This window comes from Xiphophorus couchianus, chromosome 14, assembly GCF_001444195.1.
Source record: "Xiphophorus couchianus chromosome 14, X_couchianus-1.0, whole genome shotgun sequence".
NCBI classification, from domain to species: domain Eukaryota; kingdom Metazoa; phylum Chordata; class Actinopteri; order Cyprinodontiformes; family Poeciliidae; genus Xiphophorus; species Xiphophorus couchianus.
In genome coordinates, this window is record NC_040241.1 from 9,904,961 (window position 1) to 10,468,753 (window position 563,793).

The 563,793-nt window shown below is 40.0% G+C and overlaps 36 protein-coding genes and 12 long non-coding RNA genes across 77 annotated transcripts; 25 read left to right on the forward strand and 23 right to left on the reverse strand.

Annotated features, from left to right (window-relative positions):
* The first annotated feature begins 4,765 nt into the window (after nt 1-4,765).
* On the forward strand, nt 4,766-7,449 carry mrpl52 (mitochondrial ribosomal protein L52). Its single transcript, XM_028037266.1, has 5 exons — nt 4,766-4,872; nt 5,145-5,214; nt 5,598-5,665; nt 7,089-7,153; nt 7,239-7,449. The coding sequence occupies exons 1-5, from the start codon at nt 4,839-4,841 to the stop codon at nt 7,386-7,388; spliced, it is 387 nt and encodes a 128-aa protein (XP_027893067.1). The 5' UTR covers nt 4,766-4,838; the 3' UTR covers nt 7,389-7,449.
* A 7,809-nt stretch (nt 7,450-15,258) lies between these two features.
* mmp14a (matrix metallopeptidase 14a (membrane-inserted)) lies at nt 15,259-33,096 on the reverse strand. Its single transcript, XM_028038476.1, has 10 exons — nt 32,606-33,096; nt 21,016-21,164; nt 20,660-20,782; nt 20,180-20,487; nt 19,934-20,095; nt 19,211-19,350; nt 18,932-19,070; nt 18,693-18,843; nt 17,725-17,840; nt 15,259-17,573 (listed from the first exon to the last, which is right to left on the reverse strand). Exons 1-10 carry the CDS (start codon nt 32,681-32,683, stop codon nt 17,266-17,268), a joined length of 1,674 nt encoding a protein of 557 aa, XP_027894277.1. The 5' UTR covers nt 32,684-33,096; the 3' UTR covers nt 15,259-17,265.
* Nucleotides 33,097-35,038: 1,942 nt separating this feature from the next.
* On the forward strand, nt 35,039-43,881 carry lrp10 (low density lipoprotein receptor-related protein 10). Its single transcript, XM_028038478.1, has 10 exons — nt 35,039-35,127; nt 36,136-36,322; nt 36,441-36,473; nt 36,889-37,033; nt 38,099-38,292; nt 38,377-38,927; nt 39,587-40,023; nt 40,397-40,591; nt 41,716-41,845; nt 42,045-43,881. The coding sequence occupies exons 2-10, from the start codon at nt 36,274-36,276 to the stop codon at nt 42,696-42,698; spliced, it is 2,388 nt and encodes a 795-aa protein (XP_027894279.1). The 5' UTR covers nt 35,039-35,127; nt 36,136-36,273; the 3' UTR covers nt 42,699-43,881.
* A 1,169-nt stretch (nt 43,882-45,050) lies between these two features.
* On the forward strand, nt 45,051-50,325 carry cirop (ciliated left-right organizer metallopeptidase). The gene is made up of 14 exons (XM_028038479.1): nt 45,051-45,409; nt 45,472-45,565; nt 45,704-45,755; nt 45,848-45,997; nt 46,366-46,491; nt 46,597-46,678; nt 47,336-47,478; nt 47,546-47,729; nt 47,799-47,868; nt 47,946-48,042; nt 48,228-48,335; nt 48,740-48,871; nt 49,716-49,822; nt 49,910-50,325. The coding sequence occupies exons 1-14, from the start codon at nt 45,103-45,105 to the stop codon at nt 50,100-50,102; spliced, it is 1,845 nt and encodes a 614-aa protein (XP_027894280.1). The 5' UTR covers nt 45,051-45,102; the 3' UTR covers nt 50,103-50,325.
* Nucleotides 50,173-54,030, reverse strand: LOC114157477 (uncharacterized protein DDB_G0292642-like). Of its 2 annotated transcripts, XM_028038483.1 has the most exons (5): nt 53,893-54,030; nt 52,781-52,884; nt 52,483-52,577; nt 51,390-51,560; nt 50,173-51,303 (listed from the first exon to the last, which is right to left on the reverse strand). In XM_028038483.1, the coding sequence occupies exons 2-5, from the start codon at nt 52,875-52,877 to the stop codon at nt 50,851-50,853; spliced, it is 816 nt and encodes a 271-aa protein (XP_027894284.1). In that variant the 5' UTR covers nt 52,878-52,884; nt 53,893-54,030; the 3' UTR covers nt 50,173-50,850. The 2 variants fall into 2 exon arrangements, with proteins under 2 accessions (XP_027894284.1, XP_027894285.1); XM_028038484.1 differs by lacking the exon at nt 53,893-54,030 and having other exon boundaries at nt 52,483-52,555; nt 52,781-52,886.
* Nucleotides 54,018-60,226, forward strand: LOC114157475 (ubiquitin carboxyl-terminal hydrolase 47-like). The gene is made up of 12 exons (XM_028038480.1): nt 54,018-54,147; nt 55,424-55,555; nt 55,637-55,733; nt 56,102-56,220; nt 56,303-56,373; nt 57,536-57,661; nt 57,755-57,850; nt 57,936-58,064; nt 58,144-58,272; nt 58,351-58,391; nt 58,514-58,548; nt 59,247-60,226. Exons 2-12 carry the CDS (start codon nt 55,459-55,461, stop codon nt 60,041-60,043), a joined length of 1,737 nt encoding a protein of 578 aa, XP_027894281.1. The 5' UTR covers nt 54,018-54,147; nt 55,424-55,458; the 3' UTR covers nt 60,044-60,226.
* Nucleotides 60,227-60,327: 101 nt separating this feature from the next.
* Nucleotides 60,328-62,772, reverse strand: LOC114157485 (uncharacterized). The gene is made up of 2 exons (XR_003598170.1): nt 61,697-62,772; nt 60,328-61,452 (listed from the first exon to the last, which is right to left on the reverse strand). It is a non-coding gene; the product is annotated as an uncharacterized LOC114157485 (long non-coding RNA).
* A 1,045-nt stretch (nt 62,773-63,817) lies between these two features.
* On the forward strand, nt 63,818-66,684 carry LOC114157479 (uncharacterized). Its single transcript, XR_003598162.1, has 2 exons — nt 63,818-64,057; nt 65,865-66,684. It is a non-coding gene; the product is annotated as an uncharacterized LOC114157479 (long non-coding RNA).
* Nucleotides 66,685-70,041: 3,357 nt separating this feature from the next.
* Nucleotides 70,042-72,969, reverse strand: LOC114157481 (uncharacterized). The gene is made up of 3 exons (XR_003598166.1): nt 72,820-72,969; nt 71,843-72,100; nt 70,042-70,762 (listed from the first exon to the last, which is right to left on the reverse strand). It is a non-coding gene; the product is annotated as an uncharacterized LOC114157481 (long non-coding RNA).
* Nucleotides 72,970-73,137: 168 nt separating this feature from the next.
* Nucleotides 73,138-74,884, forward strand: LOC114157483 (uncharacterized). Its single transcript, XR_003598168.1, has 2 exons — nt 73,138-73,364; nt 74,505-74,884. It is a non-coding gene; the product is annotated as an uncharacterized LOC114157483 (long non-coding RNA).
* A 2,918-nt stretch (nt 74,885-77,802) lies between these two features.
* Nucleotides 77,803-78,285, forward strand: LOC114157484 (uncharacterized). The gene is made up of 2 exons (XR_003598169.1): nt 77,803-77,939; nt 78,234-78,285. It is a non-coding gene; the product is annotated as an uncharacterized LOC114157484 (long non-coding RNA).
* Nucleotides 78,286-81,544: 3,259 nt separating this feature from the next.
* On the forward strand, nt 81,545-84,182 carry LOC114157482 (uncharacterized). Its single transcript, XR_003598167.1, has 3 exons — nt 81,545-82,474; nt 82,674-82,912; nt 83,691-84,182. It is a non-coding gene; the product is annotated as an uncharacterized LOC114157482 (long non-coding RNA).
* A 1,510-nt stretch (nt 84,183-85,692) lies between these two features.
* LOC114157480 (uncharacterized) lies at nt 85,693-87,381 on the forward strand. Of its 3 annotated transcripts, none has more exons than XR_003598164.1 (3): nt 85,693-85,821; nt 86,132-86,300; nt 86,636-87,381. It is a non-coding gene; the product is annotated as an uncharacterized LOC114157480 (long non-coding RNA). The 3 variants fall into 3 exon arrangements; XR_003598163.1 differs by having other exon boundaries at nt 85,694-85,825; XR_003598165.1 differs by having other exon boundaries at nt 85,698-85,821; nt 86,135-86,300.
* Nucleotides 87,382-88,310: 929 nt separating this feature from the next.
* On the reverse strand, nt 88,311-93,020 carry LOC114157476 (ubiquitin carboxyl-terminal hydrolase 47-like). Of its 2 annotated transcripts, none has more exons than XM_028038482.1 (11): nt 92,883-93,020; nt 92,693-92,795; nt 91,743-91,850; nt 91,478-91,550; nt 91,253-91,378; nt 90,983-91,078; nt 89,989-90,120; nt 89,477-89,605; nt 89,317-89,351; nt 89,200-89,237; nt 88,311-89,126 (listed from the first exon to the last, which is right to left on the reverse strand). In XM_028038482.1, exons 1-11 carry the CDS (start codon nt 92,890-92,892, stop codon nt 88,882-88,884), a joined length of 1,095 nt encoding a protein of 364 aa, XP_027894283.1. In that variant the 5' UTR covers nt 92,893-93,020; the 3' UTR covers nt 88,311-88,881. The 2 variants fall into 2 exon arrangements, with proteins under 2 accessions (XP_027894283.1, XP_027894282.1); XM_028038481.1 differs by having other exon boundaries at nt 91,478-91,548; nt 91,738-91,850.
* A 2,746-nt stretch (nt 93,021-95,766) lies between these two features.
* Nucleotides 95,767-97,994, reverse strand: LOC114156821 (probable E3 ubiquitin-protein ligase RNF144A-A). The gene is made up of 4 exons (XM_028037338.1): nt 97,798-97,994; nt 97,564-97,664; nt 96,624-96,779; nt 95,767-96,523 (listed from the first exon to the last, which is right to left on the reverse strand). Exons 1-4 carry the CDS (start codon nt 97,871-97,873, stop codon nt 95,981-95,983), a joined length of 876 nt encoding a protein of 291 aa, XP_027893139.1. The 5' UTR covers nt 97,874-97,994; the 3' UTR covers nt 95,767-95,980.
* Nucleotides 97,995-103,268: 5,274 nt separating this feature from the next.
* On the reverse strand, nt 103,269-106,198 carry LOC114157971 (probable E3 ubiquitin-protein ligase ARI7). The gene is made up of 4 exons (XM_028039252.1): nt 105,793-106,198; nt 105,534-105,637; nt 104,649-104,822; nt 103,269-104,575 (listed from the first exon to the last, which is right to left on the reverse strand). The coding sequence occupies exons 1-4, from the start codon at nt 105,881-105,883 to the stop codon at nt 104,120-104,122; spliced, it is 825 nt and encodes a 274-aa protein (XP_027895053.1). The 5' UTR covers nt 105,884-106,198; the 3' UTR covers nt 103,269-104,119.
* An 868-nt stretch (nt 106,199-107,066) lies between these two features.
* On the reverse strand, nt 107,067-109,498 carry LOC114157972 (probable E3 ubiquitin-protein ligase ARI7). Of its 2 annotated transcripts, XM_028039254.1 has the most exons (5): nt 109,282-109,498; nt 108,942-109,042; nt 107,799-107,972; nt 107,217-107,697; nt 107,067-107,160 (listed from the first exon to the last, which is right to left on the reverse strand). In XM_028039254.1, the coding sequence occupies exons 1-4, from the start codon at nt 109,370-109,372 to the stop codon at nt 107,242-107,244; spliced, it is 822 nt and encodes a 273-aa protein (XP_027895055.1). In that variant the 5' UTR covers nt 109,373-109,498; the 3' UTR covers nt 107,067-107,160; nt 107,217-107,241. The 2 variants fall into 2 exon arrangements, with proteins under 2 accessions (XP_027895055.1, XP_027895054.1); XM_028039253.1 differs by having other exon boundaries at nt 107,067-107,697.
* Nucleotides 109,499-112,829: 3,331 nt separating this feature from the next.
* On the forward strand, nt 112,830-114,815 carry LOC114157816 (uncharacterized). Its single transcript, XR_003598277.1, has 3 exons — nt 112,830-112,942; nt 113,034-113,095; nt 114,665-114,815. It is a non-coding gene; the product is annotated as an uncharacterized LOC114157816 (long non-coding RNA).
* Nucleotides 114,816-114,877: 62 nt separating this feature from the next.
* On the forward strand, nt 114,878-117,925 carry LOC114157775 (ubiquitin carboxyl-terminal hydrolase 47). Its single transcript, XM_028038918.1, has 7 exons — nt 114,878-114,967; nt 115,170-115,240; nt 115,340-115,465; nt 117,102-117,197; nt 117,302-117,433; nt 117,547-117,678; nt 117,799-117,925. Exons 4-7 carry the CDS (start codon nt 117,156-117,158, stop codon nt 117,841-117,843), a joined length of 351 nt encoding a protein of 116 aa, XP_027894719.1. The 5' UTR covers nt 114,878-114,967; nt 115,170-115,240; nt 115,340-115,465; nt 117,102-117,155; the 3' UTR covers nt 117,844-117,925.
* Nucleotides 117,926-125,021: 7,096 nt separating this feature from the next.
* On the reverse strand, nt 125,022-128,988 carry LOC114158056 (E3 ubiquitin-protein ligase RNF19B-like). Its single transcript, XM_028039373.1, has 5 exons — nt 128,502-128,988; nt 128,137-128,240; nt 127,928-128,028; nt 127,016-127,153; nt 125,022-126,930 (listed from the first exon to the last, which is right to left on the reverse strand). Exons 1-5 carry the CDS (start codon nt 128,537-128,539, stop codon nt 126,475-126,477), a joined length of 837 nt encoding a protein of 278 aa, XP_027895174.1. The 5' UTR covers nt 128,540-128,988; the 3' UTR covers nt 125,022-126,474.
* Nucleotides 128,989-129,775: 787 nt separating this feature from the next.
* On the forward strand, nt 129,776-134,366 carry oxa1l (OXA1L mitochondrial inner membrane protein). Of its 2 annotated transcripts, none has more exons than XM_028038941.1 (11): nt 129,776-129,920; nt 130,422-130,556; nt 130,894-130,992; nt 131,071-131,329; nt 131,454-131,597; nt 131,687-131,772; nt 132,270-132,434; nt 132,532-132,636; nt 132,735-132,897; nt 132,983-133,063; nt 134,139-134,366. In XM_028038941.1, the coding sequence occupies exons 1-11, from the start codon at nt 129,810-129,812 to the stop codon at nt 134,240-134,242; spliced, it is 1,452 nt and encodes a 483-aa protein (XP_027894742.1). In that variant the 5' UTR covers nt 129,776-129,809; the 3' UTR covers nt 134,243-134,366. The 2 variants fall into 2 exon arrangements, with proteins under 2 accessions (XP_027894742.1, XP_027894740.1); XM_028038939.1 differs by having other exon boundaries at nt 129,776-129,919; nt 130,418-130,556.
* Nucleotide 134,367: 1 nt separating this feature from the next.
* On the reverse strand, nt 134,368-147,558 carry slc7a7 (solute carrier family 7 member 7). Of its 6 annotated transcripts, none has more exons than XM_028038936.1 (11): nt 146,699-146,782; nt 145,451-145,555; nt 144,496-145,115; nt 138,796-138,921; nt 138,512-138,656; nt 136,791-136,914; nt 136,604-136,707; nt 136,424-136,520; nt 136,190-136,339; nt 135,931-136,114; nt 134,368-135,059 (listed from the first exon to the last, which is right to left on the reverse strand). In XM_028038936.1, the coding sequence occupies exons 3-11, from the start codon at nt 144,986-144,988 to the stop codon at nt 134,989-134,991; spliced, it is 1,494 nt and encodes a 497-aa protein (XP_027894737.1). In that variant the 5' UTR covers nt 144,989-145,115; nt 145,451-145,555; nt 146,699-146,782; the 3' UTR covers nt 134,368-134,988. The 6 variants fall into 6 exon arrangements, with proteins under 6 accessions (XP_027894737.1, XP_027894738.1, XP_027894736.1 ...); XM_028038937.1 differs by having other exon boundaries at nt 145,461-145,555; nt 146,599-146,766; XM_028038935.1 differs by having other exon boundaries at nt 146,599-146,766.
* Nucleotides 147,559-149,828: 2,270 nt separating this feature from the next.
* Nucleotides 149,829-156,299, reverse strand: si:ch211-212k18.5 (sal-like protein 2). The gene is made up of 3 exons (XM_028039375.1): nt 155,940-156,299; nt 151,075-154,412; nt 149,829-150,979 (listed from the first exon to the last, which is right to left on the reverse strand). Exons 1-3 carry the CDS (start codon nt 156,010-156,012, stop codon nt 150,761-150,763), a joined length of 3,630 nt encoding a protein of 1,209 aa, XP_027895176.1. The 5' UTR covers nt 156,013-156,299; the 3' UTR covers nt 149,829-150,760.
* Nucleotides 156,300-159,096: 2,797 nt separating this feature from the next.
* Nucleotides 159,097-162,263, forward strand: ccnb1ip1 (cyclin B1 interacting protein 1). The gene is made up of 5 exons (XM_028038139.1): nt 159,097-159,293; nt 160,146-160,452; nt 160,530-160,676; nt 160,861-161,035; nt 161,683-162,263. Exons 2-5 carry the CDS (start codon nt 160,147-160,149, stop codon nt 161,847-161,849), a joined length of 795 nt encoding a protein of 264 aa, XP_027893940.1. The 5' UTR covers nt 159,097-159,293; nt 160,146; the 3' UTR covers nt 161,850-162,263.
* A 26-nt stretch (nt 162,264-162,289) lies between these two features.
* ttc5 (tetratricopeptide repeat domain 5) lies at nt 162,290-165,960 on the reverse strand. The gene is made up of 9 exons (XM_028038138.1): nt 165,669-165,960; nt 164,807-164,939; nt 164,500-164,711; nt 164,266-164,416; nt 164,095-164,186; nt 163,814-164,014; nt 163,164-163,378; nt 162,831-162,975; nt 162,290-162,750 (listed from the first exon to the last, which is right to left on the reverse strand). Exons 1-9 carry the CDS (start codon nt 165,729-165,731, stop codon nt 162,643-162,645), a joined length of 1,320 nt encoding a protein of 439 aa, XP_027893939.1. The 5' UTR covers nt 165,732-165,960; the 3' UTR covers nt 162,290-162,642.
* Nucleotides 165,961-166,238: 278 nt separating this feature from the next.
* Nucleotides 166,239-171,954, forward strand: mettl3 (methyltransferase like 3). The gene is made up of 11 exons (XM_028038137.1): nt 166,239-166,463; nt 167,236-167,426; nt 167,514-167,963; nt 168,065-168,240; nt 169,737-169,950; nt 170,034-170,221; nt 170,381-170,419; nt 170,496-170,604; nt 170,696-170,761; nt 170,843-170,955; nt 171,748-171,954. Exons 1-11 carry the CDS (start codon nt 166,358-166,360, stop codon nt 171,857-171,859), a joined length of 1,764 nt encoding a protein of 587 aa, XP_027893938.1. The 5' UTR covers nt 166,239-166,357; the 3' UTR covers nt 171,860-171,954.
* Nucleotides 171,955-173,542: 1,588 nt separating this feature from the next.
* On the forward strand, nt 173,543-208,165 carry LOC114157285 (uncharacterized). 10 transcript variants are annotated; one of them, XM_028038142.1, is made up of 10 exons: nt 173,543-174,194; nt 179,485-179,564; nt 186,604-186,664; nt 190,684-190,770; nt 196,936-197,017; nt 206,310-206,381; nt 206,792-206,872; nt 207,296-207,346; nt 207,428-207,631; nt 207,793-208,165. In XM_028038142.1, exons 6-10 carry the CDS (start codon nt 206,375-206,377, stop codon nt 208,002-208,004), a joined length of 555 nt encoding a protein of 184 aa, XP_027893943.1. In that variant the 5' UTR covers nt 173,543-174,194; nt 179,485-179,564; nt 186,604-186,664; nt 190,684-190,770; nt 196,936-197,017; nt 206,310-206,374; the 3' UTR covers nt 208,005-208,165. The 10 variants fall into 10 exon arrangements, 6 of the variants coding, with proteins under 6 accessions (XP_027893943.1, XP_027893944.1, XP_027893946.1 ...); XR_003598116.1 differs by lacking the exons at nt 206,310-206,381; nt 206,792-206,872; nt 207,296-207,346; nt 207,428-207,631; nt 207,793-208,165 and adding exons at nt 201,569-201,661; nt 202,343-202,393; nt 202,461-202,649; nt 203,140-203,543; XM_028038143.1 differs by lacking the exon at nt 196,936-197,017.
* tm4sf5 (transmembrane 4 L six family member 5) lies at nt 190,991-198,939 on the reverse strand. 2 transcript variants are annotated; one of them, XM_028038148.1, is made up of 6 exons: nt 198,660-198,933; nt 196,929-197,009; nt 195,895-196,034; nt 192,631-192,823; nt 192,262-192,310; nt 190,991-191,236 (listed from the first exon to the last, which is right to left on the reverse strand). In XM_028038148.1, exons 1-5 carry the CDS (start codon nt 198,831-198,833, stop codon nt 192,302-192,304), a joined length of 597 nt encoding a protein of 198 aa, XP_027893949.1. In that variant the 5' UTR covers nt 198,834-198,933; the 3' UTR covers nt 190,991-191,236; nt 192,262-192,301. The 2 variants fall into 2 exon arrangements, with proteins under 2 accessions (XP_027893949.1, XP_027893948.1); XM_028038147.1 differs by lacking the exon at nt 192,262-192,310 and having other exon boundaries at nt 198,660-198,939.
* A 101-nt stretch (nt 208,166-208,266) lies between the features above and the next one.
* On the forward strand, nt 208,267-210,617 carry LOC114157287 (cytidine deaminase). Of its 2 annotated transcripts, none has more exons than XM_028038150.1 (5): nt 208,267-208,670; nt 208,779-208,895; nt 209,324-209,390; nt 209,468-209,525; nt 210,174-210,617. In XM_028038150.1, the coding sequence occupies exons 1-5, from the start codon at nt 208,664-208,666 to the stop codon at nt 210,285-210,287; spliced, it is 363 nt and encodes a 120-aa protein (XP_027893951.1). In that variant the 5' UTR covers nt 208,267-208,663; the 3' UTR covers nt 210,288-210,617. The 2 variants fall into 2 exon arrangements, with proteins under 2 accessions (XP_027893951.1, XP_027893950.1); XM_028038149.1 differs by having other exon boundaries at nt 208,282-208,670; nt 209,279-209,390.
* A 772-nt stretch (nt 210,618-211,389) lies between these two features.
* fis1 (fission, mitochondrial 1) lies at nt 211,390-215,134 on the forward strand. The gene is made up of 5 exons (XM_028039258.1): nt 211,390-211,512; nt 211,925-212,057; nt 212,191-212,267; nt 214,316-214,421; nt 214,496-215,134. The coding sequence occupies exons 1-5, from the start codon at nt 211,468-211,470 to the stop codon at nt 214,597-214,599; spliced, it is 465 nt and encodes a 154-aa protein (XP_027895059.1). The 5' UTR covers nt 211,390-211,467; the 3' UTR covers nt 214,600-215,134.
* Nucleotides 215,135-220,752: 5,618 nt separating this feature from the next.
* cldn15a (claudin 15a) lies at nt 220,753-225,661 on the forward strand. The gene is made up of 5 exons (XM_028039339.1): nt 220,753-222,454; nt 222,705-222,869; nt 223,098-223,179; nt 223,265-223,372; nt 225,111-225,661. Exons 1-5 carry the CDS (start codon nt 222,238-222,240, stop codon nt 225,205-225,207), a joined length of 669 nt encoding a protein of 222 aa, XP_027895140.1. The 5' UTR covers nt 220,753-222,237; the 3' UTR covers nt 225,208-225,661.
* A 636-nt stretch (nt 225,662-226,297) lies between these two features.
* dnajc3b (DnaJ (Hsp40) homolog, subfamily C, member 3b) lies at nt 226,298-234,056 on the forward strand. Its single transcript, XM_028039307.1, has 12 exons — nt 226,298-226,751; nt 228,161-228,271; nt 228,462-228,586; nt 228,669-228,743; nt 229,511-229,654; nt 229,856-230,037; nt 230,152-230,271; nt 230,606-230,711; nt 230,809-230,929; nt 231,658-231,790; nt 231,907-232,055; nt 233,358-234,056. Exons 1-12 carry the CDS (start codon nt 226,664-226,666, stop codon nt 233,498-233,500), a joined length of 1,497 nt encoding a protein of 498 aa, XP_027895108.1. The 5' UTR covers nt 226,298-226,663; the 3' UTR covers nt 233,501-234,056.
* A 1,209-nt stretch (nt 234,057-235,265) lies between these two features.
* On the reverse strand, nt 235,266-237,773 carry naa38 (N-alpha-acetyltransferase 38, NatC auxiliary subunit). Its single transcript, XM_028038849.1, has 3 exons — nt 237,652-237,773; nt 236,167-236,341; nt 235,266-235,692 (listed from the first exon to the last, which is right to left on the reverse strand). The coding sequence occupies exons 1-3, from the start codon at nt 237,679-237,681 to the stop codon at nt 235,568-235,570; spliced, it is 330 nt and encodes a 109-aa protein (XP_027894650.1). The 5' UTR covers nt 237,682-237,773; the 3' UTR covers nt 235,266-235,567.
* Nucleotides 237,774-238,554: 781 nt separating this feature from the next.
* On the reverse strand, nt 238,555-244,849 carry LOC114157710 (uncharacterized). Its single transcript, XR_003598230.1, has 2 exons — nt 243,468-244,849; nt 238,555-241,161 (listed from the first exon to the last, which is right to left on the reverse strand). It is a non-coding gene; the product is annotated as an uncharacterized LOC114157710 (long non-coding RNA).
* Nucleotides 242,636-292,868, forward strand: chd3 (chromodomain helicase DNA binding protein 3). Of its 6 annotated transcripts, none has more exons than XM_028038843.1 (40): nt 242,636-243,091; nt 245,809-245,936; nt 246,018-246,206; nt 246,302-246,429; nt 247,970-248,208; nt 248,379-248,512; nt 248,641-248,776; nt 250,284-250,459; nt 251,497-251,766; nt 251,847-252,050; nt 253,670-253,893; nt 253,989-254,120; nt 254,326-254,425; nt 255,210-255,401; nt 255,480-255,677; nt 255,784-255,921; nt 256,668-256,789; nt 256,890-257,063; nt 257,927-258,068; nt 258,585-258,716; nt 258,871-258,988; nt 259,428-259,552; nt 259,637-259,868; nt 260,232-260,416; nt 262,720-262,897; nt 263,153-263,239; nt 263,615-263,700; nt 264,886-265,019; nt 265,127-265,271; nt 266,666-266,828; nt 266,930-267,087; nt 268,399-268,594; nt 268,683-268,793; nt 268,871-268,999; nt 269,749-269,857; nt 270,760-270,892; nt 274,144-274,339; nt 276,547-276,710; nt 277,055-277,181; nt 283,243-283,888. In XM_028038843.1, the coding sequence occupies exons 1-40, from the start codon at nt 242,920-242,922 to the stop codon at nt 283,518-283,520; spliced, it is 6,384 nt and encodes a 2,127-aa protein (XP_027894644.1). In that variant the 5' UTR covers nt 242,636-242,919; the 3' UTR covers nt 283,521-283,888. The 6 variants fall into 6 exon arrangements, with proteins under 6 accessions (XP_027894644.1, XP_027894647.1, XP_027894645.1 ...); XM_028038846.1 differs by having other exon boundaries at nt 246,305-246,429; nt 263,174-263,239; nt 268,868-268,999; XM_028038844.1 differs by having other exon boundaries at nt 242,637-243,091; nt 263,174-263,239; nt 268,868-268,999.
* On the reverse strand, nt 267,382-269,796 carry LOC114157711 (uncharacterized). The gene is made up of 2 exons (XR_003598231.1): nt 269,684-269,796; nt 267,382-268,054 (listed from the first exon to the last, which is right to left on the reverse strand). It is a non-coding gene; the product is annotated as an uncharacterized LOC114157711 (long non-coding RNA).
* A 1,001-nt stretch (nt 292,869-293,869) lies between the features above and the next one.
* Nucleotides 293,870-305,998, reverse strand: tnfsf12 (TNF superfamily member 12). Its single transcript, XM_028038848.1, has 6 exons — nt 305,254-305,998; nt 301,580-301,658; nt 299,836-299,892; nt 299,662-299,685; nt 299,426-299,553; nt 293,870-297,224 (listed from the first exon to the last, which is right to left on the reverse strand). Exons 1-6 carry the CDS (start codon nt 305,485-305,487, stop codon nt 296,964-296,966), a joined length of 783 nt encoding a protein of 260 aa, XP_027894649.1. The 5' UTR covers nt 305,488-305,998; the 3' UTR covers nt 293,870-296,963.
* A 6,134-nt stretch (nt 305,999-312,132) lies between these two features.
* sat2a.1 (spermidine/spermine N1-acetyltransferase family member 2a, tandem duplicate 1) lies at nt 312,133-316,103 on the reverse strand. The gene is made up of 6 exons (XM_028037350.1): nt 315,678-316,103; nt 315,365-315,416; nt 314,414-314,497; nt 313,132-313,233; nt 313,007-313,047; nt 312,133-312,918 (listed from the first exon to the last, which is right to left on the reverse strand). The coding sequence occupies exons 1-6, from the start codon at nt 315,738-315,740 to the stop codon at nt 312,751-312,753; spliced, it is 510 nt and encodes a 169-aa protein (XP_027893151.1). The 5' UTR covers nt 315,741-316,103; the 3' UTR covers nt 312,133-312,750.
* A 19,832-nt stretch (nt 316,104-335,935) lies between these two features.
* Nucleotides 335,936-340,179, forward strand: LOC114157935 (uncharacterized). The gene is made up of 3 exons (XM_028039157.1): nt 335,936-336,241; nt 338,157-338,888; nt 339,024-340,179. The coding sequence occupies exons 1-3, from the start codon at nt 336,226-336,228 to the stop codon at nt 339,107-339,109; spliced, it is 834 nt and encodes a 277-aa protein (XP_027894958.1). The 5' UTR covers nt 335,936-336,225; the 3' UTR covers nt 339,110-340,179.
* Nucleotides 340,180-340,869: 690 nt separating this feature from the next.
* LOC114157818 (uncharacterized) lies at nt 340,870-345,303 on the reverse strand. Its single transcript, XM_028038980.1, has 8 exons — nt 345,105-345,303; nt 344,763-344,834; nt 344,603-344,674; nt 343,815-344,005; nt 343,588-343,651; nt 343,345-343,510; nt 342,897-343,094; nt 340,870-341,704 (listed from the first exon to the last, which is right to left on the reverse strand). Exons 1-8 carry the CDS (start codon nt 345,117-345,119, stop codon nt 341,547-341,549), a joined length of 936 nt encoding a protein of 311 aa, XP_027894781.1. The 5' UTR covers nt 345,120-345,303; the 3' UTR covers nt 340,870-341,546.
* Nucleotides 345,304-346,703: 1,400 nt separating this feature from the next.
* On the reverse strand, nt 346,704-355,983 carry man2b2 (mannosidase, alpha, class 2B, member 2). Its single transcript, XM_028038979.1, has 19 exons — nt 355,761-355,983; nt 355,540-355,686; nt 354,310-354,415; nt 354,055-354,227; nt 353,865-353,980; nt 353,331-353,508; nt 353,024-353,222; nt 352,563-352,753; nt 352,291-352,462; nt 351,335-351,471; nt 350,967-351,244; nt 350,239-350,430; nt 349,600-349,843; nt 349,412-349,522; nt 349,138-349,330; nt 347,525-347,671; nt 347,318-347,430; nt 347,067-347,184; nt 346,704-346,985 (listed from the first exon to the last, which is right to left on the reverse strand). The coding sequence occupies exons 1-19, from the start codon at nt 355,890-355,892 to the stop codon at nt 346,888-346,890; spliced, it is 3,045 nt and encodes a 1,014-aa protein (XP_027894780.1). The 5' UTR covers nt 355,893-355,983; the 3' UTR covers nt 346,704-346,887.
* Nucleotides 355,984-356,658: 675 nt separating this feature from the next.
* Nucleotides 356,659-358,535, forward strand: smim20 (small integral membrane protein 20). Its single transcript, XM_028037340.1, has 3 exons — nt 356,659-356,851; nt 357,385-357,441; nt 358,334-358,535. Exons 1-3 carry the CDS (start codon nt 356,743-356,745, stop codon nt 358,375-358,377), a joined length of 210 nt encoding a protein of 69 aa, XP_027893141.1. The 5' UTR covers nt 356,659-356,742; the 3' UTR covers nt 358,378-358,535.
* A 38,879-nt stretch (nt 358,536-397,414) lies between these two features.
* On the forward strand, nt 397,415-448,693 carry rbpjb (recombination signal binding protein for immunoglobulin kappa J region b). Its single transcript, XM_028038662.1, has 11 exons — nt 397,415-397,622; nt 426,307-426,345; nt 433,329-433,424; nt 436,099-436,264; nt 437,078-437,252; nt 438,714-438,851; nt 438,983-439,095; nt 440,507-440,647; nt 440,742-440,897; nt 440,990-441,093; nt 443,310-448,693. The coding sequence occupies exons 1-11, from the start codon at nt 397,603-397,605 to the stop codon at nt 443,632-443,634; spliced, it is 1,473 nt and encodes a 490-aa protein (XP_027894463.1). The 5' UTR covers nt 397,415-397,602; the 3' UTR covers nt 443,635-448,693.
* A 10,062-nt stretch (nt 448,694-458,755) lies between these two features.
* Nucleotides 458,756-471,336, reverse strand: cckar (cholecystokinin A receptor). Its single transcript, XM_028038664.1, has 6 exons — nt 470,870-471,336; nt 468,734-468,994; nt 461,844-462,105; nt 461,081-461,208; nt 459,313-460,479; nt 458,756-459,179 (listed from the first exon to the last, which is right to left on the reverse strand). Exons 1-5 carry the CDS (start codon nt 470,991-470,993, stop codon nt 459,911-459,913), a joined length of 1,344 nt encoding a protein of 447 aa, XP_027894465.1. The 5' UTR covers nt 470,994-471,336; the 3' UTR covers nt 458,756-459,179; nt 459,313-459,910.
* A 1,656-nt stretch (nt 471,337-472,992) lies between these two features.
* tbc1d19 (TBC1 domain family, member 19) lies at nt 472,993-491,123 on the forward strand. 2 transcript variants are annotated; one of them, XM_028038660.1, is made up of 21 exons: nt 472,995-473,219; nt 473,355-473,427; nt 473,518-473,563; nt 475,363-475,438; nt 475,578-475,652; nt 475,876-475,939; nt 478,307-478,353; nt 478,448-478,558; nt 479,632-479,704; nt 480,111-480,149; nt 482,385-482,497; nt 484,129-484,203; nt 484,988-485,050; nt 486,674-486,758; nt 486,877-486,921; nt 487,008-487,040; nt 487,126-487,235; nt 487,330-487,421; nt 488,435-488,550; nt 488,674-488,744; nt 489,414-491,123. In XM_028038660.1, the coding sequence occupies exons 1-21, from the start codon at nt 473,124-473,126 to the stop codon at nt 489,486-489,488; spliced, it is 1,578 nt and encodes a 525-aa protein (XP_027894461.1). In that variant the 5' UTR covers nt 472,995-473,123; the 3' UTR covers nt 489,489-491,123. The 2 variants fall into 2 exon arrangements, with proteins under 2 accessions (XP_027894462.1, XP_027894461.1); XM_028038661.1 differs by lacking the exons at nt 478,307-478,353; nt 478,448-478,558; nt 479,632-479,704; nt 480,111-480,149 and having other exon boundaries at nt 472,993-473,219.
* Nucleotides 490,717-492,948, reverse strand: LOC114157584 (uncharacterized). Its single transcript, XR_003598194.1, has 2 exons — nt 491,702-492,948; nt 490,717-491,595 (listed from the first exon to the last, which is right to left on the reverse strand). It is a non-coding gene; the product is annotated as an uncharacterized LOC114157584 (long non-coding RNA).
* A 2,239-nt stretch (nt 492,949-495,187) lies between these two features.
* Nucleotides 495,188-541,389, forward strand: stim2b (stromal interaction molecule 2b). 2 transcript variants are annotated; one of them, XM_028038621.1, is made up of 12 exons: nt 495,188-496,502; nt 520,883-521,013; nt 529,274-529,385; nt 531,796-531,907; nt 532,619-532,734; nt 532,813-532,990; nt 533,601-533,778; nt 534,396-534,557; nt 535,379-535,479; nt 537,040-537,278; nt 537,390-537,576; nt 538,487-541,389. In XM_028038621.1, the coding sequence occupies exons 1-12, from the start codon at nt 496,376-496,378 to the stop codon at nt 539,103-539,105; spliced, it is 2,262 nt and encodes a 753-aa protein (XP_027894422.1). In that variant the 5' UTR covers nt 495,188-496,375; the 3' UTR covers nt 539,106-541,389. The 2 variants fall into 2 exon arrangements, with proteins under 2 accessions (XP_027894422.1, XP_027894421.1); XM_028038620.1 differs by having other exon boundaries at nt 496,376-496,502; nt 537,390-537,630.
* On the reverse strand, nt 515,828-518,661 carry LOC114157553 (uncharacterized). The gene is made up of 2 exons (XR_003598189.1): nt 516,582-518,661; nt 515,828-516,054 (listed from the first exon to the last, which is right to left on the reverse strand). It is a non-coding gene; the product is annotated as an uncharacterized LOC114157553 (long non-coding RNA).
* Nucleotides 541,390-563,793: the final 22,404 nt, after the last annotated feature.

The following is a 563,793-nucleotide window of genomic DNA, read 5'->3' on the forward strand; positions in this document are numbered from 1 at the left end:
CACCCCCAGCACGCCGGAACACCTTTTTACGGAGCCCAACAAGTGCCGGGATGAAATAAAAACACAGAGAAGAAAGAAATATGGCAAGTCACTTCAAATTGTGAACAGGAAGTAAAAAAACTTGCTCCAATGGCTCTTATTGTTTTAATAATATTCCCCATGTCAGTAAATACTTAAGTGTTTTACCACAATGATGAGCTGAGATTTGTTTTCAATTTTAAAGCAGGTCATTTAAGAGTTATAGAGGATTTTTGTTTTACACGTGGTGTTGTGATATCTTCTATTTTATCATTGCCATACCACCATAGCTATTACACATCTATGTGTTGAGTTTACAGAAGTAATGGGCCGCCCCGAGATAATTTGTTTCTCTTTTTTTGCACAGTGGCACTTATTAGGCTCCATATACTCAAAACTTTAAATCTGTGCTTGTTCAATCACTCCCAAAACTTTCTAGAGAATGTGAATAGGTAAAGCTGATTGAGTTATTAATTGTTTAGCATATAAAATAAGGTACTTTCTCTAGTCTGTGCCATTTTAAATTAACTTCAATGGCCCATGTCTCTCCCCTGATAGAGGTAATGAGACACTGCGCCTCTCATTACTTCCAAACTAATCTTTAAAGTCAATATGATGAGTTGTTCATTTGTTCAAAATATATATAAACTGTCTCTTACTTATACTTGGTGCAGCTGAGCTACAAACTTGTGGCTGGAATAGAGAGAAAAGGGAAAATCTGTGCTAAAAATAAAGGAATCACCGTTAGCTAAAGGTGGAAAGAAAAAGGAAACCACTGTATTTTTCAAACTGGCATTTAATTTGATAGAAAATTCTCTTTTTTAGAACTGATTCATCTTTGTAAATAACTTGAGAATAGGTATCCTGGTAGGTTTACTAGTTGTATGCTCATCTTTGTTTATCTTGGCTTTGCATTTGGAAAACAAGCAGCCATCCGAGAGCTCATTGCTTCACGGCTAATGCTATGATTGTGATTCATCTCAGGATATGTGGCCTATTGACTCATTTCAAAGTACAAAATAACTGCCAAGCCAGACCACCATAAAAAAACATTGGGGCTTTGTTTACCTCATGGAACTATTTTCTGCTGTCTTGGTTATGGGTTCAGCGATTAACTGTAATATAAGAAACTTCTGTTTTAAACAAATAGATCCCTTGCTTTGACATTCGTTGGATTTCTCTAAACAACTCTACTTGAAGGAAAAAGCTTTTCTGTCCATGTCAACCACCGATGCAGACATTTTCTTAAATTTAACATTTATTGATTGTTAGCAGGGCTGCACAGTGGTGCAGTTGGTAGCACTGTTGCCTGTTGCCTTGGAGCAATAAGGTCCTGGGTTCGATTCCCGGCCTGGGATCAGCCCTCCCAACTCCTCTAAGGGACAAAAGTGTACAGAAAATGGATGGATGGATGGATGTTAACGTTAAAAGGAACCTTAAGGTACTTTTTGAAAAAGGTCTCCAAACAGAATGAAGGTCACATATAGCCTTCTGGGAACCTCTAAGCAGCAACAGTTCCCAGAAGGTCAAATTTGGAGGAAATGTACAAACTATCTTCTTTTAGGGAACATCTAAGGAAGTTTTTTCTCAAGGTTATCTAAAGGTTCCTTTTGGGAAGTTGCAAAACATTGAGATGGTTGCCTTGTCAATGCTAAACCTAAATTTCAAGGAAATTTGAGAAAAAGTTATTTGAAGGTCCTTACATTTTGAAAGTTGCAAACAACCTTCTGAAGACATTCAATCGCCATTGTACTAAGCTAACGCTAACTAAGCTAAGAAGTTTTAGAAAATATTCCCGACATGTTCCTCTAAGGTTGCAATATTAGAGTTGTAGTAAACATTGAAGGGATCTTTGGAAAACATTCTCCGATTATCTGTCAGTATTGAAAATAAGCTTTGGAGAACTCCAAGGGAATATCCTATGAAGGTTTTCTAAAAGTTAGAAAAAGTTCTATATTTTAGATATCCTACAGGAAATATCCTCTAATTGTTAACCCTCCATTGGAAGTTCCCTGAGAGTTATACACTTTGCAATCTTTATAAGTTTTTTTTTTATAAAGATTGGGGCTGGTGGATTGAACTGTTTGTGGATGTTCCCTGAATGTTCCCATAAAGTTTCTTGTTGAGAAGTTACTTATTTACATTTCACTTAACAATGTAGTGTAAAATGACAGTGTGCCATGTTTAACAACAACTTAAGAAATTGTGAGTAGTTCCAATTCTTCATCTAAAAAACAAAAGACACAATATATTTATTCTAAGTTGTTTATTATACAAGTCATGTGGGTTTTTACTTAACATTTAGAGCAACCATGGTAGACATTTCAATTGAAATAGTCTTAAAAGTGTAATAAATGCAAAAAACAAACAAAACAAACTAAATAAAAAACACAGGTTCAAAATGTAACTCTTCCTGTTTAGCTTATTAATTTAAAAAGACACACGATTTGAATGTGATTCCCCAGAGACATGGCGTTGTTTAGGCAACGGGACTACTTTATAAGACCAGGCTGTGGAATGCGCGCAGGGACACAGCGGGGCGTGATGGGGCTGGTGGATTTTTGCGGCGTGTCTGAGTTCTCCAAGGACGATTCAGAGTAAACATCCCGCCACTGTGTGAGGGCCACCCGGCATTAGTCAGGCCCGATTCCGGCCGTTTGGCGGCAGTTAGCGGACACACCATAACTCAGCGAGCGCCGATAAAGTGAAACCGTGTCCGGCCTGGCGTGTTTGAATAGACCCGTTGGCTCTCCGTGTCCCCGGAGCCCCCCTCCAGAACGGGCCTGCGGTTCACCGGGGAGGCAGCGGCAGCCTCTGCCGGCTTAGGCGCTCCTCCCCGGGCTGCGAGTGGGAACTTGTCTGAAAAGCTAACAGAGAAATTCTTCAGGGCTTAGTCCCGGAGCTGCTCATTCAAAAACAGAGCTTTGAAGAGCTTCGGGAGCGACAGACCTCTGTCAGTTATTGTCCCAGCACAATTCACTCAGGAACGTAATATTTGCAGATGAAGTACAGCTTCTTCCACCTGCCAGTAGTTCTCTAATTATCTTCAAAGGGTGGTTATGCACGCACAATTTAACCACACACCCTTTCATAATCAAAGTTACCAGTAGGAATGTTGGGGGTTTTGAACGAGGCATTCATATTGCAGATTGTCAATCAAAAAGAAAACTTGCCATGTCAATAACTCCCACATGCATTTAAACTCCAAACAAAGTACCGTTTAAAAAGAACCACAGCCTCTTTAAATCAGACTAAACTTTTAATGTTTTAGCTCAGTCAGGACTGCCTAAATTATTTCTATTTATCTATTTGTCTTGAACCTTTCTATGGGACATAGTTTCTGAGGCCACTCCAAACATACTGCCTCCATTTTGCAGTATGTTTAGGGTTATTGTCCATTTTTAAAAACCATTTCGGACTCAGCTTTCACTTCTCGACTGATGTTTCAATATGTTCACAAGTATAAATGTCAATGACATCCATAAGGTCAGCAAACGTACTGCAATAACATGCAAGGAACAGTTATCAGTTTTTTCCCCCAGTAATTTCTCCAGCTTTTGTCTAAGAAAATGCAGCGTGTGTGTAACGTTAACGGCTGAAGTAAAATAGGTGGATTTGCTTGTTAAACGCAGGTACATTCATAGCTGATTTACTGATAAGAAAATAACCATAGACGTGGCACACACCATGTTCAGAGTTACTGGTGCTTCATTATATTAATGAGACGACTGACATGTTTGAGTAGGGCAGATGCCACATCTGGTTTAACTGTGATCGTCAGATTGTGACCACAGACAGTGTTGAATCATATAGGTCTACATATATGATTCATATATATATGAATCATCTACATAGGTCTACATATGATAAAAAACACACAGTTGTGTTTTCTGTTATTAAAAACAACACTCAGAATAGCAGCGTTTTCTTGGGTGTGTCTTTAAGTTCAGTCTTCTCAGAAGAACATTTGATCTACATTTGAAAAAAGTAGGACGTTCATCTAAGGTTGTGGACAAAAGTTTGAATGTTCACTCCATCAACACGAATACGACATCGAGTTTGGCCATTTGGTGATGTATTGGAGCTGTTATTTTCATCTTTCAGTGGGATGAATATACAACCTACGGCTTGCAGGAATTTGTATTTGAGTATGTTTGAATTTAATTTATTATTTTTATGTAAATTTCCCTTAGTGAGAAGCAGTGAAACCATGCAGAACTGGCTTTGAAACAGATAAAACAGACTACTATTATTCTTCTGGAATATTCTCAACGCACAGTTTGAATTTGTGTGCAAATACAAACTTTTGCACACAATTCTAGTTTTTAAAAACAATCGTTGAAGTTCCTTGTTGTGTAAAAAACCCAAAACGGTTCAAATGCTAAATTGTGGGCCAAAAATTATTAAAGAAATCCATGTCCACGACGAGTGTATGTGAACCTCTGTTTCTCAACATAGGTATATGAAAGATGTAATTATATTTACAGGGTACGATTTTGGAACGAGACAAAATATTGTAGATACTAAAAGAATGCAAAGAGTAAAAACAATAAATCAGTAAAGAAAAACAACAAGAATGAGATTATTTTGGGGTAAAATTATGTCATGAAATTGTTTGATTTGACTGAAAATTTGTTCAAACTAAGAACATAAGTCAGGCAGGAACCGAAGACAAATTATGTAAACAGTAACAAAAGGACAATGCAGATATCGATACAACCGATTTATTTTTCTCCATTTTGATGACGTGAAATTGACAAATAGGACAAGAGCGAGTCTTTAGCAACCTCTGCTGGTCGGTACTGAGTAGTACAGGCAACATGGCGGCGCCCATCAGGACTTTGTGCTGTTCAGGTGAGACAGAGGTTGAACTTTAAGTCTCTCGTATCCACTGTCAGCGCAATATTGAAAGAAGAGTTTTGTAACCGTAAACAGTTTTGCTTATCGGTCGTTTCTTTTTCTACTATTATCTACCAACCGCGCTGGTTAACTGCAAATGCTAACGTCGATGCTAACCGTTTGACAGCAAGCTTCCGCTGATTTGTGTTTTTTTTAAAAAAAAAACAAAAACAGTTTGTAAGTGGTTTTAATTAGGTGATTCTGGTTTCTTCTTGTTCTTTTCGAAGCCCTGAAACTTTCAGGAAGACACTTCAGCTCCACATGTGGAGTACAAGCTGGACAAAAATGGAGGCTAGAGTAAGTTGTGCAACCTCTGCCAAACTTCATTGAAATTTCCCTCATTTTTAAAGACAAGATGCTCAGATCTTCACCAACATTTAACAATGTCTTTCTTTACCCAGTTCACTACATTTACCGACAGGTTTAACAAAATTCGGCCACAAAATTGCTTTGTAATATCGTTTTGAAACTCGTTTGAAACACCACTTCGTAGGTACACAAAATATGTAGATTAGGTACGAATTATTCTGTGCTGGCTTTTGTCTGAAAACCTAATGTTAGTCTGTTGCCACCTGTGGATTCAGTCTCATCACCAATTTAGTTTCTTTGCAATAATATTTAAGACATTTTCTGTACCTAGGATTAGTTGTGTTTAGTTATTTGTGTGCTTGTGCTTGCAGACACGGTCTGGCCAGAAGTGGGACAGAATACGGACCAATGACAGATCTGCCTGACTGGTCTTTTGAAGGTACTTTATTATCACTGTTTTGTTGTGCTAAACGGAGCTGAGCTCATCACTGTGTGTCAAATGGAAGCTGCTTCCTTTGCTACTGTGCACATCTGCAATTTTGGGCTCTGAACCAAAATTATACTTTTGTGGGATCGAAAAAGAACTGGAACGAAGAACAAGCGGCGATTTATGTATATTGGAAGTCAGCAATTTCAATACACATAAATCATTGTTTAGTGTTTTAAAATGAATTAATATTAATTTTACTGTAAGCTAATGTTGTTATTAAACATTTCAAGTAGCAGTCACTCAGCCACAGCTATGCAAGTAAAGGGAATTATTGGATTTCCAAAGCCTTGGAAAAGTGTTCATGCCTCATGAACATTTTCAGATTTTGTCCTGTTACAATTGCAAACTTCAATATACAGCTCTGGAAAAAATGAAGAGCCCACTGCACTGAACTCCATTGAAAACCTCCTGATTATTCCACCTCATATTGATCTCTGAACTCTTCCTGAGTTAAAACTTTAGTTTTGTTGTTTGTAAATGAATATCAACTTGTTTTCTTTGCATTATTTGAACTCTGAAAGCACTGCACGTTTTTCGTTATTTTGACCATTTCTTATTTTCTGCAAATAAATACAAAATCTTTGCTTGTAATTTCAGAGACATGTTGTCAGTAGTTCATAGAATAAAAGAACAACATTTATTTTACTCAAACATAAACCTATAAAGAGTAAAATCAGAGAAACTGATCATTTAAAGTGGTCTTTTAATTTTTTTCCCAGAGCTGTATCTTATTGGAGTTTTATGCAGTAGAGCAGAAGTTAGGTCTTATTTAATTTTTTTCCGGATACAATCTGTGAACTGTTTTCGTGTTCACTTCCCTGAGTCAGTACTTTTATAGAACTGCTTTCTGCTGCAGTTATGGCTGCCAGGCTTTTCTCTACCAGCTTGTATGTCTAGAGTCTAACTTTTTAGAGCAATTTCTCCACGCAAAAAAAAAAAAAAAAGCTTTGCCTCAGTCAGGACAGACTGAGAACATCGGTAAACATCAATTTCTCAGCTCACATATTCTCAATTCCATTTCAACACATAAAGAGTTTTTTACAAACCAATTCATTCTAGTTCTGACCATATCAGGACATTGTGAGGTGAGCCTAAGTACCAGTCTAAAGGTTTTTTTTCCAATCTCCTAAAGGTTTTGCCCTGATTTAGTTCTATTCGACTTCTAATTAACTCTGACCAGCTTCACTGTCCCTCCTGAAGAAAAGCATCCGTCCTGCATGATGCTTCACCGTGAACGGATGACGTGCCGTTCTAGTTTCTGCCCCTTTTCCAATATGTTCTTCTTGTATCTCCTTCTTGACTGACGTGTGACAAGCCGGCTTCACTTTGGTCTGTTTCCCATTTGTGCTCAACTTGATCATTCTGCTGACAGACGGACGTCCGGCACCTCCTCTGAAAGGCCAGATTAGGAGAAGACAAGAGAAGGAAACATTAGCTGTGAGCCTCACTATTAAAGTTTCTCTTACTTGCTGCTGTTTAATTTGACCTTCGCACTCATCGGTTCTGCGCCGTCTCTCCTCAGAGGCGCATCGTGATGCTGAACTCGGAGGTGGATCATGGAGTAGAAGCCTGGAACAAGAAGCAGGAGGAGGCCAGACGAACGGAGGAGCACAGAAAGTCTCTTTTACTCAAACCCAAAGGAAAGCTGTTGATGAAGAAATCCAAGAGTTAGAAGCCGATTGTTCAATATTCTTTAAATAAATGCTGTCTGTTTTGTAACAAGTGGCCATGTACATTTTTTGTTTTTGTTGTTTATGGGGAGAAACAGAAACGATTGCAACATTTATTAAATATTTGAAATATACTCCGTATCCACCAGATGGCAGCATTCCTCCTTCCTACACCAGATTAAAACTATTTGGCTCCAGAGGAGTTTTCGTTTTTTGCTGGAAAACGAACTGATGGACATAAAGAATCTGATTCACTTTCCAGCTCAGTGCATCACATGATATCTTCTGGACGAGATTGTGACTTACATATTCCTATTTGTTTAAATTTGTGTTTTCATTGATGTTTCAACAACAAAAAAAAAAACACAAAACCAAAGCAGCAGAACGGAGCATTTCTTCTGACTGATGTCTGCAAAGACGCTTAACTGCTGCTGGCAGGAAGTTCAATCTGACATTTTCTGGCGTCAATGCGACTCTTTCCGTGAATAAACCCTGAGTGAAGCTGGTAAAATGCATTCTAAGAAACCAACCGTATGAAGGTGGTGTATAATGGGATCGAATCATACTTTGTGCCCTTTAAGAGTTTTCTCTAATCGTAAAATGTTCTGTATTTCTGCATAACGCCTAAATGTCTGCGTTTCACGTAAGTCCCGACAAGATGAAACAAACTAAATGGGTTGGGGGAGTGAAGGGGCTTTTAAAAGCAGATCGGACCCAGACATGTTGAGCTAAAGAGAGTGTGATCTTTGCAGCGTGTTTTTATCGTTCCCTCGAGCAAAATGAATTTCCAAGAATTGTAGAAGAGTCCCAAAAACTGTTGGAGGTAATTGGTTCAAAGTTTTTCCTCCGCCAATGTGCAGTCAGAGAGATGGAGCACAAGTGGAGCAAACTTCGGTTGACTCACGTTTTTCCTGGGACTAAATCAAAAAGCTTCAATCCAGGAGCATGTTGTGTAACAGCTTGAGGTCGGAGAGGAACCCTGGTAAACCTCAAAATAAAGCCGTCCCTCACACCAAATAGTGTCATCATTATCAACTACTGGCAACCAGAAATATGCTGCAGAGCTGCAGTCTACAGTTTGACCAATTATAAGGGTTTTGGTTTCAGAATGCCAACCCTTTTCCAGCTCTGAAAGCACGGTGGTGGTTGTATTATGACACGAACTGTTCAAAAGACGGTTCATGAACCGAATCTCAGCAGAGCCAGACCTTTTCTGAGTCCATTTGTCGCACACAGGGTTTCTAAAACGGCACGGATCATATTGGCATGTTTTTGCTCCAGTCAGTGAATAGTTTTAGGATAATGTCTCTACTGCAATATCAAAATCTGGGTTCAATCTGATGGAAATTCCCTGAGGTTGTGGCTCCCAACATTTTCCACCTACTGATTCCCGACAGTGGAGGAAACAAGTGGCTGAGACGATTAGCTGTTTCTTTCTTTTATGTGTCGTTTGGTTTGTTTTGTGCTGGTTTCCAAGCACTTTTCTCCCCTAAATTCCCTTAGCAACTGAATTTCCCCACTGTCATTGTTATTGTTAGATCAATAACGTCTCATCTTTGTCAAAGAACAGTTCGAGACGCCACCATTAATGATCCACAAGCCAAACGGAAGCAAAATAAACCCTCCAACATTTGCTGCTTTTCTGATCAGGAAATGGGATTTAATCTTTGCAAGCCAATTAATACATGGAAATGATATGCTGTCAGTTGTTTTCTCCTTTTTTTTGGTTTCTCTCAATTGTTTCAGATGATAAAGCAGTTTTAGAGTTTGGCAAAACTAACCTGACTAAGTGTTTGTTATTGTGAATAAGAAAATAATTCTGCAAAGAAGAGTGGATCAAAGTTCTTTAAGGGTCGGTTAGTTTTCCACAATGAATCAGGTCTTTTCTCATTTTCCTCTAAAACCTGCTTTTAAAGGAAAGCAGGTTTTAATTTGTAATAATATCTGGTCTTAAAATTAGTGTGATGACCTAAAGCAGGGGAGTCAAACTCAGTTTTATTTTGGGCCAAATCAAAAATCTGAATCTTCTTAAATTAAGGGCCGGTTGTGCCAGAATGCATTGATGAAACACATTAAACTGTTAAAATAACAATAAATAGATGTTGGTTTCAGCATTCAGTAAGTGTTTGTTGAAATTAAATAATATTGAACATCTTCTCACACTGATCAGTCCATCCAGGATTTTGTGATTGTTCTTGTGTGTTATTTTATTTTATTTTTTTGCAATCAAAATCGCAGATTTTGTGTCGCTGATTTAGGAATATTTGTAAGGAATTTTTATGATATTTGCACTAATGTATGATGTTAAAAGTTACTTTTTATTAATCGTCGTATTGACTACCATCGGACTATAACTTCACATCAAGTAAGGCTGAGGCAGCAATCACTTTAACCCAATGTTTTTGGCCAATTTTGTGTAAAATGCACAGTAAAAATGAGAAGAAAATGTGGGAATGTGTAGATTTTGAGTGAGTTTTGCAGATTTATTGAAAAACTGGAGGGACGTATTGTTATAATTTGGAGTGTAGAGGGCCACATAAAAAGCTACACCAGAGCCACATTTGGCCCCCGGGCCTTGAGTTTGACACATGTGACCTACAACATGAAGGTGCGAAACAGAAGAGATCTGTGGGAGGTAGAACCTCTGCACAGCTCTGAATTTTTAAAGTTCAGCAGAGAACTTGGGGAGACGTAAAATCAGACGATTTCCTCAATAAATCAATGACCGAGTCGAGTATTTGTAATCCATTTCTCAGGGTTCCCTTTGACCCTCGTTCAGGGTTCCTGTAAAACTCAGAGGATGGTTCCTCGTCATGTTATTGGCCTCCAGCAGGGTATAAGCAGCACAGTCAAGTTTGTTGGATGTTTTCCTGCAGTCAGCATTAAATTGGTGTGACTTCAACTCATAAACCGACTGTTTACAATCTAAACTAGCCCTCTCGCCCCCTCTGTCCAAAGACTCTGCTCACCCTGGCTTTCAGGTTCCTTCTCCGTTCCTCGCGGTTTTCTCCCTCTTTGCCCTGACTTTTTGTTGCAGACTTCAGCAAAGCCTCACTGTAATTAGGGCCGCTGCAGCCGCTGAGTTGCAGATTCTTTCCTGTGGATATGGGAGTGTTCTTCCCGCCTCCCCTCTCCCCTTATTTCAGTTTTTTATTTCTTTTTGCTTATAGAGTTGACCTAAAAGAGCTTGAGTGTCGCGGTGCAGAAATGGAGACAATGATCCAACATGGGGGGAGAAAATATGTCGCCTTCAAAGCCAGACGTGCAACTCCTCGTTCTCTTTTTTTCCACTCAACTCCTCACATGAGAAGGAAAATCTTCTCATGTGAGGCGACCCCCTCCCCACCCCCCCGCTTCCCACCCCTCTTTCTTTTTCCTCCGCTCCTCGTGTTGTTTTGGTTTTTTGGGGAAATGAGAAGCAGATGTTGCTTATTGTGCAGAAGTCAGCGCTGAAGGGAGGCGTAAGGGCAGGGGGAGTTAGGTGAGGCTGTTCTTTCCCAGGATGAAGTGTGTGGGGGGGGGGTTGAAGGACGACGGTGCAGATGTGGTTGCATCTGCGGATCCAGGCGCAGGGCGGCTTTCCTGGCAGATCTGAGGCTGTGTTGTGCCGGCGGTGAAACGTTGTGTGGGGGGGAAGAGGGGGCTCTGATTCAGCAGCTTGGTCATAAAGGCCTCTTCCTGACCTGGGTGTTCCTAGAATAACCATGGGGTAGCCTTTGTAGCTCGTCTGATGAACTGCAGAGTCTGGACACTTTGAACTCTACGTGACTTTTGAGAACTGGCTCTGCGGCCTGTAATTATCCCCGTTTGCTGCTTTTTATACAAAAGCGCCGCGTCAAAAATCCTTATTTCGAGCCACATAGAGACGAGAGTTTCTTCTAAATCGTCTAACAACATCACCAACTCTTCCAGTCTGTAACTGAAAAGACTGCGGCTCCGACAATAAGAGTCAAACTGAAGCTAAGGGCGCTAATGAAGCAACAGTGGAAAAGCTTGCGGTGCCAGAATGTAGGTCACCCAGTCAGAGACCCAGGTTGAATTGCAAGCAGCCCATCCCGGCCACTTCCTGCCCGGCGTGGAGGAGGCGCTGTGGTTCCTGCACCGCCCAGCCACGCCGTACGGGCTCCGAGGTAAAATGGCCGACAGTGACAGAAAAGCAGAGGATGGAGAGGGGTGGGGGGGAAATAAGAAAAAAAAAATTTGGATTGCAAGTTTGCTACCAAATGTCTCACTTGTGAGACAAAAAGCAGAGCGGATCAGTTCGGGAGGATGAATACGGTTCCAGATGAAAACAGACGGAGTGAAGAGAAAACGTGAAGCTGGACAGCGTCAGAGGAGTTTTTCCTCTGACGCTCATCTTTCATTGCTGTGATATAATAAGACATCACCTCGTATTCAACTGCTGCTCTTTAGATGTAAAGGGCTAATTTGGAGCTAATTTGGTAAACATGGAGATCAGCTTTGAGGAAGGAAAGTATCTGATTACATGGAACTTTCGGCATCATGCAGACCTCCAATTTAACCCCCATTAAAGTCCATAAAGTCTATGGAACATCTTCACTGTCTGACCTCTTTCTGTCATTGTTTAGGTCGACTGTCAGATGCTCGTTTTATTCTGGGAACAATGGGGCGTCTTTCCTGTGTTCGAGAACCACTGTTACAGTTAATTTAGCTTAGATTTATTAAACATTAACCAATTATAAATGGTTTTTATATTACTAATTGTAACTATACTCTTACAGTATCCTGCAGTGTCTTTGAATTGCTCGAGTTTTATACAGTATTACTCAGAAATGCCCCATGGGAGACATTCAGTGAAACAAATGGAAACTCCAGGTGACACAGAGACAGAAAGAGGGCAGGAAAGAAATAAACCAGATGCTGAGAGAGAGAGAGAAAGGAAATGTCCTAAATGTGGTTTAAAGTATAAACCTCCACAGACACTGAAGAAAATCGTGATTTCACTCAGATGTGTTGCACTAACAAAGCAGTCCAGGTAGTTTTGAATCTGCCCGGTTTGGCATGTGGAGCTCAACTCGCCTATTTAATGGTTTCAATGAGAAGAAAGCGGCGTGCACTGAATTTAGCTGCATAAATGGGCAAGACACAGTAAATCTATTGTTGTCGCAATCCGTCCTTCGCTGCTTTCACACGTAACCTTTTGTAGGTTTCAGCACCAAAGCCCACCGCTTCTTTTCTGAGGAAGTAACAAAGTAGTTTCAGGTGGTCTGACCGTCAACAGGAACACGTCCTTATTTGTGTCTGTCTCATCTGCGTCGGAAAATGGAGGAAGTTGAGTCAGCCTGAGCTCAGCCAATGGGAGGACGGACTCAGTTATACGGACTCAGCTAAAAAGAGCTTTGTGAAGAAAAGCACAAAAAACCCCACACATTTTGGAGAAAAGGAAAAACTATTGCAATACTTTGACTGGAATTTTTATGTCTTCTTCATAATTGGAAGAGGAAGCGGTCATCATGAAGCTGCGTTTGAGCCATTCTCAGGAATAAACCAGAAGTGATCAAAAGTTGGCCAGATTCATGGAAAACACCAAAAAAATGAAAGTATTTGTATTTATTGGACCACAAATTCCTGTGAATTTTTATATTACACAGACATGTTTGATACCCTGTAAAGACAACCCATGTTGCCTCCAAAAGTTATATATCTATTAAAGTCCACATTAGAAAAACATGATTTTTCAGAATGAATTAATACAGATGAGGCTTTAAGTGTGGGATCAGGACGGCCGTCAGAGAGCAAGAAACACCCAAGATTTATTTCTGGACACACCAAACAATAGGCCAGTGAAATTAAATGTGACGCCGAGCCACAACCACATACTTTCCTCTTCTGTTTGTGACTCTTTACTTGGAGTTTGTGGTTGTTTACTGCGTAGCTGCCAGCACATCAGGAGTTAAAGCGGAAAGGAATGAAGGGATGGAGAAAACAGAGAGCAAAACCAGACAAGACATAGTTGCGGATGGAAGGAGGGGTTTGAGGCCGAGGCTTATAAAGGGAATCGTTTCGCAGAGGGTGAGGAAATATTGGAGGGAGGGAAAGCGATCCGCAAAAAGCCTTTGCTTCGCCTGTCATCATCTGATTCTGCAATATCTTTTCACAATCGGTTTCGCTTGATGTTTTTTAACCATAAGTTTTAAGCCACCACACACACAGACACACACACACACACACACACACACACTGTCTATACAAACACAAGCTGCAGCAGGCCCAGCTGAGGGGGAAAGATGTTTCTAAAATACCAGATGCTTGGCCGGAGCACATCTTTCTGGATGCTGTTAGCGTTCCATCACTTTTTCCAGCTCGGCTCCTCCAACACATGACTGCTGGCTTGGAGCGGCCTGCGGGGTAGACCGTGTCCAGTCCGCTCTGCTGTGGGTCAGCGTCATGTGAGCGCCGCAGGAAGAACAGCTGGAGTCAAGCTGCTGCTCCTCGTTTTGTTCACGCCACTCGGTCAAGATACTGTGATTGCATCTGAACACAAAGGATATTTTTCTTTTCTGTGTCTTGATTTTGAGATGTAACGCACCAGCACAGGCTGTGAGAGGAGCTCTGAAGAATTACTTTTATGCATGTGCTCAATGTTTTTACTGAAGTTAGATGCGATGTGACTACAGGCAGCCGCTACTGAACCGTTCACCTTTTGACCTTTGCAATTTTCCCCCAGATTGATCTCTACCTGGAGGATGTGAACTACTTTTTTCCCTCCTTGACTTCTAAGTTTAAGTATTGTAAATAATGTTAAACCTGCATCAGAAGTCACTTAAAATGGAATCAACTAGCCAACATAGTTACATCAGCAGACGCATTTTATTGTTTTTAAATAAATGAGTTAACTAATGGAAAAGTAAAGGGACAGATTAAAAACAGTCAAGATGATTTAAGTGATTGGATCTAATGTCTCTCTTTTTATTGTCTATAAACATATTTCTATTTAAGCAAAATAAACATGTGCTATGGTTGTTCTTTTAAACCATGTAGGAACAAATGATAAACTTTCTGGGAAGTTTTTTCTAGGGTATTTACAGCTCTGGAAAATTTTCAGTTTCTCTGATTTTACTCTTTCTAGGTTTATGTTTGAGTAAAATGATAATTGCTCTTTTATTCTGTGAACTACTGACAACATGTCTCTGAAATTCCAACCAATGATTTAGTATTTATTAGCAGAAAATGAGAAATGGTCAAAATAACGAAAAAGATGCACTGCTTTCAGACCTCAAATGATGCAAAGAAAACAAGGTAATGTTAATTTATAAACAACAATACTAATGTTTCAACTCAGGAAGTGTTCAGAGATCAATGTTGGGAAGGAAACAAGGTTTCAGTGGGGTTCAGTGCAGTGGGCTCTTCATTGTTAAGTGGATAAAGTCACATTGAAAGTGAAATCTGCTGGTTTTCTGGAAATCTGCTCTTTTATTTCTCAGTCCTTTAATTGGCTTCATTTCCTTGGAATTAAAAAAGGAAGCTGGATAAAAATAAAATTGACCTTTTCTATGCAGCTTCCCGTTCTTTAAGCTGTTCATTATTTCTTTGACCGCAGCAGTCTGAAGCAGATAAATGATCCGGGCGGAGCGTGAAACGTCCCCCAGCTGGGAAAGAAGCTCAGAAAAACAGCAGATGTTGATCTCACACTGAGGAGGGAAGCGAATCAGGGATGATGTCATTCCCCAAACTTTGCTTTTTATTTGTTTTGTGCTTTTAAAAAGTAGCTTATTTTAATCTAACAAAAAAAAAAAAAAAACACAGACAAACCAGGGATGATGTCATTCTCCAAAGTTTGTTTATTTTGATCAGTTTTGTGCTATAAAAAGTAGTTTATTTTTGTCTAACAAAAAAGCAAAAACAGACAAATGAAAAATCTCATCCCGTTTTATTTAAAAGATCATCACAAATATCATTACCATAATCATTGTCATTGATCACTGATCACCATCGGCGTTGAAGTTCGTAACCAGGATGTTGGATCGTCTCTGAAATCTGCCTGAACTCACATTTCTCTGATCTGATTGGAAGCTGGGCTTCGTTTCCCTCATTGTCATGGTAACGCCTCTGTCCAGCAGGACTCCTAATGACAACACATAAAACCAAAACAAAAACCGGACTTTCCCAACACAACAACAACAATAATAATCATATTTATAATGACAATTTAAAATGAAAAAAAATAAAATAAAATAAAAATTGCACTGTATTGTGGAAACCATTATTAGCTCATGTTTAAGAATAAAGCACTGGATTTTCAAGTTAAAGCATCACATTTGAAAATCTATTTTCCATCCGACTGCTTGCACTGAGTTTGTTTTAATGCACATTTTAATGCCTGAAGTTTGAAATAAATGTCACAATTTACAGAAGTAAAGAAGGATTCCTGAACTGTTTTATTTATTTTTTTAAGGCATTTTGTTTTCTGGATTCATTTCATTTTCTCCAGCATCTCATATGAAGTCTGACCGACTGATTACCAAAGTTCAAGTCTGCATAAGTTAATACCAATAAGTGATAAGCTGCTACACACAACTCCATCAAACCCATCAATCTTTACAAATAATATTTATCACAATGATAATAATAAATGAGCATTTTTATTCAGTAAAAAGAGAACAGAGTAATAAAAAAAAAACACATCAGTACCAAAAAACTAAAAAAAAAAAAAAATTTAGTACCTTCTTTTTTTTTTTTTCTAGTAAAGCTTCTTCTTTAAAACATTAATTGTTGGAAAACTTACACTTAAATTTTGCATCAGATACTTACAGGTGAAGCCAGATATTTATAACAGCCTTGAAAACGTTTAATTTTTATTGCCTGAAATAAAAACCTTCCTGTCTTAAGTCAGTTCTAATAAACACTAATATTTATACTAAGTAGATAATAGAATAAAGAGAGATCTTGGTCGTCCACTCAGTGATGAAGAAGAAATATCTTTAGACGTCAGCCAGGAATTTAAAGTTTGATGAAAGTTTTTGACTTCAAGTCTTACCGCTAAGCTAGCTTCAAAGTGGCTTTAAGGAAAGTAAAGTCAGTGTTTTGAAATGTGACCAACCCGATTCTGCTGGACCGGGTCAGTCAAGAGGAATGGGACAAAGTTCCTGCAAACTATTGTGAGAAACTTGAGCAAGTCATTCATTTCGAATAACAATCCTACCAAATCCTAAGAAAATGCATTTAATCTTCTGAAATGTAACAAGTTAACAACAAAAAGCCATAAAGAAACAAAAAATTTCCCACTTTTGGTTTAAATAGAGTATGTAAATATCTGGTTTCAGCTGTATTTCTGAATCTAATTGTATGAAGAATACTTGCTAACTAGCGTATTTTTTGTGCTAACTGTCTCATTTTAAGTCGTTTAGTATTAACTGTAAAGCAACAGTGTGAAGATAAAATGTTTTGTTGCAGAACCTAAAGGAAAACAATGTCAAGACGTTTAATCTGTGAGGAAAGTTGAACAGAAACAAAAGTAAATTGAAAGTTAGAAGAATCAGGCAGCAGTTCAGCTGGAGTCGTCGAGATAAAAATGAAGGAATGGGTCTTTGATCGTTTCACTTATTCATGCAGGTCTGAATTTCTCAACACAAACAGAACATGTAAATAGTTAAAATACAAATATACTTTTTCCTGATTTCAGTTTCATGGGCGTTTTTTTTTCTTTGTTTTTTTTGTTTTTTTGTGGCACTTACAAACCTCCCAACATGCCGTCTCCCTTCGATGCCCCCCAGTCGGTCATTCTTTCCCCACAGTTGCATCGCTCTCCTCCTCGATCTTCGCTGCTCTCTCGGTTCCTTCAGACTCCTCCCGTTCTTTCGCTCTGTCCCTCTTTGTGCAGTCTGTCTGTCTGTCAGGCCCCCCGCCGCGACGCGCCGCCTACACCTTGTCCAGCAGCGATCTCTTACAGTAGAGGAGGCGTCGGGGCGTGCCGTACTTCCTGAAGAACAAAAGCGCTCCCAGCGTGAGCAGCACCAGCACCAGCAGGAGGAGGGGGATGACCACGCCCGCCACCCAGGAGCCGCCCTCCGTCTCCTCGATGATGATCACCGTCCGGCCCTTCTTGGGCTCCTCGCTGTCGCAGCCCATCCAGTCGCGCAGCACCGACTTGGGGTAACCGGACTCCACCTTCATGTGCTGGTTGTTGAACTTCCAGTACTTGTTGGCCTTGTAGAAGTAAGTGTAAGCTGAAGGAACAGACGATGCAGAAGAGGACAAATCTTAGTTTCCATACATTACTCAGTTGTGAAAAGAAGGAAATTGGTCAAATGAATTACAGTATCTTCATATTTGAAGGATATTTAGCTTATGCATTGACAGTAAAATGTCTGCACTCACATCCATCTTCACTCATGAATGTAGCTTTAATGTTATCTGGGGCTCCGCTCCACTTGCTGATGGGCTTTGGATAGTCGCTGTGCACTTTGTGAGTCTGTTCGTTGAACCGGTAGTACCTACATGTGATGGAAACAACATGCGATCAGTGTAAACAGAAACGATATAAAGACATAACACATTGAAGAAACAACAGTTGTTTTTTTAAGGTTATATGAGTTTTAGAGGAGTAATGGGACATTTAGTGGCAAAAATGTATATTGCAATCAACTAAATATCATCCCGAAGGTTAACTTTGTGTCTGGTGAGCTATTTTGGTCTGGATTTAGCCATGTGTTTTTGATCTTTATCATGCTAAATGACCAACACATTTTAATGGAGAGCCAGGTGATTTCTTTTTTAAAAATTCTTTTAGAAAATATCTTTGTGTTTCAAAACGTTTGTGATGAGTTTTGCCCTGATTGGGTCTTTGGGAAGGAAACAGACCCACAGCTTTTTGAATCCACCATGAAAAGCTCAAACAGCCAACTTTTTATTACATTAGGAATTAGTCATTTACGTTTGTGATGGTAGTAAATCGGATGGCTAACACGAATACCTGCTAACTCCAACATGCTTTTCATTGCTGCGGTTTTCTAATAACCATTTTATTACTAAATCTGACCTGAAATATGGAATACCAATTTAATGCTCCTACCTAAAGAAAGGTCAAAATTATTTAGCTACAGTTAATTTTAAAGGGATTGTTAGGTGTGTCAATAATGTGTAGAGGGATTTTGTTGAAAAATTACATTTCAGGCATTTGTCAGCGATTAAGCAGCTGTAAAAAAAAAAAGATCAATTCATCAACAACTTTATCAGGGAGGGCGATACATCTGTACCAATGTACAAAAAATATGTTGGAAAAGTGGAAATGAGGGATCCTGAGTTTAGTGAAACTTCATCTTAAGTCCAACAGAAGCAAAACTCACTGAGTTCCCTTGAAGAAGTACGTCTGTCCTGTTGGCGTGTAGAAGAGAGCGGCGTCGATCTTGTCTTTGGGGAGACCGGTGCCCAGGTCTTTAATGCTCTTCGGATAACCCCTCTCCAAGCTGGACTCGCTGTAAACCCAGTATCTCTCACCTGGACACAAATATAACGACAACACCATTAATAAACCTACAATGAAAGTAGTAGAGGTAAACTTGTTCCGATCCCAGGAGGAACGTACCCTTAAAGAAGACAAACTTCCCATCACTCCTCTCGTACGCGGCGTTGATGTTTGAAGGAAGGCCCTTCCAGAACTGACCGGCTGGCCTGGGATAGCCGGGTAAGACCTTGTCGTTACGCAGACGCCAAAACCACTTGTCCTGCAAACAAAGACACGAAGGTTCATTTCTCCCCTCTTCTATCATCAAACATGATGCTACAGTTGTTTCGATGCCGATTAAAGTCTAAAAATACAACAGAGTAAATGAGCTGATGCAGGCAATGACTTCACTTCCTGTACCTTGAAGACAAACTTTTCCCCTCTGAGAATGGCGATGGTGTCAAAGTGTCCCTCGCATATGTCGGGGCCTTCGTCGGGTTTGTCAGGCTTGGACGGCTTTGTGGGACGAGGAGGAGGAGGGGGAACTCCAGATTTGGAGCCTGAAGAGAGATTTAGAAAGAAATGAGAAATAGTTAGTTTGACGGCAAGATATTTAGACACAAAGCTGGTTTTATGTGAAACATGGCCGACAGGAAGAACTTAAGGAATGAAGTGAAGTAAGAAAGGAGACATGGAAGGAGTAAAGGAAGGAAAAATAAGGAAACAGAAAGAAAGGACAGTGACAGAAGGTTGGATCAATTTAAGGAGAGAATCACACTAGGAATGAAGGAAGAAATGTCAAGGAGGACACAGGGAACAAAGGACACAAGTCAGGACCCAAGAAGATTGTTTACAGATTGTTAATAACACGAGGGAAGATGAAAACAAGGAATGAAGAAGTTCAATAAATAACGAACAAATTAGAAAATGAGGAAGAATGGAAGTTAGAAAATTGTCTTTGTGATACAGTCTGCAAATACAAATATTTTCCATTCTCCCCTCCACCCCCCTTTTTTCTCCAGACCAGGAAAATACTGAAATCAAACTCCAGACTGAACCCGGAAAGTGTTTTATTTCAATGCTTAATTTTTATATCCTCATCATCAACTCATCAGCAGATCATCCTGGAAGTAAACCACCAACCATAAATAGCCTGGATGCCGCGGCGGTCATCGTCCGGCAGCTGGAAGTTTTCTGTTTCAAACCACTGGTAGAAGGGGGCCATGATGGCTGAAGGCTCGTCGGAGTGCTCCAGACCCAGAGCGTGGCCCAGTTCATGGACCGCCACCAGGAAAACATCATTTCCTGCAGAGAGACAGAGAGACAAAAGGTGAGAAATGCATGGGTAGATTCAGTTTTTACAGCAGCAGATCATCGTTTTCCTCTTACCTCCCTGATCCACGGTGCCGGTGGTCCACGGTTCGGCCAGGTCAAAGTGCGTGTCCCCTCCGATGCCGTTACCAGGGAAGTAAGCGTGTGCCAGGAAGCCGCCCTCTCCGTCGAACGGGGTGCTGTCGCCGTGAAAGCCGTCGGCGAAGGACAGCATGATGTCGGCGTACTTGTCGACCTTCCCTCTGATCTGGCTGAAGGGAATCTCCCTGAAGGTGAGCGGGATGGCGCTCTCCCAAACCTTAAAGGCCTTTCGGATGGCGTCATGCGTGGCTCTCTCGCCCACTTTGGGGGTGTAGTTCTCTATGCTGCCGGGGAGAACGGAGGAAAGACCGTTTGAGAACAAACCAGGCACAACTAACAGATCACAGACCTGAAAATGTTTAACTTGGTATTTTGTTGGGGCAAAAGCTGTTAAATCGTCTTCATTTGCACCAAAGGCAGTTAATAAAGGAGAAGAAAATGAGTGGGAATTCTGACCTGAAGGTGACCTCAGACTTGTCCCACTTCAGACCTTGCCTCGCGTATCTCTTCCTCCTCAGGTTGGTTTTCAGCTCTGGACCGAACTTGTCCGGGACGCCACACCGCGGCCGACTCATTGCTCTGGAAGCAGCGTAAATAAATGTTATATCTAGGTTTAAAAACAGGTGTAATATCTCTTTAACTATAAAGAAGAATAAAAACCTCTATAGTTAAATTTCTTGCTATTTGGAATGCAGAAAATAACTATTTATCATTTTTAAAAGAAAAGCAAAAAGCCCTAAAGTATAAAGAACTTAAAAAAAAAAAACCTCAACATGTCTCTGAATGACTAAATGATCAGAGTCAGAACTCACTCTAGCGTGTTGGTATCTATGGTTCCAGTGACGGTCAGTCCGTAAAACTTCTGCATGGCTGAGATCGCCGTCTCAATCGACTGCGGTGAGCGGATGGCCTGGGCTCTGACGTCACCCGGCGGCAGGTAGCCATACTTCTGCAGCCACGCCTAAGAAAGTGAGACATCAACCAAGAAGAGCAAAAGAAAGAGAAAGACTGATTAGACAAATTCTTGTGCACCTCCTCAGCTTACAAATGTAAACTTATTTTATTGATCTCAGTGGGGAAATTCACTTGTTATGGCAGCATACACCAAAGCAGGAACTGCAAGTGAATGACACACATGGGCAGAAAATAAATTGCCTTTCCTGTTTTCGTTGGCTGAACATAAATACCTCAACTTGTGCTTGAGTCCCTTGTTAAATCATGAATTAAATGTTTTTATTTTATTTTTTTAATTAAATCTTACTAGCTACACCCAGAATTAAGAAACCATCCATCCATCCGAAGCAGCTGCCTGTCTCCAGTGATCACTGGCAGGGTGAAAGGTCACCAGTCCGTCACAGAGCAACACAGAGACACACCGGACATGACTCAAGAAAGCACTTAAATAAAATCTGTCTGACAAAATGAAGGAGACAAAAAAGCCTCAAAAGGCAACACATTATATTTGACCTATAAATAATCAAGACAAGACATCGGTCTGTCTATCGGCGGTTATGATGTCATTTCTACAGCTTTGTGACGCAAAGCAAACAGATATACAGATGGAAACTTATCATACGTTAATATGAGCGACCAGCCTAACAGGAAAAACTCAATGCGCGTCCAGAAGGTTGAAAAAGTACCAAGAACAACATCTGAAGCGCTGCAGGCCCCACCAGCCTCAGTTACAGTCAGTGTTTATGTTTCACCAATAAGAAAGAGAGACGGAGCCAAAATGGCACACATGGGAGATTTCTGAGGCCAAAACCCCTGCTGACCAAAACAAACATAAAGGACATGCGGATCTTTTTGAAAGGTTTGTTTCTTCTCACGTCTCAAGTAAAAGTGACAGAGTTTCATGATAGTGAACGTGAAACAGAGCAGAAGTGGTGTGATGGTCTGTACTCTGTTTGCTGCTTCAGGATCTGAATGACTTTCTGCAACTGATGGAAGAACAAATTCTGCTTTTTGTCGGAGAATCCTGAAGGATAATATACTATAATCGGTTTGTGACCTTAAACTCAGTTTCTGTTCGGTTATGGAGAAGATTATCCAAAGCAAACCAACGAGTCTGCTTTAGAAAAGTCCCAGACAAAGAGCAACTTTTAGTAGTGACCTAGTCAAAGTCTGGACTTAAATCTGATTGAGATGATGTGGCATGACGTTGAAAGGGCTGTTCACACTTAAATGAGGCTGAGGTTTACGATCTGAAACATTTCAGTGCGACATTAATGAAGAAAAAGGGGGAAAAAACTTAAGTTTGCACATTTATTTAAAGGCAACTCTTTATTCAATCTATGAAATTTTTATTTAGGTGTGAAAATGTTTCACAGATCACCTCTAGTAGGGACTTATACAATTAAATATGAAAACATCTTAAAGTGATACGGAGTATGAAATGACATATTTAGGATCCAATTTAACATGACCTCTTTTACAAAATGTTGATATTCCCAACTTGAAGAAGTCTTTGCCTGTTTCGTCTTAACATTGGGTATTTAACATGATAAATGGCTAATGTTGCCATACATATAGCGACGGCGTGATTGAATATTATGAGTCATGACTTTTAACTTTAAACAACTTCAAAACACAGATAATGGCAGAGAAAGCAGGAATACCCCAGTTCTTTAAACATAGCTGAATCTGCAGAGTTTTAATTATTTCAAACTGTAAAATCAAAAAGTATGCTGGCGTGTGTCACTATAAATGTTCACATAAAACAAACACAATATAACATTTGGAAACTAAAGTCAAAAAGTGCTCCAAATAAGTTGATAACATCGATACAAACACAACACCAAGCAATAGTGTTTTTGAAATGCTTTGTTGACTTTTTTTTGTGTCATATTTTGATTAATCGTCTTTTAAATGAAAACTCCTGAAACTCACAGAGCAATTATGTGATTTTGCTGAAAACAGAAAGGCTGGGCCTCATAAGTGAGAAGTGTGGGCATTTGTCTGATCTCCCTCGGTTCTCAGAGTTTGTCTGGACCTGCTTCTCTCGGCTCAGACGAACAAAGTGTTTGTGTCTCTGTGTTGAAATAACTGGTTAACCAACGGCAGCATATTAACTATGCTAAATTCACAGTCTTACTCCTTTCTTGTGATTCATTGCCCCGTTTACAAACTCTTTAAAGCGAAACCAGCTCCTAAAATGTCCCTGTGATGGAGGCTGAACTCGTTGAGGGAAACTTTATTGTGGGTTAGAACGAGACAGAAGAACTAGAGTCAAATTAGACACACACTCTGTAAACACTGATGTCATTTTAGTCACGATGACCCAGAAATCTGTCTAGACAATCGTTGCCAAAGACAACTGGCTGCTCCGTTGATGGAAAAAGTAACATTTCAGCAACATTTGAGTTCTTCAAAGCTTGACCTGCAGCTCTACCAGCTACCATCTTGTCTGCTGTCCTCTGTCGACGTGTCAGCCAAAACCACAACTATGTGTGTTAGCACATTAAATGGTTAGCCCTCTCTTTCCATCGCTTACAGCTGGTGGTCTACCAACACACTGTCAAAGAAGAAGAGAGTTTAAGATTCAAAGACATGTAATTATCAAACTTCTGGATCAGTCAAGACACAGTTAGCTTAGCATGAGGGCAGGTCATGGGCAGCTAGGCTAATTCCCTTTCTTTTATCAAATGTTAAAGTCTCAGAGTGATATATTATATCCAACTTTCTCCTAAAAGTAAAACAAAGGGTTTAATGAGGGTTTGTTGAGAAAAAAGATTTCAGTAGAACCTATTTAGCTAGGCTAAAGATGCTAACGACAATACAAGCTCTTTCAACATCCACAAGCTACAAACAGCAGACTTAGAAACTTACACTTTATTGTCATCGCACAAAGACACGGCAGTGAATTTGACAACAAAATGTAGCTGCTTTGCTAACAGTTTAGCCATTCAGAAAAATACTGAAAAACTACAATTGGCTATATACACATATGTTACTGGTGCAGGGAAAGAAAATGTCTCTCTGTGTGTCGATAGAAGATCGATATTCTAATATCTATGTAAATATAGATATATATATATATAGATGTAGAACTACCTTTTGCTCTAGTTACAGCTGCAAGTCTGTTGGGATAACTATCGGTCTTGAACATCTAGAGAGAGAAATGCTTTGCTCGTTCTTTTTTGAAAAATATTACAATCTCAGTCAGATTGGATGGAGAATGTCTGTAAGGCATAAGTTTTAAAGTCTTGCCACAGATTATCAACACTTTGATTTTGACTAGGCCACTCTTCCAATATAGTCAGATTTTTCCGAGAAGTTAACGCACATTTGCGTCTCTCTACCACAAATTATCTAGTGCTATTCCAACGGATTCCTTCTTTAGCATCCTCTAAACCTCAGCTATCTCTCTTTTTCCACCATATGTGCTGCTTTTCTCTTCGGGCCCAGAAAACAAGGAAGGCGAAGCAGAGGGATGGAAATGTAGAAACCGACTCGGACTACCAGGCCATAGAGTACACAACCTGTGCACACACAGCCACTGTTAGTCATGTGGTGAACCAGAGAACAAGGTTCATTTATGACAGGCTGCAGTGGGGCACCTAATCCCCCTTCTCTCCATCTCTCCTCACTCAGTCTAACAAGTTCTCCGGGATTTCACAGGATTATTTAAGCACCTAGTAAATTTATTTCATCCACTGATTCGCACAAGTTTACTTTCTCTGTCTCCAGGCTGACTGCACCTAGTGTGCCCTGTGGCTCCAGTCTGATGACGTGTCTGCTTCTATAAAAACACCCTTCCCACAAACCATCAAGACCTCCACTTCTCTCCACTGCTCCCAAACTGCTCTGCACACCGCCGCCACCTCCGGCTGGCCTTCCAGGTATCCCAGCATGCCCCCCTCTCCCCTGCTCTGGAACTCCCAGCAGCCTCCATCAAAGCTCCTATTTATCCAAGCTTCTACATGGCTGCCATCGTTGGCCAGATAGCTTACTACACAACCATGTGTGGTCAAAGGGCTGGTTGCTAGTTTGGTAAACACAACGCCGGGTCTTACTCTGACGTGCGGTCTAGATATATATAATGCACCAGCAGCGAAAGAAGACCAATCTGATGAGCTAGAAGTCAAACAGCTACGTTATGTATAGATCCTGTAGCGCCGCCATAACCGCATTCTAGGAAGAATAATTCAGAATCATCCTTTTCTTGTTGCTGAGCCGGAAAATCTGAATCACGGCTGCAACAATGCACAAAAAAATTTATCGTACAAAATAGACGATAGGAAAGAATTAAAGGAAAGGTAGAAAATGTAATTTGGATTAAAATGTTAAGGAATGTGTGCATATTGTCTTGTAAGACAGAACATAAAAAACAAGCTGTAAGGTGTGAGAAAGTAAAATCTGGTGCCTTTTACAGGTTGTTTTTAATAAAAAGTCTATTTTTGATTTGTTTCATGCAAAACATGTTATGTTTGCTTCCTTACGCTTTTGCGAGATGAGTAATTCTTGGGTGTGGACCGACAACAGCAAAACTGTTAGTCTATTTTAGAAAGTGGTGTCCAGTACCAGTCCATCATGTTGGTGTCCCGTCTGTTTTATATGTTTGTTTGGTGTAGCAGAACTAAATCAATCCAATGGTTTATTACCAGGCCGTTGAAGAACTTGTTGATGTGGTAAGGAGGTAGTTCAGTTGTGTGAACCAGCTGGATTGGAGCAGAATCATTTCTAAAACCTTCGAGAACTGGATTCAGAAACCCAACACTTAGGGTGTAGGTCAAACAATATACTTATATTTACACAAAAATCTGTCTCAGTTATAAATTCAATACAGGTGCTTTATTATTTAAATCACCGTTTGTTTTTTTTCCCTTTCATTTGCCTAAATATATCACAAGCAACCATAAACAGGTATTGACCGGTTTCCACTATCGCTCCAAGGTTTTATAAAGTTCAGGTTTCAGAGCAAATGATGATGCAGAAAGAGAAGTCGCTCCTCCTTGCTGCCTCTCCCACTTGTCCATGCACACTGCCCAACTGTTGGTTAATGAAAGGTTTTTAGCTTGTTTCCCACAAAAGGTAGAATTTGTTTGGTTGAAAATATTTCCGGACTCAGACACAACGATCAGTCATTGCTTGGAAACTAAAGGAGAGCAAAGCATCACTCTAACCAAGGTAATATAGTTTTTAATCTACAGTTGGCAACCTAAGAAAGTTACTAAGCAGGGAAATATTAATTTGTTATGCTTCCAAAACTACTGCATATAAAATATGTCAAAGATTTCATTCAATAGCCACTTAAAGATTAATACTAAATTTAGGAGTTTGGTATCAGGGTTTGTTACGAAGTTAGTGAAAGCTTGCAGGAAACTATTGATTGTCACCACATGCTGATCAGCGACTCGACTGAACTTAATGGAACTAGATTGTTTTATAACTAGTTCAGCTCTGGAATCTAAGAATTGGACTTTTTCTGTGTGATTGATCTGAATTAAATATTTCTGTACATAAATTAGATGTTTTGTTAACTTTTTTTTGTATAGTACCTTTGCACATTTGCTGTGAGTATTTTAAAAATGTATCACACTTAAATAAAATGTGTTTGAATGGTTTTGCTTTAGTCTAAGTAACAAATGATACCATGGAAAGCATTATTGAAAACATAACAATCAATGTAAACAGAGAACAACTGTTGCTTTTCTGTTCTATATAATCATGTTACAGACTTTATATTATTTATATATCATTGTGATTCCGTTACTCAAAGTAATAATTCAATGGAAATCTGACACTGACTAGTGTTTCATTATTTTGGTTGTGATGCTACGTTTAGACGCTAACAGGCTAACTTCACTGCAAGTTCTCTATTGATCTATTATTAATTTATTCAGAGTACTTCAGCAACATTTTATGACAGAAAAAAATCTGAAGAGTTTTTGTCACAAAAGTAACAACAAATTTGCCCCATTTTATCAGTGCAACAAACCAACGTCGGCACAAACAAGCTGGATGTTTCCAACAGGTCTACAATTAAAAAAATAAAAAAGTAAAAAATAACATCAACCCTGAACCACCAAATTGGTATTGTGACCATGATGTCGTGCATGACGAATGTTATTCCCCTGTTGGCTGTCAGCCATCACAGGACCTGTAGGCGGGTGCTATGCTGTTCTACGAAATTACTCGCATTCTTATGAGAACGGTTTGTTTTCCTGAATCAAAATAAAACGGAGTCGACCACAAGTTCCTGCAGGCTCTACGGACGTGATGAATCAAAAAAAAATCCCAAGCACTTTTATAGGTATTACTGAAAAAGGCGACACGTGGGAGGTCGCCGTTTGTGCAACAGGAACCATAAGAATACGACTAGAGATGAGATAGAGATTAGGTAAAGGCTTTTAAGGTTGCTATTTTTTTTTCTTTTTTAATGCCGTTGAGAAAACATGCACAGATAAGGAGAAGCTGATCCAAAAAACAGATTAAAAGTGGAAAGAAGCAGAAGTTAAAGTATTTTAAGGAAGAGAGTGGACAGAGACAGAGGAGTCGGGATTAGTGTTTAAACTGAGTCAGTTGTTCCTCTCTCTCCATGCCAGTGGAAAAAAACCACAGAATTCAGCTCATGAGTGCCCGACTTTTATATTACCCTCGTTTCTTGGCACCGTTCGGCTAGTTAGCACTCACATCAACACTATCCAACATGGTTTCCAGTTTAAATATGTATATATATATCCTGTTCAAGTTGGTCAAACAGTTCAGTCCGTTTGATGACTCGTTCCACATAATGTGCAACTGGAAATATTAAAAATACCACAAGAAGTCAGTTTAATGAGCTGCATCCAGAAAACGGTTTCTGACCTTTACACACACATACTGCATTTAAACATGAAGAGATTTACCCTTTAATTCACTTTATGGAATATTTTTTTTAAAAGAAATACAATTACTGATCTTTAATTAACTCTTTTATTTATATATGTAAAGCTATGATTAATGGAGTTTGCATGTTCTCCCTGTGCATGCCTGGGTTCTCTCTGGGTACTCTGGTTTCCACCAACAAAGACTGTAATTGTTACTCTCAGGTTTGTGTGCATGTTTATGTGTCTCTGTGTTGCCATGTGATGGAAAACCAATAATCAATATTACATCTATCAACAGTTATCACCGTTTGGAAACTTTCACTTAAACTACATTTAGAGTTTGTTGTAAGTCTCGTCTTTCTTTTGAGGCACAGAAAACATTTCTGTCTGCAACTATTACGTCTTTATTCGATTATGATGATGTAGCTTTTATAAATACATCTTCATAATGTCAAAGGTTTGGGATTCATCACAAGCCTAAAATGTCAATATTTTGTGTTCTAGCATTCGATGGTCTGCTTTGCCAATAATTGGCACATCCTCCTTTCTAAAGCGATCCTTCACGTCTTACATCTAATATCCAACATTCTTCAGTTTCACCATAAAAAAACTCTTTCTACTGACAAATATTCAAGAATATTCCAAAATCAGCAGCATTTAAAGTAGATTCAAAGTGATTCAATTTAAACAAATAGTCTTAGATTTGACCGCTAATTAATTAATTGCTCTGTTAACAAATTTCTGTACTTTTAAAGTTTTGCTTATAGTTTAAAACCATTTAACGATGTGTGACTTTACTCTTGTTTATTGTGTTTCAATGTCGTTTTGAGCGGTTCTTTTTTTGATCGTGATTCCCTTGTAAATTTGATTTTACATTTCTCTCGGTCTTTCCTGGTTAAATAAAATTTTAAAAAAGACATACTAGGGAGAAATAAAAACAAGATGTCAGCTGTTAGGAGTTTTCCCTCAGTGTGATTCACCTCTATGGTGCTTTATGGCATTTCATCATCACAGAATAACTACAAATAATTAATATTGCATTATTACTGATACTGACAGCTAGAATGTTGCATATGTGTAATAAGCTTTTCGCTAATAAATTGCTGCCAATATGTATTTAAACACATGGAAGTGAGTATTTACAGTACATATTAGTATTGGTTTCATAAAACTTCATTTAAAATGATCTATGTTTGATTTCTAGGCTGTTTTTTTATGTTGTTGTATGAAAAATGCCAAAAATAGCACTTTCTATGATACCTCAGTGATTTCTTTTGGTCAGTAAAATCTTCATAAAGGACCAGAAAGAAGAAGTGAAAATATGACATAAATGTGTTCAGTTGACTTGATTGTTATTTAGCAAAGGGAAACCCTTCCTAACAAAAACCTTCCAATCTGCTTCTACAAGCTGTGATTTAAAGTCATTTTCTATAATTTACTCATGGTCTACTGCAAGTAAACACTGTTATATTTCTGCAATAAACAATATTTAACAGTATACGTTTGCTCAGAGTTATTTTAATTGGGTCAGGAGCAAATACACAATGAGTTCAGGACCACAATCTGTGGAAAGAGGAGGCAATATAAAGACTTTGGAAATGGATATATTGCTAATTAAATGTCTGTGATTATTGAGAAATACATTTAAAAGCCGCGTTAACAAACATTTATTGTTAAACAAGTGCACTCACTTTTTGACATGTTATTTATCTCTCTGTCCTTGTCAAGCAGTGTGTTATTCTAGAAACTGGATCATTTTTATTTTCCAATTAGGACTCACTTAGACTTAATTTGCTTTCAGTTTTGTGCATTAAATTTTATCTGTGTGCATTTAGGCCAGATTCTGCGTCAGCACATCTGGACAACTGACGCAAACCTAACCAGCTGAAAACCTGAACCCAAAACCCCCTGAATGCAGCTTTTGATCAAAAATCATCCAGGAATGAACTTCTAGAAATTTCTTTCATGTATCCTGTAACACCATGCTGGACCTTTTCCCCCCCCGCTAGCAGCTCAAAGATAGACGTCTCTTCCTTGAAGTGCATCAGTTTCCAATTAGACCAGCTCCAGATGATTATTTTCACAAAGTGACAGCAGCTGCCTGTCAAATCAGCAGGCATCAGGCCCTGAGCAAAGCTTTCCTTTCATGCTACATCACCAGTTGTGATAAAAGCAATCCAGTCCAGATGTGGTTTAAACAAATCTCTGATCCCAAGCTGGGGTCGTAACACGTGTCTCCAAATGCTAATAAGAAATCTCAAAACCTTTTTTTTAGCCAGAAAGTAAAGTTTCTGCCCTATAAGATGTGTTGTTTTCACGACTGACCACTTCCTTTGCTCACCAGCTCCAACTAAGCATTTTATTTAAGTCGAGAAAGCTTACAAAGGCAAAAAGGGTGAATGAAAACAGATGCTGGAGAAGCCTTTTTTTATTTTCTAAGAATCTTAAAAGTCTGCTCTCTCTCTCTCTCTTGGTGGGGCTCCTCCTTTCACTCGGCATGGATTAAGTGTGTCTGCTCGTCATAATGGAGTCAGAGAGGGAACGTCTGATGTTGAGAAACACAGATAAATCACGCATCTTTTCTGCCACTTCAGCTTTTTTCCCCCTTAAGTCTAAATTAAGAAATGTGTTCTTTCAAAAAACGGTAAAAAAAAAGAAGAGAGAGAGCATCACTTCCCTTCAGCTGAACATTTATTTTAGCTGAATTGTTATGTCGTTGTCGTTTGGTCCAACCCAAACAGGAACGCATCTAACTTTTGATTACAGGTTTTGTGCAATGATGTAATCCTAAAGCCATAATTATTCAAGCTTGTCTTCGTTCTGCATCAACGCTGAGCGAAGCAGCATCTGCAAACAACAAACTCCATTTTTATCTGATACGTGCTTGAAAAAGAAAAAAAAACAAACACATTCCCTGAAGCGTTATCGTTCCTCAGAGGAGCTGTGTTGGTGCAGGGCAGGCTCCAGGTGCCATCCTGCAGCCCTGAGCCCCGCTGTGTTTACAGATATTCATCAGTGTGTCAGTGTGCTGCAGGCCTCTTGTAAACCGGCTGACTTATCCACCTCGTCTGGCTTGACTCACACGCCAGCCGCTTGCGGTCAGTGACTAAAGTCTCTGTTGGCTTTTTCATGCATCCTGTGTCCAGTGGGAACTGCAAAACATCCTCTTGTAAACACGTCCAGTAATGCTGATTGTTTAATTTTTATTTTTGTGGGGGGGGGGAGGAATTGGGGGATATCCAGCAAATTAAGTGTTTAGTTTGTGAGATAAATTGTTGTGACATGTTATTTCTAATTTGTGCTGAATGCTGCATATTTTAGCAGAAACAGCTGCCAAACAGTCCTCCACTGATGCTGACCCACTTTCACGTTTCCCCATCCATCCATCCATCCATCCATCTGTTTTGTGTTTATAGCCTGTAGGCTGCATATTTACATTGAACTTTTGTATTTATGCATTAAAAAGGTAACACTTTCATGCATGATTATGACTGCTGTCATGAAGTGTCATTCGATAAATACTGACACTTTTTTCCCCTTCCCTCCAGGGGGTCTTTTGTGGACTCTAATGTCCCTTATATGAAAGTGGGCTGACAAGAAAGGGGGGAAGACATGCGGCAAATGTCGCCAGGTCCGGGAATCGAACCCACGACAGCCACGTCGAGGACTCAAGGCCTCCAAATGTGGGTCACGCTATCCCCTACGCCACCACAGCACGCCCAATACTGACACTTTTAATGCAAAGTTGTACTAAAAGTTGCATAAAAAGTCCATTAAAATGACCAACTTTGCATTATTTTATAAATAATGACACTTTCAATGCAAAGTTGACTTTTTAATTGAACGTCAATGCATGTTTTAGTACAACTTTGCATTAAAAGTGTCAGTATTTATCAAATGACACTTCATGACAGCAGTCATAACCATTCATAAAGACTCCTTCATGTTTATGTCAGTCTTATGCACACCCTTTCAAATACAGTGTTAACAAAAAAAACCCCAACTAATTGAAAAATCTGGATGTTTGAGTGGAAAAATATATACAATCACAACAATGTTAACGTATTTTTGACTTTATTTCTACTTGTTGACGTTATGAACCTGGAATGGCAAAACAGAGACCCTGACGTTCGGGATGCCCATGGTCAGTCATTTGCAACATTGCACAAAAGATTGCAGATTAAAGATGTATTAAAGTAAATGTAACGTATTAAAGAGGAACCAAACTGTAGCCTTTAGAGTCTCAATCCTGAATCCATATATTTTGACTGTATCTTGTTGTGTTGTTGTGAATTCAGAGCAACCTCCAGGCCTCCAGTTTATACAGTCTGGCAGATGAAACCCATTACACCCCTCTCCTCACACACACACACACACACACACACACACACACACACACACACACACACACACACACACACACACACACACTTTTCCCCCCAGAACAAAGCAGCTCAGCAGAGACTTCCTAAGAGACATTCAAAACCATGAAACTCACTGAGTGCAAGATCCCAAAGTAAAACTCAGTACCTGTAAATATAACAATTCACAGTTTAAAGAAAATATATCACATATTTCCCGCTTCGCTTACCTCAGCTTTCAGTACATTTGCGTTGACAGAGTGCAAGCAGAAGAGACAGCAGGCCAGGCTGAGCAGCTGCGGCAGCATTCTGAAGTCTGCAAACTACCTCCCAGAGATTCAAAGTTCTGGAAAGTGACGCCGAACTCCCCTCAAAACACAGCGACGATAGTTGAAAAAGAAGATAAAATTAGGGGCGGAATAAAAGGACCGACGTTGCTTCAAAACGTGGCAGGAAACTTTTGTCGACTCCGGATGGACACTTGAAGCAACACCGCACAGCTTCCCTGCGCCAAAAGCCGCTCCGCTGGAGTCAAAAGCAGGAAAAAACGACTCACGGAGCGCGCTAAAAGCGTAAAGTAAGATGCTGGAAGTGCCGTGTGAACTGAAGCTTCGCAGTTTGGCCTCAGTTCTGCTCTCTAAGGCTGCCCGCAGCTTGTGTGGACGTCGTCCGTCCACAGAGAGAAGACGGACAGATGAGTTTTCCCTGAAGGTCCTCCTCCAGATGTGCGCACAACGTTTGCGCATTGCACGTTTTTATGGAATATTTCAGTTTTTCTTCATAACAACACCCAGCAATGAAATGCTGAGTACAACATGGCTTTTTTTTTTATATACATGAGCAAATGTATTCATTATTAATAGCCCGAGTGAAGTGTTTTCACTCTTATACTTTAATCAGTGGTGTTTAATTAGGTCAGCTGTGAAAAGACAAAATACTTTTGCTTTTTTTTTAAAGCAGTTTATTTAAAATCAATTTTCTCATTGATTTATTAGCAATGATGAAGTAGTACAGGAAATAATGTAACATAATGTACATTATTTGCACATCATGTTTAAATAATGTTTTAATTTCACACTTTCTCAAAGTCATTATGTGTCTTTAGCCATCAATAAATATTTATTTAGTTTATTAGACCTGGAAGAGTCAGTTGTGCTCAGCCTTTAACTGCTTGCCTGATGTCTTCACATGTTGCTTTATTATTTCCTCATGATATCATTTATTTTGTGAAGAGCACCTCACAGTTTGAATGCTGTTTTAAAACTTGCCAACTTCCCTCCCATTTTCTCTAAATAAGCTATTCGTCATTCTGATTTCACACTTCAAATTTAGTTTGATCACATCACAGCACACATCTGCAAAGATTGAGGTGTTTTTTTTTTTCTTTCAGTGCGTTTGCAGACTGTAATCTGGCTTTTTATGCTGATTTTGGAGTAATGGCCTCTTCCTCTCTGAGTGGTGTTTCAGCTCATATATGTACAGAACTTGTTTCACTTTGGATATTGAAGCTTTCTCACCCGCTTCAGACTGTAACGTTGCAAGGTCTCGGACTGATAGACACATTTTGCACCAAAACACTGGGGATTCTTGCTTCCTGAACAGCACAGTGGTTTGATTTCTTCTTGTTTTTTATGCTTGTGTGGACTTGTTTGAACAGGTAAACATGGCACATTCAGGCACCTTCAGGTATGAGGTTATCATTTCAAAGGATGAAGGAGATTCGTGGAGGTCCACAAATCTCTTCCTGACATCTTGATAGATTTCATTTATCAACCAGAATACAGTGCTTAACATTTTCTGCATGTTTTACTCAGTATAAATATCTACATAAAGTTGTATACAATATTTTTAATGAGTATTAACAGTGTGAGATGGATGTGACCAATCAGGACGTCCCTCTAATACATGAACAGTGACATTAGGAGGGTATCAAAACATGGGAAAACTAACCAAGGTTTTGTTTCTCTTTGACGGTTTTATGTTACTGTTAGCTTAAAGCTAAAAAGAAGAAGATGAAACAACAACAAAATCCAATTTCTATTTTGACCACAAAACAGCTTGTATTTCAATTTAATATCCTGCATTTCAAAAAGAAAAACCAAATAACTCCTGATTTTGTTTGTTTTGTTGTCACTACTGGTTTCTGATGGGAAATAGCAATTACCAAAACATGCCCAAACATTACTCACACATATACCTTTTCAACTGTTCTCTACAGAATCTACCTGAAGATTTCTATTTCTGTGACACATAATAGAATAAGCCAAAAGGTCGTTAAAAAGCATAACAAAGAGTGAATATTTCTTTTAGCTATAAGAAAACTAAAGTAAAGATGGATGTACTTCGAAAACCATATGAATTAATAGGGAAGTAAAACACTACTTCAATACTTTGCTCATTGAAGTAGTATTTGTATTAAATTGTTTACAATTATTTCTATGAATGAAAAATGACAAGGCGTTTATCCGAGCTGACACTGACACCTGGTGGTGAAAATTCAACATTTCACCGTTCACATCCAATTTAACCAGTCAGTACCGTCCCATTAAATTAACGGATGAACTATAAGTGGTTGCAAATATGTAAAAATGAAGAACTAGCATTTAACTCTCCATACAATGAGCCACATGCTTATTTTTTATGAATGAAAAGAGAGCCAGTTTGTGTGCGTCACAAGCCCCGCCCACCCTGTCGCGAGCCGCATCACACGGAAGTAGCTCAGAACTTGACAACAAGAGAGGCCCGCAGCACGGTAACGCTTTCGCTCCTTGTTTTTGATGCTTTTACTTCGTCCCTGCCGCTTGTAACCTACATTTTGTGGTTTCTGCGGGTACCAGGACGTTTCGTGTCGCGTTTTAAAGACCTGTCTTGTTGTTTTGTGTTTCATTAACGCGACTGAAAGGGCTGTAAAAATAGAAGCAGAGGATGTAAGCAGCTAGAAGCTAGCTCGCTGTTAATCCTTGAATCCGAAACTGTTTTGTTAATCTGGCCTCGCGGGACTGAGTCTTATGAAATAACTCACAAATGTCTGTGGGAAATGACTCAAACGAGACTGAAATTAGTTATATTTTAGAATTAGCCATGTTGAATGTTTGTTACGGGAGGATTTGTTCACGGAAATTGTAGCGTTTGTCTTTTTTTTTTTTTTACCGACGCTGTTGAGTGGATTATGGGAAGGAAGTCTCTGTTTCTGGCGTGATAACCAGACACAAATAACCTGTTCGTGTCGTGGGCGTGAAGAAAATATCGTCCTATTTTCATTTATTGCCTAAAGCTGTTAAATCACCCATCATTTTACGCTCTTTATATTAACAGTATCTGTCGGTTAACATATTGATTTATACCAAGAACAGCATTAACTGAAGATTTGACATCTATTTATATTTATTTATATATTATTAAAAACGGGATGTTTACTATGTAAGAAACACTGCTTATAAGATGTACTTCTAAAAAACTAATCTAGATGTATTACTATAACTAAATAATCAGCCGTTTTGAATTTTTATGAAGCAAAAAAAAAAAAAAAAAAGTCTTTTCCCCATAAAACCCAGTTCTGGAAAACAACATTTCAGTTTTCATTGGAAGAAACTCTGTGTCATGGCCCAGCAGCTGATATAGATAATCCTCATAATAATCCAAATATTCAGGGAGACCATTGGTGAATATGTTATTATGAAAATGGTAGATTATTAAGGATATGGTGGGTTAGTTGACATTGTTGCAATATTTAACAAAATTTGTTTTTTCCTCTTTGCAGGCGAAGTCTTCCTGAACAGTGTGACCCCCACCCTCTAAAATGGAACTTCTCTGACATTTTTTTTTTACACTTTCTTTTAAACCTTCCAAATTTTCACAGTTTTAATTAATTTTAAACACAGAGAGCAGATCTGCAGCGATGACAGTCAGTAACACGTTATCTGCACTCATTATAATTTCCATGACAGGTGAGTGACGTTATAAAAGTTATTTATATGCTTCTTGAAACTTCCTCATTTGATGCTCTGGTGTCTGTTTCCCATGTGTTTGTTTTACTGGTTCTGTTTTGGCTTCTTCCCCTCTCAGCATGCAGCCATTTTGAGCCTGCTTCCTGCTTTAGTAAGTACATGAACTACCTACAAGAAATTCATGCTTTTGGCTAAATTTTAAAAAATGTTTTTAGTGATTTTTTTGTTGTTGATTGAACTAAATCTGTATTTTTAACGTAAGCGAGAACTTCAATTAAGCATAAAATGTTTTCTATTATTTTAATGATGTAAGAAAGCCATGTTTGTCAAGCTTCATAGCTGAGCTAGTAAAAAAATGAGTTAAAAATGGAAAAACATGGCCGTGATTCTTAGTAAATCCTGCCCCATTTCACTCCTCCAATATACAGAATATTAGTGTGTTTTCATGGGTTACTATCCTTAACATAAATATAACTGTAAGTCTCACTTACATTTTATTCTGGTAATGTTGCTGTCTGAAAATTGAGGAGTGCATTAATTTAATATTCTGTTTTCCTGTTTGGCAGCCCAGTGTGGGCGTGGCTCTCAGGTCATCGACAGTAAGGTGGGAGAGATCCGGAGTTCTGCGTACCACAGCTGGTCCTACCACTTTGGCGTCATCTATGACTGCTGGATCATCAAGGGCTTGGAGGATGAGCCCATCGTTCTCAGGTACTGATGCTGACCAGGCTCAATTTTCTTTCCGTTAATAAAAAACTACAGCAGAGCTCAAAATTTCTACTTTATACACGGCTGCTTTATTAAGGCAAAAACAAAACGAAAATCATTGTTATTGATATTGGGATTATTTAAAAAAATGTTTTCTCATGACACAAGAAAATAAGAATATATTTGTTAAAGAAAAGCAAGACACAGTCTTATAGGTTGCTTTTTTTTGTTGGTTGTAATTTTTTAAATTTTGAATTTTAATTGAAATGTAGATTTGACGAACTGGACATCCTCGGTTTATTTTGGATGGAGGACAAGCCATCCTCCATCCTCCTGAGTTTACTTGAAAAGTAAATAAGTAAATTAGATTATTGTTGACATGTTTAAATATTTCAGTAAACTAATTCTAATCGTGAAGTGAAGAGTGATGCATTTCAAGTCTCTGTTTCTCTTTAATTTGATGATTATTTTACAGCGAATGCAAACCTCAAATTCAGATTCCCAGAACATTTGAACGTTACATAAGATCAATAAAAATTATTAATTTAATTAAAGCGGCGGCTATCTGTGTTTCTTGTGCAACTTTTTCCCACACCACCTTTTCCTTCCACTAGACTTTCTTAGAATATACTTGAAAGCAGCACCTGAACAGCCAGGTCTTGTGGAGCTTCTCAATAATCATGCAGACCACAACATGACATTTCTGTATCAAAAATATGGTTTTAGTTGGTCTTATGTATTATTAAAAATTTCAGAGAAACTGAACTAAGGATTCTCATTGGGTGTAAGACTTAACCATCAAAATAATCAAAAAACAACTCTTTAAATATATCATCCTCTGTGTGATGAATATATTTAATGTTCACATTTTAAATTGCACCTGTAGGACTCGTTGAAATGTTTCTAATCTGTTTCAGTCACGTTTGTGAGCACCCCAAATAAAACCATATTTCCTGTTGCGTTTTGTTTACAAAATGTTTCTGTCCTGCCGGTTCAACGAGTTGAGCCGACAGATCAAGCTTTGTGTTTGGGTTTTTGCTAATTTGCTGTTTCCACATTCTCCCTCAGCTTTACTCAGTTCTCTGCTCAGTGTGAGAAAGAACGGCTGTCCATCAAATCCTCGTCCGGAGGAGAGCCGCATGTCCTCTGTGGCGACAAGCTGCCGCAGCCGATGGAGTTCCCGGGAGGAAATATTACCCTGATGCACCAGTTTTATCCCCACTCCTACCCCGTGTCATCATTTATGCTAAACTTCGCCAGAGGTATGAAAGCGGGGCATTTAGGTTTTTTTATTTTCTTGCTGAAATCTGTTGTTTCGTCTGAAATTCCTGTTTGCTTCTGTCCAGATTCGGGTTACTGTCCGTTGGAGACGTCGTTCCGATGTCCCGGCGGCCGCTGCCTGCCTCTCTCCTGGCGCTGCAACGGGCAGGTGGAGTGTCTCGATGACGACCTCCATTCAGACGAGGAGGACTGTGACGATTACGTCGACTACGCAGAGCCGAGACCTTTGACCTACACTGACAGGAACAAGGACCGGGACCCCGAGAAAAGCAGGACCGTCGACAAAAGCTGGGGGAAGTCGACGGAGCAGTACATCTTCCCCGACGACTGGTCGCTGCAGAGGGATCCGGGCCGGACCAGTCCGGAGCAGCCCACCCAGAAGGAGCTTGTTGTCACTCCCACCCCCATTGAGTGGCCCTGTGGGGGGCTGCTTCAGACCTTTTATGGCAGCTTTTCCTCTCCGTCGTCTGAGGGCAGCAGGATGTTGTGCATCTGGACACTGGACCCGCAGGACTCGCGGCCGCTCAGGCTGGACCTGCAGCAGATCGTGCTGGGCCCCTGGGACAGACTCACCGTCTACAACCGAGAGGGGGGCAAAGGAGACATCATCAAAAACGTGAGTTTACGTCACGGAAAAATTGCAACCAGATATTTCTAGTAACCCACACTATGTTTCTTTTTAATATCTTTGTTTATTCGTTAAGTTTCTTTGCTAGGGACTAGAGCTCTTGCAATAAATCAATGAATCAATTAATCGCAGAATAACTTAAAACAAAGCCAATCATTTCCATCTGCATATTTTATTGTTTTTCTCCTTTCTCTCTCTATTTCTACCAAACATTAGATGATAAAAGTAGTCAGTCTGGTGCTTTGGTCTCAACTTTTATAAAGGACAATCTTGTTTACAGAGACTTCATAATTCATTTTATTTGTTGTTTTTGTTTTAATTTATTTGGGGTATTTAAAATGTCTTCCAGTGTTAAATGTTCATTATACTTTAAAGTTTATTGGTCTTTCAGAAAGTGTTAAATTATCGTTATATGACGTGAAAATGGTCTCAATCTAACGTTCAGCAAAATTTGTTATTGTGAGCCTAATAGGGACAGACACACAATAACAGGCAAACTGAATAAATCAGCAGTCCCATGCCTGTATCATGGTGCGCATGGAGTTAGTTAATTTGCAGCACAAGTAGTAATAACGTAAAATAATAAAACATATTGGCAACATATGCAAAAATCCTACATATTTTGATGTGTTTCTGCATTCGAACAGATCACCAGTGCGTTTAATTACAAATCTCTCAAAGTGGAGTCCCACACCGGCCTCATGTCGCTGGTGTTCGAGAAGGCGGCCAGCTCCGTGAGGACCGGCTTCAAAGCCACGTTCCACGTGGGCAGCTACTGCCCGCCGTCGGAGAGCCGGTGTGGCGGCGCGGCGGGCGGCTGCTTCACCAAGGAGCAGCGCTGCGACGGGAAATGGGACTGCCCCGAGACCGGCAAGGACGAGCAGGGCTGCAGGGGCTGCAGCGAGAACCAGTTCGCCTGCGGCCTGGCGGGGCAGAGAGCGCTGCCGCCCAGCCGCTACCCGGGAACGCCGGTGTGCTACCCGGTGACGGAGAGGTGCAACTACCAGCTGTACTGCACCGACGGCAGCGACGAGAAAGACTGCAGCGTCTGTCAACCCGGGACCTTTCATTGTGACAGCAACAGGTCAGAGTTCACACTGGACACAGTGATCTTTAAAAACACATCTGACATGTTATGACAAGGTCATTTATAGTATCGTTTATCATTTATCGCTATAAATTCCTTATAAAAATTTAGATTTATTGTCTCTTTAAATCCGAATTAATGATGCTTAAAATCCCCTAAAGCTGTACTTTTTGTCAAGATTTTCTCTTCACTCTTTGAATTAAAGTTTTAAACTGGCTGTTCACATCAGTCATATAATTACAGCCTCTAACGTAGTGTGTTGAAATCGTTTGCTCAGCATCTCTTCATCGTTTCCTGTTGAGTCTTGCAGCGAACAAGTCGGTGGATGAATTTCTTTTCGGTAACACTCGGCCCTTTGTTCCCCCTGCAGGTGTGTGTTTGAGAGCTGGCGCTGCGACGGCCAGGTGGACTGTAAGGACGGCACGGACGAGCTCAACTGCACCGTCATGCTGCCCCGGAAGGTCATCACCGCGGCAACGGTGGGCAGCCTCATCTGCGGACTTCTGCTGGTCATCGCCATGGGCTGCACGTGCAAACTGTACTCGCTCCGGACCAGAGAGTACAGGTAACCCCTGTGATCCACTTCAACCGGTTCAGCTTTCGGAATTTGATTTTTTTGTTTCAAGTGTGGAAAAATGAAAAAAAAAAAGTTTCCAGATTTCTTTCTTATTCCATAAATGTTTTGTCATTTCTTTGTGTTCTTCTTATCATTTTTCATTCCTTCGTCTGTTCTGCCTCCATTCTGTTTATGTTTTGTGCCCTTCCTTCCTTTCTTCTATCCTAACTGTTTTACCTCCTTCCTTCCTTCCTTCTTGGTATTCTTCCTTTGTTTCCTTACTTCCTTCTGTTGTTTTTTCCCCTTTCGATTTATGCTTATTTTTCTTTCATTATTTCTTTCCTTGCTTTTTTCATTGGAAGAATTTCTAAACTCTTAAAGACTCCAGTTAGCATGTTTACAGGCCTTAATCCTGAATTCAAATAGAGTTTTATATTATATTATTGTAGAATTATACTAAGATTTCTAAAAATGCCAATGGTGACTAATGAAGAGTTCCAGAAAAAATGTCAGAAAAGAATAACTCACTCATTCAGCACAACTTGTATGCAGTCGCTACACAAGACTCCACTGCTGAAGAAAAGCCCATTTTTAAGTTTTCTGACTAACATTTAAACAAATTCTGATGACTGAAAAATCTGGAAAAACACAGAAACGTTTAATTAAACTATGACAGAGTCTTGTTTGATTGACTTTGTTAGTTTGAATCAGAAATGTAGGATGTTTCTTACTAGACCTGAAACTGCAGTTCCTGAACTACTTTATGATTGGGTTGTTAGTTTGAATCAGCAGATGTACATTTAGTTTCCCATTAGACCTGCAGATTAATCCTCACAGTCGGTTCACTCTGCAGTCAATCACCTGAGGAAAACAGGAGAAGTTTGTCATGTTCTGGCTCGTCTCGGACCCATGAGTCACGATGAGTGTGCTCATAAAAATGTGCAGCACTTTTTACCAAATCATTAGGGCTTATGAAACCCTCTAGATTACAAAACAAGGTTAACTCACACTAAGGTTTTGTGATTTCTTGAGTTTCATTTTCCTGTAAAACACAGATAAATTAAAGATGTGTGCTGACATTTCCTGACATTGTGCGAATGCCTCTTAAAACGTCTGTGTTTTTTTTGTGGCAGCATGTTTGCTCCAATAAGCCGCTTGGAAGCAGAGATGATCCAGCAGCAGGCTCCTCCGTCCTATGGCCAGCTGATCGCCCAGGGCATCATCCCCCCGGTGGAGGACTTCCCCACAGAGAGCCCTAATGAGGTCAGAGGGCAAGACATGACATCAGCTTTACATCTGATAAAGAATCTCAAATCAAATTTAGCTGGTATTTAATTTTATGGTGTGCTAAAACACACACCGTAGTGAAAACGCAGGTGGTGCTTGCTGAATAGAGGAAATGCGGTCAGGTGATGATGTCATTTTTGACCACTGTTCTTGTCTCCGTTTGCGCCTCCTTCAGACCTCGTCTCTGTCTTTGAGGGGAATCCTGCAGCTCCTCCGTCAGGACGCCTCCAACTCGCCGCGCCGCAGGCGCCGGCCGCGCTTCGTCCGCCGTGTCGTTCGCCGCATGAGGAGGTGGGGCCTCATCCCCAGGACTCCCAGCAGACAGAACCAGACCTCCGGCTCCAACCAGCAGGAGGCGAACTCTGCTGCCCCCGGCCAGGAAGCGAGCCAGTCCACCCTGGCGCGGTCTTCGCTGGCCGTGGAGGCCGTCAACCAGCCGGTGCCTCAGAAACTCGGCCTGCTGGCTCAGACTGAGCAGCAGCAGCAGCTTCGGGAGGAAGAGGCGTCTGCTCCTCTACTTCCTCTCCCCTCTCCGCCCGTCTTCTCCACCCCTCCCCCGCCGTACGCCTCTCCAGCTCCCCCGCAGACCCCTCCGGTCACCGTCCCTCCCAGTAGCCCCTCCCTGGCCTCCATCTTCCAAACAATAGGCCTCAGTATTTCCCTCTTCAGAGCCTCACCCCCTTCCTCCTCCTCCACCAACTCCATGCCTCTTTCGGCCTCCCCTTCCTTCTCCTCTTCCTCCTCCTCCTCTTCCTCAGACGACGAGGTGTTGCTCATCCCGCTGTCCGAGGACAACACCTCAGAGGACGACGTTCCCATGCTCACCTAAAATGACTTCCTCGCGCCTCGTCTTTTTCTCCTCTCAACTACAACCCAGTCTTTCCACTTCTGTTTGACTCTGAGCACAGGAGCGCCCCCTAGCGAGACTCTTCCTCCCTGTGCACGTCCGGTGCCTTTTTAAATTGTTCCGACTTGTTGACACTTTAAATCCAATATCAGACCTCCCTTAAAAATGAAAAATGAAAACGACGGCCATAGCTTGCGTACGTGGAGACGAGTCAGTTTTGGATGCGCACTCAGTTAAATAAAGCTTGGCTGCAAAGAGAAGGGAGACTTTTGCACAGAAGGATTTCCCCGTATCCAGCTACTGAGGCAGGCTACTGTCAGACTGAATGATGGCGTCTGTGTGACTGCAGCTGCGTGAATGAGGTTGCATTTTAGTCTTGCGATAGGCGGTGTGACTGCGTGATCTTCTGCCACTTGCATCCAGTCTGTTAGCTGAGAAATATTAGTAGAAAACAGTCGTTTCCCCTCCGTCTAAGTGCCTTTTAAGGAGTTTCCTGTAGACAGCTGAAGTACATCAAGACGTCCTGGATTTTCACACCGCACACAGAAACACACGCAGGCTCGTATTTGCTTCACGTGGATGCACGTTATCGACACTTTAGCGGCTTTATTATAACTTAGAGAAGAAAAAAAAAAATTGCATGTGTACTACTCTGCAAGCTGGCAATAACTTTTCAAAACGTTGTTTCAGTGCAAACCCGTCGACGTGAACCCTTCCCACGTGGATGAATGTAACCAACAAAAAGTAAACGTTTTCAGCGACAATCTCTTCGGTGCCTGACGTAGTGGCAGGTGTGTGTAAGTGTGTGTGACGAAGAGGGCCCCAAATCCTCTACATGACCTCAGCGTCTTACGGGACTCGATTGCTTTCTGACACAGGAGACTTGTGGCGTGCCATCCATGTTCTTATCGTACATTTTAAGGTGTTTTAATTTCAGAAAGCTCTAGATCTTAGTTTTTTTTTTTTTTTCCTGCCCTCCTCCTTTAAGTTGTCATTGTGTCTTAATTTTGTTGAATGTATTAGGGTCGATGTGGGGTAGCCAGAAGTTTTCAAATTTGCTATGTATTGAGGTAAATAAAAGAGAAAGTGGTTTTATGATTTAATAAGGTCAACTTCACTGTATATAAGTAAAAATGTGGCTGAGATTAAACAATTTGCACTTTTATGTGTCGTGTAATGTTTGTTTTTTTAAGCGGGGGGTTTTGTTCTCATGCTGCATTGTGCTTTGTATTCGGGAATCCTGCGAAAACAAACGCATACTGATGAGTTAACTCCGTCTGCAAACGTTGGAAGGAAGACAGAAGCTTTTCAGGATAGATGGAGTCACATCTGTTTTCCAGCTGAGTAATGGAAACATCTGGAGCTGCAGATGTAAGAATCCAGGTAAGTGATCTCTGTCTGTCTTGTTTAAAGCATGTGGATGCTAACGGGTCGATTGTATTTGAAGCTAAAGATTTAAAGCTGATGAAACAGGAAGTGTAATCCGCTTGTAGCAACTTCTGAGCTGATGTGAAGGAAAGCTTTCGTAAAAATGTTTCAGTTTTTAAAGTTGGACCTGTTTTAACTCCAGTATTGTACACAAAAGCTCTTGCAAGTAAAATATGCTAATTTGTTCACAGGAAAATAAGTTGATAGCTCGGATGATTTGCTACATTTTTAATAGGGATTTCAAAGTCTAGTTTACGTTTCATTTTTGCAGAACTAAATATTGCAGGTTCTATTGTATTTTTTAGTTTTATATATTTTTTAAGGTTTACTTGCAGCGTGTCATCATGATACGATGCACTATGTTCTCTCAGATCTTTACGAATTATCATGTTTTTTTGTAGCTGTAACACATTTTCTTCCAGTATTTCTCTGTATTTTACTGCATCTGTTTTCCCAGCTTTATCTCCCATGTGAAGAAAATCATTCCCACAGGATCCTGCTGCCGCTGCTGTGTTTCACTGTTCAATGTGGTGTTCATTAATTTCCATCACCATCATTCATACACTGAGCACTTCAAAGTGCTTTACAGAAAGAAAAATAGATTAAACACGTTAAAAACTTAAACATCACCAAAAGGGGGAGCATAACAAGCAAATTAAAGCAAATAAAATGCTAAGAAATCATAAAAATGTAATGATAAATCAATCTTTGACTAAATGTAAAATGAATTCAAGAAACAAAGTTCAGCAGGTAAATGTAAATATGTAACAACATTCAGATTGTAGTGAACTGAATTTTATTTATACATTTTTATTGATTGGATGTTTAGTTTGTCACTATTGACAGGTATTCAGCTGCATCCTGATCAAAGCTAAAAATCAAAGTCAAGCTAGCATCTTTAGCCTCATCTTTTTCTCCATCTCAGAGGATCTGGGCATGGACGCTGCTGCTGGTAGCCATGTCGGACGCTGCAGCCAAACAGAGCCGTGTTTCTGATGAAGCTCAGGTCAGCGTGACTAGAGCTGCATCCATGGAGCCAAGAACCCAGCCAAGCTCTGGACACCAAACCAGACATTCGAGACCTGAAGTCATGCAGAGGACGTTTCTGGAAAACGTAACCCATCCACCTCCCTCCACCATTTTGCAGCCGATCAGGATAAAAACCTGGAGGGCCAGAGAAAGCTGCAAACTGTCTGAACCTGAGAGCGAGAGACTGGAGGAGGCTCTGGAAGAGGCTGTGAGGGTGGTGTCGTCTTTACTGTCAGGTAAAAACACAACAAACACACTAACACATACATGAAGGAAACTAACTCAGTCTATCTGATAGTGAACAGAACTGTGGGAACCTTGATGCTGAGCAGAAACGTCAACAAATACTGCAAGTTTGTCTGGAGGAATTCAAGCCTGCTGAACTACAACAGGTTAGTGTGTTTATATGCAAAGTCACTGGGATTTAAAATTCACTAAGAAATGCTCCAAAGATGCACAAATCCAGGGGACAAATATCATTACTCCACCTTTTTGTCTTGAATTTACCAATGACGGGTTTCTGATTCCAGGTGTGGAAGAGCAAACAAAAACTACAGAACTGAAACGTGTCTGGACGTCACAGTAAGCAGCCAATCCAGTAACTCTGCCGTTTCCCTTCAGATGTTGTCAAACTAAATATCCAGGGCGTTTCCACCTTCCCTCTGCGTGAACAGATCCCAGAAGACCATCTGTCTGGATGCTACGTTTACCCAGAGGCCGACTCTCCTCGCCGGACCGTCGTCAGACCAGAAGGAGCCGGACTTCCCGACACCGACTTCCTGATTTACATCCATGTACAGGCCACTGACAAATGTAGAGCAGAGGTAAACATCCAAGTTGGTCAAAGTTTGAGTTTGATTCTGTCTCAGAAATGTTCTTCTTTGTATGTTTTTGTTGTCTCTTCAAAAGAAGTTGACACCACTGTAAATCAGAACATTTATATTTTCCAACGCTGCAGAACAGATCAGATTACAGATTACAGTATCTCAACTGCAAAAGATAGCTTGGATGTAATATTTGGCAGGATTTTATATTTCCAGCTACACCCAGTCAAACTCTTATCAATAATATATTTATTTAACCGGATAAATAGACTATAAATACCCTCACCTGGTCTATATTTGTAGTGTGTGACCTGCTGAGGCTCTCTAGTCAAACGTTTGGTAAATTCAGTGTTTTCCTGCTCACTCAGCCTGGCGTCCTCGCCTACGCCGTCCACTGCCAGATGGACGCTGGGGGACGTCCTGTGGCCGGCGTGGTGGTCCTCTGCAGGGACAGGCTGAGCGGCGCTTCCTACAGCCACCAGGCTACAGTTCAGGTTTACACACAATTATGTATAATTTCAGTTAATCTCCAGAAACGACGTGTCTGAGTCGGTAAAGCAGAGATCAGGTAACTGTGGTTGTGGTTTTCTGCTTCCCAGACTCTGATCCATGAGATGTTTCATACACTCGGCTTCTCCAAAGATCTCTTCAGCTCCTGGCAAGACTGTTCATCAGATCAAGGTTTTTAGAAAACATCTGTTTCTCTCCTTGTGTCTTTTATTTTCTTGGAGGCTTGAAAAGCACAATTTATTTTAAAGGTACAGTATTATTTAAAGTTGACTTTTTGTTTTTAGCTTTACATCAAGTTATAAAGTTATTTCTCATCAAAAAACATGTTGGCTGGATTCTTTAACGCATGTTTGAGAAATCCTTTAATCTCCATGGCAACCATTCAGTTGTGTAAAACGCCTTCGGGATGCAAGCGTCTCAGCTCCTTCAGACTAGCCAGCAGCAATTAGCAAACCTGGTGAAACTGCACACAAGCTGAGCTCATTATGCAAACAGTGCAATGCTGGTAAAAATGTTGCAAAAATATTAATAGCGGAGCAATGAGGTGATGGCTTCCTATAGGTGGCGTTTACGAGTGGAGGAGTTTCTTAAAGCGACAGAGGCCCAATTTCAAGGTGTTAAATTACAAAGTCACGTTTCTTTTAAGTCATACTTGATGCACAAAGTATACAGCATTTTTATAACAGCTGAAGTTAACACAGTCACTTGATTGAGCAATAAAATGATTCTATGTGGCTGGAAAACTTATAATACTGAATCTTTAAAACTAACTGCTTCAATTTCATTTTAGATCAAATTAAATCCACTTCTGTTTCTTTTCTCATGTAGGAGTTTCATGTTCTGCTCGAAATAAAGTGATTCACTCAGACGGATCAGGACAGACGAGGATTTACACTCCAGCCATCGTCTCAGCCCTGCAGAGACACCTGATGTCCTCTGACCCCGAGCTGGGCGGGCCGCTGGAGAACCTGGTGCTGAGAAGGTCAAAGGTCAGCAACTCATTTTAACACCTGCCTGACTTTAACCTTTGTTCCTCAGGACGAATCCGCGGGCAAAGTTTCCTCCCACTGGGAGTCCCGGGTCCTGCAAGGATCCATCATGGCGGCGGCGCTGGGGGACCCAACCACAGTCCGGATCGACCCAGTCACGTTAGCGGCGCTGCGGGACACGGGCTGGTACTCTGTGAACCTGAGCCGGGCTCAGAGTCTGGTCTGGGGAGACGGTAAGAATCGACATCCAGCATGAACAGACTAACCTGCAGGCGGATTCAGGTTGAATTTTATTTTATCAGGTCAAGGAGCCAAATTTGGTTCTCTGTCCATCTGCAAGGACAATTCCTCAACCTTTTTCTGCTCCGGAAGGTAACGCTGTAGCTTAGCATCTGTTTTTAGCAGGAACATCAATTCTTATCATGTATGTTTTTCCTGATTGCTCTTAGTGGAGTTGGATGTCACTTCCTTCACCTTCACAAAGGGAAATGTCAGACGGATCCGTACCTGGAAGGTTGTCGGGTCTATAAGCCGCTGGAGAATGGAGTAAGTTGTCATCTTTAGCAAAAAGGAAATAATTTTTTTATCTCCCTTCTGTTTACTTTTATTATATTTTCCTTTTTCCTTATGTCCACATATGCATTTTTAAGTTGCTGAACTGTCACGGTGGGTCCTGTTACATCTGTTAAAGTTTTTTTGTTTTTGTTTTGTATTATTTTCCTCTTCTTCAGAGTGAATGCTGGAAGAAAGAAAACACAAGATGGTCACCTGCAGAAAACTGGAGCGGAGAGATTTTTGGCTTTGACAGCCGCTGCTTCTTCTCCAGCCTCATCAGACGGGTGTGTGAGGGTTTCTGCTAAAAGATATTAAAGCCTTACAGGATGATGATGTCAGAGGAAGATCAAAATGCAACTCCCAGAAGGTTTTAGGTTTAAGCTTAATTAGATATTTTTATTATATCCTCTATTAGATCTTTATTCAAGCTATAGTCTATGAGATGGAAGATATGTAAAAAGAAGAGTGAAACTAAAATATAAAATGACTAACAGACATGAGATCTGTATTCACACCCACAACAAATCTAATGGCATTTTATTAATTAAAAAGTATCAGCTTGTCGTCAGTTTATGTTTTTGTGCATATAAAGGAATAAATCTGGTAGTATTTTAAATATTGTTCCAAATACACTGACTGTATTTTTTGTTTGACATCATTTCCTCTTCCTGTCTTTCATCTGTGCCAGGGAGGTGACGTTTGGACCAGCAGCTCTGCTGAGGGTCGCTGCTACAGACACAGATGTTCTGGACCCAACAGGTACCAGATCCAGGTGTCTGGCTCTGAATGGGTGGACTGCCCAGCAGGGGGCGCCGTTCAGGTAAGATGCCATGTTACCTGAACATGAGGGCTTCCGTAGATATTTCTAAAAAGATTCTTTTGGAAAATAAATGAATCTAACAATAAAACAAACATCATCTCTTCAAATAAAGGCAGTTTTTTTGTCTCTACAGAGTTAAATTTATACATTAGCATTTTATGAAATTTTATTTGCAATTTAAAATTTGTGCAAGCATTGTACATGTGCCATCAAATAGTTTAACACTGACATGTGTGTTTTACAAACGTAGGTGCATCAATTTTTCCTCTTTTTTGTTTTAAATATAACATTTAATGTTTTTTTTTGTTTTTTTTACATTTTTGAACAGAGTAGCAAGATTTATGTTAACGTTATTAGCTGAAATGTCTTATCAGTCCAAAACCAGCCTGCTGAAAGACAGACAGATGTGCTTAGAAAACATTCTCTTATTTTACCAATAAAATCTAAAAAAAAAAAAACAGAACAAAACATGCAAATGCCATTTTTGTTCTGAGATAAACTCACATGCAGTAAATTTCTGCTTTACCTCGGATGATAACAATGTTTTTGTCGAAGCCTGAAGGTGAGAGGTTTTATTTTCAGTAAAAAGGTTTAGGACTCAGTTCGGGTCTTGGTGGTTCTGTTAGATGCTTTGCCTCACTGCAGAGCTTTGCTCTGTACCATCAACTGGGGTTGCCAGTTTATATATTCATATAAATGCCATATATGTGCAAATAAAACTTTTATAATGTATTGAATGTTTTTATTGGTCTTTAGTTCATTATGGAAACATAAGAAATATGAGAGATGTTTGACTATAACTCCACATATAAACATAAACAGGATTATGTTCCTGTATTCTCAGGTTAAAGGATACAGAGGCGAAGTGTTTTGTCCTGACAGACGGTTGTGTCTCTACCCTGATGTTTCTCCTCCTATAGACAGAAACTCATCCTCTGGTTTCACCACATGGTGAGTATGACTTCAACCAGAGACTGGTCTGCTCTGCAGCATGATGCTGCCTCCACTAAATGAATATTTCTGGTTTCTGTTCAACAGCGACCCTGATGGGAAAATCGTTTCACCCCAGGATGTGACTTGGTCTCCTCTCAGGTCAACTTCACAGGCCATGTGGTTCTGCTCCAGTGCTGCTGTGTGCGTGTTGGTCGCTCTGCTGGTTTCGTACTGGAAACGTAGAACCTGTATGTTCAGGAGCAGCTCTGTGGCTCCAGAGGATCACAGCCACCTGTAGAAAACCGACTTAAAAAAACAAAACAGAACCGTGATGCTGAAATCTGAGATGGTTTATAAAAATGACAGGATGATGTTAATAGGTTGTTTATTTCTCATTTCAGTGGCAGTTAGTGATAGTTCAATGAAAACACTGTGAACCTGACAGGGCAGCGATAAATGATAATATTTAAACAACATTTTGAGGAAAGAAAAGACTTATGTATATCTCTCTTTTTTTTTTTTTTACAAAATAGCAATAACTCACAGATGAAGATGGAATCACTGTTGGTAGCATCTGTCTTAATATATGTTTATCTTGGTTGTTCCTCTACAAAAGGCTATTTTCTTTCATAAAGTGCTAAATAAAAGAATCACAGAAGCATGACTGCAACATTCTCAGCAAAAAACTATTTATATGTATGTGAATTTGAGCCTTGAATGTTAGAAATGTGATTAAAAACAAAATCAACACAATGTATAACTAAATATATTTTACATGTAGCCAGAAAGAATTAGAAAGAATTTTAGTATCCTATCAAGTAAGAAATCTCCCTTTAATGCTCAAAAGGTTTTCAACAATTCATTTAGTAAACTTTCAAATGTGACTTACGTACTGTAAACATTTTATAACTAAAGTTTTAAAGCTGGAATATTCACGAATGACGCAAACATTTTCTGTACATGAAATAATTTTTAAGATATCCTAAACTCCAGAACTCCTCCTCTATGTTTCTGGTGAAACTGTCCACCAGACAAACCGTCCTCCATCACTTCTTCCACACGGGGATGCGGCTCTGCCTCGGCGCCACGCCGCCGGGACAGATCCTGTACGGTGAGCTGCTCTGGCAGCACTCGCTCTTCGGTTTCAGGCAAACGAAGCAGAACGTCAAGCGACAGCGAGGACACGTCACGTTTTTACAGTACATCCGGTTGTGCTCCACCTTCATGCCACAGACGGGACAGGCCCGGACGGAGGGGCAGCTGGTGACGCCCTCCACTTCGGGCAGGCTGATGTCCTTGCAGGTCTGCAGGAGCTGCAGGTCCCTGTTGATGCAGCCATCGTTGCTGCAGCGATCCGACCGGGGCCCCGAGCCTTTCCACTCCTTCTGACACTGCCAGCAGAACTGGTAGGTCTTCTTCTGGTCCGCGGTGCAAATGACACACTGGACACACAGGTTGGACAGATCCTTCCTCTCCACGGTGGTTTTACATTTTGGACACTGATGCAAGGAGAAAGTTTCAGCCGCCAAGTTCCAGTGTTTTATTTAGTTTAAAAAAAAAAAAAGTGGATCATTTGACGACTCACCGACTGAACCTCGCAGTGCTCTGAGACGGACAGGGAGGCCATCTTCTGCTCGAAATACTCCATTTCATCAACGCTCAGGTCAGCCAGTCTGCGCACCTCCTGGTACGACCACAGCTTGTTGCACAGCTTGGTTCCCTCCACCACCGCAGGACATCTGAATTTATGGTTACCCTTAAAGAAATAAAACACGGTTAATTCGGAACAACAGGACAAAACATTTATTAAAAACCAGACGCAGTAATATCCCTGATCTGAGGTGAAACAGGTTTGGGGCCGGCAATAATTTTGTTGCTTCTCAATCTTTATTTAACTGAACTCTGACTGTGACTGACTGACTTACAGCATCATTTTAGGTATTAAATATCACAAACTTGACCTGCAGGTGTGGGTGGAAATAAAACACATGAACTAAAAGCAACAAATTTAAAGACTAAAATGTTTTACTTGAAAAATGTATAGAAGAGTTGAGAGAAACTATCAAATATTTTTTAGTCTTTAGATGTTGAGTATCTGTAAACTGTGTATCTACTGCAGCTACTCAATAGTTTCTACATTCTCACAATGTTTTCAGACGTCTTTTAAACTTGTTCTTGCTACAACAGCTGATGTAACTTTTCTCATTTATGTGAACTAAACTTTCGGTTCCAGATACCTGCAGGTCAACGCTTCTGTTTAAAATGAGAAGTTTCAGCAAAACCAAGTCAGATTTATGATGCTTATAACTGCTTTATATAACAGTGTACTATCAATCCAACCCATAAACCTAAATGTACTTTTCATTTTTATTTTTTGCTAATGCTTGTCCCTGCAGGAGATGTTATAATTTGAGAACTGGACATCAAATCAAATTTTTAACCCAATAATCTGATTAAGATATTCAGAATTATATGACAGATATGGGGAGTGTATTTGTTTTTCAAACTTTCTAGCATATAACATGTAACTGTCTTGATCAAATCTTTCATTTGGCTTCTTTTGGTGGCCCAGTGCTCTTGAAGCCTGTAATCTAGTATCTTTGCCTAATGCGTTGGTTTGTTTCTGGTCAGACAGTCTAGATAGTTTTTAAAGTTTGCATGAAGAGTTTTTAACGTACCTCATCCAACTGGATGCGACACCACTGGGTCAGGGAATCAGGAGTGACCGCATGGCCGCAGGACATTTCAGCTCTGAGAGAATTAAAATCAGAAGCTGTGGAGATTAAAAAAAGGTGTACATCAGATATACAGTGACTAATTTAAATAGAAAATGAGGCTAATTCAAATAACAGCAATGGAAAACAGGTAACTCTGTTGGGTTTGGGGCCGTGAGCTGCTGCTCAGTTTGATTTGAGCTTGTTTTGGGAGCCATCTTGTTTTATTGCCGGGTCACAGAAAAAGAAAGACATTTCTTACACACTGGATCCAAGTCATCTCCCCTGTTCACGAACTTCAGAGTTTTGTCAAGTGGGTCGTATTTCTTCTCCGGCGAGTCCTGCTCCTGAATGCTCATGTTGATCCTAAGAGAAAGAAAATCACACATAATTCATCCTGTTGCACATAATAAATAGAAAACAGACGGACTTAGAGCTCCAGACAGATTTGTTACTTTAACAGTTGATTTGCACAAAATGAATTACTTCAAGGTTTTAAGACACCCCAGTAGTCATAATGTTATGACTGATTTGGTGTGAGATGGACAAGAGATACAAAGTCCCATAAACCCTCAGATGGAAAATTGGGAAACATCCATTTAAGGAGTCATCTTAGCAGCACTTCACATGTTTAAAATGTGTTTTTCTTAGTATTTAAGCCTCTGGATGTGTTTATAAAATGCAACACTTGTGTTTTCAATATCCATATGATAAAAACGAAGGTCAGCAATGCCTGTGTTTTAACACGCACAAGACTTTATGTGTTTAAGACATGTTTAAAATGAGCCAATGACTTTCAGAACACACACAAACTGATATGATTTTAAACAGCTGGGAAAAGTGGCTTTGATAGTGAAACTGTGATCATTTACCATTAGAAATAAAAATAAAACTGTTTTTTGTATTTGTTTTAAATCTGAGTATATTCTAAAGGGGACAGTTTGACTCAAATAAACCGCACAAAATGCAAAAATAAAAGAGTCTTTTACGCTGGTGTGATTAGTTTTTACTAAACTTCCTGAGCTGATCAACTGTAAACAATAAAACAAACAATAAAAATGAGTCACTCACTCAGGGAAATACCTGCTCCTCCACACTGACAATGAATTATAGAGAGCTTCCTAAACAGGCACTTAATTTGGGTTAATTTAGTTTTTTAAAAAAAGTCATTAACAGAAGTAAGTGGTTAAAGATTTGAAGAAATGAGAAAACACCCTTAAAAAGACCAAAATAAAGCTCTTATTTGAAGGTGGCTGCTAATAAGACACATATTTACATAGATTTGTTCAGTGATGCGCAGTTATAATGTAGGTTTATACGATGCTGTCCATACATTGAATATATTAACTAGAATGCGTTGGGTGTTTTCCTTACCTTGTGCCCAGTTTGTAGTCCTAACAACTTCCACCTTTAACTCTGCTGAAACCCGGAAGTAGATCAGCGACCCTGAAACGCGCAGCTCTGGAGGAATATTTTACCCAGATTTTCAGGTTTTCTGTGAAGTTTTTAAAAGTCTGTCCAGCAGCAGATGGTTCTGTTAGTTTCGGCTTACTTCTCCTCTTTCTTCCTGTTCGGACTGATAGCGAAAGTGAAAGACAGCAGCGTTATAACATTCAGTCTGCCCGCTCGGTGAGTATCCTCGGTTTTGTTACCTCCCTTCACTTTACGCACCGTTACAGTTTTATCACAGCTGTTACCGCAGCAGTAAGGTGTAGTTTGCTGCATTCGCTTTGTGATAAAAGTGTTTTTATCGTTTTTCTGGTTTATATTTGTGCATAAAGTTAACTTGTTGAAATAACGGAGGAGAAGCTGCGTGGGTTTCAACAACACCCCCCAAACACAGCAGCTGCTTTCACTGACCCCCAGTCTGTGCTCACATTAATAACGGGTTAATTTACACTAAAATATACCAAATATTTCACCGTCGTTGTAATATGAGGGTATAAATCGTGTTTTATGACGCTGCTGTTATCATTTAGGCGGGATAATTCATACGGTTGTTATCCTACTGGTCGACTGATCGTTATTTTTCAAAGGCCGATTTTTAAAAATCAGTTTATAAAAAACAATGATCTGAAAGTTAAAATTAGCATTTTTAGCACAGTGTTGTTTTTCATAACCTTCATTGCTTCCAAATATTTAAAAAAAAAACAACTTCATGCACTTTAAAAAAAGTTAATTATAAAGTAAAACTTTTGGGCAGAGGTTGGTAGAGTGACACTGCTTTAACATATTTTTACTCAAGTAAAAATAAAAGACCATCCATAAAATCATTCCTGTAATTTTTCTGTATCTCGCCTAAATTCTTAGTCTGATGAACCTCAAATTGAAATGTTTGTCCATTTTCATTATTTTTGGACCTGGTAACCAGCTATGCAGTATGGAGTTGTAGCATCACGTTGCATGTTATTTTCCTTCAAAGGGGAAAACTATGAGATTCTGTGCCATATTGTTTATCCATCCATCCATTTTCTGTTCACTCTTTGTCCCTAATGGGATCGGGAGGGATGCTGGTTCCTATCTTCAGCTACGTTCCAGGCAAGAGGCGGGGTACACCCTGGACAGGTCGCCAGTCTGTCGCAGGGCAACACAGAGACAGACAGGACAAACAACCATTCACACACACACTCACACCTAGGGAGAATTTAGAGAAACCAATTAACCTAACAGTCATGTTTTTGGACTGTGGGAGGAAGCCGGAGTACCCGGAGAGAACCCACCATGCACAGGGAGAACATGCAAACTCCATGCAGAAACGCCGGGAATCGAACCCAGGACCTTCTTGCTGCAAGGCAACAGTGCTACCAACTGCAGCCCCATATCTTTTATTGGTTCTCTAAATAATTTTTCTTGATCTCTGAAACTGTTTTATACTAAAATCTGCTTTGCCTTTTTGTCTTGACAGGATGAATCACTGTATGTAAAAAATAAAACATTAAAATGCCACGATGTCCAAACCTCGATTCAAAATATGGAAGCATAAATCATTACACGGTAATGAAATTCAGAGAGAAACTCGATAACTTGTCCATCTCAGGTGGGTGAGGCTCAGTAAACCATTCAGATTCAGTTTGTTTATAATATTGTGAAAGTGGTTTTGTTTCGGCTGCGTTTGTAGATCACCAGGGCCTGAGCAGTCCGGGGCTGACCTGCTATCTGAACAGCGTCCTGCAGGTCCTCTTCATGACCGAAGAGTTTAGGGAAGCAGTGAAAAGGTTTGGGACCGCAGGCTTATATTTTAAAAGAAATTAAATCAAAATCCTTCTACAGGTTCTTATACTGATGATAATTATGTATTTAGTGTTAACATAAGGCCTCGTGTTCTTCAGATCCACACTGTTTAAAGGAAGCAGATTATGGCTGTTTTTATGATAAATGTCACTTATCATCACAGGGATGGGTTAGAAAAAAATGAATGTATGAACCATATGATGTTTACAAAGTCATAAGCAAAAAGGTTAGAAACTATTACATGGATGACAAGTGAAGAATAAACATGTTGATTCAAAGTCAGAATAGTCGAAACTTGCAGATTGTAACTTTAAATGATAATATTCTCTCTTTACTTCTCTCCTAATTGTAGAGATTGGAGTAAAAGTCCAACAGCAACCATTGATTTCCACCTGGGGGAGCTTTTCTATACTTTAGAGGGAGGCATGGCCAAAACACACAACATCACAAAAACATTGGGCATCAAAGACGGTAAGTTTGGACCCAGCGGTGAACTCTCTGAAGTCCTGAGAAACACTGAAACTTTTCTTTTCTTGCTCATTTGTGCTGTTAGTTTTTGAACAACGTGACGCTGCTGAGTACTTTGAGAAGATCCTCTGTCGTACCAATCCAGACGCCGCTGAGGTAGAAAATATATAATGTTTATTTTTATTATCAAAAATGCAAGATGGTATTTACTTCATATATTAACAGTATATGAACAGTTCCCACCCTCATCTATGGTCATGAGCTTTGGGTCATGACCGAAAGAACGAGATCGCGGATACAAGCGGCCGAAATGGGTTTTCTCCGTAGGGTGGCTGGGCTCTCCCTTAGAGATAGGGTGAGAAGCTCAGTCATCCGGGAGGGACTCAGAGTAGAGCCGCTGCTCCTTCACATCGAGAGGAGCCAGTTGAGGTGGCTTGGGCATCTGGTCAGGATGCCTCCTGGACGCCTCCCTGGTGAGGTGTTCCGGGCACGTCCCACCGGGAGGAGGCCCCGGGGAAGACCCAGGACACGCTGGAGAGACTATGTCTCTCGGCTGGCCTGGGAACGCCTCGGGATTCCCCCGGAAGAGCTGGAAGAAGTGGCCGGGGAGAGGGAAGTCTGGGCCTCCCTTCTGAAGCTGCTACCCCCGCGACCCGACCTCGGATAAGCGGAAGAAGATGGATGGATGGATGGATGGATATTAACAGTATTATATTGCAGAGGAATAACATAGACTAAAAACTAAATCGATTTGTCACAAATATCATATATAAATTTCTGAAATATTTTGATAATTCCTTGAATATACATGCAATTAAATATTTCTTTTCAGTTTTGTGTTGAAATAAATTCAGAAATATACACAATGTTTCTGTATCTTGCTGTATTAAAGAAACGTGTTGACTTTTTTTTTAAAGCAACATCCCTCTTTAAATGTTGTAAATGTTTTTTTTACATTTTTGTGATTTAAAAATATGAAAGCATGATAATTTATTTACAACAAACAATGAAAAGGCTGCAGTTGCCATGTTGCATGGATACGCTTGCCTTTAGACTGATACTTAATAGGATCCCATTTTGATTTGATTTTATTAATCATCCTATTATTTTTACTGAATCTGTTTTAACTGTAAATTATTTTTATGGACTTTGTGAGATTTTGCTTTCATCTTCTTATTTTTCTTTATTAACATAAAAAGTGGCAGCTTTTTAGCATTCGGTAGTTTTGTATCTTGAAGTAGAATCCATTATTACTGTTTTTTCTTTAATTTTTAAAGTGTCACTTTAAAAACAACAGTAACTTTTTTCTCCTGCTTAGATATTCAAAGGTGAGCTGAATCATAAAACCACGTGTTTAAACTGCAAAAAGACAAACGATTCGAAAAACTTCTTCTGGGTCCTACCGCTGTCAATGGGAGACTCAAAGTCTAGAAGCTACAGCGTGGTACTATTTTATGTTTATTACAGTTCATGTTTAACTCACATTATTCTGGAGCAACAATAATCTACAGGATTAACCAGTCTTCTCTGTTTCCAGCTGAAAGGTTGGAGGAGTTTCTTTAAGGCACAAAGAGTCTGTAAGGACAATCAGATGTTCTGCAGTCACTGCAACCAAAAGCACGACGCCGACGCTGTGAGTCAGGTTTTGTTTTTTAATGTTTTCATCGCAAGTGGCAGCTGCCTCCTCTACATGCAGCTGTTTTGATCGTACAACCCAGGAGTACGAGATGACGCACTGTCCAGATGTTCTGACGCTGCTGCTGAAGAGGTTCTCCTTCGACTACCAGCAGAACCGTTACGTCAAGCTGAACTGCAGAGTTGATGTGGCCCAGACTTTAGAAATCAAGGTGTTTACCAATATATTCCCACATATGAGATCAGTTTTAGCTTCTTTTTATTTTAACTTGATGTGTTTCTACTCTTCAGAGCTGCAGGTACGACCTCTACGCTGTGGTTCATCACTTCGGCGATCTGATGGGAGGCCATTACACTGCAGACATCAAGTCCTTTGAAACTGGAAACTGGTACTGCTTCAATGACAACACCGTTAAATGTGTAAGTCTGTTTTTTTGTTCATAAATAGTCAAATTTTTCACAAAGTGAAGGTTAAATAACTTGTTTAAAATCTTGCAGATCAATGAAGTGTACGTTAAATCTGGACAAAACCAAATAAGGTAAAATAACTTTAACACAACAATGATGGATATTTTCTGATGTGATATTTTCTGTGAAAATCTGTCCTTGTTCTGATTTCTAACTATTTTTGTTGTTCTTTCACTTCCATCCATTGAAACAGATCATCGACAGCTTATCTCCTGATGTACAAAATGAGTAAGTTTGCAATTATTTCACCCCCAATACTCCTTAAAGTTATAGTTTTTCCTTTTATGACTCTTGAAAATGTGAAGTCATTGCACTGCAACAATGATGAATACCATTTTATCATCATGTTCTAGATCTGGTGGTCAGAATTGGATGATTGCTTTTATATTTATTAAAGGTCTCAATAAAATTCCTGCTATGAGGAACTTCCTTTTAAAATCAAAACTAAAAAAAGTTTTATAAACCCAAGTGGGCATAACCTGTTTGTCCCGGAGTCGGGATTATTGGGCATGATTTGAATCTCTTTTATATTAAATCTCAATAGTATTGATGATATTGAAAACATGCTGTTTGAAAAATCAATGGGAGGACTCCCCCTTCTGGCCACTCTAAAGAATGCAGGCTCTTATGGCATAAACTTAATCTAAACTCGCTGGTATGAGAACAACTAGGCTGCTGCACATATGTAGATGGATAATGGAGCATTTTGAGGTGTCTCTTTGTTTCTATTGTTTATATAGACCATATGCAGAAACTACAGCATATGATAAGATTGTGTTACCTAAACAAAAGAATCTTTTCATTTCTTATCAAACGCTACTTCCATTTTTGTTTTAATCCTACCAAAAGCTAGTTTTTTTTTTGTTGGAATAAGATGGCCTCTGCTGTTTATTTTTATTAACATCTGTATCTGTTTCTGTTCACAGTGAGTGGACGGCCCGAGGAGACTGATGGGAGCGCTGTGGGAGATCGTTTTCTTCTGTCACCTGAAATGGGAGACAGATGTAATGAGGCAAAACCAAGAGACGATCTTGTTTTTGAAGATCTCCTGAAAACTGAAAGCCAAATAGAAGACATGAGGCATTTGAACGGTGATATGACCAGAGATGTTGAGTTCAAGAAGAAACATTCAAACTCTTCCAGAGGAAGGAATGAACAATTGAACCAAAGAGCAACACAAAGGAAACCAGAGGGATTCATGTGGCTACCAGCAGACACTGAAGCAAAGGATTCGAATTTGCAAATGTGTTATAATAACACAGATAAATCCTCAGACTGGATGTTTCAAAGCTCCAGCTCTCCTATTAGAGATAAAGGAGTAAATGAGTCCAGGGACAAACTGGGTAACTATAAGACAAACAAACATCTTTATTATCACAGCGCTACAAAAGGAAGAGTCGAGTCTGGAGGAACCACAGATGTGTTTTGTTACGGGGAGGATCCAGCTGTGGCATCAACTCAAAGAAATGGCCTGACATTTACTAGAAAGACTTGTAGCAATAGTGTTAACGCATCAGATTTATCACATATAGGGGCCTCACAGTCTCTCAGAACAGAAACTGGATCCAGTGGTTTGCAACATTTTAGGACAACATCAAAAAGCTATCAGGGAAAAGAGAGAACTGGTACGACAGACGGCAGCTTGAGACCTAAGATCCTGGAAAGGGAAAAACGTTACAGCCCAGGCAAGAGGAATCAAACAATAAAACAACACTGGAAATGAAAGAACACATGTTTATTTTAAAGTAAGGTTTGAAACATTTCATTTAGTGTTGTCAGTTTCTGAGGGCACTTTGTCTCTTAGATTTACTGTTTGAATTATTAACTATTTTCTCTGAAGTTGATATTCACTCAGGAGGTGATTGAGCTATTAAAACAGAAATCTGCATTAAAACTATTAATTATTTGTTCCAGTTAATGTCTTGTATTTCACTGATGTTTCTTTGCCACATTATGAGTGGCAAAAGGACAAATTTCTTTCTCTGTTTTCTTGTTACTTACGTCTGAACCACATGTCTATCGGCCGTAGCTTTTCTATACTCTGCATAGAACATGCTTTCCCTCGGATCCCACACTTTAAACACTCCTACCTGCTACAACTTGCACACTGAGGAGAAGAAAGTAAAGTAAATGAACGTGTAGGTCTTGAACCACACCTCGTCAATGCAGAGGACAAGTTCTGTCACATAAACACCAACGGTTATGGGACAAATGTCCCGCACATCTTCACTTTCAATTGAGATCACTTCTTAGGTTTCAAGACAAGTTCCCAGGTAAAAACATCACAGCTCCTTCAGATGTTGATTTGCGAATGAAGACCCAATTTAAAGTTATGCTTGTAGGATTAGAGGAGAGAACTAAAGGTGTTTAGATAAAGTTTTTCTGGTTGTATGTAGACAAATTGTCTTTTCTAATCAAGAGACATGAAAACACCTTATATTTCAATGAACCACTAACTCATGATAAAACCAAACGTGATTTTTCTCACTTCTTGGTCAATGCCCTATAAAATAAATCGTTGAATAAACTTGAGGTTAAGACATCAGGACTATGAAATGCTACAGACCTGTAGCGTTTCTTTAATGTTTATGGATTAGAGCTAACTGAAAAACAGGAAGACATGCTACTAAACATGTCAATAAGGAGAATACAAAACATCTCTTAAATTAATACTGCAAATATACACTATTTTGATATTTTAATAAAAATCACTACCTGCTGCTAATCGGGTATCTTTTAAAGTTATTCAGTTTAAAAATGTCAGTATTTTTAACATAGAAAAAAACATGCTGTATTTTCTTCATAGCACATTGTTACAACCTGTCTGTGGGCAACCAGATTGCAACATGAAAGATCCAACCTCATCAGACCTCAAGCAGCCACAAGAGACAATCTTTTATATTGTATGCAATGATTTATTGTAAAACAAATGTAAAATGACAGAAACTGAATATGAAAAGAAACAGCAGTTCAACCCTGCAAAGCTCCATATAACAGAACAAGCAGAAATCATGTTGCGATGAGAGGAGGAGGGATGAAGAGTTGCCTTGGCTTCCTTCATATGAGACGCTGTCCACGGGTCACCAGTCCATCTTCTACAGTCATTGACATCCTTGAATCAACAGCGGATGCCTGCACAGTCAAATTTACATATTAGCCTCACCTTTGCCCTCCCCTTATGCACCAGTCATAACACACGTTCAGTTTTAACCAACTCCTTGTACTATTTGCTTTGTACGGAGGGTCTGTGCTCTCGGCTGTTGATAAACGATTGCTTCCTGCAGGCGTGGGCTGTGTTCAGGTTTTAAATTTTACCCAACTGCTAAAAATTGACAGCGACGTATGGAATGAGCCAGTTCAATGCTATGAAGCTTACCTGAAACAGCGTGCGCTGTGAACAGCCATCCTCCACTGAGGAGAGAGAAGTACTGAGCTGAATGAGGCGGCTGTTAATGTTACTTCAATATCTGGAAGTGTGGCCAACATGGACTCAACGGCTTTGCTCACTTCCTCTGCTGCCTTTGCTAAAACTACCAACAGGCTACAATCTAAAATGGTGCAGAAAATCAGTGTTATTCTTCACAACATCTCCTTCTGTTGGCCTGATTGAAATTCTACCAGGGGAATCAAAGTAAATGGGAGAAATTAAAGACTCTCTGTGAAGTGAGGTTTTAATCCAGCTGAACAGCACAAGAAGGCGATGGGCCAGGCTAGTTCAGTTTTGTTTTACTGCTAAACTATTTTCTTGTCTTCTGCTTAGATTGCAGTTTATCAGTCAGAGTACGTACTTGTAATACTTGTAGTATCTGTTAATACTCCTCAGTTTAAGCTGGTAAACACTCGTTGTTAAAACTAATTAATTCTCTCAGATTTTCCATGAGTTTGAGTCTGATTATAGAGCAGGGCCAAGAACCTGTGTTAATTAAGTCTGATTAGTCCTGAGATGATCAGAGAGCAGTAACCGGAGTCATCGCATAACGACAACCTTTAGAGTTTGAGATGTGACAGCATGACTTTCACTGTTTAACATTTCGTACCTGCTATAACTTGCATTCTGACTTAAGAAAGGAAATAAACACATAGGTCCTGAATAACAACCTGTCAATGCAGGAGACAAGTTCAGACATGGCCACACATATTTCCATTTAAAAATGCACTAACAGGAGAAACGTATTGCACGCCTCGGGTTTCAGGTGTGTGTTTGTGTTATTTGAAAGTACTGATGAGAAGGGGCTGTGTGTGCCAATCACTCGCATCCATCTCCACCTATTTGTCTATTCATAAAGTTACTTTTAATAAGTTTAAGTCTGTCATTGTCCCCCTTTACTTTGAATCTTATTCAAAATGTTTAGACTTTCATTCTTTAAAACTGTCATGCTTTGAAATAAGAAATAATCTCAACTATTCTTATAAATCTGCAGGCTGCAGAAACTTACTTCCTCTTTTTTTTCAGGAAACCAGCTCTTCCTGTTTCATGTCTCTCTCTGTCTGACTATGATTTCTTATGGTTAGATAGAAAAAAAGAAGTAGAATTAAAGCAAAGTTTGCAGAAACAACACACACGCAACCAGATTGATTTTATTGAAGTTTGAGTCTACTGTTGGGCCTAGATGTCACTTGTGCGATTCATTTTAAAGGTAACTTTATTTATTGTTACTGTTAAACTAAAATCTCCAGCAAGGGGAAGTGGGATGATCTCGGGTTTCCTTGACAAGTCTTAAAAATGTTGTGTAAATTGTATACTCTTAGCTTCTAATATAAAAAATATATGTATGTTACATTAATAAAAAAGTGATTCACAGTACAAAAAACAACTAATCTGTTAGGTTAACTCTCTCTAAATTGTCCTTAGGTGTGAATGTGTGTATGATTGATTGTTTTCCTCTGTGTCTTTGTTACCCTGCGATGGACTGATGATCTCCAGCAATTGATAAGCCAATAATGTCTGGAGATTATTTATTTATTTACATTAAGATGCAATTCTTATTGCTTTCTTCCCCGTATAAAAAATTTAAAGTGGCTGTAAGATCCTGAATGTTCACGAATGCGAGTTTAAACAATGAAACTAAGGCACAGGTTTGGAGGGAATAGTAAAACAACTTGTGGACAGTATTTTATTTGGGTACCAAGTTATTTTTATTTTATAAAACTAGTGAATTATAATCCAGAAATTAGTCAATCTGTGCAACAAAGTTATATGCATCCAATTTACAACCCTGAGGAGGTGGCTTGTGTCAGCTTCTTGTTAAAACGCAGCCTCAGTACAGACAACAATGATAGAGCAACTTGCAGATATGTCTCAAACAGGGTGAGTTCTTATCAAACTTATCATTTTAACCATGAGAAATAGGTTCATTTGTTCACAGATATTCTCCATAGCATTCAGGAAACACATTACAGTGAACAAAAGAAGAGAAGCATCTCTGGGATTAAACGGGAAATGTTTGTAGGGAAAACTGAGAAAGTACCGCCCCTTCTGAATATAAACCCAGCCACACCGACAGAGAAGGAACACACACATATATATCACCAGATAAATCACACCGTCTGCAGCTACTTCTGTTCAATTTCACTAAACTGCAGACGAGAAACATAAAAATGGCTGTTGGGGTTGTTGTTATAAATCATGAAGAGGAGATGTTTCTCGACTTGTGTGACACCGAGGAGCAGATGGGAAGTATGACTTTGAAGGAGCTCAAGGAGAAGATAAGAGACAAGATTAAACCCAAATATCCTGGTAAGCTAATTTACTTTCAGTTGTGTTTTGTTGTGTTAATGAGTTAATGTAGAATCAAGTTAGTCCAGTGCTAATTGAGTTGCAGAAGAAAACTGACTTCTCTTTATTGATTTTTGTCTAATACAGTAGTACGTCGTTCAGACTGGCTTGGAAAAAAAATTATATCAAAAAATACTCTGGAAATTCCTCATGTTAAACATATGACCTTTGTCAAAATACACCAAGGTCATCCCATTATTCCTATACTGTAGGTTCTAGTGTAGCAGCAATAGTAACACATGAAGTTACCTTTAAAATTAATCATACAAATCATCTACTGTTGGTTATTCTAGAACGACAGTAGAATAAAACTTCTTATATGAGTTGTCTTAGGCAAGCTTTGCTTTATTCCATTTCTTTCGTATTTAATCATAAGAAATCATAGCCAGGCAGAGAGAGTGCTGCAAAGCCGTGAAAGAGGAATCACAGGCTTCCTTGAAAAAAAGTGGGGTGTGCACAGCAACGCTCTCAAATAAAAAAAGTCCTCTTTAATGAAAATGGGATACAAAGAGATAAAGATTGTAAAAAATAGTTGATTATTCAAATTTAGCTTACTAAGACAAAAACCTCAATACTTTTATCACACTTTGTGTCCTTGCTCTATTTATTTTTTCTGTTTACGCACACTGAGTCATATTTAAGATGTGCTGAGTGCAGGGGCGCCGCCAGGAATCTTGGGCCCCATAACAAAAAATTAGATTGGGCCCCCCCAGCCAGCTGCTGTTACAATATTTTTTGTATTTTTTTAGTCTAATTGACCCATAAAAAGCGTCGCAATTTTAAAGGCTTGCAACTGCTTTGCTTTCCTTGGTTCAATACTGATAACTAGCACAATATTTAGTGCTCATGAATTTTACATCCAACAGTCCACATACAGTGTGCAAGAAGGTTGCTTACATATTTTCTATTAGTTTTAGCTTACTGAAATGTCTCTTCCTATGAGCAACAGTCAAAAGCAACGTGCAAAATACACATAAAGTAATTAAAAAATGCTATGTAGTTGCATTTTATTCAAGCTGCAGTATATAACTTTAATAGAAAATATGTTTTCTCCATATTTGTTAAAGCTGTCAACATGTCGTGACAGTTTGTTATGAGACAGATAATCTGTGAAAAGATCAATCTCCTCCCTGAGCTGCTATTATTGGCTAAAGTGATGTAACATTCTGACCAAAACAACCAATCAGAACCAGGAGGAGGGTCTTAGTGCTGTCAATCAACTCATTCACTCACTGCTAAATGTGCTAATGGTGTTAACTGTATCTCTATTCCAATTGAGTTTGTGTCTTACACTGCATCATTGGGCATTAAATATTTTTATGTACAACTAATGATCTCCTTACTTTTTAAGGTTGAATGAATGAATGAATAGAAACAAGGTTTGGTCTCAGCTGGAATAAAGACCTCTGGGTTGCACAGACAAAAAAACAACACTTCCATGTTAAAATCAGATGTGATCGAAGTTCTCTCCACCCGATGTCACTTTAACAACAAATGCTCTAAAACTTTCAGAAGATATACCAGAACTGTTTAAAATCCTGTGCGGTTTATTATTATTTTTTTGCTTAGGTAAGAAAGTTTACTCTCTTCCTTAAGACAGTAAACTGTTAGTTTTCCTAACAGTAAGTTAGGAAAACTTACTGTTAGGACTTGTTAGGAAAACTTGTTAGGAAAATCTAACAAGTTTGATTTTTGACTATTTAAGCTATAATGTGTTCTGACTTGTTTTACTGCTCATGTAACATTTACTCTTTGTTATTCTTTGTAGATCATGGAGTAGGTATTCACGAACTACACTTTAAAGAAAAATTGCTGGAAGACGACTCCGCTCTGCTGTCTGACCTTGGAATACAGCACATGTCTACCGTTACTGTATCAATTTGGCTTTCACAGACCCAAATGGGCAGACTCCCTTTCTGTCCGATACGTTTATTTGAGGAAAAAGATGATGACAAAAAACGCAACAATTTAGAATTAAAAATCGATTTTGAGCAACAGTTTGAAATTTCCAACCAACAACCAGGCAACTAAAGAAGCGTCCATCATATCATCTGGACCTCATATTTTCACCAACAGATCTAAAGAAGCCACATCATTTCAATATCATCCACTCTGGACAGCTGCAAATAATTTTTTTCCCTACATTGTAAAACCCTTCATGAACACTGAACGCAAAATGATTATTATACTGTATATGTTTAAGCATGTTGCCATATAACAATTTTCCTATTATGTCTACAGAAAATTACCCAGCTTTCCATATATTTTTTAAATGTATGGAGCTGCAGCTAATGTTTTTGTTCCCTTTCGTGCTTGGACTGTGTAGATTTTCAGCTGTTTTAACTTTTGGATCTTGACCTTTCGAACGCAAGGACACTTTTTTTCAGCTCGCTTCCAGGTGGCTTCAGTGGGTCTGCCATTTCAATTAAAAAAAAGCATCTTTCTTAAAATGGTACCTTGTTTTTCAAGACAGAAAATATGCTTGTGACCTACCAAGCTGTTGAAGGTTAATCAGCTTATTTCCTTTTAAGAATTCAGAGTTCAGAGGTCATCACAAGGTTCAATAACAAATATTCATCGCGTTGAAACCCTTGAAACTGTTTTTATTCAGCAAAAAGATTGCAGACTTGGGATAACTTGACCGTGAACCACAACATTTAGCAGACAGCTTGTAATTAAGTGTTGAAAAAACTCGAAATCATCCTATTATTCCCATTCCTTAGACTCTAGCTTAGCAGTGAAGGAGTGGAGATTAAAGTAGTAAGGCCTGCATGCTATTTAAATTTACTTCAGCAGCAACAAGATAAACAACTATGTCACATTTAAAAGAAACCAGTGTCCTATTTAAAGCATAATTTGTAGAACCAAATTGGTCCTTGAGTAGGCTTTTAGAAATCAGCCGTTAAAATTAATAATACATAGAAACATCCAGAACTAACATTAGAATAAAACTTGAGTTCATGCTTATATGTTTTGTCTTATGCAAGCCTTACTTTGATCCTTTTTCTTTTTGCATCTAGTCATAAGACGTTATGTTCATGAGGTAATCGAACAGAAGAAAACAGTCAGATGTTGCAAGAATGTGCAGGTACAAACATGAAAGAGGAACTACAGGGTGTCAGAAAGAAGACATGAGTTAATTCTCCAAACAGCAGGTATATAAAGATTGTTATGCCTTCTTTATTTCCACGTATGAAGTAATTTAAGGATAAAGTATAAACTGAGTCGTTGAGTGAGGCCCCATGTAAAAGATATGTATTAACATTTTCTCTTGCAAAAAACAACAACTATGATTTCGATTACAAATATCTAGAACAATAGATGATTCCTGTTTTCTTTCCAGAAGAACACCAGCATTAAATCAAACCATGATTATGATAAATCTAATGCTACAATCGTCATAAGTTTATAAATGAGTATTAAATAAGAGAAGCTAATGATTAGTCAAAGAAAGAGGTTGTAGCTAAATGAGTTGTGATTTTGGCAATGATCCTAAACAATATAAAATGTGTACCAATGTAACAGAATGATAAAATAATCGCATGCCGTTAAGACATCAAGTGTTGGAACAGACTGGATCAGAACCGAGCTGAGAAAAAGCGAGCTTTAGGGAACCTCCTGAGCAAGAACCGACTGCAGGACACAGAGGAAGACGTCTGCCTCTTGCCCAAGGCTTCAAGACCTTTTCCAGAAGATCTGATCAGCCTGGGGTGTGCAAGCCACTTCCCTTTCCCAAAGCCTCCACCTGGAATCCTTCAGTTTCGGTATAAACATAGACGTAAATCCCAGGGGGCTGGAAGGGGCTCAGAACAAAGTGTAGGAGGAGCAACAGCAGAACCGCTGAAGTGAGGAGCTACCTGTTGCTTTGGCTCTGCAGCACAAACACAAAACCCTCCAGTAAGTAAATACTCAAAGTAAAAGACATGTAAATATTTTATTTACTTTCACTGCTCAATAGGAAGAAACACATTGACAATAAAAATCAGTCCACAGTTTGTTATTTAATTACTTTGACTGAATCATGATAAACTGTCACCTTATGCCTGGGAAATCAAAACTAGCTAAACTGGCTACATTGCTTTCATAGACTTAGCTCCTTTTTCTGTCGAAGGTAGCAAGTATTTCGATTATATTTAGCTCTCTAACTCTTACTTTAATAAGAAGAGTTTGAAACTGGAGGAAGCGGCTGAGCGTTAGCACTAGCCGACAGCTCTGTATGGGAGCCGAGAGCAGAGGGGCTGTTGCAGCTGGAAGTTAAACAAAAATAAAGTATGCCTTTATTTCTTACCACCATGGAGCCTTACCATTTAAAACCACAAAATAAAATCTGAATATTTTCCAGAAAACTCTGGTGCTGACCCTTAAATTTAAGTTATGATACTTCATAGATATTCAATTTCTACATATTTACAGGTTCTCAGCCATCCAAAGACAAGAACTCCCACTTACCCCCCCAAAATAATAATAATAAAAAATGTTTAAAGCAACTTAAGTTGTCATTTAAATAACACATGACGTATATTGAGAACCACTGCAATAAATCAATATTTATGAGGAATTTTATTAAGTGGAGTTACTTATTAAAACTTATTTAGCCTTAAGTTTTTGTAAAGGTGTAGCAGAGATTAGCTCTGTGACGCTGAACCAAACTCATATCTAAACATTTGAATCTTAGTTTGACGTCTCAACAGGTTGTTTACTGAGAAAAACACTTTTGTTATTCATTACCTACTAGTCATTTTTGATGGTGCAGCTTGAACACACATGCAAAAAAATTTAAACCACATTTTACTGTAACTTTGCCGATCTTCCCCAAAATTGCTCTTAAAAAATTTCCCTGTTTATGTTCCCCCCCAATAATGAGATGGGGTTTACGCCCTTGGGTATAAGGAAAAGACAAGTTAGGTTAAAATTATTTATTTTTGTTACTTTCTTACTTCTGCTGCTGAATTAAGCTGTATCTGACCCTTGCAAAAGCAGTGCTAATTAAAAAGCATATAACATTTTTGAAGACTTGTGGACATTCAATTATTGTCTCACTGTAATCAGTACAGTCTTAGTGCAAGGTTGCTTTAGCCTAAGGCTATTTAAACAGTACAGGTTACTATAACACACCTGTGTGTTTAATGAGTGTGATTTGTGAAACTTGGCTAACTGCATGGCTACTCAGCAGGGAGCTGGAGGAGTCAGACTCCATTAGGATCCATGCTAGTTTCCCCAATAACAAACTAAATAGATTCTCTATGAATTTTGAGGTGGCTACACAAGTAATTATACTGATAGGATTTAATTTACTTGGCGTTTACTGAGGGTAACACATTCTGGTTAAAAAATGATATAAATAAAATAGACTAAAAGAACTGAAAATTGTTCATTTACCATTGTTTTTTCCTGCCTTCATCTCCTTTGTCCATTTAAAAACTTTGTATTAATACTTTAAGTCAGTGTTTCAGGCTTTCATAAAGTTAACGGTGACATTGCATGGCATTTGATACTAATGTAATCTGTTTAGTTTCCTTGTGACTTGATCAGACACCAGCAGGGGATTGAAGAAAACTAGACATTTGATTTTTAGATGCACAATAAATAAGTATTTAAAAGACAAAAAAGTATATTGCTTTATTGCATTCATCATCTGCCTTCCTAGTATTTACTTTAAAAATAACAAGGAAATATTGAAACTTTTTAAAACAATAAAAAAACATGTCATTCTAGGTTCTGTACATCACTTCACTCATGAGATTTAAGCAACACAGTTTTGATTTTACCCAGTAGTGTGTTATATTACTCTCTAATTATTGCATGCTAAGACAATGATAAAATAAAGGCGACTTGAATTAAGCTTTGGTGAGCATTCATAGTTGGAAGGTTTTATAAAACTAAGCTAAACGAAACAGTGTAATTGCAAAATCTATTTTTCTAACAATTTGAAGTTAGAAACAATGTTGATGTTTTAGTGATTTTTATTTTACTTGTACAGATGGCTCGCATCATTATACATTTTCCCTCCAAATGCCTGTTTTCTGCTCTGATCACACTGTAGCATCCAGTCAATGTCGAGAAGGCTGGAACTGGTGGTAACATGAACACCGAACTCGTCGTCACTTTTACATGCATACTTTGTCTTACAGTATGTGGCGTAGCATCGATGTGCGCATTACCACAAGGTAGGACAGATTTACAGGTAGCACAGATAAACAGAACACCTGTTTAGTGCTTAATGCAGCAAATAGAGCGGCTGCTCACACCGTCATTTATCCAACGCCTTTTTTTTTTTGCTTTGACTCTGCTCTTAATCTCAAACTTCAAATATAACAACATTTGTAGTATTGACAAATTTTCTGTTCAGAAATATCTTACATGTCTAAATGAGGATGGGGAGGGATGTGGTTCCAGTTCATACAGGCGTTTTGATGCATGGAAAGATTCACCTTGGAACCATAAAAATGTATTTGGAGATTCAAACATCAGGCATCAAGCATTCTTTACTTCTTCGGGTTTCACCCTCCTTATCACCCAGTCCTCTGTCGTGCAGAGGAGGCTGCCCTCCACCACGTAGTGGTAAAGTCACCTGTATGCAGGACATGTGCTGGATCCCATATTCAAACAGTGGTATCATGTTGTCCATCAGCTCTCTGCCTTCAAAGATCAATCGTTGAAGGTTTTCTGCACACACGACAAACAAACACACTTAAAATCGTAGTTAATATCATACAATCACAGCAAAATAAACATTTTTAAACAACAGAACTATTATACACAAAATGCAAAATTATTAGCCAAGTACATAATTCATTTGACCACATTATCATCAATAGGAATGTTTTGTAACTCCAAGGTGGATAAACTTTTAATGGATTTAAGCACAGTAGGAGATGCGTATCTATATAATGAGGGCGGGTGTAGCATAAAGAGGTCAATGCTCAAGGTGCATGTAATTATTAGGCAGATTCTTTTTTTTCGGTAAAATTCATAAAAAAGAGAGACTTAACTGACTCTTAAAGACACACACATATACATATAAATTTACAAAGTCAACCTTCTATCATTTCTCTAATCCTGGAAATGATGAGTCTTCCAGTAATTTCCAGGATTAGAGGACTAATGACTTAGCAGGATTTAGAGAAACTCAACTATGCGTTTATCTTTAGTCGCACTGATTACTGCAATAATAATAATAAAAAAAATAAAACAGCTACAGCTGATCCAGAATGCTGCTGCTTGCGTTCTGACTAAAACCAGGAAGATAGAGCACATAACACCAGTTTTAAAGTCCCTCCACTGGCTCCCTGTGGCTCAGAGAACAAACTTTAAAATACATTTGTTAGTTTATAAATCACTGAACGGCTCAGCACCACAATATATTAAAGATCTGCTGTTCTTGTATCAACCTTCCAGACCTCTCAGGTCTTCTGGTTCTGGTTCTGCTCTGCAGCTCCAGTACCAGAACCAAACGTGGAGAAGCTGCATTCAGCTTTTGTGACCCACTAATCTGAAACAAACTTCCAGATTAGTGGAAGTAAGAAAACAGTTTGTACTGTAGCACTATATTACCCATGTTAAATAAACTTCCAGAAAACTGCAGAACTCCTGAAACACTGAGTTTGTTTTGCATTTTATTCATATGTGTGTTTTTGGATTAAATGTCTCCTCCCCGTCTTTTGACATATACTGTTTTACTTAGTATAGAGATAAGCATTGTAAATGGTTGTTGGGCTTATTTGTCCGAATACTCAGTGAGCTTACCTGGGATTCCACAGACCTTCGATATCCTTGTCTTCAGCTGATCCTTGTCTTCAGCTGGTTATTCTCTGCATCTCCAGCTCTGTGTTGCCGAGGTCCATCGTCCGAGGAATCCCCCTTTCATCCTTGACCACAATCCGGTAGACCATTCTCTGATGCTTTCAATGCTTTCAAGCAGATGTCAGACAGAAAGTAAATACTGTCCTCGTTGTTGGTGTTTGCTCTTTTTCTTTTAAATAATCCTTTATACCTTTCAGCATCCTGAATAAATAAACATTTATGTCAGTTCTGCACATAAAATTCTTGATTAAAAATAAAACGTTAAAAACATTTACTTCAAAATTTAGCAGAGATCACAAACGAAGGTGGAAAAATATGTACTTATTAATAAATGTGTGGGAATTTATCGACTAGATAGTAAACATCGCTGACCAGCTGAACTGGTTTCATTGGTTATATGGCAGCTTCTTTAGAACCCAGTTTGTACTGTAGCACTATATTATCCATGCTAAATAAAGCTGGGGTAAAGCAACAAGAAAGTCACAAAAAATAAAAACAAAACATGAAAAACAACCAAACAAAAAGGTATTTCTAGTATTTTGTGCAATATGACAACCAGGATTTTAATACTATCATTTAGTCGGTTACAGAGCGATTTCAGAAAGCAAAAATGTTTACAATAGCAAAACTATGTTGTAGGGTATAATACTCCGTTTATCTTGTTAAAATTAGATCTAATTGTTTTGATCATCTGCATTAATTTAGTTTGGTTTGTGGTGTGCAAGGAATGTAGTTGGGTCCTTTGTCTGGAAGAGAGGTGCCTTGGCGCCATAATCAAAAGAGTCCACTAGGGGGACTAGTGCGCTCTTCTCTACACTCAGTACAAGAGTAAGTGAAAGCGCACTGATTTCATCTTGTGATCATTTCTTCTCTTACATTTGTCCTTTTATAAGGGCTATCAAATACATACAGTAACTTACCTCAGCTGTTAGATTCAACACCTTTAAGTGTCCGCTGGGACGTTTTCAGTTTCTTTGATAATCCCTAAACTTTGTTGTTTCACTGAGTTTAAAATGTCGGAATAGTTTCTATTTCCTGGTTATACTTGATGCTGCATTCACGAGGTGTCGGAAAAGCTGATTTCACAAGATGAAGTGCGTTCCGAACATTCATGTTAAAAGCTTTCCGGAAATTAGCAGTGCAATGTTTTTCCCGTTATAGTAAAACATATCTGCAATTATTAAACACTACTAGTGTTAAAAAGAATGGTCTCATTGGTAAACAATGCGTCACTTAGGGTAGGGAAGTGGAAGAGCCACACATTCCTGTTGGACGATAAACGGAAGTGAAGAGATGGCTGTTGGAGTTGTTGTTGTCAGTTCTAATAAAAATGACAGACTTGATGAAGGAGAGCAGTTGTTGGTTGATCTGTGCGACACCGAGGAGCAGCTGGGGAACATGACTGTGAGGGAACTGAGGGAGAAGATTAACAACAAGCTGTTACAGGAGTTTCCACCCAAATCAGGTAACGCCAACCTGAGAACAGCCATGTTGAGCTACTAAAGAGTGCAGAGACAGTTTACAGTGATTCAGTTATTCTGATTCCTGAACATAAACGTATCCACGTCATTACTTAAGAAAAGGAGTCTTCAATTGAAAAATAAACGATTCCTTAATGGATTTTGCGCATATCTAATTAATTACATAATTAATTACATACATAATTAAACATCAAATTCAATTCAGTTTTTTTTTGTGCCAATTCGCAGCTAATGTTGCCTCAAGGATCTTTACAAAACAAAACAAAGCAAAACAAGTTCTATTCAATTATATATGTACAAAAAGTACACGATTAACAAAATTCAGTGTGATCCATTGTGTCATTTATTCCTTCAGTTGCAATGAAAATGCTGTATATATCAAAAATAACTTAGAAAAAACTTGTCATCATAGCTCACTCCTTGACACTGCAGCTCCAAATACGGCGCCTTGTGAGAGAGCAAGAGTTTAGGAACCCCTGAATGGTTGCAACCGGAGATTAAAGGATTTTTCAAACTTTCTCATCAATAACAAGCCTGGAGCAAAAGAACCAGGCTTGTTATTGATGAGAAAGTAATATTATAATGAATTATAAAATGATGTAAAGCTAAAAAAAACTTATTTTGCACAATATTCCCCTTTTAATGACTGTCCAAAAAGCTAGAGTCCCTAATTAAAATAAAGATCTAAAGGTGTTAGTATGTACTTCTTCTCTGCCTTGTTTTCTGACTTGCAAAAATCTCGTGCCACATTTTTAACAGCTTTTTCCACTCAACACAACAAAGTATTACTGCAAAAGAAGACATTGTACCTGTTTCGTCATTTGATTTTTGTGCACAGAAAATGATTGATTTAAAAGTATAATATGAAATCAAAGGTGATAAAATTAGCTCTATAGCTTGATGTTTAATTATTAAACCACTGTCAGTGACAAAGTTTAGTTTAGGGGAAATACTTAAAAAATAGTAGGATATAATGAAAAACTCCAGTTTAATTGTGAGAATCAGGAAACAAAAACAGACACACAGGTTCATGTTTTTCTTCTCTAGATTATTTTATCACCTTCCTGTTTTTATATTTAATGCTATTATATTTAACACAGTTTACTCTTTATCCTTCTCTTCAGGTTGTTATGCTGGATCGGTCGATGAAGTGCACTTTAAGGAACAAAAGCTGGAGGAAGACTCCTTTCTGTCCGACCATGGAATACAGCACATGTCCATGGTTGAAGTAAAAATTTCTAGTTCTATACTAGAGAGTGATTTTTTGGGAGATTTGATCAATGGAATAGAATTTCCTGAGGACAAAAAAGATAAGAGACGCAGAAGCAAAGATATTTTTTTCAATATGGAACAGCCATTAAATTTTTCTGGGGAACAAGAAAGGCGCGGCTCTTCTAAAGGTTGCTGTTTGTCTTAAACCTGCTTTTGTGCTACAGCACTAACAGGAATCCAGATCAGTTGATGCTTCAATGATTTCTAAAGGAAATCAGCAGAATACTTAAAATAATGCCAAGAAAGCAAATGTGATTTGCTTTTCAGAGAACCACAATCACATAATATAGTACAAAATAACTTAATACATCAGTTTTTACTCAACACTCCTGAATACAACAGCCTGTTCAGCCACCAAATAATTACCCCCCAAGCACTAGAAATAAATTATCAAAGGAATACAGAACCGCTGTTTCATGGATATGTATTAGAGGAAAATGGGAAAATATTTCATTCTATAAAAAAGTTCTAGTAGGACAGATGTTGTACACCAGACACATCTAAAATTACTTTAGCCCAGGAATTGAGGAGCCCTAATATAGAATAAGGTTATAATATTTTTTTTGTTACAGTTTAATTTTATTTTGTTCATTTTTTGTTTGTTTGAACTGCTTGTAGATCCACAAACATAAAAAGGAATGAAATGTTTGTATTGTTTCCTTAATCTCAATTTTTGTTATTTTGAAAGTTTAAGTTAACTATAATAACCTTAATGTAGGTCAAACTATAATAACTGCACTTTTAACTATATAAAATGATGCACAATGTCCTATGAACATATATTTGTTTCACACCTTTCTGACAATTATGACGCTGTTTTTGTCTGCATGTAGATTTTCCTTGATTACTGAAAACTGTTTTCACAAGTGAAACATTTTAATCTATTTATGCTGAAAGTAGATCAAGTTACTTAGTGAAATCCAATGTAAAGAATTTTATAAAGTGCAAATTTAGTGGAGGGATGTTTATAGTGTGTTGCTCTTCTTCGTGAGTTGGGATCAAGTTTTAAGGCTTCATTATAATAAGAACTTTTGTTAATTTCATGCTTCCAAGTTAGTAGGAACAGGTTAGAGACGTTTCCCATCCTGTTCATCATGACTCTTTATAAAAAAAGATTAAAAGAACAAAAATTGGATGAGCAGGTTTGGTCTGAAACAACTTGACTCACCTGCACAGAGTCCTGGCTTCAACCTGACAGAGCACTGTGGTCGATTTATTACAGCTGAGGCTGTGAGCAAGACATTCACGTCCAACATCAGAGTCTGATCTCATAAATGTTCTTCTGCAAGACGGGAAAAAGAAATTATAGAAAGCTTTCCCAGAAGAGATAAAATGGTGACAGCTGCAAAGGATGGACTGACATCATATTAACATCTATAGATTAACAATTAGATCCCACTCAAGTTTATATGTGTGTGAAGACAACAAGCTTACACTTTTGGCAATGTGGTGTTGTTTTATGTAAACATTGAAATAAAAGAACAACTGTGTAAAATATACATGTTTTAAATTAAAGGCTTTGCTTCTTACTGATTTATTTACCGTCTCCTTTCAGGTCAAGGTTTAATATTTCTCTGAGTTTAGTCTAGTCAGTCAGTTTAGTCAGATTACTATTTCTAAGTTGTAATGCTTAGAAATAGTAATCTGTGCTCTATACACTCAACTCTTTGACTTTAATAAATGTTTAATGTCTTTTCTAAACTATAAAGTTGCCTGTTCTTGTGATTGTATGTTAGTCTGCATAAGTATGTATTTTATATTTTTCTATGGTGATGCATTACTTTTGTTGTATAACATATCTATAAAACATATCTATAAAACCAGATTGCTGCAGAGTTAATTATATTTAATGTAAGAGTGCTGCTTTGGTTCACTGATCAAAAGTCACATCAAGGCCTGTCACAGTAACAAATTTTGCTGAGCGATTAATTCTCAGCAATGTCTCTAAAATTATTGCGATAAATGATAATATTGTTTGAAAACCATTTTAAACTGATGTAATGGTAGTGACATAATAATACAAGTGATATCCTGCCAAAAATAAATACACTTTATTTTCAAAAGAAAACTAGACACTGGAACTGATAAACAAAATAAACAAAACAACCAAAAACAAAAAATAAAACGGATTCTCAGTCTCTGTTAACAAAAAATGCACTTGAATAAAAACTAAACAACATAAAACCAAAGTGGAAATAAGAACTGCATTCAACCAAAAGAGTGCAGATTATGAATATAGAATATATATATTATATTGACCTTCAATAATCAATAGATTTACACAGAGAAGATGGGCACATCGACTACCTGATGCAATAGTTCAGTCCTCCTTTACGCCATGGAGACGGAGGGTCAGTGAGAGAACCAGAGTTGAGTCTTTTTTGCTTCCAAAATGATCTCCAGGTATTCAGTGTTACTTTCTTATAGTTCCTTCAGAAGGCAATTACATAAGTATTCATATTTTATGCAATTCCACATTGCATCATGTTACAATTACAAATTTCAATGCATTGCAGGACACAACCCACTGGTTACGGGACAAACTCCTCCCTCCTGATCCGCCATAATCCCATATATTGCATGTTTAAACATTTAAACCTTTATCTGCTCAGTGTCCCTTTGTTTTTGCAAACCAAAGTGCAGAAAATGATTTTTTAAAAAATTTTTCATCAGTAGCAGCTAAATATTCTGGGACTAATAAATCAGAGTGACGGCAAAACAAGCCTCAAACTATCTTGAAATTATTGGTGCAACGTTCATAATCCAACGTTGACCCACCTTAAAGTGACAGAGTCCAAGAGTCCAAAGACGTGTTCAATCATGTTATAAAGTTTTATTGTTTTTTAGACACCATAGGAAATAAAAACATGATAGTAGAAACGAACAGTGAGACTTTGTGAATCTAAAATCACATTAATCAGTTCAACTATAATATTGATCTTTGTTTGTTTCCCTGCAGGTGAGGAAACCAGTTATTTTACTTTATTGACCAGGAACAAAATAAATGTTTCTTGTACAAACAAATATCAGAAAAAAGGTTTGCACTGCTTTCTTTAACTAGAATAAGTTTATTTATCTACTGGCTATAAATATAGACAATCCACATTTTATCTTTAGAAAGCGATATTTTCAACATATCATGAATGCAGCATCTGGCTGGGCGTAACCAAAACTGCAAGTGAAACTATTCAGACATTTTACCTCAATCAACCAACAGAAAGGTTAGAGTGTCAAAAATACTGTCAGTCTTTATAAATTAATGTAAGTGTTGAATGAAACAGCTGAAGGTAAGTTCATGTTTCTCCTTTTCTTTTAGACAAATCAAAAGAGCGATTAAAATATTATTGATGCTTTATTTTCTGTGTTGTTTTCCTCTTTAAGAATCTTTCATGTAACCAGTCAAACCAGTTCAGGTAGTCAGGGAAGTTTAACGTCTGTTAAAGAAAAGTTTAGCATTTATAAGAAAGTAAATGTTCTTCTACTTCTGTTTTTGACCTCTGCTGTATTCTGGAGAAAACAAGTTATTTTTAAATATCAATTTAACGTGTGTAAATGTGACACAATTATGTTTTCTCTTTTAGGTTGCAGAAAGGTGTGAATTCTTTCTATAAAAAGAAAACATAAACAAAACACCAATATAGAGGAGAGAATTTGCTGTCTGTCTGACTTCAGCTGCTGCTAAAGATCTGCAACATCAGAGAATGGGTTACAAGGTTATTGTTCATGGGCTCAGAGGGGAGAAGTTGATGATTGACCTCTGCAACACAGAGGAGGAGATGCAGAGATTCACTGTGGGTCAGCTGAAGGAAAAGATATTTGAGAAGCTCCCTTATATAGCAGGTAAACTCACTGAGAGCTTTTACATTAAACTCCCCAATAACCATTTATCTTACTTATCCCTCTGGTATTCTGAAATAAATAATACACATTAAAACTGAGGAAGAGACATTTCACCCAAAAAATAGCAAGAGAGTAAAGTTCAGGTCAGAGGAAGACGTTTAAAATATTCTTCAGTTTTTTCTTTAGATTGTTGAAAGTCCTGGATTATGTAGATAAAGTGAAGTAATTAAACTGAAAAGGAAAAGAAATCAACAAATTAAAGGATAAAAATCTAATTTCCATTGTTCTATTTACACTGTTTCATTGATCTTAAATTTAAATTAAAACACTGTTAGATTTTCTGCTTCTTTATAGACGGTGGACAATCAGTAAATGGAAATAACTTCCTGTCTGCTGCAGAGTTCCTGTTATTGGTTGCTATAGCAACAATTATTAGAGAAAACTCTGCACTTCAGAGTTTTCTGATTGTTTCAGGAATAGAGATTTGATTTAACTTAAAAAACACACACAAAAATGTTGCATAATAAAACTACAGACTACAGTTTCTTTCTTTCAAAATAAACATTAGTCACAAATGAAGAAACAATAAATTTACAAAGACAACAACATCACAGCTCTGATACTAGAATAGTTCTGCTGTTTCAGAAAATGTTTGTTTGGTTTGTTTCTGCGATATTAACTATGATTCTGGGTCTGCTTGTTTACAGGAGACGAGAACCTACGTTTGATCTATACAGACAAGCTTCTGGAAGGAGACACATCACTGCTGTCTGAATATGGAGTCCAACACATGTCTGTCATACACCTGGTTCTTAGCGTACCTGGTGGAGGAGGCCCTCGACCCCCCAACCCTCATACAGATGATGGGCTCGGTGATAAGGAGGGTGAAACTCGAAGAAGTAAAGAATGTCTGTCGTGGCCATTTATGTAAAAGTTTTGTAGTTTATAATTTCTACCAATTTTGTTTTGTTCTTTGTGTAGTGGGAATACATTTAAGTTAATTTAGATTCAAAATTTGTAATTCATTTTTATATTTGGAATTATTTAGATTACATTGTTAATTGTTAGACCCGCCCACCAATTTGAGTGATTAAGAACACACCGGGTGCTGGGTGCGGTGTGGATTGTTTGGTAGATTGTTTGGTGAATGTCTGGGGTGGACGGGAGGCTTTTGTAGAATAATTTTTTGAACACTTGAACAGTTGAACACTTGAACAGTTGAGCACTTGGACATTAAATGGAAAGTATTTTTTTTATTTCAACTTTAACAATAAATGAATCGGCAAAGTGCGTACAAATCCCAAAACACCCGTTACCACCCACAGCCTTTATTGGAGTTTATTTTTGCTTTTTTTGGAACGAAAGGCTGCGACAATGTCTAAATATACCGATGTCTAAAACTCAAAATAAATTTTCTTTGGGTCCAAAATAAATCATTTCACACATTAAAATATTTTCCACCTTTAACTGGACATCCGTCCTCATCCTCATTGAAACTCTTATAAACATCTTAAATATTTCTCACCTTATGTTACATAAAGTGTTTACTGTATTTCAGCAACATTTTATATGACAAGCAGAAGTATTTGTTGTTTTTTCTCTTCAGTCAGTCCAGCAGCAACAACTCTTGTTTTTAATAACAATCTTGTATTTTGTATTAAATAGCCAAATTATCCACTAAATAATATAAATATGAAGGAGATTTTCTGAAATTCGGCACAAACTGCAAGATAATTTGTCAATCTGCAGTAAGTGAAGGACAAGATGATGGAAAACATTTTAATTCAAGAAGTAAAAGGAAAAAAATGCATAAATTAATGTTTACCCTATTTAGGCTCAATAACTATTATGCAATAATTACAAATTCTGTGTTTAAGTAAGTTGAATAATTAGTCTGATTTATGTATTTGTGTGTAAAGTCACGCCATTATTCCTGAAATGAACTTTTACACAAAATGTTAAAGTAAAGCAGCAACTTGTGGTGGGAAAATGAGGATAAACTGAAAATTAAAAGTGTTGGATTGACTGATGTTTTTTTTCTTTTAAGAAGATTACTTAAGTTAGTAAATCAAACTGTTTTTTTATTTTTTATTTGAGTTGATCTTTATTAGTTAGTCCTGGTTGCTGCTGCTTCCTGCCTGTCAGAGAGCAATAGACCCACTGCTGAGCTGAGAAGCTTTGAGTGGAAATAAGTTCATGTAGGTTTCAGTTTTAAGGGCTTTAAGTTGATCTTGAATTTAAAACCATTTATTACAGATCAGTTCACTAACAGAAGCGGCTCTGTGCAGCAACAGTCTGGCCTGGACCCACCTGTTTAAAGTTATTATTGAACCATAATAAATTAAACATTTACCAAAATATTTGGTGTGAATGATTTCGGTGATCAAAATATAAAGTTTGTTCATTTGTTGACTGTATACTCTTTTCTTTATAACGTTGTAATTTTGTTTTTTTTTATTACATAAAGCAGACTGCACAGTGGAGCAGTTGGTAGCTTGTTGCCTTGCAGCAAGAAGGTCCTGGGTTCAAATCCCGGCTTTGGTTTCTCCCTGTGCATGCATGAGTTCTCTCTGGTTATTCCCAAACTGTCAGTTGCATTAAAATAAACATTTTGCTTGCCTTTTATTTGTGTTCAGGTTGTCAGTTTAGTGTAAATGAAAAACTTGTATGAATGCCAGCTATCAACATGGTGGGAAAAGATCTGCTGTGTTTAAAGCTATTGGAAAAGATTGGAGTCATAAGCCAGAGATGAAAATATTAACTTCAGCTGACATAATTAACCTGGTTAAGATATCAAAGTTAAACAGAAATAATCACAGAGTAAGAAAATAACTTGACTATTTACCTACAACTTTAACTAGTAATCTTTGCTCTACACACTCAACACTTTGACTCTAATAAATGTTTAGTGTCTTTTCTAAACTATAAAGTTGCCTATTCTTGAGAATGTATATTATTGTATTATATACATATAATTATATTAATAAGTATATATTTTTTTATTGCTTATGTTATTTAACATATTTATAAAACTAATTTGCTACAGAGTTAGTTTTATTTTTATTTAAGAGTGTTGTTCTGCTTCACTGCTCAAAAGTCACATCTATAATTCACACAAAGCATTATGGGTTGTAGAAATAAGGTGGATTCAACTCCTCCCTCCTGAACCACCAGATATTGCAGGTTATGCTGTATTATGTTATGAAGGAAACATTTAGAGACATCTCTCTGTGCTGTTAGACTAAAGTGATGAAATAGTTTCTTTTATTATTGATGATGAAAGTGGGATTCTGCTCTAACAATGAAATGAGAAAAGCAGCAAAATATCCTGGGACTAATAAGTCAGAGTGAAGGCAAAACAATAAATCTCAAACTATTGTGAAATTATCAGTGCAAAGTTCATAATCCAACTGGTTGACACACCTTAAAGTGACAAAGTCCTTAAAATGAAGTTTCAAAGATATGATCAGTTATGTTTTCTAGACGCCACAGGAAATAAAAACATCAGTAGAAATGAACAGAGAGTCTTTGTAAATCTGAACCCAATTTAAATATGATCCTATTTCTAGTGATGAGGAAACCTCCCAGTTATTTTACACAATAACAAAAATAAATGTACCTTCTGCCATCAAAAATGAACTATTAAACAAAGGTTGCACTGCTTCCTTTTGCAATAATAAGTTTCCATTGTTTTTTCTTCTACTGGCTACAAATTCTTCATTTAACTGAGATCCTGCTGTAAAACTTTATATATATATAGCTCTGTATATTATCTTCCTTTATCATTTTGACAGCTAGGTTTTGAAAGAAAATAAACCATCCCAAGTATTTCCTACACATCGTGAACGCAGCATCTACCTGGGCATAACCAAAACAGAAAGAGAAATTATTTAGTTTGTCTCATTCAAACAGCAAAGTAAGGTTAGAAAACGTCAAAGAAGCTGTAAGTATCCTGGGAACATCCTTAATGTAACAGCTCAGGGTGGGTTAATATATTTCATTTTCTTGTTTTAGTCTTTTATTAACCAATCTTTCATGTAACCAGTCACACCAGTTCAGCTGGTCAGGGATGTTAAGCATCTAGAAAAGTTTAACATCCTATAAAAAATGTTTACTTCACCTCTTGTGTTTCATCTCTGCTATAATGTATAAAAGTGAAACAACTCTGTTCTCTTATTCAGGTTGCTGAAAGGTGTAAAGGATTGTAAGATAAAACTCTAATGTCAAAGACAGAGATTTTTCTATCTGATTGAAGCTGCTGGAGATCTGCAAAAATCTGAGATGATCTACCAGGTTGTGGTTGGAGGAATAGATGGAGTTAAGATCACGATTGACCTCTGTGACAATGAGGAGGAGATGCAGAGAATCACGGTGGCAGAGCTGAAGGACAAGATATTTGAGAAATTCCTTGGAATCAGTGGTAAACTCATTTACTTCATCTATCTCCATATTAAATGAAAAATATTAAGACCTGTTAAAAAATGAGGAACAGACATTTATCAAAATATACATTTAAGGATAAAATTCAAAGCAGATTCGGTAGAATGCTGACTGTGGTGTTCAGGTTTAGGACAAGAACAAAGTTGAAGTCAGAAAAACAAAATGATATAATTATATAATTCCTCCAGTTTTTTCTTTAAGTTTGTTTAACTGCCTCCATTGTGTGTCAATAAATAGTAAGAATCAAATCTGGTGAAGTAGCTAAACTGTAAAACTAAAAATATGATCAAATCCAACAAAAGAGGGATTTTAATTATTCTAACTAGTAATTTTACTGTTTCAGTGACATTAACTCTAATTTTAGAGACTGTTGGATTTAATTCTGCTTCATTATTGAACAGTCAGTAAACGTTGTTGACTTTACCAATAACATTCCTGTCTCCTGCAGACTTCCTGTTTTTGATTGTTATAGATTAGAGAAATGTATTTTAAGGCTGTCTGGTAGTTTTGGTTTTTTTTAAAGTATTGACTTGACTTAAAAAAAAAAACACAAAAATGTTGCATAACTAAGCTCCAGATGAAGCTTCTTTCAATATAAACAGAAATCACAAACAAATAAATTAAATAAAGCTACAAGGACAGCAGCATCAGAGACCTCTGATACTCCTGTTCAGACTAGAATATCTCTGCTGTTCATAAATATTTCTTTGGTGTGTTTGTATGTAATTAATTATGATTCTGGATTTGTATATTTGCAGAGTGTCCAGAATTGATGTTTGGGAATATGACATTGAATGACGACAGAAAGAGGCTGGTTGATTATGGAATCGTGCACATGTCCAAGATAAACATGGTTTTAAACACAGTTGATGCAGGAGAGCCTGAACTGGACTTTACTGCCGATGGGATGGGAGATAAAGAGGATGAAACTCGGAGAAGTAAAGAGATTATGTTTAATCTTTAAAACTCAAAATACATTTTTGGGTCCAAAGTGCTTCATTCCACACATTGAAATATTTCAAGCATTAACTAGAATCACATCCCTCCTCATTCTCATTTAAACTCTTTTAAGTAACCAAAATATTTCCCACTTCCTGCCACATTGTCTGTGTTCAGTATTTTATCTAAAGATCAGCAGAAATATTCTTTGTTTCTGGTTATTTTCAGTGAGTCAAACAGAGAAAATATTTGTGAAGCAACTTTACCAAGCTTGTGTTTTGTATTAATAAACTAAATGTGGGATTTTAAAACCGATCTTTGTTCTCTATACAATTTAAACAATGAAGATTTTCTGAAACACAGTGTGAGAAAATGTGTAGCAAACCTCAAGAGGAAACTCAAAATGTTTCAAATTCTGACCAAATTCTAGATTAAGAGCAGAATCAAAGTGTTGAGATTAGAATGAGCTACAGGATATTATTTTAACTCCTGAGTATCATAAAGCTGAGATACAATAACATAAATACTTGGTGGCAACTTTGGAAGTACTACCCCCAAATGTTTAGAGCTTCTTTTGTGCCATAATTAATGAAACCAACATTTTGACGTGTAACAACATAACTTGGCAAAACGTAAAATGTTCTGGTTTTCTCAGTTGTTGACTTGGTCTTCTATGACTTTGTATTGTTGTGTTTTTATCATGTAAAGCACTTTGAACTGCCTTGTTGTTGAAATGTGCTATGCAAATAAACTTTATTGATTGATTGATTGATTGATTGATTGATTGGTTGATTGATTGATATTCATGCTATTCTAGTGAGTGAAATACATCAGAAACAAAACTAACAATTACATTTATAATCTCCAAGTAGATCCTGAACAATATAATAAGTCATAGAGGTGCTGAGTTTTGAGTCATGGTTCATTAATTAATCTCCTTTTTCTTGGATTCACTGACATAATCTGTACTACTGGATTAAACAGGAAAACGAGACACTGCTGACATGAAGACTTTCAGACATAAAGAACAACAGCGCCCCTCAGTGGTCAGAAAAACGAAGGGCTACGGAGGTTAAAGACCTTCTTTTGGATCATTATTGTTGAATGAGACCGATGGGGAATTACAGAAAACAAGTCCAGTTATTATCTTGCTGTGAGATTATTTCTGTTTCACTTCAATATCTTAACAAAGTTAAATATGTTAGCTGATGTTAGTATTTTCAGCTTAAGTTAGCATTTTAACTCTGGCTGCTCTGGATTGATGACAAAACAACAAGTCTCAAACTATCATGTGAAACTATTGGTGCACATTTCATGATCCAACAGGTTGACACACCTTGAAGTGAGCGAGTCCTTAAAATGAAGTTTCAAAGACATGATCAATCATGTTTTCTAGACGCCACAGGAGATAAAAACATCAGTAGAAATGAACGATGAGTCTTTGTGAATCTGAAATCACATTAACCAGTTCAAATATCATCCTAATGACATTTGATCACAAAGGTTTGTGTTTGTTTGCCTAGAGGTGAGGAAACCTACCAATTATTTTACATTATTAACCAGTAACAAAATAAATGCACCTTGTGCCAACAAACTATTAAAGAAAACAAAGGTTGCATTGATTCCTTTTGCCAGAATAAGTTTATCTATGTGTCTTCTGTTGAGTACAGTAGACGAATAATGTCTTATACATGATGTGAATTATCTTCTTTTATAAGTTTGAAAGCAAGATTTGAAAGGAATGAAACCTTCCAACCAATCCACATTTAACCTTTTGAAAGTGATATTTTCAACACGTCTTGAATGCAGCATCTGCCTGGGTGTAACCAAAACAGAAAGAGAAAGTCTTCAGACATTTTACTTCACCGGAATAGCAAAGTGAGCTTAAAGAGCGTCAATTAAACATGTCGTGGAAACACCTTTAAATTGTACTTACTGTAACAGCTGAGGGTAGGTTAATAGATTTCCTCTCCTTTCTTGTTTCAGTTTTTGTGCCATTTGTCTTTTGTTTAAGAGTCTTTAATGTAATCATGATTATATAATAAAAACAGTTAGTCAGAAAGGTTTACATAATTTAAAACATGTATTAATAAAGTATATATCCTTCACCCTCTGTTTTTGATCTCTGCTATTGTATGAAGACGATGTTATAAACTCTTATTTTTATTTTTTTGCAATTATGTTTTCTCATTCAGGTTGCTGAAAAGTGTAAAGGATTATAAGACAAAACTAGGAGTTTTTTTTTTTTTTTTGACTTCAGCAGCTGCTGGAGATCTGAAAACATCTGGAAATGATCTACCAGGTTGTGGTCAGTGGGATAGATGGACAGAAAACCACGATTGACCTCTGCGACACAGAGCAGGAGATGAAGAAAATAACCGTGGATCAGCTGAAAGAAAAGATATTTCAGAAGTTGTCTTGGTTCTCAGGTAAACCCACTGAGATAAAACAGCCCAACAATCATTTACTTCACCTTTCTCTGTTTTATGTAAAACAGAATTGTTAAAACATCAGGAAGAACCATTTTAATAAAATAAAATGCAAAAGGAAATCGTTTTGAATTCTCTCCTGTGGAGTTTGTTTTGATTTACTGTGAGGAGTTTAAGTCAGAAGAATAAATTTATAACATTTTCTTTAAGTGTTTTGACAAAATGTTACAAAGCCTCACAAACATCTTCTCCTTGTCAGACTAGAAAAGTTCTGCAGTTTTAAAAAAATGTCTTTGTATTTATTGAATTATGATTCTGGATCTGCATATTTGCAGAATGTGCAAAAAAGGACCTACGATTGATCTTTGCGAGCAAAAGACTGGATGACGACACAAAGAGGCTGTTTGACTATGGAATCACACACAAGTCCTACATACAGATGGTTTTAAGCTTAGATGGTGGAGGAGAACCTGAACCGGGTTTTACTGACGATGAGCTGGGTGACAAGGAGGGTGAAACTCGAAGAAGTAAAGAATGTCTGATGCCTGATGTCTAAAACTCAAACCAAAATGCTTCGTTTCACACATTAAATGGAATCACATCGCTCCTCATTCTCAACTAAACTTTTTAAAATAAGTTTAAATAAATAAAATATTCTGCCAGATTCTGAATGTACATTATCACATCTCTCTGTATGATCAGCAGAGATATTGCCTGTTTCTTGTTATTTTCAGTGAGTCAAACAGAGAGAAGAAATGTGGAGCAGCTTCAACAAACTTGTGTTTTGAATTAATAAATAAAATGTGGGATTTAAAAACTGCTCTTTGCCCTCTATGCAATTTAAACAATGAAAACAATGAAACACAGCAGATACTGTAAGACAATTTGCTGCAAACCTCAAGAGGAACATTGTGAAAACCACAGATGTGTCAAATTCTGACCAAATTCTAGATTAAGAGCAGAATCAAAGTGTTGGGATTAAAATGATCTACAGGATATTTTCTCAGCTCCAGTTCTTATGTTGGAATGAGTCTGATTATTCTGCCACTTTGTGTTGACATTAAAGTGCTTTATCCAGGCAGGTTTTGAGTCTCTTTCTCTTTTACTTTTTAAGTTTTGATTTACTTTTTGCAGTGAAAATGATTACACAGATAAAAACATTAAATAAGTGCAAAAACAAAACATTTTAACGATTAGAGGTTAAAAGATGAGGAGACGTTTGTTGGTTCTGTTTTTGATGCCGTGTTTTCTGATGGCAGCAACTCAAAATGTTCTAGAAACTATTCTAAGTTTCTGACCAGAGTCTGGTTCCTGCAGCGGCTCTGCACATCTCAGTCAAACTGTAGCATCATTTCTAGCGAGTGAAATGCATCAGAAACAAATCTAACAATTAAGTTTATTATCTCAGAGTAGATTGTGAAAAATAGAAGAAATCATGTGGTGAATATTGAGGCATGGTTCATTAATTCACCTCCTTGTTCTTGGATTCACTGACATATTCTGTATTTCTGGAGTAAATGGAAAAACGAGTCACTGCAGTCATGAAGGGTTTTAGACATAAAGAACAACAGCGCCTCCTGGTGGTCAATAAAACTGAGGGTTTCCGGTCAGTAAATTAAAGACAATTATTGTTGAATTAGACCAACGGGAATGACATAAAGTGAGTCAAGTTATCGTCTTCTTTGTGTGATTATTTTAGTTTAACTTCAATAGTTGAATATATATCAGCTGAAGTTTTTTTTTGTCAGTTCTGGTTTATGACTCCAGTTCTTTCACATCTACAGGTTTTATAACTTCAAACCCAGCAGACCTTATTCTGTGGTGTTGATATCATGTATTTATGTAAGTTTTAATTTATACCAAACTGAAAACCTGAACACAAATAAATGATAAACTAACATACTGAAGAACTGGTGATTTAAACAACTAACATTTAAGGATTACATTGTACACGGGCCGATATGTTCTTAGACAACAAACACTGTTATAATGCATTAATAAAACATCACAGACATTCAAATAAGTTAATTTTATATAATTACAATCTAGAACATCAAACAGTTCTGACAGGTTTTTTACAGTCGCTGCAGACGAAGTGCTGTTTCTATTCATCGTTTAAACTATTAAGCAAAACAACCTCAGCTGTTTGATGCAAACATCACCTTATAAACTCCATGATAATCCAATAATACATGTAAACCATGGATCAGACTTGCATTACAAACATTTCCTGTCCATTCTGAAAATTAATCTTTCAACTGCTATTACCTATTAGCAGCGCCACCAAGTGGATGGATGCAGACAGAGTGACAGGCTCTTAGTGAAAGAAAATAAACTGATCTACATTAAACCAAGAAGGGAATCTGACAGGTGAATTAAGTTCAACAGCAACTAAGCATGTAAACATCAACAAAGAAACACACAGATAAAATTCAATCTAAGATGGCCGACTTGCTGTTTTGTGTAGAGTATGGGTGAAATTTGACACCTCTGTGATAGAGAAAGGTCGATGCAGATGGTATTTTTGAAAGTTTTGGGGGGTAGAGGAATGGCTGTTGAGTTAATTTTACTGCACGATTTTTTAAAACCATGAAAATATCCTATTCTTCAGCTGGGTAACGCCGTTTGCAACACCATTGCAAATTACTGTACATATGGAGGCTTCGCAAAAGCCAGTTGAACTTGGAAGAGAAATAACCACATAATTATTCTGATACCAACAGGTCCTCTCAGGCCTCTGGTCCAATTCAACAATCAGATTGTGGTTTGCAGCCAGGTCTCTCTGTCCTTCTTCTTCATCTTGTCCTTCGTTTTGTAAACCAATACCTGAAATTTATATTAGAAAGTATTGACAAAATGGACCCAGTATAAATTATTAAAAAGTTTGATTTCTTCTTACTTTGCTTCCTGTAAAAGAGAAGGTGGGCACTCCGAGATCTGGTACAAAAACAATGTGAAGTTAGTTTATGATAAACAGCGAGAATAAACAGAAGAACAAAACTGGACAGGCTCTTACTTCTCAAACTTTCCCTGGAACATCTGGTTACCAAGCTGTTATAAACGAAACAACGACATATCAAACTAGCATTGTGTTATTATGACAAAGTGAAATATTAACTGTAAAAAAAATTTTTTTGAAATCTTTAAAAGCACTGGTATGGGATAATCTTTCTCACCAGTGTCACAGAGGAGTCATTGAACTCATACCAGCTTTCTTCCTCCTCAGGTTTGATTGTTGCTGTGTAATGCCCACCTCTCAGAGTCCCAAAGTGATCCACCATCGCATACATTTCATATGTCTGGTTCTGATCAACAAAACACACACATGAAATGAAATGAAACTTTATTTCGGACATGATAGTAGTATAAAATCATGCACAAGAACAAGGAAAGCAAAAGACATATTTTTGTACCACAGTAATCTTAACATGCTTGAAAAAGAGAAAGACGAAGTATGAAACTTGTGAACTCCTACTCCCTAAACTCATACAATATTTTCAGATGGACCCTCATTAATAAATCCAATCAAAAATAAAAATAATAAAACAGGCTAATTAATTTTCCATTTTTTCTGGGTTTACATATGTCTAAATATATATACATACCAACACACTCATATGCGTTAGCCTCAATTGAACCTGGAAACTGAAAAGAAAATGGGCAACAATCACAATAATCTGAAATATACCTCAGGTAAGTTGATGGTGTAACAAACATCCACAGGACGGCTGTCTTTACTGTATGACATGTGGTTGTAGTTGTATTCGAACCTCTTCAGCAGCAAAATCAAAATCTCTGGATGATGCTGTAGTTTATATTTCTACATGAAATGCAATATTAATAAGATTAAAAACAGATATTTACAGTAAATGTATAAAAAAATGCACAACATTTTTTACAAACTTCTGAACAAGCTAAATCTTTTCTGTATTTAGATTAGTTAGGACCACCAATTTATTCATTTACTGTGATTTTTTTCCCACGTTTGCAAAGTGTTTTATTGCTGGAGGAAGAGGTGCACTTTGCAACGTACTGAACCTGAAGTGAAAATACTGAAGCAACATCTAAAGGCATCAACCAGGAAGTTAAAGCATGGGCACAGATTGGTCATCCGATTAAACAACGACCAAAATTATACTGCTAAATTACTTAGAGAAGGAACTAAGGACAACAAAACAGTGTTTTGGAGAGGCCATCATAAACCCCTGAACAAGGCTGCCTACAAACGTGAAGCAGTTAGAAAAGTTCTGTCAGAGAAAAATGGACCAAAACTTTAGCTTCGTTGTTGTGAGAGTTTATGGAGCCATGACATTTGACCTAGGTCATGAATTTTAAAGGCAATGCTACCAACTACTAATAAAATGTATGTAAACTTCAGAACTTTAGGAAAATTATAGAAATCTCTAAAAAGTCTCTCTCATTATTAGCATGTTTAGCTAATGCAAATACTTTTGTTAATCCTTATTGACCTAAAACAACAACAGGGAAGGTTTAGTCTGATTATTTGGTAAGAAAAAGATGGAACATTGTCCTTTTATAATGCATATTTAAATATGCGGTGTACAGATGGATGCATTGTTAAAATATTTCACAATGTTGTTAAATTGTTTTCCATAAATGAACCAAGCATGTTTGCTGCTTGTAAATGCCATCTTATGCAAAACAAGTTTCCCTTTACTCACAACAGTAGTGTCTCTATTGTCTTCACAATGGTCGCAGTACAGCTGGTCTTCTCCACAAAACTCTGCATCCTTTAAAAACTCCTGAATCCCATCGTCCTGAAAACACACTTTCTGTTACTGCAGAGACCTTCACCAGGTACTTTCCAGCATTCTGCCAACACAGTTTCTACTAAGTAATAATCAGAAATCATTGACTATTCCAGGTGATTTTTATGAACATAATTTTGTCTGGCTCATAAAATGGTTTCCATTATGCAGGTTGTTTCTTACCACACTGAAGTTTCCATTTTTAGAAACCATCAGTGGGAGAGAAAGAAACAAAAATGGCACATCGTCTTCAGTGTGTGAGCGACATTCACCACAAATAGTCCTGTGAATCAACTCTCCTCTGAATATCTGAAAATACAATTTGATTTAAAATCTAACAGCTTTTATTTTTCATTCACACTCTGTAGTTCCCTCTCCATCCCAATCTGACTTTCATGAATAATTTACCTGTGATGCTTCATCACTGACCAGAGATAAAATCTTCTCCAGGTAGTGACCAGCATCCTGCTGTTCATACACTGGAGGAATGAAGGAAGAATGATACATAAAATGATGTATTTTTATATTGTCTATATTTAATATACTCGTTCATCCATGTTTCTTCTACAACCTGTCAAGATTTATGCATCTTGACATCTAAATTACAAAGGAAAATCCCCTCTTTTAATTAAAAAAAAAAGTGAAAAGTTGTTCAATTGAATGTATACCTTTTTCAATTCCCAGCTTCTCTGTAACTTTTGTGCTTTCTGCAGTGTTTCTTTTTAAATCTTCAAACAACACATTGAGTTGAACATTAATGTCTCCATTTTCTTTTGGACATCTGTTGACGGGATATTGTCAGAGATTCAGAAGTTATAGAATAGAATAGAATAGAATAGAAGTACTTTATTCATCCCAGCAGGGAAATTACTTCGCAGTTACAGCATAGAGACAAGACACAATAACAACTACCACTGAGTAGTAGTTGTAGATAAAATAAAAAATAAAAATAAAATATAAAATGCTATGAATTGTAAAAATATAAAATGCTGTTAATATAAAAAGCAGCTTAGAGCAGTCCTTGCAAAGATTCAAAAAAATGCAGATATGTATATTTAAATATATGTACAGCAAGTGTGCCACAGTGCAGTTGTGCAAAATTTGACTGATTAGTGCAGAACAATGATTTAGCTTTTATTGTACAGTGTTTTGTTTTGTTCAAGTTATGTTGAACAAAACATCAAACATTTCTTACAACAAACATGCCATTTGATTTATCTGAAAGTAAGGAGTTCAGTTATTACTGCGGGCCATGGTATAACTTTCAGTACCTAAAGTCCAAACTGAATTTGGAAATAAATATTTTCAGTTTTCTGCTCCATCTTCTTGGAACCAGTTGCAGAAATACAGGAACTTAAAGGTGCTGTTATCTCTAAACGGTTTTAAGATTCTTCTTACTGATCTTGTGAAGGGATCATCTGTCTGTAAATGTTTTAAGTGAAGAATGTTTTAATTATTTTCTTTATGACAGTGTTAACTTTTCCTGTTTTTGCTGTGAATGTTCTGTAACTTCTGTGTGCCGCTGCCAGTCTTGGCCAGGATTCTCTAGCAAGGAAGTTTTTAATCTCAAAGGGATTTTTCCTTGGGAAATAAAGGTTAAATGAATAAATAAAACATACTAACCTTTTAACAGCCTCTCTGAACTCTCTGGTCATGAACAGAACCTGCAGAATGCTGTTCAGGTAACATGTTGCTCCTTGGTTTATCAACCCATAATACTTAATGTCTGTGGGACGTTTTGTTACAGAACATCTTACAATATTAACAGAAGTTCAATTACGTAATTATTGGAAACTCAGGATTTAGCCTTTACCTTGGTTCATACTGAATCACTGACGACTGAAGAGATACGGCTTTCCTTCACAGTACCGTGGGAGAAACGATTTCTGCTGCCGAGCCACCGCGGAAATAAACAGACAGTTGAAGACACTCCCATGACCGCAGAGAGAGGGAGTCAGAAACCAGTTTTCTCTTTCACTTAGCGACTAGATCATTTAATTCATCTGATAAACAACACTGCATAAAGTCATGAAAGCTCAAAGTTAGAATCCAGTTCACTTCAATTCTCTTAAATCCGTCCTGACAGCTGCAAGTTTTGGGAATGTTGGAATTTCAGAGGGATTAGTGACCAGACAATTTTTTCTTCCATAAAAAAAATTGTAAAAATCTGTTGTTAATACAACTGGGATAAACATCAGCTGTATTTCTTTTCTTCTACGATATTATTTCAAGAAGAGTCTGTCAAGAATCTTCATAAATATAGCTGCAAAAATACAAATGCACTTTAAAACTGTAATGACAGAGACAATAGAGATTTCAAATGCCAAAGAGATTTACAACCCCTGTTCTCTCTAACAGCGAAAGCAACAGAAAGAAAAAGAACGAGATACAAATTTTTAACTTATGCTTGCTTTTCCTTAACAGGAGGAAAGGTCAACATGTAAGCTTAGGGGAATTCAGGTGTCACTAAAGTAAACAATGTTGGTTTCAGGTTTTCAACAAACAAAGAAAATGAAACAAAAACTGAGTGAGGAGCTGGAAAGTACCTAAAGTACTTGACTCATGACGTTTAGTTTCTGTTAGTCTCCTACGGAAGAGCCCATCAATAATGTGGCAGCAGCTTTGTACGAAATAGTCACCTGGATGCATTTAAGGTGAACTGATAAAGTTCAAAGTCAGCGTCAGAACGAGGAAGAATTATTTTAAGCGAACTTGGACATGGCTACTTGATGCCAGACTGACTGGAAAGAGCATTTCAGAAACTACTGAGGTTTTCACACACATTTCCTCTCTGTCTAGAGAGAATGAGTTCAAATAAGAGAAGAGCAGCTGTGGATAAAAATACATCAATGATGTCAGAAGAAAGTGCACAGACTGGTTTTAGAGGAAAACAGGAAACAGTAGCTCACATAACATTTGTGCATAACATCATCTCAGAATAATGGATGTTGAACAGGTGGGTTAGAGCAGCAGAAAACCACATGGAGGTTTTGCTATAATCAGGAGGTTTTTAATACATTTTACAGTTTTGGTTCTCCAAAATTAAACACTAACAGATCTGAAGAATGTTACCTGGTTCCTCAAGTCTCTATTTCTGCTCTGACCTTCACATCAGAAGAGCCAAAATTTGACATAATTAAAATTAAAAGCATGAAGGCATCCTGTCTTCCTCAGTGGTTCAAACTAAATGTTGGGTGATGATTATGTTTCCTTTCACATCTTTAGCTTTTGCCAGTAGAAAGAAGAAAAGCAGGTTTAGGGGAGACTGTGGACTCAGAGCTTATTAATCTGATTAGTTTAATTAAATTAGACCCAAAACCAAATTTCTGTGATGTAAATAAAATATATTCTCACTTCACCTTGTGAAAATCTTTTTCTCTGCTCAGTGATGTGGCTGTTTCTGGGACCATTTTGTCTGGTTTGGTGTAACTTATATTAAACAAACGTCTGAAGGACAATTATTTATGAACATATTGATTGTCACAATTTATCAAACTGATTTCCAAGTGTTTTTTTATAGCGGCATTCTGGTCTTTGAAATTGTTGGATCTGGTGACGTTTTTTTTCGACTACCATAAATTTGCTATCAGGTTTGGGTCAGATTAGTAATCTAACCACTCCAGAACAATGATACAACGGTATCACTGGTAACAGTGATACCATAATATCACTTAGTGATACTACGGTATCAAAACCAGCAGGTTTTATTTTGACAGTGGGGAGAAGTGCCATGTCCTGCTGGGAAATTAAATAATCAGCATCTCCATAAAGTTTATCAGTCCTCTAACATTTCCTGGTAGAAGACTGAACTGAATTTGAACTTGGTAAAACACAGAGGACAAACACCAGCAGGTCATAATCACTGACTGTGGAAACGCCACAATCCACGTCAAGAAACTTGTCCACGTCCTCGCTCGGGTACCTTGATTTCCAAATGAAATGCAAAATTTGTTTCTTGTGAAGACAAGACTTTAGGCTACTGAATGATATTCCAGTCGTCTTTCCCCTTCACCCATGTAAGACATGTCTGAAGTTTTCTTTGGTTCAAAGGTCACAAGGAACGCAACAGTTGTGGCCCAAGTCCTGGATACATCTTGTGTTCTTTAACCACCGTCTAATTATTCAAACTGAATAATTGTAAATGATTTGGATAAAATTTGACTCTTTAAATAGCCAAAACAATAGAAACAATTTTATTTGCTCAACAATTCCTGATTTTCAGTTTGCACTATTGTAAAAATGCAATCAAGTGACAAAGATTGGTTGATGAATAATAAAAGACCAATATAATATGATAGGACTACTTGATGCAAATACAATAATAGAGGCAGTTCACTTCAAACAGCACAAAAAGCTACATATTTGTGTGGACATCCTTTAAAGCAGTGGTTCCCAAAGATTTTCTTCTGGTCCCCCTATAAAATAAAATCCCCCCAAAAAGAAAAAAAAAAGAATCTATCTAATAAACCTGTACACATATTTTGTTTTCAAACTCCACTGAAGTTTATTTCACACTTCAGTGGAGCAACAAAACTATAAACCATCTTTACAGTGAATCACTTTTGTGTAACTGTTTTTTTTTTGTTTCATTCATCCAGTCTGCTTCCTGCGCCCCCCCTGCAATGGCAGTGCGACCCCCTTAGGGGGAACCACTGCTTTAATGGGTATTTCATCTGTTGTAGTTTCATAATAATACATTTTACAACATGACAAGATTTATTTGGAACCTACTTTGTAGTAAGCAGAGTACAAAGATTATTCAAATTGTTGCAAAAGTTGGATTTTAAAGATTATACATGAATAGCAAGAACAAGCAGGTAAATAAAAAACAGTGGTAGATCATGTATCACATCATGATGTGATGTATCATCATGAATACATCACATCATCGACATAGAATAGAATAGACATCTATTCGTATTCCACATAGGAATCGGTTTCCATTCCTATAGAACGGAAGCGGAATAGACGTCTATGGAGGTGGAATAGACCTTCAATCCTATGTGGAATAGTATGTCCATTCCACGTAGGAATAGACGTCTGTCTGGGGGCAATACCACAAATATCAAAGTCATCTGTCATACATTCATCAGCACTCTTTAGGCAGCAAAAGCAAAACTCCATCTTACATCGGGGACATAAAACGTCTTTGCATCCATTCCCAGTGTGCTGCAGCAGTGAGCCGCAGGTGGGACAGGCACGGACCGACGAACACCCTTTGATTCCTCCCGATAGCTCAATTTGGACTTCTGGACATTCTCTCAGCGTCTTCAGGGCAGAATTGTGGCAGTCGTCGTTTTCGCAGCGGTCGGATCGAGGCTGTTGACCTTTCCACTCCCTCAGACACTGCCAGCAGAACCCAAAGCTGCGTCCGGTCTTTGCTGAACACACTTGGCAGCAGACATAGAGGTTTGAGCTGCTTCCTCTGGTCACAGGAGTCATGCAGCCCGGACACTGTCATGTGTGTGTTTGGGGATGAGAGAGGAAACAGAGGGATTTGAGTCTGATTCAAACCTGTGTGCAGTTATAATTACGTCATTAATAAGATACTTACAAACTTTGCGTTAGAATCTTGGGCGGCAGCATTCTGGGCCATGGTCGTCTCAAAGTTCTTCATTTCTTCAGGGGTCAGCAAGGCCATTTTGCAAACCTCCTGATAAGGCCACTCAGCATTACAGCCAAACTGACCGCACACAAACCTGGATTTTCCCTTCATTTAAATAATCACAGAAATAATCAGGATTAAAAAGATAAAAAGACACTACATGTTAAATAATATGTAGGTTCTTCACTTCCTTTTAACCAGTTGTCAATATTATGTTAAAAATGTTGTCACACAGAAAATACAGCGATGGATTCAGATGCTCTTTAACTCTAAATTTCACAGTTGAGAATTTGTTTTTGAAAAGTCAACTTTAAAAAATTTACAGTGAATCTGTCGAAGGTAAAGAAACTAAAAGCAGCAGAAACAACAAACTAAACATTTAGTTTAGTTTAGTTTAGTTTAGTTCAATTAAAAAGAGTAAAGACACAGAATAAAATATTCTACATTTTACTTTTGAAAGCAAAATGATGCATTGAAATTACAGACACATTCCTAAACATGTGAGTGTATTGTGAATTAAAAGATTTGCGCAGGTTTTGTTTTGATGATTCTCTGTTTCTGTACATTGAAGTCGAGTATCTACAACTCTAATAAAGAAACAAAATGTTTTGAGAGAGAGGATAGATACATTTTCTTAATAAGATTTTCATATTTATGAAAAATTAGATTTAAAACGCATTTAATTACCAGAAAAACTAGAACAAAAAAAAGAAAAAAACACAGTACTGTGTCAGCACCTTTCTGTTGCGGAAAATACATGTAGAAAATAAACACCACCAGGAAAACGATCACCTCATTACTTTTCATCAAAATCAGAATAAGACTAGTTCTCTTTCTCTTTTTTTCTATTTCCTATTTCGAATAAGATTATATTTGAATCATATCCCACCTGTTTGAGCAATTCCTCGCACCACTTTGTGAGGGACATCGGGGTCACCACATGTCCGCAGGACATCCGGGCTCTTGGGGAACCAAAACCTTCACACAGAACTGCAGAAACATCCAATGAGATCCTCCAGCATGTTTAAATATAAACTATTCATGCTTTAAACAAGATTATAAATTCAGTGAAAAATAATACAAGCATAATTAAAGCGCTGATGAACTGAAACGAGCCACTCACAGTCAAACTGATCCTCTTCGTCCACAAATCGGATTGTAGAGTCGCTCAGGTTGTAGCGCTTAGTTTTATCGTTCATCTTGAAAAATCTCTCGATTTCTGCTGTGACGCAGAAAACAGTCAACTTATGTTATAGTTGGTCTAATTCGAGGAAACTCTTTCGATTTCGAGCCTGGTTATTCTTTACGGGTCATGTGACTTTCGCTTTGCCGCTGATCGCTGAAGATACGCCTCCATGGAAAGACGAGCAGGTGCATGGATGATATTTAACCCTCCTGTTATGTTCGTTTCTGAGGTTCAGCAATAATGTTCGTGGGTTAATTTGATCCGTGGAGTGTTTAATCATGCAATAGGGTCAGTAACCCAAAACATTCCCCCAAAACATTTTTGTATCTGATTATTAACTCCAATACTAACCATTTCAATCAATATTTGTGCAATGATGTTTTTTTTATTTCTGAGAAATTAAGGATCAACGACGACAACCTGCTCATTTACTCAATTGGACATAAAAAATTGAATTTACACTGAAAAAAGCCTAGACACACAAAAAAAACTATAATTTCCTTGAAATTGATCTTTTTTTTTCTTCAATGGGTGATCTTTATATTTGAACTTGAGACACACATACTGTTCAGGGTCAAATTGACCTGCTGATTAAAATCAAGACGAGTCATGCAGACAGTATTTATGTTTTCCTCCACTTCTGCTGAGTGTCACTCAGTGTGGGTGGAGTTTGTCCACGGGAACAGAAAAGATTCCCGTCAAAAGTTGTGTGAACACCTGCTTTCTCGCAGTTTCCTAGTGAAGTAAAGAAAACAGTGAGTTGCACTTCAACTTGACTTCCGGGTCAAATTGACCCGAACAGTATCTATGTAAAAAGTAGAGGGGGTGCAAATGTGTAAAATAAATACATTTTCAATTTATATGTAGAGTGCACCTATTAAGAAAAATAGAAAAAGTTTCATGCAAAAAAACAAAAACAAAACAAATACTTCCAGCTATTTTTTTATTTTTAAATTTTATTTTTTAAACTTTAAAACAGGTCAATTTGAACCGGTACATAACAGGAGGGCTAATGAACGACAGTGAAAAATCACGACCACAAAGAATAAATATAGTTTTTATTGTTCCCGCCTTAACTTCATAAAAACTAACTGGTGAATAATTTACAGTTTACTAAGAAGAATGGATAATCAGGTTACCACCAGTATAGAATAAAATATCCTTTCTTGTCCTATAATGGAGAATTTCCTGCACAAAGTGACAGGCAAACACAGAAACTAAATTCACACACAGATCGAAATATTTGGTACTTGATTTATTTTTAGCATAAAACATGCAGACAAATTAAACGTGAAAATAGCAATTATTCAAATGAAGCAATTTACAGTTATTTTCATATCCTCTCACCTTTTTCTATTTTGCATGTGTCACAGTATTTATGTTTTCAAAGAAACTGAATTGATTAAAGGCTTTTCTGCACGTGTGGGGGAAAAATCACAAAACCTCAGCAATTATTCATTTAAGGGAATAATAGATTTATATTGGGTCAAATATCATTATGTTAAAAAAAAACAAACAAACAGGGTTTTTTTTAAAACAAGAGAACAATTATTCAGCGAAAAACATGTCCATACATAACCAGGAACAATAATCAATATTGGCAAATATTTATAAATGAATAAAAACCTGCTGGGGGAATGCTGAGATCATATTTTCATGTATGAGACTTTTGAGTTTTTTGTTATTTATTACTAATGTCTTTGCGGTGGAAACCAACAACAAAACACGAGAATGACTGGGCGATTTCATTTTTGTTTTCACTTTACATATCAGATCTTTTTTTTTTTACATTTTCCACAATTATAAGCTTCGTGACTCCACTAATATATTATAGTGACGTTATAAAGAACGTCCTCGTGTTGTTCCAGCAAACAGGAGGGCATTTAGAGGCAGGTGTCCAGCGTTGAGTTGAGTGGATCAGAGTGGAGCAGGGTCGTGGATGATCAGATCCAGTCCTCCGTCGCAGCGCATCACCGCGTGGATCTCAGACTTGTGCTTGATCCCGCAGTCAGCCAGCGTTTGTGTCTCCTGCAGGGTTTTGCCTTTGTAGATCAGAGACATCATCGTCACTGCCGCAACCGCTGTAACTACTCTAGCTGCTGAAAATATCAAATGAAACAAATCATCTCAAAGACCGACCTTTGCGCAAAACAAAACCGAAAACACAATAAGACGATGTCCAAAACAAACAAGAGTGGATTTTGTTTCTTAAGAAATAGAAACAAGTATTTCTAAAATAAAACCTAAAATAAATAAAATCCTCTATATAGGATATAATCACAGCACTTATTACACAGTTCTTGTGATCCCATCAGACAAAACGCACGTTAAAATCTTGAATTGTTTAAAATGGTTTAGAACAAATAGGATCTAAAGTCTCACATAAATGATAACTGTGGATTTTAAAACTGAAAATCGGCTTTTTAAACTACATTTCATCTTTCCATCTGTTCTATGTCTCAATGCATTTGAAGTGAGAATTTCTCAGCAGGTGTATTTACCTATGTCAACGCGTAGCTCCTGTATTTTGTCTACCAGAAACTTCACAAGAATGCGCTTGAGCTCATCTTCTTGTTTACAGACGTTGATCGGTTTTTTAAAGTTCTGCTCAAAACAGACGATGACCTGGCAAACCATGGCTGCTTCTTTTGACGACTTTAAACTCTGCTCTGAAAATAAAGCTGTAATGTGAAGAAACTGAGCAGCAGGAAGGGATTTTATAGTATTCTGCTTTCATTTTGTTTAAGGCGTGGCTTAAAAGTGAACAATAATAAAGAAGTAGATCTGAACAGGGCATGATTAAAAATTATATGGTAATTTATAATCCCCTGGATTGGCAGACTGGGGTGGTGGTTCCCCTGTTCAAAAAGGGGGACCGGAGGGTGTGCTCCAATTATAGAGGGGTCACACTCTTAAGCCTCCCTGGCAAGGTCTATTCAGGGGTCCTGGAGAGGAGGGTCCGTCGGATAGTCGAACCTCGGATTCAGGAAGAGCAGTGTGGTTTTCGTCCTGGTCGTGGAACACTGGACCAGCTCTACACCCTCAGCAGGGTCCTGGAGGGTGCATGGGAGTTCGCCCAACCAGTCTATATTTTTGTTTGTGTACTTGGAGAAGGCGTTCGACCGTGTCCCTCGGGGAGCCCTGTGGGGGGTTCTCCGGGAGTATGGGGTACCGGGCCCTTTGATACGGGCTGTCAGGTCCCTGTATGACCGGTGTCAGAGTCTGGTCCGCATTGCCGGCAGTAAGTCGGGCTCGTTTCCGGTGAGAGTTGGACTCCGCCAGGGCTGCCCTTTGTCACCGATTCTGTTCATCACTTTCATGGACAGAATTTCTAGGCGCAGCCAAGGTGCTGAGGGGATCCGATTTGGTGGCCTTAGGATCTCATCTCTACTTTTTGCAGACGATGTGGTCCTTTTGGCTTCATCAGATCGTGATCTGCAGCTCTCGCTGGATCGGTTCGCAGCCGAGTGTGAAGCGGCCGGGATGGGGATCAGTGCCTCCAAATCCGAGGCCATGGTCTTGAGCCGGAAAAGGGTAGAGTGCCTTCTCCGGGTCAGGGGGGGTGTCCTGCCCCAAGTGGAGGAGTTTAAGTATCTCGGGATCTTGTTCACGAATGGGGGAAGAAGGGAGCGGGAGATCAACAGGCGGATTGGCGCAGCATCTGCTGTCAAGCGGGCGCTGTACAGGTCCGTCGTGGTGAAGAGAGAGCTGAGCCAAAAAACGAAGCTCTCGATTTACCGGTCGATCTACGTTCCCACCCTCATCTATGGTCATGAGCTTTGGGTCTTGACCGAAAGAACGAGATCGCGGATACAAGCGGCCGAAATGGGTTTTCTCCGTAGGGTGGCTGGGCTCTCCCTTAGAGATAGGGTGAGAAGCTCAGTCATCCGGGAGGGACTCAGAGTAGAGCCGCTGCTCCTTCACATCGAGAGGAGCCAGTTGAGGTGGCTTGGGCATCTGGTCAGGATGCCTCCTGGACGCCTCCCTGGTGAGGTGTTCCGGGCACGTCCCACCGGGAGGAGGCCCCGGGGAAGACCCAGGACACGCTGGAGGGACTATGTCTCTCGGCTGGCCTGGGAACGCCTCGGGATTCCCCCGGAAGAGCTAGAAGAAGTGGCCGGGGAGAGGGAAGTCTGGGCCTCCCTTCTGAAGCTGCTACCCCCGCGACCCGACCTCGGATAAGCGGAGGAAGATGGATGGATGGATGGATGGAGGAATTTATAATTCTTTGGTTGGGTGGATAAGCTTATAATTTTTCCTGATGATGATGATGATGATGATGTAATCAGTGATTACAAAATGTTGCATGTTATGGATATGAACTGTGCCTACCTTTGATCTGTTTAACAACAACAGCAACAACAACAACAATAATAATAATAATAATAATAATAATAATAATAATAATAATAACATACATCTCACGATGTCAAATAAAATCCTAAATAAATAGACAAGGTGACAAAAGTCATGTCAAGGGTCAAATATGTAACTGAATTAATCTGAACCTGAATTTACACAACAATATAAATAATGTTTATCACTTAAAAGTATGAAAGCATCATCAGCCAGAGTGTGTTGATATACTGGATGTGTTGTCAAAAACTTAGGAACAGACTCTTGAAAATTATAAGCCTATAGGACAACATTTCTTTCTATCAGAGATGATAATATAAAATATTAAGTTAATTCTTTAAAACGTTATCTAATTCAGGCTTGGGATTTGGGGAGAAAGACAGCAGCTAAGGAGAAAATAAGATTCCTCCAGATAATCCTGTCAACATTTCAGGAAATAAGAGATGGAATAATAAAATTCAAATGAATTTCATCTTTCCTCATAAACAGGGTTTTCCCTAAACATTCCCCAGTTTATAATACATTGCTAAGGTCTTTGTCACGATCACTTGGTGGCAGTAAATGACCTGAAAGAACTTCCAGGTACTTTCCAGACTCACCAAAACCCAACCTGTCAGACTGCCGGGCCACCGTAGGGTTTATTATATAACAGATAAAAGGATCTGTGACGTAACTTTCATTTTCACTCTGCAACATTTCCAACATGCATTAGATACAAGATGGACCTTTTGATTGGAGCCTCCAAGTCATCAGACACGATCATTAATGGTTTAGTCCAAGTAAATAATTCTGTACTTTTCTGTTTATTAAATCAGTTTGATGAATGCAGATTAATGAATATTCCTGATCTGTCAGCACACAAAAAAGATTGATCCTAAAACAATAAACAGTTTTAGTTTATCTAACACCAATTGTACTTTCACGTGATGTAAATGATGTTGAGACCAAAAACATCTCGTCTCTTCTTGGAATTACAGAGTTTATAGTAATTTAGGGTTGTGAGTCAGAGCGCCACCCAGTGGGCTAACAGTATGTAGCAGTTAATCATCACCCATGGAGGGCAAACATTTTATGGGGTTGTATGGAAAACACTCAAATACAGACTAAATATTGTATTAAAGCTAAAAGAGATGCTGAGTTCAAGTAAACCAGAAAAAAATTTAAAAACAAAACCCAAACTAACAATATGAAAATAAAAACAAAAGAAACATGAAATAAGACAGACTTTGCACAATTGTCTTCAAGAACATATACTGAGACTATAAAGAGAATCCCACTGCAGATATGACAGAAATTAAGTGATTGAACTGTGTCTTAGAGGGATCCATTTAAATTATTGGGTACTGATAAAATTAAATTCTTCCTGGTGGGAAATACATTTTTTTACTTAGTGAATTTATAAAGAAAGCTTTTGGACTCCCTCCTTAATTGGTATAAATAAAGTCTGCAGCTAAGAAGGATGTTGTTTTAGCTGCCAAATTTCACTGTTTTACATTTATGTGTATTTGCAATTGACCTTAAAACAACAAAAAGCCTATTAAATTTGAGTCTCAAATATAACAGATTCTAATTTTCCAAAACATTTTAACACAACGATTTTAGAAAAGCAAATTCCACATTAAGTAGCTAAAAAAAAAACATCTCAATTTAAGATGGACGCCATATTTGAGACAGAGTCAAACACGTTTAGTAAAAAATTATGTTTTATTAGGAGGGCAAAGAAGAAATTATTGTCAGCATAAAATATAACATGAGAATAAAAATGTTGCAGATATAATTTGATGCTTAATAGAATAAAGAAGTTTCACAGTTGATGAACATCAACAATAGGAATTGCAACATTTTTGACAATAGTTCATCCAAGTTTCAGTAAGAAGAACAGGAAGCATCTGTTTCTGCAGTTTTACTTCCTGTGCCACACAGGTATGGATGTCTGTCTGGGAGCCACACCGTCACTGCAGGGGATGTAGTAGGAGCTGGTCTCCAGACACTCAGGAGTCAGCTTCAGACACACGAAGCAGAACTCCACCTGGCAGCGAGGACAGATTATGTTCTTACAGCCCGTCTTGTCGTGCTCCACTGTTTGTCCACAGGTGGGACAGGCCCGGATGGAGGGACAGTCCTCGACATCCCGGACCTCGGGGAAGGATGTGGTGTTGCAGGTCCTGAGCAGCTCCAGGTCTTGGTTTTTGCAGTCATCATTGCCACAACGATCAGAACGTGGAGCCGGACCTTTCCACGGCTTCAAGCACTGCCAGCAGAACTGGACCTGTTTCTTCTGGTCTGCAGAGCAAACTAAGCACTGAACGCAGAGGTTAGTCAGGTCCTCTCTCTCAATGTAGCTCTTACACCCAGGGCACTGCAAGAGGAAGACATAATGGTTTAAGTAGAGCTGGTAAAGTCAAGACTGACCTGAAGTTAGAGACACTTACTTCTCTAAACTCCTGGTACTCTGCAGCAGCCAGGCGAGCGATGGTCTCTTCAAAGTATTCCATCTCTTCAACGCTCAGGTCCGCCAGGCGCCGCACCTCTCGATACGGCCACACGGCACCACAAGTCTCCTGGGTCTCTTCATCTATAGCAGGACACCTGAACTTGTACTGACCCTAAAACATTCAAATGCAACATGTAACCATAAAGATGCAGAACAACTTGGTTTGGTGTCTGAACAAATGGGTTAAACCCTGGGAATAAGAGTTTATGTCATTGTCCAATTTTAAACACATCATATTACTTTTTTAAAAAAATACTGAGCTAATGTCTGTTTTTAGGAAAGCAGGTCAAAAAGCCTCCAGTCTACCGAGGACTCTGATGTTTTGGTCAACACCTGCACCTGTTTGCAGCCATTGACACCTGGTGCCTTTTTTACAAGACAAAGAAATGAAAATGTACTACAAAATGAAAAACATGATACCTTCAAGAAAGGCTGACAACTATGTCTTCCTGTCTTAAACTCAAATATACACCAATACATGAGGACTGTTCACCTAAATGCATCACGGCTGCATGAAGGATCCAACCCAGATGGACACAGATGGAGAACAAGCCGACACCAAATGAAATGAAATTCATTCTATAATTATCCTTTTATTTCCTTGCAACTATAGAGCCTTTAAAAACAACAATGTTGTTAATGAATCCCACTGCTTGGACTAAATTTGATTTCAAATGTTCTCCTCTTATGTACAATGTCTTTAGTTGTGCATTGGAACTGTTTAAATTTCAAAATAAAAGCATGTTATAAGGTATAACAATGAAAAGAAATTACCAAAGAAATGAAATGTTGCATATAAAATGTGTGTGATGTAATTCAGTACCTGATCCAGCAGGCTGCGACACCAGCCAGTCAGAGATTGTGGAGTGACAGCGTGACCGCACGACATTTCAGCTCGAAGACCCTGGTCTTCATCATCATCGCTGACTAATAGGACAGACAGTTGGACAGTGTAATGGTGGACATTATACTGAAAAAAGTACAAGTAAAATTTGACTACCCCTACTTTACAAATCATTGAGAAGCAAATACATAAATACAACAAATGCTGTTAAAACAGCAGCATAGTTTTCAGTCCTTACATGGAGGGTCCAGGTCATCAGGTCTGTCCACAAAGCTCAGCGTGGTGTCGTGGGGGTCATATCCTTTCTCGTCCTCATCGGAGCTGCTCATTTCAGACCTACTTTGTTCTTCCGATTTGTCGGCTAAACGTGTTTCCCCTCAACCAGAAAATAATCTGAGGCGGCAGGCTGTCACGACACTCGTAAAGCAGCTTTTACTTTCAGTTTCTTCTTCTACACATTTAAAAGTACAGAATGTACATTCAATCAAACTCCCTGGTCGAATCCTTTCAGTTTTACTCTCATATTAATGTAATGTAACTTAGAGAAAAGGGAATAAAATTAAAACACAATGTTTCAGAGGTTTTTGGTGAAGCAGTCCTAGAGGAAAACAAAACACACCCTGGTTACAAGGTCACTGTAAATTACAGTTACATCCTGCAGATGTCACTAAAGGCAAAACTACTTAAATCATTTTTGCTTCCATTGTATTTAATGCAGAAGTAATCAATTTATAATCAATTTACTCTCAGTAGCTATCAAAAATCAGATCAGCTTGTCTCAACTTATGAAATTAATTCAATCTGAAATATGAAGGCTCTTATTCTCATTAACAACTGGAAGAAAATATTTCTTATTTGCTGTTCATTGAAGGATTCATCCATCATCATGGAATAATATTTTTATTAAAAAACAAACTTTATTAACTTTATTATTAAGTGACTAATGTCTTCTCATCAATCCACTGTGATTCACACCACGGTGTTGATTCAGTGCCAGAATAAAAAACACTTAGAAAAGCAATTGTTACCTGAAGAGTTAAACCAGTTCAAACTGTGTGATGTCCATCAGTCTGAAGTGAGAAAGATCATTCACAAATCAAAACACATCAGGATTGTCTTAGAAAGGACTCGCTGGTGTGCAGTGCTTATATCATCCCAGTAAAGGTCAAACCAGGTCAACTGGATCCCGTCCACCACTGGAGTCAAAATGAAACAGAAGGTGAGAATCTTCTCTCATATGTGGAGATTAAAATGTTTGCCAGTCAGAGGAATTGTTACTTTAAATAACTGAGTTCAGCATATCCTCAACATTTAATGCTGTAGATGTGTAAGTGATAAACAAACACATTGAACTACTTGAGACTATTTATGGTGAGCACTAATAAAAACAATGAAACTTATCTGTAATTATAGGAACCTTTCATCATTATGAATAATAACTTCTGGGCCCTGCCTGCTTAAAAGTTAGTTTTACACCCAACTTCACTCATCACAGACCAGGCATGAACAAAATCTGTTTAATAGGAACTTTATTTGTTTTACAAAGGCAGGTCGCCAACATATTTGGAAAGCAAGTTATAAGGTTAAAAATAAACAAAAGACAACTTTTAAAGGTGATGAACATGAAAAAGAAGACCTGGAACATTTTTAATACTACAAAATTAACTTTGTCAAGAAATAACAACTTTTAGTTCCTGTGCCACACAGGTATGGATGTCTGTCTGGGAGCCACACCAGCACTGCAGGGGCTGAAGTAGTCGCTGGTCTCCAGACAGTCAGGAGTCAGCTCCAGACACACGAAGCAGAACTCCACCTGGCAGCGAGGACAGATGATGTTCTTACAGCCTGTCTTGTCGTGCTCCACCTTATGTCCACAGGTGGGACAGGCCCGGATGGAGGGACAGCCCACAACCCCGACCACCTCGAGGAAGGATGTGGTCTTGCAGGTCCTGAGCAGCTCCAGGTCATGGTTGATGCAGCCGTTATTGTCACAGCGGTCAGAGCGTGGAGCCGGACCTTTCCAGGGCATCAAGCACTGCCAGCAGAACTGGACCTGTTCGTTCTTATCTGCTGTGCACACCAAGCACTGAACGCAGAGGTTAGTCAGGTCCTCTCTCTCAATGTAGGAGCTGCAGCCAGGACACTGCAGGGCAGAAAAGGATAGAAAACAAAACAAAAGGAAAGAGGTTACCGCATTGCAGAATATTGTTTCATGAATTCATCTTGAGCTCGCATGATGCTTACTGTTTTAAAGTCGCAGTACTCTGTCGCAGCCAGACGGGCCATGTTCTCTTCAAAATGCTGCATTTCTGCAGCGGTCAGGACGGCCAGGCGACGCACCTCTTGATACGACCACAGAGCGTCACACTTATGATGGGTGCCGTCCTTTAGAGCTGGACACTTAAATTTATACTGGCCCTGAAATTTTGCAATATTTAGAGAACAATATCATTAACTTGGATTATGTTCTTGCTATCAAGCATCATTTACATACACGTCACAGAGCACAACATCCTGAAAGATGAATTTGATGAGTGAAGAGTTCAGAGTCCCACTGAGCAGCTCTCTGATTTTAAATACGATGCAAGTTTATAAATTTGATTTGTGTTGTACTCAGTGGTATTTCATGCATTTAACTGGAAATCTACTTAAATCTGCACCTCAGATTAAAATATATTTTAGCGCTGGTTGTCAAGAACTTGCAAAGCATTCCTGTCCTCATCTAAACGATGTGAGCGGGCATCTCTTTGGTCCATTCAGTTTGGGTCTCTGGCTAGTTAACTGCAAAACATGTTACAGTAAGAAACATGTTAAAATTAAAAAGTTTACTATTATTATTATGGATTATGGCTAAATTGGATTTTAAATGTAGGTACTTCAGCACTATCCTCTAATTCACAGCAAGTTCTGCTGCTGTTTGCTGTTAGTTTTTACTGTTTAAAATCTTCATTGGTCTTCAACCATGAACTAAATTTGATAATTAATTTCAAATTTAGATAATTGGTTTGAAGTAAATTAAGATACAGCACTGCATTAAAAAATGTTGGATCATTTTAGTGGACATTGTAGTTGCTATGAATGTTTCTTAGCTTTATAACATTAAATATGAGCATTCCTACTCTGTCTTGTATTGGTTACATTGTAATCAACAATGGATCATATTAACTGATTATTGTTGAAAAACAAGGAAATGCCTAATTAAAATCATTATTTTGACAGTAAACCATAATGTCAAATGGCCCAGTTTATGGCCCACAACATAAAACATAAAACTGGGCTGAATGTGTCGTCTTGGACTTCATGCTGGATCTTTGCACACAGTCTCCACTTCAACAGTACATGTGCTAATGAGAAAACAAAAGTAAACTTTAACCTGTTGGAAAGTACCTGATCCAGCAGGCTGCGACACCATCCAGTCAGGGACTGTGGAGTGACAGCGTGACCGCAGGACATTTCCGCACAGAGACCCTGATCTCCCTCGTCCGGGGCTAGAAGAGAACAGACTCAAATAATAATAATAATAATAATAATAATAATAATAATAATAATAATAATAATAAATTATATGCCATTTTGTTTTTTAGCTGTCACATGATGTCCTCATGTTCCCTTTGACTTGCATGGAAGTGTTTTTAATGTCTCTAAAACAAAACGTTTCTTGCATTTATTTGGAAATAAACAACGTCACTTCAACACACCAACACAACAACAGTTCTCAGGTTCTTACGCATCGGATCCAGAGCATCAGGTCTGTTCACGAACTTCAGGGTCGTGTCTCTTCGGTCGTATCTTTTCTCTTCGTGGCCCTGCGTGGTCATTTTGTTCCTGCTCTGTCCCTCGACCAGAACCAACTTCTGTCCGTCTGCAGCCAAAAGATGTGGTCTAATGGAGCTGCTGCTGCTGCGTCACTCTCAGAGCCAATAGCTGTTGTTACTTTCAGTTTCTCCCATTTCGTTTTTTTTCTTAGTGCATTTTATTTGGCACTGATGAAGACGAACCGCCAGAGATGATGAAGAAAAACACACAAGAAAGTTAAAACCTCATCTTGACCGAATTCATTTTACGTTCACTTGTCATTTTTAACATTGAGTTTAATTTACGTTTTGCACTGATTTTAGTTAAACCCTTCAGATAACTTAATTGCTGTATCTGCTGTTTTTATTCTATCTACCACAGTCGAAAGCAGCACGAATAATAAATAAAATTACTATACAATTTTTTTCACAGTTTGAGAAAAAACTGTGAAAAAAAGAGTTTGCAAATAACAACACAAGACGCGTCACATGATCAAAAAACAAGGTGATTTCCTGCCATTAATTGTTCCTATAAAATCTTCGACGTATAATACGTAGCAGGACATCGTGCAGATAAAGCAATTAGTATATGAGTATAAAATTTCCTGTAGCTTCTTTTTCCCCACTGCTCAGATGTACGTATTTCATTTATTCAGTTGTTATTATCTTCTAAAGCAATACAAATATATAGGAGGTAAAACAGCGCAGCACTGTGTTGAATGTGCTTCTCAAAATACACCATCTAAAAAACAACTTGTTGAAATTAGCAGGTCATGTGAGAGAAGATAATTAAAACTGAAAGAATAGAAACAGCAGGAGCCCTGCGTTGTGTTAAACAGAAAATAGAAAGTAAAGACTGGTGTGACGTCAGATCCCGTTGCTGTTTGCCCGCATTTCTGTCAGCTGTTGGGACAGAGCGTCAGACAGGAGCGCAGCGCAGATTGCGGGAAGATGGGGAAAATCTACCAGGTCGTGGTTCATGGACTGAGAGGAGAGAAGCTGATGATTGATCTCTGCAACACCGAGGAGCAGATGCAGAAAATGACGGTGCGACAGCTGAAGGAAAAGATCGCGGAGAAACTTCCTCAGACCGCAGGTAACTAAGAGAAGCTCAAAGGCAACTTGACTCGGTGATGGCAGCATTAATTTAGCAGGTGGTAAACTGTTCAATATATCTGGTGTATTTTCTTTACTGCCAGCAGGTCGTAAGCTACTTCTTTTTAACTTTATCAGCTTTATTGGTCGACAGGTTGGGTTATGTGGCCATGGAAACAGATTAATGCTCGTTTTTATAAAATAAAGTAGGTTGTTAAGGGAGAATACGTTTAGCCAATTCAGACCTGACCCTTAAACAACAAACATGTTTTCCGAGACCAAACGTTGCTTGCAAATCAAAATTGAAAGTACATTTCATGGTGACTCATGGTTTCCCTTACTGGCTTATCAGTGCTGTACTGGTAGAGCTCAGTATTAACTCTACCATTAATACTGGATTGTTTCAGGTAAATAAATAAATAAATAATCCAACTGATGTGTTTAAAGTGCACCTGCATTATGCGTAATTTACTAAACCTATTTTCTATAGTCAAAAGTCCAAAACTATCTGGCAGGTGTTGTTTTTTTAGGTAATGTTGGAGACGTAAAGTAAAATATACTGAGTCACTGATAATGTCACCATCTGGACTCTGTTGGTCCTCAGGAATCAATACAAAGAAAATATGGTAGAAGTAACATTTTACATCAGCAACTTGATACTTTTCAGAATGAAGATCCAGATTAATTATGGTAAAATATTAAACTTTTAGGGTCCAGATACATGTAAACACCTGCTATGACAACAATACAAAGGTTTAAAAAACTTGCTATCTGATCTTCTTTATGACCTTTTAAATTAGCTTTTGATTTGAGTTTGGAAATAATTTTGTCTCCTCTGCATATTTTTTACTTTCACTTCTTACCGCTGTTCAAACAAACAACTCTCCAAAAAATGTAGGGATTCATCTTGATTACAGAATATGTGTAATATTTGTAAAAAATGTATTTTATAACTTTCTTGTGTGTGTTTTTTACAGGAGAGGAGAACCTGCGGCTGATCTTTACGGACAAGAACCTGGAAGGAGACACTACGCTGCTGTCTGAGTACGGGATCCAGCACATGTCCGTCGTCCAGCTGGTGATCAAGGTTCCTGGAGGACAGATGGCGTAACTGGGACCATTTGGATCTTCTTCTTTTGCTGCCATTGCTGCTGCCGCCAACTGCAGGGAATCTTGTTCACTCCTGACTCTTGTTTACAAATATGAAAGCTACAATCATTGTCCAAAAAAATATTACTGATTATGTTTTTTGTGTATTCACTTCAGATGTTCAAATGTTTTCAACTGTTGCATTAAATAAACATTTTATGTAATTTGATATCACTTTTCTTGTGCTGTTAATAGGATTCTACACCAAACATAAGCGTAGCTCAGGAAGTATTTACTGCAAGAAAACAGACTTGAGCAAGAGGATCAATATTTAGCTTTCAGTTTTATTCTGACAATATTCTGACATCCACTGTTGAATCCAAATCCCATCAGGTGCTTTTTGAGCTCCAGCAATCTGTTGAAACAGTTCAGCAAACTGTGATTAAATGTTTTAGTGAGTTTGAATCAGTCAACTAATCAACTAATATTGTTGTACACCACAGGTTTTCTTTGGAAAAGCTACATGTTTCAGAGATTGAGTTTAGTTTATAGATGCATATAACTAAAATAAAATTAAGTATTGTATCTCTCTAGATACAAAAGTAAGTATTGTACAGTCTACTGAGTGCCACTGAGATTCATCAGAAAATTTGACCTATGACCCATATTGTATTCTAACATTATTAGATGAAATCATTGCAATATCCTCAAAGCTTTCATGCATTCGAAAACCTATTCATCGCACATCCTCCAGAAAAGTACAGGAAGTTACAATAGTTTAAATATGTCCATCAGTTGAGAGTCATTTCTCGTGGACTTTGAATAAACTTGTTTAAACTTGAGGTTTAAACCAATTTTGTGTTTTGTGCACTACTATGTTAATATGCAAGTGTTTGGATGTCAGTTTTCTGATTTCTAAAAATGCTAACGGGGCTAAACTTACAGCACCTTAACATCACAACTGTAATACTTCCAGCCACATTCATAAAACAAATGCACAGACAGACATTATCTTACTCAAGGGTGCAAGAGGTGGTGTTATAAACAAAATGCCGCTATATTCCACTCAATATTATGTCTTAAGCTAAAATAAAACTTATGTTTTGCTGTCATTTCCACGTCCTTCAGTTCTTCCAAATGTTTATTTGGACTGAATCACAATCTGTGTGTCAGAGTTTTAACATGAAATCAAAAAGATTCGATTATTTCTCTTCTTCTATTTTGGTGATTTTTTAATGCAACATGTCCGACCGTCCCTGAATGCAACATAGTCTTGGGCGTAATGTGAAGAGAAACTGAAAGCATTCAGAGCTTTAATTACACATTAACGTGTAAGAAATGTTCGACAGCGTCTAAAAGAAGTTGGGGCTTTTGCATCCAGTGGATGTCAACAAAAGTGTAAATCTCAGGGTAAGTTCGTTGTTTTCTTTTTGCGTTTGAGTTTTTGCTATTTTGCTACCCCGAAATTAGAAATACATTTGACTCCTCGACTTTGTTGCAGCCTCCACTGCCGAGATCACCAGCGGGAAGAAAAAATGAGTTTCTGGTGGAGTAAACCTGCAGGTAAAACCTGTATAATATCCTCAGTAATTATGACAAGAGAAGTAGCCCAGCTTAGTGTTATAAACAAACAAGAGTGGAGTTACTTCACAAATACATCACTCAAATAGAAGTAAAATATCAGCAAAAAATGCCCAGATGAAATTAAATCAATATTTAATAAATGTGCAAGAAGATTTTAAGTACTACGTGTTTGAATGCAACGTCCAATTTATTCGTTTGCAATGATGGAATTAAGCATTATGTAAAAACATACTGTGCAATATGTGGTATTTTCGAAAACATATTTCTTAAATGACAAAAACAAGGCATCTTTACGAAATACTAAGGCAAAAGAAGCACACATGCCTCTCTTTCCCACAAAATAAAGCATATAAACTAATTCATTAGTGCAGACTACATCCAGTGGTGAGATTTTCTGTATAAATTACCTTCCAAAAATTCAAATGCATGGGTGGATAGAACAACCAGAAATTATACTTAAGAAAGAGAACTGTTACTTACTAGTACTTTAGGAAAAATCAAACATTGTGCAATTAAACATTTTCTCTATCAAAAATTCACTGTGGGGATGTGCTGTGGTGGCGCAGGGGTTAAGCACAACCCACATAAGGAGGCCTTAGTCCTCATTGTGGCTGTCGCAGGTTCGATTCCTGGCCTGGCGACCTTTGCCGCATGTCTTCCCCCTTCTCTCATTACCCACTTTCCTGTCAAGTAACTATCAAATAAAGGCCACTAGAGCCAATTAAACCTTTAAAAAAAAAAAAAAAATTCACTGTGGTAAATGTAAGTCATTACCATCCATCTCATATCATGAAGTAATTTGCATTGTGTACCTCATTGCCCCTGAACCTTATTTTGTCACATTACAACTACTGGGTATTTTATTGGGAGTTTTGGGAGATGTGACAGACCAGCACAATGCAGTGAGCAAATGTTAGGTGGAAGGAAAATAGTTCATGGCTTTCTAGTGTTTGTACAAATAAAACCCAAAAGCATTCATTTGTAATCATGAGCAACCCAACTCCTTGTTGCAGTTAGCTAGTATTGTTGTGGTATTCCTCTACCAAATTTACACATATATAGACAGCTTTGTTTCCCCATTACTCTTTGCAAAGTATTCCTTTCTCAGTCAGATTCAATGAAGAGATTAATATATAAACTTTGTTGTGGCCCTGACTGTTATTTGGGATTGTTTTCCCGATGGAAGGTGAACCTCTGCCCCACTCCCAAGATTATTTTTAGCCTCTAATAAGTTTTTTGCAGCATTTGTTTGTATTTAGGTCTGTCCATGATCCCATCATGCTCTGAATTGGTTGGTAGAAACAGGACAGAGCATGATGATGCCAATCACAGTTTTTCACTGCAGGGATGACGTTTCCATAGTTTATTCTCTACACAGTGTTGTGTATGTAGGCAAAGATTAAAATTTTCCCGGACCCCTCTGATCACCTGGGATTTCCGTCCATGTATCCAAGAGATGTTTTATTTAAAAAACTTACTAAGTATAGACTTACTGTTTTATATAACTGAAATCTCTGGCATTTCATTTGCATTTGCGGTCTCCAGAAGCTACGTACCACGGTTTGGTCAACCATGGGGCAACATGCTATCTGAACAGTGTGCTGCAGGTTCTGTTCATGACCGAAGAATTCAGAGAAGCTGTGACCAGGTTTGTTTTTAGAATTTGTGCGTTTACTGTATGTGAAGGGAATATTTTGAAGTCGACATTGGACATAAATTTGTCATTTTGTTTTAGATTGACCGGTTCCAGTGAGGAGCACATTGATCATCACCTTAAACGATTGTTTGAAGAATTATTGCAAAAGACAGCAAATCCAAATAACATATTGAGAGCTCTAGAAGTCAACAATGGTATGACATTGATCAGGAAGATCCTATTTTACTTTTCATTGTAATATAATATGGGTCATAACTGTAGTTATAATTATTTTGTCTTCAAATTATATCATAATGGATGATTATAAATTTCAAATACAAAATTGTATTATAATTCATCATGGCTTATTTTATTGAAGTCATTTAATGCATTTTTGAATGTCTTGATTTCTCCCAGTGTGTGAACAGCAAGATGCAGCAGAATACTTTGAAAGGATCTTAAGAAAGACCAGTGAAAATGCATCAAAGGTACATTTACCAGTTCCAAATACTGTTTATAAGGGATAGGTGTTCATTTATATGCATGTTTATAAATGCATGCATATGTGGTTTGTTTGTGTGTTTAAGATCTTTCATGGACAGCTGAGTCACAGGACCACTTGTTTAAAATGTCAGACAGTGACTGACAGTGAAGGTCCGTTCTGGCATCTTCCTCTTGAACTGGAAGATTCACCTGGTAGAAACTACAGCGTGGTGAGAATCTGACAAGTTAATGTTTTACTGTTGCAAAGGGTTAAAGTTCAACGAAACTGACACTCTTTTTCATAATAGAACAACAGAAAATGGAGCCTGCTTAATTTGAAAACTAGATCAGGAAAGAAGTGTAATTTAAACTCTGGAATACGGCTTTGCAAACCACACTGGTCATAAAAAAGTAAAGGAACTGATCGCTGACAGTTAACATGTAAAATTTAACTGCAAAGAAAGTATGTCTGCAGTAATGTGCTGCCATGTTTCCTTATCACAAGATTTATTATTAAACTCTTTATCACAAGGTGTTGCTTTTAAACTTCCTTACTACCTGAAAAACTGAACAAAGTAGATTACTGGAAACAAATCCACCACTTTACCATCCAAATGCTGGAAATCCATGGAGCTCTACAACATTTTATTAGCTTTACAAGCAATCATTTCCCCTATTTAGCTCACAGAGAAAATTAATTGAAGCTTCTTAATCTGTATAAGGCCTTTAAAAACTGTTCTCTCTTATGGAACTTTTGAACAATTTGTGATTTTGTCTGAGAGTCCAATAAACATGGTTCATAACTGTGTAGTGAAAACAATATGATTTTCATAGTTTTGCATATATAAAACATGAAATATTTACTGATTCTTCTTTGCAAAGAATCTCAAACTCAGTTTGGACGGATAGCAAACATGATTTTAAAAGTCCCTTTACAGATTTTCAACAGAATCTGGTCTACCTTTGAGTAAAAGTCACTGGATTTTTATGACTGTGAAACGAAAAGAAAATTAAAACAAAAAATATATATATATTGTGTTGAATCTGAACATTTCAGGACTCATATCAGTGAAAATCTTCCCCTAAAAAGTGAGAAAAAGTGTCCTGCAGTATCAAACACTTATTCTGGCAGAAAAAACTCGTGCCATTGTTAAAGCGTTGATGCAGGCTGAACTAAATCATTCTTAAGGTCATTAATGGCCGGCTGGATCCACTTTGGACACACCTGAGATAAACCTTCCCATGTGACTCCAGCTGAATGTGTAGCATTGTTGTCTGGCTGGAAGTTAGACCTCCCCTGCAAACCCAAAGGTCTTGGAGCCTCTCATTGTTTTTCTTTTTTTATGGATCCAGATTTAGCTCAATCCATTGTTTTATAGTTTTAGAGTGCATGATAGATTCTCCCACCTGAGCTGTAACTCTCTACAGCTCCCCCAGAGTTACTCTGATTAATGCTCCAGTTGCCTGGCCTAGTTTAGGTAAACGGTCGTCACTTGGTAGATTTGCAGTTGTGTCATACTTACAGCTCCCTTTGCATCCTTTGGAAAACCTTGTCTTCATGATGATGTTTGTTTACTAAAACACCTTAACAAACTTCTTTGTCTATTTAAACCTAAACAAAAACACTAAAAGTTTTGACTGGCCATGTGGGAGCCAATGAAAAGAAGCTAAAATTGGAGGAATATGATCTCTTTAATTTTCATCAGAATTACAGTATTATTAATCATTATTTACATATAAATATATTAGAAATGCTTGTTTGAACATTTAACTTGGTAAAGTCAGTCAAAAGTCTTTTGTAATTGCTAAGTGCTTCTTTTTGAAAGTTTTTTTCCCTGTAGACATAATACAGCTTCATCTTCTTAGGAGAACGGCATCAAAAGGTTTTTCACACCGACTAAATTCAATGGAGATAACCAAATGTACTGTGATGAGTGTGATGCTAAAGTTGATGCTACCAGAGTGAGTGAATATTAGAAAGTTTCACATTTTTTGATACATCTTGGAACACAGCAATATTTTAGCAATATTTTTTAACAGTTAGGTATATTTGATTTGTTTCTCAGAAATATGTAATAACTGATCATCCAGATGTTTTGCTTCTGATGCTGAAGAGGTTTGACTTCAGCTATCAGTGGATGTCATACATCAAAATCCACTGTAAGGCTGATGTTCCTCACACCATCAGGATACCAGAGGTAAAAAAAAAATCTTCTATATGTTTTTTTTTTTTAGAACTAGTCATATTGCAGAATTGTTGTTTTGTTTATTTTATTCCTGATTTTGACTAATATTCTTACTTGTTGATCAGAATCAGACATATGAGCTTTATGCAGTTGTGGAGCATTCTGGTGATTTAAGAGGAGGACATTATCAGGCAGTGATCAAGTCCAAGGATGAAGGAGATGAATGGTTCGTCTTTGATGACAGATTTGTCATGAAGGTAAAACCAGTTAAAACTTTTTTTCACCATCAAAAGATTTTGCTCAGCAGTCGAGTTGTAAAAGAATGCATTGCAGGACAAAAACAATACATCGTGTGATGTCTTTGCTTTTTCCTTCAGCTTAGCAAAAGTCCTTTCCCTGACAATATGGACGTTGTACCGTAAGTGTTAAAGAGAGATGACTGTTGTTTTTATTATACTGCACAAAAGATCAAATCACAAATTTTCACCTTTTACCATTTACCTGGCATTGCAAACCCTTTACCTAAAGTGAAATAAAGGATCGTCTGTGATCAAATTGGACTTTAACTCAGTCATTTAACACAAACATTTTACACCAACAAATCATCTGGATTTTTCTGAAAACTCTTAAACAGTCTTGATTTATGTGGTTCTTTGGACACATTTCAGATGCGCTTGTTTTATTGTTTACAGATGCAACAAGACCTAGGAGAAGATTAGAGTTAAAGTTCACTGTCAGTGCACTTCTGTTGAACAAAGATTGACATAGTTTCTCCAGAAAAATCTTAAAAACATCATCAATGTTATAGGTTTTTTTTCTGTTTCTTCCTTTTATTTTTAATGGATTCTGTGGTAGAAAGAGGACCAAACTGCAGATAAGAACTTGGTGAAGGTTTTGCTTCTGCCTTCATATGTATATGTTAATTCACATTTATTTATTATCTCTATTTCTCTTTATTTTTCTTCTAGATCCTCCACTGCTTATCTTCTATTTTACAGGAGGAAAGGTGAGAATTACCTGCTGCATTTTCAGATAATATGTTGTTCTGTGCTGTATTATCCATAACTATTGAACTATTGAATTTAACTTATTCTACTGTCTAATTGGTTATGAAGATGTAGGTTCTGAAGAAATGATGCGGAGATCCAATCCAGATCCCAGATGTGTTTATGCAGAGAGTAGTGTCCAAGCTGGACCAAATAATTCCCAAGAATTTCATGATAATACAGCTCAAGCTCTTCATGTCAGTAATAACAGTGAGGACTTCAAGGTACATTTAAGAGTCAAGAAGGAGGATAATCAGGATATTTGGTCTAATGGGCTTCATTTAAAGACGGAGCAAACTGTGTCTACAGAAAACCAACCAGACACTCAAAGCAAAAACCCTGCTGTGCATGTACCTAATATACCAGACGGCATGACTGATTTACAGAGATCAGCTGCAGAAAAACTTGATGAGAATAAAGAGACATATGAGAGAGAAAACAGTCAGGCTCAGGACAAAACCACAATGGATGGCAACACTACCGAGCAGGTAAAACCTGTTCTCCCTGCTTATGATCAGATTCAAGTCAATGATCACAAAAAGCCAAAAGCAAATGCTGTTGAAGATACACAAGCTAACGTTAATAATGATTTTAAACCTAAAAATGATGACCAAAGTGAGCTCAGACATGACAACGAACAGAAAGGAGAGACAGAGGAATGTTTGAACAATGGATCTGAACAGCATCATGTTGGTAAAGGATCTGGTTATGTTCCACAAAGCAAACACAAATATAAGGAGAACAATCAAAAGATTGGTGGGGAAAATGAAGCACATAAATTTACTGAGAATCGCAAGAAGTTAGATGAAAGGAGTAGAAATACGACTTTTAAAGAAGGGGGAGAAGGACAAGCTGGTGCTACTAAAGCTAGCCGTTATCTGGCTAGCAAAGGAGTTGATGAAAGTAAAGAAAGCAAACCAAAACATGATCATATTATAGATCCCCACACGAGCTACAAAGGCCAAAAAGAGCATAATGAAAATATCAGGACTGATATGAGAGACAAGAATAATGGTGTCAGTGAGAGCAAGTTGGATGAGAAACAAGAATCATTGACAAATCTATTGGATCTAAAGAAGGGAAACACTGAACCAGCAGCCAAAGGTGAACAGAACGATTGTGGTTTGAAGACCCACACCAAAAGTCAGGGAAATGAAGAATATATTGAGGATTTTCACAGGCAATCTGGATCAGGAAAAAAAGAGAGTCTGAAAGGGAAACAAGCAGCAGACGGGGAGAAAACAGCGAGCCAGGGAAAGTCTCAAGCAAATACAAAAAAAGAAGTAAAGAGTTCTGCAGTTGAGCATCATAGACTTCTTGAATATAGAATAATCGAAGAAGTAAGTGGCAGCAATATTGATAAAACAATTATGACAATAACCTCACAGGGTAGCATTAAACGGAAGGAAGAAAATAATATAGAGCAGCACATAACTGAAGAACAAAGACACCTGACTTTGGATGAACAAAAACATACAACCAGGGCAAACAGAAGAGAACATAAAAATCCTAGAAAAACAAAACAATCAAAGCATTCCTCACTGAAAGAAATCCCTAACACTTGGCTTGATGGAGCTAGGACAGATGATTCTTTCAAAAGAAGAAGGTTGCCTAAAATCAGGTGGCTGTATTTTCAGCGTAAAATGAATCAACACACACAGAAGAAGAAGAAAAGATCAGCTATGTCTTGTTTACCCATTTTTACCAAAAAATGTGCAAATCATGAGTCAGAATCAGAATAAAAAGGTTATGATGTCAGCAGAACTCTGGTGGTTTAGCTTGCTGGGAACCATGCTGAGGAGGCGAGCATAAAAAACAAAACCTAGACGTGAGATTTTGTTTCAGATGTTTGTTGTAAGCAAACATCTGAAATTTGGTTTGGTAAATTCTTCTGTCATTGTTTCTGTCAATAATAGCTCAATTATGTGGACAAATAGGATAAATTGTTCTGTGATGCGAAACGATACAATACAAGCTATTTTCATTGTTCAATAACCTGACTTTGCTAAAAAGCTTGTTTATTGCCTCAGCTTATAATTGACAGAAAAATCACTTTATCATACGAAGGCAACAAAAAATAATATTTGTTTTCATTGTTATTCACACTCACTGTGTACACAATGAAATAAACGTGAAGCTGGGTTTGGAAATATGGGCTTCCACTGTTGGATTTCACCACATACAATGTTTTTAATGAGTGCACTGAAGAAAAAAGTCACTTTTGTTAATATTTCATTCAGAGACATTATGAAAGGCACTGGAAACAACGCGGTCAAATTAATTTGGTAAACTACTGCATGTTGAGCAAGCAACATTTTGACATTTTATAACTTATATTCTGAGGCATTTGGGTTGGATTTTTATTGACATATAAGCTTTACGTGTATTATTCAAAGACAGATTCTGATGTGATAACTTAGACTTAGACTGACTTTATTGTCATTTTGCATGCACAGGGTGCATACAGAACGAAATTTCGTTGCATATGGCTCAGGACAGTGTTTTGAGCTTCCAATGTTGTGAGGTTACTCCAGAATAAAATAAAATACAGTATAAAATATAAATATAAAATATAAAGTGCAGGACTGACAGTAAAATGGAAGTTACTTAGCTATGTATATGTGCAAGGTATAAAGTGGAGACCAGATTTTAAGTGCAGTCCAGTGGCATCTGTTTGGATTTCCCATCTGGTTGGTTTCTGTGAATATTTATTTTCAATAGAATGAACCTAAAACAAATGCATCAGTTTGATTGGACCACCTAAAATAGCTAAGGGATTTACCATGATATCCCAGCAGGGTGTTTTTTTATATCAGCATATGCATAATCATGTACAAGGTCAGTTTTAGCTCCACTTTTTCTTGATGCTTCACCACCAGCCACTGGACCTTTTTTCTTTCTTCTTCTCTTTGTTGTTGACTAGAGTCATGGTGACAGTCCAAGCAGCACTACAGGTGTATGCATGGTGGGACTAACTTCTAGAAATAGAAGCATTTGTCTGGTGATTGATAAAAATAGCTGGGTGTGCAACATTTGTGATCATCTTAACATCTGTGAAGAATACATATGAAGACATTTAAAGGGAGAATTTCATTTTAAGAAAAGTATAAACAGATGCATTGAACAGAACCCTGATGTGTTGCCATTTGCTTTTTTTCCCATATCACTTGATGGATGTTCTTGTGGAAGTTTGTTTCTTTTTGCACGAGTGGCATATTATGTATATGAGGGCAGTTTACACTGTTGTACAGAAAAGTAAAGACTGTTGCAAAGACTTTATTGTTGTATTAAGGATATGTTTTTTGTTTGTTAGATAATAATTCAATATGTGATTGAAGGCCGTGAATTGCAAAAAGTAAAGGTTTGCACTGATTTTCAGTTTTAATTAAAATGTTAAGTTTTCTGATTTCCTGTAATAAATGTGAATTATCACCCAAATATTTTTGAGATACGTTTCTTTTTCATTGTTTACTAAAATTGATTTCCAAGTCATTTTCCATATACAGTATATATGGAATTGTCCAAACAGCAATTTATGTATTCATCTGTGGTTTTATCATTTTAGACTGGGCCTAGTTACTAATTTGAACACATTAGATCTCTGAGTTGATCTTAGTATTCATTTGCAAATAATGTGTTGGAAGCGTGCAGCACACAGAAGGTAAAATACCTGGAAAAGTTCATTTAAAGAGCATATTTACAGTACTTATATATTTTAAAATTGCATCTATAAATATTCTAGATGACTGTGTGGTGAGAAACAATCTCATAAGGTGGAAGTTTGCTAAATTGAATTTTATGACATTTGACATTTGCTTAACTTGATTTTTAGATATTTACATTTTCAACAAACAAAAGCTTAGCTTGTGTTGCTTTTGCTGTAAAACTTTCAGAATTTTCAGGCTTGTTTTTTTCATCCTTAGGTCATATGTCCTGACCTAGCTGAAACTGGTGAATAAGCAATAAACCTATTCACAGTGTCACGTAAAATAAATTTCCTCTAACATTTCTATTTTTTACTTTCAATTTTGCACTGGTAAGATACAGTCGGTGAATGTCTGAAGAGTGATATTATGCACAAAAAGCTTTTATTAGCTTATTTTGGCTGTTGGTATCTAATAAATGTGGTCTTGTTACCTTGGAATATGAATGCACTTTTACACCCTGAGATAAAATAGGTGGAACTACGTATCATGACCCACAAAGCAAACAGAAACCTCTGTAGTCACACATCAAAGGTTGGTGAGTTAGGTAGTTTCCAGCACTTATCCGTATGGTGCCAAATAAGGACAACTACAATGAGGAAATATATTTCAGGAAATAAAAAGATATTCTAACTCTGTTTGTGCCATTGTCTTGTCTGGAAGGAAAATTTGCCTTTCAGTAATTACCACTGAGCTTAAAAGAAATCCAGCTGCACACTTCTGGGCAATGTTGTTTAAAAATCCCAAGCTGATGATTTAAATGTAAAACCAGTTTAAAAAAGCAACTGAAACCATCATCTGCTTTTGTTTTGCCAGTGCTTACCCTGGTTTAATAAACCTGTTTAACTGCATACAAAACATTAAAGAGGTTTTTTCCCCCTTTAATCCACCTCTGGCTTTATGATGCTAGGACAGAAGTTGGGCAGTTTTAACCAAATATTGACTCAAAGAACCTAATTTCTCTTCACTTACAGCCATTTTCAACTAAACAACCTAATGAGGCTGTGCCAAAGGTTTCACTCAACTTTTGGCACAGCCTGAAATAAGAAATGGCAAAATGATGCCATTTTGCCAACATGATGGGTTAATGACTTAAGTTTAAACTTAAGAATGAATTTGTTAATTTAAAATAAGATTATATTTTACCTGCTAAGAAGTTAGATCAAGCTAATGTTAACTATTTTAGTTATTTTGTCCAACTTTAAAAACCCAGACACAAATTAAATTCAGATATTTTATACTGCACTGTATTTAATGCATAACAGTACTTAAAGTATAAGTACTGTTGTACTTGTGCATGAAGTATTTGCACAAGTACAATTAGTATTACTTTCTTTAGTATTTAGTATTAGTATTTCTTTCTTTTTACTGTTCATATTAGGTTCAGATTTCCTTTCCTCTTTCTTTCTCTTTTGTGTATTTTTTTTCTCACCCTCAGCCTACCATTCTGCTCTCATTCCCAGCTGTTAAATCATTTCCTCCTTTGTCATCTACCTGCTCTTTTCCAGGTCAGGTTGAGCACCCTGACTGATGCGTAATTATGCGGTACGATACACAACAAACTGTGATGCACCATGTATTCTGACACATTTCCATCAGAAGTCCCATAAACCTCTTCATCAGTGACTCAGCCCTTAGTGGATCACAGACCCTGTGAGAAACTCTACACTTTGATATATACTGTATATATATCTTTATAAGAGAAAATGAATATTTGAAAATATTTCTTTTGACAAGATAAAACAAAATCCGTTTTGGAAGAGGCAGAAAAGCTGCGAGGTTCATCCTGGAAATCACCCACACATTGCTTTCACTTTGCTTTTTCATTGTTGATAAGACAGCCCACTTTTTGAGAACACTCAAAAGGCTGAGCATTCAGGTAAGTCACAGCAAACAAAGCATCGAGCAGCAGCTGAGACAAAGCCAACATGTGCAGAACAGACCAGATCGTCATTTGCTCCAACAACGGAGAGGTCAGCTATCTGAACACTAAAGGTCCTCTGGGGAAGATGACCGTCCTCGAGCTGAAGAAATACGCAGTGAAGACTTTCCCTAAATCAGGTAAATACTGGAAACTAATAAAATTTGCAAAATGTTGTTATAGAGCCACTGAGATGCATGTCCAGACTGAAACACAATTTACATGAAATGCGTTAGGGATTCCTGATTACTAATTTCTTTTTATATTTGTATTTTTATGTACAAAAATGCAGTGAAGCTTTAAGTGAATCTCACATTAGATTCCCTGATCAACAAATTGAGCTCTTGTTTACATTTATGCAGCGTCCTCTCTGGGGGAAATCCGGCTGATCGTGGAGAACAAACCTCTGGACAACGACTCAGCTTCTCTGTCTGACTATAACATCAAGTCCAACAGCAAAGTCCAGATGGTGAAGAAGGTGAGCGGAGGCTGAGAGACAGAGGACAGAGACACCTGCAGACGGGAGTGGACAGCGATGAAGGACAAGGAAGAGGACAACGGGGAAATCCAGGACTATTTATAGCACATCAAAGATCCAATCATTATCGTCTTCTGCACTTTATGACTCATGTTTTTTTATTTCTCTTTGGAATTACCATTTCCCAGAAGCATCAAATCAATTTTCTTTTGCATTCAATACAATAACTAAACTTTGGTAATGACACGTTTTGTATAAAATCAGCTCTTTGTAAAGTTGTTTGTATGTTTCTTATTGTAATATTAATCTGTAGCTATTGTATAAAGTTTTATTGTAAATAATACAAAAAAAATCACATCATTGTTTAATTTCAGTCTGAAGACCTAAACAAACTATAAACATGTGATGCATCCTGATCTGGTCCCACACAAGGTTGAAAACTCATGTTTACTGTAACATTTATGCCATAAGTAAATATGTTACTAAACTTTAGATAAGCAATAACTAAAGCTTAGTAACAGAAGAAGTCATGAATAAGGAAAGATCTAATAAAAAGTTTCTATATTTTCCTTATTTTACTGTATTTATTCAGCTAATTTACTTACTTAGCTGTTTTAACTAACATATTGCTTATGTGTTTTTTTAATTTATTTATTTTCTCTGTATAATAATTTGGCTAGATTTATGATTGTAGTTTGGATTTAATTCATCATTCATTTAATGTCTCTCAACAGAATGTTTTCAGCATAGTGAAGGGCAAAAGGATAAAACTAACCATATTGACTAAAGTTTCCAGAATTCAGTGACAAAAACATATTTAGAATAGAATAGAATAGAATAGAGGGGGGATTCCAGTTTACCAGCAGTAACGTGACAGGCAAGTCGAAACATAAAAATATAAAAACCGAAAGTAAAAATAATAGACTTTACAGTAAGGAATACATTTACAGCTTAAGAAAAATACCAAATTTTTATTACAAAATAGCACGTCAGTAAAAACAAGTGCAACTGAATGGAGTAATAAAAAAATGACATTATTTTTGGAGTAAATAATGAAAATGTGGTACAGAAGATGAAGTGAAGTTTCAGTTCCAAAGCAAAGAAATCTTTTATAAAGTCTTCTTTAGTGAGTTGGTCAAGTTTAAAAAAATATATAAAAAATACAATAAAATCTTTAAATGTGGAAAGCTGCCTAACAGCCATTAGGAGGCCAAAGTAGTGTTGATAGAAAATGGAGCATCACAGTGAAGTTTAATAAGTCCTTTAATATTCTTTGTCATGTTATATATCTAAAAATGTGTTAAAGGAAGAGTGTGAGAAATGTAGATCAAATTATTAATTAGACACTTTTTAAGGTTTAAAAAAGTGCCAAAGTTTCAAATTTTCTGTCAATTTAATGACAATAAGAGATCAGGAAGCATAATGATAATTAAGTTGGCTTTTACTAGCTGTTTATGTTTATTCTGGACGTGCAAAAGCAAGACAATAAATTCCAATAATTTACAAATTTTTATAGAGAAAAAAAAAAATCGTTAACATTGTAGATTTCCCTGTTGTGCTGGGAAAGACTGTAAATCATTTATCATTTTTCTTCCACTCCACATTTATGGGTATATTTTCTTAGTTTATGACATAAAACGCCATGAAAACACACTGCAGTGACTGTGGAAGTGACAAAAGTGGACAAATTTGTAGAGTATTAATACTTTTGCAAGGTGCAAATCCAGCATGATCTGAAACAAACGATTCCAGGTTTTGGTTTTATCGTTTAAATTGTTTATGCTCAACATTTCTGACATTTCTGAGCAGAAATACTGTCTGTCTCTCAGAGAAGGTTCTGAAAACACAGCTGGCCACATCAGCGTTGATTAATCGCTCACAAACAGAAGTGCTGGACGAAGCGTTTAGGTTTTTCTCCACACGGGGATCTCTGTCTGTCTGGGAGCGACGCCGCTGGAGCACGGCCCTGATATTTCACTTGTTTTCAAACATTCAGGAAAAGTCTTCAGACACACAAAACAGAACTTGACCGCACATCGAGAGCAGAAGAGATGTTTGCAGTGGTTTCCCTTGTGCTCCAGCAGTGACCCGCAGGTGGGGCAGGCCCGGATGGAGGGACACCCGCTGATTCCCCTCACCGTGTCGAAGACGATTTCTGGGCAGGTCCTCAGAGTTTGCAGCGCCGTGTCGCAGCAGCCGTCGTTCTCACAGCGGTCCGAACGCGGCTTTGGACCTTTCCACTCCCTCTGACACTGCCAGCAGAACTCATACGGGTGTCCTCTCTTCTCTGTGCAGGCTTTGCAGCGGACGCAGAGATTAAGTTTGTCTTGTTTTGCAACAGACGACTTGCATCCAGGACACTGGAGGAAGACGGAGATGTAGAATAAATTGTCAACTGAGGCATTTTTAATAAATAAACCTCGATGTAATGCAGAGAAGACATACTCTTCTGCTAACGGCGGCATTGATCTTCATCGTTTTCTCAAAGGTTTTCATTTCTTCAGGGCTCAGGAGAGCCATCTTGCAGACCTCCTCATAAGGCCACACAGCTTTACAGGCACCACATAAAAACGTGCTTTTTCCCTTTAAAACAAGGAGAAAAGATTCATCAGTCAGTAGAGCTGAGATATAAGGAAAATAATCAGCATTTTTAAGAGCTTACACTGACATCAGTGAGTTTCATGTATCTAAAATTAATAACAAATTATTCACCAAAGATCACAAATGTTTATGATGGCAGAAATAAAGCATCTTTAAAATCTTTTGTTAGTCAAGTTATTTATTACATAAACATGATGAATGGGCCTCAGAAACTTTAGGGAACCAAGACAACATACTGCCTCTGATTATATGGATTAAACACACAAAGAATGTTTTCAATCATTTATTTTATTATTGAAACTTTTGCAACTATGACTCACATCTAATGAAAATCCAGGATTCATTTAAGGCAATAAGAATTTTATGGAACAGCAACAATAATAATAATAATAATAATAATAATAAGTTGTGCTTGCACCTACTGCTTTTGCACCTTTATCTACCACAGTCTTCCTTCCACTCAATTTTCTACTTCTGTGCTTGGATATAACACTGTTTGAACATAGTGTTTCATACTAACTGCAAGAATCTCCTTTAAAAACAATAAAGGAATATACTTGTTGTTAAAAAAGGAAAGAAAAAAATAACTTAAATTAAACGGGTGGTCGGTGGCGACGTGTTGACTGTATGGTGGTTTGTAAATGGCCTCCAATATAAGGTTTTGTTTATGCTCTGCATGTCCCTACAGGCTGTGACTGTTACATAAAACTGAATACAAATTCCCTATTTTTTGTAGCTTTATTATTTTTTTCTTACCTCGTCCAGCTGCTGCAGACACCAGTTAGTGAGAGACGTCGGGGTCACCGAGTGACCGCAGGACATCTGCGCTCTGCGCGATTGAAAACCTTCGCACAAAACTATAGACAATAAAACAAACAAAGTCACTCAGTAGATGCCTTTTAAGAGGATTTCCAGCATTAGTCCACAGATTAGTTCAAACAAGTGAAGAGCAGCAGCTTGCTTACAGTCCATATCATCAGCTCCATCGACAAATTTCAGCGACGAGTCTTTGGGATCGTAGCACTTCTCCTTCGATGTAGCTGAGCCCATTTTTATTCCCAGCAAAAGCCTGAAGTGAAATAATACAAATGAAGCAAAAACGTTCGCTTTCCTTCTCTGGAGCACAGATTGTTTGGTATGGCGCGTTTTTTATGCGTAATTAGCCCTCAATGAAACGGAGATAAAGGTGAAACTGTGTCTTTACGCAGCAGTTTGAACGCAGCAACAAAACTTGACTTGAGACTAAATGTTGGGCACATTCAGCATAAAATAAAACCACAAATTAAAATGCGCCCCGGGGTTTCTGTGATTGAATAAAGACGCGGTTTACCTGTCCAGCGCTGCGTATGGAGAGGGATCGATGGACATCTTTCGTTTTCGGACTCGACACGTTCACAACCCAAACAGAGACGCACTTTGACTCAGACGTCAGCTCCGACTAGAAACCATGATCTGAGTTTGCGCCAAGGACTCTCTGTTTTTAACTTTTTTATGTTTTATTTCCACTTTAATATTCAAAGTCGGAAGAATAAAGTGCAAAACGTTACATGCAGTCAGAAAAAGAAAACTACCTCTTAACAGACACTTTATTACGTCGATCTCAGAAAATAAACAGTTTAGGACAGAGATGAATGCTTGATATCACGCATTGCATTGCCGCTGTGCTTCAATTCAGGATGTTTTCTTCGTGTCTTATTAATTCAAATAAATTACTTCTAACCGAAAATGAAAGTTAAAGTATGCAAAGCGGGGATTTCCCAGTCAAAAATGTCCCTAAAACACCACATTTGCTGGAAAGGCGATCTGAGCACCAAAGGAAGAGGCAGGAGGATTTTTCTCGTTCAAAAGAGAAATGTGTGGATTTCCCCTAAGTCAGTTACCAAAGTCTCATTAAGTCACAATGTTACGTCACTATTTCCAAAAAGAAAACGAACAGAAAACATACTAAAAGGAAATGCAAGCAAGTTTATTTGAATAATTGAAAAATCAGTATTTACTTTACCCACAGACCAACTTCGTGCAATTATAAGAAATTCATTTTTGCAACACCGTTCAGAAAAGGTAAATAAATGAATAATAATAATAAAAACGTTTTGCAATTATTATAGTCACATTTTGAAATAAGAAGGAAAAAATAAATTCAGTCTATAATCCACCCAGCAGGTGAGTTGTTGCTATAGTCAAGCAAACAAACAGCAACAACAACAACAACAAAAACCTGCTGACGTCATATCAATTTTGAAGTGAAAGTAAATTTGGAGCTAAGCATATAACAATCAGTTAAGGGAGCAACTTAAGGGAACGGTTATAATGTACTTTTTAATTTAAACCATGCATTTGTTGGTTTTGTACGTCAGCATAATGATTTTCAGAGATGTACACTGATAAAAATAAATAAATTACAAATTTGTAGCGGAACTTTAGTCCAGATCTTGTGTTCCAGGATAGTTTAATGTGTAACAACGAGCTTAGACATTTATTGTTTCTATGATAAATGAGATTTCTAAAAAGTACGAATGTAGTCAAAATGGGTCATGTTGTTTAAACACGTTGCACATTTTAGACAGAGAAAAACATGTTCGCGGTTGGGCAGGGTGTCCCTTCACACGCTCCGTAGTTCTATCTCCTCCCTCCCAACATGGCTGCCTTCAGGAGCGGGGTGACACCGAGCTGCTTAGCAAGATGTTTCCTGAGACAGACTGGGAAACCGAGCCGGGGCAGTCCCGTTCTTCCAGGCATTCAGAACCAAGTATGTTCTGTTCACAGTTCTGCTGGAGAAGTTCTGTTCCCGCTTCTGAAACAGAGGCAGAACCAACAGCTTTCAGCGGCTAGCATGCTAGCCGGTTAGCCTCCTCACTGCGTTATGAGTGTGACTTTGACAGAGTCTGCAGAGACGTCAATATAAGTCGATTAAATGCTGCAAATAAAGGATTTTCCACTTCGTTGTAGTTTAGTCGGTTGTTCCAAACCTCGTTGTTGGAAGATTTATAAACCTTTTTTAAATGATTTTATCGCCCCTTCAGTGTAGCTTCAGACATTATCCATAGATTTCCAGTGTCAGAATAGCTTTGTTGACCAAAATAGTGTTCTCAAACCAGGAATCTGACTTCGGTTTAGCGTACAGACATAAGGTATAAATGGATGCATATAACTTCTTTTTAACTAAAAAAAACTATGTTTAGCTTCTAGCAGAATTGGATGAAAACCTGCCTTCCATTTTGGTCTGAATCTCTTGTTTCTGTCCGTACAGCTGCTGCAGAGCTCCAGCCTGCACACACTGTTCGGCTGCAGCCGGACGGCTCAGATCAGGTCTCAGATCAGCTGCAGACACCGTGGAAAGCTCGTCTGGGTCAGCGCTGTGGCAGTCAGACAGAACAGCTCACAGGTCAGTTAACACACATTTGTAAACTATTAAAAGCATATTGTAGCGAGTTAAAGTGGCATTGATTGCTTCCACGTTTAATAAAACTGTTGCTGTAACCGGCTTCAATAGTTAGAAACTCTTAGCTGCTGGAACCGCAGCTAAGAGTGGCATCATGGAGTCTCCAGGTCTCCATAGCAACCACTTCTTTTAAGATTTTAAATATGTTTCATTTGCATGTTGACCTCTCTCCTGCCACATAAATTGATGATTGTTAAGTTTTTATTCATATTTTAGTCTTTAAATAAACTCTGTTCAGTCACAGATAAGTTGAATTTCTGATGGTTTCCTCCACATCCAGCCTGTCGATGGATCGACATCAGCTGCTGTCCTGCAGTCCTCTGCAGCTTCCCTCTCTGCTGACTCGGCCCCTTTCCTCACACAGACAGCCTCCCAACAGGTCACGGAACAATAAAGCAGCTCTCTCTTATCTGTCATCTGGTTTTCCATCCTAACTCTTCATAACTCCCACCTCCAGATCCCAGCTGAAGGTGTTTCTGCGGCCGCCTCAGTAGCGGACAGCTCTGCCTCTCTGCCCGCCGACGCCTTGGCCGTTCTGGCGCAGCAGGCGGCCGACGCCGCTCCGGTCGCAGCAGACATCCTGCAGGCCGTGGCTGCAGAGCCACGGCTGGCGGAGCTGGGCCTGGCCGGCTACACTCCAGTGGGTCTGATCCAGAATCTCCTGGAGTTCTTCCACATGGACCTGGGCCTGCCCTGGTGGGGCGCCATCGTCGTCGGTGAGCAAAAGAACCTTTATGAATCTTGAGTTCTGCTTTTAGAAAATTTAAGGTGTCTGTTCTGAAATTCTCATCCAACATTGTGTGTTTTGCTATTTATATGTTGTTCTGTTGTTGGGTCCAGGAACGGTTCTGGCCCGTTTGGCCGTGTTTCCCGTCATAGTGAAAGGTCAGAGAGAAGCGGCCAAACTGAACAACGTCCTGCCCGAGATGACCAAGCTAACCGAAAAAATGAACGAGGCCAAGCAGAGCGGAAATAAATACGAATGTGCGTCTCCTCTCTCTCCGCTGTATTCGCCATCTTTCTGCTCTTCAGCCGTTTCTCTCATTCTAAGCTGCTGATTAATTGTTTCGCAGTCGCCAAGGCGTATTCTGATCTGAACCTGTTCCAGAAGAAACACGACGTGAATCCTCTACGAGGCTTCCTGGTTCCTTTGATCCAGGTCAGTTTGCCTGTTTAGGTGCATGAGGATTTATAGTTTAGTGTTTATGTCAACATGAACCTGCCCCGGTGATCCTGACTATATGTTGTTTAAGATTTCAGCCTGACATGGCAGGCTGGGTTAAGGACTGACTCTAGGATCTTCCTGAAAGCTTAAATTATTAGTGTTGAGGTCTAAAACCTATTTTTTTATATATATTGAGATGCAGACATGGATGATTGAAAATTGTCAAAACTCGATTATCTTATTGTTCATTTCTAATCTAATGTAAAAAAAATCTAATTGTGATTTAAATACCTCAAGATTTCCAACCCTACTGCAAAAACACAAAATCTTAAGTATTTTCTGTCTAGTTTCTTGTGCAAATGCCTTAGTACACTGGAAATAAGACAAAACAATTCTACAAGTAGCTTTTCTGCAAGACATAGCAGCTTGCTTTGAGTCAGTAATTCCTTAATACTGATAAATAAAGTACTGGTTGTGTTGATCTCCGATAGGCGCCAGTCTTCATCTCGTTCTTCATCGCTCTGAGGAAGATGGCGTATCTGCCGGTGCCCAGCTTACAAACGGGAGGCGTCCTCTGGTTCACTGACCTGAGTGCAGCTGATCCGTTTTACATCCTTCCTTTCGTTGTCACTGGGACCATGTTCTTCATCCTGGAGGTGAGATGAACCTTTACCGCTCCTCAGATTCAGTTTTTCTGACCTAACAGCAGAATCAGAGCAACATTTTCTTAAAACTCTGATTTAAATGTATCAGCTGGGAGCAGAGTCTGGCATCGACAACCCAAACCTGCGAACCATGAAGACCGTCTTCAGAATCATGCCTTTGATCATCCTCCCTCTCACCATCAACTTCCCCACGGTTGGTGTGGATTTACCCCAGAACACAACCCTGACACCCCAGGACGCCATAAAACTCTGCTGCTTACCCTGTGTGTGTGTTAAACTGTCTGTTCCCAGGCAGTGTTCACCTACTGGCTCACCTCCAACTGCTTCTCCCTGGGTCAAGTGGCTCTGCTCAGGCATCCTGCAGTCAGACGGATGTTCAACATCCCAGAGAGGGTTAAACACCCGGCCGCAGAGCTGCCTCAGAGCGATGGACTTATTGAGAGCATGAAGAAAGGTCAGTGCTGCAGAAATAAACCGGCTGATGCTTAATTTGGGCAGCAGATTTAGTAAAGCGCAGCTTGGTTTCGTCTGGTCTCCAGGATGGAAGAACGCTCAGCTGGCTCACCAGCTGGAGGAGAGAGAGAGAAGGATAAAGAGTCACCTGGACATCGCAGCTAAAGGTCTGAGCTGCCTCGCTTTCAAAACTAGCTTTCTGTGAAGGATTAAATTAACAAAAACATTGGAGTTGATGAATTTGTACCCAAATATTGTTTAACTCAATAGAAAAGAAAAAAAACAAGTCAACATATTTCGGCTTTAAAATTGTAAACTTTTCCTCTAAAGGTAAATTAATCAAATAAAATCTGAATTTTCATAAGTAAACGAGTGTTTAACACCCTGAAGTTAAACTATAATCTATATTTTCTTTAATGGGTCTGCAGGATTAGGCCACGCCTCCTGAATCAAAGTGTAGCCTGTTCAGGATTGTGTGTGAAGATTATAGAGCATTATAAAAATAATCTTTGAAGTTATTCAAACAGTTGAAACCACAGTCCTAATGTAAATTTTGCACAAAATGTCTCCCTCTTGTGGTTAGTTTGACTTCTTACAGACAAGAGATGAACGTCTTGAGAATTTAGTTTTTCTTCAGTAACTAATATTTTTCATCTATATGTGTTTTTCTGTTTTTATAAATTATTTAAGAAAAGTTTAAAAGACTTTTCTCAAATTCAGGCACCATTTTTATTCCATATACATCCAGATTCTCAGCCAAGTACAAAGTGATGCATGGTCGGTATAAAGTATCTTTTAAAATTCGTTCAACTTTTAGTGGTCAGTATGACTGGAAAGCTCTCTATATATTCAGTTAATTCACAGTTCTTGTACAATAAGTTTTAGCAAGAAAAATTTCAGGTGCAACATTCAGAAACCGCTTTAGAGCTGAGAAATCACAAAACAGAGTTGGTACATTTCAGCTCCTTGATGAACTGATTTCAGTCATTCTGGACTTGAAAATGGTGACTGATTCATTTGAAAATGTTATATTTATCAAATCATAAGCAGAAATTTTACTTTTTGTTATTTTTTTTTTATCTTTTGTCGTCTTTTACGTTTACATTTTTTTTATTATTATTGAAGCATCTGAGGGTTGCCTAACATTTCAACACCAGTGCTAAGAGATGGGAGTTTTTTCAAGAATGATATAATAGATGTTTTTCTCCAGGTATTTCTAAACTTTTCTGTTTGGCCTTGCAGGTCCACTGAGGCAGACTTTTACCCATAATCCTCTGCAGCAGACACCTCAAGGCGCTAAGCAACAGAAAATCAAAGCAAAGCCATGGAAGGACATGATTGGATGAATCCAGCTGTTTTTTTGCTCCTCTGTAGGGAATTATGTACATATTTATAGAGAGAAGAGAAGGATGAAGTGTTGGGATGTGATTATGTATTCTAAGGAAATATAAATTCTGCTTTAAAACTTCACAATGTTTGATAATGTTTTATTGTGCTCACAATCAAATCTTTGCTTATTACATACAAACCTGAGTTGTTTAAAGTTTTAAAGTAATTTTTATTATAAATAGACTTTTCCAGCTGAACACGATCAAACTCTACAGTTTCTATGTAAAAATAGCCCTTAGCAGACCTCACAGCTGACAATATAAAACATTTTCACAAACATAAAGTCACACTTTATTTAGTTTCTCTTCCTTCTGTGTGCAAATAACATTAAGGCTGTTTGTACGGTCAGCAGTGCTTTCAGTTTCAAAAATCCTAACTTAAAAACAAATTCATCAATAATTTGTAGCCTCTAAGTAAAATCAAACATTTCCGTGATTTCACACAAAATACTTGGTTTAGTTAAATGTTTCTTCACTGAGACGCTCAGGCACATGCGGACTTCTTCTGGAGTTCATGTCAATGTTCTTCCTGAAGTTGCTCCGGCCGCCGTGAGAAACGAATTCCCAATAACTTGGAGATAGCTGACGAGGCAGAGCGCTGCGTCCAGCTCAGGCCCAGATGTTCGTCCTGCGGGGCCTTTCAGCAGCAGCAGCAGAGTTCAGACTCCGTCTTCCGTCCGTCAGGGTGTGGAAAGCAAACGTCTCTACTCTGATTTGTCGTCCATCTCAGTCAAAACCGAGTAGCACACTTTCTGAATCAGGATGCCACACTTAGCTGAAAGAAACACACAAGAGGAAGACTTAAGTTTACATCCATGTGGGAAGGTTTTGTCAGTAAAACAATTTAAATGAACTACAAATATGGCTGACAAGAAAATGATCCATTCAGATAATTTTACCAAACTACTAAGTGGAGAACTACTGCGTATAAATTTTGATAAATGTAGCACATTAAATACGGGGAGTTAGGAAACTAACACCGCACATCAACCTGAACACACCATCCTCGCAGTAAAACATGGTGATGGCAGCAGCATGATATGGGAGCCCAGAGTTAAAAGAAAGATGGATACATGGCAATCCAAGAGGAAATATTGGTTGAGGCTGAAAATAAATTGTGTCTGTGACAAAGTTTCACCTTCCATTTGGTCTATTAACCCTAAACAGAGAGCAAGAGGTAAAACGGAGCAGTTTAATTTAAAACATAATCGTGTGTTGGGATCCGGTCAAAGTCAAGAAACAAATCCCTTCAAGAATCTGTAGTAAAACTGGAAAGTTGCTGTAGAGAACTACTTGCTGTTGAGACTTAGGAAAATGTAAAAAAAAATAATCAAAGATTTCTACCTTTACATGTACAAAGTTGGCACAGACATGCCTCAACATATGTGCAGTGGTAAATTCATTGAGACACGGTTCTACAAAGTGCTGAATCAGGTGGGATGAATATCTGGTTGAGTTGGAGTTCTAGAAAATAAACTTTACCAAAAAACCTGCATAAATAAATGCTTGAGGTAATGAAATGACTCCTTTGTACCCCAACAGACTCACCAAAAAGACTGCAACCAATTCATGACAAAAACTTCCTACAATCCTTCAATTTATGATTGAATTGTTCTCAATTCGAGGGAATCCTGGGTTTGCCTTACCGATGAAGCTGCGCAGCCACAGCGGCCTCTTGGTGGCCGGAGTGTAGCAGCACAGGAAGTAGACAGGAACTCCTGACAGGGCGATGCCGATGCCGATCAGAGAGTTGATGGTGTCGCTGTAGAGGGGCACCACCACCAGGAAGATGGTGAGGAGGCAGAAAATGATGGGGTAGATCAGGCTGAGCTGTGAGAGGGAAAGGCGAGAGATGAAGACTTGAGTCTTTAAACTGAAACGACATCTGGACTGGGACTGATCTACCTTTAGCGGTCTCTCTCTGTCGGGTTGCTTCCAGCGAAGGTAGAGCTGCCCTAAGATAGATAAGCCAACGAAGAACCAGTAGCTGAAGCTGTAGTAGTTGATCAGCCTGAAGACGTCTTCCACGCACAGATAGATAAGAGCCATAAAGCCCTGGGGAAGGGAGACATAAAACCTGGTTACATCAGGAAACCGGTGATAAACAGATAAGATTAAAAGTTATTGTAGATGACTGACGTTGAAGAGGAGGGCAGGAATGGGAGTGTAGCGATGGACGTGGATCATGCACAGGAAGTCAGGTAGGTGTCCCTCTCTGGAGCCCACGAAGAACAACCTGTTCATGAAAAACAAGAAAGTGGGTTAGTATGGGTTTGCTTCACGACTCCTACTGAGGTTCTGTTCATCTGAACGCCTCACCTGGAGGCCGCCACGATGGAGGCGTTCAGCCCGCCGAAGCAGGAGAGAGCCACTGCTAGAGGAATGGTCCAGTTCATCACGCCAAACACCTGATCTGCAAAGGTCTGCAGCGAAACAACAGCGGGTTTTAAACCACAATCCCTCCGTCACGAAGGTCAAGACTTACTGAAAGCATCCAGGAACTCACCACGGCGACGGCATCGCTGTCTAAGATGGCGTTGATGGGGAGGACGGTGTAGTAAGCCACGTTGGTCAGGATGTAGATCACTGTCACGATGGGCATGGAGATGGCGATGGCCAGGGGAAGATTCCTGCAGTTCACAGAGACGACCAGCAGGGGGAAGCAAAGCAGAAGAGATGCGCAACAAGTTCAGCTCAAAGAAGGAGAGAGGAATTGAGATGAGGATGTTTGACACCTAATCTGCCTGGGAACCCTGAGAGTCTGGAGATCTAGACGTAATCAGGCTGGCCTTTGTTCGAATTAAAGCAACGACTCTCTTGTAAAAGGTTTCTTTGAATTTGATTTAAAAGCCTTGCTCTTCTTCACAAAGGTTAAACAAAACAGGAGGAAAAGATTTAGACTAAATAGCATCAGAGCAGAACAAAGAAGTATCAACGAGGCACTAAAATCAATGCATTTAGGACCTTATGAGAGAAACAAAGGTAAAAATGATACGTTGAAGGATTAGTATCAGCAGGTATTGGTTAAAATTTTTATTCAAATTTTTAAATTAGATTTACTGACTAAATGTGACTTTCTTTATTCAGTCAATAATTTAAAAATCTACTGGTTTAGACTAAGAAGTTAGCTCCTCCTAAGTTCATGCAGCCTTACTCCATGTAATCAGCCACCAGGATGACTTCCAACACGACGGAAGGCAAAACCTGAAATCCCCATTTCTGTGAAAAGCTCAAAGCTTTTTTGATGCTATTAAGAAACTCAATTAATCTGACTGAGAACAGCTTGAAAGTGATCAGTTTACTCGTTTGCTAATCAGAATTTTAAGCTGAAATTTTAGTTTTGATTCAGCTGAAAGTTGGATGTGGAGGATTAAAATATTAATCTGAGGGTTTAAATGATTTATTTGAGCTACTGTTTTTTTCCCAGGGTTAATAATTACACAAAGCATAACTGCAGTGATTGTAAAAAGAATAACAACAGTAGGTGTAAAACTTGGTATTTACTGTGGACTTCTTCCATTTACACATTACGTAACATACATATAAACACACCCTGCTAAAATTGTATTTTCTGGCCAAACCAGTCACCCTCAGATAAAAGAAATTGATCAGGATGTTCAGGAAAAACCAAAGAATTACGAAGGCTCTAGCCTATGATGAACTGGAAACTGTTGGAACAGCAGTGTGACTCTCCACAGTAAAGAAATTAAATATTACCATAGACTGAGGAGGTGGTGAGTAGGAAAGAAACTGAAATCTGCAGCTGAACTGCAGAAACACTGCACCAACTATCAAGCACGGCGGTGGCAGCATCATGCTTTGGTGTGATTTTGCTGCAACAGTGACTGGTGCATTGCACAGCATGACCAGCTGGGAGGACAACCTCCACTTTCCCGATTCCCACCTCAAATAATCAGCTTGTCAGTTGAAATATTGACACTACTGGCTTCTCCAGCAGGAAAATAATTTGAAATATCATCAAAACTGGTTTTGACACGGATAAGGTCCTGATCTAAACCTGATTGAATCCACTATGTTTATTAGGGTGAGTCCAATCTTATCTGGACTGACTCTGGTAGTTCTGTCAGGAGGAGGAGTCAACACTCCTGTAAAAGCTGATTGTTATTTGTATGATAAACTATTTGGGGTGCTACAGAGAGGCTTATCACTTTAAATCAAATAACGGACCTCCCCAGCCCTATAGGTCATTTTTCCTGGCCTGCCCACCTCTCTGGGTTTTTGATCTCCTCTGTGACGAAGTTGAGCGTGTCCCATCCGGAGTAGGAGAACAGAGCGGAGTACAGAGCCAGAGCGATGTGTCCTGGGTCCTGAGAGGAGCCGTCAAACATACCGTCAAAGTTCTGGGTGTAACCTGGAAAATGAAAATATATATATGAAAAAAAACACTTTCAGTAATCATTAAGCTGTTTTTAATGAGAAGACAGCAGAATTTTCTGCCCATCATCTAATCATTGACGCTTATTGTCGGCTCGGCGACTCGCTGAGCTGACCTTGTCCGATCTTCACCAGGCCGGTGATGATGACAGCGATGAGGGCGATGACCTTGGCGTAGGTGAAGAAGTCCTGCACCCTGGTGCCCCACTTCACGTAGGCGCAGTTCACGAAGGTCAGCAGACCTGCGAGGGGAGCCGCCAAACAGTCAGTCAGAGAGGAGAGTCCGTGGAGACGTGTGGTCTGTAAACTCCAGCGTGCGCCAGCATGTTTCCGTGTGGCTGATCTAAGGAAACGCTGCTGCTGACTCAAGCGGAGCGGCCTGTTGTTTGTCAGGCGAGGAAACAGCTGAGAGCAGCACATACAGGCGGACGCTCACACACCGAGACACACACACACAGGCACAAGCAGGTACAGCGCCTTCCCCGTGGATTCAGGACCTTAAACCTTCTCGCGTTCTGTCACAATGGCATCACAAACTTCAGTGTATTTAGCTGGGATTTTAAGTGTAGAACTGATGCAGGGTTTTACATTTTGTTCCACATAAGAGGAACATCTGAAAAGTGCGGCTTGAATTTGAATTTACAAGACGGCTTACGCTGAGTCAGCTTGAATTGAAAGCATCTGTGAACCTCAAGATTCATATTTTTGTACATATTGTAAACTGGATGTAGATCTGGACTTTGACTGGACCACTAATAAATGTACATACTTTGATCTAAACAAATCTCCTGGAGCTCTCGCTCTACTTTTAGGCTCTTTCTGCCCAAGTCGTAAGTCTTTTTGTAGCTTGCAGCAGTTAAACGTCTGGCATTATATATATTCTCCTTAACTCTACCCAGCTTCCCTGTCACAGCTGAAAAAAAAGCATTCCCATTGCATAATGCTGCCACCGCTATGCATCACCCTGGGGGTTTTCTGTTCAGAAGGAAACTGTCCTCCACTCATAATGAATGAGTCACATGCAGAACACAAAGTTTCATTTTGCTAACATCTGACCAGAGCATCTTTGTCCCACTTTGGCTACTCCCCCAACATGGTTTGAGCCAAACAGAAAACTAAATTCAGCTTTCTTTGAACATCAGCTTTCTTCCATTAAAGCCAGGTTTGTGGATGCCACAGCTATTTTATTTTATTTTATTTTATTTTTGATAAACATGTTTTGCTCGGACCGCAGTTGTGCCAAACTCCTCGACTTTTTCACTTAATGAATTCAACCTTTTCTTTTTGTGAGACGTTGATGCCGTTTCATTAATGTTCCCTAACAAAGATCTAAGGCTTTCGCGGAGTTATATACTGAGATTAAACTAAACACGATTCTGTTTGTAATTCACATTACAGAGTGTTGAATGCTGAATAACACGACACAATGTGACGAGACTCAAAGGGATTGGATACTGTTGCAAAGGCAGCTTTCAAAAGGTTGAGAGGAAGATTTGTAATCCCAAACTGACCTCATGTGTGTGTGACCACACTTCAGCTCGGTATTTAAGTTTGTAACTATTTACGCTCCTATCAAACCAGCGATAGAAGAAAATTGATTTCAGCTGCTTTCCTTTGACATGTTGTCTTCCTTCACCTTGAGCAGCGTCACAGTGTTTGTCTTCTTATCAGCAGCTAATCCATAAAGACAGAAACTTGAAGATATCCACACATAGTTGCACTTTTTTGCAAATGTCCTTTTTTTTTTTTATCTCACTCCCTCTCCGGAGGGAGTATTAGTTGTTGTGCAAGTTTTATGAATGCTGATAGAATAAGTTGCCCTCCAAAGCAGCTGACAGAGCAGGTTGAGTCTCAGCTTTTTCACTTATCACGCTTCAACGGTTGCGTAAAATGGTTTTGGAAGAGTCTGAGACATCGTTTAATTATGAGTGTCTTTAGTTTAACAGGGGGAAAATGTTGTCTTTTAAACACTTAGAGGATCACAACAGGCCTGAGATCAACAGGAAGTCTATTCAAGCGCAATAAAACAAACAAGCATCATATATTTGTGAGTTACTTTTAAGTGTATGCTTAAAAGTCAGAATCCTGAAAACATTGTAGAGTTCTGATATTTAGAAAAAAGCTCCAAAACAATCAGATGTAAACTATATAAAATGAACATAAATAAAATATTATTTCTTCAGTTTGATTAAAATGCTTAAAAAGGTTTAGAATAAATAAATATTTAACTTTCTAGACATGTGATGTAGGACTGCAACCAAAGATTACTTCAATAATCAAAAATTCAGTCGATTGTCCTGATGATTAATGGATCAATCTAAAAACATTCTGGTTTATTATACAGATTTTTCTCAAGTTTTTATTATATAATACAGTATTAGAAATACATTAATAAATGCAAATAAACAATTATTTTAAAAAAATACAACAGCATCTCTCTAGTGAACGCTAATTTGGGCGGATCTGGAGATTATTTTTTATATCAACTAATTAATAATTGTGGACAGCAAAAGCTGCTTAATATGAGACTTTTTTTGTGACAGAATTTGAATCAGGTGAAGCTAAAACAACTTGAGAAGTTCTGGATGGAGCATCTTTACAGACAAAGTTTTTATTTGATCTTAAATGTAAAATGTGTTTGTACAGGTTTGGCTTAGTGTCTGATCTGAGTGTGTTGTTCTTTCAGCAAATGTCCTTTTCTTGAGCCTGTATACTCTAGTTAATTAAATCGATTACTGACTTAATTATTTCAATAATAGATTCATCACGATTAATCGTTTCAGTCCTAATATGATGCTAACTTTTAACATTAAAAGATTCAAGCCACTGCCATGTCTTGGTGCTGACGGCCCTGACGTCAGCCCTCTGTCTGATATGAAAAGACCTTCAGATTATTGGATTCAGGTGATTCAGTTCCCAGCAAGCAGAAGCCACAGAAAAGGATTCAAGGCCAAGTGAGGAGGAGGAGTCGTGTGGCGTTGGACCGAGGAGCTTCCCACAAGTATCCAAGGAGACGGGTGAAACTGAGATACGGACAGAAAGCAACTCTATGGAAGGCATCAACACGTTCTCCCTCTGCTCAGACTCTGCTGTCACTTTCTCATGTTTCTCTGTAAACCCTCCTTATGTGTTAATCACGCATATTCACTCATATAAAAGCTTAGAGAACTAATGCTGGTCAGGAGTTTTGCAAGAGTTTTTTGTTTGGGGAATTTTGATATTGCATTTTGAGGCTGGGCTTCTCTTCTGTTAGAGAATTTTCGGATGTGAAAGAAGGATTTTTTCTTAGGATGTACTTTTGTTTTGGAAATGCAAACCTGTAACTGCTTTTTGCTTGAATAAATCTTCCTTTATTTTTCTTTGTTTTACCACAAATCCTTGCATCTGAGGGTTTTTGTTTGGTAAGTGCCCTGCAATTTATAATACAAGTTTCTGCTTCCTGGGTAATTACTAAAGAGCACTTGCTGAGGTTTTACAGTGATTTAGTTTAACCCCTGTGGGTTTAAACTGGTGTGACTGCAGAGAGACAGTCAGAAAACTCTTAAATAATTAGATATAAAACTCACTTTATATCTAGTTATAATTAGAGGCCTTTTAAGGCCTCTTGTCACTTTAAATCCAAATGAGCTGCTGCTGGCCATGAACCTCCACTTCAATGTTTACACTGGCACATAAAAATGCTCAATTATACAACCGTACATCTATGAAAAGCAGAAGTTGAGCCTCCTGGAGAACCAACAAGAGTGCTCGATAGTTTCTGGATGGTAAGTCAACAACATCAAGAACAAAACTTTGGGGGGTTTTTTTCCAGCAGCCATTGTACGGCAGATACAGCGGTAAAACCAGCTGACCAAACGTACTGGAGCTCAGTGTGGGTTGCAAGGTGACAAGCTGGGCTTTACTGGGGTTGCTAGGTAACAGCACAGTGCCCGTCGAATGTCGCTTCACAATCGGCTGGTTTTTGAAACGACTCATTTTCCAGACATAAACAAAACATTTACTTACAGACTTGGTGGGGTTTTTTAAACACTTGGGATGTTTTTAGAAACAATTGAGACCCAAATAGAAGTACGCCCCCCCCTTTAATGGCACTTGACCAGTCTTACACTCAATAGTTTAAGCAATCTCCTTAGATGTGTTTTTTTGCATGGCTGCAGATCCTCATTTTTTCCATGGTTACAGTATCTGTCTTCCAACATGACTGTTTAAGAAATGAGAAACAACTAACTGAATCAGTTAGGGTTAAATATAATTTGCTGCTGGCAGAAACAGTAATTATCCAATGGGAGGCCCCTATGTATTTACTTAGTTAAATCCCAGTAAGGAAGTTTCTAAATCCAGTCGCAAAGGGGAAAACAATATGTTTTAGGCTAAGTGGAGAAGACTGAATAGATTTCATCTATCTGATTTAAAGTATCTAAGTTTTAGCAAGTTGAAAACATCAATTACTCATCATCAATAGATCCAGATTGTATTGTTTGTAAAAGATAGTGTGGAGTTAAATTAAAACTGAGAATCATCTGTTTCATAACAGATTAAGTTGTCTTTGGCAGAACCAGTTGATACAGCTGATCTATGGAACCCACAACCAGCTGCATAAATCTAAATGATTTCCACCATTATGTGAAATAAATCCTCTACTAGTCAAATGAAAAATAAATAAAACTATCTGCAACTTTAATCTAATCCTTTACTGAAGCAATCATCAGTAAACATTTATGTAGCTGCGTCTAAATACAGTTTCCAAATACTGGTGGCTTCAGTATCATCCTGTCGTACAAGGAGAGCTGAACATTTTTCATCAGCCAGAGTTACTATGTGTTGGAGGTGCAGGCTGAAGGAGGCTGAATATTAAATTTAACCAATAAGATTAATTTTAAAGAAAATGCTAGCTTCACAACTGCTTTTCTTTTTTCCAGTTGAATTCTACAAGATATGCATCACTCTAAAGGTGTTTTTAAAATGATTTTTTATTACAGGCTGATCATAAAACCTGGCATTTAACCAGGGGTGTGAAACTTTGTGGATGCCCAGAGTTGATCATGTTGTTTTCAGTGGAACCAACAGGAAGTGGGTTTTTATGGTTTGCTGTTGTGCTGAGCTGTCAGCTGCCTGATGGCCTCTCAGGTCAGAGTCTCCCTGCAGCGAGGACTTTACCTCGCTGCTATCTGCTCCGCCTTTAAGTGCTGCTTATCGCTGAATGGACCATGCGTGCGTGTGTGCGTGTGTGTGTGTGTGTGTGTGTGTGTGTGTGTGTTGATGCTCATATTTAAAGTGTGTGTCTGTTAATGCATTCCTTCCAGGTAAGAAGGAGTAATTCTGACAGCTATTGAGCACAACGTGAGCGCATTTTATCTTGAATCCATCGTCTTATCTGTGAGCCAATGTTTTAATAAGCATTATTAAAACATTGAGTCCAGTTCCCTCTCTACTAATCCTCCCAGGTGAGCAGTCTGATGAGTTATTGATTGTTTTATTAACTGTTTGGCTCTAGTTACCTGAACAAACATCTATGAAGAACCTCGCAGTGTTTCCCACTAAGTAAAAAAGGCCCACCCGTGAACGCGGTTTCTAAATTTCTTAAATTGAGTAAAATAACTTTTCCCCTGGTTGGTTACTCCTGACTGAGGTTTCAGGGCGGCTCAGTTCCCCTTTTCATCTGAGCTCAGCAATTCTTTCTGCTCCAGACTTGCTGACTGCAGCCATGGTGTCACCATCTTTCACTTCTCCACTCCCCAAAGCTCACATGATTTCTCTCCAATGTGCAACCACAGTGATACAATCCACACTTTATTCTCCTACATGCGTCTACTTACATATACAAGCGGCAGCCAGGAGCCTGTTGGCCACGTATGGCGCGATACAGGTGGGGAAGATGGGCTGCACCATGTAGTTGGAGAACGTGATGGCGATCACGGCCTGGCTGGTCGGCTCGATGATCAGCAGGGACGTCCACAGACGGATGAAGGCCAGGAACCCACCAAAGGCCTCCAGGATGTAGGCGTAGGAGGCCCCCGATTTGGTGATGGTGGTCCCCAGCTCGGCGTAGCACAGGGCCCCGAAGACGGAGAAGATCCCACCGACGGTCCACACCACCAGGGAGAGGCCGTAGGAGGCGCTGTGGATGAGGACGCCCTTGGGCGAGACGAAGATCCCCGAGCCGATCATGTTCCCCACGATGAGGCAGACCCCGTTCAGGAGGGAGATCTCCTTCTTCAGCTTCATGGACTCCTCGGAGCTCTCAGGTTTAGCAGACGTTGGGCCCCCGTTGGCCCCTTCCTCCGTGGGAGATGGGGTGTAGGACGCCATTGTTCAAGTTCAAGTTAGCAGTTTTTTAGGTTGGGTTTGGAGTCCCAGAGGTAACTTTTTTTTTTCCCAAAAATGGGGTTGAAGATGAAATTACTCCCCTCGGTTATCTTCGTTTATCTCCCGCCATCTGTGAAGGAAACACACAAGAAGGTATCAGTGAGGCTGCAACCATGGAAACTGAGTCCCGGCCACAAAAACACCCAACAAACTCTAAAACCTCAAGAAGGCCAGCCAAATAAAAACATATTTCCCACACCCGGGACGCCAAACGAAGCACAAACATACATGAAAACATATTACACTGAGGACACTGCTGGATTGGAGGGCAGTTTTGTGGATTGCAGAGCCATTAGGGGCCCGCTGCAAATGGCCTTTTAAGGTTGAGTGTATTTACAGAGAGACGGGGAGGGGAAGCAAACACGCTCCTCGTTGGTAACCAAAAGCTGAGGAAGGAAAACTGACCAAGACGCACGTTTGAGCCTCAGAGCCTCCCACGCACTGAGAGTATCGGCACAGGGGATACAGGTCACATGATTTCCAAAGTTCATCATCCTCAGCAGGCAAAGTCTGATGATGATAATGATGATGAGGCAGACATCGCAAGAAGCAAATCCTTTCACATTTCTGATTGGGTAATCAGCTCTGACCTCCAACAAGTGATTAACCTTATAAGTTTGATTGGTGAAAGAAGTGATAGAAATAGGGTAATCACATTTGCATTCAGCCTCTGTGCTACCAACATGAAGAACACTGTGGCATGGAAAACTAACACTTCACCGTACCCAGAAAGCACCATCCCCACTGTGAGACACGGTGGAGGCAGCATTATCCTGTGGTGATGCTTTTCTTCTGTGGGGACACAGAAGCTCTTCAAAGCTCCTTGGCAAATGGATGAAGATAAATATAGGGCCAGCGCTGAAAGCAATTCTGTTAGAAGCTGCACAGATTTGAGTCTGGAGCTTCCAGCAGGTCAGTGACCCCCTAACACACAACCAGAGCAACAAGGGAACGGCTTACATCAAAGCATATCCATGTGGTACAACGGTTCAGTCAGCCTAGATCTAAATCCCACTGGGAATCTGTGGCAACACTTGAAAATAGTCATTTTCAGATGCTCTTCATTCAGTCGTTAACTCAGCTTAAGACGTTTTGCAAAGAATAATAGGCAAAAATGTAAGTATCTAGATTTGCAGAGCTGGTAGAGACGTATAACGACATGCAGTGCCAGGTGGTTCCACAAAGTGTTGACACAGACTCAGATCAGGTTTTATTATAAGTTTCGAACACATCATTTTCCTTCCACTTCACAATGCTGGTCTAGCTCATGAAATCCCATTAAAATACATTCAAGTTTTCAGCTACAAAGTGATAAAATTCAGAAACATTCAACATCCAACACTTTTGTAGGATGCTACATGTCTAGAATTTGATCACTTCTTATCCACATTTTAGCCTTTATTTCCTCTTGGTGAAAAGAAGCAAGGCTAAAAAGGATAAAAAAAGAATTCCTCAAATGGACAGATTAAGGTTTAATCTGGTTTAATCATCCAGAAATAATAAACACAAAATAAGGAAATTATTTGACCAGACACTGAAGAGGGTAATCAGACCTGATTTGAGCGTTGACACCAGAAACTGAGAGTGAAAATGAAAAACAGCTGAAAGAGAATCTCAAAAGGAGACAGTAAAAGCCTTGGACGTCTCGGAAACCTGGAGGGAGCAGCAGACCAGCAGCACGTGGCTTCATGAAGGAGTCTCAGCGAAGAAGGACAGTGCACTGAGTGCCCGTTCATGTGCCAAAGACACAGAGAGGTGAGGCTCTTTCAGAAACAGAGAGCAAGGTCCAAAAGCTGCTGATAAGTACATGAAGGTTACATCCTAGAACCACTCAACCAGAGTAGAGACGTAGTAGAGAGGAGGTGCTGGTGTCGATCTCCAGCTAACGTTCTGGGCCAGAGGCGGGGTTCACCCTGGACAGGTCGCCAGTCTGTCCCAATTATGTTATTATTATCCCTTTATTTCCTACATGGCAGCTCAGCTGTGACAGATGGACCTGATGTAGCAACACAACACCTGGTTGTCTGAATCCAACAAATCTGCACAGCTCTTGTCTTACACCTTAAAAACAACACAAATCCAAAAAACACAAGCCCTATAATTCTTAGCAACACATGCAGAAACCAATCAAACATGTGTGCAATGACACTACAAGTTAATAAATGATGGGCTAAATGGAGCCGGTGTTGTGCTCTACTATCCTCTATCAGCTCCTTCTGTTGGGATCATTAGGGAAAAGGTTCGATATGTCAGATTACATTAGAGGAAGACTCACCTTGTGCCTTTAGGACCAGTCCTGCTGATGTCCTGGAGGCTGGGGCAGCAGCGTTTCTACAAATGAGGTGAAGTCCTGTTTCTGCTCAGTAATGGGAGCCAGCTTGAGATATCATTGTTCCTCCTCAGTGTTACAGTCAATAATAAGCCCCCCTCCTGTGTGTTCCTCCTCTCTTCTGCCTTTGTGCTGCTGTTTCCTCTTGTTTTGACTCTGCTCACAGCCGCTCCTCTGCCCAGCTGATGATGCACTTGTGCCTTTTATTTGCACTTCTGCTTTCTGACGCGTTAGCAGGAGGAAGACTGAGACAGTGTGTCTCCTTTCAGTGAGTTTCGGGTCGGACATTAAAAGGCCTGCAATTAGATAATTATTATTTAATTATCTAATTGCTGTGTTTTAGTGTTTTAGTTAAAAATCAATGAGGAAACTTATTAACGAAAGCCAAACAAGGTCCTAGGTCAGGTGAACGACTGATACACCCAGGCGGGGTCCCTTTAATAATGACGTCCTGAGATTTAAAACAAAAAAAAGATTTAAGAAACTATTGGAGACGTTTTTAAAGCAGACATCTTATAAATGACTTTAGAAAGAGAAACCTACCGTAGAAAGTCTAAAATAGCCCTAACATTAGCTAAAATTATGGTAAATACTGGACAGCAGGCCTATACAAAAACGTCAAAAACAGAATATTAGCCTCAAAATATGTATTGTTTAATCTGGGTTCATAAAAATAACACAATTCAAAAGTCACGTTTTACCCACAGTAAGTTTTATGACGTAGCCAAAGTGGCGTCACGTTTTACTCAAACATTTCCCTGTTATAGCAACAAGACCAACATAGTTGGTGTACTATGGCTCCCTCTTGTGGCTTTAAAGTGAAGTTGAATAACTTGATGCTGCGTCTAGTTCTTTCGGTAATAGTGTAGATACAGAATATTTATTTTATTTTCTAACATAACATGGTGTTCATTGCCTTTAGCTTGTATGGCTAATAACAGTTCATGTTATTGTTGCACGTTAGTGGTTTTGAATGCAAACATAGAGAATGGTAATGTTGGCTGTGATGTTATTCTCACATCACCAAACTTCAGATAGGTAACAGGAAAAGTCTTCCTGGGCCATGACTTCAGTTAATGATGGAAGTTTGCTGACATTTTTCAACTTCACTCTTGAGAACCTTTGAAGCAAAAAATCAAGACTCAAATAGATGAAAACATTAGCTGAAGTAGTTCCTCTTTGTCGATAATGCGTGACCCTTTTGTGGTTTACAATAGTATGCAGTAGCACTAAGTGACAGAAATTTTGCTACAACATCTGCAGCTCCATTTTTTCCTCAATAAATAGAGCACTCTCCCTCTTCTTTATCTGTTACTGATCTGAGGATGTGCTCATGTCTCGCCTGAATGACAGCTTTAATTACTGTAATCAAATGAATTAGAGGCCAATGAAGAGATAGCAGCCACTTTGTCTACTGAATTGGTGTTGATTCATCATTAATGGGTTCTAGATGTGTCCTCAAAGACCTTTAATAAGTTTTTACAGTGAAAGGCCGATGGTGATTAATGTGTGCTGATGAGTCACGACCAGGTTACATGTGATCAAAGCTGAGACACCAGAGGGCCTTCATGGTTGCTTCTCTGGGATTCTCAAAACCACCGACTTTCTCACTCTTTGCCGTTTGATTGAGACACGTCTCTTGTCACTCATGAACGCATGTGGACAAACTTCTCACACATGGCTCCTTTCACAGCTTTTGTCCTTCTCTCTGCTCTTGGCCATTCTTTCCCCCGGTTACCGGTCGTCATGGTTTCTGGATCCCCTACAGGCTCAAAAAAAGGGAAGAAGAAAAAAAAAAAAGCTACTACGGAGGGGGTTGGCGGATTAAAGGCGGCCATTTTGGGGACAGCTGGACCAGGTTGGTCCCTGTTGCCCCCTGTCCCGTTTCCAGTCACTTTTTTTTTTGATGGGGGAGAGGGGGAGGCATTGTGAGAGGATTAGAGCTTCCTGTGTGTCAGCTCATTACATGGGGTGGGATGGAGGGGATGAGGGGGTGAATGCAGAGAGCGATGGAGGGAAATGAAAGAGAAAATGAAAGAGACTGCGTATGAAAGAGAGAATGACACGGGGAGAGGGAGGGAGGTGGCTGCCTCTACAGCTGCACCCTCAATAACACTCATACAGGCTCTGATTATTCTTTTCACACACACACACCCACACGGTGCTGGGGAACTGAAACATATTATAAGACATTGAGGGCTTAAAAGACAGAATTAGGAGACAGCCAGCCCAGCTCCTCAAACAAAGGAGACCCCCTCAACCAGCCTCCCTCCTCCAATCCAGACACACAGAGAACTGGAACAAACAAGAGAAAACTGACCAACAGAGTGCATACAGGCTCACAGAGAACAAGAGTCATGCAACCAGAATGCTTAAACAGATACATGAATTCACAGAGACAGAGGCTTAAACAGGAACATACAACAACAAAAAAAGCAACAAACCAGTCTCCACTTCACATTGCCATTGTTTTATTTACTTTTTTTTTTAACATCACATGGGAAGCGTGGGAACGCATTCTGTCATTGCTACAAGAAAGAGAGAGAAGGGGGTGGAGGGTAACAGGGAGAAGGCAACGCATACAAATACTAAACTGAGCAAAGCAGAGAATCCAGTGAGTGCATACGATTTACGAAGCAGTGAAGCACCCTCAAGTGCGCTGAGAGAGAGAGAGCAGCGGATCGAGTGGAGGGAGCAGTAACAGGATGGGGCTCATCCTTGTTGGAGGTTTCAGAACTGCAGATAGCACCACAAAAAAGAGAAAAAAAAAAACAGGGAAGACATTCACCATCATCAAAAAGGTTTTACTGTAACCACCCGGAGTTGATAATACAATCATCATAGTTACAGTCATCGTAGGGGTGAGTTTGTTCAGCAGAGGTTTCGGCAGCGTGGGACACAGTGCAACTCAGTACATAAGAAAACACTCATTAAGCAGCATTGAAACAAAGGAAAGAAAACAGTAACGATTAAAAAAAAAAAGGCAACCGCAGTTTTTATGTACAGTTCAGTGGCCGTTATAAACGTGGCCTGTTTTGGTATGAAACTTCTGGACACTCCTTTTCAAAACAAACAAACAAACAAAACATCAACGTATACTGTACTTCTTGTAAGAAAGATATTATACAGTACATGCTGAAATGTGTCAGCAAAGTACAAGTGGACAATGCGTTGAAGGGTGTAGGATAAGGCCTCGGTCTTTGAAGTACAAAAATAGACAGCAGAAATACTACATTCAACATTTTTTTTTGTCATAGTACTAAAAATAAACTATACCTATTTTTCTTTTTCAAATACTAATTATGAGTTAGAATTACAGACTCTACAAAACAATTCTCATTCTATTAAAAATACATTCCCTTTGTCAGGATCTACTGAAACACATCCTATGTTGTAGTGTCCATGGTGTCAGTGGTCACATCAGAGCCACCACTGGTTGGGAGCAGAGCTGTGCTGTCACCTTTCTCAGGGGCCAGTCCCTGCTTTTCCTCCTGCTGCGCGGAGATTTTATTTGAAGTACCGCGGTCCTCTGAAGGGTCACTTTCATTGGTTTGAGCCTTGCTAGGGGTAGTTGTCAACACTCCAGGATGCGTTTTCATGTGACCCTGTTGATGAGAAGAAACACAACAACTAGTTACCAATAGGTTTGAATGGATTACTTTAAAGACATTCTAGCAAATGTTTATTTGTTTAACTATACCTTAAGTCCACTTCGGCTGGCATACGCCTTTCCACAGTGGGAGCAGCTGTAGGGCTTGTCGGGTCGAGCAGGTTGGGCATGTGGTGTTGATGCCCCTGCAGGAGCCTCTGGGTTATCCGACAGCTTTTTTAGGGCAGCTGAATCCTCCTTCACTGGTGCTTCCTTGCTCAGTTCTGGCTCAGATGTAGAAAGAGACTCTCTGGATGTAGTAGCATCGCTTTTCCCTTTACTACTGGAAGTGTTTCTCCCTCTCAGCTCCTGTTTAACACCACTACCAGTCTCCTCTGCCTCTGGGGTAGCTCCAGGGCTGGTGGGCGGTGAAAGTGAAGGTACAGGATCCGCAGATGGGGGGTCTGGAGTGTGACTGGGACTCTGTGTATGCTCATTTGGGGAACGTTGTACATCACTGTTAACTAGTCTAGTTGTAGTATTATCAACACCAGGCTTTGAAATACATAGAGAGAGAGGAGTATCATCAGATTCTACCTTGTCTACAACTGAATGAGAGCTAGGTAAGGGTGCTTTGAAAGGACTGGCAGAGCACAGATCAATCTGGGTTTTCTCCTCTGTGGGGCTTTCAGCTGAGGCAATTACTGCAAGCTGCAGAGTTTTATCAGCTCCTGCTGAGGGGGGATTACAGCTTAAAGGTGGACTAACACTTGGAATTGAACGCTCAGATTCTTCATTCTTGACAGAATCTGAATCAGTAGCTTTGGACTGCTTAAAACTGGATCCTGAGCTGAGAGCATCCACTGAAGACTTGGACCCTGTTGTTAAGGCAAGTGGAAGGATTTGCACTTTTAATAGGGAGCTAATAGGCTCACCACGACTGTCTTTAAAGATAGCGCCTTCTGTTTCTGCTCCATCGTCAGGAGGAATCTCCTCATCAGGCGGTATTTGCCCTCCAAGGTGCAAACGAATGTGGTGTTGTAGAACTAAGGCATTAGTGAACTTGCGAGGACAGAGTGGGCAAGAATTCAGGGCACGGGCATTCGGGGGCCTGGCACGATGAGTGGCCAGGTGTGCCCTAAGGCTGCCCTTTGTGGAGAAAGAACGGCCGCAAAGCTTACAAGGAAAGGGGCGCTCTCCCAAATGTGTGGCCTGGTGCAACCGAAGAGCTCTGGGGCAGCTGAGAACACGCATACACACTCCACACTGATTAGCAACCGGGGCTGTGGGCAGGGCTGAAGTGGTAGTTGTAGGACCTGAACCTGAGACTCCCTGACCAGTCACTGCAGCGCTGACACTTGGGCTCAGTCCGAGAGCAGCCAACATCTCTCTGCGATAGGCACTTGAGGTGGTAGTCAGGTCACGCACACTTGTATCACCATTAACATCAGCAGAGGTTTGTGAGGAGGTGGAAGGAGAGGAGGCAGAAGGGCAGGAGGAGGCACCGCCTTGTGGCTGCTTTTCTAGCTTCTGCACCAGCCGCTGCAACTTGGAAGTGTCTGAGGTCTGGGTGGAGGTGGTGGGAGAGGAGGAGGAGGAGGGGGAAGAGGTGGGCGGTTTTGGGAAAGGAGGGAATGGGAATGGTAGCTGATGAGATAAGGAGAGGTGGGAAGTGGATGGGTGACCTGGAGGCCTGAGAAGTGCAAGGTGGTGGGGGGATGCACCTCCCGGAAAAAGTATCTTGGGGAGATGGGCAAGTTGGGAGTATGGGGACGTTGTGTGAAGAGTAGAGTGAGGAGGAGTGTTTTCATCAAACCGCTGTTGTTTAGCTCCTTTATACTGACTAGAAGTAGAAGAGGAAGATGGAGATGATGAAGAGAGAGCAGTGCTAGATGTGCTAGAAACAGCTGCTGATGCTCTGTTTAGCTGTAACAGTGAATGGGCTGTGGACAGAAGAGCCATGTCCACTGAGGGAGGCAGAGGTAGAGAGGAAGGTGAGGGCCTAGTCGAACCACCAGACAGTAATCCTAAAGCCATGCTCTCTGTTATACTGGGAACACTTCCTTTCACTCCATTATATGCTTCGTCATCATCAACCCGCCGTTTTCTTCTCCTTTGAACTGAACCTGGGGCTGATCCACTCTGTGTTTGCTCTGACAGCGCAGGGGGTAGCAGAGAAAGGGACAGCTCTGGGTTCTGCTCTCTGTGTCTCAGGAAATGGGCTTTGAGGTTTCCTCTGGTTGTAAAACGGCTCAGGCACACCGGACACTGATAGGGCCTTTCACCTGTATGTGACCTCAGATGAATCTGGAGGGAGGAATCACTGCTCAAGACTTTCCCACAGAACCTGCAGACATGTTGAGGGCGTCCTGACGGGGAGGCAGAGATAAGAGATGAGCTTGACTGAATGTCTTGTGAGTGGCTGGTCGTGGGAAGGGAAGGAGTTTGGAAACTGATACTATTGCTGTGACCAAACGAAGAGGTGTTGGATGATTTCTCATGGAGGTAGCGTGGTGACAGGCCCAGGGACAAGGACAGAGGGTGTAGGGAGGCAACAGATGAATTGATGCTGGAAGAAATGGCTAAAGAAGAGGATGATGAAAATGAGCTAGAAGTTGAGGAGGATTGGGGTCTATCTCCATTGATTAGTGAAGTACCTGATTTGGAGATGGCTGGCTGAGGAAAGAGGGAAGAAGGAAGTCCACTCAACAGGGACGAAGCTGTGGTTACTGGAGTATTGGTTGAAGGATGTGTAGGTGATGAAGATGCTGTTCCAGTGGACTTCTGGTTGCAGTCTGCACCGCTAGCTTGTGCATTGTTATCTTGGCCAAAGACAGCTCCTCCGAGCCTGAGGACGTGCCGACAGATCTCTTCTGTAATCTGCATCTGGTGGATTTGCCGCTGCTGCAGGACCCGCAGTTCTTCTAAAAGCACCGCCAGGGTTGGGGGCACCTGGATCTGCCCCCGCTCCCCTGATGAGGTGGAAGACTGCTGCTGACCAGGACTGGAGCTGTCTGGTTGAGGTTGCTGAGAGGAGGAGGAAGAAGAAGAGGAGGACGAGGTATTTGTGGTGGCAGAGCTGCCCATTGGGGGAGAGGTCATGATGGAGAGAGTGTTAACTTGGTGGTTCAGGCTGTGGGTACCAGAGGATTGATCCAGGGGAGGAGGTGAGTGTGTCTGGGAAGACAACGATGGGTGAGGAAAGTCAGGGGAGAGGGAGGAGTGGGTGTTGGGGAGGGAGGTGGTAAAGGGAGCAATGTGACTGGGCCAGTGGGGAGGAGGTGAGCTCTCACTGGGCAAGGAAGGCGCGTGGAGCCCTCCAGGAGACGGGCGAGTGGCCAGGGGCGGCTGGCAGTCTTGTAGTGAGGTGGGGGAGGAGGAGGAAGAACCTGATGAGGTTAGGTCTGATCCCAGAGATGTGGATGGTGACTTTAAGCTCAGGTGGTCATCTAAAGATCGATTAGAAAGAAACAACACTTATTAAAAAACAGAAAATGGAAAAAAGGAACAACTGTGTAAAACTCTGTTCCCAATATCAACCCACATATTCAGTTATGTTCCAAGGCTGTTTATCTCAGTGACTTTAGTTATTGTTTACAAAATTTAGTTTGCAAACTTGTCTGCATACCACAAGATATAGTTACAGCTTCAAAAGGAAACGCTCGCCTGGAAATGACCTCCAACAAGCAAATAAACAAGTGGAAGAAACTCACAGTCCACCAGTCTTTGAAATGTCTTGTCTCAATCTGTGCTCCCTGGAGCAAAACTCTTCAAACATCTTGCGCACACAAAAAAGCTCACAGACCACCTTGTTGCTATGGCAGCACATTTTAAAGGACAATGGACATCACCTAGACAACCCATAACCCCTCTTAACCCAGTCCCCCTCCCTGCGGCAGTTACGTCTTTCATCTCCTCATTCACCCTCCCCCCTTACGTCACAGTGGAGGTCAAGGGTCAGGCCATGCTAAGGGTTCTGGGTACTGTCCACATGCTCTGATTGGTCAACTCATCTGACCTCTGCCGCCCAGGGGTCAAATTCTTTCAGAATCTTGAGCACAGAGTGAGAAAGAGTAAAAAGAAAAAAAAGAAGGGGGAGGGTAACAACAAAGGAGAGACAAACTAACTACTCCCTCCTGGAGAGGTATAGTGATGGAATGAAAGACTGTACCTCGCAGAAATTCCCTCCTTGTTATTTAGAAACAAACCTGCACCTACAGCAAACCTATCACAAACTACAAATCTAAACTTGCACTCCTGATTTTGAAAGTTTTACCTGCAAAGCATTGCACGCAGGAGGTAATAATGCGTGAAACCCTTTCTTATCCATCTCAACCCCCCAGCTGCAGAAGTATACAGTCAATAGAGCTGGGAAAGAAAAGGGGAGGGAGGAGGCATTGTGAGGGTTGAAAATGGGAAAAGAGGGGTGCATGAGGAAGAAAAGTATAGATGGACTGCAGAGACTGAAGACAATTCAGGAGAGGAAGATTAATCTTTACCTCAAAAAAAAAAGCACTGCCTTCCCTTCCCCCTGACCACGCAGGTTATTGTGAGGGCTTCATGCTAATAAAAGAGCTCCAGCAGTCAGCCTTAAGCAGCCTGCTAGTTTCCTAAAGGATGGGCAGCTCCTGAAAATGACCACAGATGTATGTCTGCTAATCCTGCTCTATTCACCACACAGAGAGGAAATTTGTAGGCATCCACCAAAGTGACTGGCTTTTTTTAGTGGGAAGCCACTCAAATAATTAGCTAGACAGTCTGCCTAATTTAAACCTAACACACACGTGTAAACTTTTCTTGGTCCATCAACTCAGATGCATTGTTTGTAACGTGATCACGTGAACATCGGTGCTCTTCAGTGTCTCTCTCTCTAGTTTTGTTGCCAACTCTAAAAGTGAATTGCTCTTCTAGCTTCATTTCCCCTGAATTAAAACAGCATTTAAACGACAAAAGCAAGATAAAGGTAAGTCTCTCACCTTGCAGCAACTTCGGGCCCCCCGGATCTGAATTGACGAGTTGCTGGGGTCTCTTCTGTTTCCGGCGTGACATGATTCACGGCGAGTCAAACAGAGAGGGGGGCATCAGTCGCTCGAATGGCACCAGACACGGGTTTTTTTTTTTGCGCACTTGAACGAGCTCCTGCGCGCATTTAACCTCCCAAATGAGCGCAGTTTTCACAAATTCTTAAGTAAAACCTTAAAGGAGAAATCTCTGCAGCGCCGGATTTTGTAGAAGAAAGTTAAAGACAACAACAACAAAAAAAGAGTTGCTGTATGGAAATCCGCCTGGCCGCACCGTGTCATATGGAGCTGCGGTGTGTGTGTGTGGCTGTTTTCTAAAGTCCATTTCCCCCCCCCCCCCGCACCTCCCCAGCTTCAAAAAGAAAAAAAACTTGTCCAATTTGTGCCCCTCCTCTCCTACTGCTGCTCCGCTGCATGCATATACACACACACTGAACCACTCCTTGTTCTATGATATTTGCATTTCAATAGCGTGTAACTCACAACCTCCCTGGGTTCTCTCTTCCCTTCCCTCTCAGCTTTATTTATTTATTTATTTATTTATTTATTTTTGGCCCTTTTTGACACTCACACCGAACCTATAAACTATAAATAAAAAGTGACAATAGGCGTTAAGGCTACTGGACACCCTAAAAAAAATTAATCTAGTAGGACATAAGTGCTGACTTTTTAATTGAGGGGGAGAACACTGTGATCATTTCATAATGGTTATTATCTAATATTTGATCAAACTACAATAAAGAGTAAAAACAAATCTAACAGGTGACTCCTGGCTTCCTCAGTTATTAAAGAAAGTGAGTCTCGTTATAAGCATGGCAGGTTGCCTTATAACCTGATCTCTATAAAATTCTGACTTGGTAGTGCTGTTATTGTGCCACGGTCAATATTTCTAACCTTTTGCTTTCCATAGGGCCAATTATCAACAGCAGCGTTGTGCACAAAGTGGGGCCATTCCACATCCACGTATGTAATTCGTGTGTTATCACCGAGCCCATAATACAACTACCCCCCACTACCACTACCCCTTCAACAAAAAAAAAAAAAGCCCGCATCTTACACTGGAGCTCTATTTAAAAGGAAGAGAATAGACGGGGAATCATCGACAATGGCGAGCTGGACACAGTTGAGTGAGCATCTCCCCTCTCTCACTATGAACCCCCGGATCCACTGCTGCACAGCACAATGCCCCTCTTTCACCCCCTGCCTTTACTCCTGTACCACGTGGAGGGATGGATAAAAAAGCTACAGAGGGGGGAGAGAGGAGGAGGAGGTGGAGGTACCATGTTTAAGTAGCATTTAAAACACGCAGAGCAATTATTACAGTTTAACCTGGCCTTTACTTCAAAACACAGCTGCTGATTTATTCATGTAATTCAGTTCCAAAAGGGAAATTCCTCTAAGTTATCACCAGATATTTACAGCACATAAGAGAAACAACAGGTCTTTCTCTCATTGACTATTAAACCAGACTAAACCTTTCATGTTTAGGTCTACTAGAATTGCCAGAATTATTTTTTTTCCTGAGTGCCATCAAAAGAGAGAGATTATTACTCCTCAAAGTCAAGATTACAATTCCCTGTACAATTTGGGAGACTGCAGATAAGTATGCAAGCTTATCACAATCAGTTGAGTTAATCAGAGACAGGTCAATGGATCTAGCGCATTTAAACACCTTGCTTCCTTGAGTGACACCATTTAAAATCTAATTAAATCAGGCTGTTTATCAAGAAGAGGATTGTGAACCTCAATGAGTTTTGTGACACCTTCCAGCATTTTGAACATTTATGTGAATAAACATCATGGGAATGTCCAGCCGTTATATCGTTCACGAAGAAGACAGATTCTGTGCCCCAGACATGAACGGATTTTGGTGCAAAATGTGAAAATCAACCCCAGGACAAAAGCAAAAGACCTTGTGATGAATTTGGATGAAGCTGGTAAGAAATTGTCATTATCCACTAAGAGATGAAGAAGCCAAAGCAACATAGAAAAAGTCTGACTAACTAACTAACTAACTAACTTTCTTATACTCCTGAGACCCAGAAAAAAAAAAAGTTTTTGAATTTTTTTTTTTTCACTACATGACTCTTTGGAGTGAAAAAACATCACTACAATTGAAAAAGTTTCAAAACATGTTATTATTTATTTATTACAGTATGTCCTTTGGAGAGGACATCGGGACTCTCTTGTGGCAAATATGAACACATTTTGAGGCCCAGGATGTCCTCTCTAAGGACCAACAGGATTTAACACAGTGGCATGTATGGTTTCAGAGTTATGAACAAAAAAACCTATGTCCTCCACAGAGGACAAAAATGTATTGCTGGGTCTCAGGAGGATACATTTATAGTTTAATCATCTTCATTGAGAGCAAAGTTGTAAAAATTTGAAATGTCCTGTGTGTGTACACAAACCTGTCAAATAAGGTTGATATATAGTCATCACAAGGTCATTTTAATTCTGTCTAAATTAAAATAACCCAGCTGTAGGTCAGTAACTTATACAAAGAGTTCCCAAAACGTTTCCATGCCATGACCAAACAACAAACAGCATTAGCTTCTGGGTGGAAACCCCCTATAGGCAAAATCACAGACAATGCTACAAAATAAGTAAAAAAAACATCCAATTTTAGAACGTTCTTTTTCTCACTTTCAATCACTGTTCAATAATTATTACCTTCATTTAGCATAAATGCTCCCTCATACCTTCTGATTTTAGTTGGCCATAAGTTCTTCTGTCTTTTGAGTCAGAAACGTATCAATTTCACACTCGCTACATTAGCTTGAGGAGCAAAGAAGCTTAATAAATTTGACTGGCAGCCAATCAGGAAGATGAGCATGGTAAATAACATTTCAATAAATTACTTTTACTTTAAGATTTTATTAATGATTAAAAGACAGATTTGATTTTATGATTTAAAAAAATATGATTAAAAATGTATGGTTAGTGTAATTTATTAGATAATTATTTTTATTTTATTTTTTTTCTGCTTTCATCTTTCCTTCAGCTTTCTCTGGTCCCTCTTACTCCCCCTTGTGGCCTTCCAGGGGCCGCGGCACCCACTTTGAAAGCCACCGATTCACACCATTTAGTAATATTTCACATATTTCATAGCTTATGGTACATTAAATCAACGTTAGTCGTTTGAAGGTTGTAATACTGAGACATATTAGTTATATTTATATAACTAATTATATAATATATTAGCTACATTTATATAACTAATATAATCTTTAGTATTAACAGTCAGATTCAATCTTTAGTATAGCGTCACTTGATGCTAACAGCTGCTAGAGGAAGAATTAACTGGTAAGAGTTAGCCGTTGGATGATAAAAAAACAAGTTTTATGCCTCGGTTTTATTTTTTTATTTTAGTATTTTAATGTAAAACGCTGTAAGAAGTGGTGTTAAAAATATGAATATTAAATAAATAATAGAAAACGCCTTTAAAAAACGCACAGAAGAAAGCAACCAACCCTAATTAGCTTTAGTTAGTGGGCAAGCTAAACCACTGTTAGCTCTCTAGCTAATTTTAGCATTTAATTGCTGTAAACATAGCTTAATTTTAAATGTATAAATATTTTTATTTACCTTATAACAACACAATGTAAATTTATATTGTAGCCTTCCGGCCTTAAAAAAAAAAAATAAAAGTTGGTAAAAAGAAGCATAAAATGTAATAACTTACATAGTTAGCATTAGCAGCCAAAGTAGTAGTTGAAACGTAGTCTAAGCACTCAAGGGTCATTATTTCCTGAAATACTGTGGAAAAAGTACTTTATAAGAAAATTTTTTGTACTTTATAAATTCTGTACTAACTCAAAGTAAATTATTTTCACTTTAAATTTCTTCTTTTTTAAAATTTGAAAACAACAGACATTGTGGCCAATTGGGAAGAATTGGCAGGGTTGTTATATTTTCTTTAAACTGGGCAAAATTGAGACAAATCGTTTTATAAAATACTGTACATATGGATACTGATGACATACCAAAAAAATATTAAAATCTACATTTTACTTCTTTAATCAAATCTAAACTTGTTGATATTGAGCTGTCAACTTTTATATATTGCCCAGGATTTTTTAGCCTTCCCACTCTAGATGTAGTTTCCCAGTATTAATATTTTGGACTCGGAGAAAGTTTGCTCTTTTTTTCCCCCAGAATGATGGCCATGTCTCTCGGCGACGACACGTTGCTGTGCAATTACCCAAAGTGTCGGGCAAAGCTTAGCGGCTTCGCCTGGGTCACATCCTGCTCCCACGTGTTCTGTGATCAGCACGGATCCGGTGAGTTCAGCCGCTCTCCTGCCATCTGCCCGGCGTGCTCCACTGCCCTGTCCGGGAAGCTGGACATTGTGAGGACAGAGCTGTCACCCACCGAGGAGTATAAAGCCATGGTGCTGGCAGGTCTGCGACCAGACATAGTCCTGGACATCAGTTCTCGTGCTCTTGCCTTCTGGAGCTACCAGGTCAAGTATCTCATTATTTGCACATAAAACCTGCTCTGTTAAAGCAAAGCCTAAGTAGTCAAATTTTGTGTGTGCAGGTCCATCAGGAGCGTATGTACCAAGAGTACAGTCTATCCCGCGCTGACACACAGCTGAAGCAGATGGAGAAAGTTCTGAACCAGCAGAACCAGAGCAGAGAACTAGAACTCACCGCAATGAGGGGGGAGATCACCTCGCTGAAGAAAGTAAGCTGCAAATCTTCTAGCTGCAGCTTACTTTAAGAAACAAAGTCTTCGCCACATCCTCCAATTTCTATTTGATGCATTTTGCACAAAATGTTCAGAGATCGGTAGAGATCGTTGTTATACCTCCAATTCGGCTTTGAACTTTTGGAAATGATGTAACTCTTTAAATCTTTTTTTTCCTCAGGTGATGGAGGAGTACAAGAGGAAGTACAGTGAGGTGTCAGAGAGGCTGATGGAGAGGAACAGGCAGTACCAGAAGCTACAGGGCTTGTACGACTCCCTGAGGCTGCGTAACATGGTGGTGGGAACCGGGGAGCGAGACATGCCACAACAACATGGAAATCGAGACTTGAGCATCGGTATTGCAAACACACCGTCCTGTTTTTCATGTTTTTAAACCAGGTTCCCTAAATGATAGTTTGCAAGCGCCTGTGGAAAAAAAAGCCCAAAGATATTAGTCACTATATCACCAGGTAAAACTGGAATCAGCACTTCCAGACGATGTGGTTTGCGTGTGAGTGTGTTGAGTTTTACCTGAATGTAGTTTCAGATCCTTCCTGGTGTCATGCAGTGATGCCCATCACTGTGCTGCTTCCAGACCATCAAGCCAGAGCCAATAAATTGTATTTTATAGCCCCTTTAAAGAAAGATCTATAAAAATAATACCTTACCGTTATGTGTTAATTCACCCAAATCTTAAATAATTCTGATGATTGTGCATGGTGTTAAAGCTCTTTATTTTTTGTCCATTTAAAATGAGTAACAAAAGTAGGATGTTTTTAACAACTTTTGCTCTATACCTGAGCGGTTTATTTATGCCGTTAGAGGCAGGCCGGGGTCAGAGGTGAAACACCTTTAAGCAAAAGAAGATATAACAAAATAACAAACTCATAATGCAAGGCAGTGATGAGAAGACACTTGTATAAACTCTTTCGTTTAATCGAAGTTGTCTTCTTTCATCGGAAAACAATAAATACCATCCGTCTATTTCCTGGGTTTCACTTAGCGATGGGCCGGCAGGCGACCCCTCAGAGAAGCCCTCAGTTCCTCTCACCTGCCCCCCTCGGCGATTCTCGTTTCTTCTCCTGCCTGGAGGCCGACGGAGCCAAGACCTTCTTCCAGTTCAGCTCTCCGGCCAGGGACAAGAACCAGCCCTTCATCAATAAGCACTGAAAGCAAATCTTTACTTTTATGCTTGCTGTCAAATTTACAGATGTTTTCCCTGGTATGTTCTGATGATTTATAAATACTATAAGTGTATTTCTTGCATTAATTGACTGTATTATATTTTCTAGATACAATAGTAGATTTTTCGGTTTTGGTGACTTTTATTTTCATCTGTGTAGATCATTTAGCGATGGCCCAGCAGGCCATCGCTAAATGTGGATTTGGTTCACATTGACTAATATAATTCAGTAGTTATATAGATTTTTTTTTTTTATTTAACTGATAGACTTATTACTGAGGGTATAAATTGTAAACATGTTTACCAGTGCACTGTAATGAACAATCAAAGCTGGTGGTTATGTGAAACCCAGGGTGGGACTGAATGTTTGAGAATATTAAATAAAATGTTCTGGAAATAGTTTTACAGAACGAAACATGAATTGCACTTAGTTTTATACTTTATTTACCTATTGAAAATATGCAAACGGCTGTGCCACATGTAGAGCTGTCTGTAAGATGTCCGGCTTTACGCTGATTCAACCATAAGAATTATTTTTTTAAGAAACCACACAAACAAAAACTTCACAGAAAAAAAATTATTCTTTACGTCAAGTAAACAGAATTCAGGACGCCACATTACAAGCTTATTCACTTATAAAATAACCCTGTTTTGAAAAAACTAACATCATAAATATACACAACCAAAAAGTGAGGGGTATTTACAGAAAAGGTGAAAAATCAGGCACAGAATTGGAAAATTTGAAAAACCTAACCAATCGGCTCACTCCAGCTGAAGGTTTCAGTGGTAGCTGACAGAGACCGGGATCTGACTTTGGGCGTTCTGTAACTTCCCGTTGACGACGAGGAGCAGCGGAGAATCCACGCGTATGCTTTTAAAGTCGTACGACTGTCGCAAAGAAAACATGAGGAGGTTAGACCCACAGGCCCTACAGCGAAATCTGACAAAACGACGCAGGAAATGCTGACCTTGTCTTTATGTGTGATGCTGTGACGCTTGACGTTGGGTTCGGGGATGACCACGGAGTCGCCGATCAGGACGCCCCAGTTGTCCGCCGTGTTGTAAACCATCACCACCAAACACGTCTCCTCACTGTCGACCATCCCAAACGTACTGCAGAGAACAAGTAAGGTGGTAACAAAAACCAGAATCTCACAAAGTGGAACCGCAGTGGTTCTCATTTCTAAGTACATGATGATTAGACAGCACTCAGGAAAGTATTGACTGAGAGATCAAACTATAAAGCCTAAAGTTGTTTTTTTTTTTATTCTGTGGTAAAGTTTGAGAGTAGTTGCACTTACAAGGCCATGCGACCCTGAGAGGCCAGGCTGAACACCACCTTCCCCAGGGCGGCCACCCCGCCATTGTGGCCATGCGTGAGGGAGGAAAGGGGCCGCGGCTCGAGGCTGCCCACTCGACCGGACGGAGCGCGGAACTGCGGGGACGAGCACGGCCCCAGACCGGACGTGTTGAGGTTTGACAACATCGTCTTCAGCCGACGGCTTTTCACCTTGCCCTGCACAAACGCACACACACAAAACAAGGTCTTGGGCTAAGAAGGGATGAAAAAGAACAACCATAGCTGCACTTTGCTGCCACCTCGTGGTCAAAAATAACTTCTTGAGCATTAAACAGGGATTGCACGCTTTTTCCACAGTACAATTGAAGAACTTTTCAAGCATTCTCAATGTAAATTTTCATATAAAAACAATACAAGCGAACTAAAGAAGACACGTTCAACTCACTATTGAATTACATTATTTATTAATGTTAATGTTTTATGGTTGCATTCTACATAGCAAACTTTCTTATGTTTTAGAAACCCTGCAATAACTTGAAAAACCACTACGGAGCAACTTAAAACTTTTTGTTGTAGAACTACTGAACTGTTCTTAAGAAACAACAATAAATCATAGGGTAGTGGTGGGACAGAGCAGCATGTTCATCATACCTTGTTCTGGATGAGTTCTGTCACTTTCTCCAGATACTCCAGCAGCTGCTTCTCCTTCTCCAGCGGCTCCGCCCAGTTTGGGTCCAGCGCCACCGCTCGGCTGTAGCCTTCAAGCGCGCAGCCGAACATCTCCTCGTAGTAGAAGAGGTTGGCTCTGTTGAAGTGCAGATCTGGCATGCTGCTGGCAATCCTATCCGTCGCCTTAATCAGAAGGAAACCATATTAGCGAATTTTTCAGTTTTAACAGCGGGAATAATGAGGGTATCCTTGTGTAAACTCACAGATTTTGCATAGGCACTTAGAGCTTGTTGGGAGAATTGTGGGTTCTGACCGCAATTGAAAAACAGAGACAAGTAGGCGTTTCCGAGAATGCCTGAAAAACGTGGAACAATGAATTAAAAGTAAAGTGTTTAAAGAAGCACCAAGATATTACTCACTAGTATTCTACTCACACCATGAAGTCCCATCACTGGCATCCAGCTGCACCGCTTCCCGGGCCAGGTCCACACTCTCCAGAACATGCTTTCCATGTTGATCTCTGTTGGGTGTTGGCAGCTGCCTCAGCACCATGGAGAGGTTGCGTAGCGACACCTTATTCTTCTCCTACAATCAATAAAAAGATAAAGAAGTGATGAAGTGGAACATTACAAAGAAAACAATCACTGCTCCTTGTCTAAGTGACGTACATGCTGAAGTGCACCAGTGAAGCAGTTCTTGGATGCAACCAGGTCTCCCTTTTTCCAGTACTGGTCCCCCAGTATGTTCCAGGCCTCGACCAGGCTGGGATCCAGCTTCACCGCTCGGGACAAGCACTCCTCGGCCGCAGCGCTGAAGTCCGGGGTCACGTTCAGACACCTGCCTTTCTGCAGCAGAAACTCTGCGTTGTGTTTTAAGATGTCTGACGGAAACAAACAAACAAAAAAAATTTACTTGTGACTGATATTTTACAGTATTAATGTTATGAACATTTTGATTATGAAAATCAAGAGCCACCTTCTTTCTCCTCCAGCCTCTTCAGTGTTTCCTCCATCTTCTGTTTGACGTCACCGTCTCTCCGACAGGCCTCCTCCACGCCATGCGTCTCAAAGTAGCAATCTCTGTAGTTATGCAGTTCGTCCACCAGCTCCTGTGTTGGTAGAGGACAAGTGGTGAGAGCAATTCAGGCCACTGATACAAAAAAAAACATACAATGACAGAAAAACCAAAACAAGACAAGACCTTTGAGGACACAACTGCAGTAATCAATGTGACTAAAGATAGTCCTTTAATCCTGGAAATGTTCTGCAGGTGATAGAAGGCTGACTTTGTAACTGTCTTTATATGTCTGAGGAGGTCTGAGTGAATCACTATATCCAGATGTCAGGCCTGATCCCTGGTTTCTAGATACAATAACTGAAGCGGTGTGTTTCTGTTCAGCTGAAGAAAACTATGGCACATCCATGAACGAATTGTTCCATGGATCTGCTCAACATCTGAACAGGTTCATAGTTGCCTGGTGACATTGTTTCAAAAATCTCTTTCTTTACATTTTTTAAGCGAACACCAGACATTAAATGTAGGAGAAACGACATGAAATAGAGCTCTAAATTGAGTGTGACTTACCTAATGATAAAGCTGTTTGTTATGATGCCTATAATTATACTAGCCTTTAGAGTTCACTTTACATGTCCGCAATTCAAGACTTTCTTATGAATATTATTTAAGCGTGTATTTTAAGAAGGCAACAGGGACACAGTATAACAACAGCTGACTGAAAATAACAAACTATGAGTTCATATCATACCAAAGACCCGCAGTGGTCTGAGGCTCTGTTTGCTTACATCAAACTGAGTGATGGTGATAAAGGACAACCTACCTTGATGACCTGCAGCTCAGTTTTGGCTTCTCCAGCTCCACTACTCTCCTCTTTCTCCGCCATCTTTGCTACGGTTTCGCTTGAAAAACAGCTTCGGAGGAACCCAACGAGTAACGGAAAAAAAAATAAAAAATCTCAGATGTATCTTTGAACAAGTTCGACATTTAAACATAAAACCTGGCTGTATGGACCGCTACTAATGTTTTTTTTTATTATAATTATAATTTTAATATTACAAAGCAATTTTTCCACAAAGGAAAAGGGCTTTTACTTTTAGAGACACCGGAAGTTGTCTTTGATACGTTTCTTCTTCTTGCTTGTCTGCAGATGGTTGGGAGAAAGCATTTGGTGCAATACCGCCACCAACCGATAAGGAGTGTAAACCAGGACATGCAATCTAAAAGTGTTTTATTTTAAGCATAGCTGTTATATTTTTAATAAATGTTAACAAAGAAAAGTTATTCTTAAAATTACAAAAATAACAACCCGTGCTTTTCGGAATTTGTCATAACCGTTCCCGTTATGACAGAACGGAACGGTTCTTTGGCCAAACAGGATTTCATTCCGGCGCTTTTTATCCTGTGCACCACCGCATACTTCACCGTCTGGAGCGCGGATTATTTCCACCCTGTGTTTTGGTCCACTGTGACCGGTTTCTGTGATCGCACAGCTCGGTGATCGAGCTCGTCATGTCGGACACATGGAGTAACATCCAGGCCCATAAGAAGCAGCTGGACTCGCTGCGGGAAAGGCTGAAGCGACGGCGGAAGGACCCGGCGCAGCTGTCCGGGTCGGGTACGTGAGGTTCGGGATCTGCAGCTTGCGGACATCGTTGCTCTTCCTGTATTTACTATGCTTAAACAATAGAAAGCTTGATCAAAGTGAGATCATTGCTAGGGTTAATTGAAAGCATCATATATTCAAAGAGCCTTTTATTTTGTGTCTGTTAAAATTAAATATTTGTTACTGTTTTATAATTAATGTATACCTTCTACATTTTGAATATTTTAAAATTATACAACCTGTTCAGGAGTCCACTGACCCGATGGCTGACTTTCTATACATTTGATATGAACGACCGATGGCAAAACTGGCTATTTAAATGTTATTATTAGGATCTCACATTTATTAGAGATAATAAGTTATACGAAAACTAACCAAAAAGTAACCTTTTGTTTTAACATATGACGATCAAATCCAGTCATCAATCGAAGCATGAAGCCACTGTTCATTGCTCAATTGTCCATCGATCCTCTGATCAGCTGATCATCCACCAATCTGCTATCCACTACCCATCCATCTCCATCCAGATTTTGTATTACAAAATACCAACCTACAAAACACTGACCAACACAAGAGGCAAAAGTTTACATTTAGATTCAAATATTTCCATTCAAACATAGCAAATAGTTATGCAGTAAATCAGTAAATATGAATCAAAGTTGTGGAATAGTGACATGAAAAGTGCCTCAGGGCCCTGGATGTTCTCCCTGTGATTCCTTTCTTACAAATGGAAAAAACATATATTTTCTCCATACAAATTTCATCAGTCTTGTTCTCCACTCAGAGGCCGGGCTCAGCGCTGAGGGGTCCACAGCCCGGAGCGACAGCCCAGCTCCGTCAGCTCCCTCTACTTCTCAGGAGGAGACGGAGAGGCCACCGGACCCTGAGCTGGAGAAGAGGCTGCTGGGATACCTCTCCGATCTGAGCCTCTCGCTGCCCACGGACTCGCTGGCCATCACAAATCAGCTCAACAGTGTAAGTCTCCCAACAGCGACGTAAGGCTATTTAACTGCATCTTTTGTCCCTTTATTTAGTGTGTTCATGTCGCGTTTATCAACACAGGCAGAAGGTACGGTTACTCACAGATGCATCCAGAGCCTGCTGCTCAAGTTCTCCGCCCAGGAGCTCATTGAGGTCCGGCAGCCTACTTCCATCTCCTCCTCTTCCACGACTTCCTCTCCGCCCACCACCGTCGTCGCAGCCGTGGACCACACGAAGCTGTGGGCCATGATCGGCTCTGTGTCTGGAGCCCAAAGAGCCGGGGTCAAGAGAAAAGCCGAAGACCAGACCCTCGGCGGCTTTTCGCCTAAACTTCAGAGCTCTGCGTCTCCTCCTCACGCGTCCTCCTCCTCCATTACGCCGGCTTCCTCCCTGCAGCTGCCGGGAACTTCGGCGACAGGAAGCGGAGCCGAGAAGAAGGGCCGCAGCAGCAAGGGCCAGTCGTCTCACATGGACATGGAGATCGAGAGTCTCCTGAACCAGCAGTCCACCAAGGAGCAGCAGAGCAAGAAGGTTAGAAGTTGTGTTAGATATTTCAGGAAGCCCCCGAATAGGCAGGCGAGTGACCAGAGGAGTCTCATTGTCGGTGCTTTTATTTTATTTTTGTCTTAAAGATGAGTCAGGAGATCCTGGAGCTCCTTAATGCCAGCACAGCCAAGGAGCAGTCCATCGTGGAGAAGTTCAGGTCTCGTGGTCGAGCTCAAGTCCAGGAGTTCTGCGATCACGGGACAAAAGAGGAGTGCGTCCGCTCCGGAGACACTCCGCAGCCCTGCACCAAGCTGCATTTCCGGTAGGTTGTTTACGCCTTCTGCTTGACAAACATTGTAGTTTAGTTATGGTTTTCAATTTGTTTTCATGGTTTTATTCTGAATATATCGACTTTCTCTTACAACATTTAGTGTAAAGATATACCGTATTAGCCGCACCCACAAATCTTTTTTTAAAAGAGCTGGAAACGTACATACATAAGCTGCACCGGGCTATAAACCGCTGGTATCTCAGGGACACAGCAGAGGCCTGCGTCCTTAATAAATGTGCTATTAAGGACGCAGCCCTGCATCTCCAACGCCGAACCATGGATTTGTTCACGCCGAGCTTACGTACAGCGGCTATCGATCTGTACTGCCAGATCGATACTTAAAAGCTGCATCATATGAGTTTGAAAACATTTCTCCGTTGTTCCAGCTGCTAGCATGTGCTTGTTCTAAATGAAAATCAGCGCTTTCTTTTTGATTTCCAATTTTGACTTCCAACGATTCACTTCCTGCTAAACAGCCCCCTGGTGGTTGAAGAAAAATCCACAGAAAAGCCGCACCGGGCTATAAGCCGCATGGTTCAAAGTGTGGAGAAAAAAAGTAGCGGCTTATAGTCCGAAAAATACGGTATATGCTTTTAAAAAGTACATGTAAAAAAGAAATTAAACACCACATCTTCACAGTAGAATATGAATGCAAAATGCCCTTTTCAGTCAGAAGATGGAGCTGTAATTGCTCTTTAAATACATATTTATTCTACACCAGCATCAGAACGACCAGTGTACATTTTCACTCAGTTATTGAAGTAGGAAGACGTTTTTGCTGTCAAATATCTGTGTAAACAATCTTGAGTTGCTTAAAAATCTTCATTTGAAAAGTTTTGTGGTTAAAATAAATACATAAATAAAATGTAATGTCAAAAAAAACCTCCAATATAAAGTGTTTTTTTTTGTTTGTTTATTTTTTTACAAATAAAGACATGTTTCATCTGTAGAAACTCCAGCCATCAACTGATACTACAAATTTTTACTAGTGTTGTTAATTTGTGCTTTTATTTATTATTTACTTCTTTATTTATGGAAAATCTGTAGAAGAATCAATAGTGAATTAGTGCTCAGCAAAGAAAATAAAAAACATGCCTCCCTCTCAGACAGTGTGGTGTTTTCTATGAGTTTATCTACATGGTTTTGGTCATCTAGGAAGTCGTGAGTAAGAAAATTGTTTTAATTTAAATTCTTAAAACGAGGTTCATTTTAGAAAGGAAAACTAATGAGAAACTATTAACGTTGGTTTGAATATTAAAGCACATTATATACTGTATGTTGGGTCAAGTTGTTCCTGAGAGCAAATTTGATATCTTCAAATATCAAATTCATCATCAAAGGAAAAGGTTGATAGCTTTTTTAAAAATTTTTGCTGGCATTTAAAATAATCCTTTAAATACACATTTTTAAATATTTTTTAAAAATATATGGCAAAGATTTACAGCACCAAGCGTTTCGTCAACTATCTTCCAACTTCTGTCTTTCAGCCGCATCATCAACAAGCACACAGACGAGAGCCTCGGCGACTGCTCCTTCCTCAACACCTGTTTCCACATGGACACCTGCAAGTACGTGCACTACGAGATCGACAGCCCCCCCGAGGCCGAGAGCAGCCTGATGGGGCCCCAGTCGGGGACCCCGGAGATCGGGCTGCACGCCGAAGACGCCGACAGCAACGTGGGCAAACTCTTCCCGTCGCAGGTGAGCAATGAGAAAAACCCGCCGCCGAGAAGGATGAGGGGGTTTCTCCTCCACGGATTGTAAAGCTGCTGTTTGGTCCTCAGTGGATCTGCTGCGACATCCGCTACCTGGACATGGCCATCCTGGGGAAGTTCTCCGTGGTGATGGCCGACCCGCCCTGGGACATCCACATGGAGCTACCGTACGGCACGCTGACCGATGACGAGATGAGGAAACTCAGCATTCCCGCCTTGCAGGATGATGGTTTCCTCTTCCTCTGGGTCACCGGGAGGTAAACGAAGCAACCCTCTACCCTCAGTTTACTAGTAAAACACACTCCGTCCGTCATAAGACTGCTCCTCCATTCATACCCATCAAGTGTGTATTTAGTCTCAAATTTAGGCAAGTTAATTCATACCAAATTTAACAGATGGATCTTGTCGTTTCGCAGGGCCATGGAGCTGGGCCGGGAGTGTCTCAGCCAATGGGGGTAGGTGTTGCTGTTTGTCGTGTTGCCCGCTCTTTATTTCTCCCCTCCTGATTGTTTCAACATGGTGTCCCCTCAGCTACGAGCGTGTCGACGAGATCATTTGGGTGAAAACCAACCAGCTGCAGCGAATCATTCGCACAGGCAGGACGGGCCACTGGCTGAACCACGGGAAGGAGCACTGTCTGGTAAACCTGAAGTCAAATCAGTCGTTCTTCCTGCTGCTGCAGAAGGCGAACGCCTGAAAACCAGCGGGGCGTTGTGTTTGGTTGTCTTCAGGTGGGTGTGAAGGGAAGCACGCAGGGGTTCAACCGAGGTTTGGACTGCGACGTCATCGTGGCCGAAGTAAAGCACCAATCATCTTCCGACGCGGGTTATTATTTCCAGTTCCTGGCAGCACGTAATTGTCTGCGTTCTCTGACTCAGGTCCGCTCCACCAGCCACAAACCGGATGAGATCTACGGCATGATCGAGCGGCTGTCGCCCGGCACCAGGAAGATCGAGCTCTTCGGACGACCTCACAACGTCCAGCCCAACTGGTAACTCTTTACTTGTTTAGGAGGAAACAGTTTATCTGAGCATCCTCTTTGTCGCCGAGTGTCTCCAGTCAGAGGCTTCTTCAAATTCGCTGTGACACAGACTGCTACGGGAGACCTTTCCTGCCTACTGCCATCACTATGTATAATAACTCTTTGAAGAATTGATATGAGTTACGTCAACATTTAGGTTCCCTGTGGGATCAATAAAGTGTTTTTGAATTTGAATTTTTTGTTGAGTCACTTAACGGATTTTGATCTGATTCGATTGTTTTTTAGATTTATTCAAATCGTTCATTCTTTTTTTCTTGCTCTTGGTTTGTTTGTTGCCTTACCGATAATTTTTATGTCTCGTTTCATGGATCTTTTTTGTATTACTGGAAAAATCTATAGATAAATGCAATCATAAACCGGGGCCATTTTACTATATGCTACCTTAAATCAGGGTTTAAATCAAAACATTAAACCTCTATGCTCACTTTTTGGGAAAAAAAAAATATATATATATCAAAAATTAGTAACGATGCTGCAAAGAATCCTTAGATGTTTCAAATGTTAAAATAAATCTTATAAAAATCGGTCTAGAGGCCTTAAAGCGGTGATGTAGCCTCTCGCCGTATCGCCTAATCAGACTCGAGTTTCAGCATTGTGCCGTGTCATGGCTTCTGGTAAATGTTTTCCACTCAAAGGTCAAGAATGTTCCAAAAATAGGAGGAATATGAGTGTAGAATTTTGAAATGTAAATCTTAAACCTGTTTTAAGGACTAAATGTTGCCGTTCTCACGCTCTGTCCAGGATAACCCTGGGGAACCAGCTGGACGGTATTCATCTCTTGGACCCGGAGGTCGTGGCCCGCTTTAAGGAGCGATACCCAGACGGAGTCATCTCCAAGCCACACACACAGTGAGGATGTCACTGTGTGTGTGGAGTTTGATTTTGGACTGATTTCTTTTTTCTTTTATAACTGTGAATACTCTTTTTAATAAACATTTCGGGACAAGACGCCTCGTCTGTGTTGTGTTTTAGATGAATGTGGAGAGAGGACTTTTTGCTACTTGGTTGGAAAATGTTTATGCAACCCAAATATTTTATATTCATTTTGGGCATTTAATGACAGATGTGAGTCTATTTCACACCTCGGAACGATTTAGCAATAAACAAGTCTAGGGAAGTTGATTTGGTAGGACAAGTTTAAATTCATTTTGGGTTTTTCTCTAATTCACGCAAGGGGAAAGTGATCCACAAAAGCCCAAATGTACGCATACACACTCTTTTAAGAAATGTTCATTTGTTCCTCACCAAATCACACATCAGTTTGTGTCCATCAATAATCTCTTGTCTTTGTTCTGGTCGGATATTTGAACTCTGTCTGTGGTTTTATTTGTTGCTCTTTCCCAGGAGTTTATTTTCAGTTTTTCCATTTCCTGGTGCAGGTGAGAAACAGAGAAATTGATTTTGACCACTTTTTTTAGTCAGTTTCTTAATATGAAGTCCTCTCTGGAAAAAAAAAAGAAAAGACCCACAAATCAATAAAATTATTGCCCATGATGAGTGACTGTAAATTTCTAACTGAAAATGTAAAAGAAAGCAAAACGTCAGAGTCACTTGATATAAAAACAGGTTTTATTACAAATTTTGTTAGCAGACCTCTGCAGCTCAGGATATATTTAGGTTGTCAGTGAGGAGATTATCCCCACATATGTCATCATGTCAGTTCATTGTATCTAAGCACATTAAAGTACCATTAAAACATTTCATGTTTGAGAGTTTGGAAGGAAAAGAGTGAAAATTAAATAGCAGCAGAGAAATAGAAAAGTCGCAGTATGGCTCAGTTTACTTTGTCCTTTTCAAAAACATGACATAAAACAGCTGGAGTGACATTTTCATGTGCGATTTCAGGGATATTTGACCTTTGTAACAAAAATATTAAAAATCATTTTTTTTACTCTTTAGTAATTCACTACAAGCTTGTGAATTTAGAAAGTTAAATGTACAGGAACAAGTTAATATTAGTTCTGTGCTTCAGACTGAGTTAGTCATGACAATCTCTACAACTAAAAAAAAAAAGGTTAATTTAAAATCAGCCATGATGATCTGACGAGCAAAGAGAAAACAAGCTTCTTCTTTTTTTTTAAAACTCACAAATATCAAAACACAAAGAGCTGGATAGAAAACTTGCATAATGAAAAAAAAACTAATGCACTTGTTGGTGAAGAAAGCTGTAAACGACGGTCCTTTGCTCCCCCATCAGTTTCTATAACGAGTCCTCTCTTTTTGTTATATCCAGTCTGTTTTCCTCTCACTTAAATCCTCCAACAGTTCTCAGGATTTCAGGGAAAAGGCTAAGCTCACGCTTGAAGACTCCCAACCAGGCATGACGCGCAGTCCGTTTGCCTCCCTTGCAGTTCTCCGCTCTGCTCAGTAGGTGGCGTCCACCGCGTTGATGTTGCTGTCCAGCTGGTGCCTGAAGGACAGCCGGGCCTTGGAGGAGAAGTAGAGCTGGGACCCCCGGCTGAGGCTCCCCGCTCCTTCGCTCTCGCTGCCCCAGGACGTCGTGGAGGAGAGACGAGGCTTCGTCTCCTCTGTGGGAACTGTGAGCGAAAAAGGACAAAAACAATTAAGCTAACGTTACTCTCATTTTTTCTTAGTGTAAAAGCCAAAAAAAAAAAAAAAAAAAAAAAGAAGCTAATTTTACTCTCATTTTTGCTTTCATACTTGCAGTGTTTTGATTTGGGTGTCTTGCACTGACATGACCTTGCAAAAGTATTATACGCTTTCATTTTTGTTGTTTACATTTTCTCATTTTACAGCCGCTGACTTTATTGTTTTATATATTGGAATTGTCCATGTATTATATGTGTGACAAAAAAAAATGCCAGAATGCTTTGAAACGATCCTATCAATGATTTGAAAAGTGTTGCATACATTTTTATACTTTGTAGAAGCGCCTCTGTCTTAGAGACTGAAACTTTTGCCCACTCCTATTGCGAAATAGCTGAAGCTCAGTCAAACTGGACAGCATCAGTGATCGTTTTTCAAATATTTTCACATGTTCTTTTTGAATCCATTAACATGTTTTTAATACGCATGTAAACCCATTCTGTTGTTCCTCTTTCTCAGCTAAAAAATGTCTTTTGCTGCTTCTGACAGGATTGTCCTCCATTCATCTCAACTCTGGCTAGTTTTCATTTCCCTGCATCAAGATAACCATCCCCACTTCACGATGCTACCACAATTTAGCAGTAAGTGGTATCTACACTATTCCCTGAAAAGGTTGCAATAAATAATTCTTATCTTCACTTTTACAGTCACCACAATAGCACCACAAAATATCACAATAAAACATAAAAGTCCATATCCTCGCCCCTACTTACTACTACTGCTGTTTAAGTTGTGGCAGCCATGTGAAATCCCAACAAAGAAGTTTGTATTAACCTGACAAAATGGCAACAGTTTTCCCACCTGCTGCCGGGTGGGCCTCCCTGCTCTTGCAGCGCTCTTTGCACCGTCTGTAGAAAGGAAAGCACTGCAGCATCTTCACGCCCATGGCCGCGCCGTCTGCAGGCAGACAGGAATGAACAAATGTAAATATATAAAACGAATAACCAGAACCCCGACAGTGCCTTTCACTTCCTCTCCAGCTCTTGATAAAGCAGGTTTATCCCCCTGCAGCTCGGCTCGCAGTTCCCCGTCTCGTCACCTGGTCACAGTTTAATGGGATTATGATGCTGCACTTTAGAGCCACGGCAGCTTAATGTGGGCTGACAGTATCACTGAATGGCAGTGTGGCCCAGCAACCCGCCACTCAGTCGCTGTTTACTGTGCCATCACCGCCGCCGTCCCTCCCGCTCCCTAATCCTGGCGAAGGGACGTCAGAGCTCTAATGCACTTCAAGGAACGGATCAGCTGCCCAGTAACAGTCGGCTGTGGATTTACACCGAGGTGACGTGATGCAAACATGTCCCAGCTAAAACAGGCGGACAAGTCCAGATATCTGCAGGAAAACAAATTTCTTCCCAACCAGCTTATTTTATTCATACAGGCTTTCTCTCTTTTTTTTAGCATTTAGTTTTGCACCATTCAGTCAGGATAGTTTCTTCTACCGGACCAACACAAGTCAGACCAATTCTGAACAATTCATCGGACTGAAGACGATGGAGTCTTTCGCTTGGAGACACAAAGTGTCTTTTTTTAATTTTAGTCTAATTAGGTTAACAAATGGGTCATTAAAAATGGAGCACAGGGACCAGAGAGACGATTACAGTTTCTTTTTACGGTCTGCAAGGACTGGATGATTGTCAGAGTTGTCAGTACTCCTCTAGTAAATCACTGTTAACTGTTTGATGAGGCCATAAAACTGCAAGTGTTTGACGCAGAATGTGTCCTAGTGATCCATAACTTAAATATAAACGGATCCAGTCTATATTTTTAGATTTATTCTTCTAGGAGCTTCTCCGATGCATTTTTCAAAAGGATTTCATGTGGTTGTATGTGATATTTATGAACAGTCAGCATCCTAAAAAGCCCAGAGTACTGCAACATTTTTAACATTGGCAAAGTGCCTTGCCTACAAACTCATCCTCCCTGTTCAAAACACTAATTTTCAGCTATTGCTTCAGTTTATTAACAACAAAGGAGCCCAATCTGAGTACAAGAGGCACAAGGTAACACGAGGTGTTAAGGAAGTTGTGTAATTATGTCTTTTTGTAGCGTGAGCGACGCTTCTAGGTTACAGGTTGCAAACATCAAAAGGAACAGCGCCTGAAGTTTTCTCAACAACTCCAAACTCAAAAGTCCAACAAGGTCTCAAAGTGCACAAAACAGGGAAAGATACGGTTTGTTGTGTTTCTGATGTCACGTTCTCCTGAGATGGTCCCAGTTTTTATCCTACTTCTTGTTCCACTGATTCAGACTTTGTCAGTTTAGCTGCTCCACCGACGAAGCTGCTGCTGCTGTCAACCATGTGGACACAGAAAGGTGTTCGTGTGGCTCTCTTCTTCCTCTTAAAAGGATGAAATTGCCTTCCCATGGTTGCTCTGCATGAGGAATTGCTGCAAAGCCAAAGACTCCCTGCAATCAGCTAACTTTGACCCATTTAACTGTACTGTCTAATAACTCGGATCAATCTGAGATCTGAATTTCAGTCTGTCTTTAAAATGTTGTAGACTATCGTAGACGACTATACGTTACTAATCTGAACCGACTGACAGTGCTGGGTACGACGTCGAGCAAATCACTAAAGTTGATTTTACGACTTGAAGCACGAATGCGGTTCAGAGAGTTGTGTTGCCAAGGTGCGATTTCTTAACACATTTCACACCACAAACACCTCGTGATCTAGGGGAATTGCAAATAAAGCCTTCAGGTCTTTTTACAGTCACAAATAGAAAGCATAAAGGTCGATTCAGATGCCTGGAGGATTCATTTGAGCTCTCCCAGGCCTCTCTGAAATAAAATGCCCACCTCGGCGCTGGTCTGTGGGAAAACCTTCGAGTGTGTTAATCCCCTGAGCCCCATTGTTCACAGAGGGACAGATTTGGATATCTAATGACAAACACTAAAGTGTGATTGCAACATGAAGGAGAGCGGTGTGCTTTTTTTTTTTTTTTTTTCCTGGTGCTTGACTCAGTGAGGCGGTTCCATTGGAGACGTGACAGCGTACACAGACTCTGCTGCTGCTGCTGCAGCTGGGACTTTACCAATAAACTTAAGAAACTTATGTCATCTTCAGCTGTAAAAAGCTGCATTTCGTCCTCACTTTCTCCTCCCTCCTCTCTGTTTCACACAGGTGTGGCTCTGTAACGTTAGACGTCTTACAGACAGCGAGTCCTTTCTGTTTAGCTGGATTTATACATCCTACCCAAGAAACAAGGGGCTCAGAAAGTGTAGCACTTGTTTTAAAAGACGAAAGAAAAAAACAAAATGGGGGCAATACCGAGTTTGTATTTTTCTGCACACAAACACCCAGAACATTAAGGCCCTGGTCAGTGGTGAGGAATTTTTGGGCACAGATCTGGATTGGCTGTCAGGGTCTGGCAGCAAACGCAGAGCTGGGAAGTTGGGGGGGAAAAACAACCTCAGATGGCAAACACGTAGACCTGCACACTAGTCACAGAGGGGCAGGGGGAAAAGAGAAGTTGTGAAGAAAAAACACAAAACAGGCCGGTGGTAGAGGATTGGAGAGATTAGAGTGAAGAATATTAATGCTTGGACTTAAAATGTGGTTTTCCGTTTTCATTCAGCAGCGGCGACGCTCGATGCTGGAGGCCTGATTGTGATCTGTTCCAATGTATCGAAACAGGTTTTCATCGTTTTAATAACATGTTTTTGCACGTCTGTGGAGGTGTTCACTCAAGCAATTCAGTCACTTTCAGTTCAACCTGTCTGCAAAAATTACCATCCAACCGTTTCCAAATGTCTGCATGAACAGCGAGGGGTGTGTCTGTTCAAAGATATTCTTATTAAATTTTCAATCTCTGTTGTTTTTATATATATATAAAACTTAGCGATAAGGATTGCAGCCGATTTTGATTTCCCTTTAACAACTGTAGGAAAATAAGATATAAGAACTTAATTCAAACGATCTCTTTGAAGTCTTCTGTGAGCAGTCATGAATTATTTAACAAGATTTCTGAAAGACATTCAGAAACTGAAAAACTGAATACATTCAGTCTTGTGGTTATGTGCTCGAAGTGTTGCTCTCTCTCACTCTTTTGCAGACAAAGCAAACCATGTGGAGAAATACCTTCAGTTCTTCCTCTGACTGCATTTTTATACAGGCGAAGTTAGATAAATTTGAGCCTTTTCCACTCTGTGACCAGTGAGGGCTGTTCTTCACGGCATCGTAGCTTTTTTATATTTTAAGAAAAGATTTTCCAGCTGAAAATCTGTTCTGGTAAAGATCTGGTCTGCTTTGTACATCTCTTAATTTATAAGGCCTAAAACATGTTGAAAAAATGCTTTTTTTTGTCCTTTCATTTAGAAAGGATTAAAATGTGTTCATTTGAGAGCTTTCTATCATTTATCCATAGCAGCAGAACCAGCACAAAGTGGCACAAGCCCAAAGTTAAACCAAGTATTTGAGCGGCCATATAACACAGATTAGCCACAACATTGCCACAAACATTTCCTATAAATTACCCAGGCTTAAACATAAGAGCTTTCTGCTTTAAGTGCAATTTTAGTTCACTAGTGAATTCTTAAATACACATTAAATTCAAAGTATTAAACAGAAATTGCCAAAATAAAAGGTTGTGTTTGCAGGTAACAGTTATCTGCGGCAGCAAAGCAACTGAAATGAGGGAAAAGTCCACACTTTTCTATTCTTTTATGGCTGTATTGCTCATAAAAGCAACAGTAGACCTGTTTGTGGCTCAAGTTACTGTTTTAATATGTTTTTTCATTTATTTTCTACCCCTTATTCATGCTGACCTGGGCAGTTGCCTAAAAGTTGTTGCAAGTAAAAAAAATCCACCACTGTGTGTACATTTTAATACCGTTTTTAGCAGCAGCAGCAGCTACATTCTGGAAAACACACGACTCCATGACAGACACACGCAAAAATAAATTATTGAACAACTTGAAAATAATTTCGACTGTCAACATCACGTTTACGCTATAAATATATACATTTGTATGGTAACAGCTGATTCATTTCTCAAGTTTTTAAAATGAAAACAAATTTAAAAAGTGAAGAGCAACATTATTTAAAAGTATATGATTAGGAAAGCACACATGTGACGTTTATGATAGATTTTAAAACCGGAAAAGCAGAATTTTCAAATTCCAGTTGAAGGAATGGCATCACACTAAATCGTTGGCGCTCACGATATCTACTTATGACCAACCATTTTAAATATGAAAACAACAACAAGGAACCTTATTAGCTAGTTCTGATAATGGTAAACACCTCAACAATTAGCAAATCCTTTGGGATTTGATGCTCGTTTAGGCCCCCTGCTGGCCTGGAGGCTTCAGGCAGCACCTTCATTTGCTTATGCTTCAGACCAACTATCCTGCTTTCTTATTTATTTACATTAATATCATCTAAAGACCCTATAAACTATCATTTCTACCAAAGAGATACAGTTTGAGCAAGAGATCTGTCAATTGTTTTGTAAGTGAAAGAAAGTATTTGATGAATATATAACAATGCCTGGATGGAGCACACTTTTCTGACATAATCAAAAGAAGGAAGTTCTTCCTCTTTCCAAATCCCTCCTTTCTAATCTGCATACAGTTTCTTTTTGTCAGTTCTTACTAGTGATGTAACACATTTACTTAAGCGGCACAAGTAAAACAGCAACAAAGCGACATCAGTTACATCAAGAATTGGCGTTTCAAACATTTAAGGTTGTCTTTAATGAAATCATTCGCCTCCTTCTGGTCCATTTTGATGGATTTTAAGAGGTTGTTCTCTGCTCTGGATAAAACTTGGGAAAGTGTGAGCGCTCGTTCATCAAACACTGTTTCAGTAATCTCGTCACCTGCACGAATAAACATTGCAATACGTGTCTGTGTTTGCATTTTCAGCTTTCATGATTGCTTGTCTAAGAGAGAGCGGTGCTGCCTTAGTGTGACAGCGCAGGGAGGGCTAAACATCTATGAAAAAGGTCAGTATCACCTGCAGACAGTTAACTGGAATAATAAGTGACTGATTCAGGTGTAAAGAATGAAGCTCGACAAGAGAGTTTTCGATAAAAGAGTACAAAAGCGGCTCTGACACACCTCCTTTCTTCTTAGAAACTAATCAGTGCATAACCTCCTATTGCTGCAAACACAACATCAGTTTTGTAACAATCGGCGCCACAACTATTGTACTTATTTTACGCTGAAAAGGTGATGCTGAAAGGTGTTTTTTAATTACAAATCCAAAGGAAGTTGCTTTTCCTACCTGGTCTGTTTAATGAAAAGTATTTGGTGGGTTTTCCAGCTCTGATCAGTCCTTCTCCTCTGCCTTCCCTGTCTAAATTAAAAACCCTCCAGAGCGTTAAGCGGCTCCGCCACGTCCTGCACGTCCCGGGGATCTGCCTCCTGTCCTCTTAGCGTGGGGGGAAGCTTCCGTGGCGCTGAACTTTAAATAGGCTGCTGTAATCCCCGGAGCATGCTGAATGGGCACGCCTGCTTTCTCTCCCTCCCTCCTTCCCTCCATTCAGCTTTCGCCATGTGCCGCCGACCTGCATGCTTCCTCCTGCATGCTCCGCATTGTTTTGCCTCCATGTGATCTGAAAGAACCTTATAAATAGCTGCAACTGTGTGAACTTTCCTATAGTTTTTTTTTTTTTTTTTTCATAAAAATCCAGACATGTTGTTTTGAAGAGCTTGATTATCAAAGTTTAACCTAGTGATCGTTTAGTGAGGTCAGAGGTCTAAATTAAGTGCAATAACTTGACCCTGATCAGGTTTTTAATGTGTGAAAGCTCTGAAATAAACTGGGGCAGCAGAAAGGTAGAAATTTAAACATTTTCACGAAGCTGATAATGATAAAATGTAAGAGGAAGACGTCTGTAAGAATCAGTGGAAGCCCATCCTTGTTAGGATGACGCTTTCAGTGCTGTGAAGCTTTTTTTTTTCTTGTCTGTTTAACCACAAACAGAACATCAGCATGACTGTCATTGTAACAATTAGCTGTTGGTCAGAACCACGGTGTGTGTCCATATATTTACAATCATCCTGTTGATTACAGGAGAATAACGTTTCTGACTTTACATGAACATATTTCCCGTCAGCGTAAAACTTACTAAAGTTGAACCAGGAGGTTAGTCTGGTACTTATTGTTTCTTAAGCAGAAACTAGTTTTTAAGTTTCACAAAAAAGTAGGAACATGTTGTGAACTTTACGGTTTCGAGAGATAAATTAGTCAGTTCCTGCTTCTCTAAATATCGTCAGAACAGCCCGGCAGGTTACTGCCGAGTACAATCAGGGGGAGCTGTGAAATTCTGCAAACTGCCTCGACATCAACTGGATTTCACTGAAGCTCCTGAATGTGGGCTGACGGATGCGGGTCATTTCGCTCCGTCTCTGTTTTGTGCTTCAGCAGTTTTTTTGTTTGCTTCCTGCCAGACTGTTTTGGGTAGGAAATGACAGCAAACTATTCCATCCCGTTTTGCGTAATCTATCTAAAGTCGACTAGAACGACTGTGAGATTCCAGCACATAATGCAAATGATAAGAGTTACGTTGGTTTGTAAAGTTGCGGCGAAAGAAAATTTAAAACCTTTCCAGAAAGTATTGTACAGTAAAAAAAAAAATGTTCAAGAGATTTATTTAATTTGCACAATAATTTATTTTTAGATGTAACTAAAGTTATTATAATTATAATATCAGCAGAAATAAAGTGAAACAGGTACAAAAACCCCAATTAGAGAAAGAAAAGCAATCCTTAATGTGTGTGAACAAGAGTTTGAACGGTAAACGAGTCCAGGTGTTGAAGGAGAAGGATTTTAAGTAACCTGGCATCGATCATGAAGAGGCAACAGGGAGGATGGAGACGAGTGTCAGCAGACACTTCAGACACTTCTGATAAAAGCATGGCTGCTGTAGTGAGTATTTCTGTCATGATTATTCTTTGAAAGATCATAGAAACTGTCAAGAGACACCAGACTCTGACTGAGGAACCGTTTACTCGAACTTGAGTTGAACATCAGCAGCAAATGTCCAAGTTGTTCAGTTTTGATTCGCCTGTTATAACCTTACAACACATGGACAAATCTGTTTCTATTCCTGTCTACATCAACCAATACTATAGAGTCACTATCAGCTACAGCAAAGGGTCTGCAACCTGTCACCTGTTAATAACGTTAGGCAAAAAATTTGAAGGAAAAAAAACAACAACTAATGTTTTAAATATAGATATAAAAATGCAGTTCTTTTCTGGAATATTTGCATTGAATTTCCTTAAGTAAAACATACTAAATAACCAGTAAAACTTTGAAGTTGTCTTTTTTCAAAATGTCCTGTTTGTGTCCTCAAGCAAGTTTTAGCCAATTTAGCTGAACTGAGGGCAAAAATGACTCCCTGGATTATACAAATCAGTAAAATGAAAGGCAGCAGAAGGAAGAAAAAAAATTATCTTATCTTATCCGCTTTCGTCCCAAGAACAAAAACAACAGGGGTTAAAAAAAAAAAAACACACTGCTACGTTTTCTAATGTCAAAGGAAACTCTAATGTCATTCTGCTGTTGCTGATTGGGACAAACAAAGTGTTTTTTTGTTTGTTTTTGTTGCACCTATTGAGTCTTTCTGTGATAAACACAGAAAGCCCAGTGGCCTGTATTAGGAAAATATTGAGGGCAGGCGAGTTAATGGTTCAGTCCAGTGGAAATTTACCCGAATGATGTCTGAGACTGAGTCTGATCCCGCTGGTCTGAAATCAAAGGAATCGATTTGAGAGAAAGCAGGCACGGCTCAGAAAGCCGCTCCTGTACTGCGACTTGAAAAAGCTTTTAATCCGTGTGCAGACGTTCATTTTCACAGCTTTGTTCACCCCAATCCAAACATGTTCACATGGATATTGTGTGATTACAACAAGAACTCGTATTCGGAAAGCAGTGTGACGAGAGCGAGTTTTAACAAAGAGCTTTTATTGTCAAAATCACAAAGACGATTAAAAAAATTTATTTTTTCATTTGTTCAACATTCATGCTGCTTTGTTATTGTCTTATGTATGATTATAGTTGAGTGTTTTTTTTAAACTTAGTCTAAAAATAACAGCATTAAGGCAGGAATTTGTCAGATTTAAAGTACATTAACTGAGACACAAAAGCTAAATCTGTAATTTGGGCTAACAGCGATATAGTGCCTTTACGTTTCATTAAACTTTTTCACGTGTTTTGACGTTAAATCCAAAAGCTTCAGCACATTTAATCAGGATTTGATGTGCTGGAACCACACATAGATCTGAGCTTTGACTAGGACATTCTAACACAGGGATATGCTTTGACCCATCGTTCCTCTTTTTGACTCTGAACCTCTTGGTTGAATTGGATTTTACTAACAAGAACAACAGGAAAAGCAATGTGCTCTTTTCCCTCACATCACAATTATGTCTAGGTCTATTACATGAAATCCCACTAAATATGCAGAAATGTCAGTTTTATGTACGGACATATCAAAGAAGGCACAGATTGTGTTTCGAGATCATGGTGAACGTGCGTGTTACTGATTATTCATCGTGTCTCCAGATCGATGTTTTGCCTCTTTGTGGTCTCCGCCCTCCAGATCTACAGCTGTGGATGTGGGTGAAGGACAGGCGTGCTTCAGTGGAATAATGTGTCTAATTTTAAATCTGCTGTCTGACGATGAACTGCAGGCCGATCAGGATTCAAGTTAGCTAAACTCATCATGACCTCTAAGAAGAAAAAGCTAAAATTATTAGACAATCTCAAATAAATGCTTAAATTACCAACTAAAATCAAGGATTTTCTCTTCTTCTTTTCATTCATCGATGTTCACATTTTCATAAAGATTTTTGCCAAGTGATAGTAATTGCGTAGTAATTTTGCTACCTTGATGCATGCGTGCAGCTCCTTCCTGTCCTTCTAAGGTGATAAGTGCTGCTGCCAGTCTGCCGGAGGCTGAAATATTGCTATGAGGCAACAGCATGCAGCTTCACATGAGTCGTAAGTTCAGGTATTGGGATCTAATAAAACCTGAACCACTGGCCTCAAGCGCCCTTGTGATATCAGACACTGTGAGCTAAAAGTGGAAACTAGCATTGTCACGTTTCTGGAGCCACAACCTGAGGGAGTTATTGGCCCTCTGCTAATTAAATCTCCATGGCTCCTGCTCAGCTGACCAAGAGGGTTTAATATAAGACCAAAGTTTAACTATCGATCAAAACAACTCATACAAAGGCGGAACAATTCAGGTGAATTGAATATTTAGTAGTCATGACCCTTATACTTACCTTTTTATGCATTAATGCACATGTCAGTTTTGGACAAAAACATTTGATTTAATTATGAAGTAATAATAATCAGTCACCTCTAGTGTTGTTTGTGCAGCTAAAGGTGTTCCCCAGGGATCAGTTCTGGGGCTCCTCTTTGTATTTTCTATATCAGCCGTCTTAATATGTGCCAGTTTCCATCTTAATGCTGACGATGCTGTTAGAGCCACTCCTTGTGCTTCAACAGCTCCTGCTGAACATTTTTGAAAATGTCCAGCAGACTTTGTGAAATTCTAAGCGAGTTTTGGATGATAGAAAGCAAAATAATGCGGTTTTTCAAGTCAAAATCAAAACTGGTGCTGCAGAGATTGAGTTAGTGTTTACATAGAAAGGTTCAGGGAGCAACTGGTAGAAATTCACTGAAGCTCAGTTTATTGATTATATTTGATCTTATCTTTATTTTGTGGCTCATTACAGTGACTTTTATGAATTTGCTTGGATACGGATTTGTAATTTATATGAATGGCTTTTTGTAAGCATTCATATACACATTTCTACATGTGGTGCCAGTAAACCTGGCCCCGCACTTGTTTAAAAATAAACAAAAACATCAAACTCACTTGCTTAAATGCACTTGCTCAGTGCTTAAATACATCTCAGTGATGTCTATTGTGAAACTTGAAGATGAATCAAAAAGGTCAAACTAATGCATGCTTTATTCCAACACTGAATGATCTGCTTGCTTTGAGTAAAGATTGAACCACTTTATGAAGCCATTCTTGACATTCTACCTTCATATCTAACATCAAAAATTACATAAACTTACAAAATGTGTTAATGCCACCAGCTCATACCAAGGGAAGTGTAAACAAACTTTTGTAGAGCATATTCTGCTCTACATTTTTGAAATTGGCACCGAAATCAGATGAATCTGAAGGATCTTGCCCTATTGGGTGAGTTTAAGCCTGTTTTAGACATTTAAGCATCTGGATTTAAATGTTTTGATTGATGATTTTGCTCAGACGTTGGCCAGCCACATCGGTACATCTGACTATTCAGGTTTATTGCTTACACTGTCAGTCGCCCTTTATGTTTTTAAATGTGTGTGTGTGTGTGTGTGTGCGTGTGTGTGTGTGTGTATCTGTGCCGGTGTCATCTTGGCCAGGCGACTTGTCATTTAGATTTTAAAGCTCAAGAGTTTGTCCTGGTTATATAAGGCTTACGTTTAAAAAAAAAAAAAAAAAAAACTTAAATAGAATATTTAGTTAATATGCAGCCGCTCTGTGAGTTTAAATTCAAATCAGAAATAAATTAAAATGTCACTCAGATGAGGTATTTTGAGGATCAGGATGAAACCGGTCTTTTCTGCCTGCAGCCATACGTCCTCCTCCCTCCTTCCTCCTCTCAGTTTGTTCCCACACTCACAGCCTGCTGTTGTTCAGGCTCCATGATGCTGGGACGAACTGGCTGAGGTCGCTCACTGCTGGTTCCCTTTCTGTCCCCTCCCTCAATACATTGCGTCACCTCCGTCAAATATCTGGAACGCGGTGTACGTTAGCAGCCTGTTTATGTAATTATTACTGATTTCATAAATCAAAAAAAAAACAACTGACTGGCAGCTTAATTTTTATGTGGTGTGTATTTCCACCACAAAAATACTGTGGAAATGAGACGTGATGTTGGCCGTGGAGGTCTGTACGTCTCATTTTAATTTCTCAGATGCTTAGAATCCAAATAGTTTGGGATTTATTAGGAGATCACATTTTTTAAGCAAATAAAGTTGTGGGATGTGCCCGAAGCTTCGTCTGCTTAGTTTGTTTCTGATGAGCTTTCGGCTTCTGCAACCTGTTTTGGTCACACAGAAACATTGAACTTCCTTTAAGATAATCATTTTTGTAATGTTTAATGTTTTCCTCCAACAGTTCAAATTTCACCGCTGCTGAGTATCTAACTTTAGTTACACAGGTGTTGCACAAAATAAAGAAAACAAAGGAGAGATGCAGCAGGAGTTTGCCGCTGTGTTAGCAATCTTTGAAAAGGAAAACCTTTTGCTATTATGTTGATATTTAGTTATTCTTTGCACAACTTGTCAAACAGTGACAAATTCTAAATAACATTTTCAGTAAGCGTTATTTTTTGTTTTGTTGCCGGTCAGGATAAAAGCTGCTGTGGCTGTTTTAGACTTTTCAGAAATATGTTCACAGATTTAAATCACCAAAAAAAAAGAAAAAAAAGCTAACAGATTATAACACATTACTATTATTATTCCTTTATATGTATATAATGGACTGTGTGACGTAGAGTTAGCTACATAGTTTGTTTGGTGGCCTGCTGCTCTCCTACTGACTCAACCTTCAACTTTATAAAGTCAACAAAGAGGCCGATGTAATGATGATGAATTTTTCAAACAAGAGTACAAATAAAAATAAAAGTGAACTGACCTGTACGTGTCAATAAATCTGTACATTTGTCATATATCATTCAGTTGTTCAATTTCTCCTGCAGCTGCATTGTGTATCTACAAACATTGGTGTGCTTTAAAATATTGAAGCGTTTTTAACTAATAAATCTGATCCGTTATATATGACTTTATTATTAAAATGGTCTGAGGACGAAGTCACACAACGATAAAGACTGAAGAACTGAAAGAAAATCCTACTTCGTAAGAGCAAATCGGTCTTTCAGTTCAACCAGTCTTAAAGTCAACTATCAAATATTATCTGAAAATGTGCATTTAAAAAAAAATCTTTTATATTTTGTCTTCAGATTTTGTCCATTCCTCATGTCGGCCTGGCTGGTGACAGTATCAACATCCATGGAGAACAAGGTTGGTTATCTTTGGCCACTAAGTTATTTCACACTTTCTCCACATATTAATATCTAAAAATAAAAGTGTAAACCATCCATTTTAGTGTGTGCTAATTCACACTTTGGTCAAACGCTTGCATAATCTGAGACCGAATGGATTTGTTTTGGTCATCGGGTCGCTTTGCAGCTCAGTCTGAGTCACTCAGCGCGAGGCTGAAAACAAATTACCGGGTGGTTGATGCTGCTGAGCCATCAGATATGAGTGTTTTGGTCAGAATGTGAGTGAAGCTGCAGGTGACAGCTTTACTGAGCTGCGAGATTTCATCCAAAACGCAAAAAGGGGAACAGAAAGTCATCCAGAGCAAATGTTTTGTTTTTACTTCTCTGGTTCGAAGCGGCCGGTTCTTCAATGGCTTTTTATTCAGGCCTGAGAAGAAACCCCGTCCCCATTTTAGCCTCTTTTGTCCCACAGTTCTTTGTGCCAAAGAACAGTGGGGCACTTCCTCCTTCCTTGCTTTGTGCTCCACATTATATAAGAGGACTGCACAGCACTGGCTGATTAGCAAGGAGAACTGATCACACTGTTTAACTCTTACTGTGTAAACATAACGTGACGTTTTTCCTTTTTCCCCCTTGGCTGCATGTTTATAGAGCATGTGAACCTGTATGCATAATTTAGACTCTTTTAGGATAGGTTCATCCAAACACGTACACCTGTTTCATGTTTTTGTTTCTCTGATATTTCCCTCAATTTTGCCTTTTTAAACTTAATAATATAGTATAAGCTTTATTTTGTTAACAATTGCAACACACATGGGTCTCGTTTTGATCAAATCTGTGTTAAAAACGCAATTTGAGAACAATTTCAATTAAACAATTCAGGTTGAGGGAAGCGTTCATCTAGGCGTCTCCTACTTTCTGAAAGCTTTGGGTTATTTGGCCTCTCGGCAGACCCGGTCTATATTTACCTCAGCTTTATAACAGGGTTTTAGCTTGAAAGTTAGGTAACAATTACCAAGAAGCGGCTCCATGGCAACAAAAGATTATGAGCTTAACCTGCACCTAAACTAACAGGAACTGCCTGTGCAGATACAGCGTCAGCTGCAGCGTTCACAGTGGCCACAGGAGGCGCTCTGACCTTTTGACCCTGTCTCGATCGGTAATCCTGTTAGAGCTGGCTTGTCTAACTGCAGGGGCCACAGCGAGGGGCGGGGGGGAGTAATTGACAGAGATTCCTCTGAGTGAAGGAGCAGAACGTTCCAGATGGGATAATCACAGCGAGGGGATGGTACAGACGATTCATAGCTGCATCTCTGATTGTGTTTACAGGCGTGTGTGTGTGTGTGTGTGTGTGTGTGTGTGTGTGTGTGTGTGTGTGTGTGCACGTTTGTCCTGGCACAATGTCACGTGGACTAATCTGTGCACAATGCACGCAGCAAGGTCCAAACCCAGTTAATGGAGCTTGGAGAAAAAGAATGGGTAAAAAAAAAAAAAAAACTGGGTTAAATTTGGCAAGATTTGCTAAACATTTGTGCCCACAAAGAACAATATGCAATTAATATTGCGTTGTTTTTTTACACCAGTTTCCTCACAATAAACAAATCAGCAAACTAACGAGAAAATCTCAGTTTGAATTTTATTTTAATTCTCTGTTTCAGTATTTTTGACATTTAGCAAATAAAAGGCATGTTTTTGTAAAAAAAAAAAAAAAAGTTTAATCAGTGAGAGGAAAAAAGGTGAACAAACGTTTTATACGGCGTGTGTGTATAAATGTCTGGTTTCTACGGTAACCAGCCGTTAAAAATAAACTGGTACACTATGGTTTTAGTACCGCTGAATTAGGAGGAGGAAATTGTTGTTTATAGCTACGAAGTGACACGTGAGTGTTAAGTTATATTATGATCTGGGTTTAGCAGGACGTCAGACATGAAAAAAAAAAGTTTCTTACAGAACTCAAGAAACCCAAACGAGGCCAAAGCTCATTAAATGAAGAGGAAATGTTCAGGTTGATGATGACAACAAGTCAGATTTCACCAAAGTGACTCAATTTGAACAGATTGTTCTTTGAAGTAGATGAATAGTTTAAAACATGCATATAAAACTCACAACGCTTTTTCAATCAATCAGTGGATCTTAAGGCAACAACGCTAAAACTGAAGGCGTCCTGATTAAAAGAAACCAGAAACTAAATCTTCTCAGAAAGGCTGAAGATGGGTCCGTTTTGTATTTAAATATCTACCTGCCATGTTGGGTTTTACTTTACTTGTGCAAAGGTATAATTTAGGATTATTTTTGTGAAAGTTAGACCTCTTAGTAGAACTGGAGCTTCTATTAAAATGTGACCCCGAGTCCATTTTAAAAACGGTATTTTTATTTTAGTTCGGTTTTCTTGCCTTGCTGGTCCTGATGGTGATAACCTTTATTATTGTGTTTGAACACAACAACTGTTTTGTCTGCATCGGTAAACACAACATGACCTTCTAACGCCACCATCCTACAAACTGACATAATTTTGGACTCTGTGACCCGTACAGTTTTGTCAGACAGCTTTGGGTTCAGGGACATTTTAAAAAACCCAATGAAGACGTGATTGAGTGTATTTAAATTACAGCTGTAGGTTTAGAAAGCATAAAATGACTCAGTTCAGACTTAAACTTTTATTTTAGGGTAGAAATAGTGAGTTGAAGATAAAAAAAAAAAATTTTTTTTAAAAACCCAGAAACACAGGATTTAAGTTTTCTTAGTTCAATTTGGAAACAGTAGATCAAGATATTGCATCTTTGGTCTCATTATAAACGTTAACTGTGAACAGGTTGAAATCGACTTCATCAAAAACGTATCGTTCTGTTTGAGTAAAGACTTGGTGGATTTCATCGTTCTGTTTGCTAATTTAGCTTCACTGTAAAACATATTTGTTTTTATTGAATATCCCTTTCATGCATAGTGGTCTCTACAGTGGACAGCTTTCTAAAAGCCATTTTCTTGTGCTTCCTGTGGATTTTTATGTTATAAATGCACACAGACCACTGAAGTGGACACTAATGCATCATAAAATATACCATCAACTACTGGCCATCAGCTGCAAATGCAAGAAATTATTTTTGTTAAATACAATATGGCCGACAGACAAAAAAGCATGAGAACCGACCCGGTCCCTCCTTCTACTGTAGACGACTCTTGCAAGTAAAAAAAATATTGTGACATCAGATAACCCCTAAGGAACAATACTACTGATGTATTTTTCAAATAACAACTTTGTATTTGGACAAAATTACAATTGATCACATAAAAATAAAAAAATAAAAAAAAATTATTTTTACAAAAAAAAATTCGTACCTTTTTTATGCCTTAAGAAAAAAAATTTAAAAACTGGAAAAAAAATTCTGACACAAAGGATCATAATTCATGCATGAAAGGGTTAAAGTCCCAAACTTTTAGACATGTTTCATTGGATTTTGTCCTTGTTGTTTAATGTCTGCCTACATTATGCATTATAGAGCCATCAGCAGGACGATCAAATGAAACATTAAAAAAGTTTATTTGTTGAGGAATTATTTCAGCACTTGTGCTCATTTGTTCCATAACATCTTAGTTGGAAATAATAGGATAATCACAAACAATGAAGTTATTACAGTCTTCTTTCTCCCCAAATAATTTATAGCTTCTCTCATTTTACTCTTTACAGGTAAATGTTTGATTAAAATGAACATTGCTCCTTTATTCTACGAACTGCTGACAACGTGTCTCTGAAGTTACAAGCAAAAATTTAGAATTTAATTTGCAGAAAATGAAAAATGGTCAAAATAACTAAAAAGATGCAGAGCTTTCAGGCCTCAAATAATGAAAAGAAAACAAGTTAATATTTGTTTAGAAACAACAATACTAATGTTTGAACTCAGGAAGAGTTCAGAAATCAATGTTTGGTGGAAAAACCAGGAGGTTCAGTGCAATGGTCTCTTAATTTTTTTCAGAGCTGTATGTTATATTTTCCAAAATTTGCTTATTTATTTATTCATTTATTTACAACAGCCCATACAGACGTCTAAGGAGCATCCTATTGGTGTGGAGAAGCGGTGACTACTCTTGTCTCCAACGTGATGAAGGAGATTCTCACTACGTTTTAAGGTAAAACAGGGCAACTTGAAGAGACAACTAATTTCAGTCTTTTGCTGGCTAAATGTCTTAAAATATAGCTTGTCTTTTAGAAAACAAATTCTGAAATTCTGAATTTCTCATTTAAGATCTAAATGATTCTTGTGAGGTTTCAAGCATATGAATCCTCACCCAGTCATTTTCAGCTGGTAAACATTGAGGGATGAAGTTAAACACAATAGTGTGCGAACAGTTTCATTCAACAAGTGGAGTTTTTATTGGGTTCAGTAATGATCTGCCACCAGAACACATGAGCAAAATAAAAAGTACAAAATGGAGTAAAAGGGTGGACACTTTTGCAAAGTGAAACAAATTAGAAGAAAATAAACATATTATAGGTTATTCAGCAAAACATTTGAACCAAGAGTCACATTGCCAGAGGCGATGGACGATCTCTGCAGGATTCTCCTCTGCTTCACCTTTATAGTCCACTTTCACTCTGCAATGGCATAAAAGTCACATGTTTATATATTTTTCTTTCCATTGACAGGCAGTTCAGGCTGTGAGCTGTTAATAAGTGTGAGCTCGGTGTTAATGTGTACCATTTTGATGGCACAGTTCACTCATGAATGTTTTGACAGCTCACGAACATGTGGCCACTGCTGGACGTCTCTGCGTGACGTTTTAGCCACTAATGTCGGACCTGAAGGGTAATTGTTAAACTCGAAGCAGCGCAGACAGGTTTCCCTCAATATTTGACTTGTACGGAAAGAAATCCTTCTCGATACGTTCATTTTTGTCAGTATTTTGAAAGTACTATAAATTGAAATTAGACAGTTTCATTCATATTTGCGTTTCAAAAATGTTACTATCTTTATTAATGACTGACACATATGAAAGATGTGTCTTTTCACAGTATTTAGCCATTTTACATATTCTTTTCTGCGTTAATGCACACAGGAACAACTCTTAGAGCAAAAACACCGTTTTTAAATATTGATGCCTTTGTAAAGCTTTATTTCTTACACAAAAGACTAACAACTTCCTTCCTGTGTACTTATTAATTAATTTCCCTTTGTAATTAGGTCATTTTGATGAATACAGGGATAAGTAATCATAATAAATATCATTGATATTGATTACAGAAGATTTTTTTTGTCACTCGCTATTTTGAATTTAGTTGGTTCTGATCCTTTATGGACCGGTTGATTGTAATAGTTGTGGTGGTTTGCACAATTTCTTTTTGCAACATTGTGAATGCATTGTGTGCGTGCATGATTACAGATAAAAACACATTAGATCAATTATGTTCCAGTGGAGTCGTCATCAAACAATTGCATGCATTTAAATTTCAGTTCAGAAGTGATTTAGAATCATGCTGACATGCTTGATTGCGCTACAGAAAATAAAACTGGACAAAAGTATGAGACATTTCTCGCCTGCTTAATGTTTCATTTTGTTTGCTTTTATTGAAATTTGCAAATAATTGATTTGTTGACATGGATTGTTGTTCATGGAACTCACCTGACACGATGATCCTTTCAAAGCTTCATGATGTTCTTTTTTATTTTTTCTGTGTAAAACATGGAAATAAATGAGAGCATGTTAGGTAACTGTTTCCTGTCTAGTGGAACAATTCCTGCCAATTCACACACAAAGTTAAGACAGATTCAAAACTCATACACCTATTTTTCCTCTGTCTTGTTTTCCCTGACAGGAACTGAAAACTGTGATAACAAAAGTAAGAAATACACACACAGACTTTGCTGACCGGCGAGCTTTTTTAAGCTTTCACCGTCTCTGGTACTCAGAAATGTTCTTAGTAAAGAACTCATTCCCGTTCTTTCAAACCGATCCAGCTGTTTTGTTTGAGTGCGGATTCGTTGGACTCACATCGCTGTCGTCCCGGCAGTCGCCGCAGATGCATCCGATGCAGCCGTTGATCACCTGGATGCCGCAGAGCACGAGCTGCAGCAAGCCCATCCCCAGCAGTATGGAGAACAACACGATGTGCCACAGAACTATGTTTTCAGGCCTCTGGCATTCTGACCACATGGTCTGGTCCCAAAGATAGCTGCTGTTACCCCTGAGAAAGAGAAGAGCAGAGGATTGTTCAAGATGCACAACACTGACGCAGATATGTTTGATAGGTAAGATGTGGGAATCTTTTGGTCTTTTTTCTCCTTTTGGCAGAGGAAAAAGAGGGAATTGATTGGGTTGGAAACCATGTTTTACTTTAATGAAACAAAAAGAAATGTATGTAGAGGAAAAGTAAGAAACTAGCATAGCATAAATTTCTCCAATCTACATTAAACCACCGTTTCCGTTGGCACTTAGAAAGACTTTAAAATGACAACTCCTTACTGTGTTTTCCGTCTTGACCACTTTACTGGAAAATAATTTATGTTAAAGAATATTTTGAGAGAGAAGTATCAAAATGTTTTTTTTTTTAATTTAGAGTGAAATCCTAAAGAAGTTTTTGTCAGATCACGACGTTCTTACTGAAGTTCAGCCAGGATTTATATAGCACTGTTACATCAGAGATGAATTACATTATGAACCCATAAACAGAAAACAGCACTGTGACGTGTTATTACTTTATTCAGTCAAATTATTTGACTCGATGTTGAAGCCTCTTGATTCTGTAACAAGTATTGAAATTCTTGTAAACAAGTATAATTGTTTTTTGACTGACAGCACCGAGTGCAGAAAACAATACTTTACCTCCACTTACAGTATTTAAGTAGACGCTCATTGCTCAGTTTAGATGTATCCTGTGCAGCTTTAACAGGATTCTTAGATAGTAAAAGACCTTTATCTTTATGTAAAGATAAGGTCAATACAAATGTTATCAGTTTAAGATACAATCATGTGTTATCTACCACGGAGCGCAGGGGTAAGTTTTCTCTGTCGTCCTTATGCATGACAAACCTGGAGTGTTTGCTGCTAAGAGGCTCAGTGGTATCGGACCAAAGCACATTCAGTATTCACTAGTTTTTCTGTTGGAAGTAAATTTGACAAAAACTTTGCCATTTGTGGATCTTTTTGTGCAATGTATCCAAATATTCTAAAGAAAAACACACTTGAGTAGCTGAGACACTGAGGTACAATGCTGTTTGCAAAGAAGTCAATCCAGTAATGCCATTTGTTTTTCTAGTCTCCGATTGGCTGTAGCCCCCAAGAACTGAAGTAAGGAAGATTGTAGATGTTAGCTTATGTGACATCTACAGTTAGCTAACATCTACAGACTGTAAATGTTAGCTACAGGTAACTACAGCTACAGATAACATTTACAGCTAACATCTACCTGTAGATGTTAGCTCAGGTGTTAACAGCTAATACAATTAGATGTAAGCTAACTATAGTAGCTACGGTTAGCAACAAATAGATCTAACATCTACCTGTAGATAACATCTAACATCGGTTAACATCTATTTGTTAGCTTACCGTAGCTACTATAGTTAGCTAACTTCTAACTGCATTAGCTGTAAGCACCGTGTAAACCGTCTTGGCGGTTTACACGGTGCTTATTAATGCATGTAAAAGTACATTTATTGTTTGAACTATAAAGTTAGGCAATTATGAGCATTTTTATAAGGGCTTTAAGTATTAGCTAGTAGTTGCATAGCCCATGTGAACACTGGAGTTCCACTAATTTTAAGGCCTAGTAAAGTTTGTGATAGTAGGACTTAAAAGACTTTTTCCTTATACTCCTCCTAAGCAACCAGTTTGCATTCAGGTGTCGTCTAATGGTCATTTTGGAGATTGTTTTGTAAATGTTGAACTTCGGCCATTTTTCACTCTTTCCTGACGCTGTGTGTAGCATCAAGATAAACTTGTTCCTCCTTGCCCAGCATTGTCACAGTTCCAACTACTTAATTATTGCTCTGGTTGTGCATGTGGTCAACTTTATACACGCAGCGACTTCTGTTTAGTCATTTCCCGACTCGTGAAGATCAACACAAAGTTGATTTACTTGAATGCCATGTTTTCTTTGCCATGAGATATTGAAAAGTTGCCTGAGTACAACTAATGACACTAATGATCAATAAATAGTTATGCGTACTTCAAAATGTAACTTTGGTTACATCTGTTTTGTACCAGTTATTAGATTTGGTATCAGCGATTTTGGTCAAATTTGTCATTTATGTTGTTTAATTTTATTCCCTACTGAATAAATGTACTGAAATTATAGGTTATATCTTTCTAAGAATTTCACTGTCAGATTATGCTGCTGAATTAAAACATAAATTCATTTTAACACACACAATGTTGCCAAGAAACATGGAGAGTGTCTAAAATTAAACTACACCAGTTATCTGTGCAAACAAACGATTATATCTTGTGATCAGAAGGACTCAGTTCTTGTTTTTCCATGTTGTCCTTTTTGGTTTGAGAGAAGCACAGGGTCACCGTGAGCGCTGCTGAGGATCCTGTGCTGGCTAAACCAAAAACAAAGAAAGAGGAAACTGGGGTTTTCTGGAGGAAGCACAAGTGGAGGCTAAATTATAACACCCTTCCATAAATTGCGTAATGAAAAGTTCCCTCCCTGTAAACAGTGATGGCTTTTAAACAGCTGGCAGGCTCCGTCCATATTTATTGCACTGTCATTTTTGCTTGACGGCTTTAATTTCCTGATCAGGTGTGTTAAATCATATCTGCTCATGAAATTAAGCACTAATGCCAATCACGTTATTACTGGGTGGATCTTGTGTGAACTCATTCTTTATTGGCCGCCAAGGACGCAAAGATAAACAGTATTAAGATTATACTTTTTCATTTCATATTGATGTAAAGAGCACAACGCGTGCATTTAAATACTGTTTGTTTGGGATTTTGAGCTCCTCTCAACTAGAAGTTGTTGCCTTAGAAAAGAAATCATTGGCTTTGTGCGTCTCCTGCTGGATGTTAAAAGTATTGCATTTATAACTTTTTCCAAGAAGAGCTAAAACTGTCCTTTGTCTGATAAGAGTAATATAACCGATCAGACCACTGAGATAGCAGAACAATGAATAACCGCACATGGAAATATGCAGCTATCGCTTCTTAAGGTCCCAAAGTTGCAGCATTATGACACACAGTGTCATTAGTGTCATTTCCACTAATGACACAGTGTCATTAGTGGAAATGATACAGCAGGATGGGAGGAAGACTCACGTGCCCAAGTCCTCAAAGGGGTATTTCCATTTGCCATCAACCTCACACTTAGGTCCCACCGCCATCGCAGCCGTGGCCACACTGGTGCAGTAAATCCCCCCGAGCAGACCAAAGACAGAAGAAAAGACTGAGTTCAGCATCTGAAAGAGACATAAGATATCCATAGAAACAATATTTATGATTTGAAAGATGTTTTTATTGTTGGTAAATTACCATAGAAATAGCTAAAAAACCTGGCAAGTGGGATCTGGGAGTGAAATGCTAGATTTAACAGAGGGTATACTTTCTTTTTCTTATGAATGTTGTTTCATGTGATTTCATTTTCACAGCAAAGGTTAACTGGAATTGGAAAAGTGTTTTTTTTCTTCATCGTTGATTTGAAAGCGGTATTTTACATGGGCAATATTTCAGTCTGCAGAACAAGAAGGAAATAAAAGTACTTACAGTTAAAAATAATCAGGATGTTACAAACCAAGACGTCTTGTTTTAGACTTCTGCTAACTTTTCAGACTGATGGGCTCCAGTGCTTTAATTAAGAGAGTGATTGATTCAAATTTTTCTGCTCTCATTTATAGGTTATTTATTGATTAATATATTGCATGTGATTGCTTGTTATTTATTTATTTGTTTGCTTATATCTAGTCATTTTGAACTTATTGCTCTATATATATATATATATTTACAAACTTTGTATTTATTACCTAAGATGCAGTAGCTTTCAATAAATAAGCAATTTCCCCTTGGGGATCAATAAAGTATATTCTATTCTATTCTATTCTATTCTATTCTATTCTAATTCTTGATAAATAAGAAGAAGTGGTGTAAAAAGTAATGACGCAGTATCAGTTCTTGAACAATATATCTAGAAAAAGATAATACCTGAAGAGAATCATGTGAAAAGTGAAGGTAATGTATTCCTTTAAGGATGCAACTGAATGTTTCTTGGTTGTAAATATGCTGCATAATTTTGCCGTTATCAGACCAGTCCCCACAATAACACCCACTGTGTTTCTTTTTCGAACAACTCCACTCACCCTGCAGCGATTGCCACAGCAGCCTTGCCCACAGCAACCTTTGCCCCCGGCCCTGATAGCTGAGAAGCTCGGGCACAGCATCTATAAAGGTACAAAAACAACAGATCATCAGTGTTATTGAACTGAAGATGGGATTCATGACAAAAAATAAATATTTGCAATACTTACGTTTCCTCCTAAATGTTAGACTCTACACCTTCAAGCTTCTGTTTTATGATTGAAACACGTCTTTATGTTTAGGTTTACATCACAAATAGGGCTTGATGCTCACTTGTGATGACAAAAGCTTAAACTACGAGATTAAATTGTATGCCAACATCAAACAGGCTCCAGTAAATGCATAAGACTGTGTTCTTATCTCCTTGGGCAAATATTTGTGAATCCTGAAGCCAGTTGTGCCTAACTGGGCCCGACATCCACAGTTAGAGGTATCAAAGGAAAAGGGATTGAACTTCCTGGTCTTTGTCTCATGTTTTTATCATGTGGGGGGAAACAACAGCTAGAGGTGGCACGACTGCTTTACTAGATTAAATATTTATGAATTATCTAGATAACCTCTGAATGTTGAGATAATGTCCATAAACATTCACAGACTGACGCTTTTCTGTGGGTATTTTTCAGTTTCCTATAAGCAGATTCATTAGTAACACTGACCTTCAACAACTTTATAATAACTAAACTTTATGTTCAAAACTCACAAAAACTGAAGTTTTCCATCAGAGGAAACTTCTTTAACAATTATATTATATTATATTATATTATATTATATTATATTATATTATATTATATTATATTATATTATATTATATTAAGTGGACAAAGCTATAGTTGTGATTACATAATACTTTTGTTACTTTTGCATGAACTTGTTCAAATGAAACTGATCTAAAATGAACTTGAAAAGTTCACATTTGAGAAAAACATATAAATTAACAGTTTATCTTAGTTTTTCTCTTACATTCAAACTTAAAAACTGCAACTCCTTTGCTTCAACAGTCATTTAGATTTCCTGTTCATAATTTATGTAATGTCAATAAATTTATAACACCATAATGAAAAACAAACACCTAAAAAATGCAGCCTTGTTGTTGATTTTTTTTTTTTTACAAAAGATTTGCTGTGGGTTTTGGTCCAAGAATTTTAGAAAGGCTTGAAATGTTTTCTGCATCTTTTGCGTCATAAATCTCAGAGATTTGGCATTTTCATTTCACATGAAAAGTAACTTTTGTTAACAGATAAATATGGCAAAATAAATATAAGAATATTGATACTCAGACATTGTTAAACTACAAGAAATTCCACATTTTGAATTTGGCTTCAATCAATTCTTCATATGGGAAAAGTTTTCCTTTTTTGTTTTTGATTAAGGTTCCGCTTGCTTAACGATCTTGTTTTAAATAGTTTTTCTGCTTGTTTCTTTGTTTAAATGCTTTTGGATTTTTTCATATTTTCAAACTAAGGTATTTGACAGTACAAGGATGTATTGGATTACGATTTTCCTACAACAAAACCTAACTGTGGCAACGATCAGGAAGGTTTTAACAGAAAAAATTACTACAAATGACAAAAACCAGAAAACAGGATTAAGGCACTAAAATAATGCTTCATTATTCTATCAGGCTCCTCATTAAAACTCCATAAAAGCAGGACATTTGAATTTACAAGTTTACGCATGAGCAAGTTAAAGACCCAATAAAAAAAAGTTAACAACTGTATAAAACTGAAACTCACAAAGAGGCCTCCGCCGATGATCCCCCCCATGAGCCAGACCTGCAGGGTGATCTGGTCACTTTCCAGCTTCTCCCCATTGGGGAAGAAAAGCAGCAAGTTGGAGATCATGCAGATGAAGGCCGACGGCAGCAGGATCAGGCCCACCACGCGGGCACACTTTCCAGCACAACACATCCTGTCAGAGTTATCGAACTGTCCGCTCTCCCTCCTCTGATCGCCTCTTTTAGCTGAATGCGAGCGAAGGAAAAGTGATTTGCACCATAAAAGGCTGTAAACGAGAGAGGAGGCTGACTGTGACGAGGCGAAAGTCAAACACAGCGAGTGACGGTTGCAGCAGGAAGGGAACAAAGGCCAAGAGTCAGTGCAGCTACCCCAATCTAATCAGATATGTTCACCTGCCTGATAGTTGACAACGCAAAAATAAACATGAAAATACTCGGAGGAGGTTAGATGAACATGAAGAACAACTCATAATGTTATTACTGCTGATGTGCCTTTGATACACGCTGAGCTTGTTATCGCTCAGGTGTTCGATCTGTGTGTCGATACACACCCATATGTGGGTTTGGTGCCTTAATAAGTGATTGTTTTCTAAAGACGGTACCCGACAAAACCCAAAAACTAAGCTTTTCAATAAAGAAATGTAAAATATTTCATTAATGAAGAATTTGGACAGAGGCAAACATTTAGTTAGGAATGAAACAAGGTGATCATTACTGATTTTAAAACTCAATGTGTGACTTTAAAAGAAGTTGTTAATTGTCCACCAGTGGTACTGTTGATATGCTGCTCTAGAAATCTGCTCTATGCTCTTTGGTCTGCAGCCACTTATATAATCTTGTGCTATTTTTGCCCTTTAAAACATCAAATGTTCAGTTCTGTTGGGATATGTTACATATTTATTATGGCTTTTATACCTCTTTAGGATATTAAACTTTTTCTAAGTGATACATTTTCCAGTAAACATACATGGAGAATTCAATAGCTTCAGGCTCTTCAACAGCCACAATCTTCCCTCGTTTTCAATTGGTGACAAACATCAAGCGGGTAATGATTTATGTGACGTAAGCGAGTTTAAGGTCCAGATATTTTGACGTTACACCTTCTGCTGGCTGACGCCTGTTGTTCCGATCAGCTCTGCTGTGTGTTATAAACTCTCCAGTGAGTTCTGGGTCTTCCCACGGCGGCGTCTCCCCCCGGTGGGACGGGTCCAGGTGAGGCGATCAGGGAGAATCCTGATCCGATGCCAGAATCACCTCAACTGGCTCGTTTCTAGAGTTACAGAGTATAGACGAAAATAGCAATGAAGTAAGAACTTCAACATATTTTTACTCAAGTAAAAGTAAAAAGTAGTCATCCAAGAAATTATTATTAGCATCAGCCATTTAATGCTTAAAAATGGCATCATCAGACAGACCAAAATATGAAGTTATGTGAAAATGTTGGTATTTTAGAGCCCAAAATGAAAATAACTCATATAAATAACACAATTTCAAAATAACAAAATCAGGCAAAAGACAAAAGAAAATTTCAAATCAATTTATTTCAATATAAAATTTACAAAACTTTATCAACAACTGCAGGCTTATGTCTGTGTCTGGAGATTTTTGGGGGCCAAAACAAGCTCGTCCATCATTCAGTGAAGTTTCTCACAGAGAGTCTGCAGACATTTTACTCAAGTAAGCGTAGCGATACTTAATCATAAAGTTACTCAAGTAAAAGTAAAAATAAATAAATACAGCGTAATAGACATACTCCTTGCACATTTTTTCCCCAAATGTTTCTGAAGTAAACGGAACTGGTTACGACCCAACTCTGCTACTTTCGAGGTGAGAAGCAGTGGCTCTAGTTCAAGCTCCAGCAAGGAAGCCAAAGCCTCCAGAGGAAGCTTTGGCCTCTTGTATCTCTCATACAGAACAGCAGAGCCATTTTAGAAGCTAAGCTGGTCTCTCAATAAATCTCCATTTGCTGATCAGGATGTGTCTGATCCATTTGAGACATTTATTTATTCCCCATCCAAAGATGGCAGTGCCTCCCTTTCTCCCATTGAGGACCATTGCTGTAGACTTGGAGTTGGTGCCAGTATCTACCAGAGATCCTTAATGTAACTAGTTATTCTGCCTGCAGAGATCATGAACAGAATTGGGAACAAAGAGCAAATCCTGTAAGAGTTCAAAAGTCACTAAGAATTGATCTCTTATTACTGTAATGCCAGGATGCCGAACCAAACGTTCTCTCTGATTGGTTGTTCGCTGACCAAACAGCTTTTTGTTAAGGCCTCAAAGTATGGAGGCACAACAATGCAATCTATTTGTTTACTTCTTGATGGATGGCGTCTGTTCAAATGTTAAACGTCTGGAAGTTCTCAGTAAATTCTTTTACTTTTACTTTCCCTTTTTTTCACTTTCATTGTTTGCCAGCCTATCGAAAGAGAAATTAAACCAAGCAGAAAATAAAACACACAGCTGATGGAGGAAATCCCCATTTGTTCATGACAGCTTTTATGTGTGTAACGTAAATCATCTTAGCCGTTTGACTCAGAGGAAAGACGTGTTGTCGGAACAAATGGCAGGTAAGGGAAATATTCAAACATATCGACCAGATACCGCATATTTAGCCACGAGGAATCCTGACAGAGGAATCATTCCTTCAGGACTGAACATGGCCATTGTAGGGTGTTTGACAAGTAAAGGTTTTTTAGAGGTAAAAAACCTTTACTTGTTTTATAAGGTAAAACTGAGATCTATGGATAGAGTATTAGTTTCTACGTTGTTGTATTGTTTAGCATATTTCACTTTATTCTGTGTAAGAATGTTACATTATGTTCAAGTACACACACAAAAAAAAGCAAGTCATGCTAATTAATAAAATCAGGACACCATTACAACTATAAATACGTCCATCTTTAGCGCCACCTAGAGGCCATCCGGTGACAGTAACTGTTGGAACCGCGTGGAGGCTTCAGCTGGTCCGACCACCACCAAGACCCCCAAGACTGTCAGGTGAGCAGAGAGTCACAGTTTATGAGCCGAGGCTTCAACAACAACAAATATATATATGTATATGTTGGCTGCCTTCTAACTCTGTTTAAGGATATTATCTTGGATGTGTAACAGATGTTTTTGTTTTGCTGTGAATTCTGCTTGCATAAAGGGGTTTTTTTTGGAAACATTTTTATGCTCCAGCGCCCCGTACATTTCTAGTTAGTCTGCTCAGTAACCTCTGAATACTCGAAACAATCAGGCTATGAACACAAATGAAACTGCTTTCACTTCACAGAAGGGAGTTTATCCGAAAAAGATTGAAAATTGGTTTTATTCAACCAAGAAGCTTGTTTAAATGGCAATTTAATTGAGTTGGATTTTGGAAAAACAAGAACGATGTGCTTTTATTTGCATATTATTCAGAAATGGCACGTTAAAAGTAATTTCTACCTTCCTCAAGCTTTATTTGCGTTACTGCCATCAAACCGTTCAAATTATTTCTGGCCAGCTTTTTGCATTTCTTGCTGGTATTTTTGACAACTCCAAAGACACAAATATTAATTCAGTTCAACAGAAATACCTAATCTGAATTTGCAGATTACTTGCTCCTTTACTTATTTTTCCATTATTTCTGTTATTAACAGCATTGTTACAGTGGCATCTCCAACTAAGTGAAAAATAATGTTCTGACTCTTACAGCTGCAGCTGCGGTGATACAGGTCGTCCTCACCGTGGCTCGAGTGATCTTCGGTTGGTAAACTCCTTCTGCAGCATTCAAGCTTGATCGTCACTTTCTGAACTCACCATCTGCCCACAGGTCTCGTGTATTTCCAGGACTGTCCTCAGCAGCCGAACATCCCTAAATATCTTTTAGGGATAGCTCTGTTCCCCCTGTTGGCTGCGCTTCTGATGAAAGATGCTGCCCGACCACAAGAGCATCCCAGTTGCCTCAAAGCCTGTTTGCAGTGCTTTCTGTGCCTGTTTATGTTTGCTTGGCTCCTATTAGGTACTGAGAAAAACCACAGAAATGTTTCTTAAACACTTTACAGTTTATTTCAAAATGTACTGTTTTGCTCTGGGCTGTCATGACACGTTGAGGTCTGGTTAAATATGGAGTTCCTCAGGGATCCATACCACCTCTGTCCTGTTCTTATTTTACGTGTTGCCCTTTGGAGTCACTCCTTAATGAATGTAGGATTTCATTTTATGTCTGTGCAAATGGCATGAAAATATATCTGGGATTAAAAATGAGTTTTGAAATAAACAAATCAAATTTGCAGCACTTGCTCACTCTGTAGAAAGCCAGCTTACTCTTTGTTCCATCTAACACTATGTTTTTTTTTATACTTCCTTTTGCTTGTTTTTGGTTTTTTTGGGGTTTATCTTTTTTACTATTTTGGTCCAACTTGTCTGATTTAAAAAGGTGTATGGACACAATAAACCTGACATGTTTCTGGATCTAACTTTATGATTTTGTCTCATGTACCCACCTCTAGGTGCCGTGTGGGTTTTTGCCATCTACCAGCCAAACTATGACCCCTCTGTTGCTGATGGCCTTTACTGTAATAAAACGCTGTATACATTTGCTTTCTGGAATGCCATAGTGGAGACTTTTGGGTTTGTCGTCATCCTGGCTAAACTCTGCAAAGGACTGGTGTGTTATGTGAACTTGAGTCCAGTGGACGCAGATTTTTACAGGAATGTCTGAGGTTCTGTATGACTGCTTGCAAAGAAACTGTAAAATGTTATTGATATTTTAAAAAGTCTAAAATACGCTTAAGTAAAAATGGCTGTATAAGTTTGACAAAGAAAAGAACATTCTTGCTTTTAGTCTTTTGTGATTGTTATATTTATCTATTGAGTAAAGAACAGAAAACATGACAAAAATACTTTTTTTTTTTTTTTAAGAAAACTGTATTGCTGTCATATGTCATCCTCACATGCTGCATCCTGATGTTTTAAAATTCAATATCTGCAGCCAGATGACAAACACAGAGTTGATCTTGTTTCTCATTAAAAAGATCCTCCCTCCTTTAGCCAAAAATTGCAACTTCATGCCTTCAGTTATTGAATCAGTTTTTAACTCGTGGCATGACAGAGGGGTCAAGACTGTAAAGGATCTTTATGACAACAATACCTTTTCATCCTTCGCTGAACTTTCATCTAAATTCCAGCTGCCCAATTCTCATCTTTTCCGATTCTTTCAGGCCAGGGATTATGTTAAAAAGGTGTTTCCACACTTTCCTAATCGACCCCCTGAAACACTTTTAGATACTCTCCTGCAATTAGACCCACAACGGAAAAAATTCATTTCATTTGTACATAATTCTATTATTAATAATAACACCTCAAGACTTACAGCGCTTGTTAAAACAGCGTGGGAGGGGGAGTTGGGTGCTGAAGTGGAGGGGGAGCAGTGGGAGGCAGCCAAGAATCTAATTCACAAGTCCTCAATTTGTGCCCGGCATGTTTTAATACAGTGCAAAATATTTTATAAAGTACATTATACAAACGCAAAATTAGCAAAGATTTACCCATCAGTCAGCGACATTTACAATAGGTGCGGACAATCGCCAGCTAACCATACCCACATGTTTTGGGCGTGCCCAAAGCTAATCGGGTATTGGAGTAACATTTTTAAAACACTAAGTCAAGCATATAATCAGACAATTCTCCCCAATCCATTATCGGCTATATTTGGCATCCCTCCAGACCTGGGCCTTTCACGTTCTTCGAAACAGGCCCTAGCCTTCACCACCCTTCTGGCTCGAAGACTTATTCTACTTAGATGGAAACTAAATGTCCCCCCGTCTCATGACCACTGGGTCAGAGAAGTTCTTTACAACCTGAAACTGGAAAAACTCAGATTTACACTTAAGGGTTCCATCAGTAAATTTATGGAGACTTGGAGACCTTTCCTATCTGTAGTGGGTACCATGACTTTGCTACCTGATTCAGAAGGAAATTAAATCATCTGTAGGCCTTCTCATCGGTATCCAATTCTTTTGTTTTTAACCGATATATATTCTTTGTCTTATAATTTATTTATTTTTCTTTTATTTTTCTCTTTGTATAATTGTGTAATTTACTAGTACGAACGTAAAAATATATATTCATTTATTTACTTAGTATTGGTATTATTTTTTCTTTATTTCTTTTTCTGCCTCCTTTGGAATGTGTATGGATGGATGTGTGTGTATGTTGTGTTGCTAGAAGCTGTTGCAGGGACTGGATCTCTGCTGGCTGTTTGTCTTGTGCTTAGACCTGGAGGGGTGGGTTGGGTTCTGGGAGAAATCAGCTTGAACTTCCTCTTCTCTCTATCTATAACTACCATGTTTTCATTGTACTAATGTTTAATGTATGTCAAGCTGTAAAATTCAATAAAGAAAGTTGAAAAAAAAAAAAAGATCCTCCCTGTATGTTTTTAGCAACCTGTAATTTTATAATATTTGTAACTGTCTGTTACGTCCGTACTCTACATATGCAGGTCAGCAGAACAATATCACCTTTGTGATCTTGTAAATAATCAATGCAACCTTTATTGAACAATTGAAATATTAAGGGAGTCTGATAAATCTTGCTTAAAGTAGGTTTTGACTTTCAGTGCCGCCCATCCATCCATCCATCCATTCATCCATCCATCCATCCATCCATCCATTCATCCATCCATCCATCCATTCATCCATCCATCCATCCATCCATCCATCCATCCATTCATCCATCCATCCATCTGTCTGTCATTTTCTCTGCACCTGTTGATTCCTAGTAATTCAAAAATCTGAGCCTTTTTTTTGGAATTGTGTTGGATTTAGCTGAACATTTTTCTATTTTAAATAAAAACAAACAGTGGATTAAAACTGAAGTAGGTGTGTGAAATGCTTTTTGAACGTTAACAAGAACACTAGCAGCTCAGCTTCTGTTGGTTCCCATTTAAAAATTGTGTGAACGGCGAAACTTCTGATCAGCCATTAATGTGGAGGCTAAATTGTGCCGCTGTCACCATGAAAACCAACTGGGCTGCTACAAGGCAGTCAGTTCTCTGCATGTCGTTTACTCTGCTTGAGTAAATAAGATTGACAACATTAACAGGTTTGCAGTTTAACTTCTGTTACGACATTAAGCACATCCATGGTACCACCTTAAGAACTCCTTGAATGTTCTTACTACAATGTGGCTAAATAAAAATAAAGGCCCTTGTTTCAGTAAAGATTAATGCTCAGGTAAAGTGACTGAACTACCTTAAGCAATCAGTTTAATCATGTGGGAGTGTTACTCTGGAAACGTATACTCTGGAAACACGTATACTAGCTTCCAGAGTATACATGCCATAAAATATCAAGTAAAACTAAATATTTGTCTACATTCATTTCATGTGGACCATAAAGTTTTAGGTCTATATGTTTTGTGGAGGAAAATTGTTTTACTAAAAGTGTAAATGAGCTTCCGTATGGTAGTTATTGGCTTTTTATGAAAGACTTCTGAGTAAATATTCAACCTCTCAATAAAACTGCAGGCTCAGACTCCATTGTTTTGGTTTTACTTTCTCTTTCTATTTTAATGTCATCTCAACTTGTTGACGATGCCTATTTTTTCAAAACTGGCTCGTCAAGTTACAGTAAACAAACACAAGCAGCTCATCCAAGAATTCCCCTTTTGTTTTTGACAGGAATCGAGCTCAACTTAAAGTATCTGAGCGGCCAGATTTGGAGGAAGGAAGTCCTCTCCGTGCAAATGGCAGGTAAGTGGATCATTTTACAGTTTCATAAAAAATACATTGAAATGTGAGGTCGGGCAGAAGAGATGCATCTGTAGTGGGAGTGATATGTGGTACAAGCATAGATTAGTAATGTTGTAGTTATTAGCTTGTAATGTTAAAAATGACACAAGGTATTTTCTTTAAAGCCAAGGCTCTCTATGGAGAGAAATCCAAATGGGCATGTTTGCATAGCTGTCATGTGCCTAAATGTCAATTATTTTTACACTAGATTCCCACCTACAGTTACTAGAATTGAGTTACGTAGAAAAAAGCTTAGCTTCATGCATTATATATATGGTTAGAGACAATGTTCTCTATACACTTTTTGATTATTTTTAATTCAACTGAACATTAATACGGGGGAAAAAACTGCTGCTTTGCTCCATCTGCAGGCCGTCCAGTGACAGTAACGGTTGGAACCGTTTGGAAGCTTCAGTTGAACCCGTCACCCCCAACGCCCATCAGACTGTCAGGTGATCGATTATCAATTATCAATCCAACTTCCCCGGGATAGTTCAGTACAGACCAGCTGCACATTTACACATCTTTTTTTAAAGCTGTAAGGATGAGACACTGTGTAGTTACTATATCCATCAATCAATGTTCAGAGGCTACTTGTCAATGCAGAGTCCCAGTGGGTGGGGTGCTCCAGTGAACCACACCCACCGGTTCTCCAGTGGGTATTAGATGGTCCTACTTCAGAAAGGTGGCCAGTCTGCCATTTGTTACAACTCTAACTGATCCGCACAAAAATCCAACCTTAAAACTATCATTAACAGAGAAAACCCATCTGCTGACTGAAGTGAAACTACTGTCAATATAAACACACTGAACTCATAAACTCTTTTAGTCACAACGACATCAACGTCTTAAGCATTCCTGTTTGATGATTGCAGTTGGAGCTGTAATCACCTGGACTTGCCTCACTGTGACTCGAGTGACCTTTGGTTGGTAAACCACTTTTTTCCAGTAACATTTTGTCTTGCTGTCTTTGAACAACACGCCCTGACCTCGCCATCTGTCGACAGGCATTGTGTATTTCAGGGACTGCCCTCAGCAGCCGAACATTCCCAACTATCTGCTGGGGTTGGCTTTGATTCCCCTGCTCATGATTCCCTTCGTGACTCTGCCCTGTGAGAGCTATGGCGCTCAGACAAGAGAACGTCCCAGAGGTTTCAAAGCATGCATGGAGGGTTTTATTGGCCTGTTTATCTTCATATGGTCTCTTTTAGGTAAGGACGGAAGAATTGGTGAAAATATTACCAAATATTGAATCCAAGCAGGTCTTTGTGATTGCGTTGTTGCACATAATGACACTGTGCAGGTTTATTTATGAATGAACAAAACACAGACAGTGCAAAATTACAGTGTTTGTCTCCCGTGTACTCTCTAGGTGATGTGTGGGTTTTCTCGGTCTATCAACCAAACTACGACCCCTCTGCCGCTGATGGCCTTTACTGTAATAAAACCCTGTACACGTTTGCCTTCTGGAACGCCATATTTGAGACGTTTGGATTTGGAGTCCTCCTGGCCAAGTTCTGCAAAGGAATGCTGTGCTATGTTAACATGAGTCCAGTAGACAGAGATTTTTACGGGAATGTATGAGGTATTGTAAAGATAATGTACGCTTTTATTTATGTAAAAAAACAAATGTGGCAACATCGTGGTTTGTATCTGAGAAACTAGCATATTGATTTTGATTATTGTTGTGTCTATTCAGTAAACTCAATGCAATATGAATATGAATTAAACAAGTTTTTAATGAACTAAGAGGCTGACAGTTGCTTGGTGAAAACAAAGGTAGATTAAATTAATTCAAAATAAGTTTGTCAACATGGATACATGTCAAAATTATACAGACTGAAAATACATTAAACTGCAAATGTGAGGCTCCCAAATTGGATTTTCCAAAGAGTCACAAAAGAGGATTTGATTGTTGCAATGCCAAATAAAGATGTTTCTACTTAAAAACGTTTCCCGAGGGCAGAACCACTGTTGCTTTGGACAATTCATTTACTGTTTGAACGGGAGTCCCACAACTGATCCTATCAGAAACATGTGGACGTTGTCATCCCTGATCAGCCAATCAGGTGGAAGGTAGTGCAGCTGTGCACATGAAAACCAGCTCAGGTCAACCACCCAGAAAAAAAACAAAATCTCTAAAACATTAACAGTTCATTTGTCCGTCACGTGGTAGCTCAGCTTTAGACGGAGAAACTGTCCAGAACAGTCCATCTAACAAAGTGAGAGACCAATCTGCTACTATGACAGGTACGTCCATCGAGTCTCGTCTCTTTAAAAACTCTCTTATTAGCCATGTGGCTCTTTTTAAATACAGTATTTGTTTTGTTAAAGGCTAATCCTGTATTTTCTGCTCAGATAAAGTGACAGAGCTGGTCTCAAAGTGCCTTCAGGCCCGAGACTTGGCTTACTGTCCCTACAGCCGCTTCCCTGTCGGTGCTGCTCTTTTAACAGCAGATGGCGCCATTGTCACAGGTAGGAAACAAACAGGTGGCTCCAACAGAAAATCGCGTAAATACAGTGTTCAACCTGCTGTTATGTGATTATAATAAATTAAATTAAATAAATCACATGGGGAATGGCAACGAGAGAGTGGTAAAGTTTGACTGGCGGAAAAAATGGCAGATTTATACACTAAAAGAAAAGTGTTAATTTTTATAAATACAGAAATAAAGTTCAGCTTATTTGTACAAATCAGTTCATATCAATTGTAATATCTACTGGACAAACAGATTCAATTTAACTCCAACTACAATTTAATTTAAAAAAAATTAAACAGGCTCTGGGTAGGTGGGTAGAAATTATGCAGCACTTTAAAAAAAATAATAAAACAGCTCTAGATGTTTTGTTATTTCCAGGTTGTAATGTGGAGAATGCCTCCTATGGTCTGACCGTGTGTGCAGAGAGGACGGCCATCCAGAGAGCTGTAGCTGAGGGACATAGACAGTTCACCGCCATCGCTGTAACATGGTGAGACACTCACAACTTCATGCCGGTCAAAATTCAAACAGTATCATAGTCATTTATTCATCTTCCTTTCTACTTAGTGATATCAAAGACCGTTTTGTTGGACCGTGTGGAGCATGCAGACAGGTTCTGATGGAGGTGAGATTATGCAGAGAACTGTTCTGTGTTTTCATAAGTTCTACATGATAGTAGAAGGCACTTAGAAAAGTTGAATCATTCAAAGGTCGTGTAGATATTTTGTAAGACAGAATTTACTGGAAATGAGAAAAAAAATGTCTCTTTGTTTAGTAAAAGATGTTTATGTTTATTTTTCATTTGTTTGTTTTACTGTTTCTGGTATTCTTTCACTGAAATAGAAGATTAGTTTTTATTTTAATGCTTTCTACACATCTTTGCATGGATAAAATAATTTTAGGATGGCCTGAACTTAATCAGTGACCCAAAGGTTATACTTTTCTTCCTATTCTGTCTCTCATATGTAATGTTGACAACATAGTCACATATAAAGTTAAACTTATTAGACTTCATTCCTTCATTCTTCATTCCTAGACTTCATTCCATTATTTTATTCCAATTAGCCTTAATAAGCGCTTGAGTTCAGTAGGCATAGATCAAATAGTTAAACTTCAGGGGGAGTTAGGTGTGTCAGAGCACCAGAGGACTTTCTGTTCTGATAAGATTTGGGAAATAGTTCCTGACTCAGTCTGAAATTAAATTACCCGGTGAATAACAGTGATGGCAGTTCTTCTTACATCACTGGTTCTCTCCTGTTCTTCCACCCCACAGTTTGGATCAAACTGGACTGTGTATTTGACTAAGCCGGACGGAACTTACAAAGAAACTCATCTTCATGAACTGCTGCCTTTAGCATTTTCCCCTGAACACCTCGCAAAGAACTGAAAACACTTCCACTGCACCTCTGGATGGCCTGAGGCTCCATGATTTTATTCCAATTAGCCTAGAAAAAACAGTAAATATGAAAACCTGCTGTAAACCTACTACAAACATGTAACCATGCAGTTGATGTAAGTCTATTGTAGTAAAAAAAAAAGAAAATAAAAAACAACTGTCAAATTTGTAATAAGTCAGAAATTGATAAAACTATAATTTTGTTTTTCAACTTCTATCTACCACAATTGACTGTAAAATGTATTTGTGTCAAATTTTATTACGCATCACCCTGTAGAAATATTCAACTTCATAATGGCTGAGTAAATAAACTAAAATATATATATATATAGTTGGAACCTCATGTGGTGAAATCCAAAAGTAACACACAGCCAATGTCTTTTAATTTATCTGTTAATGTGGGCTTTAGTTCATTTTTCAGGCCTATATCAAATTAGAAGAAATAGATTATTAATATCATATAATATTAATATTAAACTGATATAAAATATTACTGTTATATAATACTATTATGCATAATAATGATTATAATAATAACTATAATAATAATGATGATTTGTTAATAGCAAAATGTACAATAAAAAATATTATTTCTATTATGGTTGTTGTTGCTGTTATTGTTGTTGTGGTAGGTTCCTTAAGCAGCTATATTTTTTACTCTTTATTTTGTTTCCATCAACAGGACAAACCTATTTGTCTGTCAGAGGTATAATGACGAGCAGGAAAGAAATTGTCCTGATCGAATAACAGATTACAAAGATAAATTCACATTAAGTAACTAGAACCAAAATGTTTTTTATTGCCATTTTTGTTGTCAAGCCCTTTCATCGTGGTGTTGAATGTTGAGTTCCTTGCTAAAGTGGATTATGTTTGGCTTGAAGTTTGATCATTTCTAAGATGCATAGGAGAAGAAAATAAATGGTGGGTACACCTTAATAGCTCGTTTCAACAACTTAGTTAATAGGTGGCCACGATTTTTATTTATTTATTTTTTCTTCTCATGTCACCACGTGAGTGTGAAATTTACCTAGAAAAGGTTGGAGTTGGATGAAGTAGGAAAAAAGTCTTTATCCTTCAGCTCTAGGGGGGTGAAAAGGAAAACATTACGTAAGCGTTGTTGTGTCATGTGACGTTGTGACGTGGGCGTGTCCCAGCCCCGTTTTCCGGAAACATGGAGGCTGTTCTGAGTGATGTTGTAGCTCCTGAGGACCTCAAAGTAAGTTTTACATTATTAAACCTCTTACCTCGTCGCAGAGCGAACATATAAGCCAGTTAATAAGTAGCACCGATATCCTCTTACCTTCACTTGTCTCGGTAAAAGCTGACATTGTGGGGAAAACTCACCACGTCGACACGTCTGTCGCGTCACGTAGCATGCTAATGCTAATGTCCATGTTTTGGGTTAACACTTGGTTGCCGTCTTAATCAAATTCACTTTAGTAATCTGTAGCTGGTGCCAACAATAGTTTTACATTTATATGTGGTTACATTAAATTGCACATAGTGGAACAATTAATGTAAATCTTACCCACCAGGATGTAACAGACGCTAAAAGTCGATACTTTTTACTGATATGTTGTAATTTTAAGCTGTTTTTATGAAACTTATTTGTGGTTTTTCTGTTCCAGAAATTCGAGAAGAAGTACAACAACGAGCAGCTGAAGGGATCTGTTTCTAAGGAAACAAAGTTTGAGTATGCTTGGTGTTTAATCAGGAGTAAATACACAGACGATATCAAGAAGGGAGTGTTGCTCTTAGAGGGTAAATAAATGTTTATTATTTAAATTATTCATATTATTTTCCTTTATTTCTTCCAAGCAAACCTGTAGGAACCAGTCACATTCTTTCTGTGGACTGACTGCTTTAGCAAACATATATGTTTTTTGTCTTGCAGAACTTGTCCACAAATCGTCAAAGGACGACTCCCGGGACTATCTGTTCTACCTTGCAGTGGCCAACTACAGACTCAAAGTCAGTCATCTTTCCAAATATAATATTTTTAAAGATATTGTATTTTCTTTCATAACGTGTTCAAAATACTCTCTTCTGTGTGAATGGTCAGAACTTAGCAGCTGTGGTGTCTCCTACCCACACCTCACTATTTATAAACAGCTTTACTTCTGTTATCTTCTTATAAACAAACTATTCATACCCATATGTTTAACCATTGTATATTGGGTCATTTATATTATCCATCCATCCATCCATCCATTGTCTGTTCACCCTTGTCCCTAATGGGGTCGGGAGGGTTGCTGGTGCCTATCTCCAGCTACGTTCCAGGCGGGAGGCGGGGTTCGCCCTGGACAGGTCGCCAGTCTGTCGCAGGGCAACACAAAGACATACAGGACAAACAACCATTCACACACACACTCACACCTAGGGAGAATTTAGATAGACCAATCAACCTAACAGTCATGTTTTTGGACTGTGGGAGGAAGCCGGAGTACCCGGAGAGAACCCACGCATGCACAGGGAGAACATGCAAACTCCATACAGAAAGACCCCGGCCGGGAATCAAACCCAGGACCTTCTTGCTGCAAGGCAACAGTGCTACCAACTGCGCCACTGTGCAGCCTCATTTATATTAGTATTTGAATTTTTAATGAACACATTGTTTAATTTTGTTGTATATTGTTAGTGGATTTTGTATGCTGTTTCTATTGCCTGTCATTTTGACCCCTGCTCAAACCAAACCTGCATTCTGGTACAGCAGTGTGCCTGCCTCTGCTCCCTCCCTGACTGTCCTCTGAAGATAACTACCCACACCTCACTATTTATAAACAGCTTTACTTCTGTTATCTTCTAATGAACCAACTATTCATACCCATATGTTTAACCATTGCATATTGGGTCATTTCTATTAGTATTTGAATATTTAATGAACACATTGTTTAATTTTGTTGTATGTTGTTGTTAGTGGATTTTGTATGCTGTTTCTATTGCCTGTCATTTTGACTCCTGCTCAAACCAGAGTAACTCTGAATGACAACCTGCAAACACATGTTATTTACTGGAGTCATATAACCACACTTTCTTGTAGCCGGATGTATGTAGATTATAGAAAATGAATTAACTAATTTAAGTCAGTGGTTACAAAATTATCTAACTAGAAACCATAGGCTTGGCAAGCATAAACTAGATCAAAAATGTAAAGTATAAATAAGGTGAAATTTCCAACCCCAAAAGTAAAGAAAAGCAAGAAAAAGAAAGATGTCTAAGAATGTTTAATGGATGATTTCATTACCCATAATTCTTACTTCCTTCTTTTGATACAAACACAGACATATAACTGAGTGACTTCTAAAACAATAAGGCAGTGTCTGCTGATTCAAGCTTGTTACCGGTGATGCAGCTAGATGTCACTGTGAGTCTGAAAAGTTAATACTTTGAGGTTTTCTTTTGGCATCAGTACATTTAAAGTTAAACTATTTTAATGTGTATATTTAACTGTTATATTTTAACTTTTTCCTATTGATTGTTTCATGTTCAGTCACAGATCCATTCTTTTTGCATAACTGTGATGAAACACTACTTTAATTTGAAAAATTGTTTATTTTTGGGCTAATAATAACCCTTAAGTATTTTAACTTTTGCTATTTCAAATATTTTCACAAATATTTTCAAGTGTCTGTCAGAGGTTTACACCCATTTACCTGGTGTTTTTTTTACACCAGGGTGGACTAATTAGACAGCTTGTTCTCAGAGTTTCTAATATCTGATTTATGTGTTTGTGTGTGTGTGTGTGTGTGGGGGGGGTTCCTCACCTGCATTCTGGTACAGCAGTGTGCCTGCCTCTGCTCCCTCCCTGACTGTCCTCTGAAGATAACTAATCAGGACTTTATGGTCTGCAGGTTATAATGGTCTCTTTCTCTGCTTTTAAGCTGTAATCTCTCCAACTATACCTCACGTGCCTCATTCACCTCACGTCTGATCTGCATCGACTTTGATCGTGGCAGATTTGATTTGTTTTCATAATTTTAGGTAACTTTTCTATTCTCTCTCTCTCTCTCCCCCCCCAGGAATATGAAAAAGCCTTGAAGTACATCCGGACTCTCCTGAGGAACGAGCCGGGGAACAAGCAGGCTCTGGAGCTGGAGAAGCTCATTGACAAGGCTTTGAAGAAAGGTAAGCGTGTGAAAAACAACGTTCTGAAAACGCTTTATAAATCCCCACTCTCACGCCCGCTTGTCGTTGTCCAGACGGCTTGGTCGGCATGGCGATTGTTGGGGGAATCGGACTGGGCGTGGCAGGCTTGGCGGGTCTGATCGGCTTGGCGGTGTCAAAGGGAGCAGCGAAATCCTAACCTGGAATAGAAATGTGTTCTGGACTTATACGTTGACCTCCATTAAGAAAAAACAAATAACCAAGTGCTAAAAAGAGGTTTGTTTAAAGTTGAATTTGTGCTGCGACACATTTACAGCAAATAATGGTTGGAAAAAAATGTTTCATACTTTAACAGGGTTGAAAATCACATTTTCTTCTGTTCACATATTAAAGCATGTCAGTCTCTAGCTACTTATCTTACTTCAGTTGAATAGGTTGCCATTTGCTTTCTGTATGTATTTCTAAGAATGTGCAGGTTTGCTTCATTGTTTATGGATAAAGGAAAGCATTACTGATGCTGTGTGAACAATAGGAGGTAACATGAAGAGATACTGGCTTAATGTCTGCAGGGAAGTTCAGCTCAAAGCAGTGAACATTTATTTCAGACATGCTTTTTTTGTTTATTCAGAATAAGAACTAATAGAATTTACACAATTACTCGTGTTAAAAGCTTTCCTGATATTTACTATGTTTAATTATTTTACATCTTGGTAGATAAAACGACTGCAAGAATATTTATGTCACTGTTGTTGTTTTTTTACTGCAAATCATAAAGACTGATAAATTAATTTTTCAAAAAAAAATCAAATCAAATTTTATCTGTATAGCACATTTCAGCAGCAAGGCATTTCAAAGTGCTTTACATCATGTCAAACACAAAAACACAAGGCAACATAGAATCAACAATCAAAACACGACATTAATTCAGGTTCCATCAATAAATTTGTAATTGATTACGTTTCAAATACAATCCTAAACAGGTGGGTTTTTAGTCGAGTTTGCATCCATAGAAGGTTTACCTGTTACACTCCTACTGTGTTATATGGAGCAAAATACCTATTGCTATTTTTAGAGATATAATGAAGATATAAAGGCTGAGTTGCAGAACCAAATTCATCAGACGACACTGCGTTTAAATAAATTAAATATATTTTGCTTCATTTTTTTACTTTTACCCTGTGGCACCTCAGTGTTACTCTGCCAACTTGCTGGAAACCAGGATCTGCTGCAAACCTCGATTTCAAAAAGGTGCATAAAAGAATATTACACATTAACTGGACATGAAATTGACTGAAATCCAAATGTGCTGCTCCATTGTGTTAGTACGGGCCGTCAGGCTCGGTGTCAAACAATAAAGTGCTGTCGTACTGGATTACACAATAACCTTGATTACAGCGTGATGGGGGCATGCACATTGTTCCCAGTTGCATTTCTACATGTTGATTACACATTAATATCCTGCAGCACTCAATGAACGTTGGCCCGGTAACTCAAACTCACCGGAGCGTATCTGAATTAGCACTGCTCTGATAAATCATTGAGGGCAAAATGTGTTTTCAGTCTCAGGTTTCCTGGGTTCTTCTCATATGTTCCTGTTTCTCTCTCCTAGAGACATCTTTTCCGTTAAACAGATCATTTTCCCTGACAGGTCTGGTGAGTTTCGGTGTCGTCAGATGGGTTAATGAGTTACCCCTCCCGAAGTTGAAAACAGTACAAACAGCTGATAGCCTCTATAAGCCTTCCTGTTGTAAAATCAAGCCAAGAACTTGAATCTTTCTGGAGTCTGAGGCATGTCTGATAGAACCTCCGAGAACCCGGGCAGCGCGTTTCTGTCCAAACCCGTATCAGTGAGGCCGTTAAATGCTGCCGGTATCCGCCTCCATTTTTAATTAGGCCAATAAAAGACGTCGATTAGGCTGGAACTATGACGGACTTTAGCCTCATTGTGAGTCTAATGACTGAAATTTTGGCCTAATTAATGAGGAGCAGCGGGTTCAGATAACTGGAAAATTTTCCGCTCTTCAAAGCAGAACAAAGGACAAACTTACGCAAGGTTCAGGTATCCGCTTTGCTTTGAGCCACTCGTAAATAACTCCTCTTATTTACATAACTCAGCTAAAATTGTATTTTCTCACATTAGTTTTCACAAGCATTTTTCTAACAGTCATCCACAATTCCTTAGTAAGGAAGCATAAAAATCCTTTAATAAATAAATTCTTATGGCGACCAAGTGGCCACATTTTGCTGCTGTTTTTGAACTTCAAAAATCCTATTAATGTCCTCCATCTAAGCTTTTTTGGGTCAGTTTCAGACTTTTTAAAAACATTGCTCTGACAGTAGAAAAGAGTTATTTCAGCAAGTAGCCATTTCCTGATCAATCAAGATCAGCATACCTCTGCCTTTCCCGTCTTCCCTATTTTGATTGGGATTAGAAAAAGATTAGATTTTTCACATTTTTTCTTGTCAGAAGGCTGCACTCTTAATTGTCATATCTAAATGTCGCTCTATATGAGAGAAGCGTAATAAGTGAAAATCCTTTTCAAAAGAGACAGGCCTGTTCTGTTTCAGTTTGAATGGTAAAGCTGCAACCGACTATGACTCGCCCAGGTAAAAAAGAAAAGTAAGAGGATTAAAGAAAATCATTAAATTAACTAGAAAAGATTGAATTATGGAAAGCAGAAGCCACTCAAGACATCTCTGAACTTTTGCTACAAGACAGACAAAAGTAAACTGAGCATATTTTTGCCCAGAACATCTCATATTTACAGGCCCATTCAATAAATTAAAATATTGTGTAAAGATTCATTTACTTCAGGAATTTAATTCACTAAATGAAACAGTGAAACATATTTTCAAGCAGTTTCTCTTACATATAAATTTCTGCTAATAGCTAATGTAAACACGACATGTAAGTTTGAAAGATTTGACTAAAGTAACCTGAAGTTTCACCTGGAAGTGGCCTTGACTTCTTGCACACTTCCAGAGAGAATATCAACCAGACGGCTTTCTCTCGCCTCAGAGATGTGATATATAATCTGGGGTTCTTATTAATAGAGAAGCTTCCAGATTTATGTTTTTTAAGATAAGTAACCTCCCTATTAGAGATACCATTGAGAAAAAGCTTTTAATAACTAAACTAAAATGTATTTTTAATAGCTAGCAGATGCAGGTCTCAGGGTTATTTGTGGTTCCCATGGAAGAACCTTTATTTATCAAGCTCTTCTCATGTGAAACCAGCTGCTTTGTTCGCCATATAAATCAGATTATAGGTCAGCCTACTTAAGTACTTAATATTAAGACTTCTAGAGAATTTGTTTCTATAATTTGATATAGTTTAAATCAATCAGGGTCAAGTGAAAAGGTGCGTCTAGAAAGTGTTCAACAGCTCAAATCCACATTTTGTGGGAGCGGTTGGTCAGATCTGACAGTTGCCTGGCAACAGCCTATCAATTATTATTGTGTTTTGAATGTTGCCCGAATCTGATTGGTGGAGAGAATGTAGAATCATTTCCGTTCTTTTTGAACGGCTGCCTTAAAAAAAAAAAAAAGAAAGAACACAGTGCAGACCTTTGAATCCTCCCACTACAATGAACTGTTTGACATGACACACATAATCTGCCATATCCAAAACTTTGGCTTATAATGTTGTTTTTATTTTCGATTTTCCATCACTGCTTTGGTGTATCTCGAATGTTTGGTTAACTTTTGAACATTATGTGTCATTAAAGAAAAGGGATTCTCAAAATAGATGAAATATTCCTCCAAAAATCTGGTGCAATAATTATTAAGCAGTTCAGAACAGACTCTGTTTAAACATTTATCTGTGCACTCTTCCATGATGCGCCTCATCATCGCATGCTCATCTGATGTCCCTTTGCGTGGTCCGTTCCTGGAAAGCTAGTGGAAAAACTTAAAGCCTTCCGGGTATCACTTCACAAGTCATATAAATTATTGTTTTTCAAAGGTAAAGCCTGAGTGAAATCTGATTTTAAACTTTTAAACCCTCGGCAGTCACTCATGCAGTCGGAGGAGCTGTAAAACACACTTCGCAAACAGTTTGGTCGTAAAATGGGCCGTTTATGGACATGGAGCAGGACCCGTGTTTTAGAGCAGCTCAGGTGTCAGTGACATTGGTGAGGGTGTTTTATTTGTTTGGTTTTAACAAGGATGTAAATGTCTAAATTTGATATATTGATCAGGATGCAGAGCTATAAGTAATCCCCTATCATTTATACCTGTAGCGTTCTCCATTGTATTGTTAGACGTGTTGTTTACTTGCCAGTTCAATACGAAGCCAAAGCTTTGTATTTGTACTCTGAAAAATGATGCAGCGTTTTGTTAAAGCATTATATTTTTTATCTTTTGTCCCACTTCTACCACAACCTCAGTGTATTATTAATTTGGTTTTATTGTGATAGACCAACAATAAGTAATGCATAATTAGGAAGGGGAAGCCAAAGGATAAATGGTTACATCAGTGTTCAGGTTGTGACACCAGCTCTCAAGTTTATGTAGGTCTGGACTTTGACTAGGTCATTCCAAAGCAACAACATGTTTCGATCTAAAACGTGATGGCTGTACATTAGGGCTCTTTTTCCTGTTGAGAGGTGAAATCTAATCTCAAATCTTATGTTTGAAAACCTCCATTGTGTGAGGATTTGAGTTTTTCTGTGTGTTTATTTTGGGTTTCTGTGTCTATTGAGTCTCCGTGTTGTCCTGTCTATCCCTTGATTGTTCCCAGCTGTGGGAACAATCTAGGGGTTGACAGCCCGCCCACCCTGGTTGGGATGTTTTCTGTTTTTTCTGTGGACTCTTGCCCTCCGTCCAGCGCCCCTCCGCCCACCCTGGTTGGGTTGTTTTTTGTTTTTTTTTCTCGATACATTACAAGTTATTCTGACTGTTTCTGCATTCCAGAGATTTCTAAAAGTGACTAAAATTGATGTGAATAATTTTACAGTATAATTTGTAGACTATAATTCGCACATTTACATTCAACTTTTAGTTAAGAGTTTGGAATATACTTTGTTTTAAAATACATTTAAAGGCAGTAAATATGTTTCAAGCCCAAATGTGAGGAAAAGCTAAAAACATCAAGTAAAATAAGTATCCATAGAGCAAATCCAGAAAATTTACGAAACCCATTTTTATGAATGAATCTTGAATCTTGAACATCCTGTCAATTTTAAACAGAGCTCCAACATTAAGGAACACTTTAACAGTTATAGAGAGCCAGGTGAATTGGTAAGATTGTTTTCTTCTTTAATAACAAACACTTTAATTTAAAAACTGTGTTTTGTGCTTTCCTGTGTTATCTTAAATTTTGAAATTGGGTTGATGTTCTGAAACACTTAAGTGTGACAAACATGCAAAACGTTGGGAAATCAGGAAACACTATTCCACACCACTGTAAATAAATATTAATATCTTTTCACATTGATCTAATTTGGAAGCATATAAATAAAAACAGTTTTGATATGATTTGATTTTGTGACAGGAGAGAATTACTGTAGAGTTAATGTACACCTCATTACCCAGAGTACAAATCTTTCTGAAACAGAAACACACATGTGGACTTAGCTTAAAATTGAGCATTTAAACTTTATAGATAACAATATGTTGCTTCTCTTTTATTTTTTCTAACAATTTGGAGTTATTTTTATTTTACTTGAAATGCAAATGTTTTATTTTGTGAAACAAACACTATGAAAATCCATATTTAGGCTGCGACTGGAGAGAATATTTTGTGGGCTCTAGTGTCCCTTATATGAAAGTAGACAGGAAAGGGGGAGAAGACATGCAGCAAATGTCGTCGGGTCCGGGAATCGAACCCACGACGGCCGCGTCGAGGACTCAAAGCCTCCAAATGTGGGTTGCACTATCCCCTACACCACCATCACAAATTTTTAGTATAAATAAAATTTTAAAAAACAGTCCACAAAATATTTCCTACACATTTCTGAAGGTCAATGCACATCCTGTCTTGCTGGATCAGTTTTGATCTTATAAAAGTAGAGAAACACTAATCAGCTACAGAAACCCTCATAAACAATGGATTCAGTTCAGGAGATGTGGAAAGACATTGGAGTTATACTACAGCATATATATACACATCATTCGCAGTAAGAGATGACTGACTTAAAGTAATTTTAGAAACCTGTGTGTTCCTGGCTCTGTGTATTTTGTTCTCTACTCTTTGTTATTCTGTTTTATCTCTTTTACCTTTTTATTCAGTTGTTGGATTCCCAGAACCTTTTGTTCTGAGCAGGAGCGATAATTATCCAACATTTCTGATAATGTCTGATAATTATATACTGTATATATATACTTCAAACATGCTCTGGAGATTTCTAAAAAAGAAAAAAAAACAGTTCCTCCCTGAAACTTGGCCTGCCCTATTTCTAGATCTTTGTTGTTGACCTTTAAACAAATGAATTTGCGCCTTTATGAATTCTCTCCCTTCTACCAGATTGACAGCTGGGCCTCAACTGCAGGCTAAGATTTATCTTCAATATTATCAGCTGGGCCAACTTAAAGCAATCAGAGGATTTGTCAGCGCTGACCCAGATTCCATCACTGGGGGTTATTAATGAGGTCCAACAAACACAGAAACTTTGAGATAAACTGGAGAACTGTGAACTTTTTGTCTTTGCATTTCTGCTTGTTAACCATTGAGATTATTCCAGTTAGATGTTGACGTTGTCGCCCTGCGTTCTTTTTTTTTTATGAGAGATCTTCTCAAATAGCCAAGTAAACAGAGTTCAAATCATCAGTCCAATTTATTAAAGCCAAATAAGTGATCCATTGTTTAGGATCAACAGAGAAATAATTTACCATTACAGCGCTGGTCCACTGCTGCACGTCCTTAAGGGACCCGGACAATAGCTTTTGATTCCTTCTAGCTCCTAGATAAGCTACGCCCTAAAGAGAGCGTTCCCCTGTAGTGCAATTTCCATACCCGTACGTGTGTGTGTAGGGGTGTGTGTGCGTGTGCGTGCGTGCGTGTGTGTGTGCGTGTGCGCATGCGAGCATCAACCGGCTAAAATAGATAGAGGAAAAACACAGAATCATTTATCCATAACAACATTGTTCCAAAAAGCTAGGCGTGACACTTGGTGAACGTGTGTTCATGTCTCGTGGCCTTCAGATGTTCAACTCAAAACAATAAAACCAGCCTAGAAACATCTTTTACCACACCTCATTGTGAAACTTGCGTTCAGTCACGTTCAGACTCAATATTTGGGTTCCCACATGAAGAGAAACCGTCAGCGTATCAACGTTTGCTGATGAACTTTGATTGCCCGTTCAAATCGCACAAATAAATTCATTCTTTGTCAAAGTAGTTCAAAATTCTGACCATGTCTTTGAAAAATCCACATATGTTCAGCAGGTAATAATCTAAATGTGATGAGCAAACATTTTTGAGGCATATGTAAAAAAGCATTAAGGACGACTGATGACCATTGGACCTTGAAAGTGAGCCGATAAACACCTGTTCAGTTTCAGAGGTGTAAAAAAAATAGAAAAGCAGATAGTGTGTGTGTGTCTGCGTGGGTGGGCGTGTGTATTGTGTGTGTGTGTGTGTGTGTGTGGGACAGAGGGAGAGAGTAAGATAGAGGGTAGTGGGAGGAGAAACCGCTAGTATTATAAATGATTATACATATCTGAGGATCCAGACACATTACACAGAAGTTATTGTCAACTCAACGGAGGGTCTCGCTTTCGGAGCTAATTTTTTTTTCCAAATTAACCAAAAAGAGAGAAGAAGGAAAGAAAACAGACTTGAATCTGGGTATTCTATCATTTTCTTTTGATTGAGAGTTGGACTGAAGAAAAGGTCATGGATCCAATTGTGGAAGTAGTGGCTTTGATTCTGGGGTTCGTCGGATGGGTGATGGTCGGGGTCGCGCTGCCGAATCGTTACTGGAAGGTATCCACCGTGGACGGGAGCGTCATCACCACCTCCACCATCTACGAAAACCTGTGGATGTCCTGCGCCACGGATTCAACCGGGGTCCATAACTGCAGGGAGTTCCCATCGCTGCTTGCCTTGAATGGTAGGTTTAAAAAAAACCTACAACAGAAGATGTAACAAGAGACTTTATATATAAATATATATTTATTCTACCAACTCAAATTACCAGGGACTTTACCTTGAAGATTTTATCTATAAAAAAGATTTATATAATGAGATGTGGAGGTTAAATGATAAGAAGATTTTATAGGTTTGAGGAGACTATAAACTTTCCTCCACCGCCACAGATAAGGACTTTAATTTACTCATTTTGTCCTGGTTTATTCCTCCAGGTTATATCCAGGCCTCCCGTGCCCTGATGATTGCAGCCATACTGTTGGGCACCTTCGGCCTTGTGGGGTCCCTGGTTGGAATCAAGTGTTCGAAAGCAGGGGGAGAAAACTATATTCTCAAAGGGAGGATTGCAGGCACCGCCGGGGTTCTCTTCATCCTGCAAGGTAAGAAAACAGATTCAAGAACATCCACCAGGAAAGCTTGCTGATAATTACGACTTGCTGATTCACTGCTCTATACAAAGATAAAGAAACTTCTCTAAAGGGACAATAAATCAGGATATGGTTTTATTACACATTTAAATCATTCCTCCATAAAATTTTCACTGGGTTCCTTAAAGAACCGGGTTAAACGGACTGGCAGCTTTCTAGCATTTTTATTTCTATCAAAAGGTCTTTGCACCATGGTCTCGGTGTCGTGGTACGCCTTCAACATCACCCAGGACTTCTTTGACCCCTTCTATCCGGGAACCAAGTAAGATGCAGCAGTAAAGCTGCTTAAAGTTGCACAGCAGAGCTTTAAGAAAGACATCAGCTGACCGTTTGTCTCTCCGCCTCAGGTATGAAATAGGAGAAGGACTTTACATCGGCTGGTGCTCGGCCGTGCTCGCCATCGCTGGAGGAGTCTGTCTCGCCTGCTCCTGCAAAGCAGGCACAAAGGAAAAATAGTGAGTTTCCATCCATGTTGTGTTTAATACTCAGAGAGTTAAAAAAAAGGTGTCTGCCGAATGCACAGTTACAGTTTGACGAGGCCGAGTTGTTAATTAACTGCAATTAATCAAAGTCCTTAATAAGCTGCACACTGGGAAGCATGGCTCGAATGGCTGTGAACTGGCTGAAACATTATAAATACTCCAAGAGTAAAAACAAAAATGAGATTCAATCAGAGCTACTGGAAACGCTGCAGACTGATTTGGTCTTGAGGTGGAAATACCAGGAAGAGGTCAGAGGTCAGCAACTTGTTCGGTCCAAAAGCCATTTGTAACATTGATCCCACTAGAGCTGCAAATCCTCCTTGACCCTTAAGAAAAAGATAATTTATCTGGCTCTTTAGAAAAAAAGCAAATTTAAAAACATTTGTTCACTGCTAAAAAAACACACTTTTTATACTAGTACAAAATTAAATAAATCACACAGATTTCATCTGAGTGACTTTAAAGGACTTGCCAAAAAAACATTTCAACCATTAGTGCCATCTGCAATGGAAATCTTACACATCAATCAATCAATCAATCAAATTTTATTTGTATAGCACATTTCAGCAGCAAGGCATTTCAAAGTGCTTTACATCATATCAAACACAGAAACACAACATAGAATCAACAATCAAAACACGACATTAAGTCAAGTTCCATCAATAAATTTGTAATTGATTACGTTTCAAATACAAATACATATTATTGAATCAGACACATGGACTGATTAATTTAGCATTTAATGTAACCTCATTATTTAAAAGAAGAGGACTAATTTCTTTATAATTTTTGGTAAAGTTTGTCAGGTGGAAAAAGAGCCGTAAGTAGCTCTAGACTCCTGGATTAGGTGAAAAATAAAGATTCCAGCATTCACTTGGTTTTAAACAGTTTGACTTTAGCGCCATCTAGTGTTGCAATAAAAACAGAGTGACAACCAGTCTGTATGCATTGCATAAAATAAAGTGTTTACAAATACAGCAGCAAAAGAAACCCAAAAAATATGTTATTGGTGTAACCTTAGAAGGCTCATTTATCAGGATATTGTTACAAATACATTACAAAACTGAAATTTTGTCCTAACGTGTGAAAAATCAACCCTAGGAGGCAAAAACATTGTATTTTACGCTGACAAAATTTGTTTCCTTTTGAATCCAAATCAGTCAGTGCCAATCAGATTCTGCTATTGCAAAGTAATTAATGAAGTAATCAACAAAATAATTAAACAACTTAAGTTTGAAAAATTGTATGTGAATGGAGAGAAGAAAAGTTTGACCATAATGCCTTTAACCATGTTTGCAGAAAACCAGACAGCACATCAGGTCAAAGCCTTATGCAAAGTATCAGGCACAGTGGTGGAAGAGTGATGACACGGGACATGATGCAATCTTAGAGTCACTCATGAAATTCACTGTATACCAAACCATATTTAGAGCTAAATATGAGGCAATCCAAAGTTTGGCATTTTGGATTTCTTTCTGGTAAATTAACAATAAATGTGTTTATGTTTGTGTTTGCATTTACCTTTACTTTAAGACCCAGAGAAGACCAACTCTTTTACTAGTTGATGCATCAACATATAATATAAAAACTGAGAGTGAACCTTTTGACACGACTGTCTCTGATATCAAAAGAGAGAACCAGTGTGTAAATCTATTTGTCTTACAGTGCGTTACTCTCAACTATCAACTGTGTTTTGTTTTGTTTTTTGCAGCCCCTTGCGTTATCATGACAGAGGAACAGCATATTCTGGAGCTGCACCAAGCAGAAGCGCCGCAGCCAGCACTTATGAACGAAACGCTTACGTCTGAGCAGGATGGCATTTTTCTGACATCTTCTCACTTTTTATTCTTGTACATAAATCGTTCGTTTTTGGGGTTTTTTACTCTTTCTGCTGGCCTTGTTGTCCATGGCTGTGAACTTGCACCATTTTCTTACTGTTGGCAGTAACTGTAATGTATAGAATCACAATTTCTGATGAATTTCCTGTATAAATCATTACTAAGGCCGATGATATAAACACTGTATAGAGCTGTTTTGCTTTTCTCTCTGCCACAACACAGACTCAGTCATTTTACCATTTCTGTTTGTATTTCACTGATGAAATCAACATGTGGGCATTTACCAAAACAATAAATCATGCTTTGATCTTCATAAACAAGGACAGATATTTATGCGGTCAAAATAGAGATGTTTCAGGTTTAATTTGTGTTGTTTTGTACAGTTTTGTAATGTACCGTAAGGAGAACAATTGTTTTGCTTCAATTGTATTTTTTTTTTTTTACTATTGAAGACAATAAAATATGTGTAAAAGTGAAAACTGGAGTTTGACTTGATATTTTTGTAATCACAAAATGTTGTGATTCTAATACTTTTTTAATAAAAATATTTTCCCGTATATTTCCCATCATTGGGATCTATCCTTACTGCCAAATGTACCAATTCCTGCTTTGATTAAAGCTCACCTGACTTCATTCTCAGAGAATTTATGGAGTATTGTTAAGAGAAAGAAGTGAAATACCAAAACCAATGGCCTCCTCGGCAGAATCACAGAACCACACTGCATTCGTTCAGTATTTATGTAAAAGGAGCTCTAACCAAGTATTAGTACTTCCACACACTTTTTCAGTAGATGGATATTTCTGTATTAAAAATCTTTTGTTGGTTGGGTTTTGAAATACTGAGATAAGTTAACTTTATTTAAATGCATTCAAATGGACCTGTAAAGAAACTGGATATTCCCATCACTATCAGGCAAACCTTAAGTTTTGTAGGGCGACAGCTCCTCTAGCAGTGGCTTGAGACATACTAGGAGTGCCACCAGTGTTAAAATAGGCTGTCCAATCAGAGCAGCCCACGTCTACAGACGAACCCGGATGGAAGCCATGTGGACCAATCAGAATAATGTGGGCCAGAAAGGGAAAGCGAAGCCGAGAGCAGACTGAAAGGTATCGCTTACAAATTACACAGAGTGTCAGTGGTTTGATTTCGCCATCCTCTGGTTAGAAGGAGCTTATTTACTTCCAAGTAAAGTCTTCTGGTTGTCTGTTGGAGCTGCTGTCAAACATCTGTTTCGGGCTCAGGAACCTTTCAGTGGCTCCCCTCTGTTCCGCCCGGAGGACTGTGGAGACGGGACCGTAAATACACCTTAGGAGCAGTTCCTAGGTCTGTCAGAACGGGCTCAGTCGTTCTCAATGAACCAGAGGAGCAGCTTGAGCCCAAGCTGAGCCGTGAAGTCCGTCTGTTCCGGTGTCAGCAGACCCAGACATGGAGTGGTGTTGGCGGACAGGGGGAGCCAGCGGGCTGCTATGCTCCCTGTCTCTGCTCTGTGTCCTATTGGACATCCAGCTGGACGGTAAGACCGCTATTAGAGCTACAAACAAGTGGATTACTAATAAAAAACACACTGACAGATACAAAGACAGTAGGTTTATGTAGGTTGCAGTCTTACTGGCACATGACAAAGTCAAGTCTCCAAAGTTTACGTCTCTTCCACAGAGGGACGTTTTGTCCTGACGCTGGAAGACACCTCCCAATGTTCAGTAGCTTTTAAAAATAATTTACCACCTGACAGTTATATTTTATTGCATTAGATGAAACTTTAGCAGCTCATGTTGTGACAGAGACTCTTTGTCCAGCGGCCGCAAACGCAACATAGCCTTAAAACGAAACCAAACGTCTGAAAAATACAAGGAAATGAAAACCTAACTAATTTATAACAAGATTTGGGCTAAACAGAATCAGAACTTCCAAAAAAGAAAAAAAAAAGATTTGTAGAATATGTTTTGTTGCATAAGCTGATCTAATAATGTATTTCAAAACCACTGTTTCTACCAAAGAACCTGCAGTTCATTATTATGTCTCTTTGATTCTTTCACTCATTATTTAACAAAAACAACTGGAATTAGTCAGAATCTGTAAAATAAAACAACTTTTTTTTTTATTTAAATTGAGAAAACATCAGTTTGTCTTGATAAAGATATTTTCACAAATTCCCTAAATATTTTGGCAATTGTGTAAGATAAAAAGTAAGCTATTTAAAGGTGCTCAATAGGCACACTGATATCAAAATATACCAAGATTTTTTTTAAAGTTACAATTTGAAAATCACATGAATTTTCCAGCATACTGTTCCTATAGTTCAAAATTTTCCTTGATGAGATAATAGAGAAAGTGCCTTTGTCGTTAGTAACCAGACTGTGTAGCGCTGCACACTGCCGGTCAGCTGGTGCAAAGAAGGCTACTGCATGTTTTTCTAACTTACAAGTAAGACGCATTTGGATGTTAGATAATAAATCTGGTCATAAAAAACATAAAAGTTATGGTTTGGAAACTAAAAAAGCACCATCGATTGCTCTTATTAAGCGAACGCTTTAAATTTAATAGGCGTTTGTAATATACCTCTGTTTAAGTCTGTGAAAATAATCAAGTTATTTTTACTGTAAGAATTGATGGGTTGTATAATTTTAGAAATATATGTTTTGTTTCTGTTTTCAAATACAAGCGGTCAGATCAATAGATTTTTTTTTGTATTAAAATATGCAAATACTGTGGAATTTTTTGTATCTATTTGGCTAGAAAGTTTAAATTTTCAGCTTCAGTTAAGCTATTTGCTCTTGGACTTGAAGCCGTGTTGACTCAACAGGTGCCACTCAGTCGCTTAGTCATCAGAGAAGTGTGAGAACAGGTGAAAATCCTCTAAACCGACAACACAAGCTGCCTTCACCTTCCAAGCGGGATTATAAGCTCCGTTTTGTGTTACAGGTGTCCTGGGCGCGACTCACGCCGAGATCGAGCACCACTTGGAGATGGGTCGCAAACTTCTGGCGGCCGGTCAGCTCGCTGAAGCCTTGTCCCACTACCACTCAGCCGTGGGTAAGATTATCCTAACACTTTCCCACATTCATCCCTGCGTCTGCTCTGTGTTGACCTGGTTTTCCAATACTTACTAAGTACAAAATTATCCGTACAGACTTTTTTTTTTTTTTTGTGGTTTGAATCTAGCATGACTTTCTAGTCTCACATTTGACCCTGCTGTAAGTTAGTTCCCATGATGTTTTCCCAGAGGGAGACTCTGAGAACTACCTGACCTACTATAAGAGGGCTGCTGTGTTCCTGGCCATGGGAAGATCTAAGTCCGCTCTGCCCGATCTGACCCGGGCCATCCAGCTGAAGCCTGACTTCCTGCCAGTAAGTCATTAAAGGACCTCAACGAAGCTTTTAAAAATGCCGTTACACTGTTCTTTCTCACACCATCTCACTTCTGCTTCAGGCCCGGTTGCAGCGAGGAAACATCCTGCTGAAGCAGGGCAACACTCAGGAGGCCAGGGAGGACTTTAGAATGGTGGTATGTTTAATATTTATGCTGCTATTTGGTTCATTTTTTAAAGTGGAAACACTTTTTTTTACACTTATTTTATTTAACCACCTTTTAAGAAAAACACTTAATTTTAAGGGGAAAAAAAACAACATTTACTTAATCCGGAGGAATGCTCAAGCTTGGGTTTGAGCACTATACCTTTCAGTTTTAGGGTTTTAATGCTTCTGACCAAGAATCTAGAAATAAATGGAACAGTCGTACACTTTTTTGGTGCCGTGAATTAGCGAAAATGTTGCACCTTTTTTTATACTTTTCTGCGATTTAAATTGCAATTAATCTATTGTGGATTCCGCAAATGACTGGCCATTACTGTGAACAATATTCTAACTAGGACTGAAACGATTAACCAGATTAATCACGATTAATCAATTATAGAAATAATCATAAGCTAATTTGGTAATCGATTAAACGCTAACTGGAGTAAACAGACTCCACTTGCTGAAACAACACACTCGGATGGAATTTAAACCGTTTCTTTTTTCATACCGATTAATGGTCAGAATATTTGATTCACTAAAATAATCATCTGTTATTTTAGTGAATCAACAGATTCATTTGAGAGAAGTGGCTAAGCTACTTCTCTCAAATGTAGCTTAGCTAAGCTGATATCCAGGTTAAATTTGATATTTTCAGTTCTTGTTTGTACGGAAACACAACGTATTAAATAGCACACTGTGGGAAATACTTTTATCAAAGGAAAATGGAATCCCATTGTTTTTTTGTTTTTTTCCCAGCTGCAACGCTCTGCAGACCACAAAGAAGCCCAGGAGCAGCTGATGAAAGCGAGAGATCTGGAGATCTTCCAGGAAGAAGCCCAAACTGCGTACCACCAGGGCGACTACAGCGGCACCATCAACGTGTTGGAGAGGGTCATAGAGGTACGTTGGACTGCATCATTTGTCGAACTTTATTGTATGTTGCCGCCAATTCACGGCACAGGAAGTCCACAAAGTTACAGGCAGCAGTAGTTCCATGAACATGTTCATCTTTGGAAGAAAAATAAATAGGATTTGAAGTCCTTCAAGTGTTGGGTTTCTTGTTGTTTTTGTCAAAATTGCTAATGTCCGTTCCTGTCTCAGATCTCTCCCTGGGATCCGGAGTCGAGGGAGCTTCGTGCAGATTGTTACTTGCGAATGGGGGATCCTCAGAAAGCCATCCAGGATCTCACGCCCGCAGCCCGGCTACGCAACGACAACCGCGCAGCCTTCCTGAAGCTCAGCAGGCTGCTGTATAACCTGGGAGAGCATCACGACTCCCTCAAGTGAGCGCCGCGCCGTCTGCCGTGCAAACAGAGCGATTTCCTTTTTTGAGCCTCTGATAATTTGTTTGGCCTTCCTGTTCCTTCACTCCCATCTGTCGCTTTGTTTCTCTCCAGCCACATCAGGGAATGTCTGAAGCTCGACCAGGACGACAAGGAGTGTTTCAGCCACTACAAGCAGGTGAAGAAGCTCAGCAAGCAGCTGGATTCTGCAGAGGAGCTGATCCAGGGGGAAAGGTCAGTGACCTTCATGATTCCTTTAAAACATTTGTGAAACATTATCAACCCTTCATGGAATATTTAACAGCTGAAGATCCACACTTTATTAGAGATTTTCATCTGAGATTTCATTCCAGGTTTCACTCATTCTTTAAAAGTCTGAAATTTGCTCTTAATGTTTTAAAGAACTGGATAGAAGTAAAATTGAGTTTGGACATTTATTTTTCCTTCTTCCATTTCCCCAAAGAAGAAAAATCTAACTAATAATACTGATTAATCAATATTATTCAGACAGGTTAAGGAAACAACTGAACTAATATCGGCTCACGTTTTCCATCTTCTCCACAATCAGGTTTCAAGAAGCGATTGAGAAATATGAATCGGTGATGAAGACGGAGCCGAACGTTGAGTTTTACACCAACCTGGCAAAAGAGAGGATCTGCTTCTGTCTTGTTAAGGTGAGAAAGAAAACGCCTCTGCGAATTTAGGATTAAATAACTTAAGAGACGGCCAGTTTTATCTTGGTTTTGTCTCAATTTATTGTCGGTGTCGTAGCTCCAGCTAGCGACCGAAGCCATAGACGTCTGCTCAGAGGCCCACCAGAGAGACCCTCGAAATGCCAACATCCTCAAAGACCGAGCCGAGGCCTACATCCTCAACCAGGACTACGAGAAAGGTAAATAAGATGACGGCACTGCTGCAGTGGGATAATTAATTTGGCTTGATCCACTGTTTCATCTAAAAGAAGCCTGAGGAACATCTGGTTCCAGTCGTACAGCGGCCATTAGCGCGAATGTTCATGTGCAACAAAAGAACGCCAGTGAATTTCTAGCAAGAATTTGAGTTTCACACAAGCTCAAATAAATACAAACACCCCACTAATGTTTGGATAAATGTTGCTTTTTCAACTCAACAGTGATGGCAAACACATTAAAACCAGAATGGATTAAGCAAATTACCATTAGGCTTGTGGAATGGATGGAAACTCTAACCTGATTTTGCTTTTGAAATTGACTGAAATTGACGGTTGTTTCAATAACCCACCCAGGAAAAAAAAAAAAAAAAGTCAGCAAAACACCAAATTAATGAGACCCTGGTGTAAAGTTGTGACAAACACGATAACTGGGAAAAATATTTCAATTACTGAACGCCGTCACTGCTGTAAACAGGGTCTTATGAGAGTTGGGTAGAGATCTGATCACACAACCACGTTATAAACACACACTAATAAAAATAAACACAAATGTCTTCTTTGACGATTGTTTCATTGTCTAATTCATCTTCATTAAAGCAAGATAATTTCTGCTGATTCTGTTATTGGTGTAAAACTGCAGCTTTATTTATTGAACCCACTTTTTTTGTTTTTTACCTCAGATTTATCTTTTTTCGTATTTTTTATTTCAGCTGTTGAAGACTACCAGGAGGCGCGGGAGTTCGACGGCGACAACAACGCCATCAGAGAGGGTTTCGAACGAGCGCAGAAGCTGCTCAAAGTCTCCCGTAAAAGGGATTACTACAAGATCCTGGGAGTTGGCAGGTGATGCTTCCATCTGGATCCATTCTGCAGTTTTATCCAGCTCTTTTTTTTTGGAATCGCAATTCACTGTACAACTCTTTTAATAAAAACAAACCATCTGTGCTTCCTGTCCTCAGGAACGCTAATAAGCAGGAGATCATCAAGGCGTACAGGAAGTTGGCGCAGCAGTGGCACCCTGACAACTTCCAGTCCGAAGCCGACAAGAAAGAGGCGGAGAAGAAGTTTATCGATATCGCCTCGGCTAAAGAAGTCCTTACCGACCCAGGTCAGGAGCCCATTTTACACACGCAACACTTGTGTGTGTGTGTGTGTGTATGTGTGTGTGTGTGTTTGTGGTAGGAACAGGAAGCAGCTTGCAATAGGGAGGGAAAAACAGAAACAATCGAGCTAATCCGGTTTCCTTTAAATACCGTACACAGCTTTGTGAAGCAACAATTCATTTTGTTGTTAATTACATAGCAACAAAATATAAAGGAGGCTGACGACTGAAATCCAGTGAGGATGTCTCACTGCTGGTTTAATGTCGGTATGAATCCAGCCGTTCTGTGAAGATCTTCTCTAACAAACCTCTGAGGCCTTCAGAGAACAGCTGGGTTTATACTGAGGTGAATTGACAGCATCAGGCCCAGTTGAGAAGATGTAGAGCGATTTTAAAACGATCCTCTTCGTCCACGTTCACTGAACTTCCATCTGTTTTGCAAAGAAAAACAGGCAAAAACTTCAATCTCCACATATGCAAATCTAGTAGGCAAAAGAAAACAAGTGTCAACTCGAGGTCGGGCAGTACGGCTTAAAAATAAATTCTCAGATTTCCTATTTCTGATTTTAATAGATTTTTCTTCTTTTTTTAAGTCTTTCTTTTTTATAGCTGAAATTCCAGTTGACAGAAAACATTTTTAATAAATTGCCTTCTGTGATTTTACAACGGCGTATTAGGTCCAAACGACAAGAAGTTTTGTTTAATTATAAGAATATAGTCATAACACTATTAGAGTGAAGATGCAGTTTTACCAGAAGAAAGCTCTTAAAATAAAAAAGTTACTTTAATGAGAAAAAAAGCTTGGATAATTTCTTTTTATTTACATTTTTTGTGTTGAAGTTCTCATGAAATTAAAACTTCATTCTCCTCATTGTACGACTTTAATCTGGTAATACTAAGACTTTATTTTCATTTTATTTCAACTGTATCCCTGCAACATCGACTATTTTTGCAAAAATTAAAAACGTAGCCTGACCCTTATAAATAAACAAAGCTGTAACACACACTTATCAAACAAGATGGTGGACCTTTGACCTGTTGACATCACTCTAAACTATGGGAATCCAAGGAGAGCTTCGGTGGGGGGGGATCCCAAAATTATCCAAAAATTAAATCTTCAAAAGCCAAAATGTCATTAATCAACAAAATTGATTTCTTGCGCAAACCTAAGTCGAGGTGAAAATAGAGCATGCCACACTTTTCAGATTATTTTTGGGGGTAGGGGGGAATTAAAAGTCTAGTTTATTTTTCTACTTCCAACTCCTTCTTCTCAGGACTCTTCCTAACTTCATTCCGATGTCTTTCCAGAAATGAGGCAGAAGTTCGACGCAGGCGAGGATCCCCTGGACCCGGAGACCCAGCAGGGCGGCGGCGGACAGAGGGCCTGGCCGTTCCACTTTAACCCCTTCGAGTCTGGCGGCAACTTCCACTTCAAGTTCGAGTACAACTAGAGAGCAGGACTCGACTCTGGACGTGTGTCGGCTCTTTCACTGGATTTGTACATCAGCCTGGACGCTGTTTATTCAGAGACATAAACTTGTGTTGTTTTTCAGAAAGGAACCACAAGAGAACTTAACTGTGGTAAAAGGTGGTTGAAGAAAGTGAAGGCTTTTTTTTTAAAACCTCAAATCTTTTCTTTTTTAAGAAACTGAAAGGTGCTGAATGCAAGCTGTGGATGTTTCTGCTCCTCTCTCTTTCTTTGTGCCTATCTTTGAACCATGTGGTGGCGGAGGACGAACGTCAACGTGCCGCTTTTTATTCTTGCTCGCAGTATTCTTCAAAGGAATCCCAGCTTTACTAACTCCAGCCAACGATCTTGACTGCAGCAGCATCTCTACACCCGAGAATCAAGACGTTTCTCTAGTTTCTGAAATCAACAGCTTTCCGTTGAGCTCTTGGATTAACGGTGAAACACACTGGAATCCTGTGGATCTTCTACCAGTGTGTTTTTGATTTAAACTGAAATTGGTTTCGAAAGCTTATTTAGTGGAAAATTAAGTGTATATACAGTACAGACCACAAGTTTGGACACACCTTTCTAATTCAATGGGTTTTCTTTATTTTCATGACTATTTATAAGGCAAGAAATCCCACTTATTAACCTGACAGGGCAGGTTGACCTATGAAGTGAAAACCATTTCAGGTGATGACCTCTTGAAGCTCATCAAGAAAATGCAGAGTGTGTGCAAAGCAGTAATCACAGCTAAAGGTTGCTACTTTGAAGAAACTAGAGTATAAGGGCTATTTTCAGTTGTTTTACACTTTTTTGTTTAGTGCATATTTCCACATGTGTTATTCATAGTTTTGATGCCTTCAGTGTGAATCTACAATGTCAATATTCATGAAAATAAAGGAAACTCATTGAATTAAAAGGTGTGTCCAAACATTTGGTCTGTACTATATACAGCAGCAACAATAAGGAATGAAAGCAGTAGCTGACTGAATCTGGTGTTTCTCTTTGCCTTTCTTCTTTTTTTTGGAGATTTTACGCTTTTTATTTGAGGGGAAAATAACACTCCACAGCCTCTCCTCTCCTGAAATGTTACTGGTTTTTTTTTAAGCCTTTCATAGAGAATGCATCTTCAGTGACTAAGAGCCTCATTTATAAATAGCAACTGTTCAGCTGAAGCTTGAATTTCAGTATCTTAACGAGAATATTTGGATAATATTTATCTAAAACATACAACTAAATTGTTGCAGGATTTGTTTATATTTAAGGCTCTGGTGTTGCAGCCACGAAAGACGTACTTAGTAGTTTTGCCTTTTTTTTTTTGTTTTTGCACAAACTTAAGTTATTTTCTTACCGACATCTTGAAGACAGAGTGACTGTAACTGCTTATTTTGTGAACCAAAATGTGACGGAGCTCTTTGCATTTAAAGATAAGAAGGAGCTGTTTTATTTTTACGGTTTCTGGTTGTGGCATAACTTTTTCTTCCTGCTGCCAAATTGACTCGGTGGACATGCTGACGTGTATTAAAGGATGAAAACCATCCAGACTGAACTCATTATTCCTCCTGCTTTGGGTAGAATTTAGATCTCTGGCAAAAAAATTTTACTCAACCAGTGATTCGCAGATAAACGCAATTTTAGAGCAGTTTTCAGATTGTACAGTAAAAGTTTGAGCATTATATGTAATCTTTTTTTTTTGTTGCAACTTTCTGCAGAGCTTCTAAATTTTTGCACTTCACAAACTGCAGCATTTAGGATCAAAAACAAAAGATCTAATAGATGAATTTATTTTAAAAACACTAACAACATACATAAACTTGAATCCATATATTTGCACGAAACATGTCAGAAATGCATTCACCCCGCTTGCTGCTGAAGGGTTTCGTTCATTCTCAGGGGAAATGGATAAATCCAGAGTTCTGGCACGGAGGTTCTGTTTCAGCCACAAAAACAGTTAAAACTCCTCCAAGAACAGTTCGATCTTTTCTTTTCCAGACACAGGCCTCGACAGGAAACAATCACATGAATGTCGAGTTAAAAATAAACAAGCGCAATGGACAGCTCTTCGTCAGTGGCAGGCTCCAAACCCATCAACGTCCTCCAGGCTGTCGGCCTCCACCTCGATGGACACCACGTGGTGACCGGGGATCATGGCCAGGCCCAGGACTCTGGGTTCACCCTGGGAGAAAGTGTCTAAGGGCAGAAAACGCATATAAAACCAGGACCCGGTTCCATCAAAGCAGGAAAAACGGCAGCGATCAGGTGTGTGGTTTGCCAAGCTTGACTGAGACATAACTGGATTGGTTCTAAACATTAATTATTAAGGTGAACTTGATCAAATTCTACCAAAAATAATGAGAAATGACGGAAATTCCATTTCATACTAAAATTCTACTGTTTTCTGTGAAGTTAATCTTTAACTTATGCAGTTTGCTTTTTGGACTTTGAGATTTTTCTGCTTCAAACTTAAACTTCTAGATATGGACCTCTGTTTTACATGAATAGTAGCTCTTAAAAGTGTAAATGACTCTGTCAAAATACTTTTTTAACATACTTCTATTTCTACATTTTCAAGTGAACTCATGAATATGAGAAGAGAAAATATGATGTTGAAAATTAACCATTAAACATTAGTTTAATTTCCAACATCTGACAAAGCGTCCCTACCTGAGGATTTGAGGAACTCCTGAGCCGAGCCCAGGATCACATTGCAGTCCCGATCCGTGCAGAGGAAGAGACCCACCAGTGTCCGTCCGTCTGTCATGCGGATCCTCATGTTCTTGTTCAGGAGCCCCTCAAGTTTCTGTCTGGCCTGGGAAGAGGAGGACACTTCGGGCTGCTCCTGGATAAGAGGAGACAAAGGAAGAACTGATTCTGTGAGAAATCATTTGAATCCATACAGACGTTCATTTCCCCCTACCGTGATTAAGACAATACAAATAATTTGTCTCATAATTATGACATATCTTGTAACAATAAATCAAAAATAATCAATGCTATCCCATTATTATAAGATACTATACTACAATGACAGCATCCACGATCATAAAGAATGTAATAGTATCTCAAAGAAGAGCTAGTATTGTGTATTTTCCACTTAACTATCTAATAATTGTGGGAGACTACCTTGCACCACTGACAAAGCGTCCCATAATTACAACCCTGCGTCTCACAATAAAGTAGTAAATTAGAAACATGATAGTATGTCATAATTATGCATTAGTGTCATATATTTTTTGCCGCATTCATAACTAGTAGACAGCATCGAATGATTCAGGCAGCATCTCCTAATACTGAGATTCTCTAGTGACTTTGCTACCTGCTATCAAGACGTACGTAATAGTTTATCGTAAGTATGGCATACATGTCTCATTTATGGTGTACAAAATGCACTTCTTCCATTACCGTTTCAGAAAAGGGCTTTAAACTAATTTAATAATTAACAAAACCAAATCAGATCTCTTCAGTGTTTACATTCAGCAGGATCAGCTCACAATCAGAAATACTTTACAGGAATCATTATGACACTTGGCATATTTTGCTGCTGGACAATTTCAATAAATCTGAACATTAAAAAAAATATAACTGAGAACACGTGAGCTGACCTGTGATGGCCTTGATAGTCAAATATCTGACATGGTAAATATTGTCTTCTTGCTTGTTAAATATCATATACACTGCTGTAAATGGAGAGGTTCTACACCTTGTTTTGATTTTTTTTTCTTAACCAATTTAAATTGTATTACACCTCATTGAAACATTTGAAATCTGTTTCTGCAAAAAAAAAAAGTAACTGCCAGCATCTCTACTTTTCTTTTGTTTTCAAATCTTGCTCTATTGTTATTCATTTGCCTCACTGTTTATGTGCTTACTTTAGTTTTAGCCCCTTGTTTTTGTTTATTTTTTCTACCTCTGTTGCAATGTTCTTATACCTCAACGAGTCCTTGTATACTGTTTGTTTAATAAATAAATTTTCTTTAAAAAACGTAAGCTAACCTGTTAGCCACAATCTAACGTTTAGCTTCACCTCAAGCCCTATAAAGCTACATTTATTGAATATAAAAGCTTTATTCTCTCATTTGTCACATTAGCATCAGAAAAAAACATGTTGAATATTAAAGAAAATATTATACAATATAATACTATACATACATGTGCCGAAGGACCATTTTCCTCAATCATTGTGTCCGATTTTCCTTATGCTGTTGCTTAGGGAGCAATTCTGGGGGCGGACAAGCGGAACCGGAAATCGTTTCAGCGCTTAGCATTAAAAAAAAAAAAGGTTTTTCAGATTAAAGTTTACAAGTTCGGTTTCTATGACTGTATGGCAGGCAATTAAACCTTCAAAAACAATCACAAACAATCCAATATTTATCAATTCCACACTTTTCCAGACCCTTGAAGCAAATGCCTCCACTCTAAATATGCAAACAACTGAGCTCATCGTCCCACCTGGATGTCTGACAGGAAATAAAGCTTTGTCAGGAGAGCGGCCAGCTGAAACAACAACATGGATTTTCTTAAGGATTTACTCACAGGGAAGTCAAACAAAATCAGCACTGTCATTCAGACAGGAAAAACATCAAAAGATGAAGTCATTTACTGTCGTTTCTTAATAATAACTGTATACATACATAATTCAAAAAGGTTGATACTGAAGTATATATATATATATATATGTTAGATTTTTAATGTATTTATAAATCAGGGCTATTGATTTATTAAAGCAAATCTCTTAGATTTCTTTACAAAAATAAAACGGTATGATAAATATCCCTGTTCCAGAGTTTCCTGTAGGGGGCGTACTAATGCAACTAACACAAGTCAACAGTGCTGTGGGCCCATATTGAAACATCCAACTGAGTCAGAATGGAGAAGGACAAGTTCGTTTTTAAAAACCCCCAACATTTTTTTTCAGAGTACTAGGCTAAATCAAATCAAATCAAATCAAATCTTATTTGTATAGCACACTTCAGCAACAAGGCATTTCAAAGTGCCTTACATCATAACAAACAAACACAGGCTAAAAACAAAAAAACACTGTGGATGCACAAATAAAAGTCTTGCAAATATTACAAATAAATAACCTTTATTAAAGTTAGACCACTAAGTCTACAAGTCCTCACTGCAGGAAAATCCTTATTGCACAATTTGAATCTGCACTGTTTGCACACAAAAGCTGACAACAAGCAGAGGAGTCTTTGGTTTAAATATTATAGTGCTGCTAAAATGAGTTATGATGACAATCAGATTATTTTTTATTCTGTTTTGGAAAAAATATTCCTTAAGTTTACAGCCATTTCAATCCATAAACATTGCTTTCTTCCAGAAAAATACTATTTAGCAGTAACCTCAGTGATATGAAAGAAACAAAAGCAAAAATCATTTTGACAAACATCACAAATCTTAGTTTTTTTGAAGTCTTTTTTTTTTTTATTACAGTCAAAGTCTAACATTTAATCAGATCAAATATTTTCTGTATTAGGTCAATTAAGAGTAACACAGTTATTTTTATTTACCAAATAAATTCTGAATATTTTATGACTCTCTTTAAAGTTAAAAATGTACATACGCTACGATTACTGTCTACCAGTGATGATGTCATGACATTGTAAACTTCTGATGGAAAAATTCACACTATTTGAGTTCGGTAGAGGAACATTTTGTGAATTCAAATCAACTTTTGATACAAAAAAAAAAATCAACAGACACCAGGAAGAGAATGATGGTCCTAATCAAGTCTGGTTTGTCTAGATCCGTGAAGGTGCCATGGCGCGCTTCTATAAACTACAAATGTATGTAAAAACAGGATGGGAATTTCCAGCCATCAGCTTGTGCGTCACGGATATATAAACGTGTTTTAGCATGAAATGCATCAACCCCGGAATAAAAGGACAATATCTTGTAAAAATACTAAGTGAAAGTATTATTATCCACAAGGAAATGAGTCATGTAACTGCATGAGCTAAAGGGCCACTCAGAGAGGAAGATTATTCCAAAAGCAACATTAAAAAAAATACAGTTTGCAAATAGTCTCAGGAACAAATACCTTAATATATGGAGAGTTGTCAGAGAAACTGATCTCTCACAGTTTTCATGGTTTTTAGAGACAATCAACTTATCCGCCAGCACAACTTTACCACCTCAGGGTTATTTAGTGGCTCCACACGCTCAAAAATGTACCTTTGTTAGATTGAAAGCTGCTGAAAGTGAAACTAGAAAGGTGTGGCGGCGTCATCGTATGGGGTGTTTTGCTGATATCTATTTTTGCTGGTGCACGAAGCAGATGGCATGATGGGTAACAAACATCGCGTGGAAATATGGCGGCAACAGTTCGAGATGTTAACTTGGAAGTTAAAGCCTGGGCACAAGCGGGTCTTTTGAATGGAAAGCCAAATAATTACAAAGTAGCTTAAGAACATTGTTTTGAAGGGCCCTTCGTAAAGCCCTGATTTCAGTAATTTAGAAAATGTGTGTGTGCAGAGCAGAGAAGGTGCACGAGCGAGGCGGCCCACAAACCTGACCCACTTACAGCGGTTCTGACAGCAGGAATGGGCCTAAATTCTAACAGCTAAAATTATTAAACCAAGTCCTACAGTTTAATATTACTAGTAAGGGAAGCTATGTAAAGTCCTTTAAAGAAAGTAAGAAAAAATGATCTAAAAAATGTAATATTTTCAGTTAAAGGTTATCACTGTCTATTGTAGAAATGAGAGTGGATACACACCAAAAGCAAAATTTATAAATCAAGTAAGGCACAGATTCAACCTCTTCTAAATCTCTTTAAAGAAGAAAAAAAATAACCAAAACTAACAAGCTGGCTATAATTTGGAAGAACTCCTCTTACGTAAGCCCCTGTTGAGAGTGGGACTTGCCTCACCAAAACGAATCCAGGCAATAATGGACTCCTCTCTGGGCTCCTGCTCTGACTTGCTCTGCCTGGCTGTTATTTAAGCTGTTTGAGCTCGCGGGGCCGCCCGGGTTCAGACAGCCAGCTCCGAGCGCGGCGCAGGAGCCGGTGTCTTCCTCTGTGTCACACTGCATAAAATCTGGGTTAGCTGGAGCACAGCACCCAGGGGAGACACTTTCTCTCTCTTATCCCTGACACGTCTTACTGCCAAACGGACACGGGAGGCTTTGGGGGAGGAGGAGGGAGGCTACTGGGTAATCTCGGCACAGTAGTCCAAATTCTGTCTGGGAGGCGGGTGGGGTTGGGGGTGGAGGGGAGCTTCCTGGCTGGCTTCACCCCCTTTTCATCTTGCAGTCACACAGTGAGACACGCGCACAGTTATGACTGCAGATAATGTGGCTGAGGGCGTACAAGCTGCACAGTAAGTGAGGTCGTCTCGCCAGCCTTTCAGTCTGGCACCCGCTGACACCTCGGTGGCCAGGGCCTCAGTGTGCGAGGCGGTGGGGAGGGGTGAGGGTGGGATGCAGACACACAATCTTCCTCGTCGCACACACGCCACTCTGCCAGTGTCTCTCGCCGTGCACCGTCTCCCGCCGCCTTGGCAGATGTTGGGTTTGGATCGGGGCACTGAAAAATTCCTCCTCTCTCATTCGCAGGAGCCGAGCCGGAGCGGATCCGGCACCTGTTGCGGCAGACGAGGCTGGAAGTGATCAGCAGGTTGTCTTCTGGGTGTCGGCGCCTCAGCAGCTGACCTGGGAAGAGGAGTGAAGCATGCGAAAAAGGTCACGGATGGGGTCACCACCTCAGCGTTGTTTCACTTGTTTAAATGAACCGGCTTCTTTCTTTTAGGAAGTGTAAATCGCGTGACCCTATAGGTGACCTTTGGAGCCTCCTACTGCTGGGGTTTTTGTCTTGCAATGAGGTCAAACATTCACCTGGAAACAAACGCATAATTAATTCAAATTCAGGAAAGATCTCCTGTAGCCACCTGTGTCACAACAAATTTGAAGAAGCCTCTGACTGAAGACACTCAGTTATTGTTTTTCCAGTTTTTTTCTTCTACTTGTCTTCTTTTTAAAAAAAACAGAAAAAGCCACACAGTTTTTCATTTTCACCTATTTAGTAGGAGAGCATCATTTACAAGTGGTGTAATAACCCTATTTAAATGTACACCACACTTTTCAGATATTTCTTTGTAAGCTGGTTTTTTTGTAAGAAATTTTTCATTTATTTCCCGTCTTTGTGTTGGTCTCATAAAATCGCAGTGAAACCCAACGCGCTTCACGTCGCGTGAAGAGGTTAAAGAGACGTTTAACATCCAGATTTGTTATTTATTTATTTATTTTTTCATTCTGACTGTGCTTGAGTGCACAAAGGCGGTCAAAAATAATAATTTAGTCCAAAAAAAAAAAGCGCCCTGAGCAGCAGCAGCAGCAGCAGTGAGGGGGCCTGTCTGGGGAGGGATTCCCATGGCCTTACTGCCATCCAGCCGACACATCCCGCTGCTAACGAGCGCTCAGATTTACAGCTCAGAAACCATCTCTGCGCCTGGTTCAGACCTCTGCACGACTCCCACTCTCACGTTTCAGCGCGCTGCCACGCTCGCTGCGGCCGTGCGTCGGAGTGGAAACATAGTTTTGCATTTCACCAAAACACTTCAATCCCCACCACAAGCAGTTAATTTTTAAGCAATACAATCTGATGTAAGGCTGGGCATGGCTGCGGCAGATTTTTTTTTCCCCAACCCCCCCACTCCCCCTCTCCCTCTCTCTCTCTCTCTCTCTCTGGATCCCTCCCCAGCACTCACTCTCACAGACTCGTGAGCGCGCACACGCACAAACACCGCTGCTCCAAAATATATTTTATTATATCCAGCGGCGGCAGGGGGGCTTAGGAGAATATACTTGATATATTTGTGTCGGGCTCTGCATTGCAGACAGTGTGTGTGTGATCTTGGCAGTGACACTGACAGATCCGGATTCGTGACTGATCCGATCCGGACTTGAGAAAGAGAGAGAGAGAGAGAGAGAGAGAAAGAGAGGGAGTAAAACTGGGGGGGCAGACCGAGAAGAAACAAACAAGTAACAATGTAACTTACATGCACTCACACACCCCTTTTTTCCTTGTAACAATGTGTACGTTTTTAACGAGGGAGGGGGGCGCGCACAGGGAGAGAGACGGGGAGAGAGATAGAGAAAAAGGGAGGGGGTGCGTTCTGAAATAATATAGTCAGCCATTTTTTATGTAAGGGGATTTTTTTTTCTTATTGGGGGGGTTGTTAAAAAATAAATATAAGAGGGCGGCCATCTTTGTTGCTCAGCCTTAGTGTAAAATATTCCAAAACGCCCCCCTACTTTTCTCCCGTGCCGATTTGAATATTAAATAAATAACACTCCATCCGCTGCAAGAATTACGGCTTCGTTGTTTTGTGTTTCATTTTTTATGGTTTTTTTTTTCTTTAAAACACTGAACACAAGGACGGAGCCGCCAATGACAGCAGGGATATAATAATGTCCTCTCCTCTCCGCTCCTGCGAGGAAGACGAGGGCATGGTGGTTAATTCCGAGGGAGGAGATTTTGATAAAGAAGACAACGAGGACGACGGAGAGCTGGACGAGAACGCAAGCGACATAAACTCGCCGGCGGCGCCTCGGGAAACTGCAACACCACCAGCCGCGCCAGGTACGGTAGACTAGCTGCTAAAAAAGAAAAAGAAGAAGAAGAAGAAAGGCAGGAAAAAAAGACAGGCGGACAGGTCGCGGTCGGGGACGCGCGAGAAAACATCACACGAAATAATAAAACTCACTTTAATGGCTGAAGATTGTTTTTTATTTTATTTTATTTATTTATTTACAGAAGTAGCCTTGTTATCTGAGCTATCTCTATCCACGTCCTGGACTGTACAGTAGAGTAGCTCGGGTGCGCGCGCACACCGAAAACGCAACACGAAATAGTTTAGAACCTAACTGTGAATTGGGTGCCATATTTGCAGCTAAATATAAAGTAGAAGGGACGACAAAAACCCCCCGGTTCGCTCCCGCCACTTCCTCCATCTCACCTCTTCACCTCCCTGTAAAGTTTAGCCAAACTCGCCACAGAGAGCCCGCAGAGCCATCCTCCAGAAAGTTGCAGTTAAATCCTCCCCCCCCCTCATCCGCCACCTCTTTGCTGTGACAGCAGCTTCCCTGACATGACAAGGGGGGACACATGCAAATGAAGACGCCGGGCAACCGCAGGGTAATAAGGTCGCCCCGAAGGTGTAGAAAAGCTGCTTCAAAAACAAAATAAACATGGACTCCCCCGCCGGAGGCTGCATGTATTTGATACCCGAGGAGCTGGTTTCGCAGTGCAGTCAAACGAGACAGAAACTACCGCACAGTATTTGTGTCGTATCGTCCTCTGACATACAGGTCGAAACGAGGCTTCCTTGTAAATGCCTGTCCAATTCTGTTCAACACAACTTAATGGCGACTTAATTAGACGTTAAATTGAACGACAGTGTGGCTTTAGCTTCTGTGATTGACTGGCTGAACGTGATTATTCTGGAAGTTTCTCCTGGCAGTGAACTTGCACTTTGCACTGAACGTGAACTAACGGTCGGCTGGCCAGCCTGTAACGGTAAAGGGAACAAAGACACATATTTGCTTTAAATAATTAATTAAGGTGAGCTAACTGTTAAACTTCGTATGAAAATGAGTATATTATTTGTTTTAACACGTTATTAGAGGTTAAAAAAAGGAACAAATGTAGCCGTTTTGGCAAGCTAGGATGGTTCTACTTTCATGAATGAACATAACGGAGCAGTCCTCCATTGCTTTGTCTTTATCGCCGCTGAAACGTGCCAGACGGATAAATGAGTGTTTGTGTCGAGGACTTTAACCCGCTGACGACCTCTCTCAGCGGCCACAGCGGTGGTCTCGGTCCCCTCTTCTCCACCACCGCTACCCCCACATCTCCATTGGGAATTGCAGGAGTCGTTCCAGTTCATTACACTGGTGGGCCTCTCTGAATCACCGAGCCCTGCGTGCATGCAGCGGCCGCCCCCCGGCGTTTCGTCGGCGGACCGCACTGCTGCACGGCTAGGCGGGAATCACGGAGGCTCCGGAGTGAGGAGGAGGCGGAGGGAGGCTGTTGTTGCTGCTGCGCACTAACAAAGGCGGGCACACAATAAAATCTGACAGACCTAGCTTATCAAGCAGCGAGTATTTTGGCTGCGCTTTAACGCTTAGCTTGTTTCTTTTTTAAAAAGGGCCAGCTATCTCCACTTGCCTATCAGTGGCTCTCCTCGCTGCATAAACCCAGGTCAGATTGCAGGTTAAACGGGAAAACTGTGAGTGGTAAAACGGTCAGACATATTCACATAATTTATTCATTGAAAGGGAAAGAGATTTATTTAGTCCTACACTGTCTTCACAGTTTCCAAATGATGAGAATTTCCTTCTTTTAAAAGTTTTATGGTTTTTCAGATTTTCTTTTTACCAATCAAATTTTATGAATATAACTAAAACAAACACCAAACAGTATCTTGCAAAAGTAACTTTTTTACACTTTGCCACGTTACAACCATAAACTTTACAAACTTAAATATTTTTAATAGGATTTCATATGGCAGACCAGTATAAAGTATTGCATAGACCTTTTGCTGCACTTCCACCTGCAGATCCTCAGGGTTGTCTCCACCAGCTTTTGCACATATAGACTGAATCTTTTATCGTTCTTTCCAAAATAGCCAAAGCTCAGTCAGAAAATATCCGTGAACTGCAGCCAGTTCTGGCACAGATCCTCTTTTGGATTCAACTGAGTTATTCTATCGCATGAATATAATTTAATTTAAATCATTATAGTTATTGCTCTCCTGAAAACTGAACCTCCACCCAGTCTCATTTTTTAGAAGCCTCCCAAAAAATAGCTGTTCAATAAAGGTCGGATGTCCCTGCTTAATAATTAGTTGACTTCTCCAGGAAGTTGGAGATTTACTCAAAAGTTGTTGAAAACCATGCATGTTTTTTCTGCCACTTTACAATTTTGCACTAGTTTATGTTCTTTTAACTATGTCAATAAAATATATTAATTTAGTGGTTATAACCTGACAATATCTTCACAAGGCGCTGTTGGTAATTATCGCTAAGTGTATTGCCGTAACCCAATAATCCCTGACTTGTAGCATCTGGTACCAGCTGTCAGATCTCCTTGGAGCTCCCCAATTGAACTAATTCACCAATTGTCATCGTTCAGATAAGGTCAAAGGTCACTGAGACCTCTGCAGCTTTATCATTCGGTCTTTTGTTGGGGGCAATTATAATTAGCAGGGATTAGTTGGTTTACTGGGAAGCGTTTTGACAAGATTATTTAGCTCAGTTTGTTAGCCGTTGTTCATTTCTGTGCTCTCTTGAACCCAGACGAAGACCCAGAGATATCGGACCGAGAGGTCCCATGCAAGAAGAAAGGCCGGCCCAAGAAGAAGAAGGACACAAAGAAGAAAGAGAAAGAGGGGAAACCTGCCAAAACAAAGAAACGCAAGAAGATTGTAAGTTTAGCGGGTTACATGTGTGGGTTTTGTCACTGTACACTAATCTAACTTAAAAAAAAAATCCCATCTGCCCCTCAGGACAGCGATGTAGAGCGAATCTCAGACAGAGAAAGAGACTATGGTGAAAACTCAGACAGCATCGCCAGTGATTACGGCTCTGGCGAGAAAAAGAAAAAGAAGAAACATAAAGAAAGGAAGGAGAAAAAAACCAAGAAAAAGAAAAAAGATGACGGGGACCGAGACAGTAGCCAGGAGGAAACGACGAAAGTAAAGATCCCCGATTTGCTTCTCTTGCATAGTAGTAGTAAACCATCTTGGAAAAAAAAATAACATTTTTTGTTCGATTGGTGGTTTCTTCTCAGCAGCCGATAGAGCAGAAGACGTCTGCCCAGCTGGCAAAGGAGTGGGGTTTGGAGGATGTTGATCATACCTTCACAGAAGACGACTACAGGGAGCTCACAAATTACAAAGCCTTCAGCCAGTTTATGAGGTATGGATTCTTGTCTGCTTGCCGAGGATTAACATTGAGCTTGTGGTTGCTAGTGTGGGCGACATCAAGACCGGCTCCGGTGCTTTGAGTGAGTTATACTCGGTATGCTTTCTCAGTCACGTTGGATGAACCATTAAAATGCTTAAATCTCTCACTCCAACTTTTAGTCCTAAAAAGTCCCAAACATTCTTGAAAACACTATTGCTTTGCTTTCATTGCAAATTCTTGCCTGAATTAGCATTTACATATTTAACAGTTTAACAATGATGAGTTACAAAGATTTTCTTCAATATTATATTGAATCTTTAGCTCTATTTTAAGCAAAGAAAGACTCAAAAAGCTAATTGGTTCCATTCTTTGAAGGTTAATGCCCTTGTATTGCCTTAATTTTTAAGACAGTGTCGAAAAACTGTATCTCCCTTGTGCTGAATAATGGATGCAGTTATTTAACACAGTTGAAACGTCCTGCCAAAAAATAAAACTGTAGCAAAACATCCCATATTTTTTGTTGGTGGAAATGTTAGCAAAAACATTGTTAGTGGTAGATCTGTCATAGAAGGGGACAGAAAATAAATATAAGACAAATGAATATAAACCTTGATTTGTGATTGCAATTTAGACTTTGCAGTGCAGCACAGCTAGCTACGGCAGAAAGTTATAAGCCATTTGCCATTCAATAAGCAATTTGTTAAAAATATGACTGAATCATGCTATCGTTAGGTCTTGCATTTGTGTGTTGGATGGGTAAAATTTTGGCAGTAAAGGTGTAGCTCACCTGTTTCTAATGCTTTTCAAGCTAACCTTATGCGTGACATGGAGAAAACAAATGCATGTGACATTTTATTTTATATATCAGCTTAATTTAACCACTTTATCTACATCTCTCTCTGGAAAAATGTATCTTCCAGTGCACCTGTTAATGGGTCACTTTAAGGTAGAGTGATAACAGAAACAAGAACAAAGTCAAAATGGCTGCATTAAACAAGAGTTTGGCTTTAAACACTCCAAATTATGTAAAGACATTGAAAAACAAAACCAAAAATATTCTGTTTACTCACTGTGTCTTGTTTAACTACATCAACTAGAGAATCTGTGTCCCTCGACCTGATAACCTGCCCTCTGTTTAAGCAGTTTGGAATGAAGTTATTAAAAAATACAGCTCTGCCTCCGCAACAAGCAGCGATATAAAAGTGTTTAATCCTATTACAAAGCTTTACTGCTCACTATGTAGCCAAAGTAGGCTACATAGTCAACATCTGGTAATTGCTCCTGTCTTCCTGTTAAGCTGTATTAGGCCAGCTTGTTGTGTTTGTGGGGCAGCGTTACCAACACTGTGAAAAACACCCTGAGCCTCAAGCTGTGTGGGTAGCTCATACTTGTGTTGACTCTGACAACGTAAATAAGCTACAGTACCATGTTTACGTTGGGGATTCTTGTGGTCTTTGAGATTTGGTTGAGTTTGCTAACACAGCGTAAAGCCACAGAGTCTGAGAATATGGTCTGAGTTCCTGATGACCGCGTGTCTCTCGACTCCTCCCAGGCCGATGATAGCCAAGAAGAACCCGAAGATCCCCATGTCGAAGATGATGACCATCCTGGGGGCCAAGTGGAGGGAGTTCAGCTCCAACAACCCCTTCAAAGGCAACGCCGCTGCCGTCGCAGCCGCTGCTGCTGCCGCCGCCATCGCTGTCGCCGAGCAGGTCTCTGCAGCGACCGCCTCGCCCGAGCCGCCGCCTCAGCCGCCGCCCATTAGAAAGGCCAAGACGAAAGAGGGCAAAGGTCAGTGGCAGTTTTAGATCTTCTGTAGTGTCCGTTTAGTGTTGTTTTTGTTGCTTAATGATAAAGGATTCATCCAATTTCTGTTACCACTTTGTTGTTGACACTGGCCACATAGTGGTTGATCAATACATTTCCAGTTCACTTTGGATTTGATCTAATTATCTGTGCAGGTCCAGGATATAAAAAGCGCAGTAAAAGTCCTAGAGTGCCTGACAAGAAGAAAGCCCTATCTAAAGCTAAAAAGATGGCTCCCATCCGTATTAAACTATTACCAATAGCTGGGAAGAGGAAGAAGAGCTGCTCTGTGAGTCCGATGTTTACATTTTGCTTAACTGATGGAGATAATTTGTCTTCCTTTTGTATTACTGGAGCGCTCGCCCCCTCTTTTCCTCCTTTCACTCTGTTGCCTGATTATTTGTTCTCCTCTGTCAGAGCGACGACATGGATGAGGAAGAGTCAGAGCAGGAGGACTCCAGCGTTCACAGCTCCTCCGTTCGCTCCGACAGCTCCGGCCGAGTGAAAAAGAACAAGCGGGGACGGCCTGCCAAGAAGAAGAAGAAAGATAAGAGTGAGCCTGATTGTTAAATGAATCCCACATAAAAATTTTTTTAACAATTTAGCATTTTTACAATTTATACCGAATTTTGTGTTTGGAGTTTCTCCATCCAAAATATTTGACATTGTAATTCTTATACCAGAGTGTAAGAGTATTAAATTCGAGCATCTAAAGCTAAGGCCTTCAAATGTCTTAAATTTATTGGGGGGGAAAGGAAAGTTGGCCTTAAATATGTTAATCACAGGTCTTAAATTTTGTCGTGGCAGGACTATTTAATCTCATATTCTATGTAGCTTTTTCTTTTTCTTGTGAGACTTTTCTGCCATGTTGACTCGCTTCATTGCGTTGGTTGAAGCTACTGGTAACTAGCTGCTAATGTGCCCTTGCTAGCTAAGCAAAGGTATATTAGGAGCTATATCAGCAAGAATTATTGGCTCTGATCCCTGCATTGGAAATAGAGAGAGGAAAAATACTAACTAGCTAAAAAAAAGTTACTAAACTGTCTTTTTTGCGTCTGTTTTGGTTTATGTGCAAATTTATCACCAGTTGCCTGGACGACATTTATTTTTTGCCAACCTGTACGATGCTCCATTCATTCTATGCAAAGAAGCTTGGTAAACAGCTGGCAGTAGGAAATCTTCTGCACTTTGCTATCAAGAACGAGAAATTCAACTCTTTAAAAGTTAAAATTTCGGAAACTAAAAGAGCTGCAGCCCACCTCTCTTTTTGAGACGATGCTGGTTTGAAACTGCAATTAGGAAGATACAAGCAGCATTTCTGTTAAGCAGCAGACTGCAGGCTGGTTACAGGCTGACTGCCCAAACTCCTGTTACTCTATACAAATCACAATACTTTCTTGTTTTTGTAATAATTTAGCCATTTGTGCTTGTTGAAAGTAGTAGAAACTGCAGTCGTGCATCCTCAGCTTTCCATTGCATCGTAGCCATTTTACCAAGTTCTAAATTAGTTCTAGCTGAAAAACAGGCTCACATTCACTGACCTGGTTAGACCTTCAATGGGTACTTTATTCTGTCATCTGCTAACATTTTTCTATGGTCTTTTTTTCTGTTTGCCTTTCAATTTGTGAACTGTAACCTCAGTGTTTTTTTTCTTCTAAATGTTTCCGTTAAATTAAGTTCTTTTTTCTGTCTTTTGGTTCACGTCTAATCTTTATCAAACCCTTGTTTATGTTGGCACTGGTTGAGAAGATGTCACATTTATGACCTTGAGATTTGAAGTCAATTCTCAGGAAGTGTTTTTTTATGCCTCATGTTTCTTTTATACATCTGTCTTAAAAAGACCACTGGGAAAGAATTAGTTTAAAAATGAATACATTTCTGGCACATTTTACAAATAAGGTCCACATATTTACATGTATAACTAAAGACACAATCACTGTGTGGATTTTTTTAGATGATGATATTTTTGCTTTAAAGATACCTCATGTCTTTCGTAACATTTTTTTTTAATCTATGTGTATATTTGTTTATTTCGATATGGTTTGTGGTTCTGTTTCCAGTTCCAGGTGAGGAAGAAGGCGACGGCTATGAGACGGATCACCAGGACTACTGTGAGGTGTGTCAGCAGGGCGGAGAGATCATCCTGTGCGACACCTGTCCTCGAGCGTACCACCTCGTGTGCCTCGAGCCTGAGCTGGACAAGGCCCCCGAGGGCAAGTGGAGCTGCCCGCATTGTGTGAGTACAGCCTGCAGAGAGCATCGTCTGCTCTTATTCTCTTAATCTTTATTCACCGCTAAGCTACATCACTCCTTAATCAATCGTTATTTCTAGTGCTCAGTTTCTACTAGATGCCGAATCAGAGAGGATTAAAATAGAAAAGTCTGTCGCAGCCTTCTTAGTTCTCAAACCAAAATTTTCCACGAAGGGACGTGGATGGCAACAGGTAGTTTTCTCTTGGACGCACTTCGGACTTGATTGTTTGAAAAAAATATATGTACTTTATTTATTCTAACTGCCCAAAGAAAAACTAAATTGAAAGAAAATTACGATTTACAAAAAAAATCAACATAAATGGCCACGACAAAAATATATATTTAAATATCACTACATAGGGAAGTAGTGTGAAACTGCTGCTTAAAAAAATGTACGAAAAATATTTTTCAGACGATTCAGAGACTCTATTATTGTAGCTTAAACTAAATAGCCGCACATCTTAAATAAAGTGACGCTCAGATCTTTGGTAAAGATGTACAAAAAAGATTTTAAAAATGTATCTTTTGTAATAACTCATGATGGATAGAGGAGAAGAGTAGCCATATTTCATAATATTATTACTCAAGTAAAAGTGAACTGTACAGTGTGGTTAGACTACTCCCATGTGCACTTGCTGCATCCTTTGGTTGTACTCTGAGACACTTGAACAGGAAAATGGGTCGCTGGAGGCAGGCGCTACATGACTCTGTCGGTCCTTTTTTCGTACGCTGAGCCTCCTGATGGTTTGACATGAAGCGTTGATCTATTTTTCATGAACTCCTCACAGAGTCTCCTGAGTCCAACTCTCTGACACCTCATGTCCCACTCACATTCACACTAAAGAGAACAATGCGTCTCAGCTGTAGCCCAGGTTCTTTTTGCCCTAGAGGCTGAACCCTTTGAGCCAATCGCTCTCACTTTCCTACTATCTCTACTGCCAGATTCAAGTACAGAGATATAAATGACCCCAACTACCCTTTCTGTCATTAGTTTTTTTGTTGTTGTTGTTCTTCGTGCAGGAAAAAGAGGGAATCCAATGGGAGGCGAAAGACGAAGACTTTGAGGACTTCGAGGAGGACAGCGAGGACAGAGTGATATCTGAGGTCAGCATCGGGGTTCCCACCGGCGCAGAGGAGGAGGAGGACGACCACATGGAGTTCTGTCGGGTGTGCAAGGACGGCGGCGAACTGTTGTGCTGCGACACGTGCACGTCCTCCTACCACATTCACTGTCTGAACCCTCCGCTGCCCGAGATCCCCAACGGAGAGTGGCTCTGTCCGCGATGCACGGTCAGTTCACGTTGCACGAGTCGCTTTTAACTCGAGGAAGAACTTTTGAGATTCGATTTGGAGATGTGTCCTTGCTGCAGTGCCCGCCAATCAAAGGAAGGGTCCAGAAGATACTCCACTGGAGGTGGGGCGAGCCTCCTCCTCCCATTCCTGTCCCGCTGCCCCCTGACGCTCCTCCCGATGCCCCTCCACTGCCGCCCATGAAGGGCAGAGCTGAGAGGGAGTTTTTTGTCAAGCTAACCAGCCAGTCGTACTGGCACTGCACCTGGATCACCGAGCTGCAGGTGGGAACAGCAATAACATTTTGTGTTTTTAGTCCAGGGATTCCCAGACATTTCCATCCCACAGTCCCCCAAACACCATTAGCTTTTAGGGGAAGCCCTTCGCATACCTACAGACAACACTACAAAATATGTAAAGAAACATTAACTTCAAAATCATGTTTCTGGCTTTTATTGTCTGTTGAATAATTATTACATTCGTCTAACATAAAAACAGCCTCATACATTCTGATTTCATCTGGCTGTGAGTTTTCAGCATTTTTTGCAGCAGTATCCTTCACAGCAAGTCTGCTGGACGGTTCCTTTTGTCTTTTTCTTGTCAGAAACGTGTCCATTTCACATTAGCCGTGTTAGTTTGAGGAGCAAAGCAGCTTGATAAATTCAATGAATTATTTTTTACTTATATTTTATAATAATGATTGAAAAACAGATTACATTTTCCGATACAAAAATTCTGATTAAAAATTGATGATAGTTTTTTTTATTGATATATATTTCTATTTTTTTTTCTCATTTTCCCTCCAGCTTTTGGAGGCTCCTTACTGCCTCCTGGTGGTGTAGCCTAAAACAACTTTTTAGTCTACAAAATGCATAATAAGGCACAAAATAATATCCAAACCCAAAGGTGAAAAAGCCGATCTCTGGTGAACATAGTAAGCATACACTCGAGTTTTGCAAAAGTATTAATACCCGACTCTTTATGAGGAGTGCCAGCAAGTTTCACAATTTGCCACACAATTTCAATTAGATGTAGATTTGAACATTGACTGGGACATTTTAACATCTACATATGCTTTAAGCTGTTGTCAGGTTTAACACCTATTAAAGACAGATTTAAACAAACACAGGAAATACAAGAGAGTTAGATTCTTTTCATCTCGCGAGGAGAACGGTTAGAGATGTGTTTCCAGTCACAAATCTCCAACCGCTCTGAAAACACATTTGTCCGCTCCTCTCTTTTTATTACTTTCGGAGTCCCTATCACAGAGAACACTGCAACTCTAAGGGGTGGGGGCAAAACACTTCATCACTTAGTTGCAGTGCTAATGACAATCACTAACTAAGACACATGGTATCTTGCACTAGATTATTCTGTTCCAGACACAGGGTAGAACAGAGCATGTTGTACGTCTTCACGGCGACGGTTTTATAGCTATCTAGCAGGTCAAGGATGCAGAGGTTTCTGCTGAGCAACAACCCTGTTGAAAACGGTTGTCTGCTCTTCCTCAGAGAGGCCTTCTGAGAAAGGAATCAAAGTAATTCAACAACACAGAAACATTATTTATGCTTAAGATGAAACAAAACAAATAAAGGCATATAAGACAAGAACATTATAAGTCACATGAAACAACAAATATTTGATAATAATATATACAATTTACCAAACAACTGTAGGATGCTTTAAACAACTCTTCTGCTTTAAACTACAGAAGAGTGGGGTTGAAACAATTAATTAATTAGTTAATCATGATTAAAATAATCGTTATATAATTTACTAATTAATTAATCATTAACTGGAATATATAATCTCTTAAGCATGCTTGTTACAGAAAGAACAATAAGCTCTGAGTGGCGATTAAATCTGGCGTCTTCTTATTACTCACTTATTATTCATCTTTCAGCTGGAGATCTTCCACTCGGTGATGTACAGAAACTACCAGAGGAAGACCGACATGGACGAGCCCCCCAGCCTGGACTACGGATCGGGCGCAGAGGACGAGAACGGAGTGTGCAAGAGCGAGAAGAGGCGGGCCAAAGATCCCCACTACGCCCTGCTGGAAGACAAATACTACAAATACGGCATCAAGCCCGAGTGGATGATGATTCACCGCATCATAAACCACAGGTAGGGTTGATTGCACCTCTGAGAGTGTGTGAGACGGATGTGTGAGATGGATGTGTGAGACGCTGCTCACTGTCCTCCACATGTCCCTCTGCCAGCGTGGATAAAAAGGGGATGTACCACTACTTGGTAAAGTGGAAAGATCTGACCTATGACCAGTGCACCTGGGAGAGAGATGACATGGATGTACCCGACTTTGAACTCCACAAGGCCAACTACTGGAGACACAGGTTGGACTGCACAGTCATGCTGAACACACACTGGTTTAGAAGCAAGAAAATACACAAAAGCTGATTTAAAAAGACCAAGGCTTCTTATATTAAGGGATTAATAAACGTATTCATTGTTAACTTTGCCCTATGTCACAAATCGTTCTTGATAGAATTAAGGCAGCATTAACAGAGTCTCAATGATGTCTTTGTTGTCTTTCAACAGGGACAACATCTTGAAGGAAGACCCCGATAAACCCAGGAAAATGATGAGCAAGGAGGGAGACGGTGAAGAGGAGGAGTCTCTTCCCTCCCCACTCACAGATGTAGGTGAACAATGGCTGCGGTTTCCTTAAAAAAACGTGTCTGCTTCCTGAACTCTACATTTTTCTGCAAAATTTGTAGAGGAAAACACTTTCAGAACTGTGTTTCGTTATGATTTCAGTCTCATTTTATGTGGATCGACTATTCTGACGAGATTCAGTTCACAGAGTTTCGACACAGTCTATAAAACTATATAGAAACGTATGGAAATGGGTATTTACCAGATGTGGAGAACTATGGAAACATTTTCAGACTATATTTTTTAATCATAATCTCTAATTACCATTTAATTTCTTCAATCTTTCTTACTTGTCTGTCTTTCTCTCTTTTTTTCCTTTGCATATTTCATATATAAAGCCTGTTTGCTATATAAATATTCATCATAAATTCATTGTAATAATTAAAATAAAGGTAAATCACTGAGAACTCTAGAGAGCTAAGTCTGAGAAAAGGACGGGAAATACTTATATTCCTTCGCTCCTTACCGGCCCCACATTTAAAACCTAAACTCTACTGGACCATCTGTCATAGTGAACCTTTGCGTTCTTGCTTGTTGGAAAATGTGAAAAAAATTTGAATTTGGAGAGAACCTGAATTTTTTTCCACATCGCTGAACACAGCTGTTATGACTTAACTGTATGAAACCAAGCTTCTTGTAAACTGATTATGATACTTTTTTATTTTAATGACTAATTGAGGCCTAATGATTTTTGACCGTTGTAGTAGTGTATCGTTGTAGAATGGAGTTAAATAGCCTCGCTGTTTTGTTGGCTGTCGTTGCTCCAGCCGACGATCAAATACGAGGAGCAGCCCGACTTCGTCACGGCGACAGGCGGCACCCTGCACCTCTACCAGCTGGAGGGCCTCAACTGGCTGCGCTTCTCCTGGGCTCAGGGCACCGACACCATCCTGGCAGATGAAATGGGTCTGGGCAAAACCATCCAGACAATCGTCTTTCTCTATTCACTGTTCAAGGAGGTACTGCTGGGATCGTTTCTGCTTTATCACAATACGGATTCTGTAAGGGGCATCAACACCAATCTGCTTTTCTTTCAGGGCCACACTAAGGGTCCTTTCCTGGTCAGTGCACCCCTCTCCACTATTATAAACTGGGAGAGGGAGTTCGAGATGTGGGCGCCCGATTTTTACGTGGTGACGTACACGGGAGACAAAGACAGCCGGGCCATCATCAGAGAGAACGAGTTCACGTTCGACGACTCCATCAAAACCGGAAAGAAGGCCTTCAAACTCAGGGTCAGATGGGACTAATGGTTGCTAACAACTCCGACTTGACTTTTTTTGTTGTTTTTTTTCAGAAAAGCATCCGTCTATTCTTCATCTGTTGTTTCCCTTGCTGCAGCGCGAGGCTCCCATTAAATTTCACGTCCTTCTGACCTCCTATGAGTTGGTGACCATCGATCAGACGGCGCTCAAGTCCATCGAGTGGGCGTGTCTGGTGGTGGACGAGGCTCACCGCCTCAAAAACAACCAGTCCAAGGTGCCACTCCTCTGTTAATGTCACTGTTAATGCTTTGGTTGAAACGATTAATCGGATTAACAGCGATTAATCGATTATTGAAATAATGGTCAACCAATTTAGTAATAGATTAATCGTTAACTAGACTATATGGACTTAAACGAAAGCCAGTTGCTGAAGAGCAGCATAGTCATAGCAGTCATTATGTCAAAACTGTACAAAAATTATATAAATTTTGCATTCCAGATAAAAAAACAACTCTTGTCTGTAAATATGTTCCACCTAGAACTATGCTGTTAGCTTCACCTGGCTCAAATTCTATAAAAAACTAAATCTCCTATTAAGTGCCTTTTGCTGTCCAATTATTAAATTGGTTGATGCAAAATTAGTCAAATAATCTACAAATGGTTAAGCGTGAACTAAAAGAATGCTGTGTTATTGCATTTTGGACAAAATATTTCTTTATTTAAAAAAGGAACTGAATTATTTGTTCATTTGCATTTTTAATGTGTTTCTAATATTGCCTAGAGAAGGCTTAAGTGGTTAAATGAAAAGTCTGCTGAATGTGCCCACTGTTTTATCTGATTAATCATCCGAACAATCAATTCCTAAAACTGTCTGTTATAGCCAGGATGTGTGATAGAAATGATCTTTCCTAAAGAAACATGCTGAAAGACTTCTTTTGTTAATGACGATAGAAGACGGATTTATCTTTTTCTGCACAACCATGATCAGTAGAGCTCAGTTCTTTCTTTCTGTATTTGTAGTTCTTCAGGCGTTTAAATGACTACAAAATTGACTACAAGCTGCTGCTGACTGGAACTCCTCTGCAGAACAACCTCGAAGAGTTGTTTCACCTGCTCAACTTCCTCACCCCGAATCGCTTCAAGTATGACTCTTTTTATTAAGCAAATGTTTTCCCTTAATAATCGTTATTAAAGTAGGATAAGAATGACAGTTTTTCATATCGAGTCTCTTCTTCTGCACAGCAACCTGGAGGGCTTCCTGGAAGAGTTCGCCGACATCTCCAAAGAGGACCAGATCAAGAAGCTCCACGACCTGCTGGGGCCTCACATGCTGCGGAGGCTCAAGGCCGACGTGTTTAAGAACATGCCGGCTAAGACCGAGCTGATTGTCAGAGTGGAGCTGAGCCCCATGCAGAAGTACGTGTCACACAAATAACCAGCTTAACAACTAAATGCAACGGGTGTAGCAGTAGATGTGTGTGTACCATAAGTCACAGGTGACCGTGACTTATTAAGAAGGTGTACACGTGTTTTTATTGTGTTTTGAAAATAAGCCTTGAGATGGTGTTACCTTGAGTTAAGACACTCCGCACCAAACTAATGCCAAAATAGCTAGAAATGATGAAGCACAGTTGATTGGAGAGCCACACGTTTGGTTTTGTTTACTGCGGCATACAAAAGATCTTGTAGCCATGCTCTTATGGCAAGACATTTGTGTTTTTTATTCTGTGTCCTTGCTACAAAGTGTCATTTTTGCCTTCTGGTTACTAACTTGCTGTACGTGCTTTGCTACGTCTGATACAGTGTAGCTAATGTCATAAAATATCAGGCACCAACACACACTGAATTAAACCCTATGGATCTTTCTTTTACATGTCCTTACACGGTTGTAAACATTTTTAGCTTTGCTTTTTAATTTTACTTGAAGTTAAGGCTAGAGAATTTCAAAGAAACATTAATTAATACGTTTGCTCTATTGTCATAAGAAGTAAATTTCAGTTTTGGACTTAATAAAATGTTTGCTTGACAAATAGCCTTTAGGGCATTATTTAATTCAAACTGGATGAAAGTTTTCGACATGTTTATTTTTGTGTTTTTTCAAAAATGCAAAGTGAATTTAACAGGACTTCATTAGAGTGCTTCTCACTAAATACGATTAATTCATTTCATTGTCCTTTTTTTCCCCTGAGTGTTATTTACTCGTTAAAAGAATTTTGTTTTGCTTTGCATGATTATTTTTTCCTAATTTCATGGCTTTGTTGTTTTGCTTTGAAAAACAGGAAATACTACAAGTTGATTTTGACCAAGAACTTCGAGGCTCTGAACTCGAAAGGCGGAGGAAACCAGGTGTCTCTGCTGAACATCATGATGGACCTGAAGAAGTGCTGCAACCACCCGTACCTCTTCCCTGTCGCCTCCATGGTGAGAGCAAAAACATAGTTACATGAACATAAGAAAAACATATATACAAAATTAAAACTCTTTCTAAAACCTAGAAAGTTGAAGTTTGTTCTTCAAATAACCAACTTTGTTGAGCAAATAACTTTAATAAACCTGAACTTGCTGTATGGGGACATCCTGTGGTAAGATGTGGTAGCGCAAGTCACAATACAACGAGATATAATGTTGACGTTTTCGAGAACGTCAACATTTTTGGTAACTAATTACAACATTATAACTAATGACAAATCTTGATGTTATTCTTTTATTTGATCTTTGCAGTCATTTTATAGTCATTTTTTCTGTATGAAGCTGCGAAATCTTTATTCATGGTGATTTGTTTCCCTTGTGGCTGACTCACTTACACAGAAAGGTCACTGTAAAGACACACCTTGGTTGTATCCTGTAGCTGTTTGAACTCCCCAGCCCTAAATTCAACTGGCAAACTCAAATGAGTCGCCTAGTGTTAGCTCTTTTGTTTTACACGTGTTCTTGCAGGAAGCCCAGAAAACACCCAGCGGGGCGTACGAAGGCTCGGCCCTCACCAAGGCCTCTGGGAAGCTGACGTTGCTGCAGAAGATGCTGAGGAAGCTGAAAGATCAGGGGCATCGAGTGCTGGTCTTCTCACAGGTAGAAAACACACACAGACCCTGGAGAAACACGGAGAAACACATCCACATTTATGTTTTCTGAGCACTTCATGAACACATTCTGACGTTTCAGCAGCAGACTGCGATTTCAGGATGGGCGATCAAAGATTTCCTCTGTATCTTTTTTTTTGTAGATGACTAAAATGCTGGATTTATTAGAAGATTTTTTGGACTATGAGGGTTACAAGTATGAGAGGATTGATGGAGGCATCACAGGCGCACTGAGACAAGAGGCCATCGACAGATTCAACGGTAACACAGGAGAGTCATTATTATCATTATTAGGGCTGTAGTGATGCATCAGAAGTTACACAATATTAGGTTCAGATGTTTTGAAAAACAACAAAGAGATCCCCTTTTTGCACTTAAATAAAGTCCCCATCTGTGTTTATTAAAAATGTTCTGTCAGTTTCTTAATTCCATCCAGGTTTCACTTCAGCGTTCTGCATTTTTCAATAACGTTAAAAAGCATTGAAATTAAAAGATTTTACACCTTAGTGTTTTAATAAACATCCATTCAGTCAATTACACAGTCGTGTGTTTATTAGTGTTTAGATGTTAACTTCATACTGCCTTTTTGCATACCATGGCACATTTTATTTCTGTTGATACAATCCCAGTTATGCTGGTATTTAAAGTGCATTGACTCCACATTTATTTGCATTTTTTATTCTGCCTCTCACACTCGCAGCTCCCGGAGCGTGTCAGTTTTGCTTCTTGCTCTCCACCAGAGCCGGAGGTCTGGGCATAAACCTGGCTACGGCCGACACGGTCATCATCTTCGACTCTGACTGGAACCCCCACAATGACATTCAGGTGCAGTTCAGCTCCTCCACAGTAAAGGTTTTCGGTATCACCTTTATTCGCTCCTTAACAGAAACGGGGCTGTTTCCCGTGCAGGCGTTCAGCAGAGCTCATCGCATCGGGCAAGCCAACAAGGTGATGATCTACCGCTTTGTGACGCGAGCCAGCGTGGAGGAGCGCATCACCCAGGTAGCCAAAAGGAAGATGATGCTGACCCACCTGGTGGTGCGGCCAGGTCTGGGATCCAAGGCCGGCTCCATGACGAAGCAGGAGCTGGATGACATCCTCAAGTTTGGGACGGAGGAGCTCTTCAAGGATGAAGGAGAAGGTGAGGAAATGACGCGTGTTGGGATGGACTTTTAGCGAAGCCTGCTCTGCTGATTGAAACTATATCAACTGAAGCGATTAATCGGTTTAATTGTGATGAATCAATCGAAATAGCTGTCAACTAATACTTCGATTAACCGCCAACTAAAGAATACAGTTAACAAGTGCATGTTTCTAAATGTATTTCTAGTATGTAAAATAAGTTTAAATAATTAAATGAAAAATCTGCAGAACATGACAATTTCTGTTCTCTGATTAATCGTCACAATAATCGATAGAATAATCGATTGCTAAAATAATAATTAGCTGCAGCCCTAATGTCAACAGAACCCTCTATGAGCTTTTATGACTCTGCCTCTGCCAGGTATGAAGAACAACTCTCGGGACAAAGTTGAGGATGAGGGCAGCGTCATTCACTACGACAGCACCGCCATCGAGAGGCTGCTGGATCGCAGCCAAGACGCCACGGACGACTCGGACGTCCAGAACATGAACGAGTACCTGAGCTCCTTTAAGGTTGCCCAGTACATGGTCCGAGAGGAGGACAAGGTGAGATGGAAGCAGGAGCGACACAGTCACAAAGTTGTACTGACGTGTACTGAATGGATTGCTTCCTGGCAGGGCTAAAGAGAATTTTGGGGTATGCAATGTTGTATTGTTTGTATTTCGGATGTTAGAGTTAAAACAAACTCTTTCTGTTTGCACACACTTGTCACAAACAGTGAAAGTTCTGGTTTAGAGTTTCTTTTACAATTTGCATTACTTATACACACTCAGAAAGATGGAGAGACCTAGAGTTCTCTAGAATTGAGGATGCAGAGCAGAATCATCCAAAATAAACATTTTAATTTATTTGGTCTTCGGCCCAGAAACTGTATACACTCCAGGGAGGCTGCTCTGCTGCAGATTAATGGCAACGCAGTCGTTTTCTTTCCAGAGAATATTAGTTAACCTAGAAATTAAACGCTGCCAAGTTTATCCTTTGTATCATTTGACACTATCTCTATATCAGGAGTCATATTGCAAACTTCCTGGAAACTACAATGAGAAAAAAAAGAGCTCTTCTTCTTATTAAAAGGCAATGATGATAAAAAAAAAACATCTGACAAGTAGCATGTAAAAGATAAAGACTGTGTCAGAATAAATTGGTACCATGTCGATGAGGGGCGTTTTTGCCCAGTTTCTAACCCAGCACCAGTTTTGCTGCTGAAACAGGAGGAAAGTGTCTTTCAACAGGAGGTGGAGGCGGGCTCATTGGTAACAGCAGCCAATCAAAACATGTGGTACGCCATGTTTAAAAGTCCAGAGGTTAGGGTTGCTTTAAAAAAAAAACCACAACCGAGTGAAATCACTGTACTTAAGCAAAAAGAGAAAGTTTGATTAACATCATTATAACTCAGGCTGGTCTCTTATCTTCACCTGTCAGAGACTTTAAATACGTCAATACGCTATTTATAGCCGTGCCTAAAACTTTTCCCTGATTTCATGAATGTTTTGGTTTTCTAGCCGCCGGTGCAGATGAGCAGTCAGATGATTAGGATTGTGCAGCATTCACAAGCACCACTTCGCTTGTTGTTTGAAACGGCATTAATAAACTAAGGTGCCAGCAGTGCATCTGCTGGCAGGAATACCGCGGCTCCAACATGCTGCAGGGGTCACGAGAATAGCACTAGGCTTGTTTACATCACCTTTATCTGACAGAGTTCAGTCAGTTTATGTGTTAATCTAAATTATAAATCTTCCTCTCATGGCAGAAGTAATTATAGAGCGATGCAGGGTGATGATGAATCCAACGAGTTAATTAGACTGCAGGCAGGCCTCAACACATCCAAACTTTTTATAGCTTTTAAATAATGTTTTTAAATTCAGTCAAGACAGAGGTTGGTGTCTTTGGACCAGAACATCTAAAAACAGCTGTACTTACTGACTTTGGATGGGATTAAATTGACCTCCACCAATGATGTCAGGAACCTTGGCATCATCTTTGACCAGATTAAACCTTCAAATTCACCATTAAACATGTTGGCTTTTAATTCCTATTGTATCCAATGCTAAATTGTTTTCAGGTTGTCTAACCAGCTCCTGAACATTAGTCTAGTCTTGTAGCAGAATCTCAGTTTGAGTTGCAGATCTGCTGAGTCATTGGGTCACATTGTAGATATGGTGGTGCCTATCTACAATAGATATATCTACAATGGCAGATATATGGTAGATTCTAGATATACATATTATAGATATGTATATTGTTTAGCATTTCTCGTGACAAATTTCTTATCACGACAAGAATTTTGATTTATCATTATTATGATCAATTCTAATTAATGATCTTTAAAACCTCCCACCCCCAGCAATGTCTTTATTCTCAGAATTTATAGTTTTACTATGTTTTCCACACTTTGTTCAATGAAAGCATCAATAAATACCAACAAATTTGGAAATACAGTTTAGTGCAATTTAGTGATACAAATTACCCTGGGAATATTTTTCAAAAGCGTTATTTGTATTTCTATGACTATAGTCACGGCCATACGGTTACCTAAAAAAGATGTAATAAATAGTTCTTAAGACCTTTTGTGATAGCAACCTTTATTGCTATCACAATAGTACCACAAAATATCATGATAAAACGTCAAGTCCATATCGACCACAAATGATATTGAGGGTCGTTGTGTTGGAAGGTGATCTCTCACCTCAGTTTGTTTTAGATTTCTGCCACAAATCCAGTGGTGCTCTTACCTTACTTGCTTCTTCCCCGACGTGACTTCTGGCAAACCGTCCCCGCTACTGCACATTACAGTACGATGCCTCAGTGAGTCTAGATAATTAGCCTCTTCCAATCTGTGTGCTTGTAGATTGAGGAGATCGAGCGGGAGATCATCAAGCAGGAGGAGAACGTGGACCCGGATTACTGGGAGAAGCTGCTGCGGCATCACTACGAGCAGCAGCAGGAGGACCTGGCCAGCAAGCTAGGTAAAGGGAAGAGGAACCGCAAGCCTGTGAACTACAACGACACTGCGCAGGAAGACCAAGGTAATGACCGGCTTTGGATCTGGGGAGGCTCACATAAGTTTGGCAAAGTTCTACCAGCTGTTTCACGCTACTGATGCTGTAGGAAGAGGATCAAGCTGGTGTTTAAGAAAGAAATATTGTTTAGGACAACCCTAAGAATAACTGCAATTTACTGGATTGGTGTTTTACTTGAGAAGTTTGGGGGTGTAAGGCATTATTTGCAGAGTGGAAGGGAATGGGCCTGGCCTATTGACAAAGCACCGTGTGCTGTTTCAGAGTGGCATGCTGACATTTCAGATAACCAGTCCGAATACTCCGTGGGCTCCGAGGAGGAGGATGAGGACTTCGACGATCGGCCAGAAGGTAAGGAGCGATAAAACAAAGAACGAAATACAGAAGACGACACGTGAAAGTCGATAGGAAACTGCTCGTGAAAGATTGTCCGACACACTCGCAGGTCTGCGTTGAATCACAGTCTGACTTTGATTTAGTCGTTGCGGCTTTTTCTGGCAGAAGTGCATGAGTTAGACTGCCAAGGTTTCCAACCATCTCCTACAGGAGAGAGATAGAAGAAAAAACTTAAATCATATCAGGAGTGTGTTTTTTTATTCCTTGACATCCACTCGCGATAAATCTAGGGATAAATCTGTAACATAATGTTAATAATCTCTCCTCCCTCTCAGCTAATATTCCTCCTTGGCTTGTCACACGATTTCTGTTGGCTGCTCTTGTTCGCAGGTCGGAGGCAGTCACGTCGTCAGCTGAGGAATGAGAAAGATAAACCTCTGCCTCCTCTTCTGGCCAGAGTGGGAGGCAACATAGAGGTCTGTCCACCAAACCAACAAGTCCTTCTTCAACTTCTGGGCTGTTTGATTGTGATTATTTTGGAAATGGGTCTAAACTGGCTCTCTGTTTATTTCATAATTAATGTGAAAAATCTTATCTTAAACTAGAGTTCACTGTAAAGCTAATCCATCTCCAAAAAAAAAAGTGAACTTTCTTGTTTATCCTGATAGTAGTGTAATTATATTGGTCTCCATCGCTCATGTTTTGACTCTAAGTTTATTTTGTCATTATCAAGTTGTTGAACTTTCTCAGAAAAAACAATTTTTGCATATATAATAACATCTCCTGGAGCTACATAGTGCCTTGCAAAAGTATTCACATCTCTCGGAATTGTTTTAGATTTTTTTACGTCACAACCTTAACCATCAGTACTTTTTGCTGGGATTCTGTGTGATCCCAGCAAAAATTGAAAAGTGGAAGCAAAATGATGCATAGTTTTCAATTGTTTGTATGAATACACATCTGAAAAGTGTGGAGTGCATTTGTAATAAGTGATCTTGAGGAAATATTTTGTTGAACAACCTTTGAGTGCAAATCTTTTGGGTACTGCCTCTAAAAACGTTGCACTTTGATAGGCTGAAGTTTTTATCGACTAAAAAGTTTGATTTTGATCTCATCTAAATGGAACATCTGTCCTCCATAGATTTACTGTGTTTATTGTTAAACAGCTGAGACCAGATTTGATCTCTAATAGCGGCCCAGGCAGAATCCTCCTGAGCTGTGGATGTCTGCCACTCCTCCCGAGTTATCTTTGGCTCCTTGGCTTCTTGTCTGATTAATGGTCTCCTTAGCCAACCTCACAGTTTAGGCAAGTAGCTGTATCTTGGTGGGTTGAACTTCTAAATTTAATTGTTCATGCTGGATTTAGGGGTAAAGAGCGTTTTAATGCAAAGGTACATCACACTTTTTAGATGTTTATATACAAAAATCTTTGAAAACTATGAATACTATTTCTCTGACTCCACAATTATGTCCTGATTTGTCCCTGTATGCCATAAAGCCTCAGTAAACTACAGTGAAGTTTGCAGTTGTGTGAAAAAATGGAAATAAGTTCAAGGGATTTAGACACTTTTACAAACTCCAGGTGTTTTTTCAGCTTTTCAGCTGTTCTCAGCGCCACCTTTACTTGTAGAAAAATGAAATGCTTCTTATTCCCTCAATAGGTTCTTGGTTTCAACACACGGCAGCGCAAAGCTTTCCTGAACGCGGTGATGCGTTGGGGTATGCCGTCTCAGGACGCGTTCTCATCTCAGTGGCTCGTTAGGGACCTCAGGGGAAAAACTGAGAAAGAATTCAAGTAAGTGAAAAGAACAAAACAGCTGGCATCAAATATGCTTATCCTCATCTGACTGAGTATTTTTTATTTATTTTTTATCAACGTATTGCCCTTTCTTTTTCACGCAGAGCTTATGTGTCTCTCTTCATGCGTCACCTGTGCGAGCCGGTCGCCGACGGGGCCGAGACGTTTGCCGACGGCGTCCCCAGGGAGGGCCTGTGTCGGCAGCTCGTCCTGACGCGTATTGGCGTCATGTCTCTGGTCAAGAAGAAGGTCAGAAAATGAAAGATGGGCAGAACAGAGACAGTTGTGACCACATTTTAGTTCTGTTCATCTGAAACAGGCAGTCTGTCTAAAAGACAAATGGAGAACATGTCAGGTTTATAGGTGTCAAATGAAGATTTCCTTTGGCTAGTTTTGTTAGCACACAGAGTGTTTGCACATCCGTTAAGTCTTAAAAAGTCTTAACTTCATGTGTATAAAATTGAGGCATTTTAAATATCTTAAATTCATTTAGGAAATTAGTTGGCCTTTAGTATGTTAATCACAGGTCTTAAATTTTGTCTAGACTGGACTATTAAATCTTGTATATTCTGTTTTATGGGGACTTTTCAGAAAATGTCTGAGTTGTACTCAGACATTTTTATTGGATTCCTCCAATAAAGGCTGCTGCTGAGGCTACCGATATCTCACTGCTAACATCCCCTTGCCAGCTAGTTAGCTAGCTAGCATTTTTGTGTCCATCACGATTAAGTGCAAATTTATCACCTTTTGGCTGGACAAAATGCATAAATTTCTGTGGACATAAGTCTTGCATTCCATTCATAATGGTTGTAAAAAGGTCTTAAATTTGATTTAGTGAGGCCTGCAGAAACTCTGTTGTAACTAAAAAACCAAAAAGACAACATCTCCCTCAAAGAACACACAGTTCTAAACAGTCTGACCAGACTTAAAGCCAATTTGATCTTTCCTGGAGTTTTTTTGCCCATTCTGTTTCACGATCATCATGCAACACCATGGGATGATGTTTAGTCTAACTCTGCCCAAAGAATGAGACCCTCCTGATCACTAGCAGCAGTCTGGAGCTTTTAGAAATGAGTTTTTAAACAAACGCTTCAGACCGAGGGCGACTGCGGCTCGGGCGACAGTGTTGGCTGCAATGTGTCAAGTACAAGCACAAAATAAATAATTGTGATCCAAACTAAAATTTCTGTAAATAAGCATTCTAGAGGTGCAGCCCCCGAAACAGAACGAGGTTGGATTCTGATATTTAAAATTCAACGTCAGTCAGAAAACAACTTTAGTAAAAATGCATGTTAACTGGTTAGAAAAACTAATTGTTGCAAGTGGATAATAAAAAGAATCACACAAATTCCAAACTTCTTTCTTGCAAAGACCTCCAGCGAGTTGTTTTGATTTCTGCAGCTTCCAGTTTGCCAGTTTATTTTGCTTCATTTAAAAATCTTCCACCCAATTTGCGGTCCAACCTGTTTAGACCTGCAGCCGTCCTGATCTGCTGTACCAAGGGGAAATGTTTGATAATCTGCCAAGTCCAAATGGCATGCCTCTGGTTTATTTAGGAAAAAAAATTGTAATTGATAAACTATGCACGTCTCAGGCTTTTATTCAATTTATGTTTTGCTCAGTTTTGGCTTTCTCGTGTTCAGATCCAAGAGTTTGAGCACATCAACGGACGGTGGAGCCTTCCGGAGCTCAAACCCGAGGTCACCGTTGACAAATCGTCCTCGCGGGCCTCCTCTCCCGCCGCTAAGACCGCGACTCCCACACCCGACGCAAGCTTCAACAACACGCCATGCACCTCGAAGCCAGGTAGCTGACGCGACGGGCTGTAGATCCAGCAGGGGGTGCTCTAAACTCAAGGCACCCAGAGTGTACTTATCGTTCACGTTTGTTTGTCTGAACACACACAGCGACTCCTGCTCCATCGGAGAGGCTGGAGAAGAACGGGAAGGAGGGCGAAAAGGAGGAGGAGAAGGGGGACGCTGATGCCTCTGCGGAAAAGGAGAAAGTGAAGGAGAAGGAGCAACAGAGAGAGGTGTACGGCAACAAGACCGGCGACGCTGAGGAGGTGAGACAATGTCCCTAAAACCCCAACCACACAGCTGGAGTAAGAAGAAAGTCTAAATTATGTGAGATTGACAGAAAAATTAAACTACCGGAAAATATTTTCCTCATTTTCACAATTAAAGCATAAACTTTTATATATAATTATAGGCTGGTGTCAAACAAGGTGAAAGTAAAGCTAACACATCTAGTGGCCATTTAAGCCTCAAATATAGGCTTTTTAAACAAGGTAAGATGATATATGACACAATACTTCGCAAAGGTATTCACAACCCCTTAAACCATTTAACATTTTCCGTCTTTACAAACACAAACTTCATTTATTGTTTTTTTATTTATTCAATCAGTCATCAAATAGTTTTTCACCCATACTTCAAAACACAATAAACTTGACAACAACTTGACTGAAACCGTGCAGACAAAAGCACGAGGTTCATATATTTATGCCTGTTCTACACATCAAATTAAACAAAATTAATATAAAAAGCTCAAATCATATCACTTCTTGTATATAAATCAGTAAAACAGTACAGAAAGGAAACAAAACAATCCACAACCAAAACGGATGCAACACAATCTCAAGTTATTTAACTGTAAAGCCATCAAATGTTTTCTTTCTCTAAAATTTTGTGAAAACCCAATAATGAACAACACTCCAGTAGGTTGACTCCTAGGCCAAGAATATGACCTTTATGCAAGAGCTGTAAGGAGTAGCCCGCTGCTAACAGGAAGTTAAGAGTTCCCATTATCAGTTTACCGTAACCCACATAGGGAACACCGCAAATATGTGGAAATAGGTGACCGGATCAGATCAGGTCAAAATGAGACACTTTGGTTTCCATGGAAAACTTTACATGTGACGAGAAACTAACACATTATCAGTTGTATGGCGATACACGGTGGTGGCCGCATTATGCATTTCTTCTGGAGTGACAGGAAACAAGATCAGAGTCGATGGGAAGCTGGATGAGCTAAATAGAGGAAAGGAAGAAGAAACTGTGTTAGAGGTCACAGCAGATAAACAGAGTTACAGGGGAGAGGTTTAGCTCAAAACATGCTGCGATCTCAATAGACTTCAGCTGTAATTGTAAAAGAAATTCATAAGATGTCTTGTAGGTTTATTACATAAAATCCTAATGAATATAGACTTCAGTTCGCACTTTTATACTAATGAAATCTGAAAAGGTTTTGGGGAAATTTGGAATAAACCATTAAGTTCCACAATCAGATTTGCTCATGTCTCTTAAAATATCTTAAAAGCTTTGCGTAAAATTTTTAAATATACTAAAAATGATTGTGTCACTCTTCTTGGCAGCTTTCATCCTCAACAAAAGAATCGTCGCAGAAGGCATCTCCAAGTCAAAAGATGGATGGCAAAGAAGAGAGTACCACCAAAGAGGATGACATGGAGGAATCGACCGAGTCTTCAGCCGCCACATCAGAGGAGAACAAACAAGAGGACAGTAAAGAGGAGACTAAACAAAACACCGACGTTACAGAAAAGAAGTCAGGTAAATCACGTTTACGGTGCTCCACATCGATGGATAAAAATAATTTTAAAAAAAGATCTGTGTGACTTAAGAGAGTTTGTACTTGCAGAGGGAGAGAAGCCTGGGGAGGACAAGGAGAAAGAAAAGAGGGATGAAATGCGAACATCTTCAGAGGCAACAGAAGCCAGGGAAAAAACCGAGGCGTCTGACCTGAAGAGAGGTGCAGTGCGCTGCTTAAAAATGCTAAAATAAGTTTGTTATTTTTGTCTAATTAGGTGTCTATTTTTGTAACAGAAGAGGTCAAAGGTGAAAGGGATGCTGGGAAAGAGATCAAAGCATCCAAGGAGGAGACGACAAAGGGTAATGGGAAGCCTCAGACCGAGCGGCCGCGCTTCATGTTCAACATCGCAGACGGCGGCTTCACAGGTCAGCTCTGTTTTTTTTTTGGCTTTTATAGAAGAATATTTTGTCAGTCACTAAAAAAATATCTTATGATTCAAGTAACGTTGTTGAAACAATCCCTGAGCTTCACAATATAAGGACTTACAGATACAGATGAGGGCTGCACTGCTGTTGTATTGTAGAAGCATTTGTCTGTGTGGATGTGTGATTTCAGCTGTCTACACATGACATTTGATGAAAATAGAGAACTAAGAATGAAGCAACATCTTTGTAAAAGTAGATTGTGTTATGTTGGATGATATTTCATGGGAAATGCAGTGTCATACTTCCAGTTATTAATGACTCAAACGTCTTTAATAGGAAAAACTCCTAAATTTGGAATGACCGCATGTTGTTCACAGTATATTTACTAGTTCTCTTTAATAGTCACGTTTTTCAGGAAAATGCATTCAATCTCTACTTTTTTTTTTTAAAGAAAAACATGAGCTCATTTGAAGAGAAAGGCGTAATTCAGGAAATACTTTTAACCGGTTGACCGAAACATGCGTGCAGTTGTCTAAACAACATAAAATGTGCCACTTATATAAACATATGAAACATAAGTCCTGCTTTCAGAGGGTTCCAAATTAATATCACCAAGGAGCCAAATTTGCCCTGAACCTGATCATGAACCCAGAAAAGCTGCGGGTGTGTGGCGGAAAAACACACCTGCTGCAGTCGGGACTCTGGAAGGTAAGCGATCTGAAAGCGACCTCGTTGTTTTCCTCCTGCAGAGCTGCACACTCTCTGGCAGAACGAGGAGCGGGCTGCCATCTCCTCGGGTAAGATGAACGAGATCTGGCACCGTCGACACGACTTCTGGCTGCTGGCGGGAATCGTGGTGTATCCTTGACAGCGGTTGCCCGGGTGATGACCCCGCTGTGTTTGTTTATGGGGGTTTTTTCTACTGGAAGTCAGAAAGGCAGCTTAATAAGTCAACAAGCCAGAAAGAGCTTTGTAAACGGCAATATGTGTCTGCTAGAAGTTGATGTTGTTCTATACAGGCAGGTTTTTTAAATTAAACTAGTACCAGAGTGTCCACGCATCCTTAAAAAGTCTTAAAGTTGCGTATCTAAAATTAAGGTCTTAAAATGTCTTAAATTCAATTTTAAAAAGTACGTTTCCCAGGAAAAACATTAATCACAGATCTTAAATTTTGTCCTGGCAAAGCCATTTAATATATTATGTTATATAATTCTATGTGGGAGGTTTTTTTCTTGCAGGACTTTTCTGTGAGGCAAAAGTTTGAGTTGCTCACAGACATCTTCACTTCATAGCGTTCTGTGACTCGAGGTGGTTGAGGCTACCATTAACTAGCTGCTAATATAAGCTAATTGCTAATACTAGCTTATATTAGTAAGTATTATCTGATATAAACTAACATTAGCTTATATATATTATCATTTGCACAAATTTATCATAAGTGCCAATGATAAATTTGCACTTATCATGATTAAGTGCAAATTTATCACCAATTGGCTGGACTAAGTTTGTACATTTCTGATGAGATACAGGTCTTAAATTCTATTCATATGTCTTAACAATATTTGCTAGCTGCAACCTAGTAATATGAGTTAATAATATACATAATACACATTTATGCTATGATTTGTCAGTACAATAAGCTATCGTCTCTAAATACTAAGTCAAAATCAGAAGTTGGGACATTCACTTTAGTTGAAATTTCCAAACAGGAGCTCCTTCTCTGACTCAGACAGTTTAACAACCCTTGACCTGTTCACCAGACACGGCTACGCTCGTTGGCAGGACATCCAGAACGATCCACAGTTCGCAATCGTCAATGAGCCGTTCAAGTCGCAGGCAAATAAAGGAAACTTCTTGGAAATGAAAAACAAGTTTTTGGCTCGGCGTTTTAAGGTAGGACTTTTTTTTTTTTTTACGCTTTGCGTTTGATGTCTGATATTAGAGACATGCCATCTAATTTATCCAAGTTATTTTTTTTTCTTCACATTTTCACTTCACAAAAATAAATTATTTCTATTGCTAAAAAAAAAAGGGCTAAAATGTCTCAGCATCTTCCGTCACCTGACTGCGTCCAGTGGTTGTATGACGGATGCCCTGAGACCCACATATTGACTGAGTGGTACTGCTGATCGCTGCACTTCTGGAAGGGCTCTCATCCTGTTTTTGAGCGGTTCGCATGTTTCAGATCCTTCCCTCAACATCCTCATTTACTGCATCTCCCTCTCCTACTGTTTCTTGCCATCTCCCTTTACCAAATTCTTCAAGTTTTTCTTAAATCTGGTGACAACAGTGCACACACACGCAAAAAACCGGAAAACTTCTCATAAATTTCCCTCCAGGATGCCGTCAGCTGTGATTGGTTGTGCAATACGACTCTCTGTTTTGGAACACTGCTATATATAGCCAGGTTTTCCTGGACTCACTACTAATTCACAGTTTGTCTGAATTAGTCATGAAATGCCTGCAATACAGTTGTAAACAAGAGTGGATTTGCTGACAAATATGAGATGAAGTTTATATTTTTTGACCCAGGCTCCTAGGTTTTCTTTTATTTATGTTTGATGTATTCACATTTTTTAACAGTGTGCCAAAAAATCAGTGCAAAGAGAATATTTCTGAGTAAACTCGCATTTTATCTGAGGTACCGACTGTCAGTTTTATGCGGAAGCTTTCACATTCAGTCGATGGCTGTCCACTGTTATTATAAGCATTAAATTAATCAAATGCTCCTTGAAATTACACAAGGTGTTCAGAAATTACATTTGATTCTGCATCGACTGAAACTTTGAAACAATTCAAACGGATTTTTTTTGCAACTTTAAACGTTGTAAGGAAAATGAGGCGCAGATTACTTATATTTTTTGTTCTTTTTTTTTTCCATTAGCATAAATAAACTCATTCTGTTCCTGAACGCTGAATCCCTTGTTGATTGTGCATTACTCGAAAATAAACTTGTAATCAAATTCTTTGCTCCATCTTTTATGACCCATGTGTTGTCCTGATAGAATCACAGATGGTGAGAAGTGATTGGTTGTTGCACACAGGATACAGAGTTTCAGATTACAGGGGAGGACTGTCAACAAGACGTGCTTTAACTGTGGAAAACGGAACACGAGCGAAAATATACCCATTTTGGACACTACAAGTGTCATTTCTTTAACTTCTATTATTATCATTATATGTCTCCTACAGAGTTTGTTTTCTGTGATACAGAAAAAAAAAAGTTCAACTTGCTGCAAGAAGTTGAAGGTTTACAATGTCACTAAATACTTCAAATTTAAGATTTAAATTTTGTACACATTGTTGCACATTAGAATATTCTTGCACAAGCACATTCAAAACTAAAGCAGATTAGGACGCAAGCAACACTTATCACATTGAGAAAATAACTTCAGTTGATAAATCAATAAGATTATCTGATATTCTCAATACTAAAAGTTTGCTGCTGCCAATTGATTCCTAGAGCTTTGTCTCTCTCCCTGGAAGTAAATAAACTTGTGCCAGTGCAGAAACTTTTTACATAAAATATGAAGCACTGTGTAAAAAAAAATAATAAAAAGAAATACATAAAAAAACTTTAAAATCCAATTTCCAGCTCCAGAAACGGTTAACTGTAACAGCGCGTCGTTATTGTGAGGTAGAGCTGTGTTTCAGTTTGTCTGGAATGTCAAAACTGGCATCTGGGGATGACGTGCTGCGAGTTGGAAAACTACTGTGAGCAATCCGAGCTGACCTCAGCGCGTCCGTCCATCCATCCATCCTGACCCCACGTCCTTCCAGCTGCGCAGCCAATAGGAGTGAAATTGTGATTATTTTACATTTTCAAACAATAAAAGAGCATTTTCACAATTACAGATTGTACAGTACTGTGTGTCCTTTATTTATGACTGAGGAGCGTGTAAAAGCAGTTTATTTTTTGCAACTTTTGTACCCGTGCCATCCATATTACATATTGAACTCGGGGTGACACGGGAACCTTCGTCTTTCCTATTTGATTGGTTGTTTATCTTTGATTTTCAGACTCGGAAAATGAAAAAAATGTTGCTTTTTAATACTTCGGTCAAACCACGACAAGGTCAAAGTACCCTTTTATAGCATTTTCTCAAGATTTTATAGTTTTCTTCCAGGGAATCAAGAGTTTTTAATCATTTAATCAATCATTTAATGTTTTCTTTAATTTACCCTGAAGGTCTTACCAAGATTTTTCCTGGGATATTGGTTAAGATGTTTTTATTACATCGGATCTTTATGGACTTTGTTGCATCCAGCTTGAAGAATACGTCTCGCTACACTTATACCGTTATTTCAAAGGACAACTTAAGATTTGATAAGACCTGAGGAAAAGACTGCTAACCGGTAAACAATTACAAGAGAGTGACCAAATATATAGACCACTTTATAATTTTCTTTATCCTGGGGTTTTTTGAAGTTTCAGTGACTAATGTTGTGATTAATCTTAGGAACTTCTGCTTTTTTGTGAATTAGCTAATCGAACAACTAAATGTCTTTAGTGTTCTTATATAGCTTATGGTTTGTTTAGTAACAAAAATAAAAACACAAAGCTTTGTCTCGCAAGTCTTACATGACTTTTTTTTCTGGTTCTAGATGCATCACCTGGCAAAATTTCAATAAACTGTTCGTAAATAAGTTGGTCGTCTGGGATTCTCCGAGAAAACAAAGCAAAGTTCTAGAGAGAGAAAAAAATTTGTTGCTGCCCCATTTCCAAGGAACAGTGAAACCAGCATGACTTGACATTATAGTTCAGTGGACAAAAAAAAAAAATGAGGAAGAAAGATTTCCTGTATGGAAGAAGTGACATATTTTCCTCCCACTCAGTAAATAGGAATTTGTTAACATTTTCAGACCTGAAACTAAAATATCCCCTGTTCTGCAGTTGCCTAATATCTAAGCTGAAGTATTTCCCGTGGAGACTGATTCTGCAAGCTCCATAGGAACTTGCAGGATCAGTTAAATATTTAGTGTCACAGCTTAATAATAAATGTCAGATTGTCAATTCTTCATGTAATATAAACATCTATTTTCTTAGGTTTCTAAGTTTTATTTCAGATTTTCTCCTTTATGACATAATTTCATCTGTTGTTTTTCAATATGTAACGAGTCGTTTCCTTACTGGCCCCTGGCAGCTGCTGGAGCAGGCGCTGGTGATCGAGGAGCAGTTGCGGCGGGCGGCTTACCTAAACATGACCCAGGACCCGAGCCACCCGGCCATGGCGCTCAACGCTCGCTTCGCTGAGGTGGAGTGCCTGGCGGAGTCGCACCAGCACCTCAGCAAGGAGTCGCTGGCAGGGAACAAGCCAGCCAACGCTGTTCTGCACAAAGGTCGGTGACAACACCGCTACGTCGATACGGGATACAGTTCTGGTCAGAACTTTGGGCATGGATGTGGTGTTTTTTTTTGGTACTTTATCCCTGATTTAACCATTTTTTTCTTTTTCCAGGATGTAGAGGGCAATATGGACTTAGAATTTTATTGCAATATTTTGTGGTAATATTGCAATAGAGATGGAAATTACTTTAAAAATATAGATTTAGGTAACTGTGTAGCTACAGTATGTCTGCTTGGCACAGCATTCATAGCGCCACCAACACAGATACTGTTCTTGAAAAACGTTTTTATTTGAAACATTTTTCACCAGGACACCCGTCACTTAAAGAAGTGTGATTTCTATCACTAAGCTGCACACAGTAACTGCATTTAATCATATTTTGGAATTCACTGATATTTATTGATGCTCTCGTGGAAGAAACAGTGGTGAAAATGGTCAAAAAAAATTATTTCCGATAAAACTGTATGGTTTTTTTTACTTAATTAATTGAAAATTACCTAGACAACAGTAATTTTTTATGAGAAATCTTTCATGATAAATGATACATGAATAAATATCCTCCCTTAGTTATACAACAGACAACTTCAATTATTTTTGAAAACAAGAATTTGCTGCTGACGTTTCAGTTTACTGTGGGTTTTCTCGTAAATATAGACACAAATAGACAAAGTTTCAATCGTCTGACCCCAAACAGTGACCCTCTGATGGAAGAAAATGGATCGGAGTGTTTAAGAAGAATCCATTCCCACTCTCAGCCTGAGGTTTTGTTCTTCTGTCATTCCAGAAGAACAAAACAAGACACATCCAGAGCTACAGTGGAATGGTTTAGATCAAATGATATTTATTAGTTAACATCTTGTGGAAAAAGAAAGTGCGATGTCCAAAAAATATTTCCCCCTAAAATCGACAGCTAGGATCCACCTTCACTCCTTTTAAAAAATGTATGGAGTATGAGTTTAAGTCGAGTCTGGACCAGGAAAACCGGCCAGTCTAACTCTGTTGGAGTTCTTAGATTTATGACCCTTCAAACAGCTCTCCAAAATACTGCCATGGCGCTGAGATGAAGAAGTTTCTGTTTTTTATGGCAATCTGGGGAGCATTTTTGGGCAGGAAGGTGTCACTACTAAAAATATGAATGCAATCAAATCAGCTTTGTTGTTAATCTTTGACTCATCCCGGCCTTTAATCGCCATCGTCCTGCTTATTGTTTTCCGGAAAATAATTAATTTTTTGAGTTTGTTGGGGTTTTCATTTTTTTGGAATGAATAACAAAAGAAAAGTAATTAAAGTAGCATCTTAAAGGTTAAAATCCTGACAGTGATTGAGTATTTGGTCATTTTTAGCACATCTTTGGTTGTTTTTAAAAAAAAAAACAAAAAACAAGATTTACAAAAACAGGTAGAACTTTAAAGATGACGCAAAAGGTGTGTGGCTTCTCTGCCACATGCGAAGGGCCATTTATCTTAACGTCATGCGACCCCGTGTGAATTAAATAAACTTTTTCTGATTTCAGTTTTTAGGCTAGTCTTGATTTCACTCTAGAAAGAGAACAACTCAACTAGATCAACCAAAAACGAAAAAGTCTCATCAGAACAATCCCATATTGTCAGAAACCTTGTCACATTTTGGGATGGGAACCGACTTTAATTTCCTTTTATAATTGACAGCGAGAAGCTCGGCCAAGGATCTTTAGGCAACCGGATTCAGGGAAAAGTTGAAGGAAAAAAAACAAAAATTGGCAGACAGATAATCACAGGCAAACAATGAAAGAGATACAGATCAACCCGTCTGTTGTGCAATCTTTCCTGCCGTGCCGACCACACGGCTTCGCCCCGAGAAAGCTTCGGTCATGTAGAGAAGATAAGCTTTCACTGTGTCAAGTGATAGCTCCAAACACTTCCTCTCTGGCTCCCAAGTGAGCCCGTCCATGTTTGTGTTCCAGTATTTATCTTTGTTTTTGTCTGAGCTTGTGATCAATGATTAATTTCATGTAAGGATGTGATGAAAGAGAGATCGAGAAAATAAACTCTCATGGCTTAGAAATCTGATACTATCTAAACGTCAGTGTCAAGAGAAAAAAGTAGAATTAAGAATTTCTCTTTGGGTGGTAAGAATAAGAAAATATCGATTTGTTCGGAAGACCGTCTAGCATCATTTGAAAGCTGTTATGTAACAACTTCTTGCTTCTTGTCGCTGCAGTGTTGAACCAGCTGGAGGAGCTGCTGAGCGACATGAAGGCCGACGTGACCCGGCTGCCCGCCACGCTGTCCCGAGTCCCGCCCATCGCCGCCCGCCTGCAGATGTCGGAGCGGAGCATCCTCAGCCGGCTCGCCAGCAAGGGCACTGAGACGCACACGCCCCCGGTCAGCAGCTCACACACACACACACACACACACACACACACACACACACACACACACACACACACACACACACACACACACACACACACCCGCGCACCCCAACACACTTCGACACACAGGTTCACTCACAAGCTGAAATCTGCTTTGTCCGCCAGTGGAAAAGCAATAGATGGAGGGCGTCCAATGAAAACACACTGGCTTTTTATTCTGTCACCCACCTGCTTTTCTTGACTCCACAATCACTTATTCAGCATTTCTTTTTCAGCTTGCAAAACACCCAGTCAAGGTGCTACTTTTGTTTTTGTTTTTGTTTTAATAACACGATTTTCTCCGTCTTTGCGCAGCCCATGCTGCCGGGACCCTACGCCACCCCTCAGAACTACGGCGCGCCCTTCACCCCGGCCCCACCGAGCGCCCTGCACATAGGAGGAGCCAACTACAGCCAGATGCCGCCGGGATCCTTCATATCAGGTCAGTGTTTACGGGTTCTGGTTTGTCCAAAGCGGTGATACGTAACACACATTTGTGAGTGAGTGGAAAAAGAGATGAGTTCAAAGAAAAAACAAACAAACAAACAAAAAAAAAAAACACGTGATTTTCTGAGGCTCTGATAATTACAGCAGTCAGAGATAATTTAGTGAAGCAAAATCCCACTGGGCTTGATCTGTGCGACAGTTTGGCAAGTTGATGATTTAAGAGGGATTTATGTGTCTTGGCGGAGATGGGGAGGTTTGAAGATTGAGCTGTTGCTGCCTCGGGTGAAGGAACCGATTAGATCTCAGTGCGGAGTGCGAGCTGGTGTTTGTCATAAACCTTCTGCAATAGCAGTCATGAATACTCTTTTTATCTTCTGTTACATTTGACTTCATGATAAGGTAGCAAATTGGCCTGTGATTGCAACAGGAAACTGATTTATTGCTCTAAAAACACAGAGACTTCCCTGAAAGAAACCGACAAACCTACATAATGTGTAATGTGACTGCAGAGGAGGAAACGTTAAAAACAAAAAATGCTACATTCAGTTTATTGCTGACGTATTCAAACGTCTTGAACTTTTCCACATTTTGTCACATCATCACCACAAACTTCAGCGTATTTTGTTAATATTTTAAGATGTACTAAAGTCATAATAGTGAAATGGGAACAAGAGGATACATGCTCTTCAAGTTTTGTTTTTTACATTTAAAAAGTGTTCATGTGACTTCAGTGACTCGGGAAGCTGAATGGAATTGTACTCCATACTTTTCAGATTTTCCTATGTAATAAAACACTGAAAACATCATTTTCCTCCTGCTTTCAAACCATTCACTACTTTGTGATGGTCTAATAAAATCCCAGCAAAATCCACTGAAGTTTGTGGCTGGAGCATGTCAACATGTGAAAAGGTTAAGGAACTGTGAATAGTTTCGCAAGCCTCTGTTATCTCTACCCTCACAGTTCTTCTGCAGCCCCAGTGGTGAAACATTTGACATCGGTGGGTTTTGAAGAAGCACTGATCCTGATAAAGGTCGAGACTTGATTAGCTGGTAACATGAGCTGTTTATGCTCAATAAAGCAAGGTATAAAAATGGGCCAAAATGTGGTCCAATCATAACAGAAATGTCAGGAATTTTGTCTTTGTATGGTGCTGTCGCTGTGGGAGAAAACATTTAGCAAAGGGAATTGGGAAAACAAAAAAAACATGTTCAGGCCTCCTAAGAAAGCCATAAATCTTAGTTTGTATTCTCTTTACTTAGTGTAATAGAATTATTTAGGTTTTAAATTAGTGGCATTGAGAACTACTTTGCTTTAGGAGGACTGTTTTTATATCTGCAGCACTTTATCACCTTGAGCAGCTTGAGTTGTAAAAAAAAAAAAAGGGGGGGGGGAGTTCATATCTAGGGAAAAAAAACATCTGTGGCAGAGTTTCTGATGTGGCTGCCAGAAAGACACCTGAAATAGACATTACCAAAGGAAAGAAACTCAAACACGAACGTGTTGCACTTCTATATTAAGGCATTCTCAAAAGCTCAACAGCCAGCTCAGCATTTATAGGATCTAACGACAGATTGTGCAATAATAAAGCTCAGTCTGGCCAGGCAGGCATTGTTTCTCCTGAAAAGTTTGATTATTGCCAACTTAAGAGCTTTTAAATTAAACTTGCACAATGACGAAAACATTATTATTATTATTGTTTTTTGTTTGGGCTCCTATCCCACCACTCTTGCCTGCATTCTATCACAGCTCACTGTCAGCTGGGTGAATTTATTTTCCCATAATTAGTTCGGCAACAGCATGTGCTCTCCAGACGCACTCTCTGTCCTGCATGTGCTTTCGTGTTAGGAGATGTTTAGATAGCTGAGATGTGGCAGAGATAACCGGTAGAACCTGATACTCCCCCAGTAGCTTTCCTCCAGAAGAAACCACAACACCCAGCCCTCACTCTCTCTCTCTTTCTGACTCTCTCTCTCCCGTTTGGTGTATCTTAAGTTTTTTGTAATTGCAGACCGAGACATCTGTCAAAGGCATTGCATTTCAGCGAGCCAGGGGCCTATCGCTGAAAATGTCATTATGCTCGGCCCGTCTGAGACTGAATGTGCCAAGAAAACATTCTGACTTTGTACCAAGGTATTTTCAGTGGGACGCAGACCGCAGCAGGCCTGGTTGTGTAAACGTTGTGTTGTGACTTGTGAACGAGCGGAGGGCTGGGCCCGGCGTTTGGTCGCTCAGAAATAGTTGTGTTTCTCCGTGGTTTTTTGACTCACCGGGGCCCTCGCCGCCATAAGCCGGGCTGAGCCGAACCGAGCCGCGTGCAGTCCAAGACCTCTGGCAGGTTATGAGACCACATTTACGGGCTTGATTGGGGTCATGCTGCTTCCTGACCTTTTATGATTTAGGCAGCGAGAGGGGAAACCAGCAGAAGCAGGCAGGGTGGACCGGAGCTAAAATAACAATTCTCAGATTTTTTGCCACCTTGTAACTCCCCTACATTAATGGGAGTTTACTAAAAGAAGGTCCCACACTCGGGTAAACAAAATACCTCCAAAGATATTCTTACCTAAGTCCACATCTGCTGTTTTAGCTGCATTTTCTAAATGTAAGAATGCATCAGTTGCTACAAGTTATATACATGGATGCAGAAGTAGTCATGCCACTAAAGTCTTTCATATTCTGTCACATTAGAGTCACAAACTATTATCTATTTTACTGTGATTCATCTGCTGGGCCAACACAAACCAGGGCACAACAATATGGTAACTGGCCTCCAGAGTCAATACTGCTAGCCACATTTTGCTACAATTACAGCTGTTTTGGGGTATGTCTCTACCAGCTTTGCACATCCACAGACTGAAAACTGAACCCCTTCTTCTCCTCAAAATAGTTCAGTGTCTGTGAACATCAATTTTCGCAACTTAACAAAAATTGTCAACTGGATTTATGTCTGCACTTTAACTGGGCTATTCCTTCACATGAACATGCTCTGATCTAAGTTATTCCATGCTGGCTCTGAATCTTTAGGATTGTTGCTTTGATTGAAGGTGAATCTTTGTCCCTGTCTCAACTCTTCTCCAGCCTCCAACAGGTTTTCTTAAAGTTTTGGCCTCTATGTATCTTCATCCATTTTTCCACCAACGATCTCCAGCTTCCCTATCACTGAAGAAAATATTTGTGACTTTCTTTTAACAATGATTTTTTCCCCCCCTTGCTACTCCTCCAGAAAGGCTAGATTTGTGGGGTGCATAAGTAGACACCCACATACTTCATCTGAAGCTGAACAGTTGATGCACAGTCACATGGTTTCTGGTTGTTAGCATTTACACACACCTTTCATACAATGGCGCAGACCTCCTTTGGTACATCACATATTATGCCCCATACCTGCAGTTTCCTCCTACCTTCCTGCATCCCCTGTTTCGCTTTTACGAAATGCTCACACAGAGAGTGTCACACTTTTCTGCAGACAGCCTCTTCCGTGAACAACGATGTTGTAATTTTCATCCAGGGGATTTTAGCATTTGACTAAATCATTATTATAGTAGTTATTTGATTGAAGAATCATACAAATGTACATAATCCCTCATGCCACAAAAGTATTTTTCTCCTGCATATTCAGAAACCAGATAGTGGAAGCGAACTAGTTGAAGCGAAATATCTACATTATTGTCCAAGTGCATAAAACACAACAAAAAATTCTGTTCTGAGATATTCCAGTAACTTGACCCTGCTTTAAACTTCCCCATACATTTCTCCTTGAGCTCTGTCTGCTGTGTCCTTTGGTCTTCATGAGATTCTTTGTTCACTAATGTTCTCCAATAAGGCCCTGAACCAATCTGTTAAAACCTGAGATGCGTCCCGGGTTCAAATCCCGGACAAGCCCCCAGTTGAAATGACGCCACCTGTCATTTAATCCACTGGGTTTGTCAACAACTGACAATTCAGGGGTCACAAATTTTCCTGAAGTAAACCAAAGTTTCCTGGGTTTATCATTAACGAATGCCAGGCGATCATAGAAGTTTGGTGAAAAAAATGTTAAACACTGTCGGTGGGGAACATGCACTTAAGACATGCTTTACCCAGAGGGTGGGATAGAGTTTACTCCAGTCCCAAAATCCAAATGGAGTCTGGAAAAATGCAAAAGATGGATGTGACCGACCTCATGAGCAGCTGAACTCAACAGTGATCGACGGTATTACTACCACATGATTGTCTGTTTGAAGATAACTCCAAGTAAATTTCCCATTTTTTCATCATTACATCATATGCTTGATGGCTAAATCAAAGATTAATGTGTCAAGCTGGATCCAAAACAATAAATGTGAGTTGTGGCTACAAATCTGTTTTCATTACAGCTTCTTTGTAAAGAAGTAACTTTTCATGCATGTGGTACAAATATTCATGCACAGCCTGACATTAGTGATCAAAACATAGTTCAGATTTTCACAAGCAAGTCCAAAATGCATCTGACACAAAACGCTGTTGATCAAATATTTGGAAAATTTAAAATAATAATAAAATACCATAAATAAAAAACAAAAAAGTAACAAATATCCTCCAGCAATTGCGATTTTGAGCAGGTTTGTTTCCATCATCATCATGTTTGTCAGCCCAAAAAGGTGGCAGAGTATATTTGACTGCTGCATGTTCCACATATTGTGCAAGCAAAATTAGTGCAGTCAGACTTTTGACAATATCTATACAGTAAAGTGAAAACAAAAAACACCATAATTAAACTTTAGCCATGTTATTTAACAAACAAAAATGAATATTAACAAACACCAGAGAGACGAAAACCATCACAGAGCCAAAGAAATATTGAATATAAAACAAAAACAAAAGAATTGCCAACCACTGAAATCCCTTTATGGGCTTGTATGAAACACATTAAAAAATTTTTAACAAGCAATTTAGCGCTCCTTATGTGGAATCTTTTAAGAGCTGACCCTTGGTGAGGCATCTCTGTCTCTACCATTGCAACCGTGTTTGTTTGTCGGAGGTCCGCTTTAGCTGAACTACACTTCCACATGAGGGCGGAGAGATCTCGGCGCCTTGTTACAAAAATGTTACACACACAGTTTACTCCTTTTAAGAGGAACACATTTAATGGAGTGTGTCTCAAATATAAACTTATTCAACTCAAATTAAGGTAAAAATTGGATCTCCTAATATGTCGTGTGAAAGTGAAATCAGTATGGCGTGCATGAGTGGAGGATGTATGTGAAAGTGCTGCTATGTGAAATCAAAATGATCTATAGCAGAGGCAAGTTAGTCGGCGGTCTGGGGTATAAAAGGCTGATGGCCTTACCAGATCCTCAGGTGTCCTGTATCAGTAATCAGTGTTGCGTGTGACAGATAAATGCCCAGCCTAACCACAACATTCCTGCAGAGGTTGTCACACCTTCAGAGAACAGCTGCGTACGCACTGGGATTAAATTAAATTAATCTCATGTTTGACAATATTTACGTGACTTCTGAAGATAATTGTTTGCTTTGGGTTTACTTAGAGGTTTTAAAGTAAATGAGAGCTAAATTAAAGTAATGTATAAGTTTCCTTCATCTTCGCATTTCACAACTAACCTTGTATTTCTTTTGTTATGTCTCATAAAAATTGAAAGAACGTTTATTGAAGTTTGTAATAAGAATGAATCAAAATGGGGAAATGTTTGTTTATTTATTTATTTTTTTTATAATTTTGCAAGGCACTGTATATCAGCAACACCTGGAGCTGAATATTTTTGGAAATTCTGTTTTTGCCATCAGGAAACTATGCAGCTCTGCTAACGGACTCACATTCTAGACAAAGCTTCGTCTTTTAGACACGTATAAATTAAAGTGATAGAGCAGAGCACATTGGAGCACATGGGAGCACCTGCCCTGCCGATATCTCCACCCTCCCACCAGCTCCAGTAGCTCCATCTCTGACCTCTGACCTCTCTGCAGAGGAGGGAGGGAAGTTAAAGACAAGTCCCTTTGGGGATGTGTAAAGTGTCACATTATCCTGCTCCCCCTCTCTCCAAGCCTCCACTACAAGTCTGCCGCTTGTCTGCCCCCACAGAAGCCGCCGCCGCTGCCGCTGCTGCTGGGGCCACCTGGGGTGCCGCTGGTGGAGCCACAGGGGGGTCAACTGCCGCCGGGGTTTTCCAGAAGACCAAGGAGCACGACGTGATGCAGCGGCAGCGAGTGGTGGACCTCTGGAAAGACGGCAAGTCAGAGGGAGCTATCGGACTGGAGCTGAGGATGCCCAAGTCCACGGTTCACAGCATCATTGTCAAGTATCGGCTTAGCAACACAGTGGAGAACCTGCCGCGTAACGGGCGACCAAAAAAGCCTTGACGGAAGGCGAGGGAGAGGATCCTGGAATGTAGCAAAACTGATGAAACAGAAAAAAAAAAACTGGATTTTAAAACCAAGAACAAATAAGACGAAGCTCCAAAGAAGACTTGATAACAAAGCACTTACGCACTGCTGGAATGTGAGGTATATAAAGATGGAAGAACAATCTCAAAACGCAGAAATTGAAGGTTTGAAACGCAAAATAAAAAAGCAGTGGCAGCACTTTGACCCACAAAAGAAAGCAGGCAATCAACTGCTTAAAGAGTGGACCAAAAATAAACAGGGAGAAATGAAGGGTGCTGCTGACGGGGGAAAAAAAAAAAGCTTAAAAACACATCTGTCTGGAATGAAAGCAGGAGGACAAAAAAGGAGAGAATGTTAATGCAATCAAAGGTTTTTTAGAAAAATGCAGCAAAAAGTTGGGTTTTTTTTTAGATCTTCTCATACAGATTTCTTGAGACTTCTTTTTCTGTTTTTCCCTTTGAGCCAAAAGATTTCCCTCCGGATCCATCCTTCATCTGCAGGCTGACTGAACAAGCCGGTTCCCTCGATCTGACCCTGTACTCCCTCATTCCTCTACAGTCCTCTCGTCCTCCCCCCCCCCACCCACCCCCCGCCCCCCAGCCACACACACACATAAAAATAAAAACACTTTGGATATCTCAAACAACCTGAAGACCTGTAAAGAACTTTGCTAATCTCCTTGAACGCAGAAAGATGAAATCCAAACTCAAAATAGAGAACGAAAAACTTCACATCTTGCTGAGAAAGTTCAAAAAGAAAGCAATAGGAGAAAAGGTTTTAAATCACTTCACCCCGTGGATCGTCTTGTTTTAGTATCCCTAAAGTCAACCAAGCATAAATCCAAAAGCCACAGATTTGGAGAGCTGATTTGTTGTCTTTTCAACAGAATCAGTAGCAGCTACCCTAACCTGATAGACTGCCAACAAAATATGTACTGTAACGCAAGTGGAACAATATTACTTGGTCCGGCACCTTTTTTTAAATGGGAGATTGTCTCCTAGCTGGGGATACCACTCTGTCGAAGTATCCACATTTCCTGTTTTTAGACCTCATGACTACAGAAAGCACTATTTATGAGCCGCTCTTCCTCATAGATGAAGTCTGTAATCTGTCACTGAAAGAAAAAGGGAGATTCGCTTTGAAGCCCGAAGAGACATTTTTGTTCCTCGAGCTACTTTATTGTGACAGCGTGATGGATTCCTCGCGGTGGAAAATGTCCCCTGGTCCCAGAGAAAATAAAACACTCCTGTCTGCATTATCGCTTTTTCCGAACGCAGTGTGTGTGCAGCAAAGATGTGCCTAGCCTCTTATCATGAGGAGAACAGCACTATCCCTCTGCTGTGTTTCTGGACGGAGCAAAATTCAAATTTTGGTTAAGAGCTGTGCGACTGTTCCATCCATCCATCCATCCATCCATTGTCTGTTCACCCTTGTCCCTAATGGGGTCGGGAGGGTTGCTGGTGCCCATCTCCAGCTACGTTCCAGGCGGGAGGCGGGGTACACCCTGGACAGGTCGCCAGTCTGTCGCAGGGCAACACAAAGACATACAGGACAAACAACCATTCACACACACACACACACCTAGGGAGAATTTAGAGAGACCAATTAACCTAACAGTCATGTTTTTGGACTGTGGGAGGAAGCCGGAGTACCCGGAGAGAACCCACGCATGCACAGGGAGAACATGCAAACTCCATGCAGAAAGACCCCGGCCGGGAATCGAACCCAGGACCTTCTTGCTGCAAGGCAACAGTGCTACCAACTGCGCCACTGTGCAGCCTGTGTATAGACTTTATATAGACTCGAGCAAACGCATTGACATCCTTTACTTCTCTCCTCACAATTTTATCCAGTTAAATTTGAACAAAACCAGACTGTGACTTAAAACCTTAATAGAATAAGTAGAATCTTAAAACATTAAAACTGATTTCAAAGACATCATTTGGTTAGTAATAAACAGTAGTGAATGCTTGCCTCAGTACTAGGCGCCGAGTCTGCACATATCTGGATGATCAAAAACAGTAACTGTAATTATTAAGAAAACCTTTGGCTACATCATAATATAATCTGGATAAGTGCTGCACAACATAGTTTGAAGTTATTGTAATGGATAGATAGATTACTCATCATCTGGGGTGCACGTTTGCTATGAACAAAACAACAAAAAAATATCCATGATTAATGGTTGTAAAAAGAGAAGGCAATAATTCTTTATTTTCCCTTTCATTCTGGTTTTCAGTTCTAAGCTGTTGCAGTTTGGTGATGTTCAGGACCAGATAAAATAAAGCACATGTACATCAACGTACAATGGTGCATCAACCTGCAGTCGTTGAACGATTGCATGCTTTTACCCGCATCCCCTCGACATCTCGGACATATGCTAAGCTGTTTCTAGCCGAGGATTCGTTGACGTGCTTTTTTCTTTTCAGTTGGACATTCATTCTGAAACCAGCAACAGAGTACTTTAAAATGGCTGATAGGTTGACAATTTCAAGACATACGTTTGTTCCTGATTAAAGGTTTTGCCTGAGATGCACTCCTGCGAGGCTTTATAGAAGCAAATATAATGCTTTTCCTGTCAAGACGGCAGCATTCCCTCAATCAGCATCTACAGGGGAGAGACGCACCAAGACTTTGGCCAGGCTTTTTTAATAGCTGGTTTTAACTTTAGATGATCCATCAAACGTAGTTTAAAGTTTCGGGTCTTTGAGAGTTGACTAATGGCTATGTTTGGAGTTTAAAAGCTCTTAGAGATGTGTTCTCTTTCTTAATGTTGGGTTTGTCTTACCTTTACTTTAACTCTCACTGCCAACTTAATTTGGGGTAAGAAAACATTAACCTGCTGCTACAAGGAAGCGAAAGTACCATGCTAATGTTAACCAAACAGCAGTTGTACACCTTGAAGTCATAAGGGGAATCTGCTTTGGTTTATTTTCATAACTTGTTTGCGTTTGGTGACCCTAGTATGGTGACCATGACAATGACAAAATTGGGGTTTTGTACACCCCTTGTGCACTGAGTCCAGATAAAGGAAAAGCTAAACAGTCGACTTGTGTTCCTGTGGTTATGGGACTTCTGTGTTTGTACGCACCTTTCACACACAGGCCCAGCAACCTAGATATGCCCGGCCTCCCTCAGTATAAGTATATAGCCATTTGACAGGCTTTGTAAGTATTTTGTAAAGAATCGTACAAATGTAGGTAATTCCATCAGCATAAATACTCCTAATAATAAACATTCCTCATATACAAAAACTGCATAGTGGAAGCGAGCAAATTTCTGACTAAAACATGCCCAGAGTCTTCTGCCCAATCACACAACACATCGCACAGAGCCCTGAGCGAAGTAGCTTGGCCTTCGCCCAGTGTCCAGAAGGGGAAGGTTGACACAATTTTGTCTCGCGACTAAGTTGATGAGAGCTAATTTCGACACGTTGTACTGGAGATCATTTAATCAGATTATGTTCTACCATCATCTAAAGTCCTGTGTTGGCGTTACTGATCGTTTGCTGTCATACACTGTAACCGGAATGATTGCTCTCACCCTAACACAAGAAGCCTAGTGGCTCAAATGAGTTGTGGTGTGCCACAGGCATCAGTCCTTGGTCCCCTTCTGTTTTCCAGTTATATGCTACCTCTTGGATACTGTTTTTTGAGTCCTAGCCACAAAGTTCTTACCTCCACCAGCTAAATATATTCAGGCGCTTTTAGTGATAAATTATATCCTTGACTTCTATTTTAACAATGTTAAGATAGAACAATTTTATTATCTGTCTAAAACCCTTCTGTGGATAGACAATCTTAATCGCTTTTTGAGCATTCCTGATTTCTAGACTGATCTGTTTTCAGTTAAGTATCAGTTTTTCCTCTTTGTTCTATATTTTTATTGTCTCTTTGTTCCACATCTCTGGCTCTAAAGCATTTTTTCCTGTTGTGCACCCCTTGTTATGTTCCCAGTCTTTACCTTGATTTTTTTCAGTCTCTTATCAGATTTTGCCTGCTCCTACCATACTCTTGCACACAGTTATTTCTCTCTGTCTCCTCTCTTGGCCTCTGCTGGAAAAATACCAGTACGTTTTCCCATAACTGGTCCCCTCTCACAGTTTCACCTTTTTTTCTTCCCTCCAACATCATCAGCTCAATACGCAGCTTATCGCATCTTTGATCAGCAAGCCAGTGTTACGACTGTTTATCTTTCCCCGTGGTGCAAGTGAAAGCCGTCCTGCGTTGGTCTATTCCTGGCTTTTTGTTTTGAAACGAGCTCTAAAAATGCCTCCAGAACGCTTTCATGAAAACCCACCAGTGTGGGAAACACAGACCCTGTGCTGGTCAGGTGTGTGTCATGCAGAAAGGTGTTAGTTTTTATCTGTGTGTGTTTCTGTATCCTTATGTGCCTGCGCATAAAAAAAAGATGTTTACTCATTGCTGGCCTCGCTTTCTTTCAGTCAACAGTTACACATTTCTAAGTTTTGCCCTTATTGCAAACACAAATCATGATACTGTATATATTATTGATGTACTGTAATATGCAAGTTTTTAAAAAAATAAAAACCATAGTAATGTACCCCTGGAATGCTGCTTATTGTTGCAAAAGCCATGTGATTACCATGTTTAAGTGCACTTATTGTCATATTTTCAAACATAATGTCTCGGTAGAGTTAACATCTGTAAACACAGCAAAGATGGAGATTGTTGAAAAAGTGCTTCCAGCTCAGGCCACATTTACCACAAGCCATGTTCTTCAAAATGAAATGTTTGCATCTTGCTCAACTACAAATGTTTTTGTTTGCCCAGATAAACATCTAGGAACAGATTGCTGTGTTTTTTTTCAGTGATTATGGCTGATTTGCTGATTTTTATTTTTGAAAATAGAAAACAAGTATACTGGTTTAAATTTATTCCTTCTCCCAACAGCTCAGACGTTTAAATAAGACATTCATTGTCAAGCTAAACCTTAATCTCCTCCAAATGTGGAAACTTAAATTGTTGATACTTTTGTGCGAGTGTGAGGCTTTTTTTGTTTGTCCTTTTAGCCGTGGTCTTACTCAATATGGATGTTATATTTGCAGTGGCTATAAAAGTGTTCACGCCTTTGTTGTTTTGCCAGTTTTATTGCTTTGACAAATCAACAACAAAATGTTTATATTTTTTTTGACAAAATTTTACACTCTCTCATGCCTGTTTTTTAAACCAATCGAGCCTTGATATGAATTCTCTTCAACAGTAACTTTCTCATTGCCGCTCTCCCATAAAGCCTGGTGAAGAACCCAGACAGTTCAGCAGTTGTTGCATGCAGAGTCTTTCCACCTCGTAACTCCTTCAGCGTAGTCAAAGCCGAGGTGTCATGGCGTCCTCTCTTGTAAGTCTCCTTCTTACACTGTCACTCAGTGTATGAGGACGCCCTGATCTAGACAGATCAGGGCCATGTTCCTTCCACTTCTTGATGATGGATTTAAGTGAACTCCAGGGGATGTTCAGGGCCTTAAAGATGTTTTTGTATCCATCCCATGACTTATGTGGATCTTAGTGTTCTTTTTGTCTTCATGCCGTAATGGTAGCCAGGAATCCTGATTAACCAATGAGTGGACGTTCCAGACGCAGGTGTCTTTACACTACAACCACTGGAGACACAGTCACTGCACTCTGGAGATCTCCATCCACTCACAATGGATGGAGATCCACGTCATGTCATGTCATGGATGGAGATCCATTGGGAGAAAGACGGGGAAATGTGATCTCCATCCGCTCATTGTGAGACCACTAGCACCAGATGGACCTCTGTTGAATTAAGTTAGTCACTTAAACTGAGTGAGCCGCTGGATAATTATACACCAATTTTATACTAAATGTTTTTATCTAATTGTGATTGTTCTGTAGAGAACAGCTTTCTATCAAAGTTTTCACTTTTATATTAAAGGCTGTTTTACCAAAACAAAACTAAATTTTGTTGATCAAGATAGGTTTACAGCAGCAATAAAAAGGGTAAAACATCCAAGGGGGTTAATAATACTTGCAGTTGGGTTAACGTCAGCTTGACTGGCAAAAGTGGGTTTATTGTGTAGAGCTGCGGTTCATCCCAGGATAATGGCAGCTGCGTCTGTTCAGTGACAGGATCAGAAACAGTGTCTTTAATTCAAAGATCCTTTTTGCAGAACTTCAAATAAGCCAGGGTCAATGCTTATTCCTCATCCAGTTACCCAAATGGTAGACTGAATATTTACTTTGGATCCAGTTTTTACGAAGTCGAAAGACAGAGAAATGTGCTTTCCCCAATGTAGCTCTGGTGGACTATTGGACAAATGGATAGGAAGAGGGCATGGAGGCCGGTTTTGTTAACCATGTCATGTGATCACGCTGTGACACTCCTGGTCTTCCTCCTAGAAACTAGTGGGTTAATGCAGTGCATTCTGGGATGAACAGTTTTTATACCAGTCTTTTTTGCTCCCTGTATGTAGTTCAGTCCTTCATGGCCAAACAACAAGGGCTTTCCATCCTAACAACTTACCATTCACTAGATATTTTCTCTTCCTTTGGATCATTCTCTATGAACCTGAAAATGGCTATGCATGAAAATCCCAGTAGATCATCAGTGTCTAAAATAGTGAGACGATTCCTTCTCGCTCCAACATAAACATTCAAACTCACTCGAATCCTCCGTCTTCCCCGTTCAGCTGCTCAGTTTGAACAAAAGCAATTTATCTCCTTCACGTCTGGAAGGAGACTAATTGACTGATTCATGTGATTGACTGATTCATGACAATCAACAACTTTGGTTGCCATGAAATGGTGGTCAGTTCCATTGAGCCTGGGTCATTATGGATTGAGGATATTGTTGAAAAAGGTTCGTGAAAATGACATTGATCACAAAAAAGCTTAATTAAATCAACACTCTTGCCATCTTTTAGGATGACAAGAGTGCCACTGACATAAAACATACCCGTTGCTTGATTAAAACAATATCTTCGGCTGCAAACACCAGCTTTATAAGTGATTAACACTGTGTGCCGAGTCTCTCAGTGATGTCTTTTAAAGAATAACACACATTGATAATATATATATGACTTCTGGTCTCTAGTAATTCAAGAAACAGTGCTGGTCTTCATCTGATCTGATGGATTTTTCTTTTTTCTTTTGGTGCTCCGTCTGTGGAAGGACAGAAAGCAAAGACGTACTGAACCGGCTGACCCGAGCTTGTGTTTCTGTTTCCCCCCCTGCAGTCCTGAACGGGCCTCCCATGTCTGTAAAGAAGGAACGGGAAGCAGAACTGCTGGTGAACCGACGGGAGCAGCGCAGCGGAGAGGTCATCTGTATCGACGACTAGACGACACACACGCACACTCGCGCTTGCACACCTGAAATCCATTTCCTGCTAGAAAGACACCTTCAATTACTCCTCTACAGAGGAATGTTTTTTGTTTGTTTGGTTTTTTTCCGCAGGAGAAAGCAGCACCACTGAACCGCGCTCTCAGTATTACAACTAACTAACTGACTGTCTGAAGGCAAATGTACCCAAACAATAGTGATTGTAATTGCTTCATTTGAAACAAACATAACTTCAGCCGCACACATAGCCGCACTCTCAGCGTCACAGACAGTCCAACCTGCCTCCAACTTTTTGTGACCATTTTACGACTGCCTCAAACCATTATACTCCTCAACAACGGCCTCCTCAAGTGGGCCTCCTCCTCCTGGAGATGCTTCAGACCTCACCTATGCACACACACACACACACACACACGCCCCCGCGCACACACAAAAACATAAAGAAATGTTAAACCCAACCTTACCCCAGAAACTTCCTAGATCTGTCAGTATCCTCTTCCTTCTCTTTCTAAGCTTCCCTCAGAAAGTTGCATGTGAAACTATACTCATTTCTCCCACGTCGCTCCATCCCCTGAAGCATGCTCTTATCACAACAACGCTGTCTTGTGGAATCAGAAAGAAAAGAAAATGTTATCAAGCTGTGCCTAAACTCGTTTTAATACTATTTCTAATGCTCAGAGAGAGGCTGATTCTCCGATGTCTGAGTATAAGCAGCTCCATGCACAGCTCCAGCTATTGGCTTTTTTCATTTACCTTTTTTTTTAACGGTACGTGTTCAGATAAAACTCATGTGCAAAAGTATGATATAAATATATTCAGGATTTGTTTGACCATAAAGTATTTTCCAGCATCCTTATCTGCTTTTCCTGGTTTGAGTTTATGTACAGAGCTTTGAGGTATTTTGAAGGGGGTTCGTTTTAGGAACGGCCTCGAAACGTCGCTATTTTTTAGGATCCCCCTACTAATGTTTATAACCTTTCATAAACGAATCAGTGTTATTGAAACCTGTCGACAACCCTCTGCACTGCTCTTACCTTTACTTACCGGCGCTTTAAATCAAGAATTTTATTTTGTGTTTCCTTTTTTTTTATTATTATTATTTCTGTTTCCTTCTACAAAATCCTGTGATATACTTTGCATATTTAAGCAGCTCATTCGTGTTCTCTTGTATTTTTACTCTCCCAGTTATGAGCATTGTTGTTGTTGATGTTGCTGTTGTTCTCGCCGTTGCTATTCGAGAGAGAGCTTCTACCAAAAGAGACATATCTTTGTAACTATAACAGTTAAAAAGAAAAACACAACAGTACTCGTGCCACACAATACACAGTTCTGCCATGTTCGTCCCATTGTTGCAAGAGAACACAAAACGAAGAAGTTGAGCTAACTTCAGAAGTGCATATGTAATACGAGAAAGCAAACTTTCCTTTTAGTTTTGGGGCTTAATTATGTACATCTGTAGAAACTAGGTCATATGTAACCCTAAATGCTTCTACCAAGGTCTTAGTCCATTTCAGCTCCATTAAAAGTACTCAAGAGTTATCCAGAGAATCAGAGAGGGGACTTTTATATATTGCGTCATTTAAAACCGCCTTAATAAACATAGCTGAACACATGTAAAGTCAATGAAATACATTTAGAAACTGATGTCAACCTGTAAATTCCTGTATCTTCTGTTTCAAGTGGAAAACTGAAAAGATGGCATATCTTTAAAAACAACGTAGCTCATCAACTTTTCCCCATGATTTATACAAATTTCTGTTACTTTAAAGCAAATATTCAACAACCCCCAAACTAAAATGTTGAGTCAAGAACAACAAAGTATTGCTTTGTCCACTATTATTTTGTCCTTGTTTCAGGATTTTCGGTTGATTTCTGGGTATCTTGTGTCACTGTGTATGTGGTGGTGCCGACGAACTGACAGGTGGAAGTAAAAACACGTCAACAATGACACTTCTCCTTATTTTCTCTTTTTTTGTTTGTAATAAAACTGAAAGAAATGACGGAAATACCTACGTGTGGGTTTTTTTAATCTGTCGATTCATCTCTTGCTAGCTTATCCTGGCTAAGCTAGTAAGGATAGCTTAGCCAGCAAGCTAGTGTTAGCTTGCTAACTATATTTATTAATCAAATGAGATGTGAACATTTAGATTTTACTATGTTAAAGGAATTGTTTTACTTTTTTATGTAAAGTTATGTTCCGTTTTTATAACCAGTATCTTACAAACACAGAGTTGTTTTCAACTGAGAATCAAGCTAACGGCTAGTTAGAGTGTAACTACTTTAAATGCCAATTTCGGCCATCTTAAAATAAAAATTATAGCTTTCAGTTCATCAAACTTTACACCATTTTCTCAGTTTTCTTCAGTTTGCTAGTTCTTATTCTTGAGAACAAATTTCAGTTACTGACAAGCAACAATGTGTAAAAAACCTCACAATTTTCTGATTTTAAAACTATTTTAATAACTTTCATACTGTTTTACAGTTTCTCAGTTCAAAGTGGTTTCACGTTGTTCTGTTTTGCAATACGTTGTTAATATTATTGTTAAAACACTCCAAACCAATATATCCAAATCACCAAAACAATAGCTAATTGAGAGAAATTTTGGAGAATTTCGGACAGGATGGGTAAATTTTGCATAGTAAAAATGTGTGACGTTGACACAAATAAGATTGTATGCTGAAATTGAAACAAAAGGCGCTTTAGCAACGTTTCATGGGTTATGCAACAATACTGCCTTCTAGGGAAGTTGTTTTTCAAGTTAAATGTCATACAAGTGTTAAAATACTTCATCAAGGCCTAAATTACTGAAGTTTTTAGGTGTCTTAAATCTGAACGAACAAAAATTGTCTTCTAGTCTTTCTAAGTTGAGTTCTTTCAGACAAAATCCAACTGCCAAAAATCTGACCTTGATTTTTTCTTTTTTTTTTTTTAAATTTTCAGGTGAAGAAAAGAACAGTAAGGAATTTTTCTTCAACATTCACAAGGAATGAGCTCAGACAGGGCATGCATCCATCATTTATTTTACAAATCTGTTCACAAGACATTCAGGGGTGTTAAATGAAAAAGAAAAAAAAAAGTTTAAAAAAGGATTCTAGGCAGAGATCTGTGTTAAACTGTGTGTGGAGATGGGGGAGGGACAAGGCATGTTTTTCCTCAACTGTGTGGTTCAGATTCAGATCTAGGAAGTGAAAATTTAGATCACCATTGCTGTGTGTGCGTGTGTTATGATGAATGCTGACAGGGAAGTATGATGTCCACATGGATGTAGAGAGGGTGTGGGCGGAGGTGGGGGTTACACAGACGACAAAAAAAAAAAAAAAAAGGAAGAGGAAGCACAAGGGATTTATTGTCTAAATTTAAAAAAGATTTCCATTTGAAAACATCAACGTTTGAGTCCAATTAGGAACACAACAATCGCTGCCGTAAAGTGCTGAGGAGAAACCAATGCGGTCCGGCCACAAAAACTCCTTATAAACAAGAGTGGGAGTGCTGAATCCCAATGCTAGAAATACACCCTGAAATATAACAGGGAATATTACACAAAGCCGCAGCTTAGGAGACACAGGAGGAAGTTCCATTTACTCAAATATATATTTTTAAAAGTAACAGAAAAGCAATCTGGTTACGGCAGGAAGATATTTGAATTGTCTTTGCTCAATGGTAAAAAATAAAACCTCGCATTCAAGGTTCAGTTTTGTCATTTTTGCCAAAGCTATCCTTTTTTATTTTTTTCAAACCCACAAAAGCAGAATTTTAGTTATTTTTGTTTAGTCTGACATAAACACTTAACTCTATTACAGCTGTTCATAACTTAAGTTGCACAAACACAAAGAAGACAACATCTAGTCTTTTTTTTTTTTTACTTTCCAAGTCAGTGGCGGTTCTTGGATGATTGGTAGCTGGGTTGATTCCCTCCTTCTGATGATCCACACGCACCCAAAGACAAACTCGCTCTCGTTATTGAGCCCGTTTATGAAATAGAACTACTTTTGATGACGTATCATATCTGAAATATAGAATAAGTAAATCTCAATTTTCTGTTCATTGTAGAAGAAAACAGAAAAGGTCTGATATGTCTGAAGGCCTTGTTGCACTGCAGGGCCTGACCCGACCCAACCTGACCCATCGTGGATTCATATCTGGGTTCTGCGTCTTTGCCTTAGCCCTTATGGCCCATTTCAGCCCACTCTCTGGAACCCTAAGAGCTGTAGTCCCATTCGGGCTGGACAGACGGGACTGATTAGGAGTCTGCTGCAATTGGTTCTTCAGCCGCAGATGTTGTGTAAGAGTTTCTCGATGTCCGTCATTTTGACCGACACCGTCGGATAAATCCTGTCATGGTCTAGTGATGATCCTACCCCAGCATTCTGCTCCATGGAAACACAACCAGTGCCGGGTCACCAGCAGTCCAAAAAGGCCTCAAGGATCCATTTCCATTGACTGAACATGCTAACAAGAATCAGTACACAACTGTTTCCCTTGTGCTATGCCGCCCTGGGCAGAAAACCATATTGAAAATACCAAAAACCACCACTGACACCATGACATAAAGCTTGAAGTAGCTTCTGATTGTGCCAACACTGTGCTAGTGCTAACATTTAGAGCTATTCTGTAATGCGTTAGCAAGCTAGAAAATGAATAGCTGTGCTTTTAGTTCTTTATAAACTTTATAAACCTCATGGGCTGACGTCAGGCTGCTGCATATCGACCAATAAAAAGAAAGAGAAGTTTATGGGAGGAGTCTGTGACATAAATGCACTTCGATCAATAAGATAGTCAGTGAAGTCTTGCATTTAAATACAGATATTAAGATAATTGTTACTCCTAAGCTAATAAAAAAAATGCAATAGTGTCCAACTACTGTAGCGAAAGCGTCTTGATCTACGCTTGTGTGAGCCCTTCATTGTGTTTATTTTATAATAAAAAATAATTATGCAAACCTGAAATGTCAATGAAATAGTTATGTCTGTTTTTGCTTGCGAGAAACCCTGACATTTCGATGGCTACACTTGAGAATCTCTATGGAACCGCCAACAGAGTTCTTACAGCTACTTGTGCTGAAATTCAATGCCAGAACACATTTTGACTCTTGCATAGTTGCATTACTTGAATCAGTCTTTTTTAGCGCCGCCTTGGCTTATAAAAAGTTACAAAAAGTGTATGAGTAATAGCCATTGCATCATCAAACAGAGGAGGAACACCCTGAAAGAAAAAATGGTAGATAAAGCAGAATATACAGCGGTATGCTTCGCTTGCAATGCTTTGAACCTTGACTTTTAAACTATACAATCATTTCTCCATAGAAAAAAAAAAATACAAGAAGAAATTCACATCCGCGTTATTCTAAAAAATGTTCCCCCTTTCCTCTGCCAACTCAGGACTTCAGGCACATTCTGTAAAATAAGTGACTTATATACAAAACATTTGAAAAAAAGAGCAACTTCACACAGAGGCCTCGCATCGACGAGATCAGAAAATCAGCACGAAGTTCTTGATTCATCAGGGTTCATTCACACACACACACACACACACACATGCACTCACACAAAGGCAGCATTATTTAAACAGTCAATGCCAACCGGAGAAAGCCTTTATAGAGTCAGACTCTCGCAGATGTGCTCTAATCTGTGGAAGGTGCACATCTTAAATGTGAGCTTACTGAAAGTTCAGGCGCACTTATACGGGGGCTAAGATGGACCTCCAAGGAATTTTCTTATTCTGTGAAGCTCTTCAATCCACAGACCGGCCTCCGTCACATCTGTTCTCTCGGCAGAAGTTCATCAAGGATTTTTTTTTTTTTTTTTTTTTTTTTGCATTCACTGTAGGTCTTGGTTTTAATCCAAAACTGAATTCCAAAACAGGCTGCAGTCCAGAGGAAAAAAAAGAAAAATCCTCTACAGCTTCCACAAATGTCAGCTTTGTCTCTCATATAAGCACATGTGGGAAATATCTGTAGCCTTTTGTTTGGCCTTGTAGGAGAAAAAAATATATATATATTATCCATTTTCAATGCAAACAATGACATTCTGCAGTAGTCCTGCTGGATTTGTGTTACACGAGAATAGTTTGCGACTAAGATCAGACGAGCGCCGATCCTCAGTTGACTTTGAAGATGCTAAAAACGTGATTGGCCACCGGGTGGAGGCTGAAGGACGGGCCCGTCTTGGCCTGGAGTTCTGTGCCCCTCTCCAGCCGCAGGAGGCCAGACACCTGGCAGGGCTTCACGAAGTGGAAGGAGTGCGGCCCCGCGGAGGGCGTGGTCCCATAGCCCTCCATGCACTGCAGCTTCTGGGGCCGGGGCCCGTTGGTCACCACGTCCAGCTTCACATACTGAGACTGCTGTTCATTGAACAACACCTGAGGAGGGCGGAAAGACGGCGGGTGCATTAACAATAGAGTTCTGCGAAAATACGAAGAGATAGTGCTACGAATAATCAGGAATATTAATCACAACACGCAAATCTCAAGCTTTTGAGTAAGTTTTTTTAACTGAGTTTTCTGTAAATGTTTAAGTCATAACTAAACAACATGAAGCACATTATCCTGAACTCTTGACAGATGCTCGGTTGTTATTCGCTTAGTGTTGATAATTAACTACCATTGTCCACTTGGCGGGAATGTTCATAACCTGTCAAAACACCTGACAGCTTAATTAAGCGTGATTAGAAACGTTTTATACAGGAGTGAACGTCTAAAGATCAACAATTGCTGTTGACGAGATCTGAACTATTTCCTATAAACGCTTTAGTATAACCTAAGGGTCCACCAGGACAGACCCTTACTTTGCTGTACCCTTCGCTATCAACACTGAAAGTCAGTGTCTTTACCATCAAAACAGAAATCTGATGCTGATTTGTAGCTGAGCATTCTGTCAGGAGCCTGCTCTTGGCAGGGATTCAATCCATACATCTTCTCTTTTGCATCAAAAGAAACCAAAGAAAGGAAACGGACATAAAAGTTTGAACGATTCTCTTTCACTGCTAGGCAGTTAAACATAACCATAATCTGAGCACGTTACTTTTTTATCTCTGTTTTGCTGTTTTTAATCTTTCTGAAAGGCAGCCAAAATCCTTCTAACCCGGTTATTAGCATGCCAACAGCAGCTCTTAATTTCTGTTCCATGTGGTTGAAGCTTCAAAATAAAATCAAGAAGGAGCTTGGGGAAGAATCTCCTCTGAATACACTTTCATGTTTGTTTTTGGGTGCCTCTTGTCTTCTACAAAAACGTGCTGTTAGCAAAGTTAGCATGCTGCAGGAATTCAACCTGCATTTCTTTTACAGTTTACATGATTTAAAAACTAAACAATTGTGAATCACCACAGCTCTCAGTAGCCGCATGATTCTCAATTCTCAAAAAAATAAAAATAAAAAATTAATTTATATTTGTGGTCAGTAATTATTTGTTACCTGTGGATGTAGCGTCTGTTCTTGGATTGAACTGTTTTTTCACTGAGATTTGGCAGATTTGATACAACTTGAAGTCATTTTCTGTGACTGATTAGTTGGATTTGTTGACCTTATTGGACTTCGGAGCTGATTTTGATTACAATGAAGTCACAATTTTATAAGTCTTCTCTTTTCTTTATTATAGCAGAGTCAGCTAACTTTAGCATCGGAACCACTGCATACATAGATCCGGTGCCGCCTGTAAGGCCAGTTAAAGCCAATCCAACTGGCCAGTTTTTTTAATCAATATGCATTAATTCATGAAACAAACACCGAGTCCAGGTAGTCTTTTGGAATTGCTATATTTTGATAACATTTGTAACTTGAGGTATAGTGTGTCTCTACTTTGAAGGTTCAGCCAAATGGTTTGAAATTCTTAGTTTTACCCTAATATGATAAAGTTCAGTTGTATTGTGAACTCACAAACTTTAGGTATTTTATATCCTGATTAGAGGGGTATCACATGACTTTATCTGTACGCCGTTTCACACGATTGCATGTTTGGTCTTCTGGTGCCTATTTTGGGAGGTAAAGACAGTAGTTGTCTGCCACTGAACATTTTGTACCAACCCTGCATAAGTCCGTACCTGCCTTCGGGACGTCTTGTACCAACTTTAACGATCAACAGATTCAAAGAAATACTCGGAAACCTACTGATACTCTGCTGCAAATTTGGTCCAAAATAAAGAACAAACGGAAAAAAGCTAAACAATTAAATAGCATTTTAACCAGAGTTTGAGTTCTTGTATGCTTTTCCTATTTACCAACCATAATTCGCCAAAACACTCCACATCACGGTTTCTTTGAGTGTACAACAGAAGCAATTACAAATGTTTTTAGTGTCCCGTTCACAGCCTTTCCAACGAGTTTACTGTTCAGACTGGACACACAAATAATCTTAATAACCATAAATTGGTCACAAGTGAGCAGCTGAGCTTTACTCAGACAGAAAGGCTCCAAAATATGTTTCTCTGCTCAGTTATTACAAATATTTACTCCTTTTCAAGTTTGGTACTGACCTAAAGAATGCCAAGACGTTAACGCGTTAAAAGGTATTGATACTGTTTTAAACGAAGAAGATATTTACAGTTTACAGACTTTGTGAAGCTCACCTGACAGAACAGGAAGTAGACTCCTGCTCTCTCCACTGTGAAGGTGCCTTCCTCCTTGTTGTACCTCACAGCTTTACTCATATTGAGCGTCCTCTCCTCCCAGCCTTTTATCACGCCCCCTTCTCCGACTGAAAGCAACACAAATCAATGGCCTTTCTTGCTAGCTTGCAAAGTGTTAAGAAACATTTTTTTTAATATATATATTTTTTTAATAAAAACATCTCAAGGACCCATACCTTGCTGAGAGGAGAGTTTGGTTACTGGTGGAAAGTCGGAGACAATGATGGAGACAGAAAAAGGGGAAAGTCAATTAAGATTTTACGAGTGCAACCGTATAGGGGTATTTGATTCAAAACCACTTCAGCAGATGCTACACGAGACCGTAAGAGGGGATCTGCCAAGCCACTTACTCTCGAAATGAGACGCCGCTTTCCTTCCATTCCCGTTTCTCCCTCGCACCGAGCCCCCTTCAGACACAAAGACAGGCAGAATGTGAGTTTGAAATCAGAAAATTACTTCGGCTGACGTTTCCTTCTTTCTTTGATAAAACAATCACTACCATCTGTATCGCGTTAATAATACGGTGGGTTAATTTGGTGCCGTTTATATTCGGCCCGGCCGGTTTTAACGCGGTTAGCAGATGGGCCTAAGGGTTCCCTTTCACGTCTTTCGATATATTTCCTCAAACTGTTATTGTAAGTCAGAAAAGTGCGTGTCTCTTTTATTTTCCTTTTAGGCCCGCTGTGGGCTAATTTTAGTGCCAGCTGGTCGCAGTCATCTCGAAGATAGAGACCAGAGAGAAAGGATGGAGGACGGTGGGGTTTGTGTGTCTGGAGGGAGAGTGAAGGGGGGAGGCAATAAAAACAAGATGGACAGTGGAAAAGTGAATAAGAAAGCATTAAAGACAGGCATCCAGAGGCGCAGCTAAGGGGCTCGAAGGCTAAATGAGAAAAATGAAGCACTGGAAAAAGAGAGTCGAAAAGGTCTTTGGCTGCTCCGTGACCCAAAACAGTAGATTAAGGACAGAGTTTAGCAACAGCTACGGCCGAATTTCCAGACAAATACGACAAATAAAGTAACAACAGCTGAAGAGCGTGCCTTCTCGCTGCTCAGCGAAGGTTTATTTTAGCCTGAGGGGATTTCAAACACTGATACAACCTGAGCAGTGTTTGGAAGACGTAGTTTATGTTTCAGGAGGGAGCAGCCAGCCCACCTGACTGCTGCCATTATTCAGAAATACTGCAACCCATTGCTAAATTAACTCTCAGGTGGGCGACCCTGAAAGATTTTGGGATTTTGCGAGCATAAAGCCCGCAGGGTGGCCAGGCTTCCCTGACTTGCGCTGTCAGTCACAAGGAGAGAACATTACAGCAGTGTCTTTCCAAAAAAGCTGGACGGCTGCGGTCAAGTTTCCATAAACTGGAAAAAGCTGTTTGGGCATATATATATTCCCCTCCTCCCCCATCCTATTGATATCCATGAAATTCTGCACGGTACCTCTAGCATCTCACGCATAGGGTAAATTTGAGCTGGACACGCTGTTCTTCAAATAATGTTTTGTCACATTTGGATAGAGAATCCCAAAAGAAAAAAAAAAACAAAAAAAAACAGACCTAAAGTTTACTCTCGGACAGAAACAGCAGTCCCATGATGGTGATGCAAGCAGATGCTATAAATACAGCAATGAAAGCTCATCAAATATCACCGCTTTCACAACGAAATCATAGCTGCGTTGGACGTTTGCTCAGGGAGAAAGAGGAGGGGGGGGGGAAGCGAAATCTATTTCACTGAACCAAAAGCGTGCAGCGAGACCTCTCTCTCCACCCCCCACCACCGCCCCTCTCACCCCTCGCCAGCTGGTTTTCTGGGCTCCGAGACCGCTCTGGTCAGACCTGTAATTTCTGAGAGGGTAATCCAGCTGCCTACTTCTTCCTGTGTCAACTTTTAGCAGCGGTAGCTCATGCGGCCTGCAGGGCCTGACCAAAGTGGCGTGTGGGTCCAGGCCGTTTGTGTTAAATGCTCTTCCTAAAAAAACAAGTGAGTTCGCCTGGTATGTGTGTGTTGTGTCTGTCTGTGGCGATCGGAGCGACTGAAAAGCTCAAGTTGGGGGGGCGCCGGAGTTGAGACAAAGCAGCTCTGGCAGGTTTGTATTACCGTCTCGCTTCACTCGCTCCAGCAGCAGCTCTCTCTTCTCCAGAATGAGCTGAACAATTGCCTTCCTCTGCGTGTTGACCTGTCGAAAAAAACAAAAACAAAAATAAAAACAGAGAAATAACACAATTAAATAGTCTCCAATTAGTCTGTAAAAGCCTTAATTCAGAACATCATAATCTGGATTGATATTCAGTATTAATACTCCAGATTTGGAGACTAACAGGTAGGCTCGCCGGAGCGCCCTTTAAATGCCTTGACGTTTTTCAGTCTCTAAAGCATCAAGGCCTCTGCATTTCTGTTATTTTACACAGAAACTGATGATTACTGATACAGGAAATGGAGGTGGGAGGCGGTGCGCCGCCAATGATCTTCCTGCATGAAACACGTGCTGAGAAAAGAAGCAGACGTTTCCCTCCTTTCAAAGAGATTTTCTGGTAACAAAAGTCGCAAAATTGATTTAATTAAACTGCCATAAATATTTTTTCCTTTTTTTTTTGTTAGACAGTAGTGGTGGGTTCTGTTTGTATCTAGAATCTGATTTTCTATCATCCCAGGTATAAAAACTGAAGTTTGTATCCTGAAGACTCAATTTAGCATCTGTGCATTAAAAAAAAACGTAGATAATAAAGTATTTATTAACACTTCTGAGTTTTGGTGGAGATAGACAGTCATACAATATAAATATATATTTGTTTAGTCTTTTAATGATCTAATAGTAGCTGCAACCAAACACTTACCAAATATTACTGGTTTTCCAACCAGCACACACTCCGCTCTCTTACCACTGGTGAAGATGGAGCCAATCAGCACCAAGGAAAAATGACTGACTCCAACAAACGCCAGCCAGTAGTGTGTTAAGCAGCATTATTGTTATGCATTTCAGCCCCTCCAGCTACATTTCCAATTGAATAATTTGGACATCTTCAACAACAACAAAAAAATCACAAACAGGCAAATTTTCCACAAACATTGTGGTACCTCGATCCACAAAACGGCCGGCGAATACACAAATACCGAACCACGAATAGCCAAAGGTACACTGTATGCCAAAAATCAACTGATTTAAAACACTAGTATAAATGTTTGTTAGCCCTATAGCCAAAGTTGATGTCAGTAAACATAAGCTCTTTTAACGTCTACAATTGTTATTACGCTCACTTAGTTTATTTTTCTTTGGTGTTATTGACCCAGCAGTGTAAAGAACCAGGAGTTGCTAAAAAAAATTTTAAAAACTTTTGAAATATGTAGTCTTTTTTAAACTGGAGTTGTTTTAGTATACTGTTAGTTCGCTTTGGTTTCACATTTGAAATTTAGGTCTGGTATGAAAACTTCTTGCAAAATTCAGTTGCTTTGATAGCTTAGCACAGACCTCTCCTAGCCCCCGCAAATTCAGTATTAATCATTTTTTAAATGCATTAAACCTCTTCATATTTAACCCCCTTTTATGATCTCAAAGTCCAGTTTAAGTTCTATCACATAAAATTATTTGTTTCGACATAAATTTTGCAAACACATCCTCCAGTTCCAACTAATCTGGATTTGTGCCATAAGAAGACAACAATAGCGCAGGTAAAAAAAAAAACAACACATAAATAAATACTGACTGCTTACAGTCTAATAACAGAACAGCACGTTGAAAATCGTGAACTGGCCCTTTAAGAGCGCGTCCCTGCCAGAGAAATGCCTCGGCTCTTGCCACCTTTGCTTTACAGCGCCCACTTCCTCGAGGAATGATTGCGACACCTAACGCGTGTTTTCACTCCTTTACATTCCTCAAATGTCTGGAAGAAAATGATTTCCAAGCCAGCAGACTTTTTAAATCCTCGACTGAGGCCCCCGCTGGAGCCTCGGAGGAGGCCCCCACAGCAGAGACGTTGAGGAGCTGCTCCAGAGGGGAAGAGGGGGGGGATAGAAACGAGTGTTTAAATTTACTGCTACTGTTGAAATGGAGGCAGAGAGTCACACTTCTCGCTCCAGACGCTCGCTGGCTCTCATCTGGAGTTGGCAAGCTGTCTAACGGACAGAATGGGGCCCCATGGGGAAGGGCTCCAGCATCAACACTCCACGTGTCCAATCTGTGTGTGTGTGTGTGTGTGTGTGTGACTGTGCAGGTTTAGTAAACAAGCTACATAGTCAATTTCACACCCCCCACCCTCTGATATGAAATCCAGCGGTTTTGTAAAAAGCTCTGAACTCGAAACCAGAAGAATTTATCATCGGCTCCGGTTCTGGCTCGGGTTTTCGCCAATAAATTGTGTTGCACACAACAAAGAGAGCGAAAAAAAATTTTTTTTTTTTTAAATTACATATTTCTTGCTGTTTCTGCAAGTGTACCTCAAATATCGGCTCACGCTGACCCACGCTGCACGAGGAGTTTCCACGCGGGCTGCGGATGACTTACACTTGCTGCGCCTCGTCCCGTTCAGCGCCTGAAGCCTGGCTGCGCGCGCAGCCAGCCAGCCAGTCAGCGGCGGCATCTCTGCTCATTTGCCAAATAGCTGAGGCTTTCCAGTAAATTGAGATAAAACTAGAGCGTAACTGGCACCGGGGCGATTAAACAAGTCGGTGGGGGGCGGGAGGAAGGAGGGGGTGAAATAATAAAAAGAAAATGAGCAGATTCTGTATTAACTGCTGTGGTTTCTGGACGGAAACTGGATCTAATCTGGGGAACCGTCGGTCTGCCATCGCTCACCACCACAACAGCATATTCTAGAATTTGTGTGCTATGCAGGTGCATCTTCATAAGAATATTAGATAAAATTTATTTATTTTTTTTAAAATTATTATTATTATATTAGGCACATTGTGCCTTTCTCTTCTTCCAGACTTTCGGATCTAGATTTCCAGATGAAAAGTGAAATTGGCTTGACTCTGGAAACAGCACAGAACAGAAGCCTTCTTTTTTTTTCTAGCCAAAGTAAGACACCTTGGACGCTGTCCAGTTGTTAAGGTCAGCGTCCAAACCCTTCACAATCAACGGTTTGATTGTGACAATCCTCTCCAGGCTGCAGTCCTATCACAACATTTCCCTTCCACTCAACTTTCCAATAATATTCTTGGACAGACTACTCCCCATTTGGTGCATCTACCCCCACTGGAATTTGGCTCGCAATCCTCTCTGGAAGATGCGATTATCCCACTTGTCACACTTTGTCCTTCCACTAAACGTCTCAGCTGCCAGTTTTTGTTTTGTTTTTCAGCAATGACCTTGGTTGCCTTGCCCTACTTCGTGAGGGTGTCGATGACTTCCAGCTGGACAAGTCATCAGTCTTCCCCCATTTTTGTGTTTTACATTTTTATGATATCGCCGTTTGCACTCAAAGAATATTAACTCAGTTAAGTTCAGGTGAAGCATATGAAGTGAAGGCATTTATAAACCTGACTTCTGTGACACCCCGCTGGTATATTTGTGTGTTGCTCACGCTTTAATCCAACTCTGGGAAGCACTACGCGATCAAATCAGACACAAATCAGCAACAAGAGTAGGAAGACGCTGGAGTTAAGTGTGTGATTTGCGTTTAGCCATATAGGTGCAGCCAAGAAAGATCTTACACAAACCCGCAAAATGCCTGTCAAAGTTGCAGCCGAGTGAATATCATCGCTTTGCAAAAGCGCAAACGCCTGCATGCACGCGCGGCGCTGCCTGGTTTACTTTCAAAAGTGAGACACCGAACCTGCTCGAGTCGATCCTGCAGGATCTGGAAGGACTGGGACAGGTCCCGCGTCTGTCGCCAGGTCCACGCCGTGAACAGCGCGCTGCAGGCGGCCAGAGACAGAGCCACCAGGGCCAGGGAAGCCCAGACGACTCGCAGCTTGCGCACTCGCCTCCTCTGCAGAATCCGCTGCATGTTTGCTGCACTCCGCTCGGCAGATCGCTCACTCGCCGCCGCAGACCATCTGAAATTCATGCATTAACTCCATTCCAGCAGAGCGCGAAAGTCCACTCGAATGTGTTTCAGTCCAAAACGTCCCATTTATTTGTAGAGAGAGCAGCGCTTGCTCTCTTTTTTTTTGTCACTGCCTTGTGGAGGAACAAATATGCAGTTTTCTTAATTTCTTCTTCTTCTTTTTTTTTAAAGCAATCTAAGATTGGAGCCGTTTCCCCTGATGGATCACGGCCACCATCCTCCTTGTGAGCAGAGCGTCTCCAAACGCGAGAAAAACTCTGCACATTTATGCGCACATCAACTGTTGCATCCTTCTGCTTGCGATTCGTTGACTCAGCGCTCTTGTGTTCCCTTTAAACCGCTTGCTGGGGGGTCAGTCTTATTAGACAGACAGACAGCCAGACGGACTGAGCACGCACACACCGTGGGGGGTTTGCGTGACACCATCAAAGGCGTGCGGGTAAAGAAAACGCACAGAAGGCGCACCGGAGCTTCTGCTGCCCGTCAAATCACTTTCATCAAGGGACTTGCCTTATTTATGTGTGCCAGTCGTGTCGGCAACAGTACCGCTTGTGGCCACCAGGCGGCTGTAGAGGCACTCTGTGGAGGTTTTTTTTTAGTTCGTCTGCACTTTATCAACAGGTGAAAAAAGTCATGAAAGATAAAACTTATACGAGGGACGCAAACAAAAAGTAAATAAATGTACCTGAATGTTTTAGATGCTTTTAAAATATATGTGTATATTTTTTAATCCAAGTCCCAACATTGAGTTGTGTTTCAGGAGGTGGTGAAGATGCAACAATAAACAAATGCAAAAAGTATCCACACCTCCTCAGGTTTTCCACGTTTTGTGACATTATAACCAAAACATTCTTTTTTTTTTTTTTTTTTTGCTGGGACTTTCTGAGACAGAAAAATAAAAAGTTCCAATTAGCTAATGTAAGTCTTTTAACTACCTACAGCTAACAAGACTCGTTTTAGCTACAAGTCTAATTTGCATTTGTGCAAATTCCTTTTAAAAAAAAAGCTTTTCACAAGATTTTCCTGTATTTTAGCTCCCCTCTCGCGCATCATAATACTGCCACCACCGTGTTTCACAGTGGGGATGGTGCACAGCATGTTTTCCTCCACATATACGATGCCTCTGGCAAACTGCAATCGAAACTTAAAATGGACTTTATTATAAATATCCTGTTAATAATTTCAATACCCCAGTGGAAAACACAAACAGATTAAATAAAATGTCTAATGATGGCGCTAGATTTTCATTCAGATAAACTTGCTGTTCTAGGGATTTCAAACGACAAGGACTCTGACAGGGCTCCCAGGGTGTTTGGAAAAGAAACAGCCCCACAGCATCACAGATCCTCCACCGTGGAAATGAGTTGTTTTCCCCCACATCTTCGTCCTGACCTACCTGAAAGTAGTTGCCGAGAAGGTCCACCTTAGGGTTACAGACTGAAGCCCTCTGTTCCAGTTTTAGTCCCAGTCGATCCACACGCTATGTGGTTTTCCTGCCATGATCCCAAGAAACCGCTCTTTGAGCGTCTGAAGTTTTCTAACTTGTGAGATAAACCTGGGTCGGCCATGTTTATCACAATTCAAGTAGTTTTGAATGTTTCAATTATGAGCCGGTTTAGGTAATTAAGCTTCATTAAAACAGCAAATCCTGATGCTCAGTTCCGATTTGTTTTTTTTGTCTTACATCCCACTTTTCTTGCGAGGCCTTTCACAGTGCTAACTAAATCAAGCTTCGGTTTGCTACTCCAAAGTGACACGCATGTGCACAGCTGCTGCCTACAGGTCAACTGTAACAGTTGTTGAGCAGCGGGAGCCAACAGCATCGTCACAATATCTGAACCAGGCGAACGACGCTAAGAAAAAAAGTAGCTAAGTGTCGGCACCGTTTGGTTTTGCCATTGTTCACACCTGGATTTACAGCATCTGGCTTCTCCTGTTTCAGAATTATGACGCACGTCTTACGTCAACGATACACTGTTCAGACTGCAGATGATTTGGAAACTATTGGGCACATATTCAAGTTACTACCCCATCTAGAAGTGGCCCAAATAGGATTTATTGGGGTGAGGTAAAAAAATAAAAAAGGAGTTAGGTTGTTCAAAGTTGGACATGGGTCGCATTTGCCTGCTGTGTGAACGTAGTTTACGTTTTTTCTTGTAGCCACTTCTTGACCTATAAAGATCAGCATCCGTTTGCTTCATTTAACTGGCAGGTTCCTTTTTTTAACTTTCCCATTTTGAAGAATGTGTCTGTCACATTACATTTAAATCTCAGGAAAACAAAAGATCACTGACTACAAATTAAGATTTAATAAAAAACCAAATCATGTCACATGACTAAAGTATAAAGTAACCATAGTGTGTCGCACAGAAATTGTGTTAAGTGCCAAAAAGTGTAAACAAAATTGTGTTAAAAATCCTTTGTAAACATTTATTCCCACACTGAATAACTGAATTCAAATTGATCTCAAACAGATTTTTTCTAAAGTTTTCAAATTATGACGCCGTGATAAAAATAATATTAACATTCCTGTATGCAAACTAATAATCTTGGCAATCAAAGCTCTGTAACGCAACATGAGGTTTAAAGGAACTGATGGTGTTAGTGTGCCCTCTATGGGTCGAATGTGACTCCATTTTTATTTAAGATATACTTTCTTCATTTACTGGACTTTTTTTTGTTATTATTATTTTTTCTCAAAATGAGAAAATCCCCTACTCAAAAAAAAAAAAAAACCCACAAAGTGAGCAAGTATAAACGTACACATCCTGAGGTGCTGTGTGTATGTTTTTATTTCTTTTTCATCACTGAGCAGAGACGTCCAACACACGCAGGAAATAAAAACAGACCGATTACAAGACCCGTTCATCACGCAAAGCCTGCTAAATACTTCTAAAACAAACATTTTCTTTTCTTGTACAGTCACATAACTGAATACAGTGTAGTGTTTTTGTAAAATCACAACAGTTTGATGGTTCCAGGGGAATATATATATATGTATGCTCAGTTTTTTTATGCTCTGTGTTTCACACCAGGACGCATCTCAAAACAAAAACCCAGGCAAGACTCAGTTCAAGCCTGAACGCCACAGTGTCAGCTTTAGACACACTTTCCCACCAAGCCTCCCTTTAACCTATTATTAAATCAAATGCATGTTAAAATGATTTTGCACGCAGTAAATCACATGTAGAGGACACTTCGACACCGAATGTGGAGCGGGTACACAACGCGCCGGCGTCCTTTCTGAACGCCGAAACACACAAACATGGATGTTTCATCCACTTATTCTGACAGGTACACTGCATAGTTGTTACTCAAACACACAGCTACACGACGTAAACCTGAACAAACACCGGTAACGTTCCACCTTGGTGATTTATTGCAGGTGTGTTAGGAAGAAACAGTGATTTTTAAATTGGGTTGGATTTTTTATAGATATTTTTTTACATGTATTTGTATGACTTGCACTCGCGGACTCACGTTGACGGGAAGTTGCACGCTATAAAAGAATCAAAATTTCTCGTGCTCCCTCAGTCTTTGCGCCTTGCAGTTTGCAGCAGCAGAATAATGGCCTATGAAATGCATTCCTGGATACATTTCCATGCCAAAATGCAAACGTTGCAAAGAAGGGTCAGTGGTTTTTACTTGTCTGAGTGGAACAGAAACAATGCAAATAAAACTTAGCATATTTTCATAAAACTGCAGAAGACCGTACAAAAAAAAATACCAAGAGAAAAACTGGTGGTTCAGACCAGAATAATGCCACTTTCATTTAAGCATGACAAGCTTAAAGTTGTGCAACCAGCCCACTTTTCAAGCTTTATGGGTTTTTTTTCTATCCCCCCCACTCCAAATTCCACTGAGTGGATTGTTTTGGTTTGAATTTGGGCTTCATCCATTTCTCTGAAAGCTGCACTCCGAGTTTGGCTGCATAGGAGAAGCTTTGCGCTCTAAACGATTCCTTCAGTGCACAAAGAACACGACGGAGTGAGCACACAGTATCAACTGCGGTCAAACAGTAGACTCATCATCCGCTGGCTTAGCAACAGACACGTTAAGACATACGTAAGACATACACACCTCTTTAGGAATTAGGATCCTATTTCCGCTCCCCAAATCCCACCTTGATTAGTAAGAGTTATTCACAGGATTAGAATACTATAAAACCAAATCTATGTTAATAAGACCGATGGGTGGTCTAGTTTGGACAACATAACTAAACAACATTTTTATGATTGGAAATACTGCCAAGCAGCCAAATTAGTGCGGTGAGCAATGGAAGCGTGAAACAGCCTTCTTTTGGCCAGCCGACGGACAGGAGGAGGTTCAGTGCTCCTTCAGAAAGCCTAATTAAAAAAAAAGCCTCTGATCTCGCTCGGGTTTTATCCAATCAGAACCGAGTCGAACTACAGCAAAGGCAGGATGGAAAACTTTAGCTGTCAGCCAGAGCTTAATACCCGCGTAGTCATAGTTTTCAGGCATTTGACCGTCTTCGGTCGGCAAAGTAATCGCTTTATGACGGCAGCCAACGACGGAGAGTTTGTGCACAGCAGGAAAAACTGCAGGAAGGAAAAGTTTCCACCTGCATCAAAGTCGAGACGCCTTTCATCTCGGTTTTCCTTGACGTCGCAAGGAAAACTGAGATATCAAGACAATCTACAAACACTGAAGACTCTGGATCGCTGGAAGAGGCTGCGTCTTTCCCAGAGCTCCAGTTCGGCATTCAGAGAATTCGAAAACCACTGATTGATCCCAAAGGGAAATTAAATATTTCCTCATATTTAAATTTCTCATGTTTCAGGATGACAGTTTTTAAAAGTACATTTAATCTAGATCAGGGGTACAAGATAGCCAAAAAAACCACATAACTAAGTTAATATTACTGAAAATTTTGATGTCAGTATCAGCTACGGTTATCTCACTTTTGCCTTTTATTATAATTATACAAAGTCTCTGCCATTATGTGAATTTTAGCATTGCGGCCATTAAAAATCTTCACCAGGTGTGCCAATTAAGCACCTTCACCTTTGCCAGGTCTCACTTTAGCCGGTAAATGTTGGGTGTGTCTCCAACACATACGTGTTATTCACATGGGCCTTTACGGTAGCTTTGATCTGGCACATTAGTGTCATGCCCTAAAACCACCGCGTGCTTTTTCAATCACCAACACGTAAACGAGTAAAAGATTAAAGGAGCTAACATTAGCAGCAAACCATAAACTCAGTAAACAAGCTTCATGGCATAAAACTGTACCAATAAAAACACTTTATCAAAAAATTCTAATACAAAATAAAAGCCTAAACAATAAAAAAACATAACCTGTATTTACACTAAACGGCGAGTTTCTTTTTCCACAGGAGTCCTTTAAAAACTCCCTCCAGACGTCTGTTTGTGTTGATTAGTGGATCTGAAAGCTGAATTTTGAGAGGATGGCTGTTGTTTTGCCCTTCAGGTGAGGGTTTTCCAGAAGCTCTGCTGCCAAGCGACAACTATGAACACCAACATTGCCAATTACCGGCCCACAACGACAGCAGTGGGCAACTAGTAAGGAGTTCAACCGAGGAAATGGCAGTAACGGTTCACCATAATGACTTCAGGGTCTATTAACACATAAAAACGCAGCTCAGTTATTTTAGAGGAGGTTTTTTTTTATTTCTAAAATGCTCGATTCTCTCGTTTGAGTGTTTGACAAACTGAGCAGTGGCTCTCTACAAAGTCTTTGTGCTTTTATATTCATGCATGATTTAATCATTTTAATAAGTAATGCGGTGCTAAATTGTTTGTTCTAAAAATAATCCCAATCAGCACGAGTACATTTCTAAAGCACGGGGCTTTAGGTTTATTCTGATGAATCCAGATGTTGGCACAACAGCGAAGGATAAAATCTCTTTCAGGATGTGTTGAATGCGCCTGGATTTTTAGTTAAATTAATTTTTATTAGCACAGTCTGCATACAAGGAGGAGGCGAGATGCAATTGGCTAGTAAGCTGATGTTAAATCCACTAGCTTGTCAGGCGGAGAAAAAAATAAAAAAAATCAGAGACCTTCAATACAGTCATGAAAAACTAAGTATCGTATTTTTCAGATTATAAGCCACTACATTTTTCCCCACGCTTCGAACCATCCGGCTTTTAGCCCGGTGAGGCTTTTCTGAGGATTTTTCTTCAACCACCAGGGGGCTCTTTAGCAGGACGTGAATCATTGGTTCCAGGTGAGGCCTATATATGTAGTTTCCAGGTTTTTTTAAATAAAAAAAGAACATTGTAGATGCGGCTTACAGCGAGGCTCTATAGTCCGGAAAATGCGGTACACCCCACATAAATGGGTGCTATTAAATCAACAGGGGTGTACTTAGTTTTTATTCTCCATCACTGTACTCAAGGACAAGGATACCTTTTTCCGTAACACTATATTTGACGGGGTGTGCATTAGACTGACATGGCGCTGTCATAAACATGACATAACACCTGTTATGAACATGAAGGAGCCTTCATGAATGCTTATGACTGTTGTCATGAAGTGTCATTTGGCAAATAATGACACTTTTAATGCAAAGTTGCTTTAAAAGTTGTATTAAAACTTTAATTATTTATTAATTATTTAATTATTATTTACCAATTGACACTACATGACAACAGTCATAAGCATTCATGAAGGCTCCTTCATGTTCATAACAGATGTTATATCATGTTTATGAACATGTCAATCTTATGCACACCCCGTCAAAGAAAGTGTTGCCTTTTCTTCCCGTGACATTAAATGTGATTTCTGCATCTAGAAACCTGGATTTTTGTGCATATAAACGTTCTCCCACACTTTTGAGTAAAACTGATTTGACATCAAATCTGTTGTATTGGTTTATGATGGTTCATTCTGCCAATATCTTCCAAATATTGCTGTGTAGCTTTAAGAGGATATAATGTGGAGCTTGATTAAAAACACAGATTTTCTACCAAAAACTACCATAAAAATATAGTTGTGGAGTGAAATTTTAAAAAGGCTACCCTGATTTTTCTTGTTATCGATACAAAATAATGAAAAAACTTCATTTGGACATTTTTGCATAATTGTCATGGGTAAATCGAGCCCTAAAATGGCTTTAAGGTCCGTCGGATAAATAATTAATGACTTAAGGTGCAAAAGGTTTGGCAAGAAAAAGCCACTGATTTACAAACCATCATGACGTTTTAAACAATGGGCCGTAAAGTGGAGCTCTGCGTTGCCTGGACCGACTTCAAGGGTTTCAAAAGTCGCAGCGTCGGGTTACGGTTGTGCCAGGTGCTCCAGTGCCTCACCCTCGCAGCGCATGCAGTGGTAGCCTATTTTATCCGTGACATCGACGCAGCCCTGGCTCAGGTAAAAGTCCACAGATGACTTGTTCCAGTCCAGAACCGTGAAGTTGAGCTGGTTGCATCCAGCGGCCAGACCCAGCTGTAGGCCACCAAAAGACATTAGGTAAACATTAGCACTTTCTTCTTTTACATGTTTATTTTTTTAACGATGCGCTGATGTTGCTCACCTGTGCTACCTTGCTCATAAGTGCTTTTCCAATTCCCTTCCCTTAAAGGACAGAGATTAAAAATTAAGATACATTGATGCACATTGTTATATTAACAACAACAATCAATGAAGAAAATGATTTACCTCGAAATTCTGGCATCACGTACAAGTCCTCCATGTAAATGGATCTTCCTGCACAGGAGCTGTAGGAGTAGAAGTAAAGTGCATAGCCAATCTTCGTATGTCCTGAAAGCGAAACGGTGACCGTTAGACGTGTTCAGGGATTTCTTTACATTCAAACTCTGCTCTCTGAGTTTTTGGCACTTATTTTCCCTTATTCTTAATTAACCAAACCCCCAATATTGAGCTTTATATCAATCCCTTTCTGCTTCCAGCTGTCCTAATAATAAGATTTCTTGAGATTTACATGAAAAATTCAACAACACTGCAAATTACCAAAAACAGCACTTACACTTTCAATAGGGTTTAGTACATGTCTGGTGTTTTGGGGGGTGGGAGGGGGATATTAAGTTGTTTTTTTTTACAAACATTTACATTTTGGCGTCATCTCTGTTTAATAAGGACATAAAATCATTTTAATGACGTAGTATAATCTGCTATGTCTAGATTACACGTCTAGACATATTTATCTTGTCTATTTAGCAGCTATAACAGGATCTGAGTCGCTATTTTTCAGAAAATAGCTTCTTCAAAAACTTTTGCAGTATTTAGTTTGTATTAGTTTTATAAATCAATAAAATGCAACAAAAAATAAAATTTAAAAAAAAAAAACAAGAAAGCAAATATGAATGCTTTGTGTTGAACCTATGAAATTTTCCTTCTGAAAAGACTTTTTCAGTAAAACGTTTTCTGCCTTGGACCAAACATGTACCGCTCTTCAATTGTGGTCAGTGGACAAAGTGTGTCCACAAACGGCTCCCGGGCCGCATTTTGAACATCCCTGGTGTAAATCCTTCACACGTTAAAACGTCAGAATCAAACAGAGGGTGTACTTTCTTCTTCCCATGACTGTACATGTGTGCAACAGTATCTGTGTTAGAGTCTTGGAGTATCTAACGCGGAAGCATGCCGCCCCTCCTGACTGTGCAGTCAGACATCCGAGTCCAGCAGAGGGTGATCGGTGACGACTGCATGGAAAAAGGTCGAGCTGAGCAGCGGAGCATGTACTAATGAGCTCATTACTGCACACAGAGGAAGCAGAGTATCAACTTTATTACGTAAGAGGTGAATAAAGGGAGAGAACACAATGTAGCAGCGTCCTGCTACATTAGGCAACATGTGACTACTAACAAGCTAAACACTTACATTAAGAGCGCCGAGAAATGACACAAACCTCCCCGTCACGCTCCCATATCACTTCCACTTAGACAATGAGGCTCTGCAATTAGAGGACACTTGTTCTCACCTTCTTTGGTTCTGTGCTGTTCCGGCACCTCGGCAACGATGCCGTGAAAGAACGGATTCTTGGAGAATCCGTCTTGCTCCAAGTCTGGGAAAACATTGACAGAGAGAAGCCTGAATGTGAGAAATCTGCGATTTCTCCAAACGAAGGGCGTTAAATTCTGCTTTTCGCTGCGATTTTAAATCTGAATGCTGTCGCTGGGAAACAAAAGAGGACGCAACACCTTGAAAACTTGTTCATGCCGTTTATACATTTTGTCACGTTGCAGTCAGAAACTTCGTATGTAACTTATGAAATAGAAGGAAAATTATAACTGACTTTCCTGTTGTTGTTTTTTTAAATTAGCATGTATTTTCATTTAGCTCCCTTTACTACGATTTCCTTAAACATACTCAAAACACAGTCACTCCCTTCAGAAGCCACTGAACAAAAATGCACTCCATACTTTTCAGGTTTTTATGCTTGTAACAGGACCAACGAGGAAAACAGTTAAAGTGACACGAATGCACTGTTCAGATACCGCTTCTGTTTAAATAGAGTTCATGAATATTGATGATGGGATTATAACAGATCAGCTTTATGGCTTTCCATCAGTCATTTCCTTCGCTGCTAAATACTCCAGCTGCCTGTTAATCCACATTAATATTGATATCAGACAGTTTACTCATCTCCATCAGCTGGAGAAACACCATGTGACCTCTGACAGCAAACAATCTCAGTATCTGGATGATTAATTTTCTTATTTTGATTACTTTCATTATTATTTTTGATGTATTCTCCTCTTATTGGTGGATAATTAGACATTCATAGGAGTCTTTTCTTAAAAAAAGGTTTTCAGAATTAAATTATTTTTGATTTAGTGAAGCTCGGTAAACTGGTACCACCCGGGACAATCTTTCATACACCAATTACATAAAAAGATGGCTGTCGCAGTGAGCCAGCCAATATAATTACCTTTCTGTGTGACTTTAACCTGATCAGCCACCTTCTCGTACTCTGCCAGCTCCTGGGAAGGGGAAACAAATGTTTACATCAGTTGACATCATCATACGTGTCTTTTCAGGTCTTTCCGCTCACATGAAGCCTGTTGGCAACAAAACCCCAGAGCTCCAACCAGCTGTGGTCACATCCAGGAAAAAGAAAAAAAAAAAAAGAAGCATTTACAAGCTTAATAAAACAATATCAACGGCTGGTTTGCAAAAAAAAAAAAATCTCCTGACGTAAGCAGGAGTAATTACGCCGCTCCGTCCGCACGTGTCTCGCTCACCCTGATCATCCGCGCGATGTCCTTGCAGTCCTCCACGTTCGCCGCTCTGATGGAGAAGTCCATGTCCGCAGATGGATGCGCGGAGCTGCTGCTGCTGCTGCTGCTGCTGCTGCTGCTGCTGCTCAGACGGGGTTTAACTGGGAAGAGTTTGACTTTGACCCGCAGCCCACCGCTCGACCTCCGTAGGCAGGCTGGAGACCGAACCGATAGCGGCCTCCCCGCCCCCCAGGAAGATGGAAGGGGCTGGAGGAAGAAGCAGCCCCCGCTTTCACACTAAAAGATGCTCGTACCTCATCAGAACTAGATTTTTTCTTCTTCTTCTTTTATATTAATGAAGCATAGTCCGAAACAACACGCAGTGAGTCCCTGCTCCTGCTTGAACCTTTATTATCAGGAGGTTATTCACTATTACTGTGAATTTTTCCCCCTTTACTGTGAAATAGTAAAGGAAATGGTTTAAAGGGCAATATAATAACAATAATAATAATAATAACAATAATAATAATAATAACTAGAAAATTCCTGAAGAAATTTAACCGGGGCCTGCCAAAGTGTGCCCGTCGGTTTGGACCCAGCGTTCTGATGCTAGAAATTAGCATCGATGCTAAAGAAAGCTGCAACGTAATCAGTAGCATGTGGAGATTGACAAGAATGTTTACTAACATGGATTTGCACCATTTAGTATGATAAAGTAAGTGTATCAGCTAAAATTAGCAAAAATGCTAATGTTAGCATCATTGCTGTCACTAGCATGTGGGACATCACTAGGATGTTTTCTATAATGGTATTACTCCATTCAGTAGACTAAACATGGCTAATAAGTCAAATAAATAGCTAATAGCTTATATAAGCTAAAATGCTAATGCTAATAAACTGCCTTGCGCAGCAAGGAAGTTCCCTAACCTGACAGAAAAAGATAATGCAGAATAATATTATTGCACCGCCTGCGGCGGTGCACTAACCTCAGAGGCATGATGAGGCTTTTATTTTGAAATTTTTGTTAAGCTTAATTTCAAAGGTCCAAACTAATCCCATGTCTAATAGTCACTGGGTTAAATCAGTTATTTATTGCTCAAAAGAGCAATTACCTAATGTAAAATTTCTCAAGGCTTTAATTTTGAAATGTTTGTTAAGCTTCATTTCCAAGGTGCAAACTAATCCCATGTCTAATAGTCACTGGGTTAAATCAGTTATTTATTGCTCAAAAGAGCAATTACCTAATGTAAAATTTCTCAAGGCTTTAATTTTGAAATGTTTGTTAAGCTTCATTTCCAAGGTGCAAACTAATCCCATGTATAACAGTGATTGGATAAAATCAGTTATATAATGCTCAAAAGAGCAATTACCTGATTTAAAAATATTGAAGGCTTTTATTTTGAAATTTTTGTTAAGCTTCATTTCAAAGAGCCAAACTAATTCCATGTCTAATAGTCATTTGGTAACATCAGTTATATAATGCTCAAAAGAGCAAATACCTGATGTAAAAATTGCCAAGACTTTTATTTTGAAATTTTCATTAAGCTAAATTTTAAATTGCCACACTAAATCCATGAACATATCTTTCCCTACATGCTGTCAATAGCATGTGGGATATCATTAGAATGTTGTCTGTAATTGACTTACTGCACTCAGTATATTAAACATGGCTAATAAGTAAGAAAATAGCTAATAGCTTATTTAAGGTAAAAGGCTAATGCTAATGCAAGGCAGTTCCCTAACCTGAGAGAAAAATATAATGCATGCTAGTATTATTGCACCGCCTACGGCGGGGCATTAACCTGAGGGGGATATTGAGGCTTTTATTTTGAAAAAAAACATAAGCTTCATATTAAATGACCACACTAATTAAAATGTCTAACAGTGTTTGGGTTAAATCCTTTATTTACTGGCCAAAACTGCCAATAGCTCTAAATGGCAGCTCAGCCCTCTGTTTTAACTGAGTGTTGATTAGAACTACAGTGATGCGTATTTGTAGTCCTAACCAGCAGCCAATCGCCTCCTGTGTTCCGTTGCTATGGTTATTAATCCTCTGCTAACTGTCATGTGTGTGTGAGAGAGAAAGGTGGAAAAAGATTTCTATCTTTGTGAGACACCCCATTGGTTTATATGGAAAAAGCAGCCTGAACAACTCCTTGCCGTTCAGGAACCGAGAGACTATTGGAAAACCGTTTGTATGAGAGGACTATTTGTCGTCTCCCATAGTACCGCGATTCATATTTGTAGCTCACTCACAGTAATTGCAGTGATGAGACAAAAATGGTGTATACAGAGCACAGAAATTTTTCAGAAATACATGGAAGTGAATCTGGGAGAGCGTCAGTTACCCTGGCGCATGATTTCGCTCTGAAGCACCTTGACAGAAAACCGTAAGCCCTAGAGAAATTTCGAAAACATTTTACCGGAGCAGGCATGCGTATCGATGTCATGACCGAGTTTGATACCAATCGGGCGATATTTGTGGGCATGAGGGCGATTTCAAAATTAATGTGGGGTCAAAAATTCTCTTCATTTCTCACTCTAAAAAAGCGGCAGTTGGTGTCAGTTAGGCAGTTGGAAATTTTGCTCGGCTTTTTACGTCGCCATCCCGATTCCTTATAAAAATAATAGCTCCAATGCCGGGAATAAGCCGCACGTTTTGATACCACTTTTGTGGGTGGGCTCGCAGCGGTGTGAGCCGCATTAACGGTAACGGATGAATAATATATAATATATAATATACTATATACTATATAAAGAGACGTTCTATTGGGTGTAGAATAATAGGTGCCTGCCATGCAATGCATGGAGGCAGTACTGCTTCGCAAGTCAGTACTGCTCTCCTTATGCATTGCTATGGGCAGGCCCCAATAATAATAATAATAATAATAATAATAATAATAATTAATACCCTGTCTGCGCTGTTACTTTAACCATGCCGTTTCTTCCTCTTGCAGTGCCCCCTTTGATCCTCTAGGTGGTGCTGCAGCCCGGTTTAACTAATCGAAGAAAAAGAATTAATGCAGGACGTATTTCAAAGAAATGCACAAAAAAGTAGTAAATGTCCATTTGTACACATGGGGAGCATCTAGCAGAACATAAAACTGGAATTTGTGACAGGGTTTGAAAAATGTAGCATCTAAATATGTTTAGGAGAACAAAAATAACACCAATCTGTCAGATGTTGCTCAACTAGAGAGCTCCGTCAGTGTCAGACTGCTGGATTATAGCTCCCTCCTCCCAGCAGCTGTTGCTCCCGACAGGCAAAAACTCAGTAAATGTTTACACTTCTGCTGTTTTTCCTCGTTTTCAAATAACATTCCTGCTGTTATTTGCAGTTTTCGTCCACTTCTGTTTTTTGCACAACTGTGATTTCTTAAAACTATTCAGGTTCATATTTTTTAGAGTCAGAGTATGGTATGTTTAATAACTGCCCAGTATTTTATTATGCTATACACTTGCTCTTCCTGTCGTCTGTTGTTCTTAGTCTCTGTTTTTATATTTTTATCATTGTGTAAATCTACATGCTCTGATTTGCCTGTGGTTTTGTTGTTGGTATACTCTTGAATTTCCTCCAGTAGCGTACGGTTTACAGCTTAACTCAGTTCACATAGCAACCTGGCAGATATAGATTGAAAACTGTATGTGGCAAACAATGACACAAACATCTCTCAAAGGATGTTGAAACATGTAAAACAAGTATTAATGTCAAAAGAAATGTTTGTTTTTTGTACATTTTATTGAAGATGTCATGTCAAAATATTCATGGTAATTAGTAGCGTTACAGCAGGCAACCCCTTCATAATAAAAGTTTTTTTTAAATTTCAGATATTTTGAGAATATATGATGATTGCCTGTAGGGGGCGTAGTTGCCAAATCTAGTTTTGACAAGCTTGTTTTCTGAGGCAATATGAGCGTAATAACTCATAATGACAGAGATCTTTGTTGACCCAAATTATTTCTATAAATATTTGTTAAAGATGACATTTGTCTGTGTTTTCATTAACAATAATACAGTAAAAAATAAATAAATGTAGCACTGAGTTTGAGACCTTGACTCATTCTTTCACAAATTTCTTTGGGTTTCTCTGTATTTCACAGTGAATCAATTCAAGCATAGCTCATACTTTGCCTTTTTAACTCATCATACGTTACTGTTTGAATGTTTTAGAAAAGGTTTAATCACAAGTGGGGCTCCTGTTTTGGTGAAACAGGCAGGAATGATGACGAACATTGTGGATACGTCATCAAACTGTGAATCCCCAGAAGCAAAAATAAGGATGATCTCATTATTTTACACAATTGGAGACAAACCCACTAGGAACAACTACAGAGATAGAGGAACTGTGAGCTGTCTGCTGTTTGAACGAAAACATTTGATCAACTTGGTTCATGCTGTAATGTTTATAGTTGATAGGTTTTGACTTTTCTTGGTGGGTTCTTCACCACACAGGAACAAAATGAGAATTTGGTTCCAATGTTTGTTTTTTCCTCCAGAAATTTGTCATGTCAATTTAGATTATTGAAAAAACTGTGATCGTGCACGGATAGGGTTTTCATTCTACATGAACATTCACGACTTTCTCCCGTGAAATCCAAAGTCAAAAAATGTTTGTCTGACTCAGTCACACCAAATGGGTGCAAACATTTTACCAATATTGACCAATTCATCTGCATGGGATTAAAATATGATTCTGTTCACATCAGGAATGAGTCAACTTGCAACTAAGAGGAACTTGACTTCCCTTTAGTGTTTTTGTCAGTCAACTTTGACGACAACAAGTTTAAGTTTGAGCTTAGAAATATAGAAATGCATATTTTATTGCATTAACTCACTCATGTTCTAATTTATGAACACGAGTTCATAAATCAGCTTGACACAATAGTTGTACTTGTGCTGGTACAGCTTGTCTTTTATTTTAGTATTGCAGCTTTGTTCTGTTTTTTTAAAAAGTGTGTTTTTAACAGTTATTATATTTTATTTGGTAGCTATCTTAAGTAATCACTGAAACAAACCTAAATTTCTCTTCTCTAGACAATATCTATCCCTATAGGTTACAAAAAACATCTAACAGTTTCAGTAGTGGTTTGACCTCTACTGAAAGTTCAGCAGCAGCCGTCTTTATCTTCCATACTTCATCAAAGGTTGTCCTTATCTCTAAAATTGCGTAAGTTTGCTCATGGAAAGAAAAATAAACCTAATTTTTATTCCATCTAAAATTTAACTTTACATCACTGATCAAAAGTATGATGGTATGATTTGGTTTAAATAAAAACAAAAAACTGCACTCTAAACAACCAGTGAACTTTGTTTTCTTTCTAAATTGTACATTATTTCATTAAAACACCAAAGCTCACTTTCCCTGTGTAATCATTACATTAAATTGTGGTGTGAAACCTCAGAGAAAGCAGACATTTTACAGAGAAAGCAGGCTCTTTCGTGTGGGAAATCTGCTGTAGCCTAATAATTAAAGGGTGATTCACATTTCGGATATGTCTTACGCCATCAGGTATGTTAACCTGGTTGCGGTTCAGTGCACTGACTGTCTAACTAACATGTCTACCTTGCTGCTTTCCCTTGCAATGGGCCGATTCTGGGCACATGTTGCAGCATAAATAGGAGGCGCTGGACGCTTGAAGCTAAAAATAACCCCAGTGAGCTATTTGTCACAGGGTACGGCTTTCTGCAGAATCCAGGGTGGGGAGGAAATGAGCAGAGAAAGGGGGAATTTTATGATTTTATTTTTTTTTCTGGGCTCACCTCAAAATGCTTGGTGGTCAGCGAAGAGAAAGACAGCCTGTGTGGCTATTAATAGCTCCGGAGAGAGACGGTGTGTCTCTTTAAGACTGACTAACGGTTCCTTTCATGAGACGTAGGCAGAAAAAGCAGAGCATTGCCACCGTTTTCATCAGCGGCCTCTCTGGCACCGCTGATGACGTGCGTGAGACGCCCCTGACTGTTTGTACATACGCAGACGGGGCCTCAGAGGCAGCAAGGAGTAGAGACATTGTAGCCAATATTAGTCAGTCGAGTGTGCGTAAGAAACCGCGGGGTCTTTTACTAGCCTACACACATTATAACAATGCTAGAAGTCTCAGAGAAAATGATCGTTTGCGTCCAAATGCTGCGTAATTTCCAGTGTCTTTTCACTCCCTCATGCCTCTGAATAACGTGGAGGAAAGTGTTACATCCGTAAACCCCCGCATACTTTTGCTTTTCTTCAACTGAGGTTACGTGGTTGACGTTTTGGATTGTTTCTCCGCTGTAGATGGTTCCAGATCAATTTAGCTCATTTTGAACTCTCTGGAGATTATTCCTTCTCCTACATAACCCACTAATCAAGCTGGTCATGTGTGAGCTTTCGAGTGGAAATCTTTGGTGCCTTTTCTAACATAAGCATGAGGAATGTCCCATTTCGTAGGGTTAAACACATGTTGTTGGTGTTTGCAGCCTCGTCGGTGCTGTTCTGTTCTGCTACCTCTTCTGATCCACTTGTTCCTCTGGAAGCACAGAACAAGAAACATAACAGAAAGCTCTAGGTCAGTTTTTTAAATTTAAGCTCTGCTCTGAATAGCCTCAATTTTCTAATTATTAAAAGAACATTTTGTACGTTGACACATAACCGCAGAGTATCTGTGTACGTTTCTTGGTCGTTAAGTGTTTTGATATATTTTTGAGAAGGACATTTATCAAAGTGCCTAAAGTTTCGTGGCTAAATAATTTCGCTGTGGTTCTGATGTGTTGGAGTCACGTAGCCACATTTCCATGAGCGAAAAGGCCAAAAAATGTCCAAACTGAAGCCTCTTCAGGGTCACAGAGCAGAAGTTAAGCTCAGCCTCTGTGACCTGAATACAGTCTGTTCTTGTTTTTTTTTTTTTTTGGTTTATTTTCCGTTATCTTTGTCCATCTTTGAGTTTCCCATTATTCTCCCAATGTAAGTCCTCATTGTTTTCGACCCTGTTTTGTTCTTTGGCTTTTGGATGCGTGCCCACACCCGCAGCTTTTGGATAAGTTTGTTTGTTTTCGAACTAACTTCCCAATCTGTGGAATGCCTGAAAGGATTTTGTCCCCAATCCTGACTCGGACTTTTGTCCCCAACTCTTTCTTCAAATCCGTGTCTCTACTCTGCCTAGAAATCTTACGTATGAGTTAAACATTTTGCTCGTCTACTTCCTCCTTCCCACAGTCAAGAACAGAAAACAGATTAGAACATGAATAGATTCATATTCACAAACAAAGCGAATATGGAGAAGGAAACTTTCTTAAGATCAGAGGAAAGGGCGTTAAACACTGGTCTGAATTGATCTAATTTTAAGTTGCATGTTTCTCGCATGAACTCTGTCACAATGTTGCTAAATGCCTCATTTATCCTGACACACTCAGAATAACCTGAACGCTATAAATGGAGAACAATTGTGAAGCGATGGCGACAGATCCACCTACAGTCAGCGTAGGTTTGCTGACTCACTGGTGTCAGTCGTGCATTATAAGTGTGAATTTGATCTCATTCATGTTCGTTTTCAAGTCTTCAGAGGCTTTAAAATAATAAAAAAAATTAATGGTATGCTCATCCAATCCTTATTCAGGAAGTGTTTAGTTTGTGGTTATCCTAATGCTTTCTTGTCAGTCTTTGATGTATTTTTATTTTCATTTTTTACAACACAACTATAAACAGATCAGTTTCTGATAAGATGCAGTGTAAAAAAATAATAAATTCTCGGGATACAGATTTGTGTTTGGCTGTTTGTCTGTTTGTCTCTCCACCCTCCCTCTCCAGTGGGTGGAGAAGGCAAAAACGGGCGTCTCACCCAAGGCACTGTTCATGCACCAAACACCACTGTTGACAAATTGCAATGATTACAAATGTACTGAGGGTCCTGGGTTTGAATCCTGGCCTGGAGTCATTTTCTGAAGACTTTGCATGTTCTGTAAAAACGTGACACACATCGCAAGGCATTTGTCTGCTTAATATGACTCATTAAAGAACGAGCAATTTGATTAATTAAAATAAAGAAATCCAAAAAGTCAGACACTGAACCTTTGGCAGCAGAATTGTGTACATATACAGTACAGACCAAAAGTTTGGACACACCTTCTCATTGAATTCAATGAGAAAGTGTGTCCAAACCTTTGGTCTGTATTGAGTACAGACCAAAAGTTTGGACACACAGTTGTGTCCAAATTTTTGGTCTGTACTGTAGATGTACGGTTGATACAAAACAAGAAATAAAGCAACACCATTATGCATATGTACAGTATGATTATATTGCAAGAGACAAGCAAAATATCCAAATCTCAGAACGACTCCAAGAGGCCAACCTAAACAGCCAAAGTTGCCTTGCTCCTGTTAAAATGCATGAGCAGATCCGTGGTTACATAACACTGGCATTGTTCACACCTCAGGATACATGGCTTCCTCTGTGCCAGCTTTAAAAGGTCAGTTTGGAAAAAGCAGCGCAGCCAACTCCTGGTTTCATTAACACAGCCTGATGTGTTTCTCAGTGAGCTCCACCTACTAAACCCGGGTTCTCCAGGCCAGTTATGGTTCTGGTGGAAGCTCTTCTAATTACTACAGCCCTTCCAGTAAGAAAAGTGCTTACCTTCATTATGAATATAAGCAATTTGTTCATTTGAGGGCTTTAATGGTTCTTTTGAACCGTTTAGTTTGTTTTAATACAACAGAGATCATTTAAATTTGTTTCCGTTCAGCTGGAGTAAGTAATAGTAACTGATCAGATTACATGCTATAATCTGAGCTAGCAGTAGCATCCGGATATCCAGTGTGAATCTAAATCCATTGCTACTAATAGTCGGTTGGCAACACTGCTCGCTATTTGTAATTCCTATCAGATTTTGGTAAAATCCATTCAGTTTGGCTTGTTTCCTGACCCAGCATTTACGCAACATTCATCAATTTTTATTGATCTTGTTGAGAGTATGGATAAAATAGCATATATTCTACTGTACTTATAGTTACACTGCAGCTACAATATGTATAAAATAGCATAATTAAGCAACTCTACTTAATTAAAACTAAGCTAGTCTAAGAAAATCAGGCCCTGAACATAAAACAAGAGCAGAGTTGCAACAAGTTTTACGTACAAAATGCAAAAATAACATGAAAAGGAGGCAGGTATTCGTACCAAACATCATTCTCTGCTTTGTTGTGCAACAGAAACAGAGTATTTGATGATTAATTCTAGTTTCAGTGACAGACTTCACAGGGAAAAGTGACATTTTAAACCACTTTGGACATTTAGACTTGTAAGTGATGATGTATAGTGCTCTGAAAACAACACACATAGCTCATTTTTGCCCTTTTTTTCCTGTTTTCAAGCTTTACTTTTGTGCTGAAACTGTTCATTATTAAAAGGCCATTTGAAAAATCTAGGAGTTACACTCGTTAGCGATGTTTAGCATGGTCCTCTTGTCCCTTGTACTGCCAATTTTACTCCATGCAGATAATTTCTCAGGTGTATGAATCAATTTTTTAAAATATTCTAAATTTTCTTTGGTCCAGACCAACCCAGTCTGGACCAAACCAGTTATTTGTTTGCATGTTGAACTGTCAGATTGAAGACTGTCAATAAAAGTGCAGCTCCAAACAGGACATTTTGTCTCTTTTTTAAACTTTTTTAACCATTTTCAGTTTCACATTTACCGGTCAGACATTCTGTAACTTTAAGCTTCTCAGAAATGCTTGTAATCCATCTGCGAGGCCCCGGTTGGATCCTGAGTCGGCAGAGCTATTGTTTCTGAGAAAGTGGGTCCGGCGCACTCACCGCCTGGATGCAGCACGCCTACAAAGATTTGCTTCTGAGGGCCTTACAGGAAGCCACATCCTCTTCCTGTTTAGTCTGAGCCCTGATTGGTCCCTGAGCTGGAGAGCATGGGAACAAGAAAGAAGTTAGCATTTCATTTATCAACTTTTTTTTTGAAGCACCAAAATAAAAACAGTCAAAACACAACAGGGAGCCACCTTCGCCTCCTCCCACTGCATCCCCCTTAAATCGCCTTTTTAGGACACTTTCTTCAGCTTTCTATCCATGATCTAAAATATGAGAGCAGTATATGTCTGTTCATAAATGATTCCATATTTTTAGTTGATTTTTAGTTCTATACCAAATACTTTTAATATAAAAATCCAAGTCAATTAACATACGAGTGCCGAATGGTTTTCACATTTTGCAAATAAACCAGGATCTTCCCTCCTGTCTGTCTGCTTGTTCAAGCTCACAGAGATGAGTGGGGGAAAAAAAAGGGAAATTATCTCATCTGCAGACTGATGCAACTCTCAAGTCAAGACAACTGATGGCGAGGGAGGCAGACATGGTGTCATTCCCTCTGCTCCCATTAACATGCCTTATTAGGACATCGGCAGCTGCGCGCGTGTTGTGGTGCTAGTCATACGGCAGATGTTGATTTTTGGTTCCCCCCACCCTCTCCTTCCCCTCCTCCAGACAGCCTGAGTCATGTGACTCCCCTGAAGGTCGGGTCACCCTGCGAGGCTCCTGCCGAGGAGGAAGCTGGCAGGAGAAAATTGAACAATAGCGCTGCAGGTACATTTTCGGGAAAAGATAAATAGACAGCCGAGTTCTGCGTCCTGGCGCGGCTCCACTGCAGTGTCCGTTTTGAACGCTGTTGTGTAAGGTTTCAGTGGAGAGTTTTGTAATCCTTTGGCAAACATCAAATCTGTGCTGTCAGTGTGGGCTAAATTACAGAATTCATAAACTCCTCAAACACACACGCACACACACACAAAAAAAAGACTCATTTATAAGCGTTGTATTTCTACTCTGGTGATAACAGCTATGTAAACCAAGCAGCTTCCCTTTCTGGGTCCAGATCTGTTGCCTGCAGAAGAAACACATTTCCTGTTCCACTTTAAGGCATGAAGGAAGGGTCAAAACTGAGGTCACTCGACCTCGCGAATCATTTACTGACAAACAACATGTGACGTGGCGAGTCTGTCTCAACAGTAAACAAGCATCGCGGGTGAAAATGTTCCAGGTAGCCTGGAGCGTCTTTCCGAGCGCGAAGGTGACTGACGTCTCTCCAGACGGGCGAAGATGTCCGACCAAGCAGAACTGCGAAAACATCTCGGGTCATCCACCACTTCTTTCAACTGTCCAAAGAGTCTGACGTCGACCTAAAGGGTTGACTGATTTTAATCAATTTTTCAGTCCAGCTGACCCATTTTCATGTTTCATTCTTGTATGACTGATTTATAACGCTAAACGTTTAGTTGCTCTGACATAAAGCGCTCTGAATTTACATTCTACAGACAAGCATTGCGTCTGACCTCCGTCGCACTGCTCCTTATCTACCTTGTGTGTCTCTGGTGGTGCTTTATTTGATGCGTTTGAATGTAACTGTATTTGTAAAACGTTTCAACATCACCTTTTTGCACATCTGATTTATGTGATTTCCAGATGAGCCACTGTCTTTTCCAACATGTTTATAACTTTTTTAAATACGGTTGGTTTATGTAATTGCTGGGCTTGTAAAATGAAACATTTCACATTAAAATATGTTTTACTTTTAAAATACAAAAAAATCACCAAATTAGCTCCTGATTAGACATGCAACTGATAAGTGTTTTGTTTTCTTGTGAAATAGTCACTCCCTTCTTTTTCTCTTTTCTTTTTAATCATTTGAGAATTTCACTTCCTATCTGATCTGTCTCCCAAGAGTTTAACTGGACTTTAATCTAGTGTTAGATAAGAACGCCATTAGTTTTGCTATTCTTTACTGCATAAACCAACACAAGGAGGCAACAGCACAAATTATTTTAAAAAAAAGTCCAAATTAAAAATAAGACAAAAAGTGTCAATTCTTACAGCTACTTTGATATTAATTTAATTTTTTACTGCAAACAGAGAGAGCCCAAAGTGTTCAAAGTTTGTAATGTTTGTCCTGAATCCTATCGAGCCTCCTGAGAATGTGAGGTAGGTTTGTTTATATGCACCACAAGGCAAATCAAACGGCTTTACATCAAATGGAGAGAAAAAAAACCCCCAACAACATAAAACCAGTGCATAAAAGAAACAAATTTTTCTAACAATTCATTAGTCAAATACTTAGATCAAAAACTGCATGGACTCAAAAATGTTTTCAGCCCTGATTTAAATGAAAAAAATAGTATCTCAGGTTTTCAATGACTTTATTACAGAGTTGAAGAGCAGAGGGACTAAATGCTACTTCACTTTGTTTACTTCTGGTCCTGGGAAGACGGAAACAGAAAACATGGATCTACATGGTTTGTGTTAGACAAGTAACTCAGGAATATGTTTCGGTCCAAGGCCCTTTAGTTCCTATAGACCGGTAAGCAAGAAGGAAAGTCTGACATACTACAAATGGGAAACCAAAGCAGTGAGTTACAAGTAACGTGATTCATTTTCCTGGAATTGGTCAGGAGTCTGGCAGCAGCGTTTTGGATGAGCTGCAGCTACCAGATTGATTAAAGTAAAGACACGGTGGAGGAAATGTAACCTTCTGAAGAAAAAAAAAGCTTGAAATACTATCAAATGTTTTGTATTTACCTTCCTAGAAGACCTACATTTTCCTAACTACAATGCAGCTTCACACATGTTCTACTACTGAAATGACAAAAAAAGATGAAACATCTGCATTTCATGTCAGCGGTCACGTAGAGGTTGTTTTATTTTTGTATTTTCAGCACTCATGAACTCTTTCTAATTTGAAGTTACAAGTACACCTTTATAACCATACATGCTTGGTCTGACTTTCTACAAAGAGGAAACACATAATCCCACTTAACCTGTAGCTATATGTAAAAATCATTGATACATGTAAACTTGAAATGACCAGTAAAAGCAGCAGCAGAACCTGCAGCCTGAGTAATAGTGTTTTTAAAAGCTCCAAACATACAATAACACATGAGCTGCTGCAGAAACATCCTGAGGAAACGGTAAGGAGGCATCAAAGCCTGGGACAGAGCCAAAAACTGGGACGTGTTCAGATGAGGCCAGTAAAGTCCATACACCCATCAGATAATGAAGTCAATATTTGCGATGTAGTTTTTCAATTCCCAGGCTATATATACTGTATATACATATATAAAAATTTTATTTGACACTTTTATCTCTGATTTATTTCGCCCGTATCTGATTCATTTAAACTTCAATAAGTAAGAGGAAAAGTTTACTGTTATTCTAGGACTTCTGAGAAAGCAGTTTTCCTCAATGAACCAGAATGACTGCTAATCTTACTCAGAAAGATCACAGAGTACATGAGTGAAAAGCCCAGGATTTATGCTTCCAGCTTATTTAGTTGCTACTATCACTGGAAAGCATGTAGATAAACACAGGGACTGGGGAACGTTTTGTACCAAACTGTTTATAGCCGCCTTGGTGACATTTTATTCCTAATTCAATCATAATCACACTCTTTGAATGTAATTTCTTTTTCTTCCCTTTTTACTCAGCAGAACCCTTTTACCATTTCATTTTTATGTTTTTTGGAAAGTAAAGAAATCCTCTTCCATGAGATACCTCATATTAAACAAAAATTAATTCTTACCCTCCTCGGGGAAATAAAAAAAGAAGAAGCTACCAGTCAGTTCACACCTGTCTTGGAGATGTTTGTACCAATTTATTTGTCACTTCACACCTGCCCTGGGGACAATCCATTTACATTACATCATACACAAATTCAAATAATGTCTGGGAATAATGTCTTGTTCCTGCTAGTAAAATAACTCATTTCTTTGTTTTTCTGGAGCATGTTTAGGCTTTTACAAGCCTTTTGAACCAGCTTTGACAAATAATGATCTGAAGTTCTTATTCTATTTTGACAAACAATAATCTGCAGTCATTTTCTACAGTCTACTCCTATTGAGCTTAATAGTTATGTCATTATGTGACTATAAATAACGTCTCGGAGCTGGCACTGCCGAGTTCTGTCATATTTCATGAGAGCTGGTTGGTCTAGTTGAAGTACAATCAGTGGAGTTAAAACAATCCTCATGCAAGAACATATTATTGCATTAAATCCTATGTGAGATTTAAGCATTTTAGGGATCATTCACAACAATTAATGGATACAAAATGGGGAATCGGCTCAGAGTTACTTTCACATTCGCTAGTATTTCATAAGAACAGAGACGTTCATTCAGTTTGGCAGAATTATACTCATCATTACAAAGCAAAACCTCATAATGCCTTGAGGTTATTAAGTGACGGCACTACGGAACGCGTAATTCGTAACCTGAAGTTACCCCCCGATCTCAGAAACAGCCGGTTGTACCGGGCTCCTGTCAAAACCATACATGGGCAGAAAAAACAAATAAAACTACTCCCTTTGTGTTTTCTATTGTCGTAATGGTGATGCAACAGAGCAGTCAGTGAAGTGATCATTCCTGTTTTCATTATTACCAAGCTGCGTTCAACTTCCTACAAGGCCACAGTTCAACCCTGGAAATGCATCACTGCTGTATCTCGTCAATGCAGACACTACATGCAGTTTTAGTTCTTTGAAACAAAGAGGCATGAGGAACAAACTTCTGAAGAGAAAACATTCTACATAATCTAGCTTATAACATAAATGACCGGAGTCTCAGCACTTTAAACCATAAAACGGTGAAGGTTGAATGACGCCCAGTAACTTGAAACTACTCCCTTACATTATCCATAGCCAAATGAGTTTTGATGTAAATATATACTGTACATATTTTTTAATCCTTAACAAAGCTAATTTATCTGTAGAACTGTAAAGAAAACGGCACTAAAACCACTTCTCTGTTTGCGCTCTCTGTGGTCAACTCAATACGTCTCCAAACTTGGTATTTATGAAAAGTCTAAATATTTTGTTTCCCTTTTTTTTAAATTATAATGTAGCTATTCAAAGAAAAGTAAACGTAACCTTGGTCAACGTGTGTCATTTGAGGTTATGCTGTTCTTAGAAATCATAATGTTTTGAACCCGTGATCGGTCTAATTTTGTTGCACTTGAAGAGTAATTTAAATAATTTTACAGTCCACTGTATTCACTTTTAGACGTGGAACAAGAGATTGTGGCACATGGCAGGCAAGACACAGTGAATAATACGAGCCATGAAAATGCAGAAACTGGCTAACTGTTAGCTGCTAACGATGCTAAAGTTAGCATCTACTTCAAAGCTTCCTATCTGTAGTATAGTTACTTCAGGTTCTAAATGAATATGTGCTGCATCTGATCATAACTAGTTCAATGGCTAACTGGATAAACCTGCTCTCTGAATAGATTGTTTGAAACACAGTCTGGAAACATTATCCTATTCTTGAAAACAATTAAAGCATTTGTGTTACTTTCTTGTATTAAGACCATTTTAAAGTTAAACATGCTAAGAAAAAAGAAAAGGGGGGAAAAAAAAGAAAGATCACAAAATGTATACAATTACAAAACCATGACCAAAATTCTCTACATTGATTATTGATTCTCAAAATAACAGTTAGTGATTTGTGAAAAAAAGGATTTTCAGTTTTCCAAAATACATTGCAAAATCATGTCTCATTTTTTTAACCCCAATATGTTGTATTTCATCTCATAAGTTCAACTTACTTTGTGTTTTTTGTTGTCATTTTTATATTTCCTTTTATTTTCTTCTATAGGAGAAGTGCAAATTAAAAGTTTTATCTAATAATTACTCTGAACAAAACATTAAACATATTTAACATAAAACAGCTGATAGAATATTCTATTGCTTACAAAGCCTAGATTTTATATTTTAGCAGTTTATTCAGCAATTATTGAAACATCTTTGTTTTTAATTAATAAGAAAAGCTTTAGTCTTTCTACATATTCTCTTCCTTGAATGAAACTCTGTGACAGTAAAGTGGAGGATAGCTCCCAAAGGTAAATACTCGTGAGTAGATACACTTCACTTGATTTAAGATGCTTATGAAAACGAGAACTGGCTGTAAAACTCTTATACGATGAATGGATGAAGGCTGATATGTAGTGGGAATTTTTACTTCCCTAAATGTTATGTTTGCTATGCTTCTAATTATAGGATAGTTACATCCTTGTTCTCAAGATATACACTCTAAAAAAACCCCCCAAAAAAACCAGGACCTTGCAAACTGAAAGAAAAATCTTTTGTTTTTTTTTCCCATTTCATTCGGGTCTCAGCTGGATTTTAGTTTCTGAAGTTCCTTGCCTTTGAAACAACTTCCAGTTGTGGCCATGTATTTATATTTATTTATACAAAATCTCATCAAGTGTTTAGCTCTTTATTGCCTGTTTTGGTCGCAGAAACATTACTCGCCTCAGACAGCGATCAGCTCAAATAGGAGTAAATGTCGCCTTTGTTGTCACTTTGCTCATTGAGGTTGGAGATTGATGTTGTTAGCTCACAAAGAGTCATGATTACCTCCTAAGAGGGCTGCTAACTTCTGGGTTTCAGTCTCAAGCTGTACTCGGGACATTTAAAATGAATAGCTGCCAATTAACATCAGAACAGAGCGTGTCGGTAGCAACTCCATTGTTAATGCCGTTACTCCAATGTCCCCATGGTCGACCTGCCCCCCAAATTAAAAAGAAGTATGAGATCCAGCATGTAGCGTACAGGATGAAAAGTATGTTGGGTGGTTCTATATTCCTGCTAAGACAGTACAGGCTATTGTTGGAACTCCAGAGGCAGCGAGGATAAATAATGACCTTCGATTACAAAAGTAGCAGCTATGAGGTCTGCGCTCGGATCTGAAAACGATGCCACACTCAGATTGGAGAGCGTTTAAGTTGGGAATTTGCTGATTGTGGTGATGCTAATGGTCAAAGTACAAGTGAAATGTATTTCTTCTTTAGCTTCAGGCAAAAAATAAATATCAGGAATTCTCATGAGCAATCTATATTTGTAATGTTCACACCATTTATGCATGCAGCAGCCATCTTGGGAGGTGACCTCAGAAATACTCAAAGAGCTCAGAAGAAAAATGGTTAGATTTTAGTATGATGCATGCAAATTGATGCCATTCTTCTATTTGATCTAATTTGAAGATAGTGTTGGGCATCAGAATTTTTTCTAATCAAGGGTGCAAATGAAGATGTTGCAGCCTTTTAGATTCCAAAACCAAAATATCCAACAAAGGCTGTGGGTGTTAACAGGTGGTTTGATTCTTGCACGCACTTCCGACTTGATTGTTTGAAAAAATATACATGTTTTATTTGTTGTAAAAAAAATAAAAATAAATAAAAATAGACAAAATAGTCACTAAAAATCTCTTACAACTTAGTTGAAAAAAATCTAACTTCATCGGACGTTTCAAGTTCCAAAAGTGGCAAAAAAACAAAACAAACTATTTTACAAAAACTGGACATTTGCCCAAACAATAGACCTCCACCGCACACCCAGTCTGTTCTGGGAGGGTCTAACGGTTACCAAAGTGATCTAAACAATTAAAAAATATAAAAACTTATTACAGATTTTGGTTATAACTAACTATTCTAACCAAAATAACTAAATTGATAGAAATAACAATTTTCAAAATTGAACATAAATGGCCACAACAGACGATTTTCTTCTACTATTTAGCTAGATAAATGTGTGCAGTGTTCCTGAACTGCAGCATGCAGCTCTATAGAATGTTCTGCGTCTCCAGCTGCAGCCCTGCCTGTGTCATGACTTGGATGCTGACTCTGCTGTCGGTGGTCGTCATGTAGGGCAGGTCCCATGCGAGATGGTCCATTATGTCAGCAGCGGACCAATAATAGTTGCAGTGTGCCACGTTTAGCAATGAGGCTAAGTGTGACGTCCAGAACTTGGGGCCAAACCCAGACGAAACAGGGGCCCTACTGTTTCCACCCCAACCAGACACGCCCCAGCCACACAGAACCAGACACGTAAAGACGCATACACACATGGAACCGATTTGAGTTTTCCCCCTGCCACTGTTCAAATGTCCCCAGGACAAACATTACTGAGCCAAGAAGGCTGGCAATCACCATTACAGATGAGATGTGACGCAATGTCCTGATAATGAGACGTAGTGGGTTTCAGATGTTCCCCCAGAATGAGGTTCTGCAGATGTCGGCATAGAGAAAGATGAAACCTGTCACTGGGTTTGAAAAATAACCCACGTTTTCCACAGAGTGCAGAGCACATTTCAGGATTCAAGCGAAAATATCAGCTAGCAAATACTCACTTTGCATCGGTAAAACCAGAACGTTATTTCTACTGCAAAGTAAACCGAAGAATGTTTAACTGAGATCAGGAAATTTTGTTTTAAGAAGCTATTTGACTAAATCAAGCAGTTAATCTAGACTTACTGAAACAGTGATCTATGTAAATGATGTCATAGCAGTTGATATTTTCCACTTTCTCTACTTGATTCAACAGCCTTTGAATGCCTCCAGCCAAACCTGCTAGCTATGAGCTTTTCTGTAAACCAAAGCTGCATTTCTCTAACCCACTGTGATGTTTTAAAGAGTGGACTTATTTTAGGACAATCCTCTGTTTTGGCTCCTCTCAGATTAGCAGTTAGCTTTAGCTGCTAAAGCTAACTGCCCAGCTAATTGGGATTTATGCACAAGTTATCAGCAAGTGAGATATTATCTCCTTAAAAGCTAAACAGTGTTGTACCTTAGAAATATTTCACATTTTTGTGCTGGTGATACTGTGTGAGTGGTTTGTTTGCAGTCCAGGACAAAAATATTTTCTGTTTAGTTTTTGTTCAGGTTAAAAAAGTTCACATTCATTCCAGGTTGTCCATCTAAAAGATAAATCAGCAAGGTCTAAATATAAGCATGAACAGCTATTATCTGATGCAAACAGAAGAAGCTGAGGATGATTAGATAAAAATAAAAATGAGATATGATGCTTTTTGAACATGGGATTTGAAAGGAAGCAAAACAAGAAGACATTGGGGCCTAGAGTGGATGTTTGTATTTGAAAATGTATGTTTTAAATGTTAGGCTCTCATTAACAGTGTCAGTAAGGTGAATCTCAATAAATGACAATATTACAGAAGAGTAAACTTATATCACTAATTCTGTTAAAAAAAATTGGGAGCACATATATAAATTGACCATCCTTATAGGGATTTATTTAAAGCATTTCTGACAAAATGCTTTAAATAACAAAACGCTGTGAACAGCCAGCGTCTACAGCAGCGACTATTTTGTAGCTTACATTGGATGTTAATGACAATAGTTAAGTCACAACTCTTCAAGGACATAAAATGTTTTAGATTTTTATCTTATGTAATATTCTAAGATTCTCAAAAACGTAATTTTTTGTTTAAACTAGCTGTGAGTCCTACTCAAAAAAATGATCATTTGAAATATACATGTATATGTTGAATCTCTATAATAGTAGTTTAAATTTCTTGCTGAGTTACCAATAGGCACTGGCGCTCCGTTGGCCAGACCAAGCCAGAAAAAAGTTTAGTGTGGCGCAATGTAAAAATTATTTCATTATATAAACTGTAAACTAGATTAAGGGTTAGGGTAGAGTTAACCTTAACCCCTAACCCTATATATACACATTTAATTTCTCTTTGGGATCAATAGTATATATTTGAATTGAATTTGAAAAGAAAATAACTGAAAGTTTTTGGAATAATCTAGTAATATACTACTATTTTTTTTTTATTAATTTGAATTTGAATATATATTAATTGAAGAAAATGGGGGCACTGTTGCCTTGCAGCAAGAAGGTCCTGGATTCGATTCCCGACTGGGGTCTTTCTGTATGGAGTTTGCAAGTTCTCCCTATTCATGCGTGGGTTCTCTCCGGGTACTCTGGCTTCCTCCCACAGTCCAAAAACATGACTGTCAGGTTAATTGGTCTCTTTCTTCTCCCTAGGTGTGAGTGTGTGTGTGCATGGTTGTTTGTCCTGTCTGTCTCTGTGTTGCCCTGCGACAGACTGGCGACCTGTGTACCGGGCAAGAGTACCCCGCCTCTCGCCCGGAACGTAGCTGGAGATAGGCACCGGCAACCCTCCCGACCCCATTAGGGACAAAGGGTGACCAGAAAATGGATGGATGGATGGATGAAGAAAATGGCTGAACGTTTTTGGGAAGGTAGGGTTAGGGTTAAATCGTCAGGTTTAATCGTGGCTGCCAGTAAGTGAACCAAACTCAGGTCAATGATTGTCCACGCTGTGGGACAGTAACGTCCCTCTCTCTGATGTAAATCATCACCTTTCTGCTCCTGGTCAGCACTTCCTCCTCCTCCTCCTCCTCATAGCTTCTGGGCAAGCTGAGTGAAGCTGACTCTCCGATGCTCGTTCACGTGCGCCGACACTGCCGAGCGCGCGCGCGCCTGCATCTTTTAAAACAGCTTCTCCCGCGAGCTGCGTGGTTCAGTTGGTTCGGAGCAGCACGCGGGTCCACACGGGCGTAAATGAGCTCATTCGGTAGTTTGTCTGTCACCGTCACTCTGTCGCCGTGTCCGCGTCCGAGGCATATATGGAAGAGTCTCAGCGAGGGTTTATTAATTTAGCTTCTTCACTTGGAACAAGACGGCGGTTTCCTGTCGGTTTCCTGTCGGTTTCCAGCTGCTGCCGGTTTGGTGGTTTTAAATCTCGCAGGACGCGGTGATTCACCTGAAGCTTAGGAGGACGCCGTTTGCATGAAACTCTACTCCGGTAAGATTAACAAGAACAACACGCTATGCGTATAAATGTACCTACTTTTAGTTAAACAAAACTCTTAAACGATAGTTTGCTCACCAGTATAATGCTTTTGTCTTTTTGAAAACTGCAAAAATCAATGCGCATATGTAACAGCTCTCTGACTAATGCAAAAGCCTGATAGAAAACTTCCAATTTCACCCGAAGTTTGAAATTTCTTCAAATTAACTTGGTATTCTGAGACTTTTTAAGTTTATTTATACATCCTTATGCCATAGCGGTTTATTCGGCTTTGAGAATTGATTATATTGAATGTAAATGATTCATTTTAAATTACTATTACCATAGCTCAAGATAATGAATTGCGGACTACTGCAAACGTATTTATTTGTATAACTTAAATCTTTATTTATTTTTTTTTGTACTTCTGTACAGACCATGTGGGACAGAGTACAGACTATCTTTCTGCACTGCCTCTATAATTCCACCCATTTAATAGACTACTCTGATACTGTTGTGAATGCCAGCTATTTTTTTAGCCCCCAATAAATGTCAGAAAGGGGTGTCAAGTAGAGAATATTTTCTGTTTTTCAATTTAGGATGCTGATAAATGTCTGTGATCCCTTGGGGAAATGAAGGGTGGTTAAACCATATTTCAAGTTATATCCACTTTTGTTTAGGAAAGTTGAAAAAGCTGCTAGACGTCCTACAGTTCAGGAAATGTCAAGAGCTTGTTTACATTTGTCACACATGCTCTTTTAATATTGCAAATATTTACAAAGGCAGAGATCTTTCGTAAGTGCATCAACTGTATAGTCTGACTCTATAAAGCTGTTTGCATGTGTGGAAAAGCTGTGTGGCTTATATTTAAAGATGCATTGATCAGGAATTTACTGTACTGCAAGATTATTCTCATTTATTTATCAATACATCTGACTTGATCTGCCAAAGCCAATCAAGGGATTCAAGATGTTTTTGTTTTAATTTTTTGGTCCATTTTAAACTTCATTCAGAGCATAAAGGTTATGTCATAACTGTTCTTGCATTTGCTACCTTGTTGACTTTCACGCCTCTGCACAGTGGTAAGAGAGTCTCACGTAGGCTTTGTTTTGATTCAAAGCTAGCGGTGCGAGTACTTTTCCATGTTTGTGAGCCATCTGCTGTTTTGGGTCGGTATACAGGGCTGTGGGTCAGCGTGCATCAACTTTTGTGACTTGACGCAGTTTCAGAAACATTTCTATTGTCTGCAGGAGAAATATTTTTGGGGGGGAGGTGGACGGGGAATGCAAGGCTGTTTCCTGCACAGGGGGTTTTACTAACAATGGTCACCTCCTCAAAATCCATTGGTGGTTCTCTGTGAGATTCTCTCCTGAGGACGAAGCTCGGATGTTAAAAGAATGGCCCCCCAAAAAAAAACAGACAGAGAGGGGACAAGTAAGGAAACAATGGGAGACCAGGCAGGTCGAGTGGGACTAAAGTGAGGAAAACAAAGGGAGGTTGGTTATGGTTGCATAACGCAAGAGTTTGAAATGTCTCAAAAGTTTTCAAGTTGAAATTAAACAGAAGTATGAACGTGTTACTTTTGAATCTTCTAAAGTAACCTTCCATTTAATTTTGGCCCGTTTCCAGCCCAATCAATGAGTTTGCTGGTCTGGAACCCAAACTAACCAGTCAGAAAATATTTAATTAGTGTTTACAAGAGGTGAATATTTGACTCTGAGCACGTCACATTTGTGACCAATCCTGTTCTGTGGCCTTTAACTGCAAGCTGTACTGACTTGCAGGTTTTGTTTTTCTTCCTTCAAAGAGATGAGTGTGACCGTGCAGAAACCGTGTCCTGTACCTTTCGTTCACAAGCTTCCGTTTCATTTTATGTAACAGTTTTATCATCTTGCCTGTTGTTAAAATCTTTTCTTTTGCATTTTTCCAGATAAAAACACTGGATCTGACTACGCTACATCTGTCGAAGAAAGCTGGATGATTGGAAAAAAGTCAGAAGAAGACAAGCTCAAGTCGAGCAGTTACACCTTACCCAAAGCTTCTTCCAAACCCAACCTGAAGGGCGCCATGGCTCTCGGTAGTTTGAACCTCATGCAGACCCTCAAAAACTCCCCAGCTGCCTTCCGACGCCGCTTCCGCCGGGACCGGACGGAGCTGCTCTCCCACGGCGACCCTCTGTTCAAGGTCCACTACCTGGGCACGGTGAAGATCTTCTCTCTTGACCGAGAGCAAGCCCAGGAGGCCATCTCACACCTGATTGAAGGTATCGCAAACGGGAAGAAGCTGGGCAAAGATCACGCTCTGGTCGTGCGGCCGAGATACGTAGAGGTCAAGGAGCTGAGCACGGGGCGCCAGCTGACCAAGACGTACCTGCAGGACATTGCGTACTGCGCCGCCGACGCCGGCCGACCCAACGTCTTCCTGTACATCTGCAAGCATCAGGGCCAGCAGCTGCAGTGCCGGGTGTTCTGGTGCAGCCGGGCGGAGCGCGCGCGCGACATGACGGCCTGCCTGGCGCGCTCCTTCCAGCGGGCGCTGAACGACTGGCAGGACGGCTCGGCCTCTCTGCCGCCGGGAGATGCGAAGGTCAAACGTTTGGAGGAGTCTTGTAACTCTGCATCCAACGCCAAGAGCTCAACGCTGCCGGCTGGGCTGGGAAAAGGTGAGGAGACGGGAAAACCTTAGCAACCAACAGCGTCGCTACGTCAAGAATTTGTTGCCCTAACCTAGTTAGTATTAAAAAAAGCGAGTTTATACCTGAAATTCAAATCATCAATGCCATTTATCTCCTCCTCAGTTCGCTGGAAGAGAACGGGCTCTGCGTCCCGAGGCCCCCTCAAAGGCATCACCAGGAGAGGATCGGCCACCGACAGCTGGAGCTGAACCTCTGATTGGACAAAGGTTCTACATTGACCTGCTGACAACTTTAAAGTTGGAAGCACTGCAAGAGGGAAGGAAGGAAGGAAATTTGGGAGGGACTGACTTACAAGACGAAGAGGCTCAAGCTGCCAACTTGATCCATATTTGGTGACATAATGACTGCTTGTAAGGGTGTTATCATCATAACTGACGAGTGTTTGGAGTTAAATGTTAATGACGCGAGACGGAAACGAGGATGGGCTTGCAACAGGCTGCTTTAGGACGAGGCTGGGTCCTGAGCAGCCAGAGTGTGTGATGTTGAACGCGAGATAGCTGCTGGCTGAATGATCCATCAGCAAACCTGGGGGTAAAAAGACAGAGGTGAGTTGTTTTAATGTTTAACAGGCAACTTGTACCAAGTCATGTTTTATATTCATGGTGGCATTTACACGTTTGCTGCTCTATTAAACAGATATTTAGGATTCAGAGGGGAAAATGTTGGCTCATCAAATGAAGTTAAACTGTCTCTACTGTTCGTAAAGGTGGTTCCTGTTACTTCCAGAGCACTTTCTATGCTCTCCTGCCAATGAACCTCCTACAGAAACCCCAAGTGTTTTCTGCTCATTACGTGGACTTCAGTTTCTATGAACTGCATGACAGCTCTGGTTACTGCGCCATCACCAAGTTACTGCAAATCATCTTCACTGGCTACAAACTGCACATAAAAAGAAACGTCCGTGAATTTGCACGTACGTCGTAAAGCTCCCGTGGCGCTAGCTTGGCACCCAAACACCAGAGGACATTGTGTTCCCATGCGGAGCCTCGGTGAGGAATGCACAGTCATGCACCTGCATTCCACGCCAGGAGAAATCTGAGATCAGGAATCATCTCAAATTCCTCATGTCCAGCCATAACTGTGCCTCTCCAGCAGCTGCATACTTTTATTTAATCTTTTTTTGTGTGCTGCAGTGTAAAACGTACTCCTCATGATGATTTATGTTAGGTTTGCAATTGAGACTTGAGGATAAATGGTGTGCCTTTAGCCTACCATCATGTTCTCATTTTTATTATTCCTAAACTAAGCTAGGAACTTTGATTTTTTTTTAGTTTTTTTTTTTGTTTGTTTGTTTTTTTATGTGCCACTATTTTTAAAGTGAATTTTAAGATTTTATGTTCACTGATTCTTACTAAAGGGACAGCTCTAGCTGAAAGAAAATATCTGTGCCTGCTTTAAGATGTATTTTATGGAATATTAAAAGTTTTTATACTGGCTTTGTATGTGCATATTTCTTTTAAGTTTCAGTTACGCATATAAAACCAGACTGCACCCTGGTTATGTTTGCTTCCAAACTTTAGTTTTGAGAGCTATATTTAGCTTAACGCAAACAAACCTTGTCCTCTGTGTTTGTGAAGGAGGAGGGGGATTGAAGAGTTTTGGAGATGTTATTGCAGGTCTATTAAAAGGGTCCTGGGATTCGTAATCCATCATGCGAGTCATTTCTCAATGTTGTTTCTCTGTTTCAACTTGTCTCTTTTCACGTGAGTTCCTTCCCACTGCAGATGCAGCTTGACTGGGAATACCCCCACCAAAAGACATGGATGAAATAACAGCCTATGTAGCATAAACCCAAATTAAGACTTGGATCAAACCGTGAATGAGCTGGAAAAAGATCCTCACTGTTTAACCTTGATTTTAGAAGTTTTAAATCGGATATTTAGACAAAAATCTAAAACCAGAGGGGCGTAATCGCTTTTTAACCAGAAAAATAACACTGAAGACTTGATAATGAAGCCACCATTTTAAGCATTTATTACAACAAATCTAAGTGACAAGACAGAATACACTAATTGCTCATAGTGACATAATAAGACAAACATTTTAGTCAGACTATGCGTTCAGGTAACTAGCTAACTGCAGTTTAAAAAATGTTATTTGAAAAAGCATGATACACTATGGCTATTTAGTTATACAGTTGGAGAAGGATTTAAAACCATCAGAACTGTATGATGGAAAATGCTTGCAGTTTTGGAACCATAACATTTAAAAACTGGTATAGCTTGATAGGAGTAACCTGCCAAATTCCAGTTTAAACTATTAAGAAAGTGAGATCAAATCCAATAAAAAAAATTTAATATTACTTAGGGTGCACCGATTTATCGGCACTGATTTCCTTACTTTTGGGAGATTGGTGATCAGCCGATACTTAACACGTGAAGCAGATCTTATCTACCTCAGCAAAGGTCTAAAAATAAACCACTGTCCGCTTCTGCTCTGCTGTGAGAGAGGTTCGACTGATAAACCGACCCACCAGGTCATGTCTGCACGTTTGCAGTTAACTAGTGAAATTTCAGACAAAAAAAAAACTGGCATCGGACAAAATCGGAATCAGTAAGTCAGGTTTTTTAAAAATCGGTAACTGGCGATCGACCGATAAACTGCAGTCGGTGCACCAATAAAACATCACTCAATAAAAGCCACTTGTTGCACAGAAGGGATTTCATCTTGCAGAGTCCTGCCTTGTGGAGCCACTGGGCTTTTCAGCGCTCTCTCTCTGAGTCGCTGTAGCTCCAGCAGGGCCTGGAAATGCAGACGCCTCAGGGGTTTCACTTCCTCTACCACTGAAAAGAGAAATTCATATAATCAAAAACAAAAATTAACCTTTCCCAGTAGTTTTAATACGTCATATTCGGAAGCCAGAAAAACCACAACAACAAAACAGATTTGACCTTTCTAATGTTTTTGAAGTTGGTACATAATTTTAAAATAAATTTGGACTTTTGCGACACAAAGACATCCCTGTAAGCCACATCCTCTAAACAGCCTTACCATATATGGATATAACGCTTGCACCGTTTGGAAATCTCTCACAAAATCACAGAACAGATTGTTTTCTTGATAGAAACCAATCTGTTTAGTTACAAAGATAATGTGTGCAGAAAGTGCAGGTGAGCTCAAAGGAAGTAAACATATATAGGGAGGATGGATTTATCCCCCTGAACCAGTATCTCTGCTGGAACCAACCTTTGTACCCAGACTGTTAACTTGGATTAAAGGGAAGAAACAAGCTAAACCTGAGGAAAGAGGACAGAGCCCAGGTAATGCTAAAGCTACACCAGATAGCTCAAGCAGGTACTCGACAACTAGACCAACAAGGCAGCTGTAGTTGTTTGTTAGCATAAAGTTGATTAGGCCAAAAAATGCTGTCATTTGCCAATAATTAACTGTGGCAGCATAGGTTTTTTTTTTTCTCTGTGTCCAAATGAAGGAAAGCACATCTAACCAGAGATGCTGTTTTTCAGTCATAACCGGTGTAACCATCTCGTCCTGGTGTGTAGCCCGACATGTAGAATTAGGTCATAGTAACAATGCTGGTCAGAACAGGAGCAGAAATTATGCTTAACTTTTTTTGCTGTCATAATTTTTGTTTCTATCACAATCACTTTTTCTTCATCCGCAGTAAATTATTGGTATGACGGACTAAAAGAGAAAGATTTAGATCCATAGAAAGATGGCGAGCTGTTCGGTCTCCAGTCTAATACTCTCAGACATTTTGCTGACTTCCTCCTACTTACTAAATAAATATTCCTATAGATATTCACTTTTTGGATATTCACTTTACTTCTTATTTTGTTTATACAAATAAAAAAAAAAAGAAGAAAACAATCGCGAGCCTAAACGCAAATGAAAAGGAAATGATGATTAATGTCCTTAAGTGGTCTGAGACGAATACTGATTATAATGGTAAGGTAGCTAAACAGCACCACCTGCAGACTTTAATAGTAACTGTAATATTTTCGTATGAAAAGACACCTTTGTCATAGTGCAGCTCGTCCCGATTCCCGTAAATCAGATAAGTCTCCAGGAAGCCAAGGAGGGCTCCTGTGACTAGGAAGCGGTCGTGGAGGGGAAGGGTTTTGATGTAACGCATGTCCAGGGCGAGGGGGTTGGAGGGAGAGGGAACGGAGCACAGGCACACCAGCTCACTCACAATGTCCCAAACACGAATACCTGCAGAGATAAAAACTTTTACCTTCTGAACATCATTAAAATCATTGGCTATTAAAGAAAATACTTTTTCTTTTTTTTAACAACAACAACGAGAACAAACACATACCTAAACTGAACTAAACAATCTCAGAAGAAATCCAGAAGCCAACCTCTTCTGGCTCAACTCATGGAAACTCGGGTAATTATTCCCAAAGCTGTTCACTGAAACAGTAACCTCCTGCAGGTTGGATCCCTCACATTGTTTCCATACCTCTCGTCTGCCAGTCTGTGATGGACTTCAGCTTCATGGGCGTGTCCTTGACCATTGAATCCATGCCACCGATGCTGACCAGCCGCTCGTGATTGGAGCGAATCCAGGCGTACGGGCGCCCATACTTGACGTAACCGGCCAGGAGAAACAGAGTGCAGTTCACCTCCTGTCGAAGGAGTTCAAGAGTTAATCTCACCGGAGAAACAGAGCGAAACGTGTTAGCGTGTGTCAGCATGCACTTACTGGTACGGCTATCTCCCCCTCACTGGGAGAGGCTGGGAGAAGATGCTCCTCACCGTTTGGTTCCCTATAAGCAAGAAAAACGGATCAGCGAGTTAGTGGAGGACCGACATTCAGCATCACGTCAGACATTTGTAAAATCAAACTGAAAAAAAATAAAGACACCCTCTTCTGAAACTAAACACCTACGCGTCAATGTAAGCAGACACACACGAGGTCACATCAGTCACCTGTCGGTTTGCGTCGGCGTCCTGGAATGGGAGTTATTCGTCTGGACGTCTGGCGGGCCCCGAGGCTCCCCGGGCAGGGGGGAGCTGCTCCTGCTGTCCAGGCTAGGAGAGCTGCTGCTGGGTGACACGCAGCTGCTGCTGGACGAGTACGACGACACCCTGGAAACCAAAAAACCTGGGGAGCGCCAGCCCTGCAAAGTTGGGCAGGAGAGAGACAAAACTACTCTAAATTGGGAAAGAATAGATATTTTTCATATTGTACCGCTTTAGAAACACAAATATCAATGTATTTTATTAGAATATTTATGATAAACTGCCATAATGTAATGCATAAGTGTGAAGTTAAATGATGCATGATTTTTTTGACTTATAAAAATTGTATATGTGTGTAGTATTTTAGTATTGCCCTCATAAATCACCTAAGGTTAAGGTAGAAAATATGTCCACAGTTTTATTATTAGTTGAGAACTTTTTGGAAAAATTGGAAAGCAAAGAGACATTTATTTATTTAGGGCACCCAACTAAAGGGGCTGATTACGAATTGATCTTTTAAAAATAAAGTCAGTTGTTATGTTGGGTTTATCCCAATACACTAGATTGAAGTTTGTGATTGTAATGTGTAAATTACCAATGGGTAAAAAAAAGAAAAAAGTATGGAACTATAATGTCTTATTGGATCCAAATAAACTGATCCAAATAGCAAATAAAATAGAAAATCAGGACTGTGCTCTGCTATTTAATAAACAGTTTATCTTTGAATGTGAGTCTGCAAACCTAATGAAACTAACCAGATCCTCATTGACTACAGTCAGCAGCAGCTCTTCTTTTCCTCTTAGCCAGGGCTGGAAGTATTTAAATCCCTGCGGAATAAACAACATGACGTGTGTGTTTGGGACGCATGAGCTGCTTCACATCACCTCTGAATAAAGTGTGTGATGATGACCAAACCTGTAACGATCCGAGTAAAGCCAAGTCATTCAAAAAGTGCTGCAGCTTCCTCTTCTGCTCCCTCTCTTTCTTCTGTTCGGACACAAATTAACACGAGGCTCAAAGAAAACACCAATACGATCCATAGCACTTCCGAGTGATGCAACCAATAAGAACCCTTCCGGTCTTGTATCTTAGCAACGCCTCCTCACATCTTCCTAGGATCTCCTTTATACATTTAAAAGGCGTCTCCTTTTACATTTACAAGATATCCCATTTAAAACTACGACAAACGAGGCTGTGAAGAAACAGAAAACATCACGTTAGATGCAGCCACCAGCTGCGTAAAAACACACTACTTACACCGGCACTGCTCATCTTATGATAAATCACAATCTCTCTTCTAGCAGGCGCTCAACTTATGAATCAACTCGTGTCATTTTTAAAAACATATTCTCTGCCATTTAGCTATAGCCTGTGTATTTTATAGCTAATTCAGCCTAAACGGAGCTCTGCCTGGGTGTTGTCTGTCCTTATTGGCTGTTGGCAGCAGTGTAAAGATGAGGATGCGCCTCCTCCTAGTGGCCACCAGCGTAAACTGCAACTCCGGTTCACAGTGAACTAGCCTTACCAACATGGTAGAGCAGACTTTTTACCATCTACCGACAGGAAAATACATTTTACCGGAAATGCATGATTGCTCTTCTAAAGTAAAACGGTACTTCACCTGTTACCCTCATATACTAACAGGACGTGTAAAAAAATGTAGCTGCCCACACGGACCAACCAAATACCTTCTGGAAATAGGTTTTTATTGTTAAAGGAATAACATAAAGCACTCCATTTAGCAACACTGGTAAGAAATATGTTTGAAGGAGTCCGTGCAAGGCCTTGAAGTCTAATAGGAATATGTTGAGGGCTCAGTTTGCTGCAACCACTACTAATGTGTTGCACAAAGGCGGATGGAGTTATGGAAAGGGACTAACTCCAAATGCTGTTTATTGTCCTTATCCAATAGGACAATGATCCCAAACACACATCAAAGTCATTAAGCTTCTGGAATTGCCCCAACCTCAGCAACATAAAAAATTTGTGGACTGTGTTTACAAGCTGAATACAATGCCAGGAAACAAACCACTTAAATGGAACTTGACCCATTTTGCCAAGAAGGGCTGTCAAATATCCAGCCCGAGATTTGCAAAGTGGCAAATGGGGACATTAATCGCAGTGTTAGTAAGAGAGGGGGGGAAGCTGGGGGGGGAAGGGGGTTAGTGGAGGGGAGGAGGTTGTATTCAGTGTGAAAACAACTATCAGACTAAACTAAATATCATAGATAACTTGAGTGAATGCAAAACAGTTTTCCAATAATGGTTTCATTGATTAAGTGGAAAACATTATTCAACTCGACCTGGCTCGATCTAAAAAGCAATTGCCCTTTAAACCTAATAACTGGACGGGCCAGCTTTGGGAACAACAACTTCTTTCAGGTATTTGCACCAATTGGCAACGAGAGTTTCATATGGCTGTAAATGAATTTCTGACTAATGTTCTTGCAGAACTGTTCAAATTTAACCACAACAATAAAAAATGGCTCCAACTGCACTTCACTGGAGTCCTAAACCTTTAGAAATAACTCTTTCCAGACTGATTGATCAGTGACTTTGTTTCTCGTCTGTTATTTAATTTCTTTACATCAGAGTATGAAGTGTTGGTTTTGGGGATCTTTTGGTCTACTTCAGGTTGTGACGGGTTCTATGCAAGTAGTTCCTTGATTCTAGACGTTTGGCATTCAAATTGTTCTGTCTTTATTCAAAGATTTTTTACAACCCATTTGGATTTAGTTTGTTTCACTAGTTGAATGAACTTACCAACATTTTTGACTTCCTCCTCTGTGAGCCGCATAAATCTGACAAGATTTATGTCTGTTGTGGAAAAAAAAAATGAAGGAAACATTAAGACAAGTGGAAAAGAAATAATCACTTTAATCCATCTGAGTCACAAATTTATCCTCCTGCACATCATTCTCTGTTTAGAAGACGACAATCAACACATTGTGCAAAAACTGCATTGAATCATTGAGCAGCAAAAGTATTAAATCTTCCAAAGTAACATAATTTGTCAAGAGAGCTGAGATCTTCACAGAAGATTAATCGTTTCTGGTTCTGAAGTGAATGAAGAAGGTCCTGATCTCTTTGGGTGAGATGGTGACGGTGAAACCCTGATTCCTCTTATGTTGGTCATTTTCTAAAACAGAAGGCGAGAAATATTTTTAATTAAAAAGAAAAAGTCTAATTTCTTTCCTGTCTCGTTTGGACCATTCCTCACTTTTCCCGGAGGTGTCCGCAGTTTTCCACCTCCACCTTTGCAGGCTTGTGATATTCCAGGTCCCTGTAAGCGAACGCTCCTCTAGGTCCCGCACTTCCCCGACCCCCTTTAAAACGTCCTGATCGCAAGAGAAGAGTCGGTCAAATAAAGTCCCGCCAAAATGCAAAGAAGTTTGTTGTTTGCAACATGACAAAGTGTGAATTGTTTTACATCGATACATCCACGTTTTATTTGTGTTTTTGCAACTGTACCTTTAGGTTTACTGTGACTGGCTTGGAAAGCTCGGGGTCCTCTCCCTCCTCAAACAGGTGCACGACTCTCAGCAGAACCCGATCGTAGTCCGGCTCAGAGCGCACCTCCTTTCCTGTTTACATTTCAAACAGTGACGACAAAAACGCATGAGAAAAACATCTGAATATTAAGAAAATCTGCAGATGCGTCATCCAGTCACAGAGAACCTGAATGCAGGTGGCTCAGGTGAAGATCGTGGTCGGAGGTGTAGTTCCATCCTGGGATGCTGAGGCTGAGCAGGTGGAGGCTGGGAGGCAGAACAACTGGAGGCACCGGGGAGTTAAATCTGGACTCTTTGTCCTTCCAGGACTTACCTATTAAAAAAGACAAGACAGCTTTTTAAACTCAAGCTAACAAGAACATGTTGTTTGTTTGTTTCTTATGCAAAAATGCACAAAGGCATCAGGTCACTGCAATCTGACAATTTTGTAGCTTGATTTGCCCAGATCAGTGACGGGTCAGTCAGAAATGTAAGAATTTCACCTTTTTCCCAATCGGTGAATGCAAGAACACTTTATTTTCATATGAGGTGTTTAAAATGGAAGAAAGCACCAAATGTGTAAGAGGCTATTAAAAAATAAAACAGTTTTCTACAGCAAGTCTGAGCTTATCTGAGGTTCATTCAGGTAAGAGCGAGCCAGACTTCCAGCAGACAACAGGAAGGCTAAAAGGAGTACAATAAACACTGCTCTGTTTTATCCTTATCAGTCGGTTTTATGATAAAACAGTGGTTTGCAAATGTTGGCAGCTTTTTTGAAATTGTAATAGAATTTACAATCTCTAGAAAACGCACACAGAGACTGCCATTCTAACTATGCTATGCAAACTGCACTGATATAAGAGGCTAACGCCAGTGCTCCATTTTTTAAGATAAGATCAGATTTATTGTCACTGTCATCAACAGATTACAATGAGATTGAGATTTGTTCGACTCGAGTTAAGATGCAGGTTATGTGTATAATGGCCAGTACATTTTGTCGTTTGTAGGTGTTTTTAACCGCGCAAAGTGGAAAAGACAAACTTCGAGTCGGTGAGCACAAAGCCACTGCGTCTACGCGCGCCGCCATCTTGAGTAAAAATCCTGATTTGCTTCTGATAAGAAAAATAATGCCTACTAAAAGCAGTAAGTCTAGAGAAAATGTTCTCAATGTTGTTCTTATATCCTCTTACAGTTGTAACTTTCAAACTTTTCAACAGTCATAGACTTCCTTATGTAATCAAATGTTATTATCTTTAATTCATGAAACTCCACAATGCCAAAGTTGGCCTTTAATTTGAAAAAGAATATTTCACATGATCCCTTTAATAATAATTATAATGTGATAAACTTGCTAACCAAGTTTATCCAAGTTTGATCTGTGGACAAACTTGCGTTAGCACTATTTCAAAATCTTTAATGCTTTGAGAAATCTGAAATGGCTTATCCTTCAATAAAAACAGATTCTTCAAAGCAGAGTTTGTGATCTCTCTATAGTTTTAATCATGCTTTGACAACAATCTAAATGAGACGTTGTACTAAGCAAGTACAAACGGTCTATTGTTAAAGATGTTTGGGTTTATCTGCAGGTTCTGTCAGTAAAGTAAAACCCCAAACTATCAACAAGGTAGACAAAAACAGCAATTTAAAAAAAAAAAAAAAGATACTTTGTAATTATTCATCAATATTAAAACCCTTTACAATAAAATAATTTTGAACTTTAAGACAAAATGTCTTGAAGACAAATTCAACTCAAACCAGCATCGGCAAATCAGCGTGTCTCCTTCCTATGAAGATACTTACTAGGCCGGTCTATTGGCATGACGACGGGTCTGTGCTGCAGCTCTACCGCCCCCCTCTGGTACAGCTTGGATGTTGCAGCCACAGAACCAAGGATCATCCAAAGGGTGGGCCTCACAACCGAGCTGTCGTTCAGCGTGAGGTTGTAGCCGAGGTTCCACTGCAAGTTGTTCCAAAGTCGGCGATGGAGCATCACCTGAGAGAAAATGAACACTTTCTAAAATACGTCTGTGACTGAAAATCACAAAGCGAGTGACAGTTAGTGTCTCGTTGTTACCTCTAGCTGTCCGTCGGCTTGACTGGAGACGCCGTGAGCTCTGTCGCTTAGGAGCACCAGGCGGCTGATGTCGTCCTGGATGTAGGCCGTTCGGACCATGGGGAAGTAATTCTGCAGACAGGGAAATGGAGCATATTTACCACCAAACACCAAACCTGAAAAAGCACACCGTTTGTCAAATATCTTACCCTTGCTACAGTGTTATTGGTGAACTTCTTGTAGGTTCTCTTCATCATTTGGTAGCCATTGTCATCCGAGTACAGAGTCCTGTTGTTGTTGAGGGAGGAGCTGGTTCTGAGGACCACCTCTGTGTTGAGGCGCAGGGGGCCCAGAGAGTAGGTCTGCTCTAGCCTGTGGCACCAGGGCCCGGCCTCCGAATACTCTGGGACGCGCGTGGTGATCGAGTAGGCGTAGTCCTCATCACCGTCCTCTCTAGAGAGGTCAATCAGAGTTGGTCGTCCACCATAGAAGGAGAGGAAATCTTGGTTACACCGCATAAACACAAAGTCTGACCAAGTATTTTGGATCTAGTTTCTAGTGCAAATATCTCAGTACAAAACTAACTTTTCGTCAAGAAATAGTCAGAATATTGATCAAAAAAGTACTAGCTCAACTGGCAAAATATTTAACTTAGAACTAGCACTTTCTCATCAATATTAAGCAATTATTGACCTAAAAAGCTCCTATATCTTCCTCGAAGGTTACTTGTAATCAGGTTTGTCCTATTTCAAGTGTACTAAGACATTTACAGTAGAATCTTGACCAAAAATACTTGGTACGATTTTGTGTTTTAGCAGTGTACGTAGTTCCAATCTCCAGTCACCGACCTGTAGAACCGCTGCCTGATCTCGGTGAGCACCTTTCCCGGGATTATCTCCATTTCCACGGCCTTATAGGCCCGAACAGCCGACCCGTTAGCGCTGAAGATGTAGTTATCAGAGATGGGTCCTGCTTCCACGTCTCCATTCGCGTCGTATTCCCAGAAGTCCTGCGTCACCATGATTCGCCTTTGCTCCTTTCTGCCGGTGAAGAAGCACAAGCCGTTTTCCCAGAGAGGCATTTTAGTTTATGTTGCACACTTAATAATTAATCAGTTTGATTTTCGCATGTTCTTTTATTGTTGAAAACTATTAACAACAGACAAACTCGACAGTGAGCGCCTGCCGCTAATCAGCCGTTACGGCGCTGAATAGCCGTTGGCTCGCTGAGTCAGGAATGCTCACTGTATAAAGCCCTTCAGCTTGAATAGAAGTGCACCTTAAAAATAATTTCTATAATCAAACAGAAGTCTTTAAATAAAGTAAGAAAGGAGAGGGGTTGAATTATTTCTAATGTCCATTCTGTCACATTTATTTCATACAAATGAACAAGTGAGGGAGGTTTGACATAAAGATCAAGTAGATTTAATTATTCAGACTGGTAGATTTTCCTTCATGACCAAATCAACAGACACACTCTCTGTGCTGGAACTACATCCTGTTGAAAACGTGTAAAATGTTAAGCGCCCTGTCAACATGAGAGGAACGTCTGGTTGTTTAGGAGGTGTAAAACTCACAGGTAGGTGGCGCTGTGCAGGAGGTTGGTGTCCTGGTCAAACATGAGTTTGTAGCAGCCGTTTATAACGGGCAGAAGCCGCCTTCCCGTTTTCCTCCAGTCCCTCACATGCCGCCGCTCGAACGCAACTCCTTGAGCTTCGTAGGTGCGCTTGCACTTGAACTTCCCAGAACACGGTGTCTCAGAAAACTGGACCGAGTACTTCCTGTGCTGAAGGCCGCCGAGCTGCACCACAAAGAAGAGGTCGTAGGAGGCGTTGCACTGTGCCGACCTCTGGATCTGCGACACAGAAGGAGAGAGAGAGAAAGTTGATGTCAGAAGGTGATGGTTGCACTAAATTACCTCAAACAGGAGGAGACCTTCATGGACCTGCGCAGGGACGGGCTGTCCGCCGTCGTCACGGACGACTGCGCTCGGGAAGGTTACAGTCATGTTAACGACAGAGGAGATGTTCCACGCCAGCGGGTTGTAAATGATCACGTGTTGCTCCAGAGCCTGACCGGCACCTAAAATAGGAACATAAATAAACATCTGCAACTGAATGATGATGTCAGAAACACGAGGCATGAAGAAGAAGAAATCGAAAAGTCAGACGCAACAAAAACTTTCTCAGAGTTTCAGGAATAAGCGCGTGGACTTGATTTAAAGTTGAAGAATTTGGAGCTAGCAACTTACTTTTCACTATCCCATCACCACAGCATGACGCTGCCTCCACTGTACCTCGGTTTGTACAATGTTCTCAGTTACAAGATAAGAGAAAAACCATCAAAAAATAAACCTTGTGCAATGTTTTCTAGGTTTGTCGCTTTCAGAAGTCCACATGCCGAGTTATGTTTAATTCAAAATTTTATTCCAGTGACAAAACCTACCTACATGGTGTTAATTATTTATTATAATAATGCATAAGAACCCAATTCTGGGGACGCGTCACTTCGGGGTGGGTGATTTGGACTTCAAAATTAATCATAATATTTTATGGTGCTAGTATTATGTCAAAAAACAATTTAAAAAGCTATTTATTCCATCTTTTTTAGGTAAAATGTACATGAAATACACTTCTTCAGGATGTCAGTTTCTTAAATCATACTGCTCACTGTAACTGCATTTAAGCATATTTTCAAATTTATTGATATTTATAGACGCTCTCATGGAGCAAATGGTGGAGAAAAAAAGTAAAAATAACAGTTCCGATGTTCTTTTTTTCTTTCAAAAATCATGATTTGGAATTTATCAAGTCAACGATAAATCAAAACGATCATAATGAGAAATTTCTCACGCCAAGCGATACAATAAATATAAAAAAATGGAAGGGTTTCAGCTCGTACCTTTTCCCTGGAAGCTTCTGCTGGGAGCGCCGGAGACGTCCAGGTTCTGCGGCAGCAGGAAGAGCGCGGCTAGAAGCTCCTCAGCTCCCATCATGCCTTGCAGCAGGTGCTGCACGTACATTTCCGCCACTTTGGGAGACTCGGTACCAGTGATGCCGTCATGGTGCTGGACCTGGAAAGAATTACAGTATGTATCGATTCCCATTCACTTCTTCATGTTAAATTATATCTTTGCACGTCATGATTTGGATGCAAAAGCCGAGGCGGATCACCTCGGAGACAGCCCAGCGCAGAGCCCTGAGTTTCTCCAGAGCCCAGTCTTTAGCTACCGGCCCGTCTGGGAAGCTGATCCGGTAGCGGGTGAAGAGCGTCTCTGCTGCGCGCAGCCGGGAACTGGCCCGCCTCGCCACTCCCTTCAGGACATTTCTAGAAGCGTAAAACCCGGTCCATGCCTGGTAGGGCTCTGGGAAATGTAGCAAAAACACTTCCTGTATGTGTGCATGTTACTCGCAACTGTCAGGGTTCATCTGGAAATTAAAAACTTTTCCACACTCAAATTTCCAGAGTTTGTAGTCCTGAATGACAGTTTTCAAGATAACAAATACTTAAGTTTACAATAAATTTATGGCAATGATGGGAATAAAGTCTGGAAAAACAAATATTCTTTCATTTGTGAAAGAATTTCCAACTTCCCATCGTTTACTCTGCGAAAATAAACACTGCTTACACACACCTGTAGAATATGGTAGAAAATCCTCACTCCCACGGACATCCCAGGTAAGATTTGATTGGTGGACTGACTGGAAGTACTCGCTCAGCGTTGCGTACTGCACCGTTACGCCAAACTCCTTGCTGTTCTGGTTGATGTACGTTATCAGAGGGTCCATGTTCCTGAACTGCACTGATGAGTTGTAAAACTGTTTGTCGCAGCCCTAAAAAAACAAACAAACAAAAAAACAACAAAGATTCTGAAACTGATTTCAAGACTAAAACCCTTTCCAGGATAAAAATCAGGAAAATGACAGTTTGCATTCCCCCACCCAAGGCCAGAGCAAATGGTTGGTCCTGAACCACGCAGCCCTCTGCTTGATGTTCTCCGCCATGGTCTGAGCGTACGAGTGCACCGTCTCCTTGGTGACGGGGAGGCTCATGTTGGGGTAGACTCCATCTTTGGGGGGATCCGGGAACAAAGCGACGCCGTTCCAGTAGAAACCGGATCTGAGGTGGAAGAGCAAGCTTTTAGTTATTAAAACTGGAGTAAATTAGGTTTTGCTATGCTAACAAACAGAACCAGGTTTCTTGTGGAGGTTTGGTTGTGGATGGTGGTTATGCTTAGTACTGACTCAATATGAATGGATGCCATACTTTTTAGATTTTATTAGTAAAAACTCATTGAAAACTATAGATTCATCTCTTCCCTATTATTCTCTACGTTTTGTTGGTCCATCGTATTAAATCCCAATAAAATACAATAAAGGTTGTGCTTTTAAAGTGACACAATGAAGAATAGTTAAAGGGTATAAATCACTTTGTAAGGCACTGTAGTTAGAGAAAGAAATATTAACATAAAGCACCTGTTGGAGAACGGTATGTGAGACGGCGTGCAGTAGCTGTACTGGTCCATGGTGTGTGTGAAGATCTCCTGTTGGGCTTTCAAAGAGGGAGACCCTCTCCACACAAACTGAAGTTTCTGAAGTCAGAAAACAACCAGTCAGCAAAACACCTCAATCCGCTTCCTAGTGCAGTCTGCAGGGCCAAGGCCACCTTGTTTTTCTGCATGCCGTCTTTGAGGTCATAGTCGATGCGAGAGATGAGGTGAGTGTTGAACCCAGCCAGGGAGAACAGCACTGGCGTGGTGGCCGAGGCGCCAAACGGATCCACGTGCCAGGAGAACTGCGGACGCACGCCGAACGTTTGGTACAGGAAGCCGTGGCCCTCTGAAATGACGGCAGAGTCAGCAGGACGGGTGAGTCTCGACGGCAAACCCGTGGGGACCGAGAGGAGCAGGAGTAGGGTTACCGGTCAGCTGCAAGATCTCGTCTTCCAGGTCCGTCACCGCCTCATCATGCATCACTTGGCCTCCGATGATGAACTCCAGGCGACCTTCTTTCACGAGCTGCCGGACCTAGATGGGTGAATTCACAAGTTCAGCTTAAATCCTGCAGCAAAGTAATATTAATCACTCACCAGTACAAATAACACCCAAAAGACAAGGTTTTCTTTATTCATTTCGATTTTTAAGGAAATCTAACAAAGGAAGGTAACTTAATAATGAGTCAAATGCAGTTTGAAAGTGGTTTAATTCCTTAAGGTCATGTTGTTGCAGTTGTATTTTGTTTCGTAAGTTCATGTAAACCAACTATTTTTTAGCCAACATTTCAAAATACCAAAAGATCTTTTAAACTTCTGATGCTGCATTCAAGGCTAACTGGGAATTTAGAAGTCAGTTTTGCAGAACAGGTTTATCTGGGACTATATGTCTCTTTGGTGGTGTGGGAAGGTGGGATTGAGGCGGTGAGCACAAATAGACGGTTGCCCAGGGCATCATACATGCGAGAACTGCCACTGATCTCAGTCACAGAAAATATATGCTTTTATGGTGAGTAAATAAAAACTCTGGAGCCACATTTCTCTGTTTACATTTTGCCTTCAAGGTGCCAGTCATGGTGCTTTTAATTCATTATAACAAAACAAAACGGCATTTATTGCAAGGAGGTTAGCTTTCAAGAGCTGTAGTAAAAGAAAATGATTACAGTATGCCTGCCTGTAACAGTCAGAACCAGAGGTGGGCAGAACAATCCAAAATACCAATAATGACATGTTGATAAGATTGATATTTTTGTAGATTCCCTCTCAAAACTGTATTTTATTTTTGTATTGTAGTTTCTCAACTCTATCATAAAAAGATTTTGCTGTGATTTGCTCTCAGAAACTTATTTTTTGTACTTTTTAGAAAATAATCCACACAAATTTGCTTTGTTTTTAGATGCTTATCGTGTAAACATATCATTTTGTAGACACCTGTCCTGGGATTTAATAAAAAAATTATTCAAAGAAAAAACTACCAACACTGCCTAAAAGTCAGAAGTTTGTTGATACACTTAATTAATAAGTATCGGTACTGGTATCAGTATCAGCAACACCGATATTATATTTACTTGGTATCGGATCAATGCCGAAATATGCAGCGTCGCCCACTTCTAGTCAGTACGGATAGCTAATCATGTGATTGTAGATGCGCGTCCATACTTGTTTCTTTTGAGTGTCCGAGGCCACCGAGTCCCACCACAGTCTGAAAAACTCCTGCTCCACAGAGATAAACCTGCGCTCCTTCACCTTTGACAGCTCCTCCGTCACGCTGCTGTACACGTTGGCCGCGTAGGCGTGCATGCTCTCCTGCAGGACACACTCATGTTTAGAATAAAATAAAACGGCACTCTATGGGATGACTGTAGCATGAACACAACAACCTGGATGGTGTACACCCAGCCTACATCCATGTGGCTGTGAGGAATCAGAAATGTTTGAATGGGCTGGTCCTCTCCGGAAGTTTTGCCCGAACAGAACCAGAAAACGAACACGATGAGGGATAAAAGATGCATTTTGTCAGCTCAAAAAGGCGACAGGAGCTTTGGCGATAAGCTCCGTAGCGTTCACCAACACTTCCTCGTTTCCTTATTATTGTTTTGTAAAGAGCATGTGACTGGACTCGCCTCCTTTACAGTCAGCCGCCGGTTGACGAAGGTGGCAGCGTCGACCAAGCGGCGTGGGAGGAGTTTAGCAACTGTAAGAGGTGGACGAAGAGCTTCATTGTTATTGGTTGAGTGAAATCCATTTAATGAAAGAAGTAGGGATAAAAATTGAAGAGCACACATGTATCAACAACTCCGCTGTAGTAATCTATTTTTTATTATTATTTTATCAACTCTATTTGTTTTGTCAGTATATCAAAAGTTGTGTGTAAATGTAACAATTTCGTGTTAAACTATGTTAACACTTAACACAGTATTTTTTAAAAAGTTTATTCTGTATTTATTCATTTCTTTCTTTCGTTTTATGCTCTTGTTGCTTTTTGTCATTGGTTTAATAAAGTCAACTGGAAAAGAAACATACACAACATATAGACGCATAGTGCTACTAGTGTATTATTTATTTTATTCTCTCAATTTTTACAACTTGTATCACTTATTGGTTTTTTGCTTTTATTATTGTGCTATTATTAATATTTTTAGTGGTCATTTTTACAATATTTTCTTTACTCGGTACAATTTTAAGAGGCTAACCCCGCCTCCGCCACGCGCCCGTTTGGCTCGCCGGCTGAAAAATGGGGCGCAGCCAATCGTGACGACTCATCCGGCACGCTGGCTATAACCTCTCCCACCGGAAGCAGTCCTGTAAAGTAAACCCTGAGAGCTTCTGGAGGTGACAGGTAGCTTCACATGTAACAAAAAGATGTCTAAAAACACTAAAATAGTTCTGGTGTTTGGAGGCTTTATAACGGCGGTGGCCGCCGCGCTTTATCCCATATTTGTCTACCCTCTGACACATAAGGAGGAATACAGTAAGTAACCGCAAAGACTATGTTGTAAACAGTTAGAATTTTGTATCACGTTGACGTCTAATTAAAGTCACATCTAAACGCAGTGTTGGTTTTTCCATTTAAATAAAATTAACCAATCAGAATCGTCTTTGGGTAATTTCAACAATCGTTTTAATGGTTTCTGTTCAACGTCCTCTGGTTTGTCTGGGAGCAACAATGAGAAGTGTTGCTGGAGACGATTTGAATGGATTTCTATATTTTTGCTTGTTTGATTAGACATTCAACTCAATCCAGAATCACTTTATTTATCTAGAAGGAAAATTAAATGTCATAACGGATTATTCAAGTATCTTAACAAAGTTTGTTGTGAGCTGGAAGAACCTCTGGTAGCAGTCAGCCTTGCAGCGAATCTGAAGAGGCCTCTGACTGAAGACTTGTTAGGAAATACAATAAGGAGAATTACCAACAATGTGCTAGTGTTTTTCAGGAGTTCATTCATAAAACCATGTGACCGCAGTGTAACATTTAACCTAGATGCTGTTGTCCTCTGCTAGGAGAAGTCCAGAAGGTGAACCGGGCAGGAATCAACCAGGCCGATATTCAGCCTGCAGGTGAGAAAGCTGCCCAGACTTAAAGTTCTGCCTGCTTTTATCTAACTTAAATGTCACAATAAATCAGAAAAGCTCAAAGCCAAACAGGATTTTTTCCCCCACTAAATTTTCTTTCTAAAGTAGCAATAGTAGCAACAGTGTAAGTTTCTCATCCACACAGGTGCAGACATCTAGGTTTATATAACCAGTATGGTGCGAGTACTTGTTTAATATTGATCAGAGCTTATTTACAATTATCTGATCCCACCTGGTTCTCATATACAGTGGTTCTCCCAAAATGTACGCCCATGGCACCTTGTGAAATACCAAGAGAGTATCATTAAAAATCAGCTAGAAAACTGAAAATGGAAAACTGAAAATCCTTTTCTCAATAGGATAAGGATTTAGAACAACCGTTTTAGATCTATAGAACCTCAGAGGGACAAGTTCATTTGAAGAGGAGGTCTAACGCAGAGGTGTCAAACTTTTCCGTTCGGCATTTTTTGTTTATATCCCTGGTCCAAAACATAAACTAAATTGTCGAAATGTATTTGATATGCAGTCAATTCTTCAATAGCAAAGGTGTCCAAAGTCAATCATCAACACCGCTGCACAGCCTGTTTTAGATGTTGCCCTAGTCGGCACACGTGAATCAAAACAATTGTTCTGCTAATGAGCTAGGTAGCATGCCGAGGAGGCGATTAAGTCGTTTCAATCAGCAGCTTTGGAGCTAAGACGCATCAGAAACCTGCAGAGCACTTACATCTAGGACTAGAGTGAAAAAGAGAGAAGAAAAAGGAAGGAAATGCTATAGAAGAGGAGAAGCCTTCTCAGATAGTTATAACCCAAAGGTATTCCTGTGTTTTCTGAATTTCTGTGTTTTCATTTTTTTTGGTTTTGTCTTTGTCTGAAGGTGTGAAGATCTGGTCCGATCCGTTCAAGCCTGCAGAGAAATGAAGACGGATGATCCCGCAGAAGTCCTGCTCACTGATGCTATTGAAATCATGAATATGTTTTCGGAGTGCTTGGTGTGTGCCTGAGTGAAATACTTACCGATTGTTCTGACTGCTTTGGATGCGTTTCTACTTAAATAAAGTCAACCATTAAAAATGTAATAAGTGATTGTGTTTTTGTCGACCACAAGGGGGCGTACTATCCCCTCCTGTTCTGAAAGGCACTGAACCAGGGAAAGCTTTATTTTAAGACAGGGGTTTGGGGGAGAATCTTTGTATTTTTAAAGTCTCACTCTGGTATGCAGTATGTAAGTAATTATAATAAAATGTAAAAGTTTGTTTACACGTCTCCTTTTGAGCCTCCTTTGACGTTTTATTTGCTTTTAGATGATGTGGGACTCAAAAAATCACTTCAACAGCAAGAAGGAGCATAATGTGCAAGATGGTTTTTTCCCCCTAAAATGGAAACCCAAGAGCCGAAGTTATTCTAAGACAGATTGGTTTGCATTATCATCTCCCCGTCAAGAGACTTTGGGTTTAATGCGCATGCAGTATTATCCATAGGCTGAACTGACGGGGCAGATCCACGATGGGCCTTTCAGAAACCCACTCGATGTGGTCTAGACTCCCTTTACGAGACCACTAGTGGTGTAAAAGCAGAGAATTTCTAAACTGATTTTCTTTTCTTTCTTCCCCCTTTCCTTCTGCACTTTTGTGGTTTCCTGACATTGACCAGCTTCCACTTTAGGAGTTTTGTCCATCAAAGTGCTTCTGGGGGAAAGATGGATTAAGAAAGAACCAAAGCATGTGTTTATGGTTCTTCAGAGATGCTACTTTCCTAAAGTCCCCCCTTAAATCCTTCACGGTCCTCCGTGTGGCCTCCACTCTTTTTTTTTTTTTTTTTTTTTTTTTGGGGAGGGGGGGTTCTGGATCGTTGTTGCCAGTGATCGCCACTCCCCCACCACCAATCAACAACCCCCTTGTGTTTATGAGAGGTTGTTATTGTTGGACGGTGTTCAGAAACAAGAGAAAACTCAAGAGCGCGGCTGCTTGGAGGCGTCTAAAGCAAATAGGAGAGCCGAGGGGTGAGGGAGCGGGAGAAGAGGAGGGGAAGTGGCTGCTAAGGAGAAAACGAAAAAAAAAAAGAAGTAGAAATTCCTCTCATTCCCCCGCTGGTGTTTTCCAGATTCCTCAAGCGACAGCTCCGTGGCCGTGCGAGTGAAGTAAGCAGCCAGAGGGGAAACTGAAGCGAACGACGAGCGGAAGAGAAGCGCATTCTTCTGGGGACGCGTCACCTCCACGCAGACTAGAGAAAGATACTCGATCTCTGCTGCTGAGCCGGTCAGGCCGTGAGGCGAGGGCCCTCGGCTTTGAGGCCCCCCCTCCCCACTCCTTCATGAGTGACTGCCGGAGGAGTCGTGCACACCCAAACTCACTGCTTAAATCTCTCCTCCTCTGAAAGCAGGGGCACCTTGGAGCTGATGGCCGCTGTTATGCCGAGAAATGCCTTTTCATCTCTCTCTCTCTCTCTCTCTCTTTCTCTCTCTCTGTCTCTCTCTCTCTCTCTCTCTCTGTGTGTGTGTGTGTGTGTGTGTGTGTTGTCTAGTCCTGTTGATGAGCTTCGCATCACATTCAGTGCGACATGGAGGGACACCCATCCCATGTCTGTATAAAACACTGCGAGAGGTCACGGCGCACTTCAAACCAAACACCAACGCAACAATATCGCCACCGCAGCTCTTTTTCTTCCCCGGCCATTAACCCGTCACACAAATCTCTATTGAGGAAGGTTTGGAAAGTGGCGACACGTCCTCGGAGCACTCTGCATCTCGTAAAAAAAAAAGAAAGAAAAAAAAAAGTTAATTAGCTGAGGTTTCTTTTTAATTGCCATGGGAACAAGGGTCGAAACTGAAGGAAGGGGAAAGGAGAGAGGCTTTAGGAAGGGATTTGGCTTGTACGACTATCAAAACACGAAGGGAAATTGATCTACTTGAAAGAAAGAAAAATATCTGAATAAACTGGAAACTCACCCTGTTAATCACCAGACTAAGATTTAGTTGACAGCCGACCTGCTTTGCATAGAGTCAACTGTGAGCCCAGGATGATTGAAGTGCCGTCCATACCTCTTCTACGTTTGGTTTTGCCTTAGAAACAGCTTGCTTGATGTTTTCTATTGGATTAAAGACCGAGGATCAGGTCCTATTGTTCTATTGTTCTTACACCAAGATGTTGCTCACTTACTGGTGTGTACTTTGGGGATGTTGAAGCACCCACTTCAAGGGCATTTCCTCTCTATTGCACATTGTTGAAAATGGTTGTGGAAATTATGGCAAAATATTGTATCATAAAATCCAATCAGAGAACCTTCAATCCAATGAAGTACAATGCTATTGGAGATATTGTAAATTGTCCGTAGCTAAGACATTGTGCAATACTTTCAAATACGTACATAAATGACTTCTTCATTTGTCAAAAAGTCATTGCTTTACCATACAATTGTCACATATTGATAAAATGAAGAGGGGCAAAGAAAAATAGGTAACACGTTACCATACAATTAACAAAGTTATTTTTTTTTAAAAATAACCAGTTATGCTGCTAAATGAAAGTATTTGTTTTGCCCAAACAACTATGGCTTGAATTATGTGACTGATAACCTGAATGTTCCCTCTGTGTGAATCCACCTGTTTCATATAATGATTTACTTACACAGAATGATCATTTCTTAACTTTTCTAGGGCACCCAGTAGTAAAGTTGCCATGTAGGAGCATATTTTCTACCAAAAACAAAAGTTTGAGTGCACTGAGTATTTTCATTCTCTGTCAAAGTACCTTACCTTTGAAATACTGATTGTACTTTTTGTGACAAACATCAAAAGTGTACCTCCAGCCACCTGACCAAATTTCATCAACATGCTCCCTAAGTAAAGGTATTAAGGCTCCTCCTGTGCTTCAACAAAAAAAAGATAAATAAAAAAATACAACACAGTTAAGTTTCCTCTTACAAACCAAGTAGGCCCCAGGTTTGACATCTCAAATGTACGGCCTTGTAAAGCAATTTACTGGAGTGCCGTCCGCATTCTTGGATCTCAGCAGGCGTGCGGCTGTGGAAACAGACGGTTTCCGGCTGAAGCAACGTCGGGAAGAAGGAGAAAGACGACGGCTGGCCACCCAGCAGGCCAGAGAGGTCGATCCCACACACCAACTCACCGGTATGGCGTGGAGTTAGCTGGGCCTGCAGCATCACAAGGTGACTAAAATGGCTTAATTGAACTCCAAACACTCCACCTGTCTTGTTTTTTGTTTATATTTTGCCATCACACTGTACCAACTTTCTCTTTTTACAATCACAATCTTTCATCCAGACTAAAATCTAACAAAGATTGAGTTGTAATTTAGTCATTTGTAGGCATTTTAGTTTCAGTATAGATTTAGCTAAAACACTAACAAGTGAAGTCGAAGGGCGTGTTTCCACAATCGGTTTCTCCGAAGCTTCCCAGAACACGCATGTTTGTGTGGCTATCTTTGTGGGGACTTTCCATTGACTTCCATTCATTTCTACAGCCTAAACCTTACCCATATCCTAACCCTAGTCCTCACCAAAACTCAATTCACACCTTAGTTCTAAATCTAACCTCTGACCCAAAAACAGCGTTTCTCCTTGTGGGGACTGAAGCCTGGTCCCCACAAGGAGCAGTGGGTCCCCACAGCGTAGTGTGTGTCAGGAAAATGGTCCCCAGAAGGTATCACAAACAAACGGACATAACACACATAAACTGCCAGGTGCGTAAAAAGGTGTGTGTGTGTGTGTGTGTGTGTGTTATACCATTTCCACTAGGCTCTGAAAACTGGACTGTTTATGTAGATCACGCCCCATGATGCCGTGCAGGTCTTTCAATCAGTGGAGTTCAGGACGTGTTTAACATTGGTGAAATATGACTAACACAGTATTATTCTCAGATTATTATTTTTTTGTTCACGGTGGTTACACCTTAACAGTCACAGACCACCGTTAAAAACTGTGTGTTGGAATGGATTTTAAATAGACCCGGAAAGGAGAGCCCCGATCAGGATTCCTACTGGCTACCTAAAGATACAATAACTTATGAGAATTTAATTTGGTTAAGTTCCGTTTTTCTGTTAAATTTCTGCTTTTTTCAGTTTCAGCCTTGGTTTCTACAGTGAAAGCACACATGAGGAGAAAAAAACTACACCAGTAAACTACCCATGTTCCTTAAAAGGTGGAACAGCAACACAAGAACAATCCATTTTTATGATTTCCTTCTTCTTATATCTGTAGGTTAAAAATCATTTCGTTATAGGCAGCATATTTAGAATGTAATAGACTTAGCTTATTATGCAACACATAGATTTACTTTTGTTATTTGAAACTTCAGATTAAGTCTAATTGGCTACTTCTCCAAATCATCCAGCCATTCCACATGGACTCAATTTTATCTAATTGCATCTAAACTCCCCCAGAGTTTTCAGTCTGTTTTTATCCATGAACAGTAAAATCAATCATTCTGCATAAGATGCTATGGAAACTGGGACAAAAAATGTTCCAACAACACAACTGGTGGTGGCAGCATCATGCTACGTGTGTGTTTGTGTTTTTTTTGTTTTTTTTTTAGAGACTGGAAAAACTTGAGACTCTGGATAATGACGCAGAGTTCAAGTGCTCAGATCAAAGCTGCAGGCCTAGCCAAAGTCCTGACCTTGATGCAAATTGCAAATCAGAGGTCCGACTTGAAAAGTATTGGCAGAACTTTCAACCTCTATTTGTGCAAAGGATTTTCCGCTGTAATTGCAGCACAATGATACAAAACAGTGGTTGTTTTGTGAGGAAATGTGGAAAATCTCAAATGGTACCAATGGTTTTGCAAGACAGTGTACCTCCCTAATACTCAGTGTGTTCTGTTTTCAATACAAATATGAGATTGTTTTTTTTTTTTTTTAGAGCATTACACTTGATAAATCTCCCAAAGAAAGGCAAAAACATGTCGGAACAAAGAGGGCTCAGATGCACTCGTGGCCTAACTTAATGAAGCCCCATTTCTTCACGATTCCTCAGGCGCTGAGTGTGATTAAGCAACACTTCTGTGTGAGGTAGGAAATTTTTAAATATGGCTTCAAGAGTGCCAAAAGCCTATCCACGAGCGGACCTCAGGAGGAAACATTTGAGCAATCAGTTGGAGTTCAAAGTTTTAAAAAGGCCTTAATATTTCCTGTATTTTTATAGGATTTTGTTCCCCCCTCCTCCCTTCAATGGGAGGAGAATCTCTGTTATAGGCCAATGTATTTCTGCTTTAACTTGGTTGTCTCTTGTTTGATTGATTTCTTGGAAACAAAATGCTGCAAACCACAATTACATTTCACTTAGGGCTCTCTCTCTCTCTTTTTCTCCCTCTCTCTCTCTCTCTTTTTCTCCCTCTCTCTCTCTCTCTCTCACACACACACACACACACTCACGAGTGAAATATTATCATCACCCATCCCAAGCACACACCACTACATCACGGCCCGCGCGTGTGTGCAGGACTGGCCGTCAATCAGCGGTGTATGGCAGGTTTCCGTTTTACAGGCCCATTACAATCTTTAAAACGTCTTTTTGCACCAGAACTGCAGGCCGGCTGTTGATTTAGGCAGGGTTACCGACAACCAGGGCCAGAGCTGTAAGCGATCACGTTATGCTTTTCCAAAAGCTCTCGAAAAAAGCCAGGAAGAGAGAAGAGTGGAGAAAGAAGTGGACATGATTCATCTGCCACCTTAATGCCTGACACATGCATTCGCTTAAACGACTCTGCAGCCTATCAAAGTCATCACTCACTTAAAAGAAAACGTGGAAAGCTCTCGAAACTACTTTTTTATTATTATTATTGTTATTATTCTTAGTGGAGCTGTTTTCATTCATATTTCCTGGCGGGACATTTTCTTCTTCTTCTTCTATTCAGTTTGAGGGACTCCTTCCAAACAGGGCCTAAGAATTATACTAGGAGCACAACATAATGTCCGGCGTTTCACAGAGCTCGTTAACAGTGTGTTGTGCAATAAAAATAACGGTCAAATGTGCAACGAGGATGATCTAATGTGACATACAGAGTCATGTTTTAGTTTAGCTCAGCGTGCAACAGGACTGAATGAGTCACAGTGTTTTCATTCGGCTTCACGGGTTGTTGTTGCGATTTGGTTTAAATAGAAAGATGATTAAACGTTTGGCTTTGCGTGATTCATGCCCGTTAAAACGTTTCGCATGTCACATTGTTGCAACAGACTTCAGTGGGTTTTATCTGACTGACCGATACAAAGGGGAGGACAATTCCTCAGCGGATGGGAAACAATTCACGCTTATCTGTTTGTTTGTTTTTTCATTTTTTGTAAATGCAAATTTGAAAACAATGGCATGCATCTGATTCAGCCCCCTTTACTCTGATAACCATAAATAAAATTGAGAGCAGTAAGTTCCCTCCTGATGTCATCTAACTATTAGATGACCGCACAAGTACCAAGACATGATCGTCCATCTGAACTGAAAGGTTGGGCAAAGAGAGCTTTAATCAGAGAAGTAGAATCTGTTGCAGAATCAGCTATAAAGGTTCACACAACAAGTTTGTAAAGTGATAAAAGAAAATATTTTTTAAAAAGCAAGATTAACAATATCAACAGTAATAATAATAATAATAATAATAATATACTGTGTAGTCATTAGAAATATCGAACTCATGATCCAGGGGTTGTGCAACTCTTTTAAAATACAAATGTTAGAATGTCCTAGTCAAAGTCCAGTCCTAAATCTAATTGAGAATTTGTCAGAAATACTTTTCTTTTAGTCTAAAAGAACCTAAATGTGTCATGATTCCAGCCCTTCAGCTCTGCCTTGACTGATTGCTTATTGCCCTCACCTGCACTGAGCTGGTTCCTATTTAAACAGCTGCTCGTCACCAGCTCAGTGCGAGATCGTCTGTTGCCCCTGTCACAGCTTTCAAGCCTTGTTGTATGTTCCAAAGAGTTTTCTGGTTTCTGATCCTGCCTGTTTTTGACCAGAGTTTTGCCTAATCCTTTTGCTGTTGAAAGTCCTGTTGCTGAACCCTGCCTCCTGCCTTCTGAATTTTCATTGCCTGAGACCCTCCCGTGCATGACCCCGGACCGTTTCAAGACTCAGCTTCTGGTTGGTGGATTTTGTCCCTGTTGTCTGTGTGTCCCCTGAGCCCCCCCAGATCTCCCCTTGTCCATTTACCCTACCTGCCCCTGGCTGGACTCCTGACCTCTGTGGATCCCCCATCCCTGACTCCACCAATATGACCACACCCTTCTACACCAATTACTTTTGTAATAAAACCTTTGGCGAAACATCCTCTTGTTGTGGCTGCGTTTTTGGTTCTGGCTGATTCTGCTTTTAACATTACAAAATGGGCAAAATAAAAAATCAGTCTCCGCCTCTTCCATACTGCTAGAAACATAACGCCGAATAAGATTAGCTAGAAGAGGTGGACTAAAAATACAATCCAGATTTTCATTTATAAAGAATTGTGAAATCCACTTGTCGTTTCCCACCTGCATTTATGAGATACTTTATCGTTCTGTCATCTAAAACCCCAAGCAGTTCCACACGTTGAAGTTTGTGGGTGTACCGTTACAAAACATATGCAAAAGTAGAAGGAGATTTAATTGTCCTTGAATTGAGCCAGTTTGACACCTGTTGTGTGTTGAGCTGCATTTAACTTTGTGTTGTATTTATGAGCAAACGCCGAGCGGTTGAGCGCCTGCGTGTTCCACGTGAGTTTTCATCAGGGCCTCGAGGATATAACAACCCATTAGATGACTTGGTTCTGAGAGGGAATTCTGGGAAAGTTGAGGAATTTTGGACGCCTTGACGGAAGACAGACTGTCCGCTCCTGGCTGCTTCCCCACGGAGCAAGAGGAGGAAGAGGAGGAGGAAGAAGAGGAGGTGTGCAGTACTGCAGCGTGTCCATGCAGTGGGAGTTAAGGGTGTCCTCAGGGAGCTGGCCCAGAACAATGACAGGTTTTGCAGAGATAGAGCCAAGCATGTGACCCCTAAATGTGGATAACATTAAACTTAAACCAGCACTGATTCTAGCTAATGTCCAGATTTAATTCAACAAGGTCGATTTAATTTCAAGTAGTCTACAAAAAAAAATCACTAACAATCTCATGTTGGTAATCTGTAAGGAATCACTTATTGTCATGTATGTTGGATAAAGTGTGTTGTGTTTTTTTTTTTCTGACAGCTGTAAGACAGAGCAGGAGGACTGAAAATTATCCAGACAGTGTGTGTGGTGTTCAGCGTGCAGCTGTTAGTCCTGCATGCCAGCAAAAAAATAAAAAAAATTTATTTCATCGTTAGTGATTCTGTCACAGAGATATGCTCTCTCTTTTCTATCTTTTTATATTTTTTAGAGTTATAGACATTTTTTTTCAGATATTGCTCAAAAAAAAGAGAGAAAGGGTTTCAAATTTGCAGAGGCTTGGATAGTGTGGAAAGCAGAGTGAAGCTGAATGAAAGTGAAGATGATGACTGGTTGCTTTATGACTTGGCTCCCCAAAGGTTCGCCTTCATCGGAGGCTCACAGATGAGATTTCAATATCTGACCTCATCTGGTACTGGAACAATGCGATAATGAAGCAGTGATTCAAGAATCTTTCGTTTCAGTTTTTCATTGAACTTTAATGCGTAGGATCAGGCGTATGAAAAGCTTGTCGGGGTTTTTTGGGGGTATTTTTTAGCAGAAATATTGACGGAAGTTCAAATCGTCACAGTCTGTGGTTGAATGGGCCTGTAAACAAAAAAGGTTTAATGACTAATCCAAGGCTGAGACACGAAAACAAACATGACCGGCTAATATTACAAGAGGAAAAGAAAAATGATCACAGCGAATGATGCTGTGACATTCAAAAGATACATTATTCTGCACAGATAATCAGGATCAATCTTTTTAATCCAACAAAAATACTATCTAACGGATGATTTATGATTATCACACTAATCTATATTCGCTATCGATTTTAACTGAGTTGAGAGAAACGCAAAGACAATACAAAGATAATTCTGCCTGCTACTAAAGCTTCCCCACTGAGCAACAGACTTTATTTTCCTGCTAAGGTTAAACTCCATTTAGTCATGAGTGAATGGTAAGTCTATCTATAAGCATGGTGTAGATTTGACCTAAAATTTGCTTAAACTGTTACTAAATTTAGCCTAGAAAACAGGAGAATATCAAAGAGAGACTCATTAATTTCATTAAAAATTAATTTTGTCCTTTCTGTTTTTGGTATTGCTCTAGTAATATTAATGTGAATAAAGATTCAAACAAAATCTGTGTGTGGACTTTGGACAAATACTAAACAAATGTTCTAACAGTGTGTGAGTTTTAGGAAGGAGTCATCAAGAGAGCCCGATCAGCCAATCGGAGGCCTTCTTCAAGAACACTGGGATAAACAGCCAATGAGAAAAATGGATTCTATTACTTCTTTAGAATTAGATGACAAAGAACATAAGCAAATTGTCCTGGTGGACAAATCTTCTGTTTCATTCTTTCTATTCAATAAAAAGATTTTACAAGTAACTAATTATCTAAAATTAGTTAACAAACAAAGAAACCATAATTCATATAAGAAACATAAAATAAATACAAACATAAAAGAAAAATAATGTTTCAAAGATAAAAGATTCAGACTTACAAAGATTCAGACTCTTTCAACGTAACATTTTAGAGCCATAAAAACAAAGATTCAGGACGGCCGTAGCGTGTTTACCCGTGACCTGGACAGGAAGCAGTTCTTGCCCGTGATTGGTCAGATCTGATGCTCATATGCACACGGCGAAGCACCAAGAGGTATCTGCTATTGAACAAAGGATAATAGGTCAGCACGAGGCAGATGTTGAACTGTGACATTGTCAAATAAAACCTGAGTATAACAAATTCATTGTGTAGAAAAAAAACAAAATAAAAAAAAACTAGGAACAATCTCCACACCAACATCGATCCCCAAACAATGTCAGACGCAGACTCATTGCAGGAACTAAGTATTAGTTGCTTTTCCCTGTCTGCCTCTGACCGCTGTATTTGTTTCAGTTGAAAGTTTTCTTTGCCAGGTTGTTAAAGTCAGTGGTTGTCCTGGCAGTAGCAGGCGATGGAGGAATGCCTACAAAAGAGAGGAGAAAATGACTCTCGATTCTGGATTTGTAACCAGTGGCTGACATCTGTTTTCAGCCGTACGGGAACAACTGCATCAATCTTGAAGAAAGCAGCCCCAGAGTTTGGTTCCCCCCCCTCTTCTTTTTCTTACATATCAGTCAGACAAATAAAAGAATGCTTCAATTATCTAGAAATCAGCAGGGCAGGTCAGCTCTATTATGTTACGCAAGCAAAGACTTTCTTTAGCTACATATTTTGGAGAAAACAGTATAAGTGCGGAACGATAACTATGTTTTAGTTAAATGCAAGAAAAAACAAGCAACTCGTGCTCTATTTTCTTTCAAATTAAAACATGACACTTCGCAAGCCTTTGGGTGCTTTTCTACGGTTTTTTATTGTTTAGACTGGAATTTAACGAGGAAAGAAAAAGGCAAAATGTTGAAGAAGGAAATCTAAACATTTCTTGGAGGATAGAGCTGGAATGTAGGGAGAACAAATACTTCACATAGACCATGTAGTAGTTTTGTTTTGTGTGAATAAGCCGGTTTGATAGAGAATTTTGACTGGACTTTGACTGGGTCATTTCAACACAGGAATATGCTTCGATTGATCTCTGGGTGTATGTTTAGGGTTGTTGGGGTTTTTCATCGTCAGAAAATGTTAGCTTGTCAAAAACTGCTGCCCACCACAGCCCATTGGACACAATGTTGGTAGGTTATAAACTAGTGACTAGGAAACAGACAAATATAGAGGATTGGTGTCAAAAAAGAAAAAAACTTACAGACATTTGCTCCAAGAGTCCTTTAAATTTCTGATCAGCAGAAGAAATTTGTGATCGGATGGTTCTACCACCAGGTTTGGTTTCTTCTGAAGTTTAATTGAATTCTGGTCAACTGTCTTTTCCTTGAAATCATACAATCCATAAAGGCCAGGACAGAAAACTAAACTTTTTTATTATTATTATTAATTTTTGGACCAGTAGCACAATTGCTAAATATTGGAACCACGTTCCTGGTTCTGACCACCAAGTATCTGTTCATTGCCAAACCATCGGTGTTTGTTTTCTCCTCTCATATTGGAAGTAATACGTCTGTTCAGTGGCTGAAGGTCGGCAATATTTGAAATATCATCTTGTCCTATTTAAAGTGGCGCGCTGTTGTTGGTGATGTGAACCCGAGCCAGTTTTAGGATTGCGTTGCAAGACTAAACTGTAATTACTCCTGCTGGCGTCGCGTCGCGTTCTTCTGAAGAACTTGAGGTTTAATTAGTGAGCTGTTTGATCTGATTGGCTTGATACTGGGCTTGTCTCGGATTTCCTTCTACCTGGTTCCTGGGCTTCTTTAAGAGGCTGTAACTAAAACTGGCTTCGCAAAACATGAGACTTCCTTTGGTCCTAGATGACTCGAGACCTGACCTGAACCCGCCTTTCAGGTCACAAGACGTCTTACTATAACTTTATTTGTTCTCATTTTAGAACTATACTTAAATAGATTTGTTTGTTTTTTTTATTTTATTTGGGTTACGTAGGGTCATTATTGGAAAAAGACGAGCATAAAAACCAAAACCGGGTTCAGACAAGATATATAGAGCAGAGAAGTTATTCTACACTGATCTGAGATTTTGTAAAGCACAGATTGGGATTTACAAAATCGTAACTTTTTTTTTTGTTTAGTTTTTCTAAAAAAAAAAAAAAAAAACTTTTTAAAATCTTGTCCTTTAAACTCAATATATGTTTGTCCTTTCGATGTTTAAGTATACCTGCTAATTAATACTCTACACAACCAATCTTCAAAAAAAAAAAGAAAATCCTTTTGAAATTTACTTCCAAATCAATTGAGGCCACAGTTTAAAACTGATTTTACTGCTAAAGCCTCACCTGCGTCTGGGTTTGGACTCATCCGTGAAAACATAACTTAGTGGATCAACCTACTCTTAAAACGAGCTGCAGGGGACAGGTTCATAAATCACTCTAAGGAAATCCTACTATTTTATCCATCTGTATTGCTTTAAAGTCTCGGAAAAAGATCCACTGCTGCACCGCTGCTGAAAAACTTCATTATTTCCTCCATCTATTGCCTTTACGTGCAGCCTGGCACTAAAAATAAACCTCGGTCATGTCATGTGCATAACCCGAAACCTAACCACGGGATTAAATAGCACCCATATGCCCTGATGTCAGGAGGAAATTTGCAAAAGCGATTGAGTTGCACATTTAAACCTCATCGTTATATTTTGTCCTACGGTTACGCTTCCACTTTCCGCAGGAGAAAGCCACCCCGAGATGAAAGCGCCATCATATCCCACCTGAGCTGCAAAGGATCTCTTCCTTTTTGGGCTGCAAGCTTACTTTGTGGTCTCCCTTCTTCCCCGCTCCCTGGTCTCCTCATCCATCCATCCCTCGGTTTGAGCTCCAGTCAGAAGAGGGAGAGGAAGAGAGAAGCAAACCACATGTTTCAGGGAGGATTCCTCTGCGGGCAGAATCCAAGACCAAAGTACCCCCAGCTCTCCTGCCCCCCTGGCATCACTTAGCTGTACCCTGTCATTAGGAACAAGGATGGCTGATTTGTGTTGGAACGGGGGCCTTTATTAGAGCAGGATGGCTGCAGACAGAGAGGAAGGAGTTGGGGGCAGGGGGAGAGCACACTGGAATGATGTCATCCCAACCCAGGTCTGGGGCTTGAAGCGGATCAAGATCTGCGGTGCGGTGGATGGGTGTTGTGTTTGGGCCTCACTTTAGGAAAAGACAGAGCATGTGTCGGTGTGGATGGAGACAAAACGATGAACAAGACTTTGTGTAATACAATACGTGTGTGCACGTAACCTGTATCCGGATGAGTAAATACAGCGTGTGTGTGTGTGTGTGTGTGTGTGTGTGTGTGTGTGTGTGTGTGTGTGTGTGTGTGTGTGTGTGTGTGTGTGGCAGAGAGGGATCTCGACCGTGTGGTTTGAAAAGTATAAGCTAAGTGTACTGCGTTCTCTCTTTGTTTCAGTTTTCTTTTGTGGGTGGATGGTTGACTGAATCATCTGGAGAGAGGCCGAGTCTCAGACAGAGTGGTTTGGCTTTGGGGAAGGCGAGGAGGAAGAAAACCAACTTGTACTTGTGGCTTCTGGATTTCTACAGTTCCAGTGATGTCCATCTGCCATTGCTACCACCGGTATGCAATGTGGAACGTGTCAAATATAGCAAAGTATTTTGTTGCATGGGGTACCTTCATTTGACCCTCTTTAACCTCGTCTAGCATGAGGATTCTTCCTGTTTGTCACTAAACACTGGGGAGACATAAAGTCAGTGGGACATTGTGCAAGGTAATTATACTCCAGCTTGAGTCTGTCCTTTGTCTAATGCGTAAACCTGGTTTCAATCAGAAGTTCTTTCAATGTTTTTCTTTGGGTTTTGGCTGCTTTTTAATTACCATTTGACCAAAGTGATGTCTTCTGGAGGCTGTGCCATTAAGAAAGGGACAAGGAATCCAGAAAAAAACCCTTAAACAGATTTTTTATAGTCCAGATGATAATCTACTGTATGTCAGGTTTTCAGCCAAGAACTCGTCAGGACTTAGTAGGGCCTGAAATACCCTCACATGTCAAATTTTACTCTTTATAGGTTCAAATGAAAGAAATGGAATTAGCAGTACTTTTTTGACAGACTGCTTGCAAAAGTGGGTAAAGTTTTCTATTTTGTGCCAACACGACAGTGGTCCATTGCTTTAGCTATGCCTGAGGCTTTAGCTACACAACTCGATATACTGTATATATATATATATATATACTGTATATGTTTTTATTTTTTAAAAACAGATATTATTTTCTAATGCACTCCAGCATTCCGGACAAACTCACTGTAATATCTGTGAGAGGGGATTGCGTCAACATTAACAGTTTCAAAAACTAAAAAGAACAGGCACGGCTAAGGCTATGCTAGGCTGAATAAGCAAAATATAGGGCCAAAGCAATTGTGGCTCTTGTTTTCTTATGCACTTTCTCTCAAGAAAATGACTTCCATTTCTTTCAGACAAAACTTACAAAATATGCTGTAAGTTTTGCTGCATGCTGCTCCGCGCTCCACAGAGCAGCATGCAGAATGTGCCATAAAGTTTTCTTTCTAAACTTTTTCCCCCCTCAAATCTTAATTTTATAAAGTACTCGTAGGAATTTCAAATAATTTGTACGGTTTCTTACCCAAACTGTACATTTCAACAAGAGGTTCAAATGCAGCAAAAACAAAATCTTCCTGCTGGTGTGGAAAGGACCAGAATGCTTTCCAGGTCGGGTCAGAGTTGAGTGGATCAACAGAAAGAGACATACTGGGTAAATGGGTACAATAACAACTAGTCCAAAGAAAAAATGCAGAATTTTGTTTTACATAAACTAGAGAGCTATTTATCAACCCTACTTTAAAATATTAAAGCTAAGTATGGCTCCCTAGAGTCGTTAAAAAAAAAGGGTGATCAAATGGTTTTGCATAGAACTCCATGTTTAACAAGCTCCAGTCAAATGTATTCTAGAAATTGTGAAGAAAATGACACCTTCCATTGCATTTGTGAGTTTGTGAGAGTTTGAACAACATTTTACGTTGTTCGTGAGATTCTGTAGCACACTGGGTCAGAGAGCAAATGTTTTCCCTCAGACATTTCAAGCTTTACAGCAAACAGTCACCTGAATCCAAACCTGAGAGCCCAGAGATCTTTCCTTTCTTTTAATCGAAAATTAAACATTCGTCACATTAGCTACGATGATGTTGAGGGAAAAAAAAACAACTTAGAGTTGATGCGCTGTCTCATGGTTTGAACCACAAACATTTTGACTATGGATGAATCTGGATATTTGACTTTTCAGCCCGTGTTTTCTCAGAATTTAGAGGTGACTTTAATGTAACTTACAGTTTAGTTTCTAGAACGTTCCTTGGACTCGTGAACTATTTCTAGACCTTATTACGGACTTACAGGATCTTCCTTGGAACCAGGTACTTTCACTTAAACTCTTAAGTTACTTGAATTTGCCAACTACCATCTACTGTATATCACATGTGTACTCTCTGGGATAATTTCTCCTTAAACTTTTACAAAAACCCTTGAGTTACTTTCATGAAATTTACTGGTTACTTTCCTCAAACGTATCAGGTAATTTGTCATAAAACTCACCAAAGAGCTTCAGGAAAAAATACAATTTGAATGCCAATAAAGTATTAGTCCTACTATTTGGAGCTGGAGTTTCAAGAGATGTGTTTAGTATTAAATCTAAGAGATTGCAGTCCATTTCATACAGATCTCTGTATTTAATGGTGGGGGGTTGCTTGGGTTTCTGCCCCCTTGTGGTCTTTGTAGGGTGTAAAAACTGTAATCTGCAGTAAGCTTACTGAAACAGCAATAGAGTATTATTTTTGCTCAACCAAGATGCTCTAAAAAACTGAATCTCCACTTTTTGTCCAAGCTAGCATACATATTACACTGGTAGCACAAGTAGCCGCTGCAGGAAGTTAGAAAAGGATCGGTTCAAAACCTCTGTACCATCTGTCTTCTAAAGTCGACGCATTGCTTAGATCCATTAATCAATTTTTATAACGTAGAAGCTACATGTCGTATTCACTGTGAAAACGTTGATGGATTGTTTAAAAGCTTTTAGTCACTTTCGCCAACCATTAACGTCGGTCATGCTAAGCTTTCACCTTCACTGAACTTTGTGCTTTCACTCGTGCACTTCTGAGCCAACAGCTACATGTGGACACTTCTCAAATTAACATAAATTTATACTGCCAAAGTCGAGAGCACGCTGAGCTTCCCCAGTGTTATTCCACATATTTGTTGCAGCTAATTATCATATCTATTTCTAATAATATTTAGCTGGAAGGAGACCGATAGGAGCAGGTTTCCAATAATACAGATTAGGTTCTCTGGGGGTTGATTGTGCAGCATTTTTGAGGAGAGAAGGGTCTCCCTAAGTAAACGAGGCCCGCCGCTAAGGAACTGCACTCTGGAACACGGTGGTGTAACCAGAGATCAAGTTTGGGAATAGCCCAGGGGAACCGGGCTCAGTTTTCCAAAAAACTCTCTATCTCGAGAGATATGTCGAGAGATTTGAGGGGGAGTAGTGTGTGCGTCGGTGTGTGTGTGAGTTTGTAAGTAGGGAAATGGATGAGGGGGCTAACAGGAGCCCTAAGTCAGGAAAACAAGTCTCAGGAAACCTTACACCTCACTCTGGCACTGAGACAGACCTTCTTTCTTTGTGCCGGCCTGCCTGTCCCGCTGCCACTTTCTGCACCGCAGAAATGGACGTGAAAACAACAGCAAAACAAAAGCTTGTCCTCACATTACTGTTGTTAAGGTTCAAGTGTATACTGAGCTAGCTTCTTCTTATTCTTCTTTGCTGATTTGTAATGCACTTCAATTAATTTTATGTAGTCACTCGCACTGTTTAAGACTCTGCAGAAGGTTATGTGTCTACTTTAGCCCAACTTTTAAAGCACAAGAAGCAGATGTTCAGAGTAATCTTACCGGTAATCTCATTAAGTAAAACATCAAGACTGTGTGCGTTAATAATAAATCTCCTTGACTGATTTACTTCAGAGCCAAAAGATACAAATGCTACGAGTTTTCAGCTCCACATTGAAGCTTGTTTGAAAAAAGAAAGCTCTCCTCCAGTTGGTTTTAGTGCGCTTTGGTAAAAGTTCAACAGCTTTGTTATTTGTCGACAGTCTTGGTTGAAGGTCATGCTGTGCGAATTTGAGTGCAATTTGGACACTGGTGAAGTCTGGATGAAAGAGGCCTCTTTGAGGCCAATACCCATAATTTAATAAATCTGTTCAGATAACCGGTTTTGTAGTGGAAATCCGTCTTTGAGCACAGCTTCCTGGGCTTTCTGTCAACGATCACATCCCGATGGGAGCTTATTTTTCAAATGATGTGCTAAAACAAATGTTTTGTTTCTTCAAGATTGTCACCTTGGACACGGTGCAATTCGGTGACACCTAGTGGAAAGCTCTCAGATTGCAATCAAGCAGCTTACCCGTTGCTTCATTTCTTATTTATAGGCCCTTCGAGGAAATTATAATGACTGCCAAAGCTCTCCACCACCGCTGTTTGCTATTTGTCTGTTAAGGTGGAAACAATGATACCACAGCAACGCGAATGTGACCTCAACAGAGACTTTAATCCACGTCACAGCTCCACATAGCACCGCACTGACACACGGTGGTAACATTTAACTTGGTTTCAAATAGTTAACAAGTGAAAATCATTTGAAATTAAAGGCTGCTGGGATTGATGGTGATCCACGTGGCTTGAAAAATAAATCAGAGGAGTAATTAGACATTAAACTTTGGCTAGAAATGAGTTTGACTAAGAAAAGAGCCACTCCCTGTGTAGACCATGTTAAAAAAAACCCTAAAATATATATTTTTTATTCCAATAGTATTGTTTCTCACTGAAACCTTTTGAAAAATTCATGCTTTAATGTTTAATGATTGATCAGTCTTTTTTTCCAAAAAAAAACATTCCTGGCACCATTCCTAAATCATTAGCATTTGCTACTGTGAGATAACCAGATAGGAACTTTTCCTTAGTTAGGGCATCTTGTTTCCCAAGGGGATAAATATGACGTGACATAGAGACTCACTTGAAAGAAAGAGATCCTCTATCCTATACCCTCGCCTTGACGGATTCTTGACCTGTCCAGGGTGTGCCCAGCCTGTTGCCCAATGGCTGCTGGAGGAAGGCGCCAGTTACTGGAGTCACATCTGAAAACTTAGAGGGTTTTGTGAGACGACTGGGGGCATTCTAAGGTCTTTTTGCTGCGACGTGTGTACCATGCATTGCAATAATCCATCTGATAGTGAGGCCTGCCTTGCTTTAGATGTCATTCTGGTTTCTTTCCTGACCTCCTGGACGTTCCTTGCCTGGAGTAATTTTAGTCGTTCAGCCACTCCTGGAAATTTCTCCAATGTTCCATGCTTACTTTATTGGTGGATAATATCTCTCTCTCTCTGTGGTCCAGTGGAGTCACAAAGCCCTAGAAATGGGTTTGTAACCATTTTCAGACTGATTCATGTCGATTACTTTGTGATTTGTTCTTTTAGATTGTGGGTGATGTGCTGCTTTTTGAGACCTCGTTGCCTAGTCAGCCAAATAAATGTTTTCTATTACAGAGATTTAATGGTTAGTACTTTTTCACACAAGTCTGGGGTGCTTTGGATAAGAGACTTTAAAACATTTGGGTGTGAAAACAAAGCAGAAGTAGAAATCTCAAGGGAGGCTAAGGCTTTTCCACATCGTCGTACACAAGATACGATGAACAAGTGCAAAAGCAAACCAGTGACCGTCTTTTTGATAACATACTGCTCTGCCTCTTTTGTGTTTTTGATCTGCTGGTCAGTTAAAATTAAAAGATACTTTGTAAATGTTAAAACCACCGGATGTAAATCCGATTAGTTGCCATTCTGTTGCTCTTTGTCTTGCTGTCTTTTGTCCTCGCTGCCTCTTTGACACAAACACTTCCCCCTGCCTGCACTTCTTTATCTCATCCATTTTCCACCATCCCTGAAGAAACTCTTTCCTCTTAACGCTACTTTTCCATGACTTCCTCCTTCTCCTCTCATTCCCTCTGTTTTTGCAGCTCTCTGCCCTGACACACCAGCTCACAATGTTCCCAGCTCTTTTCCGCACGTTTACTGCCACATCGTTCCGTCCTTCGTCATTCTGTTTCTGCGCATCCATCCCTATCAGCCTGTTCCCACCTTATCTGCACGTCCTCTTCCTGCTGCATTCCTCTCTTCCCCTCGTCTTACACTTCACCCCTCTCTCCTTACGTTTACCTCGGAGTTTCTGTGGGAGCGGCGAGTGGTCAGATCGCCTGCAGGCATCAACTGCAGAGGGCACGGCGCCGCAGGCTGTGTGTTGGCGTGCGTGTGTGTGTGTGTGAAGCTGATTGGCGCAGAGCCCTGACCGACCTCCTGTGGCGAAGCTCTCTGCTTTCTCCTTCTCTTTTCTACCCACTCTGACCCTTGTAGATACTCTCACAGATTGGCTGTCGGGTAAAAAGAAGGGCCGTCAAGAAAAGCACAGAGGCAACCCTCTGGATGTATTTTATTTTTAAAAATATCCGCAGACAGAATAGACTCAGAGAGCTGAAGCTCTTGTGAAATCTGTTCTCCAGGCATGAAAACCTGATTTAAATTCCCGACAACTATCTTCATAAATAAAGATGTTGACGCTGACCAATATGAGCCAAAGCTCACTAGCTTCTGTTCTACCTTCCTGTCAATGTTCCATTGCTTTGATGCATATGCAGTCGATGGGGAGTTGCTGTGACTTGCTGCTGACAGTGGAGAGGCTATTTTATGTCCATCCTGCTGGACAGAAATGCATTTTATCCCGACCCAAAACTTTAGTGATTCCCTGCATTTTAATGAACTGTTGGATGCCAGAACAAGGCAAGAACCATTGCTATTAATAATTATCCCAGTGCAGCTTCTCAAGCTTTCATGTATTTTTATTTAAATAGTCAGCCGCGCATTTCTTTTAATCTGAGATTGCTCATTTTTAATAACTGTACAATGTGGAGTATATTTTTAAAGTTTTCTATTTGCCTTTGCTCTCTTATATACCCTTATTTTTGTTCTTTTCATATTTTTTTAACCTCAGTTTGAATTAGGGGTGCACCGATTGCAGTTCTTAGGCTGATCCCCAGTTACCGATCTTTAAAAAGTATGACCTGCCGATTCAGATTTGGGCCAATGCCATTATTTAAATGTTTTTGTCTGAAATGTCGCTAAATATAGGTAGCAGTGGGATGACTGTTGTTAACTGAAAACATGCAGACATGACCTAGTGGGCAGGTCAAAACTCTCACAGGAGAGCAAAAGAGGCCTGTGGTTGATTTGGTTGAGGTAGATATGATCGGTGGATGAGATTTTCCGATCACAGATCGACCAAAATTAAGAAAATCTGATAAATGGGTTGGCCAATCAGTGCAACCCTAGTTTGAATATGCAAACTAGGGGTGCATATTCCCATGTTTAACTTGCTGCTGGTATTTTATTATCTTCTATTCTATTAAATTTTTTTCACCTAAAACCTTACCTGGTCAACCTCTAGCAGTTCTGTTATTTCCTTTTCAGAAGTTGCTGTTTCTTTTCTTGTGGTGGGTTGCAGTCAAACCACATTGTGGGGTCAGAGTTTTCCTCTGCGAGTGTTTGTTGACAACGTGAAAGGAGCAGAAATGCAGACTTTTCAGTGGTTGTTTATAAAGTTAGACCCTACATTCATCTCAACCCTTTGTTTGCTGGTAGCTGAAGAAAAACAGTCCATTATTCACAGGAATCATCCTGTTTCACTCTGGGTGGATGTTCAAAACGCACCTGGCTTTGTCTGATTAAATGCGCAGCTGCATCCTGTGCAACACGTATTCATGTTGGTGTTATAATGGACAGAAATTAAACTTAGATTAACTGGATAGCAGCTACTTTCAAGTTACAACTCATGCAAGATTGTAATCCCAAACAAACTGCTTTGATGCAACATCTGTTGGAAACACAACCAATCCTACAAAATCCCCACCAGGAATAAGATGAATTTACTTTATTTTCTTTTCTTCTGCTTTTTAATGTTTATTAAAACATTAATGTTGACGAGAAAATGAGGCTGATCAAAGTGTTGTTCACCCTGTGTTGTTCATAGCTGATAAATGCAACTTACTTCATTCAAAAAATGAAAGAAAAACAGAAGAAAACACTGTTTTCATGGTCTTGTCAAAAAAATTACATGTAGTTTTCATCATCCATAGATTCTTATTTTTATGATTTCTCACCGACCTTTCTTTACTGTACTTCATAGTTTCTATATGTCCGGTTTAACATCAATGACACCTCCTGTATCGCACTTCTTCATACCTAAATCCAGCACAATGTTAAATTTAAAGTCGAGCTAAATTTTTTTTGAATACACTAGAAATCAGGTGCCCGGCCCCCTGACAAGTGGACTAAAACCAGCTTGTGTTAAGATTTTCTCCTCAGCATGGAGCTGATGAATTACCTGGGAGAGTTCTTTGTCTTTTATCAGCCCTCTGCCACATGTTGCACATGTTGTCATACTTTTCAAGTCTGTAGCAACTAGTATGTGGCTCCCAGCCTCCGCCAGCTCATTTCTGCTCTGCGAGTCCTTCGAGACGAATCTTGAAGTGTGAGGAGTGAAATGTATGGAGTGAAAATAGTCTCAAAATATCTGTGCGTGTGTAAAAATATTTGTGCATGTGTAATACTGGATTTGTAACTCATGTAAGCATCTTTGTGTGTAACTTTGGATAGTTGTGTCTGTGAAACATGATTTGTAAACCTTAAAAATAAAATAAACCTTCTCCTACGCAAATGTTGAAAAAGTACGCACAAGTCTCTGGTATACACACACAAAACTGCATTTACGCACGGATCCGGTTACGAGTGCACGAGTATTTTTGAGACTCATTTCACGCTTTGGGAGCTCCCAGATTTGTGTGTAAATGGTGCGTTTACATGCTAGTGGAAAGCTGGGTCATCTGAGTTTTGCTCTGAGTCTAGTGTTTTTATCCTCTAAACCACAGGTGTCAAACTCCAGTCCTCGAGGGCCACTGTCCTGCAGCTTTTACATGTGCCTCATGTACAAAACACTGGAATGAAATGGCTTAATTACCTCCTCCTTGTGTAGATCAGTTCTCCAGAGCCTGGCTAATGACCTAATTATTTTATTCAAGTGTGGAGCAGCAGAGGCACATCTAAAAGTTGCAGGGCACCAGCCCTTGAGGACTGGAGTTTGACACCCCTGCTCTAAACGTTTCTCATGTCCTTGTGCCGAAGTGGCAAATATGTTAGTTCGGTGGAAAACGATGTATCTCAGCACTTCCTTATAATATCCCAAAATTATTTATAGACATATTGCGCATTTTTGAGCGGTACAGGAAGCTACGTGGTCTATGGCCCAAACAAAGTCCAAACCTAAATCCAAATGAGAGTCAAAGGCAACATTTGAACATTTGGGTTCAGATTGTCTCCATCTAATCTTACTGAGTTTGAACTGTACACTAGTCTTAAAGCATGCACCACACGAGATTTAAAGCTGCACTTGTGCTGCTCATGTTGTTGTTAATGCTTCTGATTTGTTCTTTTTGTAAACATTTATCATTATTTTTACATTCTTTGGTTCCATGTTTGGACAACTCTAAATTTGGACGCTGTACAGCTGGAAGGATTTTGACTCTTCTTGTGTTTTTTTTTGTTGTTTTTTTAAACTTTTGGACAGTTGTTATGACGCATAACCAGGGAAGAAAGGTATTGTTTTTATAACTGGGACCAGCTGATTAGCATCTCAAAAGCTCAAATAATAAAAACTACAACCCCAAATCTCAGAGGAGTGGAAGCGGAGGCTACATGGATGCAGAGGAAGGAAACGTCTTTTTCGTTGATCTCTCGGCCGACCTTCTAACCAGACGGTCAAAAAAGGAGCAGCGAAAGCAAATGAAGTGGATTAGCAGTGGTTACCAACCATTCGCTATGGTCTCTTTGAAGATGTTACAACAAAACGTTTAATTTCCCTTTTAATGTATATAAAGTATTTTTGAAATTGAATTGTAACAAAAGCTGGTTTCACGCAACAGTTACTTAGATTTTTATTTGTAAAAAAACAACATCCATCCTTTCACTTCCTCTTCAAGATTATGCTCTTTATTCTCTTAGATACAAATGTTAACAGCAAAATGCTAAAAAAAAAAAAAAAGTGAATTCTTTTACAAGGCACCATGTGACCGCCATGAATATACTGTATGCACAGGTAGGAAACACGACTGGTCTCGTATCCCTTCCCCAGGCGCGATGCAGTTGCCGGCCAGCGTTCGGCCGCTCCACTCTGACACTTGGACGGCAGCTTCTGTGTGGTTCCAGCCAATGAGCTCACTCCCTTCTTGAAAATAACATTGGTGACATCACCGCATTTGGCCCGATGGTGTCTCCCACCCCAGAGAGGAGGTGGAGGTAGCCCACAGGGCACAAAGCGAGAAGCTTAAAATGAATGGAAAGAAAGGGGAAAAATATGGGGCTTTTTTTTCAAGGTAATAAGGTTGGTTTATAGGCGGAAGGAGGTCAAGTTAAAATAGAGCTTTTCTGGCTTCAAAGGACTATTTCCAATATTCCTGGTTTTGTGTCTAGACGAGTGAGGCTTGTCTCTCTTCTGATTTTCCACTCGAAGGTCGTCAGCTGACGTAGCAGCTGTCGCTAAGGCCATAGGCCGACATCGACCTTTTGACCTTTTTAACACTGACCTCTGCTGGAGCGCCACCTCCTCCTCTTTGCGCTCGCGTTCGGTTTAACAGTCCCAAACCTCTTTTACGCCACCTGACACTCAACCAATGGGTCATAAACACATGCAAACACATGCAGCATTTTATTAAATGGAGAAATTACTTTTTATACCCACACAACATAAAAAAGACTTGAGGGGTCTCTATTATTCTGTCTTTTAAGAGCCAAAAAGTAAATATTATTTAAGCCTTTATTGGTTTTAACGGTCAAAAACAACTAATTAAGTCCAGAAGTCCTATTTTAATAGGGTTTTTTTAATAATAATAATTATTTTAAATGTTGTCAGCCATGGTTCAGTGGTTCAGTAAAAGCGATGATCAGTCCTCATCCGTTCAATGTCTTAAAATTAATGTAAAACCTGCTGAACTCCATCTTTCTTCTCGTTCTTTTCAGTGTGTGACCATCAAGAAAAAGAGCAGCATATGCATACATTTGCTAAAACGTGGTAAATAAAGTATTTGCCACATCGTTCACACCTTGCCAGAAATTCTTTGTTATTGATTTCACAAAGTATCAAAAACATTCCTTGCATATTTTGGTTCATATCGACGTGACAACATCCTGCAGTTGAAGAAGATTTGTCAACTGCACCACCATGATGAATCTCCTGTTCAACACTTGATGTGACCCGTTCATGTTCACTACATTTTTGGCACAAATTCTTAGATGATAACATTTCAGCCTGCTCAGTTCTGCCTGTTTTGAGTTCCTTTCAGAATGAGCTGTTTCAAGGCCTCTTGTCACTTTAAATCCTAATAAGCTGCTGCTGGCCAGGCCTTCAAACCCCCAACTAAACATTTACACTCACACTTAAAAATGGCTGCTAACAGACCTGCAATTATGCAACCGTACATCATTGACAAGCAGAAGTAGAGCCTCCTGCACAACCAACAAGAATGCAGCAAGTGGTTTCTGGATGGCAAGTCAACAACAAAACACTTGTCTTTTCCAGCAGCCCTTGTACATACAGCAGTAAAACCAGCTGACCAGACATGCCATCACTCCAGTTAGGTTGCTAGGTGACCGACTAGGCTTCGTTGGGGCTACCTGCTGAACCTCATTCTGGAGGGTTTGAAGATGAAATTTTAGCTTATTGACAAAAAATGGCTGGGTGTTTTTTGGAAGTTTGGACCCAACTGGAAGTACAAAATTGTGCAAAATGTGAATTTTATCCTGGACCAAGAGTGAGCTTCCAGCTCCAGAGCTAATGAGTAATTTATTTCAATCCTTGCGTTTCCTTTAACCTATAGGTTATAAACACAAATAGTGAGGCCATGAATGAAGCCACATCTGGAGGTGAGGAGCTCCTGCAAAGTGTATAAAAGCAGAAAATGCAGACTGTGCCTTTCTTGAGCAAAATTTTAATGTGTGTTGTGAGGGTTTTTTGTCCGGCTGATGACTGTTGATTCTATTTTTGGCTTCATGTCGACCTCTTGGGCCAGCATCTGCGGAGGTTGCAATAACTGAAAACTCTGAAACTGCTTTGATGAAACCAGCAAGACTCCAAAGCGTGCATCGCATCCATTCACACTTTTCAGGGAGCATCTTTGGAAAAGCTGAACAAAAACAGATCTTCTGTCCGCATTTATGCGGCGTGACTGGATGATAGCGAGCGACTGGGCCCAAGCCAGCAGCACCGTACATGAGCGAACCGAGGAGGGCCGGATGCTCGGACAAGCGAGCGGGTGTGCAGCTAAAGGGCCGCGTGAACAGACGGGTGAGGAAACGGGATGGCAGGCATTCAGCGGGGGAGCTTTAGAAACGCAGGTGCCTTAATTGTCCTCCAATAAAGCTTCGGCGAGTGGGGAAACCTATGAATGAGTTGCTGTAAAAAGAGGGTTGGGGGGGATGAATGAGATGCACGTGAATAAATGAATGAGTGAATGAATGAGCAAACGAGTGCCTGGAAATGCAAGGACTCCACAACCCAGGAGGCCGGGTTGTGGAAATAGCAGGGGATAGATGGAGTGGGGTGCGACTGGGTGACGCTTTATAGGAGAAACCGGAAAAACAGTGAAGAGATGACGAGGCAAAGATGTTGGGAAGGAAGGAGATGAAGGAGTAAGAGAGTGGGGGCAAGCAAAGGGGTTTAAAAAATCAGGAAAGAAGTGGAGCCATGAGAGGGTGGGGGTTTGGGGGTTAGTGGAGGGCAGGGGGTTTAGTCAGGCCTGTCTCAGACAATGTGACATGGCACACGCTATTAATTCTGGCTCAGTGGAGAGACCCTGCCTCGCCATCTGCTCAGGGTCAGGGGCATTGGCTGGGGTCGGCGTCACATCCACCCCCACCAACCCACCCGCCTACACACACACACAGAACCCCCCCCCCCCCGCCCTCCCCCCACCCGCTCTTCTATCCTCGCCTGACAGACACCCGGCCAGGCCCGCGCGCATTTCCATAAAACAATTGCAGGCCAACCTGCTCCCGTGTCGGGTGGGTGGGGTCAAGAGGGGAGTGGAACGCTGGCGAGTTTTCCTTAACAATGGCCCGTCAGATGAAAAAGGCCCTTAGTGAACTTGATATACATTACAAAAGAGCCAACACCACGGTAGTCCCCGGGCTCAGTCTCGTCCGCCTGCGGTTAGATTTGATGCTTGGCGTTCCTTTTTTTTAAATTTAGTTGCAGTTTGTGCACATGCCTCCCCCCTCTACCCCCTTTGCACCCACTCACTCCTCCACCTCCTCGTGCCTCGCCCAATTCTACCTCTTTTCCTCTTAACCCCTTTAGAATTACATCCAAACTCGCATGTGCGCGTGGCGGCCTGCTGCTGCGGCTGATGGAGCTTTGTAGTGGTTCATTCATCAAAACCCAGTGTGACAATACAAAAGACCAGCAAATTGTGTAGTTAGTGTAGGATCAGAATTTTAATAAATCTGAGCTGACAATGTTATGCAAAAGAATATGACCCTTTTATTAACTGTAAAGGGAAAATCTGACTGAAGGCAATTTGACCAATTGTATTTCTGTTTTGCTTTATGAGAAAATAGAAATACAAATCTTAAAAGGGGGGTATGATGTATTTTCCAGGCACGTAGTGTCATTTTATAGCACAATCAAGAAACCATGTTACTTTCAGTTGTTATAAAACTGTTATATATATATATATATATATATATATATATATATATATATATATATATATCAAATATGACGTAAAAGATGCTTCACTTCTGAATTTGACGCTTTGAAATTGGCCTCTGTCTCTTTAAGAAGCGGCTGCTCTTTCCAACACTCCACCTTCACCACGTCATCATAACAGTGCTTCTCTGTTTACAACCATTCTGAGGAGATTTGGACTGAGAAGTAGTTCTTGTAGTGAGCTCAGCAGACTCGCAGTTCCACCAGGTCTTTGCAAATTGCTGCTGCCGCTAGTCTAGAGGGGGCAGGAGCTCAGTTGGAGACTCCAGCTCAGAGGAAGAGCTTTGGGGAAAAGGTGGTCCAAAGTTCTGGGACCGTTTCTTCGGGACTTACTAAATTTGTTGTAATTGATGGACTCATAAATTTCTGCTCTCTACTAACAAAATCCTAAAGGTAAATATTCATACTTAAGTCGATGACCTCAGAATCAACCCCTCTTAGGTTATGCATCAGGGCAACGATCCCCGCAACAACAGCAAATCCACTTCTGATTGGATTAAGAAAAGTAAACGAAGGTCATTCAAGTCAAAATGTAGACTTGAATGTGATCAAGAATCCTCCAATATGGCGGAATTGGCAAAATTCTGTAAAAACAAGTGAGCCAAAATTTTTCCACAGTGATGTTTAGCACAACCATCTCTTAGAGGGGAATTACTTTCCACAACAGGCTAGGCTGGTTTGGACAGCTTCAGTGAAATCATCTGAAAACTGCTTCTTTCAGGTAATCATTTTATCTCTGTCTTGCTTCTTTAATAAATGCAGAGTATATGTTATCATTTTAAGTCTGTCCATTCCTACACTTTAGCTCAAGCAACGTGAATTTCTATAAATAAAATCTCATGTGTTTTTTTGTTTTTACTTACTTACCTATCTTCTGAGGACATCCCTGATGTGTTCAGTGTGTACGATGACGCAGAAAGATCCTGATTAGTTTCAGTATTGACCATATATCTCCTCCCACTGCCTCTTTCTAGCTTAAAAGAAACCTTTTCTTGTTTGACTTCCTCATTAAGGATTCATGTGGATGGCCAAAGAGTTCAAGTCATTCCTGAGCCACCGCCCCGCCGATAGCCCAATCCTTTAATCTGCTCTCAGACACGTCTAGAGGGCAAAACAAACAAATAGGATCGCCCTCCCAACCCCCTGCCTCACGTCTACAATCACACACATACGGATCCCAACGCCCCCCTGCCCTGAGGCCACATCCTAGAACATGGCATCGCCAGGAGGAGAGGGTGACAGCAGCCTTCTTCCTGTTAATGAGGCAGCGCTGACGGCGGAAGGTTACCGACTTACACTCCCGTCCTCAAGGTTCTCCAAAATCCACTGTGCTCGTTCTTAGCTTCAAACGAGCTACGAGTCATACCGCCGACAAACATCCTAACATCTGAATTACAACCAGGAAAATATATTTGACACAATACATATTCTCAAAGTGATTTTTTTTTAAAACCCACCAATTTTATTTACATTTATTTGATTTTATTAAAATATTCAGCATTTCTGCCCTCAGGTCTTTCTGAAGATACAAGCTCAGACCTGAGGCAGTAACATTGATTAGAGCCTGCTAAAACGCAAAAACAAACTCTATTACCTATTTTCTTTTAGTGTTATATATCCGTCCCTTCGTCTGTCCAGCTATCCATCATTAAAACATGGATCCTTTTTTGGCAAATATATATGAACAACAAAGTTATTGTGTTTTTCTAACCCCTTTCTCAACTGGGAATCAATCATTTTTGCAGAGTTAACTTGTCAAGAACTTTACCAGTAGGCTAGTTACGCACAGACAATACGCACACTACCAAATCTAGACACTGAGTCTGCCATTGTCAGACAGCATAAAGAAGAAACTAGATCATATAAAAGGGTTATTAGATGTTCTGTCCTCCTCCCATTCTCCATATTTTAGTTTATTGGAGTAATTGGGAATAATATGTTTACCAAAATTGTTTTCTCATGTGAACACGCTTTGATGTTCATGTACAACAAACAATTAGGTCTGCTGAGAGAATCATCTAGACTGACCCTTTGGTCATTTAAGGCTTGTACAGGTCTACAGTCAGAAAAAGGGAAGGTATAATCCCTGCAGACCCCACATATCCTGGACACAAACTTTTAAGACTATTCAATTCAGGTCAGCACTACAGAGTACTATTTTTAAAAAGAAGTCTCCACAGAGACAATTTTGTTCTTCCAGACTCTCTGATAAACTCTTAGCAGTCAGTATCCAAATTGATGCCACACACATTTAATGTAATTCAACCTCATCTTTCTCTTAAGTAAAGACACTGTATATATACATATACCTATTTACAAAATTAGAAATTTACAATTAATTTAAATGACTTCTAAAGGTAATTGAATATGCTTTTTGAAAACACTTAATTATTTACTTAGGGGTAACAGAAAAAGAAGCTGATTACAAAGGCATGTTGCAGTTTTCATTTTGTTTTTAAAAGTAATACTCCTATATAATTTTTCTTTTCCTTCACGGTCATGTCCCACTTTTCATTTAAGTTAATTTTTTCATTTTATTTTCTATTGTATTCACTCAGTAATACATATGAATAGTTCATGCAACAACTGAAAAAAAAATCATAAAGCACAAATAAGTATAAGCTTATTATATCTAGCTCTTAGTCACATAAAAGAAAATTAGCTATTCGGCCCTGAAGTCTATTCCAGGCATTTTCAATGACCAAAAAAACATACAATCAAACACCGTCTTATTCAGTGTCACATTGATTCATCATAATGGGTTTCACATTTCTTTTAAATGCAGAAAGAGATTTAGGTTGCTTTGTCTCACTGTCAAGATTGCCCTATAAACTGGCAACCTTCACTGAAATGCATCTTTCCATTAACGCCATTCTACATCTAAATTTTTTTGAAAGCCTCAGTTCCTATTAAGCCTTATTTGCTTTCACGTTTGCAGATCTGTTTTGAATATTGCTTTGTAAAAAATAATTATATACATTTTGTACATACCGGTACATTTTAAAATATCGTACTCTATCAATTCATGACGTTTCAATAAGTTAACTTTGTGTTTGTCTATCTCATAAAATACCAACGACATACAACAAAGTTTCTGGTCACGTGACAAGGCGTGAATAATCTCAAGGGGCATGAAAACCTTTGCAAGCGCGCTGTACTGTAAAGAGCAAATTAAACGTTATTCTGTCCAGTGGCTGTTCGCTTAACTTAATTTAGACCAAAGCTGCACTGCACAGCTTTAATAACAGACCGGCAGCGTCCGGGCAGCCAAGCCTGGGTTAAATATCCCATCAATCTGTGTTGTGCGTGTGAGTGAGTGCGGATGTCCACTATCTGCTGTGTGGGTGTGGAAACATCACAAACACATGCAGGGCCTCCCTCTGTTCCCTCCTGGAGCGGCGGTCTGGCTGCCAGGAACGGGACAGAGGGTCAGGGATATGCTCACCCCTCTTGTCGTCCCCCCCTCCGCTCCCCCTCACCTCCCAAATCCTAATCATCAGTCCTCTTCCTGCCCCTGGCGGACCCCAGCCTCCCTGGTCTTCTATCGGCCCACAGACAGATAGCCCATGAGGAGGAGCCGGGAAGGGGATGCGGGGGGTCACGGCCTCAGCGGCGCAGCCACTTGGCCAGAGAGTGTTTGTGTGAGTGTTTGCGAGCCCCATGTGTGGGCGTCTGTGTTTGTGTGTATCCAAAAAAAACTCTATCAGCTTTTTTTTATCTGAGTCAAAGTGTTTTACTTCTTTATTTATTTTCTGATGGGGCAAGAGCTGCAAAATGTATTCGTATTGTCCGAGGACACATTCGTGTCGGCGTGCGCGAGTGTGTGCGTGTTCTTGCCGAGACAGACAGAGAGAGAACGATTGAAAGAGAGTGTGTGGGCGTTAAAAGAGGCAAAGGTCAAGGTTTGAGAGGTTCACTTGGCTGAGGCTTTTTCCCTCTAAACCCCCAGCAGCCAAATATGCCAGAGAGAGGCTGTCCGTTTTGAGCACTAACTCTTAAAGTAAATGTAATAGCAAGAAGAGATTGTGCAAAAAAAAAATAATTTTAAAAATTACATAAATATACAATCATATCATGTTTTAGAAGTTCATGAGTGCAGCAAAAGGAGGGAAAACTGAGAACAGATCCTTAATATTGCTTTAATGATCTCAAGAGGGATTTTTAGTTTTCATTTGACCAAAGTAATTTCTTGGAGAAACAAATATGCATTCTTTTTGTGGCTTATGGATAAGTGGACCAAAGCACTTTCTGCCCACAAATAGCTACACATCAATCTTTTTGTCATGATATAATAAAGCTTGTCACTAGCTCTTGTAAAAAAAAAAAAAACCCAAAAAACATAAGAATAAAACACTGACATTCTGCATTGTGATCTTATGAGCTAGCTTTCGCTATCAGCCTTCACCACACTTCGGATTCAAACGTCTCATCTGACTGAGACGGGCAAAGTCAAGCTAAACGAGTTACTCTCCTAGTTTACCAAATGCGAATATCCTGACAGGTGGAAAGCTTTACTTTAGTTGGAGGAAAACTTTTGTTATGACATTTCTTGACCTCATACCTGATTAGTCTATTACGGATATGAATTTTGAAAAATGTTTGGCTGCGTTTTCCCTTTACAAAACGCGCTGGCTATCAGGCCTGAACGACTGCCGCGCTCCGGCTTTAATGCTCAGAAGACGATGTTTCAGCCGCAGTCCGACAAAAAACAACAACAAAAAAAAAAACTTGTGTTGAGGTTAGGAAATTCTTTACATACGGATGTATATAAAACTGCAAATTATGAGTTGGGCTTCATGTAAAAGCCTAAATAAAGATTTTCTAAAATGGGACATGTGGATGTCATTCACTGTTTCATGAAGGCATCGTTTAGCTCCAACAGCGAGCTCCACAGAAGTACGGGTGGTTGACATAAAGAATTAAAAGTTGCTTCTTGTCTTTCAGAGAAATTCACTGAAGTGATTAATAGGTGAGTAATTTAGACGTTTGCTGGAGAAAAAAAAGTAGATGTCACTGCAAAGATGAAAGATTTAATCAAAATCTAAGCCAAGGCTAAAATTGAGCAAACATGGCTCCTCCTGTGTTGATTTTGTTCAAAAACCTGTGCTTTTTCCCCCCTTTTTTTTGTCCCATTTTTGAAAGCATAAATTTAAAACCTCCATCTTCTGCACTGTCCACTTTGGTTTAGTGTGAATTACATAACTTTCATCTAAAACGTTTCAACTGGTCAACTTTAAATGTCTTCACGTTGAGTGTTTCTCTGTTTAGTTAATTACGCAACATGGCAACCAACAGCTCTGGTCTTTACTGAGCAAACAAACAAAAAAAAAGTCGTGGATCACATTTTAATTGCGGACAATAAAAACATCCCTTCCCCCTAGTAAATATTGAACTTGATGAAACTCTTGTGTGTGTTTTGAACCATGACTAAAGCAAAGATTTATGGTAACATCACTAGTGTTGCCTATAAACAATAATAAGGAAGTAGCCAAAGGAGACAAACTTCCTCCAGTAGGGATGGGTAGTTAACGTAGCGTTTATCGTTCTCGTGAATGTCTTTTATCTTCTTCAGAGCTTGTATTTTTTTATCATTGTAATGATGAATTGTACATGATCCTGTTTCCTTGTCCCCAAAAACCAAAAGTATTCTTACTTTTATAGTTTTTTTTCCTCTGTTGGTTTTATGTGAGCAGGAATAAATATCAGTCTTGCTTGTCCTTGCGCAGTCGTCGGGGGGCTTGGTGGTAACAACACCAAGCCCCGTCCACTTGGTGGACTGAACTGAATTTTTTTTTTTTTTAGTGAAAGTAAAACATTGGTATATGATGTGGTCCGATTACATAAAAAGCACCATCTTCCGTTGAAGACCACGGTTTTGGGATCCCTCTTCTTCAATGCTGGTGTCACGTGTTTTTTTTTTTTTTTTTTTTCCAGAGAACAATTCTTTATAAAGACGAAGGCGTCAGTTTTCTTCTCTCCTTCCTTCTCTCTTTTCTCTTTTAACTTTCCATAAAATAACACATCCGACATATTTTCAGGGCCCTGCTTTTTGAATCAGAGCACAATGGCCCAGAGGCAGATGCTAATTTAAAAAGATTGGCGAGCAGAAACAAAGCCAGGGCAGCCCAGGCTGGGGCTCGTATAACTTTTTATGGAAGCGCTTCTCTCTAGTGAAAACAGGAATGAAATGTGCAGCGCTCAGTCCCCACCAGGACTGTTCGAATGGTGCTCGGGTTGTAGAGGCGACGGTCAGGTGGCTTATTTTGTGAATTTATCTGTTTATGTTGATTTTGCTGATGACAAGGAAGTGAAAAGATTTATGACTCCTTTAGTGCTTGTGCCATACTCACAAAATCATGCAATCAAACTGTGTTGTTGTGACACAATAAGGCAGTGACATACAGTCCCTGGATTAATTGTTTTTTTGTACTAATTTAGAGACTGATGTCATTTTTCATGTCTTGCAACATTCTGACTTTGTCGTGTTTTACAGCCACAAGCTTCAGTGCACTTTACTGGGGGATTTTATGTGATAGACCAACACGGAGTGGAGCCTAATAGTGCAGTGGGTGGAAAGGGATACAAAGATCCACATTTCTTTAGAAATGTAAGATTGAAGAAGCATTTGTGCATTAATGTTCATCCCCCATGGATCGCGCACTGGCTGCAAATCTAGGTGAAAATTTAAAATCTCTCTTCACCGGCTTTATACACACAGGGTAACATTTTTTTCTCCCTTTTTTGGCAAAACAACTAAAGCTCAATCGGGTTGGTTTGTTGGAGACCACCTTTGAAAATCAATTTTCTCAATCAGGTTTAGGTCTGGACTTTGACCGGGCCATCCCAACACAAGAATATTTGGATCAGCCCATTCCGTCGAAGTTCCTCTTAACGTCTAGGGTTGTTGTTGTCGTTTCATCTGAGCTGTGGGTCTCTGAAGCTCCTCCAGAATCATCGTGAGCCTCTCAGTTGCTTCTCTTTTCATGGCCTTTTAGTTTACATAGGCAGGCAGGTCTTTGCTGGATTGCATATATTCCGCACAGAGGTTTGACTATACCACTGGACTACATGGAAGTAAAAAGGTGACTTCTGTAGGTGGCAGGATGTTGTTAATTTCATTTAGGTGTGTCAGAGTAAAAGGAACTGAAGACCAAACTTTGAAATCACTTATAGTTTTGGGCCACTTTGTGTTGGTTTGTCATAAAATCACATAAGAGCACATAGGTTTTGTCATCGCTGCCAAAAGGTGAAAGGTTCAAGGCCTCTGAGTGTTTTTCCAAGGCGACTGTCTCAAACAAACTGCCGATCATCGAGGCTTTTGCGGGAGCCTCGAGTCACGGATTCTGTTTCTAAATGCAGACGCTTCAGATGCATAGCGGGACGAGGCTGTCATGTTCGTGCCGCATCAAACAGCGTGCATGAGCAGATCTCACTTCACATGCAGTCTGGCAGCTTGAACTCGTCGTGAACCGCTGAAGTCCAGGAAAGAGGAAGCATCTCTTTCCTCGTGCCTCCTGTTCGTCTTTCTTTCAAAAGAGCGCGCTTGCAAAACAGGCGGCGGCGTTTCCCCCAACAGTCTGCAAACTTATCACCCTGTCATATTTTTTTTTCTTTTCTCTTTTTGTTTTTGGGATGTCTTTTTAAGGTAATTGGAATGACAGTCATGTGATCAGAGCGGGAGGCTTTGAAAAGCAAAGCCATGTCCCTCTCAAGACTCCTCTTTGTTTGTCAAACCAGTCTGCTCTCGTCCACCCCTTCGTATTCTCTGGACCGGTGGCAGGACGGACAGACAGTCTAGTAACTTGACTTCTTTTTTACACTTAAAATGCCCCTCAAGGCGACGAGGCTTTTTTAAAAGAACTTGGGCTTGAAAGGAGAAGTTTTCTGTCAATAAGTGGACGCCGTGCCAAACTTTGACTTCCCGTCGCCGTCTGGGGGGGACAGGGCCTATCTTTCACATCAACATTTGTCAGCTCGTCTGTTGCTCTCGCCAGGCTTACACTTGACCTACTGTCTCCAAACGCCACTGCTTGTCCACTGCCTGTGTATCTGGAGGCTTGGACACGGCCTCTGCTCGTTTCGGGACCTTTCACCCTCCCTCTGGACGTATCGAGTGACTTTGACTCAGAAGAGCTGCTAACAGTGGAAACTCAAACCTGCACTTGCTGTAATTGGTTTGCTCTCGCCTTTGTTTAAAATTTGCACCAGTCATCAACCCTACCGATAGAACCAATGTTCCCAGTAAAGCTTAGTGAGATTAAACTGGATGTGTGGAGTGCCATTGTTTAACCAAACTGGCTGAAATCTATTCAAAGACAACCCAGATGGGGTGATGTACCAGTCAGTGAAAGGCGCTTCCACAAGGGGAAGAGGATTTTTCTTTCTTTTGTCTCAATCTTTCCTCCATTCTGAGCCGCGAGCTTAAGCAGTCAAGTGAGTGGATTTATAGACCTGAGGCTTATGGTTTAGAGATGATTGCTTGCGTTGGCTCTGCCTCTGTGAAAATAAACGGTTTTTACTTCTAACGAGAGAGTCAGATTAAGATGATAAAAGAAAAGAAAAATTAAAAGCAAGGCACTGAGAATGAGGAAGGAGGAGGGGGTTGGAAAAAGCTTTACAAATAAATCATGTGGGTGACTTCTAATCGGGTCATGTTCTACAATTACCAAAAAAAAAAAAAAAGAAGGTCAGAGTTAGCATTTCGCACTTTTAAAATGACCAGCGCGTCTTCTCCAAAAGTAAAAACAGGACCAGCTCCTTCTGCTTTTGTATTTTGCTACCCAGTTTCACCGAAAAGCAGTTGCACTTGTGTTGCCGCTCCTTTTTTTCTTTTTTTCCCCCCCTTTTTAAAAAAAAAAAAAAATACTGTGTTTCAGCTGTAAAACATTTGGGGAAACTTTATGCCTCCCTGTTCGGCTCTAAGTGTATCTGGAGGCTCTCCGCCGACTATAAAAAAGAGGTGGAAAGGAAAAGTGGTTGAGGGCAGGATGAGGTCCTCGTCTCTGCGTCTTCGCCGCCCCGGGCTGCTTTCCAGGCACGCTCTCTGCAGCTCCTTTCTGTCCCTTTTTTTTTCTCTCTCTCTTTTTTTTTGGTGTTCCTCCCCTCCTGGCAGGACAGAATTGCGCTGTAAAAATGAGTTATGCATCTGAAAAGCCTAAAAATGTGCTGATTTATACTGCGTAAACCTACTAACGATGTGATTCCACCCTGCCACTGTGGCACTTTCATTGTTTTGTTTTGCTCCTGATTTATATTTTTGCTCTTCACACCAAAGTGCAATTAGAAAGAAGACGTGTTTCAAGGCAGTATATGCACTCTCACAAACACACACAGGAATGGGAGTTGATGCCGATGACCAGAAGTACCAGAGTCCATAATCTGTTAAATACATTATTAAAATAATAAATGTAAATGTTTTTTTGTTATTCATAAATTCCATATTTTATTGTCACCTTCAAGCCTGAGCAAACCAAGCTTCTCCTGTTTTACGTCAATTAATTCTCTACATTTCTGAATGATAAGACATTTTCAAGTGGATTTTGTTTATTAACTTTCTTCAGATTCAGAGGTTATATAATTACCATAATTTTATTTATTTTTTTATTTGGAAGAACTGTCTTTTAAACTCCATTACTTGGGCCAACAACTTGGGTGCCTTTCCAAAAGCTTCTCACAACACGTCTCTAGGTAGGAACATCTCAGACAGCATGTCCCGGAGTCTTGGCCTTTGTCCTGGAAACGCCGCATTATGCAAACTTTCAGCATTGGAAATCATGAATCAGGCCAAAAAATGCTGAGCGTCTTTCATGTCTCGCTTGACTCAAAGCAGAAAATGTTTAACTGTTTCCTGCTTCTCCTCTTATCAAGCCACTGATTTAAAAAAAAGAAGAAAAAAAGAGTAAAGAAAAAAGGCACTGAGATCATACAACAGCTTAACAAGCGCTTTGCTCATCATTGTCTGAGGAATTGTAGCCAGATCTTAGCGCACACTTTATACGACACATAACTCAACGTGTCCTGTTTTAGGTCAGTTAGGATGACCAAACTTTTTCTACTGGCTAAATCCCCAAAATAGTAAGATAATTTCTTCTCACTATGGTTTGCTGGAATTTTTGCCCATTCCTCGTGGACGGAGGTTTGTGTAGAACTGAGTCAGAACTGTAAGCCGTCTTGTTCGCCCAGAAAGGTTCTGTGACACCAGGGTTTTGAGGTGGTCACCCCAAAACAGTGACTTTGTTGTCTTTAAGCCTCCTTGTAACCACTTTGGTGCTTGTCCAGTTGGAAGACTGATTTGCACTGATGATGTAACTTCCTGGGTGGTGCATTTTTTGAAATGCATTAATATTTTCCACATATTTCCTTACTGCGCCATGTTTTTTGTAAAGTGCACCAATTCCTCCTGCAACCATGATGCCGCTTTTAGCAGGAAAATTATAGTCGGCTCCTTGACTTGTAGCACGTTAAAACGGTTATGCTCTGTTACATAAAATAAATAACTTTTACTCCAGCGCACAGAGTTTCCATTGATTCTCTAACACCACGTATTTAAACAAAAGTGTGCTTACGTTTTTTTCTTTTCCATCTGAGCCAATAAGTAGGTCACACACTCTACAACTAACAAACGAACACCCTGTCCTTCCATCAGTGTGGTCCCACAGGCTTTTATTTCGTCTTTGAAGTCTGAAAATCTCCAACCAGAAGTCACTTGTTAGGTGAACAAAGATGGCAAACAAATTTAAATGAAGGCCATGGACCTACATGAAGGTTTACGACTCGCCGGCCCCTCCCAGATAAACAAGAATGGCCTGACCTGTTTGTTGTGGGGATGATTTAACGCTCTTACTTTTGGGAATGTAGGCAGACACACACAGAGGAAGGCTTATAACATCTATGCCACATTTCCAAGCATGATTATTCTAAATAATAGGCTCCTTGTACTTTTAGCTGAGGTTTGGTGTGGAGGGTGGTCATGGGACTCCCCAATGTGATGGCAATGCACTAATCTGCCTTGTATGGCCCCCTTCACATGTGTTCACACCATTGTTTCCACAGTCTAAACAGGGAGCGCAATGTTACCCAGGGGAATTGTAAATGGGCTGGGTAGAAATCCCTCCATTAATTTCCAGTCTTATTTAGAGTCAACAGTCTAACTCTGGTTTTCATATTAGTTTACATCGCCCTCTTCGTTTCTGGCGCAACACAAAATATAGGAAGAAACATGTACACCTATCAAAAAAAAAACACAAAGGAGGAAAGAGCTGGAAATTCATGGAATATTTGCATCTTACACAAAAACGGGCTCTATCTGACTGCTAATGCAAATGGCCACTGTTGTGAAAGAGTCTCAGCTCAGCTTTTTCAAAGCGAGAGAAGTGCTGCGGAGACTAGAGTTCACTGCAAAGGTTGCCTCAGGTTGCAGCTATAGAACAGTAGAGTACACTGTAAAGAAATGAAATGTTTCTCTTTAGTGAAAACAGATGACTAAAAAAAGAAAAGTCCAAAAATTGCCCTAAAACAACAAAAAACCCATTAAAAAATAAAAAAATTCAAATAATAATAATAAATGTACAACTGTAATTCCCTTTTCTGTTTTTTGAGGGTGTCTTTTTCAGAGGATTTTAGCTTTTTCATTAATTTCTGCCCCATTGTTGTACTTGACCAGGACTGCTCGTTTTGTGGCGTGTACTTAAAAATTGCCAAACAAGCGGAAGACAAAAGACCCAAGAGAGAAGGGGGTGGCGGATGGAGGGAACTCTGCTTCAGCTGGGCATTTCCTATACTTTATTTCTATACTTTACAGATTCAGAGTTAGGTGACTGAACAATGGAAGTGAATGGATGAATTAATCTCTGCATGAGTACTCAATTACCAAGGTTGGCAGAACCAGATCTCAGGACTCAAGTATATTTTTACCTTTCACTTTTTTGTGAAGAAAAACATTCTTGTATACTATTACTTTCGTAATCAGCTGCAATAATTATTACTGCTGTTTCAAATATATTAAGCATAGTCTTACTTTCGATTTTAAGAGTAAATGTCATTACAAGGTTATTATATCGTGAGAATTCCTAGTTCAGTGTGTGAAATAATATCCCATTGGCTTTAGCAACATGATAATATGTCATGAGAAGACACGATCCATATCAGAGCATGTGCGTGTGTAAGGCCTGGGAGAGGTTTTCTCCCTCAAACCGATTGGTGCTGTAATTTATTACCCGGTACACACGTGGGAATAGTATTACAGCGCCACAAGATAAACAACTACTCCACTTCAAGGCATATCTCGCGAGACGGAAAAGCTTCCTCAGTGCTCTCCTATTGTGAGAGTTTTCCAAATCTCGCGTTACCTCTGAAGTTTCCCACGCCTGTTGTTGTGGCGTCTCTGCCCTTTTCGCTCTCTCTCTCTCTCTCTTCAGTGTGTTGCTGTTATCCGCCGCTCCCCTCCTCCTCCCCCTCCCCCTTTTTTTCTCAGTCTTCCTCACCCACCCCCTTTTTCTCTCCGTCTCCGTCATCCCTACACCTCCAGTCTGCTTCTGTTGTCTCGGCGGATTGTTGGGCTGTCGGAGAGAGACGGGATATCGCGAGTATTGGAGTTTTGGTGAGAGTTTGTGGAAGATGGCGCCTGTTGTGACAGGGTGAGTCTGAAGAATCGGGGCTGGCGGTGGGGAACCGAGTTGAGCAGAAAACAACTTGCAGGGATGAAATGGCTCAGTTTTATGTGCATGCCGTGCTGCTTGTGTTCTGTGAAGTGCTTTTCTGATGAGTTGGTTGTTTAGAAAGTCTGCATGTGTCCGAGTGAAGGTGTTTTCCTCCCTCTTTGAGCAGTTGCGGGTACTTGCCTGAGCTGACTGTTGTTGCCGCGGTGTTTGGTGAGCTAGCCCCCCGCTTAGCGTCACTTCACCCCCGGTGGTCTTTTCTGCCAGACAACGGACTGCTGTTAGCAGGCTTGCTAGCCCGTGGGGCTAGGCACAGCCAGAAAAAAGCGTGTGTTTTTTTTGTTTTTTAGAAAAATTCAACACCAACACCCCACCTCCTTTCTGTCACAGTTTAACGGGGAAGCAAATTTTTCAGCACTTGTGTTTGTTTTCGAAACGTGCTCAGCAGCTAGCCGGGCAGCACGGTTACGAATTGGCTAGCTGTCCGATAACGGACGCTTACTGAAACACGTTGCTGCTTTGTGGTCTGTGTGTCCTCTTAGTGGTGTTTTAGACCCATTTTTGTTTATTTTTTCCCACAGTGATATAAAGTGAGTCTTGCATAGTCTGGTAGCTGTGTATATTTTAGTGTGAATCTACAACACACATTGAATAATGCTTATTTTAAATCAGTTCTCTTTTAGTTTCAATTGAAAGTAGCGTCTAACTGCGATCTAAATGTAAAGAAAACTATACCTTGGTATTTGTGCGCCTGCATATTCAAAGCAGATATAAGTTAAGGACAAATATGGCCAATAATCGAAGTTTTAATCGGTGGATACTGGTGTAATGTCTACATTTGTGCAACAGCTTTCTGTGAGACTCGAGGTTGTTTTTCCTGCTGCCTATGTGTTGTAGACTGTGTTTACATAAAATACACAGATTCAGCAAAAGCTTGCTTAGGCCCATATCAGCATTTTTTTATTTTTACATTCTTGCGATATTTCTTAAATAGTTAGAATTTTAAGCATACAGCATTATCTGAAAGATCACTGGAAAAAAAATTTATACCAAAAACATTAATGTTGGGACGAAATGTAGACAGTTGCGGATTTCAAAGCTGAAATTCTGACAGTGTATTCGGCTTGCTTTGTTGTTGAAATAAAACATTATAGTTATGTCCTGAAGATAACCTATAAACTATTTCCAATTTTTTTTAATTGAATTTGAACCCTGCACTGGCAATTTGAGCATATTATGACATACCAAACAGATGACTTTAGGCACTGCTATTTGGAAACATTTATTACAGACTAACAATAAATAAATTCTGTGAACGGTCCAATCTTTAACAAAAAGCTTCTGGTAGATCTCTAACAGGATTGAAAAATGGTAATGAATGGAAATTCACTGTGCGTGTACATAATCACTGGGGACTTTTGAAACATTAACCTGTGGTTGCAAATAAAAAGCTATTTTTGAGGGAGGGCGAGGAGCATAAATATACCTGAGCGATTGAAGCAGCTTTGCTGTTAGGAATATATCAATAATAACAACATTTACAGTGATACTATAGAAATGGCTGGTGTTACTGAAACCTGCCTTATTGAGAAGGTACCAAAAAACAATGTGTTCATTTGGAGAAAATTTTACGATTCTTAAACTTCTTACTTTCTCCCCACTTTTTTAAAGGCAAACTATAAAATTTTGGAAGTATGATTCATAGATAAAATGTAAATTTTTTTTGAGAAATTCCCAAGTTCATTCGAAATATATAAATCCTAACAAAGATTTTCAAGCTTTTGTGAGGTTAAGTTCCTATAAATCTTTCCATTAATTAATTAATTTAAAAACACATACGTTCCTCATGTATTTCACAGAGTAAAGAAACGGATCAATTGTAAAATAAGTGACTTGTTCACATGACTCTTTTGCCACAGAAAAGATTCAGTCTTCATATGTTGGCTTGGCTTGCAAAATCAAGTCCTTCTCAAACATGTCTTAACTGTTGGTGCTTTGGATGACTCTCTTTCAGTTTATTGAAGATTTCTCTGGGAAGAGTTGTTATTACTGGGTAAACCGTGCTGTTTAAAGCACAAGATTCATCACAGTGGTAGTACATTTGCGTGAACAAAGTACAGGTTACAGCTCTTCCATAATAGCCAAGATGTTACCAGCCAGTGTGAGGGTTCAGTCCTTGCATTTGCTTCCATAGACGTAGAAAAGTAAACACCACATTGGCTTTGTTGACCCAATGACACCTCAACACGTCCACAATGTTGCTAAGGGCAAGTTTACCTCGGAAACAGATACAAGTTTACCTTGAAACTGGAATTTCTGACTAACAAAAACACTAAAGTTTACATCAAAACTATTTGGACAAAATGTCTCTACATAAAATAATGTTTGTATTTTAGTAAAATAAAATAAGTGAGAGGAATAAGTATGAAATGTGCTTAAACTTACTTACAACTGGTTTCTTTGCTGTATCCGTCCCTTAGTGGGATATGAGTTGTATTTTTTTAAGCAGGGGAAGTACTACAGTCAAAGGAAAATACAGTTTTAATCTAGTGTTTACCGAGAAGAGTGACCTTGTGCAGCATAAAAAAACAAGAATTGGACACAAAATGTTTATACTTTTTATGTTAAATGACATTCACATATTGACAAGTCCCCCTTTCTCCACATTGAAGAAATCATAGGCATCTCATAATGGTTTCTTCATTATTTACCCAATACTCCTGATAAAGTAAATGGTTTTAATTAGAGCTCCGGCTTATAGAGCTGCCAGTGACTTATTTTGTAATCATCAGGCTTGTGATATCAACGGTATGGGCAATATAAACTTTAGGCCATGTTGAAAAGAGCCAGTTGACTCAATTTGGCAAAAATGGCCCCCCAAAATTGTACTTCCCCCTTGCATTAGTCATATAGCTTCCAATTTTTTGGCTCTGTTGAGGCACTAATCCCCACAGACAGCTCGGTGGGTGACAGACATTTGCAGGGCTGCTTAGAGGTGTGTGCGTGTGTGTGTGTGTGCAGATGGATAGGAAGGGGGTAGTTTGCTGTGCATGTTCATTTGGGGCTTTCCAGCAGAGCTGAACTGATTTTGGTTGGTGCGTTTTAGAGGGAGGAGGGGGCAGGCAAGAGGGCAGGAGGGTCAGGTCTGGGTGGCTGGCCACCTGTCCAGATGATATCAGCAGATTCATGTGTGTTTGACTGCGTTTTCCTGTGAATAAAGTCGGAAGGGAGTGAGGGGGGTGGGGGGCGCTTGGGGTCAGCATGGAAGAACAAAATGTTGCGGTTGCCTGTTGGGCTGAGAGGGGTGTAACAGAAAATTAAAACGCCATAAGGATCCTCGTAAAGTCACCGTCGGCCTCGCTCACAGCAACGGTTGGAAACACCAGACTAGGCCTAATCTGTTATTGGTCTGATGTTGGGGGCGGGGGCTCCAGCAGTACTGAGTTGTTAACGGGATTACAAGTTCTTGTATATGTTGCAAATGAATATTTGGTTTTATGTGTGTATATTTTTCTTTAAGTGGCGCTCTATTAAATTAGAGCCGGCACTGTTAGCCAGTATTTTTATGTGTACTATATTTCCTTGACATTGTTTCCTACTGAAGCAGACTTCAGTTTTAAGGAAGTGTTTGGGTGTGCCAACTCGATTTGTCACGTTGATGTGGTAAACGTTAAGCGTAAATGGTGACGATGTTCAGATCCGATATATCTGCTCGCAGTCCTGAAAAGACATTTTCTGTGCGTGGTGTCCTACTATATTGACATAATATTTTTGACAATCTTACAGATTGGACATGTGTTCCTCCACATTTTCACAGTATAATCACAATATAGTCCGATACTTATTGTATTGGACTATATTGTACGATAGCGTTTGTCTCTGTGATGTTATGCATTCCTCATTTGGAAGAGCTGTCCAGAGAGCAGCTGGAATGCTGCTCACTAAATGTGAGCAGCATTTAGTGAGCTGCTAAATGCTGCTCACTAAATGCAGCATTTAGTGAGCATTTACTAATGCTCACGATACTTATTGTCCGATACAATAAGTATCGGACAATATAGTCCGATACTTATTGTATCGGACTATATTGTACGATAGCGTTTGTCTCTGTGATGCTATGCATTCCTCATTTGGAAGAGCTGTCCAGAGAGCAGCTGGAATGCTGCTCACTAAATGTTATGATGTTCAAAGCAAAGTGTTAAATTAATGAAGCAGGAGAACAGCTTTTTAATGCAGTGTATGTTTGCACGCAATTGGCTGGAATTGCATTGGAAGAGCTGAATTATCAACAAGTACTATCAAAATGTATAGCAAACATGCTAGCAGTAGTCTACTTCTTTCGCAGACTGTTCATTTAGCTACACTTTAAAGCTATGGAGTTTGCACATAAATCATATTGATTGTTATTGAAGGATTGAGTTGGGAAATGCCTGTTTTTTAAATGACATCACAATTAGAAAAGTCCAATGATTTCCGTAAATTACAACAGGAAAGTGTGTGAGTATTTAAAAAAAGTCATGTGGCTAAATGAGCATGTTGGCAATATTTGACTCAGTGTGTGCAGGATTAAAGAGACTGCTTAAAATCAGATCTCTCTGGGTTTAAAAAGGCAGCCTTTCATTAAATAACATATTTCCAGCTATGAAGGAGATAAAAACGTAGCAGGAAATCAAAAAGCTGCACCTGACTTTAATTTGCTGAAGCGTTTTCAATGACATTTTGATAAATTACGTTTTGAAGATCATAATTTGAGATAAATTGCAGGATTTTTTAAAGACCAAAGTAAACATGTAAAAAAAAATTATTTTGGTGACAATTCCATGGTTTATGCATTTGAAGAAAGTGTTAAACTATTTTTTTTACATAATTGTGCAGTCTGAAGGGTAATTTCTTGGCTCAAAATAGCAGTTTTTTTTGTTACAACATGCAGAAAAATATATCTGTTGCTGCAGCATAGAACAGGATCTTTCTCGTCTCTGAGTACCGTATTAGTGTGAGCAAATTATGTTTGTACACGCTGTCTAAACTCGCTGGATTCCCGTCCCCTGTGTGCACAACAAGCAAAAGACGAAAATGAAAATAAACAGCATTGACTTTGTATTTTCCTTTCTGCACGTTGCTTCCTAGCGCAACTGATTGTGCAGTAGAAAGAGCAGCGCTGTTCACCTGAGATGATAAAAGCATGAATCACTTATTTCAACACTGCTCCGCCCTCACTGTGCCCCTCGGGGATGGGATTCCATTTAGCTCAACCCAGCCCCCCCCCCACACACACACACTTTCCTCTTGCCGCAAAAAAAAAAAAAGAAGTCTTTTTTCGACCAGAAGCCAAGAATTTGCTCTGGTGTAACGACAGTAACTCAGCGTGTGTTTGCGACACAAACTCGTGTTCTTGTAATTTTTTTATTTTTTTTTTACCACTAGTGTGGTTTAGGGGGCCTCTGGGGTTGTTTTGATCTGATCCAGTGAGTGAGTGGCTACACGTTAAAGCCGTTGTGTGTGTGTGTGTGTGTGTGTGCACGTGCATGCATTCCCCGGGGTCATCTCCTCTTCCCCGCGTCCTTTTTATAAAAGGAAAGATTCAGAGAGAGCAGCAGATGTCGAAGCGCTGACCTTTATGGTAGCTAAGGCTCAGAGGAGAGTTAAAACACATGCCCACCCAGTCGACCCCCACAACTCCCCGCCAGCTCGTGTGAACACACACAGTCGGCTACTTCACCTGCGGCACTGTAGGGACAGGTAAACATCTGATCTGTGCGTCACCTGAGCATCCTGCAACTCGCTCCAAACTCTGTGAAAATCTTCAAAGTGCGTGTGGCATGTGGGGTTGGGAGCCAGTGCAAAAATCACAAGTCAAAACCACAGGCAAAGCAAATTTGCCATGACAACATTGGGGAGGGGGATTTAATTTAGTTCATACAGTGGGCCATTGTTTTAGGAGTTCATACATATCTGTTACTTCACACGACTGAAATCCCCCCCACCCCTCTACCCTCCCACCTCCTTGAGGCTCGTAGTTTCGTTCAGGTTTCAGATTCGACTTGTTTGGTCAAGTGAGGAAGGGCCTGTTAAAGCACCACACACCCAAGTTGAGTCAGTGTCTTTTATTTTCTGGTTTCCCTGCTACAGCTGTTTGTCTCAGGAGGAACAGCCATCCGAGCTTCCTTTAGGGGATGGATAAAGTATTTATCCATGTATCCATCTCGGAGACACCCCAGGCGGATAGAAATGCACATTTTTGTGTAATTTGCGTTGGATCGCTGCCAGCTTGGCACTCCTTTATCCATCTACTTAAGTGCGCACCCAAACAGATATTGTGACATAGTACAGCGTGTACCTGCACTTTTACTTTCCTACTTGTTGATGCCGCATTTTCATGCATCCAGAGAAGCATGGCAGCCTTCTGTAGCGGTTGGAGTTTCTCTGTTTTTCTTTATTTTTCTTTTTGTAGACGTTTTAAGATTTTTTTTTTTTTTCTGGAGGCGTTGCATGTTTGGACAATTATTTGACATTTGGTTTTGGATGCAGCTGGAAAGATTTTGACTCTTACTTTTTTTTTTTTTTTTTTGCACAGTTGTTATGATGCGTAACCAAGGAAACAAGGTATTGTTTTTACAACTGGTAGCAGCTGATTAGCATTGCTGAAGTTCAAATAATACCTGAACTACAACCCCCAATGCTCGAGGAGTTGAAACGGATTCTTCATGGATGCATCGCAGAGCGAGAAGGAGGACGTTGTAGCCATATCGTTCATTGATGATATCCCAGACTCCAACGTCTCTCAGCCGGCCTATTCATATGGCCAGACAGAGATTTAAAGAGGAGCGGCAAAAGCAAATGGAGTGGATTAGCAATGGTTGCCAACAACTTATGGTGTCATCTAGGACATGTTACTGTCTCTGCTGCCTGGATACTGAGCTGTTAGCATGTCATAACACTAATCATAACCATCATCAAGTTTCATCAACTAGTTTATTTGTGTTGCACATTTTAGCAACAAGGCAGTTCACAGTGCTTTTACATGATAAAAACTAAACCTTAAAACACATTACATTGTAGTCGCAAACTAAAAAATATGACAGTTAATTTCCCTTCGGGATAAATAAAGTATTATTGAATTTAATTAAGAACCTTCTGATGAATTGTTCTGTTGTGGTAGTTATGCAAGAACAAAGTGTCTTTGTTTGAACACATCCATACCAATAAATAAAATTTATACCCCTGATTTGAAACCTGATTATGATGACGTTTTGCCAGTTTTCCAAACATCCAGCTCTAGACGGCGTTAAAAACTTAGAATGTTAGTATAAATTTGCACGAAAGAGAACATTTGAGCATCTGTGCTAGGAAGCTTTATAGGTGTGCGGTAAGGATGGTGTTGAACAATTTAAGGCAGAACATAAAGACCTTGTGGCTTTTAAAAGCAGACCTGGCCTCAAGTCCTCTCTCTGTGTTGCTGTTGGCGTCTGCTTCACCGCTTGCTTTAGACAGAAAACCAACAAGTCAGCACAGTGGAAGCATTCAGCTCCGCGTTGACTCTTGTTTTGAAATTCTTCTTTGACTTGCCTACATTCAGCCTCAGCTTCCAGCAGCGTTTCCTCGTGCAGTAATGGCAGCGGACCTCCCCGTTCCCCGTCCTACGCTCCTTTGCTGTTTTACAGTGATTAGTCTCACCAGGGGGAGGGCCCTTTCTACTCTGTCAGCAGTTTTTGCCCCCGTCATCCCTCTACATTCAGGATGTTTCATTCACAAAACTCGTCTGGCTCAGTTTGCTTTCACCCTCCCCTCTGCAGACTTTTCTCTTACCTACTTCCTATGTTGGAGCGGCTGACACGAAGAGGGAAAAACAGCTTAAAGAAGAAGAAGCGTGTGATTATCTATTTTATCAAACACGTCCAGGAAAGCGTACTCTCTTTCTGCCTGTTGAAAATTACATCATTTTCAGTTCAACTCCGTCTAGAGCGTGACGCTGTTGTTTGCGTCCTAATGTCGGCAGACAATAACACGGGCCCTGTTCAAACATTCAGAGAAAATGTACACAGGATCTCCCGTGTTGGGAAAACCCCTGACGATGCCGCCTCGGAGCTGCGAGCAACTGCCACTATTGCTGCACAAGATAAGAGGGGAGGGGCGAAGCAGTACGCAAACAATGTTTATTGCCCCCGGGGCAGTTGGTGGCATCGTGTGTTTGTTGATGGCCGCGATGCTGACCCACACCTGATCTATTTTAAGGGTGTTTTTTGCTCCTTTTCATTTCAGTCTTTTGGGCTGATCTTGGTAACGCCCGACTGGAAATGTACACACTTTCTTGCAAAAGTAATCAAACCCCTTCAGATTTCACACAGAATTTCATGTGTTTGTTTTGTGGAGGGGATTTTAGGTGAACAAAACAAAGTCAAACAAAAAATAATAATTGTGGTTTATTTTCGTCTGATGTGGAAGAAAGTTGACTCTACCCTGAACAGACAAGATGCGTGGTGAAAAAATATTGATGGCAGCATTATGCTGTGGGGGAGAATTTTTTTTCTCGGCAAAAACAGAGGTGGTGGTGATCTTTATTGATGCGTTCATGGAGCAAACATGTTAAAAATAAAATTTCTGATAATACTGTCAATTTAAGTGAAATCTATCGAGACAACGATAAATCGAAATTCTTCACGATTGATAGCCGATACGATAAAAGTCAACACCTATTGCAAAGAATACTGCTTTTAGTCTTCCAGCTACAAAATCACTTAACACTTTGCAGTTTATTTGTAAAGAAAGACGTTTCCCAACCATGTATCTTTTGTTTCCTTGCCAATAATCCAATAGTTTGTGTTGAACAATCATACAAACTCCCAATAAAATGACTCTGTAGCTATGAAATGTTGTGCTAATGAGGTCAAATCCAGCTTTTTTTGCAGCACTGCTGCTTATTTTCCTAGTATGATATTCTCTAAAATAGCAGTGTACATTTTCTTTTTTTTTTTGTCTAGCTCAAAAATCATATTTCAGCCGGCGACTTCTGCGAGCCCGCCTCCATTGAGACCGCTGCTGGCATCAGTCCAGGCAAGTGATGGCAGCCCTGGGGGAGATTAGCGAGCCTGCGTTCTCCTTTCTCCTCTGTAAAAGTAAGAGCGGAACAAGGGGAGTTATCAAGTGTCATGAAAATGCAGCAGAAAGAAAAAAAAAAAAAAAGAACAGAAGGAAAGGAGGCTGAGATTCCAGGAAGGGAAAGCTGTTATCTGCAAAATGTTTTCTTCGCATTGTCTTGCTTGTTTAACCGAGGCCGGCGGAGACTTTTGACTGAAGAATCCGCCTGGTGGCATTCCTGTGGCTGTTGACGTCAGGAGGGTTTCTGGCCTTTTGCTGTGGAATCACAATGAGAGCAGTGGACTTGTGTGCTGTTCTGTAAAAATGTCTGATTGTGGTTGAGCAAACAATGCCCTTTTTCCCCCATTTTTTTAAAACTTAATGAGAGGGTTTGTTTATGTTGTGGTTAATCGTCTTGCACTTGCGGCCGCGGCCTGATGCTGCCGTCTACTGTTTCAGAGGGTTTTGAAGCGCTGCTGGGGGAATGTATGTGGGGTTTCAGATGAGCTCATGGAAGGAAGCTGACCTGGTTTAGAATGCTCTGGTTTTTTCCCAAAGAAGCCATCCAAAGAATGAACAAGACATTGCTTTTGCGTGCACCACATTTATGCATTCGAAATGTTTGCATCAAACCTGCGCGGATGTGTGGGAACGTTTCTGAATCGGCTCACGTAACCTTGTATTTTTTGTTTTTCTCCCCGTCAACGATAGCACAGTTTGAAGAGAAACAAGTAGCAGGAACAACATCCTCCTTCCCCATCATGAAACCAGACAGTCGCCTTGAGCCGACATACTCATTGCTAAACTGCACATATACACAAAAACACAGTGCGGTCTCAACGTTTGGTTTGCTTCGGATCGTCTCTCAGCATGTGGGCTAAAGGTCACTCTCCCGCTCTCTGGCTCTGCCAGGAATTTTTATTTTCTTTTTTTTTTCTCTCTCTCTCCTTCTCGCTCTCTCTCGTCTCTTGACTGCAGTTCAGTCAGTGCCTTTGTGGCAAGGGCAGGGCAAGACGGTGGTCACTTTGATAAATGCCCAGAAACTGTGACTAAATTTAGGCTCTCGCTGTCTTGGAGAGCTGCAACAGTGTTAAATCATTTCAGATATTTGGCAGAATAAGCAGAAATGTTGGATGTCGTTTCCTTTTTAGCGTTTGCAATTAATCTGCTTAAACCCGCACCGGAGAGCCTAATGCTTAAATTTAAAAAAAAGAAAAAAATGACTCTGTAATAAAAGTGCAGCAAATCATGATTTATTAATTCTATTTTTGTTCAAAGAATTGAATAAACATATCAAATAAACACCCATTTAAATTACTATGTTTGGCTTTAAGGACCCCAAACACCTGAGAACAGATCAAATATGCTAATACTCACAGTAGAAGACATCTTTCTTAATGCGGCTCTTGGGCCGCATTAAGAAAGCCTGATTTACAGCCAATCATTGCAAAGAAAGACAAATATCGCTCCTGGACTGGCTGCTTTGATGTTACATGTCTCTTAAGCCAGCTGTTTTACAGTGTGCAGCAGCAGGTATGGGAGGGGCTGTCTGCTTTTGTTTTGCTATAATTACTTAGTGAAAACTCCAGTCGCTCCGATACTTTCTGACATTTAGTATCCGATTGATTTAATCAGGTTTCTTGTTTTTTTCAAGATATATCTGTCATGTTTTTCTATTTAACTTTTGAGAAGTGTGTGTGTGTATATATATATATAGATTTATATATATATATACACACACACACACACAAAGAAAGCTTTATCCACAATGTGTTCCTTGATTTTTTTTCTCCTTCTCAATAGCAATGGAATCAGCTAGGGCTGAAATGATTAATCGATTGTTGAAAGAATCGCCAACTGATTCAGTCATTGATTAATCGTTTGCTGGAATGTACAGACTCAAAAACAGGTCATTTGCAGAAAGAACAACACGGTGAGAACAGTAATTGAGCCAGAACTGTCCAAAAAGTAATATTTAGATTTTACGTTTAAGACAAAAAAAGTTAGTAAATATTTTTTAAGCTATAGATGCGTCTCTCACAATATGTGATCAAGCTAAAGCTGAAGAAATGTTGTTCTCGCATTTCTGTTAAAACAATGTTATTTAAAAAAAACAATTTATTTATTTGCATATTTTAATGTATTTCTAATATTGTACCAAAAGGTTTCAATGATTAAATAAGATCTCTGCAGAATGTGCCAATCTTTATCCAATTAATTGTCAGAATAATCAATTACCAAAACAATCGTAGGATCAACATCTTTTTGTCTGAGTGAAATATCAAAATACTTCTAATCACTAAACCACCTTCTCTTTCAATTCTTACACCTGCACATGTATTATTATCCCTGAGTAGATCCTGAACGTAGATCCCTGAGCAGATCCACTATCCGCCTGCCGCACCAAAGACAGTTTTCTTCCCGACCAGGAGCCGCCGTAGTACTTGTTGTGGTTGACGCAGCGTCCTCATTTCCCCCTGGGTTGGTTCTTGTTTAGAAGTGAGTCATCAACTCTGTAGAGAGAGTGAGTGACGGGGATGAGGGTGGTGGTGGGATGAGGAGGAGGGGGGGGTTCATTCAAGGTTCAGATCTCCGTTGTGTCGTTTCATGTCATCTCTTTCCTCTCAACCCTCTCCCCTCCTTCCTGTGCCAGTCCAGTATTGGTTTGCAGTCTGTCGCTTGATCATCAGCATCTGATTCTGTGCGGTTAGTATGTATGTGGTGTGACATGCTTTTTTTTTTGTTCTTTTTTTTCCCCCTGCGGCTTCTGATACTTTCCGTGTGTAAATATGGCTTATTTTTCGGCTCAGATATTTTGCATATCAGCATCATCTGGTTTTCATCAGGTTTTAAAGTTAGCAGGGTTCCTAGGCAGTCTGGAAACAAATGAAATCTGGTCGAGCTGTTTTTCCAGATAAGTATGAAAAACGTAAATGCTCGGGAAAAATATTTCCTTATACTGTAGAAGTGTCCTTCCCTCTATCATTCCTTCCTCATGTCTTCTTTGCCCTTCCTTCCCTGTAGCTGTAAAGGCATAACCTGAAATGTTAGACTTGTGTAAATCTTTAACATCCCCTTCAGGGGAGTTTTGGACCATTCTTTGCAGTTTTGATTCTGTTCATTAAGTTAATATTTTGTTATGATTGGGCTGTGGTAACAACATGATTTATGTTTTCGTCCTCCTTTGGTTATAGATTGAGTATACAGAGTAGGTATTGTTCAACTTAACAATTGTTGGTTGTCACGGTCCTGAGGCAGCAAAACAGGTCCAATAAATCCACTCTTTCTTAACAGTTTAGCATCATAGTTGGTGTAAGGTATTAAAGCTAATATTTTGTCTAGTTTTCGCTGTAGAATGTGCTTTATAAAGGACATTCAAAAGCCTTATGTATTTTTTTTCAGATGCACCTTTGGGAATGTAAGAGATGGCTTGTTCTTTTTAGAAAAAATACTTTTTGATGGAGACTGTAAACAAAGAAAAAGCCTCCAGTTGCTTTTATTTTCTCTGAGGGTTTCATGATCTAATCTCTGGGTAAACGCATAATAACGACAAGATGAGAGGTTTAAATGTTTTACCTAATTTGCTGTTTCAGATGCAACTCAAAAATATTTGGAAAGTGCTCTTCTAAAGCAAAAATGTTAAGCAGAAGTTACTTTTGAAGATCAATGCTGTTGACTTTCAAACACTTTTGAATTCTCCAGATTAGAAAACTCCCGAAACCTCTACTTTTATAAATGTGCTTCTTTCCCCCCTTTTTTTGGCTCTGTTCTGATTCTTATTGCTCCTTTTAGAGAGTGTGTACCATATTTTTTATGATCTCCACTTTCCTCTGCTTTTTATTGTGGGTAATTTGAGAGAAACCCTTTTGGAGTCTAGAATCATGGTGGCCATTTAGTGACTTAACATTTCTTTGCTTTAACTGGATATTTTGTTAATTATACTTGGTGTACAGTTGCTTGCATAAGAGCTGTCCCTTAAGACTAGACATAGTTTTGTCTTAAGATCTTTTTAATGATAAAGTTGATATTGTGCAAGAAGAAAGTTGAAAGAAGCCTTTTTTTATGTTTGAAATTAATTAAAGATGTGAAGGTGTTGCCTAAAACAGATGCAAGTAAAGTTACACTTTTCAGCCTGACTTAAAACTAAGTCCTTGTTGGAAGAGAAGTGCTGTTACTCTGCACATTGATGCCATTGTGCTGTTGATTTGTTTTTCTTTTTTTACCCAAAGCACATCAGTTGAACACTTCTCATGAGCAGCCTGGCTGAATAGGAGGTGTATTTTCTAAAACCTGAGAGGAGCCTGAGGGCATGCTGCACTTTAAAATCATGCAAAACTACATGATGATACTTAAATATATTAGTGGCACATGGTTTAGGGCAACCAACAAGTGCATCTTCTTCTGGCATACTTTGTATATCACACCTGTGTGATTAAGTAAGGGAATTCTTTTGGAAGTACAGCACTCATGGCCTTTAACTTTTTCACATTTTGTCACTTCACAGCCACTTTTTTTTTTTTTTTTTTTGATAAATGATTAAATACATGAAGCCTATAAAGTCACTGTTAAGGAGTTGCAGAGATCCACATCTAGGTTTCAAGAATATGTTGGCAGGACAATTTTCAAAAAGTCCAGTTTGCAGTTTCTACAAATGATGCACAAGACTGAAAACGTGGAAGAAGGCGCTCTGGTGAGGCCAGACCAAAGTTGTACAGCTTCCTGAACCCAGCAACAGTAAAATCTAGTGGTAGATTCATACAGCTGAGATATTTCTCGTCAGCTGGAAGAGGGATGCTGGTGAGAATTCCTGCGAGGAAGATAATGGAGCTGTACACCGGCAAGAGGCTGCCCAGGACTGGTGTAGATTCACATTCCAGCAAGACCTCAACCCTTAACATCCAGGCAGAATGACTTGCATGAAAGCGTATTTACGTATATGTTAACATTGCCCAGTTAGTCAAGGCCTAAATCTAAATATAAAGTATTTAAGATATACACCAAAAGACTTGAAGCAGAAATTGCAACAAATGTTTTTACTAATTGAAGACGTATGCATGATGTACTTTCTATGGCTCCACCGATGTTTAAAAAGCCTGACCTCTCCATTCCAATTTTGGGCAATACAGATTTTGCTTTTTGTTTTGTTGCCCGAATAGTCTCTAAATAACTAAGTTGGCAACAATTGGGTGAAATGGGTGACTGGCAGACCAGCCCTCTCTCACGGTAGCATAGAAGGGGGATTTTCACACCTTTTTAGAGGTAGATGAAATTTGTGTATCGGCCAGTTGCCAGGCTCCCAAAATTAAGGACACTGCAGCCAATGTGTTGGTGCACTGTTGTGTTTTCTGTCTGAGGCAAAGATTCAATTTAAAACCTTTGTTTGTCTCCCTTCATTGTTATGCTATACTTTGTGTTGGTTTATCACTCAAAGTCCGAATAGAATATATAGACTTTTTCAAGGTGCTATTATTGTTGGTCGTTTCTGTGGAAAATTAATCTTGAGCGTCTTGTTGTGGTAGCTATACATTTTGGGTTTTGCAATAAAAAAAAAAAAAAAAAAAATTGATGAATGGTGCTGTGTTTATGTGCAAGTGCAGGTTGGCTAAACGGCGCGCACTGGAAATGTCATTACTTTATTTTCAGAGCGTATACGCTGCACGAGCAGTGGAGCTTCTACTTGTTCCAGCCTCGGAGCCAGATTACACTCATTAAAGCGTGGAGTTGGTGTGCAAGTGAGCGTGCGTCTAGAGGTCTTATTGATTGTGTGCCAGGCCAAGATGAGTATTTAACAAAGTCTGTCCTGAGTGCTCCATATGGAGGGTTGATGTCGGAGAGTGTGGTCAAGAGGGGGAGAGGCGGAGGAAAGGAAAATGAAGGAAGAGAGGAAAGAAGGACGAGGAGACCTTCTCTTTTTTTTCTTCTTCTGGGCTTTGCTGCCTCTGTCATTAAGCTCTCCCATGTCAAAGACAGATGGAGCAGTTTGTGTGTATGTGCATGCCTTTTGAGTGCAGGGCGACGTGACCCACCCACGTTTGCACACATATACACCATTGATCGCTGCCTTTTATCCTGCCCCTGGTGGGGATGTCTCTGGGCACCTAAGACCTCCGCCATCTGCAGTTACTCAACCTTGAGGGTCTGTCGGCTCATCAGCAGCACCGTACCACATTCAATATATTCAAGTAAAAATTTAGATTCTGACCACTTCATCATTCTTAAGTCTTGAGAAAAAGGACATTTAACTTTATCTTTTGTGGCACCACGTTGCTGCAACCTTAACAGAGACACACTAGTAGGCCTGGGCAACAGAATGATATCCATCGCGATAGACACAAGATGAATAGAAATAGAAAATACATCTGATGGACTGTTCAATAAATTCACTGAACTCTGATCCAGAACCTCATTCAGGTTCTGGATCAGGGAACCTGAGTGTGTTACCCTACAGCTAATGTAACACACTAACTTACTTGCTATTTGGTTACCTAGGAACAACTTTTGTGTAACGTAGAGCAACAATTTCATGTTGCTCCCAACATACTAGGCCGTGCTTAACTCCGTGCGGACTCAGTGTCGGATGCAAAGCAGACATCCGCAAAGGTAAATCTTTACAACCACGGATGCATACTTTGTGTCAAACTGACTCTCACAGGAAACTGCTCGTCAAGAAGCAGCGTTCACATCGAACTGTTCATATGCGACACAGAGCTGATAATGTTGAGTCGGTCCAACCAGTCGGAAGTATGCGTAGTGTGTCTTCTGCTCTCTGTGAAGCACTAACATTTGTGAGCTGGCTGCCCTGGTGGAGAAGAACTGGGGCTATGCACCCAGCTACATCACCAAACATGCAAATACCCATTAGAATTGTGGGAAATTCAGGAATTTGTTACGAGAAATGTAGGCAATCGGTATGCTTCACTATGAAATCTCAACTGTTTGCAGACAGTTAGCTACCCACAGCATTTGTCCACACAGTACACACGCAGGAGCAGTTTCATGTTTTGACACAGTGCCACATAACTGCTTAAAAAAAAGAAGATTGGAGTGGAGTGAAAGGAGAAAGTAGGTATAACAGCTCAAGAGATGATTGTGGACAAAAGAGGAACGATCACGTCACTAGCTTGGCAGTATTTTGGATATTTAACAACAAACTAATCAATACGTATTGATATCGACTGATATTAAATGCTTATATTGTGATAAATTTCTCGGCCAGGTTGCCCAGCCCCAATCCCAAGATCTTTTTAATCCTGTTCCAGATGAGCGTTTTTTTAAAAAAACTCTCTCCTTTCCATGATAGTTTTGGCCACATTTTCCATGAAAAGCTGCATATGAGTTGGTCAGTGGTGGAAAGTTGAACAAATTGTCTTTGGTTTGCTCAGACCAAGGGTCAAATGGTCAAGGTTCATCAGATACATCAACCTCCACAAACAGCATCTTTGTTCTCAGTTTTGTTGAGCTTACATAAAAGTAGATGTAATATGCCTTATGAATAACTGGCAACAATGTTGTAATTTCTTAATTTTCCATCAAAACGTATACATCAAGAAATTGGCAAAGCGGAATGGCTCCAACTCGAATGATTGTAATCCTCAGGCCAGCCAGTAGCACCCGAAGCGGAGCGCGGATCACGGTGTTGGCGTGGTGAGGGTTCAGCTTTAGGTTACTAATTCTAAAACGTTATTTAAAAATAAAGGTGTTTGCTACTTCCTTTTCTCTTGTCACATGCATATATTCAGGCACGACTTTGCTAAGAGGCAAGATTCTCGCAACATTTGTAGCAGCTCTGCCCTCCTCGGTCCTTGCAGGCTGCTACAAACTGTTGGCACTTGCCAAGGCAGCAGTGCCAAGCACAGAGCGAGCCTCCAGCTCCAGCAATCTCCCCGTTACTGTCTGGGGGAGTGTCTGTCCACTCCTCCTCCTTTATTTATATCCCTTTCTTTGTCCTCATTTGCACCCTGCTTTTAAAATGTGAATCCAGATTTGACTCGGAATAAAAAGTTATTCATTTTTTTGTGTTTTATCGTTTTTTTTCTTAACGATTAAACTTCTGCCTTAAAGATATATGTGTGTGTGTGTGTGTAACACACTAGCTGTAGGCTACACAGAAAAAAACTCAGTGTGGCAGAGGAAGTGTGTGTATGTGTGTATTATAGAAAAAGCCTGTTGTTTGTGCTTGAAGTGTGTTAGAGCTGTGCAGCAGTGTGTGTGTGTGTGTGTTTGAAGCTGTGACATCAGTATGCAGGTATTTCTCAACAGACTGCCAGGACTAATGCAGGCAATAGGCTCTAATTTCCAAATTTCTTTCACTGACACGCACATCGAGTTGCTTGGTGAGACTTGTTGTTTCCACGTATTTCTTTTTTTTCTCTTTCTCTCTCCGCTGACTCTGGGAAGCTTTAAAAACACGTAGGAACAGCATCTGAACCTCAGCCTGTTCTTGCCTTTCAGATGCTGCAGATTTTTTGTTTTGGGGCCGGGTTGGGATGAGCAGGCCCTGCAAGGCAAAATTGAACCCATTTAGAGGACTGTTGTTTTTTTTAATAATTCATAGACCGAGTGACCCCGGTTGTGTTCCGACGTCATATCCGCATCTTGACGGATGTCAGTAACTAACAGGTTTCTTTTTGTCACCTCTGAAAACTAGTCTGTTCAGTTTCAGATTTATGCCTGTGATATTCTTTATCATCTTTGTATTCTTCCGTATTGTCAGGAATGTCATCGTCAGCGAAGTACCATTCAGCTGTTATTCATTATGCTCATTCAAACTATCATTTTTAATAAAAGAATAAGTTAATAAGTGACCAACAGCTTATACATGGGTCCTTTTTTCCCCCTAAAAATCTGCTAATTATCTTCTGTTGGACTCTAAACTGCAGCACATTTTTTCTCTACTGTGCTGAAGTTATTAAAAATAAAAAAAAAAAACTAAACGGAAACATCACAGATCAGATATGGATAGTAAGACCTCAAAGAACATTTTTGCATCTGTGTTTGCCAGGAAGAGCCCAATCGGCTCATCTCTTATATCATAAAATCACTTGTTTTTACTTTTGTAACACGTCGTATTCATTTATATGCATCCACTAAGTGAAAACTAGTCAAAATGTGTTTTCTTTGATCATATTTGCTTTTTGAAATTTTGATCAAACTAGCACTGTAATTTATTTTCATGAATAAAATTACTTACTACTTTTTAAATTGAACAGGTTAGAACTGCTTTAGTTATGAGAATCTTTTATTTCACACATAACCTGCTAATAGCCATAAACGAGTAGCTTATGCAGAGTTAATTTCATATATTTGTGACTGTGTTGCTCGTTGATGTTGCTAATAAGGTGTAGTGCTGCTCAGTGGAGCTTTGATATCTACTATCACCCTTCAGGCTGAAACCAGACACCCTTTTTTGTGGCCCTAATCCCACACACCATTCTTCATTTACCACACACACACACACACACACACACACACACACACACACCCCCACACACACACACACACACACACACACACACACACACACACCGCTGTTGCACTTTGAGCTACCGTCTAGCTCAGCTGGAATGTTTCCAATATAAAACATATTTACCCTCCTTTCCACTTTGTTTTTCAGGTTGCACCCACAAACTGCTTCTTATTTTGATTTGTATTATATATGACGGATCAAAACAAAGCGGTGGATAACTGTGAAGTAGAAGGAAAATTATACATGGGTTTTTACAGAACAGTGGACTTTATTTACAGAAGTCAATAGATGTATTTGTATAATATAAAACAATATATCATTTTCTTTAAACCTTATAGTTATGCACCAGATCATGCTGATCTATTATGCAAAAATCAGAAAGGTGCATTGAAGTTTGTGGTTTTTTAAAAAACTGAGTGGTGTCTTTGAGTTGTGATTGCATCTCCCAAGCGACCGAGGCTTTTCAAATATCTGCTTGTTTTTATTTTAATATAGTTTTCTTTCATGAATCATTATATTTACAAGTGCTCATTAAAGGAAGATTGAATCGTGTAGAAAAGTTTAGCTGAGAAATTCAGTGGACAAATGCATTTCAGCCGAGTTCACTAACCTAGGAGAGGTGGTAGCAGATTGAACAAGTGAATTGCATTATGAAATATTGCTGCTGTTTCACTACATAAACCTTAATAGTATCTGACTGGTTAATCTCAAACTTAGCTGCAGATTTTCTTTTAAAGATCAAAATAGTTCAGCAGGGCTAGCTCCACTTTTCTAATGTAGTGTTAGGATTTCTGAGAGATTTGGTTTTTCTTCTAATTAAATCAATTCATATCATGAGCCATAAAATAATAATTCAAATGTTTGTTTTTATATTTGTTTGGATAAAGAAAAAATTATTTTACAAATGCATCTACAGTTTTAATAAAATTTTCACATGTATAAATGTCAATTTTGGGACATTTTGATTTATTGAATTGTGGCACATTTGGCTTCCCATACCTGCTGTGGTTCAAAATGTACAGTAATATAGAAGACTTTTGGTTACATTAGGATAAACTCAAAGTTGGAAGTTACGTGACAGCACACACACACACAACCCCCCCAAAAAACTCAAAATGGCACCAAGGAGGTAGAACCTGCACGTGCCTGCTGTACATTAATATCAAAATGTTGATTCTTGTCAGAGACTCGCCTAACTCAGACCATCCTTTTCTTTCATCTCTCACTTGCATAGCTAAAGGACATGGGGCTGTGTTTACTTTCTGCATGTGGGTTTTTATAGTATTAGTCAAACAGAAAAGCCAAGATACCGCAGATTATTTGAAGAGCCTCGGCTTCAGAGAAACCATTGATTGAGAGTTCATCTGCAGTCGAGGCTGCTGAGGTCACACTCTCACCTTGAGTCACTTCAACCCATCATAAGACGCTGTGACACAATAAGTGTTAAAAGCAACTCGAGTCAAATGGGGAGAAGGGTTTTTACCGCTGTGTCCCAATGCAGATGAAGATCAAGGACTTTGTCGTGTTTAGTGAAGTGGAACTGGAGATGATCTAAATGACTTCTGCAGTCTGGTCTGGATATTACACTTTGTGGTGATCAGCATGGTAGCATACCTCCTACACACTGCATTTTTACGCAAAACAAAACTATTAAAGGCATTCATTGTTTATTTTAAAAAAATTCAAATCTTTTTTTGTTAATTTTGACCTGAACCGAAGGCTAACTGTGAATAGAGGAGGACAGACTTGTTCCAGTTGAAACAATACGCACACCTTACTTCACAACAGGAAAAGCCCACTTAATAGACAAAACAGAAGTATTTTCTATGTTCAGTTTGGGTTTATGTGAATTTCCCCTAGTGGATTATAAGCCTGGCGGGCCACCAGGCTAAGCATTGTTTATTTATTTTTAGTTTATTTTAATGTTTGCCCTTTTTAAAGACTTTTTTCATATATTAATCTTCCAATAACACATAATTATCAAGTGATATTTTCAAATTTCTTCTCAACTTTAAAAACATTTGTAACTTAAAAAAATGCCAGTCATTGAGCAGCCTACCATAGGGTTTAGAAAGTTTTTTTGGGGGGGAAACCCTGACGTTGATGGCAAAGTTTTACCTACATGTCAGCAAGTAGACTTCTAAGTGTAAAAAAAATAATATTTTCCTGATAATGGAACTGACCAACTTTGAAGATGTTGTTGTGATTGTACGGATCGATTGCTTAGCTGTGACTTGTCGACTGGAAAGAACAAAATGATCTGATCGTCAGGAATTCGACTGGTTGGTCAATTGACAAGATGGTGTTCCTATTACTTTTTATGGCCATTTTTATACCACTGCAGTGCTCAGGAACAGTTAATTTATTTCAGTAGGATAGGTTAAGAGATTGCTGAGTTATGCTTTGTAAGTCGTCAGCCAAGTTCTTTTGGCTTTGCTTCTCAATCCTCACAAGTATTTGGTTATGCCTGATCATTTATCTCATTTTCATACCAAATGTTTTCCTTCCACTCAACTTTCCAGCAATATGCTTGGATAGTGCCCTCTAAGGACCTCTGTCGTTATCAATGATCTTTTGTGTCATAAACGTTTTTTAGTCATGGCTGTCAACGAACGTGTGTTGCACAGCTAGTGTGTCAACGGACTTCCCCGTGATTGGTGTAGACACTACGATAACATCTGTGTATAAAAAAAAATGCACTTCCTAAAAGTATTCAATAGAAAAATGTTGGATTGCAATTAAATGACGTAAGCTGTGAGGATACCATCAGCAGATTCCTGCTAAGTGCTCAGGGTGCAAAATGTTCTCTGTTTTCCTTGTTGTAAATGTTTAGGTGAAATGGAAACATTTCAAACTCAAGAAATGATCCCTTGTTTAATAATTTAAAGCTATTCAGTATAAGACACCTGCCAGAGCTACACCACATGTCTGTTTTGCCATGAATTTTTAAATGTTTTTCATCTACGCATGACAGCAGAGGACATTTGGTGCGTTTTTCTTGTCTTCTAAGGTTTTTACCGTTGTTCCTTCAAACACACATCTTAGCATAAAATCAGAGTCTGACTCATAACAGCCGTCAGTACCTCCCACTACCTGCTAAAACACAATTAACTCTTCCTGTTGTCCTACAGAGCTGCGTCCAGAGAGCAATGTTCCTCTGATTATTAACAGCATCACTTTGTCTATGCTCTGATCTTGGAGTGAAGAATGAAAATGACATTCAATTCAAATGTGTCCGTTTTTTTTATTCTGTTATATATTGTTCACCATATACTGGGATGAATAAGTTGCCATATTAACAAAAACTCATTTTGTGGTAAATATGAACTGAAGCTGTTGATATTTGCATGTCCTAAAAACTGAAAGGAGGGTTTTGAATTGTTCTGGAACTCTTTACTAATCCAGCATTTTTTGTTATCCAAAGTTTGACCATTTCAAACAGAAATAAAAAATAAAACATTAAGTTATTTCATAATAGCTCCATTGTACAAACATTTACATTTTCACCCTATGTCTTATGTCTATTATTTTCGCAGATTAAATGTTGAATATTTTGCTCACTTTGAATTGCTAAGAGTCACCGTTTCTTTGACACAGCCAGAATTGTAAAATTTCTGTCCAAAACTAAAATTCTCGCTTTACAGAACTTTTAAAAACTGTTTTGGTGGTTTAATATTGATTTAGTCAAGCTTTACTCGCTACACTCTGCTTGTTTTGCTACACACACAAAGTCAAAAATGATGGCGTGTAATATCCAAATTAACCTAAGATGAAAATGTTTTTTTGTCCTCTCACATTTCTACATGACTGGAGGTTTGTCTCTGTTTCGGTCTATACTTCTTGTTTTGCTTTGTTGTAATCAGAGCCTGACTACTACTCCCTCTACCTCACTGCCTTTGGGGGATGGGGGCGGTTTACCTTGAGTTGTCTAAGGTTTCAGCTATATCTACGAATGCGACAGTGTGCTGTAGTTTGAGGAAACTGTGAAAGAGGAAACGGGAAGAACTTCCAGGCCATCTGTAAAGTACGGGGGTGGAGGCATCATTATGTGGGGCGTTTTGCTGCAGGAGGAACTGGCATGGGGAAACAGAAAACTGTGTGGGAGTATTGAGCAACATGTCAAGACCTCAGCCAGGAAGTTAAAGTTGGATCACAAAAGGTTCTTGCAGGTCATCAGTGACCCTAAAGATATAGCCAGATTAGACACAAAGCGGCTAAAGAACAGCAAAACCAAATCTTCAACCTTTGTATTGGTCCCAAAGAAATTTCTGAGCAAGACGCGTTTGTTCGCAAGGCAGTCTAAAAACTTAGTTGATGTGCACCGGTTCTGTCTGGAGGAATCTTCTCTTTGAGTACTCTGGCATTTAATAAATTAAAATGGCCTCGTTAATCCCAGCTGACCTAAAAACGAAAAGTTTAGTCTGATTTTTATGTTTGACACTAGGGCTGGAACTATTAATCGAGATTAATCGATTATTCAAGTAATCATCATCTAATTTAGTAACAGTACAAAAGCTTAAAAAAGGCCATTTGCTGAAAGAACAACATATTCAGAGCAGTAACGAAGCCAAAATTGTACGAAATATACATACATTGTGCACTTAAGATAAAAAACAGTAAATATGTGGCATAGGTTTTCAGGTTCACGTGGTTCAAAATCACTAAAGGAGTTCAGTGTTGCATTTTAGGCAATAAAATGTTTGGTTTTCGTATTTAAAAAATTAATTAGTTTCTGTTACAAAAAAGAGGCTGAAATGGTTTAATGAAAAATCGGCTAATCAGAATAATCGATTACTAAAATAAGCAACCTTATTTGACACAGTGAAGAGAAATATAGTTCATGCAGTGTGTAGCTCTAATGTATTCTTAACTATGATGAGTAAACGTTTTGTTTGGCAGCTGAGTGATCTGCGTCTTTCCTCTCCCTTTCTTCTGCTTCTTGGAATCAGTGCCATGATATGCGGAGATGCAGGAAACAGTTCAACGTTTTCCGCGAACGACTGTCAGTTGTTTTTTTTTCCTGCCCGATTTCTAATGTCGACAGCTCGTATAATGAGGCTTTTTTTTGTGTGTTTGTTAAGAAGACAAAAGCCGAGGCTCTAGTTCCTGCTGTTTGACGAAGTTAGCAGTGAGACGCTGCTGCATGTTTGAGGCGCCTGGAGAAGTGCTGATGCAACAGTGAGAATGTCTTGCCCCTGACATCTGCAGCTCTACCTTTTTGTGGTTTCCTGCGTTCGGGCTTCTTCTGTATTTTGGTGTTTTGTGTTTCGGCTTGATGCGCTAAAGTCAGTTTGCGGAGGTGAGGTGAAAAGAAGTGTGGACTGTGGTTTTTCACAGAACTGGCTAACCAAAAGCGCATGTCACAAGTTGAAAGCCTTGATGTCCTACCGCTACTATCTTAATGCTCACTATTTTTTTTTTATATCACTGAATAAAATCACCTAAACATAAAGGTGGAAACTTGCAATGAAAAAAACAAAACATTCACATAAATGTTTCTGTATTTTGTATGTTTTCCTTTTCTGTCTCATTCCCATATTACTCCCTTATTTTGCCTTGAACATCACGCTCCCTCTCCCCTGCTGTAATCGCTTCTTCCATCATTCGGAGCGTGCAGTAGGTGCTGTGATGTTCAGAAGGGAGCTGAAGGAAGATAAGAGAGCCGTCTGGAATCTATTAGCCAGTGGAAGCATCAGCGCTGCACTGTGGGAACCTTATTGATTGTCCTCCCTTATAATCATTCTACCTCTTTTCCCATCATCTGGCTCAGGCACAAGTCATATCTGCTTCTCTCTCGTCCTGTTTTCCTCTATTCCCTTTTCTTTCTTTTTTTCCTGCTCGCTCTTATTTTCTATTTGGCTCACTTTCTTAATATAAATCTCACGGCAGCTGCGCTTGGTTACCCGTAGGTGTTTCATACTTGGATCGGCTGTTTTTCCAAATCAAGTCTCAAGCTTTTAATGGACAAGTTCAAAGTCGATTTTCCCCCCCCCAAAGTTCAGGCTGAAATTACTGAAACTAATATTCTCACTCCGAATGCTTCCTGTCTGGTCTGATTATAACTCCGCGTTGCTAATTTTTAGACGTAAAACTGCTATTAACTGCTTTGAATAATTTTTATAATAAAATGTAATATTTACCCATCTGCCACTGTGGATATGCATTCATATTCAAAGAACAGTAGTAGATATGATACTGTACATTCTCATGTTTGTCTATATTGCTTTACAGAAAGCAACATAAACTGACCTGAAAAAATAATAAAAAAACATTTGGTCTCATTTAATGACACTGGAAAACATAATCGTGTGCATCTTTTTCTTTAAGCATATGTAAATATCTTTTATCGCCTGTTAAGAAATCACTGGTTCAGCTTCTGGGATTTTCTAAATCGGCTGACTGAAAGGCCAGGAAATACGCGAGAGAGGCAGGAGAAAAAGCAGGAGCATGTCAAAAACCGTAACAGAATGTCTGGAAATCTAGGTTGAGATCTTTGTGTTTTCATTATTTATGAGGAGCTGCACCTTTAAGGTCTTAGCTGGGCCTGAGCAGTTTATCAAAACATCAACATGTTATTGGTGTGCTCAGTTTTTATGTTGCAAAAAGTCTGTTTGGGATTATGGATTCATATGGTGCTTGGCAATGATGCATTCAGTCTTTTGGAGTAACCCTGCAGTTAGTGCTGAGTGATGCATCGCCATCAATGTTCAATATCCAAATGGTTGTTTGGAGCACAATAATTATTGTTTTCCTAGAGTTACAAGGTTGGATTTTTCTCGATAAATGTAATATTTAGCTCCGACTGGACATAAATGACATAGTCCGAAAGGTCAGAGTGACGGAAGCACAAATGAGAGCGAAAGTGGAAAGAATAAAATCGGCATGTGTCCCTCCCCACCCCAATATAATCATTGCAATATTTACGAATATTACTATGTTTATAATAGTTTTCTAATATCCTGCAGCAGCTGATGCTTACACAAGAAACAAGTGACTGAGAATGCTGAAAGTCTGAAATTTCTCTGCGATTTTTGAATATTACAATCGATTTGAATATTTATTTGGAATTATTTTCTTGTCTGTCTAAGATTACGAAATATGAAGAGTCAAGGACCGCAGATATTTTTTATCTTTGGGGCTAAAATAGTCATTCACACACACAAAAAAAAAAGTACGCTACTCAATTACCTGCAACTGGCTTTCGTTTCCTCTGAGATTTCTTCTGGCCCGTTTAGTCATAAGCAAACAGCCGTGATAAGAATCGAATCCAAACTTACCGACTTGTTTTTCTGATCATGGAAGGTGGTAAACACTAAACACTCCTGAAATGAAACGCTGCTAAACATCTGCAGGTGGGACTCGCGTTTTTTCAACCGACCTCTGCATCTGATGTAGCACAAGCTGTAATTTAACTAAATGAGACAAATAAGATTGTAATTATTCTGTTCAGAGGTCATTCACTGACTGATTCAGGCTGAACACATGTGCTCTCGGAACCTAGAGATGAAAGGCAGCCTGTGCAGAGGATAAGGCTTCGGTAGATGTCTTGGTTTCACACTTGTGAACAATCTTTAACGCAGATAAGAAAGTGTTCGTGCTTCTGACATCCAGGGATTCCCCCGTTCGTTTGTGTCCTCTGAATCCTTCTAGATACACATTTGCTTTTGGCGAACTTCAGAGATTTTGGATTCAGTCAAGTTTCTCAACACTGACACCAACCGCTTTTCTGCCCCCGGGCCTTAAATGGATGAGAAGCTGATCAGCAGTATATTTGATGTTGACTCTATCAGCGGTTTGGCCTTGCTGCCTGCTTCCTGTCGCAGCAGTGGCGAGGTCTTTTGTTTATGTGTTTGTCAGCTTGATTCCGGAAAAAACTGCCGGGCCGCAGCTCATGAGTAGTTAGCTGAGAGGTAGAGCCCTGCCACAGGAAAAACCCTGCATGCCTCTCCGCAGCCTCCTCTGACTGTTACTAGTTTCTATTTTGCCTGTGCAAAGTCGGCGAAGTTGTTTTCTTTTTTTGTTTTTTTTTTTTTTAATAAGAGAGGAAGATGGTCAGACAGCTACATGCAGATGGTGTTGGTTATGACATCAGATTTTTTTATTTTTGTTTGTTTTACTAACAAAGAAAGAGAACTCTCCTAACTTTGAGCTGAGATTAATTTTGATTACATGCATGCCCATGTGGTAGAGTAAGTGGTCTGAGGGCTGCATGCAGATTTTGACTTTAATCAGGCCTTCAACTCTTCATTGACGGGACATACGTGGCTTTAGTTTAACAAATATCTTTAAAAAGAACTAATTGTTGAAGATAACACTTATATTTGTATGTAATTCTTTTGGTCAAAGAAGCTGGAGGGAAAAAAAAGACCAATTTTCATAGTTTCATTTTTAGAACTGCGACGCCTTGTCAGAAAAAGTCGCCACAAAAAGCTAGAAAAACAACCTTTTATTATAGCACATGTTCACTGTGGCATTGTGTTGAAACGTTTCTGTCACAAGGTTTATTTTCATCCAGTGTTAACCCCACAGATTCTGAATGAATAGGTTGAAGGTCCAGACTCTTTCAGTATGAGCCTCATGAATTCTGGCGTTGTCTTCTTGGAACGTCTCCGTACCATCAGGGAAGACTCTTCAGTGTTAACTGTGCAAAAACGTACCTATTTGTCATTCTTCCTATAATAATGCCACTCTAACAAGCTGATATTTAATCATGCTTTTTGCTGTCAATTGTTGAACAGACATGCTGTTTGTTGTATCCATAGTTTGGTTCATAAGAGTGACGGGGCGGGGACTCTTGAGTCCAATTCTTCATTTTTGCAGATCTAAGCTTTGGTCTGAGTTTTGCCTGTTTGGCCACAACAACGCCGGAGCTATTTTAACTGGTTTCTCAACATCGGTCGCCCTTCATCCTGATTGGCTTTTCCTTTACATGTCAAATGTGAACTGAAGAAGTTAACGACTGAGAGGAAACGATAAACCAAGTCAAAGGAAACACAAGCAACGATTGTTGGGAAAATCTTTTGTCTAGCACTGCTTTAGCCATCTGGTTTTAAAACTTTAATGTTGCTGGGGCGGACTTTATCGTCACCTATGGGTGGAGCTCAGATATTTCAGCCTAAAGGGTCAGAAACATATTCAGTAGGGTTGTCAGACTTACTTTCTCGTGTGATTGTAGTGTAGAAGAGGCTTCGATCAGCTCTGCACAGATTAAACTCAGAGAGAGTTTTGACTTTTTGTTTTCCCAAAGTCGAGTAACTGTACTCCAGAGACACAGTTCAGATTTATACTTGTGTTCTCAAGATAATCACCAAATTTCTTGATTTTCACTTTGCGTTGTCCATCAGTGTATTTCTAAAGCGCATAAATCAATAGTTTCCATCTGCTAAAGTTCATCTTAACTCAGAAATGTTACCTGACTCGGCCTCGTTGAGCCGTTTTCGTCGGGAGAGTTGAATCCCTCATCCTGTTAGGTGAGATTTACGCCTGTTTGGCATCTTTCAGAAATCCGAAGTGATGAAATGCATCCAGTTCCTCTTGTGTCTGTGAGCCCTGTCACATCCTGTCGTGTCTAGTTTACAAAATGCTTAATGTTGACTCAGTGCTTGTGAAATTTATGAACCTTTGAACGAGAATCCCTGTCGTAAATTTATCAAGCGAGACATTTCTGGATTTCACTCCCCCCCCAAAAAAACCCCAAAAAGCCAGAAGGCTGCTGCTCTACTTGTTCACCAACAAGTCGCTGAACAGTCATCAAACATCCAGGCCACCATGGGGCCGTTTAGATGTGCAGATAACCAAGCTAAGTTTGTGGATGTGTCTTCTGAGCATACTAAGAGGTTAATCTAATCTTAAACAACCTGCAGCATGTGGCTGAGCTTCATGCACGTTTTTATAACGGTATCCTCTTGTCTTTTTTTTTTCTATTCAACCTCTCCACCCTCCGCTCGCTTTGACCTGCTTGCTTCTGTGGAAGTGCACTCTGTCAGGGTCAGAATGGGTGGATTTTGTGTGCATGGAAAGATGCGCCGTTTAGTAATGCCGTGTTTACCGTTTGTTTGTTTGCTTGTGGTTAATAACTGGCCCACTTATGTTTTTTTTTTTTCTCACTTTGTGTGTCTGCAGGAAGTTTGGGGAGCGCCCTCAGCCACAACGCCTAACAAGGTGAGAGATGTTTTGCTGGTTTTGTTTTGTCCGTTACAGTGCATAACATGTGTTAATTCTCGTGTTTTGATATGTTCGTCCGTCAGCTTGGGAACTGAAGTCTTTGGTGATTTAAGTGAAGTCAGAAATTCATATATAAAGATAGAAAAGCTTTTGACACGTTGCAACCACAAACTTCAAAGTATTTTGTTGGAGTTTGTTGGAGTAGACGAACACAAGCTTCATCTACTGCAACTACTAGTTATTTTAGTGATCGATTATCTAATATTCTGATAATTAATCAGTTACAGAGACAATTTATCAATTATTCTGACGATTAATTGACTAGTCAGACGATTAATCAGTTACTCTGATTAATCCATCGGCTACAAAAATTATTAATCAAATAAAAAATTGTCACATTCTGCAGAGTTTTCATTTAACCACTTAAGCCTTTTTATACAATATTAGAAATACATAAAAAAATGCAAATAAACAAATAACTACGTTTTTTTTTTTAATGGGAAAATAAACATTTTATTCCCCAAAACTGAGTGACAGCAATCATTTAGTGTACACTTGATTATTTGTAGCAAAGGATGTATCAGGCTAAATGAAACCAAAACTGGACATTAGACATCACCCTGAAACACAGTGTGTCTCTATGGGAACACACAGTGATGACACCATTATGCTGTGGGGATTTTTTATTTTATTTTTTTTTCAGTAGAGACGGGAAAGAGTCTATAAAAAGCTGATGAAGGCTGGAAAAGACTTTTGGCTGAAGTGGAGGTTCAACTTCTCCAAAAAACTAAAGATGGCTGAATAAAAAACAGATGCTTTTCCTTTCAGAATGTGTTTGTGAAAGTTTCTTTTAGCTTCACAATTAGACTCTGCAATTTTTTGTCACGAGATAAAATTCCAGTAAAATCCATGTAAGGGGTGTTGATACTTTTCCGTGGCGCTGAAGTTCTGGTGATGTTGCCGCGTTGGTAAGGACTGCTGTGCATTTCTGGGTGGATTGCCTTCGCAGCATCTTTTACCATCAGCCATCCTCAGTCTATCCGTTGTTCCCTGTTGTATTACATCACAGTTGCTCCGCTGCCATTGATTATGGTTCTGATCTCTGCTGAGACTTTCCTGTTCATAAGCCTGTGCGGTAAACAAGCTTCTTTTCTCACAGTTTGTTTGTGGAGAGAATCAACCCTGAGAGACGGGACTTCTCCTCCATTCTCAGTCTTCAGCTCTAAAAACGCGCAGCGTCGAGTAACAACCCCGCTGCGGGTTTTCGGAGCGTTTCGTTTGCCTTCAGTTCGCTGCGAGTCGTTCAGCGCTCCGTGTTGTTGGATGCTGCGGCTCGCCGTAAAGCGCTTGCATGTGTTTCGCTTTTTTGCTTGTCATCTTTGTTATTTGGAACAGGTTATTGGGTTTTGCGTGCGCACATGTGCTCGGCTTTCGCACATGGGTCTCGGCGAGGAAATTGAGGGGTTGCACGTTGCCTGGAACTGCCGAGCTTTGGGTTTTGAGGGAAAAAAGAAAAAAAAAATGGGGCCCTAGCACCTTTTGATGTGTCCTCCTCTTTATTCATGTGCTGCCAATTCCCTGGCTTGCAAGTGGCCCTTGGGTTCATGCGATGGTTTTTTGATGGCCCAAAATATGACAGACATGGAGCTTGCTCTTTCTCTCTCTCTTTCTCGCTCTCTCTCTTCCCTCTAAAACGGTCCCCCTTAAGTGCAGCTTGTGGTTGTACCACTGTGCATCGTGATGTTCTGCTCTTTGTTTTTTGTTTTTTTTCAATTCCCCATTTCTAAAGGTTTTGCTACGTCAATTTTCCACGTTTAAACGTAACTGGATGACTTTCTGTTTGGCATCAGCCCTGACCTCGAAGAGAGCGCATCATCCCTTTTTAGGGGCGTCCGAAGTTAGTCCGCAGAGAGGGTTGCAGGTTTGAATCTGTAGGTGAGTTTGTGAAGGGGGATCTGAGACACCGGTTCTGTGGAAGGACGCGCAGCTAAGTTGGATTGCCTGACAAACCACCCAGCTGTCACAGCAAAAACATGTCAAAATCTTCTCTTTTTTTGTAGTCACTGTTGAGTAATTCACCATCATTACACACATTTTAAAATGAAATAGGACCTCAGTAAGCACAGAAAGTGGGATTAAATATAACTACCAATTACTTTAGTTAATCTGTCAATTATTCTGATGATTAATCGGATAAAGAATTTTATTTTATTTAGATTTTATTTGACCACGTAAGCATTTTCTGCACAGTATTAGAAATAAATTGAAAGATGCAAATACAAAACTTATTCATGTCCATTTTTGAAAAGGGAAAACAAACATCTTATTGCCTAAAAAATTATATGGGAAAGTAATCCATCCATCCATTTTCTAACACCCTTGTCCCTAGTGGGGTCAGGAGGTGCTGGTGCCTATCTCCAGCTAACGTTCCGGACCAGAGGCGGGTTCACCCTGGTGAGGTCGCCAGTCTGTCACAGGGAAAGTAATATATATCAGAATATATTTCAGGTCATACATTAGTGAATATATTTTCCTTTGGTAGAAAAACCTTTACGAAAGTCTGGCGGTCTGGTGCATTAAGCTCAACTAGCTTCTTTTTTTAATGGCAGTTTTGTTTGCAGAGACTTCATTATTCATTCTGTTTATTTGTTTATTTATTTATTGTTTGGGATATTTAAAATGTCTTCCTGTTCCAGGGATAAATATGCAGTAGTAGTTAAATTTCATTGATATCTGAGAGAGAGTTTACTGACATTATCATGCCATAACCATTGTATCATTTGAAAATGGTTTCAAAACAACAGTATTATTGTCTATTGCAAACATTTTTTGGAGTATTTATCATCCAGCAAAATTTGCTATTGTGACATTGTGACAGGCCTAGGGAAAAGTATAGTGGCCTCTTTTTTTTTCTGGCAACTAACGGTCATTGTGCAGCAACAGGTGGTGGAGGGGCAGCTCTGTATATCTGCATGCTAAAGAAAAAGAAAACTCTGGTCATTACTTGGGCATTTTATGGACAGGATTTAAACCACAGGAGGGATATGATGGACAAGCTACAGCAGGTTAGAATATGTGAGTTTATCAACGGACTAATAATGACTATAACCTGCTGTGCATTATTATTGTTATTATTATTATTGTTAGTAGTAGTAGCTGATTTGACCACTTACATGAGTTGCACAGTACATTGTGACTATGCAATATCAAATGATCCAAAATGCAAGACACGTCGCATGCTTAAAACTCCGTTTAGCAGCTCAACCTCCGTTTTTCTAGGAAATGTACCCTAGTAGTAGGATCACTCAAATTAATCAAGGGATTATTCAATACAGTTTTAGATTGCTAATATATTGGAAAGCTGCAGCACTAATTGCGGGATACTTGAGCTTTGGGCAGATGCAGAACCTCACAAGCTGATAAATAAATGTAGAAAAATCTCTATTGCTTTTGAGGTCAGTTGGTGTTGAAAATATTACATGTTAAAAATGTTTTCCCTTGTTGCTCAGCACAGATTTTTGTTTAAAAATTTGTTAAGGTTTGGGAGGTTCAATCAGCGGGCTTCTGAAACTAGTTGAGCTTTTTCACTGTGCATGACCGTAAAAGGGTGCCCACTCTCTACGTGTGTGTGTGTGTGTGTGTGTGTGTGTGTGTGTGTGTCAGCAAAGGTAAGTTAAATGAGTCTTCAGATGAAGAGGAGCAGACAAGGCATCTGGCTTTTCATCTGCAACAGCAGCTAAAGCAGAGTGGGACTGTCCCTGTCTCTACACTGTCCCATACACGCATACACACACACACGCACACACACGCACACACACGCACACACGCACCACAGTCCTTCTGGGGTTTTTTGTTAGTTTTTTTACTGGTATGTGTTTGACACTTTCTTTTTTTTGGTGGTCTCACCTCTTATACGTTTTCCCCTTGTATTTGTTTTATCTGTTCTCTTTTTCTCTGTTTCCCTTCCCTCTGTTCCCTTCTGCCTCTATTGGAGTTTATTTTCTTAGAATAAACATGCAAATTTCCTTTAAGCCCTCCAAAAAATTACAGCTCTCCTTCCCGTCATTCTGCTATTGCATCAGATTATTTGTGATACTTTCTTTCTTTTTTTTTTCCACTTTCTCTGCTCTGACAGACTTGATTCATATAGCTACTTTCTGGGGGGGTGGAGATAGGAAGGGTTCTTTATAAACAATTTGTGCTTAATTTCCTTAAAAGGCTGGATGCATGTTTTTAATTTTGCATGCTAAATTTCAAGAACATGTCTTTTTTTTAATGTTTGTCTACACTAGTTTTCCACAGGAAGTTGGTTTGTGTGCGCTGGTCACTGTCTCACTTCTCCTTCTGACTTTTGCGCTAAAGGAGACACAACTTGATGCTCCGAGTGAGAGGCGGCCGATTAGCCAGTTGATCCTAGAAACACCAGATTAGATCAGATTTTGTTGTTTTTTTTTCTATATAAATCCTCCTTTGACAGACCTGTTTTCTAGGAACCAAACTTGTAACACCTTTCTGTGGAAATCTCTGTAAATGAATTATTTTTAGTAAAAGTTTTACCTTTTCACTGTTCATACGTTTTGCTGAAAATAAAATAAAACACGTTGGCCAACATATTGACCAACGTTTTCTCCTTGTACCAAGTTCTTGCCGATACTCGTGGACTCTACTAAGAGTCAGCGTCCCGGCCCTTTTACGTTTTTATTTATACGTTTTTATAAAGTTCAGGAATCGCCCCTCAACGGACTATTGCTGCTCCCTCCAGGAAGTTGCGATCACAACTTTTATCATTCGCAAATTTTCCGCGGACTTTCAATCTTAACCTGTCATCGCACCTTTTCTGTAAATCTTACAGATCACATTAGCATTTTACAGTATTATGTTCTTTTTTGACCAATCACTGACTTTTTTTAATGTTCTGTTTGATTTGCTTCTCTTGTGCATTCAGTTCATGTTAACTTGAATGACCAATATGAAATTCTTCATTTGCACTTTGACAACTTTCTCAGGGCAGGATTTGATTTGTATTAAGAGCACCATTTCAAGAAGGTACTTAAAATGTCATTTGCATGTAAAATGTAAGTTAAAATCCAGTTTGTTTGTCTTTTTGGGGAAGGTTTTGTGTATCAATTTCAATTTTTTTGCAAGATCATGTTATGGAAAAAATAACGCTTTAAAGTAGTGTAACTTTGGCCCCACCTTTAAAGAAAGAAAATGCAGGAAAATCCGTAATTTCATGCCGCAACAATTACAAAAGCAAAACCATGAACGGTCTGAATAACGACCCTCAGAGTGAAAGCTTCCTTTTGAGCTAAAGCCGATCTGTCTCGATAGGCGAACGTCGCTGCAGCGGTCTGGTTCTGGTTTGGTTTCTTGAGCTGTGAAACAGTGTTAACCAAAAGCCAAGGGGTGTTGCACATAACCGAGCTGACACTAGTTTCTTATTCTAGCAGCATGCAGCACTCTGGAGGAAGATCTGAAGATATGAGTGCAGACTTACATTCTTTCTTAACACCTCAGGACAGCTGCGTCCTTCTCTAACTAAGCGGTGGTATTTGAATCTGTCAGACAGTGAAGGGAGGAAAACATCAGTCCCTGACCTTTATTGGTTTCACACCAACCCCAAGACAAAGTTTAGAAAAAAACAAAACACCTGTTGGTGATTTATTTAAAGAATGAAGAAAGTAAGCATTGAAAAAAATCTTATTCGCAGACTTTTCCCTTCCCGTTGTCTAAAGCAGTGGTTTCCAAACTGTCCTTCCTTCCTTCCTTTGTCCTTTCTCAATTTCCTTCCTTCTGCCCTCCCTTTGTTCTTTCTTCCTTTTCCTTTACCTTTCCTTCCATTTTCCCTTAATTTTGTCCTTCTTTCCTGTCTGTGGTTTTTGTCAGGTTTCCTATTCCAGTTCTCAGTATTTTTGCCTTTTTGAATTAATATGAAGGAACTAAAAATGTGTAAAGTTAATATTTCTTTAAGAATTTAAGATAAATCCTTTAAGGGACCCTGATAAATGGATGCTTCAGATCAGTTCCACTGCCTGTTCTTGTTTATAAGATTTGGCCAGTCAGTAATTCAGAAATTGCTAAATTCTGCTTTGCTGTCAGATGGAAATATCCAATAAAAATGTCATTAGAGTGACGTAAGAAAGCCTTCTCTAGTCCATTATGAAATGGATAAACCACAATTCCTCTTGGACTTCCTCCTCTGCTGCATCCCCTCCACTCCCCTAACACACACACACACACACACACACAAAGCTGCGCTCTGAGGAGGCCCCATACTTTTCATAACAAAGGCTCTGTCGAACTCCAGCTCTGAGCCTAACGTTGGAGACTGGGACGGCATTTATCTGTGTGTGCGTGTGTGTGTGTGTGTGTGAAGACCCTGGCGTGTCAGGTGTCACTGACATCTGTTCATGTGTGCAGCCTGAGTGGAGGTGTGATGTGGTGTCTCCATCTAAACGCGATCTGTGCCTTTTAAGGGGCAAGAAGCTCCGAATGAGAAAAAACCCCAGAAAAAACTCCAGAAAACAAGAAGTTTTTGCTGGTGAGGTCAGCTTTGTTGTTGTTGTTTTTCTCCCCTCTCTATCCTTCCATTACTCCCCTCTTTCTCTTTCTCGCTCTCTCTCTACATCTTCTGTTTCTCCTCCACGTTCCCGTCTCCTGCTCCCCTCCGTCCCCCTGAGCCAGGCGTTGAGAGTTCAGCCCACCCCCACACGGACACATCTGGGGGAGAGCAGAACTTCTTGGCAAGCGCTCGAGTCTTTTGTTGGGTCATCCTGAGTTCACTGTATGCGTTTCCTCACCTCAATCTGATTACATGTGTGACACTTGTGCATTCACTTCGGGTTTTTTTTTTTCTCAAGCTATGCTTTTTGATGAATCATTGCAACTCTAATCCAAAGAAAAGAAGAAAAAAAAACCTTTACCTTCCAAGTGACAAGGTATGTCGGCGATAAAACCTTAATGTTTCTGTTTTGTTGCAGAGAAGCGATGAGGAATTACCTAAAGGAGCGAGGCGACCAAACCGTCATGATCCTGCACGCAAAAGTTGCACAGAAATCCTACGGCAATGAGAAAAGGTGAGCCTCCGATCGACGTTGGCCGTCTTCCTCTCTCTGAACGATCGCCGCACTTGGACGCCACGCTGCCGTGAGAAAGAAACCGTCACAAAACAAAACCCGTGTAACCCCACAACATCTCTGAAAAGAGCAGGCAATCATTAGAGGGATTGACACAGACTGGGTGTTAAGGATTAGTTCGTCCCCAGGATGCTGAAAACAGAACTCGTACCTTGAGTTTTTCCGCATGGAGTTTGAGCTCGCTTTGGGCTCATGTGGGGTCTTTAGTATGGACAAAAATATATTTTTTCCAAACGTTTCATTTCTCCCATGTTGTAGATGAAACGTGTGATAAAGCTCTATAAGTGTGAAGGTTTTGACTTGGATGTAGAGCTGCAAAAAAAATCATTTTCACAATTGACAAAGGAATACACAGTATTTGAAAGGATACAATCAGAGGTGCACCAACAAATTGCCCCTGATTTCCTTAATTTTTGAGAGATCGGCAATCGGCCGTTGCTTGCGTGTAGAACCGATTCTGTCCACCTCAAAATAAAATTAACCCACTGACACCCACCAGGTTTTGTCCACACATAAATTGTTCCAGGAGTAATCAGGATAATCCATAATATTGTTGGTTTGAGACCATTTTTAAGCAATACAATGATAATGACTTACTAATAACGCAAGACCATATTCTCAAGGATCAATAAACTTTCAATTCTAATGAACATTTAACACTGGAACTGGAAGACATCTTAAATATCCAAAATAAATAAACAAAACAATAAATAAAATTAATTATGACGTCTCTGCAAACAAGTCTTAAGTTTTCCTTAAAAAAAATGTTTAGCTCAAACCGAAGCACCAAACTGAAGACTTTTATCATCCAGTTTTTTGGTAGAAAGAAAGGGAGAAGAGTTAAACGATAGATCATGCCAATGGAAATTTACTTTGTCTTAATTTATCTTTCATTTAATTGATTTATTAATTATTGTGACAAACCTAGTCCACAGTCAACGCAGCTCGTGTTTCCTCCCATCATTCTTCAGCTGATCGCCTCCATTCTACGCCGCATTGATGCAGTAATTCAAGCAAAACAAACAGAATTGAACCGACTTTCCAGAAGCGGGTCATTTCTGTAAGTACTTATGTGATAATCTGATTCATCTATGAGCCAAAGTGATCCAAACTACCAGAAAATAAAAGCTTGGAATATTTCACTCTTTGTGTAATGAATGTAAGCGTTACATGACAAAAAATCTTAAGTTTGTACAATATCCAGGTTTGGTGTTTTCTGCTACAGTTTGCGTAATCTCATGAACAAAACTGTTTCAAACTCGATTTTCCAGTATATATATATTTTTTTTAAAGTAAAAGTGTTAATTGTTGCCGTGTTATGGACTGGAGACCTGAACACCGCCTCTCACCTATCAGTTATTGTTTGAATATAAACAAAGCAACATTTTTCTTCAGGTATTGCACTGATCAGTCTTGACGGAAAGTATGGAAATCGCATTGAGCTGAAGCCAGCTAGAGCTGGAAGTCGAACTCCTCCAGAGGGAAGGTTTTGGGAAATCGGGAGGAATTTCATTGGTTGGATCTAAGCTGCAGAGCCTGCTGCAGTCAAACTTTTCAATTCATTTTCTATGCAACACATGTAACTGCACTTCAATCAGCAGCTGATGCAACACCTCCAGGTTTTTGGGCTTTTTTTCAACTCCGCTTTCTCGAACTCTTCTCTTCTTCCTCAAACCCTTCCTGTAACGCTGCGCTTCACCTTTCCACCCCTCGCTGCAACTTTTTATAGCCTCCCGCCCCTCCTGCCCCTGAAACGCTGCACGTCTTCATTCCGCTGCTCTCTGCGGCTCCGCTGCGTTTTTTGGCTTCGCTTGCGACACTGCTTGCAATCTCATCAGGCCGCCTATCTCTTGGTAAATCAAACGTTGGACGCCAACCACCAAGAGCTGGAAAAGATGAATTCCTCAGATAATAGTCTTTGTCCGGCAGGACTTTGCAGGATGCTGCTTTGTTATTATCAGGTTGCAACTCTCCCCATGGCTCTCTCTGTTTTTACCCACGGGTCTCAAGAGTGGAGGTGAACGAAGAACCTTAAAGGCACCCCCCACCCCCCACCCCGTTTCTCGCCGCTTCTCGCTCTTCTGTGCTTTTTATAGGAGGTGAAAGTAGACAAACACCCACAGAGTCAGAGACTGGAGTTGCGAAACAGTTTGCTCTCCAGTTCCACATGAACCCAGTCCGTTCAGTAATGAGCCGATTTCTTCTTTTTCAACGGTTTATTTCTGAAGGACTAAAATGTCGAATAATTATTTAGAAACTTAGTTTTTTGTGTGTGTGTGTGTGTGTGTGTGTGTAGGTGTGTGTGTGTGTGTGTGTGTCTACACCGCAAAGTGCAACAACTGTTGAAATAAAGTTGCATTTAAAAATATTGAACCAGATTTATTTTTTTTTCACTGCAAGAGAGATGTCACCAGGCTGCCCTCTAGTGGTGTAAATTAGGATGCACAATATTTTGTTTAAGTATTTGAGTTTAAATAATTATTTTTACATCTGAAATGTGAATAAATGTTGATTCTTAAAAGCTCAAGGCATATTTAGAGAAGGTTGTCTTGGAAACAGAGGTGCGTTGGGAAAAAACCCCCCAAAAATATGACACTCACCTCATTGTTTCCAGGTTCTTCTGCCCTCCTCCCTGTGTCTACCTGATGGGCAGCGGCTGGAAGAAAAAGAAGGAGCAGATGGAGAGAGACGGCTGCAATGAGCACGAGTCGCAGCCGTGTGCCTTCATTGGCATCGGCAACAGCGACCAAGAAATGCAACAGCTCAACCTAGAGGGAAAGGTACAAATTACACAAAAAGACGCCCAAAAGAAAGCGTTTGCTCTGGAGCCACAGCCACTCCTTCACATCCCTCCAGTCAAGATGAAGGGATGTGACATAACCGGAGATGGCTGAGCAGCTACAAAATAAACACAGATGTGTCTGACTCTGTGCCAGCAGTTGCTCACAAAATTAATAAATTCTTTCCAATTCTTTTGATGATAAATTATTCTTTCATATTCAGTTAAAAAATACTTCACTCATCCAAAAGGGGAATGAAATGTCAGTAATGGCATTGAAATCATTATTATGAGTTTCAACAAATAGAAATAATGCTGGTAATTTTTAACTGACCTAAAATAAGAGAAGCTTGGTCTAATTTAACTTCAGATGGCGAGGGGAAAAAAGCTGTATATGTGTTTTTATTCTGTGTATTTAAACTTCTGGTGGATTCCTCCAAATTTGCACTGCGTGCACCTTATATGTGCAAGCTGAAATGAAGGAATACTCACTCAAAACCAATCAAATTGCAGCCATCACAATCTGACAACCTTGTCGGATTAACCAATATTTAGACTTAGAAGAAAGTCCAGTGAAGATCCTAAGAGGAATTGTGGATTCACTCACTTTCGCAGCGAATTATATTAAAGGAGATTCTAAGTAAATTCAGAACAAACAAACATTAGATAAGAGTTTTCAGCGGATTTTTCTAAACATCCAGCAGCAGATAAATGAACACAAAAACATAAATCTGACGTTGACCTATCAGTTCGCTTTGCATTTTGAGCAAAAATAATCCAACTCTTCACAATTTCTCCTCCTTCTCCACGACAGAATTATTGCACAGCCAAAACCTTGTACATATCCGACTCCGACAAGAGAAAGCACTTCATGTTGTCCGTCAAGATGTTCTACGGCAACAGCGCAGACATTGGCGTCTTCCTCAGCAAGAGGATCAAAGTCATCTCCAAGCCCTCCAAAAAGAAGCAGTCCCTCAAAAACGCTGACCGTGAGTTGGACGAGTTTCCTCTTTTGTGTCTTTGTCCGCTGTCGGTTCACAGTTGGAGCACAATCGTCAAATCTGCGTTAGTAAAACATTTGACACTACAACACATTTGACTTTTCTAGCAGAAATAGGTCAGCACTGTAGACTGAAGAAATACATTTTTTTAGAGATGCTCTCCAGGTTTCTAGAGCTTATCTTGTCCTTTTTGGTTAGATTTTATATTTATAAATGTCAAAACTAACAGAACGTCAGTACTTTTCACTGCTTTTAACTCAAAATATTAACTTGCAGTTCTGTATACTTTAGTTGGAAAACTACAGAATGTAAATACTGTAACTGACCTTTTCATGTCATCCATTTCCTAAGACAGTGTGCATCAAAGTAAGTTTTATCTGTGAAAATTAAATGTTTTGGAGTCAAATAGTTTTACAAAATTGATTTAAATTTACCTGAGATGTTGTCTAATAAAGATAAAATTATTCAATATTTTATTCTACTAAGCAGCAAACATCACAGTGAAACATTGTCTCTTCTGGTCATATTTATGTAAGTTAAGCAGGAAAAAAACAAAACAAATACAAATAAAAACATAAAAATAAGTCACATGTTATTAGGTGCATAATTCTAACAGCAGCGCAGTATTTTAACACCTAACAAGGATTTCAAATGAGGGGGAAACAAAATTAGCTTAATTACTTTCTTGACATTTTAACTCTGTAAAATGCAAACATTGAGTTTAAATTTACATCTTCAGCATCATTTTCTGTCAATGACTCACTTTTGTGCCTCAGAGTTTTCCCAGTGTAAAGACAAGCTCTTCTTTCTAGCAGCTTTTAGTGCTTTTCACTAGCATTCATGGCAGGAGGTGTGGTAGACCAGCACTGTGTTCAGACCAGACTTTCTCCCAGGTTTGTGGCACCACTAATTGTCAGGAACCTGTTTGGGCGGATTGTTTCAGCGGTCTGAACGAAGTAGAGTCGTAAATCTTCTCATCAGCGTACATTCGTGTTTGAACTGCTGATGTTCTCACGTCAACGTGAGCAGTTTCTTATTTTTATTAAGAAAAATGATTCTTAAGGAAAAGGTTAGATGTGTAATTTTTTAAAGAGGAGAAAATTAAGAAAAAGCTTTGAATTCTATTACTTGCGCTTTTATCTTATGTTTTCATTCAAGTTTTATTATCTGTACCCTTATTGGTTGCTTTTGGAATGTTTCCCCCCATTAAATGTCTTTATTTTGCACATTTAAATTCAAGTAAAGTGTGGAATTCAAACTAAAAATGTGTCATAAAAAAAAGTAAGTACGTTTAACCACCAGGGGGCAGCATCGTTAAATCTACAGTGTCTGTCCAGTAGCTGTTGTGTGATGCAGCCGCGCTCCGCCTGGCTGTTTTTACACCTCTCGTCACCCGGTGGGCAGCAGGCCGTGTTCTCCTTACGTAAGCCTGTCTGTTCTCGCCCACAGTGTGCATCGCATCAGGGACCAAGGTGGCGCTGTTCAACCGACTGCGCTCCCAAACGGTCAGCACGCGCTACCTGCACGTGGAGGGGGGCAACTTCCACGCCAGTTCCCAGCAGTGGGGGGCTTTTTACATCCACCTGTGTGAGTCGCCCTCACCCAAACGTGACGATATGTTGCTGAGGGATGAACTGAAGTGACTGACTGACTGTGGTGAGTGTGTGGTGGGGGGGAACATCAAGCAGCTCTGATTGGTCGTTCCTTTGCGTTTCCAGTGGACGACGAGGAGTCAGAAGGAGAGGAGTTCACTGTGAGAGATGGTTACATTCACTACGGCCAGACGGTCAAGCTGGTGTGCTCGGTCACCGGCATGGCGCTGCCCAGACTGGTAAAAAAATAAATAATAATAGTTAATAATAACCATCTCAATGATTGAGATCAGGGGAAACATTAAAAGCACCAAACTGCAGCAGAAACAGGCGAACATTTTGCTGTTCCTCCGCCAACACTCACAAATAGAAGCTGAGTGACGCTGCTGTCCTGCCTCTGTCCAAACATGTCAAAACCAGGCTGCCAGTACTCACAAAATCATGTTATGTTCTTTTATTTATTTATATATATATATATACTGTATGTGTGTGTGTAAACAGTTTTTACCCCGTTTTTGTTTTCCACACTGAGGAAACTAGATCTTCTCATTGTTCTTTAATTAGCAGGCTGCACAGAGCTGTCAATCTTCTTCTCTTCTGGCATAAAAGGAGTTTATTTCTCCCCCTCTTCATAAACGTTAGACTTTTATTTTGTTCAAATAATTATTCTTTGACAAAGTCATCCTTGTTTTTCTTCACTCCTGCTGTGACTCATGTTCTTCTGAGCAGCGAACTGACATTTTGTCTTTTCTTCCATCTATTTATATGTTTGTTAACCTCATTTTCTTCTGACCTACATTGCCTTTCAAAAGTATTTGTTCCTTTTGTAATTCTTTTGAAATTTTATCACATTAGCTCTAGAAACTCCAGTTCATTTTCAGAGTTTTATAATAGAACACATAGTAGTGTTTAATTGTCATGTGGAAGGAAACTTTACATGGTTTGTAAAATGTTCTTCTAATAAAAACCTGAAAAGTGTGCCCTGCATTTGTGTATAGTCCCCTTTATTCTTATACCTCTAAATAAAATCAAGTGCAGTCACATTAGAAACCTTTCAGCAGGACAACCATCACTAGCTTTCAGGCAGAGATGCAGCAAAATGGCGCTAGAATGGCCTAGTCAGAGTGAAGAACTAATCCCTTTAGGAAATATTCAGACACTCTTCATGCAGTCTGAGTTTGAGCTTTTTTCTTTTTTTTTTTGGAAGAAGAGCTGATAAGGATTTCAGTCTCTAGATCCTCAAAACCGATAGTTTGGGTTTCAAAATGCTTGCAGCGAAAATTGCTGAAGTTTTTTTTTTTTTGCAAGTAATTGACTGGGGCAGAATACAAACACACCAAAAAGTAAAACTTTTATAGTGTTTTCCTTTCTTTTCATAATTATGATCAACGTTTTGTTGGTCTACCACAGAAAATTCTAATAAAAATAAAAAAAATTCTTGTTGCAGTTTGACAAGCAGCATAACACATTAACCAGAATGAATACTTTGCAATCAAAAAGTAATCTTTTCTTTTTCCTTAAATGTCTTTGTGGTCTCGATTTGTTGTCCTTTTTCTTCGATCTCGAGACTTCCCATCCAACCCTCTGCTTTATCATAACATCCATCCCTCCGTCGGCTTATCCGCTTGTTTCCGTTTGTTTTCCTATGAGGTCATTCGAAAAGTCGACAAGCAGACGGCCCTGCTGGACGCCGACGACCCAGTTTCCCAGCTGCACAAGTGTGCCTTCTACCTGAAGGACACGGAGCGCATGTACCTGTGCCTTTCCCAAGAAAGGATCATCCAGTTTCAAGTCTGTGCCACAGTGTCCTCTGCATGCAATGTCAAAAATCACGCCACGCAGACCTTTCGAATTCCCATTTACCTTTCTCCACCCTCCATGCCAGGCTACTCCATGCCCAAAGGAACCAAACAAGGAGATGATCAACGACGGCGCCTCCTGGACAATCATCAGCACGGACAAGGCAGAGTACACTTTCTACGAGGGCATGGGCCCCGTCCACTCACCCGTAACCCCTGTGCCTGTGGTAGAGAGCTTACAGGTAGCCTCGGCGCGGGCGGTGTTTTCTCAGAATGAACGTCTTCGCAGCGACGATCGGTTCACGTGTTTGAACTCGTCTGGTCTTGTCTGCAGCTTAACGGCGGCGGGGATGTTGCCATGCTGGAGCTGACGGGGCAGAACTTCACACCAAACCTGCGGGTTTGGTTCGGAGACGTCGAGGCTGAAACCATGTACAGGTCGGTTGTTGCTTTTCCGGATTGTAAAGAGAGAAAACGCCCCTTTTTGAAGAATACCTGCCGACGGTTTAAAAAAAAAAGATGACATTGTGGCAAAAAATATTTTTACCTTCTATCCTCTGATTATAATGATGGAAAATATGTGAATGCTGTGGTTCGCTGGAGTGCCAAACCTTATAAATGGATTTATTACCCTTTAATAATGGATAGATGTCAGGGACTTCATTTCTCCTATTTTGCAACCGGCCATGAACAAGTATTAGTGTAGTATGTCATAAGTAGTCCTGACATTTTCTTTTCACCAGTATCTTTAGGTGTGCATTGAGTGATGTGTTAGACATGTTAATGGGCCATGCGTTTGCTTCAAACTTTCAGCTTATTGGCCGAAACCAAAACCTATTATAGCGTTTAAATAGCCAATGAAGCGCGGTATGTTAATCAGCTGCACATACCCTGATACGGTTCAAATTTACTTTGTAAACGCCCTGAATTCAGACACAAAGTTTACCATTTTAAAACTTCTGAAGCTGCTATTTAGAGAATGTAAGGCTCTCTTCCTGACCTCAACAAGTACGTTTTCCAAAACAGGAAAGGCAAACAAATTTCTCAGAATTTGGAAGGATTTTTTAAATCTTTTTTTTCTTCCTGCTTTTCTCATGAGGCAAAACATTTCAACTGAACGTCTGATCTCGTTTTTTTTAGTAATTTAAGCCTGCTTCGTGTTGTTTTATAGGTTCTTTTTAAGTCTTTTCAGGGTTTTGTCAGTTTGCCAGCTTTTTGTCCTGAGCGTTGACGGTGAGACGAAACCAAAAAAAAGGTTTTAATCTTAATTCATGATTTAAAAAGGAAGCAATTATATGTTCACACAGGATCAGCGCGGTGTGGTTTGGATGGATTGCTCTGTAAATCAAATCATGATTTTGAAAACTGTCTTGTATTTACTTGGGTTACCTCTGCCTGATATTAAAATGTATTGAATGATTTGAAATATTAAAGTTTAGCATAGAAGCAAAAACAGAAGAAATATGTAACTTGGGCAAAAGATTTTCTTAGTCCTTTAAGCTTCAAACAGAGTGAGAATGTCACTGAAAGACGCCTCCATCAGGCAACGACGTAAGAAGATGAGCTCAGGATTTAGAAAAATAAATATATCCATAATGAAGAATAGCACTGAGTCACATGTCTGCTGCTCCATTCACTTGCGAAATCCTCGGAAATACCAGAATAATGACCTGATGTCGCTCTTGACCAGACTTTAATCTCCTTCGGGACTTTTAGCCTCTAGATTTACGGAGAACGGACACGATGTGGCTCTTTGAACACCATTTGGGAGGCCGGTGTTCTTCACTGAGAGTAAATCATTAATGTAGGAGAGTTACTTTAGAGATGCCTTTCTGTGAAAATATAGGAAAAGAAAGCAATCTGTTTTGCATATTGGTGTCAAATATTTCCCATTTTCTCCTTTTTGCGTCACTAACATGGGGGGACTGCCTGTCCGCCTTCATTTTTGTTAGAGCGGTGGAAAAGTCTGGATGTGTCTGCGTGAAAATGTGAAGGAACCCTGGATCATTTGCTATTTTTGCAATCTGTTCATTAAGTCACATATTTAAGTTTAGATTCGGCCTAAAAAAAAAAAATCCAGCCTGACTCGACTGATTAACTTAAATTATAGGCCCGAGCCCAAAGTAAGCCCAGCATATTATTTCAATTAAGATTTTACTGCTTTCGTATTTAGACCATAATTTGAGTTACGGCCGAACGCAACCCAAAATTCAGGTTGTTTTGTTTGATGTTCGGGTCAGACTTGTATGCTGCGTTTCATAGGGCTGCAATTAACATTCATTTTATTGTAAATCAATCTGGAATCTGTTTTATTTAAAAAAAAAATTAAATAACCAACTCAGTTGCACATTACTCTGGACTGGAGTCTTTTTTTATAACCTCACAGTGGAAGATGCCTCTTCTGTGGTTTTATAGTTTTTATGCTTTGTACAGTGCTTTGGTGCAGTCTCAACTTGCTTTTAAAAGTGTTACATAAATAAATTTGACATTGGCATTGACATTATGTCAAAATGTTGCCCTTACTCTACAGTATTTTATTCTGCACTCGACTCACCCTGCGGTCGATGGAACTGGAAGAGGTTAAGCAAAAGCTAAAAATGGGAGAATTTACACTGCTAACTACTAGCATGTTTCCTGTTGTGCGCCCCCTGCAGGTGTGCGGAGAGCATGCTGTGCGTGGTGCCCGACATCTCGGCCTTCCGCGAGGGCTGGCGCTGGGTGCGGCAGCCCGTCCAGGTTCCCGTCACGCTGGTGAGGAACGACGGCATCATCTACTCCACCACGCTGACCTTCACCTACACGCCCGAGCCCGGCCCGAGGCCGCACTGCAGCGCCGCCGGCGCCATCCTGCGGGCCGGCAACGCCAGCCTGCACAGCAACAGCAGCCAGGAGGCCGCCGCCCCCGGCGTCTACGGCCCCAACAGCGCCCCCGGCGCCGGGGTCACGTCCTCGTCCTCCGCCGCCGCCGTGGTGTCCTAACGCACACACAGTATGCCTTGAGAGCAAAACACACCTTGGGGTATATACATGACAGACTATAGGAATTAAACCCAAACTTTGACTCATCGTACAGTGCTGCGTGTTTAGCTGGGATACAAACAAAAGGAGCAAAACTAAAGGAGTGACATCACCGAGGTGTCAGCCAATGGGAATAAGCAGAAGTGCTCCGTCGCCCGCGGTTAACTGTAGGGACCTGCCTATTTAATCCTGGTGTTTGGAATGAGTGACGTTCCTGCAGGCTCAGAGCACCAGCACCTTCCTTCAGCTGTGAGAACCGACGACGACAACAATACATCCATTCTGAACGCAACACCGACCACAACCTGAACGGATCGGTGCGTCGTCGGCCCGCCTGGATTCACGCTGATCAACTCCCACGAGCCTCAGCTGGGCGTATTGTTGTTGTCGCAGGACGCAGAGGGACACACAAAAACGTGATGATAACATAGTTTTTATGGACCAAGGATCTTGTATAAGCTTTAGTAAAGGTACATTTTTCTCCATACCTTTTTTTTGTATTAAACATATAGTACACTTTTGTTACCAAATAGTTTCTATTCCTTCTCTGAGCTTTTGGGCTTTGTTTCCCTCCCCTTCTGCCCCCGTTTGAGGTCCAAACTCCCAAACCTTTTATGTTAATGTGACCTTACAACAAACGCCTGCTTCTCAGTCTTTGGATTGTTTTTTTTTGTTTTTCCTTTTGATATGTCTTCTTTTGAGTGGGGGGGGGGGAAACAAACAAAATCTGATGTCTGGGTTTGTTTAGTCACATAAGCGAAGGTTGCTTTTTATATTACGTTTGTTTCTATTGAGACGGGGAGGACGACCTCAGAGGGGCCTATATTTTTTATCCTCTTTGGTTTTTATGAAGTCTTTAAAAAGAAAAAGCTTTAAGCAACGCCTTTTGCCTTGCCTGCAATACTCTGCGTGCTCGCCGAGTCTCCTGGAACGCAAACGCTTTCAGTACATCTCACATGGAGCCATAGCAACATCTGCAGAATATGTGGAGAAAAAAAGAAGACATTCTTGGTTACAAAAACAAGTCAAACTCATGTAATAAGCGTTAGTAAGCCTTAGTACTGTATACTCTTACTGTGCACACAGTCAGACCAGTCGCATATCTAATATCTGTTGCTCACTGCACCCGGCGAGGCGTCTTCCAGCACGTGCTCTGCTTGTATCCGGTAGTTTTCCAAAAAAGAAGAAGGAAAAGAAAGAAAGGAAGAAAAAGAAAAACACAGACGATGGACACTTTTTCAATTTGATGTGGCCTTACTGCAAAACGACGGGGGGAGAAAAAAAAAAAAAAAAGAGTTCACCTTTTTCTTATATGCTGTTTACTCACCTTGGAAGAAGCTGTGCGTAGCACAAACTAATGCCTCGCTGCTTATCACAGGAGCTCTGCTGTCTCTGAGCTCATTGCTGCCGCTTCACCCTCCCTGCAGAAGCAGCCTTCTTCTTCTCCTGAAGCCTTCCTGATTTGTGTTTTTTTTTTTTTGTTTTTTGGGGGTTTTGTTTGTGGTGTACAAATACAGAGATCCCTACTCTTCTGTGTTTGTTTCGATATTGTTCTTCTGCTGCCACGGTTGGGACAATCCCGGGTAGGCATGGACCGGTGTGATAACCTCGAGGAAAAAAAAAACGTCACAATATTTACAAAAAGATTTCAAATTTACTCCCATTTAAAACAGGAAGCACGCCAGCTGGAATAATTCACTTTACCTGCTTCTACTCCTGAACGAAAGCCTTTCTATTCAAGAATTCAAACGTCACCACGTCTTGTTTTACTTCATAAGGTACTGATCAGCAAGAGCAAATGCCAGATTTTCCCACCAGATATTGATTTCTGAACTCTTCCCAACTTCACTGGTTAGAAGTGAACATAAAATTCTTCTTTGTGTGTTTTTCTGGTCTGAAAGTGCAACTTTTTCCCTCCTTATTTTCACCATTTGCTCTATATGAATGCTCAAAGTAATTTTTAAAATTTGACAGAGAGGCCAGTAGTTAATTTTTACAGGTAAGCCCCAAAATGTTTCACACACGTTTAAGATGTAACATGTTTTATCTGGTTTGAAACGAGAAAGGCAAGCATCTGCTAACTGACAATGAGACGCTATGCAGAGCTTACGTTTAAAAAAAAAGAATAAAAAAAAGTTGGTTTGTTTTTAAAAAAAATTTTACTTAAGTATTTCTTTACCTTTTCTAAAGCGGATTTTACAACAACCAAGCCCTTCTTGTAGTTGCTGGTTTCCATTGGTATTTTGATATTTTATTTTTGGTGACTAAAAGTTAAAATTACTGTCAATTCAGAAGAAGCATGTTGGCAGTATAAAGAGATAACTTTGTAGCTCTACATACAACAGATATGAACATTTTTTTAATTGTAGATGGTAAAATCTTGGGGGGGAAAAAAGAAGTGCAATAGTTTTTACCTGAGTGCTGTCGCATTTTTTTTCTTTTACAATTTGATTTTGTTGCACAGACTTGAGCAAAAATGCAAAATAAAATAGAAATATATTAAATTGTAGGTTCCAAGCACTCAAGTCAACAAACATCATTCCTTTTGGCATTTTGTAAAAATCTTAAAACAGCTTTTTTTAAAAACAGCTAACTGGCTTTGTAGTTACTACTTGTACTACTTCAGCAGATGCGCTTTCTTGTAAGCAATGGACAATAAAATGGCCTTTCAGCCAGCTGGCTGTCAGTGTGCAGCAGCAGATGGGTCACTTCTGAATCTAAAGACTTGTGCAGAAACTAAGGTGGGAAAATATGCGTTTGAACTCGTAACAGAGACTAATGCCTTTGTTTGCACTCCATAGATGTCCGTGTTTTCTGGAATAGAAAGGTTTCCAGCCAAATGTGTTTCTTTTGTTTTTTTAATAAGTGAAGGAACTCGCCTTCTTTTAGCCAGCCTGACATTCAGCGTACAGCAACAGGTGGGGGAGGGAGGTTTTTTTGAAAAATCTGAACTTGGTTCATGCCTACATCCTGGCTGCTGTGAGCCCCTCTCCGCCTTCTGTCTAAATTACCCTGTGGTTCATTGCGCCGGCGGTGACGTCACCTCCTTTGGGAGCAAAAAAAAAAAAAAAAGCCTTTTTAAATGTGTATTTAAAACGAAAACGTGCATTTCCGAACATAACAGCAATATTGTACAGGTCATTTCATTGTCGTGTTTTATGTTCCCATTCGCCTGAGCACTAGTTCACCAGCCTGCAAGTTCCTTAAAGCGTGCTAGTGCCGTAATGTCGTCACTGTGACCGAATACTGATTCGGTCCATTTATAGGAAAAAAAAAAAATATTGAGTTTCCGGTCTTCCACCAGATCCAAAAAAAACAACAGCCGTCTAGCTTGTGGAGAGACATTCAAAGGCAATACAAAACAATACAATACAACAGCACTGTAACTTGAATGTCTACTCAATGAAGTGTTTCATAATTTTGTTACACCTTGAAACAGGAACAGAAAAGGATTCGTTCCACTCCCCCACGCCCCCCCCCCCTTTAATTAATGTATAAAAAAAGCGCAGAAAAGAAACGATGAGTTAAGTTATGCCCTGTTCTTATCCATCATGTTTGTTATTAATGTAAAATGTTTTATATTGTAATATTGATATTTTTTAAATTATTGGTACAAAGTCTCCCGTTGTCTTACGTCAAATTTTCAACAAAAAAGAAAAAAAAAAAGAAGAAAAAAAAAGTGCATTATTGCCCGTGCTGCCTCTAAAGTTTCCCTTAAAGTACGCCACTTCCTGGAATGACTTTAAACTAAAAAAAAATAAATAAATAGGTGCTGCAGCAGCGGAGTAGCATCCAAAACGAGCAGCAGCGGCGCTTCCCTTTACTCTGCAGGATGGAGGTCACCAAATCTTAACTGTAAATTTTTATTTTTTTTAATTTTTATTTTTTTTCTTACCGTCCTCTGTCTCCTAAGATTAAATATTTGTTTACATGTTGCGGCCTCGAGGCAAACTCATTAAGAAAACAAAAATGGCGGCTCTTGCTCTCAACAAATCCGCCGCCTTCGACAATCCGAGTTAATTTACTGAGTTTTCTGTTTTCGGAATGTGTTAATTCAAAAAAGAAGGGGGAACACACTGTCAAAAAGTAAAAAAAATAATTAAGATGTTACATGCCTTCTCAATGCGCACGCTGTGTTGATATGAACCTTCACCAGAGGGAAAACACCGTCTCTCTGTCTCCTCGTTTGCTTTCGTGTCTTTTTGTTCCTCTTCGTGCGTCCCTGTCGTTTTTTTTTTTCTTTCTTTTTTTTACTTTACACTACCAAAAACACACACAAAAAAAGAAAAAAGCAGCTGTTCTGTGTGGATGTGTTTTTATGAGCTCTGAACAATGTATGTATCTTCTTAATATGCCAAATGTCTTTTTATAATGTAGTTTTCATGCACTGCTAAACAAAAAAAAACAACAACAAAAAACAGGGCAGAGTGAGAGGCAGCTTTAAACGAATAAAACGGAGTGTGGAGCCCTTTCTCTGTCGCACTCAGCCTTACTTCTCCTTTTAGACTATTTGGCTGTTTGCACTACAGAGCGCTAAACTTTCTACTTCTTCTCACACATTTCATTCTCCATCGTTTCTAATGTCTTTTTTTTTTAATCTTCCATTGTGCATTTGAAGATTTCTCACATTTTTTTGTTGTTGTCAATGCTTAGCCTCGCTGCACCTGTTTCGCCCTTTCTTTGTCTTCATCTCCTCCTCGTCTTCATCTCCTCCTCCTCTCACTGTTATCTGTGTATTATTCTAGTAAAAATGGTAAGCAGAGGTGTTGTGTGGTAGTATATATATATACTCAGTGCTCAAAGGGTTGCTGATGGTAGAAACCTGTGCCGTTTGTAACATTTAGCAATAACGTCAAAACAAAGGGGACGTTTTTTTTTTTTTGTATTATTATTATTTTTCTTTTTTGTTTTTCTTTTCTTAATAACATATGTTAGTTTGTTTTTGTACATATTGCAGCTCCAGATCATGCTCAAAACTGTATGTCATTAAAAGAAGAAAGGAAAAAAAAAAAAAAAAAAACTTGCAATATTGGAATAAAATGAGAATTTAAAAAGCGACGAAATGTGAATGTTTTTAATTAGTTAGTGAAAGTATGTTTTTTTTAAAAAGGATTTTATTTATTACTTTTCCTCTGAATGGAGGCTAAAGAGGGTACGGATGACTGACCTGGATTTGTCCTGCTGTTACATAAAGCTTTCCTTTTATTTGCTCCTTCAGTGACACACGGGTCTCGCCAGAGTCGCTCTCCTCCTTCAAGGTCCACTTTGCGAAACCCACTAAAAGCACCGACTTGTTTTGCCCCGGATCTGTGTGCGCTCCAGGTTTTTATACACAGCACTTTACACACAAACTTCACAGCTTAAAACTGTAAAAAAAAAAAAAAAAAATTAAATAAAAGGTATATTCTTACATGTACAATTCCATTCACATCCAGTTGGCGCCAAACGTTTGTCACAAAATACCAATTATTATGATCCATGCACCAGTCAAATGAATTATATTAATCATGTGTTTAAGTAAGAGTTGCAGTGCCGATGAAAAGTTTTCACCCCCTTTGACGTTTTATTGCCTTTAAAAGGGGGGCATTTTTGCAATCAATTATTCTACTTTAAATATGCTTATATAATTATTTTTTATAGAAATCAGTTTCACTTTGATATCAAAGGGGGTTTTTTTTGTCAAAAAAAACAAATATTGTTGAATATGATTTGTAAAAGCAATAAAGAAGGAGAAAACATTCAAGGGGGTGAATATTTTTTAAAGGCACTGTGTGTAAAACCACAACCCCCAAAACACGGTTCCACAAGGTGTTCGCTCAGAGGAACTGAATACAAATGCACGCCACACTTTTTAGATTTTTTTAATTATTATTTGTAAACATGTTTTACATATAAACGACATTTCTTCCTTCTTTTTTTTTCCACTTCAAAGTTGTGCACGCCTTTACCGCCTGTATCTGTTAACACAAATTCCCGCAAGACACATTGAAGTTCGTAGTTATGACCATGACGCGTGGAAAACGTCCGCTGCAAGTCGCTGTAAAATGTCGAAGCGTTTTCCGACAGCCACGTTCGTAATGAGTCGTTAAATATCGTATTTTGCTAGTCAGTCGTTCGCCCGAAACGAGCCTGATCACAAGAAGACGGCGAAGTACATTTGAGAGCCAACATTCCACATCACAACTGGCAGAAACGACAAGAGGAATATTGGATCCTTCACATATAAACTCACAGGAAAGGAAAAAACTACGCGTACGTTGCTACATCGACGCTGCTATGTTCCAACAGAAGGAATGTGTGGAAATCATGTGGGTGAGGGGAGAGACTGGCTCTTTAAAGACGAGCTGCAGGTGTTACAAATCCCACAAAAAGATAAGGCCTCTCCAGTTGCCCAGTCCTTTAGGTACACAGACATGCAGAGGCTCAAGGGCAGCAGCTGTTTGTGCAGCGGGGGGAGGGTTTCAGTCCGAAGCTGCCGATTAATGTATCGGTAAGGCCGGTGATTCCTAGACGTTGAGAGTATCTTCTAGGGACGTGGAAAGGCAGTATGGAAAGATTCAAATCAAAGAGACGGTGTAAAGGTCACGCACTCCAAAATGTCTGGAGTGCTTGACCTTTGTTGACCTTTGTGCTTGTTCTTTTGTTGTTCGTTTGTTTTAAACAACAAAAGAGCTTTTTGTTGTTTAAAAGTTTAGGTTTAAACTTTAAGGTTGACTCTTGAAAATTAGATGTATCTGTATTAAGAAAGGGGGAAATAAAAAACTAAATAAAACTTGAGCTCTCGCACAAACTCCATATCCACCACAACAACTTTTGATCTCAAACTAAGGTGCACAGACTATTTACTCACCCGTACCATTAAAATTGAAAGTAATACTTAAGCCATCCCTTATTTATTAAGTCACCAAATGAATATTTGGCGGCCCCGAGGGCACTATCACAGCACTAAAAGTTCATTTCCATATATTGAGTTGATCCTTTGGTATGAAAAATAAATCAAATGAAACCGTGTCCTTAAAGAAAGGTAACACAACCTGTTGTGACTGAACGACACCCCATCGATCCGTGTAGTTCCAGGACACATTGACTTTCACAACAGGAGCAAATGAAAGGCGAAACACACTTCAAAGAAATGACAGAGCTTGAAGATTTACAAAAATATCCTTCATTTTTTTCATGTGCAGGCCTGCATAACAAGCGTTTTAAAATGCCGTCAAGATGCAAAACGGTGTGAAAACCAATGAAAGGTAAATGGGTTTGAATCGAGGACATCATTCTGACATCAAGAAAGAAATTAACATGCAAATATTTCTGATTTTTGATTTTTTTTTTTTTTTTAAAAAGCAACCTGTTATTTCACAACCCACTACTGAACATTTCTTCTAGCTTGTTATTCTTTTCAGCACAAAGGCGAATTTAAACATTTACTAGAAACGGGATCGGGACAAATCTAGCCGCAAGCTGCGTTTGATTTGTCTCGGAGGTTGAAACTCGGAGGTGGGGATGGCGTCACACCAGGCCTGACGGCTTTCCAGATTCAAGTCAGAGTATTTGTGGCGCCAACTACTTTTAGCAATACATGTTGCTTCCAAATACAACAACAACAAAAGAAACGAACTTACAGACACAACAAAGAGTGGGCAATTATGAAGTAGGCAACATTATCATTTCGGAAATTTTAATTGATCAGCTACCCAGAAAAAACAAACAAACTGAGTTTCGTTAGTCTCTGCTTAGGATGTTGTTTGTTTTTTGTGACTAAAAATAACTTAAAAAATGAAAAGTCCCACTTATTTTTGCTTGTGGACTGGTCTTTAAACATTAGATATTTTTTTACCTTTTTAAAATATATATATTATTTAAGAAAAATTTTTATTTCTTCATATGTGTAATTCCAGAGCTCACGACGATTCTAAAGTATGTGGCGGTATTTATGTGTCGGACTGGGACGTTGACTTGTTTACTGCTGCGTCAGAGTGTAACCGGATCCCTTCTGCGTTGTGCTGGTTATTAGATGTTAGTCAGGCCGTGACTCTGTTTGGCTTTCAAAGATTTATTCTGACGAAAATATCCAACAGAAAAACAATAGTTACAAGCTGCCCGCTCCAAGTCCTCTCCCGCAGGACAACATGACAAAAGGGCGGGATCATGTCTCACATTAAATAAAATAAACCTTTTTTATACAACATACCTGACGAAAATATCCAACAGAAAAACAATAGTTACAAGCTGCCCGCTCCAAGTCCTACACAAACAAAAATACATAACAGAAATTAACTTAATAAATCTACAAATAAACTGGAAGTATTTAGATAGAAAGTAAATAGGACACACCTCTCCCGCAGGACAACATGACAAAAGGGGAGGGCCTAAGGGACGCAAACATTTTAAAGACAAAACCATAGAAGAAGAAATAAAAAGGAGGGGCTACTGTTCTTAAAGTAACACATTCAAAACAATGACAGCTTTTCGGTCAGGTAGAGAACAATACAAACAACAACAAAAAAAGACATTTTGTGTAATTATAACAACAACCAGGTTACATTCACCCCCCTAGAATTACACAAAATAAAAAACAGTGATAAAGACACTTAGTAGCAGTACAATTTTATTTTTTTTTTTTTTTGCAACAATGTAACACATCAGCCAAACAGCTACCCTACAATAGGGTCAGGAGACTGGAGATCGCTCGACGCCCAGCAAAATCTCACAGTATTCCATGGACAACAAGAGGTGCCTTTTACACCCCCCCATACAGAGTAAACACATAAATGGTACTGAAGCTTATGCAAACCAAGACAAAGACAATCCTAGCCAATGGCAGGAATCACATGAGAATTTGGAAACTCACACGTCAATAACAGTTTGAACATTATCCTTATCATAAAGCGCCTCAATGACGGCCATGGACTCTATCAGGCGACAAACTGGTTTAATAACCCTCCCAAAGCGTGAAGTTAGGCGGCGAACAACATCCTCACCCACCCTGTCTGGAGGATGAACAGAGCCAGCAGCATCAGGAAGATGAGGTAAGGAACCAGCAGTCGCCAGTACCCCTGTTTCCATAGAGGAGTTTTCAGAGTCATGAGGCAGGTCACTATGTCCAACTGATGGAGCCGAGGACACATCCTGAACCCATGAAGCAGTACGGTCATCCCCATCACTGCAGGACAGGGAGTCGGGTAGGGAAGGCTCAGCAGGAACAGCACTAGGAGCCTCACTAAATCTTACTGTTCCATGTGAATCAGGAACCGGGGGGACTCGAACCACACTATCAACCTGGCGGTTCACATTCCCATCCAAGGTCATCCCCACAGGTAAAAAGTTCACGTCAAGAAGGAGGTTGCGATGCACCACACGCTCATTGCCGTGACGATCTCTAACACGATAAATATGGAGAGCAGGTTTGGAGGCAACCACCGTGTACATCACAGGCTCCCATTTATCAGAAAGCTTTCGCTTTCCTCTGGCTCCCTTGTTTGCCACCAGGACCTGATCTCCAACTGACAGAGGGTGACCCTTGACTCTCTTGTTGTACTGGTCACATTGATGTTTCTGCTCTGCACTGGTGTTCTTCTCAGCCATTAGCATGGCAGAACGTAAATCTTCAACCAGTGATTTGACATAAGTGTGGTAGTCACAAATAGCATCATCATGAAGAACGTTCCGAAAAACAAGGTCAACAGGCAGCCTGGGAATCCTCCCAAACATCAGATAGAACGGTGCAAAGCCTGTGGTCTCATGAACCGTGCAGTTGTAGGCAAAAGTCAGAGACTGGATCATCTGAGGCCATTTATGCTTCGAACGTGGAGGAAGAGATCTCAACATGTTGCCCAGGGTGCGATTGAATCTCTCTGCAGTCCCATTACCCATTGGGTGGTAGGGTGAGGTGTGCGATTTACTGACACCACTCAACTCTAAAAGCTCAGCCAGCAGCTCACTCTCAAAATTTGCACCCTGATCTGAGTGAATGCGCTGTGGGAAGCCATAAACACAGAAAAACCCATCCCATAACTTTTTTGCAACTCGTTTAGCAGTTTGATCCTGACACGGGAAAGCATGTGCTAACTTTGTGAAGTGATCAGTGATCACCAGAACATCCACAGACTTGTTGTTACTGTCCTCAGCTGACCAGAAATCAATACACACCAGCTCCATCGGAGCACTGGTCCTGATGTTCTCCAGAGGGGCTCTCACAGCAGGCTCTGGGGTTTTACTGAGGACACATCTGGGACATTTTCTCACGTAATCTCGCACATCTCTTTCCATGTCATGCCAAAAGAAACGATGACGAGCCAAGGAGAATGTTCGTGGCTGGCCCTGATGACCTGCATTATCATGGACACCGGTCAGAACCACAGACTTCAAAGCATCAGGGACCACAAACTGGAAGCGCTTACCTTTTGTCAGAGGGTCTTTTATGACACGGTAAAGAACGCCATTCAGCAATGTTAGTTTATCCCACTGCTTCAGAATTTTTAGAGCCAGTTGATTTTCACCAAAGCGTTCCCGCCTTGATGGACGGCGTCCCCGCTCAACGTACAGGACAACTCTGGAAACAACAGGATCGTTTTTCTGGTGAGAGACCAGGTCAGTTAGACAAAGAGCTGTTGATGGACCTGTGGTGTGTGGGATTATCATGCCCAGATGATCAGCTAAAGATGCTGCATGCTGAGTCTGACCAGCATCTCCACTGCAGACAGATGACAAAAGAGAGGAGACTTCGGCACAGGTCATGGACGTGTCAGCTGTAATGGAGGAAGAGCTGTCCACTGATTGAAGCTGACAGGTCAAACGGAAAACATCCTGCACAGCATGATCAGGGACCTCACAGACATGCTCCAAAAGTTCCTGACAAGGTTCTGACAGAAGGCGATCAGCCAAAGGCTTCACAAAAGGAACTCTGCTCAGAGCATCTGCCACCACATTCTGTCTCCCTGGAACATACCTGATCTCAAAGGTGTATGGAGCAAGCTTAGAGACCCAGCGCTGTTCACAGGCATCCAGTTTGGGCTTGGTCAGGATATATGTGAGAGGATTATTATCCGTCCACACAGTAAACCTGTGACCCTTCAGCCAGTGGCTGAACTTATCACATACAGCCCACTTTAAGGCTAGGAACTCGAGCCTGTGTGCAGGATAGTTGGCCTGGCTGCGGCTGAGAGTCTTGCTGGCAAAAGCAACAGGTCTAGCAATCTCTCCATCAGCTGGGACCTGCGACAAAACAGCACCGAGCCCATCCAATGAAGCGTCGGTTGAGAGAATAAATGGCTTCTCAAAATCAGGATGTGCCAGCACCACACAGTTGAGAAGTGCAGTTTTAAGGTCTCCAAACGCTTTCTCACAAGCTGGAGTCCAGTCCTGGGGAGTCAGAACACGAAAGGTTCCAGCTTTCCCATGTCCTTCGCTCTTTACTTTACGTTTCTGACCTGCGGTGAGGGCATAAAGAGGCTTTGCGATGCGGGAACAAGCTGGAATAAAGTGCTGATAGAATAGCACCATGCCCAAGAATGACCTCACCTTCTTCTGGCACGGAGTACAGCCATCCTCCTTCATGAGGTCTTTTCTTTCAAACCCTGAGATGACCCTTACCTTCTCCTGATCAACAGAAACACCACCAGCTTCCACAACATGGCCCAAGAACCTCACAGACCTCCTGAGAAAGTGACACTTTTTCTGGGCCAGCTTCAAGTTGTTTGCTCTCAGGCGACAGAAAACAACCTCCAGCCTCCTTAACGACTCCTCCTCAGACGGTGCAAATACCAACAGGTCGTCTAGATAGCAGAGGAGGCTGGAAAAGTTCAAGTCACCAAAAATGTTAAGCATCATCCTCATGAAGGAAGCTGGGCTGTTGCATAAACCTTGTGGGAGACGGTTGTACTCATAAAGTCCAAGCGGCGTGGTAAAAGCAGTGTAATGTTTGTCGGACTCATGGAGAGGGATGTTGTAGAAACCAGAGGTCAAGTCCATGGTGCTGAACAGCGCATTCCCACCAAGAGCAGCAAGGCAGTCAGACTGATGGGGCAATGGATGGGCATCCTTAACGGTCTTAGCATTAAGCCAGCGGAAGTCAGTGCATATCCTCATGTCCCCAGACTTTTTCCACACCATAACAAGCGGGGAGGCATATTCACTAATAGACTTCCTTATGATACCCGTCATCTCCATCTCAGACAAGACCTCCCTCAACTGCTGATAATGTGCTGGTGGTATGCGTCGATAAGGTAAGCGAAATGGCTGGTCATCAGTCAAGTGAATGCGATGAACAAAATCCCTAGCCTCACCACAATCCAGTTTTCCCCTGGAGAACACATCCTGGTAAGAAACCACGAGTTCAGCCAGCCTTCTTTTAGACTCATCTGACACCTCACAGCTCTCTATGTCAATGTCATGCAGACCACAGTCTCTCAGCATCTGCACTGGATCAGCACTGTGATGTGATGAACCTGTTGAAACAGCTGAATGGTTGCAGTACAGTTCCGATCTCCCCTGACTGAACGCAAAGTCCTCCACAGCAACACATGGAAAGACATCAGCGATTTTAGCATTGCGGCGCAGTATCAGAGGTTTTTCTGTTGGGTTGAGGACCTTCATAGGGACCCAACGATCCCCCCACATGGGTGTGACTACACGACCCACCAAAATGTTTTTTGGAGTGGAACGAGCAGATGACGGCTCGACAACCACAGTGCCTCCCAGTGACAGTGGTGCAGTGGATGGGAGCTTACCCCAAACCACATACTCCTGACGAGGAAGGAGGGTAACAGCCTGTCTGAGCCTAACTGTTCCAATCTTGTCAGGTGAAGTAGAGTTTGACCACCGAGAAACACAACTCAGAAGCTGCAAAAACTCCTCACACTCTGGGTTTGCAGTGTTAGATGTAATGAGTTCCCAGTACCTCGAATCAGTTTTCATTCTTTGAATAAGGGGCCGGAGCACATTGCTACCAATGATGAATTCATCATGTTGGCCAGGTATCAAAAATGTCGGTACTGTAAATCTGAAGCCATAGATCTCAATGTCCAACTCATAGATGTATCGAGGCTGCGTGAGAAGGCCACCACACCTAACGAGCACCACATTCTCTGGGACTGCAAGAGGGATCAAATCAACACCCGCGGCTCTTAGTTTGCTCTCTGCCTCCACGCTCAATGTGCACGACATACTCCCAGAGTCCAACATACCCCTCAGTGTAGTCCGGTCACTAACTGAAACTGAGGCATAAAACAAATCACTAGCCCTCTGGACTCTCTGTGACCCCAAGAAAATCACTTCACTGTTCTCAGGTGAAGTATTGCAACACTCAGTATAAACAGAGCGTGCATCCAGTGTAGTCGTGAGGGTATTATCCACTCTGCCCATGCTTCCCCTCTCATCACACGGGCTCTCTAGTTTAAATTAGGATACTGGGAGGACAGCTGCGGTGTGTGATGAGCAGGCTGAGGACAATCCCTTTTAATGTGTCCTGAGCCGAAGCAGTTGAGACACAGTCTGAACAATCTGCAGTGTGAGTGTGTGGTATGCTCCTCCGAGCAACAAACCCTGCATGGTGCATGCTGAGGACGTTTAGAACCACGTGTGTAACTCCTCACATGTTGACCACTCTGTTTTGTAGCAAGAGAAGCTGCACACAGAGACAGAACCTTATCGAACATCTCTGTCATCTGAGGAGGCGGGTCAACTCCTGAACTGGAGGAAAAAGGTGGCTGGGGTGGACCTGTATTCTGAAAGGATGTAGATTGTGGAGCAACATGCTGCTGTGGCTGCTGATTCAAGGGCCCTGAAGCTGAGGAACGATCACATGCTAAAGCAGCTTGGGGAAAACGGACAGCAAATGGTGTAGCATCAGCTGACAACGCAGCACTAGGCGTTTGAGCACCAAGCTGAGGAAGACAAGAGAGAACAGGGCCTGCAGACGAACCAAGAGTCCTATTTGTAGTGACCATCGGCTTCCTAAGACTTGCAACACGGTTATCAAGGCGGCTCTGAACCTCAGCAGTAGTCCACTCCTCCACAGGTTTCAGCTGGAAGGAAAAAGCTAGACCAGGATCAGGACAATGGTTGATGAACATTGTAACAACTTCAGCTCCTGGATCCTCCACCTGCTTCCCCCTCCTACGCAAACACTCATCAGCCGCTTCAATAGACTTGTTAAGTCGAATCCAGTAGTCCATGGCTGTCTCTCCATCAGCAGGCAGGATGTCATAGAAGTCTCTCATCGGCAAACTGGAGAAGATCAGCTCACCAAAGTTGCGTTTCAAAATATCAAAAACAGTAGAAGCCAACTTGTCACTACATGACTGAGGCTGGCAACGAAGCGACACCTGAACCACATCTCTGGCTTTCCCAATAAGTCTGGATGTGATGATCTCACACATTTCTACAGGGTCCACACATCTCATCCTTGACAGATAGCATCTCATCAAACCCTCCCATTCCTGGATGGAGAAGGTGTCAGAGTGGTCACCTTTGAAATATGGAGGTGCTCTAATATCAGACTGAACAACAAACCTCACTTGTGACTGATCGGTCAGGTCGCTGGGTTGGCTGTCAGCAACCTGAGACTGTGACTGACTTTGTGGGTTTAGTCCATTGAGATTCGTCGTAATGGCGTCCCCAATCTGCTTAGCCAGATCAGCAATCACCCCACTGAGAGCCTCAGTAGAAACAAGTTGGGTAGGGTCAGACCTTGCTTTGCCAATGGGTGTAGAAGCAGCAGCAGGGACAGGTGGGGGGTTAATCCCAAGCTGATCAACAGAAAAGTCATATGGACTAAAAGGCATAGGTCTACCCCTTCCAAATGACATGTAATGTTGGCCCCTCCCCAAACTAAAAGTGACCTTCCGGTCCACTTCATCACCTTTAAAAGGTACCTCAGTGTCAGACATTTCATCAAACAATAACAGACAAAAACTATGGAAAATAACAGTGGATCAAAAAGAAGCGATGTCAAAAATAAAATGCAGATACCCAAACAGTGTAAAAACAAATCAGTCACACAAGAACTCATATGCAACAGTCAGCAAAAGAAACAAAAAAACAACCAGCCTTATCTACAGGTAAAGGGTAATAAACAGACTGGTTTCATGTCTTTACATTTTGTTTATTATTATTATTATTTGTTGATTGTACTGTTTTAAGATTGGTTTTATTGTCCCAAAACACACAAAAAAACTTTTATAAAATTAAAAAACTTTTTCAATTATTCTTCACTTATTTCCCCTCTTCACTTGTATAAAACGAGGTGCACAAAAAAAGAAGACCAACAGAAACAGTTACTTCGTTGCTAGGATACAGCGCGCCAACGCCTGCCAGTCAAAGCGCGGGGCAAAGGCGGAGCAAGACGTCAAAGGCGGGAAAGGGACAACGTAGCAGCAGCTGCAGCAGTGGAGATTCGACGTTACAGCGGGTCAAACGGCACCAAGTGTAACCGGATCCCTTCTGCGTTGTGCTGGTTATTAGATGTTAGTCAGGCCGTGACTCTGTTTGGCTTTCAAAGATTTATTCTGACGAAAATATCCAACAGAAAAACAATAGTTACAAGCTGCCCGCTCCAAGTCCTCTCCCGCAGGACAACATGACAAAAGGGCGGGATCATGTCTCACATTAAATAAAATAAACCTTTTTTATACAACATACCTGACGAAAATATCCAACAGAAAAACAATAGTTACAAGCTGCCCGCTCCAAGTCCTACACAAACAAAAATACATAACAGAAATTAACGTAATAAATCTACAAATAAACTGGAAGTATTTAGATAGAAAGTAAATAGGACACACCTCTCCCGCAGGACAACATGACAAAAGGGGAGGGCCTAAGGGACGCAAACATTTTAAAGACAAAACCATAGAAGAAGAAATAAAAAGGAGGGGCTACTGTTCTTAAAGTAACACATTCAAAACAATGACAGCTTTTCGGTCAGGTAGAGAACAATACAAACAACAACAAAAAAAGACATTTTGTGTAATTATAACAACAACCAGGTTACAAGAGCACTTCATGTCGCGCTCGCGGACCCTGAAGATGAACGAGCATTGTCAGTACTCTGGACTCTGAAGGTCTCCGGAAAACATCTGGCTGTGACCGTCTGCTGTGAGGAGCCTACCGACTCGTGTCGTTTCACACCAAGCTAAAATGAAAGAAAGACCCATAAACCGGTCCTGAAAGCACTGTGAGGGCTCAGCAACATGCAACACGCTGTCTTCTACATACCGCATGCACAGAGCAGTCCAGATCACGGGACCTCGCTGCACTGAGTCATGGGGATGTTCGTGTTGACGCCAGGCGTGCTCTCTCTGGTGCTTTGAGTATCGACATTCAGGTCACTGGAGGGCGCGTATCCTCTCGCCACGTCTTTGTGCCATTCAGATGGGCTTTTTTTCTTCCCCCAGTAGAACCACTTCCTGATTCTCCCCGGGATGTTGAAGCTACAAAAGGTAGCCAGGATGGTCCGCCGGAAGCGTTTGTGCATGAAGCAGTACACGATGGGGTTGACGCAGGACGAGGTGTAGGACAGCAGGTGGATGAAAGAGATGGGCGCCCCCGTCAGACGGTTGGCCGAGCGCTGGTCGAACGCCTTCCACGCGTTGACGACGAAGACGGGGGTCCAGCAGAGGAAGAAGAGAAAAACGATGACTATGAGCATGTGGATGACGCGTTTATTGGCCATCAGCTCCTTTTTGCTGGAGTTTCGGGACGCCTCCGCTAACTCGCCGCTTCTGCTCTTCCTCGATCTCTTGCTCTCAGATGAGCTGTAGCCGCCGCCATTTCCTGGTTTGACGCTGCCGATGCTGGCGTGGCGTTCTGGTACGGATGAGAATGTGGAAAAACAAAATAGCAGTTTCATGTAGAATGCTAATGGCTAATGGATTAGCCTTTTGATGCTAATGTAAAGTGTAGCTGGCTCTACATTAGCATGCCCCAGCAGGGACTTCTGGCTTTAGAGTTTTTGTTCTGCAATGTTCACTAATGGGACTAAAACCAAATGAATCGGTTTGGTTTAGCAAAAAATAAAATTGGTTAAAGTACTTAGAATCAACTTAAACTTACTTGTGATTTGCAGATGTTGTTTGTTTTTCTCTCTGTGATCTACATTATTCGCATTGAGTGATAAGTGACATAAAAATCCAGTTTGCAAGAACACTTCTGTTGTTTTCAAAGCAGAAAACTTGTCATGCACTTCTACTGCGCAACAATGCTAAAGTAGCATCTTCTCGTACGTCTGTGGTCCCAACCCTATTTTATTTATTCAGTAATCCACACTGCAACATGTTTTAATGTCACTCAACATGCTGTAAAGCATTCAAAACACATTGTTGCGTGCTGACTAAAACAACAACAAACAAAAACAATAAAACATTAAAAACACATATATAATTGTTGCAGCCATGCTTTGTTGTCCTACCATGGCTGGAGTTCTTCAGGGACTGTGCTCGCTTGATTCCCTTGTACAGCTTCAAGGAGATGAGTCCATAGGCCGTCATCATCATGATACCAGGAATCAGGAAAAGCACCAGCAGCAGCGCGATGTACCTACGACGACCAAATTTCACCAGAATTACTGCGCTGCAGTGAGCATTTGTTGGCTTTAACTCAAGTCAGCGCCAAATTACTTTACAGTAAATTAAAGGTGGGCTGAATGACTGGTTCCCTGGGTGACGGTCCCTCACAGTTCGTTTAAAAGAGCATAGTTTCTTCAGATTTAATGGCTTCCTGTAGCCAAAGGTACAAATAAAGGTTAATTTGTATCTCACTTGACATGAGCTCAGTGTGATTGACAGCAAACAGAGTCTGATCTCTGTTCTCACTACCAAACTGGAGTGCCTTCGTAGGGGTTCCTGCACACGTACAAAATTGATATAAACCTTGTTCAAGCCAGGATTGTACTGGTGCATCCCCCTAATATTTACACCCTGGGTAACTGCCCATATGACTTGTAACAAAACCCAACTCCATATCTGCTTGGACAAACCAAGCAGATATGGTTGGTTTGTCCAAGCAGACAATTTCTATTCGAAGGGTTTTTGTTGCTGGATTTCCTCCGATGGCTGCCTCGCTCTCTCTTCACCAGGACGAGAAAACCACTCAGCAAAACAGCCGTCTTAAGCTAACCGTTTTGCGGTCATCGTGTAGTACAACTCTCCCCAATGAATAGATTTGTATCTCACCAGGACTGCTGGAACACTGTGTTGGGCCATATCAGGCGACACATGTGTCCTGTGCTGTTGTCGAGGCGGGTGAAGGGCCTCAGGGTGCTGGAAATTGGGTAGGGCAGCATCATGATGAAGGACACCACCCAGGTGGCGGTGATGACCTTTTTGGCGTGGCTCCTTGTCTGCCACACCATGGAAGCGAGGGGGCTGCAAATGGCATAGTAGCGCTCGATGGAAATGGCCACCAGGTTGAAGGTGGAAACACTGACCGAGACGCCTGCACAGAGGAGAAAACACCAAAAGCTCTGTTTGACCATGAAGCAACATCCTCTCTCTCAGGTGTTAGTGTTTTAAAGCAAATGCTTGAAATGACACCCCTAAATGAAGTGCTTTTGTTGGAGAACTGAAGAGATAGAATTTGCAGCGTCATGAAAATCTACTGACGTAAACAGTTAATTTATACTATTATTGGATTCATACTCAGCAGATCTGGCATCACCTGACACTTGGTTACGCATGTCTGAGGTCTCTAAAGTTAGAGCTGCTTTGATGTTTAAGTTTGTCAAAACAATGTTGGAGTCGATGCTGAGTTTCCTTAGTTGTACACTTTTTAAACTACTTTCAGCAACTAACTGAGTTTACTGTCCTGTTTGATAACTAGGATCAATTAAAAATATACGTGCGGCTGAATTAAAACAATCTTTTTGTAAAGTGCCTCGAGACAATATTCGTTATAAATTGACGCTATATCAATAAACTGAATTGAATTGAATATTGTGTTGTATTGCTTAATCCTGAAGATGAAATAACTAAATTTCCTCCATTTCCTTTATTGGAACCACAGTCTTAGATTCTTTCTGTGTTTATTACATAACTCAAACACATTGATTGCATTGATACCATGTCAGTTTTACAAATAAAATATATGAATATCAAAGAGTTTTAAGCTAAAAATATAAATAAAACCCGAGGTTTGTCCTATGTTCAACCATTTTCTAAAATGTATTCTGCAGAATATTTGGAAAGCCGCTGCTTGTGATATTCAAGAGAGGATGCTAAGGAAAGTAAAATGTAGAAAAGAGATGCCATGTCAAAATTTTCAAATGAACAAATCACAACAACACACCTTAATAAGTCAGCACGTAAAAAAATAAACTAAAAAGACACATTTTGACACAGCCAAACTCCCATTTATGTGTTCTGTATCGCTACAGTTCATGCAAAGACAAAGTAGTGCCATTAATTTTATCCCTTGTAACTCTCAGACTTTCTCCCCCCACTTTACAGTGTAAAGTGTGGATGGACGTTTAGTCATATTTAACACACCATTGCTGCATCTGATCAGTGTGAACACCGTCCTTAGCAATAACAACTCGATCTATAAATACATTTCAAATTACGGCTGGGCACAACCTGCAAGAGTGACACATAAGCAGATAAAAACATGGACAAATGATGTAGCAATCCCCAAGGATGGCCCTTTAATCTCCATGTACAGCTAAACAGAGAAACAGGAAGTGAGGAGAGGAATTAAAATCACATTTCCTCGTGTTTCTGTAATTGGATGAAAATGAAATATCTGCATTCAATGCATCATCTGTAATGACTCCACCTTGTTAGAAAGATCCCCACAGAGGTTTTCTGCAAGGCACATGAAGTCGTAATCCAGGTCATTTATCAGAATCACAGGCAAATTAAAGTCAAGGAAGAGGTTCGCATCCCTGAATGCACTAAATCATCTCTGTTTAGTCTGTCGCTGTAGGAAACGTCAAATCCCCGAATCAAAATAAATGGAAACTGTCTTGCAGTGCCCTCTAATCGTATTCATGCCCTCTGAAGGTTCCCACGTTGTGTCACAAACCCAAACTTTGAAGTACCACAGTCGGATTTTATTTTTGTGTTCTTTCAAATGCAAATATAGAAATATAGTGTTGCCCAATTGTGAAATGAAAGAGATATGATAAATGTTTTTTTTTTTTACAAATAAGATTTGAAAATGTAACACGCATTTGAACTCAACCACCCTTTAGTAAAATCCAAATGCTACCTATTAGCTAATTAGTAAACAGATCAAGAAAATATGCATTTGTAACAAACAAAAACTTAAAAACTGCCATAACGCTTGCCATAGCATGTCACTAAATAGACAGCTGACACTTAAAATTAACATCTAACTCCATAACACTACAGTGACACACACCTAATAATTTTAACTTTTAATTAATAAAGACTTTTCCCCTTCTAACTTCAGCTGGCCCAGCTGGACTCCATAGATAGATGCGAGACTAGCATTTTTTTCATTAGCTGTACGCTAACCAGATACAGCTAGCTTAGCATAACTGACAGAGCATGTTGACAGTCCAGCTTAGACGGAGTGCAGCTCTGTCACAATCTGTGTATCTGTTTAGCTATTTTATTAGATATTGTGGAGTTGCCAGACAAATGTATGCAGGTAATCTAGTACGGATACGCTGCCGGCACTGTCCAAGGAGACACATATCTTACAATAAGAGCAACTATTCCTCTGTAGTGTCTGCAGCTGTCAGACAATGTGCAGCACAGAGGGGGGGGGGGAAGCTTGCACTGACTGGGAAATGACATATCTTTCCTGCTAATGGAGTCAAGTGGACTAAATGTGGACTGCCAAAAAAAAGGAAAGGTCCAATAAACACAACCTTCATTTCTCAATGAATGAGTTCCTGCATTGCATGCAGCCCCAAAGGCTTATCCATCAGGACTTGACCTAAGACATGACTCCCAGATTTAATCTCCCGGCTTAAATCTGGGAGATTTAAGCCAGAGCAGACAAAATCAGAGCTAGCGGATGAATTTCAATGACAGTCTGGCCGCAGTATTAAAAGCCATCAGGAAAAACTATCTCTTGATTGCATTGCTAAATCCAGCTAAACCGTTGAACCAAATTTGGACTCAGATGTCGAGCAATTTCCATTTTGAAAGTAATACTTTCATTGTGGTTTTTGATCAGGATAGTTACATACAAGCTTCAGGGCTGTGAGGAAGCATTCACCCCGTTGCAGATTTCATCTGTTTTTTTGGGGGGGGGGTTGTCACACTGAAATATTTTTGATCATTAGACTAGATTCTACACCAGATAACCTGAATGAATACAAAACTCAGGAGGATAAATAGGCTGCATGATATCAGAAAAACAAAAGAGCACGCCCTGTTTTAAGAAAGAATATAAGGAGATATGGGAAGCAAAGTAATTAATATCAATCTGTTTGGAAAGGACCAGAAAACCACAATGAGAGCCAATATCCACAAATCAGGAAATCAGTGTCTAACCTCATCAGGAGTGTCTGAACAACATCTAAAGAACTGCAGGCCTCATCTGCCTCATTTAAGGTCAATGTTCATGATTCAGAAATGAGAAAGAGAGAGGACAATAATCCCCAATAATGTTTTATATACATTATATGTTAGTAATACAAGTCTTCTTGGAATAATTTCTGTTGATTTAACATTCTGCTGCAGTAAAGGAAAACTTTTTTAAAGGCTTGCATCTTGTTGCATGTGGTGTAAAACTTCATTGTGACAGGCAGACATAGTGGTGGTAGTGTCATGGTTTTGCAAGGGAATAGTCAAAGTCTGCACTAAAATTCAGTTTTGATGCTGTGACATGAGCTTAAACCGGCTGTACAACACCTTAAGAATAATCCGAAACAACTGTGTAAGGAAGAGTGGGCAAAATGTCTACCACAGTGGGTATGAAAGACGCTTCCACGTTGATCACAGACGGTTGATAGTAGCTGTTGCTAACAGAGGTGGTACAAGGAGTTTTGCTTGATGTTGAGATTAGTTTGCAGGAGAAGCGTGACACATATTTACATACTTTAACTAGTCCGGAGTCACTTGTCATGTATTTTTCAGAAGGCGGCTTAAAGCCGTACTTCGCACATATCCATGGTTCCCGGTTTTAACAAGCACCCAAAGACTTGGACAAAACAAGTTACAGGACAAAGCTTCACTTTTATACAACACGCATTATCTCCCGTCCAACACTGAGGCTATATGCCTCAACTTGCCCTCAGTGTGGTTGGAAAGTTTACATTTATGTCGTCCCGTTAGGACAGCTAACGATGGCGAACGTTACGTCTGCGGTGTTTATCTTTCTCAGCCAATAAACTGATTATATTTGACGTGTCCCTGTTGACTCATGGAGGCTGCTCGGATTGTCTTCTTTACCCCGCGCCAAGTTATTTTCAGACGCAGTGTTTTGACGACCTCCTCAGAACACAGGGAAGACAGAGAAAATTTTCAGTGAGGGCTGGCATCTGGTATGATTGCTGCTTCAGAGCCTTCAGTCACATCAGAAATGATTAGAGTTGTTACTCCCATTTGCTCTTGACCGGAAAGGTAATTCATGTGTGTTTCATACACAAAGAATAAACTGGTGAGATTCATTTTGGCAGGGGGAACAGGACATCTTTTTCAACCCAAGCTGATAGGAATCGTCTTCCTGCTGGGTTTCGTGGCAGTCAGTTTTCATCCTTTCTCGTTGAGATCATTAGGCAGGACCTACATTGAAACTAAAAAGGTTTTTGTCTGTAAAAATATAAATTTATACTCTCTGGACAAAAAAGGCCTCCTGTTTTTAGCTCAAGCTCATTAAATCTCCAGGAGCATTTGAACATACAGTGAAATGAACCTTGCCAGACAGCCTCAGATGACTTCAATTATCTAATAAGCAATTACCAACACAGCAAAAATTACAATAACTCACCACAGAGACAGAGTTGGATTATATTGCATCCAGCTTTAGGGTTATCAATTGCAATTAAAATCTTTCACACATTATACTGCTAAAAAAGTGATGGGAAGTTTGGCTCTTGCGGCACGGCTTCCAAAAAAGAGCCGGCCTTTAACTTATTGTCATCTGTAGCCTCATATTTTTTGCTTAACTTGGAAACGTGAATGTGTTGTATGTAATGTTATAACTGGTGTCGTAAAGTTAATTATGTAAATATGAGTGTGCAGGTGCCCATCGCTGATTGGCTCCAGAAGCCTGCGGAGACTCCGGATTGGAGGAGGATAAAAGACCCTGGACTTCCTGCATCCACCCTGCGTTCATCCCAACCGGCCACACTGTTTGTCTTTGTTAAAGACCTTGTAAAAGTTCTTGAAGGAGTTTGCAGGTCGTTTATTTTTGTCTAAGTTTATAATTATTTAGGGAGGTAAGTTTTTGTCATTTGGTTATTTACTTTCAAATAGCTAAGTTCTGGTTAACATTAAGATAGTTATGTTTGCTATATTTGGCTCTTCTGTTTCACTACACAACCAATCACTAAAAGGTACCCAGTCATGCAGACTGCTGCTAAAAACATCTGCAAAAACAATGGGTTGCTCAGTGAGAGCTCAGTGAATTCAGGTGTGGTACCAGGATGCTACGAGTAGAATAAGTCAATTTGTTGAAATTTCCTTGATGCTAAAGTGTAAGCAACTCATTCAAAGAATGACAGACCACATTCAATCACTGAACATGGGCAGTTCATAGAGTGCAGTAGTTGCTAATTGTCTTCTGAGTTAACAACTACCGTCCTTCCAAACTTTGTGAATTTCAGAATAATTCACAGGGCTCATAGAGAGCTTCTTGGAATTAATTTCCAAGACACCAAGTTCAATGCAAAGCATAGGATACAGAAGAGTAAAGCAACCCTAAACTGGACTCTGGTATCCCAATGGACGAATATGGACGAGTATATTTTATTTTTCCATTCTTTCCTCCGAAGAGTTTTTGCGGCGCTAGTGGCTCGTATTTTTTGCTACAGTAGGCAGACAGGAAAGAGGGAAAGGTCGCCGGGACCGGGAGTCGAACCCGCGACGTCTGCGTCGAGGAATGAGGCCTCCAAACGTGGGGCGTGCCAAACGTGGGGCGTGCTAACCCCCTGTGCCACCACAGCACGCCCCCGGTCCAATGGATTTTTATGGACACTGCCTGACTGCCTTGTGTCAAGTAGAGGATGAATTATGACGACGGCATTTTGTCAATGTGCACAGCAGGGCTCAAAGTAAATTCCATCTTGACTGGAATGAATAGAGCCGTGAGGTCAACACCATAGAGCACACTGGGAATAATCTCAGGTCTTCTGGTTCTGGTCTACTCAACATCCCCAGAACCAGAACCAAACATGGAGAAGCGGCATCCAGTTTCTATGTACCTCAAATCTGGAAGAAAGTTCCAGAAAACTGGAAAACAGTCGAAACACTGAGTTTCAACTGTTGAGAGTTGCCTTTTGTTAGTAGGAGGTCAAACATTGATCAGCTGTGTATTTGCTTGACGACTGGAATTTCACAAAATGTGATCTGTGTTGCTCGTGTCGTAGTTGGACTTTGGACTGTCTTGTTGCTGAAATGTGCTGTACAAATAAACTTGACTTGACTAAACTAGATGACCAGTCAGTTCATCTCACCCAACATTACTGCCTGACCTCACCGATGCTGTCCTGGAACAAGTGTTAAATATACACTCTCAAACCTTCTGGCCATGGTTTCCAGAAGAGCTGAAACCATCGTAGTTGCAAAAGATCGACAAACTCCTGGATAACGTCCATGTATGTAGAACTTGCCAAAGAGAACATTAAGAAAAACCTGGACTTTTGGAAAGATTTGTCTAAAGCATAATTATTTAGTTATAAGCACAAAAGACACATTTGATATAAACCAAAGACAACATTCCAGGGGGAAAAAAAACTTATATCACCTGTGACATGGAGGCGGAAATGTTATGGTGTGAGAATGATTAGACGTAGATATGTGAACATTTCTTCTGAAAGAACTAAATAATTAATGGGGTGTCCACATTTATTTCCATGTCTGCAGGGGAGAATTTGATCAAACTGTTTTGTTCTGAAAACTCCAGTCCACCTTCTTGCGTCTCTACATACCCATGAAGTATGTGACCAGCTTGCACATGCCGAGGCCAAAGATGAAATCCTTCATGACGTTGGGGATTAAGGTGAAGGGGATGCACACCAGGGAGATCATGAGGTCACTCACTGCCAGGGACAGCAGGAACAGATTGGTGATGGTCCTCAGCCGCGGTCTTCGTCCTACCGGCAGCAGGACGATGATGATGATGCTGTTGCCTATGAGGCTGAGGAGGAAGATGATGCTGTACAGGACGATCCGGACAGGCTGGGAGATGTCTGAGAAGGAAAGACGTGTTAGTGTCTTTACTTTCTTTAAATTGGACCATGTCAATCTGGATTCTGGAAAGAAGGTCTCAGGCTGGAGGAATTATAAGTGGGCTTCTGATAATGACAAGTAGGTCTACTGGAAAAGTAGATCTACTTTTCCAGTAGACCTGGAAAAGTAGGTCTACTGGACCTACTTTAGTAGGTCAAGTAGGTCTACTTTTCTACTGGAAAAGTAGACCTACTTGTCATTATGCAGTGACATTATGCAGGTTTTTAATTTATGCATTAAAAATCCTTTTTATAATTTTTTTGAACACCTCCTGTCCAGCAGTGTGGCACTCAGAATTATTGTCAACAAATCTACTTTTACATGCGTATCATGCCATGATGCTCCACTTGAGAAATATATGAAACGTTGTTAGAAATGGCTTCTTTGTCTATTTCAAATGTAATGGACACAGAGACAAAACAGAAAGGAGAAAAGAAAGCGAGATAGGCGGTGAAAAAGTTTGAAGGGAAAGAACGAGATAAGAGCGTGAGGAGAGAAGGAACCATAGAAAGGACAGAAGTTAACATCCGCCTCTAAACCTGCGGAAAGAGAAAACACAAAAACCAGGAAACCGTAACAACAAACAACATGCACATGCAACGGTTGCAACGTCATTGGAAAGTACACAGTACATCAGAGTGCATCTGACAAAAACCTGAATCTAAACACCTGGGAGATTGGTTCCTTCATTTAAAAATTTTCCCCTCGTTACTAATAAACTGTTCATCACTACAAAACGTGTAGAATCGACAATCACTTAAATAGTACATGATGTCAGCTAAAAGTTGGGCTGTGTGCAGAATGACAATGACCTGAAGTACAACAGAAAGTCCATGTCTGAATGGATCACATGAAAGAATATTCTGGAAACATAAATACAACAGAGAAACTGTTTTTTTTATGGCCCTCAACAGGTCGTTCATCCTCGGAAACCCTGTTGTGTGACTGAAATAAATGCATTTTAAAAAGCTACAAATAGAGTGCCAAACATCCACAACCATGTAAAAGCTCACTACCAGTTGTCTGAAGTGTTTCCAATTACTTCTTCAATAGGCTTTTTTCCTTCATAATAAATGAAACCATCATTCGAAACCTGCTTTTAAACATTTTCTGATGTGATTTGAGTGCTAATCTGAAGCATTTCAGTAAGAACAGTGGAATCAGAAATGAAAATATATATTTTTTTTAAACACTGTGACTTTCACTTCTAGAAAACAATTACTGAAACAGATGAACTTTTTCAGTGGCATTCTGAGATGCACCTGTATGTCGTGGGTCTACTATCCCACCTGTCGCCGTATGGAGCTTTCTGCCCATATGGGCCACATCTAAGTTCCTCTCTGGGTCTTCTGTCCTCTTACACTCTGTGTATATTTTCAAAGTCATCTGCCTCCCTTAAGGAAACATCACTCTAATATTTATATAAAAATGTGACTCATGTGCAACCCCGCTGATGCTCAGCGTGCGCATTTTTATGAGTCGGTGCATCACTTCGGGCTGTGGTAGCCTTCCAGGGTTTTATTTGCAAAAATGTTCCAAACTGGCGCTTTTTACGTCCCAGATTTTTTTTACCCCCCCGCAAAGTGCACAAATGCAGTTTGTGCTCACTTGACCGTGCAGAACCAGCGAGCGCTGACTGCATTAGCTTTTGTGGAGGACCTGAGCCGTGCGCGTAATGCGCAATGACGCAAGAAAAAAATGCCCAAAGCTCTCGCCTTCTCCCCCCTCGCCTCCCGCTCGTTTCTTTTTGCCACAATCTGGAGTTCAAAAGACTATTTTAGGTGAATTGAGAAATCTTCACAGACATGTTATATCGATGAACTGGTTTACTTTACCGTTAGGCTCTGGAGAGGGGCCCCGTCCTGGCTCGCAGTCCGAAATATTGATCCCGAAGCGGCACAAGACACTGTTCAGTTCTGTTGAATTAATCAGGAAGTCATGGGTCGTGATAGTCTCCATTTCGCCTTCTCTCCTGTGTGTGAGCTCAGGTCAAATCTGTCTGAAGCTCAGCAGCGGTCATGCTCTTTCATAAGACAGAGAGAGAGAGAGAGAGAGAGAGAGAGAGAGAGAAAGAAAGAGAGAGCGCATGGATCTCAAACTTTAAATATCCATTCACAAAACAATAGCAACCAGGGGAGAAAAAGCCCCAGCTCCCACTGCAGCGCTCCTCTGTTGCTGACAGCGTGTGGAGAGGGATCGTCAGCCCGCCTATATGTCCACCAAACCCTCCTCCCTTCAAAAAAATAAAAATAAAAAAAGGAAAAAAAGCTGAAGAATTTGATTACAAACATCATTTGTGTCCCTGGCAATATTGAAAGGGCTTCTCGCCCTGTGCGCGGGCATGCTGCTGCAGTCTGTGGAATTTTTTTGAGAACGGGCGTGAAATTGCAAATGTTCTGATGCGTGGATAGACTGGCTGTCATCAGCCATTGAGTAACGTGTTCAAAACGAGCCGATTGTTGTTGTACTTAAAAGAAAAAGTTAAAATGCATTAAAAAAAAAGGAGAAGTATTTACAAGCCCTCTGTTGCTGTAAACAGAATAACTGTGTGGCTGTTTAAAACTCATAATAGGTGATAATAGACGGTTAGGATCCATAAAATGACTGTAGCAGGTAAAACAGGCTGGTCTAGGCTCAGTTTCACTCCTCAGTTTTACATTTCTATGAATCAGAGTACTTAAAAAAACGATTGGCAGATTCTTTTCTGATGTTATAAACTTGTCCTTACTGTACAACCTCTTCTTATTTTGGTATGTTGTCACTTTTGTGAAGTTGCATTGCTTCCATTTGCCTTTCACTTGACTCTACTGCTGGTACACTGAACTTTCCTCCACAGGGGGACAATAAAAGATGGATGCTGTTCTATTTTAATCAAGTCCAGTCAAAATCTATGTTACATTTGACTTGTAGATTTGTGTTCTGCTGCATCTTATTCTTGACTCTGATTTATTGGATTAGAGTGATTCATAAGGTGTAGATTTGGCAGCAAAACAGAATCAAGTTGCTCCATTTTAACCCAGAGGTCATGGCAGCAATTTCCCAAAGCTTTCTTCATGTCTTTCCAGAGCCAAGGTATTTAGAGGAGGAGCCGTTTAAAAGACATACCACTTGGCTCATGTGTTTGACCCGACTTGTTACCTGCGTTTTATCTCATCTTTCTAATTACAAAGCTAACTAAGATAAGAAAAAAAACGGTGAATGGGAAATATTTGTCTAAACATTCTCTTAATAAATAACTCTCTCTCCTCAAACTTTTCAGGAAATTTTCTCTGGAGGTAAACAGGGAATGTTTTTAGGAAATGTTTTCTAAGAATTCGCTAAGAAGCACTTTGGGAACATTATATATGACTTCAGGGAACGTCTAGAAAGTGTTATCTAGAGGTACGTCTGTAGGTTATAATGAAAGTTCCCCTTAGAGCACAGGTGTTAAACTCCAGTCCTCGAGAGCCGCTGTCCTGCAGTTTTTAGATGTGCCACAGGTACAAAACACTGGAATGAAATGGCTTAATTACCTCCTCCTTGTGTAGATCAGTTCTCCAGTTCACCTAATTATTCTAGTCAGTTCAGCAGAGGCACATCTAAAAGTTTCACCCGTGCCTTAGAGGATGTACCCTAAAGAAGAATCGCAGCTTTCACAATATACCTTTCAATAAACCTTAAGAAAAGATTCCTTAGAGGTAGCGTTCAATGTAAACTTCACAAATCTTTCAAACATTTAGGGAATGTTCACTGAAGGTTTCCTAAAAGTTTCTTAAAGATTAATCGCAGCTTCCCATACATAAAGAATCCCCTAAAGGTAAGGTGTGCATTTGACATGGCCTAAATATTTTTTTTAATTAAAGTTAGCTTGAACTGTTTCTATCTATTCAGACAACCTCTGAAGGTTACAGTCGATATAGGGAGAAAAAAAGTTGCTGCGTTTTTATTTAGTCGGAACCAAAGTGTCAGGTGTTTGTTTCTCGCGCACCGACCTCGGTTGCTAAGGAACCCCCTGGCGCTGCTGCGGCTGCTGTTCGAGGGATGCAGAGAGTTCAGCCGCAGCATCTCTTGAAAGCGGGCCGTGTGAGGTTGTCCCGGTGAAACCGGAGGATGGACGAAGGCACCGTGTTATCCCTGAGCATCGCCCAGATCGTCCAGCGTCTCAAAGGAAGCCATTTACACTCTCAGATAGAGAGGCAGGCTAAAGTGAGTCGGTTAGCATGCGGCTAACGATGCGGAGCTAGCTGCTGCTGTTTGGTGCAGTGTTTCAGTAATAAGCAGTTTTGTTTTTTTTAAAACTTTCTTGTTCAGCTTCATTGTACACTATTGAACTCTTTTTAGGACTGTTTACATCGTCCTGAGATAAAATTGGAGTCGCTAAAGGAAGACGTGCGCAGTTTTTTGAAAACGTCAGGTGGGTTGAGGTTTATTTTGCTACCTGCTGCCACGCCTTTAATATAAGAGCCACAGAATGATGAATATCCGGACATGTTTCTCTGTTTAGGCTGGGAGAAAAAGCTGCAGAATGCTATCTACAGAGAACTTCACATGTAAGTCAAATACATGCATACATGAAACACTTTTCCCAAACAGCTGCCAGGATCCAGTTAGGACTTAGGTTGCATTCAGGTTCCTAGTGACGGTCAGGAAGATCTTTTTCTCCATCATCCACGACATGGAAATATTTTCAATATTTTGAGCTTCTCTAACAACAAACACTTGTTGAGAATGTTTTTGGCTCATTCTCCATCAACATATCCGACTCACAGTTTGGGTCATTCCCGTCTACTAATGCTGCTCCCCTATTCTGTTGTATGGCTTTTCTTTTTGTTGCACAGTTTCTGTTCTGATGTAGTCAGATGAAATGTCTTTCAGATGTGAATAATTGGGAAAAAGAAAAATAGGATGTGTACATCTTTATTTGCAAACTTTAATCTCTGTTGCCTGTAAGATCCATCCATCCTGTTTTTTTTTCAATATTTAAGTAAATATCTGGAATATCTCCAGTGATTTGTGTCTGGGAAAAAACCCCCCAAAAAACAAAAAAACGCCCTGATCCAGGAGTGAGATCTATAGAGTTAAAATCCATTGTTACCAGCGCAGCCATTATTGCTCCCCACAAAACTCCTTCACAAGACTAAACATTTTTCTTTTATTACTGACTCGCAGCCGGTTTGGTATACTTGAGGTTGTAGGTTCGATTCCAGCTTCTTTGTGTCACATGTCGATGAGCCCCTGGGCAACAGACTTAACCCTGATTGTACTGCGTGTTTGTGAGTGTCGGTAGGTAAAAGTAGCTGTAGTGCAAAGCGATTTGAGTGGTCAGTATGACTAGAAGTGTGCTACATAAATTAAGTACGGTACATTTCCTACATCCTGTAGCCAGTCAACACATAATTGGACAGCTCATTTACATGTAGAAGCTTCAGTAAAAGTAGGCTGCAGCCACAAGCATGAAGTGCTTTTGATTTTCAGCTCATAGATATACTAAGAATCTAAGAACGTTTTCCAAGAAATCATCTGTAATAACATAAATCTAACGTAACGTAATCAAAATACAGTTTTAACAGTTTTTTTTTTATTCAAGTATGAATCTGTGTTTTAAAAGTTGCAGTAAATTAACCAGATTTCACTCTTTTACACCTGTGTTGTTCAGATAAAGCTTTTTAATCATTTTCTGCCACTCTTTTCAGATATATAAAAATATTACTATATTATTATTTTATTCATACTCTTCACTGTTAGGTTAATGTTATAGTGTGATAGCAACACCTATTTACACCTTTGAGCAGGTTGTACTACTATTCCTCACGTAGTGTTTAGGAGACAGTTTCTCATCTATATATTTTTATTTGCATTGCCTTTGAACTGTTCATATTTTACCTTTTTTATTTGGTATGCAACTTCAGGTTAACTGGCTGAAACTAATAAATTTCTCTGACATATGTGAGCACCTCCCCTCATGTTAACGGATAAGTGAGTCTTTTTGCTCTCTGGAGGCTCAGACATCAGCGTGAGGCACTTACTGACCGACTGCTCCATGTGGCGGCCTGCAGTCAGCCCTGTGAGCTCCTCGTAGGCGTTTACAATAGGATGTATGGTGTTTAATGCGCTGAGTCCTTGAGTCATTCAGCATGCCCTGAGCGGGCTTAGTGAAACACTTCTGGTGGAGATTTGTTCTGCGTCATCTAAGCTCTGATCAGGGGGGAAATTTTTTACTTAAAAAAAAAAAAAAATCTGATGAATTTGTTCTATTTCTGAATAGCGTTCCATTTGCATCAAATTATCAAAGCTGTCAGTCTTTCTTGCAGTCAACGTTTTAGCACACTGTTGCGCTTCCCCACTGCAGCCAGCTGCCTCCAAGCCATCCCACCGCTCCGCTGGAGCATCTCAAAGAGCCGCTGGCCTATATGCGTAAAGCTCAGGTCAGTGCGTCTCCTCTCGTCTTCGTCACTCCTTTGAATTCCGTTTTCCTCTCGTTCTCTTTGTCTTTTTCGTCTGCCAATTCTCAGAGATGTAAATCCCTTTTTTCGTGTCACACGTGGGCTGCATGTGTGTGCACAGGCCAGCTGGGAGAAGCGCATACTGAAAAGTCTGAACAGCATGAGCACGGAGCTTGGAGTGCCTCTGGCCCGTAAGGTAGGGGAAAACGCGGCCCGTCACAGGTAATACCACTAAACTGCAGAGGCTGTCGTAACGCTGTATTTGTTTTCACCAGATGGTAACCAGGCTGTCGTTTTTTTTTATCTCTGTGTTCCTGTGCGTGCACACAACTGTATTTAAACATAGCCAAGATCTGTGTTCTGTGGGCCGCGTGTTGTTTGTTTTGTAAAGACCCCTCTGTTCCCTCCTGCTCCCACAGAGGCCCGGAGCCGAGCAGAAGGAGCTCACCAACAAGTGGAACGAGATGGGCACGGATGAACCAGGTCTGCAGACATTACCCAGGGTTTTGGCCCCTGCAGTCATCTGCCTGCTATGACAGATTGGTGTTGACCTGTATGCATGGGCTGGCGCATTTAGCATCAGCTTAACGACTTGCCATGTTACTCTGAACCAGATCTACCACTTCTGTGTTTGCTTTGCGAGCTATAATTATCCAGCCAAGGTTTTTCTAGCAACTGGTTTATTAATGAAGAATGCGTCCATCGAATGTGACTCTTATTGCTTTACTCAGACTTAAAATATTCAGACTACAGAAATGCCTTAGGAAGAGTTCAGTGTCTTGCAAAAGTAAAACAGATTAGTTAAATGTTTTCTATAAGGTTCCAACTACAAACCTCAAAAGTTTTTAGTGGGATTTTAGGTGACAGGTAACCACAAAGTGGTGAACAGTGATTAAGTAAAAAGACGTCCAGAGTATCTGCATCTGTTAAAAGTCTTAAATTCATGTATCTAAAATTAAAACCTTAAGATGTCTTAAATTAATTAAAAAATGCAAATGTGAGTATTAAATAAGTCAATTGCCGATCTTAAATTTTGTTGAGGCAGAATTTAATGCCGTATATTTTAAATAGTTTATTTTCTGTCAAGCAAACATTTGAGTCGCACACAGACGTCTTCATTTCATTCTGTGACTAAGGGTGGTTGCGGCTACCGCTAACTAGCTGATAACAAACCTTTGGTTAGCTAACTAGCTCACTTTGTTTGCATCTATCATGGGTAAACTGTAAATTTATCACTATTTGGCTGGACGATGTTCGTCTTCGCCTCTAGCTCATTTCTGTTGCCAACCCATGTTATGTGCATTTTGTGCAAAAGATTTTTTCACTACTACTGCATAAAATCTGCAGTTTTCTTTTGTACATTTCTGTCATGCCTTAAATTTTATTCATAATGGCCATAAAAAATATAAAATTTGAGTTGGTGAAACCTGCAGACTCCCTGGATGTATGTCTATTTTTTTATATGTATCTACCGGATGTGAAAAGCTAGAGACAGCAAATTTTGCCCGTTTTTTTAAAGTCTTGCTCCTTATTCTCAGTTGTATTTGTCTCTGGGCTTTGACTGGGCCATTCTAGCACATTGATATGCTTTGATCTGGACTATTTCATTGTAGCTGTCCATCTATCTCACTCAGTCTCTAGTCTTTCTGGGCTTATTTCCTTGGTCTTCACAATGCCGTTTGTTCACAAATGTTCTCCAAAAACCTTCACATAGCCAAGAACAGCTAGAATTACACTAAAATTACTCATAGGTAAACGCTATTCGCCGATTAGGAGACTTTTAAATGCATGACCGAAATCGATTGCAAAACCTGCTGAGGTTTTGTTGTACAGTGAACCCTCGCTATAATGCGGTTCACCTTTCACGAACTCGCTGCTTCGCGGATTTTTTTGTGCAGTTTTTTTTTCACAGTGCATTATGTTCTGCGTCCTGATTGGCTAAACAGTCTCCGCGCTTCTTCTCTACCTGTGTGCCAATAACGTTACGGTATTTAAATATATGTAATACAGCTTGGTAAATTTTGGTAAATGTTTTTGCCCTGAAGAAAAAAAGAGCGACAACTACCGATAACTATGTTCTTCTTTCGAAAAAACACACCTGCATTACAGGCTTCAGAAGAAAAAGACACTAGAGAGCGGGAGTCAGGCCGCAGCGTCACAGTCAGAGGAACAGTGAAATACGTCAGTCACAATTTGTCCTACTGTACTTCATATTGATGATTAAAATGATTATTTTACTGTAGTTATTTGTAAGAAAGCGTTCTATTTGCAAAACAAAAATTGCTTAGGCCTGAAAACAGGTTTTGTTCTTTGGTTTCAATGTAGAGTATTTAATTATGCTGTATAATAATTGTAAAAAATAAAGGTAACTACTTCACGGATTTCGCCTATAACGGGTTCTTTTCAGGACGCAACCCACGCGAAAAACGAGGGTTTATTGTAATGTGAAAAAAGTTCAAAGGTTTTGAACACTTTCGGAAGGCAGTGTACTTTGTTGTTAAATTTCGGATTTATTAGCTCTTTCCTTTCCCCTTTTTGCTCGAAGCCAGCCCCTTTCCAGAGAGCAGGCCAATCTTTTAATCCTAACAGTGCTATCACAGCTCAGGGACGTATAATAACATTTAGGATGTCCCCCTTCTCTGGCTGTAAACATTGTGGACTGCGAGTATAGAAGCTGTCCAGACCTCTTGCACGGAGCTGCAATAACGGCCGCAACACCCTGCTTCCATCCCAAAAGTTTAGCCCCGTCCTTCCCTGTTCCGGCAATGAATTTACAATCGTGTCGTCACAATGGAAGCACTCTTCCGCTGACCTCAGAATGTAAAACAGTTGTTTCTGTGTTGGTTGCAGATTTAAGTCGCTTCAGGCCCGTTTATGCACCGAAAGACTTTCTCGAGGTAATCGCAGTTCTTGCTGCTGCTGATTTATTTTTGTCATGTTGAAAATTTGGAGATGTACCTTTTCCCTTTTTTTTTATTGCCGTCAACTCAGGTGTTGATCAGTTTGCGGAACCCCAACCATGACAGCTGCGAGGACGTGAGCGCCCGGAGCCACTGGGGTCTCATTCAGGTTCCCCTCAACGTCCGAGATATTCCACAGCTGGTATATATCACATTCTTTTATGATTTTAATGATTTTTGTTTTACACAGTAATACATTTGAATGAACAAATAAGCATAAAAAGTATCCGTGTTCCACAAGAGTTTTTGATCATCTTGTAGCCTTGCTCTGGTGACTGTGACGACCCTGATGGTCGATTTCAGTTGTGCTATTACTGTGTTGATTTGGCCTTAAGTTTTAGATTTCCAGTCATGTCGTCGTCCTTTGCTTGACCCCAGGACCACCCGAAGTGTTTCATGCTGAGCGTTACTGTTGTCTGGTCAAAGCACACAGCTTAAAGTTCCAGTAGAAGCACCACTTCATGTTTGTATTTGTAATGGTATGGCAGAAAAGGCCAATTTCCCTTCATGCCTCCCGAACAACCGAGTGGCCTGTGGATAACATCTCTAACGGTGTTTTCACACCTGATAATCTTGTAGTCTGGTAGTTTGATTTCGGACCAAAATTGCAACATTTGTTAAATTTTCATCTGGTGCAGCTTGTTTCACACTGCACTGTATCAAATGATCCAATCCCTTTGAAAAACCTTTTCACCCCCTTGCCTGTGGTGGCACTGAATCAAGAACCACTGAAGGAAACAAAGAAGACATGAGCACAACTTACTTCTTCACTCATGTGGTCGTCTTGCAATTGGAAGGTTGTAGATTTAGTTCCTAAACACCACTTGGTCTCTTTTCCATGCAGAGTTGATATTCCGTTTAAAAAGAAGTGAAGTTGAACCACTTTACTTATTACAAATAGAGGAAATTAGAACCTTTGCCTTGTTTGCAAGCTAGGAAATTCATGAAGCAGGTTGGCGGCCACTCAAGAAGTCGGAATAACATTCTCCCTGCCTCGGATTATTAGGAACATAGAAGCAGCAGGAGTACAGTTTTGCTATTCTCTGAATTAATTTTGAATACTTGGTAGCATTTGCTTTGAGCCAGGTAGCATAAGAGCAAATGATGAAATTTGGGGATAAAAGGCACTGAGTGAACTACAAATGCATTTTGGCACAATTAAAGCAGCTGACCAAATAATGTTGGAAACTGCTTCTTTTTTTTTTCTGCTCACAGAGACAGGCGTACGCAGAGCTGAACCTGAGCTCCGGCCAGTTGGGGATTGACGACCTCGCACATGTCCATCCAGGTATTTACAGGAAGCAAAAAGATTCACGTCTGTCTGATGAATCCACAATGAACAAACATTTTTCACTCAACATCAATTCGATCAGTTGCGTGACAGCGGGGAAGCTTTCCCTCTGTGCCTGCTTATAAGAAGCAGGCACAGAGATCCTCCTTGTTGTGATTAAATACGCGTGTTTGTCCATTGAACAGCTTGGCACACCCATCAGTAAACCCCACTGGCTTTATATCAGTGTGTGCTTCTCTGTTGGCTGTCTGGGATTTCTCAGACAGTATCTTCACGAAGTTCAGATATTGACATTGTTCCAGTTTATCGTTCATGCCTTAAATAGAATGGCCTCCGCTGTGTGTTTGTAAGTCAGACCGATAACAGTGCTGATCTAATCTGTTTTGCTCTCTCTTTCCTCTAGATCTGTTTGAAAACGACTATGTTCAGATCGGCCAAAAAGGTTAGCGTACATGTGTGTGCTTTTTTGATTTGTTTTGTTATGCAGCCCTAATTTATTGATGTGTGTTAAATATTCACAGTTTTAAACACTCCTTTAGAAATTCAGAATTGTTGGTCTTTGGTATCAGCTGAATTCATAGTTCCTAGTCTGGAAAATATTGGGATTTCCAGACTAGGAAACCTAGAATTTTCCTAGACTAGTTTGTCTTCTTTGAGAAAGAAAGTAAGAGTATAGAAAAATCTTTGTATTTCCAGTCTTTGTCCGTTATACCATTGCTTAAATGTTTTGTGTGCCGTTCCTTTCATCAATTCTTCCTTATTTGTTTACTTGCTTTCTTCTTTGTACCTTTTCTTCCTCAATCCCCCCGTGTCCTTTCCTCCCTTTCTTTTTCTGTGTCCATTACATCTTTCCATCCATGTGCCTTCCCACAGCAGCGTGTGCCATTAATTCATTGTAGACGTTTGTAAACTCTGGCTCATTCCTTGAGTTTTCGTTTTAGATTTTATGCCTGAATGATTAAAGTATCAGGGCTCGGTGGTATAACATAGAAAAATAAAGCCTTTCTGTGAAAATGGTCAAAAACTGGACTATAGACGATTGACGGAGAAAAGTCTCAAAAAACCTTTGAAAGGACCATCTAAAAGGTTACAAGACGTTTTGTTGGAAGGACCAAATTCTCCTTCCAATTGAGTCTGTTTCATAGGGCTTCCTAAACATCTCAAGGCAAACTCCAATAATATCCATTACATGTCATATATACAGTACATATAGAAACTGAAAATATACAGTGGTATGGCAGGAACAAGTGCCCTACTTCTCTCACTGACAAATCTTTTTCTCAGGTTCCATAATCAGTAAAAGCAACACTCAAAGCCATGCCATGAAGCCAGTATAAACACAAAGCTTAATATGGACACCAATCAAGCCTCAATAGCCTTAAAAACACAGGCTGTGCTGTTTATATACAGTGCTGCACACCCTCCGCTTGCTGCTTCAGCCTCAGTTGGCTTTGTTTTGACTTTTGGGCTGCTGCCTCTATTCCAGGCCAAGTGTTAAGTGACTTCGAACAGGAAATTTAGGGGACCGAGGAGTGTGTTAGTTTATGCTACAACTGGCCTGCACCTTAAGCTGAGGGATGTGTGTTTTGGGCTACTGTCACAACATAGATTTAGGATAAGAGTGGGCAAGCTGAGGAGTTATTAAAATGTGCCTGAGGGGCTCTAGAAAGTTGTGCAACCATTACAATTATATGAAGATCTTGATTTCTGGTGTTTATGCTTTTGTAGGCTGTGAAATAGTAAGCCCGCAAGCCTGATTTAAGATGCGCAGATGTTCGTTTTCCCATCTGTGGTGCTGGAGGACCATGAGCAAGTCAAACAGGAACCGTTTTCTGTTGACTTTAAAGTGAGACTGTGTTGTGTTCATGTGGCAGTGATAACAAGCTGAACTGTTCGAGTGGAGTGGAGTTCAAGCACAGGATGTTAGCAAAACAGCAGCAGCACGCCGAAGGATTCACGCTGCTTAAATATTTCACATTTTACTCGCATTACAACTGCAAACTTAAATATTACTTATTTAGATTCTTTTTGAGTTGGAACAATACAAAGTTGCACATAACTGGAAAGTGGACAAAAAAACCCCACAAAATCTTACTAAGTACTTTTGGTGTAGTTTCTAGTGAAAAATATCCTTGAAATAAGACAAAGCTAACTTACGAGTAACTGTTCAGCAAGATATAGTCAAAAATGTCTTAATATTGATGAAAATGTACAAGTTATAAGAGAAATAAACTGCCAGAAGGTGGAAAGTGGATCCACCTTCCAGCCAGGGCTACAATTTTCACTCAAGTAAGGTTTTATGTACTAGACTGGTCCATTCAAAGTACAGGCTGAGAATCTGGAGCAAGACCTAAAAACTGGCTTTCACAGATGTTCCTCATCCAATCTGAGTTTGAGCTATTTTGCAAAGAATAAATCTTAGCGCCTACTGGAGCACACCAAAGGATTTACAGCTTGATTGCAGTCAAATGTGGCTCTATAAAAAATGTGTAATATTGTGTTTGTAAAAATGTGAGAAGCTTTGGATGTATGAATGCCATTTCGATTTGCTGCTTTAAACTGATTTGTTTTATTCAAAATGGATTAATGCCTCATTTAAGCAATAATTTAATGACGCAAAGAGTCGGTTCCCGTCTTTTTTTGCATTCCTGCTTATTTTCGATTGCGTTCTGTGTAGTTGTAGTGGGGCAGGACAGTGCAGCGGCCCAGCAGTACAGCAGGCGGGGCTGTCCCACCGGGCTCCGGGCAGACCTGTGGGCCCTCATCCTGAACTCCACCAACCAGCTGCAGGTACGGCAGCAGATGCACAGACACTCAAGTTCACGGGTCACTTGCACAACTGCCCCATTTCCCGAGCTGTTTCCCGACAACTCGAATTCTTCTCAGCTGCTTCTGTTTCCCTCTTCTTCTTTTTTTTTCATTAAATTTTTGTCTGAATCTCCTGTTGGATACATTAACTTCAAGTTAAAAACCAACATATGACATATAACACCAGCTGACCGATAAATTCAAGATAATCTGTGTGTTTGCTGCCGTGGTGTTTATTTTAACTGGCCTCGACTTGTCCCATGTGTACAAATGTTAGGATAATCAAATGCTTTCGCTCAGTTTAGCCTAAACAGCTCTGCTTGTCTGCCTGTGTGGCAAAACACCAGAGTCCAGGATAATCTGCTGGAGCCCGGTTTGGAGAATACCGTATGAGATCGGAGGCCCGATCGGGTCAGGGCTCTGGAGCACCAAGCACATCAAAGAGGGTCGCAAACGTTGCTCAGTGTGTGTATAAAAAAAAAGGTCTTTTTGGGCACAGATTTGCAAAAAGTGTGAATATTACTTCCAGTCAAAAAAAACGTTTTGCTAAAATTAAAACATCATGTTTAACCTAAACCTGGGATATTAATAAATACGCCAGTTGACTGATTTGCTACTGAAACTGAATTACATTTTCATTTAAAAAAATTATCACTTAACCCTGGTCCAAAAGCATTTTCTGACCACTGTTTAGCATGGTGGAGGATCTATGATGATGTGGGCTCATTTCTCTTCTGAATGGTCGGCTGGCGTTATTAGATTACATGGCGGCACGAACTATAGTGAATACCTCAAAAATTCAGGTGAAAAATCAATTGGATTATGTCAGGAAGCGGAAAGTCAATCGTCATTGGGTCTTTAGGACGGATAACGATCCAAAACCAGACTGACTAAATCAAAACAAAAACAGTTCACAAGACTCTACAGTAAATCAAGCTGGCAGAAAACCAGTATGCTGAGAGCTGAAGAGAAAAGAGCACAAGAAAAGACTAAGGATCTGAAAGGATTGTGCTAACATGATCCTCATAACAGATCAACAATATCATTACTAAATAAGTAAAAAAAAAAAAGGAATCTCAACATTGTAATTTCTTTTTTTTCTGGATTAGCAACTGATGGGACTCTGGTATTTTAGCAAAAATCCTTTTAAACTTTGCCATTAATGTGGTCCACGGTACCATTTCCAGTTGTTCCAGTTTCCTCCCTCAGCTCTCTGCTGCTGCTCTCGCAGCCGGAGCGCTGAGCATCGTCAAGATGCTCAGAAAGTGTCACTGGGAACATTTTTATTGCTCCGTTTGGCTCATCTATGAAAAGCTGTCTAAAACCGGAGACGCGTTAGAGATTAAGCATGTTCTCGGAAACTCGATACCCTCTCTATTCGTGCTCGATTTAACCGGACTGTCATCACAGTTACTGGGAAGACGTAATTTAGTAGTGCGTGTAAAGGAAGAGAGAGTTTTCAAAAAAAAATTATGCAAAGCGGTATACATATTAGTTTTTTTTTTTTTGTGCTCACCATTCACTTAAAAGTTGATTCTATTCATTTCAGTTTAACATAATGACCATTCTAGATGGTAGGAGAACTAAAACTTGCTGAGTCTTTGCCCTTTCAGGACATGATGCACTATGAACAGCTCAGGGCTGGAGTGATCCAACACAACCTGCTGGTAGATAACCTCATCTACAAGGTGAGCTGGTCAACACTCATTTTCCTCTGAGTCAATGAAACATAGACATGCCTTTAGCAGATGCTTTTTTTTTTTCTCATAAACACATTCCTCTGAATGCCTCGGCCTTGGATGTTAAGTAACTGCTGTGTGTGTGTATGTGTGCGCGTGTGTGTGTGTAAATTCACAGGGTTTAGGTCTGAGCTGCTTTTCTTACAGTGGAACTGAACAATGTACACACATCTGTTGAAATGATACAGATTTTTGTGATTGTAAAAACATTACAGCATCATAAATAATTACAAAGTGTGTATGTCCCTTAACTAAAACAGTAGTTTGCATGACGGCTACATAGGATCAAATCTATCTCATACAATACACATGTATCTTCTTACAGAGAAGACTTGTGGGAGAATGTGTTGTGGTCTGAACTCTGAGGAAACTAAACTTGTGCTTTCATGTCATTGTACCCGACAGATGTTTGTATCATGAACCACAATGAAAGAATGTAGTGAAACCTCATAGTGGCTAATTTTCCTCAAATGGAGCTGGGGTGTTTTTACAAAGTTGTAAAAAAAAAATTTGAAAGCTGAGGGATCACCTTTAGAGGGTTTTGGACAAGACTTGTCATCTTTTGTGAGCAAGAACTTCTATAGTTTAAAGGGGTGCACACTTGTGCAACCAGGTTACTACCTGTGTGTTGTTTTTTTTGTTTTCACCTGAAAGGCACTGGATATATGTGACCATAAGGATGCAAAAAGTTGTTCTGTGTCACAAGATCTGTGAAAACCCTCTGCTTCCACAGGATGTCAAACTCACCGCCAGTAACGACGACTACTACTTTGTGTTTGAAGATTTCCTCTATCAGGTCAGCTCTCTTCTTTATCAAACAGTCAGTTTCTCATTATTTACCCTTCCAGTATTTTTTCGTTAAACAAATAATAGAGCTTTGATGTAATTGTCAATATTACAGATTATTACAGATTTCAGTGTTTCTTGTTCATCAAAATTGTTTATACATTAGAATTTCATTTTCGTCTTCTGTTGTTTCACTAAATAACACTGTCAGCATCTTCCTTTTTGGCCACCCTTGGTGTTTACTCCTTCTGTGTGACAAAAGTCATTTTTATCTGCTGTTATACTCTCCAGCCAGGCCTCAATATCTTCTCTGTTAGTCGCTGCTCTGTTTGTCTTTGACGCTCATCTAATAAACATGTTTCTGCACTTGCCAAACAGGTTAACTCAGCAGCTGCTTGTTTGCCGCGCTCTTTGGTGACAAACCAATGAACGGGCAAGGTTTATCAAAGACCAGGTTCCTGCATCCTTGTCAGTGTTGACTGATGGCAGACTCACTAGGCAGTGAAAGAATCCACTACATGTCAAAATGTTAGTTAAGAGATGACAAGAGAAAGCGTGGAAGGTTTCTAAGAAAATCCAGAGGCTGATTTCCCAGAACTGTTCAGAGAAGCCATGTTTTCTTAATGGGCGTTTTTTTTTTTTTTTTTTTTTGGTGTATTCGAATGGTTATTGTTTTTATCTTTGTGACATAGCTGTTACATTATTTGATGAGACACCTCCCACAGTTGGACAAGCATGCCTATGATCTGAAAGACAAACAGAATCATGAAGCAGTCATTAAATATTAGCTGTGATATGAAAAATAAATGTGATTTAGCAATTGTTTTGGAGCGTTGAGTTTACTCTATGTAAAATTTTGATCTTTACCCAAAGAACCGACAATGAGGTGGTGATATGAACCGATTGGATTTTTAGTGTGAAACCTGCTCACAGTAATTTGTTTTTATTTATCTCTTATAGATTCCTAAATTTACAACACACACTAATAACTTTCAGGGAGGGAAATAGTGAATAAATACAAGTGAAGTAAGGTTTCTCTGAAGATAACAAGATTCCTTCACAGTCTGGAATCGTCAAATTCTGAATTTGACGAAAGTCATTTTTGATTTTCAGCCCTTACAAATAATTTTAATCGTCTAACTGATATATAACATTAAAAGTCGTCCAATGGTTCTGTGCTTTTGTACGGAATATGTAACTAACTCTTTTTAGTTACTGCAAAACCCAGTTGGAATACTGCATAATTGTATCTTTACAATGTTTTTCTTAATATTTTTCAAAAGCAGGGAGATTATGTGTGGCACTAATCTGTCTTAGGAAAACCCTACAAATGAATCATCTCTAAAATCAATATGGAGGCAGCCAGAACACATGATGAGCTTCCAGGTGCACCATTTAATAGAGTAATTTATAAAGAGAAGGCGCGGACGCTCAAGGCCGTCACCACGCCCCGAGTACATAAGAAGACTCTTGATAATGTTAATGCATGCTGCATGTTATTCTTTAGAAAGAAGTAGAATGAAGATATACTTTTTTTGGCTCAAGAGGGATAAATATTAATGGTGGATTTTCCACTTTTCCACTTGAAATCCTTGGTCAGCTCGAATTTTGAGCCGGCTCCGTTTCTTTCCAGGTATTGTTATGTTTCTCACGGGACACCGCCGTCCTGGAGCACTTCAAGTACAACAGCGCCACTCCGCCTAAATCCTACCTACACGGTGAGATCACTTGATACCTTTCCATTTTCATATACACGTTGAAGGACACGTTAGTCACTAAAACAGCGATCATACTCCAAATGTAGGTATTCAATGCCTTTGTCTGCCTGCCTTGCAGGCAAAGTGGGAGACGAAGAGTATGCTGTCGTTTATCCTCCAAACGGTGAGTTCACGTTGAGAGATTCTGACATGAAGGTTTTTGAATCAAATTAGAGAAAATTCACTCAGCTGGCATTTTTATTTTCTCAGGTGTTATTCCCTTCCATGGCTTTTCTATGTATGGTGAGTTGTATCAAACGCATTTTTTTTTCAGTTGAAACATCCAGTATACAACCATGTGTGTTGGACTTTGTGGATGTTTCCACAGTGGCGCCCTTGTGTTTCTTGTACAACGAGCCGTCCAAACTCTACAGCGTCTTCCGGGAAATGTACATCCGCTACTTTTTTAGGCTGCACTCCATCTCTTCTTCTTTTTCGGTACGAGCGTTTTCTGGGTAAAAGTCGAGTCTTAACAGCTCCACTCTACCTGGTGAAGGAATTGACTTTATGTTGTTGTTTTGTGCTGCTGCAGGGCATAGTGTCCCTGTGCCTGCAGTTTGAGAGGCTACTCCAAACCCACCTGCCTCAGCTCTTTTACCATCTTCGACAGATCGGTGCTCAGCCGTGAGTTAAAATACTTTGCCATCCCACCTCTGTGATTATATGTACATCATATACAGTGCAAAACTATGAATACACAATGACCTTTTTTCAGGGGGTCTGTGCATTCTTAAAAAGTCTTGTATTTCTAAAATTAAGGCCTTAAAATATCTTAAATTCATTAGAAAATGTTCAAGTTGGCTCTAAATACGACATCCACAGGTTTCATATTTTGCCGAACCAGACTATGTAATCTTGTATATTCGGTTTAGTTTATTTTTCTCGTGGGAATTTTCTGTCAGGCGAAAGTTTGAGTCGTGCACAAACATCAATATGTTCTGTAACTCGAGGCAGTTGAGGCCACCGCTTATCAGCTGCAAATAAACCCTTGCTTGCTAGCTAGCTAGCTTTTTTGCGTCTACCATTTGTTAGCGCAAATTCTCGCCAGTTGGCTGGATGACATTCGTCTTTGCCTCTGACTCATTTCTGTTGTTAATCCATACATTGCCTTTTCTGTGCCAAAAAAAATCTAGGCACAACTATATAAAGAATGTGATTTATCCAGGTCTTAAATTTCTTTCACAATGGCCTTAAAAAGGTCTTAAAAAGTCTTCAATTTGAGATGGTGAAACTTGCAGAAGCCCTATTTTTCACATTTTTAACCCATCACAACCACAAACCTTACTCTTTATTATTTTAAATTTTATGAGAAATGCCAATGCAAAGTTACCAGAAGGCAAATAATACCTGGTTTTAATTTTTTAAAATCTGGTGTGACATGCACTTGTTTTTTAGTCCCATTTAATCTGATAAAAAAATGTTTCCTCTCCATCCAATACATCTGAGCTTGCATACAGAGACATGAGTATCCCTAGAGACTGTTGTTACTGTTAGTAGATTATGAGCTGCTGCCATCTAGTGTTTATGGCTTGAATTACATTTTACTCTGTCATGGCATTATAAATGTTAGTGTGAGAGGTAGCGGATGCAATTAGAAACATAAAAGTGTCACTGAAGAGTTCATATTTTCTTCCAAGGCTGCGTATTGCCTTTAAGTGGATGGTCCGGGCCTTTTCCGGATACCTTTCCACCGATCAGCTGCTCCTGCTATGGGATCGAATCCTCGGGTATGACTCGCTGGAGGTAGTTGCAGGTCGGTACAACCTGAACTCTTACTTCCATACCAACTACGCTCTCGTTTTCTGATGTCATTCTCCATCTTTCCCGTCTTTTACTATGCTGTTCTGCCCATTATGCCGTCCCTTTCACCCTGCAGTTCTTGCGGCTGCGGTGTTTGCCTTCCGCGCTGAGAACCTGATGGAGGTGACGTCGCTGGCCTCGGCTGAGGTTTGTCTGTCCCTCTTTTAGACCTGTGTGTTCGCAGGTGCGTCTCAAACGAGGAGTCTATTTCCCCGGTTGCATACTCACAGAAAGCTAGAAATAGCTTCAGAGGAGCCTCCACCCTCTCACCCCCGCCCCACCCAGCACGTTGACAAGTACTTGCCGTGTCCTCTGACACCCATGCATGTGTAGGAGAACCTCTTTGTTTGTGCTTACAACCATTTTTCCAGCGTCTTGAGTGTAGCCTTACATTGCTAGTGTAACCCTGAATGCAGGCTATGTGACTCGCCACCCTTTTGCCCTCCTCACCCGTTTATGACGACGGGGTTAAGCGGCAGCATTATGTGGAGGGCTGTAGTTCTAGGGGGCACCATTTGCTCGCAAATTCTCCCACCTGCCCTACTTAAGAGAAGATATCATCATAACACACTGCTCCTTATTTTATATTTAGCACCTCAGGCCCAGTGCTGAAATTTTAAACCCTCTTTCTAAACATGATCATGTCCCTAAATTTAATCCCCCCCCAGTGAACCCAAAAGGACAGGGTGGGAATCTCGGATCATCCTGCTGCTCTCCTGTCCTCTGTGGATATTTGATTAAACTTTTTATGTCTATATTAAAACGAATTGTTAGAGAGTTGTCTGACTTGTCTTTTCTTTGACGAACGCACCGCAGGCCGTCCTCGCCGACCTCTCGACTCTGAAGGTCATACCGCTCATCCAGATCTTTCTTTTCGCCACCGCCATCTGAACATCGCCGACACGAAGACTCAGGGTTCTGGATCGGTTCTCGTTGCACAACAATGAACACAAGCTGACTAATGAAAAGTGACATCAGGGGGCCACACCTCATCTAGTTCAAGCAAAACACCAAAAGCACCTTTAGCCCTATAAATAGTATTCTCCCTTTATGATGGTATTAGTTGTCATACAGTATGTAAGTTAATCCTAAGGCCAAGCCAGCCTCATTAGGCCGTAGGGAAAGATGATCCTCGCGGCAGTTCTCCGATCAGCTGAGGTGAATTGCATGAAGCAGTAATTGTGTCACAATGGCAGCGTGCGAGGAGACGCAACGACAGCGTGCTTACCTAATGAAGTGTTAATTAGTTCCTGCCATTTATGCAGCCCAGCAGCTCCTGCTTGTTATTATTAAACTGTTAAGTCCTTATGTTACTGATGAATGATTTGGCATCTTAGTTTGCTTCAGCATGATGAGAGAAACCTGCAAAAAGCCATGAACTACAGTGCCATCCACAAATAAATCTTGAAATGAATTCCTGTTTAATTGCAGTGGCATAATCTCACAGCATTTTTTTTTATTGCCTGCTGTTTATACTGAGGAGCATACAGAGAGAGGAGGCTTTTAGAGCATTTGTTTTCATGCAATCTGTCTTGGTTGGGCCCTCTTTCATCCTCATTTAGTTCTGTAATGCTAGGAGGTTTATTTTATTTTATATGGTCTTGTTTTGATCTAATCTGGATTATTATTTCGCCTGAAAAACCCAATGACGACCCTTTGTGCGTTTCTAGTTGAGTCTACTAGGTTTTTTTTTAACGTTTTGTTTTTGGCAAGATTTCCAATGCCTTTGAAAGAGAAACAGGCCCAGATCATCACTCCTATTAAATTGTGCTCAACAGTGGACATAAGATGTTATTTTAATCGTCATTATTTTATTATCCACTTGGGACATTTGCTACTAAGAAGCTCAGTTTTACTCTAATCTGATCAAATCATATGGCTCCAGTTAATTCCTTACATAAATGGCATGTTCTCTTATCTTACCCATTTTCCAGAGTGGCCGAAAGAAATGTTAAGTTTATATAAGTTTAATTAAAAGAATTATTTATTATCATTTGTTTTAAAGGAATTGTTGGGGGTGCCAATGCAATACTTGTAATTTTTTCAGAAGTAAAATAAAATATTTCTCAAGATATACAATTTTCCCCAACAAATAAATAACTAAAATTAGATTTTTGTGTGTGTGTGTGAGAGAGATTATGGTGCAACATTAAAATAAGAATTTATTTTAAGTTTTTTTTTGTTTGTTTGTTTTTTTTCCCAATCCTACCCTTGCTGGGTAAGGGGTTATAGGGCAATTTGTGTGGAGAACTCTGTAAATAACAATGCTGTTTGTGTAATGTACAAGCTGCTGTCTACATGCAGTTTATTGCATTTATGAAGGGTTACGACACACTTTATGGATGTTTAGCACCTTCAGTGCCAACATTCAGGTGAAACGTTTTCTCTTTTTACACGACTTTAAATTATGAATGATCAGTTGTGGCATTTTTATTCTTTGGAAGTCATTGTCATTAAATCTTGTACTGCAAAAAATGTTTATTTATTATTATTATTTTTAAATTAAAGGTTATTAAGGTAATCACACCTGAAGTCCTCTGTGCTTCTTCTCTGAATATTTCTGTCGGGTTGTGTGACAAGATAAATGTTTGGACAGGCACAAGTGTATGCTGGAGGCTCACAGCAATCATTCCTAAATGAGCCCCCGCCCTACATGTAGCATATTCCCTCGTTCTTGGCCGCCTCCCTCATCCCTTGCTGTCCTCTCTGCAGGCTGGTATCGAATTATGCTGTTCTTCTCTTTCGTCTTTCCTCTCCCCCTCCCGCACCCTCCTGGATTCTGCTACATCTGCCACCTGTTTACTAGCACTCCCACGCCGGACTCTTTTATCAGTCATGCTCCTCCTTTGGGCCCCACAAGTCTGTTGGTCCTGCAACATGTACCTGCTGTGGTGATTTACTCATACTGCAGTCCCTCCTTGTGGCTGATTCGTTGCATTGCAGGATAGCGTGCCTTCTGTCCGTCAACACGCAGACGCTGACCATCGCTGATTTCTTTCTGAAATTTGAATCAAGCACAGTGATCTTAGCAGATGTTTGGGCAGCCCTCTGTACTCAGATCATCTTAGATTTTCTAATAACAGTGCTGTGAAAAACTCATTTACCTCTTACAGTGGAAACCAGGAGTTTACGTACACTGAATAAAAAGACACAAAATGAGAGAGATTCAATTATTAATATCTTCAAAATCATGAGTTTACATACAATATGATTGCTGACTCTTTAACCCTCTTAACTGTCATGAATGATGACACCAATGTCCTCATGGACACATTGGCTTACTTGTAAGCATTTTGAGGGTGACAGTTAAGGGGCTAAGCAACAAGGGAAAGCCAAGGTGCTGATGTCACGGCTTTGGAAACTTCTGATAGGTTAACTGACACACGTGAGTAAATTGAAGGCTGACCTGTGGATGTATTTTTAGGGCCACACCTGGAACAAACTGCTTTGTTGTTTGACAAGACTTGAAAGTTAAAGAAACTCAGCTAAGATATCAGGAAGAGAATTTTGAAGCTGAACAACTCTGGTTTATCCCTCGGGGGATGCTTGAAGGCGCCGCATTTATGTGTTCAAACAATTACATGCAAGCATAGACACGATGGGAATGTCTGTCATAGCTCTCAGGATGGAGATTGATTCTGTGTCCCAGAGATACATGTATTTTGATTCGAAATATGCAGATTGACCCCAGAACAAAAGCCAAAGACCTTGTGAAGATGCTAGTCGAAGCTAGTGAGACATGTCCTGTACCAACATTGACTGAAAGGCCACTCAGTGCAGAGGAAGCCATTAATCCAAAACACATGTAAAACAGCCAGATTACAGTTTGCAAAAGCACAGACACATAGATCAGTTTTGGAGACATGTCCTGTGGTTTGATTGCCACAATGACCATTGTTACATTTGGTGGAAGAACAGGGATACTTGCACCATCCTAACTGTGAAGTATGGTGGTGGCGGCATCATGTTATAGGACTGGTTTAGCGGCAGGAGGAACTAGTGGGCTTCATAAAATAGGTAACACCATGAGGAAAGAATATTATGTAGAATTATTGAAACAGCAACTGAAGACATCAGCCAGAAAGTTCAAACTTGGGCAGGGATTCTTCCAGAGTTCCAGAGGTTACAAAGTGGTTTCAAGACAACAAAGTTAATGTTTTTCTGTCTCCATCAAAAAGGCCTAATCTCAACCCTATGGAGAAATTGTGGGCAGGTCTGAAAAGGCATGAAAGAGCAGGGTGGCCTACAGACCTGACTGAGTTAAGCCAGTTCTGTCAGGAGGAATGGGACAGAACTATTGTCAGAATCTTGTGGATGGAAACCCAAACTGTTTTACCCAAGTTATACAGTTTAAAAGAATTATCCCTGACCAAATGTATACTTCTAAATTCAAATAAAAGTATAAAAAATATGTTTAAAAATCCTTCTTGCTAGGTTTTTTGTCATTTATCTAACACTGATCTAAAACAGGGAAAAATGTGGCCTGATTTAACTACAGTGAGAAAGAATGTTCATCTGTTTTTTAGTCAGTGTATGTCAACTTCAGGTTTTAACTGTAAAACTAATAATTCAGATTATTTTGTGAACTTCTAGAGTGGCCTAATCGAAGTCTGAACAGTCACATTTTCCAACTTCTTTTGAAATAATTTCAAAACTGCATTTTGCATTTACTTTGGTTAACTTTGTCTAATGCTTAATCTAAAATTTAAAAAAAAGAAAGTCGAAATGATACATAAATGTGTAAGAAGGTAAATATTTTTACTTCAAAATAGCATTTTACAGAATTACAGACCAGTACGCCATTCGTCAGGAGTATCCTGCTTCAGAAAAGCACGCCATGCAACAAAAGTGACAATGTAAACAGGGGGTCTTGTAATCAGTACGCAGACCTGCACACATGTTGAAAAAGAGAAGCCTTCAGAATTTCAGTTCACTCAAATTTCTGTAAATTTAGGCATAACATCATGCGCTCCCTTTTGCTTCCATTGCATCCCTGACCCAAGCTAAATTATCTTATCTGTTGGAACAGATGGCACAGGCCTGCCTTCACTCTCCACTTGGCCATTCAAGATGCAGTCAAAGATGTTTTTGATAACTGCTTTTGATGGATCATGTTCAGTCCTTGGAGAATATTTGCCAAACCAAGAGCCTATCCTGTTTGTCCTTTTACTTACAAGTCTGCAAAATTATTATATATTTTTTTCTGGTAGAAAAAAAGTACAATGTATGTATTTTTAAATATTGAAAGAGGGTTTTTTATTTACATTTATTAAAAAAATATCAAGGAAAGGTTATTTTACATGCACATCAATCTGCGAAAAAACTGCAACAATCAAACCCTTTTTAATAGCTGCTTACCAGCTTTTTACATGTTTATTTATTTTGACAATTTATATTTGAGATTGGAAAACCTCTTTACCATCACCATATTTTATGTCCCTCCACAGATTGCGTATCAGATTCAAATTGGGACTTGTCCAAAACGCCTTTACCACTTCCAGACATAACATCTTGGTAAAATTTAAAGAGGACTTTAAACCTATATTTCAGAGGTATGGATAATTTGGGGATTTCTAGGAGACCCCTTAAATCAGGCGTGTCCAAAGTCGGTCCTCAAGGGCCGGCATCCTGCATGTTTTTGTTCTCTCCCTGGTTGTAGTAACAACCTTCTCAGCTTGTCAATGTTCTCCTAAGGCCTCTAATGAGCCATCATTGGATCCAGGTGCGTTAAACCAGGGAGAGAACTAAAACACACAGGATGGCGGCCCTCCAGGACCGACTTTGGACACCCCTGCCTTAAATGATTGATGGATAAAGAACATTTAGACCAGGGGTCTCAAACTCCAGTCCTCGAGGGCTGCAGTCCTGCAACTTTTAGATGTGCCTCTGCTGCACCACACCTGAACAGAATAATTAGGTCATTAAGGCTCTGGAGAACTGATCTACACAAGGAGGAGGTCATTAAGCCATTTCATTCCAGTGTTTTGTACCTGTGGCACATCTAAAAACTGCAGGACTGCGGCCCTCGAGGCCTGGAGTTTGAGACCCCTGATCTAGACTAATTTTGTGCTGCACCTCAATAATACAATTTTCCATTTCTTTCAATAAGGGAAACATGCACCATTTTAAAGTTTTGGATTTACCATGATTTACACTTTTCTCTCCTGCAAAGACATCTATTTGTATGTGTGAATACTCTTGAGTTGACAAGTTACAAAATGTTTGGACCCCCCTGATCCTGGTATTCCTAATGTTGGACCTCTTGATTTCTGACAGTCGATGAAGTTTAGCCATTTTACTTGTACGTTGTGTAATTGTTTTAGGGATGTCATAATCATAATATCATTCTACATTTTACCTTAATGTTATCTGAATCATGAATTGCATCATGAGGCTAATATACTGTGTTTCAAGGCTGCTCTAAAGGCCTTATCCATAAACCCTGCGCTGACCATCAATAGCAACAGCGTCCCTTTGTTTTCCGCGCGCGGAGCATCTTCAAAAACAGACAGAAGACTGCTGTTGGAAGCAACCAATCAGACGCTGCCATGTCGGGGCAGTCCAGCCAATGGGATCGCTCGGTCGGGGGAGGAAAACTTGGATGGGCCGATGGAGGAGAACAATGAGGCGGCTAAAAAAACGTGCTCATCCTCCACTTCACCGTGGAAGGAGACGCCACGCTAAGTTTCTGGAGGCTTCCGGGGGTTCTGACGTGGTGTGGCTAAAGTAAACCCACGGGGGCACCATTAGCTTAAACCCAGGCAGGCGATAGCGCTCTGAATTTACCTCCATACAGGTACAAACACCCCCAGAAAAAGGTCTCTCCTCATCAGATGGTGTCCCGCACGCGAGGGGCATTTGGAGGCAGACTACAGTTCCTCACCCCTCCCTTCCTCCCTCCGTCCTTTTCGGCACGTCAAGCCGCTTTGCATACCGACTTCCTTCTCCCACTGGTCCCCATCAGCCAGCCAGCCAGCCGGCGAGGCGAAGCATAGCGAGCAGCAGCAGCTGATAACATGACGGGAGGATACTGTATCACGGAGAGCCACGAAGAGCTGACTTTAAGAACTTCATTCGGGAAGTAGGCGGATGTCGTGTGCGGCCGATATCCAGCTCGGAGAAGGACTACACGGAGAGGAGCGGAGAAATGGATAATATTTGATGCAACCGGGATTTTGTTGTTGTTGTTGTTGTTTTTTCTTGTTCGACGTGAAGAGGCTGAATATGCCGGTGTTTGTACACTACTGTACGTGGAAGTACACGGAGTGTTTTTCTTCCCACTCACGGCTCTAACCTAAGGATTTAAATCGCCACTTTTTTTTGTGCTAATTGTAGCCTCTGGGTTAAAAAAAACGCTCTTTGTGTGTTGCTTATTTTATTTATTTCTTCTTTTTTTTTTAACGTCGTAGTTATTGAGTGCTCTTTCCTGCAGGCTTCATGTGATTTTGTAAGCTAATACACATTTTTAAATGTATAAAATTAGCCATGGGGTGGCCCCCCTCTCAAACAGCCTGTGGAACCATTAGAAGCGCCTCTTAGCTCCCCTTTCTGACCCACCGTCAATTAATATTTCCTGTGAGCTAGCTTTCCCCTTATTACAGGTGTCTATTTGTTTTTGTGACACCGCATTTATTTTGCAGTTATAATTATTCTGTTTTTTTTATTTTTATTTTTAAATATTTATCTTTATATTCAGGCTGCTAACTGCTGTGTGTTTTGCAATTAATTAACCCCTCGCAGGATACGGTTTCCCTCATTTTCCCGTCCTAATTTCCACCATGAGTTACATGGTAGTAAATGTATTGCTACGTGGACTCGTCATCTATGCGGTACTGGGCTCGGAGTGCTCCTACTCGAATGGTCTGCCAAGCCACTCGTCTGATGCTGCAAATGTAGCCATCACAGGTAAGATCTACCCGCTACGTGCCTGTAATGTATGTTATATATATTTTGAATATGCGTGCAGGATTTACCCCCACCGAACACACGGCCTCCTCTTTCCCTCCTCCTCCTCGTTTCCCTCTGGTCCCCAATGGTTTTCTCGGGGAAAGCCGAGGAAAGCCCTGCGCATTGATGGAGAGTGATGCATTTTTTCCCCCCTCCAGTACGTTGCTGAGGAATGCATGACATGACTAAAATGCAGGCTGCAAAAATGCAAGGGTACCCTTTAAATGCAAGGGTATTGGCTTTATTCATCAAGGACGTCAGGGAAATCATGCTGTGTTTAAGTATTCACAACCCTTTTGCCTTCTATTTTGTTATTTTTTTTTAACATTTTGATCCCTCACAACCACAAACCTTTTTGTGTTGTTTTTTTAATCGGATGTGACAGAAGCAACACAAAGAAATAGATATTTGAAAGCGGATACACACTCTAAGAAGGTTGGAGCAAAATTAAATCTTTCAGCATGCATACAAAACATTATTAACACTGCACATTATCCTAATATTACCATCCCTATTGCAAAACATGGTGGTGGCAGCATTATTCCCTAGTGATGCTAGTTTTAAATAGGGAAACAAGGTTAAATTGATGGACAAAATGAATGAATACAGGAGAATCCTGGAAGAAAACCTGAGTTCGCCTACTACCAGCACAACAACAACTCTAAATATACAGCCAGAGCTACAATGTTTAGATGAAAGCACATTCATTTGTTAGAATGGTCCAGTCAACGTCCAGATCTGGATCCAATTGAGAATCTGTGTTGTGTCTTTAAAATTGATGCTCAATTTTTAACACTTTGTGGCAAAAAAACCCAAAACAATTTAAGCAAAGTTTCAAGTCTGCAGATTTTCAAAGCTCGTACAGTTATACAATAGGCTGTGGTGAGCTCTCAGAAAATTCTTATTGCCACACATTAAAGTTAATATCAAGGACAAAGTGTGTACATGTTAGGAAGTCATTGTATGTTCTTGATCATTAAAGCCTCAGATGAACTCCTGCACTCTCCTTCACCCCCTGTTAACTGCAGTATTGATACAAACTAATGAGAACAGTATTTTCTATCCATTTGCATCCGTCTTTAACTAGGCTTTATTGATTGAACAGACTGAACAGCTCTTCACACTGTGCCTTAACTGGCAGGGTTAAATACAGACATGTTTCTTTGTGCCATAAAGGATATATGCAATACTTTTGGGACACTAATATATGCTCCAGCCGTCTTTTGCTTTATTTATTCATTTGGCTTTATTTAATATTCCAGTCGGAGGTTTACATATGCTCATCAAGACCATAAATGTATTCCTTTTTGGGTTTTTAACGAATTATTTGAGTTGTTTATTTCGCAGAAAGGATCACACAACACAAAATCGTAGTCAGTAAAACAAGAATTGGGTGCTAAAGTGTATTAAATTTGTTAAGGCTTTTCTCTAATCCACACATACTGTAGTGAAATTACAACCACCTAAGTTGTTAAATAAGCAGCATATTCAGTTGTAGCGTCAGACAAAATGCAAATGAACATTGCACAACCTTTTTTAAAATGATTATTTTTAGCTTTCAAGAAGTCAGTCGAATCCATTTATTTTAGCTTTGTGCGACTCCACAGTTTTTCTGACTTCAAAAGACTTTTTTTTAGACACAAGATGCTTTTATAAATCCGCTTTATTCTAAGGATTTGTTTTACAAAATGCCCTTTTTTTCTGAAATTAATCACTTAACAGTGGCCTATGAATTATTCAGGCCTAAAAAATGCAACACTTGACATCGATGGCTCAGCCTAAAGAGTGAGCAAGTGTTGACTTATTAACAGGCGTAGCTTTTCTTCGATGTCTGACCTTAAAGATGACAGTTAAAGAGCGAGACAATGCTAAAGTATTCCTGATGTAACCTGGAACCACCTGGACCTGGGGCATTGTTATAGTTTGTGAAGGTTGTATGTTGTGCACTGAATCCGTGTTCTCCTTCTCCAGACACTTTGTTCACTTCATAGTTTTGTCTCCTTTGAGGAAACAGTTTCTTTTCAAAGGCTCTGTTGCCATGTGACCAGGAGAAAGTCCAGGAAGTTGATGTTGCCCTGCTGGCAAATGCTCAGCCACAAAAACCTGCTCTAAAAATGGGTCATTTGTGTTTTCGTCCTCCACTTTATTACGAATTTGTCGGAGTTGAACAAAACGTGTCGCTGGTAGTAACTTAAAAACAGCCAGGGCACTTTCTAACTGCTGTACCCCCAGACTTATTTAATTGTGATCTCACCTCAGTGTGAAGCATGGTTGTTTGACGGATAAATTAAGGCATCGCGAGTAGCAGGCTTTCTGCTGAGCCCGTCCAAAAGATAAGACTTAAAGGTCTTATCCAAAGATGTGAATATGCTCTGGTGCACATTAGGATTCTGGAAGCCACAATGTATTTTTTCAATCAACTTATTAGAATATTACTGCAGCTTTCAACCATGTCTTCTTGTACGTTTTGTACTTTGTGTAGTTAGTTTCTATTATATTTTATGGTCTTAATAAGTGTTACCTTTTATGATGATTTTGTCCGGTTATTTTGGAAAAGAAAATGTTCATGATGGTCAACACATTAATGAAGAAAAAAAAAACTAAGTATACCCTGTTTGCAGTAATTTTCTAGAAGGGATTCTAGAAGCCCGTTCTCTTAATCAGTTGATCGACAATTGTGAGCGCTCTTTCTAAAAGCAGGAGTTGGGTTACTTTGACAAGGACAGGTCCGACAACAATCAGTTAGGTCTGCAGAGAGAATCATCAGGGTTGACCTCCCCCCCTTCAGGACTTGTAAAGGTCTAAGGTCAGGAAAAGGGCAGCTGACGTCTCTCCAGACCCCACACATCCTGGATATAAGCTGTTTAGGCTTTTACCTTCAGAGCACTGTTTGAAAAAACAAGCCACTATAGGGACAATTTTTCCCCCAGATCGTCTCTCTCTCTAATTTATGTTCTTGCCATTTCAACTGTCTTTCTTTTTTGTGAAAAACAAAAACAACCCTCTGTAATAAACAAGAAGATGGGAAGGGTTTCGAGGTAATTTTCGAACAATTTAAAATCCATTCTCTGGTAACAAATATTAGTGGCACGAAAACATTGAACAGTTTCCCATCTTTCCCGGAGTGAATATCCCACAAATTTAAACAAATTTACCACATGGTTATTATCTAATGTTATGAGAGATTCCAAATAACCCAAGAGCTCAATTTCAGCTTCTGTGGGCCTCATTTAGTGTGTTAATGACGTTCAAAAAAGAGAATGAGCAAGTATGGCTTGTTTTGAAGAGTTACCAGGAGAAAACATCCGCTTTAGATTTGATAAGGAGTCCTTGGATATATAAGACCACATTGGAGATGTTTGGAGACCAAACACAGCATATCAGCATAAAAAACTGCTGACCAAACACAGCATATCAGCATATCAAAAAAACTGTGGAAAAGTGAGCAACTTGCCGTGGACTGAGGTAGCTTCAAGTGGCCCAGCCAAAGTCCAGACCACCGTGGCATTGCCTGTCGGAAATGCCACGGTGGTCGTGCATAAATGTACACTCTCAAACCAAATTGGGCTCGAGGCAATGTTGTCACAGAGATGGAAGAGATTTATAAAGTCATACAGAAAAGGATTATGACAAGGTATTGCTGCTACAAGGGCTTTTATGACTAACAAAATGATGGAGCGTGTGTAGTAGATTTATCCAAGTTGCATTTAAATAGTCTTTTATGTAAGTCTCTGAGTTCTATGATGATTGTTATTTTCTAATACAGACCAGTAATTTAATAATAAATTACACGACCCTCATCAGAGGTTGTAGTTTAGCTGTCTTTGGTATTTTATTTATCTGTTCTTTCATTTTTTAATTTTTTTCCACTTTAACTGTCCCCACAAGAAATTTTGTACAGCTGCAAGCAGATATTTCTTTATAAAGATGCTTCCCTGATGTAAATGTTAGTTTTCCTCTTCAACGTTAGTCTTAGATAAATCCAAAGTAAACCCTAGTTTCTTATTCTATTTCCTGTTTTACTCCTCTTCCTTTGTGAGCTGTTATGTAGACCAATATGTGCCCCAGTGTCACAAGCAGCCTGACAAATGTTTAGCCTTAAATTCATTTAAATATGCATATCCACCCAATACGTCCCACCCACGTGTGGCAGAGCTGCAGGAGAAGGTAATAAACCTCATCCGAGACAGCTGATAAACATTCAGGACCGTGTCTTTACAAGTGTGAATCCAGTCGCTGAAAATAAACCCAGGATATATATGGTTTATTGATTAATAAGGCAGAGGCACGCTCTGCCTTTTCCAGCGTGAGAGCGGCCCAGGGGCCGGCGGCGACCCTCTCTCCAGCACACAGTGGAGCAAAGTGGACGCAGAGATGGCAGTGATTTAATACAATGTCAGTAAACATGACCGCAGTGTTAGCCGTTTCCCACACGGCTCCCTGGAAAGGTCAGCTGCCCTGGTGTCAGGCTAAGAAAACACAAGTCTCTGTTTGAGTGTGTTCGTGCTGAGGTCTCCTTACAATCTAATATGTTTCAGTTGCTCTCGGATTTTCAAAGGGTCCGGATAGTTTTGGGGTTTTTCCATTAAAAGGCTGTGAAGTGGCGGTGCTGTTATAGTCATTACTTAAGTCATCTGTTAGTGAAGTAGTCAATACATTTCATTCTTCTTCTCTTACCTTTGTAAAATGTGTCCCTTTCAGAAAGCATTTCCCTGCCAATGACAAGATACAAACAACAGAGAATAGTAATGATCTAATTCATATTTTTATATATTTGCGGTATGAAAATTCATTTGGAAGGCCTGCAGATTTCTGACTTTTTAGTCAAGCTCAGAGATGAAGGCTGCTGCTATCCAATCCTCTCAGGCTTCAAAGCTGCCATTTAGCCTGCTGGGAGCAGCAAGGCGGTGAAACTGTAGGTGGGTCAGGTATATCCCCCCTGTGATTTGGGATGTTCAAAGATCAGGCCACGGGTTGCACATAACCGGTTATTGGAGGGATAACTGCAGATGTTTCGAAATGGAAATGTTGACTTTAAGCTTAGAAATTTAACGCTAAATCTCTGAGTACATACTGTCCTGGCCAGAGGTTTACTTTCAGCCATGATGGACATGGATGTCATGGTAATGATTATGTAAAATACAGTTGCACTTTGTTTTAAAAGCAAGGATTAGGTGCATTGGTTTGAATCTTGCGTGTTATTTAATCCAGACAAGATAAAGTTGAACATACTGACTCAATTATAAACATGCACTCCCACTATTATTTCAAAGTGTTTCAGAATTTTGGTGACAAAATATACGGTTTTTATTCTAGCAATCTACCTACATTTAGCTTACTTATTGTTGACCACTGTCAGAATTTGTGTGCCTATGTGAGAGTGCTTCATAAGCAGGAAACTGACTACAGCGCAGGGCATTCTGGGTAAATACAACCAAAACAAATGCGTGTGTCTTGCACAATTCGGAAGAACTGGCTTGTGCTCTTTTACCAAATACAAGAGTGAAACCCTACATCAGTTAAAATCTGGCACCGCTCCATTCTTGTTTGCATTTTGTGAAGAAGGAAGTTGCACTTAATGTCTTACTTCGAGGTACTGTATTTGCGTTGTTTCCTTGAGTTGTTCCTGGTGTAGCACCAGCACTGCCAAGGAAGTAACAAGTTTTTCAAAGGGTTTGGATTGTTTGATGTAGTGCGTTTCAACCTTGGTCCCCAATCGAACCGTGCCTACAGGACTACGTCGTGGAAAAACATCATTGTTCAATTCTTCAGAATTACCTCTTTTTTTTTTTGCTTCACAAAAGTCGTAAATCCCTGCAGTCCGACTAATTTATAATGTGTCTGTTACCTCTTATTATACATCGTTAAACCAACAAACTAGAAAGGGATGTGGAAATAATTGATAACTTTTAGTCCCTCTCCCTTTCTCCTCTCCGTTGGTTTAGTCCAAAAAAGCATAATTACAAGATTAATCTGAAATTCATTAGAGGACATGCTCTAACGAATGTCCTCTTGATGGAAAGTTATTCATCAAGTCTTGTTGCTTGTCTTGGTTTTATGTGATTTGGATTAAACACCAAAGTTGGGAAGATGTTTTTCACCAGGTTGCAACTGTATTTTATTGCCTCCTTGAAGCATCTGACAGCCCGTGTTCCTCACTGTGAATTTTATCAACATTTTACAGTTCCTGCTTTACTGGGAATGCACCTTCGGGGACCACAGAATATCACTCTGTGTGTGCTTTTTGTACAACAATACACATCATAAATCACTGGCGGTGATTTGAAGGAGCAAGTGGAGGAGCATTTTTGAGACGGACAACAGGGAGGTGTCTGTTTTGTACAAATGTGACCTCTCCCACTTTAATCTTCTTGTTTGGCGTTTCGACAAACATTGCGCTTCCCTCTGGTTGCGATGTGATGAGCCGGCGGGTTGATAGTTGTCTTGGTTACAGGCAGACGCGTTATGTAATCTTAATATGCGGCAAGTGGCTGCTGTGCATCAGAATAAACACATGCAGCTTGCATTCCTTTAGCATCTGTAGCTCGGTCAAACTTTTGGGCAAAGTCAATTTGTCTTTTGCTGTGTTTTCAGACCAATCGGAGGTGACTCTTATCATCTCATGGCTCACTGATTGCATTAATAAAGGGATTTGTTTGGAGGGGAGGTTCAACATTTGCTTATCTTCTGACTGCTTGCTTAAGTTCTGCTGGGAGCGCAGGAATTTGCATGCTGCTGTCGGCCAGCCTTTCATTCTATCAATCTGACACACGCACATTTGAGGAAAGACAGGATGAGCCTGAGTCTTAAGAGAAAAATGTTGGTTTGCCCAGGGGTCGCAGTGTGAATGTGAACGTTTCATAATGTCCTCGTCCTCAACACGCCTTGTCCTTTTTCTTTACTTATGAGAAAAGTTTGCACCCACCCTATAGCTTTTTCACAAATCACTTAAACCGCCCTGAAAAAAAATCTCAGAACAGTTTATAAGGCAAAATATCCAATTCACATCCAACAATATAAAATACAATTTGATCAATAATCATTTCAAAATCAATCCAATTTATTCCAATACAATAAACAGATTTAGATACAATTGCACATAGTCCAATCCAGTCCAAAAAATGCAATACAGTCAGATTCAAAATTGTCTAACCGTAAGCAAGTTTGTGGCGACAATCGAGGACACAAACACTGAGTTAGTGGTACCGTCTATGAGAAAAATAAACAAGAATAGTACTCATAGTTATTGGTAGTAGTTACTCTGTCCATCTATAAAACAGATGAAACCACATTTAGAAAAACATAGGAGTATTTAATATGCACGCATAGGCAGCAATCGCTTTGTGAGTGAATCAGTATAGGAAAACCCCCCAGCTAAAAACAGAGATAACCAGAAGAGCTTTCTATGCGGACAAAAACTAATAGTACACTAACGCAGTGGGAGCAACACCTTGGTCACTAGCTCTGTCTGTGGAAAACTCATTTAGACACAGAAAGTTAGGAATACCACTCCTAAGAAAAAGTTAATGACAGCAATATCTCCATTAATGGCTCCATCTGGGAAAAAGACACAGAACTACTGAAATAGGAGGATTTTCTATGAGAGAAAAAAAAAAACTGAGGGAACACAAAGTTTATGGCTGTATTAACTTCGAATAATACATAAATGGAGAGCAGTAGGAGATAATGGCAGTCCAGTAAGTCTGGGAATAATTATAGCTATGGTTAGGTGGAACCACCTGTACTAGTCTTTATTAATGCAGAATTGCAGAGGTCTCTGATGGAACACACTCTGCTAATCTTTGTGTTGTGCACAACGTGTTATTCTTCATTACGTTGGCTACCTTGTGCATCCTTCCACTGTGCACGGTCAGCTCTGCAAGCTCCAGAGAAATCACAAACATGCAGTCTTTTTTATCACTTTGTTTGGAGCTTATAAGTCACTGATCTTGATGCAGCTGCCTAAATATATAGCAGCAATGAAAAGTGCTTGCTCTGTCACAGACAAAAACAATGATGATGGTGCTGGAGTTCTACATAACTATTTGTTTTGCACCACCGCAAGATTTTTTTTATTTTTGTTATTTGTTTGCAATATTTCTATTTCTTCTATGATAGCAGCTTATTTGTCATAACAAAGCTAAATATATATTCTTTTTTGTGAGAGTCTCTTGATTTCCTTGCTGCATTTTCTTTGACAACGTAATTGCGCAAATTGGGATAATAAAAATAAATTTGCTTAATGGAAACACGGCAGTTTAAAAAAAAAAATATATAGTTTTTTGATAAAAAGTTTTTGCGCTAGGATGAGGTGTTTTTTTTGACTGCATCAAAATGAGTGTATTTTGTAAAACTGCAATATAAACACTTTTTTTGGCTCGTGATCAAAAGCAAATGTTACTACTGCTAGAAAAGATGAAGAAGAAATTGGTGGCAGGATAATGACGCAGTATGTTTTTTTAATGACATTGAGTGAACTAAAATAGTCACGTGTGATCTCAATTACGTTTCATGTTTAAAAGAAACTCCTTCGACATTAGCGGAATATTGGCAAAGTTTTTTGCACATTTGTAATAGAAACGCAGCTATAGAGCAAGTTCACCCAGGAAGCAAACTTTGGATAAACAACTGAAACATTCTAAAATAAAATTTTTACACGAATGGCATTAACTTTTTAATGACTGCATTCAAAACATGGCTGTTTCTGGATACCTTATTGCTGTGTCACCTCTCATTCCAAGTTCTTAAGTCCCTTTATCTACCCTATTAGCAAGTGGAGCAAGTTTTCAAAACACTCCCCCATGTCCTTGTGGCTAACATTGCCCCTGTGGATCCAGGATGCTCATTATTGTTCCTGAGGTCCGTCGCCATGGTGACAAACTGATCTACAAGTGACGCGAAGCTTTTTTAGCTTGATAGGATAGGACCAAGATCACATCCAAAGAGAGTGCTGAGAGTTGGTTGAGCGGCAATTTGTTGTATAGCGATCCACCTATCACAATTTTAAGGGTGATTTCGAATCTCCGGTTCTTGTCCAGTATATGTTTGATAAAATACTTTAAATGTTACTAGAATCTAAAAGGTGTTTCAGATAATGCGTCCATAAGCAGAGACCCCCTTTGCAGTCAATAAGCTGATTCACTGTTTCACCGGGAGATGTAGGTCAGTGTGCTCCGCTGTAAATTGTTTCCTGCTGTGAGTAGCAGCTTACAGTAGCAGAGGCTGCCCTCACACATCCCCAGAGGAACAGGAGTCTATTGTTGTTCCTGTGCTGCTCATTTTAAGGCGTTGATGTCCCCAGCTGGCAGCACACAAGCTGGGTGAGCCCTTCATTACCAGCAACAGCATAGAAAGACGTTAAGAGTTGCGGATCTATATGCATGAAGCTGAGTAGAAAAGAAAATAGTCTCGGTTCCCTTTTTAGGTGTCGCTTCCTCTATTTTTAGTTTCCTTATGCAGTAGCTTAAAGGGTTGGATGATCAATTACTCAAACTCTTTTGATAGTTATGCTTGATGATAAATTGGACAGATGACTTTGTTTTACTGCAGGCGCCACAGAAACTCACCTTTGTTGGCTTCTTGAAACAGAAGCCAATCCCAGCGGCAGCTCAATGCCTCCTGGATAAAAGACGGATAGGGGTCACAGAGAGAGTGGGTTCCCACCGTGATAATACTTCTCACCTTAACACCGGAAGAAACCAGTGTTGTGTCCTTCACAGAGATCTAAAACTGTTACAGGGGCATCGTCGCTGTATTGTTTGCCATTTCTTGCTCGGCAATGTACACGGCATACATATTTTCAGGTGAATTTTTGAGATTTAATGCCGGACATGAGCACGGAGAAGCGGCCCCCTCAGATTTCAGGGACTTTCCCCTGGCAGAGGGCACGTGATGCAGTGGGCCCGGGTAAGGAGGGCAGCGAGTGGTGTGGATTTCTTTGGTATGCTGTCACTTCTCGGTTCTGCCTCCACTGACGGTCATGCTCTGACCGGTACTCATAACAGCGTCATTTACAAGACGAGACCTAGAGAAAAGTATTTAAACAGGTAGCTCAGTTTATTTCTCTTTTCATATTAACGCCTGATGGTTACTAGAAGATTTATTTCAAATTTAGGGTTCTTTTCATTTCTCAAGAACCCAGGTTATTTTTCCTTATAGATTAAATCCGTAAAATTAGCCGAGTTATCCTTCCATTGGTAGTTGAGCTTTATTTTGATCCCAAAATTGACAATTTATCCTACTAAGCAGCTGCGGTTCGTCATTACCTTTTACATTGGTCTTTATCAATATTTCTTCAGACTTATTCCAAGACGTAAAGAATTTTTCTTTGGCCTATGGTTTCCTCTACACAAAGACACCTAACCATTTTTAATTTAATAAAATACTGACTTTTGTTAAGCCTGTTAGAAAGCTGCTTTTGGACAAATAGTCCCCCACCCTTTGTGGGTCATTGTGTCCTTTACACACAGATATTTGTTACGTTTTTGCAAAAAGGAAAAAAAAAAACAACAAAAGAAGCACATTGTCTCAAAAACACAGGAACCCTCTACAACATTTGCTTTACTAAAGTTTCCTGTGGTGAGTTTTACTTTACCTTTTACTCAAAATATGATAAATAAAAATGTTTTTCAAATACTAATTGTCCAACTTCAATTAGTACATGTCCCAATTTTGAGGGAAGACCTTAAAGATGCTTGTCATTGAATTACTAATCAAACGTTCTTATAATAAAACATATGTTATGGCGTGTCCACAAAAACAAACACACACAGCAAAAAGCAGGAAAGAACCAAATATAAGAGGAATATTTAGACGTGTTGTTGGTAGCAACCTTTCACAAAGTTGTGATGTGTTCCCATCTCTTTGGTTAAGCAATAAAAAATATTAAAAATAAAGAAAAACTGAAGGATGAATCACCTTGATTACTTCTAGATTTTCTTTCTTGTTTTTTAAAAACTACAAATTAAAATTTGTAGTATCTAAACTACATCTTCAACCTTGAATTTCCCGTTTTTCAACACACCATAAAAATAGTAAGATTTGTGAATTACCCTTGTTGGTCCAAAAACATATTCAAGCTAGTTAACCTGTAATATTGCATTTTCTGTACAATTAATTTAACATGTGGAACACATCTAAAGTGTTTTGGTGACAGAGAAGAGGTCACAAAAATACAAATACAATAAATATGTGGCAAGTTGTGCTATTCATATGCTAGCAGTAAACACTAGGAGGCTTTATTCTGAAAACTATTTGTTACATTTTCATTTTAACCTGCAGGTTTTCTGGAGTTCATCTCTTACTTTTACCTTCCATCCTCGCATCCAAATTTAGAAGCGGCAGAGAAAAAAATAACAGGACGGAATCCGGTCTTGCAGGAAGATGAAGGACACGCACAGGATGCTGGAGAAGAACCAAATCTATATTTCGTTGTAAATTAACAAATCTCCCAACTGAGAAACTCGGCACAAAAACCTCGTAAATTTGAAAGGTAACAGTGGTAGTTTGAACATTTTGTTCCTGGCATTTCCTTGCTACCAATAAAAGTCTTCGTTGGCCTCTCCAGAGACTTGGCCTTGGATTTTGATACAACTTAATGATACAACATAAATGTAAGATTCAATGCTAAAAGTATCAATTATAAGAAATCCTAAATCAAGAATAAGCAACATAGAGTATTATATTTTTGACTGCTTTAGACAAGTTATAATGTGTATTTATTACAATTACTAGCATTCTAACATTTTGGATCCCTCCGAGTAGAACAGTGCATGAAGGACGAAATAATAAAACAATAGGTAAAAAAATGAAGTCTACCCTTGCTGTTTCTGTAGGACCTCAGACTGAAAGTAGCAGTCAACTGGAACTAATTAATTACGTGTTGAACCTACTTTATTAACCGATCATCAACAGACATAATCACTTGTAAAATCAGGAGTTTTGACAGTTACTTTGTCTGAAGCATAAAGCTGCATGCCTCAGACTAGTATGCTGCCAAAAGGCAGAAACGTTTGTTATCTCGCTGTTTGGGCGTTTACTGATCTAAAGCAGACGGTTGTAGATGGAAAAAGTGATGTGCTGAACCAGGACAGGTTCTTGTTTTGCAAATTAAAGGATTGTGGAAGAGATTTTATGTGAGTGACAGACAGCCTATGTGTTTATTGTCCCTCATTTGTCTAAGAATAGACCTAAAGTCACACTTTAAAGCCTTAAGTTTGTATCCCTTCAACGATTAAGTGATAAATTCCCACCAGGAACTCTTCTTCCAGCTTAGTCAGTCTGATACGTTTTAAGGAAGTAAAAAACCTGTATGGACAAGGTGTGCTCCATCGTTGTGTGAATTTCCAGGAATTATATTTGGAAACCTTTCCACACAAGCCAATTCAAATGAAAAGCTTTACAAGGGATCTTCCCATTGTTTCTTGAAGCACCTGGGAAAGGTTTTATTTTATTTTTGTTGCGTTCAGCCTCATTCAGTTGCTCAACCCGCTCGTCTGCTCACAACTAGAAATATTATTTAAAGTGTGACTTGAGATTCCTGTCTTTGGTGTTTTGTTATTCTAATAATTCCCTTGAGATTGTTGAGATATAAACAAATTTATATCTCAACAATGTTTCTCCTCTCCCCACACTTTTTCAGCTCTTTTTATTCATTTTGCTGTAATCGTGTTGCAAAGCTTAATGTGCTGTTCATACCATTTGTGTTCTTTGCAGCTACAATGGCTTTTACTGTTCTGGGGAGGATTTCCTCATGGTTTAGGAGTGTGTTTATAGGATTGTATGGCCATTTTTCCAGAAGCACATCTATGAGGTCAGACACTCATGTTGGACAACAAGACTTGGCTAATGGTGTCCAGTCTTAAGTTCTCCGAAGGTGGTCAGGACTTTGTGCAGGTTCCTCTAGCTTTTACACAACAACTTTCACAAGTCTTCGTGTAGCTTGCTATATGTATTGGTGCACTCATGTTGGAACAGGAGGAATTCACACTGATCCACATAATTGAGAGCATGAAATAGTATCAAAAATCTTGGTATGCTCAAAAAAGCTTAAGCGCTTAATCGAACTCTGGTGCCAAAAAAGTGAACTCTAGTTCAACTAAAAACCTAGGTCTCAGTACGGGTTGAAGTGAATTCTTGTGCAGTTCACAATTCTGTGCCAAGCAGAGCGGAGACCGCTCCAAAAGCAGGAAGTGGACAAAAGCACATGGCGTTCTAGGTAACCATAACCAAAACAAACATGCAAGCCTCATCTTCCGCTCATGCTGAACCCATTGTTGAAGAGTTGTGTTTTTGGCACATTTGCTAGAAGAAAAAAATCTACAGCTGCTAAAGTCTTAATTTTGGTTTACATGTTGTGAAGAAGGAGGTTGTGCTCAGAGACCTTTGCATAGTTTCCTTCAGAAGTTCTTAGTACAACGCCACCACTGGGTGAGGGTACGAATGGGTTGCTTAAAGAGTTTGGTACATTTGACACAGTGCAGTGTGAAAGCAAACAGCAGCAGTTGAAAATGTAGCAAATGTTGCAATTTTGGTTCCCAATCAAACTGAGTCTACCAGAGTATGAGGTGTGAAAACACCCAGAGAGGCTAATACATCCGATGCTTAGGATTGATCTTGGTGATATAAGGCTTGGAAGCAGCTGCTCGCCAACGGAAACTCATTCTGTGAAGCTCTCTGTAGCCTCTTCTTGAAGTAATCTGAAGTTGGGAGGTCTGTAGCTACTGAATGCATAAACTTGGTGACCTCTGCTCACTGCGAGCCTCATCTTTTACTGACCCTGCTCTGTAATTTTATATGATCCACCACTTTGTGGCTGAGTTTCTGTCTTTTCCAATCACTCTTAATGCCTCTAACTGTGGAATATTTAGTAGTGAGGAAATTTCACGACTGGAACCAATTCTTGCTCAGATGTTTGTAGAAGCATTTTCCATTGTTCTGGGTTTTATACACATGGCAATGAAACTTCGTAGAACACCTGAATTTAATGAGGGTGAGTGAACACTTTTGGCACAAGAGTGTTTGCAGGGCTTTTTTCAGAAATCCTAACCTTAATTTATGTGTGTATAAAAATTATTTTCTTTCTGCTGAAAGAAAAGACACATTTGTCCTCTTCTCTTTAGCTTTCCATCCCTGAGGCCCCGTAAGAGATGGGGGAACACATAATCCCAGCTGGGATTAACAAGGAGGCACGCTCAGTAGCAGAAGTTATTTTCTACTGTTTTTGGCCTTTGTACAATATATACTGAATGTACATACTGAACTCCCATCATGCTTTTCTTCAACTATCCCCTTTGTCTCTCTGTAGACACTCACTCCATTAACCTCCTGTCCTGAGGAGCGTGTCGAGTTCAGCTAATTAAATGATTGCTCGGCCTCGCAGTGCCCTTTCCTCCTCGCGTCTGAGGCCTACATCGCACATCCCGTGTTCTGGTTCTTACTCAAACATTCCTGAGAGAAAGCAGGGAACGTCTCCTTTTCTGGAAGTTTTCTCATCAGACTAAGCGAGATGTTGAGGCCCTTCCTCTTCATCTGCCCTCTTGTTTCAAGCTGTTGCCCAAGCAGAGGATTACCGTTGGTTGAGATGCTCAAGATTTTTCGCAAAAGGAGTGGGCTCCTGTAAGCCGGCAAGACGTCACAGTCGTTTGTTTTTGCAACCGCAGATCCCTGAGCTGATCCACCTCCTCCTATGCTATGTGCTTGATATGTTCTGTATTCTGTCGTCCTTCAGAGAGGACGAAGGTCCGTTCAGACATGTTGAATATAGCTTACAGAGGTGGCTTATCAAGGCGTCTTTCAAGAACCCATATTTGTGTTTGTGGATGGCAGTGGTTGTCTTGTCATCGCACAACACACAAATCATATCATTTGTGTGTGCTGCTCATTGGTGACTTTGTTGCAACACATTCCTCTGCCACGCCTGGCTGCGACACATGGAGTTTAAAGACTCATCTGTCAGCACATCATCAAATGAATAATGGTAAAGCATCAGCGCTGAAACACATCTTACCAGGTCCCAGTTGCCAGTCGGATTCAGTCTCTGGTTAGTTACTCATTTCGATACCGAAACTACTTTTGGATAAGAGCGCTTCTTAAAATGGGGTCTGTTTTTAACATTGCACTCTTGTGACTAACTTGTGAAAACCGAGAGTAACAAACCCTTTCTGTATCTTGTTTAACTGCCCCTCTTCCACCCTTCTCATACCTCTGCTCTCGCCGGTGGCTGATGATATTTGTGTCTTACTAACGGTTGCTGATGAGCTGAAATGGTAGACTCTCCCGAAGCTTTATTTACCCGCCTTTAATACTGACCCGTCAGCTTGACTTATGAGACTGCCACATGGGCATCATGTACGACGGTCCACTCTGACATCACATCCTCAGCCAGGTTCACACAGTGGAAGGAAGTTGGGTGCTCCAACTTCCTCCCACAGTCCAAAATAATGCATGTTTGGTTCTTGTGTTACTCTAAATTGCCTTTCTTTTCAATGTTTGCTGTGGCTCCTTACTTGGCTCAAAGAAAACTCTTGTTGTCAGAATGATGAATGTACGAAGGTGTACCATTTTGAAAGAGATTAACTCTTGCATCAAAATTGACCAAAGCTGAGCCATTTTCATCACCTAAAGCTGGCGCAGAGCAAAGCTTAGATAGACAGACACTTACTGGCTGTGTTTGCGTTACAAATGTGCGCAAAACTTTGTTGTGCACAACAAAATTAGCAACAGAGTTGACAAAATTTTGCAATTGCTAAATTTTGCCGAAAGAACTCCCACAATTTTGCAATTGCAATGTTTCACTTATATAAAAAATGTAATTGGAATCACACGTGAATAAGTTTGTTCGTCTTTCTACCACTTCCTGTTGTCTTCTTCGTCTTTTCCGCCAGTATTAACACCCGGTTGTAGATCACATGACTCGTGTGATGCGAAAAAAAGGGCTTCGATCGCAGTTTTGCAAAATACACTAATTTCAATCTTACTTCAAATCTAAACACCTTGTTCCTTCACACAGGACCCGACTTGCCCCAAAACAACCTCAACCGACTTGTTCCTGTCAGTACGTCGTTTAAGGAGTGTGTTGCGTAACAGAGATGGGCTCACCTATACTCCCCTTTCCCAATCGGCCCTTTCGTAAAACACACAGAGAAGGCAAAATGGCGACTTAAAAAGACTCGACTGCCTACCTACATTGGGGCAGCTTTTACATCTTGGCTCCGAGTCTTGCTGATGTGGACTCTGACCTTATCTAAACTCCCCTGCAGCAGCTGCAGTAACACTTATCTTGATTCAAATTTAATGAGCCAAAGGTGAACCCTGGGGATTTCCTGCAAACAAACCCTGAGGATCAGGAATGCAAACATATTTTGCATTCCTCATGCCAGACAACCAGAATGCTTCTTCCTGATGCATTTGCAAGAACAATTAGCTCTTTACAAACTGATTCTTAGAATCTTGCTTTTGTCAGAGTAGAGGCGCATTAAAACTCGCAACAGGCAGTGACACTGCTTAATGTTGCAGTGATGGTACAGTTGGCATTAAACAAAATAAATAATGTCAATTTTACTAGTTGATGTTTTGTTAGTTCACTGCAAACAAACCTCAGCCTGAAAGTAGCCAAGAAAGATACCAGGGAAAGCAATGCATTATTTCCACCAGCGTGCTTTTATTGAAAAACGTGCATCTGGTTACAGCTGCTGTGTTGGCAGTGGAAGAGTGTAGTTGGCTGTTGTGCAGACCTCAGTGCCTGCCATAAAAGCGCTTTCCTGCTGTGCTAAACCAAAGCTTCACCAAACGTTGTTAATGGCATGAATGCAACTCTGTAATTACCTAATATACGTTCATTATCCGCAGTCCTATGCAGTATTGGTACTGCGTTTAATGGCTACTACTAGGAGATCCGAACTGTGTTTCTGTTTCATCAGATTGACAGTAGAGATGAACTCAAAAAAGGATGAAAGACTAACCTGAAGGAAAAGTTGCATCTATAAAGCATTCACTTGTATCCAACCGTCTTCTATGTTTTTTTTAAAATGGCATATAAGTCACATTTTTATTAAATTTCAAAACGCTGCAACTTTAACAGAGTTGTGTTAAGTTTTGGAAGCCGCTGAATTATTTTAGGGAAACACTGGTTTCATATAGGCGGTGTGACGATACTCACAGCATAACCTTGGTTCAAAAATATCATCACATTTTAAATTGGACTTACGCAAACAAAACAAAAAAACAAACAACAATATGCTTAAACATTGTATAGCATGATCTAAGTCAGGGGTCCCAAAACTTTCTCCTGTGAGGGCCACATAACTTGTCCCTTCTCTGATGGGGGACCGGGGTCAGTTTGTAACAGAAAAAGTGTGACGATTGTAAGAGTGCTAAACATAAAAATGTATTGTTTTTCAGAAAGCACAATCAAATAACCTTTTCTGGATTCTTCAGAGAACAAAAGTCAGGAAATAACACTATTTATGAAATAAATAATAACCAAATAACACTGGGTTCTCCACATAAAAAAAAAAGGGATAGGGTCAATTATATGCATGTATAAAATAGTTACTAACTAATAGTTAATAATAAATAAAGTTCATTACTAAGGAACATTTTATTGCAAAAGTCCAACTTATCAAATAAAAATGCACATATATGAAAATACTCTGGTATTGTTCAGGGGGCCGGACCAAATGTGGAGGCGGGCCGCATCTGGCCCGCGGGCCGTAGTTTGGGGACCACTGACCTAAGTGATTTCTTGTACCGCTAAAAAAACAGTTTGATTGTTACCACCTCAATTTAAATAATGTCAAATAGAAATGTTATTATTTTTAATTGGATACCTCCGTTTCAGCAAAATAAAGAATAAAAACCATTATGTTCAAAATTTTGGTGAGATTATCTGGCCAATCGAGAGTTTTACTGCATAAACGTGTTGAAGATTTATTTATTTCTTGTCTGAGCCTCTTTCTGATTCTGTCAGCCTTTGTAAAGCCGACAAAAAAAACCCATTTACTTTAAAGTCTGTATTAATAGCTGCTGTATGATAAATAATGCTGCAATGAAAAATTACTGTCTGGAGAAATAGGGATTAGTGTGTGTGTATGTGTTGGGGTGAAGGGGTGTGTGTGTGGAAGAGGAGAGAGCAGAGGATCCTGAGAAATCTCAAGCTGGTGTGCTGGTGGAAAGAGTTTGATTGTTAAAGATGACAAATTTGCACTTGATCAGCTCCCCACAGTCACAGATCATCAAACCCACCGTATCCTGCTGCCTTAACTCCCCGTTGCCCCTACGCACACTCCCTCCTCTCATATACGCTTACCCTGAATCAGGCTCCTCGTCCCAGATCAAGTTATAGCGAAGACGGAATTGGAGCTAAGCTCGGTAGAGATCTCCCTTTGTGGTCTGTGACGAGCTGATTTAAAGTCTCCGAGGCCGGTTTTAATCCTCACTGCTGGGAAAACAATGACACTCACGCTGTTGATTTACAGCCATCTGAAAATGACACAGCTGTCTTTATAAATGGACGTTGGAGGAAGTTCATTAGATAGTTTCAAAGTGTTTTGTTTTATTTTTGGAAAAAGTGAAAAGCTGTAAAGTCCCCGGTAAAAGTAGCTTGAACAGCTTCGTATTTTCAGATATGGAGGCTGAAATTTTTGCCTGTTGTTTTTCGGGAAACATCTTAAACTCTTCAGATTGGATTGAGAGCATCTATAAAAGGAAATCTTTTAGATTTTCAACTGGATATAGGTATGGACTTTGACTGAGCCATTTTAACACAACTATGCTCTGCTCTACACCATGTCAGCGAACCTCCGGCTGTATGTTTAGGGTCACTGTCCCGCTAGAGATGAATCTCTACTCAATTTGAAGTCTTCTTGAGGTATTCCTCCAGGGTTGTTCTGTATTTAGCTCCATCCATCTTCCCCTCAACTGTTTCTTTTTCTCTAGCGTTCCATCAACAGTGGCGTCTTATTGAAAACTCTACACATATCGATGCTGTGGTCTTCCTCGGTCTTCATGATTTTGTTTTGTTCATTTTTGTTCTTCGACAGACCCGTGAAGCTGTCACAGAACAGCTGGATTTACAGTTGGACACTTTGTGACTTTTGCGTGTTTTTTTTTTTTAGGGAAATCAAATTAAAGGGAGCAAAAATAAAAACGAATGCCACACTTCTTTTTTAATTTTTGCATTGTTTTCATTCCATTTAGTGATTCTGCATGGATTTGTGTTGTTTTATTACTTAAAAACCCAATGAGATACAATGCAGGCTGTCAAAACAAGAAAAATGTCATACTTTTTTTTTTTTTTTTTAGCTGCTTCAATTTTTCTCTTTCTTTTATAGGTTGGTTCTTCTATTCTGTTTCTCCCAGTACGGTTCCAGGATGGTGGACGTTTTATCTATTTTCGGACGCCAGTAGAGTTTTGCAGCAGTAGTTGGTTTAAATACAGTCTGAGGAAGTCCCAGACCACAGAGCACTTTGTCTTCATTGTTTTCTCCTCCCGTCTCCTTCTCTTCAGCTCCTTGTGAAAACAAAGACAGAGGCTTGTTAATGACATGCATATATCGTGCTAAGAAGAAGAAGAAAAAAAACATTTCAGGTGCAGCATTTCACTTTAAAGGAAGAGGCTGACAGCTAAATGCCTTTGTTATCAGATTCTATTGAAGACGAGCTGCTGCCCTCTCTGCGACAACCTGCATGCGTTTGTGAGTTAAAGCAACTCAAACGGCTTTACTACCACTGTCCCGCTCGCGTCGCGGCGCCGCGTGTGTGCGTCTGTCTGAGCACGCATCCGCCTGCTCGAGCGAGGGAGACCTCTGCCATTGTTGAGGTTTTTTCTTCTTTTTTTTTTTTTTACACGCTGACAGCCGGGACTAAAAATAATCCAGTGCTTTCCAAATTTGTCATCTTTAAGGCTACACTGTTTTGTTTTTGAGCGTGCTTCTCCCCGGGAGAGCTCGAGGTCAGCGTGGGGCGCTTCCTGTTCCTCTTTGTTGTGCTAACGGCAGTTCCTAAACGCACTCAATCATACAAAAATAAGTAGGACACCTGGGAAGGAAAGGCCTGCGCTGTCATCTTTCCTGAGTCGCACAGCAGGTAGTCCAGCTGTGACGGACAGTTTTTCCTTATTTTACCCTATCTTCTTGTTTTTCCCTGTGTGGGAAGATAAGTCAGATCATGAGGAATTATGCCACCGCAACAGCAGCCTATAGAGAGAAATGAAGCCAAGTCTGTCAGTCCTGCAAAACCAACTTAAGAGTTAAACTTGGACTCACAATAGGATGTGCAGCTGTGTGCCTGCATCTCAGCCCTGGCTTGTAAAAACCCAAAGAAAAGTTCTGTGTCTCTTTAAATAACCAAACAGCCTAATAGACATGCACACTGCTATGCAAACATCAGACTATGTAAACTTCCCAGATGATCTAGGCAAATACATTATGTAAGTTGTTCTCTGGTGCTTTTTGACTGAAAACAGACGCAGGCTTCTTTGACTAAGACTTTACTGAAAGGGTTTCTGACATCCTACAACTTTTTCACACTCTGTTTATGTTGAGAAGTGGTTTAGAGCGATATGTTGTCGCCTCCTTCCTGTTTCTCAGAGGTTTGTCAAGAGAAGGCTGGTGCTCATCATTTCGGCCTACCAGGAAGTAACCCGTCATGTTTCCACAAGGTCCTCTGTATAGCATTACATTTAAATCCAGCTCAGTTCTGATATACTAACCTACTGTGTTTATTTTCACACGAACAAGTGATCACAACTTTATCTACGCTCAGTCATTTGCCCGTACCAGTTCCTTCACCTGACACGATAAACGCTCTTCAAACTGACGCTTTTCTTTGACCGTGCAACTGAAATGAATTGGATTGTTTTTCCCCTAAATTAGGAACGATTGAAAAAATAAAATTGCTGCTAACATGAGTTAGCCCTCCAAACCTTCAATGTGTTTATGAAAATGCTGTTTCAGTTGGATGGTTAAAACGAGAAATACTTTAGCATTTTGACCGTTGTCGCAAATTCGCCTCAAACCTCCACACAACCAAAGTGGCGAACGTATACCACGACTGCCTCCAACAAAAATATGGGCTATTCAAATATTTTCTCATAATGACCAGCCACACGCCATGTGCAATATGGCTTCTTCCTGCACTGACCTCCAAATTGCACATGGACTGTTGCGAGAAGGAGGGACGTGGTGACTTTTTAAGTCTGTTGTTCAAGTGCAAAATGTATTTGCCACACTGTCAAACATTTACTCTTACATCATAAGTGGCGATTAGGAGGGGGATTAAAACGAGCAAGGAGTGGCTCATATTATTTATCCTGCACACTTGCACAAACAGAGTGTGTGTAATTGTTTGACTACTGTTTCTTAATGGGCGTGGGGATTATATACTTTTTGTCCTTCTCTAGGTGCAGAGTAGCCTAACAAAAACCATCCCCCCGTACTCCGCTTTGCTTCGTACAGAAGGTGGCTATTGAGAAATGATTGCCTCCTGTAGGGCTGGACTCTGACATTTTACATTTTATTGAGAACATTCGGCTGTGACGTGTGCAATGCACCAGTTCGACGCCAGGAAGTGTACCGTGACTCGCCTGCGCTGTAAACAACCACCCTCCACTGCGCAAAGAGAAGCGCCGAGCTGAACAACTCCACTGTTAATGTTAATTCAGTATTTGGAAAACCGCAGGCTGACTGCAATTCTAAAGCAGTCCAGAAAATCGAAGTTCACAACGTCTCCTTCTGATTGGCCCGGTTGAAATTCTACCGGAGGAATCCAAGTAAATGGGAGAAAACCCAGACTGTCCGTGAAGTGGGATTTTAATTGAGAGGAATTTTACAGGAAGTCAATGGCCAGGCTATGTGCCAATATATTTTATGTGTGAACCTTTAACAACAGTAAAGAGTTTAATACAATTTTGCAATATCTGAAATGCATTGGGATCAGCACAGAGTTGTTGTAACTAGAGAAAATATTAATTTAAAATTTTTTGTGCATTATTCCTTTACAATACAGTACATTCGATGTATGAATAAAAGATTTATTAGACATATATTTTGGTGGATGTCATGACTGATGGTGTACTGCATCAGTAAGATCTTAGCTTTCAGTAAAGCTAAAGGTGATCTGCAGAGTGTCGGGAAACGTTCTGATGGTTCTTGTGACTGTAGCACTGTGAACGAAAAGCAAAATTAAATCAAACAATTGAAACAATTCCCAATGTTTTCAGAAAACACACACGATATAATTTCCTGAATCTTTGAAGTTTTGTAATCTTACTCTAGTGCTCAGTTTTATTCTGTGCCCTTGAAGTAATTACCAAAGATTAACTGTTTTAAAAGGCACGGCTGTTTTTATTTTTATTGCTGTTCTTTAATTACTCTTTTGGTTTCTCTAGCGCCCTTTCAGGCACTGACGGGTTTCTTGTTGCCAACGTGAATTACAGACCCGAGTTTGGGCGTGTTAGGTGGTGGTGTGTTGACTTTGCAGTTGCTCGTTTCTGTTTTGAACTCTTGCCAGCGCAGAACACGGTTGTTCTTCTGGCTTGGACCGAGGCCAGAACACGACTGATTGATGGTTCCCATCTTTGAGGTGGAAAAACTTTTTTGTTCAGTTTGACTGATGCCTTTGAAATTGGGACAAATGTGGTGTGCGTGCGTGTGTTTGCGCCTGAGCTGCAGTTTTCTGAGGATTTTCGTTTGTGTGGGGACTCTGAGACAATGTGGCTCCTTTCCAGTTCAGGGGTGGTCAAATAAAAACAAGACGGGGGGGTGGGAACATTAAGTGACGCCGCAGGAATGACAGCAACATTCAGCAGAGGCTTACACAGGAGCGCTGAGCTGCTGTTTAAAGAGAAATCTGCTTTATGCTATATCTGCTTAATCTGTACGCGGTACACTTCAAATAGTTGCTTCTTATCCAGTTAGCGTTTGACCTGAAGCTTCTTGTTGAAAATCTGACGAACGACAGCCGTCGGGTAAATGAGAGCTGATTGGCTGACACCGAAATCATGATACGACCTTGTTGGAATCGTCAGACGCTTGTTGAAATGTTGGAAATATTCAGTGTCAAATCATAAAAATACAGATGTTTCCTTCTCCCTAATGATGTCTAGTCTCTTTGTGCTTTGCGTAAGAAAAACTAGTTCCAAAGGTTTTATTTAAGAGTCACTGGACTCTTGGTAATTTCAGTACAATTATTTCCTTGTACACAGATCTGTGGTTTCACAGTAAAATTGCAGCCAGTAGCTTAAAAAGCTATAAATTTAGCAAATATAGAAGTTTTTAAAAGTTTATCTAAGTCTCAAGTTGTTTATTGAACTTCTTCCATACATGTGACCTCTTGTCTACATGTTTTAGACAAGGGGTCTAAAACAGCTCTGGATAAACATTGTTAAAAAATATAAACAATTCAATACAGAAGACATTGTATGGCATAAATTGGATAAAAATATCACCGTTAAAAATGCAATGCTGTGACAGTATAGGTGCTATAGGTGGCAGTCCCTTGCTAATTGAAAAGTTTAGCCACACCAGTGCAAACAAGAAGTCTGGAGCTCTGACAGTGCAGCAGATAAATCCTATTTATTTGATAGAATGTGAACTGAAGTCTTTCAAAATGATTTATGTGCTGAAAATACAAATTTCTGTGTTTGGAGCTGCATTTCAAGCTTTCAAATGAGAAAGATTTCATGCAACTGGAGCCTTGTTAGCTGGAACAACCCTGGAGACGAGCAGCACTGAACTGCCTCGATGTTGCCGTATTCATGTTCCTCCCTTTGACGTGACCGATGGCTTCGGTGCAGCATGCGCGTGACTTAGCTTATTTCACTCTGTGGATGATACGACTTATGTATTGTTACAGAAGCAGCACAGTAAACAAAGGCTGATTACTCCTTGTTGCAGAAACTACAACAAAACATTTGCTTTGTCCTCTGTATGTAATGGGTCGAATATTTCATTGCTTTTTAAAACACATGATTATATTCTGTTCTGACATCCGAAGAAGCTCATCTAAAAACCCATAAAATCCTGAGTTTTAAAATGAAATCCTGCCTGCATTTTGCAAATAAGTCGCAATGAATTAGCTGACTAACTCTCTTCACTGATTAAATACTACTTCTTGTATTTTAGTCTTCCAGGATTGTCTTGAAATAATTAAAATGCGTCTAATTTAATTGTCATTGTGGCTTTCCCACTGTGACTCTTGCACTGGGGCCCATTTTCAATGAGTCACACAACAAATATCTCTTGTCTTTGGGAAATGAAAACACACCTCTTTATTAGAATTTGTATTTTACGTGCAGTACGTGGGACGATGAACTGACATGAAGTGTTTCCTCTCTGTAGATCCGTGTCTCATCGTGATGCCGCCATGCGTGGGCGAGGCTGACCGCTTCAGCCTGGAGGCGCTGCGGCACATCCACAAGCAGCTGGACGACGACAACGACGGAGGGATAGAGGTCAACGAGAGCTTGGAGGTGAGCTTCAGGGCTCGGCGTTTAGCGTTTCTTTTAGGGTTGATTGGCGTCACTGGTACGAGTTGAGTCCAAGTCTCAGCAATTGACCCAAACTATCAACATAGAGAACAAATAGCAACCTTGACAATTCAAAGAGAGGTTTTTGCAGCTAGTCCTACAAAAACTAAGTGTATTCATTAAACCGACATGAAGAAAAAGAAAACTTCTACAGTTTTTCAGAAATATAGTAAATGAAATTTTTTGTGGATTAAATTTTTCAAACATAGTTTTTCGTTTTAGGTTTTAGAACAATAAAAGTAGATGGAACAACATGCCAGGAGGCAAACCGAGTTCTTTGTGTGACTATAAATAAGAAAAAAAAAATTTAATTAAATAAAAAAGCACAACTTTTAAGATCAGGTTGTTTCAGTGGTTGAAATTTGATAGACCTGCTGAACTAATCTGTTCATCTCAAGACATGACTCATTAATATTGTGATGAGAATATCCGTTACGACTGTCATCCTGTCTTTTTATTTCATCACAATGTCAACACAATGTTGCGACAACATTCAATCGCTAAAAGTAAAAGGACAAAAATATTATTAGCGCACATAATTTGCATCATTTAGTCATGACTCAGCCTCCTATGAACTGGAAATGGGTGTCACTGCGCATGACTGTGGCAGCATCATGCTGTGGATATGTTTTTCTTCATCTAGTGGTGGTGCATTCCTCAATGTTTCTGGAATAATAATGAAACTTCACCTGAGATCAGCGTCTAAAATGGTTGAAATTTGAGCATATTTTATAATTGCAGCAGGGAAATGTTCCCAAAACTCAAACAGTCTCCTATAACACTATAGAATCAGCCAGTCTCAACCCAATTAAAGGTAAAATAGTCTACACTTAAAAACTGGACCTTATCAAAAAAACAACCCATTAAAATATGTCCAGAAAAATGCAGAAGCTTCTTAATGCCTATAAAAAGCATGAATGAATGAGGTGGGAAATTTTGCAAATCAACAATTTGTAAAAATGCTCTTGTTAGAACAGTGTGAAGGGACCAACATGCCTCAAGGTAGTGGTTTAAACAATGCATAAATATCAATAAACAGAAAGAAAAATCTTCTAAAAGAGATAAAGTTCACAATCGTTGACCTCACAGCTAAATGAAACAACAAAATTAAATGTCAGAGGTTTAAGAAAATAAATGCTTAACCTTGAAACTGCCACTTCTAGATTTTTTAATTACTAGCCTTACATTTTGTATATTCAGCTAGAGAATGTTTTCCTAAAGCTTTTTAATTTGCCTGATGGTGCTTTGTTGAAGCAGGATCTCTTGTCCGCCGCAGGTCGACGCATGTAAATATTTAGTTTCCAGCACTGGGAGAGAGAGAGGGAGGACCTGGCTGAAAGTGAAATGATTTTAATGCTTAGCGGTCAGTCATCAAAGGATGAGTCAGCATTCCTGTCGTAGCGACACATCGTCACAACACCGAGCAATGCTATGACGGATTTTATGTTACGGCCGTGCAATGAGGAAAATATCTCTTTCAGTTTCGATTTCAGCTCCAAATAAACACAAAACTGTGGGATTGCTGGAAACATTGGAGCCACATTCACTCATTCATCAGTATTTCAGAGATAGAAATGTTTGTGGTTTTCGAATCAGATTCAGACGAAACCCTTAATGTTTCTGTCCTCACACCCCAGCATAAAGCAGCTGGTTGGAGGTGTTTGGTTGACTGGAAGGGTATTTTGACGCACGAGAGCACTCTGATCTGCCACCCTCCATTCCAGTCTCTTGCTAATAAACATCTGACTACCGCTTTTTTTTTTTTTTTCCAGGAGTAATTTCAAGTGTTGAAGGAGTCCTGGTTAGGTTACCCCGCTGCCCTGTCTGTGGCGCCTCAGTTAGTCGTTGGGTCTTGTTTTAACGGATCCCTGTCCACGTTAGGGCATGTGTGTCAGTGATGTGCTATAAACAGCCTGGTTTAACTTTTGTCTACTATCACGATAAATCATGTTTGTTTCTTTCCAGTGGAAGACAGTCATTGGAGACAGATTCCATAACACCATTGAGTCTCTTCTTCCCAAATTATTATTTTCTTCTTCTTTGTTTGCTTTCTGAAGAGAGATGTCTTTGTCAGTGGGAGATTGTGACAAAATTTCTTTGAATCTGACATGTTTCCTTAGTTGCTGTAGACTCACTGCTGGCCACTTTATTAGACACACCTTACTCATACCCGGTTCAACCGTCTTTTGAGATCCGGTGGCCGTTGGAGTACCTTGAAAGTCGCTGTTATGATGTACAAGGAACCAGTTGGAGAGGATCTGAGCTGTTTTACAGGGCGGATTAGTGGCCATCAAAAGATGGGTACACTGTGTTCAGAAAGGGACGAATGTGTTCAGCAACAGTCCCGATCCGTGACCGCCAGACAAGCTGTAGCTCTGCTTTTATGCTGTTTCCGCTAAACTCTCACCCTGTCATTGTAATGTTGCAGATGAAGACTCGTTGGACCAGGCAACCTTTTTTTTCTTCTTCTTGCAGTCTGTTAACTGTCCGTGTTTTCGTTGTGCCTTCAGGAACAATATTCTGCATACTTTGGTTGCAGCAAGGTGCAGCACCTGGTTGTTTCAAGTGCTTTTGACATCAATGCGACTCACTTATTTCTTTCACTCGTTTTGACAATTTCTTCTAATCCCAGGCTATGAATGTGTGAGAACCTGCTAGTATATGAGTTGCTTCTGAAATATTTGAACCAGTCCGTCTGGCTCTGACAGCAAAGTCACTTAAGCTTTCAATAAACCCGTCTTCCCTGCGTGAGTTTTGTGACCTTGTGACCCACTGCATGATGCTACCACCACCGTGCTTGACGGTGTTTGCAGTGTTCTTAGCTTCGAATGCCTCTCTTTGACATCAACAGCTCAATCTATGTCTTGTCTGTCTATAAGATCTTCTTCTCCAGGCATTTATTTAGGACCGATACGGTAAATCAGGTTAATCGCGATGAATCGATTAATTAAGTTACCATCAACTAATTTAACAATCGATTAATGGTTAACTGGAGAACACAGACTCAAAAAAGGTCATACTCTGAAAGACAGTTAGAGCTGTTTTCAGAGAACCGGGGGGACGGCAACTGTAACTAAGTCAAAACAAATCTAAATATTTATTGTATTTCAGTCAAAAAAAGTTTTTCTCTTTTAAAAAGCAATTCCATTATTTGTTCATTTGCATCTTTTAGTGTATTCCTAATACTGTACACAAAGGCTTGAGCGCTTAAATGAAAAAAATTAGCAGAATGTGCAACTTCTTCTCCGAATAATCGTTTAATCGTCAGAAAAACTGATAGATTAATCTATAACCAAGATCATTGTTAGCTTTAGTCCTACATTTATTTAAACACAAATCAAAAAACTCGCCCTTGCTCTAAGAAGTGCAGAATTGTTCCTCTTTGTCCTTAAACTTTACGTGATTCTGGTGATATTTTATCGTTTTGTCATAAACTGAACCTGCTCGAACACGGTTCTGCAGGCCGGACATTTCTGCTCACTCCCAGGGGTTTTGGATGACGCCCGTGGGGTCTGTTGCTGAGCACAGCCACCGGGGGGGACGGCAGGTGCATGTCCTCGCCTCTCGCTGCCGGGCCGCCAAGTGGATGTTCGGCCGGATCTTGTTGCATCTCTTGAATTGCACGAGCTCAAACCTCGTCACGGACCGGAGCGGTGGTGGTTTTGGTGCTTCTGTTGCAGACTGTTATTAGTTCTCGGCCGATTGTGCACAACGTTCCCGAGGGTCCGTCGGCGCGAAGGCGTACTGTACAGTATATGCAACACGTCTTAGAACGACGCGAACGGGGAGAAACCCGAGTCGGGTAGAAGCAGCATCGAGAGTATGATACGTCTATAAAAAGAAGATTCTTAAGGGTGTTTGTTGACTTGTCTGAGAATGTTCAACACAGAGATTTGATTTACAGCTTAAACGTACGTCTCGTGATGCTTGCATCACCAAATATAAGGTGTCATGTGGTAAAAAGTTAGAAAAATAGCTGTTTCTTGGACTGTTGGGTCGAAGACAGAGATGCATGAAGAAATCAGTGGCAAGAAGGATAGAAATATAGCAAAAATGATGACATACTGAACAGAAATGAGAAATAAACAGGATTTTTTTTTTTTTTTTACAGCATATTTTCTTTCATTTCAAGAAGAGATGGTGACTAAAAAGAAAGTTACCTGAGCTTGTCTTGGTTGTGGTTAGATGCAGGATCTAGATTCAGGACAAAGACTGAGAATAAATAAAAAAGGACGCACAATTAAGATTAAAGCCGCCTTTAATATGTTCTGGTTCATTTGTTTTGAGTAAGAGAATAAGATAAACAGCCATTTTATAGGGGAAATGTTTTTATGTTGCCAACAAGGAACCAGCAGCAATTAATCATGATTATTTACTAGAAGTTAATAACGGCACTTGGCCTCGTCAAGTTAAAAGATTAACCATCTTCAGTAAATTAAAGTGTTTAAATGATCGTTTGTTCATGTTTCTGTCTGTTTGTGTACTTCTGAAGCAATAAAATCCAGTATAAATTCAAATGATCTATTGATATTTTGATTTTAAAAAAAAGAAATCAAATCAACTTGATGTGTAATCATTCCACTGTTGGAAAAAGACATTTTAAAATGAAGCATTAAAAGCCCCCAATTTATGACTTTGACCCCGACAAGTGGATGCAAACTTCTGACCAGAACTGTAAATCTGCAGCTCCTCAGAGAAACAAAAAAAATGAAAATTACGAAATGATGGACGGCTTCACCGGAGTTCACGTCTTCATAAATCGCAGCCCCGTGCTGTTTGTGTCATGTTAACGACATATCAGGAAGGATCCATCAAAATCACTGTCCTCCGTCCTGCACACTCTCTCACTTAGAATAATGTTGATCTCCGAGTGCGTTTGTCACCTTTACAGTGATGATGATGGAAAAACAGTGGATTTAATAACTTTCGCTCGTTAAATGAGAACAGATTGACTGCTTAGCTGAGTGTCACGGCGACACGGAGTCAGCGGAGCAAAGGCTCATGGGAGGAATACCAAAACTCAGCCAACTCCTCCTGAAGCTGGAGTCTGGTCCGGACAAAAATGTTCTTTGTTCTCTGCTGTGTAAGTGTGTGTCTGTGTCAGTCTGGGTCTGATTATGTCACAAACCGCTTGTCATAGGCTGTTGTGCCGAGAGCATGTCGTCACATCGGCGCTGATGCTTGATTCTCAGAGGGAGTCTGGACTTTCTATTCCTATAAAGATTTCTACCAACCTTTGTTTGGAGAGATTCCCTCCTCTCCTCCGTTCTGGTAAATGGATCTCAACTCTGAACCACCAAAACCACAAATCACCTGCACTCAGACCTATCTGTATATTTGTGGCTTGCTGCTTTGACTTTATATGGCTCTATAAAGTACCTCGAAGCTTCGTCTGACTGCATGCAAAGCGTCTCTGCCAACCTGCCGGGAAGTGGATTCGTGACGCAGCTCTGTGACTATTACCATATAGTCTTAGATTTCTAAGAGAAAAGCCTTGCACTTTTATGCATTTTATTCACAGTTTGATGTTTTCTGTTGCCTTAAATGTTGAATTAGAAAACAGTGACGTCTTCCCTTTGAGGGAAATTGATATTATTAAAAAGTTTTCTGCTTTTTCCTCTCCATGCTCATGTGGTTTGGAAAGTATTATTTAGGTCTTTGGCCAGAAAGTCGTTTCGTTTCATCCTTAACTTGTAGTGGTTATTAAGGACGAGTATCACACATGCTGCTGTGTAATACAGACTGCGGCTGTTGGGCATTTATTGGCTGTTTGCGTCTTTCACAATTTCCATCAATGGTCCAATGTTCTCAAGAAGGTGGGAGGATACAGAAAACACGCGCATGTGCCAGCCAAAGCAGTGTCCGTACGGGAACAAATAAAAGCCATCTATCCACTTATCTCGTGCTACACGCAGACCCGTTGCCGTGGCGACCGACTGACAACAGCTGCATTAGCCTACAGAGCAGAGATTACATTCAAGTGTGTCAAGATCCCACACTGAAAAACACACAGCATTTCCCACAAAGAGAGCAGAGCACTCAGTCTGTTACAGTGTTGTATTTTATGCATGATGTTTATTTTTGTGATGATTAATGAGTAAAAATAAGTATAAATAGATAAGTAATAAATAAATTTACTGGGCTGGTGCCTGTTTGTGTGTTCTCACGACTAATCGTGAGCATTCCGGCATGACTCCATGTCATATTTTACAATCTGGCTTCATGTCTGACTCCTAATAAACTCACCGTGGCATCTGTTGGTATCTGTGCTTTTTGTTAGTTTGTTTTTATTGCGTTGAAGACGTTCCTGATTACGGCTTCACCGAAAACTCTCGGCAAAGTCTCGCTTCGACAGCTCGAGAGCCCTTTTACGTCTGACTCAAGTGCGGGCGCTTAAGTCAGCACTCGTCCCAGACTTTTAATTTCACAGGCCATTCAGACAGCTCCTGCGAGCAAAAGGATTTTTCTTTCAATCTGTGACAGGAGGAACATTTGCAGCAGACAGCCTTTCAACACCAGGCTGCCATTATGTATTCAATGTCAAACTCACAGCAGTCCTCCAGCTCGGGCTCCTTTGAGCACACACTGGAGACGTGTGAAAGTGCTGCGAGGTTCTGATGTCGACTGCCACGTCTGCATATCTGTGTCATAGCTAATACTGTTGTTGGAGTATTTCTACTAAATGAAAGAGCTGATGAAAACATCTGTCACGGTGCAGTCAACAGACATAGATCTAAAACCTCTTAATTAAAATGTTCCCTCGGTTGTTGCTAAACTCTTAACTCAAATACTGGTTTTGAGCTTTTTTGTGTGCGTTTGTTTCTCTGGGTCAGTTGGGACGTCTTTCTGAGTTTTCTGCCCCACAGTTGAAGAGGGATTTTTTTTTTTTTTTTATCACCTTTTATTTGCTGCTGAGGTGAACAGAAAACAAACTGTGCTCAGCTTTTCACTTCTTACACTTTGGTTTAGAGCTCAGGAACTTTTCGTTTCTCTGTAAATTTCAAATTTGATATTTTCACAAGTTATCTGAAAAAAACGAAAAGAAAAACAGAACTACTTTCAGTCCTTAAAATTCATGTAAATTATGTTTAACAGAGTGGGGTTGCTGTTTTTTTAATATATATATTTATATTTTACACTCGCCAACAAATAGACAAAACAAAATCACTTTAATTTTAAGATGTTTCAAAATTATGTAAGGGAAATTTCAGTATGAGATGCTTCCAGGATTGCTTGTATTTCTCTTCTTACAGCAGAGTTGAAATTTACTAGCCTATCCCAGTTTGACCGCTGGGCTAAATTACCTAAAGGAATGGAAATCTTTGGAATGTTTATTATTATTATTATTATTATTATTATTATTATTATTATTATTATTTCCGTTTTAAATCAACTGAGACCATTTTAGCTGAGTTTCTTCACATGGTTTCTCCTCTCCAATTAATGTTGAATGAAAGTACACTGTCCTTCTGAACAATATCAGAAACGAATCGATTTTCCGGCACCTACAGCGTTTCCTTCATCTATAAATAAGTGCGTCTGTTGACCCTGGTGGTCTTCTATTGCTCTACTACTCCTACTCGTAAATGGCTTAGCTTTTATTTTTAGGATTAACAAAATGTTTTAAAGTCACATGTCAGTGTCGGTAGTTTCCCCTAATCTACATGCAACATAAACCCTAGACTTAAAGAAAACTGTCAGGGTGGAAAAGTGACATTCTTCAGCGGTCCGACGCTCATCTGCATCACAGTCACAGGCTGGTGGAGAATCATAAACAAGCAAGATGACAGGAGTTCTTCCTTTCTAAGCGCACGCCCGGGCCACACACGTGTGCACCCACGAGCCTGGGATGAATGCTTTGAGGTGTTTGGTAGTCAGCTCTGATCCTTGCTAATGCTGCTGGTGTTCTGGCTGTTCTCTTCGTTCGCTTTGTCTCTGCAGGGGCTCTCAGTTCTGAGCGCCAGAAAACTAAAACGCACACACACACACACTCACAGAGGTGGAAGCGGCACCTCTTCCACAGATCTATTCTCTTTTCTAAACCCTTGAAGGGAAAAAAAAAATAAGTCGGCATGTGCTTGTGTGTGTGTGTGTGAGCGATACAAAGAAAGACTTGAAGATAAAACTCTTGTGTTTTTAAATCCCGACAAGCACAGCTATCTGTACCTTCGTCTAGCTCTGTCTCTCTTCTTTTTTTCTCTAGTTTATAATAGAAGACATGAAGCAGCAGCAAACCAACAAACACAGCAACCTGCACCGTGAAGACCAGCACATCACAGTGGAGGAGCTGTGGAAGGGATGGAAGAACTCTGAAGGTAAAGCAAGGTTATTCGTCCCTGTCAGGAAAAACCCGTTCTGTCCTGAGCGAATCTCTGCTTTCTGGTTTTGCCTTCCGTTTTCCACCTAAATTCACCTTTAAGAGGTTGCCCAGACAGGTGTGAGACGCCAACGCTAATGTTTTTACATCGTCAAACATAAAGCACAATCACTGATAATAAAAGAGACAAACTGATAATAAAAAACTTCAACACACTTCAGTACAATAAATCACACAGCAAGGGCGTGGTCGCTTTCAGGTAAACACCAGCTGAGATGTCGTCCCCGTAACGCACTCCGGTGTGTTCCTGCACTTCAGGCAGAACCTGTTCGGTTCGTTTGCCTTTCAGTCAGCACCGATGGCATCCTCTTACATAACCGTGTGAGCATTCCCATATATTTTGCAGGAGCACTTCCTTCTTCTTTTCTATAATTTCATCTCTTATTTGCTGAACCGCTCTGCTACAGTTCAGTTCATCTTTTACACGTTTTCGTCCTTCATCCCACAGCCGGGTCCAGATGTTCTGACAGTGCCACGCGTGTCTCTGGCATACTTGGGAACTATAAAAAAACAACAGAGAGTTAAGGTTTCAAGGGCTTTACATGTGCTTAAAGGCTTAATAATTTAATATCAGGGTTCAGGTCTGAATAAGGGTGGTAAAAGATTTGAAGTTTGATCCTTTTTCCCCCCCTATTTTCTTTTTTATTATTTTTGTTCTGACGCTAGAGACTTTTATTTGCAGAAGATCTGTGAAGAGAGAGAAGCTGGAAAAGACATGCAGAGCAGGTTCCAGATTTATTTATTTATTTATTTTATTCCGAACATTATAGCAGTCGGACCAGCGAGGTTCTGTACTTTGGAGTTGAAGATCGTCCTACTGAATTTTTTACTTTAATTAAATCTTTAAGCTCTGATTCTTTCATTTGGCACGATGTCAGTATCTGCAGATTTTTCTTTACAGGCAGCCATCTTTTCTGACACAAGAAGGCGATGACGGCAAACACTTAGAATAATTTAAACAAAGTGAAGTTTCACCACCAAAACCGGAGCTGCTAAGTTTGCAAAACTCAACATATTTTAGGCACCGTCGCGACTCTTGACCGTAACTGCACTTCCTTGTGTGCCATTGCACAATCAAAGGTTTATGCTCGCTTTTCTTTCCGTCTTTCTCTGTATCTGACTTCATGCTGTGCCTTTGTTGAGGGGAAGCAATTTAAATGTGGGCTGATCACTGGTTGTTAAAAATTGCACGCCTTGTAGGTTTTTGACAGATTTTCTGTAGGAATAGTTTGTGCTGCATCTGCCTCTTGAGCTTTTTGTTTCAGATATTTGATGATACGGCGACTTTACTCCGGCAAACACCGTAAAGTTAAGGAAATCGTCAGCAGTGTACGTTGGAGAGTAGAAACAAACAGCAGTTGTGAAGTTCAGTCACTTGCAGGCTGTAAAACAATCCTGGACAGTGGGATCACTTTTCAAGGAAACATATTATATAAAAAATGTTCCAACAACCTGGTTACATATGTGTGCAAACTCTTAAACTCATAGTTTGTTGAAACACCTTTTGTTTTAGTTTTTGCCTGCTGTTTGTAGGAATTTCTGGGTATTTCACCCACACTGCATTGCAGTGCAATTATTTCATCACAACTAGTAGAGCCATTTATCCGAGGAAGGAGTGGTATTTGGTTCTAAATGACTATTCTCACTTTTTAAAGTGACTCAAGCAAGATCTGATTTGATAGTATTTTAGTCTTGATTTTATCTGTTGATGAACAACTTTTTGTCTTAGTTATCATCATAATTCTGATTGACTTCAGACTTATTTTTTAGCGGTAAACACTTAACTTAACACTGACGTGCAGTGCTGTTTTTGAATCAAGCTTACATTTTGCTTCTTTTTTTTTTAACAATTGTTTGCTTGGTTTCATCAGGGAATTCAACAAAACTTGTGTTTTTTATTGTTGTTTTTTAAAGAAAATGTTCCTAACTTTGATCCTTATCCTTTTAGTACAGACATGGAGATTACAGGAGATTGTGTCTTTATTTGAATAATGTAAATGTCAGCTAAACTTTATTTTCCGGTAATCTTCGATGTCAGTTACCCAAGAAATGAAACGAAATCAGACTTGTATAGCGCTTTATTTGGACGCATTAGAAGACTAAATATTAAAGTGTGGTGCAATAAACAAAGCATTTATTACTGCATTTCTGTGTGTTTTTGGCCCCTAAACGTTCTGCTGGTTTTTCAGTTGCATTTCGCAGAATAAATGCCACATTAAAGCCGGAGAAAGCTTTTGGAATAAGTTTAACTGGGGTGTTTGCACTTCCAGAGCAAGTGTAAGTCAGATCTAGGTTATTTATTTGAGTTCTTTGAGAGTTTTCTAACTCTGTCTTTAACCTCTCATCAGTCCACAACTGGACCACGGAGGACACGGTGCAGTGGCTGAAGGAGTCGGTGGAGCTGCCGCAGTACGAGAAGAACTTCCGGGACTTCCGGGTCACAGGGAACACGTTGCCTCGGTCAGTACGGCCAGGAGCTGCCGGTCTTCCTCCCGCCTCTGCCTCAGGAGAAACTTAAATAAAAGCTTTTCAATTTTTATGACAAATCATTAAAAGTAAAAAGACATTCTTTTCTTCCCATCCCCCCATCAACTAAAGCAACCAGTGATTTTTAAAAAAATTTAAATTCTGTATTCTGCTGCCCTCTGCTGGTTAAGAAATGCAACACAGGAAAAAATGTTTGGAATATTTTAAATGGCAGACATTCCTCACGGCTTAAAGGTTTCTTTTCATCCTTAAGTCCGACGTTCAGCTTCGCAGTCATTCGGTCCATTCGCTAACGCTAACAAAGTTCCCAGTCATGAGTTTTAGTCTTCAGTGGAAGAAGCTGCAGATGAAGTTGTTATTTAAGGACTGTCGTTAAATGAACTCCTGTGCAACGTGAGCTGCTGCAGACTGAATGCACTGAGTGACTAACTGTAACTAGGGGGAGGTGGTGGGTCGTCGGGGGGGCTTCATGTTTCTGCGCCGAGCTGACTCATGAAGTGATGTCATAACCAGAGGGCTCGGTTGTTTTCTGAGCCGTTTTAGATGCTGATCGACGGTCCACCTGTCGGTCCCGTGTTTCTGTACGGAATGTTAAACATCTCCCCGATTTACTGTCTCGAGGGGGGAAAAATATTTAAAATGTGCTACTTTGTCATTTGAATGTATGCTCTGTTTGCGTTGTAGAATAGCGGCAAACGAGCCGTCGTTTATGTCCATGCAGCTGAGGGTATTAGACCAGCGGCACAAGCAGAAGCTCAACCTGAAGGCGCTCGACGCTGTGCTCTTCGGGCCTCCTCTGCGTGAGTACGGCTTCTGTTCCAATGCGGCAAACCGGCAGCGCGTCTCCTTCTCACCCCTCACTCTTGGGTCCCCTGCAGGTCCGCAGCACAACTGGGTGAAAGACTTTGTCCTGATGATCTCCATTGTGATCGGAGTGGGAGGCTGCTGGTTCGCCTACATTCAGAACAAGTCCAGCAAGGTGCACATTTCTCAGATGATGAAGGATCTGGAGAGCCTTCAGAACGCCGAGCAGAGCCTGATGGACATGCAGAGCCGGTAAGACGACCGAGCAAACTAGAAATTCTGAAGTATGCTTTCATTTAACTCTTTTTTTTTTTTTCTTTGCATACAAAGTGATAAATAGTTAGATGTGTGTCGGGACAAACTAGCAGTGAAAGAAGGACATGGCAGCATTATGCGGTGCTGAGGTCTAATGTTCTGCAGGAGCAGGCCAGATTTGATGTGAAGATGGATGGAGCTGCCTTTTATTAATAAATAAATAAAAGGCAGCAAATGACTTGAATCTGAGGTGGAAGTTCACCTTGAAGCAGGATCCACAGCTAGAGCTTCAATTGAATGGTCCAATCAAAGTTTGGATGGAACTCAAATTTTGAATCTGTTTCAAGATGTGAAAACCGATGATCATACATAACAATCAGACTGAGCTTGGGCTATTTTGCAAAGAACAAACCAAATTTAGATGTAAAAAAATGGAGAGAGAGAGAGAATCCTAAAGATGGCAGCAGTTAACTGTAGCGATTCTACAAGATGTTGAGTCAAGAGGCTCGAATGCAAATTTATTGCACATATTTTAGATTCTTAAATAAATGTAAAAAAAAAAAGTCTTTTGTCTCATTACATAAAACTCATGGACATTTGTTTCCAGGCTGGAAAAGGCTCAGGAGGAGAACCGGACGGTCGCCGTGGAGAAGGAGAACCTCGAGCAGAAGATGAGGGACGAGATCATCGACGCCAAGAAGGAGGCCCACCGGCTGCGAGAGCTGCGAGAGGGCGCCGAGTGCGAGCTCAGCCGGCTCAAATACGCCGAGGAGGAGCTGGTCCAGGTGAGGCCTCCCGGAGGACTTCCTGTCCGTGAACACAGCTTAACCCGTTTCCCCTGAATGCAACTCGGCCAAAGGCTCATTATCAGTCAAAACATGCTGGCCGGCTGAAGTGAATATCACACGGTTGCGTGCATAAATGTGTGGAAACATGACTTAGTTCATATGGAAATTAAATTTGAATTCACTTTGATGCGGTTTGCACATTCTTCGCTGTCTTTTGAACGATGGATTTAATTTAAAATAAGGGGGAAAAGGCTCGTCTGGGTGCAGAGCTTTATGCAGATGTAAATGTATTCATCACTGTGGCTAAACCACCTAAAATTGAAAAGATTAGTTTTATATTGTCTGCCTTAAATTTTCATTTCATTTGCGAGGGACCTGCTTTGCATATTTATCCGCCTTCGTAAAAAAAAAAAGAAAAAGAAAACCCTACAGCTCTGCCCTTGGATTCGAGTCGGGACAAAAACTCCTTCTATTAACTCATCAGATATGGAAGAATCCAATAAACAGTAATCTCTGTTTATTGGTTTATTGGAACCGTTCGTTCGAACGGTTTCTGTCGGCGGAAGGTTTATGTTTTTTTGAAACCCCGGTCGTGACCTGTCACCTTCCTGCAGGTGCGGAAGGCTCTGAAGCGGGCGGAGAAGGAGATGCAGTCGGAGCGCTCCGTCCCCGAGGCGCTGCAGAAGTGGCTGCAGCTCACGCACGAGGTGGAAGTTCAGTACTACAACATCAAGAAGCAGAGCGCCGAGTTCCAGCTGTACGTCGCCAAAGACGAGGTGAGCTTCTCTTTGGCGGCGCAGGGAAGCGACGGATCCGGAGCGCTCCGCCGTCCTTCAGCGCCGGGATTAGCGGCCGTAGCGATTCGTCCATATTTGCATTGTATAAATTTGAATGAATTTCGCCCTGATTTGGCCGTTAATGCGGATTGTCAAGTGACGGACTTTTCTTTGATGGAGCTGCCCTAGAGGATGTGGAAATATGCGTATAGATTTGATTCTTGTCTGATGCAATTTCAGGCAGCTGCGTCAGGTTTCAAGGACGCTTAAATCTTCCCGAACATCAACAAATTCTCATAATGGCAACTTTTTTAAAAAAAAATCCCTCTTCGATCAAGCCTGACCCTGTGTTAAGAAGTAATGACACCCTGACTTTATAAGTTGTGGAGGCTAAGAGTTTATGATAATTTTGACTGTTTCTTCTTTGCAGAATTGATTTCAGTCACATTAAAGAGGTTTTGATTATAACCAGCCATCTTAACTGAATTCAAGTCGCTGCTTTGACTAGTCCGCTACATAACCCTTAATTTGAAGCTCTGATTCTTTCAAAAGTGAGAAACAGATCTGTTAGCCTAGTTCTGTGTCAAATAATTATTTGAAACCTGTCTGAAAAAATCTTATTCTACATATGTAGCAAAGCTGATCGTGAGAACAGAATAAAGAAATCTTAATGCACTAATAATGTTGCATATTGTTTGAATTGAACTTGTAGAAGTTTTAACAAATGTTTTTATTCGTTTGATCAACTAGATTCATTCTGAGTTGTTGCAGAAAAATTCAGTAAATAACTTTGGCTTCCTCTTTTTTTTCTTTTGTTTCAGGCAGAGAAAATAAAAAAGAAAAGAGGTTCTGTGTTCGGAACCCTTCATGTCGCCCACAGCTCGTCCCTGGATGAGGTGGACCACAAGATACTAGAAGCAAAGTAAGACTCCAATCTACTTCCTGCGTGCGCAGTTCCCCTCGCAATCTGATTTACGATCATTTATTTTAACCCGAGTTCATTAGAATAACTTAGTCTAACATAAAGCAAAATGGAGGAAAGCATTTTCCTCCATTTTGGAAAGCAAAATGGAGAGAAATGAAATTTCTCAGTCATTCACGGCTAAGGCCTTTGCGTATATTGGAGTTCAAGTCACCAGCAGCACAAAACCCCCAACAGCCTCATTAATCTGGGATTTATTCCCGTCCTACTGTTTGTTCGCAGTAAACTGATTCAGGAAGTGACGGAGAATCAGACTGATTCTCCCTGCACATGTCATCAAGGCCTGAGTTTTATTTAGCTAAAGTTCTACAGAGAAAAATGCATTTAAGATATCCTGAAATGGCGTGCTGTGGTGGCGCAGGGGGTTAGCACACCCCACGTTTGGAGGCCTTAGTCCTCGACGCGGACGTCGCGGGTTCGACTCCCGGTCCCGGCGACCTTTGCCGCATGTCTTCCCCCCCTCTCCTCACCCTCCTTCCTGTCTGCCTACTGTCAAAAAAATACGAGCCACTAGCGCCGCAAAAAACTCTTCGGAGAAAAAAATGGAAAAAAAAAAAAAAGATATCCTGAAACGATAAGGGACGTTCAATGTCGACATTTATTATGAATGTTTTGTGGCAATAAAAATTATTACTCACTATTTTTATTCCTTCATCAGTCTTTTTGGGCTTACATCGATCAGTTTGAGCCTTTATTGTCAGACAGTGGTGGGAAACTCTTTGGTGTACACTCAAATCGGTGTTTGTGACAGAAAACTTATCAACGCACATTCGGCCTATTGGGAAACATTTTGGCAGCATCATGCTGTGGGGGGCCACCACCTTTAGAGTTTATAAGAGGATCTATGAAGGTAGGTACAAGAAAATCATTGTCAGTCCTAAACATAGTCCTGTGTTAGAATGGCTTAGTCAAATTCCAGTATTGAGTGCTGAATACACACATGGACAGCATGCCACACTTGTGAGAGTTTTATTTGTTAATTGTTTTGAAGCAAACCCCAAATTGTCCCAAACATGTCCGCCATGTCCGACCTGCATGCAACGCCGGCTCTCCGCTGGTGTTAATACCACCGGTGTCCTCTGGTGAAAGGCCAGCGCCTGATCTATTCTACACTGCTTTGCAGATTAGGGTACATTCTTCTGGGCGCTTAACTTTGTTTAGTCTGCGAGGTTATTTAGAGTTCCTCTGAAATCCAGTTCAAAGAATCGTTCAGTTGTTCAAACACCAAGGGGAATCACAGGAAAAACAAGAAGAAAGTGCAGCGCTCCGTCTGGCTTCTTGTTAGGCAGAGGTCCAGCTTTACAAGTGGGTCTGCTTCGTGCCAAAAAGCGCATTAATCTTGGCTCGTCAACTTCTTCTGTGTGCATCTTAGAAAGGACGTTTTGATGTGCATCAGAGAAGAATCTCTCCAGCTCGCCAAGTTCGGCACGTTCAGAACCAGGGCCGTCCTCTTCATTTAGTTTTTCCCTTCTTGTTTTTTTTATATATATTTTTTTTTAGGAAAGCTCTGTCAGAGGTGACGGCGTGCCTGAGGGAGCGGCTTCACCGCTGGCAGCAGATCGAGAAGCTCTGCGGCTTCCCCGTCGTCAACAACTCAGGTCTGCCGAGCCTGACGGCCAGCCTCTACTCGGACCACAGCTGGGTGGTCATGCCCCGAGTCTCTGTCCCTCCGTACCCCATCGCAGGCGGTGTGGACGACCTGGACGAGGACACGCCTCCCATCATTCCACAGTTCTCCAGTGAGTGCGCCGCGCCATTTATTTATACATTTTTTTTACACTCGTTCTCAGCAGGAGAAAATGTTGCCGCTTGCTCCGGAACGACGTCCGATCTTTGTTTTGCTCTCCCAGCCGCTGCGTTGATCCGACCCCCGCTGACCCGCAACAGCAGCCTGTGCCGCTCCCGCCGAAGCCTGCTGAGCCAACAGTCGTCCCTGATGTCCCCGGACCCAGACCTGCTGTCCATGGCCGGCTCGTCCCTCTCCTATCGCCCCGACGCAGACGACGAACAGTTTATGTTCAGTTTGGATAGGAGGGGGTATGTAGCTGTGGCCGGAACGCCATGGAATGGTTTTACAGTTTGGACTAACAGGTGTTTTATCCAGACACTGACAGATTACCAAGAGGGTTTCACTGAGTGTTATAGACTGTCTTCTGTCTGCAGGCAAATCAAATTCATCTCATTAATCGGACGTTTGTTTTAGGACTAACTGTCTCCCGAAAATGAAACGATCTGATTTTTGTCCCAGTGTTTCTAACTTATAGCCGAGAGTCTCAACAAAGCCTGGTCGAATCTTTACCAGACTGCAAAAACACAAAAGTCTTGTTGGTCTAGTTTCTAACACTTGAAGTAAGACAAAATGAACTTACAAGTAACTTTTCAGCATGATACAGGAGCTTGTTTCAAGTCAATAATTCCTTAATATTGATGAAAAAATACTAGGTATAAGTGAAATAATCAACCAATGGAACAATGCGTTTTTCCCACATTGTAAATTAAAAATGTCTTGTTCCACTGGCAGATTATTTCATATCTAGCTGGTACTTTTTCATCATTATTAAGGGATTATTGACTAAAAACAAGCTCAGTTATTTGTGAGTTAGTTTTGTCTTTATTTCAAGTGTTCTAAGAAAACAGACCAAAAGTGCTTGTAAGATTTTGTGTTTCTGTGGCGTTGGCGGTAGAGCTGGGTCATAGTATTAGCAGCAGTAGAGGTGCAATAGCACCAGGGTGTGGTTAAAAATAGATGTATTTTAAAGCTTTTCCTGGTTTGTTGTGATTTTAGTTGTTGTTGGGAAAGATGTAAACAAAAATTAAAATTGTGAATTGGCTGTCGTATTTTGTCCCTCCTACCCTCTGTGGTTAATATTCTGAACAGTCGTACATATTTCCACATTGCGGCGACGTTTTCAGTGTGTGACCCGCTTGTTCTGCTCCTCCCCGTCAGAGAACCGGCTCAGGACGGCAGCTCCGACGCGGACTCCCTCTGCTCCACCATCGGCCGGAAGCAGCTGCACTCCCCCGGCGCCGCCGACGCTCCGTACCGCCGCATCTCCCGCGAGGAGCTGCTGCTGCTGGGCCAGGGCAGCCCGGAGCGCCCCGGCTCCACCCACACCACCAGCAGCAGCAGCAGCAGCAGCCTCAGGGACTCCACGCCTCCTCCCATGCCCCCGACGCCGGCCGCCACCCCCTCCGGCCCACCCTCCACCTCCCCATCCCCGGCTCTGGAGCACCACCAGTTCACGCGGAAAGGCTCGCCCGACCTCACCCGCGTCATACCCGAGTCCCAAAGCATGCCGCTGTCGCAGGGCAGCGCCGCCTCTCCGACGGGCAAGGGCGTCTACAACGGCATCCTGGAGAAGTCCTACAGCTACGGCCAGCTGCCGGCGAGCATGCTGCCCAACGTGGGGCGCCACCCGTCTCTCACCTCGCTGGACTCGGAGGGCCGGAGCCTGGGGAGAGATTACAAGCTCCACAGCACCTCCTCCCAGGACTCCTGCGACAACGGGGAGAAAATCAAGCGCTCCTCGTCTAAAATCAAAAGCTTATTTAAGAAGAAGAAATAAAAACATTCAGAGAGAGGTAGCGCATCTCGTGTGACAGCGAGAGAGAAAACTAAACTAAAGGAAGAGTTTTATCGCTCATACGTCACTGGAAGATAAAACATTTCCTTTTCTCTCCTGGGTTTTTTGTTCTTTTTTTGTCATCAGAGATGGAATGTAGCTCAGCCTGGGTGCCGTCAAACGCCCCTCAGCCTGGTAGCCTTATTTTTCAATAATCCCTTTGTATTTAGTTCTCGCAAAGAAAAAACCCGCACAGATGGAGGGAGGAGCCGAGGCAAGCTCAAAACCTGCTCACGGTTCTCTCTTCCTTTCTTTTCTTTGTATTTAATTTTTTTTTTTTTTTTTAGTTTGAACCAACCAAAAAAAACCTCTTCATAAAGGGTCTAAAGGTGCGGTCTGTACATTTAGTTTCAAACTCACAAGGTGTAGTGTTTCACTGAAGACGTGTTGTGTGGATGAACTCGTGTACTTGACTCATTTCATTCAGAAGAGAGAGAGAGAGAGAAATAATCCTGCTAAAAGTTTGTTGCACTACTGCTTTCTTCGTGGTTGTGTTTTTTGTTTTTTTTTTGGCGGGGAGAGGGAGAGAGGGCGCAGCTCGCGGAGTTAGAATCAAGATGTCGACATGAAGGGAGGGGGATGCATGAGCGGTCGCAATGAAAACGCAGCACAGAGCCAAAATGATCTGATGTGCCCTCAGTGCCACTCTTTATGGATGTCTCAATATAAATATATAAATAGGATAAAAAAATAGATATATATATATAAACTGTTTTCACACAATGTTCTTAAAGGTGATTTTAATAGATTTTTAAATTTTACGGCTTCATCGCGGACTGAAGCCGCAGCGGTCACTTTATCTGTGTTCTTGTCGCCCTTTATTACTTGATTACCTGCATTCTGTAGCCATACAGTAACAAAATCTACTATCTTTATGTTTTTTTTTGTTTTTAAATATATATATATATCCTGCAGCTTTTTAAACCTGGTGTCACTACAATGTTTGATTGGGGGAAATTGGCTTTCAGGTGCATCTCTCAAGTAAGTTAGATGATCATTGAAAAGCTTATTTATTTTTGTAATGTAGTTTAAAAAGTGAAAGCTGTGTCTCGTGTAGTTTTGTTACATACAGAGTGATGTATTTTAAGTGTTTTTTTTGGGGGGGAGGCTGAAGATTTTAATCTTTTGCAAACCTTCAAATCGGTTTCGATGATCCCTGCTCAAGGATGCAGTCATCAAGAGCGTGGAGTCGAACGTTATTATGTTTCCCGCCTTCATATATAAAGTAAAATTGATTCTTTGTTTAAAATCTAATCACTATTTTGAACAATAAATGGCAAACTCCGATTAAAAAAAAAATCTATAACCATCTTCAAAGTTGTTGTTTCACGGTTTAACTATGTAATTTTTACATTTTTTTTTGTTTGTTTCTTGCTTAAATATCCATACTATTAGAGCAGATAGAAAAGTCTAGAAATTAGATTCAGCTTGTACTGAAGTCTTGAAGTGGATGGCTCTTGGGAATCCAGCCTCCCTCAGTTTTCCTTCCACTGAATTTACCATTAATATTCTTGTATGCAGCACTCTATGAGCAGCCATCAAGTATTTTTAATCTCTCATCTCATGCGTAACAATTTTTTTTTTGAGTAACTGTATTTTTTATTATTTTTTTAGCTGCAAGTAATAATCAAAATGAACAGAAATAAACACTTGAAATGTATCACTCTGCGTAATGAACAGAAGTTTCACTCTTTGAAATGAAGTATCAGCTTAGGAACATTGATTTTTTTTTTTTTGATGCGCCTGTATGTGTTAAAATTCCAGTGACACTAAGAATAATCTGCTGCCAATCTGAAATCACACTGCAAGGCAACCAGACCCACCCAACTGTTTGCCTAAAACAAAAAAAGCAACAAAAAAAAAAACACAAAACACAACAATAACAGGAAAAAAAACAATATGCGGCAAGAAGTCAAGCTGTTTGATCCGGATCTGATGAATGATGCACCAAGACCTGCCTCTCCTCCCTGCTTCTGACCCTCCCTGAGTCCCCACTAAGCTCGACCCTCGCAATACAGTCTTGCTCATCACCTATGGGGCCCGCAAACCTAGCGCACTGATGTCAAGAGCTTCACACTGTGATTACTGGCCGCTTCCTCTCGTCCCTGAGCTGGGTGTCACCGCTGCAGTTTGAGAATGCAACAGTGCTCCAGCAAGCATCTAGGAGGTCGCTGAGCCGATGATCCAATGTGTGGTTCTAAAAATAGAAGAAGAAGAAGAAAAAGAAGCAGAAGAAGAAAAAAACAAACAAAAACTCGTACATGTGAGAGGTTGTCGGGCAATGGAGCGCGCAATGAAGGGAATGCAGGACAGGGCTGCTAGGTGGGGAGGAAGTGAATGTTTACGAGGAATGTGGGGGTTTGAGAACATTTTGTGTGTGTGGATATTTGTATACTGTAGAAGAATTAATAATAATAATAAAAAAAAAAAGAAAAAAAAAGGAAGCAACCGAGATGGTTCAGAGTCATGTTTGCGGGTCTGTTTTATGCTTTTGTCTGAAGTGGTGAAAAAGTGTTTCATGCAAATCAAACAGCTGCTGAAATTTCATTGCCAAAAGAGCACAAATAGCACAGCTTTTATATTTTCTTTTTCTTCCAGTTTCCTATAGCCTCGCAGGGCATGTTGTGCCGTATTTAGTTTCATGTCGGAAGTTGAGAAAATTGTAAAATATTATGACAGAAAGAAATCAAGATTGCATCTGGAAGTCGCTGCAGAATGATATCAAACATTATATTGAGCGCTTAGCACACAAGCTTAAATTGTTTGGAGATGTATCCAGACAAATGTATGAGAGGAAATATCTTGGGAGACCTAACAAACCGGCACCTTATCCAGAAAATTCAAGCACTATGTGATGTACCCAAACGTTGCGTTATTTACAGTGATGCTTGTAGCAACAATTGTAATTCTCAAAACCCAAATTGCCACAGCATTTGGGGAAGACGTAATTTCTGCTCCTGTTCTGACCAGCATTGTTACTCTGATGCAATAGGTGTCACTACCCCCACTTAATCCAAACAACTGTGTCACCAGAACCTTTGGCAAGGGATGCATCCGGTGGCTGAGTAAAATATTTTGGCAGTGAATGGAACCAGCTGAAAGTCACACTTTAGAAATAGTCTGTTTTATTTCTGAGAGGTAACGACGCAACAGCAATGTGACTTTCATCTGAGAATGTGTTGTTATGCTAGTCAAATACTGACTTTAATCAGCAATTTTCTAGAAAGAAAAGCAAGGTCAAAAACATATTTTTATCTGAAAAACTTTATGCTCACAAACAACACCAGAAGTTGCCTCACTGTTCTGGCTTCCAGCTCGAGTTGTCTGTCCTAGCTGCAGCCTGAACTTTGTTGTATCTTCATTCCTCAAGTTTTATTGTTATCCTCCTTGAAGCTAAGTTTCCAGTTATTTCATACCCCTCAGGTCAGGACATTATGTTATTGTTTTTTCTCTTCTAAAGCAGGAACCTCAGGGGGAAGTGAAAGTGCTCCCTCCATTATTCTCTTTGTTGTCAGTTAGGCAGACACACATCCAGTCGACACATTCCCCTAAAATATGTCGTCATAGGAAAACACAACAGGCAGTAACGCTCTGACTTTTTCAAGACATGCACATCTTCATTCATAAATGGTTTGTATTTCTATTTCATAGAGGGGTGACTATAAAAGCTCTCTCTGTATGAAAAAGGGTTTTAATGTTTCAGCTTAGAAAAAACAGTGCAATTTAATTGTATTGTAGTTTCATTTTCTTAGTACTTCAAAAAAGTTTATTTCCAAAAACAAAAAGTACAATTTTAACTTTTTACTAGCTCTCTGAAGTGTTTTCACATAAAACCCCATCCACATTTTCTGATTGACATCCAGCTGGGTTGCCTGTTTGTTTCACGACAGAAAACAGCCGAAAGACCAACCCTTCCGAAACCCGCATCCTCCACCAGCCGAGCCCTAGTGGGAGGATAGAATATCCTTCTGACATCCCATTTGTCTTTGGAACGGAGGGTTAAACCGTGAAGCGCAGAAGAAAAGCATGCATGATTGCTTTATCAATACCAAGTGAACGTGATGAAACTTTTGTTGATGGTTCATCAATTTGGGCGCACCAGGAGAGGAGCGGAAACGTCTGCTGGTGATGAATGTTGCCGGGGAGTGCTGCGTGCACCGCACAGCACCCAAACCCGCTGCTGCGCCGCTCGCAGCTGGAGGCGCAGTTACAGCGACGGCCACATGGTGTCAGCAGAGCATCGCAGAAGGAACCTCACCGGCCACTCCCTGAGAGAAAATAAGGATCTGCTGGGCGTTGGTATTTGATGCGATGGGGAAAGCGGCACCGGACGTGATTTGTATGTTCTGTCAAGCGTTCACAAGTACATACAGCAGGTCCAGTGCGGTTTTATGCCCGATAGTTTAAGGTGTCTTAGCCCTAAGTGGTTCTTTTGCAGTCCAGGTTTAAAACGAGACATTATTCGATCGAATGTGATTGGCTCCCCAACTTTAATTCAGTAAGTCAAGACAGAATTACATTTTCATTGATTGGTTCAGCAGTTAGTTACGGTTCAAAAATATTTCAATCAATAGGTGCCGGATACTAAAAGAATAACTTCTGAATGTGACTGAGCGAAAGGGACTGTCGCGAATACTGGTGGTGTTGCTCAATACCTCTCATGCATAAAATCACCCACTCAAACAGCTTTCTGCTTTTGAATTCATAGTATTTGTTTACGTCTGAAATCAGTTCTACTGTTTTCGAGTTGGCTTTGTTCTAGACAGAACAAGAAAGGAGCAGTCTTTCAACGCAGCCATGCAAACAAAGGAATGGAAGCTGATGACGCTGGCTCATTTCTGAAGGACACAAGCTCTTAGGTTTCAACCATGAACATGGCTTCTTTACTACAAAATGATTTAATGAGAAAGTTAATGGCAGTGCTGTCCAACACTGAACTATCTGTTCATCCATTTTCCATACCTGTTTAATCTTTGCGGTGGGAGGCATGGCGCCCATCTCCAGAACTCAACGGGCATCCGGCGGGCTTCACCCTGGGCAGTGACGGAAGCGGAGCTGCTAATTGGAGAGTCTCTACCTTTTGTTTTAGAGTCTCTGCAGGAACAGGACTCTGAGCGTCATCACAGACCCCTCGCCGCTTCACCGTCATTTTCTTTGAACTGATGCCATCAGGAGAATGAAGGTGAGGCAACACCAAAAACAGAACCACCAGACTGCAACACAACTTTAAGACCAAGGTTCAGTAAGATATTGTTCAGATTATGTTTTATAAGTTAGTTTACCGATCTTGTATAGTTCAAAAAACAAAACAAACATATGACCTCCCCTGCGATGGATTGGCGACCTGTCCAAGGTGTACCCCACCTCTCGCCCAAAATGTTCGCTGGAGATAGGCACCAGCACCCCTGTGACCCCACTAGAGAAAAGGGTGTAAGAAAACGGACAGATGGACATATGACGTCCCAATTAAACATCTTGTCTTTATTAAGAAATGTTCACAGCCTAATGTCTAATTATAGTTTTTTTGGGGGGGGGGGAGAGGGGGGGGGGGTTGTGTTTTACTCATTAGCTTCAGTAAAACAATTGAACTGCACCTGTATTGGTGCCTCTTCGTTACCCTCCTCCGTCAGCATTAGAGAATATAAATGATATGATCCGTGGTTATTGATTTCCGGAACGAGGATCGTCAGACTGTTTCTGGAGCTTTGGTCTTTTCTCCCCAAAAATCATCGTGAGCAAGCCAAGCCCAAGCTTTTTGCACGCGCTAAAAGTTGAAATCCTGCCTTTTTGCATCATGACATTGTTAGTTACAGTTCATATTGTGACACTGCAATGCCAAAAACCCACAAGCGTTCGCTCTGCAGCACCTCATTTCGCATGGATCTGATTGTAGAAAAGTGCATTTAAAGCTGCTGCATTCAGCAGCACGGTGTCCCTTATTCTCCCCCTTACTTTCTTGTTTATGCTTCCTTTCTATCCTCACAGGAGCTTCGCAGGTTGGGGACGCGTTGCTGATATTTATGGCCCCCTGAACAGCACTGCAGTGTGGTAATTGGCCCCACAATGACGCTAATACTCAGACAGAGGAGCTGCGTGAGGGAGCAGAAAGTGATGCAATGCCATAAGATGGCAGATCCTTCCCTTAATGAGTGGTGGTTGGGAGAAAGAAAAAAAAAAGCCCAGTAAATGCGCAGACCGAAACAATATTTAAAAAAACACATGAATGTAAAGTGAATATAAAACAATAAGGTTTTTTTTTTTTTACCCAAACTGCTGCTGCAATCTCTCCCTATTCATTCTCCTCTCCCCTTTTCTTGATCCCCTATACCTCTAGCCCCTCTCCTCTCTCGTTTGGATCCCATTCCTTTGCAGCGTAATGGGTTTATTAGTGTGGTTAATGCACTGTGACCTAATGGGTGCTCGCCGTCTACCTTTTTCATCTATGGAACGAAAAAAAAAAGGAGTGTTTTTTCAAAGGCGAAGCAGAAGAGAAGTGAGGTGTACAGGGAAGCCACAAAAACAGCGAATGACAGTTTTAGAGCCAAAATCATAGCTGAACAGATGAGAAAAAGAAAATACATAAAACCTGAGCGGAAAATTGACAGCCTTTGCACTTAAAAAAAAAAAAGAAGAAAAAATCAGAGGCAAGACATTTTTAGTCTTTGTAATTAATAGTATTGGAGAATGAAAGCTATACCTGAACAAAGAAAGAAAAAAGGATTTTAGACAGATATGTTCTGGACAAATAAATGATTTTGATGCAAAATTGTGCAGTCAGGATGATGGAGAGACCGGAGGGTTCTTTTGTCTGCAACAGCGGAGACAAAAATGAAATAAAATGAAACATAATTAGGAGGGTGCCAGCCTTAATTTTGTGAGAGCGAGACAGTGTACTGCTCGTCAAATCTCATCATCGACTTTGCCTGAAGTAGAGGAGAGAAGAAGTTTAGAAGATAGTAAATCTTCTAAACAGATGAAAATTTTAAAATGAGCTTTGTTTGACCTTAAACCTTGTTTTGGTTTGACGCCCAGCTCGCTTGCAATTCTCTTATGAGCAAAAACATAAATCAGCCTTCAAACTTTGCAAATACTGACCGTGTTTAATATTTATATGATCGTTCCAACTTTATAATATTGTGAAACAAAAAAAGTTAAGAGTTTTCCCCCAATATCTATTTGAACAGATGGGTTTTGTCTTCACTTTCAACATTTTTATGCAAACAAAAAGGTATTTGTTTGTTTTTACTGTCAAGCAAATGTTAAATAAAAAGAATAGTGATTAATATAATTTGTCAAATTCAGGTGTTTTATGCACGAAATAGAGAATTTAGCAAATAATTGTGCAGAACTCCAACCACTAGATGGCAGAAAAGTCCTTCCAAGATATTCCATGGTATGGGTGGAATATGCATCAAGCAGTGTTAGAGAGATAAATACTCCATCTTTGCTGTATTGAGACCAGAGGCAGTTTGGGGTCAAATTTGAGACAATGGTCTGCAAAAGGACCATAATAAACTTGTTTTGGATGAAACTCTAGAATCGCCTCTCAAAAAGAAAATGCAATAAACTCAGTAAGTCCAGCTGGTTTTCTGCTTTACAAAGCGTAGGGCCACATGGTGGAGTGTGTTGTGCTTTGAGTGGACTTTCCTCAGGTGCTCCGGCTCTACACCTGCATTCAAAGAAATGTGCATGTCCAGGGCTCTTGCCCACTGACCGCTAGGATATGCTGCACCTCTTGTTTCAGCCTGAAAAAGACTACAGTTAAAGAAAATGGATGGATTGATGGATTGGTGATGACTTAGCGGTGAAATTGAATGACCTCAAGCTTTGCAGAAGTAGGAACAACATTGAGGAAATGTGTGTTAATAGCAAAGGCATAACTGTGCAAAAAATAAAAACCAGGAGTATTTTGGTTTTAAAGTTATGGTTCGGTAGATTTTCGCTATGCCTCAAAAAAAAGAACAAAAAGTTCCCGCCATAGAACTGACTGAATATTTGCTTCGATATTATTCTGTTAATTAAGGATTCACCAGTATAGCTACACTGGGCGGATTAAAGAATGGATAGATTTTATAACAATAAAACAATTTGAAGTTTGTTGTAGTTTTTATAAGACTGCGTAGACATTTGAGAAGAAAAAGATTTGGAGCACGCTGCAGCTGTTTTTGATGTACCTCATCTTGACAGGCAGGTCCTATTTAAGGGATGTCTTGATTGAGAACAGGTGTGGCTAATCTAGACCAGTGCAACTAGAGACAGTGAAGTCAGGTGTGATAACGTGTGTGTGTGATAACAGGGTCATTAGGTCTGGATTTTTGTTTTCTCCTTTAATAAACACCTTTATTTAAAATCTGCACTTTCTGTTTACTTATATGGCCTTTGATTAGTATCTAGGATTCTGAAACCCTTGTGACAAACAGGCAAAAAAAAGTAAAAAATAAGAAAAGAAAAGCAAATCAGGATGCCTTCTGGAAACAAATGAGTAATTAGGAATTTTAGCAAACTCACTGGGGGTTGTCTGAAAACATAAAAAAAACGGAGACACTGAGAACCAGAAGTAGAGCCCAAAATATCACTGCTTCTGACAAATTGACTATATTGGATTTTAACCTTAACAGAACTCAGATACAATCAAGCTGAAATACTGCATGTCTTTTACGCTCGCTGTTAAATATCACCACAATAATGGCGGCCTCAGGTAATGCAAAACTCGTCCTATTGTGAAGCGCAATCGCAACCAGTGGGGTCAGACTGAGGGGAGCATCTGCATCGTTCATTACGTAGCAGCACGACTCGTTCTCGCTCCCCCAATGAAAGCAAACAGTCTGAGATCTCGTCCTCAATTTCTCGCAACGACAGATCTGATTGAAACTGCCTCTAAAAATAATTTGAGGACACTTCAGTGTCGCGTGCACCTGCCGGTTTTCATTTGTCGCCCCTCAAAAGCAGCTGAAACAGATCAATAGAGCCGGAACGCGTCGCGAGGACGTGTTTGTCGGGACTCGAGGTTGTCGCGTGCGCCATTTGATTGCGCGTGATTGAGCAGATCTTAATCAGGCTAACAAAGATCGTCATTAGATTAAGTTTGGTTCTCCGCACCTAAAAGATTTCTAATTTAACGTACCCGTGCATTTTTTAATTTTTTTTTTTTTTAACGTTGCAGACCGTAAAGTACGCTGATTTGTGCTCTCTGCGACTTCCTGGAGAACTTGTCGGGGCAAAGGTGGGGCGGTTTTATTAAAGACACTTTTCAGGATCATGAATAGGCCTAAGTCTGCTCAAAAATGGAAATTACCTTTCTGTCCTCCCGCTCGAGCTGTTCGGCTGACGGGAGGAAAATAGTGTTTGGGCTCTCGGGAGTCGGACACTTATTACCTGACAGCTTGCCGGCTAAAACAATTAGGTGTCGTAGGACGGGTGGTGGCAACAGGTGAAGCCCAGCTTCATTTCACTTGATGGAAATCCTCCTACTCATTTGATCTGCTCCAAGGTAAGACAAGGCAATTTAAAGTGTATCCCAAAGGGTATAAAAACTTTATGAAAAATCATAAGTCATTATTATTATTATTTAAAAAAAGAAGAAGAATTAAAATGGATTAAATCGAAAAGAAGCTACAGTTAAATATGAATGGAGAGTTCTAATTTAAAACCTAACAGAAAGCAGCAGCAGCCTTCCAACATTGTTCCGGTTCATTTAAATGTCACTTTATCTAATGAGTGTGATTGCTTGTACACGCGCCAGCAGGAAGTGGCGGCACGAGCATCACCAGTGTGTTGTCCCAGTTCACCCTTCAGGAGAACTACCGCAGCTCCCAATGAACAACACTAAAACTGTTGTTCATTATTTCACTTCACAGCAGCACGGCCAAAGCGGCAAGGGACGGTAAAAAAAAAGAAAAAAAGGTTAAGATCTTAGGACTGCAAATGTGACAGAATAATTCATTTCTTTTAAAGGGCAGATTTCATCATATTTATGAGTCGGGAAACCTGCAAATCTTGACAGTGCTTAAATAAATAATTCAGTCAGCCCTTTCATTGTTTTTCAAGACAGATAAATTACTTTAAACTGCACTTTACTGGCACAATGACAGCTTTTGGTGGCCTTTACTGTACAAAAAAAAAACAAAAAACGGATGACCATATATGGAGTAAACAGTCCACGTCCCATAGCTGTGTTGAGTGTAAACGCCAAGACGTTATCATGATACTCATATCAAAATGAATACACATCAAGGTGGTCCTGAAATATTATTATTATTATTAAATTAGGTCTAAAGGCAAGATGTACAAACTATAGCAGCGGTTTGTAACAAACAAATTCAAACTAGAACAATTCAAAGAGTTCATAACTAGATGTAGAAATAATATTAGAAATCTACCACCCACCCCCCACAAAGCCCCATACATGTTTAGGAAAACAAACCTTGTGTTGACAAAAGGTAGAGCAAAAGCTAATGGCTGTTAGCTAATAACAGCTCAAGCCAAGTCAGCAGCCAGATGTGTAAGTGCAACTGCGAGGCGTTGACTGTATTACTAAAGCATGAAGTTTATTCAGCGCCACTTTTTACGTTTGCTGATGTCTGTGCATCAAAACCTTACCACTGCTGGTTTTTACCCACAGTAACCGTCTGCAGCACGGAGCAGTTTTGTTTTTTTTCCTCAGTGTCTGAGCCAAATGGATGATAGATCACATATCAGTATTTTGACTTCCCTTCCAACAACTGTGTGTAATAACAACTTGAAATGACTTTTAGGGCCAGATAAAATGTTTTGAGAGAACTAAGTGTAGACAAATTGTAGTGGTGTAACCTAGGATGTGTTCAAACGGACTATTTTCCTTTTATTCGCTGCCACCATGTCTTACACATTTCACTTTTGAAAGCTTTCTGTTGGCACAGGTTTCTTTGCACATAGCTGGAGTTCAGATATGGAAGATGACTAACAGAAACTATAACCCAAACACAACTGAAAAACGAGTTTAAAACAATTTCAAAACATCATCAGAATCAAGAAACTATCTAAAATCACAGTAAGAATGTGAAAACTACAGTGCTTTTCTTTTTTTTAACATGAATGTTTCTCTAAATACACCCTTTCTGTAGATTTTCATCATAATTATTTCTATGCACATGAAATATTATTTTTACATATCCGCTAGGAATGTCCCTTTTTAACGTTGCTTCTTATTTGCTTGGTGCTCTAACTTTAAATTCTTCTCGTTGAATCAATTATTCTGTCCTGAACTCACACTGACTGCTTGTGATTTAAAAAACTCTCTGAATGGCGCACGGACTCCAGGCTCATGACTCCCACAAGACTAAGTCATGATTGCGGCTTCTTTGTCTGTCAGCCGAAATTATATTTCATGAGTCACAAGCAGGATAAAAGCACTCAATCAAATATCAAAAAGAGGCGTCCAACAAGGCAGTGTGGCCACCGTAATAGGTGTCAAAGATGTTTTCCGGTGCAATTATCATGTTGTTACTGTCAACATGGTGTCAGAAGGCACGATGAAGTCCAAACCGAGTCGGGGCTGAGCCGTGTCGCAGTCTAAGAGATCTGACAGCAACGATTAGATTTACATGGAAGGTTCCACTCAAGACAGAGAGCTCAGAGTGGAAATGAAAACCGCTGGGAGACAGAGTTTCCTTCTTCGGTTTCTTTAGTTCTTATTGTGAGGGTTTTACCGATATGTTGTTTTATTTCTTTCTTTATTTATTTTTTAGGCTGACCTGAGATTAGACGTGGATTAAAGGTGCGATTTTGTCTGACCTACTGAGATTAAAGAGTGAGTTTTGAACAGAACTGAGCTTTCTGCAACGTGGGCCAAACATTTTGAAAAGACTCTGTGCTTCTTCAGCTTGTCTTTTGGGAAATTTTTGCAATAACCAATAAAACGTTCTAAATTGTGCCAAACGATGGGGAAAAAATAAAAACTTAATTGTGTCGTTTTGTTTAAGCATAATGGGTTACACTGTGCTGCTGTTGCGCTAGTCTAATTCAATTCATTCACTTGTCCTTTATTACAGTGAGAAAAGTTGCCTCTGATTCCGAATGGATAATAAACATTAAAGTCTGAATTGATTCAATGACACTAATATGGGAGGCACATGCATTTTCCTGTTGCATTTAACCTAAACTGATTAGTTTATGATACGTTTGAATGAAAAACAAAGTTTATGTTGCATGTTAATGATTTGTGAAACATACATTTTATGACTGCTGGCATTTTTTGTGAGGCTGGTTTTATAAAGTGCCTCCACTGCAATACGTTAGAACGACTCTATAGTAATTTATTTCTCAAAATAGATTACAGATCAACAGAAAAATAATACATTCCGAACGTGTTTTTGATCCGGTGCTTGATATCCACAATTACCTTTAAAATCCACGATCTTTGAATGTTACATCTGTGATTATTTTTAATTAATTTGTAACTTATCTAAATGGACGTACAAACCTAATTTAAAATGTTATCGATGCCTCCACCAGCTGGTTGCTTACATATGCCAGAGTCTTTTTCTGCTCTATAAAAAGGATGTCTATAAAGGCATCGACTCTATAAAATCACGCCTTTGGCATCAAAGTTGTATTTCAAACTTAATTCAGTTAGAGTAATGTACCTTGTAGAGCTTAATTAAGTATTTTTAATAAAAACTGTGCAGATCGTGAAGAAACAAAGTTAACCAAAAATAATGAAGGTACGCTGGTACCTTTATTATCACACAAGTTTTGCAAATCCAGTATTACACTACTTGGGGAAAAAATGACAAATATCTGTGTAAATATACAGTATATATATATATATATATATATATATATATATATTTTTTTTTTTTTTTTCTTTTTTAAATTTAAATTGTGTCGACATGCTCCTTTCTTTCTTCTTACAGTTGTAATGAATGTATATACATTTATATTTTTATTTTTTCTTACTTCAAGATTGAAACACAATAAATAAGAATCAATCACCAGAATGTAAAAATTCATAATGTTTTTCACAATGCTCTCACAGAGGAATCATTCTCTGGCGCACCGCCACACACAAACACACACGCCTACACCCCCCCACACACACACAAACACACACACACACACACAACACACACAAAAAGAGGAATTTGCGAAATCACATGTTTTTTCTTCAGCAACACACAAAACAGTTAAACTTTTCTGGTTCTTAAATGGAAATTGAGGCATGCCATCAAATCCGAACACGCAATGAGAAGACGGAGACAATCAATGTGAAGCTGGCGCACAACAAAGGTGTAACACAAAGCTCTCTGCAAAGATAAAAACAAAAACAAAAAAAAAACACTAGAAATGATCAACTTTAATAAAACAAACAAACAAAACATCAATAGGAACTGATGCGTCCGCCGTGGATGTTGCTCAGATCTGCATACCTTTCTTCACATTGTGTTAGATGTGGTTGCGAGTTGAAACAGGGTGAAAGTAAACGAGTATAAACTAAAAAATAAATGTGGTATCTCGGGTTGCACTGTGGTTTAACCGGCAGCGTCAACAGTTGCATTTAGGTTTAATAAAAGCAGAAATGAAGGTTTGTTTTGATCCTTAAGTCGGTCAAAAATCTTTAGCAGTGCTGCTTTTGTAACATGATTGGATCTAAAAACATGGCCGGTAGTTTTCAGGGATGAAGAAATGATTCTTTGTATGCTAATACAAAGAATCAAAAACAAAACAAGTAATACAAAAAAAAAAATATGAGTAACCTTTTCCAGAAAGTCATTCTAAGTTAGTTTTAAAAAAGGAGCCTAAAACTTCAGAACTTGACAGAACTTTAATTCTTTGACAGTCCTGCAGCGGCGTGGATCACTTTCTGAGCCCGGGTGACACTTAAAGTCGTTCCTGACACATAAAGTGAGTCCTAAAGTTTCATTTAATTTACTCAAGTTGATGAAACACGGTGAAATACGACAAAAGATGGAAAAAAAAACAGAGAACAGAAAAGGAAAATTTAGTCAGATAAGATCAAATCCCTAAACGTGCCAAATACAAAATTAATATACAAATTTAAAATTCCTTAAAGGCTTTGCTTCATGGCAGCTGCAGCATTGTTAAAACTTTTTTTTTTTTTTTTAGTTTAGTTCTTTTTAAATCAGACTTTTGGAGCAGTTGTCTGACCCCGGTGAGCCACTGAGAGGGTCTGTGAATTTTTGTGACAGCGGGGGATCAGAGCTGGGGAGGGAGGAAGGCATGGAAAAATGGAATCTGAAAGGGGAGCAGTGCGAGACTGAAACGTAGGGGATGAAAGAGTCTCGGCAACAAATAAAAAAAGAAAAACAAGTGAATCAGCGGGGGGGGGGGGGGGGGGGGGGCCAAGGTCACCTGAATATGACAGTGCCTGACAACAACACAAAGGAAAAGAGGAGACATTTCCAACAGTTCATGCGGGATTTCAGGTGATAAGATGATCTGAAATTACTAGACGTGATTAGACGCGTTTCCGTTTACGTCCCGCTAACTTCGCCAACAGCAGCGTTCTCATTCGCCTGCTCCTCGCCGTGATCTGATTTTGCTTTTTTATAACCTCCAAGAAAATCCAATCACTTCTATACGTGTCAAACCTCGGGCTTGATCTCTCAAACAAAGGCGGGTGAATTTGATTTGAGAGAATTCAGGAGCTTTTGCGCCGATGAATAAAACATTCCCTCTCCTTGATGTTACCTGGACTTATCAAGTCACACATTCCCCCTTTGAGCTCGGCGGTGACACCGCAGCATAGGAGCCCGTGTGCGGGATGAAACAGAAAGAGATGAAGTTTCTGCTGTATATCTTCAGCCTTCGCGTCGAAGGCGAGGTAACTGCACTAACGTGAAGATATATATACAGGTAGGCGCGGCGCACGGACGCGGCGGTGGAGATTGACTTTGGATCAGGCCTTTGATGAATGATGCATTGCACACAGGAGCAGGGAAAGTCCGGGAAGAAGAAGAAGATTTTTTGATTTTTAACACAACATTAACACACTAGAATGGCTGGAGTTAGGCCATTTGGACATATACCTATTCAGGCTAGAGATAGTCCAACTGGCCTGAGGATTTTATCTAGCAGGTGCTTTTGTTCAGTAAATAGGGCCATTACCTAGGCCAAGTACCCTGGTAATGGCCTCAACGCATCTCACAGTTGCACAATTGTTCCTTAGACTTCGACTTCGACTTAGACTGACTTTGTTGTCATTTTCAATGCACAGGGTGTATACAGAACGAAATTTCGTTGCATACGGCTCAGGATAATGTTTGAGGTTCCAATGTTGTGAGTAAAATAAAATACAGTATAAAATATGAATATAAATCTAAATATAAAATATAAAGTGCAGGACTGACAGTAAAATAGAAGTTATTTAGCTCTGTACATGTGCAAGGTATAAAGTGGAGACCAGTTTTTGAGTGCAGTCCAGTTAAGAGCTCAGCAGTCTGATGGCAAGTGGGAAAAAGCTGTTTCGGAACCAGGTGGACCTGCACCGGATGCTGCAGAACCTCTTTCCAGAGGGCAGCAGGGAGAACAGTCCATGGTGGGGGTGTGAGGGGTCACTGATGATGTTTCGGCCTCAGGACACGCATCCTGCATCGATGGTTGACCTGACACTTCGCCCTTTTGCCTGAGCTGGGTGTGGAAGGTTGTTGCCGAAGCAGTTTCTCCTTGTGTGCCTTCTTCTCACTCACATGAGAGTTACCGAACTCTTTTGCAAGCTCAACCAGGATGTCCACCCGTCTCTCCTGCACCCCAATGCATGCCTGATAAAGCACATGTGCATTCAGTGCTGCCATGTCAATCATGTTTGCCAGGTTTGCTGACCAGCTGTCACATAGTGATGGAACCTTGGTCACCCCCCGCAAGATTATGACTGAAATAAATGCCATTAGTTCTTGTGAACTAAATAGGTGAAGCAGTCACCTATTTATCCTCCACAGCACAAAAGGCTGCATGCAAATTTGCATGTGCTAAGTCTCCCAGATTTCTTTTGCTTACACTTTTTGCATGATTTATTTGAGGTGGATCAACACAATTAATACCCTCTTAGCTTTATTTCAAAGAGAAACATTACTCATTTCTTTTAGAAAAACCTTTGCATATTTTTTGAAACAGATTGTATGTTTTGCAAACTCTATGTACATTTGGCAAAATGACCTGGATAATGCAGCACAACATCATGGATCAGCTGCAAAAGGTCACATCTCTCCAAAAACACTTCATGTATGCTTCAAAACTAAACTGAAGAGCACTACCTACAGGAGATCTGATCTCCTGCAGGTATCATAGATACCCACCCCCAACATGGACTATTCACATTCCTACATTCTGGCCTGACGGTCAACGGCCACATTTACAATTGAAGAAGAATGCTAATTTGAGCCATCAGAGTCGTCAGGGTGGACTCAGGGCCTTTTGGCCCTGTTCAGCCATTCTAGGGAGAAATCGAAAACCCAGACATTCTAGTGTTAACCAATAAAAATCAAATCAAACAATCAGCAGCACAATAATTGACATTTATAATAATAATTTGTTATATTCTAATTCGTTCTGTTCTGTAATGGAGCACAGTCTGTTTTCAAACCCCCACAGGTCCACAAACTCTTTGAGGTTCCCGGTAGCTTTGTAAAAACAAAACTCCAGCCTCAGTCTGGCTTTCACGTTAATCTTCCATACATCAATAATACTCAAATGAGGTCCAGCCTGCATCTTATCACGTCGAGTTAAATAAATAGCCATCTTGGCTTCTGATAATAAATAATTTAAAATCCGTGACTTAAATCTTGTGGCTTTACTGTGAGGAAACCCATTAATAAAAGCAGAACTGGTGAAAACTACACTAAAAAGACTAAAAAATGTCGACAGCACAGTGAAAAACACAGGTAATCGTGCACAATCTATAAAAACATGAAAAACACTCTCAGATAACCTGCAGAAAGGACACTCATTCACCACGCCGGGACTGATGATCGCCAAAAACGAGGTTGTGGCAATGGCACCATGCAGTATCCTCCACTGCATATCGCCAGTCCTTTTTCGTATTGGAGGCTTGTACAAAGTCCTCCATTGTGGCCGAGATCCTCCGAGTCTGTCGGTCCACAAGCTAACGGGCCTTCTGTACAGAGTTCTTTTGTTCAGAATCTTAGTGTAACATCTGTACAGTACTTTCGAGTCTGTCTTACACAGATCCAGTTTTTCCCCCGAGTCCCGAAGGAGGGGGCCGCCGTCTTCTTCAAAATCCGGATCTAAAAGCACATCTGGAAAAGAATCAGACGGATCCGGGTGACACTCCTCTGCGACGTACCGCTGCAGGAGTCGTCTCTCCTCAGCCGTCAGGCGCTCTCTCACTCTTTCCAGAAAACGTCGCGTAAATCTGGCAGACCGGACCCCCAGCGTCGAAGCGACCTCTTGGACGTTTTCAAAGTCCGGTACAGCCACCTGTATCAGTTGCTGCAGGGTCACTGTTCCGGCCCTGGACAGCATTCCAGCGACACCCGGCACTGTGCTGTCTGCTACATCCAGCCGTGCGCCGCACACTGAGGGCTCCTCTAAAAGCCAATACAGTGAATCATTCGTGTTTGATCTGTGTAAGTTAAAAAAGGCACACGATTTAAAAACACTCTGATAAAACTGGGGCAGCCCTTTTAACTTTAAAAAACTAAAATCAGTAAAAAACAAAGCAGCATCCAGCCCAAGAAAGTTCACACGTCTAAGAATGCAACTGGCCACATCTTTCCACACAGGAAATCTCGTCAAATACTTCTGTACAAACTGCAAACGAAATGTCGCCGTTCTACTAGCCAGGTGGACAAGGCCCTGACCCCCCTCCTCTCTCGGTAAAAACAACACAGATTGCGGCACCCAGTGTAGACCGTTCCAGAAGAACTTGACCATCTCTGCCTGGACCTTCATAAGTAGGCCGGATGGTGGGTCCAACACCGCCAGTTTATGCCACAGCTGGGAAGCGACAAGATTATTCAATACAAGCACTCTGCCTCGATACGACATCTGCGAGTGCAACCACTTCCACTTTGACAGTTTGTTTTGTATTTTTTGTTCAGCGTTTTCCCAGTTCTTTTTTACAATTTCTTTACTGCCTAAAAATACACCAAGGTACTTAAAACCATCTCTTTTCCATATCAGACCTTGAGGGAGAACCGGGAGCCCCGTGGACCACTCACCGATAGCCAGGGCTTCGCTCTTGCCCCAGTTCACCCTCGCAGCAGATAAAACAGAGAACTGGTCCGTAATCTTGGTTAAAACACTGATATCCTGTTGGTCTCTAATAAAAACAACAACATCATCAGCATAAGCAGATAAAACCCTATTGTTTATAAAACCAGGTAAAACCAAACCATGAACATTTGAGCGAATTTTCCGGAGGAGGGGTTCCAGGGAGAGTGCATAGAGCATCCCCGACAGCGCACAGCCCTGTCGGACGCCTCTACGCACCCTAAAAGGAGCACACAGGCTACCGTTGACCTTCAACACACCTTCAATGCCACTGTACAGCACCTGGATCATGGCGATCAGACCCTCGCCGAACCCAAACTTCCCCATGGTTTTCCAGAGGAAGCCGTGTTCAACGCGGTCAAACGCCTTTTCTTGATCCAATGAAATCAAGCCAGTCTGTAAACCCAATGAACCAGAGACCTCCAAAACATCCCGAATTAGGTAAATGTTATCTACCATGGACCTGCTGGGGACGCAATAAGTCTGATCCCGGTGGATGACCTGCTCCATAGCTTTCCCTAACCTGGTGGCCAGGGCCTTGGAGAGGATTTTATAGTCGGTGCAGAGGAGGGACACGGGGCGCCAGTTCTTTATTTCCTGCAAGTTGCCCTTCTTGGGCAGCAGGGTGATTACCGCCCTGCGACACGACAGGGGGAGTGAGCCGGTTTGCAGACTTTCGGTGTACACCTTGAGCAAGTCTTGGGCCAGAAGGTCCCAGTAGGCCTTGTAAAACTCTACAGTGAGCCCGTCAACGCCCGGGGACCTCTGACCCTGCATACTAAGGAGAGCGGCGTGGAGCTCCTGGAGCCCCAGAGGGCGTTCCAGGTCAGCGTTAGTCTCCTCAGAGACCTGAGGCAGTTCACTACAAAACTCCTCATACAATTCCTCATCTTCCTCGTACTCACTACGATATAGGGAACTGTAGAACTCCACCGCCCTCCTCCTGATCTGTCCCGGCTCACTCAGTTGCTGCCCCGCGTCCGACATCAACGAATGTATCTGCTTCCTCTGCCCGTGTTTCCTCTCCAAGCCGAAGAAAAAGCTGGAGGGAGCATCCATCTCTGCGATGTTCTGCACCCGAGATCTGACCAATGCGCCTTGGACTTTATTCTCCAACAGGTTGGCTAAGACTAGCCTTTTAGATTTAAGAGCTTCAATATACTCTCGATTTCCAGTGGAGTCACTAAGGCGTTCTAAGTCCACAATATTCATCTCCAGATCTCTAATAGATCCGGTGATGTCTCGAGTGGCATTAACAGTGTGTTGTTGACTCAGCAGCTTAATTTGGACCTTCCCATAATCCCACCATTGTCTCAGACAGGTAAAATCAGACTTTTTCTGTCTAAAACCAATCCAAAAATGACATAAAACTTCCTTAAAACTACAGTCATGAGTTAAAATCAAATTAAAATGCCAGTACGCGCTTCTAGGTAAGATGTTTCTAATAAACACAGCACCTAGGAGCAACGAATGATCTGTGAAGGCCACCGGCACAATCTGACATGTTCTAAACACATTAAAATGATGTTTAAAACAATAAATACGATCAAGTCTAGCTAAAATGATACGGTTCTCTTTAATGTGGGACCATGTGTACTGCCTGGAGCCTGCGTGCATCCTTCTCCATACATCCACCAGGCCGTGAGATGAGACCAGCTGCCTCAAAACGTGTTGGGCTGCCGGATGCGGCTCTGCATGGTTTCGATCTAAAACATCATTTTCAGTGCAATTAAAATCCCCACCTATAAAAACATAATCCTCTGACCCACAATCTCCCAACCTTTCCCCAATTTTCTCAAAAAAACGCCTTTTCTCTGTATTGACAATGGGAGCATAAACATTAATAAAAACCAGGCTAAAATGATCAAAACAAGCTCTAACTAAAAGACACCTCCCCTGAACAACGTGTTCAATGTCCATGGAATTCGGGGTGAAAGCTTTGGAAAAGAGGAAGCCTACTCCCGCACTCTGTGAGGTGCCGTGGCTCAACACCACCTCTCCTCTCCACTCTCTACCCCAATCCGTTTCAGTATTACAATCACTATGTGTTTCTTGCAAATAAATGTCAATCTTTTTCTGGTTCATCATTTGATAAATTAATGCCCGTTTTCCCGCCTCCCTCGCCTCATTAAGATTTAAAGATGCCACTTTAAAAGAATCCATACTGGGTAGGGGGTTAAAAAAACACACACAACAAACTAAGGAAAAAAATGAAATCTTGTCATACATCATAATGCTCAGAATTGTTTTCTGACCTTAGACATTATTTTTTTCAGTCTAAACACTTCTGTGTCCGCAAAACCGGACAACTCTCTGTTCTTTATGTGATATCGGGCAGAAAAATAAAACATTCTCAGATTTGGAAAATAACTCTCGAGTTTAACACCTTTCAAGCCTTTCGTTTGGCGTAAAAAGATGCGAAAAGCCTCAACAGGGTATCTCGGTTCTTTGGTACTTGACTGAGTAACCGATACATCGCTGGTGTCTGAAAACCAGCTCTCAGCATCACTGCTATCTGACCCGTCTTTTTTTTCTGCAGTTAGCTTGCATGCCTGTTTGCTAGCTTGTGCAGCAGCCACCACATTCTTTCTTTTGCTCCTTCTTTTTATTGGGGCAGAAGTTTTCACCTCTCTCTCATCATCTGTCAGTCCTTTCTCTTTCTCCACTACATCTCCCTCCACCCCCTCTACACTACTCTTTCCTTCATCCTGTTCATCTACCTGCATTTCTCTCTGTTCACCCTGAGCTCCACCCGCTAACTGTTCCTTCTCACCCCTCACCCTTTCCTGCTCTCTCTGCTCACTATCTTTCTGTACTCCTTCACCTTTCTCACCATTCTCACCGTCACCACTCAACACACTGCTCTCATTAATGTTCTCACACACACTCATTTCTACCGTTCTATCATTCCCAACAATGCTGTCAACATCCTCTCTTACCACCACCGTAGGTACTTCTGCGTCAGCAGTGGGCTCCCCCTCCGCTAACGCGGGTCCACCCGCATCAGTAGCGGAATCCTCCGCCGCCGTAGCCTCACCCAGTGGCTCTCTTTCCCGCTCAGCAGCAGCAGGCTGCTGCTGCTGCTCTGCTGAAGCCGGCTGAGCCGGCTCGGCTCTGCCTGGACACATTTTTACAATGTGGCCTTCCTGACCGCACCCAAAGCACTTCATATGTGACGAAGTAGCAAACAACATATAATCAAATCCATCAACCTTAACATGGAACCTTAAATCTAGCTCCTCATCCCTCCTATTCAATAACATAAAACACTGTCGTCTGTGCGACACAACATGTTTAAGCAGAGGTGACTTACAACCAGATAAAACCTTTCGAATCGGCGACACCACTTTTCCGTGTCGTGACAGTTCTTTAATTAAAAACTCGCCACTAATGAACGGAGGAACGTTTGAAAGTGTAATTTTAGTCGCCGGTAAAGTTAAAGGTGAAACGTGCAAAAACAAGCCATTAACAGAAACGCCCACCTCCACCAAGTGCTGAGCCTGTTCCACCTTTTCAACAAACAAAATAACCGCCCCGTTCATCCTAGCCGCCGATTTAATTGCCCCATACCCAATGTCTTTACCCACCGCCAAACAGACGTCCTCCACGCTGCACGGAGAACCGGCACCCACCTTGACGCCGTTCTTCCGTGTCAGCGTGGAGGACAAAACATTCCCATCACCAACCACCATGGCGTCCGAAGACGCTGGCCTGACGGCCACCCCCAAACCCACAAAACCCCTTAAAGCGTGACTAAACTAAAACACAAAGTAACAATTAAACAAGTAATATGAACACCCAGTGAAAAAACAGTAAGACAAAACAAAGATAGAAAAGTAAACACTCGCTCTCTCACTCTTCTTCCGCTCTCCACTCACCCTCCTCTCACAAGAAGAAGAAGAAGAAGAAGAAGAAGGAAAAAAAATGACAAAAAGTTGATCTTTGATGCAATCTGCCATCTACAACATGTCCAAATCTCTGCGATTGTGCAAAAGGAAAAAGGGATATGAGGGGATTAGGAAGGCTGTGTGGGAGTAATACAAGATATACATTACTCCATAATCCAGTATTTCTAGGAGGATTACCGTGATAAGTGACTGCTAGTTTGACGTTTAAGTGTGCAGTGTGTAATTTAAGTCGCCAGTCAGAGATTTGATTACTAGGTTTTGAATGTACAAATAAAAAGACACTTTATTTTAGATAATCTGGGGAAGAAGCCAGTGAGGCTCGGTGGTCAGATTTTTGAACAAAGATTTACAGAACAGCCCTTTACTACCTGGACGGTCAAAAAAGTGGGAGATGATTATCCTCATCGATGTTTCCACTGCAGCAGAGTGGAAAGCAAAATTTTTCCTCCCCAGGTTTACAGGACATTTTATATGTAAAAACTCCAAGACTCAATTTCTCAGAGCTCTCAGTATGTCATGTTTATTTTTAAGATACAAATATATACCTGTATGTATATATTAAGGCTCACTGTGAATTCACAACAGGTATTTTTACAGTAGACCCCCTTCTTACACATGCTAGGTGCAAAAAGAAAGGATGGGCAAGAAAGGAAGGACAAAAGAAAAGAACGACAGAGGGAAGGATATATGAAAGGGAGAAAAGAACACAAAAAGTAAAAAAGAAGAAGGGTGCATCAGTGTAATGGAGGTGGGAAACAAGAAAGGACAACTGGCTGCACAGTGGCGCAGTTGGTAGCACTGTTGCCTTGCAGCAAGAAGGTCCTGGGTTCGATTCCCGGCCGGGGTCTTTCTGCATGGAGTTTGCATGTTCTCCCTGTGCATGCGTGGGTTCTCTCCGGGTACTCCGGCTTCCTCCCACAGTCCAAAAACATGACTGTTAGGTTAATTGGTCTCTCTAAATTCTCCCTAGGGGTGAGTGGGTGTGAATGGTTGTTTGTCCTGTATGTCTTTGTGTTGCCCTGCGACAGACTGGCGACCTGTCCAGGGTGTACCCCGCCTCTCGCCTGCAACGTAGCTGGAGATGGGCACCAGCAACCCTCCCGACCCCATTAGGGACAAAGGGTGAACAGAAAATGGATGGATGGAACAAGAAAGGACTGGAGGTAGGGCACAAGGAATGGAGGACACAAGGAAAGAAGAATACAAGCCTGGAAAGAAGTACGGACAAAAGAAAAGAAGAAAGAAAAAAATGAGCGAAGAAAAAAGAAAACAAGAAGAGAATGGCAGAACAAAGGGCATAAGGAACAAAATATAGGGAAGGAAACAAAGGAAAACAAACACAAGAAAAAAAGGAAGGAAGGGATCTTAAAACGAACATAGGAAACAAAGTGTAGAAACGCAGAAGGACTGAGGACACAAAGAAAGCAGGGAAGAAGAACAAAGGGAAGAAAAGAAGGAAGGACACAAGAGAGGGATTCAGGAGGGCATAAGAAAGGAAGGACACATCAAAGTAATAAAAAAGGTAGGAAACAAAAAAGGAAAGATGGTAGACCGTAAGGGCGAAAGATGGAAGGACATGAAGGCAGAATGAAGAAAGAAATGAGTCAAGAAGGATACATGGACAAAAGGCGGAAAAGACGTGAGTGGGGAAAACGGGGGGACGAATAGAAGGAAATAATCACACTACATTTAGACTAATCCTGAAAAATACCAAAATCAAATTCCAGACTCGTCCAACCTGTAAAGGAACCGGCCAGCCTCGGTTGTTTGGTTCCACAAAAGCAAAGCTACATAAGCGAACAAGAACCGTCAACAGCAGCAGCTGTTCAAAGGGTTGAACAACTTTTGTCGCTGAACACGACGTGGCGCGAAGCGGCCGACCTCTGGAGCCGGCGTAGCTGGAGGTGACCCGGCTCACTCTCTGACCCGCTCACACACAGTCGAGTTCCTGTCTGCTGGTCGGACCCGTGACTGATAGGTTCTCTGCAATCTTGTCTGATACTCCTGATCCATCCCCTCAGGAAGGCAAAACCTCCCTTTATCTCATACTGCTCTCCTCCTAAAGTCATCATACACACACGCCCACAGCTGAACAGATCACAACTCTTCACCTAATGAACTGTCACATACACACTGCAGACTGGGATGAAGGATGAACTTTTATCTGGAGGTCCTTACTGTGCTTCTTTCATCTAAGGCAGCGGTTCTCAATCTGCGGTTCAGGGGACCTCTGGTGGTACCCGGGCCTCTTTCTTCTCATTCTCACAAGAAATTTTCTCATCTAATATTTATAAGTCAGAGAAGAAAAACAAATTATGCATTGTAAGCCAAGTGGAGAAGTAAAATAAACAGTAGAGATGGTCAAACACAGGAATAGTGCGTCATTTTGGATTTCCCCACCGCCAATCTATTGACTAATATTTATATTTATAGTTTTGTTATAGTCATGTGAAACCATAAGAACATCCCATTAAAGCAGTGGTTCCCAAAGATTT

Excerpts from the sequence above, each read along its gene's own strand:
- ccnb1ip1 (XM_028038139.1), top strand. The coding sequence starts at position 160,147 with ATGATGGCCATGTCTCTCGGCGACGACACGTTGCTGTGCAATTACCCA. Across the intron at positions 160,677-160,860 it reads AGATCACCTCGCTGAAGAAA|GTGATGGAGGAGTACAAGAG; the intron begins GTAAGCTGCAAA and ends TTTTTTCCTCAG. Across the intron at positions 161,036-161,682 it reads AAATCGAGACTTGAGCATCG|CGATGGGCCGGCAGGCGACC; the intron begins GTATTGCAAACA and ends GGTTTCACTTAG.
- ttc5 (XM_028038138.1), bottom strand. The coding sequence starts at position 165,731 with ATGGCGGAGAAAGAGGAGAGTAGTGGAGCTGGAGAAGCCAAAACTGAG. Across the intron at positions 162,976-163,163 it reads TCTCAGGGTCGCATGGCCTT|TACGTTTGGGATGGTCGACA; the intron begins GTAAGTGCAACT and ends TGTTCTCTGCAG. Across the intron at positions 162,751-162,830 it reads GCATCACACATAAAGACAAG|TCGTACGACTTTAAAAGCAT; the intron begins GTCAGCATTTCC and ends TCTTTGCGACAG.
- mmp14a (XM_028038476.1), bottom strand. The coding sequence starts at position 32,683 with ATGCTGCCGCAGCTGCTCAGCCTGGCCTGCTGTCTCTTCTGCTTGCAC. Across the intron at positions 19,351-19,933 it reads CGGCATCCAGGCTATTTATG|GCTCCAAATCTGGAGTTCCC; the intron begins GTTGGTGGTTTA and ends ATCTCTCTTCAG. Across the intron at positions 18,844-18,931 it reads GAAGTTTGTCTTCTTTAAGG|GTGAGAGATACTGGGTTTAC; the intron begins GTACGTTCCTCC and ends ATTTGTGTCCAG.
- LOC114157476 (XM_028038481.1), bottom strand. Across the intron at positions 89,606-89,988 it reads ACACCATCAACTTACCTGAG|AACCAGACATATGAAATGTA; the intron begins GTATATTTCAGA and ends TTTGTTGATCAG. Across the intron at positions 89,352-89,476 it reads ATGACTCCTCTGTGACACTG|CTTGGTAACCAGATGTTCCA; the intron begins GTGAGAAAGATT and ends CGTTTATAACAG.
- tnfsf12 (XM_028038848.1), bottom strand. The coding sequence starts at position 305,487 with ATGAATTTCAGATGGTCTGCGGCGGCGAGTGAGCGATCTGCCGAGCGG. Across the intron at positions 299,893-301,579 it reads GGAGCGAGTGAAGCGAGACG|GGGGCTCGGTGCGAGGGAGA; the intron begins GTAATACAAACC and ends TTGTGTCTGAAG. Across the intron at positions 297,225-299,425 it reads TCTACTTCCTGTTCTGTCAG|GTGTTGTTCAATGAACAGCA; the intron begins GTGAGCTTCACA and ends CGCCCTCCTCAG.
- LOC114157475 (XM_028038480.1), top strand. The coding sequence starts at position 55,459 with ATGCCACGATGTCCAAACCTCGATTCAAAATATGGAAGCATAAATCAT. Across the intron at positions 55,556-55,636 it reads CGATAACTTGTCCATCTCAG|ATCACCAGGGCCTGAGCAGT; the intron begins GTGGGTGAGGCT and ends CTGCGTTTGTAG. Across the intron at positions 56,374-57,535 it reads CCAATCCAGACGCCGCTGAG|ATATTCAAAGGTGAGCTGAA; the intron begins GTAGAAAATATA and ends TCTCCTGCTTAG.
- cckar (XM_028038664.1), bottom strand. The coding sequence starts at position 470,993 with ATGGAGACTATCACGACCCATGACTTCCTGATTAATTCAACAGAACTG. Across the intron at positions 461,209-461,843 it reads ACAGTGTTCCAGCAGTCCTG|GTACATCGCGCTGCTGCTGG; the intron begins GTGAGATACAAA and ends TGGTCGTCGTAG. Across the intron at positions 460,480-461,080 it reads CCTGAAGAACTCCAGCCATG|AACGCCACGCCAGCATCGGC; the intron begins GTAGGACAACAA and ends CATCCGTACCAG.
- lrp10 (XM_028038478.1), top strand. The coding sequence starts at position 36,274 with ATGACAGTCAGTAACACGTTATCTGCACTCATTATAATTTCCATGACA. Across the intron at positions 36,323-36,440 it reads CATTATAATTTCCATGACAG|CATGCAGCCATTTTGAGCCT; the intron begins GTGAGTGACGTT and ends TTCCCCTCTCAG. Across the intron at positions 38,293-38,376 it reads TATGCTAAACTTCGCCAGAG|ATTCGGGTTACTGTCCGTTG; the intron begins GTATGAAAGCGG and ends GCTTCTGTCCAG.
- dnajc3b (XM_028039307.1), top strand. The coding sequence starts at position 226,664 with ATGGAGTGGTGTTGGCGGACAGGGGGAGCCAGCGGGCTGCTATGCTCC. Across the intron at positions 228,744-229,510 it reads GGGAGGACTTTAGAATGGTG|CTGCAACGCTCTGCAGACCA; the intron begins GTATGTTTAATA and ends TTTTTTTCCCAG. Across the intron at positions 230,930-231,657 it reads CAACCAGGACTACGAGAAAG|CTGTTGAAGACTACCAGGAG; the intron begins GTAAATAAGATG and ends TTTTTATTTCAG.
- si:ch211-212k18.5 (XM_028039375.1), bottom strand. The coding sequence starts at position 156,012 with ATGTCACGCCGGAAACAGAAGAGACCCCAGCAACTCGTCAATTCAGAT. Across the intron at positions 154,413-155,939 it reads GGGCCCGAAGTTGCTGCAAG|ATGACCACCTGAGCTTAAAG; the intron begins GTGAGAGACTTA and ends ATCGATCTTTAG. Across the intron at positions 150,980-151,074 it reads CCAGCCGAAGTGGACTTAAG|GGTCACATGAAAACGCATCC; the intron begins GTATAGTTAAAC and ends TCTCATCAACAG.
- rbpjb (XM_028038662.1), top strand. The coding sequence starts at position 397,603 with ATGGCGCCTGTTGTGACAGG. Across the intron at positions 437,253-438,713 it reads GTCCCTCAAAAACGCTGACC|TGTGCATCGCATCAGGGACC; the intron begins GTGAGTTGGACG and ends TCTCGCCCACAG. Across the intron at positions 438,852-438,982 it reads GGCTTTTTACATCCACCTGT|TGGACGACGAGGAGTCAGAA; the intron begins GTGAGTCGCCCT and ends TTGCGTTTCCAG.
- cirop (XM_028038479.1), top strand. The coding sequence starts at position 45,103 with ATGTCGGACGCTGCAGCCAAACAGAGCCGTGTTTCTGATGAAGCTCAG. Across the intron at positions 47,479-47,545 it reads GCGGGCCGCTGGAGAACCTG|GACGAATCCGCGGGCAAAGT; the intron begins GTGCTGAGAAGG and ends TTTGTTCCTCAG. Across the intron at positions 48,043-48,227 it reads ATAAGCCGCTGGAGAATGGA|AGTGAATGCTGGAAGAAAGA; the intron begins GTAAGTTGTCAT and ends CCTCTTCTTCAG.
- mrpl52 (XM_028037266.1), top strand. The coding sequence starts at position 4,839 with ATGGCGGCGCCCATCAGGACTTTGTGCTGTTCAG. Across the intron at positions 4,873-5,144 it reads CAGGACTTTGTGCTGTTCAG|CCCTGAAACTTTCAGGAAGA; the intron begins GTGAGACAGAGG and ends TTCTTTTCGAAG. Across the intron at positions 5,666-7,088 it reads GCCTGACTGGTCTTTTGAAG|ACGGACGTCCGGCACCTCCT; the intron begins GTACTTTATTAT and ends TTCTGCTGACAG.
- LOC114157818 (XM_028038980.1), bottom strand. Across the intron at positions 343,511-343,587 it reads AGGGGGAGATAGCCGTACCA|GAGGTGAACTGCACTCTGTT; the intron begins GTAAGTGCATGC and ends CTCCTTCGACAG. Across the intron at positions 343,095-343,344 it reads CACAGACTGGCAGACGAGAG|GTATTCGTGTTTGGGACATT; the intron begins GTATGGAAACAA and ends TTATCTCTGCAG.
- LOC114158056 (XM_028039373.1), bottom strand. The coding sequence starts at position 128,539 with ATGTCCATCGATCCCTCTCCATACGCAGCGCTGGACAG. Across the intron at positions 128,241-128,501 it reads CCATACGCAGCGCTGGACAG|GCTTTTGCTGGGAATAAAAA; the intron begins GTAAACCGCGTC and ends ATTTCACTTCAG. Across the intron at positions 126,931-127,015 it reads ATGCCGCCGTTAGCAGAAGA|TGTCCTGGATGCAAGTCGTC; the intron begins GTATGTCTTCTC and ends GTCTTCCTCCAG.
- LOC114157972 (XM_028039254.1), bottom strand. The coding sequence starts at position 109,372 with ATGACCACGCAGGGCCACGAAGAGAAAAGATACGACCGAAGAGACACG. Across the intron at positions 109,043-109,281 it reads TGATGCTCTGGATCCGATGC|CCCCGGACGAGGGAGATCAG; the intron begins GTAAGAACCTGA and ends GTTCTCTTCTAG. Across the intron at positions 107,698-107,798 it reads AGTACTGCGACTTTAAAACA|TGTCCTGGCTGCAGCTCCTA; the intron begins GTAAGCATCATG and ends TCTGCCCTGCAG.
- cldn15a (XM_028039339.1), top strand. The coding sequence starts at position 222,238 with ATGGATCCAATTGTGGAAGTAGTGGCTTTGATTCTGGGGTTCGTCGGA. Across the intron at positions 222,455-222,704 it reads ATCGCTGCTTGCCTTGAATG|GTTATATCCAGGCCTCCCGT; the intron begins GTAGGTTTAAAA and ends TTATTCCTCCAG. Across the intron at positions 222,870-223,097 it reads GGTTCTCTTCATCCTGCAAG|GTCTTTGCACCATGGTCTCG; the intron begins GTAAGAAAACAG and ends TTCTATCAAAAG.
- LOC114157971 (XM_028039252.1), bottom strand. The coding sequence starts at position 105,883 with ATGAGCAGCTCCGATGAGGACGAGAAAGGATATGACCCCCACGACACC. Across the intron at positions 105,638-105,792 it reads TGATGACCTGGACCCTCCAT|TCAGCGATGATGATGAAGAC; the intron begins GTAAGGACTGAA and ends CTGTCCTATTAG. Across the intron at positions 104,823-105,533 it reads GTCGCAGCCTGCTGGATCAG|GGTCAGTACAAGTTCAGGTG; the intron begins GTACTGAATTAC and ends TGAATGTTTTAG.
- tbc1d19 (XM_028038660.1), top strand. The coding sequence starts at position 473,124 with ATGGACGAAGGCACCGTGTTATCCCTGAGCATCGCCCAGATCGTCCAG. Across the intron at positions 484,204-484,987 it reads TAGATAACCTCATCTACAAG|GATGTCAAACTCACCGCCAG; the intron begins GTGAGCTGGTCA and ends CTGCTTCCACAG. Across the intron at positions 488,551-488,673 it reads CTCGCTGGAGGTAGTTGCAG|TTCTTGCGGCTGCGGTGTTT; the intron begins GTCGGTACAACC and ends TTCACCCTGCAG.
- LOC114157287 (XM_028038149.1), top strand. Across the intron at positions 209,391-209,467 it reads ACCGCCATCGCTGTAACATG|TGATATCAAAGACCGTTTTG; the intron begins GTGAGACACTCA and ends CTTTCTACTTAG. Across the intron at positions 209,526-210,173 it reads GCAGACAGGTTCTGATGGAG|TTTGGATCAAACTGGACTGT; the intron begins GTGAGATTATGC and ends TCCACCCCACAG.
- chd3 (XM_028038841.1), top strand. The coding sequence starts at position 242,920 with ATGTCCTCTCCTCTCCGCTCCTGCGAGGAAGACGAGGGCATGGTGGTT. Across the intron at positions 257,064-257,926 it reads GAGCTGAGCCCCATGCAGAA|GAAATACTACAAGTTGATTT; the intron begins GTACGTGTCACA and ends TTTGAAAAACAG. Across the intron at positions 259,869-260,231 it reads CTTCAAGGATGAAGGAGAAG|GTATGAAGAACAACTCTCGG; the intron begins GTGAGGAAATGA and ends TGCCTCTGCCAG.
- stim2b (XM_028038620.1), top strand. The coding sequence starts at position 496,376 with ATGAGTTACATGGTAGTAAATGTATTGCTACGTGGACTCGTCATCTAT. Across the intron at positions 531,908-532,618 it reads ACAGGGAACACGTTGCCTCG|AATAGCGGCAAACGAGCCGT; the intron begins GTCAGTACGGCC and ends TTTGCGTTGTAG. Across the intron at positions 532,991-533,600 it reads CTGATGGACATGCAGAGCCG|GCTGGAAAAGGCTCAGGAGG; the intron begins GTAAGACGACCG and ends ATTTGTTTCCAG.
- mettl3 (XM_028038137.1), top strand. The coding sequence starts at position 166,358 with ATGTCGGACACATGGAGTAACATCCAGGCCCATAAGAAGCAGCTGGAC. Across the intron at positions 167,964-168,064 it reads AGGAGCAGCAGAGCAAGAAG|ATGAGTCAGGAGATCCTGGA; the intron begins GTTAGAAGTTGT and ends TTTGTCTTAAAG. Across the intron at positions 168,241-169,736 it reads TGCACCAAGCTGCATTTCCG|CCGCATCATCAACAAGCACA; the intron begins GTAGGTTGTTTA and ends TCTGTCTTTCAG.
- naa38 (XM_028038849.1), bottom strand. The coding sequence starts at position 237,681 with ATGATTGAGGAAAATGGTCCTTCGGCACAT. Across the intron at positions 236,342-237,651 it reads AAAATGGTCCTTCGGCACAT|GAGCAGCCCGAAGTGTCCTC; the intron begins GTATGTATAGTA and ends CCTCTTATCCAG. Across the intron at positions 235,693-236,166 it reads GGAGTTCCTCAAATCCTCAG|ACACTTTCTCCCAGGGTGAA; the intron begins GTAGGGACGCTT and ends TTCTGCCCTTAG.
- slc7a7 (XM_028038933.1), bottom strand. The coding sequence starts at position 144,988 with ATGGCGTCCTACACCCCATCTCCCACGGAGGAAGGGGCCAACGGGGGC. Across the intron at positions 136,340-136,423 it reads TTCCTGCCCTCCTCTTCAAC|GGCTTTATGGCTCTTATCTA; the intron begins GTCAGTCATCTA and ends TCCCTTCCCCAG. Across the intron at positions 135,060-135,930 it reads GTGGCTGCGCAGCTTCATCG|CTAAGTGTGGCATCCTGATT; the intron begins GTAAGGCAAACC and ends TGTTTCTTTCAG.
- smim20 (XM_028037340.1), top strand. The coding sequence starts at position 356,743 with ATGTCTAAAAACACTAAAATAGTTCTGGTGTTTGGAGGCTTTATAACG. Across the intron at positions 356,852-357,384 it reads GACACATAAGGAGGAATACA|GAGAAGTCCAGAAGGTGAAC; the intron begins GTAAGTAACCGC and ends GTCCTCTGCTAG. Across the intron at positions 357,442-358,333 it reads GGCCGATATTCAGCCTGCAG|GTGTGAAGATCTGGTCCGAT; the intron begins GTGAGAAAGCTG and ends CTTTGTCTGAAG.
- sat2a.1 (XM_028037350.1), bottom strand. The coding sequence starts at position 315,740 with ATGGACTTCTCCATCAGAGCGGCGAACGTGGAGGACTGCAAGGACATC. Across the intron at positions 315,417-315,677 it reads ACATCGCGCGGATGATCAGG|GAGCTGGCAGAGTACGAGAA; the intron begins GTGAGCGAGACA and ends TCCCCTTCCCAG. Across the intron at positions 313,048-313,131 it reads CGTGATGCCAGAATTTCGAG|GGAAGGGAATTGGAAAAGCA; the intron begins GTAAATCATTTT and ends CTGTCCTTTAAG.
- LOC114157285 (XM_028038140.1), top strand. Across the intron at positions 206,382-206,791 it reads CCTCTCCGTGCAAATGGCAG|GCCGTCCAGTGACAGTAACG; the intron begins GTAAGTGGATCA and ends CTCCATCTGCAG. Across the intron at positions 206,873-207,295 it reads AACGCCCATCAGACTGTCAG|TTGGAGCTGTAATCACCTGG; the intron begins GTGATCGATTAT and ends TGATGATTGCAG.
- LOC114157477 (XM_028038483.1), bottom strand. The coding sequence starts at position 52,877 with ATGAGCATTCAGGAGCAGGACTCGCCGGAGAAGAAATACGACCCACTT. Across the intron at positions 52,578-52,780 it reads AGATGACTTGGATCCAGTGT|CTTCTGATTTTAATTCTCTC; the intron begins GTAAGAAATGTC and ends TAATCTCCACAG. Across the intron at positions 51,304-51,389 it reads AGCACTGCGAGGTTCAGTCG|TGTCCAAAATGTAAAACCAC; the intron begins GTGAGTCGTCAA and ends TCCTTGCATCAG.
- tm4sf5 (XM_028038147.1), bottom strand. The coding sequence starts at position 198,833 with ATGTGTTGTGCTGGAAAGTGTGCCCGCGTGGTGGGCCTGATCCTGCTG. Across the intron at positions 197,010-198,659 it reads TCATCGGCGGAGGCCTCTTT|ATGCTGTGCCCGAGCTTCTC; the intron begins GTGAGTTTCAGT and ends GTACCTTTATAG. Across the intron at positions 192,824-195,894 it reads CCCTTTGAGGACTTGGGCAC|GGGTAACAGCAGCTATCTTT; the intron begins GTGAGTCTTCCT and ends TCTCTTTCTCAG.
- LOC114157935 (XM_028039157.1), top strand. Across the intron at positions 338,889-339,023 it reads GCCGGCTGGGCTGGGAAAAG|TTCGCTGGAAGAGAACGGGC; the intron begins GTGAGGAGACGG and ends TCTCCTCCTCAG.
- man2b2 (XM_028038979.1), bottom strand. The coding sequence starts at position 355,892 with ATGCATCTTTTATCCCTCATCGTGTTCGTTTTCTGGTTCTGTTCGGGC. Across the intron at positions 354,416-355,539 it reads CGGACACTCAAAAGAAACAA|GTCCGGCAGCTCGTGAAAGA; the intron begins GTATGGACGCGC and ends TCACCCATCTAG. Across the intron at positions 347,672-349,137 it reads CATGCCAATAGACCGGCCTA|GTAAGTCCTGGAAGGACAAA; the intron begins GTAAGTATCTTC and ends CTTTTTTAATAG.
- oxa1l (XM_028038939.1), top strand. The coding sequence starts at position 129,810 with ATGGCTGCCTTCAGGAGCGGGGTGACACCGAGCTGCTTAGCAAGATGT. Across the intron at positions 131,773-132,269 it reads TCCTGGTTCCTTTGATCCAG|GCGCCAGTCTTCATCTCGTT; the intron begins GTCAGTTTGCCT and ends GATCTCCGATAG. Across the intron at positions 133,064-134,138 it reads CCTGGACATCGCAGCTAAAG|GTCCACTGAGGCAGACTTTT; the intron begins GTCTGAGCTGCC and ends TTGGCCTTGCAG.
- LOC114156821 (XM_028037338.1), bottom strand. The coding sequence starts at position 97,873 with ATGAACGATAAAACTAAGCGCTACAACCTGAGCGACTCTACAATCCGA. Across the intron at positions 96,780-97,563 it reads GCGAGGAATTGCTCAAACAG|GGAAAATCCAGGTTTGTGTG; the intron begins GTGGGATATGAT and ends ATTTAAATGAAG. Across the intron at positions 96,524-96,623 it reads AAGATTCTAACGCAAAGTTT|TGTCCGGGCTGCATGACTCC; the intron begins GTAAGTATCTTA and ends CACACATGACAG.
- fis1 (XM_028039258.1), top strand. The coding sequence starts at position 211,468 with ATGGAGGCTGTTCTGAGTGATGTTGTAGCTCCTGAGGACCTCAAA. Across the intron at positions 211,513-211,924 it reads TAGCTCCTGAGGACCTCAAA|AAATTCGAGAAGAAGTACAA; the intron begins GTAAGTTTTACA and ends TTTCTGTTCCAG. Across the intron at positions 214,422-214,495 it reads TGACAAGGCTTTGAAGAAAG|ACGGCTTGGTCGGCATGGCG; the intron begins GTAAGCGTGTGA and ends GTCGTTGTCCAG.
- LOC114157775 (XM_028038918.1), top strand. The coding sequence starts at position 117,156 with ATGTACTGTGATGAGTGTGATGCTAAAGTTGATGCTACCAGA. Across the intron at positions 117,198-117,301 it reads CTAAAGTTGATGCTACCAGA|AAATATGTAATAACTGATCA; the intron begins GTGAGTGAATAT and ends TTTGTTTCTCAG. Across the intron at positions 117,679-117,798 it reads ATGACAGATTTGTCATGAAG|CTTAGCAAAAGTCCTTTCCC; the intron begins GTAAAACCAGTT and ends TTTTTCCTTCAG.